The sequence below is a fragment of the Micropterus salmoides genome, unplaced genomic scaffold, assembly GCF_014851395.1.
Source record: "Micropterus salmoides isolate LMB-PRFRI ecotype aquatic unplaced genomic scaffold, ASM1485139v1 Ms_hic_scaffold_16, whole genome shotgun sequence".
NCBI classification, from domain to species: domain Eukaryota; kingdom Metazoa; phylum Chordata; class Actinopteri; order Centrarchiformes; family Centrarchidae; genus Micropterus; species Micropterus salmoides.
The window spans coordinates 31,362,224-31,804,694 of record NW_024040707.1 but is presented as its reverse complement, the minus strand read 5'-3'; the positions used below and the strand labels follow the sequence as shown (position 1 = coordinate 31,804,694).

The 442,471-nt window shown below is 41.8% G+C and overlaps 9 protein-coding genes, 1 long non-coding RNA gene and 1 pseudogene across 23 annotated transcripts; 7 read left to right on the top strand and 4 right to left on the bottom strand.

Annotated features, from left to right (window-relative positions):
- Positions 1-41,398: 41,398 nt before the first annotated feature.
- On the bottom strand, positions 41,399-47,951 carry LOC119905838 (homeodomain-interacting protein kinase 2-like). Its single transcript, XM_038723191.1, has 10 exons — positions 47,714-47,951; positions 47,125-47,318; positions 46,839-47,030; positions 46,525-46,742; positions 45,532-45,583; positions 42,717-42,739; positions 42,078-42,201; positions 41,874-41,993; positions 41,687-41,779; positions 41,399-41,569 (listed from the first exon to the last, which is right to left on the bottom strand). The coding sequence occupies exons 1-10, from the start codon at positions 47,751-47,753 to the stop codon at positions 41,399-41,401; spliced, it is 1,227 nt and encodes a 408-aa protein (XP_038579119.1). The 5' UTR covers positions 47,754-47,951.
- Positions 47,952-85,568: 37,617 nt separating this feature from the next.
- On the bottom strand, positions 85,569-96,186 carry si:ch211-251b21.1 (uncharacterized protein LOC571720 homolog). The gene is made up of 10 exons (XM_038723697.1): positions 96,043-96,186; positions 95,803-95,878; positions 92,610-92,641; positions 91,483-91,662; positions 89,638-89,861; positions 88,975-89,072; positions 88,394-88,611; positions 88,018-88,237; positions 86,973-87,223; positions 85,569-86,071 (listed from the first exon to the last, which is right to left on the bottom strand). The coding sequence occupies exons 2-10, from the start codon at positions 95,864-95,866 to the stop codon at positions 85,973-85,975; spliced, it is 1,386 nt and encodes a 461-aa protein (XP_038579625.1). The 5' UTR covers positions 95,867-95,878; positions 96,043-96,186; the 3' UTR covers positions 85,569-85,972.
- A 1,901-nt stretch (positions 96,187-98,087) lies between these two features.
- plch2a (phospholipase C, eta 2a) lies at positions 98,088-336,465 on the bottom strand. Of its 6 annotated transcripts, none has more exons than XM_038723426.1 (23): positions 336,288-336,465; positions 315,002-315,585; positions 171,888-172,034; positions 163,115-163,358; positions 162,752-162,881; positions 155,332-155,502; positions 151,424-151,517; positions 150,069-150,272; positions 146,989-147,109; positions 143,693-143,864; positions 141,837-141,944; positions 124,347-124,502; positions 122,208-122,306; positions 121,947-122,047; positions 121,575-121,663; positions 119,281-119,463; positions 118,973-119,080; positions 118,332-118,456; positions 117,232-117,316; positions 114,591-114,737; positions 111,038-111,117; positions 104,445-104,826; positions 98,088-100,834 (listed from the first exon to the last, which is right to left on the bottom strand). In XM_038723426.1, the coding sequence occupies exons 2-23, from the start codon at positions 315,153-315,155 to the stop codon at positions 99,204-99,206; spliced, it is 4,731 nt and encodes a 1,576-aa protein (XP_038579354.1). In that variant the 5' UTR covers positions 315,156-315,585; positions 336,288-336,465; the 3' UTR covers positions 98,088-99,203. The 6 variants fall into 6 exon arrangements, with proteins under 6 accessions (XP_038579354.1, XP_038579355.1, XP_038579356.1 ...); XM_038723427.1 differs by lacking the exon at positions 336,288-336,465 and adding an exon at positions 316,834-316,854; XM_038723429.1 differs by lacking the exons at positions 315,002-315,585; positions 336,288-336,465 and adding exons at positions 102,255-102,283; positions 178,416-178,695 and having other exon boundaries at positions 100,701-100,834.
- LOC119905977 lies at positions 180,743-182,325 on the top strand. The gene is made up of 4 exons (XR_005444913.1): positions 180,743-180,895; positions 181,062-181,115; positions 181,481-181,546; positions 182,043-182,325. It is a non-coding gene; the product is annotated as an uncharacterized LOC119905977 (long non-coding RNA).
- A 1,948-nt stretch (positions 336,466-338,413) lies between the features above and the next one.
- pex10 (peroxisomal biogenesis factor 10) lies at positions 338,414-350,284 on the top strand. Of its 2 annotated transcripts, XM_038723421.1 has the most exons (6): positions 338,416-338,932; positions 339,467-339,547; positions 339,642-340,054; positions 343,887-344,053; positions 347,633-347,768; positions 349,786-350,284. In XM_038723421.1, the coding sequence occupies exons 1-6, from the start codon at positions 338,821-338,823 to the stop codon at positions 349,855-349,857; spliced, it is 981 nt and encodes a 326-aa protein (XP_038579349.1). In that variant the 5' UTR covers positions 338,416-338,820; the 3' UTR covers positions 349,858-350,284. The 2 variants fall into 2 exon arrangements, with proteins under 2 accessions (XP_038579351.1, XP_038579349.1); XM_038723423.1 differs by lacking the exon at positions 347,633-347,768 and having other exon boundaries at positions 338,414-338,932.
- A 3,694-nt stretch (positions 350,285-353,978) lies between these two features.
- Positions 353,979-357,047, bottom strand: LOC119904906 (transmembrane protein 272-like). 4 transcript variants are annotated; one of them, XM_038721527.1, is made up of 4 exons: positions 356,849-357,047; positions 356,710-356,760; positions 355,656-355,847; positions 353,979-355,401 (listed from the first exon to the last, which is right to left on the bottom strand). In XM_038721527.1, exons 1-4 carry the CDS (start codon positions 356,910-356,912, stop codon positions 354,995-354,997), a joined length of 714 nt encoding a protein of 237 aa, XP_038577455.1. In that variant the 5' UTR covers positions 356,913-357,047; the 3' UTR covers positions 353,979-354,994. The 4 variants fall into 4 exon arrangements, with proteins under 4 accessions (XP_038577455.1, XP_038577457.1, XP_038577456.1 ...); XM_038721529.1 differs by having other exon boundaries at positions 355,656-355,730; XM_038721528.1 differs by having other exon boundaries at positions 356,864-357,047.
- A 3,803-nt stretch (positions 357,048-360,850) lies between these two features.
- On the top strand, positions 360,851-385,009 carry LOC119905973 (renin binding protein). 2 transcript variants are annotated; one of them, XM_038723420.1, is made up of 12 exons: positions 360,866-361,005; positions 365,165-365,236; positions 369,483-369,588; positions 369,689-369,764; positions 369,844-369,919; positions 370,939-371,123; positions 378,119-378,346; positions 379,171-379,252; positions 379,376-379,551; positions 379,684-379,815; positions 382,023-382,110; positions 382,668-385,009. In XM_038723420.1, exons 3-12 carry the CDS (start codon positions 369,488-369,490, stop codon positions 382,739-382,741), a joined length of 1,218 nt encoding a protein of 405 aa, XP_038579348.1. In that variant the 5' UTR covers positions 360,866-361,005; positions 365,165-365,236; positions 369,483-369,487; the 3' UTR covers positions 382,742-385,009. The 2 variants fall into 2 exon arrangements, with proteins under 2 accessions (XP_038579347.1, XP_038579348.1); XM_038723419.1 differs by lacking the exon at positions 365,165-365,236 and having other exon boundaries at positions 360,851-361,005.
- A 4,579-nt stretch (positions 385,010-389,588) lies between these two features.
- lrif1 (ligand dependent nuclear receptor interacting factor 1) lies at positions 389,589-398,007 on the top strand. Of its 3 annotated transcripts, XM_038723592.1 has the most exons (4): positions 389,589-389,895; positions 391,057-392,396; positions 392,496-392,656; positions 396,310-398,007. In XM_038723592.1, exons 1-4 carry the CDS (start codon positions 389,873-389,875, stop codon positions 397,171-397,173), a joined length of 2,388 nt encoding a protein of 795 aa, XP_038579520.1. In that variant the 5' UTR covers positions 389,589-389,872; the 3' UTR covers positions 397,174-398,007. The 3 variants fall into 3 exon arrangements, with proteins under 3 accessions (XP_038579520.1, XP_038579519.1, XP_038579518.1); XM_038723591.1 differs by having other exon boundaries at positions 389,590-389,889; positions 391,057-392,656; XM_038723590.1 differs by having other exon boundaries at positions 389,590-389,895; positions 391,057-392,656.
- A 6,425-nt stretch (positions 398,008-404,432) lies between these two features.
- LOC119905837 lies at positions 404,433-406,201 on the top strand (annotated as a pseudogene).
- A 2,849-nt stretch (positions 406,202-409,050) lies between these two features.
- On the top strand, positions 409,051-414,824 carry si:dkeyp-110g5.4 (uncharacterized protein LOC561637 homolog). Of its 2 annotated transcripts, none has more exons than XM_038723414.1 (4): positions 409,051-409,202; positions 410,293-410,890; positions 411,600-411,740; positions 413,820-414,824. In XM_038723414.1, exons 2-4 carry the CDS (start codon positions 410,306-410,308, stop codon positions 414,342-414,344), a joined length of 1,251 nt encoding a protein of 416 aa, XP_038579342.1. In that variant the 5' UTR covers positions 409,051-409,202; positions 410,293-410,305; the 3' UTR covers positions 414,345-414,824. The 2 variants fall into 2 exon arrangements, with proteins under 2 accessions (XP_038579342.1, XP_038579341.1); XM_038723413.1 differs by having other exon boundaries at positions 409,155-409,301.
- A 976-nt stretch (positions 414,825-415,800) lies between these two features.
- LOC119905971 (insulin-like growth factor I) lies at positions 415,801-421,926 on the top strand. The gene is made up of 4 exons (XM_038723415.1): positions 415,801-416,049; positions 417,433-417,577; positions 418,853-419,046; positions 420,077-421,926. Exons 1-4 carry the CDS (start codon positions 415,801-415,803, stop codon positions 420,275-420,277), a joined length of 789 nt encoding a protein of 262 aa, XP_038579343.1. The 3' UTR covers positions 420,278-421,926.
- Positions 421,927-442,471: the final 20,545 nt, after the last annotated feature.

Genomic DNA, 442,471 nt, shown 5'->3' with positions numbered 1-442,471 from the left:
CCTTTCTCACCTTATTATTCTAAATCATGCAAAGAAGAAGAAGAAATGCATAAATCCTGGACAAAATGTCAAATACTGGACAGAACTGTAGTCTGATGATCAGACTTGTGTTATAGCTGACTTGGGCAGTGAAATGTTTTTTTAATTCATGTGGTCATAGTTGTCCACAACTCAAATCAGAATATAAGAAGAAATGTTTTATACCACCTCAAGAAGGCTTCCTATCAGAAAGGTAGGAAGGTATTTCAAATGTACAACTGCAGTACTTAAATCTAAGTAAAGTAATTTCCCTGACATTTTGTGTTACTTTACTTTTAATAGACCCATGTAAGAGGTTTTATACTTCCTGTGAGTAATCCAATCAATCTTATTTTCATACTGTATATCCGTTGTGTAATTTGATAAATTGTGTTGTATGTCGTGCTCGCATCTCTCAGAGAAGACTCTGACTGCAACATGCGTCTTTGTAAAGAGAGAAACAGACAGAAAAAGTCTCTAACTCTGCCTGTCAGCTCGCTCTGCTCCGTTAAAACTGAATTACCATACAGAATTGAATACGAGTGCACTCCAGATTTAGCTGCAGCCAGCTGACCGTGTGCTTCTCCCTATACCGCAGTTCTGTGTCCATGCATGCAGCAAACTGAAAGCACTGTCTGTCGGAGCGTCTACGTGAAAAGAGAAGGAAGACATTGCTGGTAGTATTGTCTTCAGAGTTGTTAAACACCTCAGCGCACTGAAGGAAGCCATCTGACTGTGTGAGGGGCAAGATCGTTGATGTCTGCAGGCAGAGAGGAGCTCTCCTGTCTGACTGGTCCACCAATAGCAGAGAAGATGACCCCTTGAGACACAGCCCCTCCTCATTTGCATAATGAGGCAGAAATGCATACAAAATTTAAAAAAGACAGGCAGAATAAATACCATGGGTGAAAATAAATAAGGTAAATAAATACAAAGGAAGAATAAAACAGACAAAAATATTAAAACACACACATAAATAAATACATTAAAAAAATTGTAATAAATAAAGTTGAATAAACAAATAAGGTAATTATAACAAAGGTGAATAAGTAAAGGCACTAATTAAAATAATACATTTATGTCTCCTTGTATAATTTAATTACTACCTACATTTATTTAACTTTATTTTTTGTGTATTTAATTGGATGCTTATTTATTTATTGAGCATTTATTTATTTCTGTATTTATTTCTGACTGTGTCAGGATCGGTCCTCCATACGGGGTGGGAGAGTTATCAAGCACGTAAAGTTTGGTTCAGATGTGAGCATGTACACTGAAGTTACAACAACTTCCTGTGTCATGGCGAAGACTTGATCTCTGACGCCACGCCACGGACACACCCATTGACGAAAACTCGCAAATAGCACAACTTTTCATCTTCAATGCCTTTAGAAGGCACAGCACAAATTTGAAGTCGGTCGGACTAAATCCCTAGGAGGAGTTCGTTAAAGTACGAAGTGTGTAAATCATCCAAAATTTGACGTAAAATTCAAAATGGCCGACTTCCTGTTGATTTTAGGGCATCGCTCCAAGAGGCTTTTTTGTGCGTCTGGACAAGATACACGTACCACAGAAAATTCGTGCACGTAGGTAAACGTGCGGCGGGGCTGCTTCGTTAAAGTCACTTCCTGTTGCCAGCAGGTGGCGCTATGACTGTCTGTGAATGTCAGCAGGACATGTGTTCAGGACGGGACTCTCATCCTACATGTACAGTTTGGTCCAGATGTGAGCATGTACACTGAAGTTACGACAACTTCCGTGTCATGGCGAAGAGTTGATCTTTGACGCCACGCCACGGACACGCCCATTGACGAAAACTTGCAAATAGCACAACTTTTCATCTTCAATGCCTTTAGAAGGCACAGCACAAATTTGAGGTCGGTCGGACTAAATCCCTAGGAGGAGTTCGTTAAAGTACGAAGTGTGTAAATCATCCAAAATTTGACGTAAAATTCAAAATGGCCGACTTCCTGTTGGTTTAGCTATGGCTCCAAGAGGCTTTTTTGTGCGTCTGGACAAGATACACGTACCACAGAAAATTCGTGCACGTAGGTAAACGTGCGGCGGGGGCTGCTTCGTTAAAAGTCACTTCCTGTTGCCAGCAGGTGGCGCTATGACTGTGGGTGAATGTCAGCATGTACATGTGTTCAGGGCGGGACTCTCATCCTACATGTACAGTTTGGTCCAGATGTGAGCATGTACACTGAAGTTACGACAACTTCCGTGTCATGGCGAAGAGCTGATCTTTGACGCCACGCCACGGACACGCCCATTGACGAAAACTTGCAAATAGCACAACTTTTCATCTTCAATGCCTTTAGAAGGCACAGCACAAATTTGAGGTCGGTCGGACTAAATCCCTAGGAGGAGTTCGTTAAAGTACGAAGTGTGTAAATCATCCAAAATTTGACGTAAAATTCAAAATGGCCGACTTCCTGTTGGGTTTAGGCTATGGCTCCAAGAGACTTTTTTGTGCGTCTGGACAAGATACACGTACCACAGAAAATTCGTGCACGTAGGTGAAACGTGCGGCGGGGGCTGCTTCGTTAAAGGTCACTTTCTGTTGCCAGCAGGTGGCGCTATGACTGTGGGTGAATGTCGGCATGTACATGGTTCAGGGCGGGACTCTCATCCTACATGTACAGTTTGGTCCGATGTGAGCATGTACACTGAAGTTACAACAACTTCCTGTTTCATTGCGAATCATCGACGCCACGGACACGCCCATTGACGAAAACGCGCAAATAGCACAACTTTTCATCGTCAATGCCTTTAGAAGGCACAGCAGAAATTTGACGTCGATCCGACTAAATCCCTAGGAGGAGTTCGTTAAAGTACGAAGTATGTAAATCATCCAAAAATGGCCATAAAATTCAAAATGGCCGACTTCCTGTTGACTTTAGGCTATGGGTTCTTGAGGCTTTTTTGTGCGTCTTGATACGATACATGTCCCCAGAAAATTTCGTACATGTAGGTTGAACGTGAACGAGGGGCTAATCATTTCCAATTTTCTAGGTGGCGCTAGCGAGTCATTTTGCCACGCCCATGTGCGAAACTTGTAGAATACGAAATTTTTCACCGGTTCTGACATGTTTGCAAATTTTGGTGAGTTTTCGAGTATGTTTAGGCCATGTCATTTGGGCCTACTTTGCAGAAAAAAAAAAAAAAAATAAATAAAAAAAAATAAATAAATAAATAATCCGAGCAATTCAATAGGGACCTCGCACGGTCGTGCTCGGGCCCTAATTAAAGCTGCAAGCAGCGTTGGGCGGGCCCTCGCACTAGTAGCGCGTCCGCGCGTGAGCCGGCCGAGTTGCACATTCTGGAGCTCTGCCGGTGCGGCTGTGAATTTCCTACGCGGTTCCGACGCCGCATGAAGGTGCTATATGTCACTTCCTGTGTCCCCTACGTGGAGCTACATAGCACTTGCCGCTATGAATATAAATCGGTATTGGTGTGTAGATGTCTGCGGGGTGGGAGAGTTATCAAGCACGTAAAGTTTGTTTCAGATGTGAGCATGTACACTGAACAATAATGTACCCAAACATAAAATAAATTCCTTTTATATTTCCCTGCCTTGTTGTTTATGTGTACATACAGAGGAAGAATGTGAGAACAGCACACATTTCATCGTTACTGTGTGTTAGAGCATGGGAGAACAGTGGATACTTTTAATACAGCCCACACCCCTAATACTGTGTAACTATAACAAGTAGAGAACAGAAGAAAAAGATGTTCTTTCTTTACAACTGTCTGCATAGCTTATTCATATTGTGTAATGAATGAAAATAAATAGGCCTACTAGGCTCCTCTCTACTTTGACATTTAAGATTAGCTTGTTTGATCCACCTTCATACACATGTGACATTACTGTACAACTTGAGAAAGGTGAGTTGTTTTCTGCTCCAGCCTGCCTAAAAGAAAAGCGTTTTGGGGATTAAATGGACTTTATTAGCTGCTGCAGTGCAGGATGAACTCAGAATAGACCCATTTCTCACCTTATTATTCTAAATCATGCAACGAAGAAGAAGAAATGCATAAGAAATCCTGGGACAAAATCTGTCCACAAATACTGTACAGCATGTAGTCTGATGATCAAGACTTGTGTTATAGCTGACTTGGGCAGTGAAATGTTTTTTTAATTCATGTGGTCATAGTTGTCCACAACTCAAATCAGAATATAAGAAGAAATGTTTTATACCACCTCAAGAAGGCTTCCTATCAGAAAGGTAGGAAGGTATTTCAAATGTACAACTGCAGTACTTAAATCTAAGTAAAGTAATTTCCCTGACATTTTTGTGTTACTTTACTTTTAATAGACCCATGTAAGAGGTTTTATACTTCCTGTGAGTATAATCCAATCAATCTTATTTTCATACTGTATATCCGTTGTGTAATTTGATAAATTGTGTTGTATGTCGTGCTCGCATCTCAGAGAAGACTCTGACTGCAACATGCGTCTTTGTAAAGAGAGAAACAGACAGAAAAAGTCTCTAACTCTGCCTGTCAGCTCGCTCTGCTCCGTTAAAACTGAATTTACCATACAGAATTGAATACGAGTGCACTCCAGATTTAGCTGCAGCCAGCTGACCGTGTGCTTCTCCCTATACCGCAGTTCTGTGTCCATGCATGCAGCAAACTGAAAGCACTGTCTGTCGGTGCTTCTACGTGAAAAGAGAAGGAAGACATTGCTGGTAGTATTGTCTTCAGAGTTGTTAAACACCTCAGCGCACTGAAGGAAGCCATCTGACTGTGTGAGGGGCAAGATCGTTGATGTCTGCAGGCAGAGTAGGAGCTCTCCTGTCTGACTGGTCCACCAATAGCAGAGAAGATGACCCCTTGAGACACAGCCCCTCCTCATTTGCATAATGAGGCAGAAATGCATACAAAAATTTAAGACAGGCAGAAATAAATACCATGGGTGAAAATAAATAAGGTAAATAAATACAAAGGAAGAATAAAACAGACAAAATATTAAAACACACACATAAATAAATACATTAAAAAAATTAGTAATAAATAAAGTTGAATAAACAAATAAGGTAATTATAACAAAGGTGAATAAGTAAAGGCACTAATTAAAATATATACATTTATGTCTCCTTGTATAATTTAATTACTACCTACATTTATTTATTTACTTTATTTTTTTGTGTATTTAATTGGATGCTTATTTATTTATTGAGCATTTATTTATTTCTGTATTTATTTCTGACTGTGTCAGGATCGGTCCTCCATAGCGGGGTGGGAGAGTTATCAAGCACGTAAAGTTTGGTTCAGATGTGAGCATGTACACTGAAGTTACAACAACTTCCTGTGTCATGGCGAAGACTTGATCTCTGACGCCACGCCACGGACACACCCATTGACGAAAACTCGCAAATAGCACAACTTTTCATCTTCAATGCCTTTAGAAGGCACAGCACAAATTTGAAGTCGGTCGGACTAAATCCCTAGGAGGAGTTCGTTAAAGTACGAAGTGTGTAAATCATCCAAAATTTGACGTAAAATTCAAAATGGCTGACTTCCTGTTGATTTTAGGGCATCGCTCCAAGAGGCTTTTTGTGCGTCTGGACAAGATACACGTACCACAGAAAATTCGTGCACGTAGGTAAAACGTGCGGCGGGGGCTGCTTCGTTAAAAGTCACTTCCTGTTGCCAGCAGGTGGCGCTATGACTGTCTGTGAATGTCAGCATGTACATGTGTTCAGGGCGGGACTCTCATCCTACATGTACAGTTTGGTCCAGATGTGAGCATGTACACTGAAGTTACGACAACTTCCGTGTCATGGCGAAGAGTTGATCTTTGACGCCACGCCACGGACACGCCCATTGACGAAAACTTGCAAATAGCACAACTTTTCATCTTCAATGCCTTTAGAAGGCACAGCACAAATTTGAGGTCGGTCGGACTAAATCCCTAGGAGGAGTTCGTTAAAGTACGAAGTGTGTAAATCATCCAAAATTTGACGTAAAATTCAAAATGGCCGACTTCCTGTTGATTTTAGGGCATCGCTCCAAGAGGCTTTTTTGTGCGTCTGGACAAGATACACGTACCACAGAAAATTCGTGCACGTAGGTAAAACGTGCGGCGGGGGCTGCTTCGTTAAAAGTCACTTCCTGTTGCCAGCAGGTGGCGCTATGACTGTGGGTGAATATCAGCATGTACATGTGTTCAGGGCGGGACTCTCATCCTACATGTACAGTTTGGTCCAGATGTGAGCATGTACACTGAAGCTACGACAACTTCCGTGTCATGGCGAAGAGTTGATCTTTGACGCCACGCCACGGACACGCCCATTGACGAAAACTTGCAAATAGCACAACTTTTCATCTTCAATGCCTTTAGAAGGCACAACAGAAATTTGAAGTCGGTCGGACTAAATCCCTAGGAGGAGTTCGTTAAAGTACAGAGTGTGTAAATCATCCAAAAATGGCCCTAAAATTCAAAATGGCTGACTTCCTGTTGGGTTTAGGCTATGGCTCCAAGAGACTTTTTTGTGCGTCTGGACAAGGTACACGTACCACAGAAAATTCGTGCACGTAGGTGAAACGTGCGGCGGGGGCTGCTTCGTTAAAGGTCACTTCCTGTTGCCAGCAGGTGGCGCTATGACTGTGGGTGAATGTCGGCATGTACATGTGTTCAGGGCGGGACTCTCATCCTACATGTACAGTTTGGTCCAGATGTGAGCATGTACACTGAAGTTACAACAACTTCCTGTTTCATTGCGAATCATCGACGCCACGGACACGCCCATTTACGAAAACTCGCAAATAGCACAACTTTTCATCGTCAATGCCTTTAGAAGGCACAGCAGAAATTTGACGTCGATCCGACTAAATCCCTAGGAGGAGTTCGTTAAAGTACGAAGTGTGTAAATCATCCAAAAATGGCCATAAAATTCAAAATGGCCGACTTCCTGTTGACTTTAGGCTATGGGTTCTTGAGGCTTTTTTGTGCGTCTTGATACGATACATGTCCCCAGAAAATTTCGTACATGTAGGTTGAACGTGAACGAGGGGCTAATCTTTTCCAATTTTCTAGGTGGCGCTAGCGAGTCATTTTGCCACGCCCATGTGCGAAACTTGTAGAATACGAAATTTTTCACCGGTTCTGACATGTTTGCAAATTTTGGTGAGTTTTCGAGTATGTTTAGGCCATGTCATTTGGGCCTACTTTGCAGAAAAAAAATATAAATATATATATATATATATATATATATATATATATATATATAATCCGAGCAAATTCAATAGGGACCTCGCACGGTCGTGCTCGGGCCCTAATAAAAATAATCCGAGCAAATTCAATAGGGACCTCACACGGTCGTGCTCGGGCCCTAAAAATAATCCGAGCAAATTCAATAGGGACCTCGCACGGTCGTGCTCGGGCCCTAATAATCCGAGCAAATTCAATAGGGACCTCGCACGGTCGTGCTCGGGCCCTAAATACGTGTTTTCTGAATGGAGTTCGGATCGATCAGGGCTATGCTATGCTAACCTGTTCACAGTAAAGTACAGCGACAGCTGGAATAAAGTTACAGACAAACATTTTCTAAACTCACCAGGTAGTTCAACTTCTCGCTTGCTTTTCTCCAAGTAATGTCCAGCTTTGTCCGGTTTTTATATAAAAATGAAGTATTAGTCCAGCAGAACGCTGGTGCCATCCGACGCTAACAACAACAGTGGAACCGGATGTGCACGGAAGCTAGCTGCCGAGGAGCGCAAGTGAAGATAAATCAAGTAGTAATTCCAAAAACTAAAGTAAAAAACTAATTTAATAAAACTAGTTAACTCTGACCTCCTCCCGCTGATAAACGGCGTAGTTGTCAGAGCAGAATCCAGACTACTACAGGTGTTTATTTGTCTGAAAGCTGCAGCGCTACTCCCCGTCCACTTCCCTGTCCACTTCCCCGTTCTTTAGCAGCTCCCTGTCGGCCAGTGGATTGTCATTACACCGCTCGCCTGGTCCTCTCCAAGCAACGCTCCGAAGCCTCCGGTGACGTTTGGACAGTCTCACCGCTGCTTTTGCAACATCGCGTCAAGCGAATTTCTCGCCCAGGTTGAACCAGCGAATTGCGCGACAAACACCTCATTCACACCGCCCGGAGCAAATTATCAGGAATTCACCTCTTTGCATTGACTTTGTATGTCATCAAGCATCCCAAAACGCTGGATTCGCTTTCATTGGGAACGTCCATCGCTATTGGTTTACCCCCTACGCGCACAGATAAATTTTGTCTGCGCCCACCCACAGCATGGGCCTCTCCTATGTCCGCACCTTGTATATATACACAATGGTGAGACCCCCTTCGGCTCCCATAGTGCCTTTTCTTCAGCACTGAGAACCAAGGCCCAGTGAGGCCCACTGCATGGAGAGCTGCGCCTATACTCAGAATCAGAAGAAGGAGCTTTATTGCCAAGTAGTGTTTTACAGATACAACGAATTTGCCGTGGTGATAAGTTGCTACACGTAGACAAACATACAGTCAACATACATAAATGTAGAAATATAAATAAATATGGAATGGGAGAACAATGTTGCAGATATATATATATATATGAATCTGGAGTTACAATACATACTATCGTTCTATTTCGTACAGGCTTCACCCTCTAAGACCATTGCTATTGGGTTTAGAGGCAAAGCGGGATGAGTCAGCACCTGACTGGCCCATACGGTACCACCAAGTACAGACCCACCTGCCCAGAGCCAACATAATAAGCCACCCGATCCCCCGAAGCCCATGGGATTGGTGTCGCCGTGCACGCAGTCACCAATGGCACAACATGGGAAGGCAGAGAACCGACCCATGCGTAACAGGCCAGGGACCAGATGGGGGGCCTCGCATCTGTGCAGGTGCAGGCCAGATCGCAGACCCTCTTGGCCAACGTCAGAGCCACGAGCAACCTTGGCCGAAAGGAACCGCAGGTTCGCCGTCTCCAAGGGCTCAAAAGGGGCTTGGGTCAGGCCGCGTAAAACTAGCGCCAAATCCCACTGAGACGTGCCAGGCCGCAACACCGGCCTGTGCCTCCACACTACCGCCAACCACTTGGAGGAGTAAGAGGACTGAGTAGAAGCTGCTCTCGACCCCTGGTTGGTGCACACCACTGCCGGGGAGAGACCTAAACCCTCTAGGTGCCTCCTGCCTGAGAGAGGGCATCCCCCCTCCAGGGGAGTTTCCATGGCTGACCCGACAGAGGTCGCTGGAGGCAGGGAACCTGCCTGGCCCGGCTCAGCAGCTGCACCGAGCACACCCCGCCCTGGCGGTTATGTAGGCTACTGCAGCCTCTCTCTCCTTGGGTCCACACACAGGTGGATGAACCACTGCTGTAGTCTCCTCATGTGCAGGAGGCCCAGGGGGACCACCACGTGAGCCGTTGACATGAGGCCCAGGAGCCTCATGACTGAAAGCGCCCTCAACACCCTTGGCAGAGCCACATGGTGGAGCAGCTCCGTCAGAGCACAGAACATTCACGCACTCCTGAGAGAGCCGAGCTTTCAGGAGGGAGGAATCCAGCACCGCGCCCAGGTAGGTGAGTGTCTGGCAGGGAAAGGGAGTGCTTTTTCCCCTCAGTTCACCGTGAAAGCCCAAGCGAGACAGCTGTGCAACGAGCTTGACCGTCTGCAGCAACGCCTCTTGTTAAAGTTACTGAGTGGTGCTGCACGTTTTGTGGTCATTTTATAATCAGTAGCTTGTTTATTCTTACTTAAAAAAATAAAATAATTGCAAATAAACCTTTCTTTCAGCACTTTCATTGGTTCTTGTATTGCCATTTCATGTTGCAAACTAATTTTCATTGCTTTTATGTCCCCAGCATCCCCAGTGTAAATAAGACAGATGCAGACACATTTTATCCTGTTGACATTAGCCTAGGTTACATCCAGTTTGCTGCCACTGCTCTGAACAATTAGCTTAACTAACATTAAGGGTTAATAACAGTGGGCAAAGTTATAAAATTGGCAACATTACTGTATCTTGACAGGACAGTTGACATTGTAAGCTAGCTTACTTCTGTTTTACATCAGGCTTTCCGACAGACAGTTTGTTCCGCAGTCTTTTATCATCCTCACGTGTTCTGCTGTCAAGACTGCAGTGGATTAGAAAAAAGACCCGTCCTATGCCCCCCCACACACACACACACAAAAAAAAATTCCCGAAAGGAGAGGAGTTTGCAAGCCTGACCACCTGACAAAATCGCGACTTTCCGCGTCTTTGCATTGACTTTGTATGTAATTGCACTGCCCCAAACCCTCGCTTTGCCTTTGGTCTGAATGCTCAGTTAGGCTCTCCAGAAGAATGCACCTACTTAACTCCCCCTTAACTCAACATTCAGGTTGTTGCAGTCTTCACGTCAGCCTAGGGTTGCAGCTAACGATGATTTAACGATGATCTGCTATAGGTTATTTAATCGAATCATCCAAGCATTGTTTAAAGGGGCTATATGTAAGTATTTTATGTTAATAAATCAAATTTTCATTGCCTTATTGTCAATGGGCTCAAAACTCACTTAGAAATGAAGCACACGCCTGTTTTCCGTTGCATGCATCAGCCACTATTCTGCTTTCAATGTGAGGTCTCCGGGTCAGATTCAGCCCTGTGCGCGCTCCCGAGCCTCTCTTGTACTACAGCAACAACACGGCAGCTAACTACATGCAGTCCACTAACACCATAAAACAACCAGCTCACAGCAAAACACGGGCTTCACGTAAGGATACAAAACAACAATAAAGGTTTGTCAGACAAACAGGTTCAGGTGATGTCGAGTAAGAACAAAGTGAGTATTAGTAAAGCTGGAGAAACACAGAGAAAAGTCATGTTAGCTCGCCAGTTATCCGGTGCAAAGTTATATCGCTTTCCGCGACCCATGTTACTATCCTGTGTACCAGTGTTGATTTAGCCTGAAAGGATGTAATGGTAAAAAGCAAATGTGGAGCGATTTGTTTACTAACGTTAGCCTGTAGCGATGCAGCCAGGAGCAGCCAGCTAACGCTACATAGCTCGGACCTGTCGCTGTTTGCTTCGTAACCTTCAGTTTATGTTTGTGGTTTTACCAATACTCAGGTACACTGCTTCTCCACCTCTCAGTCGCTGTAACTAACGTGACCCACATAACATAAAACACTGCAACAAAATGGTCTCAACAGCCCAGAGGAAGAGCCATGCACTAACTGTTATAAAGTGTGAAACAATCTCGTTATATCCATTCCAGCTCATTATCATTATTATTGGATTATCATCCAATACATTTAGCTGAGCTCACATTTCTGAGCCTCCGGTGACAGATTCACTGATGGTTAGTGTTACTGAAAAGCAGCAGGCGAGCTAACGCTGTAGCACGTCGGCTAAATGAAGTAAATGTACTGTGATCATGTAACGAGCATGGATTAGTTCAACCTACAGTTGATAAAATTATTATACGTTGCAGTGGGAGTTTACCTGAGTTTCCAAAAGCCACAGCCTGCTTGCTGGTGTTCATGCTTTTATTGTGGTATTTCTTTATGAAAGTGGTTGTGTTTCGGTTATGCTCGCTCATGAGTTCAAGAGAGCACATGTATGAGCGCACACCTGGTTGCAATCTTAGAACTGCGCCACTAGTGGCCGCTGGAAACTCCATAATGCCCCTTTAAGAAATACTTTTGATTGGCGGCAGTGGCGTCACCCCATCCCGGTAATGGTAGCTGTGTACGCTGATCGATGATAGATACTTATTAGTCATTTCGGAAATTCATAGTGTCATACAGCAAACATCAGACCAACAACCAGACAACTGCTTTGCCAACACAAACATCACCCGAGTTATACTGCAGCTCCCCAACACCCAGTTAACTCATGACTGTGACGTTACAAACCAAACTCATGGCCCAACCAGGAGAACAACAAACGCGTGTGTACATTTTCAGTTGAGGACTGCGGCTTACTTTTGCTAGCCTTCAGCTCAACAATCAATCCTGATTTCAGTCAAATGCTAATGTTGCTGTTACCTTGTCTGTGGTCCGCTGGCAGAACACCGGGTGCTTTCTGATCAGATGCCGTCGTAATGTTGTGGTAACTTTCGGCGAAGGTTTGTTTTGTGGTGGACGGATTGTAACATTACAGAGATAACATTGTTTTCTTTTAGCTTGAAATAATCCCATACTTTGGACACTTTCTTCTTCGTCTCTCGCTATTTTCACTCTTTTCTTCCACTTTGCAAACAGTGTCATTATAATCACTTCATGTTCACACAGGTAAGCGCGATGTGTAATAAATGTCCATACGAAACAGAATGCTATATAGTTATATGGATTAAATGAAGCCTCGATGCAAAGAATTTGCTTCGATGCATTTTAGAAATCAAATTAACCGATCAGTCTTTACATTCTCAAACACATTAAATGCATTTTATATCATAAATGACCTCCATCAGTTACCTCCACAATCCTGACCTCATCGAAGAGAGGTTGATGAGCGGGCTGCAGTCTTGGTGTGCTTTCAGACGCACAGAGCAGTAAACGCTGCACAGTGTGGCAGTGAAGGCTGTTTGATTGGCATCTTTTGTGTGCATATACTGTATTGTGTGTGTGTGTGTGTGTGTGTGTGTGTGTGTGTGTGTGAGACGTGGCGGTGCAGACAAAGGTCAAGCCTGTATGATGAGTGACATTTGCCCCACTGCTCACCCTTGCCTCATCAGTCTGAAGCCCCTTTCTCCTCTATCCTATACATATAGTATACATACTGTATGTATAATATGCAGCCTTTCAGCTATTTGACTGTCACAGTTTCTTTCTCCCTATCTTGTTTCAGTCAGAGCACGGTATGTTGCTCTCCGTCTGTGGTGCTCCTCCAGGCCTGCATGTCCAATAGATCTGTGAAGAAGAGAGGAGTGCTCTTTCATGGTCCTCCAGGGGTAGTTTCAGATGGAGAGGCCGTCTCTGTCGTCTTGTGTATTCAGTGAAAAGAGCCGGCCAGTGGGGGGTTGACTGTATCTCCTGGGCCTCCTCCTTAATAAAAGCCCTTCTCTTTCTTCCACCCCACCCCCCACCCCCCCTGTTTTCATGATCCTTGGAATGCACTCAGAGGCTGCAGGAACTCTAAGTGGCTGACGGGGGGCGCTCCTAATACCTTAAGGAGGTGATGAAGAGTCAGAACGAAGAGACCAGTGGCCTCTCCTCTTTTTGTAAATTTTCTTTCTTTCTCACTGCGCCTTTTTCTTTTTTCTCCCCAAGACAGGTCTAAGGAGTACGTTTCATCAGAAAGCAGCTTGAGCTGTGCTGTATTTATTCACACTCAGGCCTCGTCCCTCTTGTCTGTTTGGAAAGACCATGCAGCTTGAAACTCTCCGCCCACCCCCCATATTGCACTGGTTTCTTAAAAGGCTCTCCAGCAGTGCCACAGCTCTTTGAAAAGATGGTGCCTCTGAGAGAGAGAGAGAGACGTGGCAGCATCTAAAGAGCTCTGCGTTTGGTGTGTAGCCCCGAACAACGTTGGGGGAGAAGCAAATTAATGGCATCAGACAGCCTTGTGACAGGAAACCCCATTATGTGACCGATGCACAAAGCCTCTGAGACTGGGTTTCAAAGAAGAAAAAAGCGTTACATATATATATATATATATATAAAAAACGTTTATCAATCTTGTATATCCATCCTTAAAAAATAGGCCCCACTCCAGTACTTTTGTTAACCCACGTAATCCATGATCCTAAAACCAGCTCTTAACACCTTCCATTGCTTTGCTTTTCATGAGAGCTGGGGTAAGATTTTAACATTTTATTGATTCATTGTTCATCAGAAGGAGTGACACCTTCTTGTCGGTGTATCATGAAAGTACGCCGCAGGTTGATTCAAAATGAGTTAAAGGACTAGTACGTATGATTTAGCGGCTTCTATCTGTAGATCACTTAAATGTAATTAAATCTCTACCAGCGGACACGTTCCTGCTGTTGCAAAGTGTCTACCATCATATTGCCCAACCCTTGTATTACAACCAATTGAATACCCTTTTTCCTCATCCCTCCCTTTCCAGTCATGTAGGAGAACCTTTTGTGGCCTTCAAGTGCCAGTGGCTATTCCAAAATGATGTAATCCCCCACGACTGCATCGAATAGGGCTGTGGCGGCGAAGTAATTTCCCCCGCAGGCTCAACAGCACGGTATGCGGTATCATCGCTTTTTTCATCATTGAAGTCATTTGGTGCCATATAGCATAGTAAGTGGGGCTGTGGATCTCACCTCACTGCACAGCGAGCTGCTAACAGCAGCTTTATGGTCGAAGCAAGCTAGCTGCTGGGTGCTAGTCAACAACATTGCCAAGCAAACAAATTTTTGTAGTTTGACCGCGTCTTTTTCATTGGTAGCTATATCTTTGCCTTCAGGCATGTCTATAAGTCAATTTACATACTGTCAGTTACGTGCGTGCGTGCACACACACACACACCAACAGACACCAGTGTGAAGCAGAATGGGTTGTAGATAACTATCCACTGTGCTGTAGTATGTTAGAAATAAATTTCCACAGAAACTACGCTCGTTAGTTAGTGAGCTTCAAAGGAGGCTTACCGTTCAGTTTCTCTCGACTGTCCCTCAGGGTTACAACGTTAGTCCAGCATCGCCAAGCCTGCAAGCCACATTAGCCATGCAATATGCTAACACCAAGTTAGCTAACCTAAACAGTAAAACAATACAAAACATGGAAACAGTTACACCTTTCCAGTTTGAAGTCAGGTCACGCACAGCCCATGGCGATCCATCCTTGAACCGTTATAGACAGTATGTTACGGTTGTGAAACTTTTGAAGCACTAATTTATTTTAACACGAATATTGCGGTTGTTGAGGGGCTTGCCATCATCCGCGGGGACTAATAGTGCGGTATCTCAGTTTTGTGCTTATCGCGATAGCCCTAGCATCGAGGTTCCTTTAGCTTGATAGATTTAAATATTGTATTTAGTTATTTAGTCTGTAAAACTACAGATCATGGCTTACATGAAAGATAGTGAATATTATTGTTGCTTGTTCCACATTGTATTTTATTGCTAACATAAGATACCTGCTTAGCATGCTAATACAAGCTAACATCAGTGGAGAAATAGCATTTTAATCTAGTTGTTTGGTCTGATACCGTTAACAGGATACATATTTTTTTCTCCGTTTGCAGAATCAAAGACCAGCTGGACCGCCCGGTAACGTTACATAGGTTTGCCATTTCGGGGCATCATCCTGCCCAGTACTGATTTTCACGTAAATTGCAAAAGAGAAATCCATGGACGATCCTATCATTTTGTCACTATGTATGCCACACACCTCCATGAAGTTAGGAGGTTCTGCCAGAATGTCAAACCAACCATTTTTATCCATACCAAACACAAACACCAAGCATCTAAATGAACTTCATATCACAACATAAATGGCTCTGTAATCACTGTACATGGCTGCAGTTATTGCCTTCCAGATATCTCTTATGTCATCAAACAGTGCAGTCTGACCACCCTAAAGAAAACTCAGCTACAGCTCTGATCAGCTATCACTTAAATAACAAAACTCACAGAGTTATTACCCGGATAATAATAACAACAAATGCACCAATATACATTTATAGTTACAACCGCTGACTTACTTTAGCCAGCTGTTTTCAGTCCAAAAACAACTGTTTTCTGTGTATAAAGATCGGCGCGAGGCGTCATCTTGGTATTGCGCAATACCTGAGCTCTTAGGTTTTGTTTCTCTCGTCAAAATGAAGGAGAGAAGAAGTGTTGCTTTCGGAGAGACTGTCTTTATCTGCCTCTACTGGCCGACTCGTAGGAGCTACACAGACATCCAATATATCAAATGATTTGTCTGCTCAATACGAAGAGAAAGAGCCCACGTAGGATGTTCTGTTCTCAAATTGTTTCAAGGGAGTGCTTTTGGTCACAGGAATATTGATCAATATTCACTGTTTTGTTTCAATGTTTTGGAAGCTTTATGTTATTTGGAACGTGGTTGTATGGACAGAAATAGTGTTTTGAAGAAAACTCCCAATACCAGTGAACATATAAACAGTAAAGATGGCCAAAACATGGACATTCGCCTAGTATATTTTAGAGAAATTGTGTCATAACTGTTGTATATTAGTTTCTTTTCATCAAATTTATAGTCATAATTGTATTCCAGGTGCATTAGAAGATATTCTGTTCTATTATAATGAGTTGGATGATGGTTTTGATGGTCATATTGCTATCAAAATATAGATTTTAAACTAGGTGAGGAAGAAAATATCATATTTTCCTTTATTGCATCTCCATTTATTCTTTAATAGAAATAAAGAAATAAATAGGTTAGTTGACTCATATAACTTAGCTTCTGACCTATCAAAGGATACCAGAATTATGCATGTAGGCCTCATGGTGGAGGAGTTAATACTGATGAATGTTGGGTATGTTAATTTAGGTGTTTTTCCTGGAAATAGGTGTCTGTGTTTAAGAGGTTAGAGGTAGATGTGGTGGAGCAGTCAGGGCCAGATGAGGGATGGGAGCGACCAGAGCCGAAGTCTCAAGAGAAGAAGAGGAGAGAGTGAAAGCCCTCCAAATGGAATGAAGAAAGTAATGGAGGTTTGTATTTATACATTTATTTCATTATTATTCTTACCTGGTCTCCAGCTCTGTGTTTACTGCAGTTTGATGTGTTATTGCAGTGTAATGTGTTTGAGTGATTATATAAATATTAAATATTACACATTTTTTCAACCCATATTGGTTGGTTATATGTTGGGGGAAACGCTGGACCGTCTACAAACCCTAATCTGCAGTTTCCACATGGCCAACATTATTGGCGCCACGGATGATGGCAGCCTCTGGATTACGCTCTGTAGTGCTTTTTGTGTTTTTGTGTATTAACTCTGTTTTCTGCCGTCCCTCTTTGGTAACATTTACCAGAGAAGAGCAAATAAACATTGGACTTTCAACTGCTCACACTATTTCACCGCTCCTTATCGAACCTGGAACTTTACAACTTTATTACTTGGAGTAGTGGCAGCTGTGTACGGGATATACCGGAGACGCCGAAGGGGAAAGCGTGCTGGCTCGCTGGTTAAACTGAGACAGCGGGTTTTCCCTTCAATCCTCCTGGCGAATGTCCGCTCTCTAGCCAACAAAATGGATTAACTGGGACATTATTCATAAACTGTAAACCTTTTTTTCACCACAGGAATTTTCCTCATTTGTTCAGGTCACTGTTTATTTTCCACCTCAGCCCTGTGTTAGTGAGGCACTACACCTGGCCGACCAGATAACTAGCGTGGAGAAAAAACATCCATGACTGTACTGACTGGATTGTTTTTGAGACTGCAACCACTGACATGCACGAACTAACTGACACTGTGACATCTTATATCAGTTTTTGTGAGGATATGTGTGTGCCAACTAAAACCTTACAACAACCAAAAATCCTGGTTCACAGCAAAACTCAGGCAGCTTTGTCATACCAAAGAGGAGGCCTTCAGAAGTGGGAACAGAGTCCTGTATAACCAGGCCAAGAACATGCTGACTAAAGAGATCGAAGCAGCAAAGAGGAGCTATGCTGAAAAGCTAGGAAAAAGCTTCACAGCCAGCGACCCTGCGTCAGTGTGGAGAGGCCTGCGGACACTCAATAACTACCCCAACTCTGCTGGTACTCAACGACTGGCAGACGAGCTGAATGGTTTCTATTGTAGGTTTGAGAAGCCCACAGTCACACCTCTCAACCACTCCAACACCATCTTCGAACAATCACCTTCCCCCATCCCCTCTGACCCCTCACCTGCACTCATGATCTGTGAAGAGGAGGTGAGCCAGCTCTTCCAGAGGCAGAAGATCAGGAAGGCTCCTGGCACAGACCGTGTGTCACCATCCTGCCTGAAAATCTGCGCAGCCCCCATCTTCACACAGATCTTCAATAGATCACCGGAGCAGTGTGAAGTTCCCTCCTGCTTCAAACGCTCCACAATCATCCCGATCCCCAAAAAAACCCTCCATCTCTGGATTAATGACTACAGACCTGTCACCCTGACATCTGTTGTCATGAAGTCCTTTGAAAGGCTGGTGTTGGCCCACCTGAAGGACATTACAGGCCCCTTGCTGGACCCCCTGCAGTTTGCCTACAGGGCTAACAGGTCAGTGGATGATGCAGTCAACTTGGGACTGCATCACATCCTGCAACACCTCAACTCTCCAGGGACATATGCAAGGATCCTGTTTGTGGACTTCAGCTTGGCCATCATCCCGGACATTCTCAGCACCAAACTCACCCAGCTCACTGTGCCAGTCTCCACCTGTCAGTGGATCACAGACTTCCTGACAGACAGGAGTCAGCAGGTGAGGCTGGGGAACATCACATCTAGCATCCGGACTATTACATATATATATATATATATATATATATATATGCACTGGCACCCCCCAGAGGTGTGTGCTCTCCCCACAGACCTTCTCCCTCTACACCAACGACTGCACCTCAGAAGACCCATCTGTCAAATTCCTAAAGTGCGCTGACGATACAATGATTATCGTTCTCATCCAGGACGGTGATGTGTCGGCCTACAGACGGGAGGCTGATCAGCTGGCTCTCTGGTGCGGCCAGAACAACCAAGGAGGAACCCCCCACACACACACACACACACTCTGCCCCCCATCATCATACTCAACAGCCCTGTGTCTGCTGTGGAATCCTTCAGGTTTCTGGGATCCACTATATCCCAGGACCTGAAGTGGGAGCCCAACATAGACACCATCATCAAGAAGGCCCAGCAGAGGATGTACTTGATGATTTCTGCCTCACAGTGTCAGGAACAATTCCTGTCAATAACACAGTAACTCTGTCTCTAATCAGCCACCTGTTTACTGGCTAACACTCATCATTTATTCAACGTTTTCTAGTTCAGAGCTGTTCATACTGTATATACTGTATACCAAATACACCTCCCTCAAGTACTTAACACCTGTACATAAACCTAATTTATTCCGGCATCCTTTGCACTGTGCTCCATCACACTGTGTATGTGTATACATGGTGGCTTGTATGTGTACCTGTAAATCTCATCCACCTCCAACATGTACATGATAATAATAATAATACCAGTAATGGTAATAATAATTTACTCCTGCATCATTTGCATTCTGCTCATTGCACTACTGTCTCAATCTGTCTATTTGGTTTTTGTTAATAGTGTGTGTATATATATATATATATATATGTGTGTGTGTTCTCTATACTGTTGCCTGTGTTTGATTTTATTACTGTATTATTGTGTTATTGTATTATTGTAAGTAAGCACATCGTGAGCATTGTACAATTCAGAGTCAAATTCCTCATATGTGTACACATACCTGGCAATAAAGCTGATTCTGATTGAACTCTTCAGGAGATCAACCCAACTGCCTGAGAGGCAGCCAGGGCTACATTTTGATGCTGCATCAGCACAAGCATGGTGTACTTGAGGTAACTGTAGGGACAATAAAATAAAACACAAAATAAAGGCTAGACCTCTCCTGACGTGTCTGCACCAAACCGAGCCCTCTGGGGTCATCCAGGTGAAGGCCTGTCCTCTGAAGCATCCCCACTCTCACACTTGTGATTCTCCTCTTCATAATCCTTGCCTGCAACTCAGAGATGTGTCCGTAGCTTCAGCCTTCTGAAACTGTAATTTACACACGTTTCAACCATTCAGTATCAGTTATTTATAATAACAACTGACAACCTTGAGTGCACATGTAAATAAATAATCACTTGAGTATAACTCCTTGCCTTCAGCTGTTTTGATTGTTGGTTTGTTCCAGTGGAAATTATAGTCCAGAGCAGCAAGCAAAACTCTGGCCTCATAAACTGGGTGACTGAAAGCCAAGTGCTTTGATTTTGAAATGCCTCTAGGTCCGCAGTTGATCTGATGAAAAAATATATTTATATAATTTAAAGTAAAAGCACAAATAGTCATATAAAGTACAGGGGGGGGGATGTAAAATTGTCCAAATACTGTTCTTGTCTGATGATCAGGTTGGTTGTAGCCAGTCTGAAGTTGTTGGAAGTCACATTTTAAGTAATGTTTTTACTTTTGCTGTTTGGGAATTACCAGAGTAATTCAACTGCACTATAGTAGTAGCAGTATTTAATGTGTATCTTGCCCAACACTGCTTATTATGTTCAGGTAATGTTCCTATAAGCCCTTTAGGTAAAAGACAAAAACAGAGAAGCAGAAAAGTTGTGTCTACCACAGTGCAAAAAGAAGTGAAAAATCAGGACATGAGATGACATCACCGTTGGCGATGAGTGTAACCCCACGCCTTTCCTTAGTCCATCCAGAGAATCCACCTCCCAGAGCCAAACAGTGTGCTGGATCCTGGCTGCAGGCCTCCCTCTACAATAATAATCCTGAATCCCTCACACACTTCATTCTGAGGTGGCTTTCTCCAAAAATCTGGACAAGATGACGGTTTTACAAATGGCCCAGTCCCAGACATCATTTATTTGTATTACAGAATTGGTCTTGATGTTTTTCCTCACAAGTAATGCTGACATTTCGAGTTTGGTTTTGCAAATGGTCTTTGCAAGGAAAACACAGCAGACAAATCACCTCATTTTCTCCCACCCTGAGAGAACTAAGCATGTGTGAAATCCATTATGGTCAAAGTTAAGCAGTTCTTCCCGGATGGTTGAGATGGATGTGGACGGTTATAAGTTGTGTTTATTGAGAAAATGAGTTTTCACAGGATTAAGAACTGCTGTTTTCACAGTGACTATAGACATATAGACAAAGCATGCTTTCCAGTTTTAATTTTGTGGTCTTTGGAAATCATTTGTGTCAGGAGGAGTGTTTTCTGTGGGAGATAGGAACTACCTTTGGCCTTTTCACTTGCAAACATATTACATGCACAAAAAAGATATGACACAACAATGTTTAAGGCAAAAGGCCAAAAAGCATAATACGACCTCTTTAACATTAATTATTGCCTGCCAGGGGACCGCAGATGAAAATTAGACTTTCTGACTTATTTTCATATATTTTAAAGGGGTTAAATATTTAGTTTTTTAATGAAATTAATCCCTTTTTTATTGCCTGTGTGAAGGGGTTGTAACCTCACACAAAAACGATCCACTTTTCTGTTACCTTTGACGATCAGTGTGCCTAATCCTAAGTGAATACTCTGGGTCGGATTTTCCATGAAATCGTCATGAAGCGGAAGGCTGGCAACACCCTTAACTGTGACATAATAAGCGTATATCACAGCCTGAAGTGAGCTATTGCTTTTTTAAAATGCTTACCAAGTATGGAAAAAGAAATTAGGCTAACAGACTTTTTTTTATTTCATCAGCCTATTAGACTCTGTATTGACTGCTGCTTATTTGTTTAGTATTATCGGCTTTATGATGCATCCTCCAATTAATACAGCGCTACATATGATAATATGCTTGCTACTGTGTGCTGGTGGCCAGCTGTGCGTAAAATAATACTTTAATGTTACAGCCTAACTACCATAAAGGGCGGAATTGCGGTCTCTCCTTGAGCAATAGTCTTTGATGGCATTTTTCAGGCTATTGAAAAACAGCTAAATCATAGATATCTGGGGAAAGTTGTGACTGCTGTGTGTTTGTGTGTGTATGAGAGACGGAAATGTTGAATCACGTAATCACGTATCACTGTGTGTCACATTTTGCTCGCTCTTCAAGCACACGTATGAGCACACACCTGGTTGCCACCGCTAATGGCTGCTGAAACTACATGTTGCCCCTTTTAAAAAATGTTTTTAAAATACACTGTCCCTGTCAAGTAAAGTAATAAACTACAGGTGAAACTTGAAAAATTACCATATAGTGCAAAAGTTCATTTATTTCAGTAATTCAACTTAAAAGGTGAAACTAATATATTATGTAGACTTATTACATGCAAAGTGAGATATTTCAAGCCTTTATTTGATATAATTTCGATGATTATGGCTTACAACTTATGAAAACCCAAAATTCAAAATCTCAGAAAATTAGAATATTGTGAAAAGGATCAGTATTGTAGGCTCAAAGTGTCACACTCTAATCAGCTAATTAATCCAAAACACCTGCAAAGGGTTCCTGAGCCTTTAATTGGTCTCTCAGTCTGGTTCAGTGGAATTCACAATCATGGGGAAGACTGCTGACCTGACAGTTGTGCAGAAAACCATCATTGACACCCTCCACAAGGAGGGAAAGCCTCAAAAAGGTAATTGCAAAAGAAGTTGGATGTTCTCAAAGTGCTGTATCAAGGCACATTAATAGAAAGTTAAGTGGAAGGGAAAAGTGTGGAAGAAAAAGGTGCATAAGTGGCACGGATGACCATAGCCTGGAGAGGATTGTCAGGAAAAGGCCATTCAAATGTGTGGGGGAGCTTCACAAGGAGCGGACTGAGGCTGGAGTTACTGCATCAAGAGCCAGCACACACAGATGGGTCCTGGAAATGGGCTTCAAATGTCGTATTCCTCTTGTCAAGCCGCTCCTGAACAACAAACAATGTCAGAAGCGTCTTACCTGGGCTAAAGAAAAAAAGATCTGGTCTGTTTCCCAGTGGTCCAAAGTCCTCTTTTCTGATGAGAGCAAATTTTGCATCTCATTTGGAAACCAAGGTCCCAGAGTCTGGAGGAAGAGAGGAGAGGCACAGAATCCACGTTGCTTGAAGTCCAGTGTGAAGTTTCCACAGTCTGTGTTGGTTTGGGGAGCCATGTCATCTGCTGTTGTCCACTGTGCTTTATTAAGTCCAGAGTCAGCGCAGCCGTGTACCAGGACATTTTAGAGCACTTTATGCTTCCTTCAGCAGCTTTATGGAGATGCTGACTTCATTTTCCAGCAGGACTTGGCACCTGCCCACACTACCAAAAGTACCAAAACCTGGTTCAGTGACCATGGGATTACTGTGCTTGATTGGCCAGCAAACTCGCCAGACCTGAACCCCATAGAGAATCTATGGGGCATTGCCAAGAGAAAGATGAAAGACATGAGAGCGAACAATGCAGAAGCTATTGAAGCATCCTGGTCTTCCATAACACCTCAGCAGTGCCACAGGCTGATTGAGGCAGTAATTCATGCATAAGGGGCCCAAACCAAGTACTAAGTACATATGCATGATTATACTTTTCAGAGGGCTGACATTTCTGTATTTAAAATCCTTTTTTTTAATTGATTTTATGTAATATTCAAATTTTCTGAGATTTTGAATTTGGGGTTTTCATAAGCTGTACGCAATAATCATCGAAATAATGGCTTGAAATATCTCACTTTGCATGTAATGAGTCTATATATTAGTTTTACCTTCTAAGTTGAATTACTGAAATAAATGAACTTTTGCACAATGCTAATTTTTCCTGTGTTTGCACAATGCAAATTTTTCCTGTGTTTCAGAAGGTTTTCTGCTCACGTTCAAGACTTTCTGCACATTCAGAATCTCTCCCACATATGTGTTCTCTGATATGTCCAGAAAAAAAGTCATAATATTAAGAGACTAACATCCTCATTTAATGACAGTTCTACCTGTCCTTTACTCTGCTGAGCATTACTTTATATATCCGCTTGTAGTAGCCTAACGTTATCCCCTTTAAACCGTTTGACTGACGTAGTTTGGGACTGCATGTTGCATGTGAAACCGGAAATAACCAACAACAATTGACCCTTCGCCCCACTTAGTTACTGTTGCTAAGTCCGACAAACTGTCGGACTTTTATCACAGCTCTAGCACTGTCTATAACTGCACTCTCTGGAGAAATATTGTCAAATTTGTGGAAGAAGCAATCTCAGAACAGTTTTGCAGTTGCAGTGTACATTAACGTTTTCTTCTGTCAAACTGACTCAAACTGAAATTAAAGCTGCAAGCAGCGTTGGGGTGTGAGCCGGGCGAGTTGCACATTCTGGAGCTCTGCCAGTGCGGCTGTGAATTTTCTACGCGGTTCCGACGCCGCATGAAGGTGCTATGTCACTTCCTGTGTCCCCCTCTGTGGAGCTACATAGCACTTGAGCCGCTATGAATATAAATCGGTATTGGCGTGTAGATGTCTGCGGGGTGGGACAGTCATCCAAAATTTGACGTAAAATTCAAAATGGCCGACTTCCTGTTGGGTTTAGGCTATGGCTCCAAGAGACTTTTTTGTGCGTCTGGACAAGATACACGTACATGTATGTGTACATACAGAGGAAGAATGTGAGAACAGCACACATTTCATCGTTACTGTGTGTTAGAGCATGGGAGAACAGTGGATACTTTTAATACAGCCCACACCCCTAATACTGTGTAACTATAACAAGTAGAGAACAGAAGAAAAAGATGTTCATTCTTTACAACTGTCGGCATTGCTCATTCATATTGTGTAATGAATGAAAATAAATAGGCCTACTAGGCTCCTCTCTACTTTGACATTTAAGATTAGCTTGTTTGATCCACCTTCATACACATGTGACATTACTGTACAACTTGAGAAAGGTGAGTTGTTTTCTGCTCCAGCCTGCCTAAAAGAAAAGCGTTTTTGGGATTAAATGGACTTTATTAGCTGCTGCAGTGCAGGATGAACTCAGAACAGACCCATTTCTCACCTTATTATTCTAAATCATGCAACGAAGAAGAAGAAATGCATAATAAATCCTGGGACAAAATCTGTCCACAAATACTGTACAGCATGTAGTCTAATGAACAAGACTTGTGTTATAGCTGACTTGGGCAGTGAAATGTTTAATTTTTTTAATTCATGTGGTCATAGTTGTCCACAACTTAAATCAGAATATATGAAGAAATGTTTTATACCACCTCAAGAAGGCTTCCTATCAGAAAGGTAGGAAGGTATTTCAAATGTACAACTGCAGTACTTAAATCTAAGTAAAGTAATTTCCCTGACATTTTTGTGTTACTTTACTTTTAATAGACGCATGTAACAGGTTTTATACTTCCTGTGAGTATAATCCAATCAATCTTATTTTCATACTGTATATCCGTTGTGTAATTTGATAAATTGTGTTGTATGTCGTGCTCGCATCTAAGAGAAGACTCTGACTGCAACATGCGTCTTTGTAAAGAGAGAAACGGACAGAAAAAGTCTCTAACTCTGCCTGTCAGCTCGCTCTGCTCCGTTAAAACTGAATTTTCCATACAGAATTGAATACGAGTGCACTCCAGATTTAGCTGCAGCTAGCTGACCGTGTGCTTCTCCCTATACCGCAGTTCTGTGTCCATGCATGCAGCAAACTGAAAGCACTGTCTGTCGGATCGTCAACGTGAAAAGAGAAGGAATACATTGCTGGTAGTGTCTTCAGAGTTATTAAACACCTCAGCGCACTGAAGGAAGCCATCTGACTGTGTGAGGGGCAAGATTGTTGATGTCTGCAGGCAGAGTAGGAGCTCTCCTGTCTGACTGGTCCACCAATAGCAGAGAAGATGACCCCTTGAGTTATCAAGCACGTAAAGTTTGGTTCAGATGTGAGCATGTACACGTAAGTTACAACAACTTCCTGTGTCATGGCGAAGACATGATCTCTGACGCCACGCCACGGACACACCCATTGACGAAAACTCGCAAATAGCACAACTTTTCATCTTCAATGCCTTTAGAAGGCACAGCACAAATTTGAGGTCGGTCGGACTAAATCCCTAGGAGGAGTTCGTTAAAGTACGAAGTGTGTAAATCATCCAAAATTTGACGTAAAATTCAAAATGGCCGACTTCCTGTTGGGTTTAGGCTATGGCTCCAAGAGGCTTTTTTGTGCGTCTGGACAAGATACACGTACCACAGAAAATTCGTGCACGTAGGTGAAACGTGCGGCGGGGGCTGCTTCGTTAAAGGTCACTTTCTGTTGCCAGCAGGTGGCGCTATGACTGTGGGTGAATGTCAGCATGTACATGTGTTCAGGGCGGGACTCTCATCCTACATGTACAGTTTGGTGCAGATGTGAGCATGTACACTGAAGTTACAACAACTTCCTGTGTCATGGCGAAGAGTTGATTTTTGACGCCACGCCACGGACACGCCCATTGACGAAAATTCGCAAATAGCACAACTTTTCATCTTCAATGCCTTTAGAAGGCACAGCACAAATTTGAGGTCGGTCGGACTAAACCCCTAGGAGGAGTTCGTTAAAGTACGAAGTGTGTAAACCATCCAAAATGTGACGTAAAATTCAAAATGGCCGTCTTCCTGTTGGTTTTAGGGCATCGCTCCAAGATACTTTTTTGTGCGTCTGGACAAGATACACGTACCACAGAAAATTCGTGCACATAGGTGAAACGTGCGGCGGGGGCTGCTTCGTTAAAGGTCACTTTCTGTTGCCAGCAGGTGGCGCTATGACTGTGGGTGAATGTCGGCATGTACATGTGTTCAAGGCGGGACTCTCATCCTACATGTACACTTTGGTCCGGATGTGAGCATGTACACTGAAGTTATAACAACTTCCTGTTTCATGGCGAATCATCGACGCCACGGACACGCCCATTGACGAAAACTCGCAAATAGCACAACTTTTCATCGTCAATGCCTTTAGAAGGCACAGCAGAAATTTGACATCGATCCGACTAAATCCCTAGGAGGAGTTCGTTAAAGTACGAAGTGTGTAAATCATCCAAAAATTGCCGTAAAATTCAAAATGGCCGACTTCCTGTTGACTTTAGGCTATGGGTTCTTGAGGCTTTTTTGTGCGTCTTGATATGATACATGTCCCCAGAAAATTTCGTAGATGTAGGTTGAACGTGAACGAGGGGCTAATTTTTTCCAATTTTCTAGGTGGCGCTAGCGAGTCATTTTGCCACGCCCATGTGCGAAACTTGTAGAATACGAAATTTTTCACCGGTTCTGACATGTTTGCAAATTTTGGTGAGTTTTCGAGAATGTTTAGGCCATGTCAGTTGAGCCTACTTTGCAGAAAAAAGAAAAAATTAAAGCTGCAAGCAGCGTTGGGCGGGCCCTCGCACTAGTAGCGCGTCCGCGCGTGAGCCGGCCGAGTTGCACATTCTGGAGCTCTGCCGGTGCGGCTGTGAATTTCCTACGCGGTTCCGACGCCGCATGAATGTGCTATATGTCACTTCCTGTGTCCCCTATGTGGAGCTACATAGCACTTGCCGCTATGAATATAAATCGGTATTGACGTGTAGATGTCTGCGGGGTGGGAGAGTTATCAAGCACGTAAAGTTTGTTTCAGATGTGAACATGTACACTGAACAATAATGTACCCAAACAATAAAATAAATTCCTTTTATATTTCCCTGCCTTGTTGTTTATGTGTACATACAGAGGAAGAATGTGAGAACAGCACACATTTCATCGTTACTGTGTGTTAGAGCATGGGAGAACAGTGGATACTTTTAATACAGCCCACACCCCTAATACTGTGTAACTATAACAAGTAGAGAACAGAAGAAAAAGATGTTCTTTCTTTACAACTGTCTGCATAGCTTATTCATATTGTGTAATGAATGAAAATAAATAGGCCTACTAGGCTCCTCTCTACTTTGACATTTAAGATTAGCTTGTTTGATCCACCTTCATACACATGTGACATTACTGTACAACTTGAGAAAGGTGAGTTGTTTTCTGCTCCAGCCTGCCTAAAAGAAAAGCGTTTTGGGGATTAAATGGACTTTATTAGCTGCTGCAGTGCAGGATGAACTCAGAATAGACCCATTTCTCACCTTATTATTCTAAATCATGCAACGAAGAAGAAGAAATGCATAAGAAATCCTGGGACAAAATCTGTCCACAAATACTGTACAGCATGTAGTCTGATGATCAAGACTTGTGTTATAGCTGACTTGGGCAGTGAAATGTTTTTTTAATTCATGTGGTCATAGTTGTCCACAACTCAAATCAGAATATAAGAAGAAATGTTTTATACCACCTCAAGAAGGCTTCCTATCAGAAAGGTAGGAAGGTATTTCAAATGTACAACTGCAGTACTTAAATCTAAGTAAAGTAATTTCCCTGACATTTTTGTGTTACTTTACTTTTAATAGACCCATGTAAGAGGTTTTATACTTCCTGTGAGTATAATCCAATCAATCTTATTTTCATACTGTATATCCGTTGTGTAATTTGATAAATTGTGTTGTATGTCGTGCTCGCATCTCAGAGAAGACTCTGACTGCAACATGCGTCTTTGTAAAGAGAGAAACAGACAGAAAAAGTCTCTAACTCTGCCTGTCAGCTCGCTCTGCTCCGTTAAAACTGAATTTACCATACAGAATTGAATACGAGTGCACTCCAGATTTAGCTGCAGCCAGCTGACCGTGTGCTTCTCCCTATACCGCAGTTCTGTGTCCATGCATGCAGCAAACTGAAAGCACTGTCTGTCGGTGCTTCTACGTGAAAAGAGAAGGAAGACATTGCTGGTAGTATTGTCTTCAGAGTTGTTAAACACCTCAGCGCACTGAAGGAAGCCATCTGACTGTGTGAGGGGCAAGATCGTTGATGTCTGCAGGCAGAGTAGGAGCTCTCCTGTCTGACTGGTCCACCAATAGCAGAGAAGATGACCCCTTGAGACACAGCCCCTCCTCATTTGCATAATGAGGCAGAAATGCATACAAAAATTTAAGACAGGCAGAAATAAATACCATGGGTGAAAATAAATAAGGTAAATAAATACAAAGGAAGAATAAAACAGACAAAAATATTAAAACACACACATAAATAAATACATTAAAAAAATTAGTAATAAATAAAGTTGAATAAACAAATAAGGTAATTATAACAAAGGTGAATAAGTAAAGGCACTAATTAAATATATACATTTATGTCTCCTTGTATAATTTAATTACTACCTACATTTATTTATTAGGGCCCGAGCACGACCGTGCGAGGTCCCTATTGAACTTGCTCGGATTATTTTTAGGGCCCGAGCACGACCGTGTGAGGTCCCTATTGAATTTGCTCGGATTATATATATATATATATATATATATATATATATATTTTTTTTTTCTGCAAAGTAGGCCCAAATGACATGGCCTAAACATACTCGAAAACTCACCAAAATTTGCAAACATGTCAGAACCGGTGAAATATTTCGTATTCTACAAATTTCGCACATGGGCGTGGCAAAATGACTCGCTAGCGCCACCTAGAAAATTGGAAAAGATTAGCCCCTCGTTCACGTTCAACCTACATGTACGAAATTTTCTGGGGACATGTATCGTATCAAGACGCACAAAAAAGCCTCAAGAACCCATAGCCTAAAGTCAACAGGAAGTCGGCCATTTTGAATTTTATGGCCATTTTTGGATGATTTACACACTTCGTACTTTAACGAACTCCTCCTAGGGATTTAGTCGGATCGACGTCAAATTTCTGCTGTGCCTTCTAAAGGCATTGACGATGAAAAGTTGTGCTATTTGCGAGTTTTCGTAAATGGGCGTGTCCGTGGCGTCGATGATTCGCAATGAAACAGGAAGTTGTTGTAACTTCAGTGTACATGCTCACATCCGGACCAAAGTGTACATGTAGGATGAGAGTCCCGCCCTGAACACATGTACATGCCGACATTCACCCACAGTCATAGCGCCACCTGCTGGCAACAGAAAGTGACCTTTAACGAAGCAGCCCCCGCCGCACGTTTCACCTATGTGCACGAATTTTCTGTGGTACGTGTATCTTGTCCAGACGCACAAAAAAGTCTCTTGGAGCCATAGCCTAAACCCAACAGGAAGTCGGCCATTTTGAATTTTACGTCAAATTTTGGATGATTTACACACTTCGTACTTTAACGAACTCCTCCTAGGGATTTAGTCCGACCGACCTCAAATTTCTGCTGTGCCTTCTAAAGGCATTGAAGATGAAAAGTTGTGCTATCTGCGAATTTTCGTCAATGGGCGTGTCCGTGGCGTGGCGTCAAAGATCAACTCTTCGCCATGACACAGGAAGTTGTTGTAACTTCAGTGTACATGCTCACATCTGGACCAAACTGTACATGTAGGATGAGAGTCCCGCCCTGACTTTTAAACGAAGCAGCCCCCGCCGCACGTTTCACCTACATACACGAATTTTCTGCGGTACGTGTATCTTGTCCAGATGCACAAAAAAGTCTCTTGGAGCCATAGCCTAAACCCAACAGGAAGTCGGCCATTTTGAATTTTACGGCCATTTTTGGATGATTAACACACTCCGTACTTTAACGAACTCCTCCTAGGGATTTAGTCCGACCGACCTCAAATTTCTGCCGTGCCTTCTAAAGGCATTGAAGATGAAAAGTTGTGCTATTTGCAAGTTTTCGTCAATGGGCGTGTCCGTGGCGTGGCGTCAAAGATCAACTCTTCGCCATGACACGGAAGTTGTCGTAGCTTCAGTGTACATGCTCACATCTGCACCAAACTGTACATGTAGGATGAGAGTCCCGCCCTGAACACATGTACATGCTGATATTCACCCACAGTCATAGCGCCACCTGCTGGCAACAGGAAGTGACTTTTAACGAAGCAGCCCCCGCCGCACGTTTTACCTACGTGCACGAATTTTCTGTGGTACGTGTATCTTGTCCAGACGCACAAAAAAGCCTCTTGGATCGATGCCCTAAAATCAACAGGAAGTCGGCCATTTTGAATTTTACGTCAAATTTTGGATGATTTACACACTGCGTACTTTAACGAACTCCTCCTAGGGATTTAGTCCGACCGACCTCAAATTTGTGCTGTGCCTTCTAAAGGCATTGAAGATGAAAAGTTGTGCTATTTGCAAGTTTTCGTCAATGGGCGTGTCCGTGGCGTGGCGTCGAAGATCAACTCTTCGCCATGACACAGGAAGTTGTCGTAACTTCAGTGTACATGCTCACATCTGCACCAAACTGTACATGTAGGATGAGAGTCCCGCCCTGAACACATGTACATGCTGACATTCACAGACAGTCATAGCGCCACCTGCTGGCAACAGGAAGTGACTTTTAACGAAGCAGCCCCCGCCGCACGTTTCACCTACGTGCACGAATTTTCTGTGGTACGTGTATCTTGTCCAGACGCACAAAAAAGTCTCTTGGAGCGATGCCCTAAAACCAACAGGAAGTCAGCCATTTTGAATTTTACGTCACATTTTGGATGATTTACACACTTCGTACTTTAACGAACTCCTCCTAGGGATTTAGTCCGACCGACTTCAAATTTGTGCTGTGCCTTCTAAAGGCATTGAAGATGAAAAGTTGTGCTATTTGCGAGTTTTCGTCAATGGGTGTGTCCGTGGCGTGGCGTCAGAGATCAAGTCTTCGCCATGACACAGGAAGTTGTTGTAACTTACGTGTACATGCTCACATCTGAACCAAACTTTACGTGCTTGATAACTCTCCCACCCCACTATGGAGGACCGATCCTGACATAGTCAGAAATAAATACAGAAATAAATAAATGCTCAATAAATAAATAAGCTTCCAATTAAATACACAAAAAAATAAAGTAAATAAATAAATGTTGGTAGTAATTAAATTATACAAGGAGACATAAATGTATATTTTAATTAGTGCCTTTACTTATTCACCTTTGTTATAATTACCTTATTTATTTATTCTCCGTTATAATCTTCAACTTTATTTATTACTAATTTTTAAATAAATTTATTTATGTGTGTGTTTTAATATTTTTGTCTGTTTTATTCTTCCTTTGTATTTTTCTACCTTATTTATTTTCACCCATGGTATTTATTTCTGCCTGTCCTTTTTAAATTTCTGTATGCATTTCTGCCTCATTATGCAAATGAGGAGGGGCTGTGTCTCAAGGGGTCATCTTCTCTGCTATTGGTGGACCAGTCAGACAGGAGAGCTCTACGCCTACTCTGCCTGCAGACATCAACGATCTTGCCCCTCACACAGTCAGATGGCTTCCTTCAGTGCGCTGAGGTGTTTAACAACTCTGAAGACACTACCAGCCATGTCTTCCTTCTCTTTTCACGTAGACGCTCCGACAGACAGTGCTTTCAGTTTGCTGCATGCATGGACACAGAACTGCGGTATAGGGAGAAGCACACAATCAGCTGGCTGCAGCTAAATCTGGAGTGCACTCGTATTCAATTCTGTATGGTAAATTCAGTTTTAACGGAGCAGAGCGAGCTGACAGGCAGAGTTAGAGACTTTTTCTGTCCGTTTCTCTCTTTACAAAGACGCATGTTGCAGTCAGAGTCTTCTCTGAAGAGGGCAATGAAGTCTCAGTATTACCCGATGCGAGCACCACATACAACACAATTTATCAAATTACACAACGGATATACAGTATGAAAATAAGACTGATTGGATTATACTCACAGGAAGTATAAAACCTGCTACATGCGTAACACAGTATTTCAGGGAAATTACTTTACTTAGAATTAAGTACTGCAGTTGTACATTTGAAATACCTTCCTAACTTTCTGATAGGAAGCCTTCTTGAGGTGGTATAAAACATTTCTTCTTATATTCTGATTTGAGTTGTGGACAACTATGACGACATGAATTAAAAAAATTAAACATTTCACTGCCCAAGTCAGCTATAACACAAGTCTTGTTCATCAGACTACATGCTGTGGACAGATTTTGTCCCAGGATTTATTATGCATTTCTTCTTCTTCGTTGCATGATTTAGAATAATAAGGTGAGAAATGGGTCTATTCTGAGTTCATCCTGCACTGCAGCAGCTAATAAAGTCCATTTAATCCCCAAAACGCTTTTCTTTTAGGCAGGCTGGAGCAGAAAACAACTCACCTTTCTCAAGTTGTACAGTAATGTCACATGTGTATGAAGGTGGATCAAACAAGCTAATCTTAAATGTCAAAGTAGAGAGGAGCCTAGTAGGCCTATTTATTTTCATTCATTATACAATATGAATAAGCTATGCAAACAGTTGTAAAGAAAGAACATCTTTTTCTTCTGTTCTCTACTTGTTATAGTTACACAGTATTAGGGGTGTGGGCTGTATTAAAAGTATCCACTGTTCTCCCATGCTCTAACACACAGTAACGATGAAATGTGTGCTGTTCTCTCATTCTTCCTCTGTATGTACACATAAACAACAAGGCAGGGAAATATAAAAGGAATTTATTTTATTGTTTGGGTACATTATGTTCAGTGTACATGGTCACATCTGAAACAAACTTTACGTGCTTGATAACTCTCCCACCCCGCAGACATCTACACACCAATAACGATTTATATTCATAGCGGCAAGTGCTATGTAGCTCCACATAGGGGACACAGGAAGTGACATATAGCACCTTCATGCGGCGTCGGAACCGCGTAGGAAATTCACAGCCGCACCGGCAGAGCTCCAGAATATGCAACTCGGCCGGCTCACGCCCGGACGCGCTACAAGTGCGAGGGCCCGCCCAACGCTGCTTGCAACTTTAATTAACCAATGTGAAACTCGAGGCCATTGAGTTTAAAAGGGTCATACAGTATGCGACACCTGTTGCAGAGGAAGACTGTAGTGCAGTGACTATCATTCAGTTTAATGGTTAGATGATTACTCCAGTTCCAGTACAATAACATTTCTACACTGAGCAGGCAATACAGACAAATCAGTGAAGGGTTTGAAAGTGTCACAAATTGAATATCAGCCCTCCAGATATATGAAAGACAACTTGCTTTTGACACAACCAGAAGCAATGTTCAAAGTATCTACACATACTTAAAGTCATTCATTTCTGTGAGGCGCCATGACATTTAAAAAGCTTAAGAAACCATAGAAATCTATTCTAGGTGTTGCTTAATTCATTAGCCTCTACTTGTCTCACCAAAAGAGGTCCATTAAAAGGCACAAGAGGCTCCTTCTTTCTCTCCTGTGAGTTCAAAAAGGCTAAACCCCCTGCTGTTGAGAATGTTAATGATGATCTTTTCTTTCTTTCTCGCCCCCTGCTTTAGTTGCTGTCGGTACTTATTGTGTATATTGACTACATTTGTGTGTGTGTGTGGGAGGGTGCTGTCGTTAGCATTATTTGTGTGGGTGCATCAGTGAAGCACTAATGAGGATTGGAAGCTCCGAGTGTGTATCCTGTTGTTTGACAAGACAAGCAAATAAAGATTTAATTTGAATCTTTTATTTTCTGGTATGTCCTCCCTCCTTACAAGCAATTACAACCTGATAAATGTAAGCATACAAATCATAAATATATATGATTTGTAGATTACAATCAAGTCATTAATAGATGATTAATAAAGCAAACGCAGCCACAGAAACCTTTTCACACACTGTCTGCATCAATTAGCATAAAATATCCTTCAAAACACACACATCCATAACGCATGCACACATCTACTGCTACTACTACCGTATAATCATTAACATTCTCAACAGCGGGCAGTCGAGCCTTTTTGAACATGAAGCACATGAGAGAGAGAGAGAGAAGGAGCCTCTTGTGACTTCTATATAAAATATTGAACAGGCTGCTATCCTGAGTGCACTAATTTTCTTAGGCGTCCTGACGGCAATGAGGAGGAGGCTGAGGAGGAGGGCTGGGAGTGTTGAGGTTAAAATATCATTAACCTTCCAGTTGGTATGTACAGTAACATTTAAAAGACATTAATGACGCTGACGAAACAGTCTACAAGGCTTCGGCATGCTGTGGCAGCTCACCTCTGCCAGGATTCTCCTACAGTATGTAAGTCTGCCACTGCTCTCACTGACTGCCTGTCAGTATGTAAAACTCACTCTAACACCTAACATATTTTTATGGATAGGGCGCACTATGTTCAAGTTTTATTCTTCAAAATATAATCTTGATTTTGTTAGTTTTATTAAAGTTGGTATGTGGTATTTTTGGTTGTTTGTTGCTGAAGGTCTTGAGAGGACTACGTTCTTCCATTAAGACCCTTTCAGAAAAGAAGCGATTTACGCTGCGCTGGAGGTTGGGTTCAGTGGAAGAGTTCAACTACTTTGACAGCAGCGTGCATGCAAGCTCACAGAGCAATGTTGCTTGATGCGGCAACAAACCGCCATTCCGTGGCATAAGCCATTGAAAATAATGGGTTTCAGACCTATCTGAAAGGTTACACTTGCTTTGTTTGTTTACGTTGCAAGCTCAACTCTCACCGCTGCGGCATCAATAGTAAGTGACACGTTTATATTCAATTTCAATTCAATTTTATTTATATAGCGCCAAATCACAACAACAGTTATCTCACAGCGCTTTTCATAAAAGAGCAGGTCTAGACCGTACTCTATGATGCTATTTACAGAAGCCCACCAGTTCCCACCAAGAGCAAGCACTAGGCAACAGAGGCAAGGAAAAACTTCCTTTTAAGAGGCAGAAACCTCGAGCAGAACCATGGCTCAGGGTGGGCGGCCATCTGCCTCGACCGGTTGGGGTGAAGGAGAGAGAGGGAGAGAGAGAGGGAGAGAGAGAGAGAGAGAGAGAGGGCAGGAGAGGAACAGAGAGAAAAAGAGAGGGATGGAAGGAGAGAGAGAGAGGGGAGGGAGGCAGCCTACACAATATACACACACAGAGGTACAGACAGTAAAGGTGATGTTGCTATAGACTAAATGAAAAATGGTACAGATATTTATAGTAGTGTTAATGGTAACAGTCGTAATGTTAATGATTATAATAACAATAATAACAATAGGACTAGTAACAATAGTCGTTGCATTTTGTGCAAGTTGCAATAGTTCCTTTCCTTGCAACAGAAATACTCAGTGCAGCGGAGCCTTTACGATTAATTAATGTGACGTTTTAAAGCGTGGTTAATAGTGAAATCCGGTAATCGTTGGTGTCACTGGTAATCGCAGTATCTTTTTTACCACTCTTGGTTGCCAAAGTAAGATATTGCAAATGAAAAGAGCCAACTTAAAAATATAACTGCACAATTTAGATTTTATATAGCATCTTTCAAAATATATTTTTTTCTTACAGAACCAACAGAAGCTCCTCCAGTGTTTATAGTTTTTTTCCCAACAACAATGGCTACAGATCAGATACTGAGAAGGGTTGGAACATTCAGAAGAATGTATTTAAGTGATAAATGTAGTCTGAAATGCAATCAATTAATCAGTTTTATTTACAAAATGCGACAAAGAAAAAATGGCTAGACATTGTTCAGAAATATACATATAGTGAGAAACAATGAATATGAAATCAGTCCTCCACAGCGGGACACCTGCAGCAACAAAAGCTAGACTTGATGCGACTGAGGAATCTATGAATCCTCTTCTGAAATGTTTTAGTCCAACCAGAGGAGACTGAGGCTGCAGCAGGGACGTTTATTGGTTTAACTCTGTCAGAAGACCAGGCAGCAGGATCTTCATAGGAGCAGGGAGGTAGTCCTACATCAGAAGACCAGATAGCTGGATCTTCATAGGAGGTGGGATGAAGTCCTCCTTCAGAAGACCCGGTGACTGGATCTTTATAGGAGCAGGGAGGTGGTCCTTCATTAGAAGACCAGACAGCTGGTTCTTCATAGGAGCAGTTATTTAGTCCTTCATCAGAAGACCCGGAAGCTGAATCTTCATAAGAGCAGGGAGGTGGTCCTTCATCAGAAGACCAAGCAGCCGGATCTTCATAGGAGCAGGGAGGTAGTCCTCCATCAGAAGACAAGGCAGCTGAATCTTCATTGGAGGTGGGATGAAGTCCTCCTTCAGAAGACCCGGCAGCTGAAAATTCATAAGAGCAGGGAGGTGGTCCTTCATAAGAAAACCAGTCAGCTGGATCTTCATAGGAGCAGGGAGGTAGTACTCCATCAGAAGACCAGGCAGCTGAATCTTCATATGAGGTGGGATGAAGTCCTCCATCAGAAGACCCGGTGACTGGATCTTTATAGGAGCAGGGAGGTGATCCTTCATCAGAAGACCAGGCAGCTGGATCTTCATAAGAGCAGGGAGGTAGTCCTCCATCAGAAGACCAGGCAGCTGAATCTTCATAGGAGGTGGGATGAAGTCCTCCTTCAGAAGACCCGGTGACTGGATTTTTATAGGAGCAGGAAAGTGGTCCTTCATCAGAAGACCAGACGGCTGGTTCTTCATAGGAGCAGTTATTTAGTCCTTCATCAGAAGACCCGGAAGCTGAATCTTCATAAGAGCAGGGAGGTGGTCCTTCATCAGAAGACCAAGCAGCCGGATCTTCATAGGAGCAGGGAGGTAGTCCTCCATCAGAAGACAAGGCAGCTGAATCTTCATTGGAGGTGGGATGAAGTCCTCCTTCAGAAGACCCGGCAGCTGAAACTTCATAAGAGCAGGGAGGTGGTCCTTCATAAGAAAACCAGGCAGCTGGATCTTCATAGGAGCAGGGAGGTAGTCCTCCATCAGAAGACCAGGCAGCTGAATCTTCATAGGAGGTGGGATGAAGTCCTCCTTCAGAAGACCCGGTGACTGGATCTTTATAGGAGCAGGGAGGTGGTCCTTCATCAGAAGACCAGGCAGCTGGATTTTCATAGGTGCAGGGATTTAGTCCTTCATCAGAAGACCTGGCAGCTGAATCTTCATGAGAGCAGGGAGGTAGTTCTCCTTCAGAAAACCCAGCAGCTGGATTTTCATAGGAGCAGAGGGGCAGTCCTTCATCAGAAGACCAGGCAGCTGTATTTTCATAGGTGCAGGGATTTAGTCCTTCATCAGAAGACCAGGCAGCTGTATTTTCATAGGTGCAGGGATTTAGTCCTTCATCAGAAGACCTGGCAGCTGAATCTTCATGAGAGCAGGGAGGTGGTTCTCCCTCAGAAAACCCAGCAGCTGGATTTTCATAGGAGCAGAGGGGTAGTCCTTCATCGAAAGACCAGGCAGCTGGATCTTCATAGGAACAAGAAGGCAGTCCTGTATCAGAAGACCAGGCAGCTGGATCTTCACAGGAGCAGGGAGGTAGTCTTCCATCAGGAGACCAGGCGGCTAAATCTTCATATGAGGTGGGATGAAGTCCTCTTTCAGAAGACCCAGTGACTGGATCTTTATAGGAGTAGGGATTTAGTCCTTCATCAGAAGACCAGGTAGCTGGATCTTCATAGGAGCAGGGATTTAGTCCTTCATCAGAAGACCTGGAAGCTGAATCTTCATAAGAGCAGGGAGGTGGTCCTTCATCAGAAAATCCAGCAGCTGTATCTTCATAGGAGCAGAGGGGTAGTCCATCAAAAGACCAGGCAGCTGGATCTTCATAGGAACAAGAAGGCAGTCCTGTATTAGAAGACCAGGCAGTAGGATCTTCATAGTAGTAGGGAGACATAGCCCCATCAGAAAACCAGGCAGCAGGATCTTCAAAGGAGCAGGGAGGTAGTCCTTCATAAAAAGACCAGGCAGCTGGATCTTCATAGTGGTAGGGAGACATAGCCCCATCAGAAAACCAGGCAGCAGGATCTTCAAAGGAGCAGGGAGGCAGTCCTTCATAAAAAGACCAGGCAGCTGGATCTTCATAGTGGTAGGGAGGTAGTCCTCCATCAGAAGACCAGGCAGCAGGATCTATATAGGAGTAAGGAGGCAGTCCTCCATCATACGACAAGGCAGCTGGATCTTCATATGAGTAGGGAGGCAGTACTCCATCAGAAGACCAGGCAGCTGGATCTTCAATGGAGCAGGGAGGCAGTACTCCATTAAAAGACCAGGTAGCAGGTTCTTCGTAGGAGCAGGCAGGCAGTACTCCATCAGAAAACCAGGCAGCTAGATCTTCATAGGAGCAGGGAGGTAGTCCTTCATCAGAAGACCAGGCAGCTGGATCTTCATAGGAGCAGGGAGGTAGTCCTTCATCAAAAGACCAGGCAGCTGGATCTTCATAGGAGTAGATAGGCAGTACTCCATCAGAAGACCAGGCAACAAGATCTTCATAGGAGTGGGGAGGTAGTCCTCCTTCAGAAGACCAGGCAGTAGGATCTTTATAGGAGCAAAGAGGCAGTCCTCCATCATAAGACAAGGCAGCCGGATCTTCATAGGAGCAGGGAGGCAGTCCTCCATCAGAAGACCAGGCAGCAGGATCTATATAGGAGTAAGGAGGCAGTCCTCCATCATACGACAAGGCAGCTGGATCTTCATATGAGTAGGGAGGCAGTACTCCATCAGAAGACCAGGCAGCTGGATCTTCAATGGAGCAGGGAGGCAGTACTCCATTAAAAGACCAGGTAGCAGGTTCTTCATAGGAGCAGGCAGGCAGTACTCCATCAGAAAACCAGGCAGCTAGATCTTCATAGGAGCAGGGAGGTAGTCCTTCATCAGAAGACCAGGCAGCTGGATCTTCATAGGAGCAGGGAGGTAGTCCTTCATCAAAAGACCAGGCAGCTGGATCTTCATAGGAGTAGATAGGCAGTACTCCATCAGAAGACCAGTCAACAAGATCTTCATAGGAGTGGGGAGGTAGTCCTCCTTCAGAAGACCAGGCAGTAGGATCTTTATAGGAGCAAAGAGGCAGTCCTCTATCATAAGACAAGGCAGCCGGATCTTCATAGGAGCAGGGAGGCAGTCCTCCATCAGAAGACCAGTCAGTAGGATCTTTATAGGAGCAAGGAGGCAGTCCTCCATCATAAGACAAGGCAGCTGGATCTTCATAGGAGCAAGGAAGTACTCCATCAGAAAACCAGGCAGCTGAATATTCATAGGAGCAGGGAGAAAGTCCTTCATTAAAAGACCTGGCAGCTGGATCTTCATAGGAGTAGAGAGGCAGTACTCCATCAGAAGACCAGGCAACAAGATCTTCATAGGAGCAGGGAGGTAGTCCTCCTTCAGAAGACCATTCAGTAGGATCTTTATAGGAGCAAGGAGGCAGTCCTCCATCATAAGACAAGGCAGCTGGATCTTCATAGGAGTATGGAGGCAGTACTCCATCAGAAGACCAGGCAGCTGGATATTCATAGGAGTAGGGAGGCAGTACTCCATCAGAAGACCAGGCAGCAGGATTTTCATAGGAGCAGGGAGGCAGTCCTCCTTCAGAAAACCAGACAGCTGGATATTCATAGGAGCAGGGAGGCAGTCCTCCATCAGAAGACCAGTCAGTAGGATCTTTATAGGAGCAAGGAGGCAGTCCTCCATCATAAGACAAGACAGCCGGATCTTCATAGGAGCAAGGAGGTAGTCCTTCAGAAAACCAGGCAGCTGGATATTTATAGGTGTAGGGAGGCAGTACTCCATCAGAAGACCAGGCAGCTGGATCTTCATAGGAGCAAGGAGGTAGTCCTTCAGAAAACCAGGCAGCTGGATATTCATAGGAGTAGGGAGGCAGTACTCCATCAGAAGACCAGGCAGCTGGATCTTCATAGGAGCAAGGAGGTAGTCCTTCAGAAAACCAGGCAGCTGGATATTCATAGGAGCAGGGAGGCAGTCCTCCATCATAAGAGAAGGCAGCCGGATCTTCATAGGAGCAAGGAGGTAGTCCTTCAGAAAACCAGGCAGCTGGATCTTCATAGGAGCAAGGAGGTAGTCCTTCAGAAAACCAGGCAGCTGGATATTTATAGGTGTAGGGAGGCAGTACTCCATCAGAAGACCAGGCAGCCGGATCTTCATAGGAGCAAGGAGGTAGTCCTTCAGAAAACCAGGCAGCTGGATCTTCATAGGAGCAAGGAGGTAGTCCTTCAGAAAACCAGGCAGCTGGATATTTATAGGTGTAGGGAGGCAGTACTCCATCAGAAGACCAGGCAGCTGGATCTTCATAGGAGCAAGGAGGTAGTCCTTCAGAAAACCAGGCAGCTGGATATTCATAGGAGTAGGGAGGCAGTACTCCATCAGAAGACCAGGCAGCTGGACCTTCATAGGAGCAAGGAGGTAGTCCTTCAGAAAACCAGGCAGCTGGATATTCATAGGAGTAGGGAGGCAGTACTCCATCAGAAGCCCAGACAGCTGGATCTTCATAGGAGCAAGGAGATAGTCCTCCTTCAGAAAACCAGGCAGTTGGATATTCATAGGAGTAGGGAGGCAGTACTCCATCAGAAGACCAGGCAGTTGGATCTTCATAGGAGCAAGGAGGTAGTCCTTCAGAAAACCAGGCAGCTGGATATTCATAGGAGTAGGGAGACAGTACTCCATCAGAAGACCAGACAGCAGGATCTTCATAGGAGCAAGGAGGTAGTCCTTCAGAAAACCAGGCAGCTGGATATTCATAGGAGTAGGAAGGCAGTACTCCATCAAAAGACCAGGCAGCTGGATATTCATAGGAGCAAGGAGGTAGTCCTCCTTCAGAAGACCAGGCAGCTTGATCTTCGTCATAGGAGTAATTGACTGGAACTCCATCAGATGACCCTGTGGTGGGACCATCGTCATACGAGACAGTGGCTTTGGTTCCATCAAATGACCTGATGGGAGGAGCATTGTCACTGGAAGCAGAGAGTAGACCTCTGACGTAGAACCCAGCAGCTGACTCTCTGTCAGTTTTGGAAGCTGCAGGGGTGTTAACCCTGTCTGCTGAGTCCTCTATTGGGCAGACATCCATCATTGTTTCGGAGACGGTTAGACTGGATAAAGTTTGACAATCAATTAGTAAATCAACCAGTCAGTCATAAAAGCCATCAGTCAATCCAACATGATGTGTTGTCTACTACCAGTGTGAACAGACACACGATCACTTACTAGGCTGTGCTGTCAGAGTGCTCGATCAGGTGGGACATTGTGACGAACGGGTGCTCCAGAGCTTGATGGGGAGAGATTCTCTGATCCCCGTCAAGATGCATCAGCCGTTTCATGAGTTCCACAAAAGCCCTCCTGTCCTCAAATTCAGCAGCATCCCATTCTGGATAGATCTGGATTTGGAAACAAATTCATGTCAATTGATCCAGCCGCCTCCTACGTCTGAGAGACATATGAGTAACTAGTACTGATTCAGTCGTCACTCATACAACACAGTACTGAGCACCTACATTCACCAGGTCATCCAGAGAGCTGGGCAGGTCAATGAAGCTGTTACGCTCCTCTGGTTTCACGCAGTTGGCAGCTGTATATTCTTCAGGCGCCTAAAGGAACAAAATAGCCTATATATGAGAACCATTTTAAAGGATTATGAAAAATGATTTATCCAACTCAAACAAAGAAAAAAATGGTTGCTACCATAAGCCTCCAAGTTGGACCGTCAGCAGCCTCCTCCTCACTGAAGAAGTACCGGGTATATTTGCCAGCACAGAGCAGGTGGTCCTCTGGCTGACCCAGAACCTCAACCATGCACTTCATCTGCAAACAAAATATACAGAATCACATCATTCTGCATAAAGTCTTTACTTGGTTCTGAATATTTGTCTGAGGAAGCTGACCTACCATCTGATAGTCACAGTCGACAGGGAAGAGGTTTTCAGCAAGGTAGAGGAAGGCCAGGATGCAGCCAACTCCCCAAACATCTATAGCCTCTGTGAAGGGCAGGCCTAGGGCAATTTCTGGAGCCCTGAGGATGGAAGACAAGAGCCAAAGATGAGAAATCTGTTGGCAAGCTTTGAGAACCAAGAGAACAACATGGATGTTAAGAAAAATGGGGAGCACTGCTGAGCAACCAATGGAGTAGGACGTGTTTTTAGGGGCTGCTGCAGATTTTCGATCAAACTGAATTTCTCCCTATGTGAGAGAGATTCTGAATGAGCAGAATGTTTTGATCATGAGCTGAAAAGCTGCTGAAACACAGAAGCTATTTAAGTCAGAGTTTCTAACTGAATTAAAATTAATTCATTTCTCATTGAGGAGAGAAAAGGTCATATTTAAAGAGGTTACTTCCCCAAACAAGGGCAAAGAAAAAAGAGGAGGAAAGACTAAATCATACATGTGTACTGACTCAGATGATATGACATGAGAAAATATTTGAATACACATTTAACACATTTATGTATTCAAATATTAGTATATTAATCTGTTAAGTTTTGTTTTGTTCTACAACAACCTTATGTTGTATAATGACAAATAACCTACCTTGTAACCTTGTAAAGGTTTATCTATAGGAGAAACATATCTAAAAGCAACACAGAGTGCCTGAGAGCTTTACTGCATTATATTCTATTATATTTGAAATATAACAAATACAGTTGCAATACAATAAGCTATGCATGTGGTAAATCTCTGTTTATATTATTATTATCATAATTTCAGCTGACACAGCCATATACTCTTTACAGTATTTCAGTTTTGTACATATATTTGACCAATACTTTGATTAATGTAGTCCTCAAGACTGAATTTGATAGATGACGTTTATTTGTTCACACATAATTCGATTTTATGATTTAATGCTTTGCAGTCATTTCTTCAATGTTTGATTTTACTTTTCTCTAATCATTCAAGCATTGAAGGGCATTTTTTTCTCTTCTTGTCTTGTTTTAAGTTAAAAGGAGGGACATCACTGTCACAGTCTAATTTGAAAGATTTAAAAAACTGTATTGACCTTTTGTGCTTTATAGTCATATTGAGTAATTAAATATTTTTGCACGCATGGCCTGGTTGAGTCTAAAACACTGAATTAGCAAATTCCTCCATCTAGGTCACAATAAGGCTAATGACAAAGAACTTCTTTGAAATTGCAATTGAAAAATGTTGTACCCCTGTCCATAATTCCTGCAACTACTACTACTACTACAGCATGTTATAGTTAAGTCTTCTGTGTTAACTATTAACTAAATTATACTAAAATATGCTAACTATGCTAAACTACTGAATCTTTGTGTTTTTCTCAATCTTTTTGTATATTCCTATTGACCTGCTTAGCTGCTCCTTTGGCGGCACTCATCTGCCAAGCGCGAATGACAGAGGCCTTAGCTTTCTACTGCAAAAAGAATGAATGCTCTAGTTATTACGGTTTCAATTTTAGATTGATTTAAACAGGATCATGCCAACAGCGATCTCCTGTGGCCAGTGCGAGGCCGTTTCACGCATTTGTTAATTTTTGGAGGTGATCTGAGTTGTGTGTTCGACCCAGTGTTGGACCAATCTAGTCCCTGCACTAGGTCCCAATCATCAGAGTGGTTTGGTTGACACTTGTAGGCACTGTGTTATCCGTCAGTCAAAAGGTTTTCATTTTTCTTCCAGGTTTATCAGTTGTACTCAAGAATTGATTACTTTTTTATAGATAATAGTAGCCTATGAATCATTGTGTTGTTTCCACTGATTATTCAGCCATTCTAGTTTTTGATCATGCTCCATTATTTTTCGATGTCCAACTATCCATACATAAATATAACCACCGCTTTGGAGACTTAATTCCTTAATGTTGGCTCTTTTAATCAGAATGAGGCTACATCATATTCACTGCTTTGGAAGTCACTGAAAGCATTTCTCAGGGGACAGATTATCTCATACTCTTCCTACTCCAATAAAAAACACAATGACAGGCTGTTTTGTCAGCTATTAGTAGCCTTGAACCTTGTGTGTGCATCTAACCCTTGTGTCTTGATCTCCAGACAAAGTTCAATCTAATTTCATCCAAAAGCGCGGAGAGTTTGCAATTACTAACTCGTTGTACTATTTATGAGCACGGCGATAAAGCAAATCAGTTATTGGCACACCAGTTAAAACGGCAATCCACCTCACGCCTCCTACCCCAAATTAAGAATTATTCTAGTATAACTGTCACAGAACCTATGGAAATTAATACATCTTACTTTGTACAAATCAGATTTTCCAACAGATAAAAATTTAAATCCTACTATTGATCTAGTGATTGCGGGAAAGATCACTAGATCACATCTGAAAGATTTGGATGCTCCTCTTTCCCTGGAAGAATTACTGCTTTCTACCAAAGCAATGCAGTCAAATAAAGCCCCTGGTCCAGATGGATTTACTGTAGGGTTTTTTTTAAAGAAATTCTGTGATAAATTGGCACCTTTACTTTTGCAGATGTATAATGAATCCTTGGAAAGTGGTTTGCTACCTCCCACACTCACTCAAGCATCTCTTCTCTTAAAGCCTGATAAGGTTCCCACCTCCTGTGCTCTTAGAGACCTCTGTCCTTTCTAAATGTTGATGTAAAGGTACTGGCTAAATTTTTTTTACCTATTATTATTTCTGAAGAACAGAATGGCTTTATTAAAGGGCGTCAAAAAACCAAGGACCACAGGACTAAATGACTACAGACCCGTTGCCCTGACTTTAGTGGTAATGATGTTCTTTGAACACCTCGTATTGTCCCACCTTAAATCCATCACATCCTGGACCCCCTACAGTTTGCCTACAGAGCCAACATCTGTAGATGATGCAGCAAACATGGCCCTTCACTACATCCTCCAGCACCTGGACTCCCCAGGAACCTACGCCAGGATCCTGTTTGTGGATTTCAGCTCTGCTTTCAACACCATCATCTGATGCAGGACAAGCTCTCTCAGCTGAAAGTGCCTGACTCCATCTGCAGGTGGATCACTGACTTCCTGACGGACAGGAAGCAGCACATGAAGCTGGGAAAACATGTCTCTGATTCCAGGACCATCAGCACCGGTTCCCCTCAAGGCTGCATTCTTTCCCCCCTTCTCTTCTCCCTGTACACCAACAGCTGCACCTCCAGTCACCAGTCCGTCAAGCTCCTGAAGTTTGCACGACACCACCCTCATTGGGCTCATGTCTGATGGGGATGAGTCCGCCTACAGGTGGAAGATTCATCTGGTGACCTGGTGTAGCCAGAACAGTCTGGAGCTCAACGCACTGAAGACAGTGGAGATGGTCGTGGATTTTAGAAAGAGCACAGCCCCAGCCTCCGACATCATCCTGTGTGACTCCCAAGTCAACACATCACCTCCCTCACCAAGAAGGCCCAGCAGACGATGTACTTCTTGTGGTAGCTGAAGAAGTTCAGCCTGGCAAAGACAATGATGATGCACTTCTACACCGCCATCATTGAGTCCGTTCTCACATCCTCCATCACCATCTGGTATGCTGCTGCCACTGCCAGGTACTAGGGCAGGCTGCAGCGTATCATTCACTCTGCAGAGAAGGTGATTGGCTGCAATCTTCCATCACTTTAGGACCTGTACGCCTCCAGGACTCTGAGGCGAGTAGGAAAGATGACCCTTCCCATCCCGGTCAGAAACTGTTTCAGACTCTCACCTCTGGCAAGACACTGCAGTCCATCTGGACCAAAACCTCTCGCCACAAAAACAGTTTCTTCCTGTCTGCAGCTAGCCTCATCAACAAGGCCCAGGTCCCCCACTGACACTCCCCCCTTGCATATAATACAGATGTCTCTGCACATGTAAATACTATTAACAATTAACAACAAAAATGTGCTATGTGCCATGTTTGTGCATGATATCGAATATCATGCACAAACATGGCACATAGCACATTTTTGTTGTTAATTGTTAATCTTTGTTGTTGTATATTTTATATTGTCAATTTATATATTTATGTACACAATACTCTCTTCCGTTGCGTTGCGATTCGTTACGTCTGCACAACACAAACCCAGAATAATGAACATGTAAATATCTGCGATGTTGTTCTTTCTCTGCAAATAGTTGCATTATTTTTCTCTATTCTTTTTATTATTCTTATATAACTTGCATTGTCTATTCCATATTTATATATTTCTACGTTTATTTATGTCAACTGTATGTTTGTCTACGTTTATCACCAAATTCCTCGTATGTGTAAAACATTACTTGGCATAAAGCTCATTCTGATTCTGATTTAACCCTTTTCTTCTCTTATGTTCTTTTATCTGTATAAAATCTAAATCTTGTAAATGATGCCTATTTTATGGAACTTGATTCAGTTTTCAAAAAAAAAGGAGAACGACAAAAGCTCCGTAAACAGATGTGCAGGATGAACCCACCTGTATCCGACCGGCTGAAGCTCCATCCCAGGCTGGATTTTGGTGGCTGGAATAGCTTCGCCAAAGTCTATTAATTTTACCCTCATAGGCTGGGCCTGCTTGTTGACAAACAAAATGTTTTCTGGTTTGATATCTGTATGCAGGATACCGAGACTCTTCAGGGCATCTAAGGCCACCAACAGCTGCAAGGACAAAACAAGAAGGGCAAATTTGGGATTTAGTTTCCCATGTGCTGCTGTGTATTAGGTGTATTGGTTCCATATCAAAATAATACACACCTGTTTTGAGATCGGTCGGATCTCTTTCAGAGACAGTGGTTTCCAGTCTCGTTCTTGGAGCAGCTCATAGAGATTCCTGTCCAGCATCTCAAATGCTAGACAGGTCTGTCCCATGTGTTCAAACCGCTCAAAGAACTTTACCACATTAGTGTGGTCTGGATTCAGGACACTGATGATTTCTAACATGGACACCTGGGGAGAAAGGACATGTCATAAGTTAACATACACTGATCCAGCAGACAACTTCTAAGCAAGGGATACGACTCAAAAAGAGTCCAACATCTACCTCTTTCTCAGTGTCCTGGATAAAATCGGTGTCACTCTTGAGGATCTTAACAGCAACTCTCTCGTTTGTTGCCAGATTCTGGCACTTGGCTACTTTACCAAAGCAGCCTTCACCAATAAACTCCAGAATGGAGTAACCAGAAGAGCTGCCAAACAGAGTTTGACCTGCCTGGATCTCAGGTGCTGTCAGCGGGACTGTGGGGAGAGATGGTGAACATGGAGAGAAAATATATGAAGTCAGGGGATTTAGTCTGTGAAGACACACATCATGAACGAACACACAGCTGAACCATGAATCATGTCCTTCACTGTTTGTTTGTCATTTGAGGACCATGTGAGGGAGAAAAATGTACCAAATACTGATGATTTGCCTACCTTTTCAATTAATTAATTTATTTATATAAGAATACAAATGTAATAGGTTTGGTAAGAGAGGATGAGAATTGTATAGTATGGTATATTCTTAACATTAACTTTTAAAGAATCCTCTCTTATACAGATAGCTTGTACAGATTGTGACACTTTAGAGCTCTTAGTTGGTGTTGTTTTCATAGGAGATATATTCAGCATCATGTAAAATTGTGTCTTACCTGATGCACCAGAGGTATCTGTGTTTGACCACGATGACATTTTTCAGTGTCAGATCTTCTCAGTCTAGGATTTCCAAGGTTGAGAATGAAACTTCAAGCTTGAATGTTTGTTTTTTTTTTATTCAGAACTGTCTCCTTCAAATAACTCAATAACTATGTGTTTGTCTCTCTCAGTGCTAATGGTGAAATGACCACAATCCATCAAACATCCACACTGACCCCTCTCATGACACCAGTGGCATCATAATTTGTAGAACTCACTGCTGAGTTCAGTTCTATTCTTTTTAGAACCTACTGACACATTCAAATACAGCAGTTACAGGCTGAAAAACATGTTTTTATTCAAACAGTTTACTAAACCGCTCCTCATAGAGTGAAGAAAAATGTTTCCATGCACTTCAGTAGTTTTTTTTACAGACTATACAACTAAAAAGGTTCATTGTCAATGAATCCAAAAAAATGACATATATGACTGTAAGGTTCTTTACATAAGTCACGTCAGTCACGTCAGTCATAACCTGCTTTTAGAGATGTTTTGTGTTTTAACATTTTTGTTTTACAGCAATATTTTCATTTTCCTGATCATTAATAAAACCACTCTCCTAACAAGTTTCTGTAAATGATGGTGGTGTGGTGGAAGTGTATTTACTCTTTGTACAAAGTTTAAATATTTGTACTTTACTTATGTTTTTTGTTTTCATGCCACTGTTCCACTACATTTCAGAGGGAAATATTGTACTTTTCACTCCACTGCATTAATTTGATAGCTACAGTTACAAGTTACAAATTCAGACATTACATACACTTAAAGAGTTCATTAAATATGATGCTTTGTTATAGATTATTATTCAAAAAAACACTACAAACACATTTAGAGGTGAAACAATTAGTCAATGAATTGATTAGTTGATTGACAAAAAATTTATTAAATTAATACTCTTAATTTAATTAAAAGAGTGTTTTAATTATCGTTTCAATTATTTTCTGTTCAAAAATGCCAAACATTTCACAGTCCCAGCTTCTGGGAGGATTAGCTGCTTTTCCTTGTATTTAATTTAATTTTTTTATTTAATTTTATTATTGATTGTTTGCTTTGTCCAACTCTTGGTTAGACAAGATACAGCATGTTAATTAGTGAGCTTTAGAGGTGCTGGAAGATTCCAGGCAAATGTAAGCTAAGCTAACTACGTCCTGATTCCAGTACCATGCTGAACACACAGACATGAGGCTTCCATCCATCTTCAACTCTCAGAAAGAAAGCTAAAAATTTCCCAAAAAGTTGAAACCTCAAGAAAGTCAGTGGTCTGAGTGCCATGTTCCCATGTGACCATTATTGGAAAGGTTAGTGCCAGGTGGACTGGGTAAAGGTTTGGGATCACATAGAGGTCCCAGGTTGGATTTCTAAAAAAAACATGGTGCCAGTAGACCACCCGGTAGCTTAACATTTATTCCTAAAATTGTTTTATGTTGACTGGATGTCCTCATCCCCCACTTCCTGTACACAAACCAGCCCACCGGCTCTGAACTTCAAGAGCAGTTGTGGTATCCCAGAGCTGCGAGGCCTTCCCCTCCTCAACTAATTGAGATGTCTGCAAATTCTGATAGAGTCACATCTTCCCCCAAACAACTCATGGGATCCTTGAGGGAAATCCTATAAGTGTATTACAGCAACCAAGCAGCCTTTTAAGTTTCAGACTAACAGAGCCGCTGCACTCTAGGCATTTTTTTTTTTTTCATAGCAGCCAGCCGCAGGCTTTCGCAGCAACTGGCCCTGTAAAACTCTCTGGTATCCCTGAAATAAGCCCTGCAGGGAAAGAGAGAAGGAGAGGGAGAGACGGAGGGAGGGAGGGAGGAAAATTCTGACAAAAAAGGATATAAAGGGACTTAGCTACACAGGCAAATGGCTTAGCAAAGCTGACCTTATACGTGCTACTGACGCTGCTCTCTCAGATTGTGCACTGTCTGCAATAACATCAGTTTCAAATGTATTTTCTTTAACCCCTCTGTGGTAAATGTGAAGACTTCGGCACATTCAGTGGTAGTAAGAAAAAAAGACACTTGCATCTCAATGAGATGAATGATACAAAAGCAACATAGACTCCATTCATTTTCACTTATATTGTTTCTTTTGTGTGAACAAATAATCAAGCAATAATCACATAAAAGTTCTACAAATAGTGGCTTTATTTTATGCAACTGCTCCTGGAGGAGTTTATTTGGATTTCCCTGCGAATGTGCAAGCAGCTTATTACAACCCATATTTACATTTATTGTTAGGCGGCAACGTCTAGTGGCCTTACTAGTAATTATTAACGGGATCAAAGGCAGAGGAGCCGGTTGCACCACAGGGCTTACGCCTGATCTTAAGATAAGTAGGTCTTAACTCAGCATTCCAAGTCCGACCAAATAGTTACGACAGTTGCACCATCCAGGCTTAAGTCCTCTTCTCGCTAAGACCAGATGTAAATCTTACCCCTAGTCAGTAGCAGGCGTAAAGTCAAAATCTCTATAGTAACCACTTGACTTATACACAGACTTTACAATGAGCGGGCTTTTAGATGGGAGAGAGTTATTAGGGACAGAAGCAATCCATTGGACATTTACACTTATGAGAAGCTGATTGAGAGGTTTCGATTCTGTCGGAAAGATATATATGAACTTGTTGAAGAGCTGCCACAACGCATTGACACCCGCATTAATGCTGTTAATAGCGCAACGTTTTTATGCAAATGGTGCGTTTCAAAACACTGTTGGAGACATGATTAATGTCCACAAATCCACCGCATGTCGGGCCATCCGCAGAGTGTCACTGGCACTGAGCCGTCGCCTCTCATCAGTCATAACCTGCTTTTAGAGATGTTTTGATCTGCTCACCTCCCCACTGAGGCTGAGTCTGCGGTGATGAAACACCGTTTCCGCCGGGCCTCTGGCATTCCTGGTATTGCACCATCTGAGCATGAGTATCTGTATGTCAACCGCAAGGGATACCATTCAATTAATGTGCAGATTGCTTGTGACGCAATCTCCGGGAGAGTGCGTTATACCAGGATTTCGAGGTTGGAAGAGTAAACGGGCTGCTTCTCGGTTACAGTGGATACCCACTGAAACACTGGCTGATGACGCCATAATTCTGCTAATTATCTGCAGGTTGTAAACCATAAAAATAAGGTACAAAGAAAGTCCAGTAGGTCAATAATAAACTTTTTATAAATTTACAGATAATTGTCATTGATTCATTGCACACAAGAATTACAAAAGACCGCCCATCCTCCTCAGAAACAGGCGAAAATGACCTGTTTATCTGTTGTTGGAGCAACTGTATTTCTAACGATATTTTTTGTTTTTCAAGTTCCAGCTTTTTCAGCAGTCTGTAATTTCTTTGTTTCAGCCTCCACTCTAACAATTTCTTTCTCAATAAGTGTCTTTTGCAGATCATCTAGCCTCCTCCTCTGTTTCACCGTCGGTGCACTGCTGCTGCCTTCATGAGAACTTTGTGGAGTGAATGGGGCCTCCATCGAGTCTGAAAATACAGAGAATCTGTCATAGGCCTACTGTTATCTGACACCTACTAAAACTGTTATTGTAGACTACTCTAATAAATAGGCTACACACCTTCACAATTCACACTCTCGCTTGAGTGGTCGACATCCATCTCTGGAGAGACAGCAGTTTCTTCCAGGTCGGTACCGCCACTTTCCGCACCGACCAAACCAATAAAAGCCGGGGAATCCTCTCCAAAGATATCCACAATTATGGTACTGTACTAACGAAAGCGAAAGTTTTGTGTGGGTGAATGTGTCTGTATGTGTGTGTGTATGAGAATGTAGTTGTTAGTGAGAGTGGGACGCCACGACTGTGCCACAATTACCACAGCAACAGGCAGGCAAGAACCCCAGTAGCCAATAGGAGTGGGAGAAAGAAAAATAAATAAAAAATAAAAAAAATAAAAAAATAGACTCCCAGATGCACGACCCTGACCCAACCAACAGATGGCCCAAAAAATAAATAAATAAAACTAAAAACAAATGATAAAAACAACCATCCAAATGCCAGTTAACAATGCAATACCGACGGAATGTAGGAAGTGGAAGAGCAGCGCCCGGACCGACCCCCCGCTAATCCCGCGTGCGAGGTCGGGCAAACGAGAAAGAGCGAGCGGCAGTACACGACAGAGAAAGCCAACGGAGAGAAACACCAGCAGCCCAAGTCCCAGCCCTGCCCCGCACCACCAACAACAACTGGCCGACAGAGAAATGGGGAAGCATGGATCTGACAACAAAGCAAACCAGGAACGCAAACTGGTCCCACCAAGCCAACAAGGAAATGCCTCCCCCAGACTCCAATGCACAAACTAAACTCCCAGCAGCTATCCAGAGACCATGCACAGGGAAAAAGCACAATGCATCAAGATGCATCGACAATCGCCCTACAATCCCAAATCGCAAAAGACCCCAGACCGCATGTCCCGGGGGAAGCTGCACCATGCCGCCAGGGAGCGATAACGCTGGAGAACCAGGCCAACAGTCCTCCAGCCCAGCCAGAGGCATCCCTCCCCAGAGTGCAGGCACAGCCAGCAGCCCCCGAGCCTCGTGAACCCGAGGCCGATCTCATCTCCGGACGGGGGCCCAGCCCCCCCAGTCAACCACCCCCAAGGAGGAGCACCAAAACCTACCCTGACAACACCGGCCATGTGCCCCAGAGACTCCCGAATGCCCCCACTGTGAGAGAGCCAGCAGGGGGAAGCAGCGGGAGCCCCACCCCTGCCGAAGAGGGCCCAGGCGAGGAGAGGAGACAACGGGCCCCCAGGCCCAGGGACACACCATCCGCCCAGAAATGAGCAAAAGCCTGAAGCCCAAGTCCCCATATCCCTAGGTCCAGAGCGGGCCCCCACACCAGCCCACCCCAGATCAAGCAAGGCCGTCACCAACCCCGCGGCACCCCCGACGTCCCGGGGCTCCACGGGCAGGACACGAGGCCAATGAGAATCCCCCCCACTCCTTCAACCCCTCTGCCTGCCTCTGTAAATGTATTGGTTTGTGTTGGATTGGTTTGCATGTCATGAAGTGTTGTATGGTGGAGTAAAGATAAGGTGTGGGGTAACTAAGGTGCAGTTAAAATTGGACGGTATTGTGACACAGGCACCCCACAACTGTCAGGTAGTGGAGCCCATAGATCATCACCGGCGGCCATCTTGTCACAGGCAAGCTTTCTAGCGTTCTCTATGGTACCTAATGTAAGGTGAGTGATCAGCACGAACACAAATACTCTTATCTCGCTGAAATCTTGACGGATTTACAAACGGTTTGGTTTCTTACAAACGTTATTAACGTGGCTATAATTCTGAACATGTTGAAATTGCAGATTTTCTTTTCGAAAAATGACTTAATCGTGCAGCATAGTTGTCTATCACGGCTACTTGCGCAAGTTATCAAGGCTGAGACCACAATCGAGCTGTTCAATTATATAGGTTTTACTGACACCAATAACGATTTTATGACAACTAATCTTTTGTCTAAATTACAATCTTTGTGGATGTGGTTGTAGTTATTAGCTGACTAATAACAAGAAGCTTTGAGTGAGACCTAGTAGCATCTAATGTTACAGTTTAGCAGCTAACGTTACAGTTTAGCAGCTAACGTTACAGTTTCGCTGCTAACGTTACCCAGCAATTTTACATCAGTGGAAGAGGCAGAATTGCTCTTTCTTTTAAATATAACTTAAGTTGCACATGATTTCCAATCAGTCTGGTTTGTTAAAAACATCTTACATTATGTTACAGGAAATTGCTGGCTTTATAAGGAAGATGCCAGACTTTTGTGCAGCCTACGGATGCTCCAATCGCCATAGTCTCAAAACGAGAGCCCGTGGGATCACCTTTCACCTGTAAGATATGACAATATTATGATTTATATTTGGGATAATCGCTAGTTACTTGTGTATCATTGACATTTAATCACATATTGATATACCGATCTTATACACCTTCAATTATTGTTGGTCTCTTTAGTTTTTGTTTCTGCAAGTTATATTTTGTGTTGTTTGTTAGACACTCAAAACTTCTTTACTTTATTTTAGCTGGTAGCAACAAGAAGCACAACCACCTCTGGAAGAGCGGAAGACAACCTGTCAATGGACTTGTCTCAGGATGTACCTCAGCCTGATGTTGTGAGTGTTTGCATGTGGAATGTCAAACAAATGAGAGCATCATGTGGTTTGTTATATTAAATACTTTATCTTGATGGTACCCAGAAAGGTCTATGATGGTGTTAGCAGTCTAAGAGCCCAATATTATTTGAGGTGGTACTCTGTGCAAAACGTTTGAGAACTACTTGCGGACTTGCTCTGTCGCTCATACACTTGAATGAATAAATGTGTGAACATTGAAACTAAACCCTTGGTAGGCAACCTTTACAATTAGAAGAGCCATTTTTGTCCAGAGCCACAAAACATATTTTTGCCTTATAAGTGGACAAGCCTATACAATTTCTTAAATGTATGCTGTTGTGTTTTCTGTTGGAGAATTGGAGAATCTTGTATTTAGACTCACAGAATTGAAAAGTGAAGATTGAATTGTTAAAAAAGTAACTTATTAATTTCCATATTACTATTATTTATATATTTGTATATTTTGGCAAAACAACAGGGAGCCACTGGAGAGAGGAGTTTGAGCCGCAAGCGGCAGGCCACTGACCACTTGTATGCATTGCCTGCTTGCCCTAAGGCTATAAAGGCCAAACTTGAAGAAGCCTCAGCGAGAGTGAGGAAACTGCAGCGGGAGATGAGTAATGCCTTGAGGAGAGAAAAGAGGGCCAAGATGAACATGCGGGTTCTTCTGGAGGAACTGAAGGAGAGAAATCTCATCAACGACAAGCTAAGAGTCAACCTTGAATGCTATTAAGGTAAAACATTGAATATTTTGTGTATTTTATGTTCTTTGTTGACTTCTTAGTTACTATTAAAAGGATACCCACTGAATCACTTTTGCTAATTGAATTTCAGATCTTCCAGTTCATCTCCTGTCGAGGCAGGGCGTAGAGTACACCAAGGCCCAGAGAGATTTTGCCCTTACGCTCCATCTGCATGGTCCAAAGGCATATCACTACCTGAGAGATACCCTGCATATTCACCTGCCACATCCCAGTTCATTGCAAAGGTATTTTTCATGATGTCTAATTTTATACTGAATTACATTAAGCACTACAGACAATATTATCATGAATGGTTAAACTTACTGATCTAACAGCTCATGTCTCATGTTGATACATGTTGATATTATAGCTATTTTTTGTATGTCCAGTGTCCACAATAGGGATGCTTGGGTTAGTGGTCAAATGGCTACGTGGTTAAATGGCTACTTTTTAATTTTACTAAGGTGGCTGAGTTCTCTTGATGCCAGACCTGGTCTCAATAAAATTATGTTGGACATGCTGGAAAGACGGCGTCAGGAAGATCAAGTCAAGTACGGATGTGTCACTCTGATGCTGGATGCCATGTCCATCAAAAATCACGTCCAGTATGATCCTCAGACACAAACAATGTTTGGATATGTGGACATGGGGGATCGATTGAATGAGACTGACATGGCTTCCGATGTTCTTGTGTTTACGGTGGTTGGGCTTCAAGGTTATTGGAAAGCTCCAATTGCATATTATTTGACCAAGTAGCTCACACCACAATCACTGACAGTCTTAGTAGAGCATGCATTAGAAGAGCTGCATCGTCGTCAGATAAGAGTGGTGTGCATGACAATGGATGGTCACGCATCCAATGTCAGTATGTGCGCTCAACTTGGGTGCGATCTAAAAGCAGACCCCTGTGAGCCCTTGAAGACCCATTTCCCTCATCCAGTAACCCATGACGATGTTTTTGTTATGATGGCGCAATATGTTGCAGGTACATGTTCATTGTTGCCTACATTATTTTGCATATTTGCTCTGGTTGACTCTCTCTGCTTTTTATACATTTTGATTGTATTTATATAATTGTGCAGAATATGGTGCTTTACATTTGACGTGTGCAGTGAAAAAACAAATCTGATTCTGCAGGCATACAGCCCAATTAGAAGCATAACTGGCAGTATCAATTGGAAGTACATAGTACATCTGAACAATGTCCAAAAGAAAAGTGGACTACATGCGGCCAACAGAGTCACAGATAAGCATGTGAACTTTGCTAATCAGAAGATGAAGGTATGTTTGTATGATGATTAATGTATAGAGGGCCGCAATAGTAATGGGCTCTAGGGCTTTATTGTTTTTTTAATACTTTTTGATGTTTGTATCTTGTAGCGCTAATGGGCACTTCATTTCTCCTTTTAAACTCAATCAAGGTCTACCTGGCTGCTCCGACTTTGAGTAGCTCTGTGGCAGTGGCGCTCCGCACGTTGCAGAAGGTGGGCTATGCAGAGTTCAAAGATTGTGAGGCTACTTCAGAATTCATTAAGGTAATGCAGCTAGGGATTTGCATCATTGACTAAAATCATTTCCAACATTTGAGTGATTAATTGCTTTAACCCCTTTAACCCTTTAACGCTCACCCTCCCTTTGTGGTTGGTCTGTTGGTCAGCAATCCCAAAACAAGGGTGGTTGTTAAAATGTGAATGCCACCAGGATTAACCCTTTATCTTTTTCTTTTTTTCAATTTGGGCATCGGAAACCATCCTCAAATTCAACAATATGCAAGAACTTGGATAAAACTGTTTATACCTACCTAATACTTACATCAGAAGAACCGTTATTGTCACATCTCAGATTTACAGGTTTAAAGCAGCGCAGAAATTTAATTTAAAAAAGCATAGCCACAGAGGAAATGTAGAGAAATCAAACTATGCCTCATACTTGGGTGTTTACTATCTGATACCTGTTGATACTCAGTTATAGTGATGTTTTCAGTGCTTCCAATTAATTTAGATATTTCTTTATAGATAACAGACAGGCTGTTTGACATCTTGAACAGTCGCAATCCCAGAGCCAAAGGGTTCAAAGCCCCCCTTGGTTCTAGGAACTGGACAAGCACCAGGGAGTTCTTGTCAAAAGCCAGGGGGTAAACCCCTTTACCGAACAAAGAAGTCTTTTAAAATAGTGACTGTTGTATTAGTGATGCACTGACACCATTTGTAGTCGCCAATACCCAGTACAAATCCTTTATTATAATTAAATTATGAGAATGAGACTGCTGATTTAGAAAATATGGGTTTATTTTATTCTTCGTTAGATGTATACAAGTAGTCAATTTACAAATCATTAAATTATCTAAGGTAAAACTCTACCGGTTTCAGCGCATCCCTCAAGTCCATGATATAAGTTCATGAGATGCTCTGTTCTCTTGTTTATCTATCTTCTGCATGGAGTTCAGATGCTCTGTCCTCCTGTCTGCATGGAGTTCATGAGATGCTTTGTTCTCTTGTTTATCTATCTTCTGCATCGAGTTCAGATGCCAAGCCGTGTGAAAATCGGTAGAAAATTGAGGAAGTTATGGTTATTTGAAAAGTACATGCACCATTAAAACACAATGTAACGAGTGAGCGAGCTGCCTGTGACAAGTTGGCTGCCAGGTGCAGACGTCGACCTCCATTGGCCGGCAGCGCGGACGAGACATCTAGCCTTTATTATGGATATCTATGGTGGAGCCTCCCATGCAATGTTAATGCTTTTAAAGCAGGTATGACGTTTGATGCTGGTACTGATGAATGGCATATCGGAAATTTTAATTTCCTTACAGAATGTTTGTTCTATGTCCATCCATGTCCAGGGGGCTCTGATTGATCCATTTTGAGATATATTGTAGTCTATTGGACAGGAAGTTGTGTGATAAAAATTTGGCAGTTCTAAACCACCACAGTCTTTTGCTTTTTGCATAGTTTTTAAACTGATTCGTGGGGGTTTATTTTTCCACAAAAATTTAGAGATGTTTAAGTCCAGTGATTTACTCCAGTGATTTACTCCAGTTAATGGAGTCTGAGATAGATGAGAATTTATCTATAAGTGTGAATTTCTCAGAAAGAGAAGTTTGTGAGTTTAGGAGGAAAAGTAATACATCATAAAGACATATCTTGTGGTGTATATTTTCTGTTTTAATCCCTTTAATATTATTATTTTGTCTGATAGCAGCTGCTAGCGGTTCTTAAAATAGCAAATAGCGAGTGAGAGAGTGGGCAACCCTGCCTGGTACCCCTCTGGAGACTAAAGCATGGAGAAGTATGATCATTTGTTTTGACAGAAGCTCTTGGGGAACTGTATAAGATTTTAATTCAATCTATGAAAGAGTTTCCAAATCCAAATTTATATAAAGTAGCGAATAGAAATTTCCAATTTACTCTGTCAAATGCTTTCTCTGCATCTAAAGAAACAACTGTAGTTTCCAGGTTATGAATAGTGGCATAGTCTATTACATTAAGTAACCTGCGTGTATTGTTGGTGGAGTGCCTGCCCTTAATAAATCCTGTTTGGACAGAGTGTATTATACCAGGAGTGACTTTCTCTAGCCTTCTTGCTAGGGTTTTGCAGATGATTTTAAGATCTGCGTAAATAAGTGATATTGGGCGATAACTGGACGGGAGTGTGGGGTCTGTCTGGTTTAAGGAGCAGGCTGATATTAGCAGAGTTAATTTTTGGAGGCAACATGCAAGTACCCCTAATTTGCATAATTATCCTATAGAATGTGGGTGCAAGTATTTCCTAGAATTCCATGTAGAATTCAGCCAGAAAACCATCTGGCCCAGGGGCTTTATTATTCGGCATATGTAAGAGAGCTTCCTGGAGTTCAGCCATTGTCTCATCATCTAACCTTGGCAAATCTATATTGTTCAGAAATGCATCGATTTTAGAGCTAGATGGATCAATTTGTGATGTATATAAGTTTTTATAATAATCTCTGAATGCATTGTTGATTTCTTCTGGGTTATAAGTCAGATTCCCAGCTGAGTCCTTTAAGGAGGAAATTGTTATTTTTTCTTTATTCAATTTCAATTGGCTGGCTAAGAATCTGCTGGATTTATTGCCATGTTCAAAGTTCTTCAAGCGTAGTCTTGAAATGGGTCTTTTTATTAATAATTTCATTGAATTCAAGTTTTGATTTTCTCAGATCAAATCCATGACAACCCAGAGTTGAGACCAGGAGGCAGAGTCGCAGTCTAACACACTTCTCTGCCCTTCTAATTCAGCAGTTACCCACCCTAAACCCTATGCAGAGTCGCAGTCTAACACACTTCTCTGCTCCTCCATTTCAGGAGTTACTTAGTGAAAACCTATAGTGACTGTCTCCCGACCATCGAAATTATTTAAATCAAAGGTAAACAGAAGAGGAGCTGTGCATAAAAACCTCATAAAAATTAGAGCAATAGTGCAAACGAATAGGAGAGTTAAATGTCGACTCTTAAACATCAAATCTCTCTCTTCTAAAGGTGTACTAGTAAATGAACTAATGTCAGATTATGATATTGATTTATTTTGTCTTACTGAAACCTGGCTGGGTGATGGAGAATATGTTAGCCTAAATGAATCCACCCCTCCCAGTCATATTAATACTCACATTCCTCGAGGCACAGGCCGAGGAGGTGGAGTTGCAGCTATCTTCGACTCCAGCCTACTAATCAGCTCTAAACCTAAACTAAATTATAACTCATTTGAAAGCCTTGTTCTTAGTCTTTCACACCCAAGTTGGAAATCACTGCAACCAATTATTTTTGTTATAGTGTACCGAGCACCTGATCCGTACTTTGAATTCTTATCTGAATTTGCAATTTTGTCAACTTTAGTCCTTAAAATAGTTTATTTGAGGATTTTCAGTCAGGTTCATCATAGCACAGACAGCACTGGTGAAAATTACTAACAACCTCCTTATTGCATCAGACAAAGGACTTGTCTCAGTACTGGTTTTATTAGATCTGATACCATTGACCATCAGATCCTATATTGCAGAGACTGGAACATTTCATTGGCATTAAAGGAACCGCTCTAAGCTGGTTTAAGTCCTTTTTTTACATGATCGATTTCAGTTTGTACATGTTAACAATGAGTCCTCCATGCACGCCAAAGTTAGTCATGGAGTTCCTCAAGGATCTGTCCTCGGACCAGTCCTGTTCACTTTATATATGCTTCCTTTAGACAATATTATCAGGAAATATTCCATAAACTTTCATTGTTATGCAGATGATACTCAGTTATATCTATCGATCAAGCCAGATGAAACTCATCAGTTAGCTAAACTTCAAATGTGCCTTCAGGATATTAAAACCTGGATGACCTGTAATTTTCTAATGTTAAACTCAGATGAAACTGAAGTTATTGTTCTGGGGCCTAAGCACCTCCGTGACGCATTATCTAAAGATATAGTTTCCCTTGATGGCATCACCCTGGCCTCCAGCACCACTGTGAGGAATCTTGGAGTTATCTTTGATCAGGACATGTCGTTTAAGTCTCACATTAAGCAAATTTCAAGGACCGCCTTTTTTCACCTACATAATATTGTGAAAATCAGGAACATACTGTCTAAAAATGATGCAGAAAATCTAGTCCATGCATTTGTTACTTCTAGGCTGGATTACTGCAATTCCTTATTATCAGGCTGCTCGAAAAAGTCCGTTAAGACTCTTCAGCTGATCCAGAATGCTGCAGCACGTGTTCTGAGAGGAAACAGGAAAAGAGATCATATTTCTCCTGTCTTAGCTTCTTTGCATCGGCTTCCAGTAAAATCCAGAATAGAATTTAAAATCATTCTTCTTACCTACAAAGCTCTTAATGGTCAGGCACCATCTTATCTTAAAGAGCTCATAGTACCTTACTACCCCACCAGAGCACTGCGCTCCCAGAATGCACGGTTACTTGTGGTTCCTAGAGTCTCCAAAAGTAGACGAGGAGCCAGAGTGTTCAGCTATCAAGCTCCTCTCCTGTGGAACTATGTTCCAATTTGGGTTCAGGAGGCAGACACCATCTCCACATTTAAGAGTAGGCTTAAGACTTTCCTCTTTGATAAAGCTTATAGTCAGGGCTGGCTCAGGTGAGTCCTGAACCATCCCTTAGTTATGCTGCTATAGGCCTAGACTGCCGGGGGACTTGCACTGAGGTCCTCTCTCCTCTACTTTCTCTCCCTCTCTATGCAACCTCATCCCATTAATGCATGTTACTAACTCAACTACTCCCCTTTCCGGTAGTCTTGTGCTTTCTCATCCCTCTCCTCTCTCCTCCTATCACTTCCTGCAGGTGTTTCTGGCTCTGGAACTGTGGAGTCTGGATCTGTGGTTGCGAGTCACCTGCTGCCCCCGTGTTCCTGCTCGACACCCTCTGCTACAACTATTGTTACTAGTCCTATTGTTATTATTGTTATTATAATCATTAACATTACGATTATTATCATTAACACTACTGTAAATATCTGTACCATTATTCATTCAGTCTATAGCAACATCACCTTTACTGTCTGTACCTCTGTGTGTATATTGTGTAGGCTGCCTCCCTCCCCTCTCCCTCTCTCTCTCTCTCTCTCTCTCTTCCATTCCAGCATTATAACCTTATTCCATCTGTGAAACATTGTGATGGTGGTAGTATCATGATCTGGGCTTGTTGTGTTGCATGTGGGCTGCCATTTTTGATGGAACAATAAATTCTGAATTTTAATAGCAAATTCTCAATGAAAAGTTTAGGACATCTGTCCATATACTGAATAAGAGAACGTGGGTCATACAGTAAGACAACTACCCTAAGCGCAGAAGTTGCTCTACCAAAAAAGGGTTAAAGAAGAATAAAGTGAATTTTTTGGAACGGCCAAGTCAAAGTTCTAAACTTAAAATGATCGAAGGGTGAGGATGTTAGCAGCTCATGTGAGGAAGCCCACCAACATCCATGAGTTGAAGCTGTTCTGTATAGAGAAATGAGCTGAGATTCCTCCAAGTCGATGAGCAGGACTGTTCAACAGTTGCTTGAATGTTTGCAGTTATTGCTGCACAGGGGGGTCAGACCAGATCCTAAAAGCAAAGGTTCACATACTTTTACAACTCTACAGATATGCAACATTAGATTGTTTTTCTCAATGAATTAAAGACGATTTGAATTAAAAAGATAATATTTTTGTCTTATTTGTGGAAGTTGGAACATAATTAAACCATAAAAGAACAGGCTGTCACCGCTGAGAATGTCTTCTCTGGACGTCAGTCAGGTCTGTGAGGCCAAATTTTAAATGTCCTGGCTGATATTGTGCAGTATCCTTAAATCTTTTCATTTCAAGCAAAAACTATTAAAGTTAAAAAGCAAAAAAACTACCATGGCATGTGGCACCGTAACTTCTTATTGTGTCCCTCAAAGTATTGACCAAATACTCCACCCCTGTTATTGCAAGAGGCAAAGCTTCCTCTCTGCAAATGCTGACCACCCAGTGTTCACCTGATCATCAGTCAGGGCCACAGTGCTGACTTTGTATGTGTGGGCATACTTGCTGAGGCCCAGCAGGTCTTATTGCTGGCAGCTTTTCTGTACAGGTAACTTCAGCTTTTTCAAGGTTTTCCTCATCTATGTGTTTTCTGAATAATATGTACACACATAAATACCAATTTGTTTACTCATAAAAGAAAGAGCTGCCCTCATAAATAGTAGATTTAAAACAGCTTAATCCTGAGAGTTTTTCCCTTGTGAAAGCATGGATGTTGTTAACACATTTAACAACACACTGTTTAACAATAATTCATGGAGGTAGGAACTGCTCAGGCAGGTTTGTGCACTAAAATGTTACCACATTTGTGAGATTACAGAGGACGACATTAGGATGCCAAAGACAATGGTGAACAATTGGGTTTGGTGAAAGGTCAAAGTTTAATGAAAAAGCCAAAGTAGTCTATTTTGCTTTCTAACTTTGCATTTGTTAGCATACTATTGTAGAATATCAGCCAGAACATTATGTAATATGGCCTCACAGACCTGACGTCCTGAGAAGACATTCTCTGAGTTGACAGCCTGTTTTTTTGAAAAATGTAATTATGTGTTGGCAAACATGATTAGGGTACTCACTTTGTTGAGTGGTTGGGGCATAAGGGCTCAGATAATGGCTGCCACAGTGCACAATATTGGGTTTAAGAGAACATGACGAGAAGTTTAACACTATTTTGAAGAAATTTGAAGTGTTCTGTCTGAGTGATTGTCCTCTGTGAGTGCGCTGTGCGCTTTCTCCCATCCGAACTGTGCTGGGAGTGGCCGCGGCTCACGCTGGCCCTGCTCTGTGCGCAGCTGATGCGGCCCCTGTCATGACCTCGTCTGCGGGGCCCCCCATTCTGTCCCCGGAGGCGCAGCACTCTAAGCTGTGGGCCTCACAGGACCTTGGTTCTCTGTGCTGAAGAAAAGGCACTATGGGAGCCAATTGCCAGGTCTCACCATTGTTTATATATAAGGTGCGGATGTAGGAGAGTGCTACACTTGTGCGTAGGGGTAAACCCAATAGCCATAGCCTTAGAGGGCTGCGCCTATACTAGAATCTGGAGTTAAAATACGTAACTATCCTGGTGCCTAAACCTAATCAAACAGCGACCGTTTTGTAAGTCACGTGACATAACTCAACTTACGTAATCATGACCAGGTCCTGTAAGTCTGTCGTTAGTACTCTCCAACGGTTATGTTGTTTTGGGAGTCATTGGCAAATGTCATTGGCCTGCCTCAGCTCCACCCCTTTGCCCATTTTTGGATTGTCCAAAGTTAGGCCCTGCCAAGATGGTGATGCTTAAACCGCTGGGAGCTGTCCACACTTTCACAACAGCTTTTCAGAAACCTGTGGGTGACACAGGGTGACCAGATGAGAACAGGTGAAAATAAAAACAACACGCTAAAATGTATTCTTTTTGTTCATGAACTCTTGTATCTGTCATTATAAAAAACACAACAACTGTTGGTATGTAACAGAGGGTAAATCATGATCTTTTACTTTAATTTTATTTAATTTTATTAATTCCATAAGTGTGGCATCTGATCTCTCCTCTGTGACTGCCTGAAGCTACACTTCCCCTGTCCTTGCGATTGTAACTTCCACTAACCAATAAAAAAACAAAAAGGGGTAAAGAACATGAGTGTTACTTTGTGGCTATAACAACGTTGTTGACATAATGTACAGATAACCTGCAGCCCCTGCTGGAGCAAGAGAACTACACATTGATCAGTATTTAATGTTTAATTAGGCTATAATTAAAACTCATGTTAAGTCTAATTTTTGGGACAAACTGGACAGGAGTCGGGACAACCGCTCATAATTCGGGAGTGTCCCGAATTTTTCATGACATCTGGTCACTGTAGGGTGACGTTACAGACACCATGTCCATGTTTAGCACAGTCTGTAGTCCAGACCTTGCACCCACTCCACAGAGTAGATTGACATGAAACAGATGTTTCTTGGCTGAAAAAGAGGGTTGTCACTAAATCACACAAATCTCCTTCTATATGTCATGAGCATATTAACAGCATCTGTAATGATGAATGGGGGCCCTAACCTATGAAATAAAACAGGTTTTTATATCCTATAAAACTAGGGGTTTACTGACATCACATTTGATTGGATAAGGTTTATGTTTACGCAGGATGAAGATTTAATGTTTTTCAGAAAAAGCAGGATTTTATATATAAATACTCACATATTTGACATATACCAAATGGTAAAAGAACAATTAACACAGTGTGAAAAGTTTTTCTTTATTAAACTTATATCAGTTGAACTTGATTGCAAAGTAAAGGTTTTAAAATTTTAAGATTTAAAAAGAGGTTGATTGAATCCAGCCGCCTGTGTGTGAGTCAGCCTGAGTGTGACTAAAGGGCTTTCTGCCATATACACTACTATCTCCCCTCAGCGTCCAGGTAGCTGGAGGTGGCAGCTGCTCCGCCCCCGAGTACCGGGCCGTCTGATCAGCTTCCAGACTCCCACTCACCCTCCAGGAGTGACGAGTCAGCCTCCGCCACCAAGCCTGATTTAACCGTCGCTAACGTGGTGGGTGAGAGCTGACGGTCCTCTAGAGCTTTCAAAGGCTCTCTCCATCAAAGGCTGGATGACAACCTGAAAGCCACTAAGTGAAGGAGGAGAGGAGCATGTGTGTGCAGATAGTGGGAGACGAGTGATGTACATATGGGTGGTAGAACAAGAGACCGTGGAGAAAAATGGGCGAGAGAGACAGAGAGAGAGAGAGAGACACTGACAATATGAGAACAAAAGTTCAACTTTTTAAAGTCAGACTAGCTGATGTGACATGTTTGAGATCAAATTTCCCTCTAGATTTGCACGTCGTACTGTTTTTGTTCTCTTAGAAGCCAAACTAGATTCTCCATAAGCTTCTCTGATAAAGTTAGATTTTCATTTTTGGGGTGGGCAAGTACTCGAGTATCCATTACAGTACATGTACCTTTTTGAGTTTCATCAGAGTAAAATGTGTCCATTTTCTAATAAAAACTTGTTCTCTTACTGTTGTGATCAAAACATTGCTCTGAAGCTGAATTCTGAGACTGTTCTGTTCATAGTTTTCTAAATATGTATGTTTTCCCTATTCATTACATGATGACACACTTCCTTTTTTAGTAACATCACATAAATGAACTGGGCTGGTGCAAAACAGTGGTTCTAGGAAGACATACTGGCACTTTGACTCTTACTGGCTGACAGGTGAAACATCACAGACAAACCTACTGCTGCCAGATGTCACTGTACCTGCACAAAAAACACGTGGATGTCACAGTAGTATATACATATATGCAAACTAGCTTGTTTTAAACATACTGACACCTTAACTTTAAATCTACCATTCACATTAATTTATCGTTCGTCCTAATAATGTAGTTGAAGTGTGAACTTGTTATTGGCAAAGCAATATATCAGTCCAACCGTAACTACATATACAGTCACCATTTCTGCCTAGATTCTGTTGAAATCTCTTTCTCCAACTTGATAAGTGAGACACAGACAATACCACTTTAGCCTGAGTACATCCTGCTCTGTGAGACGTGTTGAGAACAGAATGGGGCCAAAAAAGGGATTAAAGTCAGTCTGAACGGCTAAAACAAGATGGCATTACAGACACACTGTCATGAGTGGTGTTTCATAAAGAGATATTGTCACTGCTTTTTAGTCACCAACAAACATGAGCAGAGCGTAGGACCTCACAGACTGGCAGACAGTCAAACCAGGGTCCATTCTCTCCTGACATATACATTTGTTCACCACCTCTCATGGATTTAGAAGCATTGAATGAATTTCAGTGTGGGCTGGTAGGAATTCACAACTGCAGTGATATTTTTAAATCCATAATGAACGCACTGAGGGGATTTTGTCAGGTATCCAATTCAGATGGCTGTGTCATTTTGGTGTGTACATCCAAAGCTGGCAGGGAACGGCATCACCTACGAGGGCGTCTGGATAGCAGTATCTTTGATGTCTTTGGCTCTCTTTAGCAGGTTGGCAGTTGGAGAGACATCACGCATTCGGATGCCAGCTGATATCTGCGGGACCCTGCGGCTTTCATCTAGGAAAATCTAAACCAGTTCATTCAATGTGCATACACAAGTCCTTCTTATCGGATACGTTGGCTTTGTTACAACTTGGATTTTATTTTTGTCGTTTTGACCGTCAGTCAGTGAGGATAATATTGTTCTCACCCACATAATTGCTGAGACCTGGAGCTTACAGTGAGGTACAATGGGCCAAACATGAGCAGTCAGACGATCAGGCAGGTTGTAAACAAGCAAATAGTTGTAGCAAAATTATCTAAAACAGAGGAAAACTGTGCGTATGGAAGGTCACTGCTGAAGCAGGAAATGGAGGTACTGAGTTCATTATTTCTAAACTTCAGTCATGTTGATGTCAGGAATATGATTTATTTTACTGACATTTTAGATCAGTTTCCAGTGGGATATTAGTGACTTTGCTGTTGTAAATCCTGTTGCTGCTCTAGAAACAACATTTAGTATGGGGGTATTTATGTTTCAGTATTATTTGTGTGAACAGATGAGCAATCTGTGTGTAAATGTGTAATCTGTAAATATAAAACACACAAATGAAGATTTGTAAACTCACAAAAAATATTTTGCAAATAGAAAACAAATTCCACAAATAATAAAAATATCTGTGAATATATTTAATAGTTTACAAATAAATGAACCACATATGTGAATATCTTCTTAACATTTACAACTTTCAAATAGGCATTCGTGAGTCCAGCTTTAATTTACAAATTGTTGAAAAGTATTTGTGAATACCTTCCAAACATTTGTCACTTTCAAACAGGCATTTGTGAGTCCCGCCTGTATTTGTCGATCTCAGTTCTTCACACATGGAGTTTTGAAACAAACTTTCTGCTGATGGAAAGAAAATCAACTCGTGTCATTCGGCTGTTTTCAGAGACCACGTGATGATGCCTGCTGACGCCCGCTGATGACGTCATTTCCACATTTCAAAGTAAGACGGCCTCCGAACTGCCTGAATGTGCCAGCTTGTTGCTATCGGGAAGGAAATATCAGCTGCTGTTTCAACCAAATGTGAATGCAGACTGAAATTCAACTGTGTTGTTGTGTCGGGAGAGGCAGCGATTCAAACCAGCGGTGAGTAAGAAATAGTATAATTATATAATATAACAATGTATTAAGCTATGAGCACAGGGAAAGTCCGCTAGCCGCTAGGCTAATTTCAGCAGTTTGAAAATGCCACAGGAGTTTGAAAATGCCACAGGCTCCAGCTAATGATGGTGTTTAGCAAAAAGCAAACCATGACTATGAGCCGAATGTTTGTTAAAAGTTGGTGTGATCTATGTTTGATGCGTGTTAGTGGACTGTACTGAATTTACATTTAACCATATACTTTTTTTCCTAGTATGGCCAAAACCGGAGTGGACATCGGTGGTAGTTCCTGTCCTGTGGTCAACACCAGCATCAAGAAGTGGACAAAAAGAAGAAGAACAACAACGAAATTAAGAATTCATAAGTCCTTAAGATATAAATCACAGTTTAATGCAAACAGCGCCTGGACAGTCGGAGGTGTGCACATAACAGAAAGCCATGATCTCTGTTACTGGTCTGGGACCAGTGTTGCCCCTGTATCTGACGCATTTCACAGCTACTAATGAATGAATGAATGACCACGCTACTTAAATTTCACACGCTCATCAATATGACTGCGACATTGATTTTTACTGCAACACTCGCTGATTTGGCTCCCTGTGAGTGCAGAGAGAGAGAGAGAGAGACGGAGTGAGTTGTGGGGCAGTTGCGTTGTCCAGCTCCAGAAACCGTAAAGAAAAGAACAGAAAGTTGTGAATACTTGTCATCATTCGGGAGAAATGTGACCCATGAGAGGACAATGAAAACGGGAGTCTCCCACGAGCTAACCGGAGCTAACCTCTGTTGCTCCATGTTTACTTCTGTAGCCTGCAACAGCGTGCTGCGTGGGATGTCGTGTTATTCTTCTGCACATGCGGGTCACTTTCAGGCCTTCCATTTTATATCACTAATTCTAAATTGTGACTAAAGTGTATTTATAACGACGCAGAGTCGATGGTTATATGGTGTGGTGTCCGAACAATAATGCTGCGATGATGATGAATCCGCTTGACACTGTTATAATAAAAGTTTATTAAATCAAGGAGTTCAGCATCAATTACAAGCTCTGCAGCAGCTTGGAGAGTGACCCAGCCCGATGGCCACTCTGTCTCTCTGTACATCAAACATAGCTTATATAGGATATGTTTCGGTATCTGTTAGGTACCATAGAAGGGTTTGAGTCTGCAAAATAAAGCTCAAACCCATAGAAGGGTACAGTACTATTCTGAGGTAACAAAACAAGGGGTAGATTCTATAGAAGGGTTCAGTCCCTACATAACCACCAATCACTGCTCTCCCCGTAGAAGGTCACTGACCCTCTGTCCTGCTGCTTCAGTGCTATTTTGAACTGTTATGAGTCAAATGCACAAATATTGTATACCACAATGGAACATGGTCGGAGATTCTTGGCGCACAGAGGTATAAACTGGTATTACTATTAGTTATAAAACATTAAATCAAAAAGTCATAATGACTTATGAACTTCGCTATAGCGCCTAATGCATGTTTTTAAGTGATTAAAACAATTGTTATAAGGTCTTATGGAAGCATTATATTGTGTTATAAATAAATAAATGCATAAGTCATTATAGCGATGACCTTCATAGAAAGTGTTACTGAACTTATCAGTGGTTTGCGCTGTGGCTCAGGAGGTCTGAGTCCCCCAAGTTGAACCCCAAGTTGCTCCTGATGGCTGTTCCATAGTTATTTACATCAAATACAAAACCTTGTTACCATAGCTTGTAACTGAAATGATGTAGCTAACCTGACCAAATACAATACAGCTCTACAGTTCCATTCCACAATTTCAAGTGTTATCTGACTTTTACCCACCTGAACTAAAAACATTAAAGGATGAGTTGGTTAACCAACTCATCCTTTAATGTTTTTAGGCAATTGGCAATTGTTTTTAGGCAACTGGCCAAACCTAGCCAATTGGCCCTCAGCGATGACTGCCAACTCAAGAAGCAGTGTCTATTAAGTAACTATGGTGTCTTACTTCAGTTGTGATAATAATATAAAAAAGAGCAATAAAAACATTAATTTGTCCCGCATCAGAAAGACAGCCACACTGCAGGGATGTGCATGTATTCTCTTTTACTGTATGATTTGTAATAAGAACAAGTTCAGAAAGTCATCCTGCACTGCAGCAGCTTATAAGACAGGCTGGAGTGGATAACTAACGTATCTTTCTCAAGTAATACAGTGATGTAGTAATGTGATATAGGCAATATGTATGTAACATATGTGTTACACGCCCCAGGTACAGGGCATGTGGACAGATGATAAAACTTGTAAAACAGGAGAAATGAATAACACAGAAACCTGCTGCGATTGGTATTGACGGTCTTGCCAGAATTTATTTAATATATACAGTAATTTAAGTCAATCAATAAAGTCCCTTTTTGCACATCACTCATTTTCAACTAAATTAGTACATTACATGTATCTGTCAATAAACACAGATTCATACACAATTAAGACAAATAATCCACCTACTCATCATACCTCCTTCGACTCATTAGAAGGGAGTGTGAACCTATCACATGCAGGGAAAATAAACATTTCACATACTGACAGGATAAATAAACTGTTTATCACAATCGTTCTGTAATAACTGACAGAGACGTTGCTGTCCTCAACGGCAGAGTATAAGTAACTTATTATAAGTTACTTATACTCTGCTATGCTGTATACAGTGACTACAAAAAAAACAACTTAAACACAAGAGATAATGAATCACTATACCTATTTATCGGTTTTGTGCTTTGTGTAACTTACTGACCTGTAAAACACGAGAAATTAATAACACAGAAACCTGCTGCCGTTGGTTTTGACGGTCTTGACAGAATAGCAAGATTCCGACAGCTACGTCATCAAAACAGTCCCCAACCGGCAGTAGGAAAGCGCTCTGCTTCCCCCTACTGTCTGTAGTGGAGTACATATTTGTAATGCTAAAACATTGGATCTTGTTAAATTAAACCAATAAAATGTGACCATACATTTGTGCACAATGTGCAATACAATACAATGTGAGTGTCACATATGGCCTATATGAAGTGGGATCAAGCATATCTAATGTTAAATGAGGTACAGAGGAACCTTGTAAGTGTCCACTGTTCTCCTATAGGCCTACTCTAATTACACAGTAACAACATTACACACATTCTTCCTCTGTATTTACACAGAAACAACAAGACGTGGGGTGGATTATAAAGGGATTTTATTAAGTAGTTTGCATTAAACTGTGATTTATATCTTAAAGACTTATTCAATTCTTAATTTTGTGGTTGTTCTTTTTGTCCACTTCTTGATGCTGGTGTTGACCACAGGACAGGAACTACCACCGATGTCCACTTGGCTTTTGGCCATGCTAGGAAAAAAAGTATATGGTTAAATGTAAAATCAGTACAGTCCACTACCACGCATCGAGCATAGATCACACCAACTTTTAACAAACATTCAGCTCATAGTCATGGTTTGCTTTTTGCTAAACACCATCATTAGCTAAAGACAGCCGAATGACACAAGTCGATTTTCTTTCCATCAGCGGAAAGTTTGTTTCAAAACTCCGTGTGTGAAGAACTGAGATCGACAAATACAGGCGGGACTCACAAGTGCCTGTTTGAAAGTGACAAATGTTTGGAAGATATTCACAAATACTTTTCAACAATTTGTAAATTAAAACTGGACTCACAAATGCCTATTTGAAAGTTGTAAATGTTAGGAAGATATTCACATATGTGGTTCATTTATTTGTAAACTATAAAATATATTCACAGACATTTTTATTATTTGTGGAATTTGTTTTCTATTTGCAAAATATTTTTGTGAGTTTATAAATCTCCATTTTGTGTTTGTGCAAAGTGTTTTATATTTACAGATTACACGCCTACACACAGATCGCTCATCTGTTCACACAAATAATATTGAAAAATCCTTATGATCCTAACTTGAGAGAAAATGTCCAGCCCATCTCTGTTTCCTGGTTTTAAAATCCATTCCAATTGAATCTGTAATTGAATAGCCCTGGTCTACATTAATCAAAGTAATACCGGTATATCTTCCTTGCGACGAAATGTATATTAACTGAATGCAGCATTGTAGGCAATATTTTGTCCTTGTAATCCATGTTTCGATTGCATGGATAGCCTTTGGATATTGCTGGAAATTGTTCTGAGTCCCCTTCCTTAAAGGGTAAATTATTATCATAATAGTTTAATAATGCATTGCATTTAAACAGCACTTTTCATACACAAAAAGCGACAACAGTAGCCTTCTGGTCCTACCTGGCTGGACATGCAGTCTGCCAAAATATGTATCCCACTCCACAATGCACAGATGATGGCCTACCATCAAGTATTTAATTTTGTATACTTCACATCAGGACAGCAGGGGTGAATATGGAGGCGTTTGTTGTTTGTTATAGTGGGATACAAAATACAAACTGGGATCCAGAGAATGTCTAGTACACTAGAGCTTATACTGTTCATTAAGCCTTACAAAGAAGTGTTGCATCAAAGAATGTACTGTAACTTGAGCTAAAGTTAACAGGAATGTTTTTTTTAATAATGTAATTTAATAAAACTATAAATAAGTTACTGAAAAGATCTTGTTACTGAAACAAATAATTGTAAGTTACTGAAACATACAAAAGACATGGCCAAGAGGAAGCAGATAGACGATAAATAGAAGTGGCCCCAGGAGATAGCCCTGGGGAACACTGGTAGTGACAGGGGATAGCTCTGATTTGAAATGTTTGAGTTGGATGAACTGAGTGCGGCCAGAGAGATATGATTTAAACCAGTCCAAGGGTGAATCAGTGAAACCAATAGAGATTAATCTGCCAAGGAGGATGTTATGAGAGATGGTGTCAGAGGCTGCACTCAGATCAAGGAGGATGAGAATAGTTAGTAGTCTGGAATAAGCTGCCATGAGAAAATCATTGGTGATTTTTACCAGAGCTATTTCTGTGCTATGGCAAGGAGGGAAACCAGATTGAAATTGTTCAAGAGGTTATTAGAAAAGAAAGAAAACGTAGGTTAGAAATAGGTTTAGTATAGGAGTTATTGCAGCTGATTTTAGAGATGAGGGTGAGAGAGGAATGGTATAATGGTAGTTATTTGGGAAGAGAGAGAGGCTGAGCAGGCTTTTACTAAGATGGTAGGAAGAGGGTCAAGCTGACAAGTTGCTGGTTTCGAATTTCTAATAATGTCCAATATTTCAGCAACAGAGGGAAGAGAGAAACAGATGAGATGCAAGAGAGACCTGTGGACATAGTATGTTGTTGACCATGGAGAACAGGGCTCTGGTGTTTCCTTCACCTGAACTAATTAAACCTGCATAACAGGTGGATTTGGCTGTAGAAAGAGCGTCCTTGCAGTGGAGAATGTGGTTTTTGTACATTTCTTGGTGCACAACAAGACCAGTTTTCTTGTAAAGGCGTTCCAGGCGACGACCTTTACTTTGAGTTGGCATAGTTATGATGTAAACCCTGTGTTTGTTTTGTCTTCCAAATAAGCTTAGCTAACCTCGAGGGTTGGCTTACAACATGCCTGATTGTCTGGCTGCTCGGGTTTCTGTTGAACTTCTTTTTAGTAATTCCACTTGGTAAGAGGGATATTCATATTACTGATTGGAATTATGGCAAAACAACAAAAATGTGCAGCTCAAATTAGCCATATTGTAACAACTGTAACGACCTCCAAAGCATACACAAACGGCATCGTACAGACAGTAAAAGTAGGTACTGTAGCTGGAATGTGCCAATTTGTGGAGGAAATATGATAATATTGCTGCTTTTCTGAGAGGTTGACAACCCGCAATGCTGAGTATCAAGATGCCACCAGCGTTTTGCTCTTTAAGATCAGAACGTAGGTGGCTATATCAAAGGCCACGTTCAGATTGACCAGCTCTGCGTGAAGAAACACAGCCATCTCATTGGTTTGAATGAGGCCAGTACAGTGATGAAATGGGGGTGGTAAAACCTGTCCGGCAAAACAGTTGAAAGTGGCTCAACATCTGCTGCACCACAAACAATTAGCCAGTCACACACATGCAAGTGCACACTGGTTGTGGTTTATGTGTATTTGTGTAACATGGTGTTCTTCAAATTATAAAATTGCATGTTGACCATATGAGGTTTTAATGTTTCCTAGGGTTTTCTTTCATTATTTGTTGTTAAAATGAGCACTAACTGCTACAGACTGCTGCTGCCATTAGCTAACAGAGAATGCTAGCGGGGAGCAGTGCTGGAATGGGCACGACAGTCAAGCAAGTGTGCAACAAGAACGCTTCATAGTACCTTTAAAGGAAATCCCTTGGGCTGTTTGGAAGAGGTTTAACAATAGTACAATTAATATTTTTCAAGAGAAATGTATTCAGATATCATGAGAAATATTGCAAATTTATATTCAGAAACTCAAGTTCTTTCACAGAAATAAATAATTGCTCATCCTGTGCAGAAGTTACCAGTTTGTTGTGTGCTTCATTCTTTGTTTCCATTTCCACGCTTCACTCTGCCAATGGGCTTCTTTTTTGTCTGTCACCTGTTGTCTTCTTCTCTTCCTCTGTCTGCAGTTGTGCTTCTGCACAAAATGGAGAGTCCTGGACAACCTCCAAGATGTTACCTCCCTCCGCCATTTTTGAGGCACCACCTGTCATATACAAACAAATTTCAATGTCTAATCAAGACCATTCACTTTCTCCCTCATGCCTCATGCTGAAAAACCACCATTTCAAAACCCCCCTTTTCAATACCAACTGTGGATTTTCATAGAACTGCACACACTCATTAGCAGCTCTTGAGTGCAAGCTGGAAACTCAGATCGGGTCAAAGCATTTTGAGCAGAGAAGAGAGCTCTTTCTTGCTCTCTCTTGCTAGTTTTCAGTCCAAGCGCCCTCAAGGTTAGCAGATTACCATACAACATCAGATGTGGGTATTCAGAGGCATCCAGGAGGCTGCTCAGGTCCCAGCTCATGCATACACTGTGCAATTGCTATTAGCATGCATGCCAATTATCTGGCTGACAAAATGGGTCATGTAACGTCATGTCATATCAACATTTTGTGGTTATCACATCATGATAGATTGTGTAGCTGTCAATGAGAGTCACAGCCTGTGTAGTGTCGTGAAGAATAATGAGCAGATGCATATGATGAAGCTAAAGCCCAAATCTTTTTCATGAGTTTGCGTTTTCTGCCACACAGTGAATCAATTTGTCAGGCTTAAAAGTGGAATGAGCTTATATTTGAAGGGAATTATAGATGTTTTTGGATCAAGGATGCATTTTGACTGAAAAGTTGAAAAGGGACCTCCATACTCTCTTCTCTGCTCTTTGAAGGGTTGCACAAAAGTTTGGCAAACTGAGATGACCATGAAGAAAACTAAGTTTTATGACTTTTGTTATTAAATGTAACTCTGTAATAAAATTCAGTGTTGGGCAGTAACACGTTACTAAGTAACACATTACAGTAATGTGATCTTTGACCCTTTTTTAGCAATAAGTAAAAGCCTACAGTATAAAGAACTACTATTTCAATTACATTACAATTACTAGTCTTAGTAAAACTAATACTTTTGGGGGGTCAGCATGATCAATTTTGATCAGCTGCATTTAGTACAGAATATTAATTTATTAATGTATATTGTCTGCTATGTAGCAGAAGGGAGTTACAAAATTCAATTTCACTATAACTTGTTATATTGTGACAATAAACCTACCTACCTACCTACCCTACCTACAATGTCTATGGAAGTGTTGGCTTCATCTGGTGTGGTATTTCAGGCTATGGTGTGAGAATGAAAGTTCAGTTTGAGTAACAGATTCATGAGTAAAGAGTACTTATTATACTCATTTTCAGTTCTATATTTTTATTCCGAGACTCCACTAAAGTAGCTTTGCATGATTCACAATTTTAAATCTTTATTTATATATATTTATCACTTCCTGCAGGTTTTCTGGCTCTGGAGCTGTGGAGTCTGGAGCTGTGGCTGTGGGTCGCCTGCTGCCCCCGTGTTCCTGCTCGACACCCTCTACTGCAACGACTATTGTTGCTAGTCTTATTGTTATTATTGTTATTATAATCATTAACATTACGATGGTTACCATTAACACTATTATAAACATCTGTACCATTTTTCATTTAGTTTATAGCAACATTACCTTCGCTGTCTGTACCTCTGTGTGTATATTGTGTAGGCTGCCTCCCTCCCCTCTCTCTCTCCTTACATCCCTCTCTCTCTCTCTCTCTTTCTCTCTCTCTCTCTTTCACTCTCTTTCTCTCTCTCTCTCTTTCACTCTCTTTCTCTCTCTTTCTCTCTCTCTCTCTCTCTCTCTCACCCCAACCGGTCGAGGCAGATGGCCGCCCACCCTGAGCCATGGTTCTGCTCGAGGTTTCTGCCTCTTAAAAGGAAGTTTTTCCTTGCCTCTGTCGCCTAGTGCTTGCTCTTGGTGGGAACTGTTGGGCTTCTGTAAATATCATCACAGAGTACGGTCTAGACCTGCTCTTTTATGAAAAGCGCTGTGAGATAACTGTTGTTGTGATTTAGCGCTATATAAATAAAATTGAATTGAATTGAATTGAATATTAATGCATTTATGTGTCTGTATATATAAAACTGTATATATTGTTTTATTTTATGTTACCATATTTTAATATACACTTAATTATATGTTAAGTTCTGTGTGTGTAGCATGAAGGGATGCATATTTTCTCATTTTTGCGAATTTGCGAATTTGGAGAATGCAAACAGCGGCAACAAGATGGTAATATGGTTTCATCTTCACATGAAACAGTCTGATATTTGGGAAACAGAATCTATCTTGACTGCGTCTGAGCACCAAGCATCATCGATGTAAACACAGAATCCACCTCCTCTCATCCGCCAAGTGCTTGATCCAGGATGTTGATGGGGCAGGTCTCTGTAAAGATGTGGGCACAACAGTCTCTGATTTCCATTGCTCAACTAGGATCCACTGGTCAACATGAGTCCCATTTTGTTCAGACCGGACCTTCAGGAACAGCCTTACGTCAAATCTGGGCCAACATGGCTCACCGCACCTGCCGTGGTGCCCGGTCCAGTTTATCTGGTTGGTGGATCGTATTAAGCTTTGCTGCTCTTTAATCCAAAAATCCCCGTCTTCCTTTTCCAATGACAAGTGTTTCGGCAATAAAGAAAAACAAAAGTGTAGCAAAGCTCCAGTCCCTGGATGGTGTAAAAGTACAAGAGACAAGGCTGTTCATTAGTACTCATAATGGTCAAAAAGCTGCGTGCTGAACTCTGGACACTTCTCACCAACGGTAGCCATCTTGGCAATATAGCGGAAGGGGAGGGGCCACCAACATATTTTCAAACCTGTGAAAATGGCGGCCCGAGGAAGCTGCAGCTGTTGCAATTGTAAAAGTTAAAGAACATTTTATTCTTAATTTTTTTCATAAAATTGAATTGAAGTCAAGAGAGCAAACAAACCAGCAGATATTTTAGCGCTTGCTAAAATACAATCATGGTCACGTGTTGTAATCATCGCTTCAGTTAATGCACCACATCCGTGTTGAAACAACACTACCCTTTTGATATTTATACACACATACTGCATAGTAGTGTACTAACAAAATGAGACACAACAAGTCCAAATTTGACGATTATGAGATCTTAAGATTTAACTTTTAGAAGTTATAAGGAATGCCTTTTTAATATGACTTTGAAACAGATGTATGCACGTCCATCAGCGATCCTGATGCCACTTTAAAGTCTGAATTCCTCTTACTTGACTTCAAGTTAAGACTCTGAGATGAAGCGCTGTTACCTTTGTGGTAAATTGTGTCAATATGGAGGCTGGTTAGAGTGCATTATCGGTGCACATCTGAATAATGCATTTGTATTTAAGTAAACCCCTAGTGGATAAGCAACCAGGCAAAGCAGGCAACTGCCCAGGGGCCCAGTCTCCAGGACCTCCCTGAGGTTTTCTGTTTGTTTACTGGTTCTTGCTCATTAAAGTTATTTTGTAGGCCAATGTAGATGATCAAAACACAAGATCAACTGAAATGATAAGGTCGGCTGTATTACTTCACCTGTCTGGTCTTCTCCTTGTGTCTAGTTTCAAGACCTTCGTGCTTCTGTATTGCAAATTCACAATCACACAGCTAACCTGAGGCCAGGCGGGATTCTAGCATTGGAACTGCACACACTGTACAGTGAGGGGGAGAAACAGGGGATTTAGGGGCCAGCACCACAAATTTACCCCATATAGAATGAACTGTAAAAAATCACACAAACTTCATCATATCTACTGTATATCGTACAGGATCAGGCCAACACTGGCAAATATTAGGAAAGGCAAAGAGACCAGTCTAACCCTACAGTAGTAGTAGAGCAAAATGAAGTCCCGAGACATTCAGCACCTTAGTCATGAGCAGTGAGCAGAGGAAAACAGGTGTGGCAGACTCACTCTTAGGACTCATAATAAGCAGTGATGATCGGCCTGGAGGAGGCTGTAAAACAATGGGGACGGAAGAAAGGAGAGGGAAGATCAATAATCAGGGAAGGCGCGGAGACGGGGGGTGGGGGTATCCACGCTGACAGCACTCATTACCATGAAGCGCCAACAGAAGCCACGGCTGCCGAAGCCAAATCTGGGCAATTTGCACCCCTGTCAGGTCTGTGCAGAACTGCTCACCTGACACCGTCTCTGTTCACATGTGGTCAAAACAGCACAGTGTAGCATATCCATGCACACAGAGGAATACACACTGCATTAACGCACTGCTGGCAAGCACACAATTATTTAAACTGTACAATGCTCTTTTGCCCATATGGGTAAACACTACATGCATGTGTATACCCACAATACACACAGTCCCCACACCCCTGATAGCACATATCCTCATCAAATGAACTCCACTCCTGGTTCCTAAATTGGGTTCAGTAATCCATTCATCCATCAATGCCTATCCCAGCATGCATTAGGCAGAAGGCTGGTGAACACCCTAGACAGGCTGCTAGTCTATAGCAGGGCAAACAGCATTTTTAAGTAACTGATATCATTATGTGCTTAAACTTTCAGGAACACTTTATTCTACAGGTTCATCATCTCTTAATTAATGTTCCTTGGAAAAACAATATAATTTTGTATAAATTATATGGAAAATAGAAATTCCATTTAAACTGAAATATTCATTCATTACTCATGTATTATTGGAATTGTCGAATTGTATCCGTGCCTGTAGAAACATTTTACTTTTTTGTATCTTCAGCCGACATGCTGTGCATTCACCAAAAGACTCTCCAGGGTAAAATAGAAGTTAAATCACCAAGAAGTAATTATGGCATTCTGGACCCATTTTGTTTGGTTTAGGTGATGGAACTCACTGTTCTGCAAGTCTCAAGTCATGCTTTTCATCTGCTGTCTCTCTGCCGGTCTGTTCTGACCATCAGTTTATTTGCAGCGCTCTTATTTCTTTGGGAGGATGTCAATAATTCCAACTCAAAAGGCTAAAGTTCAGGAGAAGACACGACTCACCGTCTCAAGTCAAGAGTTAAGTCTGCATCTTGCAAATGTGGAACACATAGATAAAACCTGTGAAAGCCATAGAATCTGATTTGTTTGTGCATGTATGGAAGAATCTACTTCCATGTGTCTTTCTTATTAATTCAGGTTTTTCCTTTAATTTGTATTTAGATACTCCATGACTGTGATTAGGGAGGATCAAATCATGGAAGAAAGTATGGTATTGTCTCCCTCAGTCTAACCTATTCCACCAGCTCCTCCACAACCTGCCAAGCAGATGTCACATCTCTGTCCTCCAGGTGCCTAACCTGTCAGCATTAAAATCTATAGAAACCTATAGCCGTCACTGGATGTGGACGTCAGTGCATAGTAAGTCTGTCAAATGCATCCAGGCACTCTGATGTCTGTCTCCAGCCGCTCCCACCTCCCCCTCCCTCTGCTGCCACTATTCACACTTTCATCCCTCCCTGAGGGCCATCAATAATGCAGCGTGGAGCTCCTCAAGCAGTGTATGTACACTCACAAAGCGTATGAAGTCACACAAACAGGCCCAAACACACAGTATGGAAAATATATACACACACGCACGGTTCAGTTCACTCTGTGTCCCCTGTGTGATTTATAGACGGGCACTGTAAGGGGTTCCTCCAGTAGAGGCCATTATCATGCAGGCAGGCACATCTGCAGACATCAATAAGTAAGTCAGGGGGTTGAGGGGTTCCAGGGTCAGCCCTGTGGGGTGCACCTGGTGTCAGCAGGATCCCACTCAGACTGTCACATAGCCTTTCATGAGGGGCTGGGACAACAAACTGCGCCTCCTCATCGTTGTTCCGCCACGGCTGTCAGTCAGTCTGTTGGCGGTTGAAGAAAAGAGCAAGGGGCCTCTCTAGGACATGTGTATTAACAGCAGAGAGGCCAAAGAGCACGTGGAGACGTTCACGGAGGCTACGTCCTACAACAGAGCCGAGAACTACTCCGGTGTGTCCCACCATATGATTCATAAGATTATAACTCTGGACTCATCAAAAGGAACAGCTGAAAAACACATGTTCAACCAGATCAAGAAAAGTATGTCACGGTCATAAGAAGAGCACGATCCCAAACTGCAAAACATAATTTGACGAAACAATCTCAACTCAAGGTCGCTTTGAATACATTACATGGTCTTCATCACCAGTTGATGATGTTCGAGGTCAGCCTTTAAGTCAAAACAGTCAAGATATTTTAGAGGCGCTAGAACATTAAAAGATCTGCTGATGAAGCCCATGTGATACAGTCAAAAACTAAGATTTAAATGAGTAAGTAGACCTTGAGTTGAGATTGTTTTGTTAAACACTCTTTCTACAGCCAAGAATTGAACTGAAGAACTGAAAAACTTTTCAGGTGTGTGCTAAAAGAAATATACTGCTTGAGTTATATATTGTTAGGCTAGCCAAAATGATTGATATTTGATTGGTATTTTCTGATTTCCCTGACATCCTGGAAGATGTGAGAACTCTCCAAGGATGTCAAGGAGACTTTCATGTCCTGGGGGGAAATGTCAGAGGATTCTCTGTCAGGAGAAATAAAGATCCAACATACTATTTATTTCTATAAATATTTATATGTATACACACATATATTTAGCCCCGTGAGGCAAATTATTGATTGTGATATTGGGCTATATAAAGAAAAATTGACTTGACTTGATCAAAACATGTAATTCTAAACTCATTAAATTATTTAACACCTACCCTATGCCTATTAATGCGTCAAAGATAATCCATTGAAAACCTTCCCTGAATGACTATATGAGAGCTTGAGTCAGTATAACTGATCATGTCTGCATATCACTTGTACTGTATGTGACAGATTTGTTTGTGTGTGTGTGTGTGTGTGTGTGTGTGTGTGTGTGTGTGTGTGTGTGTGTGTGTGTGTGTGTGTGTGTGTGTTAAACATAGAGTAAATGAGTGCTGCGGAAAGAAAAGAAGAAGAAAGAGAACAAGTCAGCCAGCAAGACATTTAATGGAGCGAGGGGAGAGAGGGAAGGGGAGAGTAAAAAGAAAGAGACTGTCAAAGTCAAACAAATTCACAGGGATCAATGTGCAGACTTTGCCTGGCATATCCAACGGAGCGCCAGACTCAAAGCTCTTCAAGCCCACAGTTCAAAGTGGTGACACGTCCATTAGAATTTCTAATTCTGATCGCATCGACAGGCCTACGGTTATAGCACAGGCCGAGCACAGGCTGAGAGGAAACTAGGCCACTGCTGAGCCAGAGAGATTACTGTATACTGTTCTTTTTCACTCCTTTATTATTTAAAAGTCTACATACTGCATCATTCTCACTAGTCCAAGCGTATTTAAGAGGAAGAAATACTTCCTCTCCACACATCTTATATTCATCCACTAGGCTTTGAGCAGGGGGAGGCATTCACGCTGTGTAGTGATATTTATGCTTTTTTAATCCAAAACATCTTATTCAGAAACTGACTCTCACACAGTGTTGTCTGAATATGTGTTGTATAGTGGAAACTTTACATAACTCAGATAAACATGTTACAGTAAAACTCTTACCTCAGTGGGGACTGATTGGTTTATTGGGTCAATGATTCAAAGCAGGGATCAGGAAGAGGTGGTGAGTGAGGACAGGCAAAGCTTAAAAGGGAAGGGAGGCAGCAAAGCTTGACGGGGAAATCACACAGGTTGACATATCAGCAGATATTAGCCTGTTGCAGGTATCTGTATGCCAAACTATCTACAAAGAAGATAAAAATGTAGTCTGTTTGAAACCCACATATTTTGGGACTGCCCGTTAAAGAAGAAACGGAGGAAAGTCTGGGAATGGACATAGCCCTGGACCTGCTATTGTTCCTACTGGAAATAGCACCCAAACACCTGTTCACCACAGACCAGTGTTATGTAATGCATAATTTGCTGATGGTGGCAAGAAAAACAACTATTAATTGGATGAAGTCTATCCCCCTCACAATTGACCAATGGTTACAAAAAGTCAAGCTTATAAACATGATGGACCACATGACATGACCACCAGTTTTTATAAGGTGATTGACATCAGTTATTATATATGTTGGTTAGGAACCCCATACCCTATTGCTTTGTGGTACAAAAGGTAACAGGAAGATGTTTCTATGTAGGGATGTGTAGTTTGCTTGTCTATAAGTATGTGTGTGGAGGTGTATGGGTGTTAGTAGGTAAATGGATATGCCTATGTATGTATTGCATTATAACACTTTGAAAGTGTTTGAAACAGCAAACACTTGCTATGATTGGCTTACAGGTGTCCATTAAAATCTCACACATTTTAGGCCAACAATTAATCACTTCTCTAAATCAATGATGTCTTGATACGGAAAAATAATGCCATGCCACTTTGTGTCTGTGTGCATTCAGATCCGCTATAGCACATTCTTTCCTTCCATGTCTTCAGTGAACAGAAAGGAAATCTGTTACACACAAGGAGTCCATGTGGGAAGAAAGCGAGAGATCAGCTGAAATTCAAACCATCCTCACAACCAAGGACTTTATGTGACCTGGAAGTGAGTTTCACTGGATTTGACAGTTTCATCCAGGAATTTGGGGGATTCCCATCCTGATTTAGGGGAGACAAGATCCAGGAGCCATTGTTTTTGTTTGCAGCTGAATGTGGGACACCTCTCCATAACTTACATCAGGCGAGTGTATGGACCATGAAAACAATCTCTAGATAAAGAACCATGTTGACTACGAGATTAAAAGAAAGATTTTTTCACACCTTCAGGATTGAGACTTCCTCGTATCTGCATTCATATACATAAATAAGCTTTTAATTGTGGAAGAGAGACAGTGTGTTTGCTGGTGGGGAAGTGTGATGGTGGGGGGCAGGAAATCTGTGGGATTTACAGCTTAATCTGCTTAAGCACTTCCCTGTCGGCCAAGCTGCAGGCCGTGGCTGAGAGAAGTATGTGCTAGCTTAGCGCAGCTGTCAGGAGCTGCCAGACACCAAATCAATACCGGCCTTCTTTCTACCTCTCCGTGTGTCTCTCATGCCTCCACCCCCTGCCTCCTCAGCCTCTGATGTCAGCTTCTCCTGCCGGCGCTTAATCAATGAGTTCAGAGGCTGATTAGCAGGTTCAAGTGCAGGTCGTTTCACACAGCCAGAGGACTCACTCACATGTCCTCTACTGACACACTGCAACACAGGAATGTTGTTGATGTCTGAAGGTATGAAGAGAGTGGTGGCTTAAAAAACTTTACCTTTTTATGTGCAGAACAGAGCTTAACAACTCTTTAGGATGAAATACTTCCTGTACATTTACTTTGATATAATGTGTAGTTTCTTTGGTTTTACATGTGTTATGGCATCAGGCACAGAAAAAAGTCCAAGCGGTTTTAGGAAAAGATGCTCAGGTTTGGGCAACATATGGGCTCTACCCAGTTAATCATATGTTGGGTTCATGTTTACATACAAAGAGAGGAGGATCTGGAGATTTGGCCTAGGTGTTATTTCACACATTCTTTGCAAAGTTCAGTTCTTGGTGTGGACAGGGTGGCCTGAAAAAGCTTCCTCCACACACTGAACAGAGTGGCTGCTGTTTACGAAACACTGCTTCTTCTCGAAGACTTTCTCAGTGTAATCTTCCTCAGAGTGAAATGGACACCTTGAGTTCTTTTGGTAAGTTAGGGGATCTGTTTTTTGTACATAAAGTGTTGTTCAGGTTCCCATTCTGTATACATTTGATATAGTTTTTCAGTCTACATTTTTAGGGGTTAAATATATGACATAGGAAGACATTGGAGGAAACAATGATAATTGTATTTAATATTGCGCTTTAGTGATGTATATTTCCTAACTGGAGCCTTTGGGGCCCCTGAGGGTAGCACCTGGGACATTCCTGCTTTACTTGTGTACTGTAAGTCAGGGTTTACCTTTCATTTTATATACTTCAGCATCTTTGGTGCCAACAACTGCTGAATTATATCAAACTACCGCTGAGCCACAGCTAATATGCAACAGCCTTTTGCTCAAGTATGTATACCGAGTGAGAGAGCTGTGTGTTACTGAACAGCTATGAGTCAAACCCAACCGAGCTTCCCCCCAATCGAAATCCAATAGCACCTCCAAGTGGTCAAACAGGTACATTCAGAGCAAGAGGAGTGAACCAGTTTCTGTTCTGACTGTATGGAAACAAAGGCCGTTATGAACTCTTTATATAGCAACAGATTATTTACTATGTAAAGTTTTTAGAAACTTCAAGTATATGAAACTATTAACGGTGGCCGGTACAACAGCTGACAGAAACAACACTCTCACATTTATGCACTAGAGTCAATTGACATCCTATAATAATGTTTTCTAGATCCAATCCAGTCTCACCACTTGTCACAGTAAATTTAAAGTGACACTCCACCTGAAATCTACCTGTTGAGTATCTATCTGTAGGCTCAAGGTTAAGAATGAAGGCTCTGGTTACAAAGGGTTCTTATAGTTTTCAAATCATAGGTCATACAGACTTCTTTATAAGTCCTGCAGCATAATCCCCCTTTCTGTTTCGCCTTTGCTTTGTTCAAATACAGCTAATCAAAGACAGTTAAGTGTGTGAATATGTTATTGATGGTCTGCTGGGTCTGACATTTATTCAGGGCTCGTGACCCTGAAGAGGAATAAGCTGAAGTCTAAATGTTGCTTCAGAGGCATTTCTACTTAGTCAGAAATAAAATTCTGCAAATATGTATACTTGTGTATGTACTGAATCATCCTTAATTATTTAAATTGTTAAACAAATTTAAACAATTTAAAAAATAAATAAATACACACAGTCACTGATTTCTTTTGCCACTTGGGGTAGAAGAAGCTGAAAACACAACATTGATATATCGCCTTTTAAAGTGACTAATGTTTCCAGACAACTGCCACTTGGAGTTGTGTTTGTGTCCAATGGTCACTCTCCTGTTAACTTTTGTTTGGTCTCTTGCAACTCCTTAGAAAAATCTCTGGCCCTTTAGGTGCTAAATGCTATTCACTATGCTTTCCAGCTAGCAGGGATGTAACCTAACCCTGATAAGTTATTCACTTACACACAGATAATGCGCTCTGAATACAAAAAACATTATAAGTTGTGGTGTAATATTCATTCTTCATTATCATCATCCTTCATGGATGGTTATCACATTAATGGTACTACCTGGATCATCATCAGATTTGGTCTCATAATCATCCAATTCACACTTTTTCTTCAGTATCCAGCTGGTTGATGTCTGCACAGTGTGAACAAGAGGTGATCTTATGATACAGATGTGGCAGAATGTAACAAATAGGCTCTAAGCTAAAAACATTGAGGTGCAGCCTACTTAGGTTTAAGTTCAGATACATGCCCACTTCTGGTAACATCTGACATTTTTGTGACATAAACAGATACAGACAGTAGCTTTGCATTACATCCATACCAGCCCGTCTCTAATTGCCTGCTGTTTGGTGCTGGGCAGGCAGAGTACAGTGAGTTTATCAGAGCAAAACCAATGAGCTGCAAGATGCCAAGAAGCTGTCTAGAGGTGAGGTGAGCGGCAGAGTTGGAGATTCTCTGTGGGGTCGAGTGACACCTTTCACATTACACATACTAGTTTGAATTATTATTAACCAAAAAATATTGATTAGGGCACCGTTAAACATAAAATCTGAGGATTTTGTTTTCACTAATTGTCTGGAAAACACGTCATTCATCATCATCAGTAATGCTTTACAAAATGTCTTGATAATGTTTTGGACTGCAGATGTCAAAAACAATTTTCCACCATGAAAATAAAATATTGGATTCTCTGAAACAAGCATTTGGGATATTTGGGAATTTATTTGGACAACACAAGCAAATAGAAACTAAAACTACATATAAAGCTATTACAGTTCAAGAAGAAACAAATGTAAGTTAGTAGGGGGAGGGATGTGGATATCTGATAACATAATGCAGCAACACTGAACAAATCAGAGTGATTAGTATCTGCAGTTTGATGCTGGAAGTCTCTTGGTTTCTTACTAAGTACGCTGTAGCTGCTAGTTGATGTGTTCCATGTGGTCACCAAGATTTTCTAAAACAGTACAAAACACACTGAACGACACATGGCTGTTACTATGGAACCACAGAAAGCTAGTGTGTTTTATGGAACAGGACAGAGGCTCAAAGCTTGTTCTCGGCTCGGACACTATTGTATCAAAAGCTAACATCAACTTTTCCATTAGGCTTTGCTTTTGTCTGAGCTCTCTTGCTCTGGACTCTCCCCTCCACTGCCGAATCGGCGGTTCAACTCTGATGTCAACACCGAGCAGCAGGATTTCTGTGGAAGAAAAGAAGAAATGGTCAAGAAAACAATGTTCTTTGAGGTTGTGCTCGGGAACAGTGGTGCTTTGATCTAAATGCTAATGTCAGCATGCTACTTTAACATGCTGATATTTAGCATGCATAATGTTTACCATGTCCTCATCTTAGTTTAGTGTGTCAGCATGCAAACATGTGCTAATAAGCGCTAAACCAACCAGTTCTCACTCCCAAGCCATCACATATGAAAGCATGGTCAAGACCCACTGGCGTCAGTTTGTAACACACTGGGGGAAGCCCTGTAGAGTTGTTTGAACACTAAAAGTATGTGTAGGACATTTAACAGAAAAGGCAGAGTAAGGAGGTGACTGGGCCAGAAACTGGACTTTCAGCCAGGAGACTGGTGTTCGTTTCCCGTGTGAAACAAAAAGTCAACACTGAATGTTTTCAAATAAGTTGCTTAAGTTACATAACTTACGTGAGTAACGTTGTTATTTTAACTAAAACCACAAACATTTCTTAAACATAACCAAGTAGTTTTGGTGCCTAAATCTAACCAAACTGCAACATTTCACAACATTAACAATGTGCCATTTCGCGTTAACCACTAGTTTTATTTAAGTTTAAGTTTATATAAGTCTAATCGGATGTTGCATATTCCTATAATAGCCTTTGACACCTGTACAAAATTTCACTGGAATGCATCCAATAGCTGTTCAGATATTCTAGTGAAAGCCATAAATCTCAACCTGTTGGTGGTTGGTGCTAAAGGTCAGTCAGATTGATACTCTAGGGAACACGTTTCATAGCACGTTATTGAATAGTTGTTGAAATATTTCAGTCTGAGCCAAAGTGACAGACAGACTGACATTACCTTCCCTAGCAGCATGGCAACAGTCCATGATATGATCACGCCATACCTTGCTATCTTTAGCTTGGTTGCGGGCCATGGATAAGATCTCCAGCAGGGCCAGCAGGAGCCCCACACCCAAGCCAAGACCCAGAATGAGGAAGAGACCCCGAAGATCATGAGGCTGCAGGGCCTTGGAGGGGTGGGCCTTGTTGGCTCCCACACAGCTGCTGGCCCACCACTTGTCCCGCAGGTATGTCAGCTCACCAGACTCACTGAGTTGCAGGATGGCCATGGTTAGATTTTTGACTAGTGGGGAACCTGGTGAAGCAAAGAGAGGTGGTGTGATAGAGGAACAAGGCTGTTGAATGTCTCACTGCGACATCGCAAGCATTAATCTGTTACTGGACCAGCCTCCACTCTTCTGGTTTCAGGCTTTCCATCAAATATTTGAACCTGGCTACAGGGATTAGCTCCCATTTAGCTACATGACGGGGCGGCTGTGGCTCAGGAGGTAGAGCGGGTTGGCTGTTAATCGGAAGGTCGGCGGTTCAATCCCTGGCTCCCCCTAGTTGCATGTCGAAGTGTCCTTGGGCAAGATACTGAACCCCGAATTGCCCCTGGCACCACCAGTGACCCACCAGTGTATGAGTGAGTCCAAAGGCAAAAGTGTTTCTACCTCTTCTAAATGTCTGTACTACATGGCAGGATCAAAGCCTGCCATGCCTCATCCATCTCTCTCCAAGGCTCTGTGGCCTTTAATTTCTCAGTGGTAAACTGGCAGTAACAACACTAACAGAGTCCTTATATCCTATCAGATATGTTCTAAGTCATGGCATAGATATCATAGGAATGTTAGGAGAATATTATAGAGAGCTAGACACCGGTGTTACCGGGTGTAATTTCCACTGGAGATGGAGAAGGTTTACAATGTGATTATTTCATCTTTTAAATGATGCCATACGTTTATTTTAGTTTTTTTTATGAATTTCTGCATTATAATGCACAAACCTAAAAATCAACTTGTCTTTGAGTTTATTTTCCCTGCAGAGAATCTTTTACTGTATTTCACTGGGGAGTGAACAACATGCCTTCCCAGGTCTAAGGGGACTCACCCACAGGCGCTGCAATACTGTAGGCTCTCATACCGATCACTTCCTGTGAACGGGTCAATTTACAGTAGCGAGCCACTGCCAAGTCCAAGGACACTGCTTCACCAATGAAGGCAAAGTTTCCCTCCTGGGTGCGGCGAACACCTTCCTCCATGGTAGACACGTAGCTCTTCTTACGCTCCATGTGCTGGTACATTCGCCGGTACACGGGGTTGTTGGAATTCTGGGGAAAAAAATAATGAAAAATAAAACATTTTAATATTCTCATGAGCAAGACATCAGGATCACATGTTCTTCCATCCTGCCATATGAACCTGTCTCCGACATTATGTACCAGCTGTAATAACTATAAACTCTAGTTAGGAGCGACTGAACGTGCCTTAAAGAAAAGCATGGTGGATCCAGATTCGAATGTACCATAATCCATCACATCCTGGTTAGCAAGGTCTTCAAAGCTCTTGATGGTGACGTGTTTGTCGTTGGAGCGCAGCATGGAGTTGAAGTTGCCAAAGTAGCAGGCCAGCAGCAGTATAGCGAACAGCCACCAAATAGCGCTGACGAGCCGCCCGGACACGGCTTTAGGGTGAGGACCAGCACCTGAGAGGATGAAGACAGCAGTCAAGTGGCAGAAGAAAAGCTACCTGTGACCAGGACTGCAGGGCAGCAAACCCACTGCTTCTAAATCAAATAAAATATATTCACGGTATAAATACACACTCAATTTAAACCAATAACAGGGTTTACTGATGGTGTACACCACCTTGAATTTGGTATGATGTTATCAGTGTACAGCATTATTTTATTTTATGATCGATCTGACTTAGTTTTCTCAATTCAGTCTGCAAAACACTAAATGTAAAACAAGAACAACTGGATCGAAGGAGGTAAAGCATGATAAAGCATCACAACACTGAATATGTATTTTTAGATAAAATTGTTCTTAGCAGACTGCTGTGTTACCTTGCAGTGTGAGCGCTCCGGTAATGTACCAGAAGCTGTGCAGCAGTGTGAAGCTGTGCTCCTCTGTGTCTGGCTCAGCCCATTCAGTGGGACTGATCCTGCAGAAAAAGAAAAGGCCTTGTGTGACAGGATTCATATATGTATGTGTCTGTTCAGTGAAATATAATTCTGAGGAGTTACTGCACGGAAATCTGACAAATTAGGAGCCTCTGTCTAGGCCACAATATCTTCTCATAAGTTATAATTATAGAATTGGTTTGAACTGTGTGAAAAACATCAGGATGTGGAAACATCATCTCCAAGCTGCTCCATTATCCTACCGATCGTTTAGTGGCTGAAGTCACCATAAATTTGACATATGAGCAAAAAAAGTAAAGTGCTTTTAAAGTGGCCACTTGGCGGTGCAGTCTGAAGTAAAAGCCATTACCTGTTACTTGGCTCCTGCCCGAAGATCATTTAAAAATATTTACAAAATATAGCAAAAACAGCCTCGTGTGTCACAAACTACTGTGTCTGTAGTGGTAGAATGTAAACCCCTCCTCATGTACTTACAATTCCCAGAAACAACGCATGACATGACCTGTGTGTCCACCATACACCACAGAAAAACATCATAATATCAGCAAACAGTTTCTGTGGGGACATTTTGAAGCTTACTCTTACCTGCCCACCAGGAATATGCAGAGACCTGTCAGCAGGAATGCGATGAGGACACCAATCCACATGTCGGTGGAGAAGGGTGACAGCAGGCTGAAGGTGCTCTCTTCGGTGGCCAAGTCTTTGCTCAAGATGAAGCCGATTCCTGTTTGCATGAAGGGGGTGGTCATGTCCACATACTGCTCTCTGACCGCAGTGAGGGTGAGGGGGGCCACCGCCAGGTCAGCCTCCTGATGGAGGGTACAGGCAGTGGGCACACATATCAGACACATACTGCAGGTAAAGTGGTGACATAGTACAAGGTGTGCTGCTTCACTCTTTATAGGATTTCTTTATTAGTCATATCAAAACTACCCATGTGGTGCCAATACAGACGATACAATTTTGACAATTTTAGAGCAGTTTTAATGCTTCTAAAAACATAAATATACTAATATAAATATCCAATACTTAAATTTACTCTCTAACTGTTCGGTCAACACATTTTCGCTCCCCGTCACATATGGACGGTTGTTCAAGACCCCTCAAGCGTCACTTTTTAACGCTCTGGGTACCCTTAGAGTAATTTTTGCACGTGTAGGGCTCCAAGGTCAATTTAGCAAGAATAAATATGCAACGTCCATTTAGACTTTCAAAATAAAACATGTGGTTAACTCTGTGAAACATCGCAGTTTGGTTCAGCCTAGTTCACACTACACGATTATTAGCCCGATTTGCCGCTCGGCGAACTCGTCAGTCGTTATGTGTGAACTACACAACGCATCAAAACAGCTCCCCTACACATTTATGACACATCACCAACGTCTGCCAGATATCTAGCATGCCAAATATACCTGCGCATACCTGGGTGTGCTAATCCATTCTTTCACCCATATTGTTTGTCTTTATAGTTGGTCTCTTTATAACAACAAACAGCTGCTTCATGTGTAGGTTTGCGTCATTTCACATGTGTTTTCTTGACAAAATGTGGTTTGGAGACCAGCATCCGGTGACAGAGTCATTGTCAGCTCAGGTAGTGTGTGACCCCCTGTCACCGATCAGTCACGTAGTGTGAACGCCACAGCGACTTCAAGACTCCCATCACAAGACGGCAAGTTGTGTAGTGTGAACGACACTGAATGTCGTGTAGTCTGCACGAGGCATTAGGTTTAGGCACTGATCACCAAAAAGATAATGGTTTGGGTTAAAATCACAAGTTAAAATAAGTTAGATATCTAAGTTAAAGAGGTCATATAATGCTCATTTTCAGGTTCTTAATTTTATTTACAGGGGTTGTACCAGAACAGGTTTACATGGTTTCATTTTCAAAAACCACCATATTTTTTGTCATACTGCACATTGCTGTAGCTCCTTTTTTCACCCTGTGTGTTGAACACTCCGTTTTAGCGCCCAAGTGAAACATCTCACTTCTAATAGATCTTTGTTGGCCAGTCAGAAGCAGTTATTTTAATTTCATATTTAGGCTAGGGGAGCATTATGAAGTGTGTTACACAGTGATGCAGATAGGTTACTGAAGTAAAGGCTGGACAATTTAGCTGTTTTCAGGCAGTACAGGAGTAGTGCTTTCTTTGTTTCACTTGGGAAACAAACACTGGGTCTCCTGGGTGAAAGTCCGGTGTCTGCCATCCAATCTCCAAGACCACCTCCCTACTCAGACTTATTATTTATATTATGAATCTTGGGACCTAAAAAACAGATAATGCGAAATGGAAAATAAACCAAGTAAAAAACAAACAGAACACATACTCTCAGAGTTGCATACAGTGTATCACACTAAACAGTCAACATACCTGTACTGCTTAGAGTATCACATTTTAAGTAGAGCCAGTATTAGCATGGACTATGACTTACCCCTCTGAGGATCTCACCAATCATGCCGTTCCAGTTGCCACTGGGGTCCATGGCTCCATAGCGGCTGTCCTTCACCAGGTGGAGTTTGTACTTGAAGCCCAGCTTCTTGGAGAGTTCAGTGATCAAATCAATGCAGTAGCCCTCCAGCTCTGAGCCTTTGCTCATGGTGTACGGATCTTGCTAAGGAAACAGAACAAACAACCTCATTTTAACGGGGAGTGTGAGGGATCATTGTGCAAGAACTGGGCTGAAGCAGCAGCAAAGGTGATACAATATTTTAAAAATGAGAACAATTGCTGCTTTCGGTGGTGAAATCTTATAACCCAGAATTTGTAGATATTTAACTTTTGGCAATGCTTTCAAAAAATCTGAGAATTACTGTTTAAAGATTACAGGGTCATATTTACAGGACAGGAGGTGGAGTGTGCAAGTCATGTCTGTTTTTTTACACTGCAAAAATCTCTTAAAGACATCTTGTCTATAATTTGAGTCCTTACAGTATTATTTTCTTGAAACAAGTGAAACACTCTCCCAGTGCAGTTAGAATCATCTACTTGTTCCTGATACAATTCACCGTGTCTCAGGAATTTAGCAAGTTTAATTTTTCATGTTTCAAGGCTGTTATATCTCAAAACACAAAAGTTGCTAAACTAAATAAACTGCCCCGTTGTACTTAAATGCATCTTTCAAACATGTAACATTAAGGCATGCACAACTAAAATTGGAAAGGACGCATTATGTAAACAAGATAGAGCACATAGTAAGTAGTGGTTAAAAACAACAGAAGCTTAATCTGACATCATGGATGTTTACAGCTTTATTGGATCTTCCAAATTCTTTTATCCTTTATCCTCTTCCAGAGTTTGTTTACATCCTCTCTGATTGATGGACTGCTCGTGTTTCTCGACCTTTTTGCACTATTCTTTAGTCATGTAACCTCCTTGTATGTTCTTAGCAATAAACTTGGCTCATACAATTTTATTGTTACTGATGAAAAAACATCTTGTATTGAACCAGAACTATTTGTTCACAGAGTGTCAGTTGAGCCAAGATGACTATTTCACAGCTGCTCAGGACCGCTGCCACCTTGGCTTTGTAGTCTAGAAAGAGGCACAAAGAAAGAATACCTTTATCGTAGTGATGGATAACTCCTTGGCATCTAGAATGGGAAAAAAAACAAGTAAATTCTGGATTCTTGTAAAGCATCAGCACAAAGATGAGAGGATCTGTGCAGTTCTTTGGCTGATTAGTGGTTTAGTTTCATGTCTACAAGCTAGAGCACCATCTGAAAGCCTAATGACGCGTATTGTGCTTTGAGTCCCCTAGATGTGTTTTTCTCTCAGATACAGCAGTAAATAAGCCAGACAGACTCTGGAGGACAATGGCAGCGTTGTTGAAGGTTGTTTTTCAGACAACCTGGAGAAAAGGCTCCATACTGAGGGGTCAGTTGCAAGGTACAACGAGGGGGGTAATGGGGACCCTGTGGGGGGATCAAAGTGGAGGCCGTCCTTAAGCCCCGTCCACCATGTAATCAGAGCAGGGGATGTCCCCACCCCATTCCCTGACATTCCGAGTTGTTTTCTTTTTGCTGTAACTGTGACTAATGGCATTCCCAGTGTGTCCACTAGGCCCTAACATGCCCTGCCAGGGTTGGTTAGAGAAAGGAGGAGGTTTAGCGGAGGTGCCAGGGGAGCAAGTTCTTAAAAACCGCCTGCATTAACAAAAGAGGGCCCGGTGGGGTCATATAAAGCCCATGACACTCCATCAGCCTCCTCTAGAGAAGATGGCAGGACCTAGGATCTGCGGAGATGCCTGTCAGTTCACTGCCTGCCTGCAGAGTCCTCCCCCCGCTTGGTTAATTGATTTATCACAGTGCTTTCTGGACCACAGCAAGACAGTAGCCCCTCCACTGGTGAGAAATGGGATGCTGCCACATTGGATGGTGCCCCCTCTGTGCTTTGATAGGACTCCAACCGTCCAACAGGGCCAGTGGGGAAAGAGTCAAATGTGAGGAATGATTTGGGAGCATGTCAGAGGTCAGCCAGAGCCCGCTGGCACAGAGCTGGTCTGTAACTCTGCAGACAGTTTGTAGAAGCAGGGCTGATCTCATTGGCCGAGTGAAACCTTAATGGGCTGAGCCATACAGAACTTTTCAGAAAGTAAGAAATGTTTGGCAAAGTGCTAGTGATCTTTGGAAACAATGAGAGGGTTTCTTTTTAACATTTTTTGTGCACACACATTTTTCATGCTTTAGCCAACATTACTATACGAAAAAGTGACTTGCAGCCTGGCTCATGGGCTTTTGACCTTAGGTTTGGCATAGCTGGTCGGACAGCTCCCCTCCTCTTTCACCAGTATAACCCAACCCCATCGCCAGACAACAAAGTTGTTATTGAACAATACTGCAAAACCCTGTATAAGGCTATGAATAAGTCTTTTAAAGTTTTCTTAATACTTCCCTTTTACAATATTGGCGCATAGAAGATCGTGGTGATGTTTGTTTGACAGGACAAAAACTCTGGTCTCCCACATGAAAATGGGACGTGCTACAGTCCCGTCCACCACCCTGACCTCAACACCCTTACTTTCCACTTTTCCTGAAGAACATTCTGCTTCCCGCACTGAACATTGGCATACTTGGCTGAAATAATCAACCTCACCTCCTGAACTAAAAACCACAAGTATAAATCTGGCAACAATTCTGTGTATTTAGCAATAAAAAACCCAGCATGCAGACTAAAATCACTACATTTTTTGAGTTTTTAGTGAGATGTTGGCAGACACAAACTGTACTACAATGCTACACACAACCAAGAAGAAGGATGTAGTCAAAGATGGGGAAATAATGGTTACAATGGGGTCTGTTTAGAAAAAAGTAAACCAGCAAATGCTTGAAAAATTATTTTCTCTTCCTATTCATACATTTACTGTAAAACTTCAATTAACAGCCCCAGCTTTTATTTGCTCCAATCACTGAACTCACCTTGCCTATACTTATTTGGGACAGGCCTTTAGTTTTTTTCACACAAAACCTTCGCTCACCAAAGAGGTGAGATAGGGTAGGCCTACTATCACATTGTTTATTTCAACCAGTATGAATATTACTTGTGTAACGTAAACGTCTTTTTTCTTGTTTACTATACTGGTATATCTGATTTTGTTCTGTAAAATTAACTGGACAATTGAACAGTGGAGACAATGTGTTGCAGGTCCAAATTGACTAAAGTTTAAACATCTGAAACCAATGAGGGTGGAGTGGTAGTGGGTCGTTAAACTCTCAAATACCGAGTCAGCACCGATGCTGGCTTGTTGAAGGTGTGGTGAAGGCTTTGCTGCACGATGGGGGACCTTTCTTTCAATTTGCGTTCCGTGTGACTTCGCTGATTAACATGTAGGATTTTTTATTTCGAAACTACACTAACATTGTCACGTCACCATTCACAGGTTAACAACGTAGCCCATATGATTTATATTGAAATTGAAACATTTTTCATATAGGCTAAGTTAAAGAGGTTCACAAGGCTATATAGGCTTTTCTTAACAATGAATATGATGTGAGTTTTGTGATCTGTTGCATCACTAAGTAGAATGATCACTCTGAGGGGAGGATACATTTTGTCCCCACCGGGGATAAAAATAATTCAGCAGAGGCAGGGATGTAGGCTACCTATAAACCAGAAAGGGGGAAATCCCACGCATCTCCCCCAGTAAATTGCACCCTGCCTATCAGTACCAACTTACTGGTAGATGTTCATTTCTATTATAGAAACTGCATTCTGTACAGTATGGAATAAGAGAACATTGTTCTTTGGTGCTGCCCATTGAGGTTAGACTCACTGAGATTATTTCTGCTAACACAGCAGTTCTGCTTCCCAAAAAAGTTTACAGAACTAAAATAACAAAAAATTACACAATTACAAGTGGTTGAATAAGATTCTGAGTACTGATCCATTAAAAACAAATGGTCACGAGTGTGACTTTGAGCAGTGGCTTCTCTGGTCCGACTGCTGCTGCAGAGGGTGAGCAGTTTGCATGGCCAACAGGGAACAAAGCCACCCCACAGTGAGCCTGTTGTTTTCCCTGGTATGTCTTTTTGACCAATCTGGCAGACAGAGCATGCATTTCCATCAGGATTAATAAAGTTCTGTCTGTCTATCTGGGTTTTCGCCAATCACACCATGTTCCAGTACAGCAGGTGGGGGTAGTAAATGAAGACAATGTTTTGCATAAAAAACATGACGACCCAAAATGTAATGCGTTCACTCAAATGAACCATTTCAACCTTGTGTTTCAGTGCCAGGTTGTGTGCATTAGTCTTACCTGCAGTGACTAGCCATGCAGTCAGCGCTGCCACACAGAGGACAAAAGCCATGCAGCCTTTCATGTTGCCACGACCCTGAAAATAACACTCATTATTGGTCCTCTAACCAAAGAATATAACATTTACAGTAATTTCAGGGGTGATTTGTTGATTTTATATATTTTACTAATAAAACACAAATACTAATAATTAAGAATAATGTGATGTCACACTATACTATATAACAAAAGTTCCCTTACCTCAGTGTGAATCAAAACCTTGACTTATGGACTACTCCAGGAAAATGTGTAAAAAATTCACGAGTCTTGCAAGTGGGACGAGTGAAGGCTTGTGTGCAGAACAATGTCGTGGGGGTTTATATGGGGGAGCACAGGGAGGGAGGAGATAGGAGCTGAAAGAGAGAATAAACTTGTGATTGTTGGGCAGAAGTTTTGGGAGAAAAAAGTCTGAAGTTAGATGATTTCTAATTATTGGAGCCAGATGGAATAATTTTACACTAGAATACAACACCTAGATGCTCAGGCTTATATGAATTATGTAGATTAGGTGGCAATCAATGGTTTTTCTTCCTCTTCAATTCCAATACCAAGAAATAAAATAAACTTGATGAATTAGAATATACTCAACTACTGTCTTGGTTATAGGTAGGGGTCAGTATGTCTGTTTTTAGCCTACCACTTAAAGAATAAATGTGTAAATCTAATGCCATAATGGTTACCAGACTTGTTTTTGTAAGGTTACATAACAGGATCTTAGAAAAGGGGAGGGGGAGGTTGATTGGCGTGGGTGGGGCTGGAAGGATCGGGGTCCCCAGGAATCAGAGGAAAACATTTTGCTCTGGAGCATGTTCTCTTTCCCCTGACTAACTATGACAAACTCCTCAACACAAGTTCAACCATTCCTGTAATACAATAACTGTGAGAACATCTGAAAATGTGAAGTCAAAGAAAAAACATCTGCTTGTAGTCATCAGTTTGAGCTCAGAGCAAAAACCCCCTAAGCAATTCACATCATGTCTGGCATCTGATTCCTCCAACCCCCCAAACTCATAAATTACATTATCTATAGTAATTTATATTTTAGACGTATCAACATTAAACAGTCCTGTTTCTTTGTCTTAGAAACATTTCTACAACTTTTAGTATAATCCTGCAAACTAGATTGATTTATTTGTACAAAACTGTCGAAAACAGGCAGTGATTTCATCTTGAAAGGAGGGACTGCATTCGCACGTTGAGACAAAAACATTCTCTCAGGCTTGAAGTGCTAGACAGAGCTGGGGGGGTTGCATTTGAGAGGCCAAGTCATGCCAAATTGTCTAGATAAATACAGCTTTAAGAGGGACTGTGTGGTTTTCTTGGAATCCTAATGAAGCTGTCTTTTGTGTTTGTGTACTGGCTGGAGCGTAATCTGTGGCGCTAAAATGAGCATGTCGCGCTTCACAAAGTCTAACAGAGCTGAGGAAGAGGCCTGGCAGCGTGTGACAGCTCGCCAGAGGTGGCCGTCAGCTTTGGAAACCACAGAGTCGACAATTGACAAACCTTTGACTGACAAATCAGTGTCCTGAGAAAGGGTTTAGGGTTTCCAGGAGGAAAGTTAGGACTACTGCGCTACTTCCAGAGGAAGCTGATACCAACAGATTTCCATTAGCTTCCTCAAAGGTATGCATGAAGCCATTACTGGTGTTATCATTATATCATGTTTCAGTTGGTAGTTTTTGTGTCCCAGGGTGTACATGCTGCTCAAATGACTTTCAATTTTGTAAAGAACTCACTCGAAGGAAACTCTGATACTTTAGCATACTCTCGGGGAATGTACAAATGACTACTCCTATGACTGGAGTATGATGTCATTTTATTCCATACACCACATTCTAGGGTCTAAGAAAGTGTAAATAAACAGTTTTGTAGCCAAAAGAAAATCTGATCTTGGGTTGCAAGCGACACTGAAAAGCCGTTTTTCTCTCCTTTAACGTCTGGTTGAACTTGTCGTCTCTTGTGCTGCGTCAAGTCTTTGTTCTTGAACATTCTGCCTTCCTGCAGGGGGTCTAGGGTTTTTTTTGCCAGAGAGGTTGAGTGAGGTGATGCCTGGTAAACACAGACCCAAGCAGAGTCAATAATTAGAGCAGCAAGCAGACCCTGCCAAGACCAAGGCCAAAGGCTTTTACATGTCAGCTTGTATAAGGCTCAGTTTAAACGGTTTGTTAACGACTCTTCTTTGTCTCTGAACTAAGTCAGCTGTTAATAGATCAAGAAATGAAATAAATGAGCTGTGAAACTTTCAATAATATGCATTTGCAATTTATTCAGGTAATAACACATTGTTTGAATTAAATATTGTCCCTAAAATTTCACACATAGAACTGGCATGGCAGCGCAAACAATACAGCAGGCCGACAAATAAACGTGCTTCGATACAGATCATTTCCATCTTGTATTAGTACCACGGACCAATGACATCACAGGGTTTCAGACATGATGCTCTTGTGACAATCCTATAAAAGATTTTTGGAATATTAACAAATCTTCATATAAAAAGTCTTTGAAAAATAAAGTACAGCCTTAAAATAAACATTGCAACGCATAAAAGGTCATGCGGTCAACTAAAAAGAGCTAAACTTGGTATGGTGTCGACGACACAGGGAATCTCAGTGCTGTGATATGCCACAGATCAGAAAGGTTAGCAAAATATTGGCAGTTCGGTCAAATTACAATGTAAGCACTACATAAGGAACACTAAAAATTAAGACTTTTTGCCCTGCATTGTAAAAATTATTCCTTTCTATTTTTTCAGCAAAGACATGAGACAAGCCTCAAAGTTTAGCATCAAGCTGTACTTTATCTTCAATATGATACCATGCCATCATTTTCAAAATATTGCTAGTGTATGGATGGGCTGATAACGCCTTGACATAAAGTATCTCATTTTCAACTCAGTTAAAGTATACCATTACAGTTTCAAGTAAATAAGAATGGATCATTTAAAACCCTGTCCTCTAGCTGTGATCTATTGCTACTGTATGCTCATGTAAAGTTCCAAAAAATACTCAGGGTAGATCACAGTCAACATAGACAGCCATATAAAAACTCCAGGTATTTTTCACTAAATACATTCTGGCAATTATCTAACATTTGGCGCAAACAGACGACAGAGCTGTAGTAAGAACTCTCTCCAGTAGCTTCCAGACAGAATGAATGAACGCACAGGTTAAAAAATGTTCATGGATTACTAGCAGTAGAACATAGTTTTCTGTGAAACATGAAATAATCTGTATTTTGATCCAATTTAAGATATAAGATATTCTGCAAGATACACAACTTTTAGAAAAAAAAGATTTCTACTGTAGTCCAGACAAGTCTCTAGCTGTGTCTCTCACGCTCAGTTCCAAGTCAGCCAGTTCTTAGAGTTTGAGCATGAAAAAGACTTCACTGTTTTCAGGGTCTGGGGAGGACTGGGAATGTCTAGGGGAGGGTGTTCCTAGGGGGGTGAGCTGACTCAGCAGGTCCAAGCTGGTGCAGGGACTCCGTGCCACGCAACATGCCCCTTCAGGGTTACCTCGCTCCTCAATGGGGTTAGCCCTACTTCCACTGCTACCAGTAAGGCTAAAGCTTGCACTTCTGCCCTGGACCAGGCCCTGGAGCCTCTGCCTCTCCTGGGCCTTCTTGGCCCTGTTTGCAATGTACCGCACCCTGCTTTGGCTCCTCGAGGATGTCCTTCGCACCAGGTTCTCATCCACCAGTTCCTCCTGTGACTCTCCAGGCCTGTCTCCCGGAGTGAAGTCGCTAGCAGTCAGGGGCTCCACATCAGTCAGCTTCCGTAGTTGTTCTGTCAGGTCGCTAGGTGGTCGAGACTTCTGTGGGCTGCCCTTGCGGAGCTGGTCCCGGGATGGCCTAACAATGAAACTGCGGCTGATGCTGCGGTACTTGCTATCAAAGTTGCAGGAAATGTCATCTGAGGTCAGATCCCCGAGGCTTTTGGACATGGAAGCTGTATTTGCTGGGGTTCTCACTGTAACGGACGGCTTGCTGGTGGATGACTGCTTGAGCCCTTCCATGTAGAGCCGACTCCAGGTGTGCCTTCTTTGAGTCAGTCGGCTGGGTGAGTCCACAGAAGTATCCTCGGGCTGCAGGTTGCGGGGCTTAAGCTCATTTTTCTGGCACTCACTTTGCTGAAGATTGGGGTTTGACTTACTCTTGGTGACTCGCAGGGTGTCGTAGGAGACCAATGCAGAGTGGCGGCAATTGACCCAAGGTGGATCGCAGGTGGACAGGCTTGTGAGACTCTTCCTGGCCAGGTTAGGCAGGGACAGGTCAATGACAGTGTCACTGGAAGAGATGCTAGAGGAGGAGGACATGCTGTCTCGGTGGCTGCCTGGCTCCAACTTGCTCCAAAGGCGGTCGTTCATGGTAGCATCCGTGCAGACCTCCGGTACTGCTGACTGGGCCTGCCCACCTGAGGCTACAGCCACCTGAACCTGGCCCTCACTTTTTGTTCTTCTTACTGGTGTGTGTGATGGCAGATTGCTAAAAAGTGCTCTCCTGGCCTGGGTCCTGTGAGCTATAGGGACTCCAAGGGTTCCAGGAGACACTGCTGCAGCAGGAGGCTCTGCTCTGTGGTCCAACTTTAACTCTGCTGCATCAGTTTTTTGGTTTTCCCTCTGGCTTGATGTGTTCTCCATGAATGAATCAGCGCTTCTGTTGGCCTGGGTGTCTCGAATACACTGTGATGGTACAGTTTTGTCAGCAGGGTTCTGGAGAGGGAGAGAGGTGGTTCTAAAGGGGGTAGGAGGTTTCTTAGGGTCTCCGTTCACCCTCATAGGAATATCCACCACGCCATTAGAAGGAACAGTCAATGGGGAGTCTGCATTTATTGCTGTGGATGGTGAGTGCAGCGGTGTAGATGAGGAGTGGGGAGAAGGCAGGCTCTCTTCTGGGGCGGAGACAGAACGGATGAAATGTGTGCTTCTGGCGTCTTCAGAGTTTTGTGCAAGATATGGAGGAGGGGGAGCTGGTCTGTGCGCTGTGGAACAGTCTGTGGAAACAAAGAAATGCATCAATTATCAATGTCCTTCATGGTCACTGAAAGCATTTTGGTTGTAAAAGGGATAACTGTATCTGCTTGAAAACTAGGATAATGCACTGATCTGATTCGTTGTTTCGGTATTAGCTCAGATACCAACCATATTAAGCAGGCATCTGCTACATGTGGCCAATTAACATTAGATTAAATATAGTCTGCTGTGTGGTGAGTTCATTTTGACGTACAAAGCTTCTGCTGAAACTAAATTCTTGCTTTCTGCATGTATTTCACATTAGATGCATGTTCATGTGAAGGCAGTGGAAGACCTGCTCCGGTGAAGACGGAAGTTTTTTCCAGGTTGTCAGTTTGAAACATTGCATGAACGAAATATATAATAATACATGTATATGTTAAACAAATCCTGATAAACGAGAATGGCTTAGAAAATGAGTTGGTAAAAATTGGAGTGGTTTAGTGAAAAGATGGTGGATGCTGATGTATGAACATCTCCACTTTAAGTTAAGAAAATATGTAAAAAGGGACAGCCTTGCATTACCTTTGACACTGAAGAATAAATTCTACACAGAAAGGGTTACAGAATTACTATTGATGAAGCTACTGCCAGTGCCCAAAACCCAAACTAATAAAATTATTTTTGTAATGTCAAGAAAGATATTTTTTGCTCCACCATTAAATGATAATTCCCCTTTATTACAACTTAAATCATTTTTTTGTAGCTTTATGTTTTCTTGTTCTGAGAACACGGCATCAACACCACAAGAAACCCAAGCAGTCAGATGAATGTACAGGTTTTAAACCACCACATTTGACAGGTAAAGTAGGTAAGTACCTGAGTGTACCTGAAATGTTGCTAGTAATTCTATGATGCAGCAGAAAAATGTGTGCCTAAAACTAGTCCAGTATGTAAAAGCTAGAACAGGAAGTGGGTCTGTAAACTGAGATGGATGTTTATGACTGGGAAATTTAGGGAATTTACCATTTTGGTTTCTCTACATAAAATCTGTTTGAAACCAGTCAGAAGGTATTTCTTGACCTATCAGACTTTTTTTTAGTGATGTCACCGTGTCCACAGATCTCAGCTAATAACACGGGGAGCACAACATTATTATCATTGAATGGAATTATGGTTGAAACTATGAATTAACTTTTAAGAGTCAAAACATTGTGGGCTACAGGTCGTGACACAGTGAAAAGTGACAAACCAACTCATGAATTATGTTTTGCACTTGCCCACAGTGAGTGTCCCTGTCTGGACCCGCTATACAATGGTGTGAACCAACAACTTTGTCATGGTGCTCTCATTCTTTCCAATGGTGTCATTTTGAGTTAATGCAGTTTCAAGAATATATAGCAGGCGAGACAGAGACTGATGGGTGAAGTGAAGGTAGGGTGCATGCATTCAGTGGTTTACCTGTCTCTCCTCATCCCCTCAATTCTGCACTAGGAACAGAGAAGGCGTGCAAAAGGGATAGAGAGGAAGAAGGAGTTTAGTTTAGCATAACTGGAAAGAAGAGGGACAGTGGAGACAAGGAAGGAGACTACAGGACAGAAAAAGCATCATAACAAGAAGTGATCGTAAATCGACGTAAACATCACAGCTTTTGTTTTAAAGTGAAAAGAAAAACAAGCTATAAAGAGAGCAAAGATATAGGTTTATCATATGACCAACTAACAGGCAGAGCGTCTGCCAGCATCATATGACTCAACAGATATCCCCACATATCAGCTGTTGTAACGAGGCCAGACAATTTTTAAATTCAACTCCCTAAACATACTTTGTTTTCCCCACAAGATTTGTTTTGATAGTAAAAATACTGATGCCATCTCATGTTGAACTGAGGAAGGCTGAAGGGGTAGAACAGCAGGATGTAGACTCCCCTGAAACATGTCAGGTGAAGGGAGAAGAGGGCGCAGCACAGACGTCAGGGCAGTGAGACCTCCAGTTTTCAGCCAGTTGGTGTAGGTCATGTACTCGAAATACTGCATGTTTCTAAACGGCATTGTAAACTTCTACACTTAGCATCACTACTCTACCAGAATACTAAAAAAAATCAGTACAATGCAGCCCAATAATACATAATTTTATTTTGAGAACACTGATAACTAGCATGACTAGCATAACTAAGCTAACATAAAAAACTAACATAAACACACACAAGCCAAGGACTAGACTTTGTTAATTTGTCATTATTTGGTCCACAGGTTGTGCTGAATTAAACAGCCTGTCCCAAATAGTTTGGAATACTGTTGGACCCCTAGTACAGAGGATGGACATATTATATAAGGGGGTGCTTTGGGTTTTCTGTATTTATGTTGCTTTACAGATGCATCAAAATAACTAGGTTAAGTTCAAACTACTTTTATTCAAGTAGGTTAAAACTTACCACTTCTTTCATCTGTCGTATCAGGTACAGGGTTTTTTTAGCATAGAGAGGCAAAATAGGAAAAAATTATAATATTAGAATAGATAAAAGCTACAAAGCTAGAACTAAACTAATTGGTAACAATGGAAAGAAATGTGAGGAGTTTTAGATCACAGACACATGGGATGACGAGGTGTGTCTTATGTACAGGTGCACAGCAGAGGGAGGATAGGAAAACATTATGTTACAGACATTCATGGTCTTTGTGGAGTCTAACTGGAAGTGCACAGGACATAAAAGGCCCACTACAGCCACTACACAGGAGCTACCAAGGTATTGCTAATGCTGCCTCAGATACATCTTACCAGCGAGGAACATGGGGGATTTATGGCGCAACTCTTCCATTTTCTGGACAAACAGGGCGTTCATCTCGCGCTGCAGGGTGCCCACAGCCCTCTTGCGGCTGTCGAGGACAGAACGTGGAGGCAGCATAGGAGGCGACTCCAAGCTGCTCAGACTGCCAAAGCTTTCACAGCTGCTACTGTCACTGAGCGAGAGACCTTCCTTTGCAGAACTGTTTGTGAATGGAGCGGGCATTGAGCCGCAAACTGCGCCATAGTTGGGGGGAGTGGCCTGCTGCCAACGGAGGTTGGTCCTGCAGTCTGACGTGAGGCTTGGTGCTGGAGTTACAGCGTTGGGGGAGCATCTTCGGGGAACGCTGCTGGAACGGCTGTTCCTCTGTGATGAGTCAGGCTGAGGTCGGATGTACTGGGCACCCAGTGTTTGCCTGGCTTTGGATCTGGACAAGGGGACAGGTCGGAGGACAGCCTGGGGCGAGTACTGAAACTGGGCCTCCACACATGACTTGGGGACAAGGGGAGACTGCTGTGACTCTGTCTGGGCAGCGAGGGGCTGGGGCTTGGCTAGGGGCTCTGGCTGAACTTGTCTCTTGGTTGAGGAGGTGCGGTTACTTCTCTCCTGTCTCTCCCCATCTGTGATTTTGGACCTACATTCCTGTCTTTCCTTAACCTGATCCTTCCGTTCAGCCTCTGGACTCTCCTTGGAGCTAATCACGCATGTGATGCAGTTGGAAGATATCCCCATCCTGCCCGAGCTGTTAAGTGCGACACGGGCAAAAACCCCTGGCTTTGCGTCCAGCGGGTCATGAAAGCGGAGCCGACTGGCCCGTTTCAGAGGCTCACTCATGGGTCGTCGCTGAGCAAAAAGAGAGCTCTTACCTTTACCCTCCTCAGGGTGAAAAGCCCCATTGGTGTCAGGACGGTCCCAGGGACCCTTGGCTTGGTGGGATTCCAGTGAGTCCCCGTTGCGGTGTTGCGGTGTAGTGGACTGGTGAGAGGCGGCAGCAGAGGCCTTGTCCCTATCCTCAGACTCTCGCTCCTCACTAGCGCCCTCTGAGCTGTAGTCTTTGGTGTCGATGGCGATCTCTGGGAAGCCCTTCTTGATTTTGGGCTGGCCTTTGGTGGGTGCGCTGGCAGTGCGGCGCAGGAGGTGGGCACCAAACGGGTGCTTACGGCTGTGCTGTACAGCAGCATGGCTGTCCAGGGAAGACTGCTTTGGGTTTCTGTGAAACAGCCCTTTTATGCCGCTGGCTGCCCGGGCCTGACAAAACACAACAAAAGATCATTGTCAAACACACAACCAAAGAAGTGACAGGGAGGCCATACAAGAACACTGTTTGCAATAATGCAGGTGGTACCAGTCCACACTGCATTATTGCAATAACACATGGGCAGTTTTTGTACAGCGTGCATGCTTAAAAATCTAATTCTATCAATTTCCACATTTATGGAGAGATTTCCGTAGTAACATGTGTGAATGATCCCTCAGTTTTTAACGTGATCATTCAGCTGTAATCCATGCTAGTTGCTTTGAATTCCACTTGGATTCAGAGCCTGTTAGATGTTTTGAACATGTATACAGAAGCTGTAGTCTCACTGGTTAATTATTAGTTAAGCAAACACATGCTAAATGTTACCTATCAAGTTAAACACAAAGAGCACCGCAGACTCTGCCTCTACAACTAAATACAGTAACTACAATTACTACTGTGTGTAGGAATTGAATATTTCCAATTTGGTGCTCCTTAGAGTGTTCTAGTTGTACACTGTGGTACAACTAGAACGCTGCAGTGATGGGCTAAAAATAAAATAAATACTATACCAATGTTTGCCTATGTTGGCTTATCATTCTTTATACAAAAGGCTAGCATTAGAGGCTTAAGATGAATATCGCTAAGAACAATTAGTGCATAATCGATGTAAAGAAGCCACTGGAAAATGATCAGCAGTAAGGATGGCCTTGAGAACTGTTCACCTACTCATTTCACTTGATTAATATTCAGATTACACAAAAATGTAGCACTGTTTGAGCGTTTCCTCTACCTTTAGGCGCTGCATGGTAATGGTCACAAGTCACACAGACTGGGGCAAAAATGTTGACAATGATGAAGACATTCAGACAATGACATGGATGACTGTATGTCCAAATTAGTTTCACACTCTGGTAAAGGGTACTGGACCACTCCACAGAAATACCAGACCAAATGGAGCTTTAGTGGGACAAGACAACACATTACCTAAAAGCCTTACTTGTTATAAAAGTTTCAAACAATGTGAAATAAGTAGATCCAAATGGTCTGACTGCTGACCGCTGTGGTGAATTACTTACAGAACATCTATCACAACAGGAAAGCAACAGCACAGACAAAAAGACAAGATGATAAAGAAAAAAGTCTTTGGTTGTGAAAAAAAGGGAAATGTAGTCTGAACTGAAAATAGTAATATTAAGCTGCCAGGAGATGAGGGTCAATCTATGTGTTTTGCTGCCTGAGGTGCTTTTGGCCTGCAAAACCTTTCATATTTATAACAGTCCAACATTATGGGAAAAGTACTTGTCTTACCCAGAGGCAGACGAGAAGCTCAATGTTACTGTTATAGCCCTGCTCATCTAGCACTGAGATAAGTGCAGGCATGTTTCGCCTATCTTAGGTCAAAACTGGAAGCAGGGTGTTCCAACGGCACAAATGAATGTCTTTGACTAAAGGCCAGTTTATACTTCTGCGTTGAGTCTACGCTGTAGCTGACAGAGTAGGCTACGTGCCGTCTTCAAATGTGTAGGAGGAAATGCAATGCTACCAAGCCGACCAAACACAGTTCTTGCAGTCTGTGTCAGTGTCGTGTGGTTACATTTTTGGGGAGTTGTGTATCAGGCTAGGCGGTAGATTTGTCGCAGACGTATAAATTGGTCTTAATGCCCGGCTCTGGCCCAGATTCTGCAGTGTGGGTGACACAGCAAATGGATACTTTCCAAAATGTCAGACTGATCCCTTTAACCCTCACGAGACTGATGTAGGATGTAGAATAGGAGAGACATTTAAAAAGTCAGTCAGTCACCTGACAATTAACAACTGTCAAAGAATGTCTCTGCAGTGTTTTTCCCAGGGAAGAAAAGAAACAGCAGCAAAATGATTAAAAAAAGAGATGAAAAGAGAAAACTAATGTCCTCAAAAGACACTGGAACTGAATCCCCCTGCAGTGCAGTATGCTGAAAAAACTCCTGAGTTCAGAGGAAAAAAATGCTCTCAGCAAAGAGAAGGCACTGCAGCCTGGCAGCTTTCCTGACTCACATCTCTTTATTCTCCATCCAGCTCTTTAACTGTGCAGGTTGATGACTTTGGATCTACTTGGGGGGTCAATGAGGAAGCAGGCAGGTCAAGCCTTCATAACTCATGTGAGGCATGAGTTGGCCTTTTTCATGTCTTAAATGCTTAGAGTTTGCTGACAAGAAGGGGGTGTGCAAAGGGGGGATTCCTTATGTGGCAAAGAGGGTGGAGCGTGGGGCTCATGCAAGATGCCGACTGGGTCTCACTACACCTGAGTTTTGAGTGGCAGCTTCAGGGCTCCTAAAAATTTCCTGGCTCTAAATGGAGCGTTTGGAAAAAGAGGGGTCCACTGAAATCACAAACAGACACAGGAAGAGAGCAAAAATCAGAGAGGTGGAGGATGAAAGAGAAACAATGGGTGGGGTGGGGGGTTAGAGAGAAATCCCACCAGAAGCCCACATCAAATGCTGAGAAAGAGGAAGTTCAAAGTAAGGACAATGTAAACAACAGAGCGGTCATTTACAACATGGCTGGAGACAGCTGAGGGCATCCAAACTGAAGGGAAATAAAATCAAGCTCAAAAATTATCATATTTTCTCGTAAAGCTTTGGGCTGCATGAATATAGTGTAGACTGCATGGCCATTAATATGAGGACACCCAGCTTACGTTGGGCCGTAAGCTCTGGCTCACAGTCGGTGTTTCAGTTGCTCCATACGCGTAGGAGCCATTATACATGAGGGGGGCATGTCCCCCCCACATTTCAAAATCTGTGTTTTGTCCCCCTCACTTTTTTTTGGCGATTTTGGAGTTGGCTCATAGCCAGGCGGTTTGAGTGACTAATCAATCAAAGACTCCGCATCAGACATGATTAAACGGTTGAAACATGGACAAAAATCATGTAGCCTATAGAAAACATGCGACACAACGCAAATGCAGTGCTGAAAAGAAAAAAAAAACAACAACATAAATTCGCTTGAGGCAGGTGCGGCAAAGTGCCTCAATATTGTGTTTATTTTGTGCTGTTCTTTTTGTACCTGAAGACAGCAGTGGGGATGCCTGCTGCAGGGTGGGTAGTGAGTAATTGGCACCTTTTAACGTTCCTTTTTTAAAACTGTAGCCTACTTTTACTCTTTACTCCCGTATTTTCTGTGGGCCAGTAATTTACTTTTAATTTCGCTACATTTTCCTTTCATACCTTCACCAGTTTGTAATCTGCAATAGACTTCGTTAACCGAATGAGCTGTCAGCCAGGCTGTGTGCGCGCAGTTACGCAGAAGAGTGCCAGGTCTCCTCTGTGGTACAGAGACGGGTGCTTATCACAGATATCAATGAGCTGGGCAGATATAAACATGTAGAAAATCAGGCAAATACCTTTTCAGTTAAAGGCTTTATTGTTCTACTGAAACAACTGAAATCCAGTGAGCGCTCACCATGGGACGGGTGGCCGGCCGGCACCTACTTTCACTTTCCATTAACGGCACATTAAAAGTGTATTTAGTCTCTGCAGAGAAAACGTAAACTTTACACTGTAACATCCAAGTCTGATGATCACTAGAATGATTCTGATAAATTAACAGTATCCTGTTGTTGAAAAGAGCATCGCTTTCTTTTGATGAATATTCGCCTGTTTTTTTTTTCATAGCCTACTGTTTAATAGCGATGTGTGTCCATAAACAGAATGTCGCCGGTGAAACGAATCTTTGCTTCACTCAGCAGCTACCAGCTGTTATTTATTCAGGAAACAATCATATTGGAGATGCACAGAGAGAGAAAATATGGTGGATAAAACAGTCCTGTTGGGCTTTACGCATGACATACAGCTTCCTCTGTATGTAGGTTTACCTGCTTCAACAACGAGCTGCTCTGTGTTACTGCCACAATAATTCTTTGCGTTGTAAAGATTATTTAGATACTTTAGGAATAATCAGATTGTTTTGGCTGCCTGTGCTGCTGCAAAGCAAGTGGTTTTCGTTGGCTACATGTCCATAATAAAATTTACAGGCAACAATAGTCAGCTGGGCAGCAAGCTGATATTTTAAAGTGATCTTATAAACACATTCATGGAGATTAAAAAAGGAAAATAATTATTAAACACAAATAGCTAATCAACCAGCAAAGCAAACTGCATTCCCTAGAAATAACCATGTTGCAGCTGTTTCAAACCTGATGAACAGCAGATAAAATTATATTTATACATGAGTAGGTTTGTCATTTTACTTCTTTTCCTTTTTATGGGAGTAATTGTACTTTTTCTTGAGTAAAGATTTTGAGTACTCTACCTGCCACTGGCCAGCAGCACCAGTACTAGCGCTGACAGGGTGAACATGAGACAGACAGCAGAGATGAGGGCAAGAGCAGAACAGAGTCAATGCGAGTCCAAAGCAGCAGTTTATGGTAAGATTGATGATGATATGGCTTATTTAGTTATCTACTCAAGGGCTCAGCTGAAGTGATTACTTTGCTTTAGGGGTGTTAGAGGGATGTTTCTAGTTTTGAAAATCTATTTTAAAGGTTAATTTAGTTATGTACTCAACTTGCATAAAATTTTCAAGAATGCAGGAATAAAGGTCTCTAAAGACCCAGAGCCCCCGACAGATGCTTTGTCTGGAGAGTGGGCTGACCAGGGACAAACTCCTGGGCCACTTTTTTGCCTCCGTCTGTGACCATCCTCGTACCTTAAAAACATGTGTCAGGAGGTGTGTATGTGTCTCTGCTATGTGTCCATAAACAATTGAAAAGTAGTTAAAATGTTCACACAGAGATGAGCATCCTGTAGTATTTTAAGAGGAAGAGGACAGAGGTCACAGGAGCAGGAGTAGAAAAAACTGAGGAGGACGAGCTTGTAAGCTGAATGGATAGCTAGTAGACATAATATATTCTAAAACTCACATGGTAAAAAGACTTTGTTAGGCCAGTTCTGTGTTCACAAACATTTGTTGCAGGGGGAGTCAGGGCCAAGTGAGACACAGGAAATATCACAGACAGCTCACAAGTGTAACATCAGGATAACTAAATACATTTGTACTGTGGCTAGCTACTGTAACTAGCTGCTGTTCCATGGTTTTAATGGTAGCCAGTTTTGTTCTTGTTATATTATACTCCCTCTCTCTGACCCTCTTCCTCTTCGAGTTTTCATAATATCCCCTCTCCAGTCTATTCTCCATCTTCTGTCACTACAAAGACCCTCTTTTAGCCACACTAATAAGTACAATTTCAAAAGTCATTAGAAATGAGCACTTAAGTGCTTTATTTAAAATAAAAATCGGGGGGGGGGGGGGGGGGACCCCCCTAGCATTTCAGCGTCCCCCCCAGGTTCAAAGTCACTCCTACGCCCCTGAGTTGCTCCCAAAGGTGTTGGATGGGGCAGAGGTCGGGGCTCTGAGCTGGCCATCTCTTTATGGTACTGCTTTGTCATGTTAAAACAGGTGAACAACAAAGTGAACAAAGGTGTCCACATACATTTCGCCCCTACATGAAACACAGAGGTACCTCTATTTTCACTCTATTACACCACAGACACCGTCACTGGTATTGGAACTTTGCCAATTTTAGACTGTACCTCCATTCTGCTTCAGCATTTACTGATACTGGAGCCCAATTGATAAATTGGCCTGGCTGATAGCTCAGCCGATTTTAGATTACTGCAGCACAGCATGTTTGAGGTCATTTAGAAACAGTGTTTCCATTACAGTTTGTCCTGCAGAGTAGGGCTAGTCGATATGGACCAAAAAGTCATATCCTGGTACTGTTAGGCAGAACTCCGGGAAAAATATATATTGTATTTTCTGCTAAATTGGCTGTGGGGGAAAGGTCGGTTTTAGGGGCATTTTTACCATTTGTAGGAACTTATTTAAGTGTCATTCATTGAATCTGCCTTCTTCAGTTCTCTTCACACTCACAGACCTAACGTACCTCTGCTGCAAACACGTCAGTGTGGCCCGCTTCTTTTGGTCTTTCACTGGTAACTTTCTCCATCCGTAGTAAGCTACTTTTTAAAGTTGCTGAAAAAACTTGTCTTTGGACATTCCTCCTGCGATTCCGTTTTTACACTGCAAAATGTCCCATTCATCAAAAATGCTTATGTTGTGTGTTTATATTTAAAAACAAACATTTATCAGCCAATATATAATTAGATCTTTTTTCAGTTGTAGAGCAAAAGTAAAGAGTTTTTCCAATAATTTTCAGCTGGCCTCCTCAGTAGTACCTACCTTACCAGTGATGTCATTCACAGCCACATGAACAAAGATGGAAGCCTCCTCCATACCTTCCAAGTAAACATGGCGATAACCTGCACACATCACAGAGACAGCTGCAATATCAGCAAGTTACACACAACAGGGCAGATAGAAATGGCTATAAATAAATACCTATCCTATCAATCAGCAGTAAAAAACTTTTTCTTGCCACTGACTCTTACTCAAACTAATCAGTACCATCAATCAGATCATTTTACCAGATCATTTAAAAATCCAAACTATTTAGGGTGTCCATAACGTAGCACTCGTGGTAAACACCCCCCCGTTACGAAACAGTGGCCTGTACTACGAAGGGAGTTCAACCTACTCAGAGTTAACTCTGGGTTTTCAGGCAAACTCAGGGTTGACAAACTCTGACCGCCTAAACTGGAGTTAAACGGTACTATGACGGTGGATAAGATATTGGTAAGTTGAGTTGTTCGGCCGTGTAGACAGAGTTTTTTCGCAATGGCGCATGCTTCGTATTTCTCCAGAGGAATGCACATTGGTACTGTCAGGAAATTATGAATGTAAAGACAAGTTAACGGCCTAATCTAATATCATGGAGGGTGACAAAGCCAGGGAGGCTTGTTGGTAAATTTGTAGCCTAATTATCTTCACAGTGTTCTTATTGTAGTTCAAATCTCTATTAGCTATTTTATGGGCTCTTCTTTTATGTGTAATATGATTAAGATGTAAAGGTACAACTGCACAGAAGGTCCATTGTAATAGAAAAAAAAAAAAAAAAAGGAGCCAGCGGAGAGGTGTAGTCCTAATTATCTGAGAGAAAATTTAATTTCCAAGATTAATCTACAAGTAAAAAACTTGAATATTCTCTGACATTAGTCACACATTTATGAGAGAAATACTCCTGAGTTTAGCCCACAGTCACTACCATGCACCTTAGAGACTTTGCCTTGGATTGGGCGCATTCAGAAGAAAACAGAGTGATTTTTGATTTTTTATGACATTAATTTCGGGGAATTTCTGATTTTTCTTCTTGTGGGCTAAATTTCACACTTTCATAGGATTTTTTTTTTTCTTGGTTATTAACCCCGACCCTGGCTCCCTATTTTTGGACACGTAAAATAGTTTATCTAAATACGTGAAAACACTTAGGAGAATTCAATTATAGACTACAGACGGGCTACATCTAAGAAACTATCCCATTAATTAATTAAGATTCCTCTCTAAAATCACTGAGGCTGCAGGACTCCCGGTCTGAACGTAATGTTGTTGTGTTCACACTAAAAACTAATTCAGGGGACCAGTCACCACCACTTGATTAATTGCATGGCTGCAAGATAAAAATTCAGATTTATTGATTTAGATAAACCTTCTAAGTTGCAAACTTTATTTTTATGAGTTGTGTTTAAATAATAATGTTGGTAATTACATCAACTTAATTTTGCTGGTAATGTTAACTCACATTTCATTGTTGATGGGTTTACACCAAATTCAAGTTCCAGTAACTTAATAAAATTGGCTTGATAACTTCATTTTTCTCCACCTCGACTTCAGGATTTCAAGTTCCCTCACTTACCCACATCTACACCTGCTTAGACAAATTCAGACAGTAAGACTGTATGTTTGTGGACTTGTAGACTGAAGAAGCTTGATATAAAGGACATTTTATGGTAAGTAACATTTTTTCAATTTTTATTTAACCACTTTCCAAAACTGTGGATAGTTCTGCGAGAGAGATAAAAGTAGTAGTGGCAGAGTGCTTCTTTTTTGCCTTGTCTTGGTCAGTACAGGGCATTTTCTGATGGCATTTATTACAAAACAAAAGAGTTGTTGTCTGGAGAAGATCTTAGCATTGCTATCATTCTGTATCATTCTCAGAAGCAATGTTCCAATTCATCATCACTAACACAGTAACCTATGTAAACATACATTTGCTTTACAAGAACAAGGAGTTTGAGGCCAGCCAGTTTGTTACTGTATTTGTTTTTTTGTTGTTTTTTTTAAATGTAAAGGTTTTACAAAATATTTAATGAGTGGAGTTAATATTTTACTGATTTTTTATAAAAAAAAAAAAGCTTAAATCCTGCGTTCATGATTATGGTAATTAAGTAAATATTACATAAAAATTACTTTAATAAGAAAATCTAGTTGGAGCAACTAAATTGTTTGAGTATTCAACTTAAATATTTGTCTTTAAGCTATCAACAATTAAGTAAGAAATTGTCTTTGATTGTAGAGGAAAAGCTAATTCCCTTAACTCATTATACTGTAGTTTGTTCAATATAATTTCAACTGTTGCGTTCATTTTTTTGCAGAACTTCATTGCAATCGCAGTGGAACAAATCAGGATGAAATCTAAACATTTTTGTGTGTATTAATATCCTACTTCTCATCATTAACACTAAGTACAGATGTGGAGTGTAGTCCCCGTGCAGGGTAACCTTGAGTTAACCATGAACAGAACCTGCTCGGAGCAGTTTAGAGATGCAGCGTAAATTGCCATGGCAACAGACCCTGGACAACACCTATCCACCTTTCGTAGTATGGGTTAACCGGGAAGTTACATCCGACGTCACGAATTTACCCGGATAAGCCAGTTACCCCGCTTCGTAGTACAGGCCACGGGTCACGAGATAACAGGTCTGGTTTAATTGAACATAACCTGTCCGGTGATCCTTAGAATTGGCTCAGAACATCTATAGTGTGTTGTCAATCAAGATACAGCATGTTAATGAGCTTCAGATGTAGGTGTATTTCTGAACTTTTAACAGAGCTAAGCTAGTTGTTTTCGCCTGTTCCCAGTTTATATGCTAAGCTAGGCTAAGCACATCCTTACTCCACCTCTGTACTTGTAACGCCATCTTCTCTCTGAAAGAATGCACATGAGCATATTTTCCAAAACCTTGTACTATTCCATTTAAAACTCTGCTTAAACCTGCAGTGGAGCTTTTGTCTCCCCCTTCTGACAGAGAAATTACACAACACGTGATTATTACGTATTGGTTCTGCCATTCCGAGCTGCTGCCGTTGCTACGATCGCTCTACCCTTTAGTTTTGGCAAACAAACGCGGGAACGTCGCCACAGACACCAGATTTAAAAACTCTGGTAAACTGCAAATATAGAGAGATTTACCTGGTGGTGAGAGGTTTAATCACACTGTATGAACTCGTTTGGCGAGGGCTTGAATGTAACGAACATTCATTTCTATGTAAAAGTCCCACACTCACACAGCTTTACATCATTAATCATACCATGGTGCACCAAACAGTACTGGTCTCAGAATCATTCCAGAAGAGTTTCTGCTTTTCAACAAGCTGCAGCGCTGATCACATTTCAAAAAAACATTTGGATCAAGCTGCATCATAAAGAAAGGCTAACAAACCTTCATCTTTCCCTCTTATTTATATTATCTATGGAAACGATATCACCGGAACATGAGAAACAAAATCCAAAAATAAGGCTTTTAGAGGTCGCCATAGAAACACGATCTGGGGAAGACACGGGTGAGGTGGAGGGGGGGCAGCTCCATCTAAAAGCAGGTGCTTCACCATGGCTTACCTGGCATCATGCTGTTGAAGGCGATGGTGCGCTGGCCGATGAAGTCCTGGCCGATGGGGTCATGATCCCACACGAGGAAACGCACCAGGGCCAGCTCCGGCATGTGGACTGTGAACACCAGAGTCTCCTCCCACATTGGGTTGAACCCTAAAGGACCGTCCCGAGAGAGGTCACAGGCAGGGGTGGAGGAGGTGAGGGAGGCGAGGGAGGACAGAGGAAGACGGTAAAAAAAAAAAATTAATTAAGAGAAAGGGCGGAAAGAGTGTGACAATGAGAAGAGAAGTTAGGCAGATAGAGAAGAGAGAGAGTGATTGAGACGGAGGATAGATTGGATGACCAAGAGAGAGTCAGAGAGCGAGCTCAGCACTCATCAATTATTCAGGGGGGTGTGTGTGTTTGAAGACTGAGAGGTGCTGCCTGTGCACATCTCTTCATGCTGACCTCATCAGTTATAGATCAGGACTCATACAGACTACTCAAACACACACATCAGCACATATTAATCACATATCAAAGACAAACCACAAAAAACCACAGTTCTTCTCATGCAAACACCGGGACGTCATGTGTGGCTCAGTTCACAGAAAGCCCTGAGGAGCAGTCTGTGGTCAGGGACAGCGATTATCCACAGCAAACTGGTGGTTGAAGCCCAGTCACAGCAGAGAGTGGCTCGTTGAAATCCATCCGTGTGTCCTTGCAAAACAGCACCTTCTTGTTGATGCAGGAACTACTTGCAGGGCTAGCTCACAAACTACTGTAGCTCACTGCTAATATGCTAGCCAGCCGGGAACACAGCAGCTCTTCGCTAGCTGGCTTGATAACTTTCAGTCGACTACTGTCTCATAACTGACTGCAAACTAAGCCTCTTCTGTTGAGCAGAGCAAGGTCATACAAGAGTGGATGATGCAACAAAGCTATTTCTGGCTGCTTCCCTGGCCTTGTTACCTCAAAGGTTAGCTCTGTTGAGACAGTTTGTTATATATTAACCACCACCAGCAGTAGAGTAGTCCATTGCTCGCTGTGATTTCACTGAAGTAAATTGATAAGGCTCTGAAAATACAACAGGCTGAAAAGCAATGTTTCTCTTTTCATTTGGCAAGGATCTATACGAGGGTATGTACAGTATATACATATATGACTACAAGCAAGAGGAGGGCAGCTTATGGTAACAGCTGCTGATCGGAGTCTAAGAGAAACAGACTGGTTTATATCCCTTTAAATCCCCCTCTCTTTACTGGAACACCTGCTGTTGTCAGTCACAGTCAGCACAGCTGGACACATTTTAACCTCTGGCCTCAGTCAAATTCATTTTAGCCACTTGAAAATAGTCCAGGTCCATAAATACAGTGGTGCGAAAAAGTGATTGCCCCCTTCCTGATTTATTTTTTTTGCATGTTTGTCACACAAGTAAACACAAAATGCAGTTTTTAGATTAAGGTTTTTATTATTAAGGGGGGAAAAATCCAAACCTACATGGCCCTGTGTGAAAAAGTCAAACTTTTTTAAGGTCATGCCACAACATCTCGATAGGATTCAGGTCAGGACTTTGACCAGGGACACACCACCACAGAGTATTTTCCCAAAAGTCTAGGGGTATCATCAAGCTGTTTTCGGGCAAAACTGAGAAGAGCCTTTATGTGCTTTTTCCTCAGCAGTGGTTTTTCGTCTTGGAACTCTGCCATGCAGGCCATTTTGGCCCAGTCTCTTTCTAATGGTGGAACCATGGTTTTATGTGACCTCTTGGATGAGTTTTTCTCTTGGGGTACTTTTGGAAGGCCAGCCACTCCTGGGAAGGTTCACCACTATTCCATGTCATTTGTGGATAATGGCTCTCACCGTGGTTTGCTGGAGTCCCAAAGCTTTAGAAATGGCTTTATAAACTTTTCCAGACTGATAAATTTAAATTACTCCATTTCTTATTTGTTCCTGAATTTCATGATGTCTAGCCTTTTAGGATCTTTTGGTCTATTTCACTTTGTCAGGCAGGTCCTATTTAAGTGATTTCTTGATTGAGAACAGGTGTGGCAGTAATCAGGCCTGGGTGTGGCTAGAGAAATTGAACTCAGCTTTCCAAAGATGTGATAAACCACAGTTGATTTATGTTTTAACAGGGGCAGGAAATCACTTTTTCACAGGGCCATGTAGGTTTGATTTTTTCCCCCCCCTTAATAATAAAAACCTTAATTTAAAAACTGCACGTGTTAAATTTACTTGTGTTAACTTTGTCCAATATTTAAATTTGTTTGATGATCTGAAACATTTCAGTGTGACAAAAATGAAAAAAACTAAGAAATCAAGAAAGGGGGCAAACACTGTATCACACCACTGTAACTTTACTTTAGGAAGATAATTTAATCACATTGACTGGATTACAGCCAAGATCAAACTCTTATGAGAAACCTGGATTAGATGTGTCGTGCAGAAATATGCTGGTGTGACGGAAGCAGCCTTCAAGCGCACAAGGCTTCAGTGAAATCTAGATTAAAGCAGACTTGCCAGTAAAATCTGACAAATCTAATACACACCACAAATTAATCCAATGATTTATTTTCTCTTCTCAATCAATACAGCGTATTTTTATGGTGAGAGGCAGATGAAGTTAATGAAGACAACCTGAATAGTTCACTCTCCTTCAACTCACCGTTATCATCGACAACTCTTGTCTGCTCCTTGCAGCAGTCCACAGGCAGGCCAATGATCTCCACCTCCACGAAGGGATCGATGATCTGACACAAAGACGTTACGCAGCATTAAGGTACTGCTTCATGCTAAACACTGATGTTCCACGACCTTTCAATGATTACAATCATTACTTCTTGGTTTGGCAGTTTTTTTAAACAGTGGAAGAATCTGATTTACACCACAATTTAGCTGAAGACACATAAAAGCCTAATATGTTGATTTCCAGGATTTATTTTTTTTTACAAATGGAAAGTGCTTTTTTTAGTATGTTAATGTAGGAAAAAGAACATAAGACGAACTCAAGGTGACTGGTTAGATATACATAGGACACAGAGTACCACCTCAAGCTCAGATCTGTGGAAGTAATTCACTTGGAAAAACATTTTAAGATTCTTTACAAAGCAAAAAACCTGAACATGGTAAATGCGGAAGAATGTGTGGTAAGAGGTCTGCTGGTCATTTCCCAATATCTCTTCTTACTTGGTAGATTATTAATCATTCACCCTGGGCTTGACTTAAATTTTAGTGTTATGTATTTGGGAAACTTGCCCACTGGGGTAAAGTAGTAAAAAAGCAACAACCAGAAACTGGCTGAATAACCACCAATCCACACATGGATAGAAATAGGACTCCTGGAGACACGCCACTGAAAAATGTGAAAATAATGGAAGACCTGGAAATCTTACTTGAATATTAATAGATTTATATTTTCCTGGAGAGCTTTGTTCCATTTCTTTCTGTACTAAGGCTGACAGACTAGACTCTTGAATGAGTAAAGGACCTCACCCTCCTTAAAAATACATTGGCTTTGTCTGAGCTAAAGCAAAGATCAGATCCGAACCTATGACTTCGAAAGACAATCATGGGCATAAAGGACCCTCTTAACTTTACAATTTCTTTCTTCCTTCCTTTCTTATACAACATCAAGTTAAAAAAGCCTGATTTATTACAATATTTCTCCAAGTATATTTAATTTATTGCACATACTGTATATATTTTATTGTTTGATTAATTGCCCTTTAAAAAGACAGTGCAGTTGTACATGTGGGTGTGTCCTACCTCTCCTCTGTCTCCAAGCATGGAGTCTTTGGGTTTAGGCAGCTGCTGTCCGCTGATGATCTTCAGCACCAGCTGTTTCTTCATCTGACCCGGCAGGGGGTCCTCCAGGTTGGGGTTAAAGGCACCTGCAATGAGAAGAAAGGAAGTACACTGCTAATCTGTGATCCATCACTTTTTAAATTAAACTGAATGATAACAATTTCCATTGCCAATATTGTAATTATTTTTGAAAGGCAACCAATAATACAAGCCTTCCAATGTTTGTGTCAAATTTATAGAAAGGCCAGCATAAACTCTTTACAAAAAAGATCAATAAAATACATTTTGACCACTGTTTCATGTTTCAGCTGAGAACTGACAAACCATCACAAGCACAGGATAACTATCTGCTGGCAACATGGCTCAATAAATCAATAATATAACATATATAATGATTAATAAAACAGTGACATTGATAATGTTATCCTCCCCATATATTAGCACACTACTGTACTTTCTCACACAGGAATACTAAACCTACTGGATGTCATGTCTGCCAGAAATTACAAACTGAAAATATTCCAGAGGTCTTTGTTAAATGTAAAATTAATAACTTCCAACTAAAATGATGAGTATTAATCATTTTGTGATTATGTGCTAACCTTCACACATGCAGGCAGGCTTGAGGATGTAGCCGCAGTTGCCGTTACTGTAGAATTTGGCTCTGTTGAGCTGGAGGACTCGGCCCTCTGACTGGTAGTTCAATGCAACTGAAATCAAAGCAGTTCACTTCATTAATGTCAGCAGGGTGGAGTTTACTTCTATGTGCCAACAGCTACTGTGGGGAGAGCAAAAGGGTTAGTAATCTGCTGCATCTGATCAACAGAAAATGACCTACGTCTTGTCAAATTAGCAGAATTACTAAAAGCATTGGCAGCAGCGTGGATTAGTTAACAGGTTAAGGTCATACCAAGCTGACAGCCGGCGCTCCAGAAGGGTTGTGGGTTGAAGTTGGAGGAGTCCACGCGGTAAGAGGAAGGGTAGATGCGGGACAGCTGCCGCTGGTTGAAGTGGATGAAGGCCGCAGCTTTCTGCTGCATCACCTGGTGGGCTTTGGTCTCACTGAGCGACGACACCTGCCAGCTGCAGCTGGCTGCCAGCAACAACACAAAGGCGACTTTGTTATATTGATCAGGCTTATAAACTTCCATTAGCGAGTAACGGTTCAAAGCTAAAATGGAAACAGCATTTGAAACAAGGCGAAGAGTCTGACCGAACACCAGGTAATAATACCAAAACATCAATATTTTAATGTATGCAGACGACGCAGTAAGCTTTACACATGCCAAAACTGATCAGCTTCCCAATCTCTTACATCTGCACTGACCTGTGTACAGGAATGGCTCACAAAATCATGTCGATTGAATCCTAAAAAAAAAAACTGTGTGTATGATGTTTTCTAAACGGCCGATTGAAAAGGACACACTCAAATGTATTCATGAAAGAAGAAGAACTAGAGATTGTAAAACGAATTCAAATACCTTGGCATTTTACTGGATCCCACACTGTCCTTTAAAAATCATATCAAAAGACTTTCAAAAACTGTTAAATAAGACCATCACTCTCATGCAATGCAGCCAGAATGTTTCTTCATTCCATGATCCTTTTGCATATTGAATACGGCTTTACAAACTGGTCACTTATAAATGCCACCACACTCAAACCAATAGAGTCACTTTTCAAACGAGCTTTAAAAATCTTCGATAGAAAATCATTTTCTTTTCATCACTGCTTAATCCTGCAGAAACAACTTGCTGAGCTTTGAAAATTATATATATATAAAAAAATCCTTCATGGACTTGCCCCACCCCCACTAAGTAAGTACATTAAATTGAAAACAACGGGAGGTGGCAGAAATGTAACCAGGGCCTCCACGAGAGGTGATTGTATGGTGCCTTACAGACGTACAACATTTGGACAATTTGTATTGTCAATTAAGGGGTCAGAGATCTGGAATAAGTTACCGGCTGCCGTGAGGGAATGTCCGACTTACCCCAGTTTTAAGAACCAACTCAAACAATGGCTCAAGACACATCAAATGTGTGACCAGTAATGGACTTTGTTGTATTGTATGGGTTTGTTTACTGTTGTATTGTTTATGTATGTGTGAGTTGACCATACCAGATCTAGCACTTTACTGCACTAAATAGCACTTTAACATAATTAAAATGTACTCCATTTCATAGATTAGCACTTTACTGTGTATGTGTGTTTGCTGCACTAGATGCAGCACTCTCCTGCACTAAATAGCTCTTTAACATAATTAAATTGAACATTATTTCATAGAATGGCACTTTACTGCATAAACAGCACCTTAAATTACATAACCCTGTCTGCTAAACTGTGGTGTCTTTTATAATATGATGTTGAAAATTGTGGCGTCTCTTAAATTGTGTTAAATGTGTGTATCGTATCCAATTTCAATGTTTAGCTGTGTTACCTTGTACTGTGATGACCTGACGGGGGACTACAGATGTAAAATACCCTTTGGGCTAACTCTGGCATATTTACATTGCTGAAAAGCTAAGATGTCCATTAATATGCATTGTCCCTTTTAAATAAATAATACAAACTTTTAGGGGTTTTTTTATAAAAAAAAAAAAAAAAAAAAAAAAAAAAAAGGTGCTAACCTTCAAAACCTGATGTATAATATTTTATCAGTATTAAAGGGCTTATAATCAAAGAACCAACCTCAACATCAAACCATTTTATTATACATGATATTACACTTTCTCTTTAATGCAGTTAGTTCTATTATGCATCAGGTTAGCAAGGGCTATTTGTTTGAGTGAGTGAAGAGAACAATTGTACAGGCACATGTCAAAACTTTGAATATCGTGGAAAAGTTAATTTTCTTCCGTTTTTTTAATTCAAAATGTGAAACTTTTCTATATTCTAGATTTATTTTACATAAAGTGAAATATTTCAAGCCTTTTGTGTTTTAATATTGATTACAGCATACAGCTCATGGAAATGAACACTTCAGTATCTCAATATATTTTAATTTGAATAAATTTAATAAATAATTTATAATACAGAAAAGTCGACCTGAGAAGAGCTCTAATCAGCTGATTAACTCAAAACAGCTGCAAAGGTTTCCTGAGCCTTTAATCTCAGTCTGGATCTGCTGCTCACAGTGAACTTTTCCACTGTATTCGAAGTTTTTTTGAGATGCACCTGTACAGAGTGAACAGATCTGCTCACCTTGTGCCTCGATGTCATAGAGACCCACAGATCGCGTGTATTTGACCAGATCAGACAGAGCTCTCGATAACTTCATGGTCTTCTTCTTTCTGTGATGGTATACACGCACACACAGAGTAGTGCGACAGTGCTTTTATATTCACACACAACTTCATGACAGAATTTAAGCCAAAGTTTATGTTACAGATCAACTAAACAGAAATTTGTTTTTTGCTGGTTTTTAATCCTGAAATGTAGCTGTGAACGTCAATTTATATCCAAGCTAATGACATCTTACTTTCCTATGTTAGGATCTGGTCTATAGATGGCGGCAATAAACGGATGTGTCGGTGTACAATACTGTACAAGAGGTGTTAGGTGTGTGTAGCATACTTGTTGTGGTGCAAGGGGGCACGGGAGGCACTACTTGTACTCTCTTGGTCTGTGTCTGTGTCCTCCAGGCTCGACGTCTTCTTCAGCTTTGATGTCTTTTTCTGCAGAAGAAAGAATTATTAACAAGTGAGGGACTAAAGAATACTGGTGGGGTCTCTCATTATGTCTTTCTGTTCTCATCACAGAAAATGGAAGATTGGTCAGATGTACAGATTGACTTTAAACACAGAGCAAAGCAAAGAGAGAAATAAAAATGCCAACCTTGCGTTTAGAGAAGCTTCCCATGAAGGAGCGGCCGGTTCGCTTGTTGCTGCTGGGATTAGCCTCGTCCGCAGTGTCCGTCCCATCTTCACTCTTACCCTGACAGCAGAGGGAAAAATTAGCATGTTCACCTACCCAATCACGCAGACATCTTATATTTGTGCCACATTTCAGTCAGTTATTGGACTGAACTGTTATTTTATTTTCGGGGTTTGTTTGGGATGCTTTAAACAATTAAATTCTTACTGCTTATTCTTAAAGAAACAACTGTAGCCGTTTTCTTTGACCTCCAATAAGATTCCAGTTTATTTGCTTCACCACTCAACGTTAATAAAAGATAAATAAAAAGACAATTTCAGACAATAAGCTGAGGCAATAACAGAAAAAAACAATAAATATGCAGGGCTCCTAAAGTTGTGGAAAGATGCAGAAAGAAGCTGTAGGACTCTAACTGCATAGATTCTATTTTAATGTGAAAGACTTACACTCACCAAAAGGATTATTAGGAACACCATACTAATACTGTGTTTGACCCCCTTTCGCCTTCAGAACTGCCTTAATTCCACGTGGCATTGATTCAACAAGGTGCTAAAAGCATTCTTTAGAAATGCTGGCCCATATTGATAGGATAGCATCTTGCAGTTGATGGAGATTTGTGGGATGCACATCCAGGGCATGAAGCCCCCCCCCCCCCCCGTTCCACCACATCCCAAAGATGCTCTATTGGGTTGAGATCTGGTGACTGTGGGGGCCATTTTAGTACAGTGAACTCATTGTCATGTTCAAGAAACCAATTTGAAATGATTCGAGCTTTGTGACATGGTGCGTTATTCTGCTGGAAGTAGCCATCAGAGGATGGGTACATGGTGGCCATAAAGGGATGGACATGGTCAGAAACAATGCTCAGGTAGGCCGTGGCATTTAAACCATGCCCAATTGGCACTATTGGGCCTAAAGTGTGCCAAGAAAACATCCCCCACACCATTACACCACCACCACCAGCCTGCACAGTGGTAACAAGGCATGATGGATCCATATTCTCATTCTGTTTACGCCAAATTCTGACTCTACCATCTGAATGTCTCAATAGAAATCGAGACTCATCAGACCAGGCAACATTTCCAGTCTTCAACTGTCCAATTTTGGTGAGCTCTTGCAAATTGTAGCCTCTTTTTCCTATTTGTAGTGGAGATGAGTGGTACCCGGTGGGGTCTTCTGCTGTTGTAGCCCATCCGCCTCAAGGTTGTGCGTGTTGTGGCTTCACAAATGCTTTGCTGCATACCTCGGTTGTAACGAGAGGTTATTTCAGTCAAAGTTGCTCTTCTATCAGCTTGAATCAGTCGGCCCATTCTCCTCTGACCTCTAGCATCAACAAGGCATTTTCGCCCACAGGACTGCCGCATACTGGATGTTTTTCCCTTTTCACACCATTCTTTGTAAACTCTAGAAATGGTTGTGCGTGAAAATCCCAGTAACTGAGCAGATTGTGAAATACTCAGACCGGCCCGTCTGGCACCAACAACCATGCCACGCTCAAAATTGCTTAAATCACCTTTCTTTCCCATTTTGACATTCAGTTTGGAGTTCAGGAGATTGTCTTGACCAGGACCACACCCCTAAATGCATTGAAGCAACTGCCATGTGATTGGTTGATTAGATAATTGCATTAATGAGAAATTGAACAGGTGTTCCTAATAATCCTTTAAGTGAGTGTATTTCCATGAGAATAGGCTGAGCACAAAGAGTGGGAGAGATGTAAAGAGAAGTTAGGGGCCACATTCAGTGGGAGTCAGTGGAAGTCTAGGACCACAAACTCCACTCTTTTCCCCCAGTGGTGCACAAACTCACAAGTACAGCTGAGAGTGAGTGAGTGAGTGAGTGAGTGTATTCAGACTTCACAAAACCAAATAACATAATTGAAACATGTCCCTATATTAATAAAATTCTAAAACTAAATAAAATCTGTGTAAATCGCTTGTGGTACGAGTGTAAATGTTTAATGGAAGTGAGAAGTCAGACCGGAAATTGTAAAAGGAGGAGGTCCAGGTTGGTTTGGTGTGTAAAAGTAACACACCTGAAGAGTGTGTAATGAAGAACAGCATGTTGGCCCTCAGGTCAGGACCCCCCGTCTGTGTTTACCTTAGAACCAGCTTTGGCTGTGGGCTTCCCAGCAGGAGGGAGACCCGCGATGGTAAAGCTATCTGGGTCTTCTCTGTCTCGGATCTTGGACTCCTTCATCAGGTTGTCAAGCTTCTTCTTGGCCATGTTCTCCACCTGCTTCCTGTTGGCTGATGTCTGGGAGGAGAAGGGAACAGTTACACAGAGAACGAAGACGACAACGATGATGAGATAGGATCATACATATAAAAAAGGTATGTATGATCATGTCTGGTGGGAGGAATTGCTCATGTTTCACATTTCCCATGACACGTTTTACATGCGTGCACCACAGTTGAAGGTGTTTTTTATTACTAACCAACTGCATTTCATAAAAGTGCCTTAAAATGCTAGTTGCAAGTTTGTACAAAAATCAGTTATGGAGAACATTGTGCGAGCAGAGATGAGGGAGGAAGGAGGCCATCATGCAGGATCCCAAAGATGAAGTGATATATGATATAATGCAGAATCTGCTAATGGAACCCATTCCACATGTGAGAGCATGACGGTAAATGATATATAGTTTGTTTAGCAGTGGATGATGTATGGAGTCTGAATAATGTGTGAAAGAGTCAAGTCACCTGAACTACCTCTGATGGTATCAACAATTTTCAGAGGAAATATTTAATGTATAAAAAGCGTTTCCAGTGGAAACTGTTCACAGTGTGTTCTGGGGATGACTCAGGAACTAGGAACACTGCTTCTGGAAAAGAACTGTGCTGTGGTGGAGGCAGAAATCTCAAAACCTGCATGGTGCACTCCACTGAAGGTAGGTGGAGAAACTTCAGTAAAAAAAAAAATCAGTATATCAGCATATACAGCTGGCTGTATCTGAGGTCCTACTGTAGAAGGAACCCTGGAGAACCATCTCTTACCGTGAGGTCTGTACTACCAAGCAAGTTCAACATAACCAGGTCTAGGGCTGCACAATTAATCTAATCGCAATGTCGTCATGTGCGATTACATAACCACAAAAAGTGTACGATTTAATAAAACAGTAGGCTAAGCGTGTGTGACATCTCTTCTCTGTGTGCACTGCAGTCTGCTCATTATCTCCGTCCATAATGGGCTCTCGCATTTGCCTCTAAAAACACATAAGCCTGCTGCAATGAGAAAAATGTTTTATGAGCAGTGTGTAACCCCCCTCCCCGCGCCGCGCATCGTTCAAAAAAATAGTCTGACTCGCCACTGGAGCACCGAGAGAAATGCCGTTCACTCTGCGACAGAGACGGAGAGACGTGGGCAGAAGCTGAAGAGTTCAGACAGAAGAAAACTGGGAGAACCCAGGTCAAAAAGAAGTGCTCTTAAAGGCACTGAAAATATACTAGAAATTCATATAGTATGCTTATAGTACAGTCATACTCCTAACATGCTTACTACAAGTATATTAAAGATATATTCTCCTGAGCTTTAACATACTTCTCAAAAGTATACTTTGAATAAATTGGTAATAAATATATACTTAAATTTAATAAATATGCTTAAATAAAAGTATATTTTTTAGAACATTTTAGTCTCATTATTAAAAATATATTTAACTCTTAAAAAATACTATTTAGATGTACTTTGTGGCAGTACATTGTTAAACAATTACACTTTTAGTGTGTTAAAAATATATTTATGCCAAACATTCTTCATTGTGTAGGCTACTGCAAAATATTCTAATTATTTATATAATTGCCACATGTTTCAGCCTGATTTCTAGAAGTATGATTTTTAAAACATATTTTTTAACATTAAAATGTATTTTTCAAAAGCATAGTATTTTTTTTCCCCATTTCTTTTCTGTCATTTAATTGCAGGTAAATAGCTAGTTGAGATCAGAGACCTCTTTCATAAGGTTAACCTGGCCTAGAAGGAAGCAGCACACGTTATTAACAAACATCATATAGAAATAAGCATACTTTAAATCATAATGTAAATATACTTTTATATACATAAACATGTGTACACAGGGAAAAAGTGTGCCCTCCCACCCAGCCTGCTAGCACAGTGCATTCAATTTGACCAATCAGAATCAAGGTTTTCAAATCGACAACCCAATCACACAGCGTGAACGTCCGCTTCACGAAAGTTAACGTGTTTACTGTCGTTGAGAGGGAAGCTAGTTTTGGCCAGAAATAATTTTGTTTCCTTTGTTTTACTTTTACGACTCGGACTTGGCGAAGGTGGAAACAGACATAACAAGAAAAGAACACAGAAAAGAATATCCAGTCAGCTCTCTGCAGAAGTTAAATGTGAAAATAGCTAAAGAAGTGAGCCTGGCAAGTTACAAGCAGGAGAGGACAGACGCTGAGACTGCCAGCAACAATCGTCTTTCTTGGTAAGTTTATTATTGTTAACTTACACAATTGTGTTGTCTTGCTAACTAAATTTGAGTTCACTCTGGGTTTGAAAATATTTTCCTTGGTGTATAGCTCTGGTGTGTATTAGCTAATGCTAGCATGTGGATTAATATATTTGTTAGCTAATGGGTGATTATATAATTAGGGGTACATTTCAAGTCCATGGGTTGTATTTATCGTTTTTACTGATTATTCACTTCAAGCAAAGATCACTTTTATATTTGGGCACATTTCTCTTTATTTCATGCAGAAAAGTAAACCAGATCTATAAGTTAATTTGGAGAAAATGCATATGCTGTACTGGAAATTGCTGTTTTTGTGCTGTCCGATATGCTGAAAGTCAAGTTCTGCCTTTCAGATTAACAATAAAATACATGTTTCTGTATATTATTTTCATCATTATTTGTTAAAAATCATTAAAACAAGGAAAATGTATTTTAAAAACGAATTGACTCATTTATATCTATTAAATTATTAACTTTGTGTCTGAGAAATCTTTGTCAACTCCCCATAAATCAGCAATGGTTGGTTCCAAAGTCACATATCCAACATCATGTGATGTCACGTCCTTCAGTGGCGGGAATTTTAAATACAGTGTGGTAAGTTTCTACTCCTCCTCTTCAATTTTTAATCTTTAATTTTTTAATTTAATTATTATGGTCTACACAGAGTAGATGAATTGCTCATCAACCATGTCATCAACATGGTCTTGTGTACTTACTTTAGATTTTATATTTACAAAAATGTAGAGAAAATGTATAAAAACACAAGTTCATCAAGGTAATGTTCAAGGTCTACAGTTAGCACAAGGTCCTAAAATGGAAGAAATGTCAACTGTGTTACTTGTCAACTGTGTTACCCATCAAGTGTAACACGGTCGACAGGGATCAACACTGTTGACAATGTTGGCTGGGCCTATATTGAGTATTGTTGATAAAAACCTTCATTAACTATTATTACACAGGAATGACATGGTAAAATATGAACAAGTGTAATTAAATAGTAATAGTTATTACGCTGTGGGTGGTCAAGGTCTCTCCCGTGAGGTGGTGTGGTATATAACATATGTGCATTTGACGCATAACAGTTTAAAATAACACTCTAGCAGCTGGATAGAGGATTAGTGACCTTTAAGGGGAGAGCAGAAGTCAGTGGTTATGTGGAGGCTCAGACCCTTATCTGGTGTCCAACAAGATGTCTACACTTATCCTATAGAACTTTGCTCTTATATGGATTGGAGCCTTAGTTTGCAGACTCAGACCCTTATATGGTATTTAGCAGATACCTAAACATGTCCTATATAAGCTGTGTTTGATGTACAGAGACAGAGTGGCCATCGGGCTGGGTCACTCTCCAAGCTGCTGCAGAGCTTGTAATTGATGCTGAATTCCTTGATGTAATAAACTTTTATGATCAAGAACAGTGTCAAGCGGATTTCTTCTCAACACATCATCGCAGCATTATTGTTTGGACACCACAGAAATTGGCGACCACGAAGGGACCGTGTTGTGCCTGAATTCATCGTTCCATCACAGGACACCGTCGAGTTGACTCCCGCTCCAGAAGCTAGCATATATGGTGAGTTTTCTCATAAACTGTGGCCGCTGGTCAGTTCGTGTGTCTGTGTGTGCGTTAAAGGGTATACCGGTTCGATCCCGTGTGAATGCTTGCGGGTGGATGTGTGAGAAGACTCCGTTCTAAATTTTGTGTGCGTGGTGGATAACGCAAAAAAAACAAACCGAGTGTGTGTGAATGTAATGAAGACAGATAGATAGATATAAAAGGAAGAAAAAGGAATAGCCTAGGAGTAACGGGAAGTGAGCTTTCATAACTTTGCAAAAATTAAGAATATGGGCCCTCAGATTCTTATAACCGTAAGTCATGTGGAATGGAAACTACTGTCGCGTGAAACTAGGCTTTCAGGAATAGGTAAATTGGATTAAGGGAAAAAGAGAGAGAGTGTAACCCTGGCCAGGGTCATTCGGCTTGAATACAAATGAATAAGGATAAGGAAGAAAATATAACGCCGCAGATCTGGACAAAAAGCCCTTGAAAGGCGATCTTAGGTGGGCCGCAAATCCTGGAAAGGAACTAGGTGAATTTTCGGGTCCGTTCAAAGGAACTGGGAGCTTGTAGAAGAAAAATTTAATTGTAAGTTACCTCTTGATACATGTGTTGACGAACTATGTCCGAAGTGGCCTCTCATTGAATATCTGCAAACTCGAGGTAGCACAAATTTAGGAAGGAAAATAATAAAGGAAAAAGGTGCGGCGGAAGCATGCTTTATAAACGGTGTGAAGGAATGCATTCTTGTTGACTGGATAGCTACCATGTGTATGTGTGTGTGTGTGGAGAGCTGCCCCTGCTGTGTCTCGGTTGTGTGTGTGAGGAATAAGAGAAGCCTAGTGTGTGTATGAGAGACTATGCAGAGGATGATAAGGCTAGGATTAAAGAAAACATATATATGAATAAAAGAATACATAAATAAAGAAGGAAGAAAATATATATATAGGAATAAAGAAATAGAGAAGGGAATTTGATCAAGGGGAAAACTGTGTTATGAAACTTGTTAAAGTTATTGATTAATGCTGCTGTATGGTTTGGGTCATTTCATAAGCAGCAGTTGGGGTTTTTCTTAGTCTAAGTTAGTTTTTTTGGGAAGTGCACATTTGTTTTTTCCATATTTTACTTGCATTTCCTATTTGGGGTTTTTTTTTTTAGGTGCAAATACATTTTTCTGAAGGCATTTTCATTGGTATTGAACCACAAGCTATATTTCAGAACGTTTTTAACAGAGTAAGCTTTAAATAGGAGTGAAGAGTAGTGTCCCCAGCATCCCCAGTGTAAATGACACCGAAATTCCTTAGCTTGCATGTGAACGTAGATATGTTAAAAAGTTAGGGAAAATAAATCAGGATTGCTCAGAGAGTTAACACTCTTATTTTGGGGGGAAATAACCTTGTGAGTACATAAAAGGACTAAATTGTTGTTTGCCTTTTTTTGGTTTTTGTTCTCCTGTGGTCTGAGAGACAAGAAGGAGAGAGAGAGAGAGAGAAGGAGAGAGAGGGTGCCGTCCAGCGCGCCACAGCAAAGCAGCCCCGTATCCAGTCTGGCCAGTATTGTGCAATCCACAAACTCTTTACAAACACCTGTGCATATGTGTCTATACTTATTTATAATTATTATGGCTGATACACATTTAGTTTGTTTCCTTTCAGGATATTATAGACACATTTGTAACAAAGAGAATCTATTTGTGTATGCCTGACATATTTCATGTTATGACTATCTAAGGGGAGACTTGGCAACGGACTGATCAGTTACTGTATTTGAATATTACATATTGGAGTTTTTTGTGCAGGGGTCGTTTGAATTCAAGTCGTGTTGGAATTCCGGTATTGAGATTTTGGGATAAAACTAAGGTGAGTGGGTGCTTATTAGGTAGTAGTTGGCGCTGTGTGATTGCTGGATAACAAGATTTTTGTGATTGCTCTGGAGTTGACAAATTCCCTTGATTTTTCATTAGCGGATGTGGTAAGATTGCCACCTATCAACAATTAGGTAGAATTAAAAGAAAAATAAACAAATAAGTAATAATAAAAATAATTTACAATAAAGAAATATAAAAGAGTTGTCACTATGCAGAAAAAGGACATTAAAACATTGAAAGTAACTACTCCGGTTGATGTAGTACAAAAATAATCCTTATCTGATATTGAACAACCATGGCCTGTGGAAGGGACTCTTAACCCAGGTGTACTTAAAATAATGCAAGTACTTGTATCCACATATAAGTCGGATCAAAATAAGGGGAAAAAAGGGGAACGACGTAAAGAAAAGAGACGGAGAGCTGGGTGTTCTTAAGTTGTTTGAACATGAAGGTCAAAAACTGATGAAAGATACACAAGATAAAAGGGACAGAGGTGTAGAGAAAATGTCAAAAGAGGCAAAGATAAAACTAATGGCAGAAGTCAACACACCCTTCTCACATACGGATTCAGCAAAAAGACCTCCACCTTACGAGGAGGAAGCGGAGTTTAAGGATGTCTATCCTCAGCTTCCAGTTATCATTCAGGAGGGTGATTATTGCATCAGAGATGAAGAGGAACGAATCATAGAGAGAGGACAAGCTGAAACAACTATAAAGATGAATCCAAGCTCCAAAAGTAAGAAGAAAATGACACGTTTGGAAACTAAGGGTAGAGCGAGGCTTAGGAGAATGGAAGATGATGATGAACAGAGTGAGTTAGAAGAGATCATGGGTGGATATGATCCTGTGATCAGATGGAGGCTGGCCAGAGCGGAAAGAAGGGGTGATGAAAGTTGGAAAAAGAAGGATACAGGAGATCAGATCTCTGATGAAAGTGAAGATGGAGACAGTGATGAAGAGTGGGAGATTAAAGGTGCTTCATGTTCAAGAGGATTTTATCCTACAATGACTACTGAAGAAAAAGAAAAAGACATGGATCGATGCATATCATGCTTGGAGAAGTCGACTTATCCAGAAGAAATAAGAGAATTGGAAGAACATCTCGAGAAGCTGACAATACAGAGGTAGAAACTGAGGAAAAAAGGGTCCCAAAAAATTGGAGAAGTATGCATTACGCCCAATAAAAGGGAGCACAAGTAAGAAGATGCTGCCAGTGATAATCCGAGGACAGAATCTGGAGTATAAGCCTTTGCAGAATACCGATATGTCAGATATACTTGAGAAGTTGCCTATTCTTCAAGATGGAGCACATCCTTGGATCTCAAAGTTGGAAGAAATTACGGTAGGAACACAAACTGCTATAGGAGCTGGACTTAATCGATATGTGGGGACTGCTGTAAATGATCCTGAGTTGTTCGCTGCAAGTAGGAATCGACTGTGGAGAGCACTGAAAGACACGTTTCCAACAAATGTGCATCCTGACAATATTTTGATTGATCCATTGGGAAAGGAAGAGAATCCGAGAGCCTATGTGTCGAGAGCTCATCAGGTGTGGAGAAATGTTACAGGAAATGATCCAGAGGTGAGTCAAATGGAGCGGTCAATTTTGCGAGCTAAACTACAGATGGGGCTGCCCCCACCAGTAAGGAGCAAACTGGCAGAGGTGGTTGGACTTGGAAGCATGGCAATAGGAGTCTATACAGATCATATAGCCCATCAAGTGGATCTATATAGGAAAAAGGAACATGATCAGAAAGAACAGGACCAAGTAACTCTCAGAAAACTCAATCAAATACAACTGGTGGAAAATAAGAAGAAGGAGAAGAAACAGGCTTTGGTTATGCAGGATCAGTGTTTACCAAAGCAACAATCACCACCACAGCTTCAGTCAAACCAGGAACAACCGCAATTGCCCCAACCACCACTAGTGGTTCCAGTTGTTTCATATCCACAGCCAGTTTATGGACAGATGCAGAATTGGAGAGGAAGAGGACGAGGAAGCTCAAGAAGAGGAGGATTCAATCCATACTTTCAGAAGTCTCCAGAAGTGTGTTACAATTGTGGACAGGTTGGTCACTTTGCCCGTGAGTGCAATAGGAGGAAATTTCAGAGGAGGATTCAGGGGCCAGTCAAGGTCGCTTGGAGGACTGGTGAACCCTCACAGGGGCCCAGAGCCAGGATTCTAGAGGTGCCCAGAAAATCCGAAAGGGGGGTGTCAGCTGGTAGCATCAGGGCCGGAAAGAGATCCAACAATTGAGGTGAAAGTAAATAACCGACCATTGGAAGTGATGGCGGATAGCGGAGCTGCTTTCACCTGTGTTCGGCCTGAAGATGCTACACATCTTCCTATGTCCAATCAACTGATTCGGACAAGCGGGTTTGAGGAGTGAAGCAGCTGATTCCTCTCACGGAACCAATTGAGCTCTGCTATAAAAATCAGAAAACTACAATACCCATATTGGTATCAGAACATACACCTATTGCTCTATTGGGAAGAGATGCTTTGTGTAGATTGAACTGCACAAAAAAATGTACACCAGATGGCTGTCTGATAGAAGTGCCAAAAGAAATGGTCCACCAATTATTGATGACAACAGAGATGGAGTCCTCTGCAGTATTTTGGATTGGAAATCTCAGTGCAGATTTTTTAGAGCCGGCTAAGATATGGGAGAAATTTATTTTGGCGAACATGCCAGATGCGAAACTTCCGGAATATCCATTTCATTGTACGCTCAAGTACTTCAAGAATGCTGCCCAATCAAACACAGAGGAATGGTTGGCTCATCAACCAAAGGGAATTCAACTAAGCTCATGTAGCATAATTTTGGGACCACAAGGAGCAGCTATGAAGGTAAACACTGATGATTATCTGGAGAATGAATTTAAAATTGAGAAGAGTGTGCCACATGTGACTTTGTTGGTTTCAGAAGACTATGAGCAGATACACATAGGGGAAATGATGACAGAAGCAGAGGAAGCTGTTTTTGTACCGATGAAAGAGAATTTGGCAATTTGGAGGAGTACAGATCAGCGATTCGTCAAAATCATGATTTCAGCTAAAGGACAAGGACAGCCACAAGCTGTACAGATGACACATGAATCTATTTGTAGTGCCAAGATGGATTCAGATTCTATGAAAGAAGAGATGTTGCGACAAGTTCCAGAATGTTTGTGGTCTCAACACAGTACCGATATTGGACTTGTGAAGTCAGCCCAACCAGTGAAAGTTGAACTTCGACCAGGAGCTAGACCTCCTTGGAAGTATCAGTATCCATTGAAGGATGAAGCAATTCAAGGAATCGAACCACAAATTGAAGGACTTTTGAAAGCAGGTGTTTTGAAGATACAACATCACGCACAAATAATAAAACTGTTGCATGCTATGATGAGGCCTAAAGAGATAGCGATAGCTAAGTGTGCAGCTCATAAAACAGATGTGTCAAGAGTGACACAAGGGAACAAAGCTGCTGATGAAGCTGCAAAAGCTGTCACAGGAGCTGACAAATTGAGCAAGGTTTTTCTGGTCACTCATGGGGTGGACTTGGAAGACAAAATTACGCTTAAGGATGTGATTTTGATGCAGGAAGCTGCTTCTATGATTGATAAACAGTTATGGCTAGACCGAGGTGCTGTTAAGGATTCTACGGGTCTTTGGAGAAATCACGAGGGACTGATAGTAGCACCTCTGGACCTGTTAGGTCTGATGATTCAGGAAGCACATGGGTTAGCTCATGTTGCCAGGGGGGAGGTTAGGAGAAAAATCACAAAGGAGTATGGTTTTTGGGCACCATATTTGCTTGAACAGATTGATTATGTCGTAGGCAGGTGTACAATCTGTCTGAAAAATAATGTCCGCAGGGGTGTGACTGTTCCTCCTGGTTACATTCCCACCCCAAGAGGTCCTATGCGCGAGTTAGTTGTTGACTTTGTCGATATGATAAAACCAGTTGAAGGGAAAAGATACATGCTAGTGGTTGTGGATAGATTCTCACGATGGCCAGAGGCCTGTCCAACCAAGCGGAAAGACGCTCAATCGGTTGCCAAGTATTTGTGTAGAGAGGTCATAAGCAGGTGGCGACTTCCAGATCGAATATCGTCAGATAATGGGAAGGAATTTGTGGATAAAACAGTGAAATTGATTTTGCAAAAATTGGGAATTATTGGGAACATCTTGGAGCAGTTTATCACCCACAAAGTCAAGGGATTTGTGAAAAAATTAATGGGGATTTGCAAATGAAACTATACGAGGGTTTAATCTTCGGTCAAATACTCAAAGAAGTCACAGACTGACGTTGTTGAAATATGACATGGCTCTCGACTATATTTCAGCCAAACAAGGTGGTTTGTGTGTTGCTATGAACTTGACGGGAGACGGTTGTTATACTTTGATCCCCGATAGTTCTGATAATATCACTAGTGTTATAGATGCATTAAAGAGTATAAGGGATGCGTTTGGTCAATCTGAGGGAGCTGGATGGTCAGCAAATACTTGGTTACAAAATCAGTTAGGACCAGTGGGAGCAGTGTTGGTTCAGATTTTGGTAGCGCTGTGTTTGATGTTTTGTTTTTGTACGATGCTATTGACTTTTGCGAAAGCTATGATATTGAGATGGGCTGGAGTGGTAATGCCTGGGGAGAACACTCAGATGCCTTTGTTAACTATGGCTGATTTAGATGGAGATGATGAAGGGGAACCAGATGAAGTAATGATGGAAAGATATCCATTTTAATGTTACTTTGTATTTTCATACATTGAGGTTTTAATTTTCATGTGTTATTTTGCAACAAGATACTGGTTGGTGTTTTCTTTTCTTCCAGAGTATATGGGGATGTTCAGATGGGGATTCAAATACTCAAACAAGGACAATATGAATGGACTCTGGACAAGGACGGTGTGGAAACATCTGGATTGCATCGACACTACACTGGAAGTCGACACTGCTGGGGAGCTGCAGTGGAATACCTTCCTATGTCTGCTTTGATATAGATATGAATACATATGTGAATGAATAATACTTAATTAACAATCATATTCTTTTTGTGTTAACTGTGTAAAGACTTTCAGTTATGGAGTTAATATATGGGGACCTCAGGTTTTTCTTTTTCTTGATGCTTAGGGATATAGGGTCTAGGCAGGGAATGGTCCGTTGGAGGGTCCGATGGGTTGACTAGCCTGAATTCGGACATTGTTTTGATTTGTTTCATTTCCTGAGGTTTTCACATGTATTGGCTAAACCATATCTCTGCATTGACTGATAAAGATGTCTCTTATTAATTGGACTGGAGTACCATGTCCTATATAAGCTGTGTTTGATGTTCAGAGAGACAGAGTGGCCATCAGGCTGGGTCACTCTCCAAGCTGCTGCAGAGCTTGTAATTGATGCTGAATTCCTTGATGTAATAAACTTTTATGATCAAGAACAGTGTCAAGCGGATTTCTTCTCAACACATCATCGCAGCATTATTGTTCGGACACCACAGTGGTTTGCACCATCCAGGGGTCGAGAGCCGCCTCTACTCAGTCCTCTTACTCCTCCAAGTGGTCGCCGTTCCACAGTTGTTGGAACTGGTGGCCTGTCCAATGTCAGGGCGTCTGGCGTTCAGTACGGTTAAAACCTACGCTGCCGCCATCTCGTCCTGTCACGAGGGTTTTGGTGAGAGGACGGTGTTCGCTCACCCTGGTGAATATAAATGCTCTGTATTTGTATGGTGCCTTTCTAGTCTTTTCAACCACTCAAAGCGCTTTTTACACTATATCTGCATTCACCATTCATACACACATTCATACACTGAGCCTAAGTGCTCAAACAGAAACTAACATTCACACACATCCATACACATAGGTTCAGAATCTTGCCTGTGGACACTTCAACATGCATGGGATTTGGCGCTGGTCTTACGCGCACTAACCCATGCCCCTTTTGAGCCTTTAGAGATGGCGGACCTGAGGTTTCTTTAGGCCAAGGTCGCCTTACTTGTGGCTCTGACATCGGCCAAGAGGGTCAGCAATCTGGCTGCCCTCTCTGTGGCTCCGTCATGTCTCAGGACATAGGGTGACGGCAGCTCGGCTGTCCTGCACCCCAATCCTACATTCATGCCTAGAAGCTCACCAGCTCCTTTCGGTTGTGGGTGATTATTCTCTCGGACTTCTTTCCTCCCCCCATGGGTCTGAGGACGACGCTACGTCCCACCTCCTCTGCCCAGTGCGTGTACTGTCCTGTTACGTGGCCGGCACAGGCGCCTGGTGCCATTCACAGCGCTTGTTGTGCGCTACAGGGAGCAGTCCAAGGGACTTCATCCGTCAGCGCAGCTGACTGGCTGTGCAAGGCTATTTCATAGGCCTATATGTCAGCCGGTGAGTCCCCCCCCGGACAGCATCAGGGTGCACTCCACAAGAGGCGTCTCCTCCTCTCTGGCGTTGCAAGGTGGGATGACGGTGGACGACATCTGCACGGCGGCTTCCTGGCCTTCTCCGTGCTCTTTGTCCGTTTCTACCTGCGGAAAAGAATGTCTCCCGTTTCTCGCTGACTCGTTCAGTACTGGGTGAGAGTTTTGGCTGTGCGCACGCCGACACTAAAAGCGGGTGACTGGGTGGCTCATTATGGCTCTGGGCAGGTGGGTTTTGTGCTTGGTGGTACTGTATGGGCCAGTGAGGCGTGGACTCATCCTGCTTCACCTCTAACACATTAGCGATAGCCTTGGGGGGCAAAGCCTATACAAAATGGTAGTTACGTACTGTAACTCCAGATTCTGAGTATAGGCGCAGCCCTCTAAGTTGAAGGCCTCACTGGACCTTGGTTCATTTTATCAACCGTGTTACTCCTGTCAGCTGTGTTACTTTATCTGTCAATTGTGTTACATGTGATTTGTGTGTCATAAATCTTTAAATGTAGGCTAAAATTTAATAAAAATAATTTAAAAAAAGGACATTTCTAGAGTGAACAGTATTACATAAAGACGTTTAATAACTCTAAATTCAGTGTAATGGAAAATTATGTTGGAAAAAAATTCCATCCTTGATGATAGTATACCAAGGAATATCCGTTATTCAGTTTAAAATTCATAATTTTTAAATCAGTTAGACAGACAACCCCAAAACCCATGGTGAATAGACTCAAGAACTTTCAAACAAATGTTTTATCATGTGTGTAGTACTTCATTTATGTCTTCTATGACACCACTTTTGTCTGTAACACAGTTGACAAAACAATCAAATATTTATTTTCATTTAAATATTTAAAAAGTAATTCGAGCTTAAGCTTGGGAACTAATGAATTTAGAACAATATGGGGGTATATTATGAAAACAATTAGATTTTGCAGAAAAGCACACAGATTTCTTCACTTTTTTGTTGATCTGAAATGTACCCCTAATTATAGAATGACCCTAATGTTGGTTAGCATTTTAATAGCTTCATAATGGAGACAGCAACTTTCGTCTGCCTTAAACAGTGTTGAGAGTAACGTGTTATAAGCTAATAAACGCAATTAACATTACAGCAATGTATTACTTTTTGCTGTAAGGCAGTTTTTAATGTTCCAAAAAAATTGGTAATATACAATCTCAGTAACTTAACCCTGTTGCTGAAATTTGATGCATGAGATTTTAACAAGGCAGGCCTGCTCATGTGTGTGTGAGCCCTCAATTCTGCTTTTGCACTGTTAAAATGACCAGTGAGGTTTTTAATCAGAGAAATAAATGCAACTAATATGTTGCTGTCTGTGTGCTAAAGAATAGCTTCACATTTTTATAGTCCTTAATACTCACATGTCCATGTTTATAGTAAGTTATTTTGTATTCATTCTAAAGTTTAGCTGAAGGTACTATGAATCATCAGCTAAGCAATCTGCATTAGCACTCTTCTAAAAGCTACACTGTTTTTTTTAGATATTTATCTTCACTGTAACCATGGAGGGGGTAATCATTACAGTGACCAATAACTCTGTTATAACAGCAATGTTAAAGTGTACACGCGTATGTGAGAATTGTTTTAAGACACGCTTGATATAATGTTTTTGTGTACTGCAATGCCTGACCACACGATATAATAGCATGTGATGTTATGTAAAATACTGCTCAACTTTATGTACATTTGTATGGTCATAGATACTGTATTCAACTTTTAGAAGTTGAACCTACCCTTTGCCAACTTTAACCAACTTAATGCTAAACCCAGAGTTGGAATTTCCTGCCTTAGCTCAAGAAAATTAAATAAAGAATAATAAAGATTTGCTATAAGAATAGAATTAGTGTTTATAATGATACGCAAATGAAGAACTAAATTAGGTGGAAGTACTGGCCTAACTGAATATTTATAATATCTCAGTTGCAACTGCATTTCTTTTCCTTTAGGGGTTCCTGGGATCGTTGCCTCACTCAGAGGCCACGAAAATCTCAAAGGACCAGCTGGACCCTCACAAGCTCAATGTGCTCATAGGTATGTCTGGCTCCTGCACACCATCAATGTTTTTGCTCTCACTACAGGTCAACGGGGTCAGACAAAAACAAATATTCTTGTGAAAAAATAATTATATTTAAAATATTGTTATACATTAATTGGCTACTTTTGTACTTCACAAATTGACAGCTGTGTTAATGTGAAACGACATGTAGACAGCACAGCTGTTAAGCAAGTCTGAATATTTGTTATTTGTTGTACCTGTTTAATAACATTTCATCATATACAGCTCCTTGGCTGAATGTACTGTAGTGTTTATGTAATGTTTTTGATCATGTTGTAATGGAAGAACTGAACATTAACTGGGAGGGGGTCCCTTGTGGAAAACCATTTCACCTGAACCTAAACAGTTAGCATCATCAGAACAGTTGGACATGACATCATATTGTGTTTCAGCAACTTTAAACAAAATAAAGTCAGTATATTTAAATTACAGTAAAGGTACTTAAAGTAGGTCCATTTTAACACAACTAAGTATATTAAAATATATTGCAATTATCTTAAAGTTGACTTTAAGTATTTCTAAAATGACACTTAACATACTTTAAGTTGTTCCAAAATAACACATTTAATATATGATAAGTGTAACTTATCATATTTTAATTATACTAAGTGCATCCCAAAAAAGTGCAAATTTCTTTTTCACTTGGGAAGATAAGGAAGGTTTGGCTCGCTGGCCATTTAACGTTAGCTGTATGGAGCCGATGTGCTTGTCGGTGACTTTTCGTCAACTGACCGATCACAGCCTGGATGGGGCGGAACATTAAAAAAGGTTTGATGTGCTACAGCAACTCATTAAATGTTGAACAATATGATTATTGACAAGTTAGTAGGTAGCATTAATAAATTAGAGACAAATTTAGAGCCTCTTGCTTGCATATGGATTAAATAAAAATAAAATAAAAAAACACCCACAAAAATGAAACGGCTGTAACTGGTTTTAATACTCAACAAACTGGTAAAAAGTATACTATTAGGCCCTATATGAAATTCTAATGAATTTAGTATTTAATATATTACTGTTATACTAACAGTAAACTATTAACTAAACATTACACTCTTTACTTACACTCTCTTTATTTTATATAATACACTCATGTACAGTTCCTCCTCCAGGTTATGGATAGAGATTCTCCATTAGACAGATGTACATTGAGCTGGTGCCAGTGTGCCAATATTTGCTGGTTCTAGCCACCTCCTACGTAGAGCAACACACTCCCCTTGTTCTGTTTTACATCTGTTTTAGTTGTTCAAAATATCAGTATTTCACGCATTCTTTGATATTTAAGCAAGTAGACTCATAGTACCATTTGTTCCATTATAATGGAATCGCAATATTGTCCACAATAATCGCAATGACTTTTTCTCCAAATGATACAGCTCTAGCCAGGTCTAACAACCACGATCACGACGCTGGTTATCAACTCGTCGACCCAGGGTTTCCCCAACCTAGCCATGTTCAGTGTTTCCCAAAAGAGATGATGTTTTCAGCAGATGACCAAACATGGACAAGTCTACTGGCAGCCAAACCAAGAGCAAAATATAATATTCGACAAATACAAAGTTAAGCACACAACTGATCCAAGCTGAAAGCAACAAAGCTGCAGCTGCCATCTGTAGGAAGGAGAGCTGGCAAAATATGACAGAGAATGTGGAAGTTAACAGGCTGATAATATCAATGCCACATCATTAGGACACGAGTAGATCTGACTATAATCACATTTGTGTTAGAGCTGCAAAGGTTAAATGATTAATTAATTAGTTGTTAACTATTAAATTAATTGCTTAATCATTTAGTCATTTTAAGAGAAAATGTCTGATTTCAGCTACTTAAATGTGAACATTTTCTGGTTCTCCTCTGTGACAGTAAACGGAATATCTTTGGGTTGTGTGCAAAACAAAATGTTTGAGGCTCTGAGAAACACTGATCAACATTTTTCAACAGTTTGACAGTTTATCAAGAGAATAATCAACAATGAAAAAAAATTGTTAGTTGCAGCAATTCCTGTAGGCCTCTGCTCTGAACAGACTAGATTACCACATCATGCAGGATTCCAACAAGAACTCACATTTCATAAGGAGCAAAGATGAATGTCTATTATGTTATAAATGCAGAACCTCCCAGACTGACTGGTAAATGGACTGTTTAGTAGTGTAAGCATTTCCACATGTGACTGCATGACAGTGGGACATCCTTTATAAAGATAAAGTGGAATAAATCATGTCCTATTGAGAGATCACTGCTCAATGCCTTGCTTAGAGCAATATTCATATGCTCACTTCAGCCACATGGTGGCAGAGTGTATCCATAAACCACTTCAGTCTGTAGACACACCAAAAGCAACAGCCACATGCTCCAGAGAGTTTATTCCTGCAGAATGAAAAATCTTTCATCAAAAGGATTATTTGCCATAGGTAAGAAAACACAGGCCACGTTGGTCCATCCTAAAATGTCCTCTCTTATAATCAGCAGCAATAACTTTAAGCAAACTTAACTTAGTAAGACAAACTTCCATAAGCTGCTCACTTTCCACTGTTTTCAAAAAATTTGATATTTATTACCAAATAAATGAGTCATCAGCTAATTCCACAGAGCTAGTGTTGTACAATTCATGTAATTCTTCCCAGCTAGTCTCTAATCTCACAATTTGGAGACAATCCCACTGGAAACACTGTCCATCCTGTAGCTGGCTGCTAACTCTAACACCTGCCGTCCAAACCCTGCCAGCTAGTTCTTAAACTCAAACAGTGCTCAATATTGTCGATGTAATGCTTATGACTGGTATTAAATAATAATAATAATAATAATAATAATATTAATCCTTAGACAACACATGTAATGGTGTCTGAAGTGTCTTTGGGCCAAACCTTCACAGGCAGGATGAGACAGTATGGTAACATGACTGGGTGAGATTTCTGAGGATGAGCTTTTTATACAATACCTTCCACTTTGAAAGAAGCAAGCAACAGTTGAAGAGAAGAAGAAGGGATGACAAACAGGAAGAGAGAAGAGCAGGAAATGAGAACAAATAGCCACACAGACAGAAAGAGACAGAAGCAAACAGCAGAGACAGCAGTACAGGAGATCAAAGGCAGGAGAGTAGAGCAGAACACCAGGAACCATCAAGAACAGGAAATACACGAACAATTCACATTTCATCTGCTGGATGCGAGGACATAACGCCCGCCTGTGACTCTGGCAGGTAGAAGTGGAGCAAAAGGCCAAACAGGGTACATACATCTCCGTTCATCAGCTTACAGTCGTCCTCCATCTCATCAGCGCTGTCCTCGTCCGACACGTCTCCCTCTTCTGCATTCTCGTCGATGTTGGGAGGCAGCTTCTTCCCCTGGTGGAGAAACAGAACGGGTCAGCAGAGCTTCACATTGTAATGACAAACACTTTTCATTAACAAGTGAGGGTAGTTTAGCCCGTGGTTAGCATTCATTCTCAGTCCCAGTTTCATGGAGGTGGCGGCCTGCAGCAGCACTGTGTGAATGACATGGTCTGACCCTGGGACCTACAGGGTTGTAGGGCAGTGGGAAAGCCAGAGTGCTCCTCACAGTGCTTACATATTGGTGCCATCACTAACACATGAAGTAGTGCAGGTGGAACAGCTGGCTGAGCAGTCCTTAGCGTGCCAGGTATTGGCAAGGTGCCCTCTCTTTAGGGAAAGCATCTGGTGTCAGCAAAGCTTCATTAACCTCACTATTGTTCCCTCTCCTGCTGACAGAGGGCTGCTGCTGCTCTCCTGCCTCTGTTGGTTAAAGTCATGTGTGAAACTAACTTTGCTTTAATGGTTTACATTACAAACTCGGCCACAGTGCCAACCCGGACAGATGGTTTACATCAGCTATGGGCTTTCACAATGACCACATAAGACATCATAAACACGATACTGTGCTGTTTGTGACCACTAATACTACCCTGAGACTAACGGAAGCTGCTGGTTTTAGTTGTGGCGGTTCGTCTATAAAGCTACATGTAACTACAAAAAAATAAATAAATGTCATTTGTCATCAGTTATTGTCTCAAGAAATTTTGCATACAGTCCCAGTAAACTACACCAAGGATTAGTGCAGCCCATTTCCACTGCTGGAACTAAGTGATGTGTTGTTGCCCACTTCAGGGACGAGCGTCTGGAGCTCTGTTTAGGTGGTGATACTAAATGCTACTGCATTACTAATGCATCTGCAGGAGCAGGGCAATCAGCACAAAGAAACCAGCAATGGAAATGTTTGTTGGACAATGTCCAGGCCCTCATTAGTATTCGTGGAGAGAGAGCTGGAGTCAATTGTCCAGTCAAAAACAATAAGTAGAGCAACTGATTTATGTGTGTGTGGTGGACATCTTCACCACTCTCTCCCTCTGTTTCTTCTTCTGTATCTCAAATCTGTCAAGTATCAAATAAAAGGGGGGGGGGGGGGGGGGGGCATTTAAATCACAACAACAGCACCACTTTTCCCATTCTGTCCCACATCCGCTGATTTAACTCATCCATCAAACCTAGAAATGAGCCCCTCTGCTGTATTATCTTTGGTGAGTCTGAGTTTACAATGAAAAAGAAAGAAACCGCACAAGGTCCTTCTATGTTCAGACTGTGAAAACTCCAGGTTATGGGTTGCTCATTTCCTGCTGTAGAAAAGGCCTGAGAGGCAAAACCCAGAGCCACCTGAGCACCGCCACAGAAAGATCCGCATAGCAGCATTTTTATCACCTCAGAGCTGTGAAGCGAAGACCACTCCTGACCCGCAGCCAGCAACACATTTAACTAGTTTATCTCTCGTCTGCTGGACTCAGGATATTGTTTTTTCATAATAACCAGCGAGCAGTCTGCAGTTACTACATGCAGTTCATCGTTCCTACAGGCAAATTTTGCTTTTCCATTCTCTTCTCCCAAACATGTCGTATTCAAACACTTTCTAAATTACATCTCTTCCCACTGTCTGCCGCCTTTGAAGTCTGTTCTTTGAGGTTCAAATTCCAGATAAAAAAAACAAAAAACAGTGAGCTGAGATAATCGCCTGAGGACTGACTACTCTTCCCACGGAGAATCAGTCACTTGTTATACATCCGAACCGTATGCTCTGACTTTACCTTGACGAGGATCTTGCCTTTGAGCATTTCTGGTGATGGCAGCCATCCAGACTCATCAGCTTTGATGTTGGACAGGTCCAGTTTGTCCCCCAGGATCTCAATGAGGTACTGGGCCATCTTCTTTTGTTGAGGGACACTGCAGTGGTTCTCTATGGACAGGATGACTGGGTAGCTGGGAGATCATCACACACACACACACACACACACACACACACAACAGGCTGGAGTTACAGGGTTGAAAGGTTGAGGAGGTTTCTTTTCTCTGTAAATCTGTATTGGCTGAGTTTACAGTGTCATCATTAAAGATTCAGATTCTTGTTGACTTGACACAAAAAGGTAGAACATTTGAGAATTACAGTTCTTCACATAATTTAGAATTTTAAATTATAATCACAATGCATTCTTACTTTCAAACAAAACAAGATGCTCAACTTGGTGGAGGTAGAAAGTGGACTGTAATAAATGATTACCTCATGGGTAATTAAGTAAATATATAAATAAATATATGGTATGGCAAATGATCATGTAGTGTGAGGGGTGTACACACACACACACACACACACACACACACACACACATACATGTGTGTGTACACACACGCACACACGTATGTACCCCCCCTCTACCCTTAAACAACACAATGCAACTCCAAGTCAATCACACTCCTGTGAAATCAAACTGTCCACTTAGGAAGCAACACTGATTGACAATCAATTTCACATGCTGTTGTAAATGGAATAGACAACAGGTGGAAATTATAGGCAATTAGCAAGACACCCCCAATAAAGGAGTCGTTCTGCAGGCGGTGACCACAGACCACTTCTCAGTTTCTATGCTTCCTGGCTGATGTTTTGGTCACTTTTGAATGCTGGTGGTGCTTTCACTCTAGTGGTAGCATGAGATGGAGTCTACAACCCAGACAAGTGGTTCAGGTAGTGCAGCTCATCCAGGATGGCACATCGATGTGAGCTGTGGCAAGAAGGTTTGCTGTGTCTGTCAGCGTAGTGTCCAGAGCATGGAGGCGCTACCAGGAGACAGGCCAGTACATCAGGAGATGTGGAGGAGGCCATAGGAGGGCATCAACCCAGCAGCAGGACCGCTACCTCCGCCTTTGTGAAAGGAGGAGCAGGAGGAGCACTGCCAGAGCCCTGCAAAATGACCTCCAGCAGGCCACAAATGTGCACGTGTCTGCTCAAACGGTCAGAAACAGACTCCATGAGGGTGGTATGAGGGCCCGACGTCCACAGGTGGGGGTTGTGCTTACAGCCCAACACCGTGCAGGACGTTTGGCATTTGCCAGAGAACACCAAGATTGGTAAATTTGCCACTGGCGCCCTGTGCTCTTCACAGTTGAAAGCAGGTTCACACTAAGCACATGTGACAGACGTGACAGAGTCTGGAGACGCCGTGGAGAACGTTCTGCTGCCTGCAACATCCTCCAGCATGACCGGTTTGGCGGTGGGTCAGTAATGGTGTGGGGTGGCATTTGTTTGGGGGGCCGCACAGCCCTCCATGTGCTCGCCAGAGCTAGCCTGACTGCCATTAGGTACCAAGATGAGATCCTCAGACCCCTTGTGAGACCATATGCTGGTGCTGTTGGCCCTGGGTTCCTCCTAATGCAAGACAATGCTAGACCTCATGTGGCTGGAGTGTGTCAGCAGTTCCTGCAAGAGGAAGGCATTGATGCTAGGGACTGGCCCGCCCGTTCCCCAGACCTGAATCCAATTGTGCACATCTGGGACATCATGTCTCGCTCCATCCACCAACGGCACGTTGCACCACAGACTGTCCAGGAGTTGGCGGATCCTTTAGTCCAGGTCTGGGAGGAGATCCCTCAGGAGACCATCCGCCACCTCATGCACCAGCACACACACTACTGAGCCTCATTTTGACTTGTTTTAAGGACATTACATCAAAGCTGGATCGGCCTGTAGTGTGGTTTTCCACTTTGATTTTGAGTGTGACTCCAAATCCAGACCTCCATGGGTTGATAAATTTGATAATATTTGTGTGATTTTGTTGTCAGCACATTCAACTATGTAAAGAAAGGAGTATTTAATGAGATTATTTCATTCATTCAGATCTAGGATGTGTTATTTTAGTGTTCCCTTTATTTTTTTGAGCAGTGTATATATACACATCAAGAAACATAAGTGCAGCTTCCAGCCGACCCTGAGGAGTCACTGATCATTTCTAAGAGTATGAACATGATGTGGATCATATGGTATGGCCTTCAACGTCACCAGATCTACCCAGTGAGAGAGATCTTTGAGTGCTCCACACATGTGGACTCAAAAGCTGTGGGATGCGTCCGAGCCCGCTGAGCTACAGAAACGAAAAAAAAAGAGGCCAGCAGTGCTACAGAAAGCTGAGAAAAGCTCAACTTTATGCAAGTCTTCTGATGCAATGCAAGAGCCAATCACACTCGTTTTAATGCCCACAGATATGGGAAAAGAGTTGTGTACTACTCAGCTCTGCAGGAGGAGTCAGCAGATGCAACATTGTGTACAGCGTTAACAACAAGTGCAAACTAAGCTTTTCTGTACTTGGGAAACACCATGCACCAGGAAATGACCTCCTCTGTCATGTGTAGGACGTCATCTACGTCCCAAAACAACTGTCCGGTCAGAGCAGAGTATGTAAACGACAAAATACCCACAGAGCTGAACCAATGAGTGTCTGTCATACTCATGCATCTTTATTAGATACAAACACAAATTAGAGCATCTTTATCCAGTAACTGACATATTTCAGCTTGAAATGGAACACATGGGTTGGGTTTAGTTACTGTAGGGATTTTAAACTTATCCTTTATGTGATTTGATGGTTCAACAGTGGCCGTGGCTTTTTGAATACAACAATGTGAAACGGAGCTGAGGTAAGATACGGTGCTGGGGAGCAGAGGCCTTCACATACACCTTCTGTTCACAGTTTTATCAAGTGAAATCTAAACACACACCTCCTCCTTTGACTTGCTCTGCTAGCTTCCCACCAGCAAACGGTCAAGTGCGGTTTTATATTGTAAAACTACACCTGAATTCCAAGCTCAATTCCACATTTGTCCCCAGTTGTACAAACCAACAGCCTGTGTACTGCAGCACAGTTATGTGTACTGACAGCATGCATGTCCACACACCGCTGCGGTTGTTTTCCAAGTATACACACACACACAGGCCTAATGGTTGCCGTCGATGAACAGACAATGAATAATGAAACTGATCCATTGGAATGTGACTGAACGCGTAAAATAAATAAATGGGGTGTGGGTGTGTGTGTGTGTGTGTGTGTAGACGTACTCATTCTTGGCGAAGGCGTACTTGTTGATAGTCTCGATGACGTCCTTGAAGAGGATCTTAGAGGTGAGGGTGTAGCCGTGGTGGACGATGGGCTCGCCGTCCTGACTGTCCCAGCAGTCCACTGTGGACAGGAAGCAGAAAGAAGAGGCAGCGTGAGCAGGACTAAACTAATGATGGCATCCAGTTCAAAAAGTTCCTGTTAAAACTGTCCTGACCTAAAATAAAGCCCACCTAAACCCAACTCTGAATGCATCTACTAACAAGTACTATGTGTGTTTGAATTAGTACCAAATAAAATGCACAATGATGTCCACGTGTGCAGTTTCAACCAAACATTCATTCTAGATGACCACCTTCTTGCAGGCATGTTTACAAGACACCGTTATGGACCCCAGTTCACTGTGGTTTCTGTTGGCGTCAGCAGTGGAGTGGCTGGTGACCTTTTTACAGTACATAATGGGAGCCATCCTCCACCACATGTCTGCTTCCCTCCTTCACTCACTCAAACAAACATTTTTCTAAACTGTGTAGCAGAGACTGTAACTGTGTTTACCTCTAATGTCCACTGGACATGAGTTGTTTATTACATTATTATTTTAATGTTTCAAAGTGTGGAGACACAAGGTCAACCAAACAACTGCCCCATTAGGACAGGGGGGACAACAAGTCTTCCATCTAAATCTACCATCTGTCCATCATGTAATTACTTACGTACATTACACTGTGATTCGTCAGATTCAACAGTTTAACTTGAGGTAACGTAAATTGCATTGTGCACGCAGAACAGTCTTTGATTGTTTAGGTGTTTGCTGAATGATAAAGTAGAATTAATATTATTTCCACAGTTTTGTTTTTCTTGTAGCAGCTGTAGCACATTTCCTCTCCGTTCTTTGGCACAGCAGTCTCCATGGCTCAGGTTCAGAATGATACGGAGCAAAATAGAAACAGAAATCTTAATTTCGAACCAACAAAAATACCTAAAAGATTTGATAAGGGATTGGAAAGAATTCAAAGCTGGATTCAGATTCAGTATAATGCTGCATGAGCTGATAATTTGCCTTATTAGGAAGAATCCTTTACTTCCCTTAAATCTTCTTGTGCACAGCGAGCTGTTTGAATAAATAGCTGCTTCAGTGTGAAAGTATCAGCATGTTTGAACCCCGTGTTAGCCGCGCCTGTATATGCTGTAAGTGTACGCCCACCAAAATCGGTCATCAATATACAATCCTTGCTTTTAAGGGCTTAGATTAGGGGTTTGACAAAACTCTTAGCCCATGAGTCCTGACACTGCACAAATAATGGGACCATGGCAACAAGACAACAATATATTTTAATAGGCTTAGTATTTGGGAAAACAAATATATTGATGAAATAGTAGATAGGGGGGTCTCAGGGTGGTCCCCCAGAAGATTTTAAACATTAAATACTTAATTTCCTGCATTCTGGAGACATACTTGTATCAACCCTCAAAAACAGCTACCTTGTTATGCCATTTTAACTGAACCCTATAAATCATTGAGCCACTTATTAATTATTAAATATCATAGGCCTTTAATTACATTTATAATGATTTTCATAATTACTACAGACAATAATAAAAAAAAAATTAAAAAAAGGTCTAAAACGGGGGTCTGGGGGGTCCTCCCCCTGAAAAATTTGGGCTTTAAACACTTCATTTCCTGCATTCTGGTGAATTTTTCTGCACCAATTCATTAAGGAAATGTCTTTATTTATATAAAAAGGAAACAAGATTCAGGTGACAATTCAAAAAATAAAAATATAGTGTAATATAGAGCGGCAAGGCTCTCAGGCATTCTGTATTGCTGTCAAATATGTTTCTCCTGTTTTATATTTTATTTCATCCCTGCTTCGTCAACACACACGCAGACTGAAGTAACCTGAAGTCTTTAAATATACACGACACGTTGCACCTTTTCACCTCAATGATCAATGAATTCATTTTAATTCAGTTATAAATCCCTGCACCTTAATAGCTCCTATGATTCAGCAGCTTTTCTGCTCATGTTTAAAACTTTCTGCGCATTAAAAATCTCTTCCACGTATCGGTGTTGTCTGACATTTGCAGAATAACAATTTGAGATATAATATTACGAGATATAATGAGAATGAAGTCATTATATTTTAACAAAATCTACCTGCCCCACTACTGCGCATTACCCTGCCTTATTGCTCTGCTGATATGGTAGTAGGCTGCTACCCCCTTTAGACTGTCTGACAGAAAGAGTGCCTGTCTGGGACTATACTGGATTAGCCGAGCACACTGCTCTTCATCAGAGGTAGAAAACCAAAACTGAAAACACTTGTGATCAGACAGAAATATTACCACACATCCACACACGTTCACCTCAGCACCTCTGATCAAGTTCAGCTCACAGCCACTTCAGAGGGAATGAAGCAACCTGGAGCAGAAAGACACTCAAACAGAGCAAAGGGTCTCTGAGCGAGGGGGACAGAGAGACAGAGTGACAGGTGTCTGTGGTCATGTGCGTCATGTTATTCTCTCACTACTTTGTGGCGACTGTTAACCGTTTGTGTAAGTACATTGACTAGACTCTGACCGACAACATTTATATTTGAATGATTTGATTACAATTTTGCTTGGGACAAATTAAAAATTGCGCTCTCTCTCTCTCTGTGCAGGCAGGCAGTAACCGCGGGGGGTCACGTTACGTGAACTTCAAACAAAATGTAGCAATAGTATTGCGAGTAGGCTCCGCTCTCTGAAGAGCTGCGAGACAGGCTGCGTCATAAAGATTAATGCATATTAGTGTAATATGGAAAATATATTTTATGTCGTTGTTGAGTTTCATTCGGTTTTTTTTTTTTTTTTTGGAGGGGTAACAACAGGAATAGGAACAGAAAACAGAGGGGGTGGGGGCGAGTAAGAGATGTGATTGGGCCGGCCCAGTGTCAGTATAAAAAAATAAATAAAATCACCCAATGGGCCGCTGTCCGTGCTTTATGGGCCATTCGTTGGCCCGTTAAATAATTAATGTTACACCGGCGGCCCACCCAGGCATTTGCCAATACGGCCCTGTGCACGTCTACGTCATGCTGACCTTCTACGCAGCGACAGCCGGCCTGCAGCACCCAGGCGTACATGTCCACCCTGGACTGGGACATCAGCTGGTCACCCATCAGGTAGGTGTTGTGTGAGGAGGCGATGAAGTAGTTGCACAGCGGCTGGTTCATGTCCTGGTTCACGTTGTAGTGTTCTGGGTTGAAGATATCCCCTGCTGGGCTGCGCATGTAATTTGTAAAACCTGGAAGAAAGTTATAAAAAAGGGCGTGTCCAACTTTTATCATTTTACTCTCAATTCTGTTCTGACTGTTGGTCAGACAGAACAACTCAAATTCAACATTTCACTCTCATTTCTTCATTGATTGAGGAGAATGAAATGTATTACATTAACAAGAAAAGACATACATCTCACATAAAATCACTAGTTATAAATTAACTTTTATTTTCAAACCAAAACAGTAGTATGCCCTTATTAACATTAGTAGCACTCACCAGAGGTGGGAGTAAGTCACACATGTCTAAGTCACAAGCAAGTCTCAAGCCTTAACCTTCAAGTCTCAAGCCTTAACCTTCAAGTCTCAAGCAAGTCCCAAGTTACTGTGATGAAAGTCAAGTCAAGTCATTGCTTGGGTCAAGCAAATCACAAGTCAAGTCATATGAAATTCTTAGGAATGCAGTTTGTTTAAACAGTTTAAGAGAGGTGGCAATTCAACCGTATGATAATTTTGGAAGATGTAGAGAGTGTTATTAAACTATACACAAAGGTGTTTCTATTCTCTAGTCTACAGAAATGGGGTAGTAAAATAGAGTAACAGAAACGTGTCAGTAACGGTAACGTCTTACCATTCCTGTAAAATTCATTTTAAACGCTTATTCAAGGCATATCTAAAGTTCATTGAATGCAGTTCTTGAACCATTGCATATATGCATGGTTTTAGGGCTTCTCTGAAAGATAACAATCTGAAGTGTCTAACCCAAAAGTCAGAATCACTGTAAGTGCTACTGGAATTGATTAATATAAGTTTAAACACACTAAAAGTAATATTTCTTGTTTCCATGCAAACTACAGCTGGGATTATTAACTGGAAAACACTGTAGGGCCACAGCATAAAGCCTTACCTAGTCCAATTTAAAATTTTATACCTATACCATAAGGATATGACTTAGCATATTTTTTTCAAAAACTGCACTGCCCCTAGGTCGCAAGGGGCTGCTTCTGCATCACACTGTAGCTTGATGCAGATGTTTTTTGATCACGAACTTCCTACTTAAAGCTGGATATCGTTATTTTCAGAATTTTATTGGCTACACCAAGTGCCAGTCATCGGCACAATTGGTGAACAGTTTAGTTCCAAACACCAGAGAGCTTGATGGTGAAGAACTGAAACTTACCATCAATTCCCAAAACTGCTTGCTTCTGGTTCTCAGAGCACGGCTCAAATTTGTTGATAATCTCCAGGCAATGGTCCTTGGTCACCTTGGTCATCTACAAATCACAGAAATGCATGTCAAAGAACAATAGGTGCTAACACACAATGAGAGAATGCTGTGTGGAGAGTAAATCCAGACACTCAGTAGAGGTTAGTTCATATGCATTGTTAATGTGGGCCAGCACCAAAAAGCAGAGAGCTCACAGGCCGCCGTAAGCTCAACACTGGCGCACTTACAGAGCGATGACAGCTGCTCTGAAGTGCATTTTTTGTTGGCAGAAGACATTGTGTAATCACCTGAAAACACTAAAATTAACATTAACAAATGCTACAAGAACTGAAAGACCTGTTGACACCAATGACACACGTGTAAAGCGATGACAGCAGCTACCAGTAGGCCTAAGTTGGGTTTTTCAGTACCAAAAAGAACCGTTGATTGGATAAGACACGTTTGGATTCTGCTTCTTGGTTCCTAACTTTCTAACGTCACATCATTTGTTACACAGTAGGTCAACAAAGCATGAAGACAGTCCTTTTCTTTCCATTCCTTGACAATGGCGGACCACAGCAAACACAAAGTTTGGTTTGGCTTCAATATGCTGGCTGAGAAAAGGAGTGTCTTCAGCCAAAGTTCCCCGAGCAGCACAGGAGATCATTCCTGTTGATGGCCATCACAGCGTTCAGCTCACCTGCTGTGTCGCAGCGTGGACATCAGTTGACTGGGAGGCTGCTGAAGTCTTACTGGACTCACTAACTTTTATATTGACATTTTCTGTAACTTCTGAGACAACCCTTTGACTTTGAACTCATACACACATTTTGCAAAACCTTACTGCAATTTGCATGCTGTTTGCATGTACATACTTAAAAAGGTTACACTTTTTTAAGTTTTCACTCTTGTATAACTTGACATTTGTTTTTACATTATACTACGTTCATTTACTGGTGTTATTCCATATATATCTATTTATCTGTCTAATAAGTATCCTGGAAAATGCTGTGGTGCTGTGAGAAAAGTTATTTTCACCTCCATCCCATCAACGTTTTATAGGCTACTAGCCGTATTGTTTGAGCAGCTGGCTGGTGGTCTGGAAACCAGAACCCTCTGTGATGTAGAAGATAATAAAGTATAATGACTGATCTAATCATGTGTTAGTTGCAAAGGTCTGTGTATACATTTGGTCTGACTACCTTCATTTGTCTTGCTTCACCAAACCTTCATAACATAGTTTAGTGTTGACTGCGTGGGAACAAATACGAGCTAGTTTGCCATTAACACATTTCAGTCAGTTCCAGAGAAATAAAGTAAGACACACAGTTAAACACACACCTGAATACACAAACCAGAGTGTTTCACATCATCCTATTTGTTATTAGAGGCACAAAGACATCCACGACTCTCCAATAACAGGAGAAGGAAAACCATCTTATTCACAGTGCCAGAACTAAACACCGAGTGTAAGTGGAGGAAAATTAACCTTAAGTGGAGAGCTGACGTCTAGCTATCCAAACAGAGCCTTCCGCTTTTACTATGCCTGTTCCTATACATGAATTTGCCTGCCAGAGGGCTAATTAGCTGAAGGAGCACACGCTGGGTGTTTAAAGCAAATCAAGCTGTTGCAGTCATTTGCTTATTTTTCCTTTTTCAGGCGATGGTATCATTAGCGAGGAGATATACTTCATCCAAAAACCCTTTACAACTGCATCTGCAGTGCTGTGATGGCATTAATGCTCATTTCCCTGTAGAGCTCATATTGTCTCCATTTCTGTATTTTAAGCACCACTTAAGAGGCCCAATGGCTACTCGGTCAAGCTTTTGACTTCCCACCTCACAGAAGCAAAAACCAATAAGCCTTTTGGGTATTTAGTCGACAAAACTATGAAAGAGCAGAAACAAAACGAACTTCTGCCTAACTTCCTACAGCAGCCCATGACGGAGCACCTTTTCAGGGCCTTGAGCACTAATTAGCCTCTACTGAATTGGTAAATTGGGATGATAGCAACACCTGCGATGGACTGGCGACCTGTCCAGGATGTACTCCGCCTTTCGCCCAATGTAAGCTGGGATTGGCTCCAGCCCCCAGCGACCCTGTATGCAGGATAAGCGGTTGACAATGGATGGATGGATGGATGGATGGATAGCAACAGCAACATCCATGATCCTCCCAACCAATTCATCTTTGTTTTTAACTATAGCATTTTATTCAAGTATTCACAAAAAGACTGAGACCATAACTCATTAGGAAAGTGTTTACTGAGGTAATAAAATCAGCTGAGAAGTACCTTCATTTTCTCAGACTTCTATGTAAATCACACTTCTTTCTGCAACCAGTGGCGTTGCTTCGTGCTGGCTGTTAGAAAGAAATGCAGGTTTAAGGCTCTTCCGCACTGGCGCTTCACTCGTGAGAGCTCAAGGTTGTCTCTTGGTTGGAACTACTTCTTGACAAACAAAAGGGTATCTATCCACTCAATACTTCTGTGCAGACTGTGTCACATGACTGTGTCTGTGCAGTGGCTATATTGTATGTTGCCAGACATGGTCGGCGAGTTCAAGTTCTGCTCTCTGTACAGGCACGATTGCACCAAACCTGACAACAAGACTTCAGGAAGCATTTCTGTTTGTGTTCGGACTAAACAAATGAGATACAAAGCGTTAATTAGTGAGAATTAGGGGTGTTGTAGGTTTTCCACTTTGGAAAGAGATAGGCTAGAGGTTTCCCTCTGCATCAAATCATTTTACTAAGCTAGGCCAACCATGCGCTGACTCTGTACTTGAGACACGAGGTTGATTTCCATCTAAACATCTGCCTCTCAGAGAGAAAGTGAAAAAGTGTATTTTTCATAATGTACTATACCTTTCATGATATGAGTATATGCAAAGTCCTTATAAGGCAAGTCATGCCACTCGGCAGCCATCTTGGCAACGCCTCCAGGCAGCTATTTCGGACTTACAAGACCAGGCTCCTATCTGAATGAATGAACGAACTGCACTTTTACTGGTCATCAGGACATAAAAACTACATGACTAGAAACAGCAATAAAATCTGATAAAAATCACTGAGAAAGTTTGACGACTTTGCCTCAAAATAAGTTTTAAAAAGCTTTTTTCCTGACCACTTATACTTCTATTGCGCATTAATAGTGAAGCATGCGCAGTAGACCCCTTACGTCAGTGGAACCACACGATAGGCTGAAATATGTTTCCTTCCTCGGTTATTAAAAGAAGATGATTGGCTTTCTAGGCTATAAAATGTGCACGGGATAAGAATGGCAAGACTACAGTCTGTACCGCAACCTACATTCATGACAACCCCCAAAAAATGTAGTGTTGGATGAGGATATTACCCCAGTGAATAAAGTAATAAGATTATCCCAGCACCAGTCCGGTTCTCAAGGCTAAATGCAGGTTGAACCAGTGTTCACCATCCTGAAGTAGGTAATACTTAATAAAGAGATTTGGCAACTAACCTGCTGCTCACCACTCGTCTGAGTGTGCCAGAGCTATATTCCATTGCTCTGCTTACAGACTGTGTTTAGGAACAGCAGCTTTTGTTTTTTAGGCTCTGCACTCCTACTTGTCTGCAAGTTTTAAATAAATACAACTGATGACTCTACCCAGAGTAGCACTCAGGGTATCATTTCCATCAAGTGAAGCAAAAAAGAAGGACTAATGAAGTAAAACTAAATGGCAATTCAGCCTGCAGACTGTGATAGCGTATCTTTAATAATCTCAGCTCTTTATCTTAATCTCAGAATTATTGTGAGTCTGACAATGTCATAGGAGTGCAATGATAAATCAGTGGAGTAACTTTTTAATGTCAATGTCAATGTCTTAGTAGAAACTGAATAGCTAAAATGCACAGCGAGTACCTTCTCCTCGGTCTCCAGGAAGCGGGCCAGGTCGTCTGTATCCAGATGGTCTTTGTGGTTGCTGTAGGTGAGCATGAGGAGGTACAGATCTCGGCGAGTCGACATCATCTTGTAGAAGGAGCAGAACTCCTCAAAGTCCAACGTCCCCTGGTTGTCATCTGTGTCTGCCTCCTGCACACCGGGTATAAGGAACACTTTTAGTTCTGTGGTTTTTCCCCAACATAGACTTACAACAACAACCATTTAGTTTTTCAAGGTGGATATGTCTGAGGTTCACTGACAACGTGTAGCTGGCTTTTGTTTGATGTAGTGTTAATTTTCTCAGGTATTGATAATCCTCAGAGCAGAAATCCATGTGCGTTTTGGTCATATTTAGCAACTTCAACCTTCCAGTTTTTTGTCAGTTTTTAGTTGACTAAAACTACATTCAGTCTTGTGTTGGTAACAATCATCCTTTTACTGTAGTAGTTTAGATGACAAAACAACTGGACATTTCAGTATTGTTTCAGTAACAGATAGTTGAGACCAAGTATTCAAACCTCAGCAACAAAGCTTACCAAGTAAATTCAAATACACCTTTTAGTTTATAGTCCAAAAGAAAACAAAGAAATTGGACACAAAATGAGAGAGGGTCCCTCACTTACATTCAGACATGTTGTGAATGCTAACAATAAAAAAAATATATACTGTTATAATTATATTGAATAACACAATATATACATCGACAGTGTTTTGTTCTGTCTCTTTAACTTGTCCTTTCCATGAAAAACAATGGTTGTTAATGAATATATTTTCTCAACGCTATCAATAACCAACATTGCATCATCATCTGTAAGTGTGTCCTCACCGAGCTGGGTTCAGCTCACATCACAATGATAGACTTGGTTTTGTAGTTGTGAAGAGCTGGAAAGATTCTGAATCAGTCTGTAAAAGGCAACGGTGTCGTCGTGTCCTCGGACGAGGTTAACGAGAGCGCTGCAGTGGGTCACACCATGACCCGTGTAATCCTTGCCTCGGTTTACTGAGGCAGTCTGTGAATGGCTCCATATGCCAAGCAGCACTGGAGGCAGCCACTCGCTGCAGGGTGATGACGTCTGTGCTAGCTGGAGCTTGGCCTCTGAGCAGCTCAGTACACAATACACACTGAGCTTAGCACGGTTTGTTAGATAGTGATATAAAAGGTCTAAGATGACCCAAGATTCTCCTTCCACAGCGAGTGAATAGGATTCTACAGCCTTTTCATTATTTGGCTCTATCACATGTCTAACTGTACAAATAATATCAGCGTGGTGTGGGGATACTTTAATAAAGAACTTCATATAAAATATGTCTGGATTGTAATTTCATTTCGTAATGCTTTTGGGGGAGGTGTGCCACTCCAACTAAAGTGTTGTGCTGGATACTTTCCACAGCTGAAATTCATTATTATAGGTTTAAATGGGGGTATAAATACAAACTCCTAGAGGCTTTCTCGCTGGGTAAAGAATATAATGTATGTACGAGGGACTGTTGTGGCACCTGACTGAATTAAAGGAGACCTATTATGCTTTTCCATATTTTATAAACCATCTACAATGTTATGATGTTAGATGTTCATATTAAAACATGGCCAAAGCTTCAAATGAGGTAGAAGTATTTAAAAGAAATCCATGTGAGTAAAAACCCCACATTTCCTCCTGTTCTGAACGCTCTGTTTTGAACTTCTTTTTCTACCAACAGCTCTGTTCTAGACACACGGAGCTAGACTGAGCCGGTTTTCCATATATGGTCATTTGACCCGCACGGCTATGCTCAGTCTGTCTGTACCGCTCAGGACAACAACAGCCTGGTAACATGGTTCAGGTCTTGGCCAATCAGAAGCAGTGGGCTTTGAGGCGGGGGGGCCTTAAAGAGACAGGGGCATCTACAGCTTGTTTCAGACAGAGGCTGAAATGAAGCCCTACCTGTAGGGCCAGTATAAGATAGATTTATTTATTTTTTACTTTGAATTATGCAAAGCTGCCATACAAGAGTCTCAGAACCACAACATAGGAATGGAAAAGCAGTATAATGGCTCTCCTTTAATGAATTAGACATGGATGAATACATTATATCGAATGTGGATTGGTCACATCTGGCAAATCCACTTACTAAGGTGAGTATCAGCACCAATACCAATCCAGCAGAGTGGATCAGTACACCTCTGGAAAGGAATTATGCAGCTTTAAATTGGCCTTTTATGGGCTTTTGGACTGTTTGCTATGAATTTTGTCCAATTTAGTTGCAAACTTCAGTCTTAGACTGCAACAGCAACACCTACAAGAGCGAGGTTGTAGCAGAATGCACACAAATAGTTGCAGCAGAGAAGGCGTGCAGTCCCACACACAGTCCATCCTGAGGCCGTTAGTCCCCGCCACTAAAACGGGCCAGAGTACTGGTGTCAGTCCTCTGAACCCAAACTCAAAACACCATGTTCTCCGCCTGACACACAGGAAGCCAAATGACTCAGAGACACTAGAGAAACACAAATCACAGACTCAGCTGTTGGTTTTGCATACATGTCACTTAGTTGCTGCTAAATTGTGACCAAGTGACAAACAAGTGACAGGCACAGATGCATACAGACAGTATTACTCATATGGCAAAAGCCATTATCTAGAGCCATGTTTCCCAAACTTAGGGTAGGGACCCAAAGTGGGTAACTGGCCCATTTTCATTGGGTGCCAATTGGTAGATTGAAATTCATAACAATGTTTTAATCTAATAAAATATGTAAATATGTGAATGAGTGTTCTTTTTTGCTACACTGGTCTGTTCAGCTCATATGCTGTGTGAGGTTTTCTCTCTCTCTTTTCCCTAACAAGATCTTCTGTCCACATTCATACAGAATTTTATGGCTGTCACTGTCGATCCAATGTTGTCTAATCTAAAGTACAAGGACAAGTTTATAGATGCTTCACTCTGTAGTATGTGGGGAAGTGCACAGTAATGACGGTTTTAAAATGGATAAATTGGACAGGTATCTCCAAATGAAACATTCATTGTATCTGGGAAAGTCCAAACATTTTTTTCCTTCGCAAAGAAGAATCCTTTAAGATGTGTTGATTCAATGTCTCAACATACTTGTGTGAATCTGGCTTTCCGACTCCGTCATACCTGAAAAACTAATTCAGAAACACACTCAATGCTCAGCATGACCTCAGAATGGCACTAAGGCCAGAGTAAAGATCATTTGTGAGATTGGTGATGAAAAAATAAATTTAGATAAATTTGGGTCACAGGGAGACCAGATTTCTCTTTCGGGTCTTGAGCTGAAAAGGTTTGGGAGCCAGTGATCTAGAGAACTGGCAGACAGCACTGTGTTGTGGCATGGCTGCAGTGATACAGATTTATTTTGCAGTTTTCTTTATCTATTAGAATTGGTGGTGACCAACAATGTTAACCTGCACCATTACTCTGAGATGAAGTAATTCTTTCCAAAACCTCTTCTTCAGGACATATCTCAGCCCTAAGAGCATAGCCACGTAGCAGAGACATAGCTGGAGAATGGAGTCAGAAAACATCAATCTAGCCTTAATAGTCCTTAATTATGCATGCCCCCAGGCACTTAAATTGTTAGCAGGCTCTGTGTTTTAGCTCTACAGCTAATATGGATTAATTATTCAGTTAGAATTTCAGCTTCCTCTTCCAACAAAGTCTCCCCTCTACGTGTACGTCTGCACGTCTCTGCTGCGATAAATCACTGAGCATGGCACCTGCTCGAGAAGCCTGCTCCAGATATCATATCCTACCAGCTTCATGTGACTCATGTGCACCAACACCACACCAGGACTCTGCTCTGTCAACACGAAACCAGGAGAGGTCTTCAGGCCGCATCGCAGAGTTAAAACATGGTTCAGATAATCTGGATAAACTGCTTGTTTACAACCCGTCTGAACATCTGAGTGCGCCTTTTTTAGCAATTACTTAGTGAACTTTACTGAGATTTCACAATTCAGCAACATCATTAATTACTTCAGTCAATGTGGGTTTTTTTGTTCGGTTTACCTAAATTACAAAAACATTTTCTCACTTTAGTTTTGAGACATCTATGCGAGATGAAAAAAATTGTGGAATTGCAGAATTGTAATCACTTTGCACATTCCCTGATTTATTTCATCATCTCAACTTTCCAGTTTATCCAAGCCTATTGTTTCTGCCATTCCCATCAGCCTCCGCTGTAATCCTGGACAAAAAAAAACAAATCAGCAGAGATGGATACATCTAGACCTACTTTGACATTTTGGACCTATGCTCCAGCCTCTTTGTTTCAGTAATGAACGCAGCTCTAATGGGCGTGTACAGGTTAATGTGTGTATTTTTGCTTTCCATCAAAACAAAATGTCCAGGGGAGTTGCTATCCACCTATACAGCCAGTGAAATGCAGAGGAAATTAAGCTCTAAATGAGCGTGTTATGATGTGGAAACTGTAGTGATGGACTGTATGAGGGTGGAAGAGCAAAGTATTTTAATCACTTTACCTAATTACTACGAGTTGTATTATTCACAGACCACACTGGGTACATGGTGTTTAAAAAGCAGAAAGATTAGTTAGAAATAGCAGAGAGGTTCAGTTTTCTGCTTCTGTTTCGAGGTTTCCCCTGTGATATTCATGAGTCAGTGTATTAATTGAACACTTGAGAGATAAGGCTTCCTGGTGCACATATGGAAAAATAATCAATAAAATAATAAAATCCTGTAAAAGTACCCAAGATACGGAGGATTATTTTGACTGCATTACACCCAGCACTGCAAACACAAGCTAAACTTAACATTTTTGTTGCTTATAATTGAACAATTTTATCAAACTAGAACTGCTCTGTGAGGTAAAAGCAAAGAGACAGAGTACATGGTGAGAGGGTTTACTGTCACAATGGCAGCACTTAAAGTTAGTGCAGGCGCATCTGATCAGGTTAGTGAGGGTGCAGACACTGCAAGGTGGTCAACACAAATCCCACACTTGGCACAGGCTGCTGTTAACTAATTAATAATAATTAAGTAATTTTGCAGAACTAGCGTACAGGACATTATTTGGAACCATCATGTATTCATGAGTTAAAAATGTCCTACTTTTTAGATCTGTCCTCAGCCTTAGTTTTATTTTTTTGTTGTGCATTTTTTATTACATGTCCTTTTTAATTCTGTTTTCTTCTGACCTCATTTGTTTTGTGATTTATGTGACTTGGCTGCTCTGACGCTGCAATTTCCCTTTGGGATAAATAAACCACTTCATCTTTCTGTCCATCTATATTTTGCAAGGCTGCTCATTATATTTCTTGTGTAGAAAACCTTCAACGCAATCTTGCTGCAGTGTTTGTGAGTGCAGCCTTCTTCCCTTGTTAATACTTCATCACTTCTTGTTGTTTGAGAGAGGTGTTGATTGTTTCTGGTCATATCAGAGACTGGAGTTGGTGGTGTTGTGTTTCTAGTAATTTGTCTACCCTCGCTGACATAAATGCATTGGATAAACCATTAGAAACATCTTTAAGTATGAGCAAACACTTCATTTTATAGGTTTAATCACTGGTACAGACTGATCAGTTAACGTCTTGAGAGTGAGGTAAAGTCTACAGGTTTTCCCCTCTCCGCTGTAAGTAGGGTAAGCCAAGAAACTAGCCGAGAGATTGTCAACACACAAATCTTCATGAAGTCCACACACGCACACACACACACAGATCGGTGTTTAGCCTGCATTACACCAGAGGAACCATCTGTGTCCCAGCAGCACCATATGGGTGACCGCCAACAGGCCGCTGGACTTAGTGATAGCAAGCCGGCTAGCTGCTCTGTAGGAGGAAGGCTAAACAACATGCTTAACACGCCAGCATACTAATCCTCTGCTGAGGAAGAGAGTTAACGGCTGAGTCGCATGTTAGCAAACATCTGCAGCAGGACCAATCAGTCAAAGTGTCTTTACTGGTCATTCACAATCTGCAGCCTCGAGTGCCCTGATAAGCCGGTTTTATTTTTTAATGAGCGGACTGCCCCGCGTTCTGGTCGGTTTCACAATGAATCATTTCTTAATAATGTTAGAAGCTATAAAGTACAATGCGTAGTGAGTTGAGCGGACTGTATCAGTTGTATATATGAAAATCAAATCCACCTGTTCTGTGTTCTGACTGCTCAAACATAGGGAGTAAATTTAAAAACTTCAGACCTTCAGCTTTGAAGGGACCAACAGCTCGTCCACACTATGCATGGTAAATGTATAAACCGCTCTTTACTGTCAGTTTCAGTCCTCTGTCCAGACTAACAGAGCGCAGAATTCAATCTTACAACGGCAGCTTGGTGTTTTAGTGTGGGGTTTCACAGAACTGACGTGAGCTGCAGCAGCTTGGGAATGAGTGCTGGTTCACATGACCAGCTTGCCCCGGTAAAACAACTGCATGAAGTATCTACATGCAACAAATGAAATACATGGATGCAGACAGTAACCTGATTGTGTAATTTACATGTGACATAACCAGATGAGCTGAACCCAACACTTTTACACAAAAAACGCCTGAACATGACCCAAAACTTGATACTTCGTTGGTATCCGCTGGGTTTTTGGGTTAGCAGAACACAATGTGGTTTCAAAACTTACAAGCCAAAAGTCAAAATGCAGACTGAATGACGAATAAACATAGACGACCCATTTCATAGCTGACAAATATCACTAGCTGCCTTTCAACCCAGCAGGACCTTCGCAGCAGCGTTTGTAATAGAGATAAATTTCCCCAGAGGTGAAAAAAAATGAGAGAACTGATATTTTGTCTACTGAGTGTATATATGCAATGTACTGTAAATAAAAATAAACCTCTCAAAAAAACCAACCAGAAGTCAAATCACAAGGCCAACAGTGTGGATTCACTTAAAGAATATACTGTAAAAACTACAATTTGAAGTCTGCTGAAGTAACAAATAATGACTACATTTCACTATTTTGCCTTTACCATGGACACATTTCAATTTCATATGCAAATATAATCCAGATTTTGCAGCTTCAGGTAAACTTCAGCAGTCAACATACTCAGTTTTTACACTCATGCACCAGAATCCTGATTTAGCTGAACAAACCATTCGTCCCGTTTGACCACTGCAACTGTCTGAAAAAACATCAAACTCTGAGCAGTGAAGACTCATTCCTGAGAGCCCTTTCTCTTCTGTCAGTTAAGTCTGTGTAGAATCGACCTTTCACTAACATTACTGGTTAAAGATTGTGCAGCAATAAAGGAAACCGTCTCCTGGGTGAACAGGACAGACAGGATGAGTGTAAGACAATCTTTAGATTTGCTTTAGCAAACAGAACAAAGCTTTTTATTCCCGTGGACAACGGTTAGTAGTTGGGATAATTAACCCTTTTATCTCCCCACTGTACCTGCAGGCCCTTGATGTGGCTCTGCCCTGGCTGTTTCCGTACCTTGAACATCTGTTTGACCTTCTGTCGGGGCAGGTTGACATTGAGTTTGTGCAGGAGGTGCAGGACCTCATTGATGCTCAAGCTGCCATCGCCGTTCTTATCAGCCTCAGTGAAGGTCTGCTTCAGCCATGTGACGACAGGTGGGTTAAGGAAAGTCGGCATTTAGTCATTTGAGTCTAACTAAACGTGTCAATGTAATTGATAAACTCAGCTTGTCATGCTTCAAAATTAAACTCTCACTACAATGTCGATCACAAAGCTATAGATTATTTAACAGACTTTCTTGAAAGGTAGCGGCTCCCTCAAATCACCAGCCCAACTATCAAACAAGGTGCCCCCCCACCCCATCTAACTGAAGGATATTGATCTCGGGTGCGCTGCCTCTTGGCCAGGCTGTCCTCGTCACTGATGCCAGCCATCAGATATTTGAGGCCTGTGATCCAGGTCCGTGCCTCCTCTCCAGTGCCAGACACCAGGTCCAGGGACTCCATGTGCTCTCCGTAGTACAGGCTGAAGCAGCAGTTGGGGTCGAAGCTGCCTTCTGCATAACGCTGGAAGATCTCAGACTGCTTACCCTCACACACCTCCCGGATGGAGTCGATGGAGACTGGTGGAGGAAACAGGAAGTCAGCGGTGGAACGTAACACAGTACAATCTGGAGGTACTTTTATTTTAAGAGTGTCTCAATGTTATTGTACCTTATACTTCTACTGCACTAATGTAGTTTTAACTGACAGATAAAATATGATGCACTGTAAGATTAATTACCCAACAGTATTTCAAGCTAGCTGCAGCTAGCCCAACTACAACAGTGAAGTACTGCACACACATTAGTGCTTCATTAAAAATAATCCAACAGTGTAACTCTAACATTCTACCACCTAATGAGTACATTCACTTTTGATACATTAGGTACATTTTGCTGCCAATACTTTTGTACTTGGTGCTATTGCTACTTTTATATAAGTGAGACTTCTCAATACTTCTTCCACCTGTAGAGTAAGCGGGGCTCCAGGTTCCAAGCCTCGTGGACGACAATAAAGCAAAACTGTTTATTATTAGCTTCTGAAGCCTTCAGCTTTTAATGCTTTAAAATTTTACCCTCTGGCTAAATTAACTGCTGTGGGCAGAGGGAGTTTAATGGGGAAATTCCTCCGTCTGATTTCAGGGTTTAAGATATGGAGGATTAAAAATGCTCAATGAGCAGTGTCCAGAGAGCTCTGTTTATCAAGCTCCAGCATTTATGAGAAAGCAACGAGATGCTAGCGTTTTACTTCTGGTTCTTCTACAGCCTGTCTACTATTTTGTCCAAGACTGTTCATTCCCCCAAAACCATCAATTTCCTGAGGATATACCCATAACACATTCTCCATCTCTATCTTTGAGTCATACACATTATGGATGCAACATTATTTACATACACACTCATTCATAATGCAGTGACCCCACACACCGAGCCTGTGGTTTTGTGGCGGCTGTATGCACATAATCTGTATATACTATGGATATCAAGGACCCATCAACATGACACTCGACATGCTGCTGCGCTGTGTGCTCCCATGTGGCTGTCAGTCTCCACAAATCCTGCAGCTGGAGATCCTATATGTGCTTTTCCCGGCAGCAGCATATTTATAAATTATGCAGGAGTGTACAGCAGGAATCAGGTGGATAAGGAGAATCACCACTACTACTGTCTGGAATATCTGATGAGCTGCTGGCAGCAGGTTTTGAGGGTGATGGTGTCAGTTGGTCAGTTCTCAGAGGCTGATTCCGGTTGGTGCTTTGGGTCAGCTTCTGACCTTCAGATAGATTCGTAAAAACATAATCTAATAAGTCAGACTGCAACGACATGAAATGGTGGAATATAACTAAGTAATTTATCTCAAATACAAGTTATTTTGTATCACTTCCAAGGATGTAGACTCTGATCATAACCAAACCACTCTGACGTTATATTTCTAATGTTCATCTAATCTCCTGAATCTGCCAAGAAAATATGTTTGTCTGGATGTATTCAATTATTTGACATCAGACCACACACACACAGAGGCAAATTTAGTTGTTGTGGTGGAAGCAGTTTTCACAAGTTTGATTTAAAGGCTAAAAAATTTTTGTCAACTAATTTATCTATGAGTAACACTAGAAACTTTTCATCAACCAAAAATGGATTACAATAAGAAGAACAAAGTTGACGAAATGTAAAAATGTACATAGACTCTGGCTCTCAGGACTCAGGTTCACGGTTCATTTATTTATTCATCATTATACAGCACATGGTTGTACAGCCAAAAGCCAGCTGAAGTCCTTATTTGTGGTGCTGAACTGAGGATGAATTTCGAAGTTACAGCCTGGGGGGGAAGAAGCTGCTCTGCAGTCTGCTGGCGCGACAGCAGATCCTTCTGAATCTCTGGCCAGACGGGAGCAGGTGAACGGGCTGTGGCTGGCTGGGTGCTATCTCTTAGTATCCTCTGGGCTCTGGCAGGCAGCTCAAAATCTAAATTTCTGTTTGGGTTGTTGGGTCGGAGAGGGTATCTGCAGGACACCTGGTCGGTGTGTGAGCAAACCAGCAGCCTGCAGAGCTTCTTGTCTACCGGTCTGACCCAGTGGGCGCTCTGCAAAAAGCCTCTAGAGGCTGGTGGCACAGAGCACCAGGGCATCAACTGCCAGAAAAGGCTACAGAGGCTAGATCCTTGTATCCTCCTCTAGTGACTGAGAGCTGTCAAGGTATCAAATGAGGGATGCAGGGCCTCACACAGGGCAAGGCGGTGTTAGCTGGGCTCTGACTATAAGCCGGGCAGCATGCTTTTGTCTACTCTGCAGGCACAGAGCTAAGAGAAGACAGCGGGTCATTGCTACGTGGATTTCTAGAAATATTCAGTACAGATGTGTGGAGGCTGGATTAAGAGAGAGGAAGTCATGCTCTGTTAGGACCGCCCCCCCGTCTGAAAGGGGCTTAAAGCACCCGTTTTACTCATCCAACCGTAAAAAGTTTAAGATTTAGGATAAATTCCTTGATTTAGTCTTTAAACAGAAAACAAAACTCAACTTGTTCTGATCTGCTAATGAAGAGAGAGAGAGTGTGCGCGTGCGTGCGTGCAAGACACAGTTTGGGCAGATTAAAGCTGATGAATAATTAAGTCTATTTAAGGTGCTTATTAAATCCTGATCTACAGAGGAGGGAGAGCAACAGGAAGCTGAGCCCCTAAGCCCCCATGAGACACCCAGTGAGACTGAGAGCTGCTGCTCAGAGATCCCTCTGCCTTCTTTTTCTGAAACACTGCAGGGAAGGCTTTTGTTTGCTTGTTGCAGATACTGTGCAGGGAAAATAAATGTCCACTTCTAAATAACAAAAACACTTTCAACCCTGAGGGAATGTACAGGAGCAAGAATTCAATCCAGCAGAAGTAAAAGCCTGGCAAACTTAAACAGATACACAGGCCAGCTTGGAGATGGGCATTGGAACATACAGAATAAAATAAATAATGAAATAAGTTATACATATACTATATATGAAGGAAAAACCAACATGAAGTGTGTCAGTGTGGAGTCATGAGGCCGAAACATTTCATTCACATAATTTTCCCACTCACCAACCTGTTCACTGAGCCCTGGTGCACAGACACAACTGCATTTCATGATTCTGCTCTCTTTGATTCAGCCTTTTTCTTTTACTTTAGCCTGAGTCACTTTTAACTGGGGCAGATCACCACTGTAACCCATGCTGCTCGGCTAAGCTGCTCTGGAGCTGCTTAGATGCTTTAGATGTCCATTTCAGGTTTAAACAGAAGCAAATATAAATTAAAGCTGCAAGCAGCGTTGGGCGGGCCCTCGCACTTGTAGCACGTCCGCGCGTGAGCCGGCCGAGTTGCACATTCTGGAGCTCTGCCGGTGCGGCTGTGAATTTCCTACGCGGTTCCGACGCCGCATGAAGGTGCTATATGTCACTTCCTGTGTCCCCTATGTGGAGCTACATAGCACTTGCCGCTATGAATATAAATCGGTATTGGTGTGTAGATGTCTGCGGGGTGGGAGAGTTATCAAGCACGTAAAGTTTGTTTCAGATGTGAGCATGTACACTGAACAATAATGTACCCAAACAATAAAATAAATTCCTTTTATATTTCCCTGCCTTGTTGTTTATGTGTAGATACAGAGGAAGAATGTGAGAACAGCACACATTTCATCGTTACTGTGTGTTAGAGCATGTGAGAACTGTGGATACTTTTAATACAGCCCACACCCCTAATACTGTGTAACTATAACAAGTAGAGAACAGAAGAAAAAGATGTTCTTTCTTTACAACTGTCTGCATAGCTTATTCATATTGTATAATGAATGAAAATAAATAGGCCTACTAGGCTCCTCTCTACTTTGACATTTAAGATTAGCTGGTTTGATCCACCTTCATACACATGTGACATTACTGTACAACTTGAGAAAGGTGAGTTGTTTTCTGCTCCAGCCTGCCTAAAAGAAAAGCGTTTTTGGGATTAAATGGACTTTTTTAGCTGCTGCAGTGCAGGATGAACTCAGAACAGACCCATTTCTCACCTTATTATTCTAAATCATGCAACGAAGAAGAAGAAATGCATAATAAATCCTGGGACAAAATCTGTCCACAGCATGTAGTCTGATGAACAAGACTTGTGTTATAGCTGACTTGGGCAGTGAAATGTTTAATTTTTTTAATTCATGTGGTCATAGTTGTCCACAACTCAAGTCAGAATATAAGAAGAAATGTTTTATACCACCTCAAGAAGGCTTCCTATCAGAAAGTTAGGAAGGTATTTCAAATGTACAACTGCAGTACTTAATTCTAAGTAAAGTAATTTCCCTGACATTACAGTGTTACGCATGTAACAGGTTTTATACTTCCTGTGAGTATAATCCAATCAGTCTTATTTTCATACTGTATATCCGTTGTGTAATTTGATAAATTGTGTTGTATGTGGTGCTCGCATCGGGTACTACTGAGACTTCATTGCCCTCTTCAGAGAAGACTCTGACTGCAACATGCGTCTTTGTAAAGAGAGAAACGGACAGAAAAAGTCTCTAACTCTGCCTGTCAGCTCGCTCTGCTCCGTTAAAACTGAATTTACCATACAGAATTGAATACGAGTGCACTCCAGATTTAGCTGCAGCCAGCTGACCGTGTGCTTCTCTCTATACCGCAGTTCTGTGTCCATGCATGCAGCAAACTGAAAGCACTGTCTGTCGGAGCGTCTACATGAAAAGAGAAGGAAGACATTGCTGGTAGTATTGTCTTCAGAGTTGTTAAACACCTCAGTGCACTGAAGGAAGCCATCTGACTGTGTGAGGGGCAAGATCGTTGATGTCTGCAGGCAGAGTAAGAGCTCTCCTGTCTGACTGGTCCACCAATAGCAGAGAAGATGACCCCTTGAGACACAGCCCCTCCTCATTTGCATAATGAGGCAGAAATGCATACAAAAATTTAAAAAAGACAGGCAGAAATAAATACCATGGGTGAAAATAAATAAGGTAAATAAATACAAAGGAAGAATAAAACAGACAAAAATATTAAAACACACATAAATAAATACATTAAAAAAATTAGTAATAAATAAAGTTGAATAAACAAATAAGGTAATTATAACAAAGGTGAATAAGTAAAGGCACTAATTAAAATATAAACATTTATGTCTCCTTGTATAATTTAATTACTACCTACATTTATTTATTTACTTTATTTTTTTGTGTATTTAATTGGATGCTTATTTATTTATTGAGCATTTATTTATTTCTGTATTTATTTCTGGCTGTGTCAGGATCGGTCCTCCATAACGGGGTGGGAGAGTTATCAAGCACGTAAAGTTTGGTTAAGATGTGAGCATGTACACTGAAGTTACAACAACTTCCTGTGTCATGGCGAAGACTTGATCTCTGACGCCACGCCACGGACACGCCCATTGACGAAAACTTGCAAATAGCACAACTTTTCATCTTCAATGCCTTTAGAAGGCACAGCACAAATTTGAAGTCGGTCGGACTAAATCCCTAGGAGGAGTTCGTTAAAGTACGAAGTGTGTAAATCATCCAAAATTTGACGTAAAATTCAAAATGGCCGACTTCCTGTTGATTTTAGGGCATCGCTCCAAGAGGCTTTTTTGTGCGTCTGGACAAGATACACGTACCACAGAAAATTCGTGCACGTAGGTGAAACGTGCGGCGGGGGCTGCTTTGTTAAAGGTCACTTCCTGTTGCCAGCAGGTGGCGCTATGACTGTGGGTGAATGTCAGCATGTACATGTGTTCAGGGCGGGACTCTCATCCTACATGTACAGTTTGGTGCAGATGTGAGCATGTACACTGAAGTTACAACAACTTCCGTGTCATGGCGAAGAGTTGATCTTTGACGCCACGCCACGGACACGCCCATTGACGAAAACTTGCAAATAGCACAACTTTTCATCTTCAATGCCTTTAGAAGGCACAGCACAAATTTGAGGTCGGCCGGACTAAATCCCTAGGAGGAGTTCGTTAAAGTACGAAGTGTGTAAATCATCCAAAATTTGACGTAAAATTCAAAATGGCCGACTTCCTGTTGATTTTAGGCTATGGCTCCAAGAGGCTTTTTTGTGCGTCTGGACAAGATACACGTACCACAGAAAATTCGTGCACGTAGGTGAAACGTGCGGCGGGGGCTGCTTCGTTAAAGGTCACTTTCTGTTGCCAGCAGGTGGCGCTATGACTGTGGGTGAATGTCGGCATGTACATGTGTTCAGGGCGGGACTCTCATCCTACATGTACAGTTTGGTCCAGATGTGAGCATGTACACTGAAGTTACAACAACTTCCTGTTTCATTGCGAATCATCGACGCCACGGACACGCCCATTGACGAAAACGCGCAAATAGCACAACTTTTCATCTTCAATGCCTTTAGAAGGCGCAGCAGAAATTTGACGTCGATCCGACTAAATCCCTAGGAGGAGTTCGTTAAAGTACGAAGTATGTAAATCATCCAAAAATGGCCATAAAATTCAAAATGGCCGACTTCCTGTTGACTTTAGGCTATGGGTTCTTGAGGCTTTTTTGTGCGTCTTGACATGATACATGTCCCCAGAAAATTTCGTAGATGTAGGTTGAACGTGAACGAGGGGCTAATTTTTTCCAATTTTCTAGGTGGCGCTAGCGAGTCATTTTGCAACGCCCATGTGCGAAATTTGTAGAATACGAAATTTTTCACCGGTTCTGACATGTTTGCAAATTTTGGTGAGTTTTCGAGAATGTTTAGGCCATGTCAGTTGAGCCTACTTTGCAGAAAAAAGAAAAAAAAAAAAAAAAAAAAAAAAAAAATAATCCGAGCAAATTCAATAGGGACCTCACACGGTCGTGCTCGGGCCCTAATGACATTTTCAATTCAAAAGTCTCTGCAGCTCAGAATAACACGAGGAGACTATGTGATCATTTTATTAAATACCTTTTCAGGCATTGATTGCTTTTCTTCTTCTCTCATCTCTGCTGTGGAAGCTGAAACACACTTGCATTTGAGTACTTAACTTTTTCTATGTGTCACATATTCATAATTCACACCCGCTCTATCCTACTGTGCATGTTTAAAATTCAAATCCATTTCAAAAGACACCTATTCACATCCTTAGCCTTACTTTTAATGTTGTATATTAAAAGTTCTTCTTATTCTTTGAGCATATTGTAAACATAAATCTGTTTTTGCTGCATCATTAATTACATTTCCCAGGGGCTATCGCTCATATCTATACCTATATCTATCATGCTAAAAGGTTCCCTGTGGAGTTTTTGACCTCTATGCTAAGGAGTTGTTTCTAAGGAGGGGTGCCTGTTTTGTTTATCCTGCACATGAGGATGCACACAGGTGACGCTACAGCAGGGCACATCTCCACAGGGCACCTTTCAGCACTACACTTATGGTTCTGATGATGTTACTTGTAAACCGCAAGTACTGAATCTTTCACATGAACACGGATGGAATTAGGTGGATTAGAAAACCCAGAGCTATGTCATGAGACCAGTTCTCCAGGATCACCAACCAGTCTTTCAAGCAACATCATGCCACTGCTGGGGGAGAGCGGTTGCGAGTGGGCAACATAACCGGGTTCAGCGGCCCCTATGGACGTAACGTTAGCTAACAGCAGGTTAGGTGAAGAGACCAAAAAGGACACTGACGGAGGAAGCTGAGAAGAGAAAAAGAGAGCGACCAAGCAAGCGGCAGCCGGATGTTGGAGAGCGCTTCATGAAATAAAAGGCTGCAGGACAGACAGCGAGCTGGCCTTTCTCTCAGTAATATTGCCGTGTCTCGTTTAATTGCACTTGCTTGTTGTTTGGCTGTTATCAAAGTTGGGTAGTTTTTAATGTAATCATAGCAAATGCATGTGTACAGCTGTTCCTATTCACCACAGCGCTGAATTTTATCCTTTATTGGTTTACTTTTATAAATAATTCAAACTATTATTTGTAAAATGCTAAAACTACTGAAGTCTACAGAATCATTAACATCAGTTACACAGCAGCACATATAATTGTTGATGACATCAGCTAACATTAGCCACTTGAAGTTACTGGTAACTCCAGACAGAGTAAGGCCGTAGAAATGTAACAAAGTGAGCGAGCTGTCTTTTATTCTTTATGAATTCAACGTTTAATTTGCATAAAGTAGATTATTATTTCTAAGAGTTACAGTCTTGTTTTAAGTTGTGCACTAGACATGTCACTTGTGTTCAGAGTGCGTACTGAAGCTGAAATGATGAGCCAATTTTTGACAGAAATGCAGTTAATTGATTTGAAAAATGTGGTCGTAGCAGCTCTATTCAGCACTTCACTTCGTCATTGTGTCATATCAAATCTACTGCCCTGGGGTTCAGAGTCATTGCTAAACACTCCCAATACCTATGCACTAGTGTGGTGGACAGCAGCAATCACACAGAACCTGTTGCCATCATCGTTCTGACGGATTGAATTGTCAAAAACCTAGGTTGGGCTGAGTGTGTTGGGAGGATGACATGGAGATTCAGAGGTCATTATGTCACATACAACACGGCACAAATGCCTTTCCAGAAGTTTGAACCATGAATACATTGCACTATGGATGTGAAATGCTGTTCCCTTGTGACTGCAGGAAAGAAAGGAAGAAGACACTCACTCTTGGCCTTTTCATTCTTCCGCGAGGGCCTCCAGCGGATGCAGGACTTGTGTTCGTCTAGATAGAAGAACCGCACCAGTCCCTTGGAGCTGCCGCGGAGCTTCACCATCTGGGTCCCCATCTGCATGGCGCTCATACATTTCTCCACTGGAGACGAGAAAACAAGCCAGACGGAAGAAAAAAGGTTGTAATATGTCAGAAGGGAAACTGCTGGAGCGTGCACTATAACTGTGACAGACAAAAATGTGCATACAGGACATGGTTTCAATGAAGAGACAGAGCATGTGTGCGTACGTATTTCCACAAAATCCACTTGGGCTCTCATGCAAAACACAGTAATTTACTGATACTCTCACATGAACACAGCAATGCAAAAGCATCAGATATGCTCGTCACTGCCGACAGGGGTTTGCTTGCCTCGTGGGAGGAAGAAAATGGGAGGAAAGAAAAGCCCTTTAACAAGATCTCTACTTCACACTGTAAGAGGAAAAATCAATGAAACCAGGAGTTCTTTTTAGACGGGAGGATTCATAGTGTGGCCTAAATTAAACAGTCATCCTTCCACACCTTCTAGGAATAAAACACAGCAGAGAATAAGACGGACTTTAATGAGACCAAAATCCAGAATGGTGGCCTGAAAAAAACAAAAAAAACAAACACCACACGTGTTCTTGGCATTATTTAGGGGGAGAATTTGACAGCTCCTCCACAGGAAGCTAATAGGGCGGTAGTCAGCCCTGGTCTGGCCGCTGTGGACCGCCACATTCCCCTGGGCTGCAGTTACACCCTACATGGCCGTATTATCTATTATCAAGTGTCACATCCTATCATACTATTTCCCTACAATGTGCAGGAAATTAGGCCAACTCAGCATGCAGACGTTTCTGAATAAGGTTAGCAACTCACACACACACACGCTCAAAATATCTGCTGCTCAACTCATGCCTTAACATACTAGTACAAAATACCATACATTCAAATAAAAACATTTCAATGCAGCACAAACAAATAAAGGCCAGTCACTAAAAAAGCCCGAGTTTAAAAAAACACACACACACACACACACACACTACGAAGGGTAGTACTACTACTACAGTACAACCAGTTTATAAAATAGTAATTATTTGAGAATGACAACAGTATTCGTGTTATTAATTAGAAGATGAGAGCAGCAGAGTGAGTGTGACAGGGCTGATGTTAGTGTTATTAATGTACGTTATACTGAACTTCTCAGGAAAACAGGAGGAGATGGAGCATGTTTTGAGCTAGCAGTGGTTTTACTGTATATGCATTTTTAATATTCACATTAATGGTATGTATCACTATATAGGAACTGCTTCAATTCAATTAATAAATGGTTTTAAATAACTAACATCACATTTGATAATTTTCTTCTTTTATTTGGAGCTTCTATATAATCAAAAAACACCTCCCACTCTGTTTATTGCAATTTCACTCTCCTCCGTCATGTTTTCCATCTCAGTGATGCATTACCGTGTGAGAACGTGGTAAGCAGTCCTGCTGCCCACATCAGGTTACCTTGAAATTAGCACGATCGCGTGAGAGCTCAGCTGCTTTGCTACTCAGCCTGCCCTGAACATACAGCAGACACTGAGGGGTAGCACAGAACGCATGTTTGATCCAGTTTGATAAAGCAGAGTTGCAACTAAAAAAAGTTCACAGAAAACCACAAAACAACTCAATCTACACCCTGCTTCAAATGCATTAGATTGGACCTGGATCACGTTTGATCTGAATGCGACATACATCCAAAATATCTGCTGTGAAAATAAGTAACACAAAGCAGCAGTGACGGATTTCTCTAACTGAGCATTGATTTGGCCTGGCTGTGGTCTCACCGCAGCAAGCCCCACGCACCCATGGGATTGTTAATTTAGTTCAGTCCTGTGCTCTTAACCTCTACTATCGAATCTCTGCTCAGAAAAACATCAGCAAAGTACACAATTCCACCTCCACACTGCAGTGTTCGGCTAACAACACAGGATTATCAACACGAGGAGAGCGTTTCTGTTAGTAGTTGTACTTTGTACAGAAACACATCACCAGTGATGACCAGCATGTTACTCAGTGATGATCCATGTCCATGAAGTCATGTACTTCAGTAACAATGCTGATACTGAATACAACAGACATCAGATTGCAGCTGGGAAAATGACAACCTGTACGGATATGATCCCAAATAAGAGAGTACATGCAATCAATAATCAACAGAGGTCGACAGCATCTCTCTCTCTCTCTCCGTGCCTTTTAAGATACAATTTATAACATGATTGTTAAATTGTGTGATGAATGTAACATAATATTTTTCTATATTTCAACATGAAATTGAAATATGAATACAAGTTTATTTGTACAGCACATTTCAACAACGATGCCATTCAACATGCTTTACATAAAACATAGGGAAATAAAAAATACATTTAAATGAAAATAAAAAACAGGTTAAAACATATTAAATTTGATCTAATATTTGATATAAATGGTATGTGGAATCATCCTGAAGTGGGTGGTACAGCGTTGTGAGCCACATAATTTCTGCTGAATAAGCCAAATACAGGGGTTTTCAAAGCCTGAGGCCGAATTCTTGTTTTTGCACTAAACCTCAGGAATGGTTTCAGCACTAGTGTTGATACCAAACCCTGGTAATGTCCTGCAATTAAAGTTGATGCATTAAATACAAAACTATAAAAATCATATATGCAACCTAAAATCATTCAGTGAATTTGTACATGAGCTATTACACAAAACACCTGAACAAACCAATTACCAATGCCTTCTGCGATTGGTTTTCAATGTGCTGCGGGACAACAAAGGGACATATCATCCCTAACCATTTGACCCTTAATGATTTTACAACTTGGACTCTTTCATGCAACCTAAATGCCACATGAGGGGCAACACTTTACTGATTTTAACTGAAGAGTTATTTCTGGAGCTGCTGGTTGATTGCAGCGGCTGATGCCCCGCGGCTGTAGCAGAGCTAAGGATCTGTAGTCCTCAGCTGTAGAGGGGGCAGTAATCCATGAAATGAGCTGCTGTCAAAGCACGCTGGAAGGAGAGCATCCACTCTCTCGGGTCAGGATGGTATGCTGCTGAAAACATCTCTCATGACACCGAGGTAAGTGGCTCCTGCCAGAGATGAGCTCCTCACTCTCCAGCAGCAATCACAGTTTCCTGGCCAACATTTACATCTGCTGCTGTCGCTGCCTGCATCCAGAGGCCCGCTGTCACCCAAATGTACGCTTTACTAACGTTAAAAGGAAACTGTCGGGATATCCGACTCTCCAGACTTAGTGGAGAGAAGTTGAGCAGAAAACAGCAGGGCGGGTACAAGCCCGTTTCGTTCTGTTGTCACACAGGCACATGTTTGATTTCACCAGTGCAGCAAGACACTAAATTGCTTCAAACTGCAACCAAAGACTTGCAACCAAATTCCTTTCAACGTGGAACGCGCTCCGGTTTGTGGCTGACTTGAACGCAGCACTTTACTCACGGATGAGGAGGCTGGGAAGGAGGCCACATTCTGCTCATACTCCCCTGCCAGTCAGCTTAAAGGGGTTTGCTCTTGTGATGTGAAGTAGCTGGCTGTGAGCAGGAAACCCCTTTGGGAAGTCAACTAAATCCTTGAAATATCTTCCTAGTGTACTTCACTAAGGCTAGCCATGACTCCACATACAGAACAAGAAGCACAAATTTAGCAAGAAGTGGTGGAAGACATGCATCTGACCCATTTCTAACTATTGGAAAGGTCAGTCAGAGCCTGTAAAACGTCGATAACGTCTGGATAATAAAAGCTGCTCAATCAATTACACAACAGTCCAGTGGTTCTGGATTTTGTGTTCCAAGTTGTTGCTGAGGCTCCATGAGGTGGTGCACTCTTCCTGTATTGTCTAATAAAACAAAAAAAAGGTGCAGAAAACTCAACTTAGATCTGTGTGCTGACTCCGATGAGGAACAGGTTGTCTGACAAACGATTTGAGAGAGACTCCTGCTCCTCAGGTATTTCCACCACTTCTTTGATAAGCATGTCCAGTAAGATGGAAAAATCTACTTTAAAGCCATTGTTCGGCAAGTGAGCTACAGTTTCTTGTGTGGGTATGGTCTGTTAACTACACCGTTCAAATTACATGCTAAGTTTTTCCTTTGAAGTCTCACCATCATCTGATATTGTGATGAGGGCCAGTGTCTTATTTTTTTTAGATATTATTTTCAACAAATGAATATTTGCACTGGTTGGAAGGGCAACCTATTTTAAGTTATGTTGTATTGTAATGAACTTCATTATTTAAAAAATAAATGTTTCCAATGAAATGCCAAATGTTTGGCTGATGTTCACAACTTTGTTGTCAGCTTTGTAATATTAAAGAGCATAAAAGACACATCATGCCTATGTTCTCATAAGGATTTGTGTTAATCTGGACATATGTGAGGTGTAACTTGTTATTTGGCCGTTATTGTGCATCACAGGTGATGTTACGCAGTAATCCAAAAGTAATGTAACTAGTAACTTTCAGCATTGTGTAGTCTAGTAAAGTAAGGCATTAATTTAACTAGTAATGTGTAATATATTACCTTTTTTGAGTAAATACCCCAACACTGGTCAGCATACATGTGAAGTTACACAAAACTAAATAAAAATCCCAAGAGTTTGACTTTTCTCATGGACGTCACGACACCCGGACGGTACAAATTATTCACTCAGAGAATAATCTGTCATGAAGACTCTTAATGTCCACAACTGAAAACACTGCGTTTGTGATGATCTTTAGCCTCCACCTGAGGACACCAAATCCATTCAACACCTGCATGAATGACAGAACGAGCTCTGTACTGTGAACCAAGAGGGCGTAGTCAGTCAATTTCATAATTTCGGAAAACATCAGGCCGTTATTGCTACAGCGCTGCAATAACAGTGAAACATTTGTAGGCGACAAATGCACAGTATGTCACTGCCATTTCACTTTTCATTCTGAAATCATTTACCTGCTGCCTCACACAAAATCCATCAATGAAGCTGCTGCACCGCCACTGAAACCTTTTCCTATTAGTTTATCCTGCTGAAATTCACACTGGGCACACACACACTTTTCAGTGTTTCTTCCGTTCACTTCACACGAGGTGGCATCCTCTGAACACTGACCAGGAAATAAAGAAAGTTAAATCTGTAGGTTTAAAAGGAAAAAAAGGAAAATCCAATCAAAAACAGATAAAGGGCTCTGAGGAAGGTAAGCAGTGGAAATTGAACCTATTAGCTATGAACTTATTTTAATTTTCTAATTGTATCTGCCTCCTGAAATGTTTCAATCCTGGTTCAACCATGTAAAGCACTTTGTAACTCTGGTTTGAAAAGAGCTGTATAAATAAAGTTCATTATATTATCATCATCATTAGTAGTAAGATTAAGGTAAAGCCAAGCTGTTAATAATGTTGATATTGGACCATTCTGAAAAACCAAGATTACAGTCAGTGCCTATATTTGTTAAATTGTATTTCTGCAATCCACACACAGCTACTACACAATGGTTAGGGAAAGATCAAGGTCATGGCAAATAAGTAATAATAATAATAAGACAGCGAGGCCGCAGGGTTCCCACCAAAACGGCTGAGACGGAGGACAGGTGAGAAGAGTGGGCGTGTTCTCAGTGACCTGACTGGCTGCTGTCCTGCTGCAACAGTCACAATGTGGGCCAAGCAGGCGGAGTCAGCTACTGTCAGGGCACCAGGTTAATCCCAGTAGGATTGTCTGGAGGCCATATGTTGCAGTCAGACATACACATACACAGGTGATTCCTTTGTGCAGATGGTCATTTTGCTGACACTGAAGACTGACAGGGTGGTAGTGTGAAGGTGCACACAAGTTAAATGTGGGAAAACACCTGTAACGCCCACCATGATGTACAAACACCTGGCTGACAGGTAAAAGGTCTGGCCAACCATATTATAAGTTTTTTTCTGTCTTTGGAGTTCAGAGCTGTCCGCATTTATCTGGATATATGTTTTTGTGAAGTTCCACGGAAATGTCTTTGTCGGTCTCCAGAGAGAGAGGGGCATCATGGGTAACTGTAGGTTGCAGACGAGCAAACCTGGACGCCTTCTACATGTCAACAACCTGAGTATCAAGCAAGCTGACTGGTTGATCCACCCGGGTTGTGTACCATCTGCTGGATTAAGATAGGACTAAAACGCTGCTCTCTACCTGCCCAGTGCACATCTTTTCACTTACTTTAAACAAACATTAAACATCTCTGTAAACATATAAAAACAGGATCTCACCTGAAACACAGTGCCAGTCTAAACTAATCAGGTAAACCAAGTGACCGCTGCAGACCAGCTGCACAAAAGACCACAAAGAAGTTCCTCTCGGTCTTGGTGTACATGCTACCACAGGGAATTTTGTTTTTCAGACACGTCTTTAACTAACAGTGTTGATTTTAATATTTGGTATTCTCTGAAGGCAGCAATCTCTGACATCCAACCGGTCTAACTCTACCCAGGGACAAAGCTTACCCATGTAGCCCAGCCTCCACTTGGAGAAGGCAACAATGCTACTGCCTATCCAGAAGAACTCATCCAGCACACCAGGCAGCGAGGCCTGCTGCTGGCTCCTACACTGAGCCGCCTCCTTCTGTTTGTCCATATCTTCCTCTGAGGAGAATGCGCCTTTGGCCGGAGGTCCGGGCTTGTCTCCGGTGGCGGCCGTGGCGGTGGGACGCATCAGGGCTGAAGATACTGGGCCAATGGGGAAAAAGCTGTTCCTCTTGGATGTGCTCATTTAGATAACTGAGTTTTACAAGCTGCTGATAATAAACTAGGAACACAAAACAGACATTTAAAGTACTTTTAAGGAAATGTTCTATATCCTCAGTTCCACCACTTTAAAAACCTCAGATACAGTATCATCAGGGTCACTTGCTGGTAGTTTCCTTCCTAGGTTTCAACTAGAATCCTGAGAAAAAAGCCAGCAGAAAAAAATCCTCTCAGTCTCACAATCGTATCAACAGTTGGTCAATAATCTTGTGAGGTTATTGCCTCAGCAAACCTGCTTATTGCTCTGCCATCTCCTCAATATTCTTCCATCTCAAAGACCGGAGAGATGCAGCAGCATGTTTTCAAGGCTACAATTTGTCTTCATGCTGTGCCATCACTTCTTTATTTCTTCCCTCAGATGGCATTCATCAGTGGAGCAGCTTCTTATAGAGAGAGAGAGAGACTGTGGCTGTACCGACGGAAAAGACATGGAAGCACAACACACAAATGGTAACTGTGCAACATGTGTTGGGCGGGCAGAAATCCTAAATCCCTGGGAAGCGCTAATCCTGATCTAAGAGATTTGCTTAATGTGGGGAGTGAAACGCAGTGACCCACAGAAAGAGACCGAGATGACAGATGACAGGCCTGGACGGACCCCTAATAAAGACGGAGCTTCTAACTAAAGAGTCTTTTTGATGTCAAAAGGTGTTTCCTCTGAGTGTTACGGACAGGCTGAGCTCTGATATTCCCAAACATGTCTGCAGACGTCACACAGCCCTAGTCAGCTCCACACAAAACAATCCTTTTATCAATTACCCTGCACTCACTCTTTTTGCTTGACTGAGGCTCTGCATCATGTAAATCCTCTAACCACAGCCACTCTCATTAGTTTACTGTTTGTTTAAATGTCAACACCATTAAACTATCATGGCTTTCATAAATCTCCTGGCTGCTCAAACTCCACCACAACACCACCTCCAAACCAAAGGGGAACAGTGGACTGAAGTAGGTCAAGTTTCAGGCCGACTCCTGATGGTGTGATGCAGTAGTCTGAGCACGTTGTGCGATGTCAAGCAGTGTCAGACCTCTGGACTTGGATCTCTGACCACCCAGACTGCTGACAAACAGGTTCCAGGTACTGAATATGGAGCAGTTTATGAAGCTGACAAAATCTGACAATGAGCCAGCATAAAAACTCTGTGCAGAGGAGGCTGTAAAACACTCCACTGCAGAGAACCCGAGAGAAATTCCAGAAGTTTTTTTGTTGTTTTTTTTTAATGGAAATGACCAAATTTTCCAGGGATAGTATCTTTTTTAAAACAAGATGTTTTTCTGTGTCTCGGTTCAAGGTCCAGCATTACAGGTAATGCCTTCAGAACACTGAACATGCGTGATAATCTGCACTGTAATCCCAAACAGTTGTACTAGCTCATAACTAATGAGGTCATTACAGTCAAATGTCCTTATGCAGTTGACCAAACTATAAAGTATTGAGCTCTGTTGAGATTTATGCCACTTTAATTGAATAGGGCTCAAAATTTGATAGCTAATTTCAGTGGAACACTCAAAAAGTTTAGGAACCATACAGTTGTGTCATGACGTTATTGACGTCATGACGTTTGGTGGGTGGGTCTTATCTCTCCCTCAGGAAAGCGGAATCAGGCATCTTGAATTTGCCTTCATGCAGTGAAGTTTTCATGGAAGTTTTGGAAAGCCCCACAGTTTAATTTGTTTTTATTTGTTTGCAATGCGCACTTTTATCCCCTCGCTTCAAACCACCACCTCAGTTTTTTTCATCATCATTATTGGCCTGCCTTTTTTTCAGCGCTGTCTTATTATCAGCCCTGATTTGGTAAGTAACTCTAACGTTTTTTTATTGTTTTTTTAATTGAATTTCGATAAATAGTCTTACATTTGGAACTGGGAATACATGTGTACAATGTGCACCGTGAATATTTGTTGTAAATAGTTTACAAATCCAAGTAATTGTAACTTTAGAAGAAGTTGTTGAATCTGACTTACAACGGTGTGAAGTTATCAGCGGGTTTCCTGGAAGAACTACATTTCCCATAATGCATGTTTTCCCGGGAGATGACGTGGGGGAACGACCATGAGTTTGAACTGTCTCGTGGAGTCTGAAACGTTCTTTATGTCTATGGTCCGAAAGCATAACGTTAACTTATCCCTGCTTCCCGGTTTCTGCCGGTTGTTGTTTTCGCTGTTCGCTGGTAATGCATGTGAGTAACATTATACTTGTTTCAATAAGTGTCCGCGTTACATAGTCAATATTTTAAGTTGTCGGGCTGTGTGTTTGTGTGCAGCGTGAATCTAACAATGCTAAACAACATAATGTGAGTGTGTTATCATGATGCTAACAAGGTCTATGTGTGTATTTTTTTGTAGGCTCAAGTGTGTGGTTGTGAGATCATCATCTAGAAATCCTTTTTAAAAGTTCAGGTAGGATGTATTATGAAATAGTGTTATTAACTGTCATTTCTTTAAATGTTTTTATCTCAACTGTGGGGTCCACAGTTGATCACTTGAACCCTTTATTAATACTTTGTTAAAAAAAAAAACATCAACAACGGAAATAGCATAAGCACACAACTTTGATGTTGTGCTTGTTAATAACTAACTTGCTCATCTTTTAACCTTTTCATTTTACTATAATTACTGTAGCCTACAATTAATGTTTTTCATAGATTTGGAAACTTTTTTTATCTGTAAATTCACTTTTTAAAATTTCATTTATCATTATGTATTATTTTAAAAATGTTTTTTAGAACATTAACTAATCATCTTTGTGTGCATGTTGTGTATAGATATTGGACTTCAAAGAGTGCTACAGAGAGTCAGCGTTTCACCATCAGACAGTTGGTGTCTGATAGGTGAGATAGGTGAGTTTTGTAAATTGTTTACTTTACATGATTCAGAAACAGATTATTTATAGATTATATTCAGACAACTATAAGAAACCATAGTGTGAATTGCCTGGACTGTGCCCTGAGGTTAAGTGATTATTCCATGAACAACATTGTCATCTCATCAGAGATTGACATCTTGACAAGATGTATTTTATCAGAAAGAGGTACCTTTAAAAGATACTTTCAGCTTCAATTTGAAGATGTCCAAATAACTATTGTTTTCGTGAAATTTTATTATTTTTTTTCCTTTGTGTGTTATTAAAGTATTTACAATAGAAAGTAATTCATTTGAAAAATATTTAACTAAAGAAATGGTTAACCAAAAATACTGAATCTACCATCTATAGCAATGACCACCATCAGAATATGGAGCCATTTAACACTTTTTCTTTTCTTTTTATAAGTGTTTGCGCTGCATTTGTGTAATTATTATTGTAATGTCTATTTTTTGTCCATCTAGGAACAACGTGATGTAAATATGAGACGGGATCTCGTCCTTCGTGCACTTCCTGTGTACCTGCGTGAAGATGCCTCCAAGTTCTTCAGGACCTGTAATGTAAGTGTACTGGCCTCACTATCAATCCCTTTGCCTAGCTATTCAGTCAGCTTAAACATATGACATCACTCCAAAAACTATAGGAGAACCAGGCGGGTATTTCAGAAAGCAGGTCATGTGAACCCTGAGATGAGGGAAACTCTTGAGTTATCCAAAAGAGAATTTTGATTCATTTAGATGAGCTCTTACTTCGGCCGCACAGTGAATATCAGACTACACGTCATTGCTGACGTGCTCTCAGATCAGAACAATCGTCTTTTTTTTAGCTTTTTTTTTTATCACTTTGCAGGTTTAATCAATCACCTTCCAGCAGCCAGATAAAAGATAAATAACTAATAATACTATAATATTTAGAGTTGAATTACCTAACTCAGATCAGCTGTTCTGGAACTAAAAACTCAGGGTAAGTCAACTCAGAGTTCAGGGTTAGGCTTAGAGTTTGTTGAACCTCCCTTCTGGAATAACCCCCAGGACCTGTTTACGAAGTTCACTTGAGTTGTTATTCTCAAGTAAACTGTTATTCTCAAGTTATTATAAATGAAAAGGTAAGTATAAAGCATTCCACAAAAAGTATGCTAACAGATGGTGTAAAACTAACATAAGATATAAGCATATGTAAAGAAAATAGTTTAAACATGTAGCTTAGTTGCAGTCTAAGTGCCAGTAATGTTTAGAGATCATTAGCATAATTTGTATTCAGGGGCTGAACTCATTCTTGTATTACTTGTGTTTTATAGTCAGGACCTCACTGACACTCCAGTGGCTCTCCTGACAGTCGTAACGGATAACACTACTGATGCGGCCCTCTTCAGCCCTGAGAGCATCTGTATTGTCGTGGAGGATGAAATACTTGCAAGTGGTTCCACAAATCTGGCTGACTCATTTCTCCTGCTCTTTGGGTACTGTAGGTCTAGCGCATAGACGTACCCAAAGAGCAGGAGAAATGAGTCAGCCAGATTTGTCTCGAGCATTTACATTTATACAAAAAGTTGTAATGTGTCTTGAGGACAACATTATAACTACTACTGACGCTGAAGAATGATTTGTTCAATGAGTGAATCACTCAGAATGGACTATTTGTTGAGCTGAGTATTGAGGACGTTTGTTGTTTTTGCCTCAGATTTAAGATGAGACTGTTTGCCTCTTCTACCTCAGACTTGATTCATTGATTGTTAATGGATAAATATCAAAACATTGACGTATTGCCCAGCCCATGTTTTTGCACAATTACTTGTTGGAAACGACTGTTCAATCCAATGCACTATACATGTTTAATGTTCTGTTACATAAAGACTACCTTGATGTTGTCAGTTTAATGGCAACAGCTGAACTTTATTTGAGTTTTAAAATAAAACAAAATGAATTGCATCCTTCAAGGTACAGTAAGTGCCAAAAGGTTGTTAAACAGTATTGAAAGATCACGCGGTCATATGAGACGCAGGCATCTTTTATCCGTATACATAGGTTAAAATACGGTTGAAAGATGCCTGTGTCTCATGTGACCTTGTTATTTGTACACACTGATTATACAAATCACAACATATAAATAGGAAAAAGTTGGCGTTATTTTGTCACTTATTGGGAGAAGTATGCTATCTGGAGCCATTTACTTCCAGTCTTTGTGCTAAGCTAGGGTAGTGTTGTGTGCGTCAGACAGTTACGGCACGCACGGACATGAAATGGGTATGTGTGGACTTATCTAACTCTGGGTGATATGGTAAAGTCACAAAAAGTCGGCGTGTTCCTTTAAATGGCTCCACATTCTAATAGTTTATTGCTGTTGAGGATGGATAATACTTAGAATCTTATATCATTTTATCATGAATCCCTTGTGAGTTTTTATCATAATGTTTACTGAAAGAATGTGAGATGGAGACCCAAAATACTGAATCTACCCTCTGTAGCAATGACCACTATCAGAATATAGAACTATTAACACTTAATGTACTTTAAAACACTTTATTTCCTTTTATTTTAATTCATGACGAGCACTTTGTGACTGATCTCCTTTGATTCTCGTGCCTTTTAAAAAGCACATTGTTGAATAAAAAAAGTTGCTAAATTGTCACTGTGGTGTCACTTTCATCTTTTCTGACATTAGCTGATTATAATTGTGTAGCTGGCCAACATCAGTATTTTAGTATAGAATAAATTAAGTGCAATTCCCACTTTGAGTAGAAAATTATAGGAAATTTAGTGCATTTCCTACATTATGAGTTTAAGAATATGAATTTTTTTGAGTCTATTTCCCACATTTTATGAGTTTAAGAAAAGTGAAAATTTTGAGTTTATTTCCAACATTTTATGATTTGAAGACTATTGAAATTTTTGAGTGAATTACTCACTAATTTTAAGTTGAGGAATATCAATATTTATAAGATAACATTGAGATAATTTAAGGCAACAGTAAATATAATTTTTAATTTAAGTAAACTTAAAACTTTTAAAAATATCACTTAAATATTTTTGTGTAATCTGTTACAAAATAATTTTTGAGTTCTGTGAACTTATTCGGGTTTACAGTGTGCAGCGGACTCAGTCATCAACACAACCGCATGTTATGTTACAGAACTGCTGATTACCGCACACACCAAAGCTTTTCATCAACAACATATGTGAGGGATACAAGTTCAGGGAATTAAACAGCTGATTGCTGAAGACACATACAGGGTTTTTCCTACATAGAGAACTACGAGGTGACTACTGCTATTAGATTTGGCACCGCCTCCAGTTCTCTGACAGGCATCTTCATGGTAAACATTATTTTCTGGCAAGAGTTAATTGAACTAAAAAGCTTTTCCTGCAGTTCCTTGTTTTAATGTAATGTTATTTTGTCAGCAGGTTTTTAAAAAATGCTGTTGCAAATGGTATTTGAACGCTGCTCTGCACGCCTCGACATGTGACTGAACGCCTCCTGTACAACGACTACAAAGCCACAGTGAGTTTGTTAATACGCTGAAATGGAAGGAAATATCTTTTTTTATTATTAAAAAAAAATCAATTTCCCCCACTTTATCGAACAGAAAAGGTTCAAACAGACATCTGCAGAACATGACTTGACATTTACTGAGAAAAATTAAGACTTTAAATTAGAAAGTAAAATAAACAAAACAAGTGACAGCTGTCTTGTAAAAGTGTGAGAGAGGATGCCGTCTGTCTTATGTCTCATTCTGATAGCTACAACTAGAGAGAATTTGTTTTAATCTTCCACAGGATTAACATGCAGTAGTTTCTATTCGCATAACACACTCAACTTTACTTAAAAAAAAGACTTTTAATGTGAGAATTCTACAAGTTAAACACTAGAATACTCTTCAGGGTTCAGCATCTCAATAAACTGCATACAAAGCAGCTGACAGCAGGTTTAAACGGAGGCAACTATTTCTCAGCAGGACACCATTCACACATGAGGATTCAGTTCAACTAATTCACTTGTGATAGGCATGATATCACTGACTAAGTGCTCAGAAACCTTCCTCTTAAGAGAGCGAGATGAGGTCAATGATAAGCCTAACGTTAAATGCAAGGCAGTAGCAGAAGCCAGGGTCCAGTACACATGCAGAAACTGTATCATCTCTCTGAAATGAGGCTGCTTCGCGCTAGGCGGAGTGAAACACTGAATCTGCAGCTCTAACACTGAAGGCTGCAAAAACCCTACCACTGCTGGACAGAGATAGCTGAGGGCAGCACTCAATCTTTTTACCTTTTTGATGTGATCAAACTGGATTCAGTGCCTACCTGAATACAGAACAGGCATCTGATATAACACCCTTTGACAGGAAATCCCTTCTCTGAATAGATATATTCATTCAGTACAGCTGCACTGCTGATCAGTGGTGCAATAAATATACAGTGTGGCCAATCAAAATGAACCATAACCAATACACGGTAAATCCTTTACTTCCATTTCATTAATCCAATCACTGACATATAGAAGTTGTAATTTCATTTTCAATTTTACATTGCCTGCTAATTTGAAAATAATAAACCCACTTCACCACTCCTGTGGTGGTGTCATGCTCAGGAGATACAAAGCCCAATTATTTGACACTGGAGCTTCTGTTTAATTTTGGCAGTAATTGCATTGTCAAATATTATAAACTTATAATTTTTTTATTCACCATTCAGCCACTGACTGTATACAACACAGGCTGCACTCCATGAGCAGGAATAACAATAACCCCATATACTAGAAATACTTAATTTTTATTCCACCCTGCCAAATTAATAATTCTGAAAGCTGCCATCAACTCTTCATATCACCACAAACACAAATGTAATTGGCCCAAAGCTGAGGCTTAATGCTCTTCCAATTTAGGATGTTGTGGCCAGCAAAGCTGTTAAATCTAGCTTTACCTACCCACTGTGTTGTTATCTATAATTAAACGGAGTGCCTGGCCTAAAATGCTGCGGAGGGATCCAGACAAGAGCACGTGGGCCCCTTCTTTGTCAGCCAACCAGACTGGAGAGAGGACTCCTCTGCCCGGTGCTTTCATTAATCCCATCACCCCGCCTGTGTTCCCATCAACTGACTTGGCAATAATTGAATCGTTGGGACGCGCTCTTCAATTCGGGTTGGCGCTAAAATATCCATCAGATTTAACAGCTCTTTAATAAGCGACTCTAATAATCTGCTGAAGAACTAAAATGTAAACCTGACGTTAAAAAATAAAAGCTGCCCGATGGATCATTACAAATTAGAGTTTATCTGAGTACCCTTTCACTACCCAAAATCACTCATCTGAGAGCTCTCAGATTTATATGCAAAAAGCAGGGAAACATTAAACCGAAAGAATTCTTAATGGGTTTTGGCACATCAGTGGCAGAGGACAGAACGTATCCTGTGTAAACGCATGTTCGGTCATGTGCAGCAACAGACACACACATCACTCAGAAGAGACGGTTTTGAGTAGAGAAAGCAAAGAGGAATCACTCACCATGGCCCCGGGGCTTCGCGTCTTTCACATTTTTGCCAGGCAGACATTTTGGAAAGCGGTTTTCAGACAGTACGTTTGGTTTGCTGTGTCGTTTTAGCACCCTGGGCCAAGTGCCATAAATCTGAATTTTCCACGACTTGTCATTGGGATACCAAAGATGAGCCGAGTCATGGAAACTCGCAATCTGTGGCATAACAACGGAACTGTCATTAAAAAGAGGAGAGACCCCGCTGCAGGGGGAGTTCCTATTTACTGCAACTACAGAGAATAAACATCACAGAGGAGCCACAATGACGGACATAAGTCAAATCGCAAGGGGACATTTAGCCGGATCTCATTTCTCAGGTAGCTCACGCACGTGCACACACACACCTGTGTGGCATTTAGGCACAGAGTGGAATATGGGAAATGTGACCACTGCAACAAAACAGAAAGTTTCTAATGTTGAATGCTGTAAAAAAAATAATAAATAAATAAAAGTATGGTTAAGATCAGCTGTTGAGACACATTTCTCTCTTTATGGTTAAAATAAATCATATATATAAGTAATAAAAAGCCCCACCTGCAGTTCCACCTGTTTGTGTTGCTCATTGTAATTTATTTTTTCTGAAACATAATGCTGGAATTGTCTGTCCAGATTAATGGATATACCATAGCAAACATTTAAACACCTTGTCCTGTTTTACCAAAGATAAAATACCAATAGTTTTTTTTGTATTCCTGAACCACAGCTCCCAGGAGACCTTGCCAGCACCTCTGCTGCTAAGACTCATGGGATATGTAATATAGGCGGTCCCCACACACAAAGAGAAATGTTTTAGTTATTTGGATGTGTCATATTTTATTCATTCAGCCAACTATACAAATATATTATCTTTGAATCTGTAAAATAGTCTTATGCTGGCTCAAAGTGTTCTCCACTACCAGGAATAAATTTGGGAAGAAGGTTGGTGGTCAAATTTAAAAATACTGAAAGTGGCCTAGAATAAAATAAGCATCATGAAAAAGTTATTTTTCTTTCCTGTGTGTATTCAAAGGGAGCTACAGCCCTGTGCTTGTGGTCATGTCAGTGACTTAATGTTTGACAGCGACAACTTTTCTTTTTGTTTGTTTGTTTTTAATTAGACAAATATTACGTGAACCTCCACAGGACAGGCATGTATAAAATAATCAAGACAATAAATCATTTCATAACCCCTGACAGCATAGTAGACTGTACGCCCATTAGTTATAAGGTGTAAGTAGGCCAGTGGAAATATAGGCCAAAGCCCAGGTGGCTAATTTTACCGTCTCCTTACATTGTGTTGTCTGTTGGTGAAAGTAACAATGCCTCTGGGGTCAGGCGATCAGCAAGAGGGCACAGGCACTTGACCTTTACTGTTGACAAGCAGTGGGAGCGCTCCCTGAGGGCCGCTGGGATCTTAGAGCTTCAGGGTCAAGTACACCGGCACCGTGATGCTGAAAGGCTCCAACAGAATCCAACAGGTTACAAGCGGCTCGCAGAGCAAGCAGCGAGTGAAGCAGGCTATAGCTGTTCAAATAAAGTACCTTGTGTGGATTTTGCCAATGAATGCTGAGAGAGCAATCAGCTGAGCTGTCAGCTGATGTGGGCGGACCTTAAGACAGCTGACATGCTGGGATTGGGAGCTGAGCTTGACTTTGTTGCCTGAACTAACGCTATGCTCGACTTTTGTTTTGTGCTACTATATAGTCCTTTTTTATGTTACCACAATAATAATCTAATAATCAAAATCTTAAAAAGAATCTGATCTAATTAAATTAAATTTTATTTATATAGCGCCAAATCATAACAGAATTTATCTCATTGCACTTGTCATATAGAGCAGGTCTAGACTGTACTCTTATTATTTAATCAGAACCAACAATTCCTGGTGTTGATTCAGTGTAAAATAAAACACATACATTGATTGTGTAGATTAGATCTAATGGTCTTCTCAACCGTCTGGCACATTCTTAATTGTGATATCTTGTTGAAAAAGTAGTTAATAGGATTTTTAAAGAGGTAGGTATTATGCTGATTTTCAGGTTCAAAATCCCATTTAGGGGTTGTACCAGAAACAAGTTTACATGGTTTCATTTTCAAAAAACACCATATTTTTTTGTCATACTGCACATTGCTGCAGCTCCTCTGTGAAGGCTTCGTTTTAGCTATGGATTGATACATCTTGTCTCTAAATGATCTTTGTTTGGAGTTGCACATGCGCAGTTCCTAGTTAAGGACTACTAACAGAACAGCAAGAAGCCAGTAAACACGGCTTTGTTTCAGCTGTACATGTTGCCGACCAGCTTGACAACATGGACTGGAGCAAGAGTTTCAGAGTGGTGAGTTATTAATCTGTAACAAATGTATCTTTCATCCATAAAGTTTTAACTGAGCTCTGTCTCTACATCACAGGAACAACTTTATGTCCACTGACTGCCTGGAGGGTAGCTAGTGTTTGGAAGAGAGAGGATGTGTGTGCTGCAGCTCCGTCTTTTTCCACCGGTGTTTTTGACTGCGTTTCTGAGTAGCCGCTTGGCCAACGTTAAATGAGGCGCATTTATCTTTCATCCTTGTGACGTCACAGGGATGAAATGGAAACGGCTGGACTACAAACGAGCTGTTTTCAAGCAGTTCAGAGCAGAGTTTTCTGTGGGAGATGGGGACTCCCTTTGGGCTGGACTTTGGGCTTTTTCACTTTGCAAACCTATTACATGCACAAAAAAGATATATAACTCAATAAAGGAGAGGGAAAAAGCCAAAAAGCATAATACCACCTCTTTAAAACAAAATGTGGTCAGTTACAAAATGTGTTTTGTTATTGCCTTAAAGAAATAATAAATACAAAATTAAATCAATTCCCATTGCTTATTAAAGGGTGAGACCATCAAATGGATAGAGCAGTATGCCCCACAAAGAACAAGCACTAGCTAAATCTAAGAAAGTGTATTAAAATGCCTGAACAGGGCTTCAAAATAGGAAGGCTAATGAGCGAGAAGAGAATAAATGACATAATGACAAGGACAATAAGGTTTGTTTCCTGCAAATGATGGAACTGCTACATTCATGAACCAGCCTCAGGGACAAGAACATGTGAGAACACAGGTATATATCCACTTAATCATGTCTCTGCATTGACCTGCTTTTTTCTCCAGTTTGGTCTGATTTTAGGATCCTGCAGGCTGAATAACTAATGAAAGCCCTCCCGATAGGCTGACAGTTGCATATCAAAACCAGCAGGAGAAGAAATAATGAAAGACTGTTTGCAGGCGGTGCAGACCCCCGCCTTCAATTCAAGAAGTCCACTTTTATGACAGTTGCTGTGAGGGCTGACTCCAGAATGCACTGTCCCGGATATAATGAGAGTGGAACAGGCAAGAACCTCGCTTCATACCGAGTTTCCAACTCAAGGTGAAAGCCTGCCCAGAGAAAGATGCACCAGTAGTCACATGAGATTTCTCAGTCTCAAAAGTTCCCGGAGCAAAACGAGAAAGCTGTAAGGAGAAGCAGACAGTTTGTTTAGTGTCTAAGAGAGAGAGAGAACGATCATCTCCCTGTTGGCAGCTATAAATAACAGGAACAGGATATTACATCAGCCTCTGCACAGGCACAATACATATTAGGGCCAGACCACCTCCATCTGTGGGGTTTATAGTGCCCCTGTGCACATAGCATTATTACTGCTTGCTGCATTGAAGGTTTCAGCAGTCAGATCGTCCACCATTTTATAATGTGATGTACACTATCCGACACAACAATAGGGAGCCAAAGTCCCGCCCTTCCGCCTTATAGGACCTTATCCCAGAAAAAAATATGAAGGATAGTCGACTGTGAGAGGTAGCGAATATTTAGATCCAGTTTGAATCGTGTCCTGAATTACACCCACGATGCTTGTCAGTTTAAAAGATAATTTAAGTGAAGAAAGTCGCAGTTTGTCATAAAAATGTTAAAGTCTAAGACTGTGAAAATATGTAATTACATAGACCACAAACCCTAAAGTCCTGTATGTTCATAACTGTTATTACTTAAATTATCTTTTAAACTGACAGATATCTTGTGTGTAATTAAGGGCACAATTCAAAGTGGATTTAAACATTAGCTGCCTCTCTCCATTGACTACCGTACATATATATTCTGAAACAACACACAGGAAGGGGAAGGGTTTACGCTCTCTATGGGATGTAAAATTTCCCATATAATCAGTCCCTCCAGGATTTCGCAATGCCCTGATCACAACTATTAACACAAATTCAACAAATCCCCGTGAATTCAGCGCAACTTTCAATTTTGACCAATCATTGCAACTTTTCTGCAAATTTGACCTATCATTGCTGTCTCCTGCATAATATTGTCATACATCAGCAGGAAAAAAAGCAACGTGAAAAACACATGCGCAGTTCCTAGTTAAGGACTACTAACTATCAGAAGCAGAGAAGGGCGGGTCAGCAAGAAGCCAGTAAACACAGCTTCGTTTCAGCTGTACATGTTGCCGACCAGCTTGACAACATAGACTGGAGCAAGAGTTTCAGAGTGGTGAGTTATTAATCTGTAACAAATGTATCTTTCATCCATAAAGTTTTAACTGAGCTCTGTCTCTACATCACACGTCCACTGACTGCCTGGAGGGTAGCTAGTGTTTTGGAAGAGAGAGGATGTGTGTGCTGCATCTCAGTGTTTTTCCACCGGTGTTTTTGACGGCGTGTCGGAGTAGCCGTGTGGCGAGTGTTATATGAGGCGCATTTATCTTTCATCCTTGTGACGTCACAGGGATGAAATGGAAACGGCTGGACTACAAACGAGCTGTTTTCAAGCAGTTCAGAGCAGAGTTTTCTGTGGGAGATGGGGACTCCCTTTGGGCTGGACTTTGGGCCTTTTCACTTTGCAATCCTATTACATGCACAAAAAAGATATATAACTCAATAAAGGAGAGGGAAAAAGCCAAAAAGCATAATACCACCTCTTTAAAACAAAATGTGGTCAGTTACAAAATGTGTTTTGTTATTGCCTTAAAGAAATAATAAATACAAAATTAAATCAATTCCCATTGCTTATTAAAGGGTGAGACCATCAAATGGATAGAGCAGTACACAAAGAACAAGCACTAGCTAAATCTAAGAAAGTGTATTAAAATGCCTGAACAGGGCTTCAAAATAGGAAGGCTAATGAGCGAGAAGAGAATAAATGACATAATGACAAGGACAATAAGGTTTGTTTCCTGCAAATGATGGAACTGCTACATTCATGAACCAGCCTCAGGAACAAGAACATGTGAGAACACAGGTATATATCCACTTAATCATGTCTCTGCAAACTCACTTCCTTCTCGCAGTAGACATGTATGTATCACATTTGCAGCAACGTGAAAAACACATGCGCAGTTCCTAGTTCCTAATTAAGGACTACTAACTATCATAAGCTATCAGTAACTAGATCTTCTTCTTTACCAAAGTGAGGGTAAACCGTTTCGCAAGACATGCAGTGGTCAAATATAACAGGAAATGGTCTATTGATACACAGAATGGCTGAAACACATGGACGACGTCCGATGAGTCAACCCACCGAGAAACAGGCTGCTGCATCCCGGTCAGCTGTTAAGTTAAAAATCCACAATTCCCTTTGCAGTTTTCACTTATTCCCAAAATTTCATCGCAAATAAATACCCCAAAGCATCGCAACTTTCATCACAATTTTTTAGAAAAGTAACAATCACAAAAAAGGCCAACGAAATCCTGGAGGAACTGATATAAAGTCTGCAGGTGTGTTTCTTCTGATTTGTATGATTGTGGAAATAAAATGAGTGCTTTAGTTTTGAAATAAATCTCAATTACGCTGCCCTAAGAAACTACAGCACTTATTACACCCTGAGTATGAAAGTGATCAAAAAATAATTAGAACACAGTGCGAGAAAGGGTTCATCCTAAAACTAATGTCAAGCTAATCTCTAAACCAGAAATGTCAGAGGGCAGCTGAGCAACCAAAGAGCTGAGCTCTTCCTGAGAAGAAATATCAATAAAGCAATAAAAAACACTCTACTGCTACTACATTAGAAATAAAGTTTTTTCTTCAGTGTATGACAGTACAATCATGCACACATCAGACAGACACGAAATGAAAGCAACAGAATAAAAGGTGTATTTATGTAAATAATGCTACGACACGAGTGGATGCAAATTCATAAACCGGAGCACGCAGACCCTTCTACCCGTTTACCCTGAGCAAATCGTTTGCACTTATATGAGCCTTTCTGACACAGCTGAAGCAGTTCTGGAGGCTTGTGGTGGAACTACACCTGACGCAATGCATGCTGGGTTTTTACCTGCTTGTTTTACACTACATGGAACATGCAAACCCTAGCACCAGCTGTTATTGATGCACCGTGCTTGTGACATATGATATGCTAATTTAAAACACACACATTCACACTCCAGATATCCCAACTATAGTGCTTAAACACACTGTGCACACACTCCACCCACATCCCCTCAGTGTGGATTAGAACTTAGAGCCAACATGCATTATACAGAAACAAGACAGGACTCTTCTTCTTCTTCTGCTGCCCACACTTTAACACAAGAGAGCCGCCTCCTTTGTTTCTTAATCTCTCTGCCAGATTCAGACGAAGAAACAACATATTTACCTTCCATTTATAGAAAGAGAACAAGCGAGAAAAGAGATGGCCGAACAAACACCATCAAGCAAAGACACCCTTCTTTTTATTTTACCCTTTTATTTTGCCCATTAGAAATAGCTATAAAAAAACCCAGAATTGATAGAAAAAGGAGTAGAAAAAGGAGTCTTATCATACGAAACCCTGATGTGTCCATATATATCATTTAAATATATAGTATATCAATGATGTCAATGTACAGTATGTCTGTTAAGTACATACTTTATACATATCACACACACATCTCATTATGTGTATGGGTATAGATCATACCGTATATATGCATAATTAAAAATATATTAGTAATACATGTATGCCTCCATAAAGAACATTATAAATATATATATACAAAATAAATATAATTGGCACATATGGTTTAGTTTAAGGTATATATACATAAATAATAAAATATGTATACATATTTGATCATATATCAGATTTGTAAACATATATAGTTGTTGGTTGATATATAAATTTGTTAATGGTCATAAATATGATTTGTAAACACATTTAGGCCATATGTGACATTTTCCTTGTGACGTTTCACAATCAGCAAGAAAAACAATAAATGAATGCTATAATTTATCCACGGCTTCATGGGTGCTGTGGGGCTGAGTTGTCAGCGAGGAGCCATTTGTTTCGGTCGGTTCAGCTGACTTGGTCCCGCTGGATGAAAGAGCAGGACCCTGGTGTGGAGTTGCCAAACTATCTGAAGCTGCCAGATGGCACAGTGGCACCGAGGAAGCTGAGGCCTGCTGCTTAGCTCTGCAGGGGCCCGACAACCATCGCAGTGTGTGAGTGTCTGTGTGAGTGTGGAGTCGATACAGAGAAGATTAGCTGCAGCAGAATCCCATGAAACCTTCTCATTGCGTGCATGCAAACACACAATCACCTGCACATGCTCACATGCACGGACCGTTTCTCTTTGAAAAGCCGTTCTCAGTCTGGCAAGCCATTCTGCTGCTGAGTTTACACACACATACACATAAACTCTCACACAAACACACACACTCAAACATTTCATGTCCAAGTTGACACAATACTTGAATCTCTGCAGTGCAAGTAAGCAATGAACTTCAATACTACGCTGAACCGTTTCTTACTTTGGAGGAAATAACAAAACAGGGTCAATGTTTTTTTTTTATTGGACATTAGCTAAATGTAATATAATAATAATCTTTATAATAATATAAGTTCAGTTAGAGTTTCAGTCAAACTCTCATTATATTCCAACAAGGACATGCTTTTCAGATCTGAAAATGCATGAAATCTGTCAACATACAAACTATGCCTCCCTGTCATTGACGGAACCAGCCTGTTCTCATTCCCAGGGCATCAAATACCTACGTATCCCTCGGCATCTAGTACTAATGCACATGGCTGCCGTTAGCGTCATAGTTCAAGGGTAAAGGTAGGCCTAGGATAAATAACAAAAAAGTCCAAGGAAGGAGGTAGTTGGGGATGAATGGGTCAGAAACCGGACTTTCACTCAGAAGACCAGTGTTTATTTCCCTTGAGGAACAAAAAGTTAACACTGATTCTTTTTGGTGATGTTACGTAAGTTGTGTAACTCACGTAAGTGACGTAGTTATTTTAACCAAAATAATGATTGTTGGTTGGACAAAACAAGACATTTGAAGATGTAATCCTGGGTTCCAATGTTTATTAAATATGATTAAAATATTTATATATAAAATATATATAAAATATGGATCAGCAGTTGCAGCCCGGCTCCAAAAAGCCAATTACCTTGATAAGAACTGTAACTGAATAAATCTGTATGTGAGTGAGTTGCTCTCTAGATCCATCGGGTGCATTTTAACTAAAAATAGCTTTAAAAATAGGTCAACGTGTGGTTTATGAGGAATGAAAGCATTGTTGTCTGTATAGGTGAAAGGTGATGGAGGAAAAAACAGAAAGAGCAGCATCCAGCAAGCAGTGAACCGATGAGCAGCTGGGTCATCAAAGAGGAGAGGATTTAAAAGATCTATACAATTCCTCGGGGGAGGGATCGTGTAAAGTCAGAGATCATTTTCTCAGAAGGAGGGCTTTGTGGACAGAGCTGAGGAAGAAGGAAGCAGGCGAGGAACAAGAGAGGGAAGAGATGTCGGCATAAACAACTCTGCCGTTCCACAGATTTTCCTTTGAGGTTTATCCGTTTCAATCACCTTTTTTGTTTTCACTCCCTCGTCCTTTTATTTTTAGAGCTCTGCCTCCCGTCGCACACCTGCAAAAGCTGTCACCACTCTGAGAGACGAAATGATAAAAACAGAAGCACTTGTTTCAGGGAACAATTATATCTGTACTCCAAATACACTGAATAAATCATAAGTTGCTTTGAGAAAGAAAGGGAGGACACTCATTGTCTGTTGTTTTCAGGCTCCATTCAGCTTTGAATTCAAACGAAAACCACGGCTAGAGGCAATTCAGTTCATTACTCTCATAACAATGACACACCAAAGAGAAATGGACAAAATAATTACTCCATTCACATTTTTAGCTTCACAAATGGTGTCTTGGCTACAGTTTGCAGCACAGTAGTAGGAATGTTCTTGGTTGCATACCAACAGGCAGCAAATTTCACACAACCCACTGTGGCTCCATATTGAACCAGGGAGCTGGCACCATTGTGCACAACCACAAACCTCCATGAAAACATGATGATAAGAAATGTCATTTGTGTGCCATTTAGGGTTTAGCAGCCTGAATACATGAAAGCTGCTGGGCTGATCAAGTTATGATCATCTGAGAGTAAACATTGATCTGTAGACATCTTCTGTAGGGATGATAAGATGCAAAAGAAATCATCTGAAAACTAAACATGTCGAAAGACTTAGAGGTATCGTTAAAGGATGAGAAGATGCCATCTTTAGATCTCCAGATATCTTCTAAAAGATTAGTTTTGCATGTGTAGTACAGTGAAGAGAAGCAGACAGGAAATATAGGGAGGGAAAGACGGAGATGGCGTGCAGCAAATGTCCCCATACAGATTTGAAATCTGAACCACTCCACAGTGTTGCGGTGGTAGCCCAGCTGATGGTGAGTGCCCTGTTTTTCTTTTCCTCCTTCGCATCCTGGTTTCTCCTGTGTCTCCTCCTCTCTCTCCGCTCCGGAGCCCGGCTGGCTATCCACACCTGCGTCTCATCAACCTCCATCTCCAACCGCCACACCTGCCAGCTATCAGCCTCATCTCCACCAGTATTTCTACCCCGGCTCTCCACTCCATCCTTGCTTGATCCTCGTAGCTCCAGCCTTGGTGCCACAGCCACATTCGAGCTCTTTATGAACTTATTCACATTGAACCTTTTCGTCTCATCTCACCCTGAACTAACCCTGTCTGCTTCTCCTGCCAGGTCCACTCGCCTACCTGCCTTCCCCTCTCGCCGCCTCCATGGCGCTTCCCGGTTCTCCCCTCCCTCCTAGCCGGACCGCCAGCCACCACATCCTTCCCACCTCCACCTCCTGTCCCCCTCGGCCATCTTGCCTGAACCTCTCCTGCTCTGCCAGCTCCTCGGTCCCCCGCGCCCACTAATGCCGGTGCCCATCTTCCCCCCTTTCTCCAGCCCTTTTTTCCCCTCAATAAACCTCTGTAGAAACTTGAAGCGATGCGTTTGGGTCCGTTCTGTCCATACTAGTCACACACAGCACTCCACATCTGAAGATGACCTAAAGATAACATCTGAAGACGTCATATTTAAAAATACATGTTAGTCCGGTATTCAAATTCGCGTCTAGAGTTGTCTTAAGTACAAAAGATGTGATCTTTAGGTCTACATATTTCTGAAAGTACTATAAAGACCCATTAACATTGTCTAAAGACCTGCAGACATCATCTTTAGACCTATAGGTGTCTACAGGCCTGAAGAATCAGGATGTTGTGATGTCTCATCCAAGGACCTAATCACATTATCAAAAGACCCAAGCAGCAGCTTATCACAACCCATATCTTTGTTTTCAGTAAGGCCTCGACCTCTAGTGGCAGAACAAGTCAGGTGACGTAGTATATAGAGTGTGAGAGAAAGTCAAAGGTGACATGTTTGAAGTTAAATAACGTTTTGTAGATTTACGCCATGTGACCTATGTAATGTACTTTAACCCAAACCACGATTATTTCCTAAACCTAACCAAGTCTTTTTGTTGCCTAAACCTAACCAAACTACAACTTTTTTTATGTTTACCATGTGTTAAACCTCATGTGACTTGCATTACATACTGAAGGTCTGGTACACTTGTGCATGTCGTTCTGGGAAACGGTCTTACATTTCGTTTTGGGACACTTAACAATCAACCTATTTTGTCGTTTAGGTATGAGGACGATATATAAATACCACATACAGTACAACATACAGTTTGTAAGCCAGACATGAACAGCAGCCTCTGTGCAGTGGCTCAGCAGGCCTCCCTCTTCATGAGATGAGCTTAACTGCAAGAACTAATACTCGGTCCATTAGCACCTGACTCACTAAGAGCTGTGGATTGCTGTCACATAATCACTGGCAGAGAGAGCGGCCTAATGGCGAGTTTGGATGTTATCATTATTTTCTATGATGCAGGTGAATTTAGCTCACCAAGACTACGTAAATATACTTTGGCTTGAAAGCAATCATACAGGGAATTTAGTCTGTAAGAGAGCAAAACAATCCCCTAGGGCCAGAGACTGACTTTTTCTGTTCCTATCCACGCATTGAAGAATAGTTCCTCTGTCAGTCAGTAAGAGGAGGCCAAAACAAGAGCAGCTGACAAAACCTCCAGCGTCTCCGAACAGGACACATGAGAATCATGCTTCCTTTATATCCTGAAACCTGTCAGCTGCAGCACATGGGAGAAATTCAGCAGAAATGGACTCAAGTGGGAAGATACTGTTACAAGGGTCTGTAGTAAAGTGAGTGTGATAATGCTTCCTCTGTAGAGGGTGCATTATCACACTCACTTTTCAATTCCCCCTTTTTATCACATCTCATTTAGCTTTTACCTTAGACAGCTTGGTCACAGTGACGCCTCGGATCTGAGCCATCATCTTAAAGTCTATAGTTTTCTAAAGGCCAAAAGACTTCTAAATGCTTAAGACCCAATATGTCATTTTTAGGTCCACAGTTGTTGAAAGACATGGTCATCTGACAACACATTCTCACTCCCAACTCGTCATATAAGGATGCTTATGTCACTTTTTAACACCTGGGGTACCCTTTAGCGTTGTCAAGTTAACAACAATGTCTGGTTAGACTTCCAAACTAAAACTGGTGGTTAACATTATGAAACGTCACAATTTGGTTAAGTTTAGGAAAAGATCATGGTTTGGGTTAAAATAAATACGTAACTTATGGAACTTAACTAAATCAATCAATGCTGAATTTTTGTTTCACACAGGAACACCTGTTTCCTGGGTGAAAATCTGGTTTCTGACCCACCTGTCCACCTCCTTAGTAAGACTTTTCTGTCATTTATATACTACACCTTCTTTTAGCATTGAACTAACTTTCTAGGGTGTTAAGAACTGACACCAATGTGTCCATATGTGATGACTTGTGAGAATGGGTTGCATCTGATAATGTAAAGACCTCATCTAAAGATTATCAGGTCATTTTAGGGTATAAAGACCTCTAAACCTAAACACCCAATGTCTTTAGAATCTACAGCTGTCTACTGATATCTAAAGACAACAGAACAGTATTTGGCGTACTGCTCAACTTGTTAGAGTTGACTACTAAAAGGTTTATCTGCACCAACTTCTCCTTTAGATAACTCCAAACCGTCAGTAAAGATCAATATAACCCCTTTCACGCATATTGGTCACTACAGTGGACAGCTATTCAAAAGCTGTTTACTTATATGGGCAGAGGTTCTGATGGTCTAGTTGCACACTGACGGACAATCAGAAATGCTGAGCAGCTCAGGTAAATCTTGCCAGTCCTTCAATTAAAGAACACCCCTGCAGGTAAATAAAATTTGGTAACATCTAGTAACAACTAAGGAGAAATATAATTGTTAAACTTTCCAAGTATTGATTTTATGTTGGGAGGATTAATCATCTGTCCACTAAATTGGACAATATGCACTGCTGGCTATATTTCAACTACAATTAACTATTACTGAGACTATGTTTTACTTGAAAATAACTTAATGTGCAATAACATTTTTGGATGTAAATCGATGGATTTATGTTATTATTAGAATGTAAAACTTGCAGTTTTTGTAACAAAAACTCAAGTGCAGTGATCACACTCACTTTTAGAAAGGCATTCTGGATAGTTGAGCAAATTCTATCAGAATCAAGTGAGGATAATACTAGTGGCAGTGATAATGAATGCCTGGCAGAAATTGGAGAATCACCAAATGCTAGCAGCAGTGACAGTGGAGTTCAGGATCCTGAGAAAGAGAGAGGCTGAGGAGTAAGAAGTGAGGTTCAATGTTTTTGCATTGCATTACACAAAATTAGAATATGTTAAAATATGTGACCACATTAGTTTAACAGCATTAAAAATATAGTTTTCACATATCATTTAATTCATTGGTTTGTAAAATACATATTTCTTAAATTTAAATTTTTAAACACACATTTTAAGGAGTTTGTCCACTCTACCTTAGTGGACAAACTCCTTAAAATGTGTGTTTAAAAATCCTGACAGAGGCTGTCATAATTCATGCATGATAAAGTCTCCTACATGCAGCAATGCAATAACTGTAGGGAAGTGAACACAAGCCTGTTGGAGAGAAGCAAGCTGCAGAGCTGAATAGTCTGTGAGTCCACTGTGAAGTGTGAGGAGCTGGGAACAGTCAGTCATCTGTGAGAAGTGTCCCTGTGGTCTGATAGTTTTCAGACACTCAGCTCTAGTGACGCGCCTTGGCAATTTCAATTCACTAATGCATCAATCAATTTGCATTTCTTTACCAGCACGCTTTGCTTCCTGCTGCCTTGAGGCATTGGAGGCAGTTCCCCTAATGGCAAAATAAATGTTTTGACATTAGCTTTCATGGAGGCCTCTTAATGTTTGAAAGTGGAGGCTGGGAATTGTTTTTCTGAAGAAATTATAAAGAACACACCCACTGTTTGACACTTCTTTGTCGCTGTTGCAGCTGATGTTATAAAGAGGCCTTTTCTCATTCACAGTGATGCTGCATAGACAAAGTGCCAAACCCATGTAACATCCTGCATCATGGCTATTGTTAGGAACACCCAACTTGTATCGACTCCCAGGCTAAACAAAGAAAATCCATGAGGTAGAGAAGAGTTCTGTGAACAGTGATTAAATTCTACTGAGGCCGACTGCTTTCCTCAGCTACAAACTCACAAGTGTTAATGCTCTCCCTCTTCACACATTAACACACATTTCAAAACACTTCAGACACCCTCGAAACACAAGACTGCATTTCCCACATCCATGGCCATCGACCATGAAGAAGCTCTCATTCCTCGCGCTGAAGCGCCGCTCCAGATTAAGAGAGCGTGGGCAGCACTTATGAAGCCTCCTCATCAGCTAGATAAGGTGCTCTCCGAGCTCTCCCCCACATCATCAACACTCATTAAATCTATTAGCATAACAACTAATAGCTGGTGGTTATAACTCCTCTGCACAAACACCAAGACTAGAGCCTTGTCACATGATCCGACTCTCAAGTGTTAAGCAGTTCGTCAAGGCTTTGACACTGCAAGGCGTGTTTCTGGATGAGTGAAAATGTATTTTTAGCTGTTTGTACATGCATTCACCTACAGCATGTAACAATTTAACACAAGGAAAATAATCAACTTGCTATATTGCAATAATGTGAAGGGCCGAAGGCCACAAAGACTCTCTAATCATTCCTTTTGTGCCTGCTGGGAGGCTGATCAGCATTTACAGGCTTCCTGCAGCGGAGCAGCTTTCCATTTAACTACAGGGTTAAGCAGAAATTATGGAAGACTGAGTTTTGAAATAACTCCTCTGGGATTTTTGATTTTTTCTCATCTGTTTTAATCTGAACAGAAGCAATTGATTCTGCTTGTTTTGAATGTTCATGCTTTTTTGTGGCTATGTAATATGTGACAAGGCTGATAAAGCACGCATCAGTAAGCTTTACCCACATACCCAGATGTCTCAAATGAGCAAGTCTTCCAAACTAAACTAAGTAATAAAAAAACCCTGGAAGCATTTTCTGGCTTACAATTCACTGATCACTCTGTGGTTAGGGTTTAGTTAGGTTTGGATATAAAACTACTCGCTAGGGTTTAGAGAAAGATCATAGTGTTTTTAAAAAGGACAAAAGATAGTTTGTTGTCAGAGCAGGTCTTTGTTTAGCCGAGGTGGTGGGCCACCCATCCTGACATGTCTTATAGTCTGGTTAACACCATAAACTGCATAGTTAGGGTGGCGACTGGGCAGTGTATAAGACACATGCCTTTGGTGTGTCAATTCCCACTAGGGCTAGGGCGATTCATCGACGAAGCGTCGCTAAATCAGATGTTCAGTTACTCCTCTGTCTCCTTTAACGGTAATGGTACGTGTAACAAGTGTAGTTTATTTGTAGACATAGAGGTGAGAAAGTCCAGCTCCGCACCTTGGTAGATCAGTCGTTAGCTACTGTAGCTAGCTGGTGCGGAACAGCCCGAGTTAGCCTGCGGTAGCTGTCCCCCCGGCATCCCCTGAGCAGCCAGGAAAGGGTGGCTGGGTGACTGTCCGAAGGAGGAATAGTCGTAAGCATTCAAAGCCCACAGGGCACCATCAACCTGTTCACGTTTCTAACAGATTTTCCCCACTCAGCGACACACCGAGAAACCAACTCTGATCACTGGCAGCTCTATTTTGAGAAACGTGAAGTTAGCGCAGTCAGCGGCCATAGTTAAGTGCATCCCTGGGGCCAGAGCAGACGACATCGCGTCTTATTTGAAACTGCTGGCTAAGGATAAACATAAATACAGTAAGACTACTATTCACGTCGGCGGTAATGACTCCCGGTTACGCCAATCGAAGGTCACTAAGATTATTGTTGAGTCGGTGTGTACATATGCAAAAACAATGTCGGACACTGTAGTTTTCTCTGGACCCCTGCCAAATCTGACCAGTGATGACATGTATAGACGCATGTCGTCATTCCGCCGCTGGTTGTCGAGGTGGTGTCAAGCAAACGATGTGGGTTTTGTAGATCATTGGCAGACTTTCTGGGAAGACCTGGTCTGATTCGGTCAGCTGGGATTGGCTACAGCCCCCCGCGACCCTGTACGCAGGATAAGTGGTTGACGACGGATGGATGGATGGTAAACAGAAGAGGAGCTGTGTATAAAAACCTCATAAAAATTAAAACCACAAGAGCAATAGTGCAAACGAATAGGAGAGTTAAATGTGGACTCTTAAACATCAGATCTCTCTCTTCTAAAGGTTTACTAGTAAATGAACTAATATCAGATTATAATATTTATTTATTTTGTCTTACTGAAACCTGGCTGGGTGATGGAGAATATGTTAGCCTAAATGAATCCACCCCTCCTAGTCATATTAATACTCACATTCCTCGAGGCACAGGCCGAGGAGGTGGAGTTGCAGCTATCTTCGACTCTAGCCTACTAATCAGCTCTAAACCTAAACAAAATTATAACTCATTTGAAAGCCTCGCTCTTAGTCTTTCACACGTTTCCAAGTTGGAAATCACTGCAACCAGTTTGTTGCAGTACCGATTATAGTGTACCGATCACCTGGTCCGTACTCTGAATTCTTATCTGAATTTGCAGAGTTTTTGTCAACTTTATTTTTGTTGGAGATTTTAATATTCATGTGGATGTTGAGAATGATAGCTTTAGTACTGCATTTATCTCTCATTCAATTGGCTTCTCTCAGAGTGTTCATAAACCGACTCACTGTTTAAATCACACCCTCAACCTTGTTCTGGTATATGGTATTGAAATTGAACATTTAACAGTGTTCCCACAGAATCCCTTTTTATCTGACCACTGTTTGATAACTTTTGAGTTTGTATTTCTGAACTTCATCAGCTCTAAATTCATTATCAAGTCACAAAGTAACAGAGGATGCTAATTTCAGTCCCCCCCAAATCGATCATCTTGTTGATATGGCTGCAGGCTCTCTGCAAATGACACTCGACTCTGTTACCCCTCTATAAAAAAAATAACAAAAAAAAAAACGGTTAGCTCCATGGTATAATACTGAAACTCGCAAATTAAAGCAAATATCACAGAAACTTTAGAGGAACTGGCGTTCCACCAAACTGGAAAATTCCGACTTATCTCCAAACTCAGGAACCTTAGAAACGACTGTAAAACCAGATATATGTTTAGACTGCTTTGCTTCCCTCAATCTTTACCAACTAACTTCAATAATTTCTTCATGTAAACCTTCAGCCTGCCTCTTAGACCCCATCACAACTAGGCTGCTTAAAGAAGTTTTAGCCTTAGTCAGCACTTCTCTACTAGATATGATCAATATATCTTTATCAACAGCCTATGTACCACAGTACTTTAAAGTAGCTGTAATTAAACCTCTTCTGAAAAAGCAACCTAAAACAACCTTGATCCAGATGTTTTAGCCAACTATAGACCTATATCTTACCTTACATTTCCCTCTAAGATCCTTGAGAAAGCAGTCGCCAAACAGCTGTGTGACTTTATACATAGTAGTTTGAAGATTTTCAGTCAGGATTTAGAGCTCATAGCACAGAGACAGCACTGGTGATGACCTCCTAATTGCATCAGACAAAGGATTTGTTTCTGTACTGGTTTTATTAGCGCTGCATTTGATACCATTGACCATCAGATCCTATTACAGAGACTGGAACATTTCATTGGCATTAAAGGAACCGCTCTAAGCTGTTAAGTCCTATTTATCAGATCGATTTCAGTTTGAACTTGTTAACGATGAGTCCTCCATGCGCACCAAAGTTAGTCATGGAGTTCCACAAGGATCTGTGCTCGGACCAATCCTGCTCACCTTATATATTATGGGGCGGCTATAGCTCAGGAGGTAGAGCGGGCTGCCCGTTAATCGGAACGTCGAAATGTCCTTGGGCAAGATACTGAACCCCGAATTGCCTCTGGTGGCTGTTCTGCCTGTGTATGAATGTGTGTGAATGTTAGTTTCTGTTTGAGCACTTAGGCTCAGTGATGAATGTGTGTGAATGGTGAATGCAGATGTAGTGTAAAAGCGCTTTGAGTGGTTGAAAAGACTAGTAAGGCGCAATACAAATACGGAGCATTTAAATATATGCTTCCTTTAGGCAATACTATCAGGAAACACTCCATAAACTTTCATTGTTATGCAGATGATACTCAGTTATAGCCAGATGAAACTCATCAGTTAGCTAAATTTCAGTATGTTAAAACCTGGATGACCTTTAATTTTTCTAATGTTAAACTCAGATAAAACTTAAGTTATTGTTCCGTGGGGCCCAGGCAATATTGTGTAATATTTCTGAGGATAATTGAGAGAAATGCAATATAAGATCCATAACTATGTTTTCAGTGGTGTATAAAGACCTTACATAATGAACCATTATGTTTTTATTACCGTAGAATGAGACATTTATATCTACATAACCGTGGGCACCCCCTTCTAACGAGGTCGCTGCTTTTGTCATCATGTTTCTACCGTAGCCGTCAACGAACAAACAGCGCCACAGAGCACGTTTCGTCATTACGCCGTTCCTCTTCTGCTTGTGTAATTCCAGTAGTGTAGACACCCGTCACTACATTGAATACATACAAAGAAGAAGATGAGCGACTAATAATAATAGTAATATACAGTTTCCGAGTAATCTTCTGGTTTATTAGAAGTAAGAAGAGAAGTGACATTTGGACAACCGAAGGAGCACACACGTGTTATTGAGCACGGGAGCCGACAGTCAGACAGAGTCGGGACAGACAGCTGACAGCAGAAATCACGGATTTTGTAGATTTTCCCAGATAGAAGGCTATAACATTAATGTGGGACAGATGTTTCAAGCGGTGCTGAAGTTGTCTATTTTCTGCTGGACAGGTAATTAACTTTGTCAGACTTTAGCAATGCAAATGAAAACTGTTGTTTGATAGCTTTAGCTACAAGCTGGCCATAATCACAGAGAGCCCTGACATGTTTCCCCTGTCAGTGGTGTGAAATATGGATTAATTTCATGGCGCCTACTTATTCTCCAGCCTGTGGTTTGGCTTTGCCGGTTACTTAGTGAGACAATCAGCTAATCAGTAATGTTAATTGGCAATAAAACCGTAACGTTAGCTTAGAGCATGGAAGCATCAGCCAGCTAAACTTTTACTGACTGGTAGATGTAGTTGGATTAATTTCATGTAGACTCTCTCTCTTTCTCCAGCGCTCTGTTTTTGGCTTTGTATGTTACCTTTGTGAGAATCAGCTGATCGCTAATTGGCAATAAAACGGCAGCTTCTAGCATCGAAGCTCAGATCAGCCAGCTAAACTTTGAAAAAATATGTAGTTGGATTGTAATTTCATTTAGTTCTTCTCCAGCGCTCTGTTATGTTTGTGAGACAATCAGCTGATCACTAATTGGCAATAAAACCGCAGCTTACAGCATCGAAGCTCAGATCAGCCAGCTAAACTTTTACTGCGCTGGTAGAAAAAATATGTAGTTGGATTGTAACTTCATGTAGTTATTCTCCAGCGCTCTGTTATGGCTTTGCTACGTGGACAGAAATGTGCCGTTACCTTCCTGAGACAAACAGCTGATGAATATTATTGGTAATGAGATAGTAACAGCAGGGAAGCTCAGATCAGCAGCTAAACGTCACATTTTACTGCCCTGGTGGAAAACATGTATTTCTTTTTACTGCTAATGGTGGTATATAACAAGACCGTGAGCCTATCAAGTGACCAATAATAAATACTTTCCAAATTTGCATTAAAAAATTTTATTGGATATTGCTTCCCACTGTGCACACAAATATGTAATTTGTACTTTCACATGCTAAATGCCCATTAAAGCGTTGCACCGTTTTACCACAAGCTGAAATTATGGCTGTCAGTACTACTTTTCTTCTTCTTCTACGTTTCTGTTGTATTTCAAAAAATTCCAAAGACATTTTGGTGATATTTGCAGATTGCTTATCTAATTAAGCAAAGCGAGAGGAGCCTTGATCCTCACCTGCCAATGCCTTTGTAAACTTCATGTATTATGTGGTTTATAATGGACTGTGGTGCAGAAACAGTGAGGCTCACATTGTCCTGGTATCTGTCAGTGGTCATACTTGATGCACTAGATGTGATAGTGTTTGAGAATCTCTTTTATCTCATAGATGACATCTTTGTCCTGTCTCAGGCACTAGCTATACTGAGTGCTCGCTTGGGTAGGGGAGGGGGGGTGCAAGTCGCAATCCTCACCACTAGATGTCACTAGAACTTACACACTGAAGCAAATTTCAAGGACCGCCTTTTTTCACCTACGTAATATAGCAAAAATCAGGAACATCCTGTCTTCAGGTGGCAGACACCGTCTCCACATTTAAGAGTAGGCTTAAGACTTTCCTCTTTGATAAAGCTTATAGTTAGGGCTGGCTCAGGTGAGTCCTGAACCATCCCTTAGTTATGCTACTATAGGCCTAGACTGCTGGGGGATTTCCCATTTCTCTCCCTCTGTATGCAACCTCATCCCATTAATGCATGTTACTCCTATCACTTCCTGCAGGTTTTTCTGGCTCTGGAGCTGTGGAGTCTGGATCTGTGGTTGCGAGTCACCTGCTGCCCCCGTGTTCCTGCTCGACACCCTCTGCTGCAATTATTGTTACTAGTCCTATTGTTATTATTGTAATTATAATCATTAACATTACGATTATTATCATTAACACTACTATAAATATCTGTACCATTTTTCATTCAGTCTATAGCAACATTACCTTTACTGTCTGTACTTCTGTCTGTATATTTTCCCTCTCTCCCTCTCTCACTGTCTTCTCTGTCCCTCTCTTGCCCTCTCTCTCACCCGCAACCGGTCGAGGCAGATGGCCGCCCACCCTGAGCCATGGTTCTGCTCGAGGTTTCTGCCTCTTAAAAGGAAGTTTTTCCTTGCCTCTGTCGCCTAGTGCTTGCTCTTGGTGGGAATTGTTGGGCTTCTGTAAATATCATCACAGAGTACGGTCTAGACCTGCTCTTTATAAAAAAATATCTGAAATAACTATTGTTGTGATTTGGCACTATATAAATAAAATTGAATTGAATTGAATGTTAAAAGTAATTTCTGCCCCGTGTCATCTAACGCTCAACCTTTTCATTTTTTTTTTTGTTTATTTAATGGCCACGTATGAGCAAGAAAACAGCTGAGTCCAACATTACAGCCAATCTGTGACTCTCTGCAGAGTCTATGAATAATTTCAGTTGTTTTCTTTGCCCACTGATGCAGAAATACATTTTATCATACTGCATTACTCAATATTGAAATAAATCCATCCACGTTATTTTTATTATCACAACACATCAGTGACGTGGGAATTGGATTCATTTTAAAATACTATTGTCATTATTCTTAATTTGCTTCATCAGGATGATTGAATAAAATATTGATTTATTGATAAGACATGATAAGACATGATTTTTTATATTATATATTATATATTTGGGATAAATTGGTAGGTTAATTGAGTAATAGGCAACATTTTCTTCCTTTAGAATACACAAAATTTGTTGTTAGTTTAATCGATTTGAAAAATAATTGTTATGTACAGCCCTAGTTTCCACTGTAACCCATCCACCCTTGTGTCCCTGAGCAAGACACTCTGATATGTATATCAACTGTAAGTTGCTTTGGATAAAAGCGTCAGCTAAATGAATAAATGTAAATGTATTTCCAAGATATTACAAACTGCTTGTTTAAAGTCAAGGCTATATGCTTGAAAGAAGTTTGTACTAAGTGCCCATTTAGTTTTTAGGGATAGGGAAATTGTTGGTCTCACAAACGTTGTGGCAGTCCACTCCACTTCCAACTTGAGAAAGGTGAGGGGAACGGGGGTTTCAGACACTGTTTGACAATCCAAACACTTTGTTTGAAGCTTGCTGATGCCTTTAGGGTAAACCCATGGTCACTAAAACCCAACTTCCTCCGTAAAAGGTTTGGTGTCTGCAGGATCCGGCTCCATCCAGTGTGCACAGGGGGTGGTAATGGTGCAATGGATAAGACTATATTTTTGGTGTGAGAGACCTAGGTTCAATCCCCGACTATGACCCATCCACCTGAGCAAGACACTTAACCCCTAGTTGCTCTAGAGGCGTGTGACCTCATATATAGCAATTGTAGGTTGCTTTGGATAAAAGCGTCAGCTAAATGAATAAATGAAAATTTGCACACGTATACCAGGTCTGGGTCTAGACTTTTTGCTGGAGCAGCTTGTGTCTCTGAATTCGTAAATTCACCTGTGAATCTACAGTATACTGTTTTCAAATGTTATCTAAACTCATACACAGTGAATGACATGGTGGGAGGTAGATGACCTTGCTGAATTTATGATATAGTTGTTCTTTACATATTTTTCTATTTCTGTTGTCAGACAGTGTGAAATGCAATCACGGTTCATAAATACTATGTTGAGCAGCAAGTAAACAACAACAGAGGTAAGTGACAAAAGCTGTGCCTTGACATTGGCTATACTGATCAGTGATGATGGAGGAAGTCTAAAGGTTGTACATATAACATGTATTTATTCATGTAAAATGTGAATGTCAGCAAAACAAACCAAATTATAAACACTTCTAATATATATCCCCAGAGGACATTGAAAACGAGAGCGAGCCAGATGCTGAGCACATTCAGCACAACACCAGTTCCACCAGACAAGTCTGAATTCACAACTTCTGAATTGATCATTTTTTAGGCATTTTGAAAACATTTCCAGCCTCTGAATGAATCCTGTTCACAAAGACTCAAATAAGCACTGACAAACTTGTACCTGAACAAGGGCCATTTGACATGTTGAAGTCCATCCAATACTGACACTGTTTCCACACCTCAGCTGCAGCTCCTCTCTAACCCTGAGCTTTCCTTGTTCCTTCGATGTTACTCTTAGATGATACCTTTCTGGGTCAACATCTTTGAAAACTCTGAACGTTGTCCCGGTGTTCATCCCAACCTGCCACAAGTCCCCGCTGAAAGGGCAAGTTTTAATAATAGCTGTGCGCTGTTGCTTTGTTATCTTCCCTTTCAGCAGGGCCGCACCCGAAAGACGTCTCATATTCTGCAGGGGCATTCTTCTCACATAGCTGCTAATGAAACACCACAGTGTGCAGAGGCTTACTTTAACCAGGAATCAACTCTGCTCAGTGAGGTGAGACCGATCTGGATTAACTTCCTTTCTCCTTCTTACTGCATAAACCTCTGAATCAACCTCAAATATATGATATTTAATATAATTTTTGTAATGGATAACAGATTTAGATGGTGATCTTGGAGACAGAGGCAGGTGCTTGGTATTCTTTGTGCACCTATTTTTTTTTTCAAATGCTTGTGAATTACTCTATTTGTGCAAGTGAAGTCATGGCTTTAAAATAGTGGGTGCAAACCCAGTAGGAGGTGACGAGAAGCAGCAGCCGATGTCCCTGAAAGCTCGAGTGATGAAGAACACACATTGTTTAGTGAATGTTTTTATACATGCTGTGTCGACCTCGCTCTGTTTCCAACTGTGACAGTGAGGAAGGAAAGAAGTGAGATGCAAATGACAGGGCCATCAGTCAAGAGCTGCCTTCCTTTTATTCCTTTGGTTTTAGAGTTCCATGAAATTTTCATTGTCTTTTACAGTCCTAGAAACACCAGACATCCTCTTAAAATAGATGGTGCAAGACGCTTATGGACAAAGTGACTGCTCGCAGGGCTTGTTGGCGCGTAAAGACACTAGCCAGCCAGAAACGTGTTAGTGCTAGTCAGTCACATTCGCTCTCCATGCTAGCTGACTTGCTTGACAATTACTTAAAGGGTAACTTCGGCATTTTGTGACTAATTAGGACAACATTTTCAACATAATCCTTGTGGGCAGCTGCGCCCCGTCAAAGTACTTTCACTAAAGTGCTTGTTTTTTCCGCTGACAGGCTCAGATTAATATTAGTGTAATTATGGATATTACAGCATTATGGAAAGATAGACCATTTTTTAAAAAAGAGTCTGTTCTTTTTTGTTTAAACAGAAACATAAGCTATATAACTCTCATCAAAGCCACCTACCACTATATTTATAACAGTAATTTTACCTCGCAGGACACAGGAGCTGCTGGTCTACCGCTGCCGGTTGTTTGGTTTGTTCGTGTATTTGTGTGACTCTGTTGTTTTTAGAGGTTGGTGTTTTAAAAACAACAAAGTCATACAATAGAAAACAAACAAACGAATCAAGGCAGCAGTAGACCAGAGAGGTAAAATTACTGTTTAAATCGCTATAATATCCTTTGTGGGGTTCATCAATGGGGATAAATAATTGAAGTATATAGTCTATTCTATGAACGTTTAGAGTTGTTAATATTTTATTACACTCAGTAGAAGTAGCATTCATTGAGATTAAGCAAAAATATCCGGTGATCACCCCATTTGATCAGTGTGCAGGGCACCTTTAAGAGGTGAATGCATAATTTGGCTACCCGAGATTTGCACAGGACAAATGAGCGTTACCAGCCGCGAAGTGCATGAAATTCTCGCAGGTATGAAGAACTCCGCCAACAGCAGAAACAGCTGATCAGACGTGAGTTGCAAGTTCGCTACGTCAGAACTTATTCAGAAAAAGTCTTTCCATCTCCCATTTAGCGCATTTACTCTTTTTCGACTAAGGCAAAAACCACCTCAAGCGAGCGTAAAAACTTTTTTTGCAAAATTAAGTTTATGCCGTTTCCTTCAACCTTTTCTAATGTGATTCTTCAAAATGTGCATTAAAAAACATTGATGGAAACAGCTACAGACAGCTTCCTCAATAAAACGCTGCATTGCTTCTCATTAGCTGCCATTACTGCTTTCTGACCCAAGACCTAATGTGACACTTTCCCAATGGCAATATGTAGTAAACACACACACACACACACACACACTCACTCACATAACTGCACACACAAACGGGTCACATGACTGTTCAACCGAATGTGTGTCATCATTCAGATAAATTAGTTTCCCATACATAAACGCTGTAATATCGACACATTCTCCAATAAATATGTAATTAAACAAATTGCTGGTGTAGATAGATCATTTCCACAATGACTGCAAAGCTTTCTTTTCTTAATGATAGGACATCGATAAACTGAAATAGTAATGGTTTACACACACACACACACACACACACCTTATTTAGTTTGGCGACACCTGGAGTTGCACAACATCCTCCTGGATCCATATTCTTAATGTTTACACTCTCTTTATAATGTTGTCATCCTGATCGTCCATAGTGCCATTTCATTATGTTTGTCGGTTCTGTACACGTGACATCTATTTCCTGTTTGAAAAGCGAACCCTCCTGTTTTGCTCACATTTTCTCTGTCTGTCTGTTTCTCATCAACCTAGGCCTAGATGCAAAATTCTGGTCTCCTTTGATAGGTCAAAAGCTTAGGAATATGAATCAACTGTATGAACCTTATCTGTCTATTAAACAGTAAATGGAGATGCAATAAAGGAAAATATATTTTCATCCTTGCCTGGTATAAAATGTATATTCTAATAGTAATATCACCATCAAAACCATCATCCAACTCATTATAATGCAACAGAATATCTTATAATACACCTGGAACACAACTGTAATTGTAAATTTGATGAAAAGAAACTACTATACAACAGTTATTACAAAATTTTTCAAAACTATACCAGGCGAATGTCCATGTTTTGGCCATATTTACTGTTTGTATGGTCACTTTTATTCGGAGTTTTCTTCAAAACACTAGGTAACATAAAGCTGCCAAAACATTGAAATATTGATAAAAACAGTGAATATTCATCAACATTCCTATGACCAAAAGCACTCCCATGCTTTACAGGACCACAACTTGAGAACAGAATCTCCTACAGGGCTGGAATTGAGCTCTTTCTTTTCATACGAATCGTTTGATATATTGGATGTCTACGTAGCTACTACAGGTCAGTCATTAGACGACAATAAAGACTCTTCCAAATAAACACTTCTTCTCTCTTTCATTTTGACGAGAGAAACGAAACCTAACAGCTCAGGGATTGCACAATACCAAGATGGCGGCTCCGGTGATCTTTTCACACACAGAAAACAGTTGTTTTTGGACTGAAAACAGCAAAAACGGCAAAAGTAGTTCTGTGTTAGTTTTATTATTATCCGGCTAATAATTCTGTGGTGTTTTGGGATTTGAGCTGTGGCTGAGCTCAGAGCTGTGGCTGAGCTTTCTTTAAAGTGGTCGGACTGTGGTGTAGGATGAGATAAGATATAACTGAATAGCAATAACTGCAGCCATGTACAGTGATTACAGAGCCATTTATATTGTGATATAAGTTCATTTAGATGCTTGGTGTTTGAGGTGTGTTTGGTGTGGATGGTTGGTTGGTTTGAGATTCTAGATGAGTCTACTAGCTTCACGGTGGTGTGTGGCATGTATAGGGTGACAAAATACTAGGATCAGATATGGATTTCTCTTTTGCATTTTGCACGAAAATCTGTCGTCCCCTGCACCAGGTAAGTCAGGGCTTAACAGGATAGAGGGAGTCATCTGCTGTACAGGTTATAAACTCCCTGAGGTAGATTTGTGATTTGTGATACTTGGCTATATAAATCAAAGTGACTTAAGTGATGTAACTACTTTAAGGTGTCATTGTGAAGTCCAACTCTTGTGTCAGTGGTAAACCCTGAACAGCGTGACAATGATGGTGCCGAGGTTAAAGGACAAGTTCCCATAGTTCTAAATTAGCCCTGTGGCCCTTAAGGGGTTGCAATATTCATTCCACACCACAAGTGAAATTGAATCGTACAGTATGATATGTTCGGAAACTCTTTAAAGCTTGCTGCTACAATACAACAACCATGTAAGATGGACGCAGCTTTAGTCAATGAAATATTTCACTTTTCGTTTTTACTTATTAAAGCCCAATTTATACTTTTTCGTCAAAGCTGCACATTACCCTATGATGTAGCCTACGCATTGCATTTCCTCTTCTTCTGCCTCAACCGGTTCTTCTCTCATTTCTGTGTTTTAGTAATTTCACTAAAAGTAACTGCTGTTCAACACTGATCAGCTCTGACTCCAACAAGATCTGCTCGCTTTTAGTCGCCATTGTTTTTTAGCGGCCTACACCAACGAAGAAGAAGAAACTCAACACAGTGGGACGTAGAAACCCCACATCCAACTAGCATTTGGTGGTGTGACTGCATACATCAACGCACAAGGATAAACGCTCACGACAGCACATAACCTAAGTTGGCGGCTACGGCATAGACTTGATGCAGAAGAATAAATGGAATTTTCCAAAATGAAACCCAGAAATGTTCTCAGTACTGTTAGATTTTCATATTTTCATTGCACATGTACTAGATGTGGCACTATCTCACGGTGGACAGATGCACAGCCGAACCAGCATCTCCATCCTTAGTTCCTGTTGCTAGTGAGCTGATGACAGGATTTTAAGGATGGCACGTAAATTTTGGCTTTTGTTGATGTCATTGCCTGTGATATGACAGTCAGCAACGATGATAATTCATTTGGGATCACAAAAGACACTGTCTCTTGTCATTTGCAAAGTAAGTCTGTTGTCAAACACGATGAGCTGCTCCAAGAGGAGGTCGTGCTAAATATGCATTGAACAAGGATTTCCCTCATTCATTCTTCAGTTAAAACACTCCTGAATACAGCTGTAAACAAAACCTACACTAAACGTTCATATCCTCAGTCTGCACTTCATATTTCATGAGGATGCATGTGGAGAGAAATATAGACTAGACAAGTTAAAAGTCACAAACAAAAATACCACGTGTCTTCATGTTATGCGCCAATCATTACTCTGCTGTTTAGTGAAATACATAAATTCAGACTACCAATGGATTTTTTTCTTCACGATATGTCCAACTCAGAATGCCTTGGTTGACCAATCAGGAGGTGATCCAAGTTCAAACATTTTACCTCAGAAGAACTGCAGCGGGGATGCTCTTTCAGGCTCCACAGCCCGGACATGTGCAAGGGAAAGCACCAGGAAGAGCCATGACGTTTGCTTAGCAACAACCAAGAGAACTGTAGGAGAACCTGCTTTCACTGTTGCATTGTCCCAAAAATTTTTTTTTTCATATTTGCTAAACTACAAACATAGCTAAATGGAGGGGGGCTAGCTTGCTAGCCAATCGTGATGCAACCTAGCAAAACTGACATGTAGTTAGTGTTGAAAATAAAATAGGTTCAAGTGGAGATTGCCTTTTACTCGCTCTTTTTTGTGTTAGAGCTCTGAAGTTTTTTCACAAAAGAATGATATGCTTTTATTTACTACAAATATTCCAATGTCTTCAATGTGTTTAATGTCAAATACAAGGCGTTCCATTGTTGCAAGGGGTTAGTTTAACACTTAGTTAGCATTCAACACAAGGCAGCTCTTAAGAACTACAAAATGGCTCAAACAAAAACGACAATTGCCATTTGGCATTTCAAATATCGGTCCATAATGAAACAAAATTCAACAGTGAAAGCAGGTCACATAGAGCCTTATTGGAATGCTGTATATATAACGTTGTTATACACATTCTAAATGAATATAAAATGATTTGTTGAGGTGAAAACATTACATATAGCCACTTCAGTAAAATCCATAAATGGAATAATTTACACGTTGACACTGTTTAAATGCTTTCAACTGTTTTGTTCGTCTGAATTTTGCGTTCGCAAACATAATGAAAAAAGTTAGCTATAATTTTTACCCAGAGAAGTGACTTTTGTGCCTTTCACAATACATACACGTGAAAAGTAAATTTACTTGACTCTGCGGTGGGTCCATCTGTACTCTCTTTTTCTGGCAAAGTACCAAAGTTAGATGTGATTGCTGGGACAGAAAGATAAACGTTGGTGCTGCCACTGACAGACTGCGTTTTGGAATATTTTTGAGCTTTTCATTAACATCATCCACTTTATCGGGATCCCTATTATTTATTATTATGCCCTGTATTTTATTGTTTTATTCATTAATTTGCATTTTTCAGTAATGACAGTGGTGGTGTCACTCCATCCTTAATCTGATTATCTTCCCGTCCATCTATCCAACAAAATGTGAAGTAGCCTTTTTTATGTTGTTTGTGGTTTGGGTTAAAAACGTCAGTTAACCTTATTTTTCTTAGCATATTCTAGTTTCTTTGGTTTTGATTTTAATGATCTTGCGACATGAATTGAATATCGACCAAGCCGTGCATTGGCTTTGAAAAACCAGCATCCGTCTGAAGTCAGAATATTGAATATCATGCAGCCACTTCCCAGTGATATCACGTTGACACGCTTTCTTACCCCCTACCTCTCCTGCAGCTTTAATATTATAGTATCAAACGGCAGTAGCAGGCGATTCAACTCCTGTCCCCAGGGTCTGTTGGCAAAATCCCTAAGCTGCATCCAAAAAAGTCATTATCATTCCTGTCAAAAAGCCTCAACCTGCAACATGGGTCCTATTAAAGAGACTGGAAAATTACATTCATGCTGGGGGGAACAGCTCCTGACTGATGAATGGTATGAAAGCATGCTCATCAAACACCCCAGGATCCCATGAGGTCTGTCAGTACGATATAACACTTATTATCGTCTTTATGTTCTGGAACACGGTTTACAGATTGCGCCATAGCTATATAATCTGCTCAGGGAGGTTAGCAATAAATGTAATGAGACTGGAGGGTGTATTGAGAGTATACTATAGGTGGGAAGTGAATTTCCACACATGGTATAATAGCTGATCAATATTCCTGCAGGCGAGCTGGTCAGTGGCCTCATTTACTCCACTCATTTCATTTACAACTATACGTCTGGTGATATTCTATATTTGTCTTCAACAAATTCTGTGAAAGAGTCAAACCTGCAATGAATGTGCTGTGTGCATCACAAGCTGATACATCTTCTCCCATAAAAACTGCCATTAAAGTTTATGTTAGGGTTTCCTACAGAAAAATCTATTCTACAACTTGTCGATCAAGATACATCACATCTGCTGGTCACGGACCAGGCCAGCATGGTGAGAAGCTGCAGTCTGAGGAGAGCTGAATGTGTTAAAGTAAGCTCAGGGAGAAAGTGACGCTGCTACCAGCTTGCACTCTCCTGCGTGGAGTGGCATTGTAGGCATAACAGCTCTACTGGATGGCTTTGTGAAGTCTGATTATAGTGCTCAGCACTGCTTCTCTCTGCTCCTGTGAGCTGAGGTTATCCAACACTAATGACTCGTTCTATGGTTACTGGGGCTTAGGGGAATGCTGGCAAGGATGGGAATGAGGAAGAGAGGGGGTGGAGCAGTTGGTAAGCCCTGATGGGGAGTTGTCAAAGAGAGATGACTTCATTTTGCCTGCTTTTCCTTTCATTTTCCATCTGTTTTCCTCCTCACCGTCTCTGCTCATCCTCTCTCTCTGATTCCATCTCTGTCGCTGAGGCTGACAAAGTCAAAATGTGACTTGGCAACTGTACCTCAGCGGGAGCCCGTTAGCACACTGCCTCCCAGGTGATCACCTTTAAAACAGAGCTGGGCTGGTGGCGTCTCTGAAAGTGATCGATAATTAACAGCTTGAGCCCTCCCAAAGAAAAAAACAAAAGGACATTTAATTTCAAACAGTCACATCCAGCCCACAACTCCAAGCTTCAGTCCACACAACATGAGCTGTACATTTCTGCAGGAGAAAGATTTAACACAGGCAGTGAATATTCATGGGTAGTGAGCGACAAAGCCAAGAAAGCGACAGGATCATTTAAACAGAAGCAAAATACAGAGCAGAATTTGTTTTCATAAGAGATGAGGAAGACGAGTTAGGGGGCTGAAGCAAGTAGAAACTACTCAGCCGTCACTACTCCTCATTTGCCTCTGATGAGCACGAGGACCTCCTCATCCTGAGCTGGCCTACTTCTACAAAGACGCATGCACGTAAAGTGTAAATCCTGGACTGCTCGCTGCTCTTACCTTTCTCTGGGCTCAGGCTGCGGATGTTGCTGGAATCGTCCATTGGTATATTCCCAAAAGAGACGGAGCTCCACGTGCTGCTAAAACAGGGACGGAGGGGCCGGCTTCACCCAAACTACCATCTGGAGGGCTGCTTCTGTCACAGGCATGCCTCGCCCTGTAGGTGTCATCATCCGAGGTGTGAAAGAAAATGCTTTTTGGGGGAACTTACCTATCCTCCCCTCTTTCTGTTCTACCTTTCTTGTACAGACTTTCCTCCCTCCTCACTTTATGTCCTGATGAAAGCCCATCCTTTCTGTCTCTATGTGTTAGTGTGGCGGGTAGCAGCACAGACAATAGTGTGGTCTTGCACACTTCTTCTGCCTCTACTGTACAAACTGTAGGGAGGGTGTGTTGCCTGGAGAGCTTTGGGAGCACAGTCAGTGAAGTCAACCACTCACGGCTCTCATATGAGAGTCGAAAGCAGTCAGTTCAAAGCCGATCACCTGGGAGAATGAGCGCTATTAGATGGAGGAGGAAGGAAGGGAGCAGTGGCAAAAGAAGAGAGAGAGAGAAATTGGGAGGGCAAACTGAAAGGGAGTAGGAGGAGCAGGAAAAAGCGGAGAGAGGGAATGGACTGCAATTGCATCTGCTGAGATAAAGGGGAGGAGAGTGAAGAGGAAGAGAGGGATGCGAGAGGCGTGAAGGAGGCAAGGTGGCTGTGATTTGCAAGCAGCAGCAGCAGCGTGTGGCGCGCCTGTTTTATTCAACGCGGAGCTGCTGAGAGAGACGACCAGCCAGGCATAGATGGCTTTGTCCCAGCAGTCGACCAAGGAAAGGAGAGACAGATGTGGGGAGGGGGGGGAGGGACGGTGGCAACAAAAGAACAGAGGAATAAGATGAACTTATATCACATGTGTGGTTTCGGTCTGAGGCAAGAGAGCAAGCGGGCTTCAGCTCCTGAAAGAACGAGTGACTCTGGCACTCACTGTCACATTTGTGTGTTAGGAACAGAGTAGGAGTCAGAACAAGTTTAGCCTAGCTTAGCGTAGCTAGGCTCTGTATATACATCTGCCAACACCTCTAAAGCTCCTCCGAATAAGACAATTACAACCTTTGTTTTGTTTACAACATTATCAAACAGTGTATCAGTGCGCTGGTTGTCAATGAAACTCTTAACAAGAATTGATTTACCCTCTTCAGGTCTGCTAGATCCCACCAGTACATCATCACATGCTTTGCAACCAAGTCCACAGGTCTTTAGTTAAAATGTCATTCATCAGTCAGTGAAAACAGCCGTAATATCCTGTCAGATGTTTAACAGAATGCCTGCGTTACAACAGCTTACTATGGACTGAAAGTTGGAATATCTCAGCCTCTTGCTGACCTGTCCTCATACTTATTGAAATGCAATACTTAATCACTTGAGAGCCCCATAAACTTGACTTATAAAAGCAAGATCACCACGTAACAACATGGGAAATTTAATTCTATTTAGTTTCTGTCTTAAGAAGAACCTCTGATGGAAACACTGAACCTTGTCTCTGTGTTCCATCTCAATCTCTTGTTATTGGTCTTCATTGAATCATATTGGCGAAACCATATAGCAGTGGATTGGCAGCAGGAAAGACACATACATGCGTGATGGCAGGATGTATTAATGACAAAGCTAGTGAGTTGATTTTTGAATGCACCTTATAATGTTTGCAGGGGTAGCTGGAGAGGAAGTTATTTAGAGACACGATACATCAGTATCAAATACAGAACACCCTTTACAGTATTTTCAGTTATTCCATGAATAATACACATTGTGAATTGTCTCGCCTCATGCATGTTTTATGAAGCGGGGACAATAAACATCCTGTCTTTTGTACATGGATTTTCAAAAGGCCCTATGCTGCTCTTCAGCCGCTACAACATCATAATGCAGCACCCCAGGAGTTGCATCCAACCTGTGCTTCAACCAGAAGTCAAGCTTCATTTATTTATCGGTGTCCTCTTTGTACATGGGCGTGCAACACCTCCTGCTGCTTGAATGAGCTTTGGGCATGCTACAGTAGCTGTCCACTGAGTCACTATATAGTATAACACCAGGATCTCTGTCTCACAGTTGGGGCCTTAGGCCATCTCTGACACCGCTACAAGTTAACTGAGAGCGCGGGAGCAGTCCATACGGACTAATGAAAAGGTCTCTTACAGTAAGCATGTATGCATGTGTTTGGGTGGTAGTGGGGGGGGTTGAGCATTAGCGCCCTGAGGCATGATAAAGGGCTGTAGTTAGGGGAAGGAGGCTGCACCATGTACAGTGGGTACGGAAAGTATTGTAATATTTCAGTTTTTCTTTTTTAATAAATTTGCAAAAATTTCTACATTTCTGTTTTTTTCTGTCAAGATGGGGTGCTGAGTGTACATTACTGAGAAATAAAATGAACTTTTTTGATTTTTGGAAAATGGCTGCAATGAAACAAAGAGTGAAAAATTTAAAGGGGTCTGAATACTTTCCGTACCCACTGTATCTTTCTCTATCATATAAACAGGACAGATAGATTATGAAAAATATGACTATGAGGAACAGAAGAAAGTGTATGCTGTATCAGCATACTGTATCAGAAATACTAATTGAATGCTGACTGTACACACAGTGTAGCACTGATCAATTCATGCTGCATCACATCCCCACAGTCCCAAGGATGGCAGTGATAGTCCCAAACCAATAATGTTAATCTGCCTCTTAATACTTTGCAACATCCCAGGACCTCAGCCCCCAGCCCATTGGCTCCTAATGAAGACGCACCATAAATCTGGAACAAGACCAACAGTCCACTACATTAGCGGTTTAGCACGTTGCATGCCAGTAGTGGCAGTGGTGAAATGCTGATGTGTAGTAATGTTTACCATATTCACTATAGTTGCACACTTACATTTGCTAATTAGCAAAGTGCTGATGGGAATTGAAATTTTGACCTGATTATTGAGCTATGTGAGGAACATTCATCCTGTGGAGAACATGAATGTCTGTTAAAAAATGTTTTGAGAATCCATCCATTAAACATTTCACTCTGAATCGGGCCTAAAACAGGTCTCAACTATATATCCATATGTTAAGTGAGCACATTCATGTTCCCCAGATGATGAACCCTGATGATTTTGTTCACTTTTTCAGCTCAGTCTTTGGCATCAGTGGACATGCAGGAGCATAATGGACTGATCTGTACATTTGTACATTGTTTTTATTTGAATTTATCAGAAATATGTGATACTACTACTCCTACTATGACTTTATTTGGCTCCTGGCAGCAGTTTGGTCTCTCTGTTTACTGGGCAGCAAATACATTTCTTCCTGAATGCATTTAGCAAAGCAAATATATGATATTAATGTATTGTATAGGATTAAAGGTTGCAACCCACCCATGATGCTCCATCAAATCTGTATATCACCTTAGGTGTGGAGAAACTGCACATGCACACGACCACAGTGTCACTATATTGCTTTTAGGGTATGGAGCCTCCATCTGGAGGTTAAGGTGATGCACATTTCCATATCTGCAAGTTCTGTATACTTTCTACACTGCTAAGGTTTTTCACAACGGTAATTTTCTAGATGTGATGATGTGCTAATGACTCTGAAGGTAACATTTAGTTCGACATCCAGATCATGTTTCAGCAGCAGGAGTCCACTGCTGCTATATGATGGCTGTGGAAACATGCTGATGTGCAGGAATGAGAGTGGTTAGGACCAATCACTGTGGCCCTGTGAGCCTCACTTCGTGTCCCTTTTAGGTCACCTGTGCTGCCTTGTTCATTATGTAGCAGTGCAGCAGGTTATCTTGTGAGCTCTTGTAAAAGCAGAGAACTGATAACATTGATGTGGAGCAACACTGAGGGAACAACATCAATCGATAGCCTGCTGGCCGACCACTGGTTTCTAGTGACTCTTTGAGGCTTGATAAGAAATTCAAGACAGTCTCAGAGACCACAAACACACTGTTAGAGTCTGTTTCTATTCCTTTTGAACCCACCTTTTCAGCTTACAGTGAAAGCAAGCAGAATATTGACTGAGCAACTGTCAAGGGAAGGTCGTGCATTAGTGGTGGAAACAAACAAACCCACAGAAACTGAAGCCGACACAGATGGAGAAGTTTCCATTTAAGACTTAAAGAAAATGTAAGTTGATTTTGAAATGGCATAAATATATTAATAAAAACATCAGCTCAGAGAATCTTTTGCTGTTTTTCTCAGCAGTGCTAAACCTCTATCTTTATTCATCTTAAGCCAGCGTGAAATTATTTTGGCAATGCTGAGGAAATGTCAGAAAAATTTGCCGTTTACATTAAATCTTTCTAATTCTAGGCCTACGTCAACATTAGCATTAAAAAGCATTCTTAGATGGTGACACAGCTCTAAGGGCTGAAATTCCTTTTTTGGAAAAGGCCTTGACATGTTCAGCAAACTGTTTCCTCCATGTTATGAGAGGAGGAGAGAGTGGAAGTTAATAACCTCAGCTGGATGAATAGAGGGGCCAGCTGTGCCCTCCATGGATTTCTTATTAAATGTGTGTGTATTTGTATGTGTGTGTGAAGTGCAGGTGGTGTGAAGCAAATGGAAAAAGGAAAAGTGCATTTTCCAGGCTGTCCAGAGTTGGATTGAGGGTCACATGGTTCAAATATGAACGCTTTCATTCGAGTATAATGTCTGAGGATTTGATTTGTTCTGTAAGAGATACAAGTACTGACAAGCAATACCTGAGAGGCTGTGCATCAAGTATTATTAGTATGTTAAATCTGATCCAAGAACAAAAGAAGCACACAAGGAAACTGTACAGGTGCATCTAAAGTACTAAGAATATGCACCAGAACCAGACTGAGATATTAAAGGCTCAGGTAACTTATGCAGGTGTTTTGAGTTCGGCTGATTCAGCTGATCAGAGCTCTCCCCAGGTTGACATTTCTGTATTATAAGTTCTTTATTCTAATATTCTAATACATTTTGAGATACTGGAGTTTAAGATTTCCATGAGCTGTAAGCTGTAATCATCAAGATTGAAAGAAACATTATGTGTAATAAATCTAGAATATCAGAAAGTTTCACTTTTCAATTTAAATTACGGAAGAAATTTTACTTTTTTTTTGGTGCACCTATATTTAAAGTATCCAAAGTTAAAGTACTCATAATACAGAACTGCCTGCAAACTGTCCAGAATTAGGGATGCTATATTCTACCACAGCATCCATTTTTTAAATCCTCCTCTGTCAGAGCATAAAGTGCTCCACAAAAAGGATGCGGGTCAACAGCCAATCGTGAGGCAGCAGTGCATGGTATGAATACGCCTCAGTCAGTGACCGAGAGTACACTCACTATGTCACTGAAATACATGCAGTATCTGTAGAAGGAATATATTCAGATGTTTAACACAGGGCTGCAAATTTTTTGTCTAGCCACACAGTAACTGAAAGATTTCCGTGCATGTGACTGAAGGTGCAGAAATGTAGGACAGCTTACGGTACCCTTCACAGATTTTGTCATGAAGACGACAGCTTCGTTAAATCTACAGAAAAATATCAGCCAATATATCGGCAAAAATATAGTATTTTAATGTCATACACATACTGTAACTTTACAGGAATTTACTGGTTACTGAGCTTCAGTAATAATACAGTAATTACTGTGATTAGTTCAGCACCATACTGTGATTTAGCAATAAAATAGTGTAGTTTTGTAGCACTGCTTTCCATTTGCATCCCCTCTTGTGTATGAGTGTGGGTGTACAGAAAATCAGTCTTGATAGAATATGGCCTCTGGGTCCTGAAGAACAAACCAATCCTCCCCCTTAAAGTGTGCACTGGAGTGTGTGTGTGTGTGTGTGTGTGTGTGTGTGTGTGTGTGTGTGTGTGTGTGTGTGTGTGTGTGTGCTCTTGTGTGTGCGCGTGTGTGTGTCAAATTCATTTTGTGAATGCAGCATTAAAAATCTGACTAATATGGTCTAATATGTTTGGACAGCTCAACACACTGTGCCCCTAACTGTAACGGCTGTTTGCATCAGCCTGGGTGGTTATATGTGACTGCTATTCTCGGGTCAGTGTGTCTGGAGGTGGCAGCTGAGGCAGCTGGGAGAACAGATGCCTTGAGAAGCATTGTTGGGCATGATATTCATAAGTTGAACATCTTCAGTTTTTTGCTGTTGTGGGATTCATAATAGTTTGACACAACAGAAAAATATCTGCCACACTCTGTCACCTCCTCTACCATGAATGGTCACTTTCTGAAAGCAGAAAGTAAAAGAAAGTGTAGCACCGAAAATATTAGGGGATTATATTTTCATGCAGGGGACTGGACAATAAAAGGGGATGAATGACAGTTCATGTTTTGTCTGTGTGTTGGATATTATTCAGCAGGACATAAAAAAGCTGACTGTGGCCAGAAACCAGAACAAGGGAACGGGGTCCTCTGATTAAGATTTTATTACCATCTAGGGTGGTTGTCTTTCAGATTTAACAAAAGAGTCCTGTCATTATGAAAATGAGGTCTAGAAATATATGTATGGATTCACAGCAGTTTAACTCAAGTTTCATGTCTCTTCGTATCTGAAAATGTAATTTTTAGCATTAATAATTTATTCACCGTGAGATTTCAGTCTGATGAAATGATTTCATTTTAAAGTTTCTACTTTTCTCATGTCGTTCGATGCCGTCCATGTGCAGACAATAACTCTGGAATATGCAGGGATTACAGAGATTAGTTTTATCTCCTGAGTGTTGAAGAAGCAGAATTTAAAATGTTCGAACAGCGTAAAGTGTAAACATAAAGCCTAATATAACACATCTATCCCACAATGCTTTGCAAATAAAGCAGCTGTGACTGTCCGCTTTCAGAGCAACCATTATATCGTTTTACACTCTGCAGAGAGGCATCTCATTATTTTCCTCTCAGTGAAAATGAGTCTGCATCATCATCAGCAACTCAGCCGCTAATTGGACCGGTCACTGCCGGAGTAGCATCACTCATTAGACTGTGCAGAGAGTTGTGTTGTCAGCTGGCTGCTTTGGTAAATGCTTCAGGGTTGATCTGACCTATTAATCAATGTACATAGTTAATATGTGGTGTGTAGATAATGCGGACTATATTCACTTGTCAAGGGGGGCAGTTGCTTTTAAATTAACAATGGCAGCAGTAGCCTGAAGACAAAGGCAAGCTCCATCGCAGGACCTGGTTTCAAGTCCAGCCGAGCAGCGGGGAAGTCCAGTCAGTGACAGAAGTTGAGAAAAGCTACGTACAAAGCTTTGTAAGTTTCAACTGTAATATTAAATGTATCAGGGTTGCAACTCGTCAGTATATTTACAATCAATTAATCTGCTAATTGTCTTCTTGATTAACAAATCATTTGGTCTGTAATATGTTCATAAACTCTGGATAAATGCCCAGTTTCCTGGACAGACCAATCTAACGTCATCATGTGCAATTAATGAAATGACCACACTGTAACTGTCACACAGTACGTTCAGGTCCTTTGGGGCCCCTGGGGCCTGGAACCAGTCCCCAAAGCAGCGATTCTGTGTCTCTGAAGCATAAAAATCTGAAAGGACCCAGTAAACTTACTATCAGGTCACCCCATCTTTCCTGTGAGAGGAGAGGACATGGTAAACATGGTAAAAAAGTAAAATAATTTGATTTGGGATTCAATAAAGGAGTAAAGATTTAGCACCCAACTGGCCATTAAACCCTGCTGGTTCACCTGATGTGCTGCACATTCCTCAGGCATGTGAAGTGAACCTTTATTCTCTTGATGTGAAATTATTAGATTACTTTAATATTAAATTATGGTGCCTTAATGCAGCTATAGTGGGGGTCGTCTCCATATGTAGTACATCTAAAGCACTAACCCATCCCTTAGTTGTGCTCACAGAGACTTTTTATCTCCCATCATGCTCTAGGTCTAACTTTCTCTAGAGGCAACCTGCTTAAACAGCCATTATTTAATCCTTAAAATTACTGTTTGCTTCCATCAACTCAATTAGAGGGTGTCGGAAATCTGCTGTCCTGCAATCAAAGGAAAACTCCTGGAGCTGTCCTGTGACGGCTTCCTGCCTTACAGCGCTAACATGAACATCCAAGCTGCTCTAATCAATATTTATATGTTAACAATCAATCAAATGAAGGGTGTTACTCCCAGTGACACACCCAAAGAGGAGTATCATGGAATGGGAACTTTTTTAGCCTATTTTAGCTCATTGTTCTGATCTTACCAGGCTCAGTTCCAGCGGCAGGACATTCCAAATGGGATTATTGAGCCACACATTCTGAAGGGCAGAATGAACTTACAATGCTCACAGACATGAAATTATTTGTCTGCATGCTAACATGCTCACAATACAACATGTCCTCATACCTAAACAACAAAATAGGTTGACTGTCAGGTGTCCCAAAACCACATATATGTCATGTACGAGCACTGGCAGTCCAGCAACAGGTGTACTGGATCTTCAGTACATTACTAAAGTCACGTGACGACATCAAAACCACTTGGTTAGGTTTAGGAAAAGATGGTGGTTTGGGTTAAAATAAGTACGTCGACAAAACATTATTTAACTTCAACAGGTCACCTTTGACTTTCTTTCACACAAGACTTTAACCTCCTGAGTGAAAGAGACTCATCCATCCACCCCACCACCTCCTTACATGGACTTTGTCGCTCTTTATACTATGACACCTGACTTCTTCTGCCACAAAATAGATATGGGTCGTCATAAACTGCTGCATCATCGCCATCACCAAAGGGCATCACCAAAGTTATGACAATTCATCCTGAGAGGACATGAACCAAATTTCATGGTGATCCATCCAGTGGGCTCTCCAGACAGTGCCAGTGACCAGACACTGATGAAAACAAAGATCTGGAGTTGGTCCCCGGGTGCTGCACAGCGGCTGCCCACTGCTCCCTTGAGGGATTGGTTAAATGCAGAGAATGAATTTCACAACATGTACATATATGTATGTGACAATAAAAGTATCTTCTCCTTTTTCTTCTTAACTGTGGCAACATTTCACTCAGAGTCAGAATCACCAAAGTTAGTATACATCCTCTGAGGACCAAGAAGGTCTGCATGAATCTTCATGGCAATCAACCAAACAGTTACTGAGATATTTTTCTTTCTGCACCAAAGTGGTGGACAGACCGAGTGACTAATGAAATGTATATAACATTTTTACGTCAAAACGTCTTTTGTAAATCTACATATTCAATGAGTGAGCACGTTTGTGATTTACTCTAAAGATAATTCTACAGGAAATCATGAATACATTCTCCTCAGGGACTCATTTGACATACTGATGTTTAAAGTTTGTGTAAAATTCAAACAGCTTTTTATTTCCTAAATGTTTTCTCCCCAGGTCACCATAGTTACACCTGTTAACATTAGCATTATTCATTTAGCTGACGCTTTTATCCAAAGCGATTTACAATTGCTATATGTGTCAGAGGTCGCACGCCTTTGGAGCAACTAGGGGTTAAGTGTCTTGCTCAGGGACACAGTGGTGGATGGGTCACAGTGGGGGATTGAACCCAGGATTCTCACACCAAAGGCATGTGTCTTGTCCATTCCACAACCCCAACCCCAACCTCAACCTTAACCTTAACCTTATAACAGCTTCTAAAACTGAAGCTAGTATTTGTTTGTTCAGATGAAAACATTTCTTGGGAGTAAAGTACAGAATGGAAATGAAAGCACCACATAGTGAGAGAGGCGTCTATATTTTCTAAAAAATGTATCTAGTATTCTGAGGTGACAGAGAAAAACAATGTCCTACTAGTTTCAAAAAGACTTTTACAATTTTTTTGAAAAATACTAAATTAATTAACAAAATAAACATAAACAATTGTTTACAAAGCAACCCCAAAGTTATGAATTGGACAATATAAAACTAGTGCTAACCCTGTGTATAGTAGGAAAGTTAGTGAAACAATCCAGAACATTGATCTAATGAGCAAAAACAAGAAGTATGTTGCGAAGTAAAGATTTAATAATAATAATAATAATAATAATAATAATAATAATGATAATATTCACAACATGTCTTAACAAATACGCTCTGCATAATTTAACACCACTGTAAGTTTCTGTTATGGCCATAAGTTTTAATTACTCCTACTTAGAATCACTACCTCATCCTGGTGGAGGGGTTTGTTTAGTGGAGTAAAAAGTACAATATTTGATAATAATTCAATTAATACTCAAGTGAACTATAGACACTTAAAACTTAAGTACAGTTCTCTGGTAAATATACTTTGTTAGTGTCTCAGTGTTGCTATGTGTGATCCTTAGCTTCAGCTTAAGCTCTGCGATTGGCAGTTCTTACTGAAATGCACCCTAGGAGATGTAGTTGACACAGTTTTGCAGACATCTTTTGCACTGATAACTCCACCAGGACATCTTCATGTCCACCCCAAGCCTTGGAAGTGCTCCAGGTGCCACGGAACATCGTCTGAGTACAAAATGAGCTGGACTTCCCTGATTCTGTCACATTCGTGTTGTCGATTGTTGTTAAAGCTTCACGTCCAGGCTGAAAACACAGGGGTCACGCTTTAATGTTTTAGCTCCAGCATTGTGGAACAACATCAGATCAGCTGAGGCAGAAATCCACCTGTTCACACTTTGTATAATATGTTTATGCATATTCAAATGTTTTAATGTTCTTTTATGTTTAGTTTTATTTCTCTATGTTTGACCACTTCTTGAAATCTCTTTCTGTGTCTTATGTTTTTGGTTTCTCTCTTACTCTCTGTCTATACACCTTTATTGGATGATATTGTAATCTGTAAAGCACCTTGTAACTCTGGTTTTAAAAAGCATTTATTATGATGATGATGATGATGATGATGATGATGATGATGATGATGATGATGATTACTTGTTTGTGCTATGTTAAATTAAGAAAACCCAGGTTTAGTGACGTGTCCTTGAGACATACGGCCAGCTACAGGCGCAAACTGCAAAAGCTGTTTGTTTGGGTTTGGGTTTTTAATGTGTTTTTAACCTACAGATACAGAAAATTATTCTTCAAGGGAAACTAAATTATTTATTTTGCGCTGTACACATAGATTCTTCTTTTGATTTTATATTGTGTGTAAAACGTAGCTGGTATCTGCCTGCTTGTTGTTGAAGGCTGTCCCAGCTAGTTAACTTATTTTGTAATTTTGTATTTTTAATGTCACCAATTAAATGTCAAATAAACCTCAGACGTTTTCCGTCATGTCAAACTAACGTTTGGAGTAGCCACTGTTTTAATGATTAAAGGCTACAGAGCAAAGTGACACAGCTCACAGTTCTGACTCTTCTGGATGAACGGAGAGATTTCCAGTGACTCAAACCCGTGAACTGGAGGCAGGTTAGCTTTGCAATGTAAATGTGATCAGCAGCGGGCTTTAGCGGACTAATGGAAACTCTCTGAAGTCATTAACCTCACATGGCCCACAGACCCACTTTCACAGGCTGCAGTCTCCGCTGTGTGATTATGACATTAGCTCAAACAGCAGAGCTTTGTAATGCATTGGCTCTCAGCTGCACACTCAGCCGGATACGCTGATAGCAATTCATATTCAGCTGCTTATGTGAGTGTGTGTGTGTGTGTAGGGAGAGGGAGATATGAAAATCATTTGTTATCTTCACAAATGCTGACTTGTGTACTTGAAACATCCATCAGCCTCAAACTTCTTCTTCTTCTGTAGCATTTAATTTTTTTCTGGTGAGTGCGTGTGAGGTAATTTACTGTCAGCTATGTTTTCCACTGACATGACAATCCCCCTCTCTCTCTGTTTGTGTGTGTGTGTGTGTTGCAGTTAGTTCAGAGCTTGTTTTATATTTTATTTATTTTGCTGCAGAAAAGAGCTATATGTTGGGAAAGTTAGTAACGTTTTAGTTTTTGAGCCCATCATTTCTAGAAGGATCACAGTGAAGAGCTGCTGTAGGTTATCAAATATTACCAGTAGTCAAATGACGGCTGAGTCAGATATCACAAACACATTAAGGCTGGTTGCTAATATCATCTCATCTCCTCTCATTCCCAGGATGTCAAATAGCTACGCTTTCTCACATCCTTTGCTGTCTGGTACCAGCACACGTGCCAGCCAGCGTCATGGTTCAGAGCTAAAAGTAGGCCTGGTATAAATAAAAGAAAAGTCAGAGAACCGGACTTTCACCAAGGAGACTGGTGTTCGTGTCCTGTGTGAATCAAAGAAACTTACATAAGTTAAGTCATGTAAGTATTCATTTTACCTCAAACCATGATGTTTTCCTAAACTTACCAAGTAGTTTTGGTGCCTAAAACTAACCAAACTGTGACGTTTCACAACGTTAACCACTAGTTGTTTTTTAAAAAACGAACTGGACGTTGCGTATTTATTCTTGCTAACTTGCAGAGCCAGCAAAAATTATGCTAAAGGGGTGCTGGAATTAAAAAGCGACGGCAAGGGGTCTGACCAAGTGTCCATATGTGACGAGTTGAGGTAAGAACATGTTGCTAACAAAGGCTGCGCTGCTCATGCTCACTATTCTGCAGCTCTCAGTTTCTCTTCTTAACAAAAACTTCCTTTCACTACCTTCTTCTTTGCTGTTTTGAAACCCTATTAACGCTATCATCAATGAAACTCAAAACAGCCTACTCTTGTTCCACATTAAAAGAAAAGAGAAACTCGGCAAAGCGGGGAATATGACGTGACTCTTCTTGTACTGACGGAATTAGAATTGATCAAGACCACAGCTAAATGCTAAGAGCTAAAAGTTAAAGAAAGTTTGGAGTTAAAGTAAACTGGAGAATAAACACCGTTTATTCAAGATGTATTTACACGATCGACTCCTCCTCCTTGTAACTGCCTGCAAACCTCTTTTCCTCAAAAGTATAAACATCTTTACAGCAAATAGCACCAACGACAACTGAAAGAAAACAGAGGGCTCCTTAAAATATAGTGATATTAAAAATGAATGTAATGTGATTCAGATAAAGCTCTGGCTCTCTCAGTCACTAGTTATGAATTCACAGGCTATTTGGTATAATTATTCAGACATGTCGAGGTATTCTACGTGTCATATTATTTGTGCTTGTCTGATTTTGTCTGTTCTTATGTAATTCATGTTTTAATGTTTTATCCATGTTTTAATGTTCTAATAACATCAACCTGCCAGGGACTCTATCAATGTGCACTGTCCCTTTTAAATAAAGAGATAGTTGTTTTACTTAGTTATGTTGAGCTAATTTGCAATTGTTGATTTCAAGAGGAATTTCCCTAAAGAAACTATTAAACTTTAATAATGAATGATTCTCCAGATATATTGATCCTGGAAATACACTTCACATCGTCACTGCCTCACACCAGCAATAATAACCAGGAATTAAAGAGTAAATATAGTGAAACCTTAAATCCAGAAGACAGCTCATGCTGAACCTGTAGTGTACAGGGCTTGTGCATTTGACGCATAACAGTTTAAAATAGCACCGTAGCAGCAGGGCAGAGGGTCAGTGACCTCCTAAGGGGAGAGCAGTGATTGGTGGTTATGTAGGGACTGAACCCTTCTATAGAATTTGACCTCTAACCCCTTGTTTTGTTACCTCAGAATAGCACTGTACCCTTATATGGGTTGGAGCTTTATTTTGCAGACTCAAACCCTTCTATGGTATCTAACAGATACCTACACATATCCTATATAAGCTATGTTTGATGTACAGAGAGACAGAGTGGTCATCGGGCTGGGTCACTCTCCAAGCTGCTGCAGAGCTTGTAATTCCTTGATGTAATAAACTTTTATGATCAAGAACAGTGTCAAGCGGATTTCTTCTCAACACATCACAGCATTATTGTTCGGACACCACAAACCTGTCTGAAAAGCAGATTTTAACCCTTTCAGTAATACTTGTATATTTACATGCCTCTTCTTTTTCAGGATAATCAGAGCTATTTGAAAATTATTAATTATTTGATGTGAAAAGTTGTGGTCAAGACTTTAAAAGCATATTATGTTATGTAGAATTTGACAAGAAAAATCCAATTACAAAATGTATTGATTCTGAGGGTGTCAAACATTATATCTTACAGAACTATTATCCGAATATTCAGTAAAATCTGGGAGGTTTTTGGTGAAACTGACAGCAAATATAGACTCACAGCAGAACTGAAAAATAACATGCTTGTGACGTGACAGTAGGAGGCACAGACAGAGCTGTCCATGAATGAAACAACAGAGGGATTTTTCAACACAGTGAAATCATAAAATCCAGACAAATAAACGACAATCTTCTTACAGTACGTCACTCAGTGTGTGTGTGTGTGTGTGTGTGTGTGTGTGTGTGTGTGTGTGTGTGTGTGTGTGTGAGAGAGAGACGGTTGCTCTATTTGATGCTTGGTTGACCAAGTGCTCCCTCTGTTGCACTGAAATGAATTCTGCAGACGTGGATGTTCTCCGAGTGCAAATCCCATCAGCCCACCCAGTGTCACTGAATATGCCATCTGCGTGTGTGTGTTTGTGTGTGTGTGTGTGTGTGTGTGTGTGTGTGTGTGTGTGTGTGTGTCTATTACAGCCTCGGTAAGAACATCACTGTGTGTTACTGCGACAGTATATCTGTGGGATTATTCAGCATTATTAAATCAAATCAAAGTGTGCACGAGTACACACCAGTCTGTCTACTTTCAGCAGCTCGTATGAAAAGTTCTGACAGAGACGTCCACAACATCTTCTTAAAGTTGAATAAAAATATGCTTATTGGCTTTCTTGCCAAGAATGAGATGAGAAGCTGATACCCAGCCCTTTCTCACCAGAGAAATGGCCATACAGGTCAATGATGCAGCAGCTTATTACGACCCATATTTAGCTTTTTTGTTAGGCCGAACTTCTAGTGGCAGAAGGAGTCAGGGGTCCATGTACGGAGGTGATGGGGTGGATGGATGAGTCAAGTAAACTCAGGACTTTCAGTAAGGAGACCGAGGTTTGAGTCCTTTGTGAAAGAAAGTCAAAGTCGACATGTTTGAAGTTAAATAATGTTTTGTAGATGACTTGCATAATGTACTTATTTTAAGTAACATCTTTTACTAAACCTAACCAAGTGGTTTTGTTGCCCAAACCTAACCAAACTACCACCGTTTCGCAACTTTTATCACATGTTAAACGTCATATGACTTTTGTAATGTTCTGAAGGGCCAGTATGATAACCACTATTAAATTATCCTAAAAAAATCAATCAAAAATCAAAATCATTTTGTTATCTTGAGATTTCCAGAAAATCCTGTTATCAAGGAAAAACAGAGTAAATAAAATGTTATTGGTTCCAATTAACACGGTGATACTGTGACATATAATGAACATGGCAGCGGCCCACTAACAGTGTTAAAGTCTTTCAGTCTGAGATTATGGTGAGAATTAGGCTTTCCACCGTGGTTTCACTATAACCAGTAACCAACCTGGTAAGTTAGCGGCTAACAATTCCCTGAATGCATGTCCCAAGTCCTAAGTCTGTGTGTTTGTGTCCTAAACACAAAATGTAATGTAATTTAATGTTTTGAAACTGAACTGTCAGTGTGACATGTTTGCGGAAATGAAAAATGCTTTTCAAAATGCATTATTCTAAATGAACTTCATTACACTTAAAGCTGACTGGTCATTTGTAATGTTTGTGTAACCTTAGTTACTGTATACATTATAGAATTTGGTTACTTAATTTCTGATAATAATTTATGTTGCTTATGAAACTGTGCAGTATAAGGTGGTAGGATTTATGTTACAGTAGGAGTAATATATATATATATATATATATATATATATATACATACATTTAATATTATTTGGACTTGCAGAATTAAGTTTTAGTACACACAGTAATTGTTTACTTATTTATTTATTTATTTAACAGGTACAGGGACAGTGCACTGTGCAAGATATAGCTAAAAGCTAATTTCCATCTGCAGTCCCTAGGCAGGTGCCAATAGCGCGCAAAATATATAAAAAAAACCAAACAATTTACTACTGTATTAGTAGTACTGCATTCTCTGACACTCAGTGGTGAGGAATTCCACATTCAAAACTTAACACAACAGTCCCACCTAGAGGAAGCTCTTGTTAACCTGGAGCCGGCTCTGCTTATTGTTACACACTGTTTGAGAGGTTGCGGTGCTAAGTCATGAATGATCTTATATACTAACCCAACTTATCATTTGTTTATTCAGAACATATTTTGGTTCACACCTGCATGTTTCCAGGGGAAGACTGGAAGTGTAACAGAGTCTGAGAGTGTGGAAAACATGCTACGACGTGGGTAGTTACTGTCATGCATCTTGGTATCGATTAAAGAAAATTATTGAAGAAGAACTTATAGCCGCTTATCTCTACCAATCCAGAAACTACTGTTACATCTGTTTTGCATTTTGCTGTCAGTTTGTCCAAGTGAAATAGCTGAAAGTCCAAGTGATATCCACGTCACTGGTGTTAAAGTCAAAGTCAAGTATTCTGTCAAGTTTAACACCTCAGATCCATGACTGACTGCATGACTGGTCCAAGCCTTGACAGCTGCCTTTAAAATGCCGGAGCTGATACCTGTCACAAATAATTCATTGTGATCACATCTAAAATTGATTTTAACCTGTGTTGAATAGGAGAATAAGGACTCTGTTTAAATCATATACACTGAAATCAATGGAAACTTGCCTGTAGACATACTACATAATGCTATATGACCTTCAGGTCATTTACAGGAACTGCCAATAATTATGATGGAGCTCCAACCCTCCAGTCCCTAGTGAGCTTTTCATGTTTGTTGGAGCCACTGTGTGTTGGCATAATTGCTGCCCTAGCTGCTTTAATAGGTGGACTGCTACTCCTCAGGGCTTACATTCAGATGCCCCTATTAATGATAATAGCTCAGCTTGTGGCAAAGCAATCAGTGATGCTTGAGAGAGTATGACTCCTCCTGTCGGTATGGCTCTCTAAAGCTTTCTTCCCGCAGTGCAGATATGACCAATATTCAGTTTAATTCAATGAGCCACGGACTGAGGAGGGATACAGGAGCAGCCATGTACAGTACACTATTTGTTCTTGTTGATTTATTTGTTAGCTTAATTGTGTTATTGGCTGCAAATTAAACTATCTGTTTGAGGCGTTTTACTTGTTTTACTTTTTACTTGTCCATATTTGGAAGACAGGTAGCTTGGTTAGCAAGGTGCAATGTTTACTGTGATATTAGCTGGCATGCTAATTTTGGCTGAAGAAAAGCAGGCTTGAAACAAAATGAACAGACAACTCATTTGAGTGTCTTTTAGTCCAACCGAACGCTGAACATTTTAGGACCAAAATGTTCCAGTTAACTTTCTTAGACTGAAAGCGTCAACGTTCAAAGACAGCACTCAAAAACAAATTCATAATGCAGCGCCATTAAAGCAGCTTTTTCAAGTTAATCTCACAGTCGAAGCTTCGCTGCGAAACAAGGATTGCGCCATTTTGGCGTTATGGGGGTGCTCAATGTCAGATTTTACATAGATCTACCAGTTTTCTCCAAATAAGTTAATATACAGCCAATATATGTCTTTAAATGTTTTTAAAGTGCGTGAATAAATCCAAAATTGTAACCCTAACCCTGGGTCATCAGTGCGCATGTGTAGGCATAGCATGTATGTGTGGGAAAACTTGATGAAGAGACAGAGCCAATGCTCAGTTACAGCCGCTACTTGAAATAGACCCGCAAGGAACCGCGACATGCATGCGGTTGTCGGCAGCACAGCAAAAACTCTGCACAAGACGGTGAATGGCAGGCGAGAGAGAGAGACAGAAAACAAAACACACATGATTCGACTATCAGTCGACTATAGGCAGGACTTGGCGATTCTGATTTAACTCCTTCTGATGTAAATCCTTAGTCTGCCATTCTTCTGTGGAGATTGATCACAGTCATTTGAATGATGTCATGGTGCTTCAGACATGTCCTGCTAATTATTAACTACGGCAGACAGCATTAGTGTGCTTATGGATGCCTGTGTGTGTGTGTGTGTGTGTGTGTGTGTGTGTGTGTGTGTGTGTGTGTGTGTGTGTGTGTGTGTGTGTGCGTGCGTGCGTGAGGAGAAGAAGCCAGTAACAGCAAGTGAAGAAATGAGTGTTTGTGTAGTGCATCCTAATGTTGATGTTAATGAAATTCACTTAAAGGGGATAACATTAGCTTTTATAATAGTGTGAAGCTCAGCTCACGGCTGATAGCAGCTCAGTAATTGTAGCCTGTCACTGTGGAGGTAATGTCCATTTTAGGTACACAATCACTTTCCAGTTTCACGCCAACTGCCTGCGAAATGAGTCATTTTATTATTATTTTATTGAGTATATCATTTTATTGTGGTTCTTGATGAACTGATTAAAATCAGTTAGCAGACTCTATGATTAAAGTCACACTCTCATTAGTATTAACCAACAACATGTGAACGTGTCTGTCACCATTCTCCACTGCTCGACACAACTCGGCCTGCTTCCCCACCGCTGAATGCTAACGCTACATCAGAAGCTAAAGGTCATGCAAAGCCAGGTTGCATTCTCTCCAAGGACTCCAGTCTGTCCTCAAACCAACCAAAAAATAGTGGTGGCGATGGCGCAATGGTGTGACAACTTGGGAGTGACAACGGTTTCATTTCTATCACTGTCAATCGGAGCTAGAGCCAATAAATACCTGGGACCGCTTTAGAGTCATTAGACCCAGGAGCGAATCTTGAACACTGAAGACAAAAGCCAGATGTTAGCGTGAGATGATGGGGTTTTGTCCAGAAGAAGTTGAACCTAACCAAGGCGACACATTTCTCCCATGTACAGGTGGTGCGACAGGAAAACCTGTGGAGTATCCAAAATTAAGTTCATCCTATGGGGTGAATAAATGTGCTCAGTAAATTTCATGGCAATTTATCCATTACATTTCTTATTATTCTGCACAAATGGAAATTTATCCCAACAGTCATCATAGATGTTGCAGCATTGTTACAGGGCAGATTAGCATATCCAAACTCAAAACTTTTCTTCCAATGTAACTGTGAACTGCACTGTATGTGAAAACCTCAGCAGTGATCTTGATTTGAGGGCACAGCTGCATGTTGGAGTACGTTTGATCGCAGCCCAGCAGAGTGTATTTGACAGGAGTGCTTGTCTACGTTCAGCTTGAAATCAGACTGTTGGATCCTTGCAGCTGCCACTGAATAACTGTGGGTTAATACTCAGACACCCAGAGGGACTGCAGCACCTCAGTTATCCACTGCTCAAGAGTTCTTAAGTTTCAGAGATGCACAAAGAGCTTTTAACAATAAAAAGTGTTTGGACACTGTGGGCTGAACTCCATAAGATCCTTTGTTTCTTCAGCCATCCATTCACTGACATGACTTTGATGGAACTTAACTCGAGCTGCACTGATTGGCCGAAGAGGTTGCTCACAATTACAGGTTCAAACAAAAGATCTTTTCTGTTATCCGGCCGACAGGGACTCATTTGTGCAGGGAAACAGACTGCAGAAAAGATGGAGGCAGAAACTGACAGCTGTGAGTTCGGCTTTGCAGCCCTCTCCTATGCTTTTCAGTTACTGGAGCAAGAACATCTAAATTTGGAATGCGAGGAAGCCTGGGTGGAGCTGAGGTGGGCTGTGTATGCAGCTACGCTGGGATTTACGGTGAGCACAGAGAAAGTTTCCACCCTCAGCAGATGAAAACAGAAATCATTCTGCACAGTGAAGCTCAAACATCCAAGAGAAGCAAACACATTTTGAGCTCCTGATGGCTTCAAAACCTGTCACCTGACTGATCCTGTTTGTTAAGGTTAGTGAGCTGAATCTAAAAACACTCATGAAAGAGATTTAGGATAACGACATGTTCTTGCATGGTCTCTGCGCATGTTGCTTGAACTACACAGAGGCAAACCACGACAGTAAGTAGATGCTGCTTCCTTACTGGTGGCTGAAGCATGATGACAGCAAGTGACAGAATCAGGATCACACAATCTGTGGACAAACTGTACTGACTGCGGCAGGTCTACATTTACAAATGCCACAAACGGCAGAAACTCTGCACAAAGGTCACCCTGCAGAAAACAAAAGAGCACATTTTGCCAGTCAAACGCATTCCAAGCCTCCACACTGCTCTTATAAACGAGATAAAATAACAGTCACCGAGCAGGATGTTATTATATGTTGCCTCTTGCTACATGATGTTTTCTTTCCACTGACTGCCTCATCCCATCTCAATGTTCTACTAAACACTTTATGCAAATCTGTTCTGTCCACGTGCTGTTACATATTTGAACAACTTGATTTCTGTGCACTTTGCCCAGGGAAAGCTAATGCCATGATTATCCCTCTAAACCCCTGACTGCTGTTATTGTGATATTTGCTTACAATATGACTGAAAGTGTTGCATTATTTATTCATTCATTGCTGTGTATCAAACTCAAGGCTCTCACATGGAGACATTACAGATACCTGAATGGTGCACAGGACGCTGCAGCTCCTCCCTTCCTACGACAGGTCAACGAGATTCAAACAATCCTGAGACTGAGATTTTTTGAAATAGTTCAGAAATAATGAGCAAACATAACGGGAGCGCTGCCGCAGTAAACATCAAAGCAGATTAGCAGAATATTTCAGATATTTTTGAATTCTTCCCATAATGGCTTCCTTTTCTTTTGTCTGCCAGTGAACTAAATGTTCTTGTGTGTTGTGGAATAAATAGATGAGTGATTTGCATAATGAACCAGCAGAGTAATGAATGTGAGGTGAAACATGTGCAGCGGAAAAGATGATGATGATGATGATGATGATGATGATGATGATGATGATGATGATGATGATGATGACAAATATTGGGTTTGTGATTAATGCTTTCATAGTAAAGTGACATTTTACATACAGTACATCAAGAGCGTGTCAATCACATGTGGACGCTTGGTCTGGACCCCTTGGTGTCAGTTTGTAACGTCCTAGGTTTGCTTTAGTGTCATAGTTCAACACACTGGGGGCACCCTGTAGCATCATTCATGAACGCTAAAAGCAGGTATGGTATATAAATAACAAAAAAGTCAGCGTAAGGAGGTGGTTGTGGTGGACAGGTGGGCCAGAAACTGGACTTTCAACCAGGAGACTGGTGTTTGTTTCCCTGTGTGAACTTAAGCCACATTATTTAAATCAAAGGTAAACAGAAGAGGAGCTGCGCATAAAAACCTCATAAAAATTAAAACCACAAGAGCAATCAAATAGGAAAATTAAATGTGGACTCTTAAACATCAGATCTCTCTCTTCTAAAGGTGTACTAGTAAATGAACTAATATCAGATTATAATATTGATTTATTTTGTCTTACTGAAACCTGGCTGGGTGATGGAGAATATGTTAGCCTAAATGAATCCACCCCTCCCAGTCATATTAATACTCACATTCCTCGAGGCACAGGCCGAGGAAGTGGAGTTGCAGCTATCTTCGACTCTAGCCTACTAATCAGCTCTAAACCTAAACTAAATTATAACTCATTTGAAAGCCTTGTTCTTATTCTTTCACACCCAAGTTGGAAATCACTGCAACTAATTCTTTCTGTTATAGTGTATCGAGCACCTGGTCCGTACTCTGAATTCTTATCTGAATTTGCAGAGTTTTTGTCAACTTTAGTCCTTAAAACAGACAAAGTTATTATTGTAGGGGATTTTAATATCCATGTGGACGTTGAGAATGACAGCTTCAATACTGCGTTTATCTCTCTGTTAGCTTCCATTGGCTTCTCTCAGAGTGTTCATAAACCGACTCACTGTTTAAATCACACCCTCGACCTTGTTCTGGTAAATGGTATTGAAATTGAACATTTAATAGTGTTCCCACAGAATCCCTCTTTATCTGACCACTGTTTGATAACTTTTGTTTTGTATTACTGAACTACACGCCATTGGGCAAAAATTTCTATATAATATGTCTGTCTGATAGTGATGTAGCTAAATTTAAGGATGCGATTCCATCAGCTCTAAATTCATTATCAAGTCACATTTATTCATTTAGCTGACACTTTCATCCAAAGCAACTTACAATACATGTCAGAGGTCGCACACCTCTGGAGCAACTAGGGGTTAAGTATCTTGCTCAGGGACACAACGGTGGATGTCTTACAGTGGGAATTGAACCCCGGTCTCCCACACCAAAGGTAAGCATCTTATCTATGTGCCACCAACTTGCAAAGTAAGGAGGATTCCTATGCTAATTTCAGTCCCTCCCAAGCTCGCTGTGGATGACACAAAAGATAATAATAAAACAAAGACGGTTAGCTCCATGGTATAATACTGAAACTCGCAAATTAAAGCAAATATCGCGGAAACTTGAGAGGAATTGGAGTTCCACCAAACTGGAAAATTCTCGTTTAATTTGGCAAGATAGTCTTAAGGAAGGCCCTCCGTAATGCCAGGGCAGCATACTACTCATCATTAATAGAGGAAAATAGGAACAACACCAGGTTTCTTTGTCAGCCTGGCTACAGTGCTGAAGAGAGTCACAGCTCTATTGAGCTTTGTATTCCCATAGCTCTCAGTAGTTACGACTTCATGAGCTTCTTTAATGATAAAATTCAAACTATTAGAAACAAAATTCACCAAGACCTGCCCTCAACTGGCAACGACTTATCTCCAAACTCAGGAACCTTAGAAACGACTGTAAAACCAGATATATGTTTAGACTGCTTTGCTTCCCTCAATCTTTACTAACTCATCTAAACCTTCAACCTGCCTCTTAGACCCCATCCCGACTAGGCTGCTTAAAGAAGTTTTACCCTAGTCAGCACTTCTCTACTAGATATGATCAATATATCTTTATCAACAGGCTATGTACCACAGTACTTTAAAGTAGCTGTAATTAAACCTCTTCTGAAAAAGCCCAACCTTGATCCAGATGTTTTAGCCAACTATAGACCTATATCTAACCTTCCATTTCTCTCTAAGGTTCTGGAGAAAGCAGTTGCTAAACAGCTGTGTGACTTTCTACAGAGCAATAGTTTATTTGAGGATTTTCAGTCAGGATTTAGAGTTCATCATAGCACAGAAACAGCACCTCCTCATTGCATCAGACAAAGGACTTGTCTGTACTGGTTTTATTAGATCTTAGTGCTGCATTTGATACCATTGACCATCATATCCTATTACAGAGACTGGAACATTTCATTGGCATTACCTCTCTGCCTCTTAAAAGGAAGTTTTTCCTTGCCTCTGTTGCATAGTGCTTGCTGTTGGTGGGAATTGTTGGGCTTCTGTAAATAACATCATAGAGTATGGTCTAGACCTGCTCTTTTATGAAAAGCGTTGTGAGATAACTGTTGTTGTCGTCATTTGGCGCAATATAAATAAAATTGAATTGAATTGAATTAAAGGAACCTCTCTAAGCTGGTTTAAGTCCTATTTATCAGATCAATTTCAATTTGTACATGTTAACAATGAATCCTCCATGTGCGCCAAAGTTAGTCATGGAATTCCACAAGGATCTGTGCTCGGACTAATCCTCTTCACTTTATATATGCTTCCTTTAGGCAATATTATCAGGAAACACTCCATAAACTTTCATTGTTATGCAGATGATACTCAGTTATATCTATCGATCAAGCCAGATGAAACTCATCAGTTAGCTACACTTCAAATATGCCTTCAGGATGTTAAAACCTGGATGACCTATAATTTTCTAAACTCAAATAAAACTGAAGTTATTGTTCTAGGGCCCAAGCACCTCCGTGATGCATTATCTAAAGATATAGTTTCCCTTGATGGCATCGCCCTGGCCTCTAGCACCACTGTGAGGAATCTTGGAGTTATCTTTGATCAGGACATGTCGTTTAAGTCTCACATTAAGCAAATTTCAAGGACCGCCTTTTTTTCACCTACTTAATATTGCAGAATCACTGGAGATGGAAACAAGGGAGCAGAGCACAAACAAGACCTGACACCGTGTACGCTCCCAGCGCCTGACTTCATCTGTGTTCAAAAGGATAGTTTCAAGGATTGCAGACTTTGACAGTTTAGCAGCGAGTATGCAAAGTCAAGAAGAGGGCTGTGCAGACAAGGGCAATGATAGGGGGCTAGAGATGGAGCCCATTGCAGCGGCACAATATGAACAGGTAACGGGTAATTCCACATTACCTTGTGGCTTTGTCATAAATCCTCATGCCACCCATTTAGGTGCCTCACCGGATCATAAGGTTGTTGACAGAGCTGGGGTTCTTCAGGGGCTTCTGGAGATTAAGTGGACAGTTTGGTTGAGTGCAGATACCTTTCTGCTGGGCCAGATGGTGCTTTTGCCCTTAAACCCAACCATGAGTACTACTGCCAGGTAATGGGACAGATGGGCATCACAGGGATGATGTGGTGTAATTTTTTTGTCCATTGTTTTAAGTCATGCAAATATTAATTCAACCAATGTTTCTTTTTAAGCTTTATTTCCATCAGATCAACTAACCTCACTCCTCCGCAAGCCTGGAAGGCCAGCCACGTGGGTTAGTTACGCCAGCAGCAGCCCAAAGGACCCCACGAACTGAGCCAAGGTTAACAGCCATCAGTGCAAGTTTCTTCATCTAAGTTACCAGCCGAAGTGACGGACCTCCGGAGCAATTCCCTGGCAGAGAAAGTGACCAGCAGACGGCGTGTTAAGCCGTTTGAACCGAGAATGCACGCAACTCAGCCAGTGTGAGGCCGGCCGAACACCAACCGGCTGGAGAAACAACAAGCAGCAAGGAACCAACGGCATTCTGTGGTTGAGTTGATGTCCAATAGTCTTTTAATCCATTAGTTTAATCCATAACTTGCGTTTATTGGTTCTCTTGCCTCCGTAGACTCAAATCTTTTCCACAATAGACCACTAAATCCACATTTAACTCCATCATTTTCATTGATTGCATCCTGTTTGTTTAATCATTATTGTTGTATGCTTTGATATATCTAAACTCACTTTATATCCACCTTTAGTTAGTTAATAAATTTCACCATAATCACAGTAACTGTGTGTGTGTATTGTTTGACTCCAGGTCACTATAACAGAGGATTTACGCCTGCGATATGAGATTAACTGATTGATTCAAGATAATTAAACAATTACTACTAACTGATCACTAGGAAATAATTGTATAATTATTAAGCTATACTTAAGGTTCCTAAAGACTTTGGCGGACAGCAAATCTTTAGGTGGTGCCCTTAACGAGGATTTATGAATTAATATTTCTGAAAAATTTATATTTTTATTAAAAGTAAAGTAGGTATGCTACATTATTTTAACCCAAACAATGTTTTCCTAAACGTAAAGTACTTTTGGTACCTAAACCTAGCAAAATTGTTCACCATGTTAATCGCTATTTTATTTTGAAAGTCTAATGGGACGTTGTATATTTATTCTTACTAACTTGACCATAGCGACCCTACATGTGCAAAAACAACACTAATGGGTACCCAGGGCGTTAAAAGGAGACACCAAGGTGTCTTGACCAAGTGTCCGTGACGAGTTCGAGTGAGAATGTGTTGTTTTTGTATGTGTAGGGCTCTGCGGTCAAGTTAGCAAGAATAAATATGCCATGTCCAGACTTTAAAAATAAAACTAGCGGTTAACATTGTGAAACTTTACTATTTGGTTAGGTTTAGGAAAAGACCATGGTTTGGGAACTATGTTACTTATGTGATCTAACTTAACCAAAAAACATTCAATCTTGACATTTTGTTTCATACAGGAAACAAACACCTGTCTCCAGGGTGAAAGTCCGGTTTTTGACCCACCTGTCCACCTGCTTCTCTGTCTTTTCTGTTACTTATGCTAGGCCTACTTTTAACATTGAACTACTGTATGATGCTGCCATGGGTCATTGTCAGACGCCGAAGGATGTGACAAAATGTATGTATTTGATGCCCTGGGAATGAGAACAGGCTGGTACAACTGAAACTTTTGATCTGATAGTGGCGCTAAACTGTGATCAGGTCACCAAAATTAAGTAGAATTCAGCATCTGGGATCCACGATTATATCTACAGGTAATTATGGCTGTCCCAATCGCCTGCTATGGACAGACTGAAAACAGACCTACTGACTGTACATGTTCACTCTAAACAAGAATTCATTGCAAGAACTGAATCTTATTAGCAGTTAACAGATCCAGACTCTAGTGTTGCGACTGCAGAGTCGACTGGCATCCAGAAACTACAGGAGCCGTCAGCTGATCTTGTATTTGTTATTTTGTGTTGACATTTCAAATCTCCTGCGGGCAGAGGACGTGTTTGCCGATGCTGCTTATTTGTCCTGGGCTTTGAAGTGATTAAACAAATCTCAGCAGGCTCAAAGGTAATTTGCTTTACTCTCCACTCGTGCCATCACAGCAGGAGTACTACAGAGGAAAGAGCAGAATGAATGAAGTTTAATTTGCACTGCCAACTGTATCCTGTGAACCTGCTGCCTCTCTCATGGGGACTTCAAACCAACTTTTGAAATGAACAGATACATCACCTTTGTCAACCTTTGCCCTAACACACTGACTAAGTAGAAGAAGTGTCCTTTTTTCTACACCGGAATATGATATATTATCTTAATGACTCCTCTGTCACAACCTAAAGGCACAGTGAGGGGGGTGCTGACAATTATTTTTATACACAAGCCAGGCCACATTTACATTCCTTACTGTAATCCCCCAGTTCCAGCAGCCACACAGAGGCTCCGTTAATTGGCCCTCCGCTGCTCGGTGCATAAGCTGATAGCACCATCAAACGCTCCGAGACAGGCCACATTAATCAGCAGAAAGAGAGACGCAGCAAAGAGAGACTTAAAGGGCAGTTTCATCTTTTTAGCCCACATGCAGGTATGCTGACCCATCACCTTCCAAAACTCAGTTTCACACAGAAAAAGCTAAAAAAAAATTAACCTCAAATTAAAGCATCATTCTGCCCCTAAAACATTAATTACAAACGTGCCTCAGGGGGCTTTACAGTTGGACAGTTTTCATGTGGTGACATAAACAAACAAAAGTGCTCTGATACTAACAAGTAGTGTTGTAGTCAAGACCGCCCAAACTGAGACCAAGTCAAGACAAAGACCAGAGTTTACCAGTTTTACCAGAGGCTGCCTCCCTCCCCTCTCTCTCTCCTTACATCCCTCTCTTTTTCTCTCTATTCCTCTCCTGCTCTCTCTCTCTCTCTCCCTCTCCCTCTCTCTCTCTCTCTCTCTTTCACCCCCAACCGGTCGAGGCAGATGGCCGCCCACCCTGAGCCATGGTTCTGCTCGAGGTTTCTGCCTCTTAAAAGGAAGTTTTTCCTTGCCTCTGTCGCCTAGTGCTTGCTCTTGGTGGGAACTGTTGGGCTTCTGTAAATATCATCACAGAGTACGGTCTAGACCTGCTCTTTTATGAAAAGCGCTGTGAGATAACTGTTGTTGTGATTTGGCGCTATATAAATAAAATTGAATTGAACTGAATTGAATTTATTGAGACCGAGACAAGACCAAGACTTTTAGGGGCTGAGTCGAGACCAAGACCGAGGGAGGGCGAGACCGAGTCAAGACCAAGACCAGTTCCCCAAATTACATGACACAATAAAATGTGGAACGAGCTCATAGATACTTCTCAAATTGATTTGAAAGATCCGCATTCCCATTAAAACACCCACATACAAACACTAAGAGCTGAAATAAATGTAAGCATCTTTATTCAACACTCCTTTTCCATGTTTACCATCGCGGGGAGGAGGGACAGTTGTTAATGGTAACAACACATTTTTAATTAGGGTTATTGGTTGCATTTAAAGCAATACGTTTTACATCCAAACAAAGTTAGGATGTTTACAAATAAATCAGACAATGCAAAAGCAATTTATTGATATTCCCAAAGTTATGGTCTTGACTGGTATTGAAATAAAATCCCGAGTCCTCATTGTCTGAGACCTAGACAAGACTGAGTACAAATGCGATTGAGACCGAGACCATCAAAAAGTGGTCTTAAGACCGGTCTCCAGACCAAGACCTTGTCAGCCACCTCCTCTGCCTGCCACACCTGCCAGCAATCAGCCTCATCTCTGACAGTACTTCTACCCCGGTTCTCCAGTAAACCCCTGCTTGATCGTCGTTGCTCCTTACCCGGTGCCACTTTGCCACTCAAGCTCTTGAGTATTCTGTGCCATTTCTGTTTCCCTGTGCTTTGTTCCCGCTGCGTCTAACCCTATCTGTCTGTCTCCCCTCCAGGTCCACTCACCACCGTCCTCCGTTCCATCAGCTGGGCTCGCCACCCTGCCCTCTCCCACGGCCTCCTTGCTTCCTCGGCCCCCAGTGCCCCCGGCTCCCTTGTCTCAGTCACCTCGGTTCCCCCTTCCCGTGTTTCCCCGGCATCCGCCTCTCCCTCACCTCCACTCCCTCAACCCCTTTTCCCCTTCAATGAAGCCTGTTCTGCCCGAGTGTTGCGGTTGGGTCTACTCTGTCCCCACACCACAACATACGCTTTATGTTGAATAAATTATCAGAACACATCCTGCCAGTTCTAGTGTCTTGGGTTAGGGCCCAATTCCTGTCTGCACTCAATGATAACCCTGAGATGTTCCCTTGTTTTGTTGGTTAAAAAAATGTAATGTAGATAATAATCCCTGTAATGTATATAACTAACGCTGCATTCAGCTCTGCTGTGATGGCAAAATTCAGCAGCTCTAATCAAATGAAACAGTCTCTTCAATCCTGTTTTCAATGATAAACCACCACAAGAAGGACAATTATCAACAAAAACACCATATTCTAAAGAGACATGTTTTAATAAACATAAATCATAAAGTAATTTCTATTTCAGGCAAATGGCAAACTTATTAGCACATTTGAACAAAACCCCATGATGCTCGAGGGGGAAGGGAGTTTGAGGTACGGACGCAAGGGTTTATTTACAGCGTCAAAGTCCACTGGAAGCCTCATAAGTGTTTCAGCAGCGGAGCGTGTAGCCTGCCCTATGTTAATGACTTGTTTTAAATACGGTGTGTCCTTTTTGTATTTCTACTACATTCTTCTAACCTCTCTGTGGCTCGCTTTTGTTCCTCGTCTTGACGATTGCATCTAGCAACTACCACAGGGAGCATTTCAGAATAAGAGCGTTTAGCCTGTCGGATTTTGCCGACATGTTTAGATTTTGTTGATTTGGTGATTAGTGCTTGCTTTTCTACTATAATTAAATAGGCTACATAGTTAAATTGTTTCTTTTTTTGTCTGATTTAACAGTGTTTATATTGATAAACGAGTCTGTACAGGTTATTTTATTTTGATTCTGTACTGTTTCTGTGTCTGACCTGTTCATCTACTCTGTGCTGCTTGATGCTGGGACGCTTTTGGGATGCACCGCATTTAGTAGAATGGCTGCGATCAGCTCCTGCAGCAGCAAAGCAGACGGACTCAGTGGACTTTTGGAGTCCAGGGTCATGTAAACTTGGTTTAAATGACTTTGTAGCAGGTGGGCCCTGTGATGAATCTCCGCCCCCACTTTGCTGAGAGTCTAGCTCCGCCCCCAATTGTAGGTAATAATCTCTGTGGTGTAGGTAATGTAGTTAATAATCCCTGTAATGTAGGTGATAATCCCTGTAATGTAGGTAATATAGATATAATCCCTGTAATGTATGTAATCTCTATGATGTAGGTAATGTAGTGTCACACCCTCTGGACCTTTGGGTGTTTGCTGAGTGTTTGGTGGGTATTTTGTTTTTTTTGTCTTCTCTCCCATGTTTTCCTAGAGCTGGTGGGCGTGGTCTCCAGTTCACCACGGCTGTGGCACACCTGTTCCCCATCATGATCAAGCACCTGTTTGGCATTGACTCATCACCACCCTCTACTTAACCCTGGCCAGCTCTCCAGCCGTATTGTTGTATTACCACAGTGGAATTCACACCAGCCTCTTATAACTTTAAGTCTAAAGGCTAGTTAGTTCTATGTTTTCTGTTTGTCTGCTGACTCACTCTGTTTCTCGCCTTCAGGAGATTCGCCCTGTCCTCCTTGCCAGCCAGCACAGTTGTCAGGAGAAATCTCCGCCTCGCCCCGCCTGCCAGCTCCCACAGCTTCTCCCTCCCCTATGGAACCCGGACCTTGCCCCGATCCCCCTCAACTTACTCATTCCCTCTGTTGTTCTCTTATAAACCTCTTTTAGTCACCTCCGTTTCCAGTCTGCTCTTGGGTTCAGTTACGAGACCTGACATGCAGTTAATAATCCCTGTGATGTAGGCAATGTAGGTAGTAATCCCTGTAATGTAGGTAGTAATCCCTGTAATGTAGGTAACAATCCCTGCAATGTATTAATCCCTGTAGGTAGTGCACAGAGCAGCTGAAGCCTCTGGATCTTCAGTCCCCTCAGATAAACACTTTTAAACACAGCTACACCTCAATGACCTTGGTTATTAATGGTAAATGTGTGTTTCCATGGCTCTTGTCTGATTGAAATCTTCGTGTTAATGCTGCTTCTTTTTAGACTGTTTGATGTGTGCACAATGAGGCTAGTCTTTACTCAAAGCCTTGACTTCTTTGTCCTTTCCTTCAGTAATTGTTCAGTATGCGTTCAGCTCTCCCTCAGAGGCTTTAGATTTAACCACCTTGAGCCTTTCATTCTGTTTCAGAGATTTAGCTTGCCCTTGGAACATGCACATTTGGACATTTCTGACCTAAAAGAAGAATAAGTGTTTATTCACCACTGTAGGTTTAATGAGAAGTCATTTTTCCTTTAAATTAAAAACTTAAATATGTCATCTAATTATCTAGACTTGAGCTAGTATCCCTGCCAGTCTGTGTTGATATGACAAGCCTAAATCAGATTGTTCCACTTTCAGTTGGAACATAAAATAGCACCTCCTGTCCCCGCTAATTGTTACTACCTGTGTCAGCATCAAAAGCCTGCTTTAATAGGATTGACTATTGTCGACAGCGAGAAGCCTCGCCTCGTTTCGATTTTGGCTTCTGTTGTGGATAGTTTGCAGACTATGACATTGACAAATGCATCATTCTTCCTTTGCACATTATAGATTCAGGCAGAGGAAGAAATTACCTGAAAGGTAGTGTCATTCAATAAATCCTGGCCACGGTTTCACACAGCGATGAAGTGGATTGACAGGAGAGTTGTTTAAACGGTTGGTCCATCAATCCTTAGCTGGAGGAGAGCATGTCAGATCTGTTGAGTGATCTCATTCATACATTCTGAATTTTCCTGCCCTCTGAAGATCATGTTCATCCATTACAACAGATAACTCCACCGATGTTCAGCTTCTCAACCTTTGGCGATATTACATTTCCAGTGTTTAGTTGTCAGTGTAGTGTCAGCACTTCACTGACAACTGGAAACAAGGTGATCTCTTTGTTTCTGATGGGAAGTATCCTTTATTTTCTTATGTGAGCTTACTGAATAAAACCGTTTAACATGGTGAAGCTTTAAAGACCAGAGTTTTGCATTGTTTTGGCCCCTTAAAATACAACTCATGGATATTTCACATGACTGCTGACTATTTTTGTGAGTATTCCTTAGTATTTTAGATATTAGAATGTGTTTTATAACAGCTGCTGAGACAGCTCACTGCACTGTAACTTAAAAAAACACAAGCAAGTACAGTAAATCTTGATTTAAAGTCATGTATTAAGAGATTATGGTTTTCCAGTTTTCAATGCCAGTGCACAAAATTAAACGGGAACTCCCAATATTCAACCTCGATGTGTGTGTTTCCAGGTGTTGGGAAGTCCTACCAAGAGTATAGAAGCAAAGAAACTCTGATGCTTTTTTGACAATAGCTACAAGATGGCACTTCATTGGCCCTGCCGCCATTTTGGCCTGAAAGCACCAATGGGACAACAGCACAGAACGTAACATTATTTACGTAACTTATGTAACCAATCAATGCCAGTCTCCAGGGTGAAAGTCCAGTTTACTCGGGCATTTGTGTTAAAGGGACTATATGTAAGTTTTTCAATGAAATTAATCAAATTTTCATTGCCTTATTGTCAATGGCCTCAAAACTCACTGCACACGCCTGTTTTCTCCGTTGTTGCATTAGCCACTATTCTGCTTTTAATGTGGGGACTCGGATTCAGCCCTGTGCGCGCTCCCGAGCCTCTCTCGTACTACATTGACAACAAGGCAGCTGTTATATGGTGTTAGTGGACATGCAGTCCACTAACACCATAAAACAACCGGCTCACAGCTAAACACAGGCTCCACGTAAGGATACAAAACAACAATAAAGGTTTATGTGCTGAAGCCCTTCAGACCAAACAGGTTCAGATGATGTCGAGTAAGAACAAAGTGAGCATTAGTAAAGCTGGAGAAACACAGAGAAAGTCACGTTAGCTTGCCGGCTAACGGCGAGCAGTTGCTAATGTTATCCGGTGCAAAGTTATATCGCTTTCCACATTAATTCACTAACTAACGCGACCCATGTTACTATCCTGTGTACCACTGTTGATTTAGCCTGCAAGAAAGGATGTAAAGGCAAAAAGCAAATGTGAAGTGATTTGTTTACTAATGTTAGCCTATAGTGAACGCTACAGTAGCTCGGACCCGCCACTGTTTGCTTCGTAACGCTCAGTTTAGGTTTATTGTGGTTTTACCAATAATCAGGTACACAGCTTCTCTGTGTTCTGTTTAATCCTTGTTTCAGTCTGTTTCCCTAGTTATGCTGTAGTCCATCTGTATTAGTTTGTATCTACGCTGTGCCTTTAGTGCTGTTTAGTCTGTTTCCTGTCTATTTTGGTTTTGATCCGTGCCTGCCTTGTTCCTGTCTCTTTCTGTTATTATCTAGAGTTTGCTTCATGCTTAGTTTCTGCCTGTCTGTCTCTCTGTTCTACCCTGCTGTCTCTCTGCCAGCCTACCTCTCTGTTTTCCCCTGCTGTCTCTCTGCCTCTTTAGCTCTGATCCCAGTCACCTGTGTTGCTCCCGCCCTGCTAGTCTCTGTGTATATATGTTTGGTGTTTCTGTTCATTCCTTGTCCGGTCATTGTAGTGTGAATACGCTCTGTTGTGTCATGTGATGAGTGTTCTGCCGGATTTTGAGTTTCTTGACATTTTTGGATTTTGCCTGCCTCCTACCTGTAAGCCACCTTGCTTTTGTGGATTAAAACCCCTGAACTTAATCTCTGCTCTGGTGTCTTGCATTTGGGCTCTCACCTCCTCTGCGCTCACCCACAAACTCGTGACACTTGACGCTAAGGGGTATCCCAGTGCGTTAAACACTGACACCAACGGGTCTTGACCATGTGTCCATATGAGACAAGTTGGGAGTGGTAACATGTTGGTTAGGACATTCGCCTCCGTAGCTAACTCCATTATCCCAATATGCAGATTTCTACATCTGTTGCCATTTTTGGCTGTAGCTTGGTAGCTCGTTAGCTATGTGGAAAAGCTCTGATTGGTCAACTGTTTCCCCAGCCAGCTGAAAACAGCTGTCCCCGAACACAGCACCAGACCTAGTTGACTCGCTGAACAAATCTGCGACGTGGGTGGTGATTCAGAGGTCTGCAACCAGGCAGGGCGACATCATCAGTTTTTACTTTCCCCTTGACTTCTGCTGCAGTAAGTCAATAAATTGAAGCTTAAATTAATCCTTCAGCTTAGGCAAGTATGTCTCTTGTTACAGTATTCTTGCATAGCAATGTTCTTAAACTAACGATGATAAAAGCAGACATGATGTTCACTGCAATGAATTTCCTCAGCAGATCAGCAAAAGTGTGCAAGCTGATTTTCACACTGTAAATCCAAAGATCTTAAACACTGATATAAACATTTTACAGAACCTTTTTTTGTTTTTGCCTAAACTGAGACATGTAAAACGATACTCCTGAGATAGACGTTTCCCCTGGAAGGACTTCATATGACACTGAAATGTACTGCGTCAGCAGAGGGTAAAGTTCACACATCATGGTGCAGACCATCTTGGTTTTATCACCTCTCGCTTTCAGCAGCCAATTCCTCTATGTTAATGAAATTAAAAACTACGCTGAATAATCCCTGGCACAGCTGTGGCCAAATAAAATTATATTCAAACTGAGTATCAGTTTGCGAATATTAAAATGTATGGCGCAGTGGATAAGACACAAGCCTTTGTTGGGTTCAATTCCCCACTGTGGCACATCCACCAATGTGTTTGGATAAAAGCGTCAGCTAAATGAATAAATGTAAATGTAAAATTCTACAATATTTGCAACCAGAGAAAAAGGACCAGGAAACGTTTATCATTAGCATACTGTGAATATATATAGTGAATATATTCATAAATATCTATGACTTTGGTGAGGCTCTGCTCAGTCACTCTGTGGTTTGGGTCTTTTTATTTCATTCCTGGAGCTACTGCTCCTGCAGCAGGAGACCTCGAGGTGATATCTCGATGAAATCAAGTCCATCTTCCCATTATGATACACATATTCTGACCTAAATTCATCCAACTGGAGCTCAATTTCTTTACACTGCCTGACTTACTACATTATATCAAGAGCTCCCATTACTGTTTTCTCTGTGTTTGCTAACATATTTACTATAACGACTATCAAATAAAAATCTCTCTCATGTGGATCGAAAACAGTTTGTTTCCTTCCCTGTTTTGTTTGTATCTTGTGCAAACACAAGGACACACATGCACGTGCACACGTGTGATGCAGCACTACACATTCCTGCAAGCTTCAGGCTATTCTACTGACTGCCAGCCAAAGGTGGTATGTAACGTTCTAAAAATCTGCTCTGCTGGCGTTTCATGATGGCATTCAACAGGTTTGTTGGGCCTCAAGGATCCCACAGTGTGTTTTTTCACAAGACGCTTTGGCAAGTACCTTTAATCTGCAGCTGAAAATAGTCCCCAACAAATACAGCAGTTAATCCTTTTGTTTAATGCTGCAGTGCCCACATTCATCGTGGACCTACTGTAGATATTTGTGATCTGGTTTTATTTCCTTCAGTAGGAACCAATGGCCTGAGACAGGGTCACAGACAGGGTCGGGAGGTCAGACATTACTTAGAGACAAAGTAACATATTATTGGTTTGGCTTTTTCATGGGATTGTTTGTAAAAAGAAAGAAAACAGCCGTTTCCTTTAAATACATATACTGTACATACTATACGCCGTAGCATGTAAACAAATGCTCTTTTAGGTCAGAACCGATCGATTGACTCCATGTTCACACATTTGATTCTTAATCTAGTTTAATTTAGCATAACTGATTGAGCACCTTAGACACTGTGCACATAAGAGGATTTTCAGATCTCAACCGATGTTAAAAATGTGGGATACCACAGACATAACGACAGAATTAAACGATTTTCAATGTTTTAATTAGTGGTGGGCAATGATTAAAATTTTTAATCGCAATTAATTGCATTGTTATAAGCAAAATTGAATAATGAATTCTAAAGTAGTGTATTGCGCACTTTTTAAATTAAATGTACTATATACACAAAAGTGCAATAACGTGGTTTGCAAACACTTTAAACAAATAAGGTGCTTTTTCCCAGCTGTAAATCTCAATTTAAACATTAATGTAATCAAATCAAATATAAAACAAAAGCTATTTGCCACTGCCAGGGCATTATCTTTTATCTAGCTTGTTAAAATAAGTTACCATCAGAGTCCAGAGCGACGATCATAACATCATAACAGGTTAACAGATATAAATCTGTTTTCCAGGTATCAGCAGAAACATTTTTCTTTTATCAGAGAGCAGCATAAACAGTCTATGTTCAGTAGCAAGTATCCCTGTTAGAGTGAGGTGAAGTGCTCGCCTCAGCACACGCCCGCCATGCTGCAGAATTGTTGAATTGTCTTGAACTTTTTGTATGCGACGCGCAGCAAAAATCATTGGAAGAGAGACTGATTCTCGCTGTTTGTGAGTTTCCAGAATCTATTACTGTTTAACTAAACAGGACACCAACAGGAGGTTAAATAGGCTACAGCTGTGCACACAGAAGCCATTGCCATGGTTACTATCCACAGAGCGCCTCCTGCTTACTTGTGGAGTACTTGTCTCCCTTTCTGTTCACCTGAGAGAACTCGGCCAAGCGACTACGTTTTTTAGTACCTACATGTCACAAACCCCCGGTCGTGACCCTGGCCTGCCTGTTGCCCTGAGGCTGCTGGTGGGCAGAGTAATCTGAGCTCCAGGCTTTCCCACCTGAAGCACATCCGCAATCAGCGCACCAGGGCCTCTGCCTGCAATCAACACGCCTTTAAGAGATCTGCCAACCTTCCAGTCCCCGCTGGATCGTTGTACTTAACCGTATGGACACGCCAGCCAGTTTGTCTGTCTTAGTTTCAGTATTTTGTCTGAACCTTTGTACCAGTGTTAACTGCTGTCTCTTTGTCTTGACCTCAGGAAACCTGCACATGCACCACGCGGATTCCCTCCTGTGCCCTGGAATCATCTAAGCTCTGGGACCAGAACCGCAGACCCTCAGAACGACCACCTCACCCCAACCTCTCCCAGGACACCCCTTGTGCTCAATAAACCACTTATATACAATAATAATAAAAATCAAAACTGCATTAACGTGCGATAAAATTGTCAGTGTTAATTTATTAATGCATTAACGCGATAATAACGTATCAACGTGCCCAGCTCTAGATTTAATCTTAACAAGGCACACACCAGACGGTTCAGTCCAGACGCAGGACCACACACTCTGTGTTTATACTAAACGGTTTCAGAGCGGCGGTTCCGGGATCTCACAGAATCTTGCGAGATCAAACGTGACTTCAGACAGAAACAGACACGGAGGCAGACTGTCGTCATCAGCTGGTTGACCTTGTGTGTGCTGTGTGTTACACAGAAAAACTAGAAAAGAGAATCTAAGATACACAACACGCTGGTGACGCTTCCTGCTCAGCCCGCTGTCATTGGTTGTTGTGGAATCTGGGAGCCTTAGATGCTATTATCAGGAGGTTGTATTTTAAAGTGACAGGAAACTACCTAAGTTTCTAAATAAATCTATGGAGCTTATTTCTTGAATTGCAGACCCTCGTCTGCTCTCAGCAAGCACTTAACTCTTCTCTTTATACGCTCACTGTTACACCACGACAGCTCGCTATCTTTTCTAACCGAGGCTGATGCTCTTTTCATGGCCTTTAAACGAGAACAATCCATTAAAAGCAGAGGATGCTGTTTAACCGAGGGGATTCAGCGGGCTGAGAAAGGTGTGAAAGAATAATATCTGTGTTCATCACCTCCTTCTAGTCTCAGCTGAACTTTATCTGTGCGTATGTATGTAAGTGTGCTAGCCTCTTTATCAGTGTCTAAGCATTGCGTCAGCCTGTCGTTGTCGTTCCTGCTGCTGCTGGCTTCATCCTCTTTCTGCTCTGAGGCTGTCTGAACAGGCAGCAAGAGAGTGCAACACAAACGCAATCCAAGTGCTCACAACATCCGAGGCGAAACAAAAGCACTTTAACATTCAGGCTGCTGTCTTGCATTTGTCTTCAGTCCATCCTTGACCATGACAGGATGGTGCAGATGCTGAACTGTGGACAGATTACAGAGGAAGATGGTTGGATTGTAACTGAGCACTGTTTTGCCTGACCTTGTTGGTTGTTCAAAAATGTTTAATGTTTTTGGTACTGGTCCTAAATCCGTGAAGAAGTTATGAAAAGATGAAAGAAATGTTATTATAAATTTCTGTCATTGACACTAAAATGCACATTATTTTATAGATTATCTGCTAAAAAGGCCTTGTAGTGTGTAATTGTGTGTAGCAAAGTAAACTATTTGTTAACCTTTTTCTTACATGCAGAATTTGAATATAAACTTCGGCCATGCCAATGATGAAACTTTGAGTCAGCCGTTGGACACTTGAAACGTGCTTCAGTAACTCAGTCCTAAAATACTGAAGGTCAGAGCATCCTTAAAGCCAGGTCTCTGTTCACAGCTGTGGTGACACACAAGACTACCCTTTCCCCTGTGATGGATCTCAATCAAGTTTAAGTTCCAAACAGAAAATAAATCAAAGTGAGCTCAGACTGCCAGGGGACAGGAAATTGACACTTTTGAAAAAAGATTGGCAGTGAAGTCTACGGGATTTGTAAATAATGTGACAATACAGAACGCTAAGTCCTTGAGCCAAACCTCTCTCTGCCATCTGAGGAACAGAATTAGTACTAATATTAATGGTATTTATCCAGCTCCCAAGGCTGGGGCATGTAGTATTGACTTTATTCAGCCTCACGTGACGCACTTACATTATGTATGAGATCGATTTCAGACTGCATAGTGAAGGTTTCATTCATGAAACCCTGGAGGCCGACCACAGAGCTCACTTTACAAACTACTGCTGATAGACAGCCAGTGAGAAAAACACACCTTACAAACACACACACCAATGAGCTTCTGTATCCTGGATAGTACAGCTAATAGTTAGCTGAGCTACAGATTCTGCTGGGGTTCAGAGTCTCCAATGCAAACACAGCCATGAAAATGTTCCTGTTGAGTCCCGTCAAGCTCGAGTGTCACGGTTCAGTATTAAAAGGAAATACTCAAGTAAAGTACAAGAGCTCAAAACTGTACTCGAGTAAATGTACTTAATTACTTTCCACCACTCGTTTTGGGGTAATTTATACTTTGCATACAAAAAGTGTGTTGACGGTGACGATGCACCTTGCCACAAGTGCAACAAGAAAGCAGCAAGACAGGCAGTATGAACACTGTCAAATACCTGTTGCACAAGCCGCTCCCGCTGCCATCTTAATTCTCAGCCGGTATGTTACACAGCTCCACCACACTTTATGAATAATAATAATAGTGAACTGTTATGAACAATCTTAAAATGAAAATCTGTCTTCAATACATTGTCATCCTTGTATGAAAACTGACCAAGGTTCTCACCATCTTCATGGGCTGAAGACCTTCCTCTGCATCTGATATAACCAAACTGTAATGTCTACAAGCAACAGATCTAGAAACAAGCCTTTTCATGAGGAGGTATAGTGGAGAGTAAAGGTGTAGAGCCTGTTGGTGTCAGTCAGTGAATTAATTTATTTGTATATTGTTTATTTCTTTGTCACTTATACTGTGTGTTGTGTTTGTTGATTTTATGCTGCTTTGATTAGATTTTTCAGTCTGTTTTTGTGTGATTTTAAATAATCTATCTATGAAAATATTTTAGTTACAAATATTGAGCTTGACATTTATTGAAGCTGAAATGAAAAATATTTTTTTGTTGGTGTGGCATTTTCATTTATGGTGAAGCACTAAAAAGATATGTTTGCTAAACAAACCCACCGTAACCGCATTTATGTTTCCCTGAGAGCTGAAAGTTTAGGATTGCACTTCCAAAAGACTGGGGGACTTGTCAGAGACATATTTATAAAATAATGGCCAAAATAAAAGCAGTAGAGACCAAGTAACCCCTTTAATAAGATAAGATGCAGTGCAGAGCCAGATGTAGTCGTAGCAGAATTGGTCTCAGATTTTAAATACCTTGGTATACATATTTATAAAATTTTTACTTTTAAATCGCACATCAAGAAGGTTTGCAATAATATTAAGTTAAACCTGGCAAATTTTAGATATGTCTGTAGCTGCATGACAACAAGGGCCGCAATGATGTTCATGCACTCAATGATTTTATCCCATATCACCTATTGTTTGACAACCTGGTCACAAGCAAGCAACACTTCTCTCAAACCACTACTCTCCCCATAAAAAAACTCTTGATATGAAATCCATATACTATTATCCTTGCCATATTTAAAAAAAAAAAAAAAAAACCTTTTAAGTTGGGAAATCTGATTACATATAAAGATCTGTCTTATGTACAAAATCTTACTTGGACCGGCTCCTCCTGAATTTAGCCAGTTTGTAAACACAGCACCAAATGCTTTCAGATCTACAAGGAGTGCAGCAAGAGTTGGCTGCATTGTTCAGTCTGCTGTCTTGTCTATTCTGCTCTGCTTGTGGTGCTATGCCTACGAAGTTATTGGTTCATTATTGTTTAAGCTAAACCTCTGTTGTTGTTAAGGTCCCAGCAATATTGTTTTTTTGTGCAAGTACAACACTTGTGTGTGTGTATGTATTGATCCCCTATTCATGTGTCTTTTTTTTCCTTATCTTTTATTGTATTAGCTAAAGCTGTATGTACTACTACTTATAGATTGATCCTTGTCCAGGGACAGCAGATTTAAAATAGCCTTTTGGCAAATTCTGGCACATTTTACATGTATTTATGTATTTTAAGTGTGTCCCTGCTCAATAAACCTGAAATAAAATAAATATAGAAATTGGGGTAATTCACTATAATGCAAGCACCATTAAAAATGTCACGTCTAGGACTCCATTCCTGAAAGGATTATGGGACAGTTGCTGTCCCATAATCCTTTGTTGTATCACACTATGCTGCAATTTGAAGGGTTTTTGTTAGCTCTGCTTTGGTCAGATCATTTAGTGAACAAAATAACAGTGAAATCAAATCAGTGCTCACTTTGTGGTTCTGATGCTCCACTTTGGGAATAGTTTAGTTCAATTCAGGTCAATTTGGAGAGGATTTAATAACAGTTTACCGTCAGCTATGACCCTGTTCAAGTCACTATGGCACAATGTCATTAGCAGCTGATTATTAATGCTGTCGGCACGAACAGGGCTGAGTTTACAGAGAAATAAGGGAAGTGGGTCGGAAACAGACAATTTATAAAAAACACACTGAGCAACTAAAAGAAAAAGATTCTCCAATTCACTAAAGCCCTATAAAAGTAGTCAACCACACAAGTTGAATAATTAAAAAATAAAATAAACCCAAAACATGTTCATTCTTAAATGTTATTTTCAACTAAGGATTTATTTTCCTAGTTTTTGTCATTATCGTTAATGTGTTAAAGATTTTAGCATCTAATTCACAGCAGCACTTTATGATGTCAGAGCCACAAACCTGTACATACACACAGGGCCCAGGTTAAAAATAATTTAACACTAATGGCTCCTGTCTACATCTGAGTTTCCAATTATACTGTAGCTTAAATGTAATTATTGCCCTTTTGATGTGGGTGAGCATTAAGACATTCAGAGCCATCAACACGATGATAGGTTTAAATTTCACAACTGGAACCTGAATAAATGTAAGCCTGAATTTTGGCAATTCAACATCTGAAATCTGAATGGAGACTATTGTTATCTGCAAGAGTCAGTCCATCATCAGTGCGTTTTCCATCCACCTGTTTTTATGCAAATGTTCAATTTGCACTAATCAAAGGTTTTACCTCAGCGCTGCTGATTGAAATAGAGAACATATGATAAAGGCTGCTAGAAATGCCTCCACTCTAAGTAGGGATAATTGGGTCAGAATTAAAACTTAAAAATCCATACCTCTTGGAACTGATGGCGCATCTCACTTCTTGTCCCTTTAATATAATCTATCTCTGAACGACTGCTGTTAAGGGTTAACACAGGATATCAGAGCTCAAACAAAGAGACACTTTTTTTCATTGCCAGCTTAATGGACTGCAATCCATCCCTCGGGTTTGTTCTGAGTGAAGCCCGGAGCCTCAGAGCCTGAGCAAGACAAATCACCAAGAGGAAACGGAGAAATGAGGAGTCATCAGTGGCGGGATGACTCAGTCACTGTCAGAGACACAGCTGATGTTGTTGTTAAATTCGGTTTGGCGTTAAATTTAAAAACCAATGTAAATATGCACATACTGCTTATGTAGAAAAACATCTGTCCATAATTTATAGTGTTTGTGATGAAGAGCATTGTTATGTAAGATTAGTGCTGGCTTGCCTGTTTGAGCATGGAAAGAAATGTCCCATGTGGTCTTTAAATGTGGGGCTTGGCTGCATGTTGCCAGCTGAAACAGCACATTACACAGCTAGAACTGCAAACTGCACAGGGCTGTAGTGCTCGAGTCTGGTCTTAATCTTGTCTTGGTCTCAATGGTGTTTTCACTTAATCATCAGTACTTTGACTTGGTCTTGCCTCAGTTTAAAGGGTTTGGAGACTGACTCCATCTCAAATGGATTTTGACTTGTCTCTGTATAATGATCTTACCTCGGCCTCGTGGTGTTTTGGCTTTTCTCAGCCTCATCAGTGTCCTTGACTTAGACTGGCCTCGGCTTAAAGGGTCTTCTGGCCTGGCCTGGTCTCAACCTCGTTCGTGTTTTGCCTCAGACTTTTCAGTATTGTGGGTGTCTTGACTTGAAGTTGTCTTAGTCTTGAGTGTGTTTTGACTCGTCTTAGTCTTGTGGGTGTCTTGACTTGGACTTGTCTTAGTCTTGAGTGTGTTTTGACTACTTTGACTTCCCTGGTGTTGGAAGTGAGTGGGTTTTGACTACTTTGACCGATCTAAGCCACCTCTCACGCCATTACAGTCTTCTTTCTTGACCATTTAACTCTAAGACCGGCATTAAAGGCCTGTAATACACGGCTTTAACTATTTCAGGAAAGATTTAGACAAATATTTGAATGAGCTTCAAATTTCCACCAATTGCAAAGGCAGAAGAGGAAGATGCTGTGTAAGCACAAGAGACAGAATATATGATGACCATGGAGAGAAAGTACCCTCTCCTTCACACACAGTTTGGATCTATCATGTTCCTCTCTCTCTAACTTTCTCTGACTTTCACTTTGCACTTTTATGTGACTTTCTTCCTCTCTCATCTTGTACCGCCTCTGTCAGTCTGCCTCACAGCTATCAGTCAGACTCAGTCTCTGGTGGGCGAGGCCGTCCTGAGCTGAGGACTCGCTGGTGCATCTTAACCTAATGAAGAACTCGACTGGATGAAGCAGTCACTGTATTATTCATGGTGATCCCCATCACTGTGCGTGCACACACACAATCACTAGCACCAGTGTTCCCTCTGACAGCTCCTCATTAAATAGTGATGAGCCAGCCCATTGGGTAGAGAATCCCACAGTAAACCATATCTGAATTCTTCTTCTTCCCCCTCTTTCCCCCTTTGTCCGCCTCACCTCCCTGAGGGTTGACCTGCTTTATCCTCATGTGTCTCCTCTCTGCTCTTCACCTAAGCAATGGTCATAAAGTTAGATTCAGCAGAAAGGAAGGTTCTGCATCCCAGCAGATTTTGACCATTAGGGGACAAAACAAACAGACAGACTCAAAAAGAAACAGGCTTCTTCTACCAGGTCATCACAAATGGGCGCTTGGTCAAGACCCCTTGGAGTCAGTTTGTCACGCACAGGGAAGCATAGTTAAAGAGTTTATTTTGGAGTATGGTAAGTTTAGATGGGTGCTGTGTGTGGGTGAGGGGGGGAGGGGTGTAGTGGTCCGGAAATATGTAGCTAAAGGGAAAGTAGTATTATTATTATTCCCACAATGCATTTTGATAAGTATTTAATGTTGCCTGTGTTGAGGTGAATGGGTAATTCTACAGCCACAAAGGACTAGAAATAACAGAAATAATAAAAGAACCTTTTTTCCCCTCTCTGGAGGAAAACCAGATAGCAAACAGCCAACTGTGTTCTGTCTGCAGATGTCAGAACTAGCAGCATGCAGCAAGTCCCATAAATACATAAACACACGGACACGCATGCATGTTTGCCTTGCTCTGCTTGGGAATACTAAATGTATTTTCTTAGCCATGGAATATAAATGATGAACCCAATTCTAACTCACTCACAAGTTAAAATTAAAAGATTACAACTCACTGGGAACTGTTTTCTACAGAATGCTCCCACGGTAAAAACAAACAAACTACTACAAGTCAGCTAATACACGGGGTCAGTGCATATTCATCCAAAATCATGCCAATCAGCATCATTGGTCACAGAAATCATGTGCATTTTCTTCAGGAAATGCCGGTTTAGCTTTGACTCTCTGGATTTGTTTGGGTCATTCAGCTGTTCATCATCAGCCCTCCATTAGCTGCCATGAAGTCAGAAGAAATGTAATTTGAAAATGCATTTCAGGGATAGGATGTCTGCAGAGGAAGTATAAATGCCAATCAAAAATAACTCAGTCACTCAGCATCTCAGTCAGGCGAGTTTGTCTTACCCAGTTGTCACAGTTCATTCGGCCTTTGCATCTAAAACTAACCTGAGAGGCGCAGCACACACTCCAGTTTCACCTGACACCGATGCTGTGTCTGAGTTCATGCCCTAGCCTTGAGTGCATATGTGCGTTCACACTGACAAGTAGGACAAAATGCATTACACTATGAGTACTCAGATGGTGTACGGTGAAAAGGTTGAGTGTGAAAAGCTGGACACTTTTCACCCTCAGAGGTCGCCATCTTGGCTACGTAGTAGAAGGGAACCACCTACGTATTTTCAAATTTGTGAAAATGGTGCCCAAGGAAGCTGCACAGTAAAAAGTAAAAGAATGTTCATTTTTAATAATTTTAAAATTAAAGTCAAGCTGCAGATATTTTGGTGGCAAAATAGCATTCAAATGATTGCCATTAAAAAGAGGATGCGGTCAAATGTTGCTATCATCATTCATATCAAACGACAACACTACACTGTCAACATTTACGCACCACGTAATAAGTACACAGTGTACACAGAGTACTGCATGATAGTGTACTAATGGAAGTATCCAAATTGAGACACAGCTAGAGACTCCCTTGTAGACAGATCGCCATGAAATGTAATCAACACATGAATGCTAATGACCCCATGAATGTTCTTTTTTTGCCACCACTGAGACTAACCTGTCCATTGTAAGCCCCACTGCTGCAGATCAGTGAAATCCTTTTTTAAACCAAATGAATGCAGCCTTAAGACGTATTTAACCAATCAGAGACACAGCACCATTGGATAAATTCCCCGAGGTGCAGGGAGTTTTAGGGGAGGCAGAAACATTAGCCCAGTCACAACAGCAGTAAGGTTCCCGAGTTCCTAGAAAAGTGACTGCAGTGGAAGAGGGCTATTTAAGTCTGTTAGTGTTGAAACGCTGCTAAAACTGGGACAACATGTTAATAAACCTCATGCTGCAGTTTCTTTCTCACTCTGTGACGAGCTGTGATAAATGAGTCTGGGATGTAGAGCAATGCCTTGTGTGTGGCTGCATTTAATTACACCCTAACTGGGTTATATTTAAAGTGCTGATCATTAACATAGTGGCAGATGTTCACAGTGTAGACACGGTCAGTCATGTGAAAAATGGCATCAGTGTGTAATTTGTTTGCAGGATTTTTCCCATACCTGTAATAATGGATTGATTTATCTTGGGGAGATTTTTGCACATTATTAGAGTTTAGTGGTATTCAGCAAAAAGGTGCAGATATGATATCTCAAAGTAAGTGTAACTGAGAATATAGTGTGTTTGCTGCATGCAGGGTATTTTATAAAAGCCATAAACACTGGCTTAGCAGAGCAGAGAGACTATTATTTCTACTCCAGGAGGATAAAAGCAAAAAACACCATAAATCACAAATTGCTCTAAAGCTGAGAGAGGTAATTGTTTGGATGAGCTACCTTTAAAGCTCCAATCTGACATATCGACCCAGTGTCCCCAGAGGGGTATGTATACATGTTCTGCAATACACTTGAGAATAACGTAAGTTTAAGTCTTGGATATCTTATCCTCTTCATATTATAATAAACATGTTTTATTGACTGACTCCAGAAAAGTGTCAGGGTTGAGAAGGCTGGTGGACCCAATTGCAGGACACGGAGCGGAGCAGGTACAGTTCAGAGGATTTATTCAACCAAAAGCGAGCACACTTACAGAGAGCAGTTGAGTCCAGGCATAATCCAAAGAAAATCCAAATCCAAACAAACAGGCAGGCAGAGGGCAACACACAAGACAGAGCACGACAAGCTACAACAAACTGCAATGACCAGACAGAGACTGAACAGAAACAGCAAACATTTAACACCTGGGACTAACAAGTAGGTGGGAGAAACACAGGTGAGAGGAATCAGGACTAATGAGACAGACAGGCAGAGAGACAGCAGGGGGAAAACAGAAAGACAGGCAGGCAGTTTACTAGGGGAACAGACAGAACACATGTTACAAAATACCAGACAAGAAACTAACTTCAGACAATAACAGAAACCCATGTAAACAGACCAACACCGACCAACTATAACACAGGTATCCTAACAGACAAAACCTAAACGAGAACACAGAACTAGAACACAGAATACAGAGCAGACTAAACTAAAATAATGCAGACAAAGAACTAGAAGTAAATACTTGACATGAACTAAGGCACAGGACTAGGAACAAAGACATGGAACTAAAACCCAGACTCCCCAACAAGACACACAGACAGGATCGTGACAAAAAGGAGTGTGATTTTAAGTTTCAAGACAATCCTAGAATAGATAGTCTGAAGTGTCAGAAGTGTAAAGTGCTGCTTCCAGCCGTTATATGTTCTAATCTTATATTCTAGTTCGATGTCATCTGCGACCCGTGACTTGATTGTTGCTTGTTCAGTAATTCAAATCGGTCTGGTGTTTTGCTAAGTCACAGCTGTCCTTATTATCCCTTAAGACTCTTCAGCTGATCCAGAATGCTGCAGCACGGGTTCTGACAGGAGCCAGGAAAAGAGATCATATTTCTCCTGTTTTAGCTTCTCTGCATTGGCTTCCTGTAAAATCCAGAATAGAATTTAAAATGCTTCTTCTCACCTACAAAGCTCTTAATGGTCAGGCGCCATCTTATCTTAAAGAGCTCGGACGAAAGGCGGGGTACACCCTGGACAAGTCACCAGTCCATCGCAGGGCCACACATAGACAAACAACCACTCACACTCACATTCACACCTAAGGACAATTTTGGAGACACCAATTAACCTAGCCTGCATGTCTTTGGATGGTGGGAGGAAGCCGGAGCACCCGGAGAGAACCCACGCGGACACAGGGAGAACATGCAAATTCCACACAAAAAGGCCGGGACAACTTTCCTCTTTGATAAAGTTTATAGTTAGGGCTGGCTCAGGTGAGTTCTGGAGCATCCCTTAGTTATGCTGCTAGCTATGCTGCCTTGACTGCAGAGAGACTTCCCATGATGCACTGAGCTCCTCTCTTCTCCTCTCCCTCTCCATCTGTATGCATTCTTATCCCATTAATGCATGCTATACTAACTCCATTTTTTCCCCTTCCCATGGTCTTGGGCTTTCTGGGCTACATTGCACATTAAGAATAATAACAGAACACCAAGTACAACAGCAACAGCCTTGTTAGCCAGAGACAGCCCGCTAAATCATAGATTCAGGCTTTCACAGCAGGGCTGTCCCCGACTAAGGATTTACATAGTCGAATCAGAATCATCAAGTCCTGCCTATAGTCGACTGATAGTCGAATCATGTGTGTTTTTGTGCACGGCGAATGGGGAAGGGGGGTGGAGACACATGGTAGCTCCGGTTTAATCTTGAGAAGCTGCAGAGCTGCAGTATCTATTCATTCAACTTACACAGTAAATTTCCAGTTAAACTTATTTAGGCTTATTGTTGGCCCTTTTCTCTCTCTCTCGCTCCCTCTCGCCTGCCATTCACCGGTCTTGTGCAGAGTTTAGAGTGCATGTCAGCATGCACATCACGGTTCCTCGCGGGTCTATTTCAAGTAGCCGGCTATTTAAAAATGATATAATACTCTTTGTGTGGTTCATCAAAGGTGATTAATTATCTGAAAGTCCCACGAGGTGCAGATAACTCGGTACAGCACTAGTGAAGCTGGGGCTCCGTCTCTTCAGCAAGCGTTCCTCTTCTGCCACTACACAAATACACGCTACGCCTACACATGGACCGGTAGACCCAGGGTTAGAGTTACAATTTTGGATTTATTCACGCACTTTAAAAACATTTATTAATCATTATTTACAGCATTAAACATTGAAATGTATATTTTAATAGGCAGTATATTAATTTATTGTCAGAAAACTTGTAGTTCTATGTAAAATTAGACATTGAGCACCCCCATATTGTCAAAATGGCATAAACCTTGTTTCACTGCGAAGCTTCGACTGTGAGATTGAGTCGAATCAGGCTCCGCCCATCGAACCATCAATCTTCAACTATTTGGGGTCAGCCCTAGTACACAGTGAGCATTTCCTCCTCCTTCGTCTACCTGTCAGCTGGATCAGTTACAGGTCCAGACAGAGCAACTGAGAGCCAAACAAAAACCAGCAGACAAAGGATAAAGACAATATGACCACAATTAAAGCAAAGCCAGAAAGCCACTTTTCAGTGACTGGTGTGAACAGTTTGTGCTTGGATGGTTGGAAAAAATATTAGACAACATGAAGCATAAATTATTTGGAGAACCAATATCAAGAGATTTTACTTTCTTATCCTGAAGGAAAGCTTTGTTAAAGTTTTATGTTATGTTGTTTTATGTTACATGTATAATATTTTACTGGAAAATGGACTGGATGAATGTTCCAATGTAACATCATTAGTAGAACAAGGTTCTAGTGGTACCTAATCGAGGTTAGCAGGTGTATTATAATCTGTATGTCATCTGTATATGTGCAATTTTGGTTTATTTAAGAAAAATTCATACATTTTAGCTAGCTGGAATGAATGCTCCTGCGATGGACTGGCGACCTGTCCAGGGTGTACCCCGCCTTTCGCCCAATGTCAGCTGGGATTGGCTCCAGTCCCCCGCGACCCTGTAAGCAGGATAAGCAGTTGACGATGGATGGATGGATGTCATCTGTATATCTGCCAGTCTGGTTTATTTAATAAATATTCATACATTTTAGCTAGCTGGAATGAATGCTCCTGCGATGGACTGGCAACCTGTCCAGGGTGGACCCCGCCTTTCGCCCAATGTCAGCTGGGATTGGCTCCAGCAACCCGCAACCCTGTATGCAGGATAAGCGGTTGACGATGGATGGATGGATGGATGGAATGAATGCTAAATGGCTGTCACCCATTCTAAAGAACACTTTCAAGTCAAACCACCAACCCTAGATGACCTCTTTACTTTAATGAGTACAATTATGTTTTAACCCCAGTTGTTGGCATATTGTTTGTTAATGTATTTTATAATTTCTAATCCAATTTAATCTGGTATTTCTTGGTTTTATGCCTATGTTAAGTATCTTGGAACTTGTTTTTAAAAAGTACTACACACCTAAAGTTATTATTACGATGTGCATGTCGCTCCTTCAACCTGAAAGCCTCACTAAATCGCAGTGCACTGTGCTTCACTCCCCTTTGGATAAAAAGATGGGGTGGTTAAAATGAATATGCTCGTTACAGATGGGATGAGTTACAACAAACTTGAAATCTCTCTTTCCTTTTCAAGGGTTTTAAACATTATAAATATGCCTTGTATGTAATGGTGTGTAAACACAGTGTAATCTTGTGAGGCAGGTACCCCACCTTTCCCACTCGCAGAGGACATGTCCTCCTCTCTCCGCTGTGCAGGCTGAAAGATCCAGTGCAGGTGGAAACAGGAGGCTCTCTGATCACAGCAACTGGAGCTGACTGAGGGCCATGTAAGGTGACCATGACCATCAGGGAGGGGAGCTTCCAGGGGGTGGACAAGGGAGTGCACTGGCTGAGTTTGAAAGTGAAAAGAGGTTGTGATGGTGTCAGGTGTACTGGAGCTCAGTGTGGCATAGCCTGGCATCAAAGACTTCCTGCTCCAGCAGCAACACACAACCAATGTCAACGCACTGATCACTTACTCTCCTAGTGCATATAAGATTAAAGAAAAAAATTTGCTTTGGGATTAGAGCACAAATTTGGAAATAAGTCTTAGAGACATGGATAACTCTACGACTCTCACAGTCTGCTGTGGTGGCTGCTCCTGGTCCTTTTTCAGCTGTAGCCAGTCTACCCCCGCGCTTGACCAAACTTTGATTCTGGCTCCATGACTTGCTAAGTTTGTGACAAAAACTTGAGGCTTCCAAACACTGCTTGGTTGCAGATCACCTGGTGCAGGTGTGTCTGTGAGTGGTTGTTTGTCTCTATGCGTCAGCCCTGTGATTGACTGGCAACCTGCCCACAGTGTTCCCCGCCTCCTGCCCAGTATTAGCTGGGATCGGCTCCAACCCTCTGAGACCCTCTAAGGATAGGCGGTACAGATAATGAATGGATGGATGGATGATTATTGTTATTATTTCATTCTCTTCTTATCTGTCTCTCTCCCTCTTCTTGTTTTTTCATAATCTTCATGTAAAGTACATTGTGTTTCCCCTGGGTATGAAATGTGTTAAATAAATAAATGCCTGACAATGGTCCAAACAGAAATTAGGATATGCTCAGCTACCAGTTTATGCATTGCACTGCTGGGTGTATAAATTGGCAGGTGTTTGTTAATTAGCAATTATAACTTTATAAGAAGTTATTCTGCCCCCAGCCAAACTCATTCAAATAACGCAGCTTTATATTTTAAGTAGAGGCTGGTTTATAGCCATCATTTAGTGCAGTTTAAGGCATTGGCTTCAGTATTCAGTCTCTTTAGAAGGACCACTCACATAGGACTGTCAATACACTGTCTGTGTAGCAATTATTTTGTGGTAATTTGAATAAAACACATTTGTTTGGTAAAAGATACCACTGAAGCACAATTTAAAATTTAAATGCAAGGGTTGCTCCTGCAGCTTTAGATCCAATCTTGAGTATATATACTGTATCTACTAACGTATTTTATGCATATCTACCCTTACCATACCATAATACCCTTACTATTTTAGTTGATGTTATGTTTACATGGTGCATGTCCCAATGTCCAGTATTTAATGAACGTTGCCACCTCCTCCTTTAGATGCCTGGACTTATGTATGCCTTTGTGGTGCATTTTGATGGCATACAACTATGAAGGAGTGCTCTGCTGTGATGGTGCTCAGCTGCAGAAGAGTGAAGTAGTTAGATAATGTACTGGCGCTCTTATATAACTTTGTGGAGGTCACTTACACACAGGAACTTTTTGGTTTGTTGGCACTGAATCAACACTGGACTCCACTGGCAGACAGACTTCCCAATTAAGTCTTCCTCATCGTCGCCTGGGGAGCGCTAGACTTCTCAAAGAAGAAGATCTCCGCCTGAATTCATTTTGGACATCAGCGAGGCATTTGCAAGGGCAGTGGGAGGGTGGAGGAATGGGGTAGGGTGCGGTGAGGGAGGTGTGATGTTGGTGGAGAGGGCTGCTCACTAATAAAACTTCAGTGGCCCACCGCCCTGCCGAGGCACCGGCAATTAAGGCTGTGACACACAGTGCGGCCGACGCCTCTATGAATTCTGTCTCGTCAATTTGCAGTGATGTTTGGATCATTGCACACGCTGCAGGTCACATTTCACAAGTTGGCAATTAAGGAGCAAAGAGAGAAAAAGCACTGCGAGCAGATAACAGGCTTGGCAAAGGATTTTTGTTTTGAATCCAGACTTATCATTACAGTATATTTTAGCCAAATCATCCTACTGCTCTGGCAGATCATTTTGCAGAACTTTATTTTTCAGGGTACTTTGCTTAGAGTCATTGACTGGAAAAAATTCCATGGTTGATCTATGATTTAAATCCTTTAATTCCTTTGAAATCATTATCTGATGTATCAGAGTTATAACCTTGTCTGAACTAACACTGACTAAATGATTTGATGGATGACGTGTTATACTGTATGTAGTCTGATGAAATGTAATGCAGCGTAAAATCTAGACTAGACTGTGACTGTCTCCAAAATGTCTTCATTGTTCACCCATTCACTGTTTCTCTATAACAGACACACTAGTTTACACTGAGCAGTAAATTTAGATTTCAGGCACTTGTGAATCATCATTATGGTTCAATACAGCAGTAGTGTTCCATGACTGTAGTTCAGTCAGTCAATTCAACAGGAATAGATGACTAAAATACGTACAGCAGTTTTTGGTGTTGAGGCTCTGAGCTTTTCACTCCTAAAAAGGAAACAGCACAGCAGGGAGTGTCGATAAAAATGTCACCACTATGGGAAGGTTGACTCAGAGCCTACAGGTGGATGGAGATGGAGTTTATTAAATGCTACATGCTAACAGCAGTGGCTGCAGCATGAGCAGTGTCAAAAGAGCACTGATGTGAGTAAGGATACTGCCTTGATCAGTAAGGATGTGTTGGATATATACAGTACTGTGCAGCGGTTTTAGGCTGGTATAGAATATAACAAAATGCAAGGACTGAATAGAAGAAAAATATTAATCAAAATAAATATTTGGTGTGAAAGCCCTTTGCCTTCAAACAGCATCAGTTCTTCTAGGTATACTTGCACATAGTTTTTGAAGCTCTGCAGGTTGATTTATGTAGCCTCAGCTGCTTCTCTGTCTTCATGTGATCCCAGACAGACTCGATGATGTCAAGATCGGTGCTTTGTGGGAAAATAGTTCTGAAGATGACTTTTGCTGTATGTTTGGGCTCATTGTCATGCAGCAGAAGACACTTGGGGCCAATCAGATGCCTCCCTGATGGAACTGTATGATGAATAAGTACCTGCCTGTACTTCCTAGCATTGAGGAGACCTTTAATTCTGACCAAACTGGAACAGGCAAAACAGAACTGAAGAACACGTGTTGAAATGTGTGCTGAGGAAGCTCAGATGCAAAATGCAAAATTATGCACGACTGAACTAAAAAATTAAGAGTGTCTGGGCATTGTATTGTTCCTGCTCCAGCTCAGCAACCAGGCAGATCAATGAGATCATCTGTTGATCTTTTAAAAAGAGTTTGCTAATTTATGTAGTTCAATCCATATTGGAAAGGGAAACAGAGGAAAATGCTAGATTTGGGTGAGATGGTGGATGGAGGGATGAAGGTAAGAAGGACTGAAAACGTTACAGAGAGAGCTGAGTGGGTCAGTCTAATCAATTGGATTATAATATATACTCAGCAATACTATTGCTGCCATTTTCAGACAGTTTATTTAAATAATTTCTCCCACTACATGATGTGGATGGACCCACTTTAAGTTAAAAACATCAAACAAGAACACATCCTTTAACAACTCGCGCTATTATTTCATTTCCTGACTGTCACCAACTGACCCAGACTACAACACTACAACACACTTGGTCCGACGTGCTGTAGACAATCATGATGCCTGAATAATCTTATTAATGACAAACAGCTCAACACTCGTAACATCCAGGCCTCATGACGGAGGGTGGGATGTATTGTGGAGGAGCAGAGAGGGCTGCTTTATGTCATACTGTAGACACCTCTGGGTTGGATTTTGATGAAAATTGGGGGAATAATGCACCTCGCTGCTTCAATGTCACATTCGGTGTACCACACAGGAGCATTATGGGTCAGAATGAGATGACATACGTGACACTGATTGGCCAACAGAGTCTCATGGCACGTATACCGTCGCCATGTTGAGATGTGTTGTGATGAGGGAAGACGTGCATTGCTTTTTTGCCTCCTTGATGCGCCTGCTGTGTGAGTGACTGCTTCACTGTAAAGGCCTGCATTGGGACATCACAAATCGCGCGGGAGCGGGTGGTTTTAACTCTGCTGCGGGTGGAAGTGGGTGGTTAAAAAATATACTGCGGGTCCTGGGATTTAGCTGGCGCTAATGAGATGGATTCAACAAAGGAAGTTGAAATAAAGATTAAAGCGGGCTTATACAATACAATACCAAAGAAAGGCAAGTCTGAAATTTGGAAAACTTCTCAGCTGTTACTGACAAAACTGAATGGAATGATTTATGTCAGTAAATCTGAACATTTGAAGCCCAAACATTTGTGTCCTTTTTTTCACTGTGCATCTCACAATGTTTGCGGGAGCGGGCGGTAATGGTCACCAAATCAGAGGTGGTGGGCAGGAGCGGGATCAAGAAAACAGTCCCGCACAGGGCTCTACTTCACTGCCCCTCACGGTTCACAGTTTTAACAGGTTTTCTCTCCCACATATTTTTTTTGAGTTCAACAGAGTCTCAGCTCTGGTAATGACAGCAGTTTGATGGGAGCTGGGAGATGTTCTGTTCTCTGTGATTGCTCTGGAGGCAGCAGGAGGCCTGTCCCAGAGGAGAACCATTAGCTCGCCAGATCACATAAAATCCCATCAATCTTATAGTGGATTCCCACTGATACGGGTCCACAGCTCACGTGGACACATCTGTGTAACTCTTAAAAATGAAAAGTTGAATTCACGAATAGTAAATCGCTTTTGCTTATGCTGTGTATAGTTTTGCTGCTACAGCCTTACTTGATCTGGCATGGCCTATGTTGGCTAAAGTAAACGGAGACTTGTTGACTTATGACATATTTCCTAACATGAGGTGAGATGTTTTTACCTTTCTGACATGAATTGGTTTGTTACTAGTGAACTAATCTGCCTTGAAAGAAGATCCCACCCCTTGTTTTGTGTCAGTGTAGCTGCAGAGGATGATGAAATACTCGAGTCTGCCAAACAAAACAAAAAACAGGAAGAAAGGGATAACACAGCGATGTGATATGTGACATGATGCAAACATGCCAGGTGCTGAACATCCAGATCACTCCACGCTACAAAAACAGACATCAGTTCTCTGTATGTTATGTAAGAGGAGGAACAAAGAGTTGAAGAGGCAGATTTTTTCTGTCAGCGTAGAAGCCAACAGGAGAATCCAAATCCAAAACAAAGTCTAAAAGAAAGTGCATGAGCTTAGCATCTGCTGGCAAGATTAACATTTCCTCTACCGCATTTTGCAGAAAGGGAGTTCTTTAAAACTCTCTGCAGGGAACTAGTAGAGCTAGTCTCTCCAAACTGCAGTACGAATGAATCTCAGATGAGCCTCAGGACTAACTCTGCCGCTATCCCCCAGACACACACAGCCTGCACCTTCACAAACATCCCTGCAGCCATCCCTCCAGTCACAAATTGACAGAAAATACACAGCTTTCAAACCAGGTGGCAGCTCCCTCCCATGAGGCCTGTCGCTGTTAGAGAAAGGTGCTATTTGTTTCCCATCGATCAAAATATTGTACAACCCTTCGTCTTCATCTGCTTCTGACAGAATTTATTTCTCATTTAAGGATTTTTAAATGCTTGAAAAGCTTGTTTTGGAGGCTGAGCAGGCTGTCTGGGAGTGTTGTAGGAAGCGCTGCAGTGTGCCACCTGTCAAAGGTTTTGTTGGTGTGTCAACATCGATGCTGTCAGCAGTCAGATCCCTGACTTTAGTGGAAGCTAACAGTGTCTTTCTATCTCACAGCCAGCACACACAACTTCCATCTCTATTTACTAACTTCTCTCTGGAGTCACTGTGAAAGCTCGCTGTGGGAACAGACTCCGCTGCCAAAAAGTGTTACACCGAGCCAGATCAAACCTCAGCAGAAGGTGGAGGAGAGGCATAGATTAGTGTTTTCCCCATTGTAGCACAGTGAGCATGCGGGGCTGCTTAACTCCAGTGTGAACTCACATATTACAGGTTTCTTCTACTGCTGTGAGGCACGAAACAAAAAGCAAGGAAGGAAAAAGACACTGTAAGGTTGGAAAACACAAGGTGCACCACAATATCTGTATTGCTATTATTTTATATTTGATAGGTATGATGCAATTTATTTGATCACAGACATGTCAATCAAAATCCCTTCACCTGTGTTTTTGTACAGTCCTTTGATCAACAGTTTTATAGCATAAAATGTCTGTGCATTCAAGCTGCTCTGATTAGTCGATTAGTTGTAATAATAAAAGTAATCAATTAGTTGAAAGGGAAAAAAGCCCAAATTCTCTGATTCCAGCTTAAATGTGAATATTTTCTGGTTTCTTTGCTCTTTGACAGTAAACTGAATAGGAAAACAAGACATTTGTGGACATCTTGGGAAACACTGATCGACTTTTATGGACCAAACAACCAATCGATAAATAAGAGAAAAGGATCAACAGATTAATCTATAATGAAAATAATCATTAGTTGCAGCCCTACTGCACATGTATCGCAAACTCTGAGCATTGTAGCTTTTTTTATTTTGCCCGGAAATGTGAGTTTTTCCTTCTCTGCAGAGCCACCAAAATAACTAAATGTATAGTATGAGCCCTCATTTGACATTTGACTAATGAACAATGGTAAAGATGAGGAGGTGTGTGTGACTGCAGCACATCCCTCTAATAACAGGCTGCAGACACTAATAATAAGTAACAGTGATTTTGCCTGACAGGACCGGTTCTCATGCAAAACAGACAATGGCAAAAAGTCTCCCTGTGAGACTGATTGTCAACCAACATAAGTGGTGCTGGGGGCTGCACATTCGTTTCTTAAATCAACATTAAGCAGCAGGACCCTTCCTGACCATTTTGGCACAGATGATGTCACAGCGAGCAACTTCCTTGCAGTCACAGCCAGAGAATAGAAGATGTGGACCTTCAAACACATACTTGTTGAGACTGATCAGGAAAGAAAACAGGACCTGAAACTCTGAACGAAATAGTGTGATCACACTCTCAATGCTCAAGGCTCAATGCTGCATACTTGAAACCACAAAATAAAAAAATAAAATAAAATTATATATATATAATGTGATATATATCATTAAAATGCTGTATACCCTGTATATATGGATACATATATACACAGTATACAATATTTTAATGAAAAAAAAATATATATATATATATATATATATATATATATATATATATACACACAGTATACAGTATTTTAATAATATATATATTGCATTTTCCTGTATACCCGGCATGTATGAGAATTCAGCCTCAGTGTTTCTCACACTGCTGCTGTACTGCAGCTTGCCAGGAGCTCGAGGCTGTTTTGTATAAATCAGACCAATATTGTCCTGAATGAGAGACGTGTTCTTTTTCCCAGCCAACAAAGGACGCAGAGCCACATTCCCTGTAGTGTTTTCACTGAAGACAAAAGCCTGTCATGTCACAAAACGAGTCATGGTCTCTATGTTAAACAATATTTTTATTTTATGTGAATGTATTTTTTTTTCTTGAGTAGAAGTAATATTTTGATTGAAATTAAATTAAAATTTAAAGTTTCAACCAATTTAAAAAATATAGTTTGAGAAAAAGTAATAAATTTAGCTGTAACTGTTTTTACGTTGGTTCAAAGTATAATTTTTTTCAGTGTAGGTGATCAAATACTTGTCATGTCATGCAATAAAATGCAAATTAATTATTTAAAAATCATACAATGTGATTTTCTGGATTTTTGTTTTAGATTCTTTCTCTCACAGTTGAAGTCTACCTATGATAAAAATTACAGCCCCAAATCACAGAAGAGAACATGTGGTCCAGAATAAATAAATATCAGAAACAGTCAAAGATATCTCAAGATATCGGTCTGTAAATGTGCCAACAAGATTTTCAGTGGTGATTTTACAACAAGAAGTTTCAAAATGAACAATGAACTTGCAGACTGCAAAGTCTTTAAAAGATCATGTTCACTGATAACAATAAAAAGCTTCAGTACATCTTAATTTGACCGATTTCTGAAGCTACTGTATAAACACCTGAGAGCTGTCCTACACACACACACACACACACACACACACACACACACACACAGGTACATCATTAGAATTTATGTCTTAATCAGTACAACTGAGAGAGTTGTCACACTCCCGTCTCTCTAACACCATCATTTGGAGTACTACTCCAACAAACACATTACTAACAAACAAATGACTTTCTTTCTTTCAGGTTAAGACATTTCTATAAAGAGAAGCGAGGTCATGGTCAACAGCTCAGCTGCAGCAGAGGAAGACAAAGACAACTAAATTCCACATGATTCTGTTGGTAAAGGCGATAACCACCACACAAGGCATTTCTCTTAAGCTTCATGAACATCTTGTTTGGCTCCGCTTGGTTCAGACTGATGTATGGTTCAGTGGGGTTGGTGTTTGTGTTTCTTGTTTCCTGTTTGATTTTGAAGTTGCTCTGTCCCGTGTGTCAATGTGTGGTTTGGCTTTCTGTCCTTGTGTTTCTGGGTTGATTGTTAGCTCCTGTCCTGATGTGTTTCACCTGTGTCTCGTTATCTCCATCTCACCATTGTCTAGTTGCCAGCTCATTGTTTCAACCTGAACTTCTCTGTGGATGTCTCGTGTTTCTGGATTTCTCTGTGGATTTCTCTTGTGTCATTTAGATTTAGTTTGTCAGTTTGTCATTGTCTGGATTATGTGCTCCATTTTGGACTGCCAGTTTCACCTGTGTCACCAGCTATTCTAATAAATACCACAGACTATACCTCCTCTGCTTAAGTGTCTGCATTTGGGCCCCTGTTTCTGTACCATGGCAGACCATTACACTGGGAGATTCAGAGCATCCTGAGAAATGTAGGAAGTAAATCAGATGAGACAGTTTAATAATGAGAAAGCACATTATTTCATAAACTAACCAGGATGGGGACTTCATGGTGACCCTTAATATGTGTGTGTGATTAGCTTGCTTCTGTGGACAGCGTTTTCATGAGTGACGGATTACCAGGTTCATTTACAAAGCAATGTAGGACCATTATCAATCACATGACCATAAGTATTGTGCTCAGAAACCCATGTTATTATGTTTATTTGAAAATGGAGGCAACCAAGTCTTTGTTGAACATCCAGCTGAGGTTTTTAAGGCTTAGATGATCAAATGCAACCGGAAATCCTGATGGATCACTTTGGAACATATGAAATATTTAGGGATCTATTGACTGCAGCTGCTGCAGTGTGCTCTCTACAGACTGTCTGCATGTTAAAACAAGAAAAGTGTGGAAGAGCAGATTTAACTGGATTCACTCAGCAGAAAATCTTTCTCAGATTTTGGGTCGTTGTTTTTTTCAAGATGCTTCCCTTTCACGTCCGCCATGACTGGGGAGAGTGTCAAGCAGGCTGCTGTATGAGTGTGTGTGTTGGGGGGGGGTGATTTCACAAATTCCGATTCTTCTTCTTTTCCAACCCACAGAAGTGTGATAAATCACTGCCATGACAACAAATCCTGCCATTTCCTGATGGCAGGGCATCTTTCATACTGTGATTGTTAAACATATCCCAATGTTACTTTGGGGTTTTCATCCATCTAAGGCTTCATCCAATCATTTCTCTATCAATGCATTAATTTCTTCATTTGCTCACTTTATCCCTTAATCATCCATTATTAGAATTTCTCTGCTTGTTCAATTTCTACAGACTAACCTTTATCAGTGTCTCCCATCATCTCATCAGAGAGCTTGAGTCTGATCTAATATCAAAGCTCTCTCATATCATATCACATAAAGCTTTACGGTCAGGCCAAACATTACCACTTCTTCTCTTCCTCTCTCTGCCTCTGTGCTTTCATACAGACGTCAAGCAGCCACGTGCAAAACTCCGTCAGAGCCGAATGAGGAAAAAAAAGCATACTACCTAAAACGTGTCCAGTAATAATTCAGCACTTTGGAGGCTCTCTGGAGCTCTGCGGGAGGGGCCCCAATTCATGTTCCTTTCTTCAAGTAATCGCTCTTTAAATGGTGGAGGATGTTTTAGAAACATATTCAGGCATCGGCACACAAGTAAAGATGAATTTGAACAGCAATGCTTCGCTCTCACTCGGAAAATTAAACCTTACCTGGTGGTTTTAAAAACCATAATCCCAGTTAAGCTAATTACATCATGATAATTTTAGTTTTGAGCATTTAATGCAAGACTGTTAAAGCTGTGCTAATTAAAATTTTCATGTTTTCATGTCCCGCTAACACACCTGGCCGACACAACAGCGAGCAGGGCTCAGCTGACAATCATGACGTGACGCATCCTTTTCATCAGCATCACAAACATTAGCGTAAAATGATGAAACCATCTTTGGGGAAAATGTTTTTGACTTGACGCAGGGTTTATGACCCACACCGGAGTTGGACACAATGGCAATCAAGATGTTTTGGCCTCACTTTTGGGGAGCTGTCATGTCGTCCATCTTTATATACAGTCTGTGTGACATGACTGTCTGATGTTCCCCTCAGCTCTTGAGCTCTTTTAGCATCTTTTAGCTCATTGTTGTCGTTCAGTCTCGCTGCTCTCATCACCCTGGTTTCCAGCTGTAGCTGGTTTCAATGAAGAAGCTCAGATTAACCCACCAACGACATGCTGAGCAGCAAACAGCAGTCAGAGAGCAGCTGTTGAAAACAGTGGAGCATTTAGCAGCTAAAGAGCCAGATATTACCCTCAGGGGCTGGTGGAGACCAAACTCAGTGTTAACAGAGAGAGAATACTGGACTCACCTTCAGGTGACACAAACACAACTTCAAATAAATGCAAATATCACTCTGTAGCTGCTGGATATTTAAATAGGAAGCTATTTGCTAACACATTTGCTATAACAACCTCATTCATACATATAGCTTTAAAACAGACTGCCACTGCCCACCACAACTCAAAGACTTGGAAGCCGCTAAGCGGTGCAACACGGGGAAGTTGGGAGGTTCAACTTTATGCAAATACCCTCTGATAAGCAATAACAGTTATTTTGATTCTCCCAGGGAAAAGAGGCAGAGTAGTGCTCAGCTCGACTCAATATATAAAAGTGGCCAACAATAAATTAAAACAAAATTCAAATGATGGAGCTTTAAGTACAATGTGAAAGTCAAGGCACTTCTGTGTCAACCTACAGTGAAGTACTGATTCCAAACACAGATGAATAAAATAATTATCAGCCATAACTGTGACTACGCTGGTGAACGTTTAGTTTGCTTTTCATGAACCACTGATTGAGATCTTGATGAAAGGAAGGCAAAAAGCTGCTCTACTAAAGTTAGGTTTAAATTTGAAAAGTTTATTCTCAAATACTACAGGACAGTGAAGATATTTAAAATTCAGTATTCGAAGAAGACCTCCACTGAGGATTTTATTGAGAAAGCTGTTGTTATGCAACAGACTGTCTTGGATAAACATTCTGCTGAGAGACATGATGGGGATTATAGTATTATGTTTTCTACACCATGATCTGACCTTTAAAAAAGGAATGTGTCTAAAAAACTTTGAGATTGAATAAACCTTATCCAGAGAGGATTACGTTCTTTATCTGTCTATTTCCTGTGTGATAAACAGATTACATATTACTCTGTAGTGAGCAACACATTGAGATGTTGAACAGTTATGAATCATAATGTTGCGTCATTATGCAGGTGTCTGTAAATCTGTAATCTATCAAAGGAAAAGCGTTGAATTGTGGGATTTGTAACTTTCTTCACTTTCAAATTTAATTTTTAAATTGACAAAAATCATGTGTGTAATTCAGGGTACAATTCAAACGGGTTCAAAACGTTTGGTGTCTCTCGCCATTGACTAATGTACATATTTTTTTCATTGCCTGTTCCATATTTCAAGGCAGTTCATCCAAAGTGTCCATTAAAACCAAATGTCAAACTCATTGTGCTGCTACAGAAAAGGTCAGAGGATCACGAACGTTATCACTTTCATTCAATTCATTTTGTGCAAACATTTCATGGCAATCGATTTTGGTCTGCCATCTCTAGAGCCACACCAACATTACTACCACTACAGCGCCGTCAAAAGAATGCAGAGTTAACGTATTGCATGGACGGTAGGAACATTTTATTTTAGGAGGATAGAATTGTTCATATTATCTTTGGAGTGAAGTTATACTAGATAATTCTGATGTGCCCTCCGAGGCTACGTCAAATTACTGGATGAGATACATGTGACTATTGTCTAGCTGTTGTTTCAGGACCATGGACAGCAGAAAGAGAGAGAAAGAGAGAGCGGTTACTTTATCTCATACATTTTGGTTTAGATAAGATGCTGTATTCTCTGTCATGCCTCCTTCCTTGTTTTATTTGTTTCATTTGTATTTGAATCTTGGGAACAAATTCAAATGTGATGAACATCATTCCTCATGTGTACCTGCATGTCGTTGCACAGGTGTGCATTGTTTGCTGCTGTAGATTCCTCATGACCAACATTTGAAAGATCTTTTGTCATTACATGCTTGTGTTGGACCTTCCGTGCTGAGCCATCTTCTCTTCCTGCTGCATTAGTCGCTCATGAGAACATTTTATGTTGCAGCTCCTAATTTTTTAAGTAATTACCATTTATTTTTTACTTTACTGCTCAAATTCAACTTGTCTCCATCTCTGATTCAGATAGAAATTTGTCACAGAGCAAATGCAACATTCAGCTTCACACAATTTGTAGCTGTAAAAACGTGAGATTTCCATATCTTCAGTTTTCCATCCAAAACCCTGAAACACTTCAACTCTGAACTGATTAGATTAACAATAATGAACAGGAGCATTAATGAATGCATCCAATCACAATGCCTCTTCAGGATCAGCTCAGGTAAAAAATTTCCACTACACCGCCAGTTTAACGTTAAGATAATCACACATCACATCCATCATGTCGCAGGTGGAGCACACGGATCATCTAACTTTTAATGAAGCACACAATCTCTCAGCAAACAGCAGCCACAATAAAGCCAATCTGAAGCAAAACTTAAAATAAAAATGATATTTGACAGTATTTGTGTATAACACACCAGCAGCAAACAAAAAGACAGTCGTAGTAAAAGAGGAGTAAAGGGTTACGTACTGAATCTCTGAGGCTCCAGCTCCATGCTGCTTGCTGCTGAGTCGCTAGAGCAACTGACACTAAAGAGGCAGAGAGCAGCGAATAATACGCTGCCAAGCGCGCTCTCTCTCTCTCTCTCTCTCTCTCTCTCTCTCTCTCTCTCTCTCTCTCTCTCCTGTCTGTGTGGAGTACTCTCTGCCTGTGACAGTGCTAACCTAATTTTCCTTCTTTTTCTGTCCTTCCACATTTTTCGTCTCTCCCTGTAGTGATGCTCCTTCACCTCACCTCTCTTTCTCTCTCTCTCTCTCTCTCCAGCCACCTTGGTTGCCATGCACACCAGCTATGTGTAAAGCATACCTACTTCATGTGTTAAGAATATGCAGATTATTGGTTTGCTGGATTGTCCTCAGGTGTTACCGTCCTGTCAGGTGCATCGGCACGACAAAGCCCTCTGTACCAGAAGTGTAGCATCACAGAAACGTCGCGGACATCCTGCAGAATCTCCTGACTTGATTCAGCACCCCTGAACCTTGGCTGGAGTTTCTGTCCTGACAACGCTCAGAGGTAATTTTGAAAGTGCATTCAGTAAAAGAAAACCAAGTCAGACCTGTAATTTTGGTTTGTTCAGATTAAATTTAAACTCTCTGCTCTCTGGAATGTTTCTCTGGAGCACACAGCTCACTTTTATTACAATGTGGACCTGGTTTTCTATCAGTTTTGATTATCTTGTTCTCATCAGACTAACTGCTGATCTTAGAACATGGAGACATTAGTACAACAAAGTAGCAAAGTACTATGATCTGAATCATTAAAGGTAGGGTTCATGATTTTGGAAGTGAGGTATGAGGAAAGTATCCACAGTCAGCATATCACCTGCATTAGATGGCGGTTAGCGTGTCTCTCACTGAAGTGGACTGTGGACAGGGTCAGCAGCAAAATCTATTTTAGCAACCTAAAATAAATTTTTGGTGGTTTACCTGCTGCCAGACCGCCATTTCCTTTATATCGTGTGCAGCCAAGTTACACTTATGCGCATGAATATGGAAGTTCTACGGCTGAGAAAACAAAGGAAGGATATGGCTGCCTGATGGTGAGGTAAGAGCTGAAAATATTCTAAAAATAGCATCTGCGTGGCTTCTTTTAGGCTGACCCTGTGTTGTCACATTGGATTTTAGCAAATAGCTTCTAAATTTGAGGTTAAAATGAGAACAGGAAGCGGAACCACACTCAGTTTAATCCCCACAAAGTCAATAGTTCTTCATAATGTTTGGAGAGGCGAGAGTCATAGCTTCATAAATACTCCTCATCATTCACTGATGAGGAGCATTCAGCTGCCTGGCTGAATCAGTCCCTAGTGGATAGAGTTAAATCTCGTAGTGGAGCTGAGCTCACAGGGTTTATGAACCTAACAATATCCTGTTTTAATACTGCAAATACATCACATTGATGAAGCAAGACGCTCCCAGACTGCTTCTCTGCTGTGACCAGAGACAGATGGAAGGATGTGATAATGCAGAGCGATGACGATGCCGCGCTCCCGTCTCTCGGGACACTGGAATAATTACTGTGCAATTATGTAAACAGCACGTGGTTTCAAAGTCATTTGCAGCTACCATCTATAACACTGTGCCAGACGATGCCACAGTGACATACTTCTACACCTGAGCCTGTATGTGTGTGTGTTAAAGTCGTACAGAGATGAAGTGAAAAGGGAAGGAAAGCAAACTGAGACAAATGGCAATGACAATGAAGAGATGGGACTAATTTAACATTAGTATAAAGTCCTGGTAGCATTCATCAGAGGCTGTGATTTTCTTCTCATGGCAGCACTGTGAGCAGCAACATGTCTACACTGTGTGCAGCGTTGCGTCATTTAATGCCTGTAGTGCACAAAGACATAAGGGACGGTCAGAGTCCAGACACAAGCAGGCAATGTGGCAGCTTTTCTGGAGCACTGACGCACGTTGACGCTGGGAAGCAGGAGAGCGTTGTACCTACATACTGCATCCTAACTGCTATGTAGGGGCTATATTTTCTATATATATATTTTTTCCTTTTATGTATCATATTGCTGTTTTGCTGCTGTAATGACCACTTTCTGTGAAATATTAAACTTTAATCAACATCAAAAGGACGTTCTTGCTCAGTATTTCAGATGTCTAAATGTGAGCAAAGCAAAATTAGATTTATCTCCTTGTATATACTCACTAACCATTTCATCTTTATTCATAGCAAACCTTTGATATTGTTAACCTGTTATATATAAACATGTGTATTCTTAATGTTTTGTTCTCTCTTCATTTGTTCAAGTATGTGTGTATGTGTGTGCATCTATCTACAGCTAATCTCCATACTACTGGACAGCTGGTGATTCACAATTTTTGAAACACCTTATTTTATTGACTGAGCCTATCCTAAAGCTTGGACGTTTGTCTTTTCAGCAGTATTCGCCATTTTACAATTTGCATTATGACACAGCAAGAGGTCTTTTCGGCAATCCGCCTGGCTATAAACAAGACTTGGTTATGTTTAGGAAACATCATGGTTTGAGTTAAAATAAAGAATGGTCTCAGGGGATATGCTGTGTTGTAAAGTGGATGTGTAGTGTAGCCTGGGAGACTGCAGATAGACATTCTCAAATAAATCCCCGTGGGGAGTTATTTTGTGTGGTGAGTTACAACATAATGTTCTAAATAAATAAGAATGGTTAAATACAGTTTGGACTTTTCATCTCATTTATTGTTTCCTTACTATGTTTATGCAGTTTTGTATGGTACCAGCTCAATTTGCCACAACTCTACTTGCCTTTTTTTGTTTTGGACATTTTTTCTAGAATCATCACTATTCACTGCATCATCATTGCACGCACCAGACGGGGTGTCCTAAACAAACCTGCCATTTTAAAATAGATTAGTCAGAGATTGATGGCTAAACTATTGTACTTTAGTACTTTATTATCATTAACGTGTGTGGCGGTTGGTGTGTGTGTAACAATGAAGATTACATCATGGCAGTTTCGTGCCGCGTCACTGTGATGACATTATATTTACAGCTACATTGAGGGGGTAATATTTCTGCAATGGAAAACAGAGGACAGGGCACCAAAAGCGAGGCGAGTAGCGAAGGGGCAGGCGAGTGGAGCTGGTACCAACAATTGGAAAGCGGCATTAGGCAAACCCAGGACGCTTGGTTACAATACCATTACATTATGCATCCTAAAGAAAACTGAGACTATTCTACTACATAAACTGGATATCACACAGGCTTGATCTGTCACACAGCTCACTCTCTGCAGATAATTTAGTTATACTGTTTCCCTGCTTAATTAATTTCCCAGTGGTTTCTTTTTTTCAACAAACACCTGCAGTTACCCAAAGGGAGCCACTTAATCCAGAACGCCAACTAAATCTGACACAACTCCTGTTTGTGTTCCTCAGTCAAGTCCACTCACAATACTGTTCTGCTGTAGCACACAGTGAGCAGAGGCTGATCAATGAGCTGCAAATTCTATTTAATCCACAAAACAAAACTTTCAATTAGATTAAAGTTTCATTGCTGTCATAGAGAGTGGAAACTTCACATTAAACTCCTGCTCTTGGAATCATATTAATGGGTGTCACAATACAAATGGAAGATGTGCAAACAAACAAACTTTCAATATATTCCCACAATGTTTTGGAGAAAGGAAATTTTTGACCAGATGCACTAGAAGAAAAGTGGGATGATCACCAATTACTCAACAAACAACATCATTCCCTTAAGTACTGTTTGACTCATCGTGTTCACGAGAGAAGCACCCCAACTTTGCCACGTCACATTAACACCTTGAAAATGACAGAGCAAGGATTAGTGAGTCTTCAAGTCCAAACTGCCAGCATCCAGTTTGGCAGTGTGGCTTGGGCTTGAACTGATATTCACACTAGCCAAACACAACAGCAGCTCAATTCACTAATTAATCCCCATCTGTCTGGTTAAAGTTGTGCTAATTTGTCTAATCATTTTCTGTAGTGTTTCTTGGCCATCAATGAGACACAGTTAAGAACCAATGGTTCACTCAGCCAATCCTTTGAAGGCCTTACCAATGAAATTCAACTGGTCTGCAGGGCGAAAGCTTAATGTGGATGGCTGCAATCTAGGATTTCAGCCTCAGGTTTATAACATATTTCTAAATTACATCACTGGCTTCCAGGTAAACAGGTCAGAAGATGATGCTCTCCAACCCGAGGTGGAGCTTAATGAAGCCCATCTGGGTTGTTGAGAAGCCAATGAGCCACCACTGCTTCCAGGCAATAACACTTAAACTCCAATAGCATCAGAGCAGATTGACTGATAGATGACCACTGGATTCATGTTGCAAACAGCACATACCTGTAACCTGTAGATCTGGATGATGAACAGACGTGAGCAGCCGTTAGAGAGAGTGAGCGAAGGTGCTGGAAATAACAGAAATACAGATGGAGGAGCTGTTGGGCTGTTGTTGATAGCTTGTTTGACAGTTGTTTAGGTGCAGTTTCAACCTGAAAAGAATTAAATGCTCGCAAAATATCATGTCATATTACTGTAAAGCCTTTAGTGAGTGAAGACTGATAAAGGTTTGAATTTATCTTTTTTTTTTTATAAAAGTTTGAAAATGAAACAAATCTGTTGGTGTGGAGAAATTAGCTCACCAGACATCTGTAGCTAGGACTGTGCGATATGGCAAAAAATTCCCACCAATATCCCAATATAGTTCATTTCATATCCCAATAACGATATATATCCCCATTTAGAAAATTTTTTGTAAATTCAATGAAATACGACATTTTGAACTGTAACTCTGCATTATAAAGGTGGGGTATGCGATTCTGGAGAAATCCAACACCAGGACAAACATCATGACATAGAGTGAACAATGACACAGCAAGTAATGTAACTAATGTTAGCTAGGTTGTGGATTAGCAAACTACGCTACTTGCTGCTACAAAGATAACATGAGAGGACGTGACAGTCCCAGAGCAGCACAGCAGCTCCACACAGCAACATTCACAACTCTCCTGTCTACACCTGAGCTAGTATCACAACAACAGCATGTCTTGGTGAACTTTAAAGTAAGCTGTATGTTCGTGGGCAAGTCATTTAACGTTACCTGACTGACGCACACATCATGGCTGGCACTGCTGGATAGTGTTGTGTGGCTCATCCATTATATTTAATGCAATTTCTTCTCCACAATAAGAATGGAAGAACGGACTACAGGGAAGTTCATTTCAAGTTGGACATTCGATAGATGTCGAATTCCAAACTAACTAACTATAAAACTAACTTCACCACAGTGTAAAGTGCCGTTTCCTCACCAAAATATTACAGTAAAGTGTGGAATTTGTGACACAACAAAATAAACGATAGAGCATAATTGTGCAGACAGACATTTTTCTATCGTCAAACGATAGATATCGTCATATCACACAGCCCTATATGTAGCTGCTGCTCATCGAGCATAACACACCCCAAATGTCCGACCATATTGTAGTAAAGTAGGTGCTACATGCTGTGCTCAGCTTAATATTCCCTACTGGGGACTGACATCACAGCTTTTTTGCAGGAGCCTTCTGCATCAGAACCCCTTTAGGCCCCTGCAGTGATGTAAAAACTTATGAAAAATGAACAAATTTTCAGAACTGCACAATCACAAACTGACCTAAGTTTGTTTGAGCCTCTGAAATGTAACAAGACACAGCTAGCAACATTAGCATGCAGTTAAGGTGCCACTGTTTGGTCCAGAGTGGTAAATACTATAATCAACAACTGTGAATACACCTTTTCGTTATGTTTGATTACAATCCAACAATCAATAATCTTCAGCATAACATGCACAAGGTACAACCTTTCCTTTATTGTCCCTGTTGTATGAATGCAAAGAGCCAGTTTTTGGTCACAGGGGTGTTTCTGTATGTAGGGCAGCCTCTCCTGTGAGAGCGTTTTGTTGCACTGTGATCTCATTCATCTTCTTTCACAGAGAAATAATGAGTCTTTCTTGAAATCAACAAGCTGAAGAAATTTCCATAGTATCAGGGTGGATGCTTTTTTCTTCTTTTGTGCTTTTTGATGTGATCAAGTAATTCTTGTTTAGTTGTTTTGTTCAAGCTGGCCCTTCATATATCCTATAAATTAGCTTTTGTGCAGTTCAGTGGTCCAGGGGCGACGTAGATTAGCTCTTATTTAGCTACATGCTCTGATTGAGCAGCCAGATGTAACCTGAGAGCGGAGGGAGGAGAGAATTAAGGCATTGATTTATTCATTGAAGTGGTGTGGAGGCTTTTCTGGCGCGAGCCCAAACACACATTTCATTTTTAGCTCCGCTCATCAGGAGCAATCAAGTTTCACTCTAATTTCCTTCATTATTATATTATCATTTTTATTCATCTTCACTCGTGTTTTTTCACTCTCTCGTTCCTCCACAGATTCACCCTGGCAAAGTAAGTCCAGACCAGAATTGTCTCTAGTGTCTCTAGGTGTCTTTTTCTTTCCACTTGTGTTCTTAAACGTTAGCTTGCAATTTAAACATGACTATCACACTATCTTTAATTTTTACTACAATTGCATCTAAAAAAAATAAATAAATAAATCATCCATGTGAATTTGAGTTTTAACTAAATTAAGTTTTTCTTGATGGCTAAATTGAGTTTATCAATGTAGCCATAAGCTTTCTTGTGAAAGATAAAATGAAAGCAATGACTGACACTGATATTCTCAGTTTTGGGGAGCTTAAACAATATGATATACATATGGAATGACTTCTCTATGAGTCCTTTCTGTGGTGCTGTCACTGTGTTTGACAGAAGCACAGACTAAATTTGAGGACTGTGATTTTGGTGGATGTTTGGTACAGAAGCCCTAAGCAGCCATCCATTCAAATATTTTTTTATTCCTTTTTCCCATGATAACAGGATAATTATCTTGTGATCTCAAGATAACAAACCATAGCTGAATAGAGGGGTCCACAGGTGTGTTTCTTTAGGATAATTTAAGACAAATCATCTGTGTCACTGGTTAGCTCATTTGGTAGAGCAAAGGACTCATAATCCATGGGTTGTGTTTGGCTTGTTCTCACCCCCTTTTTTTCTTCTTTTGTGTGTTTTTTATTATCCTCTTCAACAAAGTTGTTATGAAAACACTCAGGGGAATACAATCACACGTTTCAAAGGTTCAGAAATAGCCGTCAGGAAATGTAACGTTAAATGGATTCCCCTGAATGAGACGCACAGTCCATAGGTTGATGGATGTGGACCAATCACTGGGATGCACACAGTCCAGCTCGTGCGTTATTGTATATGATGAGTCTTCATAAGAATAGGATTATGAAAAAGATTTCGTAGTTTGGCCAGGACTAAATGTTCATTTTCTGGTAGTAATGAGAGGAAGTCAATGTATAATGTAAGATCAATTTTATTCTTTTTAATTTTTATTTTGTGGTTTACTGCATTACTATTCTACAGCTACTGTGTTCAAGACAGCTGGGTTAGCGGTTTTAAGAAGTGTCTAGGATGAGTGGTGAAACATCTTGAAGAATAAAGCAGTTATACTTTAGTCCAGGGAGGAAAAATGTAAAGGTGGAGTGATGGTATAATAACTAAACCAGAAATGTTCAGTGTGATTTTTCATGAAATTGAAAACCTTCTTTTGTAAAATTTTAATTTAAAAATGAACATTTCAATAAATAAATAAATGTACTCAAATGCACTTCAGCTTCTGCAGTCAGCCTGTCTTTATGTATAGCCTAGCTTGTGGCAGCTGGTGGAACATTTAAAGTTATCAGTCATGAAAGAGGAGAGAGACCGAGAGAGACATGAAATACACCAGTAGGGCTGACCCCTAATAGTCAAAGATTTGATGGGCGATCAGTTATTATACAGCCTATTACAATATACTTTTCAATGTTTAATGCTGTAAATAAACATGTAAAAAGAATAAAACTTTCAATAAATGTTTTTACAGTGCGTAAATAAATCCAACATTGTAACTCTAACCCTGGGTCATCAGTGCGCATGTGTAGGCATAGCGTGTATGTGTGTAGTGGCAGAAGAGACGGAGCCTCAGCTTCACTAGTGTTGTGCCGAGTTGTCCGCACCTCGCGTGACTTTCACACAAAGAATATTTTATTGTTTTAAAACAGCCAGCTTCTTGAAATAGACCCACAAGGAAACGCGACGTGCACGCAGTTGTCGGCAGCACGGTATGCACGCAAAACTCTGCACAAGACCGGTGAATGGCAGGCGAAAGACAGAGAGAGAGAGAGAGAGAGAGAGAGAGAGAAGGTTCTTCAAAAAGTCTCAGTTTAGCTGGAAGTTTAATGAATAGAGACTGCAGCTCTGCAACTTCTCAAGATTAAAGTGGAGCCACCATGTGTTACCCCACCTCAGCTCGCAATCGCCGTGCACAAAAACACACATGAACAAAAACACACATGATTCTACTATCAGGCGACTATTTCCAGGACTTGACAATTCTGATTCGACTTTGTAAATCCTTAGGGACAGCCCTATACACAAGACTAAAGAAGATACAGTTCTGGACAAGCATTGTGGGCATACACACTTCACGCATTCTTGGAGGTAAACATGTTCATGGGTGAATTAATAACACCTCAACCAACTCGCTGAACAGCTACTTCCCACATGGACACGTCTCAGATGTGGATTCACAACCCGTTTGAAGCTTCCCTCTCTGTCCCACAGCTGTGAGTTCAGGAGCATCATGATGGAGCGCTGCTGCTGCAGTACAAACAGAGGCAATGACAGCATACCTAGCAAAGCAAGTCTTGAGGGTTCGACGCCCTTCGCCACAACTTATATATGTGAGGCTGGTTTCTCTGCTCTGACAGCAGACAATACTTAATATCAGCAAAGACTGGATTCTGTTGACAACAATTGGAGGATTAAACACTCAGGAAACCATTGCAGGTGTTTTCAGTTAATCAGCTGATCAGAGCTCTTCTCAGGTCGATGTTTCTGTGTTATAAATTCTTTATTCTAATAAATTTTGAGATACTGGAGTTTAGATTTACATGAGCTGTAAACCGTAATCATCATCAAGGTTAAAACTCAAACAGAGTTTTACACCTCTAGGAGCTTGGATGTGTTACTCCAATACACAGTGAGGCACAAACTGGGAACAACAAGGGAACACAACTGAAACAGCAAATCAGTTGCCTCTTTCTGCACCAGCTGCTTGATGCTGATACACTATGCCTCTTTAGATCTACGGACTCCATTAACATGTTAAACACACTGAGAACCATCATCCACAAACAAGTTAGAGTTTGGAGAGATGAGAGAATTTATGTAGACATCATGAAAATATGTAGCATATTCACACAATAAAGCAGTTCCCCTTCGAGGGAACTTGAACTGCGTCGGTGACGACACTATGGGAACACCTCTGGGCGTGGCAGGGCTGAAATCATGAATGAAACTACTCCAATCCTATTGGTGTTGCTAGAACGGTAGCGTGTGACGGCGCAACTGGAGGCGTATATAAGCACGCCGGCACACAGGACACATTACCCTTTTTCTATTCAGCAGGCACTCTGGCATGTTTGAAGACCAAGAAAGCTACAAAAAAGCATATCCTGCATGTTTCCTGTCTGGGGATGCCACATGCCCAGGCAGCTCTCGAAGGGGCTGCTTGCGGCCATTGCGAGGCCCTGCCCCTGAGGGTGCTGAGGTCCCGTGCGGCTCTCTTTTTTCCGAAGACGGCTGGATGCGCTCTCCCCGTGGCTCGCACCCGGCGGTCGCTGAGGCGGCGCGGCGGCTTCGGTCCTGGGGCGCCCAGCGCTACATCTCCGAGGACATCGGGACTGTCGAGGCTTTTTCCCGTTTCTCGGCTTCTCCCGCCTGAGGTATGAGTTTGGAGAGGCTTGCACAGTCTGATTCTGAGGAGCTAGACGTGCTTAGCATCATGGAGGATGACTTCCGGGAGCCGGGCCGACGTCATTAGACCGCGCCCAGCTATGAGAGGCGGGGTAGGAGCCGCGGGCCGGCAGTAACCTCTATGAGCTTTTCTGCAGCCCGAGCGCCACCCCTGCGTTCTTTCCTGATTTGCACAATGAGTTATGTAAATCATGGAACAGACCAAAGAAAAAAAAACATAAAAGGCTGCTCTGAACGGCTGACTGTGTCCCCTCTGCTGGACTACAGTAGCGTGACAGAAACTAAGCAGCACGGCTAAAGAGAACGGAACGATGCCTCGGGGGGAGGAAGCGCTCGCGAGCTATCTTTCTCCCACCCTCGCATCGTTCCTTCAGATGTCAGCGCTCCCCACCAAGCTTTGTCGGACGAAACATCCGCTTTGGTGGGCAAGGCCTACATGGCAGCGGGTCGAGCTGGTGCAAGCCTGCACACTATGGCCATCTTACAGGCGTACCAGGCCGATCTTCTCAAAACTATGACCTGACACACGTGAAGTGCCGAGACATCGATCTGCCCTTCAGTTTGTTTTATTTTCTTTATTTCTTTTGTTTGTTAAAATTATCAGTCCGTTAAGTTACACTGGACTAATTCAGGAACAACCAAGTTCCATTTTAAGCCTTTTTCGTCGAGTCAACTTCACCGAGGTCAGACCAAGCCATGTGGTCTCGCCAGCTACAACGAAGGAAACCTGAAAACAGCCAAATTGCCAGACGGAGGAGGCGTTTTCAATCAGACACGGGGAACCCCGGAGAATCCCTAGCAAAAAGCCAGGATCGGGCAGCTAGCGTGGGACCCGTGCAACAGGCCAAAAGCAGGCTGTCGACAATCAGTAAGACTTAACACACGTTCTGTGATCAGATATGTCCATTTTAACTCCTAAAATCATAGCATTAGTTTACTTTCATTAGCTCTTCTATGCCGTATGAGTCAAATGCTTCCCCCAATCGAACCACCAGGCTCATTGTTCAGCAAATGTTTATGTTCCCTGTATCCACTTATCACATTAGAGAATAAATTCACTGTAATATAATCAAGAGCAGTGTGTGTTGCCTATTTCTACGTCCCTGCCGAGAGAATTGACCCTTTAGATATGAGACTGACTGACTGACTGATTTAAGATAATTGAGCGATTATTAACTAACTGATCACTAGTAATAATTGTATAATTATTAAAACTACCTAGAGGTCCGGAGACTCTAGGATTATAACAACTCCGGTGGTGCCCTTAACGAGGAACATTGATTTTATGAATCTTAAAAATTCATAATTGGGTATCAATTCTCATAAATCTATTAAAATGCATAACTATAAATTTTAGGTCTGCTACACATCCAATCCGAGGATTGGTTTGTCATGACAGATCTACAAGACGCATATTTCCACTCCATCCGTCCCTCTGACAGGAAGTTCCTGAGGTTCGCCTACGGGGGCATGGCATACCAGTATCGGGTTCTTCCATTCGGCCTAGCACTCTCTCCTCGCACGGTCACCAGTTTATAGATGCAGCTCTGGCCCCAATGAGGCTCCAGGGCATCCGCATACTGAACTACATCGACGACTGGCTCATTCTGGCCCAGTCTCGAGAGTTAGCGGTTCGGCATCGAGATGTCGTCCTCGCCCACCTTCAGCGTTTGGAGCTGCGGCTCAACACGAAGAAGAGCGTGCTGACACCCGCCCAACAGACTATGTTCCTAGGGGTGGTATGGAACTCGATGACGATGCGGGCCCACCTGTCACCTGCACGCGTCGGGTCCATTGTGTCCTCAGTAACCAGAATAAAGCTAGGCCACTCCATCACTATGAAAAACTTTCAGAGAGTGTTGGGTCTCGTGGCAGCAGCGTCCAGCGTAATCCCATCTGGCCTGCTGCACATGAGAGCCCTGCAGTGGTGGTTAAAATCCAAGGGATTCTCCCCAAGGGGAAATCTGTTTCGTCTGATACGGATTACGAGCAGGTGCCTTCGTTCCCTGTCAGTATGGAAGAAACCTTGGTTCCTGTCCCAAGGGCCCGTGTTGGGAGCGTCATGTCGCCGGACAATTATTTCGACAGACGCCTCACTCACGGGATGGGGCGCGGTCATGGACAGCCGCTTTGCGAGAGGCTCCTGGCAGGAGCATCATTTCTCTTGGCACATAAATTGCCTAGAAATGTTGGCGGTTTTCAGAGCTCTGAGGAGTTTTCTGCCCGCTCTCTGCCGTCGCCACGTCCTTGTCAGGACCGACAACACGGCGGTGGTGGCCTATTTGAATCACCAGGGGGGTCTGCGCTCGCGCCCATTATGCAAGCCGGCGCATCGGATCCTCCTGTGGTCCCAGTAGAGACTGCTGTCCCTCAGAGCGATGTACGTCCCTGGGACGCAGAATCAGGGAGCAGACCTGCTGTTGAGACAGGGGCTGAGGCCCAGGGAATGGAGACTCCACCCCGAGGCGGTGGAGTTATTATGCGAAGAGTTCGGCCCCATAGACGTGGACTTGTTTGCGTCTCAAGAGACGACGCACTGTCATCTGTGGTTCTCCCTCTCAACCCAGCCCCTGGCTGGATGCCATGGTACAGACGTGACTGAGGCTGCGGCTGTATGCCTTTCCCCCAGTCGCTCTGCTTCCGGGGGTTCTGGAGCAGGTATCACATGGCATCCAGTTTTTTGCGTTTCGGCAAAAATTTGTTAGCCTGTAATTCGGACGTTTTTTGGCGGATCAAAATTCCCTCTACAGACATTTATCGGCTCGGTCCAGAGATCGTCGGCTCGGTCCAGAGATCGTCCGTGCCAAGTTTCGTGGCGATCGGACGTGTGGTTTCAGAGGAGTTCATTAAAATATGTTTTCCAGTTTTCACGATTTAGCTAAATGAAAACGTCATCACACAGAGGCGTGTCCCATACCATATGAATCGGCAGATGTAGTGAATGTAAATGCTCCGTACTTGTATAGCGCCTTTCTAGTCTTTTCGACCACTCAAAGCGCTTTTACACTACATTCACCAGTCACACACATTCATACACTGAGCCTAAGTGCTCAAACGGAAACTAACATTCACACTCACTCATACACTGGCGGAATAGCCGCCAGGGGCAATTCGGGGTTCAGTATCTTGCCCAAGGACACTTCGACACGCAGCCAGGGATTGAACCGCCGACCTTCCGATTAACGGCCAACCCGCTCTACCTCCTGAGCCACAGCCGCCCCCTGTGTGCGTAGTGGCACGTAGTTATGAGGCAAAATGTCCATTGGTTCAAAATCCCATTGAAATGAATGGGATTCAGGGGCCCATGGGGAACAAATTACCCAAATTTGGTATCAATCGGACTTGTGGTTATGGAGATATAAAATGCATGTAAATCAATGGGATTTTTTTGACGTCTTTAATCTGCAATAACAGCGCCACCTATGGGCATATTTGGGTGAACTTTGGTGCCTGTAGTAAGGGGACCAGGCTGAACAATATGCCTCAGGTTTCATGTCAAGGTGACTTGTGGTTATAGAGGAACAATTTCTTCGGATTAAATAGCGCCACCTAGGGGCTAGTTGCACCAGTTGGTAAAGGCGTCCCACATTATTCCTCCAAATATGTTGTCGATCGGCCATTCCAAACCTAAGATATGACCTCACTTCCTGTTTTTAGCGTTTTTCGCAAACATTTGTTAGCATATAATTGCAAAATTTTTAGTCGGATCAAAATTCCCTCTACAAACTTTTTTTCAGCTTGGTCCAGAGATTATCCATGGCAAGCTCTTCACAGTGAAGTGGGGGGGACTCACCTCAACCACCACCAATGTGTAGCACCCACCTGGGTGAAGTACGGCAGCCATTTAGCGCCAGAACGCTCACCACACATCACCTTTAGGTGGAGAAAGGGAAAAATTGAGCCAATTACTATGGGGATGATTAGATGGCCAGATTGGAAATTTTGCTATGACACCAGGGAACCCCTTACTCTTTACAACAAGTGCCATGGGATATTTGACCACAGTGAGTCAGGACCTCGGTTTCACATCTCATCCAAAGGATGGCATCTCCTACAATACGGTATCTCCATCACTACACTGGGGTCTTATTATTAGGACCAGAGGGAAGCCCCATCCTAGCCCACCAACACCTATTCCAGCAGCAACTTAGTTTTCCCAGGAGGTCTCCCATCCAGGTACTGGCCAAGCCCAAATCTGCTTAGCTTCAATCATTCAGCAGTGGCAGGGTCTACATTGTTATGGCTGCTGGCAGAAGCCAGACAATATGCGCATCTCACTCTCTCCTGCTAAATGGTATCCATGTATCAGTGCATGTTACAGTGCAATAATAGCCAAAACATATTTGGAGGGATGAAGTACGAAAATACGAAAAAGAGGCAAAGTGTGTCTGTTTTTTGGTTTCTTTTGTGTTCATGTGTTATGAGCATGGAAAATGTGTAGAAAGACAAGACGTGCAGTGAAGATAAATACTAGTAAAATGTAACAATGACAATGCAGACAGTGAATCTGTAAATCAGCCCTTGAAGTTTAGCTTTTGCATTTTCATGTAGACAGAGATTTTTTTTTAAACGAAGGGGGGAAAACTGTTATAAACGGTTATAAAAATACCCGTGTCCGTGTGAACTAAGGCCTAAGTGAAGACCTGAGTGTTCACTGATGTGATGTGTGTGAATGCAACTGAAGCATTGATTGGTCACTGAGGTTGCTAGGGGACTGATGCACTCATAAAGCCTGTACTTTTTCTAAGATGGGATTTATGTCCTTTGGCCCTTTTTCAATGGGGCTATGCATTGTGTTTGTGTGTTTCATGTTCTTAAATCTCGGTGGGGAGTTTAACCTGAATGAACACTAACACTTCTGAGCCCGTCTGCTTTTTGAGGGTTAAGATTTTAGGGTTCAAGTTGCAACTGGGTTATGTAGGTTAGAATAACAGAGAATGTATCTAGAGAATCAAAATACATGTGTAACAGAGGATATTCTGAATCTGTACAGCATGGCAGAACATTCAGATTTTTATGACCACAAGGCTGAGAGTTTGAACCCTACTGGAAGCAAGAACACGAAGCGCAATGCTACTGTCTGTAAATACTGACAATAGTCTTGTACAGTATGTAGAAACCCCAACACATGGCCAAACTGTTACAATACGAAGCCTAGTTAGTTTCCTTTAAGAATAAGAAACTTCAAATTTAGTACCATGAGGCTGTGTGTGTGTGTGTGTGTGTGTGTGTGTGTGTGTGTGTGTGTGTGTGTGTGTGTGTGTGTGTGTGTGTGTGTTCCCTCCTTTTGTCTTTGGTGCTGATATTAATGCTAGGTGACCCATTGTTTGATGAGTCCATGGTCAATTTAAGATTGTAATGAGCTTCGTGAAGTGAGTTGGGGTTTTAGCATAAAAAGGGTTTAGAATTTTTAATAACATGACAATCATGGCCGGGAAGGGGGGGGGGTGAACTCACAGCAGGGCTTCACCAACAGAGGACTTTACAGGTAAGGAGGAAGACAGTTGAACGCTGGTGATACTGATCTGGTGTGTGCACACACCACTTCAGAGGAAGAAAAGATGACATGCAAATTTAACTGAGAGAGATGGTTAATCAGAATCAGAATCAGAAGGAGCTTTATTGCCAAGTAGTGTTTTACACATACGAGGAATTTGCTGTGGTGATAAGGTGCTACATGTAGACAAACATACAGTCAACATAAATAAATGTAGAAATATATAAATATGGAATTGAAGAACAACGTTGCAGATATATACATGTGTATTATTAAGGATTTGTGCCGTGCAGAAGTAACGTAACGGAAGAGAATATTGTGTACATATAAATATATAAACTGACAACATAAAAATATACAACAACAAAGATCAACAATCAACAAATATGTGCGACGTGCCAGGTCTGAGCCCGACACGAGATGAAACGGTATTTACATGTGCAGAGACATTTGTATCGTTTGTATTGTTTATGAGGCTAGTTGCAGAAGGGAAGAAACTGTTTTTGTGGCGAGAGGTTTTGGTCCTGATGGACCACAGCCTCCTGCCAGAGGGGAGAGTCTGAAACAGTTTGTGTCCGGGGTGGGAGGAGTCAGCTGCAATCTTTCCTGCTCGCCTCAGAGTCCTCGAGGAGTACAGATCCAGAAGAGAAGGAAGATTGCAGCCAATCACCTTCTCTGCAGCGCGAATGATGCGCTGCAGCATGCCCTTGTCCCTGGCAGTGGCAGCAGCGTACCAGATGGTGATGGAGGAGGTGAGGATGGACTCAATGATGGCGGTGTAGAAGTGCACCATCATTGTCTTTGGCAGGCTGAACTTCTTCAGCTGCCGCAGGAAGTACATCCTCTGCTGGGCCTTCTTGGTGAGGGAAGTGATGTTCAGCTCCCACTTGAGGTCCTGGGAGATGATGGTGCCCAGGAAGCGGAAGGAGTCCACAGTAGTAACTGGGGAGTCACACAGGATGATGGGGAGGGTGGGGCTGTGCTCTTTCTGAAGTCCACGACCATCTCCACTGTCTTCTGAGCGTTGAGCTCCAGACTGTTCTGGCTGCACCAGGTCACCAGATGGTCGATCTCCCACCTGTAGGCGGACTCGTCCCCACCTGAGATGAGCCCAATGAGGGTGGTGTCGTCCGCAAACTTCAGGAGCTTCAGCGTCAGGAAGTCAGTGATCCACCTGCAGGTGGAGTGAGGCACGCTCAGCTGGGAGAGCTTGTCCTGCAGCAGGGCCGGGATGATGGTGTTAAAAGCAGAGCTGAAATCCACAAACAGGATCCTGGCGTAAGTTTGTGGGGAGTCCAGGTGCTGAAGGATGTAGTGAAGGGCCATGTTTACTGCATCATCTACAGACCTGTTGGCTCTGTAGGCGAACTGCAGGGGGTCCAGGAGTGGGTCTGTGATGGATTTTAGGTGGGACAACACAAGGCGTTCAAAGGACTTCATAACCACAGAGGTCAGGGCGACGGGTCTGTAGTCGTTTAGTCCAGTGGTCCTTGGTTTTTTGGGGACAGGGATGATGGTGGAGACTTTGAAGCAGGCTGGCACATGGCATGTCTCCAGTGAGGTGTTAAAAATGTCTGTGAACAGCTGATCAGCACAGTGCTTCAGGGTGGATGGGGAGACAGAGTTTGGCCCAGCTGCTTTGCGGGGTTTCTGCCTCCTGAAAAGATCGTTGACTTCCCTCTCTGTGATGCAGAGAGGAGGGGAGGGGGTGGAGCTCCCAGCTGGCCAGCTCTGAGGAGGGAGGGGAAGATGTGGTGGACTGAGGCTGAAGCTGAGCGGAGGAGTCACGGGGGATGGTGGCCGATTGACTCTCAAAGCAGCAGTAGAACTGATTCAGCTCATTTGCCAGGCGAGAATCGTTTATGGAGTGGGGGACTTTGGGTTTATAGTTTGTGATCTGTCTGAACCCCCTCCAGACAGAAGTGGCGTCTTCTTTAGTCTCTCTGAGTACAGTCGTTTAGCTTCTCGCACCTCCTTGCTAAACCTGTACTTTAACGCCCTGCACCCGGCCCTGTCACCACTCCTAAATACCTCCTTCTTTTTCAACCTTAGCTGTCTGAGTTTAGCTGTGAACCAGGGTTTGTCATTGTTATAACTCACCCTGGTCCGTGTTGGAATGCAGCTGTATTTGGGGAGTTCTTGGCTGAGATTTCCCGTTAAAGTCACCGAGAACAATAACAAGGGAGTCCAGGTTTGTCTGCTCCAGTATCCAGTCGGCCAGCATGCGCTGTGCGTCCTGAACGTTGGCGTGCGGCGAGATGTAAACACCGACCACAGTGAATGAAGCAAACTCACGTGGGGAGTAAAACCGTTTACAGTTAATTATAAGAAATTACAGATCAGGAGAACAGTGCTGCTGAATCACTGTCACGTCAGTACACCAGCCATTGTTAATATAAAAACAGACACCTCCACCTTTTGTTTTGCCAGAGAATTGTGTGTCGCGGTCCGCTCTGTAGAGTTGGAAGCCAGCCAGCTGCAGAGCGGAGTCCGGTATCAGCTCACACAGCCACGTCTCCGTGAAGCACAGAACAGAAGATGAATAAAAGTCTCTGTTTTTCCCCACCAGAAGCTGAAGTTCGTCCAGTTTGTTGCACAGTGAGCGCACATTGGAGAGAAATATTGCCGGTAGCGGTGTGCGAAGTCCCCGCCGGCAAACACGCACAAGCGATCCGGCTCTTATCCTTCTCCTGCGGCGAGAGAGCTCTTCACCAACAGCGAGAGAGCTCTTCACCAAAATGTCCAATAATTCCACTGATGTGACTGAAGAAAAGTGGGAATTAAATCCGCTGGAGTTGTTCCCCTGATGTTCATGAGCTCCTCCCTGGTGAAAGAGCACTGGGAATCACAGCCGGAAACTGAATTAACACACAAAAACAAAACAAAACAAAGCGCACCGAACACCGAGGCAGCTATACTCAACGTCATCTTGGAACATCATAATCATCATAATCATGTGTGACGGATGGCAAAAAGTAGATGCTCAAGTTTCCTTTATGGCAAAAGGGAGGACTTCTCAGACACCAGGGCACAGACTGATATAATTATTGGTTTGCTAACACCTGAGGTTGACATGCACCTTTATTAAACCCAGCACATCACAGCATCACTGTCATCGAACTACAATATGAAGGAATATTTTACTCTGCTAAATGGCTTCAGGGCTGTGAGTCTTTCAAAGCTGCAGTGATCTCTGTCCCATCCTGCCTCGAGAAGCTGATAAACCATCTAAAATAATCTCATTAGAATAGAGACAGTGTCTCATGCTGGTCTAAATTGTTTCCCGCCCTGAGAGGAGCACATTCTGACAACAAATGCTAACGACTTTTTTTTCTCTGAATGTACAAGACAAGAAAAGAGTACGTTTTAAAAAGATACTCCAAGGGTTTAGTACTGCACTGCCATAAAGCTGTGCAACCTGCGAGAGTCAGATGTCATTTTTATGCTTTTATGGTGACAGGAAACGAGGTGCAAGAATGGCCAGACTCATTTCATTTTTGTGTTTATTTTTAAAAAGCACGGTCAAAATCATAGCACCAGAGGCCAAGATGTCAAGCTCCTACAACGTTATGTCCTACATGCCTCATAATGCCTCTAGACCGTGTTGTTTTTACACCCCTGCCTTGTAGGGAAGTGCTGCAAGCAGATGTTATTGTAGCCAAATAAACTGAAACAACCATAAATAAATTGAATTATCACCATATAGTTGAGATAAAGCAAAAGCTCTTCACACCATGTTGCCTTGGATTTGATCAAAGCCTTCAAACACTATATATTTCTTTGGATATGCAAATGTATGCACTTAAAATGCACTTAATACCACAAACACAAGCAGAGTGGTTTATTAAAGGTTCCTGAGAAAGGCCGTAATATTCCATCAAACCCAAGAGTGTAGCTTTGGTCTCAACCCACCCCCAACCCAGCTACTAATAACTGCTCCACACATTCCAGCATTTAATTCACACATAATACACACACACAGAGTAACATGCTCCTCTGGCAGCATTTCCCTGGAGTCACTGGTGTTGTATGTAGGTTAGACCACCATCACCCTCTGCCTCATTGAGCATGCTCGTCAATATTGCATGATATCATCTTCATTCTCCCTCCCTATCGCCTCAGTATCGGCTCACACCTCTCCCCCACCCACTCCACAGTGTGAACATAAGAATATTTCACCATTACAGTGTCTTATATTATTCATTAACCTAGCATGTGGCAGTTTGTAAATGGCAATGAGCGAGCCAGAGGTGCTATTATATAAAGCTAATTGCTTTGAATAGATAATGAGAGTCAATGTAAAGAGAGCCATCCTTTGGGGGGTGAGGGTGTATTTAAGTGCACACACACACAAAGACACAGGGGAATATTTTGATGCAGCCATGCGAGCTGACAGATCCGTTACAAACGTGTGCAGAAAAAGCTTACGTTAATATAAGCATCTGCAGAGCACAAACACCAGGCCTGATAAATGTTATGATGCTATGAGGATTCCAGGAAATTAATTTTTTGGATGCATTAAAGGGGCATTATGGAGTTTTCAGCGGCCACTAGCTGTGCGGTTTTAAGACTGCAACCAGGCGTATGCTCGTACGCGTGCTTGCTTGAACTCATGAGCGAGCATAATCCAAAACACAACCGCTTTCATACAGAAATCCTGCAATAAACGCAGAAACACCAGCATGCAGGCTGTGGCTTTTCACACAGACATGTTCAGGCTCTTATACTTCAACGTTCCGACTCAGAAGCAGCTCAGCACAGGCGCTGTACCTTTCATTCAGTGCAGCGAGACACCGGCATATTGGCACAGTACTCCTGAAAAAAGAGGTAGAGCGGCTATATTATACTCACATTCCTCGAGGCACAGGCCGAGGAGGTGGAGTTGCAGCTATCTTCGACTCTAGCCTACTAATCAGCTCTAAACCTAAACTAAACTATAACTCATTTGAAAGTCTTGTTCTTAGTCTTTCGCACTCAAGTTGGAAATCACTGCAACCAATTCTTTTTGTTATAGTGTACCGAGCACCTGGCCCGTACTCTGAATTCTTATCTGAATTTGCAGAGTTTTTGTCAACTTTAGTCCTTAAAACGGACAAAGTTATTATTGTAGGAGATTTTAATATTCATGTGGATGTTGAGAATGACAGCTTTAGTACTGCGTTTATCTCTCTGTTAGATTCCATCGGCTTCTCTCAGAGTGTTCATGAACCGACTCACTGTTTTAACCACACCCTCGACCTTGTTTTGGTGTATGGTATTGAAATTGAACATTTAGTGGTGTTTCCACAGAATCCCTCTTTATCCGACCACTGTTTGATAACTTTTGAGTTTGTATTGCTGAACTACTCGCCATTGGGCAAAAATTTCTATACAAGATGTCTGTCTGATAGTGCCATAGCTAAATTTAAGGATGCGATTCCATCAGCTCTAAATACATTATCTAGTCACAAAGTAACGGAGGACTCCTATGCTAATTTCAGTCCCTCCCAAATCGATCATCTTGTTGATAGTGCTGCAGGCTCGCTGCGAATGACACTCGACTCTGTAGCCCCTCTAAAAAAGAAAATACTAAAACAAAGACGGTTAGCTCCATGGTATAATACTGAAACTCGCAAATTAAAGCAAATATCACGGAAACTTGAGAGGAATTGGCGTTCTACCAAAGTGGAAAATTCTCGTTTAATTTGGCAAGATAGTCTTAAAACTTATAGGAAGGCCCTCCGTAATGCCAGAGCAGCGTACTACTCGTCATTAATAGAGGAAAATAGGAACAACCCAAAGTTTCTTTTCAGCACTGTAGCCAGGCTGACAGAGAGTCACAGCTCTATTGAGCCAAGTATTCCCATAGCTCTCAGTAGTTACGATTTCATGAGCTTCTTTAATAATAAAATTCACCAAGACCTGCCCTCAATTGGCACCGACTTATCTCTTAACTCAGGAACCTTAGAAACAGCTGTAGAACCAGATACATGTTTAGACTGTTTTGCTTCCCTCAATCTTTACCAACTAACTTCAATAATTTCTTCATCTAAACCATCAACCTGCCTCTTAGACCCCATCCCGACTAGGCTGCTTAAAGATGTTCTACCCTTAGTCAGCACCTCTATACTAGATATGAACAATCTATCTTTATCAACAGGCTATGTACCACAGTACTTTAAAGTAGCTGTAATTAAACCTCTTCTGAAAAAGCCCAAACTTGATCCGGATGTTTTAGCCAACTATAGACCTATATCTAACCTTCCATTTCTCTCTAAGGTTCTGGAGAAAGCAGTTGCTAAACAGCTGTGTGACTTTCTACAGAGCAATAGTTTATTTGAGGATTTTCAGTCAGGATTTAGAGCTCATCATAGCACAGAGACAGCACTGGTGAAAATTACTAATGACCTCCTTATTGCATCAGACAAAGGACTTGTCTTTGTACTGGTTTTATTAGATCTTAGTGCTGCATTTGATACCATTGACCATCAGATCCTATTTGCAGAGACTGGAATATTTCATTGGCATTAAAGGAACCGCTCTAAGCTGGTTTAAGTCCTATTTATCAGATCGATTTCAGTTTGTACATGTTAACGATGAGTCCTCCATGCACGCCAAAGTTACTCATGGAGTTCCTCAAGGATCTGTCCTTGGACCAATCCTCTTCACTTTATATATGCTTCCTTTAGGCAATATTATCAGGAAACATTCCATAAGCTTTCATTGTTATGCAGATGATACTCAGTTATATCTATCGATCAAGCCAGATGAAACTCATCAGTTAGCTAAACTTCAAATGTGCCTTCAGGATGTTAAAACCTGGATGACCTGTAATTTTCTCATGTTAAACTCAGATAAAACTGAAGTTATTGCTCTGGGGCCTAAGCACCTCCGTGACGCATTATCTAAAGATATAGTTTCCCTGGATGGCATCACCTTGGCCTCCAGCACCACTGTGAGGAATCTTGGAGTTATCTTTGATCAGGACATGTCGTTTAAGTCTCACATTAAGCAAATTTCAAGGACCGCCTTTTTTCACCTACGTAATATTGCGAAAATCAGGAACATCCTGTCTAAAAATGATGCAGAAAAACTAGTCCATGCATTTGTTACTTCTAGGCTGGATTACTGCAATTCCTTATTATCAGGCTGCTCGAAAAAGTCCATTAAGACTCTTCAGCTGATCCAGAATGCTGCAGCACGTGTTCTGACAGGAACCAGGAAAAGAGATCACATTTCTCCTGTTTTAGCTTCTTTGCATTGGCTTCCAGTAAAATCCAGAATAGAATTTAAAATCATTCTTCTTACCTACAAAGCTCTTAATGGTCAGGCACCATCTTATCTTAAAGAGCTCATAGTACCTTACTACCCCACCAGAGCACTGCGCTCCCAGAATGCAGGGTTACTTGTGGTTCCTAGAGTCTCCAAAAGTAGACTAGGAGCCAGAGCGTTCAGCTATCAAGCTCCTCTCCTGTGGAACCAGGTTCCAGTTTGGGTTCAGGAGGCAGACACCATCTCCACATTTAAGAGTAGGCTTAAGACTTTCCTCTTTGATAAAGCTTATAGTTAGGGCTGGCTCAGGTAGTCCTGAACCATCCCTTAGTTATGCTGCTATAGGCCTAGACTGCCGGGGGATTTCCCGTGATGCACTGAGCTCCTCTCTCCTCTACTTTCTCTCCCTCTGTATGCAACCTTATCCCATTATTGCATGTTACTAACACAACTTCTCCCCTTTCTGGTAGTCTTGTGCTTTCTCGTCTCTCTCCTCTCTCCTATCACTTCCTGCAGGTTTTCTGGCTCTGGAGCTGTGGAGTCTGGAGCTGTGGCTGCGGGTCACCTGCTGCCCCCGTGTTCCTGCTCGACACCCTCTGCTGCAACGACTATTGTTGCTAGTCTTATTGTTATTATTGTTATTATAATCATTAACATTACGATGGTTACCATTAACACTATTATAAATATCTGTACCATTTTTCATTTAGTCTATAGCAACATTACCTTCACTGTGTGTACCTCTGTGTGTATATTGTGTAGGCTGCCTCCCTCCCCTCTCTCTCTCCTTACATCTCTCTCTCTCTCTCTCTCTCTCTCTCTCTCTCTCTCACCCCAACCGGTCGAGGCAGATGGCCGCCCACCCTGAGCCATGGTTCTGCTCGAGGTTTCTGCCTTTTAAAAGGAAGTTTTTCCTTGCCTCTGTCGCCTAGTGCTTGCTCTTGGTGGGAACTGTTGGGCTTCTGTAAATAACATCACAGAGTACGGTCTAGACCTGCTCTTTTATGAAAAGCGCTGTGAGATAACTGTTGTTGTGATTTGGCGCTATATAAATAAAATTGAATTGAATTGAATTGAATAGACAGGCAGGGAGACAGCTTCACACAACATGGTGGAAACTCAGGTAAATTCCTATTGCAACGTTACATTAATATTTTTATCAGCTGCAGGTTGAACTAATCCATGCTCGTTACATGATAACGGTACAGTGACTACATTTAGCCAACATGCTACACCATCGTTAGCTCGCCTGCTGCTTTTCAGTAACTGTCTTTATCTGTGTATCTTTCACCGGACACTCAGTAATGTGAGTACAGCTAAATGTATTGGATGATAAGGAAACGGTTAGTGAGCTCGACTGAATATTTAACGAGATTGTGTCACACTTTATAACAGTTAGACAACAGTAAGTAACTTTACTGTAGTGGTAGTGCATGGCTGTTCCTCTGTGTTGTTGTGACCGTTATGTTGCAGTATTGTATATTATGTGGGTCACGTTAGTTACAGCGACTGAGAGGTGGAGAAACTGTGTACCTGAGTATTGGTAAAAGGCAATAAATCTAAACTGAGCATTATGAAGCAAACAGCGGCAGGTCGGAGCTAATGTAGCGTTAGCTGGCTGCTCCTAGCTGCATCACTATAGGATAGCAAACAAATCGCTCCACATTTGCTTTTTACAAAATTTCTTGCAGGCTAAAACAACACTTTGACATATTACCAGTGGTACACAGGAAAGTAACATGGGTCGCGTTAGTTGGTGAAGTAATATGGAAAGCAATATAACTTTGCACTGGATTACGTTAGCAAATGCTCGGCGTTAGCCGGCAAGCTAACGTGACTTTCTCTGTGTTTCTCCAGCTTTACTAATGCTCATTTTGTTCTTACTCGACATCATCTGAACCTGTTTGGTCTGATGGCTTCAGCACATGTGAGCTGGTTGTTTTATGTTGTTGGTGGACTGCATGTCGTTAGCTGCTTGCATCCGCCACTATTCTGTGAAGACACCACACCTGTGTTTTACTGTGAGCTGGTTGTTTTATGTTGTTGGTGGACTGCATGTCGTTAGCTGCGGTGTTGTCACTGTAGTCTGAGAGAGGCTGGGGAGCGTGCACAGGGCTGAATCCGACCCGTTATCTTCACATTAAAAGCAGAATAGTGGCGGATGCAAGCAAGAGAGAAAACAGGCGTGGGCTTCTTTTCTGAGTGAGTTTTGAGCCCAATGAAAATTGATTTATTGAAATCAAAAACTTACATATAGCCCCTTTATGTCCATTTATCTTAGAAAGCAAATTTGAAAACTAATTGTTTTCTGTATTCTTCAACCTTCCGGTGTCTACTGGCATGGCCAGATAAACCTATGGCCAACAAATGAGCTGCTGCAGTGTGTTCCAGATGTAGGAAGCAGAGCAGCTAAAGGCCATCTTAACCAAGCTCTGGGTACAGACAACAGATACAAGTCACCAGAGCGCAAATTAAAGAAACTTGTGTTGCGTGACATTTAAGTGCAAAGAAGGGAGCATACCAAGGGTAGACTTGTAAATAAAAGTAATCCAATGCATGTGCCTCCTTATTGATAATGAGGGCCATTTGTCATTTGTCTCAGATCAATTTAAGGTATTTTTAAACTAATTATTCAGTATTTTTTCCTTCTCTCTTTAATCATCTTGTGACCACTCCGATTTATCCTCGGACTCCTGACCTCTAGGTTGGAAAGCGCTGCTCTAAACCACTTTTTTGGCCTCTTCTTTGTCTCTTTATGCAGATCTACATGTTTTACACAAAATTGTCATATTCCGGTATCATCAAATCAAACATTAGTAGAAATGGTTTCCAGAAACCCCCTCCCCCTCACAGCTCAGGTCAAGCAGCGAGGAAATGAGCTCATTAACCCCAGACGTCCTCACTTTGATTAAACAGAGGAGACACAGAGGGATGAACGCCACTCATCCATTATGAGGAGTCTGATGCCAAGACAAAGACTTAATCACGGCTCCATCGTTTTTTTGTGGAAATGATGTTGAGTGAATAAAGCTGAGGGTCTGGCTGGGTTTGCTGCACTGCCCCCCTCTGGCTGTGTGTACTGTAGTGGAAACAAACCACATAACATACTTCCTTATTCTAATGTAGCAGCTTAATCTTAATAAAAACAATATACTCTCCCCATGTTATAAGGTAATTTAAGCCTAAATGAGGAGGGCAATATTAAAAATGTCAAAATGTGGAATACTGATAACATTGTATGTTTTTGAAAATAGCGTTGACGTGCTATAATAATCTCTATTCGCTCAGAGTAAGAGCTTCACAAAACACCCGGAGCTTCCTCTGATGTCTACTTACCAACACTAGCCTTATTTGTGACCTCGGCACGTTATTCAGTGATACTTTGACAGAGACTTCCCAGAGAGAAAATCACTTAATGATAGATAATGTTGTATTTCCATCTTAACTACAAAGAACCCAGTGCTTTATACTGCTTTACCTTTAACAGTATTCAATTCTATTCTCTTTTGAGGACAATATTACCAGAAGCCTAAATTAATGTATTGATAAAATTATTTGTTTAGCTGAAAAAAAGCTATTACCCACTGCAGTTTGTAAAGCTAAGTTGCGAGGGCACTTTAATGAGCATGTTAACTTTTATCAACTTTGTGTCGGCTCCTTGACAGTAGTTCAAGTTCAAGGAGTCTTTATTATCCCCAAGGGGCAATTCGTTGTGCAGCAGCACGATGTAACATAAATAACACATATACAAACTACCACCACCATCAGTAATAAACAAAATAAGTACATCTCACATTGAATTATTAATTAAGTCTATAGCAGCAGGAACAAAATAATTTTTGTCTGTTTGTCCTGCATTTAGGCAGACAGAATCTGCGTCCAGACGGCAACAACATGAAGTAGCTGTTCAGGGGATGACTTGGGTCTGCCAGGACAGGCCTTCTTAAGGGTCCTTGTCTCATATAAAGAATGTAAATCAGTCAGATGGTTGTGGGCAATTTTGCCACACACCTTAACTATATATTGCACTTTTTTTGTTTTTAAAGAGGTGGTATTATGCTCATTTTCAGGTTCAAAATCTTAATTGGGGGTTGTACCAGAACAGGTTTACATGGTTTAATTTAAAAAAAAACCCATATTTTTCTCATACTGCACATTACTGCAGCTCCTCTTTTCACCCTATGTGTTGTACGCTCCGCTCTTGAGCTACAGAGTGATGCATCTTACTTCTACAAAATCTTTGTTGGGAGTTGCACATGCGCAGTTCCTGGGTAAGGACTACTAGCCAATCAGAAGTTGAAAAGGGCGGGTCGTAAGAAACAAGGCAGTGTGATCCAAATCAAAGCCGCTTCAGACTGCGACCGTAACCTAGCAGATGGTATAAGTTACTCTCAAGTCCACAACCACACAACACCATTGTTCCACATCTTATCATTGGGACTAAATGTTGAACTGTTTGCCGGTGTTCTGATGATCTATGCTGCCTTGCCAAAAAATGCTACCATAGCGCAAATCGATAGACTGGACTCTACTCGGCCCTGCTCCGTTTTCCATTGCAGATAGTACCCAGAGATAGCACATAGCTTGTCGTCATAGCGACACCACACACAACTGCCGCAACATAATGTTCAATGCGACACACACACCAGCGATCCACACAGCTTTCTCTTTTTTAAGTTAAAACGTTTCAACATTCCTCAGAATGTAAAGACAGATAAGCAGTATGAAATCCTTCCAGCTGTGTTTTCCTCTGCCGTTGTTGCTGCAGCGGTCTGTGTGACGGCGGGAGCAGAGGGCTCTGTGAGCGGGGGGGGAAGTGTGGTGCCTGTGGTCCGCTATGCTTTTGACAGATTTAGAGACCCATGGTTTATTATTTGGATATATGAAAATGGACTTCCTCACAGAAGGTGATGTATGCAGAAACAGTCTCTGTGAGCTCATCAATGTCCTTATATTCGTTTTTGAATTGATCCCAGTCAGTGCAGCAGTAGCATTCCTGTAGAAACTTGATTGAGTCCTCTGAACGAATCGGAACCAACTGTCGTTCCGGCTTGTTTCTCTTCAGTGCTGGTTTGTAAGACGGAACCAAATAAACAGAGTTGTGATCAGACATGCCAAGTGGAGCTCTCCTGTAGGATTTATAAGCACCTTTGACGGATCCATACCAAAGATCTGTTTAGTCCGTTGTGTTGCACAGGTGACATATTGATAAAAGTTACACAGGGACTTCCCTTTACAGTTATTAAAATCGCCAATGATGAAGTTTGGTGCTTCAGGTGAAATCCTCTGAAGCTTCAATAGCATCAAGTGTGACAAATATCTGTGGGAGTTCCCTGGGCAGATAAAAACGGCGTAAAGATACAGACAAAAGTTCGATATCAGAGCTACACAGTGTTTCTCTGACGATCACCGTATTGCTCCATTTCTTATTTATATAAAGACATAAGCCTGGTCCACCGAGTGACCGTCATTGTGGAGTCAAGACGGACAGGTTCCCCAAAACTGTCCAACCTTAGATCAGAGAGTGGATCCTGTTCTTTGAGCAACATCTCTGTCAAGGCGAGGAGACAGGCATTTTTATATTCCGAAAGGAACTTTTGCCTGAAGCTTATCCACTTTATTACGAAGGGACTGGGCATTGGCGAGGATAATTGAAGGAAGAGGTAGCCTATCCGACAATGGCCTTGTCACTTCAATCTTTGCCATATGCCGCCGCATCTCCCCCTTTTCCTCACTCCTGTCCTGGGTGCCCAACTCTGGTTCTCTGAGGGAGGATGATCTCTGGTGAAGGAGCCGCTGTCGCCATTACAGCGCCATCAGCCTTTCAGTAAGAGATTTCTGTGAGTAAAATAACTGTAAAATGTCTCAGATAGTATTCATCTGATCTGATCATTTCTGTTAAAAGAAATTACTTTCAGCTGATATCAGTGAGATCCTGAATTGAAAAATGTCACATAAGAGCTGGCATTAGTAACACAGAGTGGTTTTCTGTGAGTGGCCAGTGTTTGTGAGTGCTTCATCTTGAGCCAAACTACATTTACATTACACTATATATATATATAAAGCTGTCACGTCCTCAGATAATTACAAGTATAAATGTATTGATCACCTAACTTTTTACATACCACCCTCTCTGAGAAAAGTAAAAATAATCTGAACCGACTGAGCATGAACATCAGATCAATGCTGCTGTTGTGACATAACAACATAACATAAATGAACACATTGACCTTGACCCTGCCATTCTGCAACCGGTCCCCTGCAGCAGTCCAGTGGGTGAAACTATATCTGATCTGACAGAACACATCATGAACCTTTCCTCAAACTGCTCCAGGAAAAGATGCTGCTGCTCCTCAAACTCCAAAGTTTCCTCCGGAGGTCTGAACTGGCCAGACCCAGTGAGGACCAGAGCTTCAGAGTCAGCTCTACGTGGTCAGAGCATGAACTTTCTCTCCACTTCGCTGTTGTCAGAATATTTTTGCCCAACTCCTATAAATTCAGTCTGGAAGATTTTTCTTATTTTCATCTAATCCCAATAAAAATCCCCAAAACCAGCAACATATCAGCGTGTCTCGCTGTCCTGTCTGTGGCTCTCAGCACCGAGCCCATTGGTTCCTCCTGAAGACGTAAATCTTTAAAAACTCCTCATAGATTTATAGTTTCATTTATAGTTTCCCATTTTGGTTTATCAGACCATATTTCTCTGCTTCTTCAGTCCACTTACACCCAGCTGATTAAAAGGGTCAAGCCAACAATTAAAACAATCAAAGTGTGGACATTAATCTACATCAGCTCTACTGTTTTGAGAGATTGGAGTATGTTCAGAGAGGCTGCTACCCAGGAGAGCCACATCAACCTTGGGGAATATACATAAGATCCCAATGCCCCAATGCAGTGATGGGGACACTGTCCTGTAGGAGATGCTGTCCTTCGGATGAGACGTTAAACCAAGGTCCTGACTCACTGTGGTCATTAAAGATCCCATGGCAAGAGTAGGGGGCTCCCCAGTGTCATGGCAAAATTCCCAACCTGGCTTTCACCATCGGGCCATCTAATCATCCCCCGTAGTAATTTGCTCAATGTTTACCTCCCTCTGTGCCTCAAGTTGATGTGTGATGAGTGTTCTGGTGCTAAATGGCTGCCGTGCATCACCCAGGTGGGTGCTTTGGTGGTGGTTGAGGTGAGTCCCCCCTGACTTCACTGTGAAACACTTTGAGTTTCTATGATAAAGTGCTATATAAATGTAATGCATTATTATTACATCATCAGTGACATCATACATCAGCAAATGTGTTGATGATGTGGTGATCACTAAGACGATAAAATCATTCTCCAATCAGAAGGGCTGGATGAATGGAGAGGTGAGGACTCTATCCAGAGCCAAAAAAGCTGCTTTTCGGTTGGGTGATGAAGAAGCTTACAGCATCGCCAGAGTGAGACTGAAAGCTGGCATCAAGGAGGCAAAGTGGGGACATCAGCAGAGACTGGAGAGAGACCTCAACACCAACAACACCAAAGATGTGTCAGGCTATCAAAAAACATCACAGTCTACAAAAGCAGGAGCTCCCCCATTATGTGTGAGGCCACATTACCAGATGAACTTCAAATCTTTTATGCTCGTTTTGATCTCCTCAAAAAGGAGTCAGCTGTAAAGTCTATTCCACCTCCAGCCACTGTCAGCATCCACAGCAGATGTGAGGAGAGTCCTGCTGAGAGTGAATATGAGTAAATAAGGTGGGCCCGATACAATTCCTGGTCGTGTGCTAAAAACCTATGCCAATCAGTTAGTTGATGTTATTACCGACATTTTCAACATCTCACTGTCTGAGGAGAGGGTTCCCACCTGCTTGAAGACAGCCGCCATCGTTCCTGTACCTAAAATGTCTGCAGTGTCTAGTCTGAATGACAACCACCCTGTGGCTATCACATCCATTCTGATGAAGTGCTTTCTTCAGCACATAAAGAACAATATCCCAGCCAGCCTGGACCCTCACCAGTTTGCTTTCAGAACCAACAGGTCCACAGAGGATGCCATTTCCACTGCCCTCCATTCAGCCCTCACACACCTTGAGAAAAAAAACACCTACATCAGAATGCTGTTTGTGGATTTCAGCTCAGCATTCAACTCAATCTCCCCATGAAACTGATCAGCAAACTCAGCACTCTGGGTTTAAATACAACACTCTGCAACTGGATATTGGACTTCCTCACAAACAGACCCCAGTCAGTTCGGCACCCCAGGGCTGGGTGCTCCTGTTCACGCTGTACACCCACGACTGCATCAACCAACATGGAGAGAACTCTGTTGTAAAGTTTGCGGATGACACCACTATCATCGGCCGGATTTCAAATGATGAGACTTCATATCGGGAGGAAATTCAAAATCTTGTAGAGTGGTGCTCAGAGAACAACCAACTGCTCAACGTCAGCAAAACTAAGGAGCTGATCATTGATTTTAGGAAGAAGGAGATAAAGACACACACTCCTGTCTACATCAGTAGAGCTGAGGTGGAGCAGGTGGACAGTTTCAGGTTCCTGGGAATCAGCATCACAGAGAACCTGACATGGTCATCTCACATCTCCATGCTGGTGAAGAAAGCTCAGAAACGACTGTATTTCCCACATTCCCACCCCAAGTCAGCTATTACAGAGAAGCAATAGAAAGCATCCTGACTGGAAACATCACTAACAATGGATTTGCACAGCCGAGGACCGGAGGGCTCTTTATAATTGATTCTGTATTAATGTAAATTGTCTGCTATGTAGCAGAAGGGAGTTACAAAACTAAATTTCACTCTATAACTTGTTATATTGTGACAATAAACCTACCTACTTACCTACCTAAGTTATAGTTGTGATATACTGTATTTATCCTTTAACCAGACATTTGCCTTTGCATAGCTCATATTAAGGCAGGAATGTGTAGTGAATGTGAAAGTAATGATTCTAAATGCTGCTTAATTTCATTTTTAATTGGAATGACTTCCCTCACACACAACGTAGCCTGTCCTGTTTGTTTTCATCTTGGTGAATCAATACACAGCATCAACATTATTATAATTACTCACTTATTTACTGCAGTACTTTAGCTGTCAGTAGTACCCTCACACACAGACAGACAGATACAACACTTAGACTGACAGTCCTCCATCCACCCGGGACGCAGCAGATGGTTTCTAATTGAGCCTGAAGGCAGCATCAGTCTGCAGCTGAGACTAAATTGGAGGATTTTGGCTTTGGGTAAACACAGCAACTGTTTTCTAGCCTACTTCAAACACCTACAGCCTCCCCTACATCCATTCACACCCTCCATCTGCTTGGAAGTGCTCGCTGGTTGCTTCATGTTTCTGAGCTTGTTTAGGACCTGCGGCCTACCGTACTGTATCAGCTACTGGAGGGTTAAAAGCGGAGTTCGACAGCGCTTAAATTGTCTTTATGATCAAAACACAAATTTTTCCAGCAGGAAAGAGGTCAGCAAATACCTTAATCACTTCAGCTGAATGCTACCTGGAAAATTAACATTTGCAACATTTGACTTCCTGAATTCTAGCACATGATGCATACATTTGATTAAATAAGCACGTTTAGCTGTTAAAATTAGTTATGGTTTAGCTATTGACTGCCTCTGCAGAGCTGCTTTTCTTTCTCACGCTGCATGTAGTGCACAGTCGACTATCTGGATTGTACAGTAAGCAAACTGGCCCTGTCAGTCTTCTGTGGTTGAGCTGTCAAGCAAGCTGGCCAGCCCATCTTCAACAGAGAAATGGCCGTACAGGTCGATTATGCAGCAGCCTATTTTGACCCATTTTTAGGTTTTTTAGACCGCAACCTGTAGTGAGTGGCAGAAGAAGTCAGGTGACGTAGTATAAAGTGTTACAGTCTTGGGGTTCTTGGTATTTTGAGAGTTTGATGTTGTTTTCAGTAAGCCCTTCCTCTTGTGTCTTGGAGTGTCTTGCTTCCCGTCTCTGTTCATTTATTCTGTTTCCTGTTGCTGTTCTGTTTCTGGTCCGGTACTTGCCAACGCTCGTATATGTCATTTTATGGAATAGTCAAATATGTTGTTCTGGGAGACTTGACATTCAATGTATTTAGTGGTTTAGGTATGCCTGGAGACTTACCATAACTGAAGAATAACAGAAGAATTTACAAACTGGGATTGAGAAAACACAAAATGACAAATTACTTATGGTATGATCCTTACTCTGCAGGTGTTGAAAGTCAGAACTTTGGACCAGTGGACCCCCGACTTCTTCGTTATTTGTGTCCATTAGATACCATCTAAGCTCTGCTGGAGATGCTGTTGTCGATGCTCTTTGGTAGCTGGAAGTTTAGTTATATTTTGTGAGAGTGTGTGTGGTATGTTACTGATATATATGTGTCTTCATCCCAAAGCTACAAGTTAAAGTGTGATTGTAAAAGTTTAAGGAGTTGGAGCCTGCAGCTTCAAACGCTCTGAATGACATTTGTGTCCTTTTCAGCCATGCAGACAAATAAAGCCAAGCCACTCCAGCAGCTCTCTCGGGGTCTGCAGAGCATTAAAATCAGCCTGTTCAGAAACACAGCCGCTGCTACTTCCCCCTTGACCTTTGCAATAATTTCATTATTTATGCAGTATTCAGCTCTGACATGAAAATATATGTTTGCTTGATTAAATTGCAATGCATAAATTTTGCTATAAACAAACATTAACAGAAAGTGAGCAGTTTCAAAATAAAAGCACATGTGAATCGCGTGTGTTACGCAAGTTTGCTTTAAAAGATGATGATAAATATAGTGGACACAGCATAGAGAGGCACAGTGTGCACCTACAGAACAGGAGTTGTTGGTGAAGGATTGATAACATGGTGACTACTCGTAGCTCTCCAAAGTAATTGGCTTGCTAATTGTTGGTTGTGAGCTCCTGATTTCTGCAGTTTATGCACATTCTTCTTTTTAAAAAAGGTCAGCACTGTCAAGACTGTTTCTCATTGGTCAGTGGTGCAAATTGTTGTATCAGAGTTGACCAGCTCAGCTTTCCTCCACCCCCAGGAGAGGATCCACAGATTCCTTCCACAGCAACACAGCACTGCTTTAATGTCTGTGTGACCGGGCCTCATGAAGACATGTCTTTAGTCCAGTGTCATTAAATGCAGTGTCAAAGCCTACAGTGTGTGTGTATGTTTTAGCAAGATCATACATTACAGAATTCATGCACTCCAGCTGTTTTGGTTCTGACTGACCAAGTGGGATGGAGCAGCAGAACCAATTGCTTTACCTGAAGGCTTTACAATTAAATCAGAAAAGTCCAGTGTGTGCCCTTTTCTATATTAAGCTTCACTAAACACATTCCAGAGTCTGTCATCCCCATACTATTTTTTGACCATACTATTTGATTTCTTTTTTTCTTGCTTGCAGAGCCAACCAGTTTGAACACAAACAACAGTACAACATCATCAGACACAGGATAATTCACTCTGACTGCATCAGAGAACAAATGTGTTAGATGTTAATATTCAAATTAAACATGTATATTACATGTTCAGGATGTTTTCTCTGTGATTGTGTCTGCTTGGCTTCACACAGACAGACAGTAAATCACTTTCAAAAAAGCTTTGAGGTTTGTTACAGTGAAATTGTGTGTTGGGTGAAGCAACAAAGACACTTCCACTGCTACGGAACAAGTTTCTGAGAATGTTTCCAACAGGTTTTACACATTATTCCCATAATGTGTAACTATGTCCTGGCAGCAGCTGGGTTTACTTTGCACTGTACATGTTGACAGCAGATTGACCAAAGTGAAATGGCAAAGCACACGATATTACATCAGTCATATAAACTGACAGCAGCAAACTCTCACAGATAAGTACTTTCTGAATTGTTGTATATCAAACAGTCCTCCAATCCACCCAAGAATTAAGAAGTGGTTTTGACCCAATCACTAACCTGTCCACCTTTCTTAAACAGAATTAGCTCGTCCTGCATCTTACATGACCTTTATAACATCTCCATCTTACTCCAGGCAGTGATGTCAAACTGTGATTTGTGTTTTCCTTCAGATTTGAGACATGAATTTGCCAAAGTGTGTATAGTGGTAATCAATTAGATCATCAAGTCTTTCTTCATTCACTCTCAACTTATTGAAATAAAGGTCAGTCAAAAGTGATCATTGTTTTCAGCAAACCAACAATTTGCATGAAGTTAAACAGGACTACACGCCACAAGACAGCAAACATCAGAGACAACTCAACATGAGACCTAACACATTTACACTGGCAACACTGTCATTCTTCATTAACGTAACAAGCACTTATCACCACATAGGTCACAGAGGCAAACACTTACCAACATTGATGACGTTGACTGACAGGAAGTGGCTGCAGGGAAGGCTGGCTGAGCTCACAAACGAATTGCGATCTGTCGTCACAGTAGTCCTTGACCTCAGCGATGGGTTGGGGGAGTCGGTCACCATGGCCATTCTAGCTGCCACAGACTCCATGACTGCTGATGGATGATGGACGAGTCCGGGGATAACACAGTGTTATCAGATTAGCTAGGTGTGGTTGCTGACCTCACACCTCAAACAGTGTGTCTGAGAGGATCCTCAAATGGAAGTTTGAGGAATGGGCCAGTCCAGATTGCTGTCTATCTGAAGCTGTCAGACCAATCCCAAGTCTAATATTTGCTAAGAAACAGATCTAAAAACTACAATCAAATATTTAAAACTGATTGAGGGAAGTCTTTGATGATGCTTGATCCTCCAATGACAAGATTTATCAGCGCTGAGAAGCTGCAGGAGCCAAAAGGACTCCTAGTCCTCTGAAGAGCAAATTATGATGGAGGACGTCTGTTGGAGGCCATCACTCGAAAAACTTATGTTCCTCGCGGTACAAACCATAGTCACAGGTGGGCCAAGCTGCTGCAGTCACCTACAGAGATACACGGGGAGGGTATGTTAGGTGAGAGAAACATTATTAGTACAACACATAAGAGATTAGGACTACAGCCTATCCTTAATCCTTGAGATTAACCCCATCACTGTACAGATGTTAGGACTCTATGAATGGATTTCAGTACAGTTAAGTTTGCATGGAGCCGACATCTAGTGGCCATCAGAGAAACTGCAGCTTAAAGCAGCTCAACACTGAGCTCTCTCAGTGGTGCCTGTTGCTATTTGACAAAAACCAAATACAGTAAGGCAAAAAAGAAAGAGAACCACTACACGTCTCCTACACACACAATGTCTGTGTGAATGAAGACCTTTTAAATGTAGACTAATGCAGGTCACACAGACACGACTGCAGACAAATCCTCTTCAGTTAAATAAGGTGGAGGCCCCCGTGGCCCTGGGGGATAAAGCAATGAGTAGGAACTGCAACACAGCTGTTTCAAGTCTGGTCTAGGACCATGTTACATTTCCCATCTCTCTCTGCCCTCAGTACCTGTCTCCTCTCTATTGTCAGCTTGATAATAGAGGCATAAAGTTCATACGAAGACCTTTAAATATTATATTATTAAGTCTATGATACAGTATACAATACTGGAAGACAATAGACTACATACAGTAAATACAGTATGTGCCTATAAGATGCAACCTACTTCATGTGTCATTGAAGGACCCTGTTTCTGTAAAAGTATTGTGTCGCCAATGTCAGCCCACAAACTTTGCTTATAATAAGGAAGTTGCAAACAGCTAACACACTATAAAAACTCAGCAAAGCTTATCGGCACGCTTGTCTTCCTTGGGTTGCGTTGCACACAGTCGGCTGTTTTCACGGAAAACATTTTCCCATTTCACAGTAACAAAGGCACAGGAGTAAATAATGAGATTACTGAGGGTGAATTCCATAGCTGCTCCATTTTCAGGGTCCTGGTATTGTGCATGCTGTCACACTGTCGTCTTTAATGTTATTAGTAAGACCTGTGTTTTTGCTGCTATGACAAATCGCTCAAACTTCTCTTGACCTTAGATTGCATTAGTGATGCAGCTATATTTGGTTGTCGACAGAGGAAGAGAAGGAAAGAAACATGACACTGACATGTAACTCTGTAATAACAGGTTTTAAATGCGAAGAAAAAGACATATAAGCTTGAGACCAAACTTCAGCTGCCGGCCTGTTACACCACACCTCAGACTCGCTTCACCTCTCCTACCTAAACTTCCTTTGTTTACCTACCTTGCCGCCTTCCTCCACACATCACTCACAGGAACCCGCCCACATAAAGATTAGCTGAACCTCTCAGCTTGAAAGGCTCCTTTAAATCAGCTTTTAAAGTTGAAAGCTTTAATGCTATGTGTGTGATCCACCGCCCTGCTGAGGACTGAACAATGTGTGTGTATGTGTGTGTGTGTGTGTGTGTGGTGAGGAGTCAGGCCAGGTAAGCTAGATGTGGTGGGCTGGCTGAACGTGTTGAGAACTGTTTCTGAAAGGTTGGCGGTCAGATTGGCTGAGCTGCAGGCCTGGGCATGTTACTGTTACCATCAAACACACATATACACACTCCACCTGGACACAGGAGTGTGTGTGTGTGTGTGTGTGTGTTGGGGCTTGTTTGTTTGACTATAGCTGGAATGTAAAGTGGTGATTTCATTGCCAGCATGCCGTCAGAAGTATTTCGTGCCAAATGATTCATTTCTTGCACAAGGATTTTGTAATAGTGTTAAATTAAGGTAAACTTTCTTGTTGGCTTTATTAGTGGGAGGATGTTGCAGTGAAAATACACAGGAAGTTCAGTCTCCACTTCATTCTGTTAACACAACCTGCTGCCACTGACTAATGAATCAGCTGCAAACACTGAAGACATGGCTGTTTCTCTAGAGAATGAATTTCTTTTTGTTTTATGCTCAGTAGTCATTATAAAGACCAGCCCATGGTCAGTTTGGCAGTAACTGCATTATTTCAATGACTAGCCAATCCCAAGACTGACTGACTGGTGTTGTTAAGATAAAGCTATAATCAATATTAGTTACTTTTTTAATATGATCATGGTCACAGGAAAAGAAGAAGAATAAGAAGAGGAGAAGGGTCTGTCTGCACCTCTAACTGAGGTTCAGAAACAAGATCATGCCTCTCTCTCTCACTCACTAATCCAACCACCTGTGCTCACTCATTTCATCCACCTGTGCCTCCATAATCCAATCACCTGCACTTTCATATTTAAACCCATCTAACCCCTTTGTTTGTCTCTGTTCTCACATTTTCAGTTCAGTTCAATTCAATTTTCTTTATATAGCGTCAAATCACAACAGTTATCTCAGAGCACTTTTCATAAAAGAGCAGGTCTAGACCGTACTCTGTGATGATATTTACAGAAACCCAACAATTCCCACCAAGAGCAAGCACTAGGCGACAGAGGCAAGGAAAAACTTGTGAAACCTCGACCGGTTGGGGGTGAGAGAGAGAGAGAGAGAAAGGGCAAGAGAGGATCAGAGAGAAAGAGAGAGAGGGATGGAAGGAGAGAGAGAGGTGAGGGAGGCAGCCTACACAATATCCACACAGAGGTACAGACAGTAAAGGTACTACTATTAGGGATATAATTTCAAGAGATATGAAATTAGACTATACCGTTTATACTGATGTAGTTTGATGTTTAGTTAATTAATATGTTTCCATAAAGTCCTGCCAGCGTTTGCTCCTCTCTCTGCCTTAACGCGCAGCCCCGCCCCTCCCTCTGTGTCTGTACACAGCCGTCTACTCACAAAGTCTCTGACAAGACGGAGGGAGACACAGTGCTGGTCGACACTGTTAAAGACCTGGCTTGTAAAAAGAAAAGCACTGTTCATTCAGTGTTTCCCACACATACACTTTACTTCGGCGGGCCGCCCAGATTAGGGGACACACTGTAGCATTTCTCAGAGAAACAGGGTGATTACGTTACAAGTCGTGACACATTTTGCAAGAGCGGCCCAGGTAAAGCGACAGTGAACACACCAGTCAAATGTTATTCCTTAGCTACCACGTTGGTTTTGTTTTGATAGGCTATGTCGTCAACACGCCTCCTCAACATGCAGCTCAGCTGCTGCTGTGAAGGGAATCACCGGAGGAAAAGTCCAGCAGACAAGTTCTCTTTTTTCGGTGACTTTATACAGCCTAGCCAACTACTGAGGGAGAAAGTCACCGAAGCGGACATACAGGGAGAGAGAGACAGTAAAGCCCCTTTTCCACTGCAAGTACCAGCTTGACTCGCCTCGACTCTACTCGCCTTCTTTTGGTTTTCCATTGTGTAAAAGTTGTACTAGTACCTGCTTCCAGGTACTTTTTTCATATCACCTCCATCTTATCTGTCTTTACATTCTGAGTAATGTTGAAACGTTTTAACTTAAATCAAGAGACAGCTGTGTGTGCGTTCCTCGTATGTGTGTCGCATTGAATATTACGTCGCGGCAGTTGTGTGTGGTGTCGCTATGATGACCAGCTAGATTGAGGGGTGCAATCTCTGGGTACTATCTGCAATGGAAAACGGAGCGAGGCGAGCTGGTACTGGTAATGGAAAAACGGCATAAGAAGCGGGGAACGCTGACTTGTCCTTACATGAACATGTGGTGACATTTCCTGCACAAGCCGCACTGCTTTGCTTGCAGCAAGGACATCACAATCATCACATTCATCCGACATTATCAAAGAAGCAATCTCAAGTGGACATTTTTACTGCTGCGTGTCAATACGGTGTGGCACTGTTTGTGAGCATGAAACTCAGAGGACGTTGTGCATGACAGGAATGTTTGGAGCCTGTCAGAACATAGCTAAAGGGATTACAGTCCACCAGAGGGCTGCTATATTGATTGAGTTCTTCTGATCATATGATTGATCAGGAGCTATTATCAGCACTGTCGCTCTCATGTGTCAACAGTTCCATTATTATTATTAGTATTCATAATCAGTTATAGTTATACAATAAACCATTCCTTCACCAAGACTCTCGGCCTCTTAATCTCTGCAATAACAAAAGCCTAAATCCTAACCTGGTCAAACAGCCACACAAAATACTAATTTAAACTAAGATTCAGGACCAAAACACTATGGGGCATTCTTTGTATGAATGACTTTCAGTTTTCTGTTTCAATAGAATCTATTATGTGTGTGTATGGTCCCGACCCACCCATCACTTGCTGTAATTCTGATGTATCTCATGGAGGATCAGGACATTACAAGGTATTGGTCTTCAAAATTTAAAACACACTACTGGAAAACCTACTGGAACCAAATGTGCATGAATAGAAAAAAGGGACCAAATCTGAAAGGCACCCAAGGACAGTGAGACTGAACAGACCAGAGAATTGTTACACTATATCCAAAGAACCCTTGAAAAGGTTTATATCTGTAGGGATCGTCTTCATAATGTTGTCAGTGGCAAAAATAAGCACTTTAGTGGATGTACTATGGTGGGGCGCAATTGTCCGCAAAGATTACATTGCTTCTGACTGAAGAATGTTAGCTCAGTACTGGACTAATTTTAAAAAATGTTGTCCCAACACTAAACATCCAGGCTGAACGTCCAGGTTGAAAGATACTGAAGTTACCCTTTAAACATTTCTCTTTGCTGTTTGTTTTTATTCTGCTGCTACTTCTCCGTTAATCACTTTATGAAATGCTTGTAAAATAACAACAAGCATGCGCCCAAGGTAGGGTCACAAGGTCCTCCCATCCCAAAAGATTGCCCTGCACTTTGACCTAAAAAAACAAAATAAAAAAGTATAGATCAAAGTGATAACAGTCTATGTGGTCTGGTAGCTGCTGTTTTTAGTGGCCGACCGTAACAATTTGCAGGTCAAGTTTAACACAGGTGGACACATCCTGGAATTCAGCTCTGTACAGGTGCCAATTGAAATGAAGGTGGGTCCAGTATTCTCTCTCTGTTAACTCTGTGTTTGGTCTCCACCAGCTCCTGAGGGAAATATCTGGCTCTTTAGCTGCTAAATGCTCCACTATGTTCAACAGCTGTTCTCTGATTGAGTCTGTCTGATTTTTTTAACTGAAAACAGCTGCTTGCTGCACTCACAGACTGAAAAACAAACAGAAAAACCCAAACGACGAGCTGAAAGACGTTAAAATGCTCTGTAGAGCTGAGGTGAACTACAGATTAGTGCAGTTTAAGAAGTGCATTCAAGATCCCATAATTGCATCTTTTCTTGTCAGAAGATGACAATAAAATGTTTGCATGGAAGGTTTCTAAAACAGTGGCTAAACTGTATCGATCTGACTGATAGTAGTACTGATATTTTAGGTGTCAAATGAAACTAAGTTGAACTTATTAGGGGGATTTTGAATATTTAATGTGAGTTTTTTCATCATTTAGTAGTTTAGTTTAGTGGAAGACTTCTCACATGTAGCTCCACGTGTGGAGCAACGCTATCATGAGGAGCAATGACTGTAAAACGTAACAAAGGAGTTCATTAAACTGTAGGTTAACACCCTTTTTGTTGTAGTAATAGAGACAAGCTCCAGCACGGTCATGCACTTAACCTGCGTTTCACAACAGCAAGCCTGACTGAGCTGACTGAGAGAACGAAAGCTTTCACATTAAGCATTGAGAATGTGTTTGTGTGTTTGTGTGTGTGTGTGTGTGTGTGTGTGTGTGTGTGTGTGTGTGTGTGTGTGTGTGTGTGTGTGTGTGTGCAATGTACGGCCCACGGATAAAAGGCAGGCATGACATCAGTCACATCACAGGGACCGCTGTTGAAGTGCCAGAGCACAAGTCTCATGACTACAACCTACACGGCCGCAATGACTGAATGATGTGTTATGGTTATGAGGGCGAGTCTACTTTAGCAGAGTGTGTTTCAACTTGCGGTTGCCGGGTGTCATGTTGTGACTAGCTTGTTACAAACTCTGTCCTCGGTAGAACTGGCTGCTTTCCTAAGCTGCCTGTAAGTGTGGGAGGGAAATATGTACAGACACGCGCATATATACAAGGGATTTTCAGGAGCTATTATTACTTAATTTAAGAGCTGATACATGTTACCAGAGATACTGATGAGTATGTGTGTGTGCTAAAGCTAAAGAGGCAAGTAAACTGACTGATTTGTTTTTGGGATTTTGCACACAAAGTATCTCTGTCAGGAGCTGCAGTAGGGCCAACACAGAGGCTCTTTCTTCCACATTCCCCCCTGACAGCTCCCTGCACGCAACACAATGGGATCCATTCAGTGCACATCATTTCAAGAGGTTTCATGAAAGTGTGCAATCAGTGCATGACAGGTGACATACATGCAGCTGAAAGTAAGACAGGACACTTAATGATCTAATGAAATGCCAAAAGATCATCATTGGGGTCAACAAAATAACAAGTGTTGAGTGTTTTTCCAGTGAGACATGAAGTTCTTACTATCCAGGATAAGACTATTCACCAACCATCAATATAGTATAGATACATTTTATAATATGAAACTAAGGCTGTGTCACAATTGACTTTCTGCTACAGCATATATAGTATCTACATATTTACTTGAGAACGTATGTAAGAGATGGTATGTAAGACCCTCAAACCGGTTGAGGCCGAAGAATAAAGACGAGCACGCAGAAAAATAAATTTTTAAGTTTAAAGACAGATCATCAGATGGGAATACCTGTTTTTGGCTAATTAGCTAGTTGACAAATGAAGATGCTTTGTCACATTAATGTAAATCATATGAAAAACTGCCTATGAAACCAGAGAGTTACACAGGCCTGAAAGTGAAGCCAGTGCTGAAGATTCATAAACCTGCATTCTCTCTAACAGCCTGCAGGGGGCGACTCCACTGGCTGCAGAAAGAAGTGTGAAGAAAATTAGGCTACTTCTCAGCTGATTTATTACCTCAGTAAACACTTTCCTAATGAGTTTATGGTCTCATTCGCTAGTTTCATGTCTTCTTCAACACAGCATGATGTTCATTTAGTAAATTATGGTCCCATTTAGAGGAAAATACCAGAAAGTAGGAGAGGCTTAGGGCGCAGCTACCTTATGATTGACAAGTTGCTACCATGGCAACCTAAAATGCCAAACTGGAGTCTTCAAAACGGAAGTCCACACTCCAGCGGGAGCGTCATGGCGGTTACTGTTATGAGTTGTAGTTTTTTTTCCCTGTGAGTTTGAGTTTTTGCCATTGTTTCATGTGTCCTTCTATTTGTCTGTTTCTCTCGTTCCTTGTCCTTAGTAGTTCATGTCTTGTCTCTTATCTTAGCTCTTGTTCCTGCGTTTTAGTTCTTTGTCTTTGTTCCCAGTCCTGTGCCTTGGTTCATGTTTTGGTATTTACTTCAGGTTCCTTGTCTGCATTATTCTAGTTTAGTCTGCTCGTGTCTGAGTTAGTTTGTTTATTTCTGATCTGTTACTTCTTATGATATGGCCTGTGTTTAGTGTTCAGTAACCTGTGTTGTGTCTGTTACCCCAGTATCCGTCTGCATGTCAGTCTCTCTGTTTTCCCCTGCTCTCTCTCTGCCTGCCCGTGTCTCGTAAGCCTCATGTCTGTCACCTGTGTTACTCACGCTTCGTCTGGTCATTGTTGGTGTTGCTCCCTGCCAGTTGTGGCTTCAGTCTCTCAGTCTCGTCTTGCTATTTTCTGCTCTTGGTGTTTTGGATTACCTGTGTTGGTTTTTGGTTTCATTCTCATTTGGCTTTTTATGGACTCAGTATGTAAGTGTGCTCGCTTTTTGTTTGTTAAATAAATCACCTTTTGAACCGTACCTCCTCTGCTTTGCGTCCTGCGTTTGGGTCCTCCAACCTGCTCAACCCACATCCACCATAACAGTTACATCTCCACTTCTTTTATACAGGCTATGGCTACTATGGTATCATGTCTGCTCTGCTAGCAGTGGGACAGAAGAATGGTGGTATCACTAAGTCCACACAGTTCAGTGCAAGAAAACCAACTACCCTGAAATTTAGCCCTCAGGGGACTATTGCTAATGATTTTTGATGGCCTTTTCCTGTGCTACACATCCACAAACAAATGGCTGGATTTAAATTAAACTTACTTTGGATTTTTGACAATGTATCTGAATAGGGACCCTGTTATATTTTCTATAGCTGCCCCAGGAGGTCATATATAAACAGTCCAATATCAGAATCTAATGGGCAGATGAATTGACTGAGCACATACATGCCCCCCAGAGGTTAAATCTTTTCCAATATAGACACCACATGAGCTTTCCACCTGCACTGTCCACAAGAAAAATTGTATATGTACAACATATTCAAATTTAGTGGTTGGATTAACATGAGCTGTGTATATTCATGGTCCACAGATGATAAATCCTAAAATGTTTGGTGACCTTCTGACCTCTCCTCTAGCACCATTGTCAGGCCTAAATGTCCATGTTTGTTTAATCTAAGGACAATGATTTGTTTTCTAAGATGTTGCTGATATTTTCAGTTTCTTCTTTTACACCCAGCGGAATAAATGCTCATACACCCACACACAGCGCCAACACACGTTCCCGGGCGGTTGTATTGTTTCATTCTATCAGGTCTTTATCCCAGATAAGGTTCTGTGTTTGGATGCTGTTAAATCCCTCGTGGCTCAGCTGAAAGCAGCTGAAAACCAACACCTTACTGAAATACAAGCCTCCATAAAAGGGATAGAGAACCGGCTTTTCCCATCAAACCACACTCACGTTCATAGCTGCCAAGGTTGGGTGATCCAGTTGGCCAGCAGCATGTCAGAGAGTGCATGTGGTGTGTTCACTGCAGGAAAGTGAAAGAGTCACACACACACACAGTTATTGTACTTGATCCAGCTAAGATGAAATAGAATGAGGAAAAACATGACAATAAGTCAGAGTATTTCAGAATGAGCGCCAACGCTGCTGTCATGAAGCCAAACAAGGGGTTTTCTACTTCCTTACTGAGACAAGAGACAACCAACAAAGACAGACAAAGAAAGACAGTGGACATATCACCGAAAGGCCCAGCAGATCGGATGCAGCTTCAAATATCATGTGAGACAAACCTCGACAGTACACAGATGTCAATAAGAGGGAGGCCAAACATCCAGGTAACTTCTGTGAACTCTATTCTAGTGGGTATTATAAGGTTTCATGTACTGTGCACGAGAGAATGTAATATGCCACTATCAAACAATGTCTCCATTCACCATTGCAGTGTTGTTAGTATTTCTTTGCCATGCTACCAGTTCTGAGGATGGTAACGTTTGTCGGTCTGTCCACCACTTCAAATATCAGAATCAGCTTTATTTGCCAGGTATGTGTACACATACGAGGAATTTGACTCAGGATTGTACATTGCCACAATGTGCTTACTTACAATACAATAATAATACAATTATATAATAAAATCACACACAGGCTACAGTATAGAGAACACATATATATATATATATATATATATATATATATATATATATACATATACACTATAAACAAAAACAATATGGACAGATTGAGACAATAGTGCAATGAGCAGAGTGAAAGAGAAACTGATGAATAAATAATAAGTGGTAACATTTCAACAGGTGGCTGATAAGAGACAGGTTACTGTGTCATTGCACAGGAATTGTTCCTGACACTGTGAGGCAGAAATCAGTCCAAGGAAGTATAAGTCCTGAATGGAGGGCAGGTTGGCACTGATGATCTTTTCTGCAGTCCTGACTGTCCGTTGTAGTCTGTCCCTGTCCTTTTTGGTGGCAGATCCAAATTAGACAGTGATGGTCGTGCTGAGGACAGACTGGATGATAGCTGTGGAAAAGTGGATCAGCAGCTCTTTAGGCAGGTTGAGCTTCCTGAGCTGGCACAGGAAGTACATCTTCTGCTTGGCCTTCTAAATGATGGAGTGTTGGGCTCCCACTTTGGGTCCTGGGATCAAGCGTCTGAGACGTGACTCCAATGCGGAAGTCCATGAAACCTGCATTCTATTGAACAGCCAGCAGGGAGCGACTCTTCTGGTTGCAAAAAGAAGTCCGGCTCCATTAGAAATAATGGTAAAATGACCCTACTTCTCACTTGAATAATTACCTCAGTAAACACTTTGATGATGAGTTTATCTCAATGTCTTCTTCAATACAACATGATGTTCATTTATTTTAAAATAGACCATAAAGCAGAGTATGTTTCAGGGCGGGATTATCTATGATTGACAAGTCATTACCATGGCAACCTGTTAATCAGGCTAGAGTCGACTCGTACCCACGGCACTGTGTAAATTTAACCAGCGCCATTGAAAAAGCTTATTAGGAGTTAGCTGTTCACTTTCTCTGGTGAGTACATTTAGTTTTAATACTGTTGTTTGATAGACAAAATTGTCAGCCCTGTTAAAATGACAGTTAATTAGATGCACCTAGCTAAGCAAGCTAGCTAGCTAGCTCCATACACGCTCCGCCGTCTCGTCCAAATATAGTCACTTCCCGGCACTTCCTGGTTGCAAAAACTTGCCCTATCGGCCAAACTCAAGGCTTCAAAACAGCAGTCCACAAACCAACGGGTGACGTCACAATGAAAACGTCCATTTCTTACATATATATCTATTTCTGGGATATAGTGGAACCCAGAAACCTGAAGGATTCCACAGCAGACACAGGGCTGTTGAGTATGGTGATGGGGGGAAGACTGGGGTAGCTCCTCCTGAAATCCACAGTCATCTCCACAGTTTTGAGCGTGTTAAGCTCTAGGTTGTTCTGGCCGCACCAGAGAGCCAGCTGATCAGCCTTCCGTCTGTAGGCCGACTCATCACCGCCTCGGATGAGGCCGATGACCGTTGTGTCGTCAGCGAACTTCAGGAGTTTGACAGATGGGTCTCCTGAGGTGCAGTCGTTGGTGTAGAGGGAGAAGAGCAGTTGTGATCCACTGACAGGTGGAGGCTGGCACAGTGAGCTGGGTGAGTTTGGTGCTGAGGATGTTCGGGATGATGGTGTTGAATGCCGAGCTGAAATCCATGAACAGAAACTTGCATATGTCCCTGGAATGTCAAGTTGTTGCAACTTAACTGCATCATCCACTGACCTGTTAGCCCTGTAGGCAAACTACAGGGGGTCCAGCAAAGGGCCTGTAATGTCCTTCAGGGCCAACACCATCTTTTAAAGGACTTCATGACTACAGATGTCAGGGTGACAGGTCTGTAGTCATTAATCCAGAGATGGTGGGTTTTTTGGGGACTGGGATGATTGTGGAGCGTTTGAAGCAGGAGGGAACTTCACACTGCTCCAGTGATCTGTTGAAGATCTGTGTGAAGATGGGGGCCAGCTGGTCTGCACAGATTTTCAGGCAGGATGGAGACACACCGTCTGGGCCAGGAACCTTCCTGATATTCTGCCTTTGGAAGAGCTGGCCCACCTCCTCTTCGCAGATCATGAGTGCAGGTGAGGGTTCAGAGAGGGAGGGTGACAGCGTGGCAGTGGGGGAAGGTGATTGTTTGAAGATGGTGTTCAGAGGAGAGGTGTCACTGTGGGCTTCTCAAACCTACAGTAAAAACCATTCAGCTCGTCAGCCAGTCGTTGAGTGACTTTCCATCTAGCCCCATCATCAGGTCAACATATGTCCAACACTTTGGTTTATGACCAATACCTGCAGAACTGATGATGTTCCCATCAGCCTCAGCTGTACTGTGTTTACTGTGAATTAGAAAATGATAGTGTGTTTTCTATGCAGGCTTATAGGTTTTTAGCCTTGCTCTTGGACGCACCTCTGGAGCATCAAATTAGCTCCACCCAGATCAAACCCCCTCATTAGCTGAGCTTATTTAAAGCAGCTGTAGTATCATGGCTGCCTCTTTGCTTTTTCCCTGTCTGTACTATGCTTGTATTTTAGATATAACCAACTGGTCCATTGTGTTTTATTTAACTTGTTGTTTTGTTCTTTTCAGTGGTGCTAGTGGTCGGCTTTTGGTGGAGGCTAGGCACACTAGTGTGGGTTCTTTCACTGATTGTAGTGTTAACGGCCCTGGGGCACGATTTGGTAGTGACACGATTTGCAGTGACTATCGATTGCAGTGAGCACATGCGGTGGGTATGTTGGTGCACCCCTGGAGCACACCCTTAGTTAGACTGCCTCCTCACAGCTGGCCCTGGCCCACTCTGCTTTTTTGTTTGGCTTAATAATCAGTAATAACTGGGAGTGTGTTTTGTTAAAAATAAAATAACTTGTTTGCCAAATTTGTAATAAACTTTCCTATTCCATTGTAATTTGATTTATTTGTAGTGTTCACCATCCCCTTTTCAGGCACTTCCAGTTACCGATTATCAATAAATAAGTTATTCTTTTGGAGCCACGTCTCTGTCTTACTTCAATAAACCTGTGTAGCCTTTGTATAAAAGTTTAGTCAAAGTAGAGCTGGGGTGGAAGTCCCCAGGTAGTGTTGTTGGATAGTTAGATTCTGGTGGTGGTGATTCCCCTCTTAGCACCACCACCAGCCTGGCCACAATAGCATCTGCTATCATCATACAAACACTAAAATGAGATGGTGAACATAGTAAATATCACCTGCTGAGCATCAGTATTTAGCTTAAAGCATCACTCTGCCAACAGACATCCTCACAGAGCTGCTTGCGTGGCTGTAGACTCACCCAAAATCCCTTAAAGTGAAGACTTTACTTTGGTGCAGTCATGGGCCTAAATTGCCCAACTGTAAAAGCCACATTAAGACTATTATGAAATGAGCATATTACCACTTTAATAAGTGAGAATGAAGAGTTGTCTAAAAAACACACAGGAAAAACCTATGTATATATTTAGGCCGGATTGTAGTAGGATTTGTACAGATCTCTCAGCTCATTCAGCACGGTGCTGCTTCTAAAAATCTTTGTCAGAAGAAGCATGTTCTAATTTTAAATAGATTCACTGAATATCATTGATGCAACAATGAAAAGGGTGAACATGTGAAGACAAATGACTCTGGGTATGTTAGGGCTTTGGATCCCCTAGAGGCCCAGAGAAAGGGCAGCATGATTTTGTCAGTTTAGGCTCATTAACATCCACACTTAAGAATCCCGTCAGACAATGATTAACACAGAACTGTCACAAGTATGTTTTTCAGGAAGAAAGAAGTATGGAGCACACAGTGTTTGATGTACTGTTTGTCAATGAAATAAAATGTATTTCATGATGACCTTTATCCAAAATAAAAACCAGACAAAATGTTTACCTCTTCTTCAGAAGCTGTTTTGTTTGTCTGACCTATTGCAACAATAAGCAGCATCTTGGATTTTCAGTCGGCCTGTGGCTCTGCCAGTAATCTTAGCTAAAGGATGGGCTCAATTTATTTACAGTACAACTGAAAATTAGACAACAAGCAACAACAAAACAGCAAAGGCAACCCACGAAAACATTTTGTTAAAAGGCAAGCTAATGCACTGCGATGGACTGGCGACCTGTCCAGGGTGTACCCCACCTTTCGCCCAATGTCAGCTGGGATAGGGATAAGCGGTTGACGATGGATAGATGGCAAGCTAATGCAACATCTGTAACCACTGTCAACAACTGCAACGATAAAGAAGACAATGTTTTAAATGCATAATAATTGCATTTTAAGACTAAAACTAAATTGAAAATTGGCAAAAAACAGAGAGACCCGAGGTTTCACTCCACCGAAAGACATTTGACACTCAAAAGGCAGGTTATCTCACGGCTCATTTCAATGTCAGATATGGTTTCCTTTCTATATGGTCAACCAGACCGTCCACATCAGCCGGCATGTGGACAAGGTATCTAATAAAAGGTCATGGTGACTCGCAACCATATGCACAACGAGAAAAATAGGATATTATTTGGTAGATAAAAAGGACTAAACTGCAACTCTGAAAAGGTCAGAAAGTGTGTTCCAATCTGGCAGAGACACTGGGGAAATTGGAGTTTGTGTTTCGGAGCATAGGTTCATGTTTTTCTATTCATGACATATTCAAAGAAAGATCACTACGTATGGTCTCGGAATGTAAACATGTCTGAACCTGCTGTCCCTTTCTTGTCGGTGGGCTGCATCAGTAATTACACACTTCAGACACATTAATTGTTATTCCCACTGCTCAGTGCTTTAACTGTGATAAATTTCTATTGTAATGTGGTGCCACCACACAGCGCACACAAACTGACACTTGTGAGTTTGCCAATGAGCTGTCAGAATATCAAGTTATTTATATGATAATGAGTATATAGGTTGATGGCGGTCAACATCTGTAAATATCTGTCAAATATGTAATTGTTGCAATTACATATTTGTAATTTGTATACTTCCCTTTTTTCTATTTAAGTAACATTTGTTATTTAAGCTTTTATTTTGAAGTAACTTACAAGTTTCGTTGGGCTGCTCTCGTGTGAGTTGTATTGTTGCTCAACACCAGCGGGCAACAACATAGCATGGACATGTATGTGTTCCGGTGAAAAATTTCATGCTGTCTAAAGCAGACCTTGATGTGAGCGGTTTTAAGTTTACCTTTGAAGACTTAAAGACTTCCCTTTCTTCATAGCATGCAGCCAACGAGGTATTTGTTTTGTCCGTCTGCATTTTACTTTGGTAAATGTTATTCCACATGCTGTGTAGTGATTTGCGATACCACTTAATTCCTATCCGATCCAATACCAAGTAATACCCAGGCTGGTATTGCCGATACCAATACTTTTTACATATTTTATTTCTAGTTTAATGTGACCTCTCACCTCCTGTTTCTGTATTTATGAGACAAATATGGAGTAGGCTGTTGCCTTACCAAGTCAAAATAATAGCCGCATAATGACAAGACATCAGTCATATTCTTTAATTATAATAAAAATACACTGCTCAGAACTGCCGCTTCATAACATCATATTATTGTGACAGACTTAATCTCAGATGTTTAGCGAAGTTTGCAGTGTTGCCAAAGTATTTCACTGTCTTTGCACACACATCACACAGAGCAACATTATCAGCCAGAGTCAGTATTCAATTGCGGGAAATGTAAAGGGCTGCAGCGGCTCACTTCAAAGAAGCTCCGTCACAGAGCCGTAGCGCAAGCATGACTTTGACAGGCGGAAGGAAAAGTAGTTCCTATCAACTGAGTATAATTAGACCATCCTGGTGACAGTGAGATACTTATGATAAAACACACACTCACTCCAAATGACTGAGTTTAGATATCGATCCTTTTATATGAGTATTGATCCTAGAGCAAGAAACGTAGGTATCAGAAATATCGATACTTTAGGATTGATCCGCACATCACTGATGCTGTGCGTCTGATTCCCCTTTGGAGAAATGTTGCCCAGGAGTGTTGTTCCAGCAGTTTTAAAGATGCGCAGGATGGTGACAACTGTGTCTCTTGGAACACCTACATCAGCAGAATTTACATCTGTATCACAGCTGAAGTGTCCTTACAGACTTTCCAAAAACTATTTGGTAGCTTTACATACATAAGTGATAATATTAAGTGAAAATATTAAATAGGGGTTTAAAATAATAAGACATGGCTGTATTAGAAAAATCCTGCTAAAGATTACGTTACACAGTTTTATTTTCTATTTGATTATTTCAGTCAGCTCATACAAATGTAATTTATAAAACTTCTAGATCTTCAGAAAAGCTTTAATGTGTGAACCCTTACATACTCAGTAGAGTTGAATAATTATTCAGATATTTTGTAGAAATTCATTATAAAAAGTTATTTTTAACTCAAAAGAAATCACCTACTATTTGATATTCATGGGAATGATATAGGGCAGTGAGCTGTGATTTATTCCGCTTTGAAAAATGCAAATTAAATGTCACTTTTTGATGAACCGAAAGGCATAAGGTCTCACACAGAGTCAGAGAAGGTATTAGAACTGAAACACAGTTTCTAATGAATCCATCTATCCTGGAACCAATCCCAGCTGACATCGGGCGAAAGGCGGGGTACACCCTGGACAGGTTGCCAGTCCATCTGTGCAGTCAATCACAGGTCCACATATAGACAAACAACCACTCACACTCACATGCGCACATAAGGACAATTTAGAGTTACCAATTAACCTAGTCTGCATTGTCTTTGGACGGTGGGAGGAAGCCAGAGCACCCGGAGACAACCCAAGCAGACATGGGGAGAACATGCAAACTCCACACAGAAAGGCCGGGGCAACCAACAACCTTCAGACAGTGCTAACCACTGCACCACTGTGCTGCCCCAGTTTCTAAAGAATCCTCTTTGAAAAATATGCATTTTTCTAGCCGGCAGACTCAAACCGCAGTGAATGTATCCTCTATCAAGTCCTGTGTGTCTCACAGCCTGATGTCTCTTTATCCTCTGAAACATGGAGCTCCACTGTTTTCCAGAAACTATTATGTAGTATTTTTTATCTTAAAACAGCTTTAAATTTTATTATCTTTAATAAAATTTAAAATCATTTTGATGGTACAGTGACCTGTAACAGGGTGAATGCCGTCTTTGTCATTGCGTTTCCGGGCTTGCTGCAGCTCCTATTAAGTTTAATCACAACCACGGAATAATGCTTTACGGTACCAACACGACTCTTCAGCAAGCTATAAGAACAAGAAGAGTATGTAATGGAAGAACGTAGCTCGTTATTCTCTGTGTGGATATCATGGCAGAGGCTGAAGAGACCGAAGAACACAAGGAGGAAGCAAGGTAGTGGAAAAGAGAGAGTGACCGAGCAAGAGACCAGACAAGAGTAAATATGGGACTGGCTGAAAGGATGCAGGACAGACGGAGAGCTGGCCTTCTGTTGGACTAGTCAGTAATAACTTATTAGCTGCTTGCTGTGTCTTGTGTTGTTGCTGTTGCTTGATGTTTGGCAAGAAGAGACCGAAGAGGACACTGACAAGGAAGCGATGAAGAGAAAAACAGAAAGACTGAGCGAGAGACTGCCTAACACTGACGAGAGCTTCGTGACATAAAAAGCTGCAGGACAGACGGCGAGCTGGCCATTATTCCTATTGGACTAGTCAGTAATATTGCTGACTAGTGCAACTTGCTTGATGTTTGGTTGTTAGCGATTTGTTAGCTTTAGTAAGTTATGTAATAATAACAACTGCACATGTATAGCTGTTCTTATTGACGACAGTGGTGAATAACACTCTGTAGGAACACCACACAAAAAAACAGGTAGCCTCACTGCTGTATTGGGTGACATCATCTCAACAGATTTTTTGTCATGTAAAATCTGTAAAATGTTGCTTTAATAACCAGATAAATTATTCTTTTTGTGAACCTTAGATTAACCTGTGGTGTTTTGTCTGAAGCAGGCCTATTTGTTTTGGTACAACAGTTGTTCTCTGACTTTAGGCAGTCTGTGTGGAGAACGTGGTGGGACTAAGCCAAGGGCTACATACTATTTACCTTGAAAGAGTACATGTACTGTCTGTACCAGGTGATGTATGACTTTCCCGCCCCCAGGTACTGCAGGTGAGGAAATTATCCACAGCAGATGAAACATAAATGTGTCAAGCTGACATGCACCTCAACAACTTTAATAACTCTGGATATCTCACCTGGGACACGCGAATGTAAAAGTAAAAGTAGCGACACCATGCTAAGGTACCTTTCTCTCACAAGTTATGTGCAGACATTTGCGACAGTGCACGTCTGCTTGCCGCTGCTTTTCATTTTGTCTTAATGCTTTGTCTGTGTGGATGTGATTCTGATGTGGTTATTTTACTTGGTTTTGACAGTTGAAATAAAAGAATAAAATAAATAATTATAAAATAAAAAAATATTTTTTTGAAAAGGTTTTATCTATGTCCTCATGTCACACAGGTTTCACGTTTCGTGTTAATTTTTTTATTTTTTATTTTTTTTAAAGGAATCAATATATAGTATTGTAGTATCAATCCTGCAGTATCGATCCGCACATCCCTAACTAGAAATATTTAAAGGTGTCAGTATGCTTCAAATTAACTACAATGTGTGATCCGACAACGTCTTAAGTGTTTGTGACTGTTCCAAACAGCCATCCTTCAAAGGCGGGGCAAAAGCTAGCCATCAGAAAGGATGGAAGATGAATAAACTTGCAGAAGGTCTCTCTGCGAAGGTGTGGTGATGCATTCACTTCTTCATGTTTAAACTGTCAGAGGTAGTTGTGAGAAGAGCCAATCATGCCAATCATGAAGTGGCTGTGATGGATGTTACAGAAAGTTCCACCATCAGAACAAGAGTTTCAAATGTACTTTGAAATATCCTGAGGCTTTCAGCATTAAAGCGCTGCACATGGAGCGCTTACTGCTGAGGGGACCACTGAGTGAAAACTGAATTTGAAATTCCACCAAACTTAATGACAAAAATACACAATTTATCTGTGCCTTCCACAACCATCACACAAAATTCATACTAGTGTTTTCTGAGCTGCCAACTTTAGGTTAACTTTATGTTTTATGCATATGCCGGTGCGCTGTGTTGGTGTGCTGCTTCAGGTACAGGTGAGACATGAAATGCGATCCAGGAAGTCCTGATCCATAAGGCTGTAGGCATCTTACACACCAACAAACTGCACAGAGGTTTATAATAATCAGAGACAATATTTTACTAGTCTGGAATCTTATCACAGAAGCAATTATTTTATCTTTTGTTGTTTGTTGTTTAGCCAGAGGAACACAGAGAAAGTCATGTTAGCTCGCCGGCTAACGCCGAGCAGTTGCTAATGTTATCAGGTGCAAAGTTATATCGCTTTCCACATTACTTCACCAACTAACGCGATCCATGTTACTAGTATGTTACTATTTAATGATAAAAAAGCAAATGTGGAGCGATTTGTTTACTAACGTTAGCCTATAGTGATGCAGCCAGGAGCAGCCAGCTAACGCTACAAACCTGCTGCTGTTTGCCTCGTAACGCACAGTTTAGGTTTATTGTGGTTTTACCAATACTCAGGTACACAGCTTCTCTAACTCAGGGGGGGAGACCTGGGTTCGATTCCCACTGTGAGACATCCACCATTGTGGATTGGATAAAAGCTCAAAATGAATAAATGTAACTCTCTGTCGCTGTAACTAACATGACCCACATAATATACGATACTGCAAATTCACAGTGGCAACAACCCAGAGGAAGAGCCATGCACTCACACTACAGAAAAGTTACTTACTGCGGTCTTATTATTATAAAGTGTGACACAATCTCATTATAATATTCAGTCCAGCTCACTACCCGTTTCGTTATCATCCAATACAAATGTATTGCTGACATTGCTGAACCTCTGGTGAAAGATACACAGAGAGTAAAGATAGTTACTGAAAGCAGCAGGCGAGCTAACGCTGTAGCACGTCAGCTAAATGCAGTAAATGTACCGTGATCATGTAACAAGCATGGATTAGTTCAGCCTGCAGCTGATAAAACTATTACTGTAACGTTGCAGCAGGGGTTTACCTGAGTTTCCAGTATATTGTGTGAAGCTGTCTCCCTGTCTGTCTATAGCCGCTGTCAATCTGCCTTTTTTCCAGGAGGATTGTGCCGATATGCGGCTCGCTGCGCTGAATGAAGTAACGTTACAGAGCCGGTGTTGATCTGCCTCTGAGACGGGAACGCTGAAATAAGAGAGCTTGAACATGTCTGTGTGAAAAGCCACAGCCAGCATGCTGGTGTTCCTGCTATTATTGCAGGATTTCTGTAGGAAAGTGGCTGTGTTTCGGATTATGCTCGCTCATGAGTTCATACAAGCACACGCCTGGTAGCAATCTTAAAACCGCACCGCTAGCGGCCGTTGGAAACTACATAATACCCCTTTAAAGAGAAAGAGACCTGCAGTCCATCAAGGACTCCTGGAGGAACGTGTCTATGTGAGTTTGTGTGTTTCAGCGTGAATCTCAGACATGACGTGTGTCTGACTTCACAGCTGAAACAGATGTTGTCTGAGGTTATTAAGGACACAACTTGCTGTGTTTCCTCAGCAAGTGTCGCCTCAGTTTACCCTGCTTCCTTCCACTGCTCTGTGTGTGTGTGTGTGTGTGTGTTTTCTTTAAGGATGTCCCTTTACAAACAACGTGCCTCCCACACACACTCTGCAGCTCCTGTTATGTTGAACTTGTGTATTCAGTTCACCTTCACTAACACAGGTGACATTGTTACTAATGTAAGCAACAATAAACAATATTGATACTGACCTGTTTAAAAAACAAGATCACTACAATTGTGAATATATAGCTATGTGAAAAAAATAATTTCACATGTGAAACACAATTTCCTTTGTGATAAATTCAGATTATACAGTATACACGTACATCTATTCGTATGAGTTACCACATCATACATATGGTTTTATTTCACATGTTTATATAAATGGTATTCATATGTGAAAACATTAAGTTTCAAACTAACAATACAATAATAATGTTCACTATCGTCAAATTATCAGTAGAAAGTAGCTCCTTACTAAAAGTAGTATTATATATTTGTACAAAAATAGCCGTATATAATATCGGTTTTTAATATATTTATGTCTACGTGGAATAGAGATATTCAGCAAAGACACAGCAGGTGTGTATTGGAAGCCATGATTTCTGTTACTGTTGTGATAACTACCTTTCTCTTGTCTAACCAGGATTAACTTAAGGGGGATGTTCTGAGGAGTCTGAACGAGGACAACAAAAGGTCCAATTTAAAACAAGTTAAAATAAAGTCCAGCAGCTGTGGTCACGAAGCGTTATCAGCCTTCCAAATCTTATACAGGCTGATGCCTTCAAACCAGCTCAGCCAACAACCACTACAGTTTCAATGTCAAACAACATGCAGACAGTCAGGTTTGTGTCTTACCTGTCCAAATCCCAGACTTTCCCCGTGTGCTCGTAGTGTTTTAGTCCAAGCAGCAAAGTGCTTCACACAACATCCACCTTCCTTCTTTATCAAGTTATAGGCAGCTCCTAAGTTAAAGGCAGGAGGTAAGGGAAAAGCCCAGCTCCTCCCCTCACTGAGAGCAAAGTTCAGCTTCCTGGTGTGCAGGATGGAGGGACAGACTGTCCAAGGGTGGATACAAGTGCTGAGAAAAGGCTGGCTGTAAAAGGACAGGAGTAGGTTTATAATGAGATACGTAGCGGTTATAGTTACACCCAGATGGCTCAAAGAGCAGCGCGGAGGAGACAAAGAAACTGGTTCTGCAACTTTCCAGGCAGATCCCAGCAGAGCTGAATGAATGAATGTACTTAATCCCCTCGCACAGGTAGAACGGGGCCTTGTAGCAACCTGTACAGTAGCTGCTGTGTTTGTGGCCGTCACTGCAACACTGCAGTTAACTGAATGAAAACAGTTCAGGACAATATATCGGCCGATATTATGTCACAGAGATTATTTTATCTTTTTTTAACGGGTGAAAACAGACCTGGGTGTCTTTTTAGGCTGTCCCTTGTGTAAACATGTTAACATGTACACATAAAATCATATCGATCCTCCATAATTTTTTTAATTCCGTAAGCAGTCCTACCCAACTCAGTGGAGGAGGCTCTAATCCACTTGTATTTGTATAGTGAAAATTAAGGATGATATATATGGAGGAAGTTGTAAAAGAAGCATTTTGTAGATTAACAATAGAGCGTGTTTCTCGCACACCCACAAGAAGAGAAGCCCATCCCACATGTTGATAAAAAATACAGTGATGAGTTCCACATCACCGGTCATCTATCAGTGTATGTGCAAGAAAGTCAGCACAGAAATCTCTGCTCACAGATTTTACTAATACTACTACTAATCTACACTTAAAAACTCATGGTGGGTAAGTTGATTCCAGGTATCGGCATTTCTCAAATACCATTTAGACCTTTAGGTTGGGAAATATAATGCACACAAAGTACAAATTGCAGTTAATTTAGCAGTTAACTTAATGAGTAAAATATAAAAAATCCAAAATTTGATTAAGAAACTGGAACTCGTGACTAAATATGTTGCTGTTTTTTAGTTTCTTATGATCTTGGAATAAAACCACAGTGGAAAATGAAAATGAAATCAAGTAAAATCAGAATAAAAACACACAACATGTCACTCTGAAGACAAGAGAAACAATTAGAAACTGGATTATGTATTAATTACTTCAAAGTTCAAAGACAGATTATGAGATGAAAGGTTAATTGCTTTTCAAATATTAAATCTTAATATCACCTGTGTTGGGAAGACTAGTTTGGAAATGTAATAGGTTATCGATTACAAGTTACCCTTTTAAAATGTAATGGTAGTGTAACTATTTAAATTACTTTATCAAAGTAATATAACTTATAATATTTAATTACTTTTTCATTACTTTTTTAAACAACATATAGCCGAGCTTTTACAGAAAATACGGTATGACGTGAAACACAGGGGTTACCAGGGGAAGCCCGGAAGCGAGAGAAGTATCACGGCAAATCCGCGTTATAAGAAAACATTAAACAAACAAGCATTGACACATACGGTGATGTTAAAATTTTTGAAAGTTTTCTTAACTTAAGATGGTGCATAGAACACATGAAGTCAGAGGAATGCAATCACCTTATTACACACTTAGTTTATTCAACTATTTATTTTAGTTTTTGCTTAATGATGCTATTTGACCAAAAATAGTGTATTGATTAATTACAAATATATATTGACATTTAGGCTACCTCTCCACCACTCTGTAGGACGAGAGCCTGCAGGACTTAAAAATAAGGCAAAAACATAAAATAAAAAGTGTGCAACGTATTTCAGCGTCGTCAAGGTAACGTGATAAAGTGTCTGTCACGTTCCTGTTTACAGCATTTTGAGGCCTTGCAGCCTCTTAAACCTATCTATCCTTTCCAAGTGATGTCAGTAAAGTCTGTGAGGGTTCAAGGCTTAGGGTTTAGGGGGGACATTGGGATTGCGCCTGGCTTTCTGGTTGTAATTCCGCCTCCTACCAGCAGGTATCGCTCTTGATATTCAGTATCGTTTGTTTTCAGGGCATCAGCTTCCGGTGTGTTTCCAGGATTTAGCCACAGCCGGTAAATATGATATAAATATATATAAATGATACCTTATTTAACGGCTCTAGATTTATCTACGTGCAAAAACATTTGACTTTTATAACGGAAATATTAGTGCATATTCAAGAGTAAGCAGAGTACAGGAACACAAGATATTAGCTCGGTTAGCTTGTTGGCTAATATAAACATTTAGCAGTTTGTAGCTACATGCAAGTTAGCACTCTACTTGACTGACAACCTGCCGTGAGGGTGAAGGTTAGAGGTCTACTCGAAGGTTTCATCCGACTGAAACACTTCAGCCAGTGGATGTAAATATTCTACTATGTGTAACTTGTTTTGGCAACGTTAGCATCTGAAATTAGCTCTAATGCTAGCTCACGATGCCCCTCGCTCCTGCAAACCAATCCCAGCTGATCCGGTCCAGTCAGAAGGACGAATATTATCAAACCTTCCTGAGAAACAACGCCAACGAAGCTTTTCAAACACTTGCTGGTGAGTTTTTTTTTTAAGTTTAACACACTGGAACATCACCATTACTCTTCTTTTAGGTAGCTTACTTCACTTTAAACATGTAACGTTAGCTTTAGAGCTAACGAGGTGCAGTTCCTAGTCTTAATAATTAATACACAACTCCCCCAAATGATGACACTTTTTCTTTGGTCACTGATTACAAAACATAGTTGGGACACTTTCCAGTCCCTCATCAATTCGGATAAAATGTAATGTACCTAGTCAGTTAGTTATTTGATTGAAATGTGAAGTTTCACCTCATCTGCTTGGTCTCACTGCTTTTCAAGACTAGTTTTGTTTTTTAAATGTAGACAGGGCACTTAATTAATTAGTTATGTTACTTTTACAGCAATAGATGAGCTGGTTATCATCCAAATAAAAGCAAATTTTTCATGCCAAAGTTAAAAAGCAACTGTTTGTTCATGAGTCTGTGGTCTGTGATAGGAACCTCGGCACCTACTCTCAATTTAAAAGATCGTTGAACGTTGATTTATTTCTCTCTTGCTTTCTCTGTAGGGTCCAAAAGATGGCTGGACTGGAGGAGAGAGATCGAGCTGCTGTCAGACCTTGCATACTACAGTTTAACAACATTCTCAGGTAGTTACAGACCAAACCAGTATGAGGTCTAACTTTGCTTGTGTCTGTTTAACTAGTTGTCTTGTGATTACATGGTTTACATCCTTCTCCTCAGGTTACCAAACCCTGGGCGAAGAGTACGTCAGCATCGTGCAAGTGGATCCCACTAAATGTCACATCCCCTCAGGGTTCAGACGAGGCCTCTTTGTCGTCTGCCACGCCGCCTTTCCTTACCTCCTGGATAAGGTCCTGGTGTGCCTGGAGAACGAGCTGGAAGGTGGGCAGGAGAGCCGTGGAGGTCTCAGTTGGCGGCAGGCTGCGTCCGGGCCGTGGAGCCTTGAGCGCTGGCTGAGGAGCAGGATGCGGAGGGCAGTGGGGCTGCTGTCGGAGCCCCAGAGGAGAGTGTGCCTGCCGGCTGTGTTCGTCCTCCAGCAAGGTCTGACCCTCCTGCACAGACTCCATGTGGCTCTGTTCTACATCAAAGGCTCGTTCTATCACCTGTCCAAGAGGGCGGCTGGCATCAGCTATGTAGGTTATCATATATATATATATATTATAAAAGTAATATTTATATTTAATTTTTTAAATGACAAGGACAAAAGTAGGCCCAGCCAAACATTGACATGCAGCGTAAAAATATTGGGACACCCCTCTACATTACAGGAGCTTTTATGACATCTCCTTCTAAATCCATAGGCACTAATATGCAGTTGGTCCCCCTTTACAGCTTCCACTCTTCTGAGAAGATTTTAGAGTGGGAATTTTTTCCCGTTCATCCATTTATGAGGTCATATATTGATCCTGGACGAGAGGGCCTGGCACGCAATCTCCACTCTTCATTCCAAAGGTGTTGAATAGGGTTGAGGTCAGGGCTCTGTGTGGGCGGGATAAATTCTTCCACACCAAACTCCTCCAACCACGCTGGAACAGAAAATGACATTCCCCAAACTGTTTCCACAAAGTTGGAAGCTTAGAATTCTCCAAAATGTCTTGGTAAGCTGGGGCATTAATGTGTACCTTCAGTGGAACTAAGGGGCTGAGCCCAACCCCACAAAAACACCCCATCGCATTTTCCCTCCCCTACTAAATTTAATTTGCAAATGTTTGTAAAAGCAGACTCCAAGTCTAGGTGCTTGATTTTATACACCTGTGCCAAATGGGACTAAATGAAACGCCTGAATTCAATGATTAAGCAGTGTGTCTCAATACTTTTGTCCATATAGAGTATTTATCCATGTCTGCATTCACACGTCACTTGAATGAATAAATAAATTCTAAAATGGCGTATTGCGCATTTTAATTTAAATGTACAGCTATATACACAAAAGTGCAATAACATGTGGTTTGTAAACACTTAAAAACAAATAAGGTGCTTTTTACCAGCAGTATTCCCTTTACACAGTAGCAATAAAATATTTCTTGTAAATCTCAACATTAATGAAATCAAATATTAGACCAAAGCTATTTGCCACTGCCAGGGCATTAGCTTTTATTTAGCTTGTTAAAACAAGTTACCATCGGAGTTTTCTTAACGGGTATCAGCATAAACAGTCTACAGGTGCTGGTCATATAATTAGAATATCATCAAAAAGTTGATTTATTTCAGTAATTCCATTCAAAATGTCAAACTTGGATATTATATTCATTCATTACGCACAGACTGATATATTTCAAATGTTTATTTCATTTAATTGTGACGATTAAAACTGACAACTAATGAAAATCCCAAATTCAGTATCTCAGAAAATTAGAATATTACTTAAGACCAATACAAAAAAAGGATTTTTAGAAATGTTGGCCAACTGAAAAGTATGAACGTGAAAAGTATGAGCATGTACAGCACTCAATACTTAGTTGCGGCTCCTTTTGTCTGAATTACTGCAGCAATGCGGCATGGCATGGAGTCCATCTGTCTGTGGCACTGCTCAGGTGTTATGTGAGCCCAGGTTGCTCTGATAGTGGCCTTCAGCTCTTCTGCATTGTTGGGTCTGGCGTATCGCATCTTCCTCTTCACAATACCCCATAGATTTTCTGTCGGGTTAAGGTCAGGCGAGTTTGCTGGCCAAATAAGAACAGGGATACCATGGTCCTTAAACCAGGTACTGGTAGCTTTGGCACTGTGTGCAGGTGCCAAGTCCTGTTGGAAAATGAAATCTGCATCTCCATAAAGTTGGTCAGCAGCAGGAAGCATGAAGTGCTCTAAAACTTCCTGGTAGACGGCTGCGTTGACCTTGGACCTCAGACCAACACCAGCAGATGACATGGCACCCCAAACCATCACTGACTGTGGAAACTTTACACTGGACTTCAAGCAATGTGGATTCTGTGCCTCTCCTCTCTTCCTCCAGACTCTGGGACCTTGATTTCCAAAGGAAATGCAAAGTTTACTTTCATCAGAGAACATAACTTTGGACCACTCAGCAGCAGTCCAGTGCTTTTTGTCTTTAGCCCAGGCGACTTTTGACGCTGTGTCTTGTTCAAGAGTGGCTTGACACAAGGAATGCGACAGCTGAAACCCATGTCTTGCATACGTCTGTGCGTGGTGGTTCTTGAAGCACTGACTCCAGCTGCAGTCCACTCTTTGTGAATCTCCCCCACATTTTTGAATGGGTTTTGTTTCACAATCCTCTCCAGGGTGCCGTTATCCCTATTGCTTGTACACTTTTTTTTTACCACATCTTTTTCTTCCCTTCGCCTCTCTATTAATGCGCTTCGACACAGAGCGCTGTGAACAGCCAGCCTCTTTAGCAATGACCTTGTCTTGCCCTCCTTGTGCAAGGTGTCAATGGTTGTCTTTTGGACAGCTGTCAAGTCAGCAGTCTTCCCCATGATTGTGTAGCCTACAGAACTAGACTGAGAGACCATTTAAAGGCCTTTGCAGGTGTTTTGAGTTAATTAGCTGATTAGAGTGTGGCACCAGGTGTCTTCAATATTGAACCTTTTCACAATATTCTAATTTTCTGAGATACTGATTTTGGGGTTTTCATTAATTGTCAGTTATAATCATCAAAATTAAAAGGAATGAACACTTGAAATATATCAGTCTGTGTGGAATGGATGTATACATTATACAAGTTTCACTTTTTGAATGGAATTACTGAAATAAATAAACTTTTTGATGATATTCTAATTATATGACCAGCACCTATATGTTCAATCAGTATCAAGTTTCCCTGTTAGACTGAGGTGAAGTGGTCGAGCACAGGGTGTAGCGATAAGTGGGTGCGTTAATGTGATAATAACGCGTCAACGTTCCCAGCCCTCTAAATACATGTGCATGATGTATTTGCTGCTTAGTGCGGGAGTTATGAAGGGAAAGGCAGTTTGATTTGAAAAGACAAGCAAACGGTCAGGATTGTTAGAAATTATGTTGATTTTATTGGTTGGGTTTTCTAGTTACACACTTTAGTGCATCTTGAGGTCACCACTGTGGTGTGTGATGTTTTCTAAGTAGCAGCTTTCCAGCAAGTTCAAGTGCCCGTTTAATGGGATCTTTAATAACCAATGAGCAATGTTCAGTTCAGCCTTTAAAAACATTCAATTATTCACTTGAGGAGGTACTTCCCTATAGAGGCAGCTTACATACTCACATGCATTCACTCCAAAACACTGCATATGTACTTACAATCATAAGAACACCGTGTTGATTTTATTCAACAGACTTCCCAAACAGTGTTATCAAATAATTTTTATTTATAATTAACTCCACTTCCTCCCATCATGTTTCTGCTAAATATATCCTGTTTGTTGTTTTCCAGCTTTTTAACATTTTGTTCCTGTCAGGAGGAAGTTAATTAGTTTACCAGTTGTTGAGCAGGCAGGCTGCCAGGATGGAGTACACAGTAATGATTAACTGTCTGTAGGACAGATTGCTACCTCTAATGTCACTATTTAATGCAAGAAACCTCCAGTGTTAAGATATACTCAATTGCCTGTTTATTAGGTACACCTAGCTAATACTAGTGCAGTCTAATATTATGTCACATTGATATCACTGAGGCAGAACACCTCAAAGTAAAACACAACACAATTAAACAGAAGCACAAACTGGCAGTGGAATCAAACGTGACAGTTTCATCACAAGCTGAACATCACAACCATCATGAAGGAGGATGGTTGTATCAGATGTTTTAGCTACGTGTACCTAATAAACTGGACACTGAGCTTGTGTGCGCTGGGAAGTGGCAATACCTTTTCTGGTAGATCAGAACTATTTATGTGTTAGATTTACATTTCTAGAAGCATTTAAAACTTGCTTCGCATCAAAATCTTCTGCTTGGCTTGAATACATTTAATATTTTTAATATTTTCCTATATATATGTGTGCGTGTGTGTGTGCGCGCGTGTGTGTTGTGTGTAGCTGGGTGTGACGGGTCTGAACCGTGATGACGGGATGATCCGGAGCAGCTACAGGCTCCTGGGGGCCGTGTCCCTCGTCCAGCTGCTCATCACTGTGTGTCTGCAGCTCAACAACTTTAGGCAGAGACAGAGGGCAAGGCAGGAGTGGAAGCACTACAGGAACCTCAGGTACTCAACCAAGACTGACGCACAAACCTGGAGATGTGTAAAGCTGGCCCCTTATGCGGCATTCAGACCAAATGTGAATTTAATCCACCCAACGCTCTCCTCACGGGGGTTTTATCGCTGGACAACTGCTGAGTGTTCACACACAACGCAATAACGCGAATAAACCCGGAATAAACACAACTCACCGTTACTACAACTGCGTGAACCCAAAGTAAACAATTTGCTGTGATTAAATAGCAATAAACGGGTCAAACTGATGCCGAAATAACTACAACATGATGCAGATTTGTTAAACATATGAATTCATGCTTTGTCAGGTCTGTCAGCAAGACAGCAGGACAACAACTTCTAAAATGTTTGTTTTCTGAATGGAGTTCGGATTGATCAGGGCTATGCTATTTTGGTCACAGTAAAGTACAGCTATAGCTGGAATAAAGTTACATACACATGTTTTCTGGACTCACCAGGTAGTTCAACCTCCTCGCTTTCTTTTCTCCCAGCAATGTCCAGTTTTGATATAAATATGAAGTAGTGCCAAACGACGCTAACAACACTGGATGTGCACGGAATCTAGCTGCTGAGAAGCTTGAAAAAAATCAACGTTGTAATCCCAAAAACCAAAGTGAAAAGCTAATTTAATAAAAGCAGTTTACTCTGAGCTCCTCCCGCGAGCAAACGGCGTAGTTGTCAGAGCATAATCCAGTCCAACTACGGGTGTTTTTTTTCCAAAAGCTGGAGTGCTGCTCCCTGCTCCTCTCCCAAGTTTAGCAGCTCTTCATCTGCCCGCAGATTTTCAATCTCCTGCTCTGCCTGCCCTTCTCCACACAACGCTCTGAAGCCGTCGGGGATGTACAGACAATTTCAACGTTGATAGGCTATCGCGACTCAGCATCATGCGTATTTCTCGCTTGAGTTGAAAATATTCAACTCACGGCTGCGAACCGATCCAGTGAGAGCTGAAGGTCACGGACCGATGATGCCATCAGGACCACATCATCCGCAAAAAGCAGTGACGAGATCCCAAGCCCCCCGAACCGCAGCCCCTCCTCGCCATGACTACGCCTCGATATCCTGTCCATGAATATCACAAATAGGATAGGGGACAAAGCGCAGCCCTGGCGAAGGCCAACCCTCACCTGGAAAGAGTCCGACTTACTGAGTACTCGGACACAGCTCTCGCTTTGGATGTACAGGGATTGGATAGCCCTGAGAAGGGCCCCCCTCACCCCATACTCCCGCAGCACCTCCCACAGTATCTCCCGGGGGACCCGGTCATACGCCTTCTCCAGATCTACAAAGCACATGTAGACTGGATAGGCATACTCCCAAGCCCACTCCAGGATCCTTGTGAGAGTAAAGAGCTGGTCAGTTGTTCCACGACCGGGACGAAAACCGCATTGTTCCTCTTCAATCTGAGGTTCGACAATCGGCCGAACCCTTCCAGCACCCTGGAATAGACTTTACCGGGGAGGCTGAGAAGTGTGATACCCCTGTAATTGGCACACACTCTCTGGTCCCCCTTTTTGAACAGGGGAACCACCACCCCAGTCTGCCACTCCTTGGGCACTGTACCCGACTTCCACGCGATGTTAAAGAGACGTGTCATCCAAGACAGCCCCTCCACACCCAAAGCTTTTAGCATTTCTGGGCGGATCTCATCAATCCCTGGGGCTTTGCCACTGTGGAGTTGTTTGACTACCTCAGTGACTTCCACCAGGGAAATTGACGAGAATCCCCCATCAGCCTCGAGCTCTGCCTCTACTAAAGAGGGCGTGTCAGTCAGATTTAGGAGTTCCTCAAAGTGTTCCATCCACCACCCAATTACCTCCCCAGTTGAGGTCAGCAGGCTCCCATCCTTACTGTACACAGCTTTGGACGGTTCCCCGCTTCCCCCTCCTGAGATGGCGGACAGTTCTCCAGAAACACTTTGGTGCCGACCGAAAGTCCTTCTCCGTGTCTTCTCCGAGCATCTACCACACCCACTGCTTTGCATCTGCCACAGCAGAGGCTGCAGTCCTTCGGGCCCATCGGTACCTTGCAACCGCCTCCGGAGTCCTCCGAGACAACAAATCTCGGAAGACCTCCTTCTTCAGTCGGACGGCTTCCCTGACCACCGGTGTCCACCACGGTGTTCGAGGGTTACCGCCCCTTGAGGCACCTAAGACCTTGAGACCACAGCTTTCCGCTGCAGCTTCAGCAATAGAGGTTTTGAACATTGCCCACTCCTGTTCAATGTCCCCAACCTCCACAGGGATGCCAGAAAAGCTCCGCGGGAGGTTTGAGTTGAAGATCTCACGGACAGGGGCCTCCTCCAGACGTTCCCAGTTCACCCGCACTACCCGTTTGGGCTTACCAGGTCTGTCCAGAGTCTTCCCCCACCCCCTGACCCAACTCACCACCAGATGGTGATCTGTTGACAGCTCTGCCCCTCTCTTCACCCGAGTGTCCGAAACATGCGGCCTCAAATCAGATGAAACGATTACAAAATCGATCATTGATCTTCGGACTAGGGTGCTCTGGTACTATGTACACTTATGAGCATCCTTATGCTCGAACATGGTGTTCGTTATAGACAATCCATGACTAGCACAGAAGTCTAACAACAAACAGCCACTCGGGTTCAGATCAGGGGGGCCGTTCCTCCCAATCACGCCTTTCCAGGTATCTCCATCATTGCCCACATGCGCGTTGAAGTCTATGCAGAAGTATGGAGTCCCCTACTGGAGCCCCATACAGAACTCCATTCAGGGTCTCCAAGAAGGTCGAATACTCTGAACTGCTATTTGGTGCATATGCACAAACAACAGTCAGAGTTTTCCCCCCCAGTACCCGAAGGCGTAGGGAGGCAACCCTCTCGTTCACCGGAGTAAACTCTAACGTAGCGGTGCTCAGCCGGGGACTTGTGAGTATCCCCACACCCGCCTTGCGCCTCACACCTTGAGCAACTCCAGAGAAGAATAGTGTCCATCCCCTATCAAGGAGTACGGTTCCAGAACCGAGACTGTGCGTGGAGGTCAGCCCCACCAGATCTAATTGGTAGCGCTCCATCTCCCGCACAAGTTCCGGCTCCTTCCCCCACAGAGAGGTGACGTTCCACGTCCCCAGAGCCAGCCTCTGCCGCCCGGGTCTGGTTCGTCGCCCTGCGGATCTTCCGATGGATGGTGGGTCCAAAGGATGGAGAGGGGGGTGCCACGTTGCTTCTTCGGGCTGAGCCCGGCCGGGCTCCGTGGCAAACCCGGCCACCAGGTGCTCGCCGATGAGCCCTCCCTCTGGGCCTGGCTCCAGACGGGGGCCCCGGGCTTCCTCCGGGCAGGGTCTCTCCTCCTCTTCCTCGATTTTTCATCAAGGGTCTTTGTGAACCATTCTCAGTCTGGCCCCTCACCTGGAACCACTTTGCCTTGGGAGACCCTACCAGGAGCACTAAGCTCCCGACAACACAGCCTCCAGGTTCACCGGGGCACACAAACCTCTCCACCACGATAAGGTGATGGTTCCCGGAGAGGAACCATGCTGGACTTTTGGTAGTAAAGACCAACATGAAAAACACGAGTTCAATGCTGATCCCTTGTCTGTCTCCAGCCCTCAGTGCACACGGAGCTCGGACCCCAGAGCCGCCCGGTGTATCCTATGCCTGGAGGATAGGAGACACTCCACCTCCACCCCCTGTGGACACCTCTTCTGCTGGGAGTGCATCACAGAGTGGTGCAACACCAAGGTCAGGCTCTTGTTTTGAATCTGTTGCACCAAACTGTACCACATAATTCATTGTTGGGAATTCATTAACAATACCAGGATCATCTGGAGATGTTGCTCGTTTGTCTTACATCTACTAAATATTCCCCCAAACCAGTTCTATTACAACCCACGCAGAAGGTTTAGTAGTTTATGTTGTTGTGATTTATTATAGTCAGTCAGATTTAGTGTTTGCTCGCATAGGTTTTCTTGCATATTCTTAAACCTATTAGTTTTTTATCTTATTACCACAGAGCAAATCTGAAACCAGGCAGAATCCCACCATAGAAAACACTGTAGAAAACTGATTACTTGGGGGCCCAGGGTCCTCTGGCAGGTTAATCTTGCCCGTTTACACAGATTATATTGAGAGTGCACCGAGAATCCACATGCTGTAGAAACTACAGAAACATTTATCTTAACTAAACAGGAAATATTTTCACAAAATTTAAATACTGCGCTATTAGTCAAGCCTCCCGCGGATGATGGCAAGCACCCCAACAATCGCAAACTTCATACTTTACACTTCAAGGCGTGTTAAATGAATAAATTAGTGCTTCAAAAGTGTAACAAGCTCAGTTACTGGTCAAGGACGGATCGCCATGGGCTGTACGTGACCTGACTTCAAACTTGGAAGCTGTAAGTGTTGCCGTGTTTTGTGTTTTACTGTTTATTTTAAAGGTTAGCTAACTTGGCATTAGCATATTGCGTAGCTAATGTATCTTGGAGGCTCGGCGATGTTATGATACTGAGGGACAGTCGAGAGAAATGAACAGTATGTTGTTGACCCAGCAGCTATCTTGCTCCAACCATAAAGCTGCTGTTGGCGGCTCGCTGTGCAGTGAGGTGAGATCCACAGACACTCTGGTGCCATATAGAATAGTAATTCTATATGGCACCAAATTACTTCATTAATGAAAAATGTGATAATACTGTATACTGTGCTGTTGAGCCCCAAGATATTACTGCGGGGGAAATTACTTCACCGCGACAGCCCTAGTGATATGACGATAGGAAAAAAACGTCTATCATTTACAATTATGCTCTATCGTTGTGTCGCCAATATTTTGGTGAGGGAACGCTGCTTTGCACCATGATGAAGTTAGGTTGAAGTTAGACATCTATCAAGTGTCCAACTTAGGTGCAATTTATACTTCTGCGTCAAATCGACAGCATAGGTGACGGCGTAGGCTATGGGGCTGCGCAGAGGCTACGCTGTCGCCTGACGTGCACCTCCTTCAAAATGTAACTACACGTCGAGTTGACGCGGATCGTAAGCTCTGTGATTGGAGCCGACCAGAAGTACCTCGCGCTTTAAAGTAACATTTACTAGCGGCCAAAACGGCGGCTGTAACACAGCGAATCAATATATTTGATCGTCGCAACCCGAGCGAAATGACTCACTATCAGAATGCGATCCATTCGGTCGGTAACATTTGAAAAGGCTACACCAGCAGTACATATACAATTTTACCCCCATTTACATTAGCGGAGCGCTAAACCGGAAGTTAGCCTGCTCGGCCGGCAAAAGTCAACACAGTGGACGCTGTAGCGATACTGTCGACTATTGTTTGGGGGTGTAATTGCAGAATGACGGAAAGACCTACGCACAAGTATAAATACATGGCTACGTGCGTAGCCTACGGCGTAGGTACGCATGTAGACCCTACACAGGAGTATAAATGGGCCTTAAAAGCTAATATGTTGACTAATATCCAAAACTAATATCCAACTTGAAACTAACTTCACCAGGGTCCGTTCTTCCACACCTGCTGAGTTACAGAAATGTCATATTTCTTTGAATTTACAAAAAAATTTCTATATCGGGATATATATTGTTATTGGGATATGAAATTACCGGTATCGGGATATGAATTTGTCATATCGCACAGCCCTTCTACCAGACCTTGATGAGGTGAAAGCCCAGCATTTGTTTATTTTTCATTTATAATAAAAACCAATACGTTTTGTGCAACAATCTGTCACGTGTGTTTTTACAGGCGGAGTGCCCCCTGTGTCGGGAGAAGTTCCAACCTCACAGACTGGTGTACTTGAGGAACTACATAGCCTGATACTGCAAGCTGCTGCTGGACTGTAAGGCTGTTGTTGACCTGCATGCAGAACAATGTTCTCCAGCAGTCACACGGAACTTGGTGCCGATGTACACAAGCATCTTTTCTTATTCCTCTTCTGTTGTTGTTGAGGAAAGGTTGTTGATTGAGAATTAAATGTTGGATTCAGTTGGAAGTTGTTGGATCAGTCGAAACGTGTAAATATTACCATTTAATTAAAACCAACCAGATGCTAATAAACTGTGGGAAATATTCAAATATGTGTTTTGTGTTTTAGGTTGTTTAAAAAATTAAATATGAAAATAGATCTCAGGTGTCGTTGTCTTACAGTGTAAGTACGTATAATTGTTCATTGACGGCCTGGTAGAAAAGGAGTCTGTTGTATGATGGAAGATTACCATTAAATAAAGTATAGTAAATCAAGGTGTCTCCATGGGCAGGGCATCAGACCATCTTTTCCTCTTCCAAGAAGTGTCCACACTAAAAAGGAGCTGCTGAATTCCTTTAGGATATCTACAAACTTCCCTGAAATCCTCATTATATAACAGCTCCTGTTGTTCTGTTGTGTCTTGTAATTCCAAGATTTTGGCACCACACGTGTGTTTTAACAAATATTTGTTGATGCTTCTCTCTGGTGATTCATGGTGATGTCATGACAATGCCTGGGTCTATAATCATGGCCTTTTAAACTTCTCATACCACAACAGCTTTACAATAGGCTGCTGTACCATGTGTCTCTGTCTCTAGACGGTCTCCCCAGGCTAGCTGTAAATAAACCTCAAATGTGGCTCTGAAACTAAGCTTGTTATATGGAGTGGGAAAGATGTGAAGTGTGCACACATGTTCCAACCACTGGTTGTGGATGTTAACTGATAGACTGTGAAGTAGTATCTGGATGAAAAGTCGTAATTTCTCTTGACAGTGAGGAAATTAGTAAGATAAGCTGTGCCGCCACATTTAGCTCTGGGCTGAAGTCTATAAACCAGTTGTCACCTTCATCACTTGGGCAAAATTTTAACCTTGACAGGTAATCATCATAAGCTTTAATCATACAAATGCAAGCAACTTATTAGCAAACCCTGCTGATGAAAACTTTTGCAGGTCAGCTTTGGATGTTAGTGCTTTTGGTTGACATTGTGGTAGTTGTTTGGGTGTGCAAAGCTTGTGACAGAGACTGTGATATGTGTCCTGCAACCTCTCTTTAGCAAGCAAGCCAGTGAAAGTAGATCAGGCATCTAATAAGGAAGTTTCCTTATCAGTTTTCTGGACACATAGGACTGGAAGTTGACCCGGGGCAACCCCTCGCGTTGGATGGATGTATAGACAGTCTATACCAAACCTTAACTAGGAGGTATCACTGAATTCGTTTACTTTCCTGGGGGCAGCACCAGATCCAACTCTCCAACGTTGTGAAAGAGGGTGGTCTGACTCGCATTGATGCTCTCTCTTGATTACTTCCTTGGGTCACTTGATATTCCGGGCTGTATGTACATGAGGAAGCATATCCTGAAGGGTGGAGTGTGGCTTAGGGTGCAGAGGTATGGACACCAAGGCCTCCAAGACCAGAGTCCAAAACACTCCAGTATGTTGAAACTATGTCAAAAGCTACACTGCAATGCCATAAAACAGACCATTATATCCTGAACCACCTGTGAGACGCAGAAGTTGACTGACTGACTGACTTGACTTTGAAGAGTTTGTCAAGTCAAACAAGTACTGTTTGGGAAGTCAGCGCGCCCTGCAGGCCCTGATGAAACCAAGCAGATGCTCCTCAAATGAACATTAGCAGCAAAACTCAACATGTTAATGGCTTTCTAGCTTTGTGACGGCCCACACCAACTGCCAGCACTCAAAAGTGTTTACATCAAAACATTTTGTGCCAACACACTCTGGTGGCTCGTTCTCTCTCCTGTTGACAACCAGCCAGTTCACTTAGACTTCTGTCATTTCGGATAATCGGGTTTCCCCCTCCTTGGAGAATATGGCTGACAGTGGAACAGATGCTGCCGGGCTAGCGCTGATCCCTGAGATATTAGAAAACACTGTGATGATGGATGTCTGCTGCTCCTCCTCTTCTCTCTCCTCATCATTAACAGCTAGGCACTTGGCTGGGTAATATGTTCAATTATAACCTGAAAAGAGTATTAATTTGAAAATATGTACCAATGTCTTTGGGGAGGCAACAAAAGAGAGCTATGGATGTTGTTAGCGGCAGAAAGAGCTTCACTGAGTGGACAGAAAGAGAACGCAGGCTGTGAAATACTGCTAAACTGTAAATGAGCTGTGTGGCATCTGCAATGGTTACTGTTAGTGATTGCATCCATTTGAAGAAATTTAAGAGGCATCATATACATAATGTATGTATATATACACAATGCAGACTTCCCAGATAGCCACAAGAAAACTAGTAATGGGAATCATGGCTCTTTGAAGGGAGCTGGATCTTATGGTGTCTTCATTTACTACCATTTCTTCTGGTTGCTGCCTGATTGTTTTCTTATTTATTGCAGGAAATTTCTTCGTCTGCACTGAAATATTCTGTCATGTTGATGGTGAAAAAGTGAGATTTGTCAACAATAACTAATTGAAAAATAACACCCTACTTATGAAAATGAAAAATAAAATGGTTAATAAATTATTACACATATCTTCCTCTTTTGCGTTCCGTCGGCATTACGTTGTCAACTGGCATTTGGGTCGGGGTCTTCTGCGTTTGCATCGCGGTGCATCTGGGAGTCTTTGTTTTTTTTTGATTTGATTTATTCTTTTTCTTTCTTCCACCCCTATTGGCTACTGGGGTTCTTGCCTGCCTGTTACAGTCGTGGCGTCCCACTCTCTCTAACAACTACATTCTTTAACAGGCTTATGCGCACACACATGTACATACACACACATACAGACACATTCACCCACACGCACACAGACACACACAGACACAAACAAACTTAGGTTGTCCCTGGTAGAATTATTCCTGATGCCTTTCTTTCAGTTACTTATTTAAATTAATTATTATTCCAGCTCTCGTGGCTGTGTTGTGTTGCTTATTTAGTGTGTGTGACTGTTTCTTGTTTTCATTGTTCTCTTAGTTGTCTTAATATGTCATTAATATGTCAGCTGTTTATTGCTGCTGTTCGGCTGGTTTTCTTTTACTATTATTATTATTTTTATTGTTTTTTTTGTTTGTGTTTGTTTGTTGTTGTTTTTCTCCTCCCCAAGCCCCCCTCTCTGTTGCTTTCTGCAATTGGTGTTTCCCACAGCTTTTCCCTGTTGTCCCCACCCTCCATCCCCCTTTCCCCCTTCTCTTGCAGGTGTTGTCCTTTCTCTGTGCTGTCTGTTTGTGCCCCCCCATCCCCGTGTCTGCCCCCCTGTCCGGCCCAGTGACAAATCAATACATAATTAAATAAATAATAAAACAGACAAAGGAGTATTTTAATACTCTCTTGTTAAAGTAAAATCTGTCTGGCACAATATGGTATCCAGGTCATTATACTCTATACCAGGCTGCTGTGCAGGACAGGTTTAAAAAAAAATAAATAAATAAAAATAAAAAAATATTACACAACTCTACACAGACATGTGATGTTTGTTTTTTCATGTCACTGAAGGGCAGCCATTGAAAGGGGAACATGTTACCTTGGTATGTGGATGGATGATATGTTAGCTTTTGGTGTACATATTGTTTTTTATTTCCGTTACAAGTTTCCCCTCCAAAGCTGGAAAGAAACATGTTCAAGCTGCATCTTCATCTGTGACTAACTGTGGGGATCTGTTGTTCATGCATGCAGTATCATCTCTGCAAATTACTAAATCATCTTTGTTGCCTCCTTAACTTTGCAGTCAGTAATTACAAACACTGTCCAGCAGGTGCTGTTTTTAAAAGTCCCCTGGGTTGTTTCCAAATTAGGAAGAATTGCCCTTTCATATTGTGCACCCTCAACATGGAGCTCCTTACAGAAGACTCTCCAGTTAGAGCAGCTGGTACCAGTCAGGGGGTTCCATTACCTGGATGCAGATGTCCTTGATTTAATTCATGGCAATGTTAAATTGTAAGTGATACTCATCTGTGGAGTTTACATGTTTAAGTTTCTGTATTTCCAAAAAAAGAGAGCTCGCCTCGTAGCTCTATATAAAAATTTAACATTTACTGGCACATTAATACAATTAGAATAATTTTGATTTGTTATTAATAAAATACATTTCACATGGTATAATGTATATAGATGTTAATTAATAACATTAACATGAGAACATGTAAATGCTCTGTATTTGTATAGCACCTTTCCAGTCTTTTCGACCACTCAAAGCGCTTTTACACTACATCTGCATTCACACACTGAGCCTAAGTGCTCAAACAGAAAATGTTCACATAGAGCATTCCTTAGAAACGGCAAACTGCAGTTTGTTATTGCAATTCCATGTGTTTTCCACTAGATGGAGCTAAATTAAAGCCCAATTTATATTAAGCCATACAAAAAATATACAATTTACAGAACAGGAAAGGGACCAGGAACATAAACACATATAAAAACACAATGACTATTAAATATAAATACATTTATATTCAAAACAGAATACATGTTGCTATAACTGTAGAGTTTTTTTGGTTTTCTGTTCAGATATAAATTGGAGACTTTGAAGAGCACTAACAAAATCAACTAAATAATGTTAAATAGTTTCCAAACTGCTAAATGCAGGGATTCATCTCAAACTGAAACTTATCCCATCAGGTACCACATCAAATCTCACAGTGGGTCTCCTTTACCTCAGGGACAGCAGGGTATTTATAATACAAAGAAAAGGATGTTTTTCTCTATGCTGTTAAAATAGAAAACAGAGATATGAAAATAACCAAGAATAATCTTTTATAACTCCTGTTAATACATTTCCCATCATTCGAGAATCACAGATCTTTAAAGTAGTTGTTACAACAGGATTATTAAAAGAGGAGAGATGACAGGGGCTTTGTACTGGGTCTTATTCAGAATTATGAGTGACCTTCACACTGTATTTACAGACAAAGTCCCAACATTTCATTACAAAGCTTACTTATTTATTCACTCAGCCAAAAGATGACTGAGCCAACTCCTTTCTACAAACCCACCACAGAGTGACAGTTTAAACGTCTCTGCAGCTCAGTTCACATACCAAGGAGTTTTATAAACTTATCAGTAATTTTCATGACACCGTATAAACAGATGATCATCCCCAGGGCATTTGCTGTGAACACATAGAGCAGCGTGGTGGTCCAGAAAGCAAAGAGGTACACAGTCCTGTCACAGTACGGCACTGCATTGTTCAGGCGTTCTCTGTGTATTTGACTGCTGATGTTGCTGAAGGCCAATGTTTCAACCAGCTTCCTTAAAGTCTGGTTGACACTGATCGATCCACCGGTCTGGTGGAGAATACTCTGGTTCTGGTTCTCCGTGGTGAGGCCGGGCTTGTTGTCAGGTGCAGTGGGAGTGTAGAGGCTGCTATTGAAGCTGTTTGGGTCGATGGTATCCTTGACGTAGCTGGGTGGATACACAGAATAAACCTGGTAACTGCCTGGAGATAGAAAGACATAGTACTTTACAGAGTATTTTTACAGTGTGGTATTAGTACTTTTACTAAAGTAAAGGACCTGAATACGTCATCTAATACTAATTAATCATGCTAATTTTACATATTAACCTTGATGAGAATGAGATTGACATAATACATAAACATGAGGAACACGCAGCATCTTCTTCATTTACAGCCCCTTGATGATGATGATGATGATGATGATGATGATGATGATGATGATGATGACGACTTACCATAGAGGAACCAGATGAGGAAGAACAGGACCAGGCTGAGGATCCACAGACTCCAGATCTTGTTGCCCGGTGCTTCTGGACAGAGTTTTGACAAAGCAAACAGGCCCATCATCAGCAGGGCCATGATCCCACACACCATCACATACACTGGGATGACTGGTGCTGCTGGACACTCGTACATGTACGCTGCACCTGTTCACACACAGCACAGGAAGCTGACACAAACTCATTTTCCATTTATGTGCATTATCTTTGACAAAAGTTAAACTCGAGTGTACTTGAACTTGAGCATTGAACTGCCATAACGACATTAAATGTGATTTATTTTTAAATTCTCACCAGGTTCCAAGGATTTTCACTGACCCGGGAATAAAAGGATTCTTTGTTAAAGAAAGATCATGTTGATGTAGTACATCAACATGATCTTGTCCCATATAATGAATTTAAAACCATGTTATAACTCCATGTAACTGACAAATGTAACTATCTCTTTCTTTATACGTGATGTTTGTTTGTTTGACTTGACTGTGTTTGATTTCTCTTTAAATTGTAATTTGTGTGCGGTGCTTTCTGCCTGATGGACAGCAATGGATCATTTAAAAAATGTAAGATAATAAAATGTGTTCTTAAGTGAATTTAAGCCGACACAAGGCAGCGATGACCTGCTGCATGAAGCACAGGCTCAGAGTTTGGTTTATAAGACATTGTTACAGTAACCACTTGAGTTTCAGTGAACTCTAATGTGAAATGTGGGGTTTTTTTTGTTTTGTCACAGCAAAACGTACAACATTTTAAGTCTTCTCACCATGATGTGAACTACAGAGTTACACCGCAACATGTAAAAGAATAAAACTATTAAAGCATTCTCAGAGATAAAAGATGGGTTCACAGAGTTTAGCTGATGTTAATCTACTTTGTCCCCTGAACATGATAGGAGTTTAAAACATATAAAACCACCTTTTAACCATTTCACTCTTTACATATAGTTCAAGGTGCCTTTTAACATTAAGGTTTTCCCAAAATAAAATAAAAGAGGTGTCAGAGGCTCACTTACCTAAAGCGATCTGCATAACTGGGAAGGCTGTTATGAGGAGAATGGTGCATCCTGAAAGGAGGAGACGAAGACGGTTTAAATTCACTGTTAATACAGCGAGTTGTTTTTAATTCTTGGCTTATTGTATGCTATTATTTACCTGCAATAAACACACCTGCGCCAAGCAAGCTACATAAACAGTTCCCCAGGAGGTTCCCTGACATCCTGACACAGTTGGCTGTGGGAGAGAAGGAGGTAAACACGCTGCAAGACACGCTGCAAGAGAGCCACTGGCTTGTTTATGAGCTCAAATAAAGAGTCAGATTTCTCACCGTCTGTCATCTATTGAATCTGTTAGAACAACTGAGAGTCTGGTTGGGTTGTTGGCCAACAGTAAATTTATTACAACACCTCAGCGGGGAACATGTAAGCAAGGATTTTCCTCTGTTGAGTCAATACCATAGTATTACTACAATACCAACACTACTGATACTAACAATAATCCCAGTGCAGGGGTGGAAGTACCAATCACCAACACTAGAATAGGAGACTCATACTTGATATAAGTACTAAATACAACTTCCATCACTTCCATGACAGGGCCATTAAACTGTGAGCTGGTGAGGTTAGCATGATGCTCTGACTTCTCTTTGCTCTAAATTGCTCTGATGTTGCTTTCTCTCTGTTAGTGCACGCAGACAAGTTTTGCCCTTTGGCTTTAAGTTGCTCTTAAATTAGAAATTGGCATGCCATTCATCGAGTCATTTGGCAGCTGTGCCAGATTCAGCTGCTGGTCCAAGCATTTTTGGTCACCCAGGATATATAATGAAAGCTGCATTGACTGATTTGAATGAACTTTTAATGAACATGCTGTAAACAAAACATCTGACACATATCACTTTATAAAGCTGACTTGTTGAACTTGTGATGAGTTCAACAGCTTATTTCCTCCTCCAGCAGCTACAGAGCATCATGATGGTTCATGGTTTCTGACTCTGATAAAGTGGGAAAACAGTTCCCCAAAACTACTGTGTCTTTAACCAAATCATGCACATGAAGGCTGATCTTACTTTTTATAACTAATTTTATATTAATTTCATAGAACCTCCCCCGAAACTGCTTGGAGGCCCCTGGGGAGGCCCGCCTCACACTTTTGAAACCTCTGCCTCATATATAGATTTCTGATAAATGATGTTGTTGTTTTTTTAGCTCTGTACTTTACTGACAGGTGTTAAATTCTAGCAGGACAATGTAAACTGTAACCAAAATATAGATTACATAGTTGGCAGAAACGTTTTTGTCTGCAGGTATTCCTTTCAGCACCTTGTGGTCTCCAGGTGAACCAGTGAAATCAATGAACATATGTCGTCCCAGGGTGCCTTGCAACAGGGGAGCCTGAAGATTGTGTCAGTTTGGTTTTTCTTATTACAGTTTTCAGTGACTAAGCACTGTGAGCTGATCTAATCAGATATCGTAACACAGGCAGCAAGTGAGGAAGGGCGGTGCTGTGAGGGCGGTGTCAACATAGTCTGTGAACACCACACCAGAAAACTTTAACTATACTACATATTATAACTATTGCTATGACTGTGAGCTGTAAAGTTTTATATATTCAGTGGTCATACTATATATCAATCATCCTCGTGTGTACTGTCTCTTTCAATGAACGAATGAATGCTGGGACCAGTTCATCCTGCCACACACACAAAACACTGTTTTGTATCAAACATCTTTCTTTCACTTTGTGTAGTACATCGTGTACACATGTACTAAAACATGTGCTCGTTACTTGTGCATTGGTGTTGATGATTGCGTGGCATTTGGGCATTGTGGTTGTTTGCTGCGCGGCGGTGGGGTGCTGGATGGGGGGGGGGGCCACTGGTCTATGTTGTGTCCGCGCCGCGGTCGGTCCGGGCGCTGCTCTTCCTCTTTTGCGTTCCGTCGGCATTACGTTGTCAACTGGCATTTGGGTCGGGGTCTTCTGCGTTTGCATCGCGGTGCATCTGGGAGTCTTTGTTTTTTTTTTATTTGATTTATTCTTTTTCTTTCTTCCACCCCTATTGGCTACTGGGGTTCTTGCCTGCCTGTTACGGTCGTGGCGTCCCACTCTCTCTAACAACTACATTCTTTAACAGGCTTATGCGCACACACATGTACACACACACATACAGACACATTCACCCACACGCACACAGACACACACAAACTTAGGTTGTCCCTGGTAGAACTATTCCTGATGCTTTTCTTTCAGTTACTTATTTAAATTAATTATTATTCCAGCTCTCGTGGCTGTGTTGTGTTGCTTATTTAGTGTGTGTGACTGTTTCTTGTTTTCATTGTTCTCTTAGTTGTCTTAATATGTCATTAATATGTCAGCTGTTTATTGCTGCTGTTTGGCTGGTTGTCTTTTACTATTATTATTATTTTTATTGTTTTTTTTGTTTGTGTTTGTTTGTTGTTGTTTTTCTCCTCCCCAAGCCCCCCTCTCTGTTCTCTTGCAGGTTTCGTTGCTTTCTGCAATTGGTGTTTCCCACAGCTTTTCCCTGTTGTCCCCACCCTCCATCCCCCCTTCCCCCTTTCTTGCAGGTGTTGTCCTTTCTCTGTGCTGTCTGTTTGTGCCCCCCCATCCCCGTGTCTGCCCCCCTGTCCGGCCCGGTGACAAATCAATACATAATTAAATAAATAATAAAACAGACAAAGGAGTATTTTAATACTCTCTTGTTAAAGTAAAATCTGTCTGGCACAATATGGTATCCAGGTCATTATACTCTATACCAGGCTGCTGGGCAGGACAGGTTTAAAAAAAACAAAAACAAAAAAAAAACATGTTACATTACTGCACAAAGGTTTCAGGCAGGTGTGGAAAAATGCTGTCAAGTAAGAATGCTTTCAAAAAGAGATACGTTAATATATTTATCAACTAACAAAATGCAAAGTGAGCGAACAAAATAAAAATCTAAATAAATTTTTGGTGTGACCCCCCCCCTTTGCCTTCAAAAAGAATCAGTTCTGCTAAGTACGCTTGCACAAACTGGTGCTGTTAATCACCAACTCAATATGCAGGTTGAAATACAGATTAACTGAAACAGAAACAAAAAAAGTCTGAAGTTAAAATAAATTGCATAATTTTTCGAACAAACGAACAAATGAACGCATGAAGGCTGGGACCAGTTCATGCTGTCATCTGCTGGTTTCTCTCCTTCATTTCTCTCAACATTTCCTCCCAAAGTCGTCTCTGAAAAGTTCCAACACAGTACATCATGTATAACATGTACATGTTACACAGAGGGCTTCTTGTGTTAATATTTTTAACCCAGTCACATCATAACTGTACTTTCTTTAAAGCATGTGGTGGTGTTAAAGAACATACATGTCTAATTTATTCAACTATTTAATATTATGTACCGACACCTATTAAGGCCTGATGGTTCTTGGCTTTGCTCGATCCACTAAAGACCGGTTAAAAAAAGCTGAGTCATTCACACTAATATGGTCTCTGGATAATTCATATCAACAGGAATATTATGTGAAGTCTTCAATTGTCAGTACAGTAGGATAGTTGTCCTGTGTTGATTCAGCTCAAACTGACATCCTCTACCTCTCACAGCACATGTTGGGGTGATGCATGTTTGTGCTTTGTGCAAAAGCAGTTAAAGTTAATGTACATTTATATCAAACAGACTTCAGAGGATCATTTTAAACTCTGACCTTATTCAAATGTTGAATTATGCGAAAGAAAAGAGAAACTAACCACTCTGCAGAAACTTCACACAAGCAGTTGGTTTGTCATTTCTAGCAGGGCTGCAATCAATAGTCACTGTCAATTAATCTTTCACTCCATTGATTAGTTGTTTGGTCTATAAAATGGTAAAAAGTGTGGGTCATTGTTCCCTCAATTTCTCCACAACCCCAAGATTTATTCAGTTAACTGTCACAGAGGAGGAAAGAAACCACAAAATAAGAATCAGAGAATTTTGACTTAATTAGTTTAGTCAGTTGGACAGTAATTTAATAGTTGACAAATACAAACAGTCTGACTGTTAATAAAATCCTATCACTTCCTGCCCTCTGTGCCACAGGATCCTCACAACAACAATTTAATCTGCATTTCATGCCTCATGTGCAGATTCCAGTGTAACGTTTACTTCAGCAGGATCACAGTTCCACTTCCTCCTCTGAGCCTCTGCCGCAGGTCATATGACAGCTGGTCACATAGACCAGACCTGACGGACCGAACCAGCTGCTGAACCTTAACCAGTGCAGAACCTGAACCCTCTGCAGGACGTCTCTACTCCTGAGCTGCGGTTGGACCCGAAGGTAAGAACGTTATTTGGGCTTTGTCTTCGTACTGAACGGGACAGCCTGCTGCTCCGGTGTTGTAGCCCTACTGGTTTTCAAACTAACTGGTTGCCATACTCGTGCGCGTGTTGTGTGCAGGAGCTGCGGACTGACTCCATCCCCAGATTCGTCACACATTTTCAAGTCGCATCTTTAATCTACTTAGGCGATCATGATTGTATATGTGAGCACATTATCTAGCCACACACGAAAAGAGAAATAGCTGAAAATAGACTTTTTACAAAATCGCGTCAAGTTGGATTCGAATTCACCTGAGCAATAAGTAACATCTACCGCCTGCTCTTCATGTTACATGCAAGCTGATCGAGCAATCACAGATGACTGTCTTCCAGTCACATATTGATTAAGCACATCATCATCCAGGTAACATTTTGTTTTGGCTGATCTAAAAACAACTGGGGCCTGTACCACGAAGCGAGTTCAACATACCCAGGATATGTTTTCGTTATCTGGCTTAACTAACCCTAACCCCTAAAATCCACTGACTCAGTCTAGGTGCGCCGCCTTTGCCGGAGCTGCTTCTTCTTCTTCTTTAATGGCGGATTGCAAACAACTTTTAAGTGCATACCGCCACCTACTGTACTGGAGTGTGTAACATCATATCACTCAGCTATCAACCTCAATAAGGTGCTCTCATATTCTGTTCACCAACCCAGTGTCTTTAAGAAATTTAAATAATGCCTTCCTGGTGATTCTTATACCCTTTTCTTCTCCTTCTGTTCCCAGTACCCCCATCAGATTCCATTCCCGCCCTGCTTCCTGAACCCTGTCTTGAAATATCTGTCTTTCCAACTCAAACAATATGCAGTGCAAAATGATATGTTCAACATGTTCTTTAACCCCACAGTTTTCACATTTTTCACTATTCCTTTTCCCCAATAAAAACAAGGTGCCATTCAGTCCTGTGTGATCTACTCTTAGTCTTGTCATAATAATTTCCTCCCGCCTGCTCCTTTCGCTATAATTTTTATTACTGACAGACTTTTGTATTTTATAGTAACTCCTTCCTTTCCTGTCTTCCTCCCACCATTTCTGCCATATTTCAGTACCTTTCTTCTTAATGGCTGTTTTTCCTTCTCCTTTTCCTAGAGGTATTTGAACTGTTATTTCCTTTTGTAATGCCTCTTTTGCTAGTTTGTCTGCAATCTCATTTCCATTTACTCCCTCATGAGCTGGCACCCAGCAAAACGGAACATCTATCCCTCCCCGATGTAATCTTAATAAGCTGTGAAACATTTCTATCAGTAGGTCATCTCTGACAGATGTCATTGACTGAATGCTTTTAATAACTGCTAAGGAGTCTGTGCATAATATCACCCTATCAGGTCTGACCTCTTCAACCCACTGTAATGCTATAATGACTGCCACTATTTCTGCTGTATATACAGATAGCCTATCTGATAATCGTTTTGAGATATTTATTTTGAATTCTGGTATATGTATTCCAATTCCCACACATTCCTGTTTGTTTTTAGATCCATCTGTATAGATTTTTAGATAATTATGGAAACTGTTTCTCAGATAGCTGCTAGTCCGTATTCCCACTTCCTCTATTCCCCATCCTCTTTTCTTTTCCAGTATACTAAAATCTGTTTTTACGTCTGGATAGAGCCAAGGTGGAATATTACTGACTGGATTGGGTGTGGTGAAATCTAATCCTTCCATTCCGTATTCCCTGACTCTCTTTTTCCCCTGTCCATCCAAACCCATGCCCCCGAAACTTGAAATATTCCCAACAATCCTTTTTTATCTCCTTTGCAGGGTTTTCTTTCCCACTTCCTTTCAATCTGACCCAATATGCTAGCGCTAGTTTCTCTCTTCTTAACTCCAGTGGTGTCTCTCCAGCTTCTATGAGTATTGTGTTAATGGGAGTTGTCTTAATGGCTCCAATGCATATCCGTAAGGCTCTGTATTGTAATTTATTAATTTTTTCCAATGTTGTTTTTGCTGCTGCATCATATACTATGCAACCATAATCTATTGATGACCTCATGCATGCTCTATATATGTCAATTAGTGACTGTTTATCTGCACCCCAGTCGCATCCCGCCACCGCTCTCAGTAAATTAACTTGTTTGCATTTAGTTTCCAATTGCTTTATGTGTGTTTTCCATGTGTATTTACTATCAAACCACAATCCCAAATACTTCAATTCATTTACTTTTTCCATTGGCTGCTGATATAGAAAAAGCTTTTCTACATGACACTTTCGCTTGTTTGTGAACACCATATAACAGGATTTGCTTGTTGATATTTTAAATCCCCACTTGAATGACCACTTCTCTACTTTCCCTATTGCTTTCCTAATGTTCTCTAACACATATGTCTCATTTCTTCCTCTCATCCATATGGCCCCATCATCTGCATATAACGCTGATTTGATGTGTCCATCTAAATATGAAAATATATCATTAATCATAATGTTGAATAATATAGGGCTAATTGCGCTCCCCTGGGGAATGCCATTATTTACCTTAAACTCTGTAGAAATTTCTGATCCAACCTTTACTCTAATTTTCCTATCTGTTAAAAAGTCTAGTATCCAGTTATAAATCCTTCCTTCAAACCCCATTCTATTTAGTTTAATAAGTAGTCCTTCCCTCCACATAGTATCATATGCCTTCTCAATGTGAAAATACACTATTATCATCAGCTCTTTCATTTTCAGTGCCTTTTCTACCTCATTACTTACTCTAACAAGAGCATCTGTTGTGGAGCGCCCTTCCGAAATCCATTTTGTATATTACTCAGTAGTCCTCTCTGTTCCATTACATGTGATAACCTACGAACTATTATCCTCTCCATCCATTTGCATAAGTGTGATGTAAGAGCTATGGGTCTATAATTACCAGGATTGGTTGGGTCTTTACCAGATTTGCTAAACGGTAGTATCACTGCACTTTTCCAACTTCTCGGTATTATTCCATCCTTCCATATTTTATTGAACAGTCTTAACACTAGCTTATTTGACCCTACTGGCAGCTGTCGGAACATGGCATAACATAACTGGTCTTGTCCTGGGGCTGTATATCCCTTGCCAAGCAGAGCTATATTAAGTACTGTTATTGTAAAATCCACATCTAAAGTTGTTGTACCATCCTCCCTCTTCAGCTTCACGTCCTTATTTTCTCTGAGTGCCAGGTCTTTCTGTTGCTTATGAATATCCATAAGGTGATCACCACTATGCACAGCCGCAAAAGCCCTACCCAACATCTCTGTCTTTTCTTTGTCTGACACCACCGTCTTTCCTCCATCTATCAAAGCTGGGATTTTAATCGCTTTCCTTTTCCCACTCATTCTTTTAAACATAGACCATATATCCCCTAACTCTACAGCTCTACCTATGGTGGAACAGAACTCTCTCCAACTTTTCTTTTTGGTTAACTTAATTGTCCTACGTGCCACTGCCCTTTTCCTTTGAAAATCCAAAACACTCTCTTGTGATAAATTCTTCTTTAATGTTTTAAAGGCTTTGTTTCGTTCTTTTACAGCTCTGCTACACTCCTCATTCCACCAGGGGACCACTTTCTTCGTGCCCTTTGTTGTTCTTTTTGGAATACTTAAATGTGCTGCATTTATAATGTGTTCTGTAATTTGCTTTGTGCATTCCTCTACATCACCTTCAAACGTCACAAGGTTTGCTGACTTCGTACAACATAACCTAAATTTTTCCCAGTCTGCTTTCTCAAAGCACCATCTGTTAATTGTACTTCCTTCTTGGAAACATACATTTGTGTTGATAATAGTGAGAACTGGAAAATGGTCACTTCCTATGGTAGAATCATTCATAACAAACCATTCACATGCTTTTAGCAAATTATCTGATACCAGTGTGATATCCAAACATGATGTTTTACCCCTATTCACATCCATTCGTGTTCCCTGTCCATTATTAATGCAGACCAGTGATCTTTCTTCCATCATTTCTTCAATTATGTCCCCATTATTATCTGTGTGATTGCTGCCGCATAAGCTGTTGTGTGCATTGAAGTCCCCACACCATATTTCTTTCCTGTATACAGTCCCTGCCATTTCATTCAGTTTATTGATATCTAAGTTTTTGCATGGGTTATAGAAATTAATCAATTTAATGTTTCCCTCTTTCCTTGGGCTATAGATTTCAACTATTATACATTCTGAATCTTCTGAGCTTGGGAATTCCCTGTAGGCCAACCCATCCTTGATAAAGGTGATGCACCCTCCACCAGTTTGGTTGTTAGGTCTATCGTACCTTATAGAGCTAAACCCTGGTATCACATAATCTAGTCTGTCTCGTAACCAAGTTTCTTGTACACATATTGCATCTGGAACAACATCTAATTCATGAATGTACTTTTTGAATTCTTGACCATTAGCTATAAGACTTCTTGCATTCCACTGTAGTATGTAAGAACCATTATAAGTGTCCTAACCCTCTGTTTGTGTATTTCCATTTTCAGTTACCGTCAACAATGCATGTATTTGATCTGCTTTGATATCTTTCATATCAAGAAGCTTTCCTGCTGCTTCTACAATAGCCTTAATTCTGTCACTTTTCTTTTTCAACTGGGACGCAACATTGATGGTGTGACATATGAAACCCACAAAGTTCACTTTTTTCACTATCAACGTATCATCGTCAACTTTACATTTATGCTCGCAACCATTCTGTGTGTGAGCTGGAATCTGGTTTTGTGTCTGATTAACTGGTGTTATGTTTCTTTGGACAATTCCACTGGAGTTTTTGTTATTTGATCCTGTTTCTCTTACTTTCTTTAGAGCTTCTACATATGATACTTTGTTCAATATCTTCACCTTTTGGGCTTCTCTGGCTTCTCTTTGCACTTCACATCCACCAAATGCAGCACTATGCTCTCCTCCACAGTTACAACATTTAATCTTTGCATCCTTTTCACATTTCCCATACTCGTGCTGGCCTCCGCATCTAGCACACCTTAGCTTTCCTTTGCACTGCTGAGCTGTGTGCCCCATCCTTTGACATTTATAGCATCTGATAGGGGGAGGGATGTATTCTCTCACGCTGTAATTTATGTATCCCATTTGGACTGACTTAGGGAGGGTTCTCTCAAATTGCACAACCACAAATAGTGTGTCTTTTAATGATCCATCTCGTTTGCTTTTTAGTCTAGAAGCCTCAACTGCTTTGCCTCCCTGAATCTCATTTTTAATATCTTCCATTGACATATTCAAAGGGACTCCTGATATAACTCCTTTAACCTTTGCTGTTGCTCCTGGGATGTGGGCCTTCATCCTTTCCCCTTGAAGTGTGGACATACTAAGAATCTTTTCTTGTTGTTGTTTGCTGCTTGCATGTATCAGTATTCGTTTATTGTTCAGAAATCTTGCAAATTTGATTTTGCCAATCTCCTTCTCAATCGCCTTGGTAAGTTTAATTGGGTGATAGTGTCCACCATCCTGATTGAACTCAATTATAACTTTCCAATCGTTTCCTTGCACTTTCTCCGTATTCTCAGGCTTCTGTTTCTCACTCTTGCTAGCTCTCAATTTCTTGTTATTACTTCCCTCGCCGGTCTCGCTATGTTCTGACCAACTTTTCCCTCTCTCTCTTTGTCTCAAGTCCCTTTTCAATCTTACAGATCTGGACATCATCCACTCCATCTCATCCCCATCTGAACTATTTGACATGATGTTACATTCACAGTACAGTTTATGCAGATCCGCCAACAAAGTTCGATCCTACTATGTTTTCCGGCCACCGTTCGTTCACTCTCTTGACGTAGCTCCAAATCTCCGCGCCTTCCCGCTCGAATACCCTTTGCCGGAGCTAATTGCGGCCATTAGAGTCAATGCTCGTATGGAACGCTAAAAGGCTCACAATACGCCACTTTCCTACCTCGTTTTGTTAAAAAAAAAAAAAGAAACAGCCAAAAAGCAAAACGCCGTAAAAAGCGCCCTGTGGAATTGTGTAAACAACGACGCATTTTTCGTCGGTCTGGAGGCGGCGAAAAAAACGTCGCTCTATGTGCTCATGTAACGCCGCTTTTTACGGGGCTCAGTGTCCCAATGACGCGCATCACAACGTGTTACAAGACCCTTAGTGTTCAATGATAATGAGCTCCACCCTGTCTTTTCCAAAGCCAGTCAGTTTGAACTGTTATCACCCAATCAGTAAATAACAAGAACAGACCACATTAATCCAAACCAGTACATGGATGAGCTTCTCTACCTTAGCTCATATAGCACCTTAGTAGTGTTTCTGTGGGTCGCAGGTTCGCGCCCCGTTTGCATCTTGTTTATTGGGGGAGGTTTTTCTGTTTTCTCTTACAATAATCGGTAAACTGAAGTTTTAAGCACACAAACCTTACTGTGTTTTCCTCTATTTAATTAACCTAATAGAACCAATCCAATATTAATGTACCGACTGTGCTTACTATAAGGTGCAACGTCTGTAGGCTTGAGAAAGGAGGATGGTTGGTGTGTGCAACTGACTGTTCAGCAAATGCACAACAAAAACAAGCTTTGAATCTGCAGGGCCCTGTTTCAGAAAGCGGGTTTAGTGAAAACTAAAAGGGAGACTCTGGGTTTTCGGTTTCAGAGAGCGAGATCAGATTAACTCTAGGTCTGTAACCCCGGCAAGTTACGCTGTGAACCTAACCTGCTTGGGAGGAGGTTTACTTCAACTAACGCTGAATTTCTCTCCGACTCCTCCTGTGGAGCTGGAAGCGGTGTGACAAAAGTGACATTTCCTCATTCATACTGTCGATATCAAAGCACATATTAGAACACAGTTACGTCTTTAGAAATATCGAAATCACAGTTAAATAGGCTATTAGGTTTTTTTTACCCAAACATGATCTTGAACATGACGCTTTTTTAAAAAAGCATCATGTTCAACTCTGACAAAATACGAAATGAGCAAGATTTTATTAATGGAACATAGACATCTAAAACTTCACACTCAGTTTGAACTTAGACACATTTTAAATTGCAAAAAATCATTAATAGGTATAGGCCTACTGAGTCGGACTGTGGCTTTACAATCACAGGTCCATGAAGAGCCTAAAATGTGTCTAATCTGTTCGATTAATATTTTTATCTTCAGTTATTGCCACCGGCATTTAGTCCCGTCAGGTTCCAGCTGAATAAACAGGCCTGTAGCTATTTAAAATGAATAACAGGCTGGAGGAGAATTCGAGCACTTTATTATTCATTAAGGAAATTCCAGTCTGCTAAATGATGAATCAGCAACGCTGTATAAAATGTAGTATTGTTAACCTATCAATCATGCGTTTTATAGCCAATCATGGTCCGCGTTGGCACGCATTCATTTTTCTAGCTCCACCCGATTAAAATGGAGGCTCTTTATTTACCCGTTGCCATGGTGAATCGTAGTATCGGAGTTCTATGATGATAGCTTTTTTCCATCCCCACGCACGTGCTTCCATCAGGCTCAACATACTCAGAGTTGACTGAGCTTATTCTGATCGGCCTTTCTGAAACGGAAAACTTTCAGAAACGGAGTTTGACAGCTCAGAGTTCGTCAACCTAGAGTTCAGGTTTACACTCAGTTTGTTCAACCTGCTTTCTGAAACAGGGCCCAGTTGTTTTAGATCAGTCCAAACAAAGTGTTACCTGGATGATGATGTGCTTAATCAATATGTGACTGGAAGACAGTCATCTGTGATTGCGTGATCAGCTCGCAGGTGGGAGTAGATGTTACTTATTGCTCAGGTGAGTTCGAATCCAGCTTGACGCGATTTTGTAAAAAGTCTATTTTCTTTCATTTCTTTTTTTTTTTGTGTGTGGCTATATAATGTAGTGCTCATTTATACAATCATGATCGCCGCAGTAGATTAAAGATGCGCCAGGAATATGTTTGTGAATGTGTGACGAATCTGGGGATGGAGTCAGTCCGCAGCTGCTGCACACAACATGCCCACACGTCTGGCACCAGTTAGTTTGAATACCAGTAGGGATACAACACCGGTTTGAGTTTCAGCCTTCAGATTTAAAGTCTAATTTAACACTCCATCCAAACACAGAAACACTGTTTCTGTCTGCCGCAAAATAACATTATAACTAAAAGTCCTCCATTTAAAATGTACACAAACTAATTAAACTTAAAGAATGGACAGTCAAAATACAGATGACACAGCCTGCAGGATGTGTGAGCTAATTAATATACTAATATCCTGTCTTAAATTCAGCCACTAGACCAAGCAAAGCTCTTCGGAGTTGAATGTCAAATTTAAGCATTGGTGTGATACTTATTATAATACACTTTATGATATTGCTTTACCCAAATACACAGCTGATATTTATTATTTAATGAGAGTACTTTTGTTGTAAATAATAATTTATAATAACAAATAGTTTCAAATTCTAAATGAATGTTCTGTAAGGTGTTAAATGTTCTTGTTAGCTTCAATCATCAAGCCTTTTATCACAAACTGACGTTCATGTTGTTTTTAAAGGAGCAATGTCTGTGGTGAAGCTGAAGGAGTGTCGCCAGAGGATTCGCACAGAGCTGGACAGCGTTGTGGACTTTTGGCTCAAATACTCTCATGACGCTGAACACGGGTACTGAAGCTACACACAAATGCATCTGAAATGAAAATATTTTCTACTCATGGCTGTTTGTGTCTGTATCCTCGTGCTGAGTCTCTGCTTCCTGTTTCAGAGGCTTCTTCACTTGTCTTGGGAGGGATGGGAAGGTTTACGATGAGCTGAAATACGTCTGGCTGCAGGGTCGACAGGTAAATCCATAAAGAATTAGTGATCCGCTGTATGAGTCAGCGGCTGGTATGTGAATGCTCTGGCTTGTGTCTTTCACAGGTGTGGATGTACTGCCGCCTGTACCGAACCATGGAGCGCTTTCACAAGCCTGAAATCCTCGAAGCAGCAAAAGCTGGTGTGTGTGAATGTAAAATCTGTTGAGTTAGTGCAGGTCCAAGTTTTCCACCAGGGACTACACACACAGCAAGTCCTAATCCCTTCATGATTCCGGACCTTTTATCTAGCATCAACATGATGGACCTGTGAACATACAGTGAAAATAAATATGGGGTATTTCAGTCTGGACCAAAGTGGTAGACCAGCAAACGCTGCTATAACTAGAGCAATGTTGGTCTCCCCAGAGGAGGGACCTGTTGGTTTTAGTAGACCCAGATCAGTTTTAGCCTCAGCTGCTAGCTTCAGCTTCAGCTTCATCTTTTTTTCTCAGAAGATACTTCTCATTTTACAATACATTATTTAATAATTTGACCCTCACACAATAACAGAAACAAACTAACCAATTGAGGCAGCGGTAGACCAGAGAGGTAAAAATACTGTTTTTGTCAATGGAGTCTGGTGGCTTTGACGAGAGCGATATAGTGACTGTTTCTGGTTAAATAAAAGTATCTTGCTCTTTAAAAAAAGCTCTCTCTCTGTAGGGATCCTTTCCATAATGTCATAACAATCTGAGCCTGTCAACAGCAAATACAAGCACTTTAGTGGACGAACTTTGACGGGGTGCAGTTGTCTCCAAGAATTACACTGCAGCCCTGATTCAGTGCTGTTGACTGCAGCGCGCTTGCTCCATACTAGGCCAGTTTAAAAAATTTTCAAATTAGTCACATAGACACAAAAACATGGGAAAATGGGTTCTAGGTGTCACACATCAGGTAAATCTTTGCAACAGATGGTGCAGCGCTTTGTTCCTTTATAGACTTAAGTGATTAGTGGCAGCCATGATAGTGTTTACCTTCTGTACACAGAAAAGTGCACGACTGCAAACACTTTTACAGGACATGTGACAACAATATTGAAAACATTTTCCACTATGTAACATGTATTTCTGGGCCCAGTTTGTCTGAATGACAGCTACTGATACTCACTGCTCATGTTGATGTGTAATCATAAGTTCACGTTGTTCTGTTTGCGTCTTAGGAGGAGCATTCCTCAGGAAGTTTGCTCGTGTGTCCGGCGGTGGCGGCGGCGGCCGGTGGAAGTGTGCCTTCTGCTTAACAAGAGATGGTAAAGCAGTCAAAGTTCAGAGGACTATATTCAGTGAGTGTTTCTACGTCATGGCCATGGATGAACTGAGCAGGGTCACTGGTGACATGGACATGCAGGTACAGTGGATTTATATTTTGTAAGGTAAACAGCTGATTGATGTGACTCATGATACTGAGCTGTTCTGTTGTGCTCTCATGAGGTCAAACTTTTCAGTTCCACTCAACACCATTTTCATATTGTGGGGATGTATTGACTTTGATTTATGAGTAACAAATGACTCTAAGAGGTGGTATTATGCTCATTTTCAGGTTCAAAATCTTAATTAGGGGTTGTACCAGAACAGGTTTACATGGTTTAATTTTCAAAAAACACCATATTTTTCTCATACTGCACATTGCTGCAGCTCCTCTTTTCACCCTATGTGTTGTACGCTCCGCTCTTGAGCTACAGAGTGATGCATCTTACTTGTACAAAATCTTTGTTGGGAGTTGCACACGCGCAGTTCCCAGGTAAGGACTACTAGCCAATCAGAAGCAGAGAAGGGCGGGTCGTAAGAAACAAGGTAGTGTGATCCAAATCAAAGTCGCTTCAGACTGCGACTGGAACCTAGCAGATGGTATAAGTTACTCACAAGTCCACAACCACACAACATCATTGTTCCACATCTTATCATTGGGACTAAACCTTGAACTGTTTGCCGGTGTTCGCCGGTGTTCTGACGATCTGTGCTGCTTTGCCGAAAAATGCTACCATAGCGCAAATCCATAGACTCGACTCTACTCGGCCCTGCTTCGTTTTCCATTGCAGATAGTACCCAGAGATAGCACATAGCTTGTCGTCATAGCGACGCCACACACAACTGCCTCGACGTAATGGTCAATGCAACACACACCAGCGATCCACACAGCTTTCTCTTTTTTAAGTTAAAACGTTTCAACCTTCCTCAGAATGTAAAGACAGATAAGCGGTATGAAATCCTTCCTTCCGTCTGCCGTTGTTGCTGCAGCAGTCTGTGTGACGGCGGGAGCAGAGGGCTCTGTGAGCGGGCGGCTGGCCGGCCTCACACGCTCCTCCCACGGGTTGGTGCAGGCTTCCCCCGCAGCCACTTGCGGAGCTCCTCAGCTCCGTCAATATTCAAGCACATTTTTGTTCCGCTATCACTTCTCGTAAAACTGTCAATATTTTAAATCTACACAGCTGATTTCTCACCTCAAAACTTCTGAGAAGTGGATTTAGTGATGAAATTTCATACGAAAACTGTAAAATATAAAACTTTCCGTTGCTGGCCTCTGTCTGGCGCACGCAACGATGATGCAGTGAAAGTGAATATTCTCTCTTACCAATCAGCAATTGGTCGTGTTTTCATGTTACATTTTAGTAACCCTCATCTGGCTTGGAACCTGAATGGAGGTGAGGTGATACGAAAAAAAAGTACCTGGAAGCAGGTACAGGTACAACATTTCTACAATGGAAACCTAATCAAAGACGAGTCGCCAAAGGGCCTCCGGTGAGACTAGCTTGGTTTGAGGGTGTGCCTGACCCCTGCAGGCTGCTTGGCAAGCTTTATGACGCGTTTTCATTGTGACATCACAAGAAAAGGAAGTGAAGGGCTGGACTACAAATGAGCTGTTTTCAAGCAGTTCAGAGCAGAGCTTTGTGTTGGGAGATGGGAACTCCCTTTGGGCTGGACTTTGGGCTTTTTCACTTTGCAAACCTGTTACATGCACAAAAAAGATATATAACTCAATAAAGGAGAGGGGAAAAAGCCAAAAAGCATAATACCACCTCTTTAATGAAGTGTACATAAACTGCAGTATTGTAGAGCTGCAGTATTTAGCTTCATTAACAGACCTTCACAGTAGAGGAAATTAATAAGAGACGACTGATCCTGTCTAAGGCAGATTCAAACTGGGAACATTGTGTTGTGACACAGATGTTATGGATTTGTGCTGCTTTTATGCTGAGAGAGCAGAAACAGGTGACCCTGGAGCGTCAGTGCGCATGTGTAGGCGTAGCGTGTATGTCTGTAGTGGCAGTGGAGGAACACTTGCTGAAGAGGGGGGCCCGTACAAGATGGTGGCGTGACGAGTCGAATGTTGTCAAGCTCTCAACACTAAACTGTTATTTGTAGCATTTTTAGAATAACGTGAGTTGACCAAGTTTAGTTGGTGCGGTCCGTTGAAGAAATCCATTAAACAACGTTAGATGTGGTTGTGAGACGGAGCCTTAAAAGAATGCCTGTCTGTTCAGAAAAGACAGATGGAACCCAGTAAGGAGGTAAACAACGTTAGCCTCTCTGCTAGTGAACACAATACGGCAGTAGGATGGAATGTAATGTTCAAGTGGATAATGAAGACAAGTTTTCCCCACTGCCTGTGACACCAAGTAAACCTCCTGATGCTAAAAAGCCTACAATTTTTCATTTCCAGTCGGACAGTACTTTAAAATCTAAGAATGCTGTTGTCACCCTGGCTAACCTTATCAACTCCAGAAGTGATGCCATTGAGAAAATGGTGGAAGCTGTCCGTGCAGAAATAAAACACATGAATGAGAAGATAGCGTGCGTTGAAAAACATGTGGAGAAAAGTGTTAGAGACTGCCATGAAAAGTATGGACCGATGTTGCTCATCGAGTCGGGAAACCGCGCCAAAATGATCCTCGATCCGGCGGCCTAATCCTCAGGTTTATCTCACGGCTTCACAGGGATGCAGTTTGGAAGGCTGCCAAGAACAGCAACTTTCTTCAAAGAAAAGGTTTATATTAGTAGAATGGTCGGACAAATTCCCAGATGCCACCTTATTGTTAGGAGGTGACTTTAACTTGATGGTCATAACAAACATGTTAAACCTATGTCTGAATGACAACTACTGATACTAACTGCTCATGTTGATGTGTAATCATAAGGTAATAATAGCCAATGTCTATGGATGGTAATTTGGATAAATGGCCACCTGGTCAACCAAACGTAACTAATACCAACTTAAAAGCCTTTGCAGACAAATACAGGCTTGTAGATATTTGGAGAAAAAAATATCCCAACAGGTCTTATACTTGGAGTAATAAAACAGGCTCTAGTCAATCAAGAATAGATCTCTGGTTAGTGTCCGAGAACTTTAATAAAGATCTTATTGATGTGGAAATATGGCCCACTCCTCCGTAAGGCTATACACATTAAGTTAAAATTTTCCACCGTTAAAAGTGTCGCTGCTCAGTCAGTGTATTGGAAACAAAATAGCTCTTTACTATTAAATGACGAAGTTAAAAAAGAGGTTACATCTCTGATTTCTTTTTTTTGGTCCAAAGCTAAGGAAGAAAAAACATTTGGAAATAATTGGGAACTTTTAAAATTCAAGGTTGGTAAATTTTAAAGAAAATATGGTAGTATAAAAGCCAAATCCAGAAGTGTTGAAAAGGAAGAGGTAATAACAAAGATCACCATTTTATCTCAGAAGAACCCAGATATACTTTTAGAGGAGGAAAAAGCAGAATTGGCTACCCTGCAAGTTAAAGATTTATACACTCAAAAAGCAAAATGGCTTGAAGAAGGACAAAACTCACATTATTTTTTTTATTTTGAAAAACATAATAATAACAATATTGATAAACTAAATATTAATGGGGTTGTTACGGAGGACTTACAGAAGTTTTTGTCGAATGCATGGAAAGAGAATCTTTTCCAACAACCGTGACTCAAGGTCTGACCACATTAATTCCCAAACCAAACAAAGACAAATTACTTATTGACAATTGGCGTCCAATATGTTTGCTTAATAATGATTATAAGATATTTGCTCTACTATTGGCTAAAAGAAAAAATGGTACTGAACTCTGTTATTGAAGAAACACAGTAAGGTTTCATGACCAAAAGACATATTACAAATAATATTAGACTTGTCCTAGACGTCCTAGATTACTATGATTAATGGGTTTGATAATTTTTTTAAGTTATGGGTGGTACATCCCCAAGATTTAATCTATCTAGAGGCATTAGACAGGGTTGCCCCACTTTTCCCCATACCTCTTCCTTTTAGTGGCTCAACTGTTGGCAAACCATATTAAATCCAGTGCTGTGAAAGGTATCTCTCTTATAGGGAGAGAATTAATTATAACTCAGCTGGCAGATGACACCACATTATTCCTGAAAAATTAAAACCAAATTTCTATTGTAATTGATGTAATCAACATTTTTTCTAAGGCTTCTGGTTTGTATTTGAATGTACATAAGTGTGAACTTATGGCTATAAAAGAGTGCCCTAAACCAGCTTCCAATAAAAAGTGATACTTTATTTAGGTATATTTATTACTAAGGACCAACAGAGGAGAATGACCTTAAATTTTACTCCTGTCGTACAAAAAACACAAAAGAAATTTAACCAATGGCTTTTAAGAGATCTCTCGTTAAGAGGTAGAGTATAAGTTACTAAAGCAGAGGGACTCTCGCGATTATCATATGCTGCTTTAGCTCTGGATCTTAGCGACAAACTAATAAAAGACATTGACAAAATGCTATTCAGTTTTATATGGAAGAATAAAACACATTACTTGAAGAAAACAGTTCTCATGAACTCCTATGAAAACGGTGGGCTTAACTTTCTGGATTTTTATACCTTTAAATAATACCTTTCAAAATAAATTGGCTAAAACAATTATATAGAAACCCTACCTCCATTTGGAATGTTTTACCTCTTCATGTATTATGCTGGGTGGCATGAGGTTGTTTCTAGTTTGTAACTACGATATTGATAAGGTACAGTGGGTACGGAAAGTATTCAGACCCCTTTAAATTTTTCACTCTTTGTTTCATTGCAGCCATTTTCCAAAAATCAAAAAAGTTCATTTTATTTCTCAGTAATGTACACTCAGCACCCCATCTTGACAGAAAAAAACAGAAATGTAGGCATTTTTGCAAATTTATTAAAAAAGAAGAACTGAAATATCACATGGTCATAAGTATTCAGACCCTTTGCCGTGACACTCATATTTAACTCAGGTGCTGTCTATTTCTTCTGATCATCCTTGAGATGGTTCTACACCTTCATTTGAGTCCAGCTGTGTTTGATTATACTGATTGGACTTGATTAGGAAAGCCACACACCTGTCTATATAAAACCTTACAGCTCACAGTGCATGTCAGAGCAAATGAGAATCATGAGGTCAAAGGAACTGCCTGAAGAGCTCAGAGACAGAATTGTGGCAAGGCACAGATCTGGCCAAGGTTACAAAAAAATTTCTGCTGCACTTAAGGTTCCTAAGAGCACAGTGGCCTCCATAATCCTCAAATGGAAGACGTTTGGGACGACCAGAACCCTTCCTAGAGCTGGCCGTCCGGCCAAACTGAGCTATCGGGGGAGAAGAGCCTTGGTGAGAGAGGTAAAGAAGAACCCAAAGGTCACTGTGGCTGAGCTCCAGAGATGCAGTCGGGAGATGGGAGAAAGTTGTAGTAAGTCAACCATCACTGCAGCAATCCACCAGTCGGGGCTTTATGGCAGAGTGGCCCGACGGAAGCCTCTCCTCAGTGCAAGACACATGAAAGCCCGCATGGAGTTTGCTAAAAAACACCTGAAGGACTCCAAGATGGTGATAAATAAGATCCTCTGGTCTGATGAGACCAAGACAGAACTTTTTGGCCTTAATTCTAAGCGGTATGTGTGGAGAAAACCAGGCACTGCTCATCACCTGTCCAATACAGTCTCAACAGTGAAGCATGGTGGTGGCAGCATCATGCTGTGGGGGTGTTTTTCAGCTGCAGGGACAGGACGACCGGTTGCAATCGAGGGAAAGATGAATGCGGCCAAGTACAGGGATATCCTGGCCGAAAACCTTTTCCAGAGCGCTCTGGACCTCAGACTGGGCCGAAGGTTTACCTTCCAACAAGACAATGACCCTAAGCGCACCGCTAAAATAACGAAGGAGTGGCTTCACAACAACTCCGTGGCTGTTCTTGAATGGCCCAGCCGGAGCCCTGACTTAAACCCAATTGAGCATCTCTGGAGAGACCTGAAAATGGCTGTCCACCAACGTTTACCATCCAACCTGACAGAACTGGAGAGGATCTGCAAGGAGGAATGGCAGAGGATACCCAAATCCAGATGTGAAAAACTTGTTGCATCTTTCCCAAAACGACTCATGGCTGTATTAGATCAAAAGGGTGCTTCTACTAAATACTGAGCAAAGGGTCTGAATACTTATGACCATGTGATATTTCAGTTTTTCTTTTTTAATAAATTTGCTAAAATGTCTACATTTCTGTTTTTTTCTGTCAAGATTGGGTGCTGAGTGTACATTACTGAGAAATAAAATGAATTTTTTGATTTTTGGAAAATGGCTGCAATGAAACAAAGAGTGAAAAATTTAAAGGGGTCTGAATACTTTCCGTACCCACTGTACCTGTTAAAATGACTGCCTTTCATCACCAGGCTTTCTTGTCATGGTCTCTCATCTACAAGCACAACTTCTCACCTCGCAAATATCTTATATGGAATAACAAAGACATTTTCTATAAACACAAATCTCTTCATGGAATATTGGTTTAACAACAACATTGTGTTGGTAGATCAGTTATTTAACCAGAATGGTCTTCTGTTTACTTATGAAGAATTTCTTTCAGAATATAATATACCGGTTACACCTGGGGACTATGCAAAAGTATTTGGTACAGTACCCTCTGGAGTCTGTATGTCATTCAAATCTCAAACAAGGGTTACTGAACAACAATTATCTAAAATAACAAGGGCTTGTTATTTTAGATTTAGGAAAGATATTGAAGTAAAGGAGAGAGGGAGAGAGAGAGAGAGAGAGATCGATCTCTACAAAAAGTAAAATTTACAGTGTAAGTTGAATGAATAGAGTCTGCAGCTTCTCAAGATTCAAGCGGAGTTACCCTGTGGATCATGACATTTTGGCGATATGGGGGTGCTCAACTTCTGATTTTACATAGAACTACCAGTTTTCTCCAATAAGTATAATCGTCGTGCACAAAAACGCACGATTCAACTATCAGTCGACTATAGGCAGGAGTTGATGATTCTGATTCGATTATGTAAATTGTGTGTGTGTGTGTGTGTGTGAGCGAGCAAATTCGTAATACTTTGTGGACAACATGTGTTGCAAGCTGGAGGCTGAACAGATGATGGAGCAGTTGATCTACTGGGTCAGGGAGGACCCGTCTGGCCTGGGCCGGCCCCAGCTTCCTGGAGACATTCCCAGCAACAGCATGGCAGTTCCCATGATGCTGCTGTGTCTGGTGCAGCAGCTAACTGAAGGCCGGGGGCAGGAGGTGGTTCAGAAGTACGGAGATCTGGGCAGCTGGTGTGTCCAGCAGATTCTACAACACATACAGGTGTGGACACGCAGAACTTGACTGATGCTAATGTGACTCTTGTTGCGTCTCAGCTGTACTCAGCTTGGATTCACAGCGGGGAGGAAAGTACACCTGCACATGCTAGACTTACTGCAGCTGGCGAGCTAACTGCCAAGTGGGAACATGCTATCACAATAACTTACTAACACATTTTAACATCAAAGTTCACCAGATTTGACCTTGAAGCAAAATATTTGAGCAGATTTACAATATAGAACCCTCAGTCTGTGCTTTGTTCTCCATGTAAGTTGCAGACCACAACAACTGTGATTGGTGGGCTTGTTAGCGTCACATATCCGGCTCGTCTTTCATTGTGCATTCCACACCTTCACTCGTTTTATTATCATTTCACAAAAAGTAACTGCTGTTCAACATTGATCAGCTCCAACTCCTAACATGATCTGCTCTCTTTAATTCACCATTGTTTCTATTAGCCTACACCAACAAAGACGAAGAAACTCAACACAGTGGAACGTAGAAGCCCCACTGCCAAATAGCGTTTTGGTGGCGTAACTGCAGAGCGACGCAGACACCAACGCATGAGTGTAAATGCTCATGACTGCATGTATCCTACTCCATCAGCTACAGTGTAGACTCGACGCAGAAGTATAAACTGGCCCTTAATGAAACACACCACACAGTGTAGTGGTTGTTGTAGGGCTGTTTTTTAATAATGTTGTTTTCCTTCCTCTGGAACAAGAAGCCAGAAGTAACAGCTTCACTCTGACTCTGTATTAAAAGATTGTCCAATTAGTGCATTAATAACATAAAACTGAAAATAAACATTCTGTAACTTGTTACAGAGAGGCGGCACAGCTGTTTTAGAGAACGTGTCGCTGGAAGGAGCAGAGCTGCCGGGCTGCCAGGGCCGGCTGCAGAACCCAGGTAAACAGATACTAGGAAGCTCAAGGAAGCTTGGGTCGAGATATTTCCTGTTGATTGTTGCCGACCTCAACATTTTCCATGTTTCTTTTGGACTTCCCCACATGCTAACCCGTGCTGACTCAGGCCACGCTCTGGAAGCCGGCTGGTTCCTGCTTCAGTTCAGTGCAGCGCTGGGGGACGAGGAACTCCAGAGGACCGCCATTAACAAGTTTGTGGAGCTCCCTTATCAGTACGGCTGGGATAAAGAGCATGGTGGCCTCTTTTACTTCCTGGATGTGGAAGGTCACTGCCCTACACAGGTGAATCAGTAATATACACATATGATGGTGTTTTCCTTTAGGCAGCAGATCCTCTGCCTGTAATTGTAGATGGTGTTTACTTCTGGTTCATCAATGCATCTATCTGATTCTGCTTGTGACCCTGGTGAGCAGCTGGAGTGGAGTATGAAGCTGTGGTGGCCTCACTGTGAGGCGCTCATCGCCTTCCTGATGGCCTACAGTCAAACCCAGAGGCCAGAGCTGCTCCAGAGATTCTCTCAGGTTTACGAATACACCTTCAGCCACGTGAGTTCACATGGAGAATGAGACAAGAAGACAGTGAACACTCTCATATCTGTGTGTTGACTACAGAGCTGGAAGACGTAGTTAGCCTATCTTAGCATAATGACTATAAGCAAAGGTTTGAAGCAAAATACACCTACCAGCACCTCTAAAGCTCACTGATTAATGTGGAAGTGTCTTTGGGCAACATACTGAACTCCATATTGTCATCATCAGTGTGAGTGTGTTTGAATGTTAGTCTCCTTCTGATGAGCAGTTGGCTCTTTGGTTGGCAGCCTCTGCCATCAGTGTGTGAATGTGTGTAAAGCACTTTGAGTGGTCAGTAGACTAGAAAGGTGCTAAACAAGTAGAGTCAATTTACTATCCGGTGCGGTGACTGTGTGCAGCCTCACCGAGTCGTCACAGTTCACTCTTTTCCACTAAGGGAATTTAATGACCCCTAACTTGGAGCTTTCCATAACCTATTTAATTAGCCAATAATTCTGTTAGTTTAGTGCTGCATCACTCATTTTGTGTATAGTCAGTGAAAACCAGCAAAACCACCTTGTGTACATGCCATTAGAAGTGAAACAAACAGTCATTATGCTTAGCTAGGCTAACCAAGTTCTGTATCTAACAACCAGCCATGAGACTGAGATCTATCTGCTCATCTCACTCTCTGAAAAATCATGTTGAACATGTTTACAGACCTGTCCTCTCTTTAGCACCGTTAGCATTCAAGCATAAATACTTCACATTCAAAGATATACGTCATGTGGAGGTCTGCAGGAAGGTGGAACCAGGGCTGGCCCTGACAGTGTTGGAGCCCTAGGCAAGATTTGAAATTGGCACCCCCCCACCCCATGCCTAATCCTAAAAACACCACATCAGGGGTTGGGCCCATCACTCCTCAATCCTCAAGAATTGTTTATAAAGTTCAGCAGCCAAACTCACATAGCATTATAGATGAACAGCCAAGTCAATAATCATGGTCAACAATGAAGTGTGATCAGCCCCCACATAGCCCTCTTAACCTCCACATCGTAGCCTCAAATAGGAGACTAAACCTATCCTGGTATCTGGGAATGTGTCCCCCCATAAACTGTGTGTCAACCCAGATACTGTTTTCTTTCATTGTAGTAAATTTATGGGGTCATTTTCCTGAAATGCAAGAGCATTGGTTTAGTTTAAACGAAAGGAGGGGACAAATGAGGAGGAGGGTCTTCCCCCATAAAATTTTAAGCATTGAAGACTTCATTTCCTGCATTCTCTTGAAAATTTCTGCAACAATTTATGGTGGAAATGTCTTTATCTATATAAAGGGAAACACAATATTCAGGCGACAGGTGACAATTCAAAATATTAAAAGTTAAAAGAATATAATGCAGTAAGGCTCTTAGGCATTCTGTAGCTATTGGTTTTAAATGTTTTCTCCTGTAGATCAGCTTTTCTAATTTAATTAAATCCCTACTGAGTCAGTAAACATTCCTAGCCTTCCCTCCTCTTTTGAGTCTCTGTTTGGGGACGTAACCTCTTTAAATAGGTGGCACCTTTTCACCTCAGTGATCACTGAATTAATTTTAATTCAGTAATAAACTCCTGGACTTTAATAGCTCCTGTGTCTCAGCAGGTTTTCCCCTCATGTTGAAAATGTTCTGCACATTCAGAATCTCTCCCACAAATCTGTGTTCTCTGACATGTCCAGAAAAAAGTCAGAATATTACGAGACTGACGTCATCATTTAATGAGAATTCTAGCTGCCCTTTAGTCTGCTGTGCATTACATTATTGCTCCGCTGGTAGTAGGCTATTGGGACTGCAAGTTGCATGTGAAACCGAAACCAACCGAAAACACTTGTGATCAGGCAGAAATCTCACCACAATCCACACACACACGTTAACTCCGATAAATTGCAGCTCACAATCCCAAACAAAGCAAGGTTGTACCTCAGTTTTAGATGTTTATATTTGCAACCAGTTACATTGCCACTCGTCACAACTGTCTGGATTCACAGCACGAGGTGCACTCGATTGTTATAACTGCCTGTGTCGCATCTGCTGGGCTGAGCTGATTCACAGAGATTCAAAAACCTTCTCTTGTGGTACCCCCTGACATTTTGCGCCCTAGGCAATCGCCTATGCCACGGGTGGGCCCTGAGTGGAACCTTTGAAACTTGGTAGATGTTGATTTTGTGAAAATACTTACTGAATATACTGCATGATTCTGTACAGTTTCCGGACGCTAAGAGCGGCGAGTGGTTTGGCTATCTGACCCAGGAAGGGAGAGTAGTGCTGGACTTTAAAGGAGGCCCCTTTAAAGGTAAGAATGCATGTTTTAAAAGTAGTATAAGTACTGCACATGTTTTAAAAGAAGTACTGCATTTCGCACATTCCTCTTCATTGTAAAAATCAGTTGCCTGTATTACCCACAATGCAACTTGACTTAGACAGTTTGGTCAGAGATTGGTGTGTGTTATGTGAGTAGCGGGCAATGTAGCCTGCAGCAGCAGCAGCAGAGGTCTGTGAAATATCTTTCTGACTCCAAACCAACAGATTTCAGTTTCAGACTCGTAGTCTTCAGCCGACGCAGACTCAGGTGACATCACTCGAGGACATTTGTCACACAGCTCCCTCTGAGAAACTAAAGGCTTTATACTACTTTAAAATATGTGCAGTAGAACTCCCCAACACATGAAACACTCTGAGGTGAAATACTTTGGAGTTATAATTTCAGTGCTGACTATGCTTCAGTGGTATGTACAGTTTAACAAAACAGAGTACCTGGTGCCCTGGGTTCTGCTGAGAGTCTGGGACCTCTGGGCAGTTTCCTGCTTTGTCTGGTGGGTAAGATGATCGTGTTTCTCGTCTCTTCCTCAGGGTTCTTCCACGTGCCTCGCTGCCTGTACATGTGCGAGCGTATTCTGGACGATCTGCTGTTAAACCAGGATTGAGCGATCTGACGGTGGCGTTATAATGATGATGGGACTGAATCTGATGTTTGGGTCTGTTCACTAATCAAACCACAATAATCATGTCAAAAAGCAAAACTGCACTAATTTTCAAACCTCATCACAAATATCCAGTGACTGAGCGGCTCATTAAATTAGTTACTACTGCATACTGACATATATCAGCATTCACTGTGTACTATATACATGATGTTACTATGTTAACTGTTAAGCACCAAAATACCAAAGCAATTGCTTTTATGTGTGATTCTGAATAAACCGTAGGCTTCTTTATATATCTTCTGTGGAAGTTTGTATTGACATTAATGTAAGATCTAACTACATCATGATTTTCTTACTTTTTCTTTCTCCTTTTAATTTGCTGAGAAAATATCCAGCCGTTCCTGTTGTTAAGATTCTCTGCCATAATTAGGGGAGAGCGGGGTGAGTTGAGACAATTTTTACTTGAGGTGTCTTTAAAGCGAGGACATGACAGTACTTTCTCCGACTAAAATATGAACATATATTTTAGGATGTGGTGCATCCCTGGAAATAATCAATTTGGATCTAAAATAAACTGTTTTCCAAATATGGCTTTCCAAAAAAAAAGTGGACTCTTGGCTCAACTTGCCCCATATGAGTGGTAAGTTGAGCCAAGAGAGAGGATAAGTTGAGACACATGTCATTTTATCATGCAAACTCAAACGCCAGGTCCCAACATTCAATTGCACTAAGATAGTGAAACATTGCAGCTATGTCTCCTAGTTGTTTCATATTAATGTACTGCTTTAAAGCCATCCTGTTGATCGTCATGTCCTGTGCCACCTGATAAATGGACCCATTTTTGTACCTCTCCCATTACTCTGTCCAAACCCACAATAGGAGTTGAAGCCTGTCTGTCTTCCATTTATAGAAGCATGACATGATGGTTTCTGGTCTAAAATGCATAATGTCACATCATTTCAATGATGCATAAGGCGGCAATGTAAAATTACAGTCAAATATCTGTCTCAACTTCCCCCAGGTCTTTTGGCTCAAAAGACCCCATCCCCGCCATTTTAACAAAATTGTGTCATCCAGCTGTTTAAGGGTAAAGTCATGCTAACAGTATAGCCTCATATTGTAACTACCTAAAGTACTAATGTGTAAGATTTTCTCAAACCTGTCTGTAATTGTTCAGATACAAGAATCAGGACTCCTTGAACAAAAAAAAAAATCACTTTGAATGGCAAATAGCAGGGTTTTTTTTTTTATCTTAAATGTGCTTATAACTTATTCCATGGGCCTCTCTCCATCACAGGGTGAGGAAAATGGATGACTCTTAAAAAATGTGTGGTCATGTGACCAATTTTGTCTATAATGGAGAAACAAGAGGTGGCTCAACTTCCCCACAGGCTCAAATCACCACGCTCTCCCCTAATGTTATAAGCTGCTCAGTAACTGAAATGTCCAAATTACCAGTGATATGACTTTTACACTCAGGCTGACATCTGTAAACAATTTAGATTTCCCACTTTGCACCTGACTACACGTATGTGGATGCTGAAAGGAAACCCATGAACATGCTGGGAGACCTTTGCATGCTGACCCAGGACCAGTAAACCTCTTCCCCTCCCTCATCATACACACTAAAACATTAACACCAAACAACTAATGTCAAAATGTGCCTTCTACACTGAACATTAGAGACAGCACTGTGTCTTTACATCCTGTTCATTCCATTTTATACAGCTAATGGAGTAACTAGGTAGTTTTCTTTTCAAGCATACCGATTATTATCATATATTAAAGTTGAATCAACTATTTTAGTGCTGGGGACGTGCATACGGCTGTTTTGTATTGAGATATTACAGTTAATGATTAAATGTGGACTGTGATGTATTCAGATTATTTCATTGAATTGCATTTGTAATTAGACAGTTAACGTTGCTTTAGATGTGACAGGTTCACTGTACGTAAAGCACCTTGTAGACAGTGATTTACAAATAAAGTTATGATTGAAGGACGTGTTGTGAAGCTGGGCCACAAAGCAGCGTTTGACTGTAGAACTGAGTTATAAGGTGCTTTACATGGTTAAACATAAATTAAAAACACTTTAAAACAGAGGCAAATAAAATCAAGCAGTTTAAAAGGACAAAGTTAAAAAGAAATGAGATTCCACAACAGTGATGCAGTTAAAATGGACATATACAATATAGAAATGCAATGATGCACTAAAATGAATAAAAGGCTGTTTTGTAAAGGTGATTAAAAAGATGTCTCTGAACCTGATGATGGGACCGCATTGCTCTTTGCAACATGTCGCGTTACAAAGAGACCGACTGTCTGATCTGAACATATTCCAGACTTTGTTAAAAAATGACCTGTGAATGAGAGCTTATTTTCAAATAATCAGTTTACTTCACACACTTACAAACATGGAGCCTTGAGTACTTTTATTTTGTTTTGTCTACAGTTTGTGTCTTTTCTAAAATGTGAGGATGACTTGTCTATTGCAAAACCTACCTACGGGTACAAATAAACCCGCCTCAAACTCTGAGTCCATGAGCGTAGAGACTGGAATTCAGCCTCAGTTCACCAGCTCATACATAACTGTGTCTGTGTACGGTGGCTTTTTTCACTGAAATCTGCTGCCAGCTGTTGCTGATGAATGAGTGATGAGTCTGACCCAGAACAGAAAAGTCCGGGGATATAAAACCAAAACGAGCTGAAAGATGCTAAAACTCTCTCCTGAGAGCCATTGTACATGATTGCAGGAAGCAGCTTTAAAATAAATGCACATATCAATGGATACATATTTGTAATACAAAAGCCTTGGAAGACTTATTTGACTCTCTATTAAATTAATATAAACAGTGGTACAAAATAGGTTATGTTAAATTAAACCAAAAATGCGATCATACAGTTTGTGTGCATCACACTTAGGGATTGAATAATAGTAGTGTTGCCAACTTTGTCACTATGAAATAAGGGACAAAAGGTGGCCTGCTGCAGCAGCGCGGGTATGGTTTTGTGTGAATAGCTAATCTCTTAATTAAATATTTGGTAGGTTTAATAATAGTTTACAGCAGGTACCTTTAACATGGTCCTTTAATTGAACCACTACCTGTTACCTCTTGCACTGTAGGTTACTGTAGGTTGGGCCGGATTCTATCTTCCCATCCACCTTGAAGCACTGTGCTGATCAGCTGTCTCCGGTGTTTAGACATTTTTAACACCTCACTAGAGTCATGCCATGTGCCAGCCTGCTTCAAAGCCTCCACCATCATCCCTGTCCCCAAGAAACCAAGGACCACTGGACTAAATGACTACAGACCCGTCGCCCTGACCTCTGTGGTAATGAAGTCTTTTGAGCGCCTTGTGTTGTCCCACCTTAAACCCATCACAAACCCTCTCCTGGACCCCCTGCAGTTCGCCTACAGAGCAAACAGGTCTGCAGATGCAGTTAACATGGCCCTTCACTTCATCCTCCGGCACCTGGACTCCCCAGGAACCTACACCAGGATCCTGTTTGTGGATTTCAGCTCTGCTTTCAATACCATCATCCCAGCCCTGCTGCAGGACAAGCTCTCCCAGCTGAATGTGCCTGACTCCACTTGCAGGTGGATCATTGACTTCCTGACGGACAGGAAGCAGCACGTGAAGATGGGAAAAAATATCTCTGACTCCAGGATCATCAGCACCGGTTCACCTCAGGGCTGCTCAACGCTGACCACTGAAGACAGTGGAGATGGTCATGGACTTCAGGAAGAGCCCAGCCCCACCCTCCCCCGTCATCCTGTGTGACTCCCCAGTCACCACTGTGGACTCCTTCCGCTTCCTGGGCACCATCATACCCCTAGGACCTCAAGTGGGAGCTGAACATTACCTCTCTCACCAAAAAGGCCCAGCAGAGGATGTACTTCCTGCGGCAGCTGAAGACGTTCAGCCAAAGACAATGATGGTGCACTTCTACACTGCCATCATTGAGTCCATACTCACCTCCTCATCACTATCTGGTACGCTGCTGCCACTCCCCCCTTTCAAATAATACAATCGTCTCTGCACATGTAAATATCATATCCTCTTCCGTTGCAATACGTCTGCACAACATAAACCAGAGTAATGCACATGTAAATATATCCACGTTGTTCTTTCTCTGCAAATAGTTGTATTATTTTTCTCAATTTCTATTATTCTTACATAACTTGCATTTGTTTATTCCATATTTATATATTTCTCAATCTATTTATGTCATCTGTATGTTTGACTGCATGTAGCACCTTATCACCAAAGCAAATTCCTTGTATGTGTAAAACACTACTTGGCAACAAAGCTCCTTCTGATTCTGATTAGGTTATCCCCTTCATGTACATATGACAAACTAAAAAGAACATAGCTTGTGATGTGTTTTATTTCCAGTTCATCCTTTTTCTGGCAGTTCAGAACTTGAGGAGTACCATTTGCAGATTCATCACTATCTTCATAAAAGTCAAGTAGCTTGCACTACACTCCATCAGACACAGAAAAATATCTCACGCACGCTGGAAAGATTTTTCTGTTTCCCTTGTTTGAGGCGTCGGTGGCAACAGAGTAAAACACAGGCTTACCTTCAGTCGGGGATAGATCATTGAGCATATCCCGCACAGTCTTTGTTCATAAAACACTCATTGTGATCACCTCAGCTTTCGTTCTTACCAAATGCATCTTCTTCACAATATTTGAGCCATGAAACAACGCACCGTTTAGCTTAACAATGCAGTAGGTGCTGTTGTAGCTGAGTCCATGTTTGACAGTGTGATACAAGTACGAGGCTTGCCGCTATTTTGTCAATTTCCACAGTAGCTGCATTCAACGTTATTAAACGTATACTGAGGAACGTGATTGGATGATGACAGGTGTCAGTGACCAATGTCAAGTGTTGTGATCGGCACTGCTGGGACGACTTCAACGTCGACAAAACGTTTTTTTCAAGGGAAACTGTGGTGCCTCGTACACCCTGTTGTGAACACAAGCGCACTGCATTTTCCTGCCCTTTTAAAACCATTGTGTTTACAAACTTGTCGCAGCTGACTGGGTAACACCTGTGACATGCCCACCAAACAGGAAAAAACATACCTTAAAGCCCATTGCGGAAAGTTGCACAACGTTGCAAGGAAACATGTCGTTCGATCAGAAAACGTTGCAAACCAGTGCTAAACGTTTTGAGATTGAACTCGCCCAAGCTGTTGCTGTTGTATTAGTCAGTAGCCGTGTTTCCATCAACATTTTTTAATGTGCATTTTGAAGTATCTCATTAGAAAAGGTTGATGGAAATGGCAAAATTCGAAAAAAAAAACTTAATTTTGCAAAAAAATTTTACACTCGCTTGGGTTGGTTTTTGCCTTTGTCGAAAAAGAGTAAATGCCTAAATGGGAGATGGAAACACTTTTTCCGGATAAGTTCTGATGTAGCAAACTTGTAACTCACGACTGATCAGCTGTTTCTGCTGTCGGCGTCTTGACCGGTTGTGCGGAGTTCTGCATGCCTGCCAAGAATTTCATGCACCTCGTGGCTGGTGACGCTCATTTGTGCTGAGAAAAGAGGTGGATGCAAATTTTGGCAGGTTACGTTCATCATCTGTTCTGCCAAATTATGCATTCACCTCTTAAAGGTCCTTTTCAGATACTTTGCTCTGCACACTGATCAAACGGGGTTATCAACGCCTATTTTTGCTGAATCTCAATGAATGCTACTACTGAGTGTAATAAAGTATTAACGACTCTAAACGTTCATAGAATAGGCTAAATACTTAGAATCATTTATCCCCATTGATGAACCCCACAAAGGATATTGTAGCGTTTAAAAGCATTATTTAGAGATGCATGCAATTCTCGGGAGGCATGCAAAACTCGCATAATACCAGATATTCCCATTACGTACGGAGACATGGCTAGTAAGAGTTTGCCCGTTTGAAACACATTTCTGGGACAAGAGAGGTCACGTATGGGACAAATCAATTAAGCCTAATATAAGGGACATCCCGGCTAATACGGGACAATTGGCAACCTTTTTATAGCCAGTCTATGTTGGCAACCCTAAATAATAGTGAAAATAAATGATTGCACTTCTTGCTGGGAACCCCCTGATCTAGCATTTTAGTCAGCCACACACCTAGAGTTCAGTGGCGACAAAACGTAGCAAAACGTTTATTTCAACGGTAACGGTGGTGCCTTGAACACCGTTGTGTACGCAAGCGTGCTGATTTTTACTGCCTTTTTAACACCGGTGTGTTTACAAACTTGTCACAACTGATTGGGTAACATCTCTGACACGCCCACCAAACTGGAGAAAACATGAGCAAGTTCCATCTCAAAATGTTTTTCACCAGTTTGCAACGTTTTCAAGCAATTAGGCTCAGTGTATAAATGTGAGTGTGAGAATGTGAGAGGATCCAAACAATGGTTTAATCAACATTCTGATGCAATCGTTTGGCCTAAAACCCAGCAGGTTTACACTTGAAGGGAAACACTGGAATACATTAATACTCAACACATCACAAGATAAAGGAATAAACAAACAAACAAAAAAAAGCGTTTTTTGACCGGAACAGACCGGAACCGCAGCATGTAATGTTGGACCGGAAGTTAGCAGCTGTTCAAAACAAAGTTGGCAGGGTTTAATAACGGTTCTGTTCGCGCTTTTGTGGCGTCAATAAATAGAAACACACGGTGTTAAAAACACAAGAGAGCCGTGTTGAACCTAGAGGAAGAGTCTGTAGTTAAATAAAACGCTACTCGGCGAACAGAGCATGAAAACTAAGCTCGGAACGATTTGCTCCGTTGAACGCAACTCCTGTAACAGACCGGAAGTTCGGTGTAACAGACGCGATACAGGAACGGAAGCCGGGAGGAGAAGCGCCAGAAGAAAGATGAGTCAAAATGTTGTCACTGCGAATTAAACGGCGTTTATTTAGTGTAAGAAAGACCGCGTCGGGGCTTCAGACAGCCTCCCGGTGTACTTTAAGTAACGGAGTGACGGAAACGACGCGCGTGCTTTGACGTTTCTTCATGGCTTTCATGTGTGTTAATATTGGCACGTTCCTGGAATTATATTTCGGTTTCGCGTTTCGTTGAACCTGTTTCCGGTCGCGGTACGTATACCGCAGGTGAAGACATGGACGCGGTTCACAGGTACAGGTATATGGGCTTTTACTACATCTAATAAATGCCATACCATTTAAATATATTAACATTAAATAAATAAGGAAGCTGGGGTTTAATTAAACCACCCACAGCCCTCTTTATTGTTAGTTCTACTTCTCAAATGTAGATTTTTTTATATGTTGTGTTTAATAAACTAAATGTGAGTCAGGGCATCATGAAATCATAGGTAAAATAAGCGAAGTTATTAACTTTAGTGTCAAACTTGTGATCTGTGAGGTTGCTTCGGGGACAAATAGGCTCTTAAATCTCCTCCTCTTGTTATACCATTAATCAGAATCACCTTTAATCACAAGGTATGTAAACACATAGGAGGACTTTGACTCCGGTTTTACATTACTCGGTGCTCATACACAAAACAAGCATAAACTCAACAAAAACACAAACTACAAAAAATCAACACATGCACAAAACCATAGACACCAAGACAATAATGTAGTGAAATAGTGCAAAGGATGCTGGAATAAATACATATTGTGCAGTAATTATGCAATATTATATGTACATGAGGTAGGTGGGTGATAAATACAGTATGTAAATTATGAACAGCTACTCAGTTGGTTATTGCACAGGGATTGTTGTTGTGTGGGATCTGCAGTGATGTTTCCTGACTCTGGACATAAGTCCTGAATGGAGGACAGGTTGGCACCAATGATCTTTTCTGCAGTCTCTGTAGGCTGTCCATGTCCTATTTGGTGGCAGATCCAAACCAGACCGTAAACATGTTAACCGTGTTCCTAGATTTTATATAACACAAACTAATTTAGCAATTAATTTGATGCAACAAAAAAATTTAAGCTTTAATAGGAGGTAATATAACAGGCCCAGTCTTAAGGCTGTTGTTATGTTAATTGATATAACACTTTGAGTTATAATTAAATTACACAAACAAACTGCTGCACAGTGAGGCCTGCTGGAGAGGCCCGGTTGGTAATCTGGATTGATAACCATGGTTAGCATTGTGGATCATAAGTTTATTATTAATTTAAAGTTGTAAAGATTTAGACCTTTTATTGTTTGGGAATGTCTCATTTGACATGTCAGCAGAGAACAACAACATGTCGTCAAATGAATTCATCTTAATGTTAAATGTACCTTTTTAATCTTACTGACATGTTTGTGTTTTATTTCTCTCAGTGGGACTGGCGTCTTCTACCAGGCGATGCCTGCTGTCGGAGCCGATGGAAAGAACATCATGAAACTGATTCCTGTACAAATGGTCAACGGACAGTTTGTCCAAATTCAAATAAGCAAACCCAAAACTGATCCTACGCCACAGAAAGCTGTGAGCATAAACTTTGCAGCGTTGAATCCTTCTGCCACTCAGCAAACTGTCAGTAATCAGTTTTCCCTCGTGAATGGCTCTGCTAATCAAGTAGGTTTGGATCTTGGAAATCCATTAAACAAACATCCATCACAGAAACAGACTGTATATTTCAAGGCAAAAGTACCTCAGATGGCAACACCTGCAGCTAACTGTGGGAATTCACTAAGACCTCCAAAGCAACTCCCAGTGACGGTTAAATCCCCGGCCCTCCCAAGAGGACAGTACCTTCAGATTCCCCCCAATGCACAAGTCCGGACAGTCCCAGCATCTGAACTCCCTCTGGGTATCAAGAAACAGATTTTCACTTCATCAGCTAGCTCCCCTCCATGTTCAGGCCTGCCCAGCGTGGTTTACGTGTCACCTATCACCACCGTGAATCAGGGCGCTACTCCACCAGGGGATTCTGCACTTCAGAAGCTGCTTTACAATACACCAAACAAAACTTCACATGGATCAGTAGGCTCAAAACCACGTTTAAAACTGATTCCGACAGTTTCACAAAGGTCCAGCGGCCCCTTAAAGTGGGTGATTGAAGAAGAGGACTGGTCAATGGCTCCGACTCCTGACTTTATGAAGTCTCCTTCTGTTACTTCAGAGATCCTTAGGGCTGTGGCAGAGAGAGAAAACGCCACCAAGCACCAGGACGTCATCCACAAACCGGCATCTCAGCCGAGTCCGGGCAGAGGTGGGCAAGAACAGGAAAACGCCTTGGTCATGTGCAACGGGAAGGTGTTTTTTGTGGCCAAAAAGTGCAGCCTGTCACCTAAAATGCGAAGAAGCCACGTGCCCACAGCAGCAACAAACAGTTATGAGTTCAACAAAACCGCCATATCTTCATCCCAAACATCACTCTGGTCAGCTGCACCTAAATCAAAGCCGGACTTCAGGATTATCATTCCAGATGAGTCTGATGAAGTGATCGACCTCTGTGATGATGATGCTCAGGATGACTCGTCTCAACCAGCAGCAGCAGTCCCTCCTCTGGATGAAGATAATGTAATATTTGTGTCGTATATTCCACCCAAATCTGAGTCTGGATCAACACAAAAGTCGAGACTAAAAACACAAAAAGCACCTCTGAATGAAGCAGATCAGACGGCCGCGAGCAGCTGGAACAGTGACACGGAGCTAAAGAGTCTGGATGGTACAGGTGACTGTGGAGGCAGACAGGAAGTCAACGACCTTAGAGATAAAATACCTGGCCAGAGCACTGTGCAGAATGTGACGCAGAATGTCTGTGGCTCAACAGTGGTGAACGTGCACGATAATGAGGGCTCAAACACCAGCAGCCAGCCGAGCTCCTGTACCCAACAGCTGCAGAGCGTGGAGGGTGATGCAGCAGATCCCAGCAGCTCTGACAGACACAAAGGAAGATGCTCTCCTACAGAGCAAGACACCCACAACATGGAGGTGAGGGCACTTAATTACTTTGAAAAACTCTTTGATAGAAATGTTTTCATGCACGGAATTGTTAAGATACTAATTGCACAGTCAGGGTGGAGCATGTCACCACGCACCACATCTGTACACGCACAATGTTATCATCCTAACAGGTAAAAAACAAAAAAAAACAAAGGTCCGTTCACATTACACTTCTGTCCTTTAAATAGTAGCTTTAGTTTGAACTTCCTCTGAAGCCAGCGCGAGAATTAAATTCATGCATACGTTTCCTGTTCAGATGCAGCTGGTAAGCTGACACTGATGCACTGCGTGTGGATTGGTTGTTAAAGGTTGTAATTCTAGCGCCTTTCATCATAATATTTAGTGCATTATCACACTCACACACTGTTTACAGTCTGTGTCATGCCAATCAATATTTATTTATTACACATCATTTATTCACATCACAGCCTATTTTTGGGGCAGAGTGCGGAGAAATGTTGTTAAACGGAAACACAATGTTAACTGTTTAAAGGAGACCTATTAAACTGCTTTTCCAGACTTGTATTGTAGTTCTGTAACTCCTGTATGGCAGCTTTGCATGACTCAAAGTTCAAAAAATATTTTATTTTCTTATACTGACTCTTCATGTAGGGCTTCATTTCAGTCTGTCTGAACAGGCTGTAGATGCTCCTGTCTCTTTTAGGCCCCCCCTCTCAAAGCCCACGGTCTTCTGATTGGCCAAGACCTGAAGCATGTTACCAGTAGTGATGGCAAGTTCGTGGCTTTTGACAGACTTAAAATCTCGTTCATTAAAATGAACTAATCTTTTTTTTGAGTCATTTCATTCATTTCGTTCATTTGAACTAGGCTGGTTATTGTGGCGCTGCAGCCCTCTAGTGGGCGATTAAAAAAACAGCGCTGTTCTCAAACACGGAAGGCTGCCTGGCTTGCTTTATTTGACAAAGTATAATGCACAAATTCACCTCTTGATTACTGTATATCACAATTATATAAACCCCCCTGGGCCCACAACCAAATTCAAACCATGTAAAAACCACAGAAATATGTTGTCAATATGTAATCACCACTACTCCAGCTAAATCCTTCCATTCTCACAATCTTTCCTGAGTATACAACCTGACCAGCCATATAAAGGCTTATTTATATAATTACTATCATTATCTCTGAAGTGCTCATTCAAACAGCAGCCTAACGTCCCTATAATAAGATACACTATATGAATAAATACTTATTAAAATTCAACCAATTTAATTATCCGGGCCACATCAGGTCCGGATTCTGACGACAGAGAAACACACATGAGCTCTCAAACACTGCAGGTTGTTCATCAGTCAGGAGCTGTTAAACAACAGCACGACTCTGTTGGTAAATAAAAAGGACAAGTTATGTTGCGTTCTCTGGCGGACCTGGATCAGCTGTTAGCTGTTTACAGGGCTAACGCTAACGTTGCTATGTGGCTGTGTTTTAATGTCCGGGTCTGTTTGTTTTGGAGAGGAGACGACCTCTGAGGTAATTCGGCTCCCGGTCGAACTCTGTCAGGGCTCTGAAGTGGAGCGGACCAAGAACAACTCTCATCAGCTGTTAGCTGTAATGTTAAACACTAGCAGGACTAAAGTTACGGTGCAGCTGTGTTAAAACTATAACTTAGCACAACATCACTGCGCTGTAATAATGTTATGCTTTATAAAATGTCACATCATTAACAAAATAGCTATATGTCAGTCCAGTGACTGTTACCTGACTACAGACTTGCCTCCAGCGGTGGCAGTCACTCAGCCTGCCGAATGAACGAAAGACTGAGGAGGACCCATGTGAGTCGTTCATTCCTGCTCCACAGTAGCTGTCACGTGACAAATGACTCAGACCTAGAGACCCACAGTTGAGAGTCGTGAACTAATCAATTCTGTTTCCTGTGCTGACGGAGCCCATGCAGCTGCCGTGTGATGAGTGAACGTAAGAGAAGCTCCTCCCGAGTCATATACACGATTAGGTCTTATGAACGAAACGTTCATTGAACGACACACCACTAGTTACCAGGCTGCTGTTGTTGCTGGGCGTAACAGGCAGACTGAGCCTTGCCATGCCGTTAGTGTGAGAGCACATGACCATATATGGCACACCGGCTCCCTCTGGCTCGGTAATATGTAGAACGGAGCCGTTGGTAGAAAAAGCACTTCAAAACAGAGCATTCAGAACAGGAGGAAACCTGAGGTTTTTGCTCACAGTGACTTCTTATAAATGCTTTAACCTCATTTTTTGAAGCTTTGGCCATGTTTAACATGAACATCCAACACTGTAACATTGTAGATAAGTAATGTGGAAAAGCATAATAGGTCTCCTTTAAGAAATTAAAAAGTTTCAGTTGTTGAATTGAGTTTATTGGCTGGCACTGTTATGCGGCATTCAGACCAAACGCAAATTTTCTCCTTGCGACGCTTTCCTTGCGTGAGTATATTCGCTGCAAGTGTTCACACACAAGGCGAGAAGGCGATTTTAACGCAATAACGTGAATGAACACAACTTGCCATTACTATAGCTGTATGAATCCTAAGTAAACATTTTGCTGTGATTAAATAGCAATAAACGGATTAAACCGATGCCGAAATAACTACAACATGATGCAGATTTGTTAAACATATGAATTTATGTTTTGTCAGGTCTGTCAGCAAGACAGCAGGACGACAACTTCTAAAATGCTTGTTTTCTGAATGGAGTTTGCATCGATCAGGGCTATTCTATGCTAACTTGGTCACAGTAAAGTAGATAGCTGGAATGAAGTTACAGACACATGTTTTCTGAACTCACCAGGTAGTTCAACTTCCTCGCTTTCTTTTCTCCCAGCAATGTCCAGTTTTGTCCGGTTTTTATATAAATAGGAAGTCGTAGTCTGACAGAGCTAACGACACTAACAACAGTGGAACCGGATATGCACGGAAGCTAGCTGTTGAAGCCCCAGTGAAGATAAATCAACGTTGTAATCCCAAAAACTAAAAAGTAAAAATACTTTATATACCCCGCTCTGCCCGGCCCTCTCCACACATCGCTCTGAAGCCGTCGGTGACGTACGGACAATCTCAACACTGATAGGCTATTGCGACTCAGTGTCATGCGACTTTCTCGCTTGAGTTGAAAATATTCAACTCACGCGAATTCCTTTGCGTTGCCTTCGCGTCGTCGGCCCCGCTCCCTTCGCGTCACTTTGCGCCGCCTGCATTGGCTTTGTATATAACAGTCTGCAAGCACCATTAGGGCTGTCCTCTCTGAATGTAACCTGGGGCAAGTTCAATCTCAAAACATTTTGCAACGGTTTCAGATTGAACAACTTGTTTCCTTGAAATGTTGTGCAACATTCCGCCAAGGGCTTCGAGGTATGTTTTCTCTTGTTTGGTGAGCATGTCAGAGGTGTTACCCAAACAGCTGAGACATGTGTTGAAAAGGCAGGAAAATGCAGTGTGCTTGCGTATACAACAGAGTGTTTAAGGCATGTTGAAACAGTGGTGCCCCATGACTGTTGCTTAGCTGTGATGTCTTGCTTGATGTCATAAAGAACATCAGCATTTTAATACTGTTATTTTTAGCATGCTGACATTAGCATGTAGCTTGTAGGCTTTTTTTATATATCGTTTGTATTTTAAAGAGTGTTATTTGTTTACTTGCAGACAACAAGGACGACACCAGAATCCCGTCAAATAGACGACCTCCTCCTGAGACGGCTATTTGGGATAACAGCTGATGTGAAAATACGGCTGCAGAGGATCGATGAAGCCTCCACTGGGTCCGTCTATGCAGATCCTCCACAGGAGTCAGCGGAGGATCATCAAGAACTAACAAGCAGGTTCACAGAACTGTTTTCACAGGACCTTCAAAGTCCACATGAAACCGACAGCTGTAACGGTCTCATCGTTGTCGGACCTCCGGAACAGGAACCGTCAGCAGACCATCCCGCTTCACTTCCTCACACAGACAGTGAAACCTTTAAATGTTCCCATTTTAAACTGAACACACAACACCTGTCAGGTCAAAGTTCACCTGAAGAATCATGTGATGTGGAATCAGAGCCAGTGATTGGCTATGTGGAACCCATAGAGGAGGACTTCCTCAGCGCCGATGAAAATGACATCCCCAACTCACAAGACGCTGCAGTCCGGCCTCAGGCTCAAAATCATGTGGATCTGAGTACGAACACCAGGAGGATGGGAAGAATGAGGAAACGCACGAGGTGTCCGTGCTGCATCCCCAGCGCCAAGTCAGAGGAGCCAGAGAGGAAGTGGGCGTGGACGGCAGAGCAGACTGGCAAAAAAGGGGGCAGAACAAAGGGTGTGAGGAAAGAGGTTAAAACATCCGGAAGGATCAGCTGTCTGACAGCAGAGACGCAGCAGGTGTGTAAGACGTACGCGCTTCCAGCCGGTGGCACTTTAACGTCCATGGACTCTGACGAACTAACACGCCACGAACAGATCAGGAGACTCAGAGTGCTTCTGAAGGAGAAAGAGGCCGCTTTAGAACTAATGAGGAACACATGACCGTAGACTCTACTATACTAACAGATGTTTTGTTCTAAAGTTATTGAATTTATCTTTATCATATAATCTGCTGTTGCTCAACAAGGACTAGCCCAAGTACTGGCTTCAGCACAGCGTCATGGACATACCTGACCTGGATGTACCTATGATGGCCTTCAGTTTCACAGTGGTGTGGTACACAGGTGTGTCCAAAGCTGGTATCTAAATTGTGTATATATTTATAAACTGTATAAAACACTGCCTCCATTTCCATTTTATCACCGCGATGCTAGAGCCCATTGTCTTATGAAGAAGTACTTTACTTATCCCTCTTGGGTTAGATGGATTGAAAATATTTAAGAAATAGTTCCACCATTCCATCCACACTGACTCCGACCACCATGTCTGGTGACAAACTCACATAATTCTGCGTAGGGTACAAGTATTTTCCCATCACTGCGGAGCTCTATATATTCATAGTTAGGCTCTGGCGATATCAAGGTGTTACAGTATACCAGGTATTTAAGAACCCCGACAGTATTACTGTCAATCCCGTCACAAATCCAGATGCTGCTCTTTCAGTCTCAGCTGCACATTTACTGCTGAACTTCCCTGCTCACCTGTTCCTCGGCTCACCTGCCACTCACTTGCTCTCAGAGTCAGTGTGGACTCACATCTAGTGTGAGAAACTGAATGCTTCAGATTTAGTTAGTCATTAATAAGCATTTTGTATTTAAGGTATTTATCTTTAAAACAATGAGTGTGTAATGTAATTCCATTTATGTTTATGAAATACTAATATTTATATTTTGTTAGAGTACTTGTGCTAATAAATGCATTGGTTGAAATAATTCATGTGGTCTTGTAGACCGTTGTATTATTACTTCTGTTACTGGACACAGGGCCTGAGAGCGGTGAAGTTGGGTCACTCTGGCCATCAAATCTTTTGGTCCAATTCTTTAAAAGCAAGATATCTCTGACTACAGGCCAGATGTCCACAGTGTTTACTGGGTGTGGAAATCAGTGATTCATCTTTCTTATATGTATTCCTGTAAAATCAAACTTTCTTTCAGTCGTGCATTAGAAATATTGGGCTCTGGGTCATATTACAGAGCCACACTTAATCTTAATGGTCAGAAGGTTTTATTTAGTTTAAATGCTTTTTCCTGTTGCTGGTTGGATGCTGTGGATCCTGATGGTGTTTCACAGCTTCCTGCAACTGAGCTGCAGTAATGTACTTTTGAGGTTTTGCTGTTCATCCATAGTTTGTCTTAAGATCCAACCCATTTCTTCTACATGAAAGAGATGTTTTCTACAGAAAACATTTACTGCACGAACCAGCTCCACCCCAGAAGATGGTGCAAAACGCTGTTTGGTTTTTCAAATAAAAGCACAGCCTGACATTTCTATTTTCTATCCAGACAGAGCAATAGTAGTTTGACTAAATCACCGTGGAGAGAAAACATAAGTAAGACGTGTCCTCTGTCAGACTTCTGGTAGACGCTAGTGATGGGCAAAGCGAGGCTTTGTGAAACATTGAAACGTTTGAAGCAATTGTGCTGGAATTGTCGAGGCTTTGAAACACTTCGACACCCGTCTCCACGGTGACACTTACTGGTCACTTCTGATATCGACACATCTTGGTAATGGTTTCATTGAAACAATGATTGACCTGCGTTTACAATTCTAAACGCTTTATCAATACATGACCAACAGGATTTTGGAGAAATCACCATACAACAAACACACAAATGCTTTCAGGTTGTCAGAGACAGCAGATGGGGATTGAAATAAAAGTGTGTTGTTTAATAAGTAGTCACTCATTTAGCCGATGCTTTTCTCAAAAGCAAATCCCAATTGCTATGTCAGAGGGCGCACCTTGGGAGCAACTAGGGGTAAAGTGTCTTGCTCAGGGACACACGTATCACAGTGGGAATCAAACCCAGGTCACACACCAAAGACATATGTCTTAACCACTACCCCCACAGAGACAACTTGTTCATGTTCAGAATCGGAATACTTTATTGATCTCCGACGGTGAAGTCTTTGTTTCAGATACTGGCAAGATGGAAAAGGAATAGGAATAATAGGTAGTTGAAGTTAGTGAGTAGAGAATATAATAAAGTATACAAATCTAAGAATATAGCCTAATAATGATAATAAATGTGGATATCTACAGTATTATACAGTAGCTTATTAACAAAGGTGTAATTGGCAGGAAAGCTATAGACCCTAGTGTAATAATTAATAATAATGAGAGCTGGCAGTGATAAGGTGTAATGGATTAAAAATCTGTAACTGAGTAAAGTTTAAGTTGTTTCAAGAATGATAAATGAACAGTGGAACAATGTCTCACATTTGTTATATGTCAAGAATTGTATTCAGAAATATTCAGCAGTTTTGGGGCTGAGTCGGGTTTTTTCTCATAATTGACATCACCACCCTTGGAAAAATTTGTTCACATGGTATATTTGTTATTGTCAAAGATAAATATTTTTTGCCATCATAGGCCTACAGGTGTGGATACTACAGCACATCGCTCCAATAAATCATATGATTGTGTGTCCTTGGAACAAATCTGTCAAATGAGTTAGAAGCTGATGTACAGTTTGTTCCAAACACTGAATCAAGCATAGAAGCGGCAAGTGTGCCACCTGTCGAAACAGGGGTGAAACACACCAAAGCCTCGCTTCGCAATGGTCACGTGACACTGACGTTTTGAACCACGCTTTGGAGCAGTGTTTGTGCTGTGCTTCGGGATCTTGACACAGCGTCGACACGTCAGTATCGAGCGTCCCATCCCTAGGAGGCGCCTCTGACCTTGTTATGCCTTACCTTCCTCGGTCAGAGCTGTGTCTAAAGTAACCGCTGTATGAAAGTTAATTAGTTAGGGTAGATCTAGAGTGTCCAACTGTAGACCTCGTGTAAGGTAGCACGACACCTGTCAGGACAGGAAATACACGCAAAAACTACAAAATAAAGGGTACGATTTGACAGGAAACGCATTCAAAAATTATAAAGTTTAATCACATAGACATAGGGGGATGGTTTTTGTCGTTGATTTATATTTAATTATTTAGTCAACATTGTAACGGGAAACTAGCAGGCTAATTCCTTAAATATAGCATATTGATTTGAGCCTATTCTACTTAGCACTTAACATGCCAATGTAGCAACAAAGCCCACTGTATATATCGCTTCAATCATTCAACTAGTAACAGTATCTTTTTTTACAGGCACTATTTATTCTGTCAAAATATGACGTTAATTCCGCCCATACAGCTAGCTACATCCATTCACAGAAAAACATTGTCGTTGATTAAGAGTGTAACTTAGCCTATCTTCCAGTCATCCTAAAAGAAACACACACACACTTCTCATTCATAATTTACATAATATACTTTACATAATTTACATAATATACTATGGTATTGTACTGCAATCAGCAGAATTTAATAGGAAAAACGGACAACTGTGGAAACTGGACTATAATTTAAGCTTCGTGGGAGTCTGTAGTATAGGATGTTACCGGCGGGATTAATAAATAAATAATAGAAGCCTGGACAGAGACTTCAATGCTCATTACGTGGTCAACACTTTCTCTCACACACAGCAGCCCACTACTTGCCCCAGATGTGTGTGAGACTGCAACAAAGTTTAAGTTTTAAAGAGGTGGTATTATGCTTTTTGGCTTTTCCCCTCTCCTTTATTGAGTTATATATCTTTTTTGTGCATGTAACAAGTTTGCAAAGTCCAGCCCAAAAGGGAGTTCCCATCTCCCACAGAAAGCTCTGCTCTAAACTGCTTGAAAACAGCTCGTTTGTAGTCCAGCCCTTCACTTCCTTTACTTGTGACGTCACAATGAAAACGCGTCATAAAGCTTGCCAAGCAGCTAGTGGGGGTCAGGCACCCCCTCAAACCAAGCTAGTCTGAGTAGAGGCCCTTTGGCTTGACTCGCCTTTGTTTGGGTTTCCATTGTAGAAATGTTGTACCTGCACCTGCTTCCAGGTACTTTTTTTCGTATCACCTCACCTCCGTTGAGGTTCCAAGCCAGCTGAGGGATACTAAAATGTAACGTGAAAACACAGCAGACTGATTGGTCAGAGAGAATATTCACTATTTACTGCATCATCATTGCGTACGCCAAACAGAGGCCAGCAACAGAAAGTTTTATATTTTACAGTTTTCGTATGTAATTTTATCTCTAAATCCACTTCTGAGAAGTTTTGAGGTGAGAAATCAGCTGTGTAGATTTCAAATATTGACAGATGGCGGAACAAAAATGTGCTTGAATATTGTCGGAGTTAAGGAGCTCCGCAAATGGCACCGGGGGAAGCATGCGCCAACCAGAGATGCTCACAAGTCTTTGAGCTACAGTCCAAGTCAAGTCTTAAGTCTTTGAGCTAGAGTCAAAGTCAAGTCTCAAGTCTCTGAACAAGAGTCCAAGTCTCAAGTCTTTGAGCTAGAGTCCAAGTCAAGTCTCAAGTCTCTCGTGGTTATAATGAATGTTGTATCACCTGCTGCGTTCAGTCCAGGTTGCTAATAAAACTGCATGGCTATAAGGAATTCTGTAACTGTAACCTGTTTTTCATTTACAGAGCACAACCATGTAATGTGCAATGCAATTATTGACAGCTTATTAAATACTGTAAGTCAACACACTCCCCAGACTCTTAAACCCAGTGTAACGTTAACTAAATAAAATTGTGACATTGCATAATCAACAATAAACCTGTAACCTGTTTTTAACTTACAGAGCACAACCATGTAGCCTAATGTACAATGCGTCTACAATTATTGACAGCTTATAAACTACTGTAAGTCAACACACTCCCCAGACTCTCAAACCCAGTGTAAGTTATAACTAAATAAAACTGTAAAGGTACATGGTCAACAATAAAGCTGTAACCTGTTTTTAACTTACAGAGCACAACCTGTGCAATGCAGTTAATGACAGCTTATAAACCACTGTAAGTCAACAATCCACCAGACTCTCAAACCAGCAACGTTATAACTAAATAAAACTGTAAGGTTACATGATCAACAATAAACCTGTAACCTCTTTCTAGCCAACAGTAATAATTAACGTGATGGCAGCCAGCGGGACGCAATGATTACGTTAATCGACCACCACAAGTTTGGCAAGTAAACAAACGCTCGTTCATCTTTTCATAACGAATGACAGTCGGAGTAAACCTCTCGTAGGTCGTAGCTGAAGAAAGAAGCAAGCTAACATTAGATGGCCAATGCTGAGCTAAACAGGTTTACTTACCACAGGTTACTAACCTATTTGCGTTCAGCGCGTCTTTGTTTGGGTCTTGTTTTATGAAGTTTTAAAGCCAAAGTTTATGATAAATGGCTTAGCAGCTGCCAGTGTTTGTTGTCCTCTCTCACGTGCGGCCGCGCGCAGCAGATGCTACATGTTACGTAGGCAGGTTATAGGTAAGGGAGGGAGGGGAATAACGGCAAGCTCATCAGACGTTTCCTAAAAATAAACATTGTTCACGAGTCCCGCACCTCGAGTCCGAGTCAAGTCTTAAGTCTTTTGAGGACGAGTCTCAAGTCGAGTCTGAAGTCACTGTGTGCGACTTAAGTCGCACTCGAGTCCGAGTCTCTAACTCAAGTCCCCATCTCTGGCGCCAACCTGCTGGAGGAGCGTGTGAGGCCGGCCAGCCGCCCACTCACAGAGTCCTCTGCTCCCACTGTCACACAGACCTCTGCAGCAACAAAGGCACAGGAAAACACAGCTGGAAGGTTCCCTTTCGGTCGGTACATTCGGTACAACACATTAGTATAGGGATTGCGTCGTCGTGAGACCAACCTGAAGAAACTTTATCAAAACGCCCATCAAGGCCACTGAGACTGTTGCAGGCAGAGGGAGTCCTGCCTTCCCTTGGGGCTATAAAAGCCCCTGCAGTCTCATCTCCTCAACCTATTTGCACTTCACCTCGCAAACCTGACTTTTGCTGAACCCTTGCTAGCGACTCAACTGTCCGATAGGAGGTGAGCTTGCTCCCTGCCCAGGGCGTCGCTAACAAGTCGTTTCTGCGTGGTCCTGTTTAGCGCGCAAACAACTGTTTAGCCCAGCTAACAGATATTTGTTTAGCCCAACTAACAGACACCCCAGTCCAATTCAGTTTAGCGCAAGCTAACGTATCGTTTAGCTCTGTGGCTTACACTACCCCCGCCTGTTTAGCCTCTAACTGGCGATATAACAGAATGGCCCCCGAGAAAAAGAAGGGTCCTCCTAGCGTGTCTAGCAGAGCTAGCATCGCCAGGAAGCCCAAAAGCCGCCCATGCCCGAGCACGTGTGGATTCTCACTTTCCGAAACAGATACCCACGACGCTTGCCCAGTTTGTCTTGGTATGTTGCATGCCAAAGCTTCACTTACCAGCCCAGATTCCTGTGCGCACTGCCGCCGGCTCGACAGGACTACGCTGGAGAGACGGGTGCTGGGAAGCTCAGCTGCTCGAGAGGACCCTCTGTTGTCGCTGGCTCTTCCACAGAGTTGGAACTTGACCACGTTTCCCAGACTGGGGCGCCGAAACTGGTGGGGAAGAGGACGTGGAGGAGAGCCAGGCCCTCAGAGTTGGTGACCTCACAACCGAGGCCGATGGCTCTACCCAAGGCCTTCATTGACCTGTGCCGCTGCGCGGCCGAGCATCTCGAAGTGCCATGGCCAGCCCCACCCCCTCGCCAGCAACAGACGTGACTCGCTGGTAATTATTTTCTTCCCCAGCAGCCGGCAACAGTGAGACACAAATTTCCGGTCTTCCCGGACTTTACGCTGGAGCTTTCACAGTCCTGGGCAACCCCTAAGGCCCCGCTCTCCCTGACCTTCTCTCAGTTCCTCGACCTGGAGGGTATGGAGGCAGCCAGACTCACCAACATTCCGCCAATGGATGAGACGCTGGCCACACACCTGGCACCTAGGTCCAACTCGGCTAGTGGTAAGCCAACACTCCCGAATAAGCAGTGTAGGTTCTCCGCCTCGCAGCTAGAGAAAATATACCGCTCGCAAGGCCTGGCTGCATGTGCACTCAACACGGCATCCATGCTGCAGGCTTACCAAGCAGAGAAACTGCGTGACCTCAAAACCCTCGAAACGCGGACATAAGCGAGGTAATAACCCCTCGCCTGCAGAAATGTATGGCCCTTCAGACACGTCCTGGAAGTTTCCCCAGTTCCCCAGCAGAGGACGTAGTTGTACCGCAAATGGTAATGCTGAACAGGCTGGCCGCAAGACAGGCCATCTGGCGTGCCTGCCTCGCAGTGGGTTATGGATACTGTAGTCCAAGGCTACAGACTGCAATTCATGAAACGCTCTCCACTGTTCAGAGGAGCTGTGATATCAAAAGTGCACCCATCCGCTGCCCCCGTGCTGAGGGAAGAAATCCGCTCTCTTCTAGAGAAGCAGGCAATAAGCATTGTTCCCACACACGAAGCTCAAAGGGGGTTTTACAGCCGTTATTTCGTCATTCCAAAAAGGGACGGGGGCCTCCGTCCCATTCTGGATCTGAGAGTACTGAACAAACACCTGAGGAAATTCAAGTTCAGAATGCTGACCTTGCGCCAAGTAATGCAATCAGTCCGACCAGGAGATTGGTGCACTACAGTGGATCTGAAGGATGCTTACTTTCACGTGGCCATGCTGCCGAAGCACAGACGGTTTCTACGCTTCGCTTACGAGGGCACAGCGTACGAATACCAGGTGCTGCCGTTGGGATTATCCTTCGCTCTTCGCACTTTCACCAAGTGTTCAGAGGCAGTTCCTCTCAGAGGTCAGGGGATCCGAATCCTCGACTACCTGGACGATCTGCTGATCCTGTCAGATTCAGCTCAGCAGGCCAGCATCCACACGTCCAGGCTGCTGTCTCACCTGGAGTCTTTAGGCTTCATAATAAATCGAGAAAAGAGCTCCCCAACCCCCAGTCAGAAAATCGGCTTCTTAGGACTGGAGCTAGATTCTGTGGAGAATCAAGTGCGGTTGTCGCCTCCGAGAATAGCTGCTTTCAATCGTTGTCTAGCGCTGTTTCAGCTGCATCACATCGTCCGCCTCTGCAAGTGCCAGCAGTTGCTGGGTTTTATGGCATCCATGATTCCAGCGGTGCCTCTGGGCCTGCTGCTGATGAGGAGGTTTCAGCGATGGGTGCATGCCAAACAGACACCCCTCTACCCCCGGGAGGACAGGAGAGTGAGAGTCACGCAATCGTGCATGAGCGCTCTGCTCCTGTGGAGGGACTTCGCCAGGTTAAGCATGGGAGCCCCTCTGGGCCGGATCTTTTCTCGTGTACTGGTAACCACGGATGCATCCAGGTGGGGCTGGGGTGGCATTTGCAGGAACGTTCACGTGAACGGGACCTGGACAGACAGGGAGAGGACATGGCACAATGTACTGGAAGTGTTAGCTGTGTTTCTGTCACTGAGACACTTTTACTACACGGGTCTGCTGGCGGGACACCACGTTCTGGTACGCAGCGACAATATGTGCATTGTCGCACACATCAACAGGCAAGGGGGGACACGCTCCCTTTCCCTGCTCTCTCTCTCCCACAGCCTGCTCTCATGGAATAGCACGCGTCTACTGTCACTCAGAGCGACGCACATCCCAGGGCGTGCTAAACAACGGCGCAGGAGTGGAGACTCCACCCGGATGTGGTGGGGCGGATCTGGGATCGGTTCGGCAGGGCCACCGTAGATCTCTTCGCCTCCAAGACAAACACGCACTGTCCTATGTTCTTCTCGCTACGGGATGACAGCGGGCCCCTCAGGTTAGATGTGCTAGCCCATCCGTGGCCCTGGTCCCTACTTTACGCGTTTCCCCCGGTAGCCTTGATACAAGCCACGCTGGAGTGCGTGCGCCTGGAGGGCTTATCGAAGATTCTGATTGCTCCACGCTGGCCCAGGAAAGCATGGTTCGCGGAAATAGTAGCACTTTTGCAGGGGACACACTGGTGCCTCCCTGTGCACAGAGACCTGCTATCACAGGCTACGGGGCAGATATGGCTCCCGCATTCGGAAATCTGGGACCTGTGGGCTTTTTATTGACTATCTCAGCATTCCATGTGGCCCACCAGGGGCATGGCTGCTTCTTGGGCCCTTTTCAAAGGGGTTCCAGTCGAGGACGTCTGCTCTGCCGCGAGCTGGGCTTCTCCACACACTTTCATGAAGTTTTATTGTCTGGACGTGACAGCGCCGGATGTCACCTAGTCAGTGCTCTCAGCAGGGAAGTGATGTAAATGACATCACAAGTCCAGCTGTCCCAGGGCCGGATCTACTTAATCTAACTGAAGAGGATGCCTCAGGGCGTGATGATATACGCCCATACTAATGTGTTGTACCGAGTGTACCGATCGAAAGGGAACTGGAGGTTATGAATATACCAATGTTCCCTGAGGGAGGGAAACGAGGTACAACACAGTTCAGCCCCTCGCCCCCGGCTAACTCGGTGAAGTGCAGTTTAGACTGAGGAGATGAGACTGTGCAGGGGCTTTTATAGCCCCAAGGGAAGGCGGGACTCCCCCTGCCTGCAACAGTCTCATTGGCCCTGACGGGCGTTTTGATAAAGTTTCTTCAGGTTGGTCTCGCCATACTAATGTGTTGTGCCTCGTTTCCCTCCCTCAGGGAACATTGGTTATATTCATAACCTCCAGAAATCATACTTCTTATCTGTTTTTACATTCTGAGTAATATTGAAATGTTTTAACCGTAGACTCTATATATTTAAGAGCTGTGGGCTCGCTAGTGTGTGTGTCGCATTGAACATTACGTCGCGGCAGTTGTGTGTGGCGTCACTATGACGACAAGCTATGTATTATCTCTGGGTACTATCTGGAACGGAAAATGGAGCAGGGCCGAGTAGAGTTGAGTCTTTCGATTTGCGCTATGGTAGCATTTTTCGGCAAGGCAGCATAGATCATCAGAACACCTGCAACAGTTCAACATTTAGTCTTAATTGTAAGATGTGGAACAATGATGTTGTGTGGTTGTGGACTGAAGTAACTTATACCATCTGCTAGGTTATGGTCACAGTCTGAAGCGGCTTTGATTTGGATCACACTACCTTGTTTCTTACGACCCGCCCTTCTCTGCTTCTGATTGGCTAGTAGTCCTTACCTGGGAACCGCGCATGTGCAAGGCCCAACAAAGATTAAGTTCGTAAGTAAGATAAGATGCATCACACTGTAGCTCAAGAGCGGAATGTACAACACACAGGGTGAAAAGAGGAGCTGCAGCAATGTGCAGTATGAGAAAAATATGTTGTTTTTTGAAAATTAAACCACGCAAACCTGTTCTGGTACAACCCCTAATTAAGATTTTGAACCTCAAAATGAGCATAATACCACCTCTTTAAAATCCTGAAATAAACCAACAAAGACTACTGCTCAAGGAGAGACCGCAAATCCGCCCTTTATCGTATCATCCATCCATTGTCAACCGCTTATCCTGTGTACAGGGTCGCAGGGGGGCTGAAGCCTATCCCAGCTCACACTGGGCGAAAGGCGGGACAGGTTGCCAGTCCATCGCAGGGCCACACATAGACAGACAACCACTCACACTCACATTCACACCTAAGGGCAATTTAGAGACACCAATTCATCTAACCTGCATGTCTTGGGAGGATGCCGGAGCACCCGGAGAGAACCCACGCGGACATGGGGAGAACATGCTAACTCTGCACGGCAACTGGGGTTTGAACCCACGACCTTCTTACTGTGAATCATGTCGTAATGACATTCATGCGGTGCGCAGCATAGTTTGTTTGGAAAACGTGTTTATTTTAGTATGTTTCTTATAATATAATGTACATTTAAAAATAATGGTTGTTGGTAAATGAATTACTGACCTCCACAGATGCATGATTTTACTGCTTCAATAAGAGCTCAGACTCTCCTTATGGACCGTAACTAGAACCCTGCTGGACTATCAAACTATACAATCTGTAAAAATTAATGCACATGCAATACAACATATCTGCATCGATAATTTTGTAAATATCCACTTTTTAAAAATGAATGGAGACAATAGCCTATTGTAATAATACTTTTACTTTATTCACTGTACACACACAGATTACACAGTTGGAAAAGGAGCTGGCAGCAGAGGCTGATTTGCATTATCCAAAACATAAACAAAAAGTCTGAATGCATGGTTCTTTGCATGTTCCATCAAAATATCTACCACTATCAATATTTGTACATCTAAATCACGCAAATTAGGATATGCCAACAGTGGCTGTGGTGAGGAGGAGTATCTTTATGTGGATAACTGTTTAAATAGCCCTGTATGTTAAACATCTCACTGCTCCAAAACAGCTGATTCAAACTATCAACTCATTATGAATCCTGAAGCTGCTTCAATCAGCTGTGTTGAAGCAGCGGTACGTTAGTTATAGACGGCGAACATATACCAAGAGCAATGCATTCAGACTTTACTCAATGTTTTGGATAATGCTAATCAGTCACCTACCGCTGTCGCAATGTGTAGAGTAGCGAAACAACCAAGAATGCATCACGTTATTTCTGTGGGGACGTAAAAAACTGACCAGTGTTGTGCCGCATTATGCCTGCCTACCGAGAACTGCATGCACCTCGCGGGTGATAACGGTCATTTACGCTGAGAAAAGAAGTGGATGCAAATCTCGGCAGGTAGCCTACAAAATTTGATCTGCCGAATTATGCATCCACCTCTTTACGTCCTTTTCAGACACTTTGCTGTGCTCATTGATCAAACGGCGTTATCACCACATATATTTACTAAATGTCAAGGAATGGTACTTCTACTAAGTGTATTTAACACTATTGATGGACCCCACATAGAATATTATAGCGTTTAAAAGCAGTATTTGGAGGTGCATGCAATTCTCGGCAGGCAGGCAAAACTCGGCATGATGGTGGCCTGATGGTGGACCCCTCTCTGGTTAGATTTGTTTAGGTGACGCTTTTATTCTGAAGAGCTCGGCCCGGAAGTTCCGTTGTTTTCTGGAGACGAGGATAAAATGCAGCGAAACGCGACCCGGACTGTTTAAAGCTGCGGAGGCATCTTACAGGTACGCACAACAACAACAACAACATCGTCATCATCATTATCATGATGGAGTCTGTTTAATGAAGCTCGGCTGCTGCTCGAAACGTTTGGCTTCCCCAGGGTCAGTGTCGCCGTTGAAACGCGTTACTATGGATCCGCAAACTCCATTTTCCCATTTCCTTGTTGAGTTTAGGTTGTGGACTGGTTTACTAAATGCGACCCAGCTGTTGTTATGGTCTTAAACAGAGAGGAAGGTGAATGTTAATGTTAGCTGGTGAAACAAAGGTGGCCTGCTTTATAGACTAACGTTACACTGCGGTATTAACAGTAAGCCAAATGGCGAGTGTTATAAAGAATGAAGCTGGCCTCGCCTTCACCTCACACATCATGTTCATGTAGACAAACATAAACATTATATTTGGCTAACAGTGATGTTTAAAACCCAAAGATATTTAAACTTAAGTTGAGGCTTCCGGTTAAAGGGCAGAAAGGCTGGAAACCACCGGATATGAAATACTGCAAGTCAGGGTTACCTTTCAAAATAAAATGATTATAGTCAGGGATCATGATCCACTTCTAAGTGCAGTTTCCACCTCAATTGAAAGTTACACGTAGGAACACCTTACAAAAACTCAAACTCTTTGGTTCTCAACATACCAAGGAGGTGCAGTGTCCTGCTGACTGACTGGAATATCAGCTGACATTTTACAAAACCAAAATTTCAAAGCACAAAATAATGAAACAGTATGGCTAACCACAACCCTAGCTCTGTTTTGTTATATATCAATTAGTAATCAATTACAAAGCCGAAAATGGTCCATCACAACTTTACATAATGAGAATCTTCACATCTTTCATTTTGTCTAAAATATTGGGGAGAATTCAGTTCATGTGAAAATTGTGTGTAAATTTGATAAATTAAACTTATCTGTTATTAAAACTATCATCTGAACTTGTACAGTAGTAGTAGTAGTATAGTAGTCCATAAAAATTATGTCGGGACATCAGTTAAAAGCTGGGAGGAAATAATGGGAAGTAGTTATTTGGCTCATTTGTTTGTAAAAGTACCTGTGATATGGTGCTTTAATAATAAACTCTGTATGTGTACACAGGGAAAAACACAGCATGGACGTCCTTGACAGACTAGAGATCTACATTCCAGAGGAGGCTGAGGTGAAAAGCATCCCTCTGTGGAGCTTAACAAACTCAGTGCTGAGGCGAATGGGCCTCCCTCTGTGCAACTCTGACGGCTCCAGGAAGCTCGCAGACTCTCCAGAAGGCATATGGATCTGTCCAGCAGTCGTACGGGCGAAAGGCCAGAAATCGGCCTCAAAAACGGGAAACGGCGTGACGGAAAACATGTCGTCGCTGCTGGGCAGGGAGATTCGGGCTGCGTCCGGTCCCTTCCGAATGTCCTTTGTGTCCTCAAATCGCACAGCTTACAAGGTGTTGAAGGAAACTATGCCTGGTCAAAAGGTGTCCATGCCGGGGCAAAAGGGCTCTGCACACACATCTCGCACTTCCATGTTACCTCAGGGCATGGCGCCGCAAACATACAAAGGTGCTGTTGTCATCTACCACGGACGCATTTACCTGTCCATCAAGAAGCCCGGTCGAAACCACAGTCAGCAAGAGACACGTGAACCACAGATGGCTTCCCAGTCGTCCATTCCTTCAACATCAGACCTGTCATCTAAAAGCCAGAGGAAGGTAACATAAAGATCCCCTCCACTCAGAAAAATGTCGAACTTTCACTTGTACCTGTGCAAAGTTTGTCACAAGAGAGGTGTTTTCACATTCCTCTTCTGAAGGGAGAGATGTCTGTACACTTCCACAGTGAAAGTAGAAAAATGTGGAGTGCAGTTTGTGGATGTAAACCGGTACCTGGAGCTTCCTTCCTCTGTCTACTACATCTGTGCCGCTTGTATACAGGAAACATCACCATCTATAGCATCTATAAGCATATTCCTGCTCCTCAAAGGATGAACCCTGTTTATTTCATTGACACCATGACATTTCTATACACTGATATTCATTTATTGTCATTGCAGGGTGCACACAATGAAATTCAGGTGCACTGCCTGAAACTGTGCTCAAAAATATATTTTATAAAAACCTAACATTCACACACATACAGCTCACACAAACACAAATAGTCCTCTAGCGGGACAAACTTGACATTTTCAGCTCCAGTACTTTTAATAATAGCTGAACAATAATGGTGCTGGCTGGTCTGCGCTACGCTTTCACTTGTGGTGCAGTTACAGTTTCAACCTCAGGGGGATGCTGCCTGACTTTTACCTTGCTTTCTGAAAATGGAAACCACAATTATGACTGTAAAATTTAAGCAGATGTTGGAATGATTCACAAAGATTTTGTTGCAGTAACGTTTATCTGTGGCTCGTCTGTCCTCCTGCAGCGCCAGCCCCCCCCGGCTTCTCTTGAACCTGAGGACAAAGAACCACAGAGGAAGAGCTTTCGTATCACTTTGCCCCAAATCATGCCAAAACAGCCAAAAGGTCTTCTCACAAAAACAGATAATCACTCCACCACAGATCAGGTGAGTGTTATAATTTATGTTTTTTCCTAAAGAGGTGGTAGTATGCTCATTTTCAGGTTCAAAATCCTATTTAGGGGTTGAGGGTGGACAGAGAAGGGGCGGGTCAGCGAGATGCCGGTAAACAGCTTCGATTCACAGGGTATCCGCGGGGTCTTAAAAGTATTAAAAAAGTCTTAAATTTCAGATTCCAAAAATAAGGCCTTAAAAGTCTTAAATTTCATTACGAAAGTATTAAATTTCGTATACCAAGGTCTTAAATTTTTTCTTGTCCTTTCGTAGGATTTAATTAATGCCGCAACGTCATAAATGAAAACTTTGTGTGTGAGAGACTTAATAATTTACTCCGTTTGGTATGACTCTGATGGTATACGGCAGTACAGGTAACGTTACTGTTTATGTCAGTGTTTAGCTTTGCCTGCCTGCCGAGAATTCCATCCGCCTCCAAATAATGCTTTTAAACGCTATAATATTCTTTGTGGGCTTCATCAATGGTGATAAATGATTCGAAGTATATATTTTATGAACGTTTAGAGTCTTTAATATTTTAATACACTTAGAAGTACCATTCCTTGACATTCACTAAATATATGTGGTGATAACGCTGTTTGATCAATGAGCACAGCAAAGTGTCTGACAAGGACCTAAAGAGGTGGATACATAATTCGGCAGATCAAATTTTGTAGGCTACCTGCCGAGATTTGCATCCACCTCTTTTCTCAGCATAAATTACCGTTAGCACCCGCGAGGTGCATGCAATTCTCAGCAGGCAGGCAGAATTCGGCACAACACCTGTCACACTGTGGCGAGGGCTAATGGAACAGCGGAGCTGGAAGACCCGCTGGAGGTTACAGGTCAGTTAATGTTACAACAGCAACGGAGAGACAGGTGTGTATGAGACGAGGACGCATGTAGCTTTCATCCCTGTGATGTCACAGGGATCAAAGGGAAACGGCTGGACTACAAACGAGCTGTTTTCAAGCAGTTCAGAGCAGAGTTTTCTGTGGCAGATGGGAACTCCCTTTGGGCTGGACTTTGGGCTTTTTCACTTTGCAAACCTATTACATGCACAAAAAAGGAATATAACTCAATAAAGGAGAGGGGGAAAAAAACTAAAATCCTAATACCACCTCTTTAATATAGTTACAGGATGCTTTAACAAAGAACACGAGACACAAAGAGAAGTGAAGCAAAGAAACTGAGAAAAATGTCAATAAGAATAACGTGGGTTAGCATGCCGTGCTGTGAGGAGATAAAAGGACGTGTACTAGATTAGAATCACTGACCTTCCTTTAATGCCTTATAAGTGAATAATAGAAGCTTATTTTGAAAATATAAAGGAATGAATAACTCCAGGTCAGTGCCAGGCAGTAATGGTTTGATTTTAGCGATGCAAGACAGAAAAAGTTGGTTATTGAGGTTAAACACTACACAGAGGTTACGGGCTGAGGGCTCATGATTGGTCAGCCTCCTCCTTTCACATGTTCCGACTCAAAAGCCAACCAGGAAGCAGATAGATTACACCATCTCAGCTGCTGGACGGCATTTAACATGAAACATGGTGCATTAAATGTTTATTGACATAACTTAAAGAATAACATACATGTACAGTCACTTTATTATGCTAGCAATTTATCCAAGAATCTGTCTATAAGACCTACTAATAATGTGACCAAAGAGAACCGTGTACAAATGGAAAAGAAAGGGGCCCTAAATCGAGCCCTGGGGTACACCAAACTCAAGTTTTGTTGTGGGTAGTAGTTAGGGCTGTGAAAATCTCATATGCCAATAACGCTACATATCCCATTGTAGAAAATCTTTTTTGTAAAATTAATGAAATATCATGAGTGCTGTCCGGAGTAAACTTTACTCTTCTCCACGACACCAGCAAGTGTGGAAGGACGTACCGTGGAGAATTCAAGTTGGATATTTGACAGACAAATATCTAACTAACTTCACCGCGTGAAAATATTACTGTAAAGTGCGTAATACATCATCATAATGGATTAGTTAAGTCTACATACTATGAATCCTAACAAATGAACTTGAGCCTCATGTGATGCTGCTGTGTTTGTCCTTTAGGAGCTCCTAAATGACAACAGGCCCAAGAAGAAACCCGCTACATGCAGAACAATACACAGTGACAACACGAAGGATCTTACTCACAAGGGAAGGAATGGATCCTCGTCCAAGACTGCATGCTCTGTCCCTCAGTCCACTGACAGCGTGCACAAAGTGGACAGCCGCTGTCATAAGGATGCTGCAGGAGAGCGGGCTGCAGAGGAACCACCAGGCCCGGAGACATCCTGGTTCCGTCCTCAGGGGGAGCATGAGGATGTGGCCAATGACAGCAAGGTGCAGGACCTGGGAGGCGGAGAGAGCCCCAGTCAAAGCAATGACATGGACAGTAGTAAAGCTGACAGGGGAGTTGATGTTGTAGAGCAAAGTGGCAACCAGAGCTGGACCAGGAGAGAGTCTCAGGGTGCAGCTTCCAGCTCCACATCACTACAGGTGGACTTCAATGAGCTGGCACAAGAGGAGAAGATCGCTCGGATGATGGCCAAGCTCAGACAGAACGAGGCGGCTCTCAGCAACCTGTCCTCCTAATGAGGAACGCCCAGTCAGAACACTTTACTTCCCCCAAAATGAAATCCTTGTTTAGTTTGTTAGAATGCTTTTAAACTTGGATTCACGTCCTTAAACTACCAGACGGACACAAACAGAAACCTGGAGATGGTTAGTGTGCTGCAAACTTTGAGCTTGTTGATCAGACTTCACAGCTCCCTCTGCTGCGCTGCTTTGGCGAAGCGTTGAGCTCATTGGTGTTCACCATACTAACTTGTGTTAGTATAGTTAGACTAAGTGTTCCTTAGTCACGTTTGCTCTGTTTGGTTGTGGGACACTGACCTTCTATCCTCTCCTGCTCCCCTCGCTGATGTCCAACCTGTGGAGCTTCTTAAAGTTAGCTCATGTTTGCTTATGTGTTTAACAAAGAAAGTGTTTATTCCTGATTTCTTCAAATGACCTTGGAAAGGAAATATTTCTGTTGCTGCAAATATCTAATTGCAATAAAGAAATGAGTGTGGATGGGACTTTGTTCATAAACAGAAATATAGAAAAAGTAAGGAGATCAAAAATGTGCCAGTTTACAAAATAATACAAAAAATGAACAAAAATAAATAAAATTCAGGATATTTAATAAGGAATGTACAAAAACACTTACCAGTAGCCAGTAGCTTCCTCATTAGCGAACATTGTGAAAAGAAGCAATCTACAACAGAGGCTTACGGCGGCCCCCCGTAGTTTACCTGGTTAGTTTTGCTCAAGTCCTGGATGCCTAATAGATCATGATCATGTTATTTGATCACACACTCAACATTTATAAATAACCTAATACTGCTGTTTGACAGAAAGTCAGACTGCACCAAATACATAAAGAGCTCTGTCCTCAGGATTTAGTGTTTCTGACTCTGGGAAAGGCAGTAAAATTCCCTCAAACTACTGTAACTCTGAACTCTTTTTAACCAGCTCACATATTTAGGCTGCTCTCTGTGACGACCTTTTGAAAATTTTGTAGTAGTTTTCACTGAGCCTCTTCTGGAACAGTTTTTGCCTGTCCCGTCTGATTCCATTTGTTCCCTGCGTCACCTCGTCGCCTTCTTTTCTTGTGGTATGTCTTACTCTAACTGTTTAATATTTTTGAGTCACTTGACAATAAATGGTTGGACGCATCCCCTGCTGTCCCAAACACATGGAGCATCTAGGGAAGATGTTTCCAGGGGACAAAAAAGTGACGACCAAACCTGGTTTGTGGCTCTAACTGATGATGATATTATGTTCATTGATAGTAATCACAGTGTCATTATAACTAAACACAGTTCAACAGCAGCACAAACTACATTCTCAAAATGATCTACAGCTGAATCACCTCTCAAACAGTTCAATAACTTCCGAGCATGAGAGCTTGATAAACAGAGGATTTATTAACTGGATCAGTTCCAGCCAGGGGGAGCCTTATAGTCTGGTGAATGCAAGTTGATTCCAGCCTTCAGAAGTGGATATCATGTCTGTGATAATGATGGATATCTGGTTACAAACACAGCAGAACATGTTCATCCCCAGTGACAGCATGCTGAAGCGTCTGATATCAGGTCTGGATGAGATGTGTGAGGCGACTGGGAGGAAACTTCGGCGCTGTGGTCCTCCTCCCCTCCTGCTGCCTGGTTATAAGACTGCAGGTCTGCTGAAGTCAGTGCTCACAGACAGGATGCACTCCTCATGCTGCCCCACAGCCAAACCACAGACACTGAAGGTAAGATTCTGTCTCCACAAATTTATGCAGGGAACAACTTTAAAGAGTTTCTGCTCTGCATCCTCTGGTACTCTGACAGTTTCCTAAAAAACAGCCGATGTGTAACTGTGAGTTCAGAGGATGGGTCTTGGTTGTCATTTGATTGTGATAGAAGGGAACGTGGAGAAATATTTGTACTGGGAGACTACAAATAAACATAATGAATGAATGTTTACTTTGATTTAAATGGAGCAGAAGTGGATTATGACCTAAACATATTCTGCTTTCCAGGAAACTTTGAATGGTTAAGAAATGATGGTAATATCCAGCTTCGTCTCTCTGTAAACGCAGCTGTTTAAAACAAGCACCTGGATTCAGCTTTGGGAACTGCTGATCAATCAGTAACCAGAATGAACCAGTCAGTCCCAGAGTCAGCTGATTAATATAACACATGTTCTGTTAATAGCTGATATATTTATAATACAAGGTGGATTCAGGCAGCTACTTTCACATTTATGTGCACAAATATACAATCTCAAGGTATTTCCAGAGCTTTCACCTCTGTCTACTGTGCTGCATATATACTGTATGTATACTGTACTGTAAATCTACTATACTGTACTATATATAAACTATGCTGTATTTATACTGTACTGTTGAAATTCTATACTGTACTGTACATCTACTGTACTGTATGTAAACTGTACTGTACTTTTTTTATAACCTTTATTGATCTACGAAGACATATTGAGATTAAAACCTCTTTTACAAGTGAGACCTAGTCAAGACAGGGTCAGATGCCAGGATCTAACAAATAAGACAACAATAATACAAAACAAAATGTTACATTGTACAGTTCAAAGACAAGACAACAATATTAGATCATATATTTATTTTGCAAAACAGCTGCAGCTACTGTACTGTACTGTACATATTCCGTGTACCATACTGCATATATATTGTATTGTATATAACTGTACTGTACATGTACTCTGACACAGCAGCATTAAATAAGAATAGTGCAGCTGTTTCTTCAGTTACCACAACACTGCTGTCTGAATCTGAAACATACCAGTGATCATCATTATTAATGATCTGTTAAAACGAGCGGGGCCACAGCCAGGACTCTACAGATACAGAAACATTAGTTTTAATTTAAATTCATTCAATTATCTTATTAGTATGACGGAATAGTGTGTCTTACATTGTGGATTATAAAAACTCCCTGAAACATTACTCAGTGTGTGAGCTGTGTGTCCTCAGTGGTTCATGACTGAGACACCTTTAGAAAAGCGTTGACCAGCATACAGGAAGTTGACATTAATAATAGTAGTGACTTGGACAGAAGAAACGTCATCCTTCGTGCTGAAGTTGTACATTGAGAGTTTTTGTTCTGGTCATCAGGTGCTGTGTGTTCGGGTGTGTATGTTCTACTGCACCATGTCTCTGGCAGGCTGGCCGCTCTCCTCAGAGGCAGCCAGACTCCGCTGTGGTACTGACCTCCTCAGCGACCTCATATTTGTGTGTGGGGACCGTGGAATCTACGTAGGTAGGTCTGTCTTCATGTTATGAGGCTGCTGATGAGACTGTGACTTTTCTTGTATAGAAGTGGAAACTAAGGCCTCATTGTGGCAGTAACGAGCAGGTCAGGAGCTCAATAACATCATTAGGATCCATCCTCTGGAACCTGGAAAGCAAGCGTACACAAATACATTCTTCAGATATAAATAGATACAAGCTCATTAACCAGAATCGAAGCTGGTGCACAGCGATGAGCTGAAGTTAGGGAGCGTCTCAAAAGTACATGCAAAATGACAAGGAAAGCTTCTCTGATATCTGTCAATAGATGCATTTTATCTGGGCCTCCTCCCGCTGCATGTACAGCTTCCATTTTATTTTTATATTATGTAACATGGGCAATAAAACCTACTTAGTGATTATAACATGTTCTTTAAACAAAGTGTTTTGCAGATATCACATCAATTGGTAGATTCTATCTTGTTATGACAGACATGCAGATTGATTCTGTTTCTTCTATTGTAGATTTTAATAATCATACAAAAGGCTGATAGGACCAAATGCTATCAAGGTTATCCTACCCTGAGTGCTAACACTTAACACTAGCAGAGGTGTATAACGCAGATATAGTCATGGTCATCCTGTCAACATGAAAACACTGCAGCAACTGAGCAAGTTATCAGCTCCACAACAACAAAACGCATCCTGAAGAGTAGCCACAACACAATGTCAGTCTCAGCAGCAAGAAGGCAAACTGTAATGAAATATAAGATCAGGTTCCACAGCTTTATACAACAGTGAAGTGTAGAAGTGTATTGCTTCTTCGTTACAATATAATCTCTGCAGCTGCTCACTGAGAGTTACTTTCAGGCCCTTTCACTTGATTACCTTTCCCCTATTCCGACCAAGGCCACCTTCTCCATCTGCTATCAGAGCGGTGGCAGTCCAAAATGGCAGCGAAGTCACCAGGACACTGTGCCTCAGTGCGTGATAGCTTTATTGTTAAAACACTGTTATCTGAGAGCAGCACAGCTTTCACACTAACAACACACAGAAAGCTGCATGAAGGGGGGAACAGCACTTCGAAGCAAAACACACACTTCACACTTATTAACAATGAACATTTCATGTCTGGTAGTTTAGTGCTTTGAGCTGAATGCTAACATGCGCACGTTAATATTAGCTCATGCTAATATTAGCAGATACAATGTTTACTACCTTCTCAGTGTTGTGTGTAAGCATGCAAACAAGATAATGAGGCTTTAAAGAAAAGATTGTGATGTTGGATGTTGTTATCTCTCTGCAGGTAAAGGTACGTGGTCCGGTTATGGGGCCCGGCCCAGAGGGAAAGGGATAGTGGACCAGTGCTGCCGGCCGTCTGGCTGTGAGCTTCAGCATCTGGAGATGTACTGTGCTAAACCAAAGAGCCAACAGCACACCACAGCGCAGCCAGCCACAACCACAGCGCCTCATACCACGACACAGTTGGACACACAGTTGGTATGACCTAACCCGCTTAAAGTTCACTCTTCATGCTGTTAATGCATATCACAACCTCAGCAGTGGCTGGGGACGGCTCAGCATAGATCTTTGATCACATGACTACAGGTGTTGTATGTGATGAATAGTAAATGCTCCGTATTTGTATAGCGCCTTTCTAGTCTTTTCGACCACTCAAAGCGCTTTTACACTACATCTGCATTCACCATTCATACACATTCATACACTGAGCCTAAGTGCTCAAACGGAAACTAACATTCACACTCACTCATACACTGGCGGAACAGCCGCCAGGGGCAATTCGGGGTTCAGTATCTTGCCCAAGGACACTTCGACACGCAACCAGGGGGAGCCAGAGATTGAACCGCCGACCTTCCGATTAACGGCCAACCCGCTCTACCTCTTGAGCCACAGCCGCCCCTAGTAGTACCCATAGTCTCTGGTCAAGGAGGGTGTTTGATGTCTGGGATTCTGACTGACCAAATCTGAAAGGGGACATTCAGACCTGGTCCAATTAGACCTGATCCAAGACAGATCCACGGCAATTTGGATGTCTCATAGTTGCGTCTCAGGTGGACCCACATGGACCAGACCTCTACAAGGAGGCCATTCACATCCACTGCCAAAGACCATCCTTGAAGGTCCAGGGTTACAGTATCACAAACACCTGTTATCATGTGACTGGATCTCCAAAGCAAACTCGAGTTATGAATATTCTGTCTGCCTGAAGTTAACTTTGTCCTCCACTTAGCATCAGACAACAACCACAACAACAAAATAAACTAATACGCTTGTGTTAGGATGGCCTTCCACTCAGATCTGAATCCACTGGAACATAATATAACAGACAAATAAAAGGTGGAAACTATCCAAAAGTGAGAGTAGTGACTAACACCTGAAACAAATACCATTATAAAGTTGATGTCTGTGATAAAGCCTTGCTGCAGGTCCCACACAGGGCCAAGGTTACCTGCTACCACCAAACTCCACGTCCTTGAATCTGCTCCTTATTCTTATCTTTGTTTTGCAGGCACAGCAATTCAAGGCGGTATTTCAGAAGAGACTTTTAGAGCACCTGGGAGCCCCCGACAGCCCGAAGAGGGAAGCTTACAGAAGGAAAACACAGCCTTCTCCTCGACGGAAAAGCAAAGCTCCATCATCGCGAAGGAGAATTACCACCACCAGCAGACCTCCTTCTTCCTCCCTTCAAAGAACGAGCTCTGAATCGTGACCTCTGATCTAATGAAACACTGAATATTTACTGGACTGTATCCAGCAAGTTTGAAGGGCTGATGCTGGCTGCTGTAATATGAACTTAAAGACGTTCTCGGCTACACAGATATCAAACTGGTCAGAAATCACAAGCCGGAATTGGAGATAACTAACCCACTGGCAGCCATGTTGGGGCTCCAGGAGACAGCTGACGTCCTGACACTGTCTCGGGGATAGCTGCTGCTACACTAACCTTTGGCCCTCTCTTTCTTCTGGAACAAAGTGTAACTGTGTAACTCCCTTGAGATCCACTCACACTCAGCTCTAATGTCACCTTTCCACTACTCTGGACACACGACTGTAACTATGGTGAGCCGTTTTACATTTATTCCCTAAGACTTACTAGTTGCTTTTTAAAAGCTATTTGTACTTATTACTAAAAATTAAGTACTAGTATCTAATCAATTGATACTAGTAAAACAGGAATAGTTACTAGTAACTAATAAATAAGTACAAGTAGCTTTTAAATTGCGACCAGTAAGTTTTAAGGAATAAATGTTAAAACTGCTTACTATACTGTAACCACCATATCTGGACCAGAAAGCTTGGCAAGTATGTCCTGATAGCTCACTAAGTCTTGGCCTTAATGTTTAACTGATGATGGACTTTGGCTTTTGGGAAATGGTGTTCGTTAAAGGCCGCTAAATGTTAAACACACAGCAATATAACATTGTTAACCATCCCTGTCTGGACAAATGGAGTGTACCAAATTACTTTCATTTGCCTTATTTTAAATGCCAAATCTTATATCTGGAACAGAACCTGGTTTCAGTGCAGCTCCTTTAGTCCTTTTCCACTGCAGCGACTTAGTGAGGCTTTTAAGACTCTATAGTTTGTTTACATTTTATTTAAAGCAGTAATACATTTTTTGTTGTAGTTATTTAATTATGTTTTACCTTACAAGGTTGCTGTGATGAACGTGATAGCAAAAATTGAGTTTATATATATACCTATTTGGTAGTTATGTAGCAACATTAGTATTACTTTAGAGTGTGTTCACTGTCCTTTTAGCTCTGTCTCCACCACCTCCTGAGATAAATATCTGTGTCTTTAGCTGCTAAATGCTCCACTGTGTGTACCTGTTAGCCGCCAACGTTATCTGTCTGCTGTTTGTGAGGTTATGTTACCTTCCTGCAGTGGAAAAGAGCAATAGGAGTCACACCAGTTGATGCCTAATGTCTGTGCCATCAAGAGCTAATCAAGATGTCACTGAGATGTTAGCTTCTTAGCCACTGTAGCTGATTGATCTTGTTTAACACACTCATTATTATGTATTTATTATTTACGTATATGTGAGCGACCTGCTGTGTGTGTGTGTATGTGTGTGTGTGTGTGTGTAATATCTGTTCACATGCAATTTTATTGCACTTTCAATTACAGTTTGTAGCTTTACCGTGTGTTTTGGGCACAAACGTTAGCAAAAGGGTTTGAGAGAACTTGTAGTTACATCTACTCCAGTTGTACTAATTTTTATTTTTCCTCTGTCTGAGATTATCAGTCACAGTGTGTTTATTATTTCAAATGTTGTGTTTAGCATGCTTTGTGTAAAAAACTTTGAATGCATTTATTATTTATTTCACTCTGACTATAATAAATATTAAATCGTCATAATTCTTTGTGGTGTTTGATTCGCCTCCTCTGGTGATTTTCACACATTGCTCACAGAGTTTGTTTTGAATTTAACATTGAACAACATAATATTGTTCACAACTTGATCTTTTGTTTTGACGTTCAGCTTCAGCGTGATCACAAATAGCTGACTTGTTTTACTTTGACATGACTGAAGTAATACGAGACCTGTCTATGAGTTGTCAAGGCCAACCCCGAGAGAGCAGGCTGATAAAGTAAATGGCTCCTCTGTGCTTATGAAGTATTATTCGGTGGTTAGTGAGTCGATTCAAACAGTCTTTTCAATGAGGGGAAAAGAGCACTGAGCATGTGCCATACATAAGCCTCATATTACATACAAAGGTAATTCAACGTGAGTTTACGAGCTGTTTCTGGAGATTTCACAACTTTGTCATCACATGACCAAAGTATGGTGGTTGTTTATGGGGGAAGATGGTAATGTTTGTCTCTGTTCAAAGATGGTGTCTAGTGTCCTCTGACACCAAATTCATTAAAAAAAACAACAGCCTTTTTCCATCTGAAGATTTTCTTCTTCCAGATTCAACCTCACAGATCCTGAACCATTGTTGCTGTCTATAAAAGGTTAAACTAAATGACAAACAGTCCTTCAGCGGTCTAATGAGGAAAGCTCTGTGGGATTGAGTTGCGCAAGACAACTATAAATGTGTTTGGAGGAAGTAGTCCAGAAACAACAACTCACTGCGTCGTCGTAGAGGCTCCGTACAGAGAGCGCTTGTATCAAAATTGAACTGATTTTTCATCTCATCCTGTACTGGACGTTTTGAGAGACTACCTGAGTTCAGAGGTAGGCTACTTTGGTGTTGTGTGATTTGAGCGGCTAACTCCTATTCTCAGATGGAATGTAACAGCAGAGCCAAACAGCTGGCTAAAGCCGGCCCGGAGCGGTGCTGGTGCAGATTTAGGACAGGATATTGGTTGGATTTTATGAGACACAGCTTAGACTGCAGGGCGGTGGTGGCACTGTTGATTCTTCAAGCTGCACCATAAAAGGCCTCAAATGAGCAGCAGTGGACAAAGTATTTAGATCAGAAAGTAAAATGTTACCGCAGTAAAAGTATGTGAATATAATCAGGCCTTGCAGTAAAATGTTCCTGTTTAGTATCGGACTACAGCTAATGACTACTTTAATTCTGGATCAATCTGTTGATTATTTTATCCATGAATGGATTGATTGTTTGGTTTGTAAAGAGCCGTCACAGTTAGTCCATAGTGACATCTTCACAACCAACAGTCCAAAGCTCAACGTTATCACAATTATTATTACAGAGGAAAACCAGCAGATCTCCATGAGAGAAGCTGAAAAATAGCAAAAATAGCTTTACTCTTCTGTCAGTCTACTGATTGATTATGCGACTATCATTCAGCTATACTTGTATAAACTGTTGGAAGTTTAATTTCTAACAAAACATCAGATATTTTTCATGTTTTGTGTGTAAAAATCTTAATTTGTAAAATATCTGAATCTGTCAGATAAATGAAGTAAAATGTGTCACCTCTGATTTAGTGTTGTTAAACATTGAATGGTTTTGTCTCCGTTTTATATTGGTCTCACTTTCTTAGGCCTGCATGTTTTATGTCTCATGTATGGATGTATTTATTGTATGTATTTTAATGGTTATGACATTTTAAACTCAACACTCTGTAATTTCTGCTTTAACTTTAAAAGCCTGACCAGGGACAGGGGTTGCAAGTTAGTCATGGCTAGAAAACCTGTTTGAATAGCATCTACTCTGTATATCTTATGAAGTCTGGAGTCAGGGTGTAGTTAGCCTAGCTTAGCATAAAGACTGTGAGCAGGGGGAAAGAGCTAGCCTGGCTCTGTTCAGAGGTCTAAAATACATCTAACCTACCAGCAGCTCTCAAATCTCTGATCTGGCCAAATGTCCAACTCGCGAAGGCTAGAAGATCTCAGTTTTCCTCACTTTCCTGTCAAACCTCGGCTTCAGCTGTTGGCTAGAGAAAAGGAAAGATGTGCCGCCACTTCCAAAAGACACGCTGGAAGTCTTTGGTTTGTCTAGAAACAGAACTTGAGTTGAAACACAGGAGCTGCCACACAGCAAATAGTGGAGTTCTGCTAGCAGTGACATGTTTTTATTTTGCACTTTTTAAGTCAATGTAAACATCTGTTTTCCTGCCAGTGAAGCCCCATTGAATAAGTTTGCTTATGGATAGTTGTTAGCTAATGTTAGCTAATCTGTTATTGTTGCAATTAAACTGCTCAATAATAAAGTTTCATTTTTATCGGTTACCAAACAGCTTCACGAGCATCTCCTTCTGGACTGGAGGAAGACCAACCCAGATTTACATGTAGCCCAAAAAATAAATACAGATTGTGATCAGATTTGTGATTGAGATGCACATATGTGGATTTTATCTGGATACGAGACATTCGGCTTAGACTGAGATTTACCCTGCGGTCACAGCAAAAAGTTTGAAGAGCAGGTGCAAGTGTTAGTTGCCTCGAGAGCTACATGCTGCTGTAACATTGACTGGTGACGCTCTACGGCCTGCGGAAGGGACTGCAGCACCTTTCAGCTCACCAGCTAGTTTCTATCAGAGCTGTTTCAGGCAGCTGAGAGCTCAGAGGCTGAAAGAGTCCTCCATGTTAATCACTAAGTGACACCTTTCACATTTGATCTGTTGTTAATATATAAATATTAATTAGTGTAGCTTGAAATAAAAGCCAAGTCAAACCACTGTGTTTTTTTATTGCAGATTAAACAACATTTCCTAGTTTCCCTTTGCAAACCTTGTAATTTAATTTTACATTACATTGTTGGGCTAGTTAAACTGATTACACTGACACTACTAATGTCTCAGCAGCAAAACAATAATCATTACCACACCTCTCATCTTTTGTATTTAACATGTATAGAAATACAAGACGGGACGTTGTGCTTTAACATGCAGCAAGCAAACAATTTGGAGGGACTTGCTGACCATTAACAGCTAACATTAGCTTAGCATCAGTGACTCCACCCAGCTCTGCAGACTGACCCCCAAATGCCAAAGTACTGGGATTAGTAAATGTACTGTGAATACTGAATTTCAAACTGTATTCTGTTTCCCTTACTCTGTTTATTACTGAAACTATTTATGTTCATACGTAACCAGCACTGATTACAACAACTTAATAATTCAGAAAATAAAGAAGCATTTTGAACACTTCTGATTCTGTATTGATAATATCAGAGGACTCCACCACATAGTAACAGCTGTTCTCAGTTGGCGTGATAAGGCTGGAGAGGAAAGCTTTCTCCTTGTGGCTGCTTGCGTCACAGCCAGATAGTGATATTCACTCCCATCTCTTCCCATGCAGAGCAATTCTCATAAAGCCCAGACTCACTTAGATTCTCATGGCCACGGTGGTAACATTTTGCAAACATTATATTTTGGACAAGGTTTACAAACCGCGATGAAGGAATACTGTAACTTTGTCCTGTAGCATCCTCGGTCAGAAACTATTGATTTACATTTTGTGCAGCAACATTTCCTTCTTCTGCCATCAGCAGCTGCAGCCCTCTCTGGCTTTCTGTTCCTGTTTGTTTCCAGCAAGTCTAAAAATGTACAAATCCTTTCATGCAGACTTCAAGGTTTGAAGCGAATCTGGTATTCGGGGTCTTAAAAATCTCACCACATGCAAAATGGGTAAGGACAGTGAATATTAATGAACATATTTGCTTTTCAGCCCAAAGGCTATTTTCAATCTGTAGTCCCTGGCAGGTCGTCACAAGGTACAAAAACAAAATTAAACAGTAAGTTAAATATACAATACACCACACTTCTCATTCATCCTTCAACAGAACGCTGACTCAGCTGATTAAGTGAACAATGTTTGAGAGCAGCAGGTGAAAAATCTGACAGGCAGTCGGTTAACAGACAGCACGAAGTTATATAGCCTTAATAAGGCACGTGTATGTTTAACAAGTAGCACGGTCTTGGATGAATTTTCTGTTCTGATTTCAACACGTCTGGGCAAATTAATGCGTAGGCACCAATCAGAGGCAGAATTTTTTGATGTCATCATGTAGACATCTTGCAAAGTATTTTTTTTACAACAAAATATAAAACACTGAAGTATTTTGAAACTAAATTTTCAAAATCCTACTTTGTATTTCAAATACGTATTTTAAGAAGGGGTAAACCGGGGCGAAAATAACACGGGACGAAAGTAACAAGGCGATTTTCTCAGAGCCCTGACTGCATTGCAGTCCAAGTTGTGACAGCACCTTCAGCACGCAACCCTTGATGGAGCAGCCAAATATCACATGATTTTGTTATTGTTTCCTCCGGTCGTCTTTGGAAAACTGTTTTCGAGTATTGCAAGTCAATTTCTGAAGCGCGACTGTTTTTCGAATTACAAGTTGTGTCTCTCGTTTCACGTGTCTTAATGTACAGGTTATTTAGTGCTTCAACACACCCTGAAGTTTGCCCTGTCAGAGTTTTTCAGTATAAAAATAAATCATGTTTATATGTCAGGAGTTCTTTTCGGGACAAAAGTAACAATGTGCTAATTATGTTTAAAGTAAAATTATACGGAAGTCGTTTTACATTTGTACAAAATACCACCTGATATAGACCAAACCTGTCTGAAACATTATCTTTTAAAATCATCTTTCACCCCCTACATGTATCATAAATACTGCCCGTCCCTGTCCACAGAAATCTGGGGTTGATTGCCAGTAGTGTTACAAACAACTGGTTGTGTTTATGGGTGGGAAGCCAGTGAGGGATCTCATTCTTGTGGCTGCACTCTGCATTACCAACCGGACCCAGAAGTCCCAGCTTCACTATGTGTCAATAGTTTTATGCCAGGCTATTTGCACCACTAAATGAATGATGGGAAGTTAAGCATTACTACCTAACCTTATGGCCTGGTTGAGGCCTAGTTTAAATGACACGATGACACAGAAGACCTGGGGTCAGGTGGTACATTCCAGCACAGGAATACTTGTTGGTCGCCAGGTTTCTGGGCTCATAATAAAGCTGATCTTCAGTCTGCTGTGAATTGTACTTAGTACACACTGGATACGCTGAGGTGGTGGGTGTCAGGAGAAGCAGGCTCTACAGTAATGTACAATGAAATTCACAGTAGGTCTAACTGAAATCTTAAAGATTCAGGGGGGCTCCCAGTCGGCCCATGATCGACAATGCAGCAGTCAATATACAGCTGCATCTCAATAACTGACCGCACCAGAACCAGACTGAGCGATTAAAGGCTCAGGAAACCTGTGCAGGTGTGTTGAGTTAATCAGCTGGTCAGAGCTCTTCTCAGGTCGACATTTCTGTGTTATAAATTCAAACACATATTGAGATACTGGAGTTTTGATTTCCATGACCTGTAAGCTGTAATCAAGATTAAAACAAACTTTATGTGTAATGAATCTATAAAGTTTCACTATCTGAATTAAATTATGGAGGACAATTAACTTTTCCTCGACTTTCAGTTTTTTTTAGATGCACCTGTACAGACAGACTGCATCATATTCATCACGTTGGTCCAGATCTTTAATAAAGGAATGGTATCAGCAGCATCCTTACGCCTGCCCTGCATCGCTGTTTTTTGTTTTTGCATCTTCACCACCTGCCCCTCCACTGCTTGTCGAGTTTTAATACATTAATTTTGTTTTAAGCGTCTCTTTCATGGGCTCCTCTTTTTCCCTGAGCCAGTTTGTGACCAAGTGATAAGTCAGTCTCCTCACAGAGAGACAGCGTTCTCTCTCTGTCGTGTCTGTCGTGTTGGACTCCTTATCCACAGTGTTTGATTCAGCCAAAGGGAGAAACTGGCCGATAGCCAAACACCTGCTGCCCTCTTATTAACCTGCAGTGCTTGCAAAGACAGGCCAGTGTGTGCCTACTTTGAAGAGCCAACACAGACACATAGTGTGCATGGAGAGCGCTCACTAGTTGCACTCAAAGCTGCAGGTTTAGGTGCAAGAAGTAGCAACTCGTCCTCAGTCCCAAGTCTTCATATAGCCTATAGACGCTTGGTCAAGACCCCTAAAAGTAGGTGTAGTATATAAATTACACAAAAGTCTGAGTAAGGAGGTGGTGGGGGTGGACTGGTGGGTCACAAACAAAAAGTCTTTTTTTTTAGTTAAGATAGTCAAGTCACATAAGTAACGTAGTTATTTAAACCCACGCCATAATGTTTTCCTAAGCAAGTACTTTTGGTGCCTGACCTAACTAAACTGTGATGTTTCACAGTGTCTTTCAGTGACCCTAAAGCGCCAAAGAATAATCTATAGAATAGATTAGAATAACCCAATCTAATACCATGTCACACGCAGAACACTGTCATACAGAAGTAAACATGGAGGCTACAGAGGTTAGCTCATACTATGATTTCCACAGGAGACTCCTGTTTTTAATTTGTCCTCTGCTGGTTTCCTGTATTTCTCCCAGTTTATAACAATTGTTTTCATCACATTCAGTTTCTGGCTAACTCTAAGCCCCACAGCTCTCTCTCTCTCTCTACTGTTGACCCGGTGGATTTCAGGTGGAAGAAACAGAATCTGTTTAATTATGGCTTGTGTGGAGGTTCTCGTTCATTTGTGACAACTGCCTCATAAACTCCCGATCCGATGTCCAGACTGAGGTCACATTTCAAACAACCAGCATCTGATTTGGATATGAATCTGAACTGGAAAAGATCAGAGACAATCTGACTTGTTTAAACAGTTATAAACAAATCTGATCTGAGTTACATACTGTATGTGCAGAAAAATCTGGTTTGGGTCTCTTTGGTCTGCAGGACTTGATCCAATGTTGCCGGGTGCTGCAGGTGCCTTAAACTTGCTTGAAATGTGAGGCAGCCCATAACAGTGATGCTGTTTTGATGATTTTGCTGATGATGCAGTTTATGAAGAAGCTACAATGTACAACAACAAACAGTTGCTCGACTGTAGCAGCTGTACTTAGATTGTGATGATTGTTAAAAAACTCAGAGACTGAACTGACTTTGCTTTAGAAGTTACTGTTACATAATATGAACGACGGCTAATTTGTAATAATCATCATCAATAATGAGCATGTTTATAAAATAAAGACAGACTTTAATCTTACAGATGTAACAAAGAGAAACACAGAATACTTTGAGAATGATGTCATGCCTTACTATCCTGGAGTTTTAACATAAAATATTAAAATGAAATGAACCTTTTACTCAGTCAACTATAATTGTCTGAGAACAGATTTTTGCTTATGAACGCAGAATCTGAAGGCACTGGACAAGATTTTGGAATCGCCCCCTGAAACACCCCTGGGTGAGACTAACTAATCAAGTCTGAGCAGGTTTTGTTGCAGAACCCATCGACTATCATACCCCACAACAAGCTCTGTTATTCAAGTTGATATATTTTGAACATATCTTTCTCTTTTTTTCCCCACATGTCCAAAAATAGAGAGCGCAGGTACAGTAATGTGCAACAAGCTCTGTTATTCAAGTTGATATATTTTGAACATATCTTTCTCTTTTTTTCCCCACATGTCCAAAAATAGAGAGCGCAGGTACAGTAATGTGCTCTCGTGAACACGCATCGGGGGTGCGGATGTCACGGGGGTAGGGGTGGTTGCGCAAAAAACAGCCCGTTTAAGGCCCCTATGAAAATCATTATATTACCAGTTATCATCCCTTTGTATGCATCTAAGTTATGTTAGATATAGTGTATTATAATCCATATACCTCACCAATATGCTGGGAGAAATATCAAGATTTTAAAGCATATAATGCAGAGAATCTTGCTTCCTCTTGTGAAGGCGATAATGCAGAAAATCTTGCTTCCTCTTGTGTTGGAATGATTGTGTAATATGGGTTGTGAGTGTATGAGTCTCTTACATGCAGTAACACCTAGTTGTGATAAGAGGATTTTGGTCCGTCCCATAGGAAGGAGGGGGGTGGTGAGATTCAATGAGGATTTATGTATGCTTTTTCTTAACTGTGATTAAACTGTCTTATAGCAAATAATAATGACAATTAAACTTTCTCAGTAACAAGCTGTTTCAAATGCATGGTTATTTACTTTATTTGTTCTTGTTTTAAAACTTCTCATTAACAAAATGTTTTAAATGTGTGATTGATTATTTAGGCTACTCTTATTGTTCTTCTGTGGTTCTTAAGGACAGCAATTGCAATAACCTGCTGCGCTGCCAGAGAGGAGAAAAAGAGCATTTATTTTATTGAAGTAACATGGTGACCTACATAGAAAGAAGAAAAAAATACTTAAAATTGTCTCCTATTAGGATAGTAGATTGGGTGACATCTATCTCAGCTTAAATCACATCCTAATGTCGGACGCACAGGTGTCGCAGGATAAAACCGAAAAAAAGACATTGGCCCAGAGTTACACTCAGATCCCTCAGATAGAGAATGCAAACTCAGGTTACTTTTACTGTTTTTAGAATCCTCTGTGATAATAATGTATGACGATTAAACTATCTCAGTAATGACGTGTCTCAAATGTGTGAGTGATTTTCTTATTGATCGGGGGTTTGCGCTGTTGTTTGATTCTTAACTTATAGACTGAGGTCTTGTAAATCTTAAGTACAATGATTGGGGTAGCATGCCAGTTGTCAAAGAGGAGAGAAAAAAACACTTATTTCAGTCCTATAGTTATCGTGGTTTGTAAAGAAACGTCTCGGATGTAGCCCTTGTTCCCCGAGAAGGGGAACGAGATACTGCGTCGGTGACGACACTATGGGAACACCTCTGGGCGTGGCAGGGCTGAAATCATGAATGAAACTACTCCAATCCTATTGGCGTTGCTAGAACGGTAGTGTGTGACTGGAGGCGTATATAAGCACGCCGGCACACCGGACACATTAGCTCTTTGCTATGAAGCAAGGCACTCCAGGCGGGGCAAGGTGTGGCCGACCGACGCAGTGTCTCGTTCCCCTTCTCGGGGAACAAGGGTTACATACGTAACCCGAGACGTTCCCCTTCGAGGGAACTCAAACTACGTCGGTGACGACACTATGGGAACGAAAATACCCACTATTCCACGCCGAAGCCTCCGTCTGACCCCCCAGCGTGCAGCAACCTGTAGGCACGACTAAAAGGAGAGCGCACGGGTGCCGGGTGCAGAAGGAAGGTCCAGACTGAAAAACCGGATGAAAGTGTGAGGAGTGGCCCAGCCAGCTGCGTCACACAAATCCTGGCCCTAGAGGCCGCCATGCCTCGAGTAGAGTGCGCCCTTACGGCCATAGATGAAGGTAACCCGCGCACCTGATAGGCCAGGGAAATAGTCTGAACAATCCAGTTGCTGATCGTGTGTTTAGAAGCAGGGAGCCCAGCCTTGGGGGACCCGAAACACACCAGCAACTGGTCTACTTTCCTCCACCGGGAGGACCTCAGAGTGTAAATACTCAGTGCTCTGACAGGGAAGAGCAGATGAAGTCTCCCGTCCTCCGCCGTCACATGAGGTGGGGGATGAAATGCCTGCAGCACCGTAGACCCTGCCAACCTGGACGGAACCTTAGGGACACAGCCCGGACAGGGGTGCAGGATGGCTCTGACCCTCCCCGGGGCAAACTTCAGGCATTGAGGAGAAACCGAAGTGCCTGTAGATCCTCCACCCTCCTCAGAGAGGTGATAGCGAGGAGAAAGGCCATCTTAAGGGTCAGGTGCTTGGCCTCAGCCGACTCCAGGGGTTCGAAGGGGGCCTCAGCCAGCGCTTCAAGAACCACCGCCAGGTCCCAAGTGGGAACCCTAGAACGAGTCACGGGTCTCATCCTCCGGGCTCCATGGAGGAAGCGCACGACCAGTGGAAGCCTCCCCAGAGGCCCATCCCTCAGAGGGGTGTGGAACGCCGCCACGGCAGCCACATACACCTTGGGTGTGGATGGGGAAAGGCCAGCAGAGAAATGGTCATGGAGGAACTCCAGTACCATAGGTAACTGGGTCCACCGCCCGTTCTCTACACCAGGTGGCAAACACATTCCACTTCAGGCCGTACGTCCTTCTCGTGGACGGGGCTCTGGAGCTGAGCAGCGTCTCGACTGTCCCTGCCGTCAGGCCCGCCTCCAGGAACAAGGGTGAAAGACCTGGCCCTTCCGCCTGAGACAGCAGGTCCCTCCTCAGGGGGACCTGCCAGGGCGGGCCCTCGAGGAAAAATATTATGTCCGAGAACCACACTCGCTCACACGCTCTGAGGGACAGCAGTCTCTGCTGGGACCACAGGAGGATCTGATGTGCCAATTTGCATAACGGGCGCGAGCGCAGACCCCCCTGGTGATTCAAATAGGCCACCACCGCCGTGTTGTCGGTCCTGACAAGGACGTGGCGACCGCGGAGAGCGGGCAGAAAACTCCTCAGAGCTCTGAAAACTGCCAACATTTCCAGGCAATTTATGTGCCAAGAGAAATGATGCTCCTGCCAGCGGCCGTCCATGACCGCGCCCCACACCGCGAGTGAGGAGTCTGTCGAAATAATTGCCCGGCGACATGACGCTCCCAACACGGGACCCTGGGACAAGAACCAAGGCTTCCTCCATACTGACAGGGAACGAAGGCACCTGCTCGTAACCCGTATCAGACGGAACGAATTTCCCCTCAGGGAGAATCCCTTGGATTTTAGCCACCACTGCAGGGCTCTCATGTGCAGCAGGCCAGACGGGATTACGCTGGACGCTGCCGCCATGAGACCCAACACCCTCTGAAAGTGTTTCACAGTGATGGAGCGGCCTAGCTTTATTCTGGTTACTGAGGACACAATGGACCCGACGCGTGCAGGCGACAGGTGGGCCCGCATCGTCATCGAGTTCCACACCACCCCTAGGAACATAGTCTGTTGGGCGCGCTCTTCTTCGTGTTGAGCCGCAGCCCCAAACGCTGAAGGTGGGCGAGGACGACATCTCGATGCCGAACCGCTAACTCTCGAGACTGGGCCAGAATGAGCCAGTCGTCGATGTAGTTCAGTATGTGGATGCCCTGGAGCCTCATTGGGGCCAGAGCTGCATCCATACACTGGTGAACGTGCGAGGAGAGAGTGCTAGGCCGAATGGAAGAACCCGATACTGGTATGCCATGCCCCCGTAGGCGAACCTCAGGAACTTCCTGTCAGAGGGACGGATGGAGTGGAAATATGCGTCTTGTAGATCTGTCGTGACAAACCAATCCTCGGACTGGATGTGACTGATGATGCGGGGATGGTGAGCATCCTCATCAGGTTTAGACTGTTTTGCTTCCCTCAATCTTTACCAACTAACTTCAATAATTTCTTCATCTAAACCATCAACCTGCCTCTTAGACCCCATCCCGACTAGGCTGCTTAAAGATGTTTTACCCTTAGTCAGCACCTCTATATTAGATATGATCAATCTATCTTTATCAACAGGCTATGTACCACAGTACTTTAAAGTAGCTGTAATTAAACCTCTTCTGAAAAAGCCCAAACTTGATCCGGATGTTTTAGCCAACTATAGACCTATATCTAACCTTCCATTTCTCTCTAAGGTTCTGGAGAAAGCAGTTGCTAAACAGCTGTGTGACTTTCTACAGAGCAATAGTTTATTTGAGGATTTTCAGTCAGGATTTAGAGCTCATCATAGCACAGAGACAGCACTGGTGAAAATTACTAATGACCTCCTTATTGCATCAGACAAAGGACTTGTCTTTGTACTGGTTTTATTAGATCTTAGTGCTGCATTTGATACCATTGACCATCAGATCCTATTTGCAGAGACTGGAATATTTCATTGGCATTAAAGGAACCGCTCTAAGCTGGTTTAAGTCCTATTTATCAGATCGATTTCAGTTTGTACATGTTAACGATGAGTCCTCCATGCATGCCAAAGTTAGTCATGGAGTTCCTCAAGGATCTGTCCTCGGACCAATCCTCTTCACTTTATATATGCTTCCTTTAGGCAATATTATCAGGAAACATTCCGTAAGCTTTCATTGTTATGCAGATGATACTCAGTTATATCTATCGATCAAGCCAGATGAAACTCATCAGTTACCTAAACTTCAATTGTGCCTTCAGGATGTTAAAACCTGGATGACCTGTAATTTTCTCATGTTAAACTCAGATAAAACTGAAGTTATTGTTCTGGGGCCTAAGCACCTCCGTGACGCATTATCTAAAGATATAGTTTCCCTGGATGGCATCGCCCTGGCCTCCAGCACCACTGTGAGGAATCTTGGAGTTATCTTTGATCAGGACATGTCGTTTAAGTCTCACATTAAGCAAATTTCAAGGACCGCCTTTTTTCACCTACGTAATATTGCTGATCCAGAATGCTGCAGCACGTGTTCTGACAGGAACCAGGAAAAGAGATCACATTTCTCCTGTTTTAGCTTCTTTGCATTGGCTTCCAGTAAAATCCAGAATAGAATTTAAAATCATTCTTCTTACCTACAAAGCTCTTAATGGTCAGGCACCATCTTATCTTAAAGAGCTCATAGTACCTTACTACCCCACCAGAGCACTGCGCTCCCAGAATGCAGGGTTACTTGTGGTTCCTAGAGTCTCCAAAAGTAGACTAGGAGCCAGAGCGTTCAGCTATCAAGCTCCTCTCCTGTGGAACCAGGTTCCAGTTTGGGTTCAGGAGGCAGACACCATCTCCACATTTAAGAGTAGGCTTAAGACTTTCCTCTTTGATAAAGCTTATAGTTAGGGCTGGCTCAGGTGAGTCCTGAACCATCCCTTAGTTATGCTGCTATAGGCCTAGACTGCCGGGGGATTTCCCATGATGCACTGAGCTCCTCTCTCCTCTACTTTCTCTCCCTCTGTATGCAAACTCATCACAGTTTTGCATGTTACTAACACAACTTCTCCCCTTTCTGGTAGTCTTGTGCTTTCTCGTCTCTCTCCTCTCTCCTATCACTTCCTGCAGGTTTTCTGGCTCTGGAGCTGTGGAGTCTGGATCTGTGGTTGCGGGTCACCTGCTGCCCCCGTGTTCCTGCTCGACACCCTCTGCTGCAACGACTATTGTTGCTAGTCTTATTGTTATTATTGTTATTATAATCATTAACATTACGATTGTTACCATTAACACTATTATAAATATCTGTACCATTTTTCATTTAGTCTATAGCAACATCACCTTCACTGTCTGTACCTCTGTGTGTATATTGTGTAGGCTGCCTCCCTCCCCTCTCTCTCTCCTTACATCCCTCTCTTTTTCTCTCTATTCCTCTCCTGCTCTCTCTCTCTCTCTCCCCCTCTCTCTCTCCTTCACCCCCAACCGGTCGAAGCAGATGGCCGCCCACCCTGAGCCATGGTTCTGCTCGAGGTTTCTGCCTCTTAAAAGGAAGTTTTTCCTTGCCTCTGTCGCCTTGTGCTTGCTCTTGGTGGGAACTGTTGGGCTTCTGTAAATATCATCACAGAGTACGGTCTAGACCTGCTCTTTTATGAAAAGCGCTGTGAGATAACTGTTGTTGTGATTTGGCGCTATATAAATAAAATTGAATTGAATTGAAAATTGAATCAGGGACCGCAGATCCAAAATCGGACGCAGCCCATCCGTCCTTCTTGGGAACTATGAAGAACTGGCTGTAGAACCCGGACTCCGTGACTGGCGGGGAAATAAGTTCCCCGGTCCCGTTTTCCAGCAGAGAGCGAACTTCTTGTCCCAACACCTGGCTGTGCCCCGCGTGCACTGCAGTCCAGACCACCCTGTTGAACTTCTGCGGGGTGGACCCGGAACTGCAGCCTGTAGCTATCCACTACGGTGCGCAGGACCAACGGGGAAATCGCACGGCTCCGCCATTCTTGTGTGAATCTTTGCAAGGGAACCCTCGGGGCTGGTGGCCGGTGTTCTGCGTAGGCCCTCGGCGGCACCCTGAAGCCGAGAGCTGCCAGGGAAAACTCACCGGCGACCCACGGTGTGTGAGCCCGATCGTTTTCCAGCTGCAACCCCTCGAGGCAGGCAGACTGGTGAGAGCTCGCTGGCAGTTGTGGCGCCACAAGCGCCACAAGGGAGGGGACCTCGGTCAGCCTCTCGGGGGGCTGTGAGCGAGAGCGCCGCCTCGTGTCCCGGTTTTGTTGAGGAGGACTACGGGAAGCGTCGCTTCGTCTCTCTTCAGCCGTCACCGTCCTGGACCCAGACTGGCGGGGGAGATATTGCTCAAACGCCTCTCCCTGCGTGCTGAAACCTGCTGATGACAGCATCCACCGCCTCACCAAACAGGCCAGTAGGAGAGAGGGGCACATCCAGGAGAAAAGCCTTCTCCTTCCCCTGGATGCCCGAGAGGTTGAGCCACAGATGGCGCTCCGTAGCCACCAATGCTGCCATGGAGCAGCCAATGCTTAGTAACACGGAGCGTTTAAGTCCATAGCTCTACGGAGCTCAGTCAGGTCCTCCTCAGAGGGACCTCCCCCTAGGTCATAGTTTTGAGAAGATCGGCCTGGTACGCCTGTAAGATGGCCATAGTGTGCAGGCTTGCACCAGCTCGACCTGCTGCCATGTAGGCCTTGCCCACCAAAGCGGATGTTTCATCCGACACAGCTTGGTGGGGAGCGCCGACATCTGAAGGAACGAAGCGAGGGTGGGAGAAAGATAGCTCGCGATTCCTCCCCCCAAGGCATCGTTCCGTAGCTGTGCTGCTTAGTTTCTGTCACGCTGCTGTAGTCCAGCAGAGGGGACACAGTCAGCCGTGCAGAGCAGCTTTTTCTTTTTTTTTTTGGTCTGTTCCATGATTTGTGCAAATCAGGAAAGAACGCGGGGGTGGCGCTCGGGCCGCAGAAAAGCTCATAGAGGTCACTGCTGGCCCGCGGCTCCTGCCCCGCCTCTCATAGCTGATGACGTCGGCCCGGCTCCCGGAAGTCATCCTCCGTGATGCTACGCACATCTAGCTCCTCAGAATCAGACTGTGCAAGCCTCTCCAAACTCATACCTTGGGCGGGAGAAGCCGAGAAGCGGACTCCCGAACGGGGACGAGAGGAAACAGCAAACAAGGAACGGTAAAAAGCCTCAGCAGTCCCGATGTCCTCGGATATGTAGCGCTGGGCGCCCCATGACCGAAGCCGCCGCGCTGCCTCAGCGACCGCCGGGCGTCGAGCCACGGGGAGAGCGCATTCGGCCGTCTTCGGAAAAGACAGCCGCACGGGACCTCAGCACCCTCAGGGGCAGGGCCTCGCAATGGCCGCAAGCAGCCACCTCGAGAGCTGCCTGGGCATGCGGCATCCCCAGACAGAACACACAGGGCATAAGTGTCCCCAGCCCGTGATGTAGCGCGGGCATGGAAAGATACACTGCCTTAACTGCTCACCAGCCATCTCTTCTGCTTCTCCTTCCAGGTAATTTCGTCTTGTGGTAGCTTTCTTCTGAGTAGTCTCAAACATGCCAGAGTGCCTGCTGAATAGAAAAAAGCTAATGTGTCCGGTGTGCCGGCGTGCTTATATACGCCGTCACACGCTACCGTTCTAGCAACACCAATAGGATTGGAGTAGTTTCATTCATGATTTCGCCCTGCCACGCCCAGAGGCGTTCACATAGTGTCGTCACCGATGAAGTTCGAGTTCCCTCGAAGGGGAACTGCTATGCGACTGCCTATAGTGAAACTGGGGAGGGTATTGCCGGTGTGTGACAGACATAGTGACAGCCTGTCAATAGCCTGACAGCTGCCGACTTGAGATGAAAGTGTAGCTATGTAGATTCGATGTTGTTTTATCCCTTCCTATAATTTAGTTTATACAATGCAATAATATGATCAGGTAGAGGAGAACTAAATGATGGTGAGAACAAACGCCGGAGTTAGTGAACATGGTAGGGCTATGTGTGAAAAACAAAACAGATGAAGATCACAGAGAGGTGGCGATCCTCGATATGCGGATAACACGGATGTCGGAGGGGGGGCTCCGACATCCGTGTTATCCGCATATCGAGGATTACGAGGGTTACGCAATAGACATAACTGACACAGCATCTTTATCCAGTCAGAAGCAGGGGGTTGATGAAGTCTCACCCACCAATGAAAGGAAATATTGAGTAATAAATTTGTTTTGTCAGTAAGAAAGGAAAACAAAACATTGTACTGAATTAGTTTTTTTGGGTTTGATTAAAAAAACAAAAAATCAAGCTGAATGTTGGTTTTTCGTTTAGGGCCAAATTTGAAAAAACAGAAAAACGACCTGTTTCTGTTTCGTACCTTGGTCCTCGTTGTTTCGGTAAAACAAACATTTGAATTCTGGAAAGTCTAACTGATGAAACCATGTGTAGCATGTCAATATTGATAACATTTTACATTTGTATTCACCAGCTAAGCAGCTTAGAAAAAGCCAAAAAGCATGCGACTCAGCAGGCTTTAAGATACATCCAAAAAACTTCTTTAAAAACCAGACCATCTGTGTTCATTTGTCAAAATGTGTTCCCTTACCAGCAACCACCAATTGATGTTTACATAACATAATTTCTTACCTTGTCTTGTCCTCATTGCTGCCAGTTGGTGATTGCTAAGTGTTTTAGCTTACATGTTTCTTGTTTTTGTATTTCAGGCAGACTTTTATCCAAAGTCACATTTGAGGAAAATCAATACAGCACAATATTTACAACTGACGATTTTTTTTTTCTGAATTTCAAAATGGTTTTAGAAAGAGAAGATCGAGAATGGAGTCAGTAGCAGTCTATATCAAGAAGGCATTTAGTAATAAAGAAATAGTGGTATATAGTGGTGTATTTTTAGATACTGAAAAGCTGAAGGAAGGACTGATGATTAAAATTTTGATCTAGGAATTAGAGGTAGTATGTTTAACTGGATTAAAGATTTTTTTAATGAACATATATAGAATGAATAGATATAGAATAGAATGCAAGCGAGTGGATGTAGATCAAAAATGTGTCAAAATAGATAATAGTACCCCTCAAGGAAGTGTAATGAGTCCAGTCTTAATTAATATAATGTTAAATGATATATTAGTAATATTGGAATAGGGATTGGGCAGCCTTAATTTGCAGATGATGGGGCTAGTTTGAAACGAGGTAGAAATACATTTTATATTAAAGAGGCGGTATTATGCTTTTTGGCTCTCTTTTTTGTGCATGTAACAGGTTTGCAAAGTGAAAAAGCTCAAAGTCCAGCCCAAAGGGAGTTCCCATCTCCCACAGAAAGCACTGCTCTGAACTGCTTGAAAACAGCTCGTTTATAGTCCAGCCCTTCAGTTCCTTTACTTGTGATGTCACAATGAAAACGCGTCATAAAGCTTGCCAAGCAGCTAGTGGGGTCAGGCACGCCCTCAAACCAAGCTAGTCTGGGCGGAGGCCCTTTGGCTCGACTCACCTTTGTTTGGGTTTCCATTGTAGAAATGTTGTACCTGCTTCCAGGTACTTTTTTTTTCGAATATTGACAGTCACGAGAAGTGATGGCGGAACAAAAATTTGCTTGAATATTTTGGGAGTTGAGGAGCTCCGCAAGTGGCGGCGGGGGATGCCTGTGCCAACAGGAGCGTGTAAGGCCGGTCAGCCGCCCGCTCACAGAGCCCTCTGCTCCCGACGTCACATGAAGAAAACACAGCTGGAAGGTTTTCATACCGCTTATCTGTCTTTACATTCTGAGTAACTTTGAAACGTTTTAACTTAAAAAAGAGAAAGCTGAGTGGATCATAGACATATATAGAGGTAAACGCCCTATTGGCAGCTGGGCGCAAGGAATGCGGCCGCCATCTTGAACCGGTTGTACTCCCAGTTGTGCAGCTGAAGAAAGCAAGATGCCAGAGCACTGTGCAGCATATTCATGCTCAAATCGGCGGACCATCGCAAACATGGCTCGGGCGATTACTTTTCACAAGTAAGATTTAACATTACCGTACTATTGGTTGTATTTTGTGAATAGAATATTACTGAGAGTTGAGAAGGAGCAAGGATCTTTGATATCACTGTACTGAAATCGTAGCCAGCTAACTAGGCTATGTTTACTGCACCGGCCGGTCTTCACCCGGCTATGAACTGAGACTTGATAAATCATATTCCATATTTGTATATTGTGAGAAATACATTATAAGTTGCTGATTTTTAGGATTTCACTGTAATTAACTTGTGAGAAATTAGCATTGGTCAAAGGGTTTTCTAAAGGGTTGTCTGATTTACAATAAACGTCTGCTGGCATGTAGGTGAGAGTTTTAGCATAGACCATTGAAGAGACAGAGAAACATCTGATACCACATACATTTGTATTTCCTTTCTTAGCTCAGGAAGAGTTTTTGAGTGTATGCTAATACTCTGTCATTTGTTTTCCTTCAACTACCAGTTGTTGGCTGTTGTTTGCTTTGTACTTGTTCTGTACTTAAGGAGAGGAAATGCTGAGTTCGGGAGAGTAACTGTGCGTTCTCTCCGTGGTCACGTTACATAAAGAAATGATTCAACAGATCTATTTGACTCCGTATTCTTTGGGAAGGAATTGTTTTCCTTGACAATATTAAGGTTGCTAAATTCTTATTTTCTCTGTTCTGTAAAGTGTCCTTGAACACTTGAACGCTATATAAATATAATATATTATGTTTTTATTATTATTATTATAAGGTGCTGAGAACTGCAGAGAGGGTAATGCGCCGAACTTCAACAGTGCAAGCTCCTAAGGTGTCGACAGTCACACACATCGTCCGGGAGGAGATTGGAATGGAGGATGTTTTTCTGCTTGGGGAACACATTGAGGAGACACAGTTTGGCATCGACAACTGACTTGTTGGTTGTGTCTGTGTCTGTCTTTCTCAGGATGAGGCTGCACCACATTGCCAAACTCACTTCTCTTGAACTGCAGAAAGGGAGCACAACAAAGATGCTCTGCAAAACAGTCCTCTTTCAGGGGTTTTAGCTCATGCAAAGCTTTTGTGTGTGTCTGAGTGTGTGTGTGTTGGGCTGCTAAATGTCAAGGGCTGGGAGGAGATGGATGCAGAAGAAGGTGTTAGTACAGTGTGTGCCACCAATACTGCCATGGAGTGGCCGATGGAACGGGCCATCTCTTTGGTAACACGGAGAGCTAAGTCCGTAGCTCTACGGAGCTCAGTCAGGTCCTCCTCAGAGGGACCCCCCCCTATGTCACAGTCTCGAAGAAGATCGGCCTGGTACGCCTGCAAGACGGCCATCGTGTGCAGGCTGGCACCAGCACGACCCGCTGCCATGTAGGCCTTGCCTTGCCTTGTCATCCGACACAGCTTGGTGGGGAGCACCGGCGTCCGGAGGGATGAAGCGAGTGTGGGAGAAAGGTAGCTCGCAAGCGCTTCCTCTACCCACGGCATCACTCCGTAGCTGTGTTGTCTGATTCCTGTCGAGTTGCCGTAGTCCAGCCAGGGGGACGTAGACAGCCGTGCAGAGGAGGGTTTGTTCCAAGATCACAACGAGTTGTGTAGATCGGGGAAAAATGGTAAGGGCCGACGCGGGGGTGGCGCTCGGTGCTGCAGAAACCGCTCATCCAGTTTACTGCCAGCCTGAGGCTCCTGCACCGCCTGTGCCCAATCAATGTGCAGCTTGGCCACAGCCCGCGTCACCACTTCCAATAACTCATCGTATCCGGGCGAGGACTGATGACGTGGGCCTGGCTCCCTGAAGTCCTCTTCCAAGATGCTAAGCACGTCTAGCTCCTCAGAGTCAGACCGTGCAAGCCTCTCCGGCCTCGAGTGGTAGAAGCCGAGAAACGGGCTCCCAACCGGGAAAGAGGGGAGGAGGATTCCGCAGATGAGGACCGGGAAAAGGCCTCAGCCGTCCCAGCGCCCTCAGCACCCTCAGGGGCAGGGCCTCACAATGGCCGCAGGCAGCCCCCTCGAGAGCTGCCTGGGCATCCCCAGGCAGGAAACGCACATTTCGTGGGTATCCCCCTCCGTGATGAAGCGCGGACAAGGGAAGACACACTGTCAGAATCGCTTAGCGGACATGATCTCTGCTGCTTTGCTTGACTTCAGGTAAGACGATGATGATGACTTCTCTTTCTCTGATGCAATAGTGGAGCTTCCAAACATACTCAGAGTACCTGCTGAATAGAAAGAAGCTAATGTGTCCTGTGTGCCGGCGTGCTTATATACGCCTCCGGTTATGCCGTCACACTCTACCGTTCTAGCAACACCAATAGGATTGGAGTAGTTTCATTCATAATTCAGCCCTGCCACGCCCAGAGGCGTTCCCATAGTGTCGTCACCGACGCAGTTCAAGTTCCCTCGAAGGGGAACAGACTTGTGTTCTTGGGGAGAACATTCTTGCTAGTCGTTCTTGCAAGAATGAACTTGCAATGTCACAAGCACACAAAACGCTGCTGACGGTTTGAGACGATGCGTTCTTGCTGGTATTGCGCAATACCCCCGGCACAGAGGCCGCCTGCATTCTAGCAAGTCTAATTATTATAAAGCCAGGTTTTATCCCCCAAAACATGAATCGTGGTAACTGTAGGTTTTAACTTAACAAGATATATTTGCTCATACATAAAAAATTATATAAAATAAAAGCAAATAAAAGGCAAATACTGTGACCACAACTCTACTGTACACTATCAATGTAATGTCTAATATAACAATATTTATAATAATAATAATAGTAATAAAGAAAAGACAGTCCCCTTTCTTTCTATTTGTTTATTTTTT

Excerpts from the sequence above, each read along its gene's own strand:
- pex10 (XM_038723421.1), top strand. The coding sequence starts at position 338,821 with ATGCCCCTCGCTCCTGCAAACCAATCCCAGCTGATCCGGTCCAGTCAG. Across the intron at positions 338,933-339,466 it reads AGCTTTTCAAACACTTGCTG|GGTCCAAAAGATGGCTGGAC; the intron begins GTGAGTTTTTTT and ends CTTTCTCTGTAG. Across the intron at positions 344,054-347,632 it reads AAGCACTACAGGAACCTCAG|CCCTCAGTGCACACGGAGCT; the intron begins GTACTCAACCAA and ends GTCTGTCTCCAG.
- lrif1 (XM_038723590.1), top strand. The coding sequence starts at position 389,873 with ATGGACGCGGTTCACAGGTACAG. Across the intron at positions 389,896-391,056 it reads GACGCGGTTCACAGGTACAG|TGGGACTGGCGTCTTCTACC; the intron begins GTATATGGGCTT and ends TATTTCTCTCAG. Across the intron at positions 392,657-396,309 it reads AAGACACCCACAACATGGAG|ACAACAAGGACGACACCAGA; the intron begins GTGAGGGCACTT and ends GTTTACTTGCAG.
- LOC119904906 (XM_038721527.1), bottom strand. The coding sequence starts at position 356,912 with ATGTCAGGGAACCTCCTGGGGAACTGTTTATGTAGCTTGCTTGGCGCA. Across the intron at positions 355,848-356,709 it reads AGTTATGCAGATCGCTTTAG|GTGCAGCGTACATGTACGAG; the intron begins GTAAGTGAGCCT and ends GTGTGTGAACAG. Across the intron at positions 355,402-355,655 it reads CCTCATCTGGTTCCTCTATG|GCAGTTACCAGGTTTATTCT; the intron begins GTAAGTCGTCAT and ends TTCTATCTCCAG.
- LOC119905973 (XM_038723419.1), top strand. The coding sequence starts at position 369,488 with ATGTCTGTGGTGAAGCTGAAGGAGTGTCGCCAGAGGATTCGCACAGAG. Across the intron at positions 369,920-370,938 it reads CCTCGAAGCAGCAAAAGCTG|GAGGAGCATTCCTCAGGAAG; the intron begins GTGTGTGTGAAT and ends TTTGCGTCTTAG. Across the intron at positions 379,253-379,375 it reads GGGCCGGCTGCAGAACCCAG|GCCACGCTCTGGAAGCCGGC; the intron begins GTAAACAGATAC and ends GTGCTGACTCAG.
- LOC119905971 (XM_038723415.1), top strand. The coding sequence starts at position 415,801 with ATGTCTGTGATAATGATGGATATCTGGTTACAAACACAGCAGAACATG. Across the intron at positions 416,050-417,432 it reads CCAAACCACAGACACTGAAG|GTGCTGTGTGTTCGGGTGTG; the intron begins GTAAGATTCTGT and ends TCTGGTCATCAG. Across the intron at positions 419,047-420,076 it reads CACAGTTGGACACACAGTTG|GCACAGCAATTCAAGGCGGT; the intron begins GTATGACCTAAC and ends TTTGTTTTGCAG.
- si:dkeyp-110g5.4 (XM_038723413.1), top strand. The coding sequence starts at position 409,261 with ATGAAGCTCGGCTGCTGCTCGAAACGTTTGGCTTCCCCAGG. Across the intron at positions 409,302-410,292 it reads AAACGTTTGGCTTCCCCAGG|GGAAAAACACAGCATGGACG; the intron begins GTCAGTGTCGCC and ends ATGTGTACACAG. Across the intron at positions 410,891-411,599 it reads CATCTAAAAGCCAGAGGAAG|CGCCAGCCCCCCCCGGCTTC; the intron begins GTAACATAAAGA and ends GTCCTCCTGCAG.
- plch2a (XM_038723424.1), bottom strand. The coding sequence starts at position 178,680 with ATGAGCACATCCAAGAGGAACAGCTTTTTCCCCATTGGCCCAGTATCT. Across the intron at positions 141,945-143,692 it reads AAGGCAAGATCCTCGTCAAG|GGGAAGAAGCTGCCTCCCAA; the intron begins GTAAAGTCAGAG and ends TTTCTCCACCAG. Across the intron at positions 118,457-118,972 it reads GCCTGCCTGCATGTGTGAAG|GTGCCTTTAACCCCAACCTG; the intron begins GTTAGCACATAA and ends TTCTCATTGCAG.
- si:ch211-251b21.1 (XM_038723697.1), bottom strand. The coding sequence starts at position 95,866 with ATGAAAGGCTGCATGGCTTTTGTCCTCTGTGTGGCAGCGCTGACTGCA. Across the intron at positions 89,862-91,482 it reads TTGGTGAGATCCTCAGAGGG|GAGGCTGACCTGGCGGTGGC; the intron begins GTAAGTCATAGT and ends ACCCTCCATCAG. Across the intron at positions 86,072-86,972 it reads ACCAAGCTAAAGATAGCAAG|AAATCCTGCTGCTCGGTGTT; the intron begins GTATGGCGTGAT and ends TTTCTTCCACAG.
- LOC119905838 (XM_038723191.1), bottom strand. The coding sequence starts at position 47,753 with ATGTCATCGTGGTCAAACACAGATACCTCTGGTGCATCAG. Across the intron at positions 47,319-47,713 it reads AGATACCTCTGGTGCATCAG|TCCCGCTGACAGCACCTGAG; the intron begins GTAAGACACAAT and ends CTCTCCCCACAG. Across the intron at positions 42,740-45,531 it reads TCGTCTGCTGGGCCTTCTTG|ATAAACCTTTACAAGGTTAC; the intron begins GTGAGGGAGGTG and ends TTTCTCCTATAG.